At 34.5% G+C, this 487,587-nt stretch overlaps 20 protein-coding genes, 1 long non-coding RNA gene and 1 other non-coding gene across 45 annotated transcripts; 12 read left to right on the plus strand and 10 right to left on the minus strand.

The window, feature by feature from the left end:
• Nucleotides 1-2,948: 2,948 nt before the first annotated feature.
• LOC142982384 (chymotrypsin-2-like) lies at nucleotides 2,949-3,762 on the plus strand. The gene has a single exon (XM_076128854.1). It carries the CDS (start codon nucleotides 2,955-2,957, stop codon nucleotides 3,705-3,707), a length of 753 nt encoding a protein of 250 aa, XP_075984969.1. The 5' UTR covers nucleotides 2,949-2,954; the 3' UTR covers nucleotides 3,708-3,762.
• A 12,682-nt stretch (nucleotides 3,763-16,444) lies between these two features.
• LOC142982256 (uncharacterized) lies at nucleotides 16,445-34,078 on the plus strand. 4 transcript variants are annotated; one of them, XM_076128676.1, is made up of 5 exons: nucleotides 16,447-16,563; nucleotides 17,819-17,851; nucleotides 17,940-18,192; nucleotides 25,974-26,163; nucleotides 31,521-34,078. In XM_076128676.1, exons 1-5 carry the CDS (start codon nucleotides 16,483-16,485, stop codon nucleotides 31,660-31,662), a joined length of 699 nt encoding a protein of 232 aa, XP_075984791.1. In that variant the 5' UTR covers nucleotides 16,447-16,482; the 3' UTR covers nucleotides 31,663-34,078. The 4 variants fall into 4 exon arrangements, with proteins under 4 accessions (XP_075984792.1, XP_075984791.1, XP_075984793.1 ...); XM_076128679.1 differs by having other exon boundaries at nucleotides 16,562-16,578; nucleotides 17,819-17,837; XM_076128677.1 differs by lacking the exon at nucleotides 17,819-17,851 and having other exon boundaries at nucleotides 16,445-16,563.
• Nucleotides 34,079-50,668: 16,590 nt separating this feature from the next.
• LOC142982149 (uncharacterized) lies at nucleotides 50,669-106,948 on the plus strand. Of its 2 annotated transcripts, none has more exons than XM_076128504.1 (6): nucleotides 50,669-50,829; nucleotides 90,119-90,255; nucleotides 103,934-103,983; nucleotides 104,782-104,977; nucleotides 105,478-105,747; nucleotides 105,830-106,948. In XM_076128504.1, the coding sequence occupies exons 1-6, from the start codon at nucleotides 50,808-50,810 to the stop codon at nucleotides 106,880-106,882; spliced, it is 1,728 nt and encodes a 575-aa protein (XP_075984619.1). In that variant the 5' UTR covers nucleotides 50,669-50,807; the 3' UTR covers nucleotides 106,883-106,948. The 2 variants fall into 2 exon arrangements, with proteins under 2 accessions (XP_075984619.1, XP_075984620.1); XM_076128505.1 differs by having other exon boundaries at nucleotides 104,782-104,968.
• Nucleotides 106,949-148,423: 41,475 nt separating this feature from the next.
• On the minus strand, nucleotides 148,424-149,716 carry LOC142982292 (uncharacterized). Its single transcript, XM_076128717.1, has 2 exons — nucleotides 149,636-149,716; nucleotides 148,424-149,311 (listed from the first exon to the last, which is right to left on the minus strand). Exons 1-2 carry the CDS (start codon nucleotides 149,649-149,651, stop codon nucleotides 148,884-148,886), a joined length of 444 nt encoding a protein of 147 aa, XP_075984832.1. The 5' UTR covers nucleotides 149,652-149,716; the 3' UTR covers nucleotides 148,424-148,883.
• Nucleotides 149,717-150,207: 491 nt separating this feature from the next.
• On the minus strand, nucleotides 150,208-212,166 carry LOC142982140 (atrial natriuretic peptide receptor 2-like). Of its 2 annotated transcripts, none has more exons than XM_076128487.1 (7): nucleotides 212,034-212,166; nucleotides 164,166-164,310; nucleotides 163,250-163,399; nucleotides 161,975-162,167; nucleotides 159,521-159,695; nucleotides 153,126-153,316; nucleotides 150,208-152,477 (listed from the first exon to the last, which is right to left on the minus strand). In XM_076128487.1, exons 2-7 carry the CDS (start codon nucleotides 164,297-164,299, stop codon nucleotides 151,953-151,955), a joined length of 1,368 nt encoding a protein of 455 aa, XP_075984602.1. In that variant the 5' UTR covers nucleotides 164,300-164,310; nucleotides 212,034-212,166; the 3' UTR covers nucleotides 150,208-151,952. The 2 variants fall into 2 exon arrangements, with proteins under 2 accessions (XP_075984602.1, XP_075984603.1); XM_076128488.1 differs by having other exon boundaries at nucleotides 164,166-164,306; nucleotides 212,034-212,155.
• Nucleotides 212,167-235,404: 23,238 nt separating this feature from the next.
• LOC142982195 (cytochrome P450 6B5-like) lies at nucleotides 235,405-238,355 on the plus strand. The gene is made up of 2 exons (XM_076128590.1): nucleotides 235,405-236,754; nucleotides 237,041-238,355. The coding sequence occupies exons 1-2, from the start codon at nucleotides 235,434-235,436 to the stop codon at nucleotides 237,208-237,210; spliced, it is 1,491 nt and encodes a 496-aa protein (XP_075984705.1). The 5' UTR covers nucleotides 235,405-235,433; the 3' UTR covers nucleotides 237,211-238,355.
• A 4,196-nt stretch (nucleotides 238,356-242,551) lies between these two features.
• LOC142982038 (uncharacterized) lies at nucleotides 242,552-293,913 on the minus strand. Its single transcript, XR_012959959.1, has 2 exons — nucleotides 293,746-293,913; nucleotides 242,552-244,250 (listed from the first exon to the last, which is right to left on the minus strand). It is a non-coding gene; the product is annotated as an uncharacterized LOC142982038 (long non-coding RNA).
• On the minus strand, nucleotides 244,663-282,611 carry Sema5c (Semaphorin 5c). Its single transcript, XM_076128308.1, has 20 exons — nucleotides 282,167-282,611; nucleotides 270,428-270,553; nucleotides 267,937-268,042; nucleotides 259,672-259,879; nucleotides 259,178-259,332; nucleotides 257,170-257,329; nucleotides 255,395-255,594; nucleotides 254,288-254,449; nucleotides 253,684-253,981; nucleotides 253,123-253,333; nucleotides 252,615-252,770; nucleotides 251,975-252,175; nucleotides 251,405-251,656; nucleotides 251,089-251,165; nucleotides 250,630-250,849; nucleotides 250,180-250,347; nucleotides 249,664-249,813; nucleotides 249,152-249,274; nucleotides 248,386-248,531; nucleotides 244,663-247,294 (listed from the first exon to the last, which is right to left on the minus strand). Exons 2-20 carry the CDS (start codon nucleotides 270,525-270,527, stop codon nucleotides 247,058-247,060), a joined length of 3,330 nt encoding a protein of 1,109 aa, XP_075984423.1. The 5' UTR covers nucleotides 270,528-270,553; nucleotides 282,167-282,611; the 3' UTR covers nucleotides 244,663-247,057.
• Nucleotides 248,779-248,867, minus strand: LOC142982450 (U6atac minor spliceosomal RNA). The gene has a single exon (XR_012960002.1). It is a non-coding gene; the product is annotated as a U6atac minor spliceosomal RNA (small nuclear RNA).
• Nucleotides 293,914-319,445: 25,532 nt separating the features above from the next.
• LOC142982118 (venom protease-like) lies at nucleotides 319,446-325,560 on the plus strand. Its single transcript, XM_076128464.1, has 8 exons — nucleotides 319,446-319,603; nucleotides 319,989-320,092; nucleotides 322,078-322,214; nucleotides 322,517-322,650; nucleotides 322,784-322,952; nucleotides 323,329-323,573; nucleotides 324,112-324,272; nucleotides 325,055-325,560. The coding sequence occupies exons 1-8, from the start codon at nucleotides 319,543-319,545 to the stop codon at nucleotides 325,214-325,216; spliced, it is 1,173 nt and encodes a 390-aa protein (XP_075984579.1). The 5' UTR covers nucleotides 319,446-319,542; the 3' UTR covers nucleotides 325,217-325,560.
• Nucleotides 325,561-326,992: 1,432 nt separating this feature from the next.
• Nucleotides 326,993-336,029, minus strand: LOC142982117 (cysteine sulfinic acid decarboxylase). 2 transcript variants are annotated; one of them, XM_076128463.1, is made up of 8 exons: nucleotides 335,854-336,029; nucleotides 333,503-333,690; nucleotides 332,661-332,883; nucleotides 332,096-332,347; nucleotides 331,654-331,718; nucleotides 331,183-331,372; nucleotides 330,480-330,707; nucleotides 326,993-328,873 (listed from the first exon to the last, which is right to left on the minus strand). In XM_076128463.1, the coding sequence occupies exons 1-8, from the start codon at nucleotides 335,959-335,961 to the stop codon at nucleotides 328,682-328,684; spliced, it is 1,446 nt and encodes a 481-aa protein (XP_075984578.1). In that variant the 5' UTR covers nucleotides 335,962-336,029; the 3' UTR covers nucleotides 326,993-328,681. The 2 variants fall into 2 exon arrangements, with proteins under 2 accessions (XP_075984578.1, XP_075984576.1); XM_076128461.1 differs by having other exon boundaries at nucleotides 335,851-336,029.
• Nucleotides 336,030-336,857: 828 nt separating this feature from the next.
• LOC142982300 (adenylate cyclase type 10-like) lies at nucleotides 336,858-344,168 on the plus strand. 3 transcript variants are annotated; one of them, XM_076128726.1, is made up of 5 exons: nucleotides 336,858-336,963; nucleotides 338,100-338,452; nucleotides 338,642-343,406; nucleotides 343,502-343,666; nucleotides 343,859-344,168. In XM_076128726.1, exons 2-5 carry the CDS (start codon nucleotides 338,148-338,150, stop codon nucleotides 344,045-344,047), a joined length of 5,424 nt encoding a protein of 1,807 aa, XP_075984841.1. In that variant the 5' UTR covers nucleotides 336,858-336,963; nucleotides 338,100-338,147; the 3' UTR covers nucleotides 344,048-344,168. The 3 variants fall into 3 exon arrangements, with proteins under 3 accessions (XP_075984841.1, XP_075984840.1, XP_075984842.1); XM_076128725.1 differs by lacking the exon at nucleotides 336,858-336,963 and having other exon boundaries at nucleotides 338,082-338,452; XM_076128727.1 differs by lacking the exons at nucleotides 336,858-336,963; nucleotides 343,502-343,666; nucleotides 343,859-344,168 and having other exon boundaries at nucleotides 338,082-338,452; nucleotides 338,642-342,224; nucleotides 342,307-342,485.
• A 108-nt stretch (nucleotides 344,169-344,276) lies between these two features.
• DhpD (guanine deaminase) lies at nucleotides 344,277-347,316 on the plus strand. Of its 2 annotated transcripts, none has more exons than XM_076128736.1 (8): nucleotides 344,277-344,545; nucleotides 344,633-344,893; nucleotides 345,201-345,419; nucleotides 345,609-345,716; nucleotides 345,899-346,006; nucleotides 346,253-346,418; nucleotides 346,667-346,813; nucleotides 346,984-347,316. In XM_076128736.1, exons 1-8 carry the CDS (start codon nucleotides 344,444-344,446, stop codon nucleotides 347,211-347,213), a joined length of 1,341 nt encoding a protein of 446 aa, XP_075984851.1. In that variant the 5' UTR covers nucleotides 344,277-344,443; the 3' UTR covers nucleotides 347,214-347,316. The 2 variants fall into 2 exon arrangements, with proteins under 2 accessions (XP_075984851.1, XP_075984852.1); XM_076128737.1 differs by having other exon boundaries at nucleotides 346,667-346,888; nucleotides 346,984-347,206.
• A 416-nt stretch (nucleotides 347,317-347,732) lies between these two features.
• Nucleotides 347,733-373,265, minus strand: RhoGAP71E (Rho GTPase activating protein at 71E). Of its 5 annotated transcripts, XM_076128193.1 has the most exons (12): nucleotides 372,877-373,265; nucleotides 372,465-372,637; nucleotides 371,758-371,853; nucleotides 367,740-367,831; nucleotides 363,926-364,035; nucleotides 361,520-361,531; nucleotides 359,784-359,967; nucleotides 357,785-357,862; nucleotides 356,128-356,282; nucleotides 354,885-355,007; nucleotides 352,727-352,946; nucleotides 351,243-351,383 (listed from the first exon to the last, which is right to left on the minus strand). In XM_076128193.1, exons 1-11 carry the CDS (start codon nucleotides 373,042-373,044, stop codon nucleotides 352,740-352,742), a joined length of 1,398 nt encoding a protein of 465 aa, XP_075984308.1. In that variant the 5' UTR covers nucleotides 373,045-373,265; the 3' UTR covers nucleotides 351,243-351,383; nucleotides 352,727-352,739. The 5 variants fall into 5 exon arrangements, with proteins under 5 accessions (XP_075984311.1, XP_075984310.1, XP_075984308.1 ...); XM_076128196.1 differs by lacking the exon at nucleotides 352,727-352,946 and having other exon boundaries at nucleotides 347,733-351,383; nucleotides 372,877-373,264; XM_076128195.1 differs by lacking the exon at nucleotides 352,727-352,946 and having other exon boundaries at nucleotides 347,733-351,392; nucleotides 372,877-373,264.
• Nucleotides 373,266-373,787: 522 nt separating this feature from the next.
• On the plus strand, nucleotides 373,788-376,280 carry LOC142982237 (putative ATP-dependent RNA helicase DDX43). Its single transcript, XM_076128643.1, has one exon. The coding sequence runs from the start codon at nucleotides 373,921-373,923 to the stop codon at nucleotides 375,913-375,915; it is 1,995 nt and encodes a 664-aa protein (XP_075984758.1). The 5' UTR covers nucleotides 373,788-373,920; the 3' UTR covers nucleotides 375,916-376,280.
• A 73-nt stretch (nucleotides 376,281-376,353) lies between these two features.
• On the minus strand, nucleotides 376,354-383,396 carry LOC142982435 (succinate--CoA ligase [ADP/GDP-forming] subunit alpha, mitochondrial-like). Its single transcript, XM_076128949.1, has 5 exons — nucleotides 383,242-383,396; nucleotides 381,518-381,882; nucleotides 381,159-381,353; nucleotides 378,259-378,438; nucleotides 376,354-377,249 (listed from the first exon to the last, which is right to left on the minus strand). Exons 1-5 carry the CDS (start codon nucleotides 383,276-383,278, stop codon nucleotides 377,034-377,036), a joined length of 993 nt encoding a protein of 330 aa, XP_075985064.1. The 5' UTR covers nucleotides 383,279-383,396; the 3' UTR covers nucleotides 376,354-377,033.
• A 411-nt stretch (nucleotides 383,397-383,807) lies between these two features.
• On the plus strand, nucleotides 383,808-389,935 carry Gmppb (GDP-mannose pyrophosphorylase B). The gene is made up of 6 exons (XM_076128948.1): nucleotides 383,808-384,223; nucleotides 384,489-384,731; nucleotides 386,123-386,252; nucleotides 386,482-386,643; nucleotides 387,267-387,431; nucleotides 388,700-389,935. The coding sequence occupies exons 1-6, from the start codon at nucleotides 384,050-384,052 to the stop codon at nucleotides 388,933-388,935; spliced, it is 1,110 nt and encodes a 369-aa protein (XP_075985063.1). The 5' UTR covers nucleotides 383,808-384,049; the 3' UTR covers nucleotides 388,936-389,935.
• A 504-nt stretch (nucleotides 389,936-390,439) lies between these two features.
• Nucleotides 390,440-403,177, plus strand: Msh6 (DNA mismatch repair protein Msh6). Of its 2 annotated transcripts, none has more exons than XM_076128690.1 (19): nucleotides 390,440-390,677; nucleotides 390,969-391,115; nucleotides 391,421-391,565; nucleotides 393,480-393,669; nucleotides 393,965-394,099; nucleotides 394,332-394,467; nucleotides 394,761-394,900; nucleotides 395,218-395,352; nucleotides 395,771-395,960; nucleotides 396,442-396,748; nucleotides 397,661-397,816; nucleotides 398,371-398,617; nucleotides 398,972-399,127; nucleotides 399,567-399,701; nucleotides 399,958-400,179; nucleotides 400,592-400,768; nucleotides 401,169-401,346; nucleotides 401,658-401,809; nucleotides 402,113-403,177. In XM_076128690.1, the coding sequence occupies exons 1-19, from the start codon at nucleotides 390,521-390,523 to the stop codon at nucleotides 402,392-402,394; spliced, it is 3,387 nt and encodes a 1,128-aa protein (XP_075984805.1). In that variant the 5' UTR covers nucleotides 390,440-390,520; the 3' UTR covers nucleotides 402,395-403,177. The 2 variants fall into 2 exon arrangements, with proteins under 2 accessions (XP_075984805.1, XP_075984806.1); XM_076128691.1 differs by having other exon boundaries at nucleotides 391,424-391,565.
• Nucleotides 403,178-403,474: 297 nt separating this feature from the next.
• LOC142981997 (palmitoyltransferase ZDHHC2-like) lies at nucleotides 403,475-424,256 on the minus strand. 3 transcript variants are annotated; one of them, XM_076128215.1, is made up of 8 exons: nucleotides 423,990-424,254; nucleotides 423,784-423,905; nucleotides 421,339-421,445; nucleotides 417,332-417,569; nucleotides 410,691-410,829; nucleotides 409,819-409,945; nucleotides 408,715-408,822; nucleotides 407,050-407,195 (listed from the first exon to the last, which is right to left on the minus strand). In XM_076128215.1, the coding sequence occupies exons 1-8, from the start codon at nucleotides 424,153-424,155 to the stop codon at nucleotides 407,120-407,122; spliced, it is 1,083 nt and encodes a 360-aa protein (XP_075984330.1). In that variant the 5' UTR covers nucleotides 424,156-424,254; the 3' UTR covers nucleotides 407,050-407,119. The 3 variants fall into 3 exon arrangements, with proteins under 3 accessions (XP_075984331.1, XP_075984330.1, XP_075984332.1); XM_076128216.1 differs by lacking the exons at nucleotides 407,050-407,195; nucleotides 408,715-408,822 and adding an exon at nucleotides 403,475-406,350 and having other exon boundaries at nucleotides 423,990-424,256; XM_076128217.1 differs by lacking the exon at nucleotides 408,715-408,822 and having other exon boundaries at nucleotides 423,990-424,255.
• Nucleotides 424,257-424,430: 174 nt separating this feature from the next.
• Nucleotides 424,431-425,541, plus strand: Dlc90F (dynein light chain 90F). Its single transcript, XM_076128218.1, has 3 exons — nucleotides 424,431-424,596; nucleotides 424,676-424,841; nucleotides 424,995-425,541. The coding sequence occupies exons 1-3, from the start codon at nucleotides 424,561-424,563 to the stop codon at nucleotides 425,141-425,143; spliced, it is 351 nt and encodes a 116-aa protein (XP_075984333.1). The 5' UTR covers nucleotides 424,431-424,560; the 3' UTR covers nucleotides 425,144-425,541.
• A 1,598-nt stretch (nucleotides 425,542-427,139) lies between these two features.
• cic (Putative transcription factor capicua) lies at nucleotides 427,140-464,143 on the plus strand. 8 transcript variants are annotated; one of them, XM_076128889.1, is made up of 30 exons: nucleotides 427,140-427,553; nucleotides 436,736-436,879; nucleotides 438,622-439,317; nucleotides 439,874-440,029; nucleotides 441,438-441,609; nucleotides 443,026-443,128; nucleotides 443,538-443,768; nucleotides 444,761-444,900; nucleotides 445,853-446,006; nucleotides 446,158-446,254; nucleotides 446,330-447,013; nucleotides 447,826-447,921; nucleotides 448,387-448,474; nucleotides 449,192-449,398; nucleotides 450,896-451,026; nucleotides 452,241-452,420; nucleotides 453,061-453,162; nucleotides 453,698-453,820; nucleotides 454,124-454,287; nucleotides 454,693-454,802; nucleotides 454,891-455,232; nucleotides 455,633-455,764; nucleotides 456,154-456,253; nucleotides 456,365-456,462; nucleotides 456,752-456,962; nucleotides 457,448-457,584; nucleotides 458,038-458,211; nucleotides 458,579-458,766; nucleotides 459,061-459,181; nucleotides 459,510-464,143. In XM_076128889.1, the coding sequence occupies exons 2-30, from the start codon at nucleotides 436,784-436,786 to the stop codon at nucleotides 459,560-459,562; spliced, it is 5,286 nt and encodes a 1,761-aa protein (XP_075985004.1). In that variant the 5' UTR covers nucleotides 427,140-427,553; nucleotides 436,736-436,783; the 3' UTR covers nucleotides 459,563-464,143. The 8 variants fall into 8 exon arrangements, with proteins under 8 accessions (XP_075985004.1, XP_075985006.1, XP_075985003.1 ...); XM_076128891.1 differs by having other exon boundaries at nucleotides 441,438-441,600; nucleotides 454,891-455,247; nucleotides 458,038-458,199; XM_076128888.1 differs by having other exon boundaries at nucleotides 427,141-427,553; nucleotides 454,891-455,247; nucleotides 458,038-458,199.
• Nucleotides 464,144-464,255: 112 nt separating this feature from the next.
• On the minus strand, nucleotides 464,256-465,421 carry LOC142982398 (distal membrane arm assembly component 2). Its single transcript, XM_076128893.1, has 2 exons — nucleotides 464,886-465,421; nucleotides 464,256-464,766 (listed from the first exon to the last, which is right to left on the minus strand). Exons 1-2 carry the CDS (start codon nucleotides 465,281-465,283, stop codon nucleotides 464,337-464,339), a joined length of 828 nt encoding a protein of 275 aa, XP_075985008.1. The 5' UTR covers nucleotides 465,284-465,421; the 3' UTR covers nucleotides 464,256-464,336.
• Nucleotides 465,422-487,587: the final 22,166 nt, after the last annotated feature.

Genomic DNA, 487,587 nt, shown 5'->3' on the forward strand with positions numbered 1-487,587 from the left:
CTGATGACGTCAGCAGAATATATAATTGAATTGTTTCGTGCCCAAGTCTAATAATATTACAGACGATTTTATTGCATTTATTGGTACAATAAAAACACTAGAATGACACTAATTGAAAAATAATAGGCAAGCTGTGAACGCTAAAATTGATTAAATGCCAAGTAAGATCTAATAAAAAAGTGAATGTAAAAGTAAAATAATTTGATGCTCATATCTTCCCTAGAATATAATTCTTCTTATGAGTATTTTAGTCATATAATATAATATCATACTTGCCTATGTGTATAGAAATGTCAATGTCCGTTTGCGTCGAAAAAGAGGTAGCCAGTTATTAAAATGGCTGCAAGAAAACTTCTTTAATAGGCAGAGAATAAATATTGCAGTAGTCTTACTCTACTCCTTAAAAGCTGATAGAGTTTTCTGAACTCGTCTGTCAACTTAAAATCTCACAGTAACTTGAACAAGTACTCTCAGTTATGTAGCAATATCAAATGCTATCTTTATGTAAATTTCTCAATAAGAAACTCCAAAGCGAAACTTTGTTCCCAGTATCGCAACGTTGAACTATGATCAAAGTCGCGAAAGAAACTTGATAGATAATATAATGTTTCGTGTACCACCGAGCAATATTTCAACCGCAGGGAAAGGTCTCGTTTATCTTTACTTTGCTAAAAGGTTCACTTCAATCAGGACGCTATCCATTTCATGAAGGACTTCGGTTTCTGAACTATCGGTATGCTTCGTATATTTTTGTTTCCTAATGCTTTTAACGATAGAGACGGGTATTGGTTTCATGGTACACAGTTGCAGGGAAATTTTTGACTTCATGGAAAAGAGAACAATGGAGAAGTTCTTGAATAATCTTTTTATTGGAATTGCAAACCTTTCATGATCTTGCTATATATTTTTCAGCGTAAAAACAGCAGTTTGAGTGATACTTAGAAAGTTGTTGTTTAGAATTCGTTCGACATTTTCTGACATAAATTTTCCACTAAACGCTAAGTTTACCTCTTTATTATACCTATCAATGTGTATACGGAGAAAATTTTCAGGTACAAATAACCATCGCCAAAGATATTAGTTTTAATAGAGTTTCAAAGGAGGGTGGGTTCAGCTGTCTTAATACAAAACCAGTCTCCAGTTGATATTATCAACATTATGATAACGACTCCAACTTGGCAGCTTTTACGTAACGAGAGGAAAATACAGTAACGATGTTGTTTGTAAGCTAAAGTTTAACGCTGAATTATTAATTAACATAGGTACAATGGTGTTTTCAGAAGGATGTTACAAAATTAAACATTACGGTAAGCCAGCTTAAGAACCTTTTAACACTTGAGGCGAAACGTACCTTAGAATTTTCATTTTGTAAAACCCACTTACTCCATCATATACCTTTCTTCTAGAATATTCTGTGGCAAACGTTAACACCATAAAAATTAATAGATACAGTTCCAACGCTACACAATACAAATTATTTTAAATGAACAAGTCATCAAGCACACCTTAAGCACCGCGCCAGCCGAGTCGCTGTACCTTCATGGTACATAAAGTAACATTTTGTTCGGAGCCGAGATAATGACTGTACCGCTACATCCGAGCGGCCTTGTGCATTTTTTGCTCAGTGCATTGACTGGAACGGCACGAAACCAAATTGCTTTTTTGACCAATGAGAAGCCAGGGTCTGAATCGCGATATCAAAGTTTTCCGTCAACTTGGCTTATAAGCAACAGATGGATGGATGATGTTGGGGAGTCCGATGCTGCTGCGAAGACCGGCCTTGGCGAGGGGCCGGACTATATCCTCGCTATATATTGTCATGTCCAGACAGTAGAGAGGCCTCTGCTTCGTGTATCGGTTGTTAATATTAATCTCCGTTAAATTAACTGTATGTATGCGTTAAGATTAGGGACCCTCTTCTTCACCGAACCCGGTCAGCAGCATGTTTGACTTCCTTTTGCTATCCTAAAATTCTATTAAAAAGTTGAACCAATTACGTGTGACTGACAATATGCAGTATGTTAGCTCTCCAGTGTTGCTATTCGTTATTCTGCTCCTATTTTTATTTTGTGAATAAAAGTGCTTCGTTTGTTCAATGGTCCCTTGTCTGATCAGCTCCAATGGGGTATCCAAACTTCAATTGTTTTTCTGTTCAGTGAAGAACGTAGAAGCTATTGGGTTTAGAACCCCTCCAATTACTCTGTTATGGTCGCATGTCTCTTAATGGTCTCTATAGTATCTATATATAGTAAAAAGCCTATTGTGTCATACAAAAATATCATTGTTACATGCCCAACTTGCAAGACAATAAAATTGTTAAGTTATGTAAGGGTAATCACAGTAGGTACTAACTGATCAGTATCTAGAGAACAACAGTAAGTACAAAACAGAGCCCTTTCATTTGTCCATTCTTTTGTTAGATCGAAAAGCGGTTTTTTGAAGTCTTTTTGTCTTAGGAAGTTACTTTGTGAGGTTATGTCGTGAGTGTTTACGCTCCTTTAACTTAAAGTTGGCAATTGTTTTAAAGTGAATTATGAAATGCTTTATAATATTTATTATGAAATATGTTTTATGACTCTATCGTAGGAATAATTGTGCGTGTCGTAATTATTTTATTGTTTATGCACTTCAAACGGTAATATCATAATTTTTACTTTACGAAACTGTGTTAATAGTTTACATATATCACATAGTTTTCATTTATTTCATAACCAGTCCAGTTTCCAATGCATATTTTCTTTCATTAGTTAGTTCTACTTTTCTAGAAAGAAAATACTCAACTTCATTACCCATATAAAAGTATATTCCATAGAATATATAAGTATCCTAACAATTTCAACTACGTTGCAAATGTTATCAAAAGTATTTACTACATTTTCACATATTTCTACTATCTCTAACTATTTAAATGACCAGTAAATTCCCAAACATTACTCGAATTAGTTTAAATCACGATGCATATCGTACCTTTTTTTTGTATATTTTTGTTAATACATAGTTTAAGTGCCAGCGATTTATACCCACGTGTATACGGAGGTAATAACTTACGTCTTGAAGCCCACAAGTACTTGGTAAAATTACGCATCAATTTTCAACAAAATTACAAAAAATTATCTTGCAGTGGTTCTATATTATCCGAACGTTGGATCATCAGTGCCGCTCATTGCGTCATTCACAATGTAAGAAACGTAGAAGTCGAACAACTGAGACACTATTTGGTCTTCAAAACAATCGCTTTTGTAAAAGAAAATAATATTTTTGTCTATCCTAACACCAAGGATGAAAAAACATTGAATAATTTTTCAATAGAACATGATTTGGCGTTACTGAAGACTACAAATTGTATCAACTTTGATCGTTTTACAAAACCGATTCAATTGGCTGATAAAAGAGTTCGGATTGGACAAACGGCGGTCATTGCCGGTTATGGAGAGTCGGAGTATCAGACATCTTTACCAAAGGAAGGTTTTAATGTAGTAACTAAATGTTTAGACCCTGATACAAACTTGATATGTACGAAAAGTCGAGTGAGGGCAGGTCCAGGGGATTCTGGCGGTGCTCTCGTGTCCAAAGGCCGATTGGTTGGAGTCACAAACCTTAGTTGCAAGTACTATAAGTATTATGTACCTTGTGAGACCGCTTATGTTGATGTTTCAAGACATATGGACTGGATTAAGAAGACAATTCAGAATAACTCGAATGAGTAAGTTTCACAGTGTAAAGTTAGCTTTTCAGGTGATTATAATGATTTAGTATTATCAGTTGACGTGATTATGAAATAAAAAGATTAAAAATTATAATATCTTTTAATAAAAATGTCACAATTAATTTTTTGGTGTTTTAATTATAATTAAGAAGACATTAAGAGCGACATTTTTCTCCCCAAAAAGATAATGGGATTAAGTAGCTATGTCGAATAAATCCACGATTTATTTTATACAGTAGGCACGCAATCAGTCGTTGCTAATTCAAAATTGTGAATTTCCATGAACAGCCCATTAGAACACGATTAGTAGGTATTCCTTTTAAACCCGTATACTATAACAATACGTTACACGGTTCAATGACCTCAGAGATAAGTTATTAGACTGTGATAGATGATTGTTGCATATTCATGATGGTTAGGTCTGTTGCACACGTGATCAAGAATGCACGACGTAGAAGCCTATGTAATACTGCCATTATGTTTTGCTAATGACTTGGGGCGACGATATTAATTATTGAGCAACTGTTACCTCATACATATGTTACGTTATGAAATATTACCTGCTGTTTGTCATGGGGTTAGGATCGTTGCTTAATTGGGTTATTAGGCGACTGTAGGGGTAAAGCGCCTGGTGGAAATCTTGTAGTGAATTGCGTGCTTGCTGCAAATGTTATCTTACTGTTACTACAAATGCAATGGTTTGGATGCATGTTAGTAACTTATTCACGCTAACGGATTTTTATAAAATGTTGTACACAGATAGTTCATTACTTAAATTAATACTTAAGATACTTCTATTACTGGGATACCTATGCCTTGACGGTGGTGCAGGCAAGTATGAATTGCTGATATGAAAACAAAATGTGAAGTCACAAACAAACAATTTTGTTTTTTAAGAAATTACGTTTTGACTTACAAAAATGCTAACCTAGATAAAGATTGTAATCTTTTATAGAAAAATATATATATTTCTAATAATATATACCTACATATTTTGGTCTCTACCTACCCATATGGGAAGAAGACATGATTTTGTGCATAATAATAATAAGAATACAGCACAAAAAACTTAGTTAAACTCCTACTACTCTATATAAAAGCAATTGTACGTAAAACATACACCGCAAGGCTCACTCAGTCGTTCACGTTACGTTTACTTTAAACACTAGAACTTTCCGGGACATTCAGTTAATGCGCTCGCAGTTGTGGCCATAGAATCCTGTAATTTGTTTTGTAAAGACTTGGCTACGTTATCTATGAATTTGGCTTATGATAGTTAAGTACTCTGCACCGGTTTTCGACAGTCCATATACAACAAGTAGTAGCTATGAATAATGTTGTCGATTTAAAGCACAATAAAAGGAGAATATTGATTTAAAGTATTTCAGTTCAGTATCTCAGTTATTTTTAGAGGTATTAGGAATTATTTCAGCCACTTGGAACGTGGCATAAAAAGATGGGTGGCCGTTTTAGAAATGTTTGTAACCAGATGTTTGTCATTTTAACTGTGCCCCAATGATTAGCTAATCATTCATGTATGCCTGGGTTTTTGAATAAGACGTTGTTTTTATAAGGTTTTGATATAAGCTTTAAAAGCATTTTGTCTAGGTATACTGTAAGCAATTTTTTTTCGAAGCACTTCCGGAGCAATTTTTAACTCGATCATATTTACCCTTCGTACTCCATCACCTGTTGTGAATGTCCTATTAAATGTATTGTGGTGTGACTTGTACGTATTTCAACTATCTTCACCACATATTGCGTGTACACGAGTGCGGTAACAATACATAATTATGTACATACATACATAGCGTCCATTCAAATTGGGTCGCACGTAGCGGACCGATGTTTTTTGGCATCCTTGTGAGTGTTGTATAACAATCGAACCTACTTCTGTTGCATGTTATGTCAATGTTAATCGTTTAGCTTTTGATCCATGCATTCGGCTAGTTTTTGTGGCCCTTTTACTGTTATACAAGTCGAGTTTAGCCTGGACAAAATTTTCACTTGAAATTTCTGAAGCGATTAAATGGATAACGGTAATATTACCAATAGGTAACATCTTTTTTTGTGTGAAAAGTTATTTTATGTGTTTTAATAATTTTCTTTATTTTGTCATTTTAGTTGAATCTATATATTAATTCGGGTAGCAAGAACTTAGGACCCCTTTTTACGAATAATGTCCTATTTACGAATAAAGTCTGATATTTGGTACACTTACAGTTTATGTGTAAGAGAAGTGCAGAATGCAATTTTTTTTTAATAATGCTTATAATATAAATTAATCCGTCAGAAAATGTATCCTGAAAAGTATATTTTCTCTAGAAATGTGGAAAACTTATGGGAGACCTCTCGTCACGGGTGACATCGTTGGTTAAATATCTTCTACTAGCAACAAAGTACAAAAGACATTAACAACATAAGGTATATCTCAGTCCATGACATGATCTTCCTAATAAGCAGCATCATCCGTTGCAGACCCTTCGTGTTGAGTAATAACACTAATTATAATAAAGTAGTTAACACAGAAAACTACAATTATATTCAACTACGATCCTTGGAAATAATTGCTTTATATACTTATAGTAGAATTAAAACTATCTGGAAAAGGAAACGCGAGAAACAGTAAATCATCCGTATGATGCCAAAAGTGCTGAATAATTATGATATATGTAGGTATAATATTGTTTACATATATTATGTTGGTCGATTTCTAATTGTCCGTCATGTCTATATAGTATTATATTAATCCGTAAGAAACAGTGTCTAGTAAATATATTTCATAACAACGTTAGTTTTTGCTAGTTTGTGATGATATTTATATTTGTTTCGCTTTTGTTTCCGATTTCCGACTCAACTGTACCGCGATTCTCTACCACTATCAACTAACAACCGGCGACAACCGGCTAGCTATCGAAAAATTTTATATGACAATCTGTGCCTCGATTCTCTACTACTATCGACTACCGACAACCGAATTGTCATCGAGAAATTTTGTATGAAAATCTGATCAGCGCCTCTGACGGGTGTCGTAGGAAACATTTTGGCAGTACATTCTAAATGTCAAAATTTTGATAGCTAGCCGGTTGTCGGTAGTCGATAGTGGTAGAGAATCGAGGTACTGTTCAGCGCCTATAGCGGGCGTCTTAAAAACTATTTTGGCAGTACATTATAAATGTCAAACTCTCGATACTCGATGGCTTCGTTTGTAGAGAATCGTGCTACCTCTCTGATTTTAATGGTAAGTTATAAGTATCACAAAATTTATTAAGAAAGTTAGAATTAATTTTAAAGGCAAATATTATCTTTTCAAAGATAGGTAATCCATTGTTCCCAATGGGCGAGCAAGTACTATGAGAAAGTTCATCTTTATTTAAAAACTCCGAACATTCAACATTGTCTTTATTGAAGGATTTCTGTAACTTCGCCCGTTTAAATATTCTTATCCGTCTGTCTATAAGAAAATCTTTGTATAATAATATTCCTTATTTTAACAACAAGGGGCTAATTAAAAGTCTTGAAGAGTATAAATAACAGGTACCTATTTATCTAGATTATAAATAACAGGTATCTTTTCAAGTGAAATCGTTTTTTTAACAAATAGTATTATTCTCCATTGTCATCACCTGTGGTATCAATGGCTATGGAATTAAATCGTGTAGAATGATTAGCAACTTTGCAAGTAGGTATTTTATATAATGTTAAAGAATCCTATGCTCATCCTAACCCAACATATTTTTAATTTACTTATTGAGTATTTCGTACATTTCCACTCACTACTACACAGGTAAACTAGTCAAATATGAGAAAACAATATTTCTCAAACACATGAGGGAAATAAACTCAATTTCATTGTAAAAACACTAACAAAAAACTTGCACGAAGAAGTATTACTATGTAAGAGCACTTTACGCGAGTAACACATGAAACCGATACTATGTATTTTTAACGGTTCAGTAAACAAACTGTTATAGTTTTCAGTGTATTACTAGTTTTAGAGCGATTACTAGTTCTTTATGTAATAATAATGTTTGTTAATTGAAACTAATGTGTAAATTGTGTATTTGTATGATGCACTAGCTGACCCGCGCAACTTCGCTTGCGTCACATAAGAGAGAATGCGTCATAATTTTCCCCGTTTTTGTAACATTTCTCGCTACTACTCCGCTCCTATTGGTTGTAGCGTGATAGCGTGAGCTTATAGCCTTCCTCAATAAATAGGCTATCTGACACTGAAAGAATTTTTCAAATCGGATCAGTGTTTCCTGAGATTAGCGAGTTCAAACAAACAAACAAACTCTTCAGCTTTATAATATTAGTATAGATTCAATCATCGGAATAATCTAAAATTAGTTGAAAAAATATCACATTCAATTATGTTCTCGTAATTTCAAAATGTATTTTAATATTATACTAGACCTGTGTTAGTACCATTTTATTCTTATTCATTACTCTAAATCCATTGCAATGTCCCTTCATTGGAAAGCTCGAAGGTTCTAGTAGAATTGAGCCTACTAAGTATGTAATATGGCTAAAACTAAAAAAAAATGACGGTACCGTTAATAGTAGTAATTGATTAAATTGAAGACTAAAAGAGAAATTATTTCAATTTCCCAAGTTTGATAAATGACAAAGTTCTAAACAAAAAACATGTAATCATTTTGTACTATTTCTTTTTGCTATGGCGACGTAGGCGTACTTCAAGAAAACCTTAAAAAAACAATATTGTTATTTTTGTAAATACTCCAAGTAACCGGAGGCTATATCAAATTTATGATAACACTCGAGATTTGTACGTCTATTATGGGATGTTTATTCTCATTAGTTTCTGTTTGGGCTACGTAATTTGATAAATGGGCCTCAGTACCGACTGTTTTGTCTTACTTGCTGTAACATTTCAATTACGATTTACAGTCTGCCTTTGTGCTTTGTAGCGGCCGGTTTTAATATCATATCTTCGCATTCACATGACAAGAATGGCTTTTGAGGTTACGAGGCAGTTTTTGTTATTTCTGTTTAGGTAGATATATTCTTATTAAATTTTAAGATACCGTACCTTAAGATAACAAGTTCAAGTTTAAAAATGATTATTTTGTCTACACACAATCCACTTTTTGTATACCTTCGTCAGCAGCGAACCTCGCATACATGGTTCCCTATTAAGTGGTGGTACTTAGATAACGTATTTTTTAATTATAAATAAGTCCCTTTATGCATTAAAAACTATATCATAGATTTATTTCGATATTAGACAAAAATAAGCGTTACTTGTATACGAAATTGACACAAGGAAAACGTTTGTGGAGTCCAAGCAGGTGTCAGAAGGTGTAGGTATGCATGAGACCGAGCAGGGAGGTCATTAGTGGTCATTATGCTTAATGTCCCACCGGCCCTTCTTCAATATTTTTCGTACAAATATATTGGGTACTAGCTTCTCCTTGCTATGTTATTCACGTATTGATGAGTGGTAGTTAATCAGAGACAGTTAAGGTTTTGATTGTTAAATAAAAAAAATAGTTTACTTGATACCTGAGATTTCATTATCGACAAATAGACGAATAAATAGAGTTTGTTCATTTAATATGTCCTAGTAGTAGATGCATTCCTCGTCATTTATTTATCTGCTTGTAGGGAAAAAGTAACAAAACAACTAGGAAAAAGTAAGAGTTTTATATTATTTTTAAACTAAGAAGACAACAATTCTTTACTCAGAGCGCCTCGCCAACGTTTCACTCTATGCAACATTTAGGCCTAATGTGCTCTACACCTATCAAATTTAACCAACCAGCCTAAAATTTCATCGTACCGTGACTGTTACACTTTTACTTTTAAGTAAGTATCTGGTGTGAATAACTGTATGTATTTAATTCCTAATATTGACCTTAACAAACAACCTACTTTATAAAACATTTGTGAATGGGTAATCAGAAATTCATTAGTGGATGCTGAATGCTTCATTGAGTACGTAAAGGCCGCGTTTTCATAACACAATTTTATGGTTTTTAACTTTGTTTCTTGAAATGATTTCGCGTAAAAACTGTCATTCGTATGCAAGCCACGGCAAGATAACCTGTGTCTGTGCAGTGAGAACATTTCTGCTTTTGTTTGAGAAATAATAAGCAAATTATCATTCAAAATGTTTGGTAATTTTGGACGGTGTATTGTTGTTATAGTCATGGTGTATCTTATTCAACTATCATCGGGAAAAGGTAAGTTTTTTAAATATTTATTGACAATTGCGTAACCTGTATTTTATGTTATAAAGCTATAAACTTGTATGAGTACATGAAGTAATACTTGAAAGTCGGCTTAAACCTTGGAAAGTATTCATATAATGAGATGAAAGTTATTGTATTTGGAGTAAAGAATAAAAATTTTGTTCTCGTTTAAAATACGAGGCTCGTGTAAATCAAAGGATATCTAAACTGCGGTGGACTTCGTAACTGGTGCCATAAAGTAGTCATAAACGTCCCTCACACGACTCTTATCTATAAAGGGATAGAATTTAATAGCGTATTAATTTTATATCGAAAATTGACACACTCGCATGGATAAATAATAGATTTCTACTTAACATAATACATATTTTCTACTTTCTTTACTGTTTAAAGGCTCCACATTGTTTATTTATTTACATTTAAACTAGCAATTATTTAAAAAATTTAATCATTGTTCCTAAAAATTATACTTTTCCTGTTCTAAATATCGTTACTAATATAGTGCTTCCGTATTTATTTATACTCATATATCTAGGTACTAATCAATTTTTGTAGATTTTTTTGGATGGTGACGGAAAACCACGGCACTTTCTTAAGTACGGCGTATGTATGTGGTAATCTAGAGCGAATACCTACTGCCTATTCACCTTTCATTCATGTTCAATGAACCGTTGCAATATGATTGAGTAAGAGATATCGATCTATCTTTTTATTCACATTTATACTTAACTAAGATTTATGGCTGAGAAGAAAATATTATGGCACAATTTAATAGGTTCTCTGGAAATATTTCAAGTTAATTATAAGCTTATATATTGTGGTCGGGGATGTCACAAGTAATTAAAGTAAAGTCAATTTCAACATAATTCTACTATATGAGTTCATCTTTAATGTTTGTGAAGATGGATAAGTAGATGGACAAATTAAGAATAGGCATCGTTTGCTAAAGTACTATTATATTTATTCGAGTAAATCAGATTATTTGACTAAAAATCGACATGCCGACGACGCAGTAGTCAGGTCTTAACTATTCTACAATTACTTTATACTTTATTGTGGTTTGAGATACTTTATTTCTTATAAGACCACATTAATTATTTACTTATGTAAGAAAATTTACAAAAAGATAGTGTATAGTATATTTATTAATAGGCTTTTCATCATTAGGGGGAGCGGAAACCTAATAATTTACTCAAAATGAAGTCAAAGCCTTAAAGAAAGACTTCACGTACAATATAGACGATCGTTCCACATAGTCTCAGTCAAGGGAATTGAGATTAATACCAGCAATTTAGTACCTAAATGAAAGTGAGCCTCATAAAACACTGGCATTTTTCCTCATTTCTTTTAGAGCAACCAAATAAACGTTGAATTAAATGATACCAGTGAAATATGCGCTCGTTTTGCTTAGATTTCAAATCGTAGGCTATTATTTTTCTTACCAACGTTATTTATTAACAAAGATGACTTTTGAACTTTTGTTTGGCATTTTTAATGTGTAATTTTAGATGGGAAAAAGATTATGTTATGGTAAACATCACGTCAAGTGAACATGCATGATCAACAAGCGTAAATATTGCATGATCTTGTTAATCCCTATGTATACTTTTAGTTAATCGGCAAACACAAAATTTACTGTATTTACTTAAAATATTACACCCTCGGTCTATTTGAAACCCTTTAGATTGATATTAGTTAATTAAACTAGTAGCATTAGAGATAAGGATCAGACAACAGATCTTTCAATTTTACTACTAAAGTAGGTATTCGAATGGTCCAAAAAAACGTAGGTAATATAATGTATGATGATAGAAGAACACTAAGTGCAAAGTTAGCGACACCTGTGGGAAGACGGTGCAGTTTTTATGCATAACTAGCCACGATTTATTGGACACGAGTGACCTATTTATTCTTACATTATCTCCTGTTTTTCCATTCTTTCTCAGAATGCTCTAAGGCCCTCGTTTTGTTTTGGATATCTCTTAACATTATGGTTGGTAGTGTAATTGTGAACTTGTGATGCTTATATTTTACCTATGTATAAACTTTTGACATTTGAGAGTACTTAATAAAATTAACTATTTTCTTGCATGATACGTAATTTACAAAAAAGTACCATTATAATTTTTGTATCGATTATCGATATGAACTCTAGTGTTGTAGCGCTTTGTTATTTTATTTATTAAATACATGACAGTAATTATATTCGGAATTTTTAATATAACATAGTAATACATGTCTGTAGTCTAATAAACCTGTAATTACATATATTTCCAAACGAAATACATTATTTAATTCATCTACAATTTGATTCAAGCTGAATGAAAACCAGCGGCTCGAGGGACTGCAATCTAATTCTATTATTTACCTCTCAGAATTTTTAATTTGCCCAGTTTCATTCCCTCGTGTTTGTAAAGAAAAAAAGGTAATATCATGATACTGTAAGCAAAGCAATCCTGTGGGATTGTGGAACATTTTATTGAAAATATTCTGTCGAGTTGCACTATGTAAATGGATCAATAAGTTTTATTTGCTTGTATTTCTAAATCATATAATGTTTTTAATTTTATTTTTAAACCTAAAGGTGTAGGGAGCGATTAAGAAATACACCTGTGTTTTGCCATTTACTATGTTAGTACCACAATAATTACAGACCTATGATAATATTCGTTAATATTTTCTGCGTGTAGTCATAAAAGATCACGTGTTAGAAGCATAAGTTGGATTGCATATAAAAAATAATGCCTCAATACAAGAGCTATAAGGAAATTGTATTAAAAACAAAAGTTTGTTAAAAGAAAAAGATTTGAGTTATTTCTAGATCATAACATCTAAATATGATTACAATTCAAAAATGTACCTATTTTTGAATTACCAAACCATTATAAAAATACAAATATTAAATTTCAATTTAACCACAAACGTAACCCAAGTGAACTGGAAAATAGGTGAGAAACCAACTTGTTTTTATTTTTTACCTTAAAAAGGTTGTAATACAGGAATAACAAGGCTCTCGGCGGCGGCACGTAATGGGGTGCTTACCTACCCTTTGTCACGAGTCCGGAATCATCCCCTACACTTAAAATAGGAGATCGTCGCGGATTCCGTTTGTCTTCACCCTAATGAGGAAGTTACTATCGTTTCGTTGTGCTCATTGAGTGGCTTGTGTTGTCAGCTTTGAATACATTTGTTTGTGTTTAAAGTGCTTTGACTAATGCGGTGAGGTAAGTCAAGATGATTTTAGATTAACTTTACGTGTAATCTATACAGATTCTTTATTGTAGATATATAGTACTACTAGCCCGCTATTACGGTCATTGTTTGGTTGGTGAAAAAGTAGACTGTTCTTATCCGAGATTAAAACTATCATTTGTCTAAGTTTGATTAAAATCAGCATTTCGTTTTGGAGTATAAGTGGGACATATATCAAAATATTCTCCTTAATTATATCGACAGGTAAAGCATGTAGTACCTACCAACAACACTAAAGATACCAACAACAACACGATAGAGTTTTGACATTATTGAATAGATAAACTACCGCTAAATGTACCTCAGGAACCGGGGGTATTATCTAGATCGTTATTTGCACACCAATTCAGCCAAAACTATTTGTTTGGCTCTCATTAAGTTCGCAATGCATACATAACTAATAACTGTAGCTAGTTATAAAATATTACATAAACGTTACGTGTATGTAAGTGAGCTTGACAGGTGACCGCGTCCAAGTAACTGATAGGAGTAAGTGGAAGGAGACGGACGGACGGGTCGAGTGATCGGTACAACATTGTTTTACAAAATGTAATACAAACGAGGTTTAAGTGGCCTGGTACAAGAGTAAAAAAAACTTCTTAGAAAAATATCATGTCTTAAGTACTGGTTCTAAAAAACTTATGTTTTTTTTAAATATTTTTCAAATTGGGTTTATAAGCTAATAAATATTTAAAAAACACTTTTTTTAAGAAAGTTTGATTTAAAGGATAGTTTATAGTGGGGCGCTTGTATGAAAATTCGTTTAGCGGTCCTAGCGTATTTTGCAAAAACTTTTTTTCAAACACCAGTAAAAACTGTAGATAATTGTACTAAATTTGTCAGAGCGCTAGGAAAAGTAAAAATGTGTTTTATATTTTTTTTCATGCGACTTAATACTTCAAAAACTACTATCGTCTGCCATACCTTTTATTATTTACAGTCGTGTTATACATCGAAAACAAAAAGATTTCAACTCATTTTGAAATGTTCGTCTCATATAAAGAGTAAAATAATTATTTTAAACTATGTACTTCTCTTATTTTAATAGCCACTATATCATTATGCTACATTGCTCAATACTAGGAAACGTTGATATGAAAAACTATAATTGTAACTGTAAAGACAAATTATTTGCAGCTATAATCACTATAAAATATAAATATTAATAAATAACAAGTTTTAATGATAGTCTTAAAAATAGATATAAATATATTTCAATGGATACTTGCTTTCATCTCTGCCTATCCTAAAGGGTACAAGGCTTGCTTATATAGCATATAAAAATAAATAGAACAAATTGAAACAAGTTTTTTCAGCTAAAGTTTAACACGACGTTTGACGTTTACAGCCAAGTATAACACTTACATCACGAACTACATTATATCTAGACCGTAGAAAGACAGTGTATTTTTGTAAATTATTACTTTATGTAAGCAAGGAAGTTACATGAAGTCATTCACGGATATGAGAGGACATTAAGAATGTTCTAGTAACGGCATCGTGTGTAATAAGATTGTTTTCTTCTTTTTCTTAGTCTTATTATTTCCCAAGTGTGTAAGGTACGGTTTCTAGTCTAGATAGACACGGTTTAATAACAGTTTTCCTACAGCGGTATTGTCAGTTGCTTACGTTTTCATAGATAATGTTTATTATTATATTATTTGTGAGCATTTGTCTAGGTCTACTAATATAAATAATTGACAGATCATACAAGAGCATCTCATTAATACCTATGTATATTTTTTGTGGAAAAAATACTTTTTCGCTTATTACCCCTTACCTGAGGGTACAATGAGGTACATAATGCAATACATCCACGTTTTTCCATTTACATACTGGTCTCATATAATAGGGGCTGAGCCTATTCCCTTTTAGTTACTTAACTTCGGGCTGGGATTGATAAATCTAATATCTATTAGAAGTGATCATAGACACAAACCCTGGATTTTGTGGTCATTAGACGTATACACTACCACTCAGCTCACACAGGCAATTCTTTATCATAGTCTTAAAAATACAAAAAACATTATATTTATATTTATAAGTTAATATAAAACCTTTTATAAACATGCACATGCACCTTTGCCACTCCACTGAATATTGAATCGATACAAATATTTTGAGCTCCCGTTTCGAAATCTCTTTTCGGTTCAGTTGCGGTCCATTGTGTGAAAATAAAGCTTCAGCTTGCATCTGAGACTGTGCTCAGTTCAAAAGTTATTTGATATCTCGAAATTACACCAGTGCCTCTTAAATTCCGGGAGTAAATCATTGAAAGACTTAATCCGATGAAGGGGAATTTATTTAGCTATTTTATTTTACTTTGACGTGCGGATTTACCGCCAGGATTACGGTTGTAAAAGGTTTGATGTTTTTATCTTTACTCCGGAAATTGAGAAAATGATTTTTAAGACTAAATTAGTGCATGGTTAAAGTTAATGATGATGACTATTGATGATTTAATATATTGATAAGTTATTTTCATATCCTTAGAAGATATTATGAAGCATGCAACTGATCGAATGCTTTTAAAATTGGTGTATTCAGTGCATCGTAATCATTCTACTTCTAATGCGAGTGCGTTTATGCTTCTCCTCAGACTTACTGGTGTACAAAAGTGAGTTAAGAATGTATTCTGCATTTGATCGACGGTGTGGAATTTTGCTGAGCACCAAACTCACGGATTTCGAGAAATAAAAAAATAAAATGTTTACGAGTAAACGTTCTTATTTTTATATGTGAACAGAGGTGCGTAATGTGCGTATAATACACACTCTTTTTGCCATTAACAGTGTTAGTCTCATCCTATAGAAGGCGAACCGATGGCCATATACCGGGCACATTACTTGACTTACTATTGAAAAATATACTAAAATACCGCATAAAGAAAATGTAACAATTTGGCCGACTCGGAAATCGAACACGGGACCTCATGATGCGACTGCCCCACAGATAATATTCAGCAAGCAGATACAAGTAACCAATGTATAGCTACTAGATTTTGCAAATTCACAGAATAAGGTAATCATAATTATAATCGTACATGCCAAGGTTCTCTGCTAACTTGTCGGAATACAGTAATTCTAGTTCTTTTTCCTTTAGTTAGGAATTAAAACTGCGTTAGCCGATTTCGGAATTTAGCCGATGTCGTCATCGGATTGTACAACCTTATCAGTCTGACATTCAAGTAGATATTGCTTAATGGTTAAAGCTATTACCGTAGACATGTCTGGAGGGGTAAAGCCTATAGTCCACAGATGTATCATGTTTCTGAGTCTCTCCTAGTAGTGTTCGCGCGCGGAGTCTATGACGCACGGTTTGTTGCGTGCCGGGTGCGCGTGCGCCAATCACTTTCCATGTTCGCCTTGTGAACTAGTTGCTTACTGTGTCAGTATATCTAATGTTGTTGTTTCGTAAATTTATTATATATTTGTGATTTGTAATGTGATGCTGCAAGAATATATATTTTTTTAAAACTTAATTATTGACCTATCATAATTCCAATATCAAATTTTCAAGTGTTGGGTTATTATTTCGCAAAATTGTCTTAACTCAATAGTTATTACTACTTAATTCTTGTGATAATCTTAGGAAATTAATTTAAATAGTGCAATCATTATTCAAATTAATTTCCTAAGACTATCACAAGAATTAAGTGGTAATTTTGGCACTAGGAAGTCCTGTAGAAATCACCAAATCACGTGAAAAGGCTAACGTTTTTGAAAATTGTGTGAAAATCCTGACCTCAATAAGAAACAATGATGGGAGAACTATTTACTTGTGACGTAATAGTCATTATGTTAAACAATATACGCTGACTGCCACTGTTTCAAAATACATTGCTTCATTGTATTATGGTTAAATAATGCGGCTATTTTTGGTAACGCGGAAAAGAAAATACTACCGGATTGTAAATGTTTTGATTGTAAAATATGTATTGTTATATGACACTTATCATTGAACAATAGATAAAAAACATATCTATATTTGTCCTATAGTCGAGTTTTCTGAAACTCATTGTCGGCCAAAATTTTTGGAATATTTGGCCCCAAAATGAATAATATCTTTTCTATTTATCTATTAAACTTTTTTAATTCTCCCTGTAATTGATACAAATCCTTTACAATTCGAATAGAAATCTCGAAAATCTGCGCTAAACTGTTTAGTTCAATTTCAAATAGGCATACGTTACTACACTAATTTACATAATGTACGCAAATACCTAATCAGCTTAACCTAACAATTAGCTAATGAATGTATACAAACTAGTTAGAAGGTTTTATAATACACATAGTCTATTTAAAATCAAATAAAATACATTTTACTCTATAATGTTATGAAATAGCTAAATACCCGCAGTCTTAATTGGCGGCAATCGATAACAATTTCAAATTGTCGTTCCATATTCGTTCCAATTTACAAAGTTCCTGCATAAAACATTGTAATATAATTTTATTGTTCGCAGCTAACAAATTGGTAGCCAGTAGCATCAAACTATTACTGGCACGTATTTTCCCGCTAATATACATTTTGCGAAATATTCCGAACTTGTTATACCAGCTGACATTAGATATTATGACCGATGATTTAGTAATGTGGCACGAACTGCATTGATTATGTCGTAACTAATAACCCCGTCTAGGTGGCCAGTGTTCGACACGGTCAGTTTTACGCGGTAATCCATAAAGGTCGTTGTGTTATAGACTGCATAGAGATACAAGTGTTAATTGATTTTTTATATTCGATTTTTAAAACCTTGATAGGATTTGGTGCGATTAAAAAGTAATTTGTTTTTAAACGAACAGCGATTCGAATTCGAACGATTCAAAATGGAAATAAAAAAAGTGTGTTACATTTGGACTCTGTTGTCTTTGCTTTTGTTCGATTGTTTAATGGAAGGCTCTACGGAAGAAACCTCTTTTGAATTGCCGGTGCAGTTGGTGGGATTCCCATTCATTATCATGGCGGTCCGACTCACCAATTTTGTTAAGAAGCTGTCGTATGCTTTAAGCCCAGGTAATTATAAAAATCACTTGCACTTTTGATTGAATACCCAATTTGGAAAGGGCACAAGACTTATTGTGATTGTTATATGAGTTGTGCTCTTTTAGTTTTTAATTTAAATGGTTGAACTTTAAAAAATAAAATTAATATCACTGGACAACTCACATACGGTCAATTGATTCCAAACTGAGCAGAGCTTGTATTATGCTAAGCAAATAATTAATAAACATGCCTATATTTTCCTAAATATATACTTATAGAGATAATTCTTTATATATGTACTTCGTTTATATGTACTTTGTTTTTATTTATCTTGACCTAGTTAGCTATTGTATCGGAAGCTAGTGGGAATAATAGCTGTCCCTTCAGGAGATTAGGATAATTGGTCCACATCCTTCGGGAACGGTATAGTTAATTAGTGTGTTTTGACCACGTTCGTGTTTAACAAGTTATAATATATTATTGTCAGTATAACTAATGGTGGTAAAATAAATAAACATTGTTTAGCAATAATTGAAATTAATTTGGTATTTGGCGTATGACACATAATGTCGCAATACTTTAATTTTTGTGTGCCGATGGAATTAATCCGCAACAATTTTTTTGTACAGTAAAATCAGAGTTTTTAATTTTAACGAATTTATACTTATGATTTATATACATATTTAAAAACAAATTATTTGTAATACTTAGTAAATAAAATAAATATGTTGTTTTTTTATTGATAGTCATAGTCTATTTGACATTTTAATAGAATATTTTAAATAAATTACCATCCAATTGTAATAAATTATACTTAATAGACAAATATTGAATAATACCTTTTAAAATATCAAAGTAATAAATTATAATTTAAAATGAATTTCATATTTCATTAGTTATGATTATTATTAAATAAATATATTCAATTTGTAGTTCGCTGTGTCATTTGGGTTTACCAACTGATTACCGATGTAACCAGGAGAGACCTTGGCTTAGTAACCTGTCAATATAAATAAAAGTTGTCGTAATCGTACGATGAATAATCTCATAAACTAACTAATAGTTATATGATAGGTGTATTAGAACAATAGGTATAATAATAGGTTTATTAGGTGTCTATTTAAACATATTAATACTAACTGACCCGCGCCACTTCGCTTGCGTCACCGAATAGAGAATAGGTCATAATTTTCCCCGTTTTGTAACATTTTTCATTGCGACTCCGCTCCTAATGGCCGTAGCGTGATGTTATATAGCCTATAGCCTTCCTCGATGAATGGGCTATCTAACACTGAAACAATTTTTAAATCGGAACAGTAGGTCCTGAGATTAGCGCGTTCATACAAACAAACAAACTCTTCAGCTTTATAATATTAGTAAAGATTTTAGTGGTAGTTCATTGTTTTTCCGCTTTCATTGCTCGCTTTGATGTGTCAGTCGTATACACTACCGCCCAGACCCGAGATCCCTTGTCGCTAGATAACTGTCGATTTTTCAAAACGTATCTAAATATCCACCTTAATACAGAAAAGATAAAGTATGTATAACATAATGAGTTCTGCTTATACTTATATTTTACGGAAACTACTACCTATACGAAGGTCTATGGAATCAGTATGACAACGTCTTTCGCGCGGTAACAATTAAGATTATGAATAAAACACATTTTTAATCCATTATAAATAGATATTAATTAAATAATAATATTTATTATGAATTAAACGTTCTTTGACCACTACTAATCGGAGAAAAGTCGACTCGATAAATTGTCCGTAGGTACGTGTTTACTTGTTCTTGTAAATCGAAACATTGAATACCATATTTCTTATCGCAAACACTCAATTGAATTGCAAGCAATATTTCAAACGATCTGAGTAATATTTCAAGCTAGTTGTCATCATTTAAATTCATTACCCACTACACCACTTGAGTATGATTGACCCACATAATCATTACATAAGCATAAAGTACGCGGAGAGAAGGCGTTGCGTTCCTTCTCACGTAAGAGAGCTTTTGCAGTACAATCTTAACCGCTCTACTGACTAGTTGAATACGAGTACCATTGACCGCGGTTACCGCGCGTAATGAAACGACCATTCCAAATTTAAATTCAGTTTTTTTTTCTATTGTTTTATGGCATAACTTTTTTATTGTTCTTTTTGATATAAAACTAGTTTAGTCGATTACTTAACGATGAAGTGCAATAAAATTAAGTTTTTACTACCATTAGTACTGCTATTAGTTAATTTCTGTGAGGATGTTTTTAGTGAAGTGGGCGATTACGAGCTCCCGGTGCAGCTCGTAGGTTTTCCTTTTATAGTTGCCAGTGTGAAATTAACAAACTTCTTCAAAAAGTTTTCCTACTCGTTGAGTCCAGGTGAGGCTTAAATTTTATTGTATATTTATTATTCTTTAATATATAAAAAAAAATACTATTATCTGTTTTGATAATATGGAAGTCAATTAATCCGTCAGATGATCGCAAGCGTAACACACAATCTCACTTTCGGATTACTTGAAATGTGAAGCCACAGAATGAAGATAGCTACAGAGGTTAGCCTCTCTTAACTATTATACTTTTACTCTCTAACTAACGTTTTAAAATATTCGAAACAACAATACCCGAACAGTAATATTTTTTTTCAACAATATGTGTTAAAATATTTAGCCATTGGTATCTAGTTATTAGCCAGAAAAAATAATTCTAATTTCGGTTAAATATTGGTGCCTATTTTATGATGTCTCATAAATATTTTTACAAGCGGGTATTGACGCAACTGGCTATTATGTAAATAAAAAAAAATCGAACTACAAACGTTTCATATTAAACCTTTTTTCCAATCAGTTTGAAATATTTACCCTAGGGGTAGTTTGCAGAGAACATAATAGGATTGGCTACGTATATGGCAGCCCCACGTTTCCATCACTAGCGAAAATAAACACTGTTAAAACCGGCCAGCGTTTTCATTTCGTTAAAATTGTACCTTTAAACTTTCAAACAACGTCGACAGAATTAATTTGAGTACAAGATTCAATTAAAAAATGCCCGAAATAAATTGATTAAGTTTATTAAATAAATAAACTGCTCGTTGCCCGCGGCTTTTTCCGTTTCGTGTGTTAAGTAAAGAGATCTCGTCCCTCGGGGGTGGCTCATTTCACAACTTTGGTATATTTTCGTTTGTTTAAAGTTAGATTTAATTAAAATTCAGTAGTTTTGATATCAAAGACTGAGCTACTGACAGTTTCAGTAGTATAAATTCAAATTTAATTAATAGGCGTTTGATAAAACATTACGCTAATTTGTTGATCTTTAGTAATTAAATTAGGCCATAACCACCGTTGCCATTATGAATTGCATTTTGCCCAAATTTTGACTAGTTTGATTTGCATTTTGCGTAGAATTCGTAATCGGCGGCCCTGTATGACAACATAAAATATATCGATATATATGAGGCATGGGAAGTTTGTAACGATCCTACCAAGTGGCGTTCTTTAGTTGCTTTCTACCCCTACAAGTAAAACTGTCTATATACTGATATTTTCTATGTACGTATATATATAAATAGAATAGACCTTTATTTAATAATTTGACCACTTGCAACAATAGCTTGCAATTCCGGCCTTTTTCTAGAAACAGTACAAAGCACTACACTATGAAACCGTACACTACAGTACAAAAGTTCGCGCACGTATGCGCTGTGACATGGACTGATATATTGCTCGACATTCGCGCAACTAGCACTATTGCACGTTGATAAATGCTCGCGTCCACTTGAGACTCATCTGACAGATGCACTGACTGGTTACTAATGCTATTGAACTATGATTTATGTGAGAACATGATATTTATTACATTTCTACATATTTCTAACCTTTACTCGAAATTTAGAGGTCTATGAAAGACCTTCTGTACATCACCTGTTAGATTGCCTCTGTGGCACCGAGATTTAGGTCGCCAAGCCGCTACCATTGTGTCAGGAGGTCGAGGGTTCGATTCCACGGAACAAATGTGTTGTGCGATCCACAAATAAGAATTGTTTCGGGTATGGTTGTATTTTTGTGTCCGTTGTTTGTATGTTTGTAAAAGTCCCTGTGACACAAGAGCATTTATAAGACCGGGAGGTGTCTTTAAATAAGAAAGGTTATTATCTGTAGTAGTATTTGTGGATAGCCAATTGATTTAACTAGTAACGTTTCTTCATACGCAATCATAATCTAAAACCTGCGATGTTTATTTTGAAATCATTTTTAGCTAATCTATACTACTAGGAAAAAGTATTTCCATACCTTGAGATTAGGGCTAAACTAAAACATCCCTACGATCGAAAGTGGGTGTATGAATTTGGATACCTGATTTTGTAATGAGATTTCGATTTCAATGACGTCATTCTGTGGTTTTCACTCCAGTTTGTCTCCATATTATTACAGTTATGCAATTTCTGCCAAGTTTCTTATGATTCACTCACTCATGTCAGGTATTTACTTAGTTAAATCATTTAAAGTTGGGCTAAGTAATGCAAAGTTGTCTTATTTGGTACCGGCGATAAGTTTTAAACTTGCTGCAGTCGAGGCAGACTTCACACAAATCTAGATTTAACGTAATTAAATTTTAATTGTTTTTAGCGAGCAGTTATTTAAGTATACTTAAGAAATTTCTCATTTATAATGGGGAATGGAGACTTATAAGTACTTTTAAATAGAAGTAAGTAAATAGAAATACAGAAACGTGTATTTTTTTTGTAATAATACCTATGATTAAGTAAGGACCTTTTAAGTTGTGTACGACATAAAACAGTTTGACAGACTACTTTCTATGCATGGTTTTATAACCACCCGTGACGTCACTTGTCATTTATACAACGATAAAACAAAACCCAATATTCTTTGAACACCAAACAAAACGGTACCAGCATACAGTGGTTCCAAACGATAAGCTCCATATTAACAGTGGTGAAACTTCCCTCTATTTCTCCAATAAATAAAAGTTCGACTGTCGAAAGGCTTAAAGCAAGTCAAAAGATTCTCCCAGTTTTCCTTCATCGTGAGTTAGTTAGGTACTTTATTTTGGTCTAGTTTCATCCCGGCGTTTTGCCAAGACTGTCGCGCTAAGCTCTCCGGATAATCCATCCAATTTTACTTCTTCTATTTAGCCCATTTTCACAGTGTTTTGGAGCCAAATGTAAATGGATTCATTGTAGAATTCGGTTAATTAATTTGTGTACAAAGCTTTTATTTTATTTGTTTCTGAAGATTGGTTTTGTAAATTACTATCTATTGATTGTCTCTTTCAATTAATCTTTGATACAATGCACAAGAAAAACTGGTTTGCGATTTCAAAGTAAAGATTTTCTCGCCAGCTTTTCCCATTGGATCTACCTTTCAGTTTGGCGGTCTAAAACTCGGTAGAATTAGACGTTAATGTAATAATTCTTAAAGATTAGATTTTGACTATATTTACATAACAACGCGTATAAAACATAACAACTTAAGTGGTCACTCATCCAAAAACAAACACCGACAACATTGCTTAACGCTAGCCATCGATCACTCGCCACTTAATCATAATCCGTCAGTACAGTTTCTTAGAAAGAATAATGAATATTCATAGTTTACACTCTATAAGTTAATGCAAGCAGCTTCGTAACAAAGGTATTAATCAAAGGTGTCGGCTTCGCGTTAAGCCGTCATATTTATAACTACTTCAAGTCAACGAGTAGTCAACGACTTCTCATCGAATAGTAGACGTTATATGGTTGTTAATTTTCTATACTTGCTCGTTTGGTGAAATCGTTAAAGTCGTCACATCGCCGCAATAAAGTGGGTTCGAATCCCACCAGGGTACTTTTTCTGCATGATGAGCACGAGTCTGGTTGTGAATTTATCTTAAGAAGTATGTATTTAGAAGTATATAAGTATGTTTATTTGTTATTTGCTTACCATAATAAAGCTCTGTGCTTAGTTTGGAATCAAATGTGTGTGTCGTGTAAGTTTTCCAATATTATTTATATAGTTATATTACTTTGAAACTCGGACATTCGTATGTTACGTGTGTGCTCACTGACCGCGTTGCAAGTGTTTTGTTCTTTAAATCTTAAATGTCGATTGTATTACATAATTTGGTCATTTGGTATTGTCTGGAAGGTTTGTTACGTAGGTCTTACGTTAAAAGGGAAGAGTGATGCATGACATTTTGAATTTGCTATTAAAACTGTGAGTGATACAGTATATATTTGTACAGCCTAAACACGGATTTTGTAAAAAAAATAAAAAAGGAGTCCGCATGGCTAACCGGTTAGTATGTGAAAACCGTTTTTTCAAGAGGACAACTGACCTAACTAAGAAATTAATGCTCAAACATTCTTCAAAAAATTAAGCCCATCAAAGTTTTTAAACTTAAACGCATTTATTTTCAGCAAGTGATTATTTTCTTCCTAAATTGTCGTTAAAAGAAAAACTTTGGTCTCCCGGCAATCGGATCGCGGCAGAGATAAAGTGCTCTACTAATTAGGTCGAAGCAACGACAATTAACTCAGTAATGGCCGCTAGATGATAAAAAATAGTTCACATAACTCACTTGCGCTTTCTTTGATAACTTTATTTAGTAGTTAGAGCAAGAGCTTGAGTGTTTTGTTTTGTTTAGTAACTTCATTAATATCTCTTCATAGAGTCACGTTCAAGCATTCATTTATCATGGTAGTGAGGTGTAAAAATATTTTATAAGGTTTGCAAAATTTTCATAGATTAGTGTGTTATTTACTTACTCGAAATATAGATTCTGAAATCTCTCTCTCTCGAAATATAGACTGTTAAATGACCTTTTTAGATTTTTTAAGTAAGTACATATTAGAATTGTATAAACTAATGATTGATTATACCATCTATCGCATTGATTCCGTTCACAATGTTTATTGTTTGGGAAAAGTGTTTTGAAATCTGATCAAGGTTGTTGATAGATTTGTTCAGATTTCTATAAAAAAAAACTGTAGATAACGACTCGATAACGTTATCCCAAATAGTTCATGATCCTTTTCAATCTTGTGTAATATTTGGTTTAAATACTTGACCTACAAAGATATGTCCGTTGTCCAGTTGTTCGTAGTTTCATCTTCATTAAAATTAAATAAATGGCCACCGGGAATATACCTTTGTGATATTCATCATTTATTTATTATTCCAAACAGCTGTAACCTTCACTCATTATTTATTCACAAGTTTCGTTTGACAGTTGATTCGTTGATTTTAAAATCCAAGTTTTTGCAACTGTTTTAATTGCACGGCACTGACGATTTCGGTAACGAAATACTCGAACGAGAGCATCAAAGGTAATGCCGCGTAAATTGCTATAATATACGAAAAATACGTTGTTTGGTAATCTGAGTACTGGGTTTTTATCTATGGTACTTTAAATTGTATATCTGAATTTTAATCATCATCGTCATAATATACGTATATTTTTTTTCTGACAATAATTTTGATGTTTTCTGTCCTTGCTTTGTTTGTCTTTTAGTGTATTATTACGTATTTGATTTTTAATAAGTATTAAGTTAATTTTTCGGGACTTATACTATTTTAGTTAAAGATGAATGTTTGCAGAGAAGATAATATACATATATTTTATTTTAGCGACATAATTCAGTTCTCTTAAGATTTTAAAATTTGATCGACAACGTTCCATATTAGTAAGTCTACACAAAGGTCACTCATCAAATTCTAACTAAATTCGCCAACATGCAATACACTTTCCATCATCAAGGCCTACGCATACGTGATCTTCCACATGTAATTCCTCATGTCGTAACTCTATGTTCTAGCGACGTACCGGTCCCGCAACCGTCGCGAGCTGACGCTGGAGCCCGAGCCGTTTGACGTGACAGAAGTGGAGAAGTACATCGTTGGCGAGTTCGGTGCACGTGCGTGTGTGTTCGAGCGTGTGTGCGCGCATTATGCTACGAGGGCGCAGGCACAGCCGAGGCAGCAGCTGGATTGGCCTGATGTTTTCAGGTAATTTTCTTTTTTATTTTTAAGCTTATGATATTATTGACTTGGTGATCTCTTAGAAAAGCATCATGTAATTAATTTTAAGCCAAGACACGTTATTTTTCTTGGTCTCGTACTCCTTCCAAAGGAAAAGAAAAAGAGCTACGTCGCCGTCGTAGGGAAGATGCGTGATTTATACTTACTATTCTTTACATATACTCCTGCAAGTTTCTATAGTAGCTGCATTTCTTATTATATGAATAAGTAAGCTCTAATCTATTTAAATATAAATTTCAATTAGATTAGTAAGTGAAGATAACAAGTTTCATTTTCTTAAATGTAAGACTTATGCAAGTTAAGTAATTGTAATTTCTGTCGAGTAAAACTGATAGTAGGCATAGTACGGATCTTAAAAGTGAGTCATAAGATTACTTATTCCACGTACGACTACTAACTCTTGCGCAGTGAGAGTATTGTATTAACAACTTCGTCAAAGTCTTTAAAGTACAGGAGATATTAATGATTATTACTAGGCTTGTCACCGTTAACGACTTCTGGATCCTACTCGCTGAACATCAAAGGGCTATGAGAGATTTAATCAATTGAGAAAGTTTGATTTAATCAGATAACGCCAGTTAGTGTCACGGTGTCACCTGACGTAAGATAACTGATTAATCTAAGATTTAATTGATTAAATCGCCCTTTTCCTGAATTAGCTCACGTTAATATAAATCGCTTTCATTAATGTTGGGATATTTAAATTTTATCTAGCTAGAATTATTTTGCAACCATCGTGATAGGGTAATAGTTTTGATTAAATATTTATGTAAGTAATTGAATATTAAAATTACATTCAAGCAAGTAATTTTTCAAATTAATCGTTTTAATTTCTAACTTACACAGATGTAAGTATGTTTGAGTGCTAACACGCTTTTATAATATTTTAGTAACCGGTACAAATTTAGACTTAAAAAGTAAAAGACTGTTAAAACGGAACTCACTTGACAAAATTATATCTTGCTTGACTTGACAGGTTCAAAACAACAAACAAGCGTCAGATATCACAAAATAGAATCCCATTATCTTCTCCAAACATGACTTAAATATTAACAACGCGTATCCAACCCCTGTACAAATCCTGACCTTGACACATCAGTTCATCCGTCGCGTTTTCCATGAATATTTCATAATGTTTTATTCAAATGTTTTCAATGCCACGTCCAATTGTGCGAACGAATGGTCGGAAGGAGGTCAGTGGTCGGTGGTCGGTCACAACACCGTCTGTCGGAATGCTGTGTAGTCCGACGCAAGTAGGACACCAACGTAATACGTACGCAACCGGTCACTGAGTGGTCACCCAGACGCGGTATTGCGAAATTGTTTATTGAATTGTCGTATGTAAATTTTGTATGTTTGGTAAATATTGTTTATGTATGAGATTACTCGTTTAATAGAATTAGAATTATTTGCTGCATAATTTTTCATTTTTTTGCAATTTATTTTAATTTTAGTTTTTATAACTTTAAACTATACGTACTGTTTTATTGTAAAAGAAGGTGTGTATATAAAGGGGTGTGACAAATCGTTATATTTTGGTCTTAGCCTTTTCAGTCACAGCTAAAAAATATATTAAAACTAATTTTAATTAAGACTATAATTCAATTACCTATGTATAATGATTAATTAATCTATTGTAGTATTTAATCCACCGGTAAATTATAAATCAAATTGCAAGGTGTACCTAATTTGCAAATTGAATTAAATTACGATTAATGTACAAATCCTTCAAATTCAGTCGAATTGTGTCACCCGGCCTCGGATATGAATAGAGTTGTCATAATTCAAATGTCGCAACAAGAGAAGGTAATGTGACTGTAATCATCAAATTTACAAACGTGTAGAGAAACGTAAAAAACGTCCTTCTGTATTTCGTATACGCTTTCAGTCAAATGTTATTATAATTGGACACGAACGTGGATTACAAAATGAAGCATTTTACTGTACTACACTAACCTTTGAGCTCTTTTGCAAGTTTCCCAATGGTCACTCTTTGAAACGTTGAAGGCTATCGGATGAGTAAATGATTTGATGTATGGGAGACTATCGTCTACTTTACGTTCGATGTCCGAGGTGAGCCGGTGTTATGCAACCGCAAAACACTTTCACTGTTCTAAGCCTTCACAACAACCACGCAATAATTTACCTTATTTTAGTAGTGCTAAAGTTCATTTTATCTTAGCAAGGTACAGTTTCCCTTGCATCTAAGATTACATTGAAATATCACACTTAAACTTTATATCTTGAGTTTAAAGTTAGTTTGTTTTACAGCAATTGTCAATTTGTGGGTACAGAGATTGTTATTGAGTTGTATTTCCGCGTTAACTCATCATATTGAATAGCGATTGTCCCTAATAACTGTTATTTAAGTGGTTTTGTGTTTATGTGTTGATGAACTTTGCGATGATTGATGCGTTTTCTTCGTCGTTGAGGAAGAACAACAGTGATTCAAAATGCCAATGACAATATAATGAGGTGATGACTGAGTCTCATGTGGCTTACAGTCACTAGTATTGACTTATGTTATTAATTGATAGAACATTGACTTTAGAAAGATGAAAAAGTTAGGAAGACAGTATAGTAGTACTTAAGTAGGTACCGGCTAGCTTTTGGATCGAGTATTATATCAACTAAGGGTATAATAATTTAGATTCGGAATAGAATATTGTCGCGTATTCTCAGAAAAGTGAAATATTTTAGTAATATCTTAGTCTTAGTAATGCTATTAGCGTATTCTTCTTAATTTTTCCCTCAGAAAGCCTAAAAAGGATTAATAGAGTAAAATACCAATATGTTTAGTGTGCTGTCCAAGTGGGTGGCATTTTGCAATTGTTAAGACCGCACATGGTGAGACAATAAATAAATTGAATCAAGTTAATACCAATTCCTTCAATTTAGCCTATTGCAGCTCTATACGGGCGATGTCTCTCAGGGTTTTTATATATAGGTAGTAGCTTTGTACTTGTTGCTTGAAAAGCTAGCGTATATATTTTTACACATAGGATCTACTTGCCTTTAATAGGAGTTTAAAAACTATCCATCTTTATCATAAACACACTTTGAACCTATTTTAGTTAAACAACTATAATATGTTTTCTCTTTTTCATTTCGCTAAGGAGTGAGAGAAACAAAACTCTTTATAAGCCTTTCATAACTTAATATATTTATATGAATAAGAGGGTATATGTATTCAAATAGAACATTGATGGCAGCATAATACTTTATTCTGATAAGTGACAGTTAGTGGTACTATATTTTCCACTAGTCGTCAGTTTCAACATAAAACTATTCAATTGTCCCCTCGACACTCTTTTAGACACGTACGACGCCCAAGAGAAAAAATTCCATCGTCCAATTATTGTTATAACTCAGATCCAACAAAGGTTCCGTCCCTACAAAGCACAATGGCTTCAAAAGAAAAGAAACAATATGATAATACATATCCACAATCACTTCAAAGGGAAAGATATGTATTAGGGTTGTTACAAAGCTCTGACTTTAAGGTTTGGAATTTACATTTTACGGAGTACATCACCGTATATGGACTTCAGCTGGCTTATTCCTAACACTCGAATTCGATTCCAATCGTGTTAAAATCGAGCTTCTGTCAAACAGTTCTATTAAATTCCAAACTAATGCATGACTAAAGTTATTGTCCTAGTAACACTAATAAGATGGTTTCATTCAGATTATTTTCATTTAAAGAAAAAATGGGTATAATCAGCGCCTTTAAATGAAAATAATCAGCGCCTGATCATACGCTATTTTTGGAATTTAATAGGAAGATTTTGTCTTAAACTCGAATTCGTCGCGATTGGAATCCAATTCAAGTGTCAGGAGTAGGCCAACCGGTCTGCTGACTTTAAATCATATGTGTAGGTTAAGGAGAACATAAAACTTAATAACCAAGCGAAAACCAACTTATGACGGCCAATCTTAAAGTAGAATACACGATAAAGTTTACCATCAAGTTTTCATGATGATGATATCAGCTTTAGAACCTATAAGGCGGTTTCATGGCTACTAGTATAAAGGCGTATTACGTCCGTCATAGACATAGAAAACGAGGTCATTTATCGACTTTAAAACCGACTCTAACAAATAAAACTTCAACTCCACTGCGGTGGCGCAGTGATTCAGGTCGCCACGTCGCTACCATTGCGTCGGAAGGTCGTGAGTTCAATTCCCACACGGGACAATTTCCAACAAATATGACTTCAACCCCAGACTGCCTCCGTAGCGCAGTGGTTTCGATCGCCACGGCGCTACCATTGCGTCGGAATGTCGTGTGTTCGATTCCCACACGGGACAATTATGCGATCCACAAATAATTGTTTCGGGTCTGTTTGTACTTTGTGTCCGTTGTTTGTATGTTAGTAAAAGTCTTCGCGACACAAGAGCAATAAATTCGTAGTGCGGGATATGCCTTTTTTTAAAATCAGTAACATAATAAATATTCCGAGCATCCCTAAGACGTTATATAGTTTGAAGTATATTCGAATATATTTTATCAATTCTTCTAAGACTTTACTTGTATTCAAGGCATGTGTTAAGATCTCTTTGATCCACATACCCTTTTGAATATTATAACGCATTTCTGAGCTTTTACGTCGTATCATAGGCACCACTTCCGATTGTTAAGGCTTTTGTTACATCTATGTTGCGTTGTTTTGTTCGCAGTTAGATGAGATTTTTTGAGTTGGAACAATCAATACTGGGTCTGTTTATTCGAATGTAACTTACAATTTTATTTTACTCTAGAGAAACTATGATTTAACTTTTCGATGTAGCTAATTATAATATGATAATATTGACATTTATCTGATTGTTTTATTTTGTAACTTTATGTTACCACTCATTGTCATCAATCTACCGATCTTAGAAAGTTTATATTTCTTATCTTCTAGCCGTAAACAGTATAATGTTATGCGTGAATCTTGTGATATGAGGAATCAATCGACGGTAATATGTACTATGCTATACGGAAATAGGTTGAATATTACATATGTAAACATGGTACCAATTAATCTAACCATCCTGACGCACTCCTTTTGTATGCATATTTTATATTGTTAATATAATAATATTGTGTAATTGTAAATATTTTGTATTTTGTTAATTATTTCTAGTTTAGTTTAATGTAAAAAGTTACTTATAGTTTAGTTTTGTAATTAATTTAGTTGTACTAGTTATTTATGTTATTATCCTTAAAATAAAGAAATTAGTGACTTTATAGAAATAAACCATCCTAAAGTCATGGTGGACCTTATCTGTAGAAATAATACAAATTTAAAATTTACTTAATATTATAATTCTCATTCCAGCCAATACAAGCGGTCTCCGGACCAGGCCAAGGAGTTCTACCTGCTGAGCGTGTTCCTCGGCGACATCGTGGGCTCGCCGCAGCTATGTCATCAACTTGGCAAGCGGAGAAGCTGCGACACCATGCAATTTGGCGTCGCGTAGTAATGTACACCAAAGACAAGACTAAATATAGAGCTCTGATAGGATATAGTAAAAGGAAATTAGACAGACAAATATAGAAAAAACGCTCAAGTTAATGAAATAATTAGTTCGCACGCCTGTTGAATTTTGATATAGGTACCCACAGCATCGACAACAGGCTTTCGCGAAATTTTGTTTTGAAATATGATTTGCGCGTCCTCCTCTTCAGTGGATGCCATAGGCATTATTTTTGCATCACATTTTAAATGTTAAAATTAACAAAACAACAAATGTCAGTCTATTGAATTTATTTCGCTGAGGAACATAAAATTCTGGACGTCAAAGAAACTAATTTTCTGTATTTTATTGTATAGATTGTTATAATCAATATAAAATCATGTTTACTTAAACTACTGAAGAAATTTTAATTTGATAGTGATATGAAAAACAAGGTTATTCAGATAATTATTACAATTATTAATATACATTCAAACGTTAGAAAAATAGGTATAACGACTGAGAGCTCTATTTAAGTTTTAGCTGTTATTAGCAAATATTACACGTAAAATAAAATATTAAATATTAAGACACGATAGAAACTAATTAAAATACTTAAATATATTTTTATACTTTTGTAAAAATATTAAATAATAAGTTATTTGTAGTTAAAAGGAGGAAAACGACAAAATATTATATTTAATTAAAAATATACCACATCAACTATCGTGATGATACTTAAGTTACCTACAATGGATTAATAATTTAAGGTTTTTCATACAATTTAAAATAATTATACTTTAATTAATTATGAATAATTAAATTAAGTTAAAACGCGCGCATTAAAAGTTACCTATTGTTATTAATATTAGTAATTAGTTTTTTAACAAATATACATATTTTACACTTAAGCTTTTCATGCACATTTTTAGAAGAAACTTTAATGTAATTTTATATAATTTAAGTTAATTTGTTTGTATTAATAAAACATACTGCCTCCGTGGCGCAGTGGTTTAGGTCGCCACGCCGATACCACTGCAACGGGAGGTCGTGGGTTCGATTCCAACACGGAGCAATTATTTGTGCGATCCACGAATAATTGTTTCGGGTCTGGTTGTGCTTTGTGTCCGTTGTTTGTATGTTTGTAAAAGTCCCCGCGACACAAGAGCAATTCTTAGTGCGGGAGTTGTCTTTTTAAAAAAGAAAGAAAAAAGAAAATACAGTGGTTCTAAAACCAAAACAAGAAAGCAATGTCGTATAAATTACAATTTTGTCACAGAGTTGAAATTTCTTACAGGGACTTGAGAAACGCCTCGATCGTATGTCAAGGAAACATTTTTTGTGGGCGTCCAAATGTCAGTCTATTGAATTTAATTCGCACAAGAACATTAAGGTACACACAATTATTTGAATATTTTTTTGCTTAGTTCGAGTTCTCTAATCCGAGTTCCACAAATAACACAATATTAATAAGATAAAATTAATGTTATTTGAAACCAAATTATGTTAATTTTACTTCTAAGTAATCATACTGAAAATAGTCTGTTTAAATCTTCATTGCGTCGAATATTATTATGATTTTGGTCTGACAACGACAATACATCGTAAAACTAACATATTGAACAAAAAATATTTTTACCAAAGCTTAATAATTTTGAAAACTCGTTACCTTTTAACAATATAAAATACATTTTATTAATATACTGGTATTAAAATTTTATGGCCGAACAAACACATGTAAACCGTTTCACAGAAGCTTTTAAATTTGTTATAATTTAACTCTACTATAATGTTAGCAATTAACATAACGTCAATTTGCGGTTAGGACCGCTAAAGGGTTCGATCCCCAGGTCGGGAAAAGTGTAATTAGGATTTTCGATTGTATTAATTGTAGGTATTCGATGAAATAGGTATTGTGTTCTAATAATAATTAATATGGATGTGTACCTAGATACAGATTAGTTTTAGATATACCAAATCACTGTCAATTTGCGGCAAAATGAAATATAAGTATAGAATAATATACATACAAAAGACAATTTTAAGATTAGAAGCAGTTATTATGGTTTAGTTATTCCTAACAGCCGTTCTCAATAATCTATCTTTAGAGATTTAGAGATTAGTTCTTTAGTTACCATTGAAAAGTGATTATTTTTATTAAAGGATAGATTTACAGGAAAAGATTGGGCTAGAAAATATTCCAGTAGTTTATAGTTTGTATAAACTAGGTAAATAATAGTATAAGTAAACACTTCAAATCGTGAATTCTTCCATTTAGTTGCCACACAAGTATGTGCAATTAATGAAAACCCTTTTTAATACTGTTTTACTATGTTTCTATTATTCCTTTTATGTGTTAGTATTTTTTTACTGTTCTAGATTAAGTCACAGCTGTTTATTGTAAAAAAGTAGGGCTAGTCAAATAAAGATTTTGAAAATATATTGATTTTATTCACCCCCATTCTACATTTATTTACAGTGTCATATATCAAACAGATTACAGTTTTTTTTCCGTTCCAGCAAAGTACTATTATTTTACCTCTGAAAATATAATTTTGCCATCAAAAGAGCGCTTCAAATTTTGCAACACTAATATTGGCATGTCGATATGTAGAGTTTCAGTCCTCCAGTTTGTTCGTGCCAAGCATAAGTGAATATAAAATAAAGTATATTTACATGAAAATAGTAATCTGAAATTCCATTAATATTTGTATATTTTTCCATATCTGTATTATGTTTTTTGACTGTCAACCCGTGGCGTGACTGACCACTCGCTGACCCTTCTCAAACTGAAAAGAAGTCCATTCACAGCTTGTGAAACCTAGCCATTGTTATACAAATTAGAATATGCCTTAAGGTATTATCAGTTTATACCGCACTTGCAGATTCGTCGATAGCGAAATTATGTACTGATTTCTGACAAAAGTAAATCAATCTAACGTAGAGAATATCGGAGTTCGCACAATAAAGCTCAAGTGGAGGTATGGGCAGGCGGGCAGGCAGGACATCTGTCTAATTTTGGTAATAGCAGGAGGAGTAGGTCTCTAACAAATTGTTGTCTGAGAGAGAAAACAAAGTGTTGAAAGACCTGTGATAAAATGGATTGATGAAATAGTGGAAATGATCAGTAAATAAAAGAACAGAAATGATGAATGCAAACAGCTCAAGATATATTTGAAGTGATTCGAACATCCATATGAGACTGATGATGACGATACAATTAAATGATTTCTTAGTCACCCGACTAACGACTCCTTGAATCATTGATAGACTAAGTACCCCGGAAAGTCGACAATACGTAAGCTTTTCGAAATATTCATTTTCAGGCTCAAGTGATTTATTGTAAAACTATCAGGCCTAATGGGGTATAGGTCACGACTTCCGAACGAAAGGTCAAGTCTCCATTGTGCTCTTATCCTGATTTGTTACCGCCTAAGTAGTTCCAGATACTTTCTAACTAAAACGTAGGATTTTCATTTTGGTAAAACCTAGATCCAAAGTCAAAGAAAAGTACGGTACTTATTTAATTTAATTTGCAGTCTTTGGAAAAAGGCTAGGTAAAGGAAAAGTCGACCTAATGTAGAAGGAAGGTGCATTAGCATTTGGGTTTTCTTAGATGCCGGTTAAAAGCGTTTTACAATTTGAAAAGATTTTGGCAAGAAATAAAAATTAAAGGTGGATTTTATTACCTGGAATACTTTAATAAAAGTTGTGACTAGTCAACTAGTAAATACCCATATTTAGTTTCTGTTTAACAAGGTAGCTGTGGTACAAGTTACGTTGGTCTAAATCGTTGAGCTCAAACTGGTGGGTAGTAAAGGTATGTTCAGAACTCTATCTATTACTTTCATCTTCGCATGAGCCATTATTACTTGAGCTACAAAAAGTAAGTTCTAAAACTAAGTATGATAGTTCATCTTCACAACTTGTGTGACTTTCAAACTCTGAGACATCGATCACCAAACCTTTTTTTGTTGTAAGGTCCCAATATTCAAAGGGTCTGTTCCCAAGAAGAGTCAATTGTTCCCAAGTACTTCGGAGTATGTGAACCAGGTTCAAATGCATTGGTGTGTAAAATTTGCAAATGTACCGGAAGGAGGGGTTCGTTTCCGCAAACCCAACAGGGTTGAACATCCGGTTGAAAAAGGTGTTGGTCATTGTGACTCGTTATTTATGTATTGAGGTGAATCTTGTTACGATTTTGTGTGTGGTATCTGAAACTCAGATACACGATATTTTTTTTGCGACCAGCAGTTTTAATAGTAAAAAAAAACTGATATAAAATCCAAATATGAGTTCATCGGCAATTTAGGTCAATTGTTCCAGATGTTTTTTGTGGCCTCTTTCAACTACCAACTATGACATCCCGACCTGTTAATTTAACGGATTAGCCAGATTTTATCAAGGCTGTATTTTGGAGTCGTTCATAATCTAATGAGAAACATTTCTTGCGAATTAACGAAAATAAACTACTCACTTGAGTTTTCACTTCAACATTTAAATTGACTCTACTATTAAGTCAAACAGAGACATCTAGCGTCAGTACTAAGAACTACTAAGCATTCGGTATTCGTGAACTACACACGAAGAGAAAGTGGGTTGTACACTTTCACCATACAAAATAAGTGCAATGTTTTTCACTAGGTATCGTTGTTTGTTGTAGCGCTCAACAACTAGCATGTATGTATCATCAATTCTAGTTACTTATTTCGCGTACAGATGGCGTTTAACATTTCATTTCTTTTTTCTTGCTCTCTACGATCTTAAAATCGAGTTTTCCTAGGATCTTAGGGACAGGAATAAGATAAAATTAAAAAGTAACATAAAACGTTTTCATAATTTGTGAACAAAAGGTGTGCTTGCTACCTTTTTTACAAATTATGAAAACGGGTTACTAAATTATGATTGGCATATATTTGCCATAATTTGCATTTTTTATTATCAAAGTTACTCAGCTCAACTAAAATAAATAACTTTTCAATATTTAACTGTATCTCTTTCAACATGTAAAAGACAATAAAAAAAAGTACAATACATTTCTTAGAAATAATTTTCACAAGTCACATTACCTAATGGTGTTCATAACACATTGGTCAGTTTCCTGATAGTGCGTAAACGTGTAGTTCGTCTGCCAACTGCGACGTTTATGTCATCGATGGGAAATGATATAATGGTTACCGTATACTTGGTAATATCCTACAGACATACGTAGAGGTATGTAGAGCGAATACTAATAAAGAAACACTTCTAATGATTCGTATGTATAAAGAGCATCTTAATAAACTCTTACTTTGAGGCCCAGTTTCATTACTTCTGGATAACTAGTCGGATAGCTTCTTTTTGTTATCGTATGGTGAGTGGTCGACCTAGTGTTAAAGTTGTTCAAGCCGCCCGAAGGCCTTTGACATGGCTTAATGACTGTTATCTTAATTGACAATCGGGACCGATTGTTTAACGTGCCCTCCAAAGCTCGGAGACATCCAGTTCAAATACCACTATGCGGTCACCCATCTATAGAATGTCTGCGCCGAGGTTTGCTTACCTACAGATGGTTTACCCACAGGTGAGCGCAACTGGCTATGGCATAGCTTATCAAATGGAATTTTGACAGTTGTTTCTAGACATTGGCTGTATGGAACAGAGAAAATCTTTGACATAGAATCATAAGCTTTGAAACTGGCCCGTACCTATGTAACATTAATATTCAGGCCACCGTAAAAATGTAAGTAATGATCCAAAGTTTTAATTATTGTTTCCTTCAACGATTTTGATGTTATCTTTTGCCGTTTAAGTAGCGATCGATTTCTAAACCATGTCACGATATCACGTGTTAAGTGTCACGAAGAACTTGTAAAAAAATATTTGAATAAATATTTAAATAATTATTGAAGTCAACGTAGTTCCATGTAAGGTGGAAAATAAAACTAATGTATAAAAATTATCCGACTTTTATTTTGAAAATATTCAATCCATTTTCTGATCTTGGAATGATTTATTAGGTTTCTCAAATTTATTTTTCCTACTTAAAACGTTGGAATATATAAAATACATATACTCATATCTCAAATATATCCCCATTTTGGCGAATAAGATTTCTTGGTCCATAAAAAAGGCAGACTAAGCTTTTTATCCACAAAAATATTCAACGTGAAGATTAATAAAATGTTCATGGGAAAACCATCCAATTTCCCATGGAGAGCCCATCTCGACGTTAAATCAAATAAGTCGGTTCACGAGCGGGTAGGTCGACAAATCAGATCTGGTGTCGACACGTCTGAAGTATTGCCAATTCGGGAAAATTTCTGGAAGAACGGGAATTAAAATTTTTCTTTGACACGGTTCGTTTCCGCGCGATGTATTCGTCACATGGTTCTGATATTTGTTTGAAGTTACAATTAGTCAAGAAGCAATGTTACTCACAAAAAATATAAACCTTTACAGGTACTAACATTTCTTAGAAATTGTTAAGCGGCTGGTGACGTAGTCATTGTAAAAATTGGGACAGCAAAAATCACGAAATTTTCGTTCCCGAGAATTTCATTTTTTACAGACAGCCTAAATATTTATTCTGAGAAAAAATATATTGTCTTGTCAATTTCCCATTTCTTATTAAATGATATGATAAAGAATGTTCTTGAGGGAGAAATCACCAAAACTCTAATTGTTCCTAGAATAAAGATACCTTTCGATGGGCGTATTGTTCTTCAGGTTCGATGAGTGTTTTTCTACTTTATTGTGCAATAAAATTGTGTAGACTTATCGTGCAAACCTTTTGTAGATGTAGGTGTGAGGGTCAGGATTATTCTTACTGCGTTCAAAAATATCATACTGTCAATTACTGCGTTCAAATCATAGTCGTTGTCATAATTTTCAAGAGGAAGCGTCAAAGTTCAAATACCTCATGAATATCAAGTCACTGACCTAGGTCGCTGTCGGTCTGTTAATTCAAAACATTTTTGAAGATGATCGTTATGAAATAAAACCAGTTTTGAGATGACTCAATAGGCTGTGTAGGCTAATAGGTTCTAGAAATATGAATTTATTATTATAAATTGTCAATTAATCATTTTAGAGGTATTTGAGAAATTCTTCTAATCTGATTTATTATTCCTTCTCTTTGAGAGACTTATTAACAATCTTTATAATAAGATTTGCTTCTGCCTACTACTTGCGTCTGCATGGACTTTTTTTTCGGGGTGAAGTATACTATAAGTAAATTAATCCAGAGAGGGAATAACATTCGTGCCAACATCAAAATCCATTCAGTATTTTCCATTCTGTTTTTTTTTGCGTAAAATATTTGACACCAAACACAAACATTAGCATTCATAATATAAATACAATAAACAAAAAGCTACTGGAATAATCCTCGCAAAAGAATCAAAGTTTTATCGCAATAAAAAACAGAATTAACACGCAATATTATCAAATATTACGCATTATTTGTATTGGTTTCGCACCAAATATGTGATCTTTAACACTTCTAATGTCCTGGTATTGCAGAACTGTAGTAAATGGCACAAAAATAATGATGTTATTAAAACACGAACTCTTTTGAATGTAATGCCGAATCATCGTTGCAATGAAAACTTAGCTATTAGTGTCAGATTACCGATATGTAATACATAGTGTAATGTAATTGTGCCTCCATATAGAGTATGGGCTCTTTCAATTTAGACGTTTCGTGTCGTACGGCTGCCGCACGTTAACCGTGCCGCTGGTTATAGCCCGCTGCCGTACCGCTGCGGTACGTTAGCCGTCCGACACCAAACGCCTAAATTGAAAGCGTATCTGACTGCCGTGCGTTTGTATGTTAGTGTTGTTTTAAATTCATGTGACAGCAGTGTAGCCATGGACTCTGACGAAGAAACATTACTGTTAGTGCTCCTGTTAAAAAATATCAAACAGAAACAAAAACGCCGCGCCCGTAAAAGAACACTACCGATGTTTTCATTAACATGTAATTTTGGTGATTTCCATATTCTTTATCCTAGGTTAAAACAAGACCCAAGCAATTTTTTTAATTACTTAAGAATGTCAAGAGAATGTTTCTACGAATTACTCAATAATTCAATTTCATTTATAAATTCTTCCACGTCTATATCATCCATTTTAAGCAAATAATAAACATGAAAATTCAATGAAATTAGCTGTCACGTTTAGTCACCGCACTATTCAACAGCGAAATGAACACGTGGAGCTTGCGACGTTGCCGTCCTGTCGTCGTGCGTTCTCGGTACCGACACCGCACTGTTGCCGCACCGTGCGATTTGTATGAAAACAAATGACCGTCCGTGCACCGTACGACAAACGCACCGTTTCGGCACTGCTGCGGTCCGACACGATACGGCTAAATTGAAAGAGCCCTAAGGAATGTCAGACTGTTTGAAGAACTATTATTGTTTGAAGATTTTATTTTGTGTAAAATGTAGCTTAATTCGGAGAACATGCCTCAAAAATTTACAATTAAATAGAAATACTATCATGAAAAGAACCAGAATGCTAAGTAATTATGTATTATATTTAGAGGATTATTTCGGAATCAGTATTATTCATACACATCAGAACACAGAAACTTTACCGGTACTATTAAGTAACGATATTTTGACATTAATGTACCACAAAAACAGTATGCATACAAAATTAATCGATAGCAGGTTGTTGATAGTGGATAGTGGTGGAGAATCGCGCTACTGGCCGCTAGTTGTATAACGTATATTATAACATATGTGAGTAACAAATTACTCATTGATTCTGGAAGCTAACACTATCGCGGATCTTCACAGTTCATAAAAATATCTTTACATGTAATCATATAATGCAATTACGTATGCATCGATCTTGTTTGAAATCTAGAGCATAGTTAGTTTCAAACTTTTTTCTTTTATAACCTGCAATATAATCTAATCAGTGATTAAAAAAACGAGTATTGCCGATGATACACGAAGATTACTTAATTAGTTAGTAAATTGCATAAATATATTTTGGTGCGAAAGTGATAGGCGTGTGAATTGAATAAAAAATAATTTGACTCGTCAGCAGTAGTTGTTTAGAGCTTAGAAGAAATATACAAGCAATAAATTAAATAACTTTATAATTCAGTTTCATAACACTGTTACTATTTTGAAATGCATCTCATGAAATACTTTTTTACTTATACGCGCCTTAAGTTTTTAGGATGTGTTAACTTTGTTATGAACTTCTGGGAAGTAATTTGTTTCTCAAAATGAGTTAGGAGTATCGAGAAAAGAAAATCGCTTATATTACCACTGTTTCGTGGCACCATTGCGACATTAGAATAGCCAAACAACGTCTAAATGCTTTCATAAATATTAGTGAAGATAATAATAATACCTTCAGCTTGATATTAGAAATAAGCATTCGTTTTTCATCGCTTATGGTTTCTTCATAAGAAACTTCCATAGAATAAGATACATCTAAGATCAAGGAAAATTATAATAGTTCATAGTAACGCACACTTCATTGCAAAGTAGTTATCTATATCTAGTACAGAGACCGTTCGTTACTTTCAGTTCAAACCACTAACTATCATCTTTGAACTCATATTGCGTCCACATCATTATTACAAATTACACTTCAAAAATTTCTTCCCGACAATAGTACTCGTATTTGCAAAATAATTAGTCATTTGCAGCATCGGGGAACGAAACCAGGCCACACACGTAGTTAAGTGGGAGTCTGCAGTCGTATGTAATTATTTTGATGAAACCTTACAGCCGAGTGCATTGTGCAAAATGGCGGCGTTACGATCAGTTTTAATACAAACAGAATTATTGGGCAATCTATGTGAAACTGTTTCATAGTTGAATGGAAAATAATGGAGGTTTTTGACAAGGTGACTTTAATAGCAGTCTGATAAGTTGCAAGGTTTGTGCTATAATTATATGTTTGGGTCTCGATTTGGTGTCGAGAACAGTCCCACAGTAGTGATGGTCATCGGCTATTGTTGACTCATACGAATTATATTTCTGCGTGTGATTCTGGCTATTTGGTGCGCCAATTTCCAGTTCGTTATTAGAAAGTGTTTCGTTGATCACATTCAGAAATTATCCAAAAATGACTCTGATTGCAATGAGTCAAGGCTACATTCAACTGAAAGGGAAGAGCGTGAACATTATATTTTTACAAAGATCTAGCTCCGGTTTCACTACTATTAAGTATTGTTTGCTTATCAGGTGAAATTTGTATTTTTTCAATATAGGTATTTAACTGCACGTTTGGCGCAGTGGTTTAAGCGGTCACTTCGCCGCAACAACCGTAGCGCCGCGTGTGGTGGGTTCGAATCCCACCCGGGACAAATCTTTGTGTGATGAGCACGAGTATTTGTTCTGAGCCTGGATGTCAATTTATCTATATAAGTATGTATTTAGAAGTATATAAGTATGTTCATCAGTTATTTGGTTACCATAGTACAAGCTCTGCTTAGTTTGGAATCAAATGACCGTGTGTAAAAAAAAATACCATCCGGAATGTTTTTTTAAATAATATTTACATTAATTTATTTATATATTTACTGACACTTTATCTATAGGTTAGGTTACCCATAAGCTTTAAAACTATCGTAAAATGTTTTAGTAAGGATCGTAGGAGATTGTCGTAGTTTCATTAATGAGATCTGTATTGGTAAATAATAAACGCCTTTCTTAATTGAAGGTCGAGGATAATTGTGCATTGAATTTTTGGGGAAAGTGTGACATTTGACTGAAACAATAGTCCTGTTACAAGGAGAAACTGAACATTATAGCGAAGTGTCGTGCAATTGTTATAAAGAAAAGGAGAATGCAAAGTACTTATTACGTGAATTAAGATAAGAGAGTAATTGCTGTAGAGTTTACTTTCATGTAATAAATACATATCACGAACCTATTTTTAAAATGTGTGTTTTTGCTACCTGCATCGCAAACACTAATAACTTATCAACTTGGCTCAACAGTATATTTCATGATTTCATTTCATTTACAAAGACACATGACTACTTTTTCAACGATATTGTTTAAACAGATACACATTTTAGCAATAAAAGTATGCATTGACAACTTAATTCTAGGAAAGATAAAATTGGCAGCATAAAAGCATTGTAATCTATCAGTAGCTATTTCGAATCTTAATTTGCCTTCAAACCCACATAGATAAACAGATTAGCACATTGTTCTATGCGAATATATTCGAAAGTAGCCCACAAACTTAACTAGCGCACAACCATCAATTCGGCTTCATTATCCATTAGTTTAATGAAATATGAATAGACCTACATCATTCATTTGCAACTGACCATCGCCTGGCTCGAACACATTACACTTTATAGGTGTAATATAGTAGAAATATTAATCAGTTTCATCATTAATTTACGGTTCATTGAGTTCAGACTATATAGGTAATTTAACATACTGTTTTTGCACGTATTTGCGAATAAAATTCCTGTAACTCGGTTACGAAATTTCGGTATTACCGTGGCTCCTGTGTTTATGATAAGTTAATTGAAATTGGGTGAAAATATATTATTTTAAAACGTGCTTGAAATGCTGATTAATTTACAGATAGTAATTAGCCAAAAGGCTCACAGAATTACGTGATATACTGTAAAACGACACCAACACTCATTGTAATATTCAGTTTAAATTGCTTTATTAATTAGCGAGTCAATAGATGGTTCTATATTAATCCATAACCTATCCGTAGGAGGCCATAGGAGATTACTCATGTGCCATAGTAAGGGAACTACTGAAGTCTTTACACGCAAATAAGTAAAAATATATAAGTGCCTCTATAGTTTGGGTAGTAATGCTTACTACTGTTAACCGACGAGGTCTTGGGATCGATTCCAGAGTCCGTCAAAGTGTTTCTGTTTTCTAATTTATATTAATTTCCTAGTATAGTAGTCCGAACTCTGGTAACGCTCCCGCTATACAACAATAGGTTAACCCCTTATAACAAGGAACTAACATAACCAACTGTATGTATTTAACAACTATAAACGCGTTTGTCCGTTCCTTATAAAATGATACAATGAAACATACACGATTATACTATCTTATAACTAAAACAATTCATACAATTGAATAATAACGGCTAGAATAAAGGACAATATACTATAACAAAGGTAATCTAGATTTTATACAGAGACCGTGGGAAGTTTGATACGTTTAACGACCGTCTATGATCGTTCGTATCTATCAATCTTTTGATATAATAATTATGTATAACCAAGGCTGTGTCCGAATATAAAGTAATTGTTTTTACAGGTAAATGGATTATACATACTAGTAAATAAATGTTAAGTGTCTGTCTGTCAGTTTCAGTTGGTCTTCGAAACGGCCTTTACATTTTTATATCATTGGTTATCATAAGCTTTAATTTCTATAGTGCCTACGTGATTGAATCTGCGAGATAGACAGTTTTTTAAGAAAATATGAATCTAGGAATAAAATAAGGAAAGTTTAGTATATAAATAGCTTTTCATCAATACATTCCGAATTGATGAAAAGGTAGTTAGCCTTTTTAACATAAATACTAAACAACAACAAACGACAAAGTATGAAAAATAATGAATCTGAAACTCTTTATTTCGGATAGCTTAAAACTCAATTGAATTAACACATTATCGTAACACGGTAGGTAAACATGTTTTTAACCAAACGCATAATAAAATTATAAACAAATCTGGTAAACTGCAATCTGTATTGTAAACGACCGAATCCTCCTTCATTAAAGACACGGTTATAGCCGCAAGCGTGCGTAAGTCCATCATAAAATAATATCTATAAATCAGTTTACAAATAATGATATTGACAGTATACAAATAAATCGAGCACTATACAATTTATTATCCTACTTACTCAATCGTAACAACGATGTTCTGTTAAGCAAAACTAATAAAGCTAAGCCAGTTCACCTCGGTGATTTAGTTTGTCGCAATATCTAGAATTATTCAAGCTTTAGTGGCTTGAGACAAATGTATGAGATAAACGCGAACATTATCGATATTTTATGATCGTCTATTCACTTTTAAGTTATTTATACTGACTAGTATATCACTATTGTGAATCATAAGGTCTCAGATCCTCTTGCCAAGTTATATAGGGTATAAATAATTTTGAGTGATATTACAATGTATGAGGATGAGGCAATTTAATTTCAGCTTGATCGTAGTAGCTTTCTTTTCATCTACCCCAAGAAATAAGGTGCCATTTAATGTATGGGTGATTTCGTGTAGAAATATAAACTCAAGTATTTTTCTTGCGTTTGATATCATCTAGGGCTGATTTTTCAGCATCAAAAAACTTTTTATTTAAAGTAGCATACCTACTAAAGATTTTAACACAATATTATTATTCATCGATACATTAGTTGTCAATTTGGTCATTAAACCTGAAAATTGTAAATAAATTGGCTTTTACAGAGACATACAAAGCTTATACAACTGTCACTGATACGAAATATCAATCAAAGTTAAACATCTAAAACGAAATAATTGAGTGGCGGAAATTGGAACCATTTGGTAACAACGGTGATCGCTTCTAATTGCTAGCTTGGGGGTACTATTTACTCAATATTGTGGAACATTTATCTGAGTGGTGCTGTAATGAATAATATCTAAGTGGTCATTAATTGACGATGGAAAGAAGACGGTGACGGATCTTTGATATATGGTTGTTGAAGTATTTCAAAACGAGAACTTGTAAACTCTGTAAATGAAGTAAGTGTAAAAATTCATGTCGTCATTATTATCATGTCGACATGAACTAGCATACGTCGACTAAACTTTAAACTCATTACAGTCTCTCTGAGCACGGGTCATCCTTCTCTCTTAATGAGAGTGCGGTTATGCTTAAAGCATAACATTTTTTTATAATATGTTTTGTTAAAACACTTTTATCAAAACTGAAGATTTGAATACCAACTAAGTAATAATGATGAAAAACTTAAGGACAAATAATTTTCATCAAAATAATCGGTACGTGATATCCATCTTTCTGTTGTCTTACAGCTTGTATTTGTATGTGTCTCTGAACTATTAAGTATGTGTAAATTTTCGCAAGAACGTGTGAAACCATCTAGTTACCTGATTTCGGTTCGATCGCGACGTTGAGATGACCTATCATATAATTATTACATCTTCAATGTGTCGTATTAAATGTCACTTGCACCTGTTTATTGATAACTTTGAGATTAGTCAAGCGTAGTTGCCCTAGATTGTAATTATGTTGAATGTTTTGATGATAATCTTCATTAGTTTTAAGTCACATATTTTATAGTTTTATTTATTTATTAGGTTTTGCCATTTTAATATCTAATAATTATAGGCTAACTCGCTATTGTCTGGTACTACCTGTCAGATTTAAAAATCTTCTTATGTTCAATTGTCTTTATCATGAGGAAAGGATGTATGTTTGGGTGTACACGATCATATTATACATAATATATATTTTACACAAATTGTTTACTTCCTAACTAGGTCACGTCCGTGGCTCTACCAGCATATTTAAATAGTGTAGATATTATAATTTATCACGCAACCATATTTTACAATATTTGAATTACTTTTTGTACCCGTTACTATCCCGCTGGCCAAGGATCTCCTACCGAACGAGGATGGTGTTAAGCTTTCCTCCACCACGCTGGCCTATTGTGGGTTGGGGACTTTTCGTACTTTCAAGAAATAATTTGGAATACGAAATAAGTAAAAACATTGTTCTAAACTCTTATATATTATAGTAGGAAGTTCGTATGGTAGCAAAAAGTCAAGATTGTTTTCCATTTCATGATGTGTTGTCTTGTCAGTATTCAGTATTTTGCATAATCAACTCATTTGTTTATTCAAATCATGTATAAACGATCAATTCAATAAAGTTTTTGCATTTCGTTAATGACTTCATAATTGTATACTTCTTCTTTGAATTACTAATTAATTTATTAGCTATAAGAGTGCAAGTTTTACATGTATTTATATTGTATTGTATAGATTTTTAAATTTACGTCAAAGGTTACCTGCAAGTTTTTACGCTCGATAACATTGAATTCATTACAAAAATTATTTTAAAGAAATGACTGCTTCGTAATTTGTATTGCAAGACGGAATAAAATTGTGAAAAACTGTGGAAAGTCTTTAAGGTTTTTCTGAGTAAAGGTGAAAACACGTTATACCAGATGATATAGGTGATAATTAATAAAAATGTCAACCATGTATGATAAGATATAAGAATGTGAATAAATCAAAAGACGTATGTTGAGATCTTAGCTATTACATTCTTTAGTCTCTGCCTAGGATCGTGGGAACAAGACATGATATTACACAAGTATGTAGGAAAAGTTTTGACTAAAAATGCCTAATTACGAATGCATAAGTTCAAGGCTTTTATTGCTTTACAATATGATTAAAATCACGGAAACAATGTTAACCGAAACCCGGAACAATAGTCAGTGGGTCATAATATTGTAAACGAATTGAGTGAGTCACCAGCGCGGTGGTTTTAAGATCTTGATGTGACTCAGACTTTAGAAAATTGTGGGATAACTGGCTTCTGGCCATCGACAGTGATAGTAAGTATGATGAATTTTGGTTTAGCTTTTGATAATTGAACCGTATATTCATACGGTATTATAACTATGAATCATAGAATCACACATAATGTTAAAAGATTCATACTTTTGCGTATTGAATTGTTTGACTTCATATTATTTAAATCAATAAAATCCCAGAATTATGAGTGTCACAGAAAAAGTGTTCTAAAAAATTATGAAACTGTTTGTTTTGTAGAAAACAAAAGCTGTGAGTTTGATTAAAAGTATATTTCCTGATGTTGCGGTGTTCTTTAAACGATTATAGGTTTTAATGGCAGGCACTTATGCAGCAGTCAATCATAGTAAGATGTATATCAGCAAGAAGTAAGAATAAGTTTGCAGGGCTTGCAACTACCAGCGTTATGCAGCCATGCAACCTATTCCGAAACAAGTCGTGATTTAGATGTATCTTATATCGATACGCCCGGCTTTATACGTTTTAAAATCGTACTTTTAAATCATACCTTAACAAATAATACACTAAAACCTTTCTTGGGAATATATTGGTCAAAGCAGCATGAATATTCGTCCAGTAGGTAAGTTTTGTGTTTATCGCAAACAGGCAGACAGACGCGGCGAGGAGACTTTATTTTACGGACAGTGATGATGTGGATTTCATCGTCCAAGCTATGGTGAACCTCGGTTTCAGAAGTTCATTTGGTAACCATAGCAACGACATTTAGCATTCATAGCGACAAGCCGTTATATTCATAGGAATACATTTTATGAGCGCACTCTCACACTTGCCCCGAAGTGGTTTCACCCCCGCAATCATGCAGAAAGGGTTATGGGTAGAGGATTCCTGTTAAACGAATGTTGAACTTTGAATTTAATGGGAATTTTATTGAGTTCCTGTAAATGCATTTTTTGGTATATATTTGTCGTGTCGCATTAATAGAGTCGTGATTAGTTCACAACCTATATATCCCATATCCCATCAAAAACAGCCTGTAAAAACTCAAAGTCAAGCAGTCGCAGCTAGTGTTGTAAAAAAGCTCGAGTCGGCGCTTAAACGCTTGAGTCGACGCTTAAGCAGATTGCTAATGCTCAAGTCGCGACTCGACTGAAGCGCTTGACGCTCAAGCAGTGGCTTGAGCGTTATAGCTCGGGTTTGAGCGCGCGCTTAGATTACATAGCTAGGTAAAATGTAAGAAAAATAGTATAATTGAAATAATATAATTTTTTGTGATATTCTCTATATTATAATAGAAAAATACTTAAACAATACCATGAGGAAAGACCCATACTGGTCCGTATATTTTCGTTACTAAGTTTGTTCCTTCTTTTAGTTATGATAAGGCCAGCTTTCGAAAATGCCACTTCGCTTGGTACACTCGTACTTGGAACAAATAAAATTACGAATGCCAGGTTAGTTTAATTTAGCAATGTAGATTGCTTATTTTTCCACCACAACATCACATCTGTGTTGTTGGATTGTTGTTTATACATTGAAGAAAATTATTAATTTCTGGACTGAATTTCAGGTTCTTGATTTTCTATCCTATCTTCATCTATCATTATTTATTTTGATACATTTGTTTTAATTTTCTTAATGGTATCGCCTTGCTTTTATTCATAAAATAATTATTATTAAAACGTGGATCTAAAATAGTAGCTATTTCTGTGAGATTCGTTTTTATCAGTGAAGAGTATTAATTTAATTTCGTAATTATACATCATTTACGGATTTGTTTAATTTATTTACAATTCGAAAATGTTGCATGTGATCCAACAACGAGTCCATGGAAGGAATAACATTACCGTGACTTCATAGAATTATGAATTTAAACATTACAACGCTTGAACGCTTGAGCGCATAACTCGAGCCTGAAAGTCTAAACTCTCAACGCTCGCAAGCCTTAAGCGCTCAAGAGTTTAACGCTCAAGTCTAAAACGCTCAAAAGCGTCGACTCAGCGCTTAACGCTCGACGCTCAGCGCTCATTTTTACAACACTAGTCGCAGCTCAGTCTCTATGCCGTAAAAAGTTGTGAGATCTATGAAATACCAAGTCGGTTAAATTAGTCTCTAATTAAAGGACCATCTTAAGTTATTACATAAGTTATTATCAGGACAATATTAAAAATATTTTATGTTTAAATCATAGATCGACAGATATTTACATCGATATTACACAGCATTTGAAAATAATAAAAAGTATATATACAGTCTATCAGATGAATACATAAGCGAATATATTGTACTATATTAAGTAAAGTGTGATAGAATAACTTAATTGCTTACATATGCTCATACAAAAGTATGCGTTTCGTACAGTCGGTACTTGCACAAAGCTAGAAGCTAGACTTTTATTAAATGGTGCGGTAAAACTATGCCTGTACCGTTTTATCAGCCAGCAATTATACTGCACATCAACCATTTTCTTCTAATTTAAGGGAAAAGAAAGAAAGTTGATACTTTCAAAATAACTACAACAATAGCGTAACTTATAAGAACAGAAGTAATGGAGTGTTACAAATGAACGGACGGACACTCATAATAGTTCTTGATATATCTTTAATAAGAGAAATCATGGATAATCGTTTACTATAGGCTTATTGCTTTATTTATTTATACTTGTTATTATGTCATCAGTTCCCTTTGTCTGATCGCAATGATTACCTAAGTGATTGTCTTTCTATGGGTACCTAAGAAAGTTTACGGTGCGATTACAGTGTGGCTAAGACCTAAGTTTTGTTAAGCTATTGATTGTGCCGTAATTCCGATGTTTTGATTACATCTATAATTTTACCTCTTCTTCTTATCGTATGGCTGGTGGTCAACCTAGTGTCAAAGTTGTTCAAGCTGCACGAAGGCCTTTGACGTGGCTTAACGACTGTTTGTCTTAATTGAAAACAACCGGGACCGACTTTTTACGTGCCCTCCGAAGCACGGAGACGCTCAGTTTAAATACCACTATGCGGTCACCCATCTATCGAATGATCGCGTCAAGGTTTGCTTAACCCACAGATCGTTTACTTACTGACCCCAGAACCTTTTCGCAAGTGCTCTAATTGTCATTCAATTTACAATAAATATCTCAATCGTAAAACGTATTGATAATACATTATGGATAATGTGAGAGTCCGCCGTCCTTGCCGCTTCCCTTAGAGAAGAGCTTTTTAAAAGCTTCTTGCGACATCCACCGAAATAAAGCGAAGGTCTGTTCAAGTGTCTCTTGCGAAACCCATGGAAAGTGATAGTGCTGTATTCGCAAACATCTTCAAGAATTGATCTACTTTTGCGATGATTTGCAAATTCTCACCCAAATTAAATGCTATGTAACATGGACTAGTAAGTTGTAAAACAGTCTATTGTGTAACGTTGGACGGGTGCATCATATTACTAATTAATCGTCTTACGTGTCGTGCGTATGCAGTAATGTCAACAAACCCTTGGTTTCCTTGCTCCTGAGCCCCTCCACGTAGAAAGTGAAGGCGGCCACCGGCGGCGGCGGCGCGAGCGCATCTAACACACGCGGCCCGCCGTCGGACCACGACGAACGCCGCCGATCACATTCAAACTTCGAATTCGAATTTGTTTCAAACTCAAACTTGTGTCAGTGTTGCGAGCTGAAAAACTAGTTACCATGAAGATTTACGTGTTTCTTGGTGAGTCTCTATGTTTATTAATTTTCGTAGTTTTATATCCATATTATAGCGCGTGATGCATTCATGCGGATAAAAACGCAAGAAAAAAACATAGATTTCGAATTAGATTCAGGTAATATCATTTATGATTACCAAGAAAATAAAAACATACACGCGAGCTATATCTTCCAGATTAACACATTAAACAAACCATGAAAATTCTTGGTTGTTATTAGACAGTTCGGTTTACAAAAAATACACACGACGATTTGCCGGTAATTTGTCCGCGGCATAGTGCGTGTCGTTCGTTAACACGATGTAACCGCAGCTCTGTGACTAGATATCGAAATTTTACAAGAGAAATTGAAATTACTTGAATTGCGGTAAATATACTAAGTTTAGAAATTTATTGACGCATTGTTCTTAACCCCAAACTGCGGTTGAAACCATTGAACTTGTTGAAGCTATTGTTTTACATGAGGAAATGAAGACAGTCGGATTATACACGCATGTATGTTAAATAAAATGACAATGCGAGTGTGTTTTCTTTGATTATAAAAAGTGTTGAATAGTGTAATGTAAGATCGCACGCTAACATGCGACTGTCGCGAGTGCGTGATAATAATTCATGGTTTGCATTTTTTCGTTGGAAAATCTGTAAGCTGACCTAGTTTCAATTATTTTGCATGGAATTTCTTGCATTGGTAGCGGAAAATTATGTGTAATTAATCATGGAGATTTCATACTAAACACCAGTTTTATTAAAACTGATTAGATTTAAGTTACTACTGAGACTTAATTTTCTTCCACAACAAAAAAAAAATTGTAAAGGAAAAAATTTGAATTTTCCTAACAACTGTAAACTATTTAGTAAAAAAAATAATTAATGACTAATTTATAGTCAAAAATATGTCAAATATTATAAAACACACGAATAAATAAAATAACATGAATGGGTTCAATAACTTAAAATCGATACAGGCTTTTTTTTGCTAAAGTCGCGTGCTGAATAAATCGCACTTCAGACATTTATACTTCTTATAATTAATAATGTAACAGGTTATAAAATAATAATAAATGACTGAGTTCCGTAAACATGTATTTTTACCTAGAGCTTAAAATTGAAAATAATAATTAAACCATTATGGTTCCTCTGCTGGGTATCGGTCATGTTCCGTAATGAGGGAGAGTTTACGCTTTAAGTCCACCACGCCAGCTAAGTGTGAGTTGAGGACTCTACTTTACTGCATCTTTGTGAAAACTTAAGAGTCACAAAAACCTTTCCCACGTTGATTAAATATAAAATTCTAAGTTTCAAAAATATTTACTGAACGAAGAGTATGTGATAACATTTGTTAAATTCATATCGAAAATAGGTTCAAGTATGCATGTATACATAAATTTTCGTGCTAAAAATGTGGGTGAATATAACTCTAGGCAAACCTATTTACTAACATCTAATAAGCTCAATATCTATACTAATCTATACTAATATTATAAAGCTGAAGAGTTTGTTTGTTTGTTTGTTTGAACGCGCTAATCTCAGGATTTGATATTGAGTGTTAGATAGCCCATTTATCGAGAAAGGCTATAGGCTATATATCATCACGCTACGACTCATAGGAGCAGAGTACGAGTAAAAAATGTTACAAAAACGGGGAACATTTTGATGCATTCTCTCTTATGTGACGCAAGCGAAGTTGCGCGGGTCAGCTAGTATTCTAGATAATAAAACCCAGATATAGTCTGACAACTTAGTACAGAGCCTTGGCATGCGCGATTTTTCTAGATATTTAGTTAATAGTTCGGTAGTATTACCAATCAAAAGTAGTAGCATCAAACAATTAGTAGTAGTATTAGAATACTACCGTCAGCCACAGACCCAAAAGCTTTCTACTTAGTTGTTGTCTTATAATAATAACCACTGAAATGTCTCACACGCTACCAACATTAAATTGTAATTATAAAAATCGCAATACAAGAAGAAATTATCCGTAGAGATGGGATCCGTAATTCAGTATTGTGCAAACGAATGATTTCCACAGTCGATTCCGCAACAGTTTCTCTGTTTATCTATACTTACTATTGTATTGATGATAATGATCGAGATCTTAGTACAGGCAATTTTACCACATTATTACGTTGTTTGATTTGGATTATCGTTGTGTAAGAAGAGGATACTGTGATGTAAATATACGAGAATTATTTATCAATTATTAGAAACTTATGAGGTTCATAAGCTACCTGATAAATGTTTTTGTGCAATGTGAATATTGTATACATGTGTATTTGAAATGCTGTCGTATCAGGGTCGAAATTTTACATGACATTATTTACTAAGCAATCTGTGTAACTGCCCTAAAATGTAGAATAATGAGTTTATGTATCGCCACCATCAACTTTTGCAACTCGCTCTAATTTTTATAACTTATATATCTCCATATTCAACACAATTACTCTCGTGGGAAGCCATAAAACGCGGACATAATTTTAAAACAGAATAATTAATTTTCACGACAATTATTAAAACAATGCATAGACAAATATTTTTGTTTATAGAACAGGAGGTCAGCTGTGTTGTCAAGGTGAAAAATGAAGTTAGTGGGTTAAGAATGAGGTAGACGTAAAACAAACAATTCTTCGTGATTCTCATAATAAAATCTTTGAAACATTTTTTATAGTTACGAAATATTGAAGGTTAAGAGATTGTTTTGAATTTTAATCAAGACATTGTTAGTTGAAGACACTTTCATTGTGTTTGAGGCATCCTTTTACTTTCATATCGTTTTTAAAGTAATACTTAACGTTGTGATAAAAACGTTTAGTGATAAGTATCAGGTTGTAAACTTTATCTCTGTTGGCACGTACTAAGAGCCCGAACAAAACCTACAGATACTTTTACGACAACATTGTTAAGAGACAGACATTTCTTAGTATTTACGGAACAATGCATTGTACATAGGCCTCGCAAACTTTTTCTATGCGTAGGCAATGCCCGACGTTTTTCCCACTGGCAATTTTCTACTGTATACCTTTGTTAATGTCATTATTACGAGTTGAAACAGCAATTTTGATATTATTGATGTGTACGACGATTAACCTTAATAAGGTGCTACCTTATGAATAGGTTTTATGAGGTTATAGGTAATGGAGTCACAGTACTTACTGAATGGTGAGAACACACGTAGTTTGCGACAAATCACGTCTAATTTTGATTAATGTAGGGAAACGTAATGGTCTATAATGTCAGTTTTGTTTGACGAGTATTTTTACATTGACGATAAGATTGGGCAAAGAGTAAACATACATGTCAATTTTTGACTTTATGTTATAAGTGGCTTGATTCTTGTAGTGAAATTTATAAGTTAACTGTAATATATGTATCTCTTTCCTTTTCGTTACAATTATCTAGTCATTGGATTGCATCGGTTTAAATGTGGGACAAAAGTCGCTAAGTAGGGTTTAAACGAATATTATTATGCAAGCATACCAAATATGTGAAGGATTGTCATAAACGTAAAAACCTTGTTTGGTAGTTTCCTTCTGCTAACATAGGCATTGCCGACAAAGGGGCATAATTATTATTTAAACAACGAGTAAAATACGACACTCTCTAGTGTGGGATATGTATTAAGTTTTGCCTAAAATGTTAAGTATTCTTTGACGTATGGTTGAGTTATAGTTAGAAATTATTATGTGAGTAAACTTTAAACTAAAAGGTATGTTGTAAAATGTCGGCTTTGTGTAATTAACAGCTTTTCTTGTCTAGGAATTTTGTTGCACTTAACTACACGTTGTATAATTTGTGGGTACACTATTATGGTCTTTAAATTACTTGGCGAATCCTGACGTAATGTTGTAAAAGTATTAACGACTGTTTTCATCACCGAGTGATATTGCCTAGCTAGAGTATTTTTTTTCAGTACCTCTCTACATTGAGCACTAAGATAATTAACCTATCGGTGTTGCTTCGGAACCCTGGGTCCCAAAAGAAACATACTCTGTAGACATTTTTTTTTAATATTATTATTTGTTGAATAGACTAGTTGCTACTGGCACAATACGTGTAATAAGTTTGTAGTATATAAGGTAATTGAATCAAAATATATAAATATCGATGACTAGTTACGTCGCGTGTTAAAGAAGATAAGAACTTAATAGTAAAAAAAAAACAGTTTTGACAATTTTAATTGTATTGAAAAAAAGATACATAATGAGACATTGTCACTTGGAATTACGATCTATTGAATGACGTCATATTTTAAACAAAATTATAAGTTTCGCGTATTGCATAAAGTTTCTGTTACTGGCAGTTATTGTGGGAACAAGTTTGTAGGAGCGTTGTTAACACAATTACTTGATATCGATCTGGAAACAGTTCTCATGGCGGTCCTTCCCAACACACCTACTGTTATGAGAATTAACCATTATCTAGTTAATCTAAAGACGTTTTTGCTAATGTACATTGGGTGCTGGTCATGTTAGTTCTAGTTATTAGGTTTTGTCGGAAACAATACGAATAAACTTCGTTTTGTAATGTCTTTTGTATTTAGATCAAACAATAAAAGGTTTTTTATTGGAACTCTATGGCAACAAATCAATCTTACATTTTATCTATGGAGCAAATTAAAAGCTAAAGCATTTGTCTTTGTTACAACTCTAAGTTCTGAGTACATTTTGAAGCTTGTACTTGGTTTGTCTTAGAGTGCTTACATAATATGCATCTCTTCCCGTGGATAACGTAACTTATTTCATAAACTTTTAGTAAATACCATACAGTATTGTGCCATACCATAGGTCAGACAACAAACTAATGTCACCTTTAACTAAAAAAAAACAAAATAATATAACTACAGTCATACAAATAGGATGTTTTAAAAAATAATTCATCATTAGTGGCAAAGGTCTGTCTTTATTATGCTTTTAAAAGTTTAAAGGCTTTATGAAATCGTACTGTTGCCTTTTCCCTGGTTGCTTTTTACTTTTGGTTTTCGAAACGGGTCAAAGGTTTTCAAAAGTGAGCCCATCTTCGGATTAGATTAACAAACATAGTTTTGCACTATCTGTCCGTGGAGACGTGATGCGAATGATACACGCAAACGATTTTAAGGCTTTTGCAAGCTGGCTGCAGTTATTTTGGGTTTTGGTGAAAATATGGGGAAAGCCTCTTTCATTTTTATGTGGGCATTTTGAAAGTCCTTTAGTAGTATATTGTGTTCTTCCGCATGACTTCAAACCCTATTATGCAAGTCCTTGTTGGCTGGTGTAAGTTCTGAGGATAGAATTGAGTTGTTATTAGGTAACTTAGAAAATAATCCAATGAATAACTTAAGTTTATAATATTGTAAATAAGTATCACTAATCGCATCTTTCATCATATCGCTTATAATGAAAATGATTTGTAACAACATGACTGATCCCTAACTATTGCTAAAGTTACCTACAAAAAAGAGTGCCAGCAATTTAGCATCTCTTTTTTATTGAACAACTAGTAGTAGGTGTGCGTCGTCCGCTAAGTTGTGTCATATGTCATAGATCCATGTATGTACGGTGACGTTGCGAGATCGCTTCTCGTTAATGTCCAAGTGGAAGCTCGCCGACATTCGTTACGGTACTACTCGTATCAGTTACTTACAAGTTACACGTAGTAGCCACGCAGATGTGTGTGAAATAACTTTATTTCGTAATAGTTTGTTTACTTTGTTATGTTCTAACTTTTATTTAGCTTTTGTTGGACTCTACGTTTGTTATTGTAAAAGCTAGAGGTTCATATTATTCTATGGAGTATTAGTTTTATGACTGGTAAATGCCAGTTAGTTTTTGCAGTTAAGATGGAGCAGTTAAACCAAAAAGGGTCCTTATGTTTTCAGCATTTGTAATTGGAATAATTACATTATGACATTCACATTTATCTTGTATTTCTATGCCAAAACAACAAGGATTTTTGTTGATATAAAGTTGAAAAATATTGGCTGAAAAGGTACGGGTGCACTGCATACTTAAGCTGGCAGAACGCCGACTTGTGAATAAAATGTGTAAAATGAATTTATTTTTTTGTAGGCATTTGTATTCAGATCTTACATAACTATGTTATGCCATGATACACAAAGATATTAGTTAAAAAAGAAGCGATGAAAAGTAGTATGAGTGCACTGACATCGACACTTTGCTATAGAATGATTTATAACTGATGTGCGTGTATCAAATTCGCTTGTCAACACAATACTTTGCGTGATTTAAACCGCATGTTTCTTTGTTTAAAAAGTTCAGAAAACTATACAACGAAATTATAAACAAAATTTCGCAATATATTGCCATTATTCACTTTTGTATGACTAGTAGAAGTTCTATTTAAAGCATGTCCAGTGGTATTCAGCCTTCTCTGACGTGTGTTCCTTGTGCATTGTTTCCGAATTTATATATACAAAAGGTCCCATCCTATTGTTCCATTCAGGAACACAAATTCCTCTTGGATGTCATCCGTAAAAAGCATGTTCCTACTAAATTCTTAGCATTCATTTCCGTAATCATTGTGCTGAAGCTTAAGGTCATATTATAATTAGCTCCTGAATACGACTTTGTCCACGTCCACAAAGATTTCCCGGAGTAACAACTATTCTAGGTGTTACACTAGGTTATTAACTGTGTGCGTTTTGTACTTTCGGCGTGATTGAGTAACGAATTGCGATGCATATACTGCACTTATTGACACTTAACAGTGCAAAAAGATATGAGTAAGTGTGAGGTTTCCGAAGACGATGTCCAGGATAGAGCAAAGTGCAGGAGAAAGATCAGGAAGGCTGACCGACTGATAGCGTGGAAGAGAGAGAGTATGAATGTTGTTGATAGAGTACGATTTAAATATTTTTTTATTTGATATTAGCAAGGCAAAAGTAACAGCCCCGTGTAAAATTAAATCTACAATTCAATACAATTTGCATTGTAAATCTCATAAATTTTCGTAACTTAAAAAATGTATTACTGTAATAAATTGAGTGCTCAAACGAAATAGAATACTAGAATCGATTCGGAATAAAATTTGATTTGAATTGAGACTGAATGTAATGTAATAAGAAATTTATTAAATCTTTCAAGAAAGTAGCGAGGCGTAATAAAGGGTTATTTGCGCGCATCGCGGAGCAACTGAGGTAGGTCACAGGGTCTAAGGTCAAGTGCATGTTGTAGCGACTGAGTGAAACCTTAAGAATTATGGAGAGGCTCGACGGACTACATTTTGAGTTTGTTTACAGCCTTCTATAAATATAATTTAGCTTAAGAAATAATCTGAACTTAGTAAACCTATTTGTAAAACAAAGTTATGTTTGAATTTGTTGCCATTGCTCTTCTTTAATATTGTAATTTCAAGAATAACTTATTACGTAGTTTTTCGTGATTTTTCATGTCTGTTTCTTTAGCCTAGTAAGACGCTGGTCTCAATAAGCAAGCATTAACTTTCTTTTAAGGCAATAACTAATTATACTATTAGCTATTACATATCTATGAGATATGAACTACGAGACTTAACTTATTTTAAGTTATGTATTAGAAAGATAGATGTATTTGAGATAGCAAACTTTAAGACTTAAATATGCATTGTGTAGTCTTAAACGTTTTTATATAAAGTCGTTGTATTGTTATGTGCGAGTATGTTTATTGTTTAGTGTTTGTTCTTTTGTTCGGTTTTATCGCGATGTTATTTAATGACTGCTATTCTTTGCCTCTGAGGTAATATGATGTAAAGAAACTTTTCAATGTCATGTCCGCGGGTCGTTTGTGCATTGTGCGTTTCGGAAACTGTGTTTTTTTCGTGCAAAAACCTATTGACACGGAGACTAATTGTAGAAGTACTAAGGTGGTAATAGATACAATAAGTGTTAATTTGTAAGGAAATGTGCCGCTTGTTATTGCAAAGTTTTTTGGAGTGGAATACTATTTGACTGGCACTATGTTAACTATGTACCTAGTGAAATATTCTACAATTCTACGTAAATATTACACTAAATAGAATGTCCTATATTGTCAGTGCTCCTTATTATACAAAAATAATAAATAAAATCAATGTACAAACATCGACAAAAGTTCATCAACAAACAAACAAGCAAACATATAGACAAAAGTTCATAGTTTTAATTCTCAATAATTAGTGTAGTAATGTTATAATTAAGTTTGTATACAATACAAAGTGAAGAAATAGAAAGTGTTAGAATAGTGGCAAGTTGTAAAAACAAATCAATTTTGAACACATATATGTAATTATTAATGTTAATTAGTTGCTTTTCACCGCGGTTTACATTTAATAAACTACAAACATTTATACTTACATTGTATACTTTTAGAATAGTTGTTATTTTAAAGATAGTAGTGCGGGAGTTGTCTTTCAAGGAATAAAAATGTATAAACTTAACAGGCTGAACTATTTGGTATCTATTTGTGACAGTTTACACTCACTTTACTCACTCTATAAATAGACTTAGATACCTAGGTATCTGAGTCTGAATGTTTAAAAAAAAGCAAAATACGATAAAATACGAACTCTACCTACGTATTCAATTTAAATTGTTATAGTAATAAACAATTCGCATAAGCATTACGCACTATTAAATATTTCAAACGATATAATTATAATATGCATACTTATGCCTCTAAAAGAACTTTTTGGTAAGTTTTTAATAGAGTACTAATTTATTTATCCAAAACGTTATTTAAAATTTATTTTTTCAAATAGACAACTATTTATGATGCCTAAGGTACACTATTAAGAACGATTTACAAGATTTTAACTACAGTTCTTGTTGCCTTTTACCTAAAGCTGTGCTTAAGCAGAATTATATTCACTATCCTCTGCCATTTTACTTTCATATCCGACAAACATCTTTTAAATGTTTTCCCTGATCATTTAACGAGGTGTAGTCAAACAGGACTTCTTTCAACTTTAAGCCCAACTAAGACTAGAAATGCGAAAGTTTGTGAAGATGGATATAATTATTATTATGAATGTTTGATACTCTTTCACCCAAAAACTAATTAATAGATTGTCATGAAAATTGGTACATGATAACATTCTACGACACTTTTTACGCCGGGAAATCTATTCACGCAGGCAAAGTCTCGTTCAAAAGCTAGTATTATTTCGTTCATCAAATGTATATCATAATGTTGTTACTATCAATATAAAGTATATTTGCCATGTTTCCTTATATATCAAAATAAAATGTTCCCCGAGATGATCCGACATGAAAATCCGGCTCAATCTTTTTTTGTCAGAAATTATAAATAGCGGAGTGTTTTTACGGAAAGATAGTAGACAGCCGCGTCTTTAAGAGCTTTTAGGGATTTTTTCTCTATAAATAGGAAAAGGGAAAACTCCTAAAGGTTATACTAAGAAAGGTGTCAAGGCACTTTCAAAATCACTTCGTACCTTTGATAATTTTTGCGCTACTTAGTTTCTGTGTATTTTCCATTTAGATATTAGATGTAGGTATGTTGATAATATTAACGTGTTCGCGTCTTTATAACTTGGTTGGGATTAATAGCTAGTTGTTAAAGCTGTTATATTTTAGTTTTGTCTCACATACATACATAACATCACGCCTGTTATACTTCAAGTGTAGACAGAGGTGTGTAAAGTACACTCACTCAAAAAATTTCGTCCTTAATCATGCTAGTGCCCGTTTGCCTATTGCCGTACCTATACCACACTTATTAACAAAATCTTTGCCGCAATAGAAAACATATTGGTTCAGTTAAGTCAAAATCATTTCGAATCCAAATCTATAGTTTGACTTTCTGTCGAACTCACATGAAACACAGAATTACTAAATGCTACATATATCCGTAAATGCATTACAGTCACTTGATTAGTTCATGTTCACTGTATTAATTGCTTCCATTCATACTACTCGATCCTCTGAATACCAACTTAAGCCAATCTGAATACCATATAACACGATCTGAATTTCAATTACGATTTAATATGAGATTATTGAGTGCCAAAGAGTAGTGTGTACATATATATTGTGCTTAATCTGATATTACTATTTGTGATTTGATTGTGTGTTGTTTTTCAAGCTTTAATTGTTATTGTTATTTAGTGTTTAGCGACACTAGTAATTTGTCCTCACTATGCGCGTCTTCTCATGTTTGCATTTTGCAAAAAAGATTATGATCTTCTTCGACTTATAATGTAATCTACAAGCTCGGCGAAATATAACATGGTACAGTTTATTATCATAACCGGAAATAGGTATTTTAGTAGTGTATAGCGAAGTATGTGATACACCTACTTCCTTGTTCTGGAGGAGGAGGATTTTTGTCTAGACGTGGGACAGTAAAGGGTTTAAAAATAACATTTTTGTTAGTTATGTAAAAGTGAATGCTTATGCCCGAATAAAATTTTTTTTTGGTCGCCGACTAAAGCCTTTGTCAAATGTTTTTTACCATTCAAAATCGTAACTTAATCAACAACTTATTTTACAATCGTAAACCGGATAAGCATAGGGAAATGGAGATATAAATCAATTGCACACATAATGATAGTTTAGTAAGTAAACAGAAAGAGTAACTAACACTTACACTAAACGACTAGTTAGACCTGATCTGTCTCGATGTAATATCCTGTCTAGTGCTATTAAATGTCAGGATATGGCCGGAAAATTGCTACAAACAGAACTTGAGTTATTAAATATAAGGTTTAATGTACAGACTGCTGCAAAGTCGCTTAACAACTCTTTTTTTTAACTCTTTATATTGTAGTTTTATCGCAATCAACGATTTCAATCAATAGTAATTAACAAAAATTTCATTAATTAATAACACAAAAAACTAAATTTACCTGCTTACCTTAAGTTATTTAAATAATATATATAAAACTTAACTATAACTAAATATCGAAAAAGGGAAATATTTACAACTTTGCAATCAATAAAGAAAAACCTGTATGAATAAATTATTCTTAATTGTTTTCTGAAGAAATGCTTCAGAATATAAGGTATTGAAAAGTTCAATTTGTGCAGCGAATTTTGTATCTGACTGTATCTATGTCGGTTTTGAAAACTTGCTGGTATGAAGACTAGAGTTGTAGACTTCCGAGACTGATGCAAGAATTTTCGTTAAAATTCTTTGTTATCTATATTTTCTGATAACATTACGCTTTTATACCTCAAAGTATAGTAAAACATAAAAATATATACCAGACTAACTATAAATAGAAAAAGGTAGTCTTATTTTATATATTCTTACTTTATTATTAAACTCTGAACTAATTTGCGAATACTCCAACAGAATTTGAATAATAACTAGTAAGTATTATGTCAAATCCGCTAATGTCCATAATATCCTATTTCCCTATAAAAGGCGTCCTGTTACATAAAGAAATTATGCTAGGAGCCTCTATAAATGCGCGAAAGTGATTTTAAGCTTCAATAAATACTTCCGTCAATTTATTTCGATAATAGTATTCATAATTACCTGTTCCTAGTACTAGACTTCTCTACTAACTTTAATAATTAAAAATACATAAATTTACATTCAATTATTGATTATTAGCTTATATTTATATTTGCCGACGTGTTTATAGTATTAACACGTAATTATGAGGAAATGTCCTTTCGGGTTGCCCAATGCACTTGAAAACCGATTCACTTGAAATAAATTTTATTTTTAGACTAAAGCTTGGTCATATAATATTCGAATAGAATCAGGCCTGCTTGTTCCATACTGGTAGAGCATAGCCATAACATCAAGACAATAGAAATATGTTACTTTTCTTCTGTGGTACATCACCCTTGTATGATGTCCTCCTAGCCGATATTCGGCCACGGCGGCGGCCAGTTTTATTGAAACCAACCAGTGCACAATACTGAGGTTCACTCCCTATTCTCTCACTCTCGTAGCCCGGTGGGACGCATAAGCGACACGTCCAGTAGTTTACGTCCTCTCCGAGGCACGGAAAGTCCATCGGTCTAGTGCCTTATATAGAAAACCTATAGATAATAACGTATATAAAATACTTATCCGGATGTTTGAAAGTTTTGAAATATAACACTGCGACAGTAAAGATATTATCCTACACAGGATATGAGTCGAGAGCCGTATTAACACAAATATAACATGCTCATAATAAATTGTAGTATTTATAAATAATAGTATTTATAAATAAACTGCCTCGTGCAGTCACTTATTATGGTAATCGATTTATATACTCGATTAATATTCCGCCAAACGTATCATATATTGTAACAGAATGTTCTAGTAGAAAGTGAAATTATTATTCAAATAATGTTAACATTGAAAGTAGAGGAAGTTAAGTCGTAAAATGTAGAATGTGGTTTTAGTAATAGTCCTTTTTGAAGAAATATTAGATTAAGAGATAAACTACCGCAGTCTTAATAAGTAATAGATTTAGGTAGGCTTTATTAATTTTGAAACTGCTAGATCATACTACAATCTATACTAATATTATAAAGCTGAAGAGTTTGTTTGTTTGTTTGTTTGAACGCGCTAATCTCTGAAACTACAGTTCCGATTTGAAATTCTTTCGGTGTAAGATAGCCCATTTATCGAGAAAGGCTATAGGCCATATACCTACCATCACGCTACGACCAATAGCAGCAGACCAGCAGTAAAAAATGATACAAAAACGGGGAAAATTTTGACCCCTTCTCTCTTATGTGATGCAAGCGAAGTTGCGCGGGTCAGCTATCCATACTTATATTATAAATGCGAAAGTAACTCTGTCTGTCTGTCTGTCTGTCTGTCTGCTACTCAATCACGCCTAAACTACTGAACCAATTTGCATGAAATTTGGTATGGAGATATTTTGATACCCGAGAAAGGACATAGGCTACTTTTAACCCCGGGAAAATGACGCATTTCCCGGGAAAATTCAGGTGGCGAACGAAGTTGTGAATAATCAATATTATAATGACATTGAATTAACAAAATTCCGTTGTCATGGCAACTGTTTTAATGGCGGATATGCCTTAGCGCGACTTTTTTATTAAGAAATATAAATAATTTTGAGAATATTTTTCGTGAAAAAAAAGCATATTTTATATCATCACGCTGCTACCAATAAGAGCAGAGTAACAGTAAAAAGTTTTACAAAAACGTGGAAAATTCTGACCCATTCTCTCTTATGTGATGCAAGCGAAGTTGCGCGGGTCAGCTAGTATCAATATAAAAAGCAATAACAGTGTGTAAAAATCTCATAAATATAAAAGAACATTACCCGTGCATTGTTATCAATCTACAACATTGCTATTAAGATTGAACATGTTGGAACAACTATATCGCCGTAAGCAATAAATTTATCTTCCATAAAACTTTTATCCTATATTTTTTCCTCCAGAGAAGTGTACTCTTCAAACAATTCAGCTACATCAAATTATACCATGGTCCGTAGAACAAAAGCGCTTTACAAACACGTATTTTACTTTGTAACAGTCCGAAAATAAACGGTAACAACTACATTAAAATCTCTTTCGGATAAAAGGTATAAACGGATTCAGTGGATGGGACGCTACTCTGTTTTATTTAAGAAACAATTTGAAATATACAAATAATTTAAAAACCTTTGTTTCTGTCAATTTACGCTTTTATTCGGGGAATTTAAATTGGATTTATGTTTTTATTTTTTTAGTATTACTCTGCTGTTTATGTTTTTTAAATTTCATTCCTAGTAAAAGGATATAATTAATTTTTTAATTCAATTCGGTTAATGTTTCAGTTTTTTTCAAAACTACTGTTTACTACAAAACGACTGTATAAGTCATGAATAAATTGTGAGACGTGACTAAGCGGCAACTTAAACTTTAAATTAATATTTAATATTTACTTCAAACCAAGTACGTGTTTCGTTTCAGATGTAAAGTTTGTTAATTTCCCTAAAATATAATATTTTCAGTCTCGCGCTCTATTTATGCATCCAACCATCCACATCCGCTTCCGCTAATTGGCATATTTTTCAAAGTCGAAATATATTTTAAAAACTAGAACATGATACTTACCTACTTATGTAATTATATACAATACTCAGTAAAATTATAATCTAATTGATTTATATAAAAATATTTCAATGATTTTAACATTTAAACTCATTAATAGTTCATTAATACTTATTTATTATTAGAAATCAAATTGTAAAATACATTAGCCCATTTTCGACCTAATACAAATGCTAAAGCCAAGCAAATACTTACAACTTTTTACATTCGCTAAAATTAATTTGAAACAAACATCAAAGGTATAAATCAGTATAATAAAAGGCCAAATAAACGTATCGTTAGCTTTATACTATGTGATGAGAAACTTTTAATCTGATCATGTGCGGAATCAATAGCCGTGAGCCCGTGACTGCCAAGTTGGGCGCCGAACTCTGTCAATATTGGCTTATAAAATGAACTAGTTATGGTGCAGTCGTGAGACTATTCGGAAATATTGAAAAGTGTCATAACTTCTTCTTTGTAACAGACTGTGACTTTAGATTAATCACGATGTTTGCAAATTCTTATAGAAACCGATCGAGGTAGACCGACAAATAAATAGAGATCCTAAGCATGGACGACCTATCTAGCTTATTATTCTGTACATTTCCAAAATAAAGTATGTGTTCGAAACAGGCCACCGTCAACTAGATAAGGCTATGGGCAATTGATATTTTAAACTTTGAATTTAGTATACTTCCCCTGGAACGAACCCCTGCATACAAAGTTCTTCACTAAGTCGTTGAACTGTAGTTAAAACTTGTTATGTCATGTTATGACGAATTTCGTATACGTACTTAATTATATTTAAAATATAATTTTTCAATGTTAAGGTATATAATTGCACTTTTCTTCCCTCAACTGTTCAATTTAATTCAGTATATTGTTAAGAAAAATAGGAACATTTCAGACAGCACAATTTTTCATCTGCTCCATATCTTGCCCATGGCACGGAGAGCTCGTTACGTGAAATTCTGAACGTTGGTGCTTATTTGCTCTCGGTATAAACGAGCGGGCTGTTCAAACACCACGATTGGAAACCATTTCGGATGAATGAAAGTCTGATATATGAGATTAAAATGTTTTATTAGCGGGATTGCAATTTATAAAACATATTTTTCGGGAATCGATATGAAATGTAAACAAAAACATAATTAACCTCATCGTATATTTATTTAATTAACATAATGTAACATTACGTAAACATGTATTGGAGCGATGGGTACGATGTATCAATCGCTACATTTTTCGCGACTACACAACTTACCATTATGTTTCGGCATATAGTTACTACTCGAAGACGTAATTCGAATTTGATATAAAATCTAAAAAATAACCCTATCTATCTTCTTAAACCCCAATGCATTTTATAACTTCTTACATCTATGTAACATGTAAAGAATTTATTTCTTTGGTCGACACACGATCCAATCAAATAGTTAGTAATAGTAGTTATAGGCTATTTAATTCTGGGGTCAGTATACTATAACTATCAAGAACACATTAAAGAAGTGTAAAACCAAACCGCTTGAGTATACTTATGTTAATTTCCGTATCGTGTGGCACGTTGCCAGCTCTTTCGTTGTAAACCCTCTCGCGGAGTGGGTGCTCAGGGGATCGTGTGTGCATCCACCACGCGACCTTGTTCAATAAGATAATCTGATCTTTTGTGTTCTTGCTTCTCTAAACTTTATTTTGGTGAAAAATGTTGAAAAGTGCTGAAAATAATTCTAGAAAAGTAAGTTTGGTCTATATTATCTTTGTATGTTTGTCGGTATGTATCCAACTGACTGCTGAACTCGAAGACTTCATTAGATTCCCAAATTGGGCAGTGTTAACGGTCTCTTCTAATTCCTATTAAAATCATTATTATGGTAGCCCGGAGTTTGGTAACGTGCCCGGTAAAATGGCAATAGGTTAGTCCCCGTATGAGGTGGATGCATTTCGTAGCCTTCGTACACCTTTGTGTAAAACGGACGCGATATTATTATTATATTTTCTATAGCTGTATAATCATAAGTGTGTTCTAGTTTATCGTCTAAATCGCATTTTCTATGAAACTTAGACGGAGACAGTTGACCTCGATTTACATAATATAGAAGTTTTTAACATGAGATCTTTTCACGCGTGTGACATCGTGAGCAAAACCTAGTTGGTATTATAGTCTAAGAACTAGGCAAAGAGTCTTCAAGAGCAAAATAATGAACGAATTATTTTGAGTTTGAATTGAGATTTGGGTGTATGTAAAAAAAATGTAGTAGCATACAGGCAACGTGAATATGTGCTATCCCGAATTTTCTATTCTTCCACCTTGCATGCAAGGCTCTTTACTAAGTTGATAGACAATATCGTGAATCGTGTAACTTATTTCTGCACCATCATAATAAAAGGAACTAAGTATTCCGTGTCAATTGTCTATTTAGTTATTCTCGTTCCGTGAACGTACCGAATCCGTGAGAACAAATACCTAAGAATTTATAACCATAGTTAATTTGCATTTACCGTCTAATATCCGCGTTAAATCCTGCAGTATCTATTAGATACATAAACTGCCTTTTTGAAAATTCGAGGTCATAGAATCAAAAGTTCCATCAACAATGCTTTTGCTTAAAAACAGTTCGTGTATTATTTAGTAATCAGCGAAACGTCCATTAAGATTTGATAGATAACTTCTCCGGATATTGATGTAACAACAATGCCTTCAAATGCCAATCGTGACGGTACGAACCTTGTATCGAAATTAATAGTTTACCTACAAAATGTGGAGAAACTAGTTCAATATGTGGATCAGTGGTTCGGCCTTGATGTTCGCTAAGTTGCTAATGATGGTGGGATAGTGAATACAATCAGGTCTTGTGACCCGAGCGCAGTGTTACCTCGGGTTATATTCACATTATTGTTAAACAAAGAACGGGTCGTAAGTTAGGTTAAGACATGTTCTGTCGGCGCTAATTGGATGGACGACCGCTTAATTGTATACGTTTTGTAATGTTTTAGGGTCGAATATTAACCTAGCTATTGTTAGACTTATTTTGGTATCTGATACATAAAATCTCGTTCTGTGCTCATGGGTTTGATGCTTGCATACGAGGTTTCCTACGACACCCGTCAGAGGCGCTGATCAGATTTTCATACAAAATTTCTCGATGACAGTTCGGTTGTCGGCAGTCGATAGTAGTAGAGAATCGAGGCACAGAACAGAGATATAATAATTATAAACACACTAACCCCCGGTTCCTGAGGTACATTCAGCGGTAGTTTATCTATTCAATAGCGTTTAAACTCTTGTAAAAAAACATTTGAATAGATAAACTACCGCTAAATGTCCTCAAAAACCGGGGGTTATTCGATGATTCGTTGATGCAAAGACCATACTAAATAAGCTACGCCCGATGCTTTCATCAGATGTATAGTGTAGATCTCTATTGGCAAAGTTCTAAGTAAAATATTAATATGCCACGCACCTCTGACTTAACGATGTCATTGTGCATATTGGAAATTTATTATCGCTTGTTTTATCTAAAGGGCAACATCGTGATTAGTGTTACTTATATATCGTATTTATACATTCTTGAGATTCATTAAGATCGTTAAGACTAATGCAAAAAGATTAAAGATCCTGGCTTTGTATTATTAGATAAAATATGAAAGACACTATTCCAATTTATAGTAAGGATTTAGATTTATGTGTATATTGTCTTTTGTCGTATAGAATTCCCCTGCTTAATTTCGTCTAAAATCGAAAATGACATCCAGACGTACTAGCATTAAAACAAAATGCAATAACATTATATTATGACTTTTGACAGTATAATGTGAAATGGAGATAAATTTGTACTACGTGTACACAAAAATAGACTTTATAAAACTTTTCCAGGTCACAGTTCAGATCAAAACTAATCACACAACTATCAGAGTGGCGAGAAAAACTCTTAAAGTCACACTTAATCTTTCCACGACATAAAGTACGAAAATGAATTAGTTGCTAAAACTTTAATGAGTACAGCCTCATTGGCACGCTCCGTGTCGTTCTTATGTAATAATAAAAATAATCTAACATAATTATAATAGTGTAATTACACTTTGGATTAAAAATAGTTTTTCTTAAACCACCAAAGATAAATACTCAACCCAATGTACTACAAAAAGAATGCACAACAGATGGCTAATAACTCTCTAAACGAAGTGAGTATGACAATATGTTTTTCAATTTTATTCCAACGTACTTTTTATTTGTATATTATTTTTGTTTCCATAAAACTTTATTCCTCGTATTTAAATATAAATGAAAACTGTTATTTTAATTCAACGAAGCTTTAAACAAAACAATAACAGAGGATTGTTTTATAGTTTCAGTTTGTCGTTGACAGAAACATTTTGTTTTTTTTACGGACTATATGATAACGAATAACGTAAAGTTAAATATGGACACTATTGCAAACTATTTTGACCTGTCTATTGCACAAACATATTTCAAATGAAATCTTTTGCATCTAAAATACTGATACCGATGCTAAATATATCATTTTGACTATTTTTAAAGGGAAATACCATGATGCAATGGTCAACAACCTACTAAAACAGTCAAAACAATTCAAAATTAATGATTAAAACCTTAACTACATTTACGCAATAAAAGTTCTACCACGCAGTTAAACAATCATTACTCCACCAAAAGAACATTAGAGTGAATACAAAAGTGAAAATTAACATCCATTACCTTTTTTCAAAGGTAATTTACATCACTACTATCACAGTTACACCGTAATGGAACCTCAAAAGAAGTAGTATCGTATTTCATAGTGTTACGTAATACGGTTTCCGTAGTTCACCACAAAATGCTCGTTTAGTAGAAAGCCTGTTATCCTCTCGTACCTTTATTCGCAGCAAATGTACTCGTTTAATGAAAAAAAGAACAGTCCTCCATTGCGTTGGCAAAGAAAATCTACTGTTCTAACATTATAATGTGAGCATAATTTTCTTTTATTATTTTTTCACGATGTCTCCGACAATGCGTTTTTTAATTAACAAATAAAGCTTTAAGCTTTATGCTCATTAAAAAGAATCATATTTTCTTTTTTAGAATATTAAATTTAAACCTCATATTTATTCATCTGTAAAAAATGTTCTAAAGCAGAAGAAAACATAAATTCTACAACTAATTAAAGGTATAACATTTTGCATGAATCATTGCCCTTAGTTCAAGTTCAATGACCGAGCAGTGCTCAGACTTCAAAAAAAAATATTGCAAAGAACTTAATATGCTTTTTCTTATCAACGAAATCTCTACAATACTAGGTGGTGAAAATGTACCTACGTTTTTTAAACAAAAGACGTAATTTGTGCTAAATTTAACGTTACCTGAAACTTCCAAACCTAAGTAGGACAAATACATTAACATTGTAAGGAAAAGGGCGAGCGGTAGGGAGTGCCTAATTGATTGCTTCTCATTGACACCCTACAATGGATCCCTTGATTAATTCTTACGTAAATTGCCTACCAGCACGCCTCGGTGTGCTGTTTTTACGCAATTTATAGAGATTCCTAAATATAAATCGATCAGATGTACTGTCTGTCTAGAATTTCGAATTGCCTTTTAGCTAGACTGGTTCTGTGCTGTTTTTTAAACCATCGGGTCTGTTTTTTTAACTGATTTATATCACATTACGCTTTTTATACCCAAATGTTGCTAGGCAAAGGTGCCGGCATCAACAATGTTAGTTTCTCGTGTGATAGAGGATGAGCCTGTGCCGTATACCGAACACGTTACCCAACTCAACTGTTGATAAATATTCTATTATAAATTAGAAAATACCAATAGCACTCTACCCAGGAATCGTACCCAATACCTTGCGATCAGCAGTCGTATACACTATCGCCTACAGAGGTAGTCACATTTGTAACTAATTTCGGAGAAAAACATGTATCGTATTATTCTAAATAAGTATTATATTTTGTATAAATATAGCGGGTCTCAATAATTGCTTGTAATTGATTGTGATTGCCTTAAAGTATCTGATCAATGGTTATTAGAATACTTTTGTAAATAAATGATTTAATATTGAATTCTTACTGACGATTTAGATTCTAGACCAAATACATCACTTGGTATTTGTACTTACGTTTTATATACGTTGATATTTCTTAAAAAATAGTGTACGTATTCTTTGGTAAACACAGTCTTACTCATTTAGACTCATTCAATATCAAACAACTCTAGCTTTTCGAACAACATACATAACATCATACCTGTTATATCTGAAGATGTAAACAGTAGTGAATTTATATGTCAAAACCGTGTAAAACGTGGCCGGACCAAACACCGGACTACAACAACTGAGAATGCTCTTATACAAATTAGAAAAGCTTATAAGAACTTAACCCGATCCGAGAAACAAATCTTAGACCTTTTGATTAGCAGTTGTATAAGTTTTATTTCATTTCGAAACCACCCAGACCACAGTGCATTTAGAACTAGCGCTGCTTAAAACACGCCTGTAATTTTGTGTTAGATACCATCAGAATATAATTACTTTCATTAAATAGTAAAATATCTCACACCAGACAATATTGTAGCGAAAATAATCCCTGAAATATTAGAAACTTTATTAATATTTGACAGAGGGCAAAAGCCTTTGCGACGAAATTAACAACTGCATACGAAGTTATAACGCTTTTTATTTCAAGCTATTTTTAGCTAAAACTGCTTAATACGTGTTTCGAATGTGTAAGTGGTCGTTAGAAAACTAATTAGGGTTGGATACTCTATTAAAAGATCATTTAGTCTTGATTACTGTACATAATTTTGTAGGAGACCTTTAAGATAAGGCTTTACCAAGTTTGGATTAGTATTACAAAGTAATTAGCTGTAGCTATTAAAGTAAAAGATCTAGGCTTTTGACTTTGATATTTAAAAGTAGTAATTGAATAACTCACTGTTTTGTATATAAATGAATAGAGTTTAACGCAGGAAAGTAAGCAATTGATTTGGAACTGCAAAACCTTAATGCGATCTATCATTATTTTAATATAACTATCAAATGCATTGATTATAACTTTAAACAGTAACAAAATAAACTTACTAAGCGATTGTTTCATGAACATTAATATGAATACCAAAGTAAGTCTGTAATGCAGGTTAAAATCTATCTTGTAAGCTTTCACGACTAACTTGCTAAACAGTTTGACATTCAATTTAGCAGGATGATACCAAATTTCATGGAGTACAATAATACACGAACTTATAACCGGGTAGAAGACAAATACTAGAAAGGTTTCATGCAACGTTTTTATGAAAAACAAAGTTCCACACAACCGGAACCGTGCGGCGAACCAAAATATAGTTAGTAATAATTTCTTATGTAAACAATAGTATGATACAATTTTCTCATGTCCGTGGTGACACTTTCACTCAAACTCATTATACGTGAGGTCAATAATAATAGTCGCCTAATAATGGAGGTTTTTGTTTTCCCTTTTTAGGCCCTAGTTACGCGACCCATCGTTTATTATCTGTCATAGCAATTTCTTTTGAAAGTGGCTTTACGCAACACCGGTTGTGGTAAACAAATTTTAATGTACAGGTTGAAATACCAAAAAAACTGTTTGAAACCAATATGCGTTTTTTTCTAATATTACCAAGCTTTTGTTCACAATGCATTTATATATGTAGTAGATTGTTAAGTTTATCATAATACATAGCTAAATCTTTCTATGACTTTTAGTAAAATTACGAATGAGGACAAAATTCTCTTTTACTACCCATATTTTATTCTGAACACAAATTATGGTCGCGCTCAATTTAATGATCATCGTTTGAATATATTTCACAAAAGCTATGCGCTATACAGTAACTGCATAGAGTTCCTCAAAGACCTTCTTCCGAGACCTCACAAACAGTGTATTTCAAAACGGAACGTTATTGAATACGTTCCATTTTTCAATAACGAATACTAATAGACAGAAAAAATGGCGCGGTAATTTTCCGCTTTTTTTTATTCGTTCGGAAGTTTAAACAAAGTAATGCATTATGCATGAAGAGCAGTCGGGGTATTGCAACATTTCTTTTTATAACATAATTATTGCGTTATAATGCATAATAATTAACCTTGCACGTAATAATATAATGCAATATTTTAAGTAGTTTTATAGATTAGTAAACAAAAATAGAAATATTTAAGTGCATGACCTAGATATTTGAGCTATTTTATTATTATAATTTTATCCTTGCGAAATTATGAACCATTTTAATCACATATTTACTTAATTCAACTTAATATTTTTTGTCTGACAATGTGTATATTAAATTATATATTTTCAATTAATTCCATTAATAAAACAATGATGTTACGCGACATTGTTTTTGCCATACAAAATCACTCATAATTTTGAGCACATAAATTAGCGATATAATTCCTATTCTGGCATACACACATAAAATCAAGCACCTCTAAGAGGTGGGCAGACCCCAAAGAACGACGCTTGCCACAACTGACGCACTTCGCCTCATTCGCATCCATACATCTAAAAGTAAAGCATATTAAATGTTTAATAGATCTATAAAACTGTATGAAAGTGAGGCTAGTGAACAAAACGCAATTTCCTCACGATGCGTTCTTAGAAGCTATTATGTGCAATAAGATCATGATCAGATGAGCCGCTGTCAATAATTGTCTTTATTAATTGGCAACACTGGAATGTTGCGTGTACACAAGATCTATTATTTACAACCACGTCGACTTCCCACCCAGTTTGACACAGATTTATGGATTTGTTTTCACTTAAATTTCATTTTCGTTACCGTTTTAGGGAGATATGTGTTGATTATTCTAATTTTATGTTTGATATTTTAAATTGTAGTCATTCTTAATTTATAGAAGTCATATTCTAGCAGGTCAAATTTTAATAAATAAATTGTCGATGATTATGCAGTCGTTATTAGCAGTTCCTATTAAAATGTGACAATTCTCCAGTATCATAGTGTTGGGAACATGACATGATATAAAGAAGTTATTGTAATTTTTGTGTTTGCAAGTCATTGTAATTAAAATAATTACTTGTTCATACCTTAAAAGTACAGTTAATCTCAATTACTACAGATTCAATCAAGAGAACTAATCAGCCATAGTTGCAACAAAATAATATCATAAATTCCGAAAGTTAGTTTAAGAAACCAGTAGCAAAGTGTACATCAATCAAAGTTGAACAACTTCGTGTTGCAAGCTAGTTCAATGACTTAATGTATACGCCGATAGTGTTAATTATGACAACCCGTTTTACTCGATGTGTTATTAAATTTGAAGGAAATTCCAGCATTTATAAACATTTCCTTAAAGGAAACTGTGCGTTAACAGGTATCGCATTACACGGTTCATTCATAGTTTATATTAATTCATTTATTCGTTCCTAGTTTAGGCCTCATTTAGTAAGCTTGCGTAATGCTGGCCGTAAATTGTAAACGTAAATTTTTGCACGTTCTAAAAAAGATTTTTGAATATCAGTTTTTTAAATTCCTTATTCTTTTTTGTGGTCAGTGATTACTTTTTAAATTACGAAATTCCCATTTCCTTATTATTTTCATCGAGAGTACGAAAAAGTAACATTCAAACTTGTTAAATTATAACCTACGTTAAATTAACTAGAATAGCGAATAATCTTACGAAACCGGAAAAGGAAAACCGATTTAATAGAACCTAATTTAAGCTGCAAGCTCGCCTACTTGCCTTCGATTCCCGATCACATAAATAACATTTACAGTACCTTAAGTTGAGCAACAACTGGGCAACTCTCTATTGTGTTATTATCACTAAGTTGCCAACGAATGGTGTAATGTTTGTTCGTCACGACGTCCCTTCCTTTGACCCCAGACCTGTTTCATTCATCTTAAAGTCCGCGACGAAACTAAGATCAAACTGATTCGCAATTTCACTTCTCACTGCTCTTTTGATCTAAGAAAGCGAAGCGGTAATTCCGCTTTTCTTTTGGGAGTAATAAAAATTTGCGAGATTCTTTAAGATGGCATATTTTTTGCTTTGATTTTTAGCCTCTGCTTAGATCCATTAAGTATAAAGCAATACTTAACAAATGGGATGTAACATCAATTTTATATGAACCGTATTACTGAATTGATATTTGAAGTAATAATCAAACACCCACAACGAATTTATAACTAATTTATATTTGAAAGATAATTTTGCATCATCTTGCAATAATCATTACAATCTCGCAAATAAAATATCCCATTAGTTCTATCACTTTACGCAAGGAAATGCATTTTCTTAACCAATTATAATGGATGCAAACTAATGGTAGGTAGTTAGCGGTAGGTATATTAGGTCAAAGGTTAACGACCTCCATTCTCCCGATGTATCAGTGAGTCGACACTTCGACAGTGATTTATTTCGCTGGAAGGCGACACGACCGTTCGAACTACGAGTAAAATTGCTACCGAACTATTCTCGAACTCGCTAAAAACAAGATGATTTAAAGGGACCTCGATAATTGCTATTGTTTGCGAGATTCTGGGTTACAGAGGTCGTTGTATAAAAATGTCAAAGGTTACTTTGACAAAAATAACATTTATAAAGTAAGTTTTATTTTTTTAATCTTGCCGATTATTCGCTTTGTGATCGCAAAAGGAATTGTTAGTTACCTTTGTATATTTAATGAATGGATCGAGGCAAGTAAAGCTTAGGCTTCATCTGCGAAATGTTACGCGTATTAGATATGCATGTTGTTTGACACATAGACACGACAATCTGTAATACGTTAACCTTTAAGTTCTCAGAATCATCGAGGCTTGTTTGTGTCTCTTATGACCCTAAGCCCTAGTTGTAAGTATTTTTTTTATTTTATTCTGCCAATTACATCTGTACGAACTGACACTGTTTAATAATACGTCAGTAAATAATCGGGTAATAATCCCAATTAGCGATTAAATCATAATCTTATTTTTAATTGCTAAACTAATTTACGTTCTTTCCACATATTTGTAGCAACTAGAATTGAAACATTGTCATTAATTCCTTTCCGTTTCGTTATTAATCAAGTAACATGAACTCCGGTTTGGAGCGATAATTTTGCATAATTTATTATGTATATGAATACCAGTTTAGTGTGAAATGTAGGAAGATAGCCGATAAGTATGGAACATCTTTAGAGAAAGCAGAACCTACTGTCTCTAAATACTTGAAATAAGCCGAGAGTTAGGAACGTTAAATAGTCATTATCGGTAATAAATCTATGTTTTTATTGATAAGTGGCGATAGAAAATTTTCTCTGTGAAGATATGATGATACCTATATAAATATAATATTGTGTCTTTACCTTTGGTGTTTATATACATAAATAGTAATTGTATTTGAAGAATTCCCAGTGATTCTAAAGAAATATTTTATTCCCAGATAATGACAGGAAGTCGATAAAATAATTATTGCGACCATTTCACAAAAAATGTGCTCGTCAAAACAAGAAGTCAAACGATCGAAATGTAGTCCAACCGCTGTAATTACACTAACACTACATGACTCACAAGTACAAGCGAGAGTAAATTTCACACCATCTGTTATTCGTACATCTTCATTAAACTCCAAACGTCTGCGCTTGACCTTCCGAGATACTGACACAGTTCTAAATCCACAAGCCGGTCGCGTGAGTGGTCGTAATGCGAATAATTGTCCATTGTGTGAACGATGCGCGCGATTAGGAAGTTTACTTTTACTGTGCATGCGTGCCATGCGCGCACGCAATCACTTTCGACTTTCAGCCGTCCGTCGACGACGCCGGCTACCGAGCACGCGTCGCCAACCTTTTTTCTACAAATTTTTCGCAAAGAAATTTATTCCGATTGACATATACGTGAAAGTAAAAGTTTAATCCGAACGCGGAATTTTTATGTTATTATTAACATGTGGGACTGGACATGACAGAGAGATAAGTGGAGAGGCATTCGGCGAGGTTTTCAAAGCGAATGAAATCGAGTTTGTTGATTGTGTCGGAAAGCAATCAAATAGACAAAGTTACACGTGCGCCATCGATCACTCGGGATCAAGCCTTTGTTGTTGCAATCTGTTATTCGTACTCTTTTATCGTTCATGTTTTACCTCGAAGTAAATGCTATGCATAATTTTATAAGTTGAAATATAGTCTGCTAAAAAGTATTTGGCCAATATTATGTAAATTCGATAAGATTTGTAAGAAACTAATTTATTATAATCTAAGCTTTCGCGTTCTAGTTTGCGGTTGTTGGCATTAACCTTTAAAGTAATTTAAAACTTTATATTTTATATGCAAGAAAATTCTGTTAAATGTTTTAGATTAGTTATATTATTCCTGTGCGCAGTTAAATTAAATACGATTCGGGTTAGTGTGGTAAATAGACAAGAAATCATATTTTTGTAGAACTTGATTCAATTGTTTTAAAAAGAAACAATTCGCCTACTGTGGCCATTGCATGCAAACGATCTCAAAAAGTGATAGTAGCATCTAGATAACGGTACGAAGGTCAACTCTTGCATTCTCACAAAAAGTATACACTATACAGCCAGCTAAATATACGCTATTATACGTTTAACATTTGACATTATAATCTGTGGGAACTGGGCCGACTCTGTACTGGCTGCAAAAAAAAACAAAATTATTTTTCACGCTCGTAAAAAACGACTATTATTTTTTATAATGCTGTTTGAATTTCGAATAAACTATGCTCCTTTTGTTTTAAGGCCATCTTATTAGTTTTATTCGAAGAATGAAGTATGTTCGAAAATCGAAGGTCAGTTGAAGATGCTTGAACTAGTCTGATAAGTTTGTAAAGGCTATAAAATTGAATTTATGAATGCAATTGAGTTTGAAAAAATATATTTATCTTGTACTACATGAAATTTGATGGCACGTAACATTTGATTGTATCTATCTAACGCTATTTTGATGCAAATATTTTATGGTAATTCTTTATTATTTTCACAATGTCTAACTTAAACCTCTTAGACATTACACTTTAATTAATTTCTAAGTTAAAACATAAGAATATACTTACATACTGTAATCACCATTGGTATTTACATCAAACATTTATCAAAGTTATTTACACTATTACCATAACCAGTTTCATGGGAACAAAACTTTATTGGCTACAGCAGATCAAATCAAAGCACCCAAAGGAGCAATTTCCAACCACTTATAAATAATTATTCGCGTTACTATCAAATAGAAATAATTCAGTGCTGTATTATTTTACAAACGAACTTTTTTTTTGGGAACATTGTTCTCCATGCAATTTAGCTAAAAAATCAAATAAATACACTGCCATGTGTTAAATAATCTAAATCAAATCAAAATCAAATCATTTATTAATTTGGTTTAAATATTGAGACTTATGATAGTCGCTACAATTACTGAATCTACCACTATATCGGAAAGGGAGCCTTATAAGAAGAGCTAGCAACAAACTCACGGCTACTCTCTTCAATCGCCATTTAGTATAGGCAATTAACTCAGTCACTATCTAATTAAAAAATAAAAAACTTCAAGCGGATCTTAATATAACATAACAACAAAACGTCAAATCTTTTATATTACCAAGTACCTCTACAATATACCGCTATTAATAGATGGCTTGTTTTGTTCACCGTACATTAAGCGAGAGTGTACCACAGCCTTCGTTTCGAGAGGGACAGTGGACATCCGCTTTGACCTTCGAGCACTGTCTTTGGAATACAGAAGGCTTATGACCACAAAACTATAAATGGACCACAATGGAGTATTGTAATTTTCCATTCTGGACGCCGTTTATTGATTCTACGATGATAGGGATTTGGATAGATGAGACATTATTAGTACGAATTACTGTGAAGTAATACGATTGGCCAACTTTTTAATTATTATGCGTCTTAAGTAACTAATCCTACTAACATTTTCCAATCCAATTGGTACAATTGAGTGGCTTAGTAATATTTGTATAAATTATTAGAGTAAGATCCCAGAGCTGCCAGACCTACGTGATTTTAGCAAAGCTGAAACTTTGAGGATTGTTAGTATAAAGGGTCTGTTAAGAGGTATGCACATCCACTACCTTGAAAGCGGGGCCGTTTCTGAGGTAGCGCGGAGTGAAGGTGCGTAAAAAACGACCCAACCCACGTTATAGTAGCAAAGTTGGTTTTCAGATATGTTATTAATGATATTATGTAGAATTAAAATTGACTATTGCCAGACCGTTTCCCGGGGCCATTACTTCTGCCAGACGCCTTAAATGTTATAAAAAAATGAGGTCAACTACGTCATAGTAGCAAGCCTAAATTTTATATATGTTATTAAAGGTACAATTTTAAGACCCCCTGTATGCGGACAGACCATTCCGCGGGGCCCTTCGTCCCCTAGACGCCATTAAACTTTCCATATGAGTGCGAGAGTAAGAGCATTATTCATATGCATAAATGAAAAACAATTGAATTAAAAAAATAAAAATTGAAAAATTATTGAATACTAACTGACCCGCGCATCTTTGCTTGCGTCACTTAAGAGAGATAGGTCAAAATGTTACATAAACGGGTTGTGTAACATTTTTCACTGGTACTCTGCTCCTATTGGTCGTAGCGTGATGATATATCGCTTATAGCTTTTCTCAATAAATAGGCTATCCAACAGTAAAATATTTTTTTATTCGCACCAGTAGTTCCTGAGATTAGCGCGTTCACACAAACAAACAAACTTCTCAGCTTTATAAAATTAGTATAGATTAAAAGTACTTGGAATGTTTAGGAAGATAAGTAGCATTATTTTGGGAATTATTTTAAAAATAGATATGGTTTACACTATCCACAAAAATTATGAAAAAAAATTGTAGTCATTCATCATCATCATCATTATCTGAGCTCTTACTTCCCTCATCAAATTGAATATTTAAATCATCTCCACCATCGTCTTCATTGTTACTTGAATTCTCTGTAAAAAAAAATGTAGGTAATGATGTTGAAAACAGTTACAAGTAGGTATATTGAACTAATTTATAGTTAAAATAAAATACCTAATTCGTTTTCAAGTGATTCGTTTACGAAACTTGGCAATTAGTCACCATCAAACCACTTAAAATGATAATGGTTATCCTTTAGAACCCACCCTTTATTTGCTGGGCTTAAAATGCTAGGACGCTTTATATGAGCATTACTCCAGACACCCGCAATATAATTTGCTCGTCGAAATTGTTGAAGCAATTCAGATTTACAAGGAGGTAAATTACTTGCGTCGAATTTTTTAACATTTTGCCGGTGGAATTTCTCATTCACATCGCCGACTGTATACGTGTTAATGAAAAGTTGTAGCCGTGCAGCATCACCTACATTTTTTTTTACAGAGAATTCAAGTAACAATGAAGACGATGGTGGAGATGATTTAAATATTCAATTTGATGAGGGAAGTAAGAGCTCAGATAATGATGATGATGATGAATGACTACAATTTTTTTTTCATAATTTTTGTGGATAGTGTAAACCATATCTATTTTTAAAATAATTCCCAAAATAATGCTACTTATCTTCCTAAACATTCCAAGTACTTTTAATCTATACTAATTTTATAAAGCTGAGAAGTTTGTTTGTTTGTGTGAACGCGCTAATCTCAGGAACTACTGGTGCGAATAAAAAAATATTTTACTGTTGGATAGCCTATTCATTGAGAAAAGCTATAAGCGATATATCATCACGCTACGACCAATAGGAGCAGAGTACCAGTGAAAAATGTTACATAACCCGTTTATGTAACATTTTGACCTATCTCTCTTAAGTGACGCAAGCAAAGATGCGCGGGTCAGTTAGTATTCAATAATTTTTCAATTTTTATTTTTTTAATTCAATTGTTTTTCATTTATGCATATGAATAATGCTCTTACTCTCGCACTCATAGGGAAAGTTTAATGGCGTCTAGGGGACGAAGGGCCCCGCGGAATGGTCTGTCCGCATACAGGGGGTCTTAAAATTGTACCTTTAATAACATATATAAAATTTAGGCTTGCTACTATGACGTAGTTGACCTCATTTTTTTATAACATTTAAGGCGTCTGGCAGAAGTAATGGCCCCGGGAAACGGTCTGGCAATAGTCAATTTTAATTCTACATAATATCATTAATAACATATCTGAAAACCAACTTTGCTACTATAACGTGGGTTGGGTCGTTTTTTACGCACCTTCACTCCGCGCTACCTCAGAAACGGCCCCGCTTTCAAGGTAGTGGATGTGCATACCTCTTAACAGACCCTTTATACTAACAATCCTCAAAGTTTCAGCTTTGCTAAAATCACGTAGGTCTGGCAGCTCTGGGATCTTGGTCAATAATAGTGGACATCAAATACAACATTTGACATACAGTCACCGTCAAGAAAATCTGTCACATTTTGAACAGTACTGTTATGTATAAGAACATAAAAAAAACATTGGCCAACGAACGGTAGGGAGGGATTATAAAATTCCTCTGAAGTTAATGTACATTCAGTACTTTTTAAAACGTGACAGTAAACATATTTCTAACATTGATCGTGTTATATTAACACTCATTCATACATTCAGCATCACGACGATTCCTTGCTTTGTTAATTGATCGAAAATTAACCATCCGACAGACAAACCTAACATTTATTTTATTGAACGAATACTGCAGATATTCTAGCTTCCCAAAACGGGTAGTAAACGTGTGCTAAAGTATTCATACTGCCGGATCCATGTAGGTTAAATTTAGACATCCTCTACGAAGGGGTCATGTACGAATATTAACTTGATGGCCCAACCTTTACCAGCCAAAGGGTAGGGCAGTTCGACAGTTAACACGTATAACGAGTATTAGAATAGTGTAATACAAAGTAACTATTACCATTAGACATTTGCAAAGTAATTCGAAATTTACCGGTACTCACTGTTTAAATAATACTGTATTGTTTTATATTATGAAGTCATTAGAGCAGTGGTAAGGTGGTTATCATGTCGCCAAAACTGCGAGTGAGAGAATTATTTCTTTATGAAACAAATATCTTTATTTTTTTCTTTAAGAAGACAACTCCCGCAATAAGAATTGCTCTTGTGTCGAGGGGATTTTTACAATCATACAAGCAACGAATACAAAGTACAACCAGACCCGAAACAATCATTTGTGGATCGCACAAATAATTGTTTCGTGAGGGAATCGAACCCACGACCAAAACCACTAAACTAAACCACTGCGCCACGGAGGCTTTGCTTCAGGTGTTCTGGGTCTGTTGTAGGTGTGATATAAAGTTCAAGCGACAAAAGATGAATGCTTGATGCCAAGAACTGTAATTTGCAGTCAATTATACCATACGATATCAAAGACACATTATTAGTGTCCCCTATTACTATACTTGCTTTAAACCGATTCTTGAAACCTGAATAAATTTATTTTCACATATCTATAGCGTTGCCAATATCAATACCGCATTATAGTTTAAAACTATATAACCTGTATCACAATTTCACCAATATTGTATTACCATCATAATTTCGGGCTAATGTGGTTTGGCACTTAATAAATCTAGTTAAGTTCGACTTTGTGGGACATTATTGAATAGTGGTGAGGCACGCTGTTTTAAATGAAAACGGAAGCCATAGGGTAGAGCTTCCGCTACCTTATTTATTATGAATGATATAACGTAAATTTTAGTAAATAGTTTAAGGAATAACATCGGAGATATTAATGTTATGTTTCTATAGGAATAGGCAGAATTCACTTTCTACATTGAAATAGATTAATTGAACAATATTGGTTTCTTTTAAATTTCCTACATCAATTCTCAGAAATATAACCCCGCACACTACTTTCGACAAACTAAGTAACCAGAGTATCAACGTTAGGTTACTTACTGGGACTAAAAATAAGTCTCAGTAAGTAACCTAACTTTGTTAACCCGGGTAAAATTACCTACAAAACCTACTAACGCTGACCTATCCAGTGATAAGACATGGCTTGGACCACCGAAGTGAGCGACCGCAGTACCGAGGCACCACCCATAATAGGCAATAAGTCATATCGAATTCTATTGAATGAAATTCTCGATGACACAAAAGATAATAAAGCCAGTGTGCTTTAGGGTTATTGGGTCGACAAATGGCAATAAATTGCGCATGAACTACGTCCAAAGGGCACTTACCTTTCCGCTTGTGTGCAAAGATTAATTATATCCTGCTATGTATTACTGCCTAAGCAAATTATGTAGGGTCAAATATAACCATTTTGCTATGCAAATTGGTAAGATACTGAAATCTATCTACACATGTTACACTGCACCATGTGTGCTGTGCTTAAAACGGACCCTATTCCGTTGCCACTGGGTCGAAAGTCGTGGCAAATATTTTGGGTTTAGAAGATTTTTGGTTCCGTTAATTGTATATTTGTAAAAGCTCACGTCACAAAAGATTAAGTACATAGATAATGCTGAAACCTTTTCCTCGATTTATTTATTTTTAAAAAGAGTTTTACGGCTGAGCAAAAGCTAATAGTTTTTAAAATAATAGAAAAAATCTTACACTTTGATCAGACCTATAAAAATATACTGTTACATTTCAAAAGAGTTGTTACCGAAATCAGAATATCGAACGCGTGAAAACGATAAGCCGATCAGACAATATTTTTATTCAAAACAAAGCCTCTTCAAGATCAATATTGCACGTTGATAATCAGGAAATTGGATAGAAACGATATTATCTTTGATTTTTGATCGAGCTTCTTACGTTTACAATATAGTCACCGCAAGATTTAAGCGCCATATAAAATAACGCGAAGAAAATCTCACACTTGATCAAAAAGCTTATTTGTTACTTAAAGTTGATTTCTTCGTCATCGTTCAATTTAATTTGACAATTGACTATGCGGTAGATAAATATTATAACAAAAACGTACATACCTTTTTCTCATAGGGGTAAGCAAAGACGATCCCTACAAACTTATAACAAAAACAATATCAATCATTTTAACTCATAATTGCATTAAAGTAAATAAGCTTCTCAAGTAACTTATAAATGATTGCGAACAACTTTCGGTATGCAAACCACACAGGAAACAGACGTCAGGTGTACCAGTATTGCTTCATCGTTCATATCGTTTAACTATACTTGTTACAATTCTATTTGAACCAAGGACTAAGGAAAGGATCTCCGGTGTATATTTCGACATACTATTGAACAAGGAATTTTTAACAAAAAACACATCTTTGAATTCTTGTCCAATATTATTATTTCTTTTAACACATTCTAAAACTAACTTTTTATAGACTATCTATGTATTAAATATGTGTTTCTTTTACAGAGCTTACACAGGATTTCGAAGTCATAATCCTCGTGTTAACTATTTCAGAGAATAAAATAGAAATGCAATAAACGTAACTTAATTTTACAGACTAATTACTGGTAGTCAATTATTAGCCCCATTTGATTTTCCAGATCACTAGGTTCAGTTAGAAAGGTCTTTAATTAAATTGTAAAATTACAAAACGTCTTATCTTCTCATTTTATTTTTAACTAATTACAACAATTAAAATCAAACCACTTATCTTAATTCTGTTTATAAAATAATCAAATAACGCGCTCCTATAAATTATTTCATAAAATGAACAGAAGCTTTTAATCTTCACCAAAGACTTTTAACGCCAGTACATTATTAATGAAATTCCTTAGAACAACGTTGTTGCCGTGGTTTCGCATTATTTCATTCGGCTTACAAATAAGCCTTCATACATGCTAGTAAAGTTACCTTAATTATTCGAAACCGCAACAAGTAATTCGTATGGTACAGTTAGAATCAAAAATATATATTCTCTGAATTGTTCTGTGATATTTTCAATCCTACTTTTTTGTATGTACATTGCAGTCACGAGTAAAAATATTTATGCATAATAATATTTATGCACTGTTTCATTTTAAAGTGCATTTTTTGTATAAAAATATCAATCTGATTATATGTATATTAGTTTACAATAAACACACAATAACTGCAAAATTACTTTAAAGATAATAAGCCATAGCAATTTGACGATTTTCATTGATAAAAATGCTTTTAAAATTATGACATGGTTATAATGCGTTTCACTGTACTAGAATACAATATACATTGTGTAACAGGCTTTATGTTTTCTCAAGTATCTCATAATTATAAGGTAAAATGTCAAGACGATTAAAATTTAATTTGGTGTTTCGTTAGTACTTGAACTTTAACAATTTATTTGAGTTTAATGAGATGGGAACGACGATTATTATTTTGTAATAATAAACTTATTACAAAATAGGCTTAGGCTTTAGGCTTTACAATTATAACTTTGCAAGCCACACGTTTGTATTACTTCACTAGTTTTTGCCCGCGATTTCGTCTCTCCTCATTGTTAAAAAAGAGTAATCTATAATTCTTTCAGATTTCTCCTAGTTTACTGGTAAAAGCATAACATACAGACAGTCGTAATTTCATATTTCAAAGTTTTCATTTGCATAATTAAATATTATTTCTTCGTCACAAAAATATTTGCGCAACTAAATCTCGGATAGAAGAATATTAATCTTATAATTTCCTTCTTCAATAGATACCGTAATATGCTCGGATTAATTACAGTAATTACTCATCTAGTTATCTCCTTCAATAAATTGTATTTGACATGAAAATCCGACAAATAATCGAATATCTAGAGCCTTATTCATCCCAGTAGGTATTACATTAGTCGGTAGGCAAGATATAAGCTTTTTAATACATTTGCGATTCATTTCATCTGATTAGGAATCTTCTTGTTCCAATGGCTAGGAAAATTACTTTCTTATTGCTTTTGGGTTTTAGAAATCTGTCAGTATTCATCGGGATAAATAAAATAAGTAGCTAAATTGGCTTGCCACGTGCCAACGAAAGAAAGTATTTAATTTTGCCTTGTCTCGTGGGTTGTCCACAAAAATGTCTTCTGAAATACTTAAGTTAAGTTCTCCTGCATAAAGAAAAATCTATGTTATTGTGTGTTTCGATTGTTTTGCTTCATTGGCAATAATAAACTATTAGATAAAAGTTTTTGGTGAAAAATTGTTTTTAACCGTAGAAATTTAAGGAATATAATATGTTACTTTGTTATAGCTGCCCTAAATAATATTTGCCAATGTTTAAAAGTGGTTTCCAATATTGCATAAATACATTGAAATAACGTTTTAGTTAAAGTAATTTAATCTACAACACATATAGTCCAACAACTTTGTAGAGAGCCTTGAATACAAGGTTTACAGTCGTCGGGGGTAAACGAAATTTAAGATTCAAAACATTAGCGATTCCTTGGCTTATGCAGCTGTCGGTGGCCTATTTGATACTTCAACTTTATTTTGGAAATACACAGCAGTACTAACTACAATGTAGATAAATAAGTCATGCTAAGGCGCTTTACTGAGTTGTAGGACTATAGTGACAACTTACTAAAAACTAGCAAGCGGGGAATTAAGACAGGACAAAAACTATGCCAACCGTTGTCCTAGTTAAGTCGTAACGTTTTTGTCCTAACATCCAGTAAGTAATATGTTTAGTTTGTGTTGCGTTAATACTACGTCGGAATGAATATTGAAGCAAATTGTAGTTGAACTGACTGGTTGAGACAGTTTCCTTCAAGGAGAATAAACGGAGCTATGTAGGTAAATATGGGTAGCCTAGAGTAGTAAAATAATTTCGATGTTATTTTAGCCATATTATTGCGAACTTACAATAATAGAGGCTTTTAGGAGACTTTGTCAATATATATCTGTCGTACAACCCTATATGTGTGTCAAATTATTTACTTCAAGTAGAAATTGAGCTCAAGAGATCCTGTGCTATGATGGTGGCCTCACCTGACTATATGCATACGTTTGAAGACGCCTGTTATATAATTTCTATAAATAAGGATTTAAAACAAAAGTGCCCTTTCAGTATATTTGTTAAACTGAATAACTATTTATAAACATTGCAACTCCAAGCAAGTTCTGAGTTAGTATATCAAATCGTAACCTTATGAAATTTTCGTTTACTCAGCAGCTGCAATGGTAGACCTTGGGAATGTTCTAATGTTTCTATAAAATAAAAGAAAAGCTACGATATTTCGTCGTCGCCTTCAGTTCAAGGAATAACTGTAACGTCAGGGTTACTGCGTCTACAATGTAATAACGTGTTATATCTATTTATAAGTTGTTTTAAGTAGAGCAATCTCTTTTGATGTAAATATTACAGGATTACTAAGTCTCAATTAATTTTAAGACACTTATTCTGTAATTGAATGTGTTACAACTTGCACTAGTCTTATTTACCTTAAATAAGCTCTGCATGATACCTGCAAATGAGGTTGGTAGAGCGACGAATAACCATCGAAACCATCGATCTGTCTATTTGCTACTTGGTATACCTGTTTACCAAGGGAATCTTATCAACATAGATTGAAAGGCATTAAAAACTTGGGATGTTCATAATTAGGTCTTAGGTGACACTGTACAATTTTCAAGCATCGCCCAGTTGACCTCAAACCATACAAGAGTAATATAATACCATTGATTACTAAAAATCTGCTAACTATCTAGTCAAAAAGTGTACCTACATTGATTGACGTATCGAAATGAGATAGTGAATTCAATAATAACCTTCTTTGTACGTTAGAAAGTGATTTTAAGCATATTATCGTTTAGTGTGCTAAATCGCCACTTTCATATGATTATACATATTTTACGGTCAAATTGTTACAAGGTTTCGAAAGGAGATGTAATTCGCCATGTGTAAACTGATTTCTTTCCCAATTATAATACTATTCCTAATGATTGCAAATCGAAAATACATCGTCACAATTTATTATTATGTGTTAGTTTGTTTATCGTTTCATTGTCGAAACTGCTGCATCGATTTGGATATAAGACAAAGTTTGGCATAATAATAGATTAGGCAAACCTCGGTAAACGAAATAGTTTACTAAATTTAAACATGCAACACATTACAGTCGGAGTCGCGAGCATAAACAAGTTCTATAAAAGTTTGTTAGCATCATAATAATGTAAGTAAATTATGTTTGTCTGTAGTAAAGTAATTCTTAGCTAGATGACTTGCTGGTTTAATTTATTCGTGTCATCTTTTGATTTGAGTGGTACTTGTGGGACAAGTAGCAAGCTAGTAAAATTAAGAGGAAGTGTTAAATAACTTCTATACTAAGTAAAGTTCTATTTACTTTTTAGGCAGCAGTTTCCTTGTATTTTTTAGTTTCGTCGTACCACCTTCTTAGTAAAAACATTGATATGGTTATACTTATATAGGATGCGTAACACAAATATCATGGTACCACCAAAGGCACAATAGAACTTTCCTGGGCTATATTTAAATAATCGAGCAGAAATATTTTTCTAGCACAGCATTTTTTTTTATAAACATGACATTAAAAAACTAAATCGATTTGTTAATGAAAATTTCAAGATACAAAGCGCTAAACTTGTTCTTAAATGTGTACCAAGCATTGCAGACATTACCCCGAAACTTTTACGGAAAAGCATCGAGACGTTAGAAATGTCCCGACACGAAAGCAGACAGCTAATGACGTCACTGGAACAGAAAGAAATGTATTACTGCCTTCCATTTATAGATAAAACTTTGTATATTGACGTACTACGGTCAGAATTTCTCATTTAAAACTAAAAGGTATTTTAAGGCAATCTAGGATACAAGTGTGTAAAAACGTCTAAATATTCAAAGATATCGCATTAATAAGATTGTGAATTATGGTGTTAAGGCTGCTACCGATGTTGCCTAAAAGATTTTTTATTTGTATAAGATTATACGTAATTTGCGCGGCTTAGTTCAAACCCAATAGTTGATATAGTTGTTGCGGGTAAATTGTGTACTTATTTGATGATTAAAGTCATAAAGTAGGTAATTCATTCTACATCTCCTTAAGATATAGCGAGTAATTTATCTAAATGGTTTAAACCATAATGATTAAACCAGTAATGATATAGAGACTCGTTTTATAAACAGATTTAAGTGCATTTGATATTAAAATAGTCCAGTTATTATAACTTTTTACTACATGTCCAACCAAACAGCTTTAACACAGAAACCTAAAATAATTATAAAAGGATAATGTTGTGATTTACTTTAAGTGTAACGTACCGTTTATCTTAACACGGTGTTTCGACACGTTATGACATTCGTACGTTCACGTTACAGTTATTACCAAAACTCACAAACGTTTCACTACATAAGTACTATTATATAAGAGCAGAAGAACCCCTATAACGACAAACATGGATCTTCGGAACCTTTCAAAAGCACGTTCCGTCACAGGACAAATATCGGAAATCGTTTTATTTGAAGAAATGTACCAAAATTCCGCGTTTCTGGGTCAAGGGTTTTGCGTTAACGAATCATCCGAAAGATGGTAAGACGAAAGGAGGATTCAATCTTGTTAGAATAATACTTGTGGAGGACAATTGCGAGGGACAGAATTGCGACGGAATATGATTGAATAACTGGAATGTTCTAGATTTATTTGCAAGTATTCTGCGCGGTATAATACCATTGTACCGTTGGGCTCTATTCAGTTAACTAAATGTGAAGATTTTGTGATTGGATTTAATCATATTATGTAACATGTTATTAAATAAGATTTAGATTCTTAATCACGATGTTTATCATTAAAAAGAATGTTTGCAAAACGCTTCTTGTCTTCAAAAACTTAAACCAAACATTAAAGTAGAAAAACGTTGCATAATGCATTTATTTATATAATAAAAGCCAGTAAACGATATCTCTTATCCAAACTTCTACACTTAACTAAGCACTATAAACTAATATTATTTGCTACGAACTAAGAACATTAATTGAAGATTAAAATAATTTTATTATCAAACGCTCTCAAGAAGTTGCAAGTAACGTAAAATTTAATGTCAATACACAGACATTATCGTGTAGTGTAGGTAGCAGATGGCATTTGAAGCCATTGCATTGGCTAACTTCGCTTTTAGCTGTTTATGAATATACTTCAGAATGCAGTCAATTTTCTGTAACATTTTGAAAACTGTAAAATAAACTAACTTATTTTTATTTCAAGTCAGTTTCATTTAGCGTTTGAATTAAGTTGGTAAAACTTTAAATGAACTAAAATTTGTTTTTAACTGTATTTGTAAACAAATGAAGCTTTCAAAACGCTAGACGAAATTGTTTTCAGTGGTTTTAGCTAAATCAAGCGTTGCAATTAAAATCGATTCCATAAAAGGGACTTGTGGCTATGTAAGTGCCAAAATAAAGTTAGTCAAAGTACTAACAAATAAATTACACAAAGTATTTTAGCGTCTATTTTTGTTATTGTTACAGCACTCGTGCTTTGCGCGTACGCCGCCGAAGTGAAAGAGACAGAAAAAGCAGCAGAGCCTGCGACGAACAAGGACAAGAGACAAACACAAGATGAACTTGTGCACACCCATGTTCAATATAGAGTAGCTCGCAAACAGGTATGTATAACATTTTAAATTGTTTAAGTGGATTCACGTTAAAGGAGCCGAGCACAGATTATCCATACTAATATTATAAATGCGAAAGTAACTCTGTCTGTCTGTCTGTCTGTCTGTCTGTCTGTCTGTCTGTCTGTCTGCTACTCAATCACGCCCAAACTACCGAACCAATTTGCATGAAATTTGGTATGGAGATAGTTTGATACCCGAGAAAGGACATAGGCTACTTTTTACCCCGGGAAAATGACGCATTTCCCGGGAAAATTCAGGTTTCGCCACCGAAGTCGCGAATAATCAATATTATAATGACATTGAATTAACAAAATTCCGTTGTCATGGCAACAGTTTTAATGGCGGATATGCTTTAGCGCGAGTTATATGAGATATAAATAATTTTGAGAATATTTTTCGTGAAAAAAAGCATGTTTTGTTGTTAAGGAATAATTAAGCTTTGTATTAGTAAAAAAAATCATTCACGCGAGCGGAGCCGCACGGGTCAGCTAGTTTTTAATAAGAGCCCTCGTTTGAGACTCGCAAGACAGTCCACATGATGAATTTGTGCTTGGCTTGTGCTTTGATCTTGCTTGGCTCGTACAGCATAGATTCAGCTTTACACCTTCAATAGACGATAAATGTGCGAGTAAGTTAACCAAGTAACCGAGCTTCGTGAACTGAAATGCGTACCAAACTGCGCAGTTCGCTTAATTCCCCGAAAACTACCACGATGCGTTTTTGTCTGTCGAAGTTTCCTCCTCCATTAATTTAATCTCTCAATGCCCGAAGCAAATCAATTCGTACGTTTATACATTTATTTACATTGCAATTTTATGCAGTCTATCGCCTACATAATAAATGAGTCATGTTGATTATCAGACTAAGATAATCAGTGACCTATAAGATAAATAGACTTCATCTTAATTGTACACCAGATTAACATTCGAAAGGCTATCTATTATAAATGCATATTACACAATATTATTATACACAATTTATAAACAAGATTATTATCTCAAAAGATGAGCAGAGCAAGATCTCAACTCAAAAATGTTCATACTAAATAAAGCAGTCATAAGTTTTATAACATTGCACGCATTTGCAAAACGGTGAAGTAATAAACTCTTAATTTCGACTTTTATGATTGATGACTCTAATTTCACGTTTACAGTCTGTTTCATTCATAATTGAATTTTACACAAAAATATACACTTGGTGTTCTATTAACTTAAAACCGTGCTAGAATGTTGATTAGAGGAAGATTAGTGAAATAATGTTCCTATTCCGCGTTTCAAAGTGCCGCCTTGGCCGGTAGACATCGATTATATATCAATTATAGCGGTAGTAATACATTATGTGAAACGGAACACCAAATATAGGCGACAATTTAAAAGATAGTAATGTACAATTACGTGTAACGTAACGTGTCTGTTGTAATTAAGCGGTTGGCGCACTCGCGAGCACGTAAGCTCGTGTAAGATAATAAAGTTTAAGTCATGAAGTTCTGAATAAACTATTCTGACATTTCTCGTGGGAATGCAGGGAAAATATGGAAGATTATATTCAGTAGGCGAGCGCTACTGTCTGCCTGCGTTGAAATTATACGGACACTTATTTATTTATCGCCTCGTCTGCTCTCTTACAATGACTGCTTATTTCTTCGGTCAAGTTGCTTTGCGTTTATTTTGTACCCCGAAATCTTTATGAGACCTTCATGTTAGACTTACTTTGTAAACAGAGCACCTATGTGGTGTCTTCATCACATACTTGCTTTGTTTAATAGTAGTAAGTTGCAAAGGGTTTGTGATCTCTTTTTTTTAAACGTCTCAATACACAAAGTACAGTAAGATTTTGAATGAAAATTCATGCGTAATTTTATCATGACTCATGTGTAAGTATTGTGTTAGTTAATTACTATCATTCATTGACTATACCCAATTAGCCTTGTATTTCTTCTGGGCTATAGTGAATGGAATGATATGTTAGAGTAATAATCTGAGCCGTGGGAAAACATTGACGCGAGAAATTTGGTTCCCTTTAACATGTTATACTTAAAATGTTTATAAACTTTTTTTGGAGAAATAAGTATTTGGTACGACTATAGTCGCACGTGATAATAAGTATGTGTACTTATAACGCAAATGAGTTTATTCTGCTATTTTTACTTAATTTAAAAATTACTGCTTGAAAGTTACTTGTACGTTTATAAAGTTCGCGCGTTCTACATACAATCATGAAAATAAGAAGAGGTATATAATATGTATGAATTTTGATGGAGAGACTGTCAATTGTGAAGTGCGACTAAACAACTTGAACAATTCCGCTACATGATAATGAACGATTTAAACGTCCACTTAGAAAAAACTTGCATGGCGCGGTAACGAGGGCTTATTGCTCTTTGATCGCCTTATTGGTAGAACAGTCAATCAAGCGTCTTCTGCATGTAGTTTACGTACAGTTTGATTTCACAACACATACTTAAGTTTGAGTAGTTTGGCGACATCTATACTAACTTTAAAAACATCAAAATTTTCTTAATCTTCTTCTTATCGTATGGTTAGTGGTCAACCTAGTGTCAAAGTTGTTCAAGCCGCCCTAAGGCCTTTGACGTGGCTTATTTTCTTAATTGTGTTATTGTTATGCAAAAACTTAATTATAAAATCACCCATTGGCCTAATGACTCCCGAGCCCCATTACCTTAATCCATCGTAATGCAGTGGCTTAATATCAAAGTACAAGTTAGACTTATCAAGTGTAAGTCAGTAGGCAAAGATCTATAAATAAATCTATACTAATAATATAAAGCCGACGAGTTTGTTTGAACGTGCTAATCTTAGAAACTACTGGTTTGAATTAGACGTTCCTTTGGTTTTGAATAATCCATTTATTGAGGAAGGATATATAACATTACGTTGTGGCTAAAGACATGACATGCGTATTAGGATGCGGACGCTGACAAATATACGCTTTACCAGAAAAGGAATTTATATGAGTGGAGCACAATACTAAAATCTATGCGGACGAAGTTGCGGGCAGCCGCTAGGCCAATAAAGATGCTATCTTAACCCGGTATTTGATATCATGCTAATTTACAAGCGCGAGCTATATTCAGCTATCGTTTCTTAAGTATAGCCGTTATTATAACGTAGTTTTCTTAGCTGTAGCCCATAAATAATTTACGATAATAACTACTTTTATCAGGAAAATTTGAATTCAGTATTAATTTGATCTAGTTCATTTTCATGTTATGGAAATTTGAGGTTGTGTTCCTTTAAAATGACGTAGTAAATCTAAGTATATTTAGCGTTTTCTAGACCGAGAGCAACCGAGTATAGTTACCTACATCATGCATTAAATAAATCATTTACTTTTCTCTATTGATTACCGCGTATTAGCCTCTTCATATATTTTTAAATTAATAGAAGATAAACGTACTTACCTACTACAGACCTACTATTATTACAAAGTTTCGGAGAATCTTTGTAGGTATGTTTGATGTTTAACTACTCTAAGTAAAAGCTACTGAGAAGAAATTTAGTACACAGGTAGTTTATAACCTGAATTAATAATCTCCGTATAGGTAAATCTTCTTTACACTCGGTTCAAGCAATAAAAACTATACAAAATTACACATCGTAAGTCACTACCAAAGTACCATAACACTTTGTTACAAACGATGATAAACGTATAGGTCAGATAGATTAACCCCTCGATACTGGCACATTGTTTCTGCCATAAAGTAAGACCTCAGTGGATAATGTCCTAAGTCGCCCTTTCACTTTATGCCCTAGATTTTGTCACGAAGTAGCCGGTCCTTTAAACTGAACGTCACGGACTGTGTTATCAATGATACTTTGTATTGGATTGTAAGAGCTTTGTGGGAAATGGGTTCGAAGATTAGTGTTACAACGCAACTTTGTCTGTGTTAAGTTTTCTTGTGCTTCTTTCATAGATATAGAGGGAAAAAATAGACTTACCCCCGGTTTCTGAGGTACATTAAGCGCTAGTTTATCTATTCAATAGCCTTTAAATTCATATATAATAAAACGCTATTGAATAGATAAACTACTGCTAAATTTACTCAGAAACCGGGGGTCAGATCTTATTATTATGAGGTTTAAGGACCATATCTTTATTTTTAAATGAAAATTTTACGTATTTGAAGATAGTTTGTATTATTTTCGAAAGGATGATCCGATTAAAATAACATTTGGCAAGATAACATGGCAATTTGGCAAGGTTTATTGGAACACCGCGGCCATACTCTGATAAGATATAAACACGTAGGTTATGTTCGTATAGTTGCATTCTGGTAACTGGCTTAAAATTTTATGATTTTAATGAGAGTGGAAGTTAATAAGCTAATGAACTATTTCCTACGAAACCAAACAAATTAATCTTTCCTATAATCAAATCAAATAAATATATATCTTTCCTAGATATAGATAATTCTTTATAAGTAGGTTAACATGACAATGACTACATTAATTTAATAAGTAGTACATTTATTTAGCTTGAGGCTAAGGCGGGCTACGGGAAGCCGACGCAACAGGATGTTCCTGATATTGCAAATTATGGCCATGTAATAGAAATAAACTAGGAGCGGAAACCGCCTGTGATCGTAAGCTTAGGCGTACAATTAATTTGCATCCGTGAATAACTTTATTTAAGTAAGTAGTGTAGCCCTTCTTTGTAGGATATTAAGGCTTCCGTGGATTTATAAATGTTGATAAATTTAAATGGCCAACATCTGTATAATTGAACCAATTAATCTATAAAACAGAGCGTGAATTTAATGGTCTTAATCTTTCACGCAAATACTACTGAATCGATTACAATAAAATTTGCAGACCCAGAATAACACATAGGCTACTTTTTATCCCAAGAAGGGTTTCCATGCGGACGAAGTCGCGGGCGACCTCTAGTGCAGTACCAATTCGGCAGCTTTTCAAAACATCTATTATAGTGTTAAAAATATTCACCGATTCAGTACTCTTTCAGAGATCACGTCAAAACCGTTTGATCGATCGTTCAACACATTACCCTTATAGACGTAATACAAAACAAAATTATGTATTCATTCACGTTACACTACGTAAAGATAAACAGGCGGACGTGGTCATTTTGCATATTATTATCGTACTAATGCCGCGGAAGGTAGATTACAGATAAAAACATTTCATTACACTTATGTATAGTATAGTATAGTTCAACAACTTAGCAGAGAGCATTGTGTAGCTTCACGGCTGGCGGAAGTTTACAAAACTCAGAATTTAGAACATCATTGACCCACAGGCCTATATAGTCCACTAGCTGACCCGCGCAACTTCGCTTGCGTCACATAAGAAAGAATAAAAAAAAAATCCCCGTTTTTGTAACATTTTTCGTTGTTACTCCGCTCCTAATGGCCGTAGCGTGATGTTATATAGCCTAAAGCCTTCCTCGATAAATGGTCTATCTAACACTGAAAGATTTTTTCAAATCGGACCTTTAGTTCCTGAGATTAGCGCGTTCAAACAAACAAACAAACAAACAAACAAACAAACTCTTCAGCTTTATAATATTAGTATAGATTAAAATGTAACATTTTTAGACCTTAGCTTGCAAAGTTCAGAAGATGCATTTTTATTTGGTTTAAGTGTAGGCGGGGGAGAGGTGGTCAGTAGACGCCTAAGTTCGAATTCGTGGGGTCGCCAGCCTTGTTTTCGGTCACACACATATGTATATATAACTTTTCAATGGCCTATGTACAGCTCCTGATCTGTTTGATGCAGCTAGTTGATTAAAAAAACACACATTAGTATTATTGTTATCTAGATAAAACGTGTATGCCAATGCTCTCTACTGAGTTGTCGGACTATAGTAATAGATTTCTAAACGATAATGGTCATGATGATTTTGTGATATAACGTTTTGTTCTAGAGTCGTTTGTGGTTTGTGAATGAATCGATTGATTGTTATGTTTGGTCATTTTAGAAATTGCAGTGGTTTGAGTGTATGGGACATAATGAATTGTGTTTTGATAAGTTTTCTATTATGTATGGGTTCCTTTAGCGAGCTCACAATATAAGTGTTCTGTGAAATTTACAAAATATTTCAAATGTCGGTATTATGCTTGAATTATCGTCAATAGCTAATTTTTAAAGTGTTTTTTTGCACCGACTACTTATGGTTAGATACTAATATTGTCGTATATATATTGAATGTATTTTACCTTATTTTAAAATATGACACGATCATAAAACGAGATGTTTAATTTCATAATAAACATTAGAGTTAATCCTACAATAATTTCAGCCAACTCCCAAGGCTCTAGACATATTGTGTTACAACATATTGTATTACAACATATTGTATTTATAGATGTTTCCAATTAGCATACACAATAGAGTACGGCTTAGTTAACAATATTATGTTAATCCGTAACAAGCAATTAGTGGCCGTTTAATTAACGCAAGTTAAGCTTGCTTTGTAAGCGCGATCTCTCGGGTCTAACTTATAGATAATTACGTATTAAGCTAACTGTTGCCTTAGTCTTGTTCGCTAGGGAGAACTAAGTTACTATTGCGCATAGCTAATTTACCAACCAATGTTTTGAATTTTGTAGTTTGTAACTTTCTACGTAGTTTTGAAATTGCAAAAGAAAATTCATCGTGGAAGGAGTCTGTTACTTTTTCTATAGGTAAAAATGTTAAGAGTTAGTTTCACAACTCACATATTCGTTTTGAATGAAACAAATAACGGTTAAATTTTGTTAATTACATACTTGTCTCGAAGTGCTGGTTAAGTAGGTATCAAACAGGCTATTTGATAGATAGAGGGACAAAATAGAATAAAGGATGAACGCATTTCACGGAAATTAGAACCTTATTAATACACAAATCTAATACCTATACAAAAAAGGTGACAAAAAGGCTTAGTGTATGTGTCTGTGGATGGCCATGTGACTGTAACAATTTAAATCAAATAATGAATATAGTTACACAATTACAGCCCTCAAACAGCACTAAGAATAAATGACTAAAACTTAATTAAATGCGTTAAATTTCCAAGCGTATAATTTGTGGCAGAAAATTGTTCAAAATTAGAGGTTATTGAGAGAGGCGCTAACAATTTTAAAGTTAAATCGACCTCAACTCAAGATAAAGTTTAACTAAAAGATTTGAGGTTTATTACAGTACTGAATTAAAGGGCGCATGACTTTGATGTGATCTTTACGTAAAATAGTTTTTAGGGCGAGACGGTGACGTGTTAGATAATAATAAAGTACTGTGAAGCATCTTGTTTTTAAATAAAATATTGCTGCGTGGTAACGCGTTATATTATTGCCAACAATAATTGGTAGTTTAATTTATTTTCTTGGATTTTCATTTTTGTGATTGTATTGTGTAGAAGTTTCAACTGCCAATTGTTGGGGCAAAAATACTGGGCGGTCACTTAGTTTCTCTGTCTATCTATTTAGGCCAGTACAGCTCAATGTTCAGTATACATAGGTCTTGCTGTAATCTAGTTGGCACGGTCCTAGCTGTATTTATCTAATTTATTGCGGCACTACAAAGTAATCGAAGTAATCCAAATTAGTTTTTTTCGAGTTTATATGTCTATTTTTTACATTTTTTATTTATTTCGGTATGTTAATATGGTTGAGTTTATAAATTTAACAGTGGTCGACTGTTCTTGATACTATTATAACTAAATCGCTTTAATAACTCGATTCAAGTATCAAGTAGTCTAATAATACCTTCGCGTCTTGTTTTGCGTTAAATACTTGTCTTATAATTGGATAGTATAATTATCGTTCATTATTTTTAAATCTTAATATAAATTAACAATTATGGCTTACAATTTGTATATCAAAATATTAATAACAAGACAGATTTACTGTATTAGAACAGTTATTTAAATAAAATCTTTGATAAGAAGCGTAAGCCTGAAGGTTAAGCATAGCCAACATTCACAATTTTAATAAAATAAATATTTGTGTATAATAATTCCAAAGTTATTTTTATTAAAACGATGTTTGTGTTGTATGATAGAATCGGATCAACCAATTGGATCGGGCAGCGCTTAATTAAATTTAGTTTGTTGACAAGGTCTGGTATTTGTATAGTGAAAACTTTCAATAGAAAATATTCCATGTATCAATAGTAGTGTTACGAACACTGAAATAAAATACTAAAAGGGTAATAATAATATCGTACCATCTACGTACATAAAATCATCACTTTTTCCTATGTGGCCTACCCACATAGGAAAAAGTGTAGCTTCAAACACCACTTGGTACGTGACAACTACACTTGAGACGTCCTCACAAACTTTAAAATTTTAACCTTTGCTTCTTTCACATCCATCCAAACATCTTGTTACACATGGCTACCGGTTACGAGTAATGGACACCTTTTTGCAGGTCATTATCGATATGATCCGTACACGTCTTTCTAGGGATATTTTAAATAAGAAAATCATAAAAGTCACACATACCATTTACGAAAACGAAAAACAAGTTGATACCTACAACACAACCGACCATTTGTCTAACATTACTACGGAACAATGAGTGTCTTTATGAAATTCGTCACAACAATCCGCTCTGGCTTTCTTAATACGATTTTAATAGCGACTTACGCATTGCAACAGTCAGGGTGCAACATCGCGAATAAAGATTACGTTGGACAGAAGATTTGTTAACAATTTATATTAACTAACACGCATATTTGTACTGGAATCTAAGTTTGCAACTGTGTGTGAGGGCATGCTGTTTTTATAGATTAACAAGCGATAATCTTAACACATTATACACTTAAAAATCTTCTTCAGGAATCACTTAATCTTTGGGTAAAAACCGCATTAGGATCTGTTCGGCATATTTGAAGTCTATCGCGAACAGACAGATGGAAAGCCGCGGCGAGTGGACTTACTTTGTAACTCATTGTGATGATATAAAGAAACCAGCAGCCACAACAGCTATTCAAATTTGAAATGCACAATAAAATAAATATTACTTTTATATAAATACCAATTTAGAGTATTTTTTTATTGTCAACTAAATATTATTTTGCTACTTATAAATAATTTTGTAGCCATAGATTGTAATCACGACCTAGTCCTTTTCATGCTGCTGAGACTTCGATAAATAAGCTCTTAAGACATACGTTATTTAGAGCCGCCAGTGGTTCGTGATCTATGTGTTTACTCACCTTGTCTTTACATGCTCGTGACTGCCGTCAACGGCGTCAACAGAGGTAATAATTGTAATCCAACTTCTGCACTAGTTATTTTGTGTAAGTAGTAGACATGACGCTGATTGCAAACTGCACCTAATAACATGTCGCAATAGGAATGTCCCGTTATTTCGCAATATCCATAGAAATAAGACGGATTACTTACATAAACATGCCTTTTATACCCAAACATGTAGGCAAAGGTGTATAAAACAGACTAAAGTTTCACCATTAACAATGTTAGTCCCACGTAATAGGGGTGAGACTATTGTCATAATAGGTACGTTACCAAGCTCCGAACGGGTATTGAGAACAATCAAATATAAATAAGAAAATACGAATAGAAACTGTCTTATAAATTCAAAGAATATGAAAATTTTGGCAATAGTTGCGCAACAATGATACAGTTTCAATGTCACGTTTATTTTTTAATGCATTTCTAATCAATTCGGTAAGATGATTCACCGAATTCATTCATAGTAATTTGTTGTTTATTAATCTGTTTGTTGGAAAGTTGATTACCTCGGCATGTTCAATGTCCATCATTGAGGTCTTCTGTTTTTGAGGTTTCAGATGATTTTAGCCGTATGCAAATATTTTCGTTATATAAATCAATTACTATTCACAAGCTGTTCTTTAAGTAATCCTGGCCCTCAAGATATTTGCTGCCTCTTGGTGGTCATGGAAATCGAATAACATTTATTAGTCCTACTGTATGACAATATTCTAATCATCTGCCATATGCTACAACAATCGTTCTAAACGTATCACTATTGTGTTGAGGACCTATGGTAATTAGCGAAATGTGAGTGTTGAAATAATACCTATTTATTCAGGGAAAGTACGTTGCTATTATGATTCATCTAAATCGAAATAGTCATTTAAACACATGAATCAATCCACCCACGGTTAATCTCTAATCCTAATACTTTCTCTAAGCCATTGTTGGTCAAATTTTGTGAGAAGTATCTTATTCAATTCAAATTAGCATAACTGATTTGTTTAGTCATCGCCTTATCTAACTGGAATGACTAGACCAGTCATGCGGATCTCGTATAAATGTGCATTTCTTATACTTTAATGTTAACTATCTATATTTTTATTATTTTATCGTGGGAGTCGATTATAGTGATAGAGTTTTGATCATTTTCAGTCTTTCACTTTTTTAGTTTATGTAATGATATCTCCTAAATTCATAACTGTCTAGCTAGTTATAGTATAGATGTGTTTATATCGATGGCTAGACAATATTATAAAGAGGTAACTTTTATCTATGTTAAGCAGTGAATTTTATCTACCCGATAGAGATGTCTGGTAAACAACAACTTTCGCATGTTTTGGCTAACCTTCATTATTGTAATCTGCTTGCACAGGTTACCCTATATGCACAAATAGACTAATCGATGTCTTCGCACACCCACTTATTAACTCATTAACAAATTCCTTCAACATTACCACAGACACCACGCTTGACCAACATTTCAATTAGCCCAATACGTCTCCAATTAGTTCAGACTGCCTTCTATCATTACACAGAAACCCAGGAACATCAGATTGTTTCGCAAGTGATCGGCGCATGCGACGGCCACGCCCTCTGTTTCGAAAATGGCCGATAATCGCTCGCATTGTCTTGTTTTCCTCAGCTTTCACCGGCGCAAACGCATCTAATGTAATACATAATTGCGGGCCGCCGTATGTTATGACATGCGCTGTTGTCACATCGCTAATTTGTTGGGGCCGCAACTGATTCTTTGATACACTTTTTTCTTGCGTGTGTGGGAATGGTTGACGCAGATCGCTCCTTCAATACAAAAGGGCCACAAATCGAAATCTATAAATTTTACAGGAGAGCCAAAACAAATTTTTGAAACTGTTTTTTTATAAGATTTCATATATTTATTTATTAAATATAAGATGTTAATATATCATTAGATGCGTATTTTTTAGCTCTATCTATCTACAAAATAAACTTTGTAAAAGCTGTTACCTATTAAGAGAAAAAAGCATATAAGTCCCTTTTGCATTCAAAATTTGAACTAAAATTATGAAAAATATGTCAAAATTTAACACAGTTTTACAAATAAAAATGGTTAATTGTACTTTTTTGGTAAAAAAAACCGTATCAAAAGGTTTAATAATAATTAATAAGTAAAACCATAACTTAATGGACCAGGAAAACATTGTATTAAACAATCTAAATTATAAAATCTTAACTTTTTATTAAGTAAGTAAAATTATTGAGATCAACTTTCTGCGTAACTTTCATTATTTAGTAAAATTAAACATCAATCATCATCATGAATTAATGGGTAACGTGACGAGTAGATTGAGTGCAGCAGGAGTATTAAAGAAATAAGATAATAGAAAAGGTTTTTGAGTTTTATAAGCCTTTATATTTAGCATTCGTGGATTATTCCAAAGCTTTTGACAGCATTACTCATTCCGCCATAGAATCATCACTCCATCCAAGTCCTACTTAAAGATACTATGTAGAATCGAACCTTCATACATCAAACTCATCAAAGCAATAGACAACAATATCATGACAAATCCAAAGAAGCGTGAAACAGGGAGACCCGCTATCTCCCAAATAATTTACCAGCACCCTCGGAGAAATTTTCGGGAGCCTGGCGGTGTTATGGCAATCAAAAGCATAGTTGTAAGTGGTAAACAGTTAACAAATCTTTGTTTTGCAGACGACATAGTCCTCTTCTCATTTCGGCATCGGAACTCGAATCAATGCTCAAAGATCTGAGCACGGCAAGCCTTCAGATTGGACTAAGTAAGAACCGTACAAAAACCCAGGTTATGACCAACAACACAAAACGTAGGGTCGAGGTAGACGGGCATGTCATAGACTATGTCGACGAGTACACTTGCTAGGGCCAGATAACCTCTTTTAACAACCGACGGGACAAAGAGTTGGACAAACGTGTCACAAGTGCCTGAAAGAGATCCTGGTCCAGGAAAGAGCTAATGAAGGGTAACCTTCCACTGTCACTGAAGCGAAAGCTCGTCGACATGTTTATACCTACTACCCGTCCTTACCTACGCTGCCTAAACATGGTCCATTACGGAAAACCAGAAAGAGCCAGAGAGCGATTGAGCGTAGTATATTATGCGTCAAAAGAATAGATCACGTCCGAAATTCTATACTGCGCTCCCAAATTCGCATAGCCGATGTAGAAGAGAAGACCGCCTGGCTGAAATGGAACTGAGCCGGCCACATTAACCACATGCATTCGGAAAAGTGGGCCCGCATATCTACCAACTGGATGCCAGAGGATGGTCATAGCAGACGCGGGAGACTTAAATGGAGATGGCGGGATGACCTAGACGCATTCAAATAGGACTGGTCGGATCTTACCCCTGAAAGAGGAGTTTGAAAGGAAAGGGTGCCTCTTGCCTTTGCCTGGATCAAAATGTATTATTTTGTTTTTAAAATTGTAACGAAAACTAAAATTATTATCATGCCAAACGGTCATATTTCTGGCCTTCCCATTCTAGCACGCTAAAAATGATTATTTATTCCAGAATAATTTAATGCAAAAGGGACGTATTTCAAAATATGCTACCGTTATATTATAAAATATAATTATACTTAACTAATATTGGATTGCAAAAAGGACGTATTTCAAATATGGCAATTTTGTATTAAAAAATAAAAAATAACAAATACTAATGTTTGAATGCAAAAAGGACGTTTTCCAAAATACGGCAGTTTTGTATTGTAAAATATAATCACACTTACCTGATATTTTGCATCCAACACAGACATATTTTGGATTGTGGCACTTTTTGACGCAACCGACGTGCGTTTGCGTAAAATTTTTGGGCGTAACTCATAAAGTGGCTATTTTGCACTGACATTACCTGTCAAAGTGAGCTAATGCAAAAAGGGCAGTAAGTCAGTGCAGCCATAATATAAGCAAAAATGATGGGGGTTTTTTTTTACTATAAAATATAGGCGGTTCAGGTGTCATTTTTGCAATAAAACGGTTTTCATTTTTTTTTGAGTTGTGGCCCTTTTGTATTCAAGGAGCGAGATGTCCTTCCGTTCTATTCTTTTCATAATCGTCTTAGGCCAGTGGGAAAAGTTTCTAGATGATGTATGGATGTTATTTAGGTCAGGTGTTTGTGCTATTTTTGTAGATAACTTTACGTTAGAGATGCCTGAGAAATTTCACTTTATTTTTTTGATCATTTTAAATTACAAATGGTATCATTTTTGGTTCTCTAGGTCCCACTTCAATGGGTATCATATTGTATTAGTAATTAAGGATGATAGCCCACATAGATAAAATTTGTACAAAGTAATTCAATCTTTTTATCTAGAAAAGGCAATTTCATAAAGATTTTTGGAGTTAAATAAATCTATATAACAAAGAATTTGGCTACCTTTTAATTCATGTCTTTTGAACTTACCTTTTTAAATATTTACCCACCGTTTTGTATCTTTACAGGAACAAGTAGCACCCGTAGAAGAACCCCAGGAGGACGACAAACCTGTCAGGTAAATACAAATAGCTATCAAATTACTTCCAAACTTTGAACAATGTTTAGAGATTATGAATAAATTGAACAAATTCGATTAGGAATCCGTTAACTTATACAAATTGTATTTGACTGCCTTATAATTATATTAAGGACTGTTATTTGAATTTGGTACAGAATTTTGGTTCAGAATAGAATCTTACATACATACTTAACATAGGTACTTAGATAGCTTAACGGACTTAAGCCTAGTGATTAAAAGTTAGCCTTAAATTTGAGATAAAGCTTCATAAAACCTATTTCTTAGATCAAAAGTTTATTGGTGACTTACCATTTATAACATGTTCTATGTAGCTAAAAGCATTCTTATTTTCAAACATTTCATATTACCTGGTAAAAATACCAAATAAAATTTTACTAAAGAGCTATATTTCATGTATCTGTCTCAAAAATTGAGTATTTATTTTCTATATGGCTGTAAGCCAATATTGGCGACGTTTCTTTCTAGAAATGCGGTCTCCTGCAATTTATAAATTAGTTTTAGTGCTATAAATTAAAAGCTTTATACTTTTTGTGCCAAGAATGTCTAAAGAAAATTATAAAACTGTTACCTTTATTCATAACTTAACCTTTTGCGTGACTTAACTATTGTAACCCCCTTCAACATTTATATTTGTTTCTTACTTTTATTTTTCCATTATTCCTATTATGAAAGAAATGACCAAATCAAAACTGAATCAAATATGAATGACTCGCCCAATTTAATTATTTTATGTTCTAATCTCATTGTTTAAAAAAATATTATTTTTCTTTCCAGCCGTTCTGACGCCGAACAATACCGCCCCGGGCAAGTGTTTTCACTCAACGCCCAGGAGTTATTGGAGCTGCAGCCGGAGAGGAAGGCGCCTATCTCCAGTAACCAGTTACTGCAGCATCTGTACAGCAACCCTCAGCCTGAGCATAAGCAGAATCTCCAACAGATTTACTACCTTGAACCACAGCAGGCACGTCAGGTTGATACCAATCACTTACTAACATATTTTTTAACCCATGACTGTGCCACAGATCAGCAAGGGTCTCCGCCAGAACGATGAAGAGGCTGGGTCTTAAGTCCACCACGTTGAAGAAATGCGGATTGCGGACTCTGCATTCGCTAAAATAATATGATAAAGAACTTTTGCATGCAAGTTTTCATGACGATGTTATCCTTCAAGTACTTTTACATTATCATAATTAATATTTCACATCGCTCCTAAAAATGTTTTATGCAATAATATATCGTGATGTCTTAAGAAATTCGTTGACTGAAAACATTTTGTTGTAAGCACAACCTACGCCCCAAACAAATAATGTATGTTACTGTAATTGCCTAAGATACAAGCAGACAGCTGTCAGCTGTGATATTTTTGCGTCGATATTTGGCGAGTAAACACGTCTAAAGAATTCCTCGTTATCTTGGAAATTGCAAACCGTGTAAATATGTCTTTAATATTTTTTCTTTTGGTATTTTCAGGTTTCCCTTCAGCCTTCTCATGCAGTCATCGCTCGTCCTGATTACTCTTCAAACGGTGGTGAAGCCTCGGTTGGAGCAGCTTTGTCGGTCAGTGATGGAGGTGCCAACGCCAGGGATGCGTACAACCAGGAACTGCTGGCTCTGCTTGGACAACCCCCAGTGAGACAAGAGGAACCTCGTCAACAGTTATATACGCAACAACACATTCAGCACGCTCAACCTTCGCAACAGACTTCTACTGTTCAAAGCGTCGCACCTCAATATCAGCAGGTTAGTGTGATTATTTGCTTTTTTAAACCAAAAAAGAACCAAGAATTTATTGTTTTTAAAAATTACGTGTGTTCAATTCCAGGTGGACAGATACATAACCAAACCGAGCAAGAAATCTAAGCTTCGTAACAAAGCTCAGATAGCTCCTACTCAGCCACCAGCAGCGCCACAGCAGTACTTGATCGAGACCACTAACGTTCAACAACAGCAAGCGCAACAGCAGTCACCCTTGTATCGCCAGGCTCCTCAACCCCAAAGAGTACCCCAGGCTTTACGCTACGTGACTGTCCCACAGAGCCAAGCTGTGTCACAGCAAATTTTATACGAACGTCCCGAAACCCAAGGTCTTAAGATTGTACCAGCACCCAAATTGCAAACACCACAGCCGAGAGCCCAGCATAACTACAGACTTGTACCCCAATACCAACAGGAAGCTCAACCTAAACAGTACAGAATTATCGAGGCTCCAAGACAAGTTATCAGGCCACAGGAGCAGCGTCTTCAAAGCCAGAGTGTAGAAAGACCTATTGCTTACTTAAAACGTTTCCCTGATCACGAAAAAATGCACTCGGTTAAAATCTATGACCCAATCGGTGCTGAAGGTCTACCTCCCCAGCCTGCTCAGATTATTGGAGAACAGCAATATTATCTTCGACCTCTTTACAGAGGTAATGACCAACGACCAAGATATGAGCTGCCAGCGCAGGTTAAACCGGAGCAAAGATTAGAATCTTCAAAGCCGCCTCAATCTGCAATTTACGTAAGCAAAAACCTAGCACCGAGGAAATTGGCGAGACCTCAGCCACTACTCAGAGAGCAGAGCATAAAGATTGATCAGCCCACTCAACCACACCTTGATCAGGTTAACATTGAACAACATGGACAGAGCTTAGAAGAACAAAGGGCGCGCTTGCCTCCTCCTAAAAACAACAAAGCGTATACGCCTGAAGAATTCGCTGCACTCGTAGCGGCCGGATATTCGGTCACTCCTGTCCCAGTCAGCTCGGTGAACCTTCACGATGCCCAGTCCAGGTCATCAGTGGAGTCAGTGACGATGCTTCCGAAACGCCTTCTCCGACCTATTGCCAGCAGACGTCATCAGTATCTCCCCCTTCGAGGAGACGATGCGCCTTAGATATACTCACCCCGCTGTAAATAGGTTAGACATAGAATTGTAAAATAAAATAGTGATATTCGTTTACATTCTGTTTCATTGCAGTACTTCCTTGAAAATATTATTATATCCGCAAAATATGTATTTTGCAGTACAAACATAACTATTTATGATCGTTCCAGTAGCATTAAATAAAACCGCAGCCAGCAAGCGTTGGAATTCATTATGCTTTCATGAAAACCGCAACTGCATGTCGGCAAACAGACACTAGAAAGACATTATTTGGACTCAAACGCATATTCACCACAAAATTGCATTGTTTGCGAAAAGTAATAATCACGCTTTCACTAAAGGCATCTGGAAGTTTCTTGTTAGCAATTTAGAATAATTGTGTAAATAAATTATACACAATAAAACATTTAAAGCTTTAATTTATTACGGTATTTAGTCCATGAACCGTTTGGATCTGAATAATCCAGTTCATAAAAATTCTGCCGTTTCTAATATCTAAGTGATGAATCTTCGTTTTTATGTTTCCATTTAATTTATTAGTGCTCTTTGTATATTTTCCGTTCCATTTCCACACTGAGCAATGATTCATTTGCACGATGAATATTATTTTGTGCTTGCAGAGGACAATTGCCGAATATTATATCCTTTATAAGTATTGTATTTTCTGGCATCAGTTTGTATTTTAGAACAGTTTTTTATTGTCTTTTGTTAAATATTAGTTTAAGAAATATGTAAACTATTATACTACTAGCTTATTTTCTTACGAAATACATTTGATATTTCTATTAGTGTGTTAGAAAACGACATCAGACAATTGGATTTTCGGTTCCCGCATCAATAATAAAATTATTATTTGATGTAACATATTCTAATTTCACAGTGGATGAACATCTTATTTAGAAACGCGAGGATTAGGATTACTAAGTTATTCTTGGAAATGGAAAATTCAGATTGTCAGTGACGAGTCGATTCATTGGGGAATTTTACACGAAAATCACTTTTATACTCGAAGTAAACATTAAGCTAGTTTTTGTCAAGTTAAAAGATTAACCTAGATACCTTCATAACTTCAGCCGCAAGTATCTATTATTAGAAACATTATTCAGAAAAATGCAACCATACAAATACTGAACACGCAGAATTTTTTGAAGATTATATTAAGATTATTTTACAAAATTCCATTATAATTTTACCTTCCCTCTTTGTCCAAGATTGTCAACAGTCCAAGTATCCGTATCCTGTGTAAACTATAAAGGATCTTAAACCTTCTTTAAAGGATAATGTTACTTAAATATTTAACAGGGATAAAGACACCGTCCCGGTAGACCAGTAACGACCAACAAATGTGCAAGGAACGTGGTTATGAGGCCCATGAAAGTGGCTTACGATAGTGCTATGTAAATTAGCGGAAAATAGTAAAGATTTAAATGGTAAACAGAAATAAATATAATTTTATTTGTTCTACTATCGTGTCAATTTGGCGTGGAATAGTGCCTGATATTTTAATCGTACAAAATAGACCACCAAAACGATGAAGGAAAACATCGTGACGAAACTTTACAAGCCTAAAATTTGGTAAATTCATTTGTTGAGGGCATGCAAAGTCCCCAACCAAGTGGTGGACTCAAGGCCTAACTCCTCCTTCATACGTCACACTTTACGACCCTTGCCCAGCAGTGGGACATTAATGGGTTAAATTTATTATTTATAAACGTATAATTAAAGAAAAAAATTACCATCATACAAAGTGCAAAGTCCTAGCAATGACATTAAAACTACGCTAACTCGAGTATAAGTTTAGAACGGATAATTACACAGAGATGATTTGAATGTAAATGTAGCGGACTAATGATCCTCGATGTAGATGCAATATCCGGGCTGAGGACATGGGGACGCCGACAGTTAGAACGTTATATTATTAGTAGCCTTGCTAGTATTACTATTATTAATAGACTAGCTGAACCGGCAAACGTTGTTGTGCCATTAAAAAAAAGTGTCACTTAGGGGTATGAAAAATAGATGTTGGCCGATTCTCAGAACTACTCAATATACTCACAAAATTTCATGAGAATCGGTCAAGCCGTTTCGGAGGAGTATGGCAACGAAAACTGTGACGCGATAATTTTATATATTAGATGTACCAGATACATAAGACAGTAAGAGTCTTTATGTTATGTTGATATACAACTAGAACTTTTAAAATGAAATTGTGTAGTTCTGGTTTTAAATGCGATTTGTTAGAGTGTAAATAGTAAAAATCACTATCTTTTGTTGATATACAGACTGATGATCTTTTAAAACGAAATTGTGTATTTTTGGTTTGTTGATGAGATTTCCTACCAATGATTTGAATCAAGTAACCAATCGTGTATTGGATGAAATAGAGTTTTAACTAGTAATCTCTACACTCTGCAATTTTAAGGTGGAACACAGAAGACAACCTTTAACAAGTTTTTATAAAGAAGATTAAGAAATGAAACTTTCTTCCTGTTAACAGCTCCTGTACCAATAAACCAAAAACTGCTAACTAGGCTCGTTTTCCTTGACTCACTTATTATATTTGACTGAAACATAATTTACATTTGCTTGTTTTAAACATACCTAATATCACTTTTACAAAGTTCTTACGTTTATCGACTGTTTACGATTGGAACAATTGTTTCATAACTTTGACTCAAACTCTGTAAGATTTACGAGCAGTATCACATTACGGTAATAATGTTTGGTTCGGTACAAACAGTCGCCAACTTCCATTAAATGCCGCAACTGTCTCGAAGCTTTTAAAAACTGAAACGTTTAGAGATTTTATAGTTAAAGTAAGAGTTGCGATTTGATATGATTTAAATAAATAAATATCTTTAGGCTACTTACCCACAGCAATTTGATTCTTAACTAAGCAGCGGTTGTACTAAGGTTGTTGATGGAACCAGACAACTGATAGACATACTATTCTACTCCTAAATACTATACATACATAGATAAATTAACATCCACATTCAGAACATAATATTTATATTCGTTCACACATATATTTCTCAAGTTGTAGGAGATGTAGGATGCCAATCACACGTGGGACGCAGTTCTTGGTGCCACTTAGCCACCGCGCCAAATATGAAAAATGAAAATGTATTTGCCTCGAAGCAATGACCTTTTCTTTTGAAAGATGAAAGAAATACAAAGCCTTCGTCTACGCGTTTTTGTGGAATTTCTAATATTTCCATCGTGAACCAAAATTTCCGATTCCTCTCGTGACAAATGGTAGAACTTTGTGTACCGCGATGTTTCTTTGTACGCGGTGTCGTTTCATTCGTCTTGGTTTAGACAAGTTAGAGTAGGGACTGGAAAGTTTGGAAGGAGTACTAAAGATTCCGAACTGTTTTATCACGCCACTCACAGTTTAATACAAGTATTGTACAGCTACAGTATACTTGATATGTTTATAATACAAGCGTGTTTTCGAATATTTTTACCGTAATTATATATTATAGTCCGAGAACTGACTATTATATATACTATTTAAAAAATCTGTGTATATAATTCCTTAATAATAGAGGAGCATCAGCTGCATAAGCCGGCGGCCGAAAGACTCTTGACATGGCTTAACGACTTTTTACGTGCCCTCCAAAGCGCGGCGATGCCCAACTCAGATGCCACTGTGCGGTCACCCATATATAGAATGACCGCGATAAAGATTGCTTTATCCACGAATTGTTAACCGACCGGTGAGCTTAACTAGCTATAGGCGCCATTAGAATACGTTGAAAATTATAATGTCATTGAATTTTTAACGACGAAAAGCCTTTTTTCAAACAAATAAAGGCTAGAGTTTTTTCTGCTTTGTGCCTATTCTTGTTAAAGAAATGTTTTACTTATTTTTGGCGTATTGTGAGCATCTGGGCTTTGATTAACGTTCCCAGAAACCTTTCCTGAGGCTAAACGCATAATGAAAGAATACCAGAAACAGTAGATAATATACCTACAGCGAAATTCTCTTGATTCTGTAAATTGTTTTATGTTCTTTGATAAAAAATATATCCTAAAGGTACGGGAAAATAAGGCTTTTGAACCAAAACCAAATATTCAAAATGTAATTTAATCATATTCATAAAAAGAAAAAGATGGTGACGTCATGTTAGAAACTAAGGGGCTATCACATATCTCAGTTGACAACAATTTCACCGCCACTATGCTGTGCATTGTCTTCTCCCTTAGATTATAGTGATTACCACGTAGCGTCAAAACAGCAATGTATTGAATAGTGACCATCGATTTGACGTACACCAGCTGTCAACTGAGATACGTGATAAGCCCGCAGATTTTTCCTTGTTGGATTTATAGATCTAAAAATGGTATGTTTTGATAACTTAGTTTTTTACTTCAGACTCGTAAAATAAACATTTGGCTGGGGGCTTAATCGATATCAGGTTGAATCACAACCGGTCGTTGTTAGTGTGCCCACAAAATACATGAACAGTTTAAGCGCAATCGAATATACATATTTTTTCAAACATTTTTCATTTATATATTGTACATTTTATATAAGTGTGCTTTATTGATAAGATGATTTCCTTACGAACTAGAGAGCGTAGACTACGAAGTTATTAAAATGTCGAGGAAGTTCTAGAAGCCGACTAAGGAGACGATAGAAACAACTCTACGTTTTCACAGCTTAACGCTAACACAATTTTATCTGTCAATCTACCTGTCGACTGCCAATTTACGCTTGATAACTTAATGAGACCTACCCTAGAAAACTAACCTACATTGCAAAAATACAACTATCAAACTTTACGTAAAAACAATTTACAACTATTTACACATTTCCGTAATTAAAAGTCAAATATCAAAGCGAAACAATTAACCTTTAGCCTTTAAAGCGAATCGTGAATATTGTTTTACTGAGTCACAAAGCCGTATCGGTAACTTTATTAAACACTGTAGTGTATTAATTGTGAATGCAGTCGCGTTGAAATGGCGCCGCCGATGGCAAATTGATTCAATTACTGGCTTATATCATACGAGCTTCAGTTTAATTTAGTTTTAATTTGATCAAACCTCCGCTGCTTCTGGGAAAAGGTATTTTATCGCGATGTTCTTGTTGCTAGTATTATGCCAATTCTCTGAAATATTAGGACTTAGTTCGGTAATTGATATAATTACATAGAGTTTATATGATATATTATTATGTATAGTTTTTAAGAAAGGTAAGTGCTAAATCGTTTACATCGAATTATTTTTTCATAATATTCACTACCTAAGTACTATTCCTATTATACCTGTTTATTAAAGAGAAAATAATTTCCACTCACTAAACTGTTTATTTCAATGTTATTATTTCACTCTTAATACATACAGAATCTGGGTCGCAACACATTCATATAACACGTTAACAGTAATCCTAGAAAACATGTTTTTTATATAGAAAACGAATACGAAGATGTGGTGATACACTTGGCTTAGCGCAAGACGACTAATTAGTATATAAACTCTAATTAGCTCCACGCTGACTAATTACTGTAGGATTATGCTCACAGTGAATTATTCTGTTACTAATTCAACTCGCGGCTCTGCTGGCTAAGTATACAGTTCGTAATATTATACTGTTTGGGTTATTTGAGTTTAATATTTATATTTGTGATAACCCTTATCTTTTAATTATAATCAATTTGGCTTATTTCTGGCCTACTACTGGACAAGGGTCTCCTCCTGGAATAAGGGATGAAAAGGCTTTGAATCCCCCACGTTTGTACGCAGGTGCAAAGCTTTTCTGAAAAAAGAAACTATTCAGACACAAAAAATTCAATTGGTTTGTTTCTTATTCTGTCGGATGTGAGAAAAATATAAAGGGTTAGGTAGTAAAAATGACTATTTATATCGCGTATAACAGGCGTGAAGTTAAAAAGAACATTATATTTTATTAAATTAACAATAATACTTAATCCTGAAAAATTGTCTGAAATATTCGCATACCAAAAAGACAATACGAACATAAAATGAACTAGCACTTCACATAAATCAGGAAATAGCGAAGTCTCGAGTGTTTTATATTACATCAATAAAAGCGACTGTCGCACGACACTGAGACAATGTACAGAGAAACAGCAGAATCTTTACATTGACTATTTCCCTTCCTGTTCTATATTTTTAAACTAGGTAATGGGCCAGCTTACCCTAACAGGCTTTCACAATTATAATTTAACCTATCTTAGGTATTTCACTATTCTTCAGACATAGAGTAAGTCAGACTAGACTTTACTGCATTAAGCATACAAAAATTGACAATTTCTAAAAATCCAGTCGTTTCAAAAAGAACGAAATAGTCTTACATAATAATTTTCTTTCGTAAAACTGGATCTCGTACAATGTAATATTTCTGTATACATCTTTATAGTTTTACAAACTAGCAATATGAGGAGGTCACTTGAAGCTGACACTAGTAGACGTTCAACATACAATATACAAGTAACTGATAGAGTCTTTTACCCTCTCACTTTCAAACATTCATCATAAAATTCTACTTCTACTAAGAAGAACGACTCGGCGATTCATCCGATTATGAGAATCTCTGATTCATGAATATCTTTGATGAATATGGATTTGAATCAAATTTAGTTTCTTATTATATTACTCTTCAATTTAAGTTTTTGAGAAATGGATTAGAGAGCTCAAGTTGGTGAACTTTTATTTTAAGATTTTGTAATTTCGTTCAAGTATACCTATTTAAATATATTAATGACTTAAATTGCAAATTAAATTAAGGTGAGACGATCTTTTTATTTTTACACTTTAAATAAATACTCCAAAGCTGTAGAAAAGTGTAATTGTCTTCATTAAAAAAATGGCGATTCAAGCACATAATAATATTTAAAAAAGTCACGAAATATTTCAATCCTTTCACTAATGTATCACGCAGTCTATAGAACCCATAACTTACGTTCTTAAAGCAATATATCACCCATATTACCGAGCAAACGGCTTCAATAGCGATATAAACGATTCCACTCTATTGGATAAAAGTTACAAATATCGTCTGGCTGGAGTTAATGAAACTTTTTCAAGTGGCCGCCATTATGTTGGCTACAATGAAACGCACTGTTAAAAGGTTTCCAGCATTTATTGCCGTCCGCTCCGATTACTCCGTTCCTTATGGTCGTAAGTAAAGGTCAGATATAGCACGGCTCTCGGCGATCGGATTTTGATACGGTATTTGTTCATAAGTGCTCTAAAATACTCAGGTTTCTTGCGAGGTTTTACCATTTGAGTTTTGTTAGGTAAGTGTAAAAACTATTGCAAAGTCATGAACCACTTTGATAATAGGCTGACCACTAATCGACAAGTAAGAAAGTTTAAATGCCAAAACAACTTTATTCACGCCGAAATCTTGGTCAATCTTTAGTCCCCATATTATCGAAAACAAACATTTGCTTTTTGCATTATACCATAACCCTATACTGTTCCAAATATTGTTCGCAATAATATAATTTCGGCAAAACGTTCGGGTATTTTGGTAGCAAAGTCATGAAATATCCACAAAACGTTTAATAGGGATTAGTCTATGGATTCACCCACAATTTGATTATACAACGCCGATTTTTACATAAACCGATTTGCCAAAAACATTCAGAATTGAACAAAGCTTTTGTACAAAAATATCTTTAATTTAGAACAAAATTTAGAGCTAACGGTACGCGTAATTTCGTTTTTATTCTGCGGTTTTTAATAAAGTAGGTAGTAAAGAAGCCCAATGAAGTTTAATAAAAACTTCGTGGCATGACCAATCATAATGAAATTAAGCAAACTATACAAAAGTACACGAAACAAATTAAAACAAACAGGAGGAGCACTTATAATTCCATTATTACTTTGGACTAACGAAGCCAAAGTTTTCAATTTAACGAGAAAACTTGTACATTCCCAGGGTGAAAAGTTCAACTTTTATTCGTATTTTTTTGAGCTGTGACCGACTTTGAACGAACGCAGTTATTTGTCAAACAAATGGCTGGATTTCTCTTAATATCAAGTTAATGTCGGGTCCGGTAATATGGCTTAAGAAAAAATGAGATTGAGATTTAGACAACAGGGCCTTACAAATTGGTTTGGGGTCGTTGAACTGATAGAAGAGGTTTTTATTAGTATACTAAGCTGCGATCGGTACGTGGGTGTGAGTTATCTGGGGAACTAATATTGGAACATATTTGAACTGTCGAATATGCGGGACCTTCGTCATCCTAACCAAGGTTTTCTTCTGAAAATACGAACCTACGCAAGGCAACCTACCTACGTTAGGGCTTACAGAGATAATTTGAAATGCCGTGTGATTATTCTTTTGAGGGATACAACTCATAACTACTACAAATATTTTTTTTTTCAAAACCATGGTTTTGACTAAATAAATTTTCTATACAGTGCACTTTCTTTCATACGAACAGATAACTAAAAAATAAATACAAACATTACTTTAAAAGGTTGTCTGTAGAATAGTGTAGAACATTCTGGAACGTGACCACTCCATATGTTAGAAGTTTAGCATCGGGTCTGTAAATAAATACTCGCCTGTACCAACAACTGGGACTCGGAGGTAAACCAATAAAACTTCTTTACGATCTTATCCTTGAAGAACTGTTAAGTGTTTTACTCAAAGGATTAGGTATAAAGATTATCGTCAAGTTTTGTATTTATCTAAGGCTAAAGTGTCACGGAAGGGCAAAGGTTTATTTTTCTAGTAAGGCCCTTATATCATCAGCAAGCGTTGATATTTTTGACTGATAATGTTTAACTAAATGGATATAATTTTTGAAAAAATGTGAATTAGGCAGTAAAGACAGTATTGAGACCTAACGATTGATTTGTAACAATCTTTAACCCATGCCATCCTAGAGCTGGGCAAGGGTCTCCTCCCGGAATGAGTAAAGGTAGGACCGAGTCCACCACACCAGAAAAGTACGGGTTGGGAAAATACTTTGAGATTTTAGTATTCTCTAAAGAATAAAGCTTAGGCCAGCAATCTTCGTTTGCTAATAAATGCAACATAAACATAAAACCATTCCCTATAAATCGTTAGTAGCCTTATTCCTTAATTTGATCATAATATCTCGGTCGTTTCAGACTAATATATGATTGATTACAAGCATTAGCAGAGGAGAGGCGTTTATCTGCCCTCAATACGTCATAGCGTATCATAAAGTTGAAGCAGTTGTCGCAACTTCGCCGGCCGGCCGATATTAAACCTATAGCGAGATATTGATGAATGTGCAAAATGTTTATTGCTTGTTTTATCACAGTTTGACCTATTTGAATGATTAGGTTAGCATATGGGCATTTTTTAAGCTGATTTAACGAAATTATTGGTTGTTTTTTAAACATCTGCGTGCTTTGCTAGAATTTTATTGATTGATTTTTTTAAAATAAATGCAATGAAATCAAGACGCGTTGACAAAATGTTACGATTGTAACGACATAATAACAAATATTATTAGCAGCTACAATTTGATCATTACAATTATTATTTCAAAATTAATGAAAGTTATTCAATTTTAATCGTTTCAAAAATTTCACTATACAAAGTTACTACCTAGAACAGTCAACAACCTTCACATTCAAAACCTACTTATCAATTTTTCTCACAAAAATAATATTCTCCTACAAAAAAATGCCATCAACAGTACATTGACACGATATTGATGAGAGTTGCTCTACGGACACGTAGTCTGCAGTGTCGGCGGAACATCGATGTCAGACGTACGGTCAAGCCAATTTAACTTTGTCTTCCATTCCGTGATGGAGACGGTGTCTACTACCTACTGCTGAAGCGTGGCCGCTTTGAATTGGCATTAAAACTTCAGATAAAGTTAGACTTATGGATATAATTACTTTTTATGTGTGCTGTGACGACTGTTAATGATGCTAGGTATAAAGGAATTTATTCTTGTGTGTCACTTTTGTTTTTTATTATTTACTAAGTAACTTCTTGGTTGATGTGGTTGGGCCGAAAAATGATAGCAATAGGGTAATTTTGGAAGAGACGCCAGGAGAGCCAATGGAACATTATAGGTATATATAATAAAATCTTAACCAGTTTGGAATGTTTCCAGACCCTGTTATTTCGTGATATATTATGATGAAAGTATGCTGTAATTCAATAATTAATCAATCAGTTAAATAAATTCAGCATTCAATAGTCCATTCTTTTGGGATTTTTACTTGTTGTTTTTTCTAAAATACGCAATAAAAGAACAAGAGAATCTTTTATAACAAGAACATAAATCTACCTTTGTTATTATTATAATTCTAATAAGAAATTCAGGGGATTGTTCGGAAATCACAAAAATCGGATTACCGGGGTCGAGTGGATTATGGTCCGGGCTGGATATTGTCGTACCGGCGATGAATAGCAAATTCAATACTACCTATTGTGCATAATCGAAAGGTACGGCTTGTTAAAGAATTGTGAAGTAGACCGTACTAAATCTTACGCTAAGAATTTAGATTTATATGTAGAGAAAATTTATGTAAAATTTCGTATACTCAAGGTAAGAAAAGATTATTTTTTATTCACAAAACAAACAATAGGATATTCTACCTAAATATATCTTGGGTAATAAATTTATATACATTCTAAATGCTTAAACTGTAATAATATGTTAAATTCTCTCTTAAGACAAAAACAACATACATTAATCGCTCATTGATTCTGACAAAACTGTTGTCCTAATGCCGTCATTTCATCAGTACTGCTGACGATATGACGGCATTAGTACTTAAAAATATTTTGATATACATATAATACGAGTATAAAGAGGAGCTGAGCGCCTGATATGGCTGTCTACAAGATTAAAAACTTCAGCGAAATCATATTTCGTCTCCTCAAGTCAAATCGCAATGAAGTTGACAAGTCTCTCAATTTCATTTGTGAATAATTGGAGCGAGTTCTTGCGACGCTGTTCTCTCAAAATGACCTGAGGTCCCTCGTCAAGTGTCACTTGTCACAAAACTTTTCAAATACCCTCCGTGACGACGAAGGAGTGTACCTTTTCTCGAACAATCTCTTCGATATTATAAAGCTTAACAGGAAAACTAAAATTGGGGGAAATACAAATTGACAGATATAATGGACGTGTTGGTTTGGATCACGTTCGGGTAAAAATAGCAGTTTCGTGATACTGGGTCTATGTATTGAATGAATGAATGTGTAATTATTTTAACCTCACTTCAGCTGATAAAAATAGTAATAGTATAAGAATTTGACCTTACGTTAAGTGTATAACAAAAAGCATGCTAATATAGAAAAGGTTTTTGCAACCAAAGTTTTATAAAAACAAAAAGATAGTCTTTATGTCAATCTTTTTCAAAAACGCAAACTCCACGTTGACTATTGTCCTATATCTCTTTAAGCCCTAAATAGCAATGAAATTAACTGAAACAGTTAAACCGTACCAAAATTAACTTTAATTCGAAATGTTTGAAATTGAAACAGTAATTGCAGACGAGTATTATTACAGAGAAAACCAAAAACGGAAAGCGAGATTCGCCACTTTTAGTTTTCAACCACTCTGAAACTATAGCGTCTGCTTTCATGAATATCTGCTGTAAAATACTGAAGGATCTTTCAGTGCTTTAAAATTGTTTAATTATGCATTTCATACTGTCTGGTTTGTATTGACATATCTAAATGATTTTATTAACCAAAACTTTTTGTCTAGACTTGCTTTTCTATCTTATTGTACTTAATTGTTGTTGCACAAATGGTAAAGGGACTCGCATTTATTTATTTATTATTTTAAAAATTAATCTCGCAATCACAAACTAATTTTGTTCTCGGTATCGACTTTTTGGGAATCGATGAATCTCTTGATCTCACATACATTTAAATAGAGATTTATAAAATACATATATAAAGTCTTCTGACCAATCGTAAAGAATAAGACAGTATGGAAAGTTTGTAATAGCACTACTGAAAACTTACTATGTATTACACGTCCACTTTTATTGTTTCTCCTGGACAAGCATTCAACAAACTATAATGAACAAAATAATAACAATCTTTTAACATAATATCCATTAAACTATTGGCGTTAACCTGTAAACAAAACTTAACCCAAATGTTATTTTTAAATCCCCAATTAGGGTAAAACCAAACGTAACTTCGGGTAGTATGAAAACATGCCTTCATTTACATCCCACTGTTATTTCTGAGAACCTTTAATTAATAATGAAAACTCTCCTATTACGAAATGTATCATACAATGGTCTTTTTGACCCACATTCAAAGTTATCCTTTAATTTCAACGGTTGAAACTAAAACGTCCAACACTAAAATAGAGTGTAATTAGAATTTAAATGAAAATATTTTCACAGTATGTATGAACAAATGTATGAAATGAAAATATATTCTACGCCTGCACACTTGAATTTCACAAATGATTAAAGTATACAACGCTTTGAAATTTAAAATAAAAAAGGATTTGTTTTTTTCGAACCAGCTCTAACTTTAACCAAGAGTCGATTTGAATCAACTTAGTCATTAATTCTCGTGAACCATGTAGAGAGTTAGTAAGTAAAGTTAAATGCAAAAATCGGCACATTTTACTAAATTTTAAAAGGATTGTAATTCTCATCGTCTGCTTTGAACTGATTGAGACAAAAATTGGTGGTGAAGAACGCCTATTTAATGTAAAATGTAGAACGAAAGTCACAATTTAAATGGCCTGTATTTTCAAGAAAGTCCAACAAGACGGGAACGAATAGCAGTAGCCGCAATATATCTGTGTCATGCCCAACAAAATGGAGAAGAAGCAAATATTCTCAAATACTTACAGAAATATCAATTTTGTTGATAGCCTCTCAGTTTATTTGATTAATGTTCTTTGAAAATCTATTTTACAATTCAGGTTACAAAATGGGGGCAAATATGGATTAAGAAAAGTGATGTGTTGTTATAAATGTAACCTTTTTTCTAAGCATACCTATTTTTTTAATAATTCTACTGAAAATGCTAAAATTATAGAATTTGACACAAAAATAATAATATATTAGCAACCTAAACCAAAAATTATACCCTTGTCTGATACAAAGCAAATGACATCAAATGATATACGCCAAAGGGCATTTTCAATAAATGTATAATTTCCCCATTTAAACAGCATCATTAACGTTTCCAAAACCTTTTCTGTGTGTAAATAAAACATTTTTGCGCACATTAATATAGCTTAAGGGTACATAATTTTTAATAAAGATAATGTCGGTAGGAATCCAATTAAGTGACGCCGCATGTAGCTGATCCCTGCTCCAGGCCTATTTGTGTATTTTTTTTTAGAAATTCTTCGAATTCCACCAAATTAAATGTGCTTATGATAATGGAATAGGTATTTTCTTGCGTTTGACATTTGCCGTATTACCAATTCGGGCTTCGACAACGAGTGCTTCTTTGTACAAATAAGTTCTATTTGTGCGAGATTTCCAATTTCTTTTTTTGGTAGATTTGCATACAATCAAGTCTACAGACACAAATAGTACTATAATGGAAAATAAAGCAAATGAGTTTCAGGTTCGGCAAAATCAAAAATGTTATCAGCCAACATCGAAACCATGAGCATATCAACAAACAAAATTGTTCCAGAACTTTCTCTAAGTGTTAAATATTGCTTATCACTTTCCCATTATCACTTGGCCTTGACCAGACCTTAGTTATAGCCCTTCACAGTACACAACAAGTTCCTCAGAAATCCACCGATATTAATTAAAACTTTCAACACCGCTAGTTGTAATATAAATGATGAACAAACTTCGAAGAAACTTGGACAGCGCAACTTTCGGGTCCTTACATGTAAAGTTCAATCCATCATGTACAAAACTTCATACTAAGAGGCAACTTTCTGAGGAATTCTTCGACCGCTAGACTGGAGACCACACTAGCACGACACTTTTTGCGTCTGCGTTGCGTAGAAGAAAATGATTTGTGATGGTAAAATATACGGTTTGTTATGTTGACATATTTTACTTTATTACTCTTGTTTACAGGATTAATAACATGAATATATGCATCTAACTTTATTAATGTATAATGATTTGTTATCTTTTAAAGTTTTCTCGGTGCTAGTAGCTAGTTGCGCTCACCCATCTGTGGGTTAAGCAACTCTTGGCGCGATAGATAGGGGGCGGCCTGGTGGTATACGAACTGAGTTTCCCCGTGCTTCAGAGGGCTCGTCGGTCTCGGGTGTTAATTAAGACGATAATTGTTAAGCTTGACATCATGTTGACCATTAACCACATGATAAGGTAAGAAAAAATAACAGGTTTTCGGTGCCATATTGGCTTGTGTATGATTCTACCACCACGAGTAAACCACCATAGTCGCTCCAGTGTGGTCACATTTTACTGATTTCAACCTTGTCCCTTCATTTCATATGTCCTGCGGCCTTTTGTTATGTAATGTAATCTCACTTTCACATCTCTATTGTATAGAAGCTCGTTATATGCTTCTTATGAAATATTTTGAGCGTAGAGGATGGATGTAGATATATTTTTTATATGACAATGAGTGGGTACCGTCATTGTTGTGAGTGAATGTAGGGTTAGGAATATTTTTTGTTTGTTTGGACTTGTTTTTCTTATATTTATTATGATCATTGCGGGAATATATTGTATGAGGCTATATTTCCTAGAGATGCATGATGTAAGAGATACATTTAATACTCACACAGTAGGGTAGGCAAAGAACGAAACTTGCTACAATCTCTTAATCTTGCTATTGCTTCAATCACTTTCAAACCTCATGTTATACCACTTACTTATATTATTGGCTATCATTAATGCACATTAAGTAGTTAAGTATTCAATGTATTTTATAAACACTGAAATTTATCCAAAACCTCATAATTATTAAACAAACAAAATTATGATACAGATGCATTAGTAATTTTCAATTTATCGACATCGCGGTTTTGTGTGTCATTAATTTACAATTTGACATGATTATTAAAATATATTGGTTCGTTAATATTCAATCACAATCGCAAAATTAGTTTCTGCTTGTTATTGATTCATAATAAATTCACGTGTCAAAATTGATCGATTGATGACCGCTATACATTATATCCTAAGACGGTACCTAAAGCTCGAAAAAATAGTATTTTTAGTTTAGTTTAAAAAAAAGAAACAACTTCAACACTAGGAGTTGCTCTTGTGTCGCGGGCGGTGCACTTTTAAAGAGCACAACCAGACCCGAAACAATTATTTCTGGATCGCACAAATAATTGCTCCGTGTGGGAAACGAACCCATGACCTCCCGACCCGGTATCGGCGTGGTCACCTAAACCACCGCGCCACTGAGGCAGCTCGAATAGTAGCTCAATTCTATATAACTCAAGTATCATGAAAGTTCTATGTATAGAGCGCTTTATTCCAACGCCTAGACAAGACCGCCATTTAAAATAAAAACACAAACAACATTTCCAAAAGGAATTTCCCGTTGACATCTGTTTACAGAAAGAAAAAAAAATGTAGGCAGAAATCTGAAGAATAAACAAAATCCGACGTCTTGCCGCTATAATTTATACAGCATCAGCGCACTGAATAGCTCGGCGGAGATGCATTCAAGTACTAAACAGGCTTAACTCTACACTCCGATCACTTAAATTTGATCCTTATGCCTTTGAGATAAGGGTGTGGTAAGGTGTGTTTATCAATGTGTGGTGTTGTCAAGCGCATTTAACAAAGACATTCTCGACTGCATGGAGGGCAGATAAACAAGTCTAACTAGCTGGAGTAGGTAACTAACGTTTGCGTTGCGTGATTCCATTACCGTGTCCAGGTGCTATTGATCTAGATTCCTGCCTGATTAGATGGCGATGAACGCAAACTAGCTGGACTTTGTAGAGTTCACCGTTTGATTTGTTCTGATTTACATAAATGATTTAAAAGTTTTCGTCACCTACCACGTCAGGTGCAACTTCATACAATTATTGGGATTCTGTAATCGAGCTGAAGCTACTAAAATATTTTGACTTTTGACTTTCTAATGAACAAATTAGATACTTGGTTAATTTATTCGTGTCTTAACAACGTTTTTAAGCAACTATAAACCAGCCTTGACAGCATATATTATAGTCATCATTTAAATGTCAAAAACTGAAACATTCTCCACTAAATGTACAAATTGTACATTGTTATAAAAGTCATTTTATTGACAAGGAAAATATTATGTATTAATAAAATACGAGCATTACGTGTTTGATATATTTATTGACAGAGAATGCCAAATCGTTATATGATTAATATATGGCATCTACCATAGAGTAGAAGGAGTTTAGGTGGAGTTTAGGTTCACCACATTTCTCCCCTCCTAACCTCTTAGCTGTTCTGAATATAAGATGCAGCCAACACCTGGTTGAGGTGTCGGCGCCAGACATCGCCGTTGTCGGTGCGGATCTCGTAATGAAGTCGGCCTAGACGTCTTGTGATAGTACCAAACTGCCAACGGTGCGAAGCACTCGTGTAGTCACGGGCCTGTACACGTTCGCCGACTTCCAACTGTCTGACCTTGATCTCTTGATGTTTTGATGTAGTTTCCTTATGGGTGTTTAGAAACATGCAGTGTAATGCTGTTCGAACTTCTCTTCCAAACATTAACTGATAAGGTGTCTGACCATTCAAGTTTGGTGTCCGTCTGAGGCGAGTTTTTACCATAACAAGTTTCTCTTGAAGATTACCCCTTTCTCCCTCTAAGCTTCGTAAGATTCTCTTGACTGTTTGTACGTATCGTTCAGCTTGTCCATTGGTTGCAGGGTGGTATGGAGCAGAGGTTTTGTGCGAAATCATACAGTCTTTTAGAAATTTTTCGAACTCTCCCGATACGAATTGTCGGCCATTGTCTGAGACAAGGAGTAGAGGTGTTCCATAGGTGCAAAATAGTTCTTTCAATTTTTGGATGCACCAAGAGCTTGTCGTTGATTTAGTAGGTATAATCTCTGTCCATTTCGAAAATGCGTCTACAACTATTAAAAGATAGTATCCGTAAACAGGTCCGGCAAAATCAATATGAAGCCTTTGCCAGGGGCCCTTTGGGTGTTCCCAGTGGTGTAGTGGTGCTTTCTCTGGTTCATTTTGTTGTAATCTACATGTTCTACAGGACTTAACTTTTGTTTCGATATCATTGTCAATTCCTTTCCAGTATACAAAACTGCGGGCCAGTAGCTTCATTTTCACAATGCCCGGGTGACCGAGGTGTAGTTCGTCCAGCACTCGTTCGCGTAATGTTTTTGGGATTAAGACTCGCGTTCCTCTTAGTATACATCCATCTTGTAAAGTAAATTCATTATCATTGTAACCGAGCGTTTTAAGTGATCGGCCAGTTTGTAATGCGAGTACTAATGGTGTATAATCGGAATCAATACTTGTCTCTTTCGCTATGATATTTGGGTTGACATCAATGGTATGTATTTGTTGAAGTTGAAAGCTGTAATTCTGGTCCATTTTGTTTGCCTTTGTGTTTTCTACTGGGAACCTGGATAGGTAATCTGCATTTGAGTTGTTAGGCGAAGTTCTGTATTCAATGTTGTAGTCAAATCCAGATAAGAAATGAGCGTAGTGGAATAATCGCATTGTACTCATTGCTGGTAACGTTTGATGTGGGTGGAAAATTATTGTCAGTGGTTTATGGTCTGTCACTAGGATAAATTTTCTACCGTAACAATAATAAAAGAACTTCTTCAATCCCCAGTATATGGCAGTAGCTTCTTTGTCAATTTGGCTGTACTTCTTCTCGCTATCCGATAGTGTTCTGGAAGCGAATGCTATCGGTCTTTCTGATCCATCTGGGAGTCTATGTGACAGTACTGCTCCGATTCCCAGTGGAGATGCGTCTGTTGCAAGAACCAAGGGCCTCTTGGGATCAAAATGTATAAGTACTCTTTCGCTTAGAATTTCTTTTTTAATGTGTATAAAGCTCTGTTCGCATTCTGTAGACCATCGAAAACTAGATTCTTTCTTGAGTAAGTTGTTCAGTGGATTCGTGATCGATGATAGGTTGGGTATAAATTTGTTGTAAAAATTTGCCATTCCAAGAAATGTCCTCAATTCTGCGGTGTTGACTGGGCGTTCTGTTTTAATTATTGCGTTAATCTTTTCTCTGTTTTTGTGTAGACCTTCTTTGTCGATAGTGTGTCCCAAATAGTCGATGCTTGTTTTGAAAAAGTGGCACTTATTTTTGTTTACTCGTAGGTTACTTTCTTTTAGTTTGTCTAACACGAGCTTAAGTCTCTGTAGTAATTGTTCTTTGTTGATGCCTTGAATGATGATGTCATCAAAGAAACATTTTACACCTTCGAGATCTTGAAGGAGTTTATCCATAAATTTCTGCCAAAGGCTCGGCGCGACCTTAACGCCGAACATTAGGCGGTTCACCTTAAAAGTGCCTCGATGCGTACTTAGTGTTTGTAGCATTGCGCTTTCTTCATCCATTGTCATGTTGAGATATGCCTGGGTGATGTCGAGTGTACAGAATAGTTTACCTCCGTTCATCTCTGCAAATATATCTTCTATCATAGGTATTGGATATTGTATGACTTTATTTAGTGTAACTTTATAATCAGCGCACAATCGGATACTCCCATTCGGTTTGACAACTGGTACCACTGGAGTACCCCAATCAGAGTGGTCGACTTTCGTGATGACACCCTGTTTGCATAGTCGCTCGATCTCTTCATCCACTTTGGTTTTTAAAGCGTACGGTATTCTACGTGGTTTGATAAAAATTGGTCTTGTGTTTTCTTGTAGATTTAGGTGTCCTCTGTAATTGGGTATTTCGCCTAAGTCGGATCGAAATACTGATGTCTTGTAAAGTTCCAAAAGCTGGTCTAATTCTAGATTTTCTGATTGCTGTAAAGTTTTTATATCTGCTAAATTTAGAGTTTCGAGTTCTTTCATCCAACTCCGGCCAAAAACGGGGTCAACGTTGTTGTTGATGAGGTATAATTTACCGTGGAATTCTTTTCCTTGGCATCTGCATTGAACGTATGCAACACCTGCAGGTTCGATTACTTCGCCGGTATATGTTTTGAGTTTTATATTAGTTTTAAAGATTCTTTTGCCGATTTTCAATTTTCTATAGTCTCGTAATGACATAGAAGTAAGTGTGGCTCCAGTGTCAAATTCCATTTTTATCTTAGCATGTTCAATGTGTACCGTTATCATGTATTTTTCGGATGTTTCACCAGATATAACATTAATATCATTCCATTCATCATCATCGCTTATCGCTGAGTCGTTTAATTGATTTATATCCGGTGTAGTCTTACTGGGCTTCGCATCTGAGCGCCGTTGTAGACACACACTAGCTAAGTGTCCGACCTTCTTGCATTTATAGCATGTTATGTTTATAGCGCTACATTTCTTGGTTTCGTGATTTAAACCACAGCGGAAACATTTCCCTTTTAAATCTCTTAGTGTGATTCCTCTAAAAGGAGATTTTTTTGAATTATTGTAGGAATCAGTGGAAATTTTATTGATATTGTCACTACTTGGTTGTTCATTCGGAAGCATTGATGTATTTTCTGCTTTACTCATTTCAATAGATGTTGCAATCTGTGTCAGGTGTTTAAATGTACATACTGTTCGGTCTTGTAAAATTTTTGTACGTGCGTCGCTATCTTTCAATCCTCTTATGAGTTGAAGAGATAAAAAGCTTTCTGAAATGTTTTTCTGGCAGTGTTGACATTTAAATTCGCAGTTGGTAGTGAGCTTTTTTAAATCTGCGGCGTATTGCGCTACTGTTTCATCCGATTTTTGAGTTCTCGATATAAATTTATGTTGTAGAACCCATTTGCTAGGTTTTGGGTCTAAGTAGTCGTCAAGTGTTTCAGTAATTTCGTTAAATGTCTTATTCAATGGTTCGTCTGGTGCTATTAAATCACATAATTTTTCATGGAGTTCTGGTGATAATGTAGACAGAAGAATATTTGTCTTCATGTGGGGCTCAGTAATTTCATTAAGTCTAAAGTACACTTCCAGACGTTTTTTAAAGTTATTGAACGTTTCTGATTCATGTAAAGGATTAAATTGTATTTTTGGTATAATCTTATGGTATTGGTATATTCTATGTTGGTCTTCCTGTCGCTGACCTTGAATAATGGTTTTTTTTGTTAAAAGTTTTGATACTAAAATAGTGTGAAGTTCTTCGAATTCGTAGCCGTAATTTTGTTCGTGTAAATACGCTGTTTCATCGTTATCATCTATGGTTTTGTTTTCTATCTTCTCTTGTAACTCTCGCAGTGCTGTTATGGTGTCCTTCAAGGCTGCGGAGCGAGCGGTGATGTCCTCGTCAGACATCGTCGCCCTCTGCTCGATGTAGGTATCGAGTCTGGTGAGCATCCCACGTAGGGTGCTCCGTTTTTTACGTAGCTTTTCCATTTAGGTTCAGTTTTTCCTCGTCGCCAATATTATGTATTAATAAAATACGAGCATTACGTGTTTGATATATTTATTGACAGAGAATGCCAAATCGTTATATGATTAATATATGGCATCTACCATAGAGTAGAAGGAGTTTAGGTGGAGTTTAGGTTCACCACAGAAAAGTTTTCAAATTATGGAGAACAAGTTATTGCAACAGCGATTCTGCTGCTATTTTGTATTCATGAAGTATTTTTCCAAATAAGAATAAATCACTTCTGCTAAAGTGAACACGCCTTGAGAAAATATAAAACTATTGGTTGTGAGTTTGAAAAATGTCTTACGAATTTAAAATTTAAAGTCCAGTCCTACTAATATTATAAATGCAGTAGTTTGTAACAGTGTATGTACGTTTGTTACTCTTTCACAAAAAAACTGTTTTCAAGTAGGTATCAACATACGTTCAGTGGGAACCTATTTTGATATGCTACACAAATAGTTATATGACCATATTACTAAAAATGTCAACTTTTTATACCAGGAAATCTTAAACTCGAACAGAGGCTTGTAATAAATACATTTTATAAAAAATACGTGACTTCTTAAGATTGCGTAAAAGTTAAACTTTCGCATTTTTATGGTTAAGTATATTCAACTCCCAAATGAATAACAAAAACTCCATTATTTAATGTTTACACAACCTGAACAGTAAATATTTATCAACAAGATATAATTTGTAGGTGTTTTCCAAAAACAGATTTTGCTCCAGATTTTACATAATTTAAACAATTCTGAATTCCAATCACATTATTATCATGTATGAATATTCAATTTCGCCGCGGTCCGACGTGTAAACAATAACACTCTACATTTAACCCCGTGTTTATTTTGTGAAGATAAAATTAATATGAATATGCAAAATATACTCGAAAATGTGTCAAGCTTTACTTCAGTTATTATAGTGTAGAAATAACTTTAATAGTGTGTGCTGACTTACGCGGTTACACTTACGTACTATCATCATCCCACACTTCAACCGAAAGGTTTACCCATATTAAGGTTGTTTCTTGAAAAAAGTGTGCCTATGTTTGACCTCATATCTTCCCCTACTCCCATCCTTAATCTTATTAAAACAGGCTTAGTGGTTTAGCCTTGAAAGCGTAACAGATATACAGACATAAGTAATGATATGAATTTAGTATGAATTACATACATACGGTACATACGGTAGTAAGGATGAGAGATTAAACTTTTTGTTAACGAATCGGAGCCGATCCAAATTCTCGTAATGATTGGAATAGATACAAACAAATTACTGACGATTGCTGAACGTTCATGATTGCTTACACGACAGCCTGAATTCTAGCAAATTACACGTTAGTTTTCCATTAAAGCATTAATCAATTCAAACCGTCTCGTAGTTTTAGTAAGATTTGCTGATTACTGGTAATTAATTGGATTAAGATCGTGACAATAATACGTATAGGGACTGAAAGAATAATAAAATATTAAGATAAGTAAGTACAATGTAATACATGATCTTAATGTGCATAATTTTATAATTATTTCACCTTTTGTAATTATATTTTTACTAACTGACCCGCGCAACTTCGCTTGCGTCCAATAAGAGAGAATGGGTGAAATTTTTCCCCGATTTTGTAACATTAATTACTGGTACTCTGCTCCTTTTGGTCGTAGCGTGATGATATATAGCCAATGTCCTTTCTCGTGTTTCAAAATATCTCTATACCAAATTTCATGCAAATTGGTTCAGTACTTTATGCGTGATTGAGTAGCAGACAGACAAACAGACAGAGTTACGATATATACGAGTATACGACTTGGCGAACATCATGAACAATATCGCAGAAATCGATTTCTAGACGAGCAGCCTTCAATCATCTTCACCAGCAGTCTTTGAAAGTCAAATAATTCAAATTCCTGCTTACTCGGCAGTAAGTTCAACGAAAGAAAACACATAGGTATCTATGAATTTTCAATATTACTTAGCAAACTCTAAGCAAACGCGAACATAATGGAATTTCTGTAACATTCTGTGTCTGACAGTTGAGAGCTATTTGTGTGGAGTCAGGATGAAATGGAAAATCTTGTGCTATTCAGACTTGAATACTTAGTACGTCTCACATACTGTGTATATGTAGAATGCTCTGCGATCTACAAACAATGGTTTTGAATCCGAATATGCAGTATACTAGGGAACTCTAGCTTCTAACAATTTAGATTGGTGGATTTAGTAATTGACAATGAGATTTATTTTGCGTTTTTATACGCCTCTTTTATATATTTATCATAAGCTTGCGATATTCAAATAAAAATGTAAAAGTCCACGTTTTGCGATATTACATTTTAATCACGATGTTGGTATGGAAAAATTAGTTTTTAGATCGAAAATTTAACTTTTTGTGATAGCACTGTGCCTGACTGTCCAATAAGCTCAGTCACCTCACTCATTTTATCTATAAAAGTAATTTACAGTCAAAAAATATCTCATATATTGACTCCATAATTCTTATATCAAAACTGCACAAACATAGTTTAACAGATTATCCTCTAAGTTAGAAACACGTTGAAGCTTAACTCGTTGAAGGATATCGCGGTGTGCGGTTTTCTTTACTCGCTGCAGTATAATCCGGCTTTATGTGGACTGCAGTGGAAACTCGGAAACTCTAATTTAAACTGCCGGCTTTTCACGTGACTCGTAACTATAAATGAAAGTTACGTTCCTGACTTTGAAAGTAGAGGACTTGGAGGTTTTAGAAACTTTATTTCAGGATCAATACTTACAGGTATGTTGTTGTTACTTAAAAATATCGTAAACAAAAAGTTGACAACCTTTTTATAGATAGCAATTGTTTGATAACTTGATTTGATATTTGTTGTTCTTTTAGAGGTCATTATTATTAATTTTAATTATTTCTAACTGATTTTCTTATAACTAGTATATAGTCTGCATGTAGTATACATCAAAATGACTGGACCGTAACAACCTAACGGACAGTGGTCTTGATTAAATTTATTCTGGAAATTGCGACCTACTACCTTAGACCCGTCTTTAGTAAAAAGCAACATGAGAATTTACCTTCAAAGCTCACAATATTTCAGTATTCCAGACAAAACAGTAAATCCATTGTTTACATCATCAGTCGACACTGACACACATCCTACGTTTCGTATCAGATTACAACAACAAATACTCATAAACAAACAAAGGAATCTGAGCAATGAGGCCAATATCAGCACTCAGTCTCGCGTTAGAATGAACGTGTCAAAACAAACGGCTCAAGATAAATAAAAGCAAGCCAATAAAGACAAAATATATCGGGATATTGCGTTGTATTTAGAATGTCAATTTATTTGGAAGCAAATGAAAACCGATATGTCAAGAAATATGACGTAATTATCTAATATTAAAAGGGAATTTACGCGATCACGCATTTTATCTTGACTTTTCGGCACAAGGTATACTCTGGCTGATGTGAGCAATAGGCAAGTCAGTTTAACAGTAAAGACAGCAGGTATACAGCTAATCAACTATCAACTTCAAAGATTAATGTTGTGAGATGGAAATGAAACAATTATAATTACCTCATGCCAATAGGTCTTTGCACAGCAGTAGGACAGTTATGTGTTGACGTACTAACAGAAATATTCGAAACAAAGCAGCAGTTTTTACCCCTCACAAACTTAGCACAGAACATAGTAATTAAAATCTCACATTTGTTGTCACGGAATCACGATACCCGAGCTAAGCGCGTCCCTACATCCTGAAACGTAAACTAATCCATACAAGACATGCATACATACAAACATACATAACATGTTGTATTTAACAGCTGCGTCCTATCCCGGGTTGACCCGGGTCGGGCTCACAGTAATTACAAACCATTCCTATAATTGGCTAGCTTCTGCCCGCTACTTTGCGTGTGTGGAACCATTTCCTATGATCTTCTGGATATTTCACGGAGAAAATTAAAGCTAGTGGTCAGGACTATATTAACTAGTATAGCTTTTCTTTTATAATTGATACGCAGTATTGAACTCAAGTCGGACTTAACTAAGCCTAATCAAGATTTAACGGTGCAATTGTCTTTTGCTATCGGCAACCGAATGGATATCGAGATATTTTGTATGAAAATCTAATTAGGGGCCCTTAGCGAGTTCCGTAGGAACTACATTTTGAATGATAAACTATCCATACTGCTGAGTATAGGCAGTCACGCTGTTACTATTAAAAATACCCCTTTGAACGTCTTACCACAGTTTATACATATTTTATTTCACCCTTTTAAAAACAATTTCCCTATCAAATTGCAATAAATCAGAAAGCCTTAAATAACAATGAGTAATTAACACAAATTACTAGTGGTAAAGCCACGTCACGGCACGAAATGTAACCTATCACTCAGGGTATTGGAGAAAGCTATTATTCCCCCGTTATATAGGGTTGCCATCCGCGTGAAAACCCCGGATTTTAGAGTCCGAAAGCCGGACATGTCAACAAGAAGAGCAACCGCGACGGGAGGAGTGGGGAAATGGTGAATATACTTGGTTAGCCGGTTGATCGTGGTGTGCGAGCATAGTGCGTGTCTCGCAGGGGGCCCTATTTTTTTTATTTATTATTTTTTAAAAACCCGGTCTACAAATGAAACCTTCTCCGGACGCTCCCCGGATGCCCTTTAAACTAGGACAAATCCGGGGAAACCCGGCCGGATGGCAACCCTACCCCGTTATATTACCCACCCCACCGCTAAGATATTGTTAGAGCGATCGGAAACCACCCGATACCGATCAATTTGAGATTAAGCAATTTAGTTGAGATACAAGCTATCAGGACTTTGATTGATTTGTTTCTCATTTTATTGATAGCATTGGTTGACCAACGATTATATGGATTGCATGGATTCAAAGTAAAAATATATCTAATAGCCGATAATCTTGGTAAATCTTCTGACAGTGAAAGAAATGACAACTTTGTTTCTAAATGTTTCTAAAATAAAGCATTGTATGGCCCTTATGTTATTGTCTAATCTTAATTTGGTGATTCGATATAACGAGTAATTGCCTTAATTTTTTTGGCACTAAAATGACCGTGACTAATATACAATACAGGAAGATTTATTTTTTTTTACTAATTTCTTTACACAATTTGGCACGAGGGAGTAAAATGAAGAGGCACACTAAATTAGTTTGCTTTTTCTAAACATCACTTAGCCGCTGACCAAAGAAATAAGCAAGGTTTATATTACACACAAAACTTAGTAGTTATTCTTTATGAAATACCAAAACTGTTTGTATTTCTCTCGGCTTTACTCTTCAAGTTTATCATCAGAGATACAAACTATTGTAAGTTGATTAGACCTAAAACTACTTTGATATAAAATTTCTGGAACCATACAAATGTCACAGCTTCAACACCAATACAAGTTCTAATACAATATCAAGAACATTAACCTAAACCTTAGTAATTCAAATAAATCCTACAAAAATCACAAAACTCAGCATTTATTTTTACCAAGTATAGTATCTCATCTTCCTTACCTATACCACTTACAACTCCGACCAGTTGAACGAATGAATTTAAAACTGCCAACTGTTCAATTTTTTATTTGGACAACCATTTCATCGTTAGGAAATCCCTTTTAATATAACGCAAGGCTCCTCGAATTTTCTCGAAAACCTTTTTTGTTCGTAATCCGGTGGATTAATCGTTGGTCTGAATTAATCGGACTGTTGTTGTGATGTTGTTTCGTCGATGTTTGAAAGGAGATTGTAAAGGTATTGTTGGTTTTTGTTTTCTTATGAACTGCTGGTTTAACAAGCTTTTGTTATTAAAAAAACTCTCGGTTTAAGAATTTGCGTTGTGACTTTTTAACAAAGGAAACTACAGAGGCAAAGTTAACACTTAGAATAATGAATTATGTTCAAAGAATCGCATTTGATTCGTAATAATTATCTTGAACTCCAAGTAAGAATAAAACCTATACCAGCCAATGTAATAATAGCAGCAGCACGTATAATAATAATACCTTAAAAAGAACGTGAACAAACTATTAGTTCAAAATATCGCCTCGATAACTAAATTAAATCTTCATAATTTACACAGCTTTGTCTCTCGTTGCAAAGTAAATAAACAAAGCCAGATCTTATCAGAAAATAGAAATCTAATTCTACCATCTAATAAAACAAACTAATAAAAAACTATCACCTCACAAATCTGCATTGTGCCGAGTTATTTACGTCAACAGCGTTATTCTGCAACTGACCTTTTCTCCTTTCACTTCACTAACCCTAATGAGTATATTGTAACGAGAATAAAGGGAATAAGGCTACGTCACGATACGTGTCGGGTTACCGGCCCGTGACGTCACACAGGTTAAATGTCACTCGTGACGTCACGGGAGTGTAACCTACTTCGGTATCGAAATAGGTTTACGGCGTGAATGCATTTAAATGTTTTATTGGGTAGTTCGTGTTTAAATGGCACGGGTTCAAACTAAACATTAACTCTATCGATGACGAGCTTCTACTCGCGCTGTTTTTTACTTTTTATAAATATTGCTTTTAAAACATTGCCTTTGATATTGTTTTTTTAAAGAGCTAGTTACCGAATTCTATAAATTATTTTGTTTCTGATAGCTTTTATCAATCGTTTTAATAGCTAGCTAGTAACTTTTAGAGCTACAGTAGCACGGTTCTGTACAATCGGTACCATTGAGTATCGTAATTTTAACATTTAGAATGTACTGCCAAAATAGTTCCTACGACGCCCGTTAGAGTAGATGACTAGCCGGTTGCCGGTAGTCGATAGTAATAGAGAATCGAGCTACAGGGCGTCATTGTTAAAATTTTTATATTTAAATGCAAAATGTCAATTTATCCAGCTTCAAAATCAAACCGGCTACGGGTGATTCCTTTAACTGAATATTAGTTAACTATTAAAGTTGAATAATATTTGTCTTGCTCTTCATGCGCAAATCTTTTCTCTTGCTACGGAATAAAGCAACAACATATATTATCAACCTCATAATATTATTCTTTAATCCTAAAGACAAGACAACCTGCTTAGAAGTTTCATATTAAAGTAGATTCCATACCCGCGCTCCTGATATTATATTAAACAGGTTATCATAGGCACTTTTACGGTTTCTTTAAGATGTTACCGTAGAAAATAATAAGCATATTACTACAGTCCTTGAATATATGAAACACTAGACTCAGCATGCGACCTACTTCCCGTGAAAATATATCTAGCACGCTTTAAAAAACATTATGTTGTACTGTAAAGTACATTCTGTATAAAGCATTGTCTAGCAATACCTATACTACATTGAATCACTTTTAAAAGTTTTAGGAACCGCAATTAAACGAACACACTTTTTGATTTTATCATAATTATCGAAGTAAATAAGTATTATGAGTATATGAAAATCACATTTAATTTAAAGCCATTCATGACTTCGGGAAGAAGGCACAATTCCGTACCTAATACATAACTCCTATTATATGTATGTATGTATATAAACTTAAAGTCTTGTAAAATTTAATACTCACGCTTTCAATCTACCCGCAAAACGCTGACTGATTATTTTTTCATTCGGGTCCGGATTTACGTAGAGTCAGCAATATTGGTTAGAAACTGAATTCAATATGTTGACCCAGATTACAAGAAATGAAATGATGATTGATCTTGTCTAGTCAGCAACAAAGATTTTTTACAGTCATTATCGACTACCGTAATTGTTTAACAAAAATATTGAAGCGATAACGGAACTTCAAACAAAACCAACTTACAATTACTTTTAAATATAACATGACAGAATATGTGACATTTTGGGGAAAAAATATTATGTTTCGCAAAGTAGTCGGTTTCTTAAAGTATTATAATAAAACATGGCAAATAGGTTAATACGTATTTAAAAAGACACTATTTAATTTTATGTTCTTACAATTAACCATACTTTGCATGTATTAAACAGCTATTGAGTCTGTTGACGTATATTTCAATTAGCAAATAGAAAAGTCAAATAATAATAAAGATTGAATGAGCACTGTAAATCGGATTGTTGAAATGTCGTTGTTCCAATCAATCCAGTTATTAAAATCAATCACACGCATCACGGTCACATAACGCATGGCTGGCTAGTCAATCAACGGATTGTATCAAATGCTATTATATTTGTTTAACAAATAGTTTTTAATGGGATTTCTCTGAAAATAATACAATATCGTTGAGCTTTGTAGCGCGATTCTATAGCATAGTCGGTACTGTCGAGTATCGATAGTTTGACATTTAGAATGTACTGCGAAAATAGTTCCTACGACACCCGTCAGGGGCGCTGATCAGATTTTCATACAGAATTTCTCGATGACAAGCCGGTTGTCGGTAGTCGATAGTAGTAGAAAATCGAGCTTCTGTTGCTGACTGAGTATGTTTTGACAGCCTAGAGTACTTGCGGGCTTATCATGTATTTCACTGTACGTCAAATTGATAGCCAGTATGCAATACATTACTGCTTTGGCGTAACGTGTTGTTGGCTATAATCTAAGGGAGAAAACAATGCACAGGCCACAGGCCTTCAAATAATTGTCAATTGAGATATGTACGCAGATGCAAGACGTTTAGCGTTGGTGCAGTTTTCAGATAAGTTTCAGTATACGCAAACTACTAACTACGCATAACACTAAAAGCGTATTTTTTTATAGAACAATCGTGCGTCATGTCCCTGACCTTCATGTCTTATTTTATAGATCTGAATAGCAATAAAATCGTTTTCCGAACGATCTATCGTAATCCGATTCACTGAAAGCGAGAGTAAAGCCTACTTTTATGCACTGGCACGTACAGGGACGGCCGGGAATTCGTAGAACGATGCATCGACGATACGATACCTATATTTCAAGGCAAATGAGACTTTTAGTTCTGTAGTAAGATATATTTTCGTTTTGTTTATTCTGACGGGCAATCTTCTACCACTATATATGAACTGACTGGGACTGCCTCTATGGCGTTGGTAGTGTATCCTGATCATGAGATCTCGGATTGAAGTTTTGGGTTGGGCAAAGTGCTTTTGGTCTTTTCTAATCTATATTAGAATTTTCTCAATAATAGCCCAGTGTTTAGTAAGATGCCGAGCAAATAGCAACATGCTTGCCCCTTATTTAACACGACAAACTTTGTTGAAGACGAAACGTGGTAACGTGGGTGTATTTCATACATCTCTGTCTTATGCATGGATATAAAAACTAAATGAAGAATCTGATCAACTTTCATAACTTTCTTTTAAGGTAAATATTTGTGTCATGGTCAACTATCTCAAATACAGATGTCCAACAATTGAATAGTAAATCTTTTTTTTTCAACGAGAGCGAAATATAGAAGTTCAGTTCTCATAAAAGTTAACTGAATCAAACGCACTGGACAGCTTGGTAGAGGTAAAGCCCAGGTTTTAGAAATAAAGTAAAAAATATTTTCGAACTGAAGGCCGGCTATAAATCTATTCGTATAAAATGCTATGAAGTGTTGGGTTCCATTACGTAACTGGGTCCCACGAGGGTTGGAAGGTGTGAAACGTGTTTCAGAACAAAAACCAAAGGCCTTTAAGTAAAAACGAATTCTGTATATTTCAATAACTTTATTCATGTACAATGTAGGATTTTTCTTTTGTTTTTGAAGAAAGCAAAAAGGAAAACAATACCCTGAATATGAAATAGTCTGACTTTTTGTTAGCCTTGAAACTTGTTTCTTTTTTCTGATTTATAATCTGATATGGCTTATCCAATATATATTAAAAGGTATTACACCAGCATCAATAAAACAAAAGAAATCAAGGCTAGATGGCCTCCACGGTGGTTAAAGTGGTCGCCAAGTGATTGCGTTGGAAGGTCGTGGGTTCGATTCCCACAAGGAACAAATATTTGTGCGTCCGTAGTTTTTATATTTGTAATAGTCCCCGAGACACGAGAGCACTTCGGAGTGCGGGAGTTTTTTTTTTAAGTAAAAAAGGGTTTGTAATTTTTCTTCGAATAAAAATATGTCATCAAATTGGAGTAAAAACGGCCCATACATTTTACTCGTATTTTCATCAATGCCAAACAAAGATTATCCAATAAAATGTAGTCAATCAATAGACATTCTTGTCAACTTTCTTTGCTGTTTAGGCAATATTATATGGTTATTGGTTAGATTTTGTTTGATCATATTATGTTAGAATTTCGATATCAATCTATACTAATATTATAAAGCTGAAGAGTTTGTTTGTTTGTTTGAACGCGCTAATCTCAGGAACTACTGGTCTGATTTAAAAAATCTTTCAGTGTTAGATAGCCCATTTATCAAGGAAAGATTTAGGCTATATAACATCACGCTACGGTCATTAGGAGCGGAGTAGCAACGAAAAATGTTACAAAAACGGGAAACATTTTGACCCATTCTCTTAGGTGACGCAAGCGAAGTTGCGCGGGTCAGCTAGTACCTAATATTTCTTATTAATTGTTAATACATGATGTACATTTTATTTACACCACTTGCTTGATATGAAGTACATTTTATTATTTTAGGATTCTACCAAGATGTTAAAACACGAACTTTCCATCAGAATCCTTTATCAACCAAGCAATAATTTATACTACCACCTACCCAAAATTGTCCTTCATTCACAATTAATAAAGAAATTCATACAACTCTCGAAATAATCGGCATTCACATAACAATTTCATTATGCCCGAACAACCTAGAATGGGCATACAAATCTTCAATGCAGATTATTTTATTGCATACTGCCACGCCGGAGCGTGGAGGCATCCTTATTAGCCGCGAGGATCCCGCCTCTTAATGGCCACTTTCCTTATATTGCTTCGTTAGGGTTGTCAATTATAACTTATTTTTGATGGACCGTGATTTTAAAATAGTCAAGCAGTAAATTTATGTTTGATTGATTACTGAATACTTAAGAACTGATCTTTGGTATCTAAAAAATAACAGCAAAAATAACCAAGCAAAATAGGCCTCACATTTTTAACATATAAATCTTTCTAAAAGAGTCTTTTAATCTTGGTTAGAGCCTTATGTAAAACATTCAAATACCTGAGACTCTGTTACCCTCGGTTGAGAGGAAGACTTCAAGTAATTTTTTTCACAATTCAGGACAAACAAACAATATGTCGCTAAACTGAAGAACTTAGTTTCATGACAAGTAGCAACTACAAAACAAACCCCATAATTTTATTGCACCATATCCGATGACAATAAAACTTTAAGGATGCATGTTTGTTGTCAGATAATTTGTTTCGTTTATCGCCGACCGTTTTATAGAAAAGAGCATTTTACGAGTACGCTCGGTGTTACCATGAATAATGGTCAACCCTATCGCGGGGAGCTGTACGATGTTCTGATAGCTTCTGTTTATGACCCTGAAACTAAGAGTACTCGCGAAAATGATATCATTATTGTTTGCTTATTTTTGCTTTGGGCTGTTTGTTTCTGAATGATACTTGCTATGTAGGATTTCAGTTGTTATGTTTTATGTGTAGTACCTAGAAAATGAACTGAGGGGGCTGTTGAGCTGTGACGCCTGAAATTACATTATTGACCTTCGTGGTAGAGTAAACTTAATAGTAATAATGAAACAGTGTTTAATCACTTATGACCATACTGTATCGCGATTCTGTACAGTCGGTACTGTCGAGTATCGAAATTTTGACATTTAGAATGTACTGCCAAAATATTTCATACGACACCCGTCAGAGGCGCTGATCAAATTTTCATACAAAATTTCTCGATGACGGGTCGATTGCCGCTAGTCGATAATAGTAGCGAATCGAGCTACTGATTCCTTGCCTGAAAGGCTTTACTGCAAAGAGTAGACCAAATATTGTATAACATATAAACTTTTTCAGTAGATGGCTGCTTGTTTTGCTATTTTTCCTTTCAATGAACTTAAAGGGTCTTTCATTGGAACTGTACTTGAAGATAACTCTTCTTATACAGAAGTGTGCTATAATCAATCACGATATCGGGACGCTTGGTTACTCATTCAAATAAGAAAGCTCCTAACAAACTAGCTACGCAAATACAACAGTTACGAGTACGACCAACGGCACCAATATCCAAGCGTAAAAAGATTGAAAACAACAGTATCAGCCACCTAAAAAAATGCTACCAATAACGACATCCCTTTTTTTTCATAATATAGCTTCATATTATTGCACTTAACTAATAATCCACACGTTAGTATAGGCTTTTTATGGTGCACGTAATCTTAAGTAATCGTTTCACGTGAGTTAAAACACGTTTCAGTTAGGAAGTGTATCAGGCTTTCCCGTCACGGAACCAATTTGATTTATCCCCGGAGTCGCGCCGGCCAGATGAATCAAATCCTGGTGAACAGAACATGTGCGATCTTGATAAATACGACAATTTTACCCCTTTATATATACGCAAGTAGCTATACTACTGTAGGTATAACAGAAATTAAGATAAGATACCTTCAGACGTTTTTTTGTAACGTCTTTATATGGACTATTTTATTTTACTTAGTTTTTCTTTGCCATATACAATAAAAATCACCCTTTTTAGCACATTACTATGGGCCATCAGGATTTTTCTTAATATTATTGCCACAAATATTAAGCCACGTCAAAGGCCTTGAACAACTTTGACGCTAGGTTGATCACTAACCATAAGGTAGATAGATTTGGTGGACTACTGCTATAGTAAGACCCTGCCTCTTCCGGAAGCTCAATCAAGAGTCTTGTGATTAGCACAAAAGATAACGTCCTTGCGTGATTCCTTACTTGTGGCCACAATTTACACACAAGTAACTAAAAATTAATTTCGAAACCAAATTTAACATTTATATAAGTGTACAAGTCCTTGCCGTTAAGTATTTTATTCATAAAACTGTAATGCCAAGTACTAAATAAAAGAGCTCGAAAGCAGTTCTAAAGTTTGAACAAAAACTTTGTACACGACCTTAATTGCTGTAGTTCTGAACTGGAAACTTACTGTGAACTTGTTTTACGTACTACAGTTATTCGCTAAGGACTAAAGAAAAAACCAATCGTTTGTTTCATGAACTAAGAACGAACAATTACCTTTTTTACTTTGCAGTTTTTATTGTTTTGTAATGCTAAAGCTAGTGCTGCGCAAAAGTTAGGATCGTTATCGCGGCACCACAATTATTTATTAATATTATTATAGTTAGTACTAGAATCTACTATAAAGATCCTGAAACTCAGCGCTAATTATGAATCTCATTGTTCAATTCTGCATATCAATTTCAGACACATAATACACCTAATCTCAAAACTATTCTTCTGACTGAAGGTGTTTCTTTTGACAATTGATGACTAAACACTCAAGTTTGTCATCAAAATTTACGCACTAAGGCACAATTAGTTCTATGTGGAAATTGGGATATCGTTTCCAAAAGATAAGAAATCATCAATCATCAAAATCATTTCAATTACTGTGTTTCAAACAAATTAACTAAAGCTCAATTTACCAATTGAAATATAGGTAAGTGTTTTTCCATTCATAGACTGACTACACGTCACAAATTCAATTTAGCGAAAATATAAAGTGGCAATTAGAGTATCAATTTCCTCGACACATGCGTATGTTAACGCAAATCGAAGGAGTGCTTTACAAATAAGGTTCGTATCACACTCAGTGAGATTGGGAAATACGCAGTTATTGTAACTATCGAACTATGTTATTGAAACCCGATTTTCATTGACCAGTTAACTTAACGATACATTTCAGTTGAGTGTCAAATGTTTTTTTGCAATCCCGATCTAGTAAAAGCGCAATTGATTATAGACTTTAGTAATCCAAAAAAATCCTCTTAAAAGTAAAAAATAAAAAAGAGCCAAAAACGTTTATTTAAATGAAAAGATTTGAAACAAACATACAAGATAAATATATAATAACACCTAACTAAAATTAACCAGCAAGCATTTCAGTCTCAATAACATTATGCAGCCAAGACGCTAATGAATTTGAAACCATCTTCGTGGTCCGAATTCTTAACTCGGATGCATTTAATGCAACATTTACATTCAAGATATTACTTATATAAAGTACTCCAACGTCTCCTAACTTTCGTTCAAACTGAACGGTATTATGCAAAACTGTTTAACTCACTCGTACAACATCCGTGGAATTCTCGTTTAATGGATTTCCAAGTTGTATTGATAGTGCTGAGAAAGAATGCAATCGGAAACGTTTTAAAGTCAGTCTTTGTTGAAACTGGATATGGTTGGATATCAGTTTTCATGGAGCAATTTTCTACTCTTCGCTACAAAAATCGATGTCTCATCTTATTGATTGCGAAGTTGTATTGGTGCCTTAACTGTTAGAAAAGTAGTTTTGGTAACATTTTATGTGCAAGACAATAAAATACTTTCAGTTGGTTGTAAATCGAGCAATTGTTATTCATTTTAAATTTAATGTTATTAATTGCAAAAATAAATATAAAAACAATCATGTTTACGCAAAAAAATCCATTCATCAAAATTAGAACCTAAAAATCGGACGACTTTGTATCCGTTTATTTGTTCTAAAGTTCAAAAGTCTTGTACGTACATAAAACTGAATATCCAAACGGCAAACATAAAAAAGCAGGCTAAACAAAATAAAAACTCGTTCTCGTACTTTAGTCGAACTATTCGCCAGTTTAGTGGAACTCGTAATGATCGCGAGGTCGTTAACATTGGCAGGAGTCGCAGACGAACTTCCACTGTCACTGAACTGTTATAGAATATAGTATGAGCTTGTTACCAACTTTGCAGATCTAAGGGACGATCAGCAAGATCTTTACTTTAGTAGATACCATGAGTTTTTATGTTAGTAAGAGTAAAATATATTTATTATGTAGAGTACATTTTATCACACTTCTTCATACAGAGTGTTACAGGTGGACCGAAGATAACAAAATAGGTTCTTGGCATGATTCTGGTGCTTATGGCGTTGAAATTTTTTCATTGATTTGTCTTGATTTTTCCAATTTTTTACATGAAAGTAACAGGCACATAGCTTCATGTGCAGCGCTTTTTCGCGATATTCCTAATTGGAAGGACATGCTATTAGAATGCCATCAAAAACATTCTGTAAAAACCTCAAGTCTCGCCGTAAAAAGTTGTGAGATCTATATAATACCAAGTCGATTAATCTATTTAGTCTCTACTTAAAGGACCTTCTGTCTTAAGTTATTACGTATGTTATTATCATGCCAATTTAAAAAAAAATACCTCTAAAACAAATAGACCGACCTGGCCATCGCATGATTTGATTATTAGTATGTATCACACTACACAGCACGACAAGAAGTTAATGCTCCTGAAATGTTAATAATGGCGAATTTGTGTTTTCTTGCGATGACCAAGTCGATCTATTTGTTTTAAAGGTATTTTTTTAAAATTGGCATGATAATAACATACGTAATAACTTAAGACAGAAGGTCCTTTAAGTAGAGACTAAATAGATTAATCGACTTGGTATTATATAGATCTCACAACTTTTTACGGCGAGACTTGAGGTTTTTACAGAATGTTTTTGATGGCATCTCACTTCTTTTTGTAGAGCGAACATAAGTCCAATTTGTATGGAAAGACGTTTTTTTTTCATAATTCAACATATTTTCCTATGGGAATGTTGTTCAGTTTCATGGGCTAAACACCCTTACCCACCCTATACCCCTTCCCGTTATGCCTCATATAGTAGGTAGCTATTTACACCTATTTATTTTATTTTCTACAGTAATAATTATTCATTAACTGCAAATGTAACCTTGTAATCTTATACATTTATATGGGATTACAAAGTTATTGTTGCAGTTGGTGTATTTAGAAAACTGGACCGAAATTAGAAAATATTAAATTTTTCCCATGATTAAGACACTAAACCCTATTTGTATTTTAAATTTTAAGCTTCTAAGTCTGCTAGAAGTACCTTAGACTTTTGATGATCGGTGAGTCAGTGAGTCAGTGAATCAGTGAGTGACAAAATTCAAAATTTTAACAAGTTGTCATTCTTAAACTAATGGTTCAAATTGACTGAAATTTTAAATATACCGTGTTTATACAATGACTGATTAGTTGCTGAAAATCCAGGCTTCTTGTTTTATCCACAACGAAATTATAGGGGTGTCAAAAATAGCCCGAATTGCTTCGAGAAAAGGATGTTACGGCCGTGCCGCTTTTTTTTTGCTCGACTTGCGGGGGCACTTCCGTGCCCCCAGATACCTTGGTATTTAAGAAAGACAACGCAGTTTTTCATTATTTTTTGGTGAAACTTGTAACTATTGACAGCCAATTCACCAAGAATACTTCTATAATTTTTAAGTCCGATAAAATATTTTTAGTTGTTTAAAAAGTCGTAGTACGATTTCTATTAAACTTACTTACACAACCCGTGGTAGTGGTTCTGATTGAACTAACTACAGTTTAACATTGTTCTATGGTACACTTAAACTACAAGTAATAAGTATTATAGTTCGAATGGTGTTGTTGACTCCCGGCTCGCTTTCCGACGGTACTCGGAAAATTCAAGTTTCAAACTATGATGAGCTTTATGAAGCAAACTATGATAGTCGAATATCGCTATGCGGGAATGCTACTCAATTCATAAGGAACCATTGTTTTATAGAGTTAACTTTATATTTAATTGATAGGAATAGGTTAAGGTAACAACTGTCGTTTAAAATAATTACGGCAATTTAAGTAAATGGTTCCGTATGATGGAAATTGATATAATTATTTTACGGCGATAGAGATAGAGCTAAATTAAATAGAAGTACATAGAAGCAAAAAATATTAATATTACTGATATTGCTGTTATAATTCCCGGTTAGCGAAATAGTAATCTGCATTAACTAAACACGAATTTAAGTAACTGGGTCGGAAAATATTTCTGCACTGTTACCGAATAAAAAAAATGCGTTCCACTACCAAACGTTTTTAAGTTTTAAGCACTATCAGGTAAAAGTACAGAATTATTCATAAACGGTCTAACGATATCTTTAAACCTATAAACCTTATAGTTTATTTACCAAATAAGGCTCTAGTGGGAGCCTCACTTACTTTAACCCACCGGCTACCGATAGCCCGTGTGTGGTTCGATCATGAATATTTGAAATGAGCCTCGTGGGGCTAACTGAGGCAAGCCTCGTTGGAACATCACTAATTTGGTTAGAAATACGATTTTGGTCGACTTGGAGAGCAGGTTAATCGGACCTTTGGGAGATAGAGGGCGTAGTGTTAGCAAAGAGAGTAGCTGTAACTTCGATCTCATGTATATTTTTGTACCTCTCAAAATATCTTTAATAACGTTCGGTAGGCTAAAAATTAAGACAAGGAGTGTTGTATTATAAAACAAAAAATAGATTTATAAAAAATATGGTGGTGTAGTGTAACAATCTAGTCTGATAATAACCTAAGTTTTTAGTTTTAACTGTATTTTTTTATGCCATGATATAAGTGCTGCGTTCCTTTCCTGCATTTACTTGCATGCATAGCAATAATAAACCTTATTTTGATCTATTTATTGAAAGAAGTGACAGACACTGTACGTAGTATTTATTGATTTAATTGTAAAGATATGTTAAATCTCCTTTTCAAAAGATAAGTGATACTTATCCAGGTGTCGGGTGAAAATAAGTAGGAAAAGAATTAACATAAAATAAACAAGGGGATTTGAATATCAAAGGAAACTTCTGACAAAGGTTGTATATTGAAAAAGTTTTTCTTCAACGATCAACAATGGAGAATGAAACTATGGGATAACGGTTTTTAGAGGACCCGGTAATTTATTAAAAAATATTGTTATTATTAAAAGAAATTGAAATCCATTGAAACTTTATGCAGAATTTTTCTATAAAATAATTACGAAATTATTTCAATATTTTATATAGTAAGCAGCCTTTTATGCCTTCAAAACATATCTTAATACTTCTATTCTCATAAAAGCATCATAAAGTCCACTAACCGTCTTACGTTCAAGAGCAAAGTACGTGATCTTTTATTGAACAAAGTTGCAGAATCGTCACAATTATCTTAGTTTATATATATATATATATATATACATATATATATTCTTATATATACCTATTATATATATATTTCTGTATATATTTACTGTATGTTATTTATATTTATGTTGCTAATATGTATGCATATTTGTATTTTTTATTTTGTGTGTATATACTTCATAGTATTATTTATTTACTCCTCATATTGCCTACACCTATTATTATTTATTTGTACATCCTTTCTCAACTCACTCTTCTTCCTCTTTTTAACACCTTCATAAAAATCTCTGCATCACCCCAAGGTAGACTGGCAGAAAATGCCCCTGGCATTAAGTCCGCCTTTATACAGCCCTGTATATAAAGTTTGAAATAAATAAATAAATAAATAAATAAATAAATAAATAAATAATAATATCCAATAAAACGAAATACTATTGGATTATTAAATAAAAAATGCAGTTTGACATTTATTATCCCTGATGCGATTCAATCTTCAGCAAAAAAAGCATCAGTGATTTGTGATTTCAATTTAAAGTATTGCTCCCGTTGTAAAAAATACAACAAGAATTGAATAATCCAATAGAGCGGTATAACGACATTGGTTCCAGAGCGAAGAGTAAAATAAAACCTATCTGATTGTGATTGAAATACGACAGTCAAACTTTATAGAGCAGAATAAACCAAGGCAAAATGGCATTAAAAATACTTTTGAAAAAGAAACAAAAAAATAAATGTTTTTTGAAACTACGATCAAAACTATTATTTGCGAGAAAATAGGCAATCAAAAAAGACATCTTTTTTTTTGAAGATTATTATAATTATTGAGTGCAAATGCGCCTTGCGATGTTCAAATGCGCTTTAATAAATCAACTTCATGTCAGTATTGTCATATTTAATTTGACGAAAGCCTTCAATCAACTAATTCTTAGAACTATAAATCAATATTGTATCGATCCTTTGATATACCTACTATCACACAAACGGCAAGGAATTGCAAACAGTCGACATTAATGTTCAATGTCAATTTGAGAAATTAATTTCAATTGTGTTTGTTATTACTTTTGATTTCCTTGTCAAAAAAATAGTTGTGGATGTGGTTTGTTGTTAGCGCGATTCTCTAGAGTTGGTACAAACGAGAATCGAGAATTTGACAATTAAAACCTACCAAACAATTCGTTTGTACGACACTCGCTAGAGGCGCTGCGCTGATCTTGTTTTCATCACGATATTAGTCGATAGTAGTAGAAAAACGCCCATTTGATGACCTCTTGGAAAGCGCCAAAAATACTAAAATCTAAACGGCTACTAAAACCTTAAATAAATTCAAACAAAGCAACCACCTGGGTCACAGCTTCCGCTAGTCATGTTACGTTTTCAAATCTAAAGCTTAGTTCAAATACAGCGTATTGTAGATGAATGAGCATTGTCACGCTGTGCATTGTTGTAGCCGATTGCCTCCTATTTCACGAGCACAAAGGAAACCTAGAACCCACAATTCGCAATATATTTGCATACTGTCCAGATTTCAGAATTTCAGACAATAATACTAGACTGACTTTTATGTTATGGTCCTATTTTAGTTACTTTTGTATGTTGCTGGGATTTATTACTTTCGTGCATTCAAATTTTTTGTGTTGAGTTTGCTAGATTTGGGTTATCTATAAAGATTTTTCTTTTGCATTATGGGCTATCGTTTATTGATGTTCAGTTTTGAAAGACTTCCTAAAGTAACATGTAATCCAACAAGTAGTTAGAGTAGAGTAGCCTTTTATTCAAGGTTTGCAGCTGACGGAAGTAGCATACAAGATTGAAAACATAAGTGACTAGTAACTTGTGCACCTATCGGTGGCCTGAGAAATACAGCTACCTTATTTTAGTAATACACGAAACTATCAATTATAATCGGGACAAATCATGCACGCTAAAGTTCTCTAATAAGTTGTATAGCAACACAGCAAAGTATAAAGAGAATTCCTTTTCTAAACAAAGCCTAATATTTAAACTAAACTACGAAGTTTCAATTGTACTTGGAATCACAAGAAAGACTATTTATAAATCAAATAATAAATTGTTCAAAAGACGCACAGCGTTTGATTCCAAACATGTTCGTTAGTGACAGCAAAGTCTTGGAACAAACAAACTCGATTTATTTCAATGACATATTGGTAAAGACTAGCAAGCTTGGAGAAAATAAAAAGCCATTTGTTTCAACCGTTTTCCATTAAAAATCAAACTTCATATATAGAAAATGGTACTAGCAAAATTGAATTGTAGATTGTTATGTACAATTATAGATTTACTTTTTCTTTGCGCTTTTCATTGAACTCGAATTTTCTATTTTATCAAGCTTGGTTGGTCAGTAGGACTATTTTGATTAACTGACATGTATGCATAAATTAGCATTTTCTGTTGCCCAAGAGTATCCAATAGTATTCATTTGTCTGAAGCCATAGACAGCGGAAGTTTGGCTAAACTCTCATTTCGTCAGCATATTCAAACACTTAACTACAGCAGCAATTAGGATATCGTAATTTAAAAGATCAGGCACTATACTTATAACACTTCGTTCAAATAATTGCGGTAATGTACTTTAATCATACATTAAGATAATTAACTAAAAGAAAAACTTAAAGTTAATAAAGCTTCTAAGGAAATGTACACAAACTCAGGACTACCGGCCTCGTCAAAGATAGGAAACTTGATAATGAAAAAAGTTCTAATGATATTTCCGTTTGGATAAAAAATTGCCTTTGTTAAGCATCTGTAATTGTGTTAAAAGAATTTTGATCATAACAGGAGTTTAGTTTTAATGGAGCAAGGAAGTATCCTAAAGAATATCATTTTGTTTTGGTAAATGTTTCTTGATTTCTAGCGTGTTTGTCGACAGCAGTAAAAGTTTCTGCAAAAATAGTTATGATTATATTATCATATAAAATTTCTCCATAGCGTCTAGCTGCTTTTTTATAGTCGATAATGGTTGATAATATCGCTACAGATAATATAACGAGAACTGTACCAAACCAGAATTTTTCATCTTAAAAAAAGAAAAACTAAACTCCAAGTGTTTGTGGCGAAACGAAAAGTATTAATTGCAAAAGTTTGCCTCGCAATTTAAATAAAACCAGAAAATACTGGCTTGTTAATGTATTTTCTACAAATTATGTCTTTTTAGTTTTTTACTACATAATATGTTTCGACTTAGACTTTGGGTATTTTATGAATCTTTTCTTTAAAATATCTCGCACATTTTGCCAGTAAAAAAATTTGCAAAATATTGCAAAATATTATGTCTATCAGCAACAGCAGTATAATTTTGTAACTGAGATACTTACATTATTTCATACTTTACAAAGAAAATGTTAACTAGGAATTCAATAAAAGTCGTGTCATTATTTAAAAGTTTAGGATGAACTTAGACCTTGTTCAGAAAAGGTGAATTTCTTCCGCGAATCTATACGCGCGTGCATCATCGGGCAACCAGTTGCCCATAAACTGTGACTAAAACGCTAGTTCGTTAATAATTCACCATTTTCTAAACCAAGCCATAAGTTATCCTATCTTTCAATACTTTCTGGTGGTTAACTTTGGTCTCCATCACTATCATTACCGTGGTCACGTTCCTTCGTGATCACCTTTACAAATAAAGACCATTCAAAGAAGTCCTTGGTCCCTTCAATTTCAAATGTTAAATTTGCCGTAGTTTCCACTACACCTCTCTCAGGCCTGTCCCATTTTTGATTACTCTTAATAATTTCTTCACCAACGGTATTGTAGCCATCTGCAATGAGCCTCGAGATCGGTCTCCGGTATCTCAAAAACGACGGCATCTTTTTACTCCCAGACCCACCATAGTAAATTCTGCAGGTGCCTTTAGAATAGATTTCGGTTACCGGTCTATTTTTATGATTTTTCATCTTATAAGTGATCACGTTATTCAGTTGACAAAATGGATCATCTGAACAGCCAGCTTCGTTGATAAATAGAACACCTGCTAAGGTTGCAGCGACTGGAATGATTAGAAAACGATTTGTAATAAACTTAGGTCTCGTTGATTGTACGATGTAGTTGGTATATTGAATACCTTAAAGCCGTCCGCATTCATGCGAATAACTTTTTTAATCGCGGCAGTTTTCCCAGATATAAAAAAACAATAAACAAAACATCATATCAACTTTATTAAAGTTGTAATGATAAACTAAATTGTAAACCGGTTAGTGTCGGTTGTTACGAAAATAATAATAATAAAAGATGTGCCATGGGGAAATCAGGGCAAATTCACTTCCTATCTCTATATATCTATATAATTAGTAGAAAACGAAATAAAACTTACCGAAGATTGCAAACATGGCTTGACTTCTACGTATCCTGGTAAGTTAACCACCAACTCGGACTAACGATATTTTCCAGTAAATTACAAAAACAATGTTCCAATTAATTTTGACGATGTTACCAAGAATGGAAATTATTTCGGACATTTCTAATTATTTTTTAATTGCTTAGTTTTTAATTACATAAACACATGTGAGTTCATTCGTGATGCTTGGAATAAGAACATTTTCATTATTGTAACACGTTAATTTTCGGTTGCAGATAACATTCTATCTGACAAACGAATACAATCCTGAAACAAACTGTTAGCAAATCACTCAACTGTTTTTCTCACATCTAAGAATGACTATATACCGCGACTAGCGTTAACCAATGCGGTGGTATACCAGCTTAGATCATACAACTGGGCTTGCTATATATACTATTCGTAGTTTTCAAATTTCATAGTCCCTTAACTCATTACTGTCCCACTGAACAAGGATCTCCAGCAGTTCGGTTTATATTAGTATTTTCTTTAGTACAAAAAATGTCGAAAATGGTAGAAGAATCAAACAAATTACTATTATACGTATGTATGTTTATTCATATGATTAAAATGACGCAACAAATAGTGCTACCCACAAAGGAACTTGAAATATTACATCAAAGTAAGAGAGATCATATTCACAGCTCCAGTAAAATTGTACTTGAATATAGATACAATATTTATATCACAATAAAATATTTTGATAACTGACTAGAATATCAATCTGAACAATATCGATAAAAGTAATAACTTTGTGTACAATACAGGCAAACAGTGAAAGGAAATACAGGGATTAATAAATTTTTATCTTAAGATACGATTTATATAAGCTTGGGAATAGAAGAAATATTATATTGATACTATACTTTAACGCGATTCTCTATAGATGATACTTTCGAGTATTAAGATTTGACATTTAAAGCGTTCTTGAAAATAGTTCCTACGGCGTCCGCTAGAGGCGCGGATTAGATTTTCATACAATATTTTTAGATAGTTGTCCGGTTACCGATTGTATTAGAGAGAGAATCGCACTACAGGTTTGAATCTGTCTAAAAAAGGCAGTCTTACTTCATCAATCGATTGAAAATTCGAGCCGTCAATACTGTATCAATCGATTTTAGTGGTAATGGACCAATACATCAAGGAGATCAATTGTTTTTATTCCATCGATTGATTAATGTCTTTCAATAATTTTCCTTTCGTTACAAACTCTTGCTCTACTTTGTCCTTTTGAATTACGTCACAAAAAATAAAAGCTTTTAAGGCTTTCATTCATCATTCATCATATAAAACCTTTTTATTACTTTTACAGTGATGTTCGTTTTTTTACAGAATTAGTATGTGTGCCGCGCCTTTGGTTAATTTGTGTACCACGTACTAGTATAATTAGGCACGTTTACTGTACGTTTCATTCAGGTATACACTACGTACGTACATTGAGGCAATGCTCCCTCGACTAATGAATACTACGACAACAAATTAAATAACAAAGCTAAAAGAAACAAAATAAATACTCCAAAAACTTGTACAACTGTTTGCCTGAATCGTAATTTTAAATAAACTTTCACAACTAGATATAACAGGCTCTATAAATTAAGTAAATGCTCACAGCAAACAAGTGAATACGTTGAACAATCTTAAATTAGAAGAATATCTAACAACCACTTAATTCTATAAATGTTGGTAAAATTAGAGATCTGAGAATACAGCGAATATTAAGCGTAAAAACATTGGTTGACTTACAGCCTCAGGTCCACTAAATGGTTGACGAAATGCCGCCATTAAAGCTGGCAATGATAACAATGTGATTTATACAAATGTCCCTTAATCCACGATCGAGTATACATTGGACTAAAAAGATACGGAAGTATAAAAGGTCAGTAAAAACACTACAGGGTCCAAGTGTATAATACAATAGTTTAGTTTTTTAGTATTCACACATAATATTCTCACTACATCTTTCTTGAAATCGCATTAGCGATATTCTCTTACGACTAATACACGTATAATATCTATTACATTTATTTTAAAATCATCTCTAATACTTATCTAGAATTCGGAGGGTATTTGGTCACCCACTACCTTTTATAACACATAAATTCTTAACAAGTACTATTACTATAATCTCTTAAAACAGTAATGACTAGACTAATAAAGAAATTTATCTATGTGCTTGGCACAAAATACGCTAATAACTTTGTATTTAGTTAGTATCTATAAACATTTCTAAAGTATTAAAATCTGTTTAGACCGGGCAGGGAAAAACAATAAGCGTAAAATCCACCATTTCAGTTCAGTCTTCGCTCTTAATAGCTTTCGTTTTCGTACATTTATTTACACTCTCGTTAGTTATGACGCAGCTGTTGAATCTGTTCACAACGTCACGCACCTTACCTTTGCTGATGACGAGTTCTTTGTCATACGTTGGTGTTATTAGGCCTTTCTCGCTTCCATTACAAATCGGCTTATTGTTGGTTGTGGCGAAATTTGCGCTGTGTGATTTTCTGAATTCCCTGACAGCGTGGTCTAAATTATTGATGAGATCTTTTGCGACGAATGTTGCAATTTCATGTTTGATACGATCTCTCTCTGTTTGAAGTTCAAATGTCCTGTGGTTGTTCTCTTTAGTGTCCACAATATGTTGCTCGGGGCTGTGGCTCTGTGTCAGAGAGTGTGATGCGGGACTGTCCGGCCCTTGGAAGGTGATGCTGGGATTGTTTACGATAGTTGTTTGCACGTGGTTTGTCTGATAATAATTCATCTGATTTTCAGATTTCTTCTCTCCAAGCAGCCAGTATGTCGTCATTTTCCCTTTGCCCTGTGGAAAAGGACGATTTAGAAATATCATGAAATTGTGTCAATATTATCAAACCTTCGACAATATTGAAAAAATATATGTAATTTTTTCAAAATAAGCTTAAACATCATTCATATTATTCGAGAACAATGTCTACTTGGAATGATATCAATCACGAAATTCCTTTTTACAACAATGCCTACAGCATAAATTCGTGACAGAACATTAGGCTGTACAAGACAAAGCTTTTTACCCGTAAGAATAACCTTTGATATTAAGAATACTGAAGTGCCTATAAATAGACTTACTTATCCCGTTTGTAATCCTACAATCGTTTTTATCTCTTCAATCTTGCTTATTAAAAATAATATTGCTTTCTTTATTCAAAGACTAAAATAGGTTCAGAATCCAGATATAAAGTGAACAAATGGAAAAAGCAAATACCTATTTATGTACAAAATTACTAAAGAAGGCTAACATTTTTTTAATACTTACAATTAAACTATTAAATTACCCAACCTGATACAGATATTGGTAAACAAAAAGGCACTAATTGATCGAATGTAGTTACAAAATATGCATAAGGAAGACCCTGACACTCAGTTCTATCCTTACACATTCAAATCGTGATATAAAAATATGTTGTTATGTATGTAAATTAACTCTTACCTTCATAGTGATCTCTCCCCGGCACTCCAGCTCGAAGCAGTCGTATAAATCCAGGATCTCTTTAGTCTTGGGACTGACGTGGATCTTCAGAGCTTCACCGTGAGACTCCATACGTGAGGCGGTGTTCACGGTGTCGCCGAACAGACAGTAGCGCGGCATCTTGAGACCAACCACACCCGCGACACATGGACCTATGACAATAATTAGATTTTAAGTATGTTTCTTTGATGTCAGAGAGTATAATAGTGTTTAATTGAGCTATTGAGAATTACAAATTCTTGTATGGTTTATCCAGTTTTAAAAATTTTCATAATGTTGTACTTCAAGTTATTATTACTGAATCACATATAAAATGGAAGTTAAATAAATTGTAATTTTCATGTCAGACTCTTATAAAGGGATGAAAATGGGCCAGTTAGTAACAGCCACCAAAGTATTCTATGCCTTGTATTTAACTACGCCTAAATTTCTTTTAACAGATTTAAATGTAAAAAGCAGATTACAAAGACATTTTTCTAAACATATTCAGTAAGTCCATCAATCATGCGGCTAATCCACCCTAATGAAAAATCCCGAGAATACGGTATATTCTTCGCCGAATAATGAATTATGTAAGAAAAACGTTCAGCCATAATGTCTCTACCAAGATAAATTTTATAATAACTGTTTTAAGAAACCTTAAAATGCCAAACGTTACGGCGCAGGTTGCACTCGCCGTGGTCGCATTTTAAGGTAAAATGCGTGTTCGCGTTAATTCCCACATTCTTTTATACATTAAACACGCAACGCGAGAGTTTAAAAGTTATGTTTTGAGAAAGTCAGAATTTTAAGTTTGTTAAAATCTCAATATTAGTAGTAGCACGATACCTTGTTTTTTTACTATCGTGGCGACTTACTATCCAGCGTCTAATCTTAAATTGATTAATTCATTAGTAACTTTGACACGCTTGAGGCGCCGACTACTTTTCTGTATAAAAAAGTCGATAACGTCTTGACGGCTAGTAGCGTAATTTTCTACTGATATAAACTATCGACAACTTGGCTAGCTACCTCTAAGTGTTATACAAAAAGTAATTAGTAGTGTTTTCTGTGGGAACGAATTTTTCAAAAAGATTTTAATGTCACTCAATAGTCGATCGTTCCGTTAGAAAATAACTGAGCTGCAGTTAGTTTGCTATAAAATAGTTACCTATACTCGGGTCGTTAGTGCAAACTACATCATAATCAAAAGACTCCTAGGCACACACTACACATATGACAATGTGTAAGTTCGACGGAGTCCGATAAAATAACATGACGTAGTTCACTCGTTTATAAAGGCCCCAGTACAATAATACTGTTTGCAGAAGTCTATAATAAAATCTGTAATATCAAAAGACTTCATAATATTATAAGAGTAAACATCCCATATTATACGGCAGATAGGTATGCGAGTGATTGATCGGGGCGGGCGCGGCACGACAAGAAGATTCATTGCCGTGTCCATCGCCGCGGTGCCGGGGATTATCCTGTCTTACTTCGTATTATGTAACCATGTCGGTTTCCGAATCGTACCACACCGAAAAAATGCTTTAAATAAGCTTACGGCTCGAGTTTACCCTATAAAGTGACGTTAAAAGTGACGACATTCTTGATGGAATAATTTTTGTAATTTACATAAATAAATGTAAAGGCTCTTTAACACCGTTTCTTCAGCAACTGCGGTTTAATCATACATTTCTGTCAGCCATTTATTTAAAGAAATAATTGGCAATAATTTTCTACTAACTTTTGATTGTAAATGTACTTAAGCTGGTCTTTTTGTACAAAAAGCAGTGTAAGCAGTGAAATTGCCCCCGAATAAAACAATTCTGCCAAATTCTATCCAGGTATATTAACTGAACAGTATAAGTAAGCAAGTGACGGAATCACTTATGCATTTGTAATTTTAGTATGGACTACTCGGTAGTCTTACGTACCCCCGCGAGGTAAATAAAAATATATTTAGACTGAGAAAACTATAAAATATTTTATGACAACCTAACATACTAAAATAAGAAGCACGAGACAATTCTAGACTATTCTAGAAGGTAATTAAGGCTGTATTTCCACGCAAGAAAGCCTTGGGAGTTGAATAGCAAAACTTTCCACATAAGTGTATCCTAAGATTATTTTAAACAATACACAGTACCTAAACTTAGAACATTGAATAGGAAAATTAAATCTTTTGTGTGAAGTTTTATAAGGCTAAATATACTGGGGTATATTTTGTTACGTGATATGTAAAGCAATGTTGGGATCAGTTACAAAACGGTTTTTATAGATTCTGTAGTTTTTACCGTCCTTGCTATTGAATTCCTCATATCCTAAAGGAATCGAACAAATACAAAAAATAGAACTAGATTACTTTCTTTAAACTCATAACTATGTTCAGGGAGAATAATTTTCTAATATACATTCGACCGGTAGGTTGATAGAGTGTATCTTTATCCCGGCTATTTTTTTAATTGTTTTCAGAAGAATATTTGAGACTACAAAATATATAAGACAGTTGTGCGATTCAATGATACTATCATTTGAATTGACACTTCGACAACAGTTACCAAAAAATCTAATAAAAATTTCAAGAGCACTCACGTTTACAGTTACCTTTATTTCACAATAAACTGCAATTTGTATTATTTATTCAAAAACTTACGCACTTTATTATTGTCGTAAGGACTTTGTTTACAATGATTAATAACAAGAACACCTTACGAAGTTTTGTTAAAAGATTCAAGAATAATGCTTCTTTCTCGTTCCCGTGTAGCCTAGAGCCGTTAAAAATGTATTTTAAAAAAGACTTCCAACTTAGCTTGTGTTTTTATGTACGTCTAGTCTGCAAAGTTTTTAAATATGTATTATTACGTCGGGTTACATAATTTTTAGGTTCAAACTGTGTTTTCTTTTGAGAGGAAAAACTGAATAAAAGGCGTTTACTGTATTACTAACTCGGTTATTAAATTTTATAATCAACCCTTATGGTAAATCACATAATACATACATACATACTCGCAGGATTAGAGGAAGAGATTTTTAAGGCATTTTCAGAGATTTTATATCAAACTAGTGCTTCTCTACACTCCCTGAGATATCTTCATTCGAAATTTCAACTTTCTACGCTCAGTAGTTTCGACTGTGCGTTGTCCATCAGTTAGTCAGTCACTCAGTAACGGAAGAGTTTTATTATGTTACTGTAGAAGCCCGAACTGTGGTAAATCCTAAGATTTTCCGGTAAAACCTAAGATTTACCAACTCTCAATGGTAAAAGTCCGAACAATTCTTTTATTTCGAACTTTTACCACTATTCACTTGGTAAATCCTAGGTTTTACCGGAAAATCTTAGGATTTACCACAGTTCGGGCTTTTACAGTTACATATATTGATGTATAGGCATAGCCTTAAACATATGGACATGGCCTAGAAACTTGAAATAACTTTAAGATTGAAAAGGAATCAGTTTTTTTTTTGACAAGTGAAGGCATATAATAAAACAATAATGTATTCAAAATACTAAAAAGCTATTTCATTGTATAAGAATATTCAAACTAATCTCTATAGAGCATACTAAAAACGCCTTACAAAAACTTTACTTGTTCAACTTTTCAATTAATAAGTTTAAAAGTTCATAATAAATTCAAAGACCAAATTAGTTAGTTTTCTACTAAGTTTAACTTGTAATAAACCTCAGCCAAGAATTGAGGCCATTTATTTAATCCTTATTGTGTTAAGCGAACCATTTATTTTTAATTTATTTAAACATTTAGAAAACCTTATTTATATCTACGTACATTAAACTTATTTATTATTGTCATTCAAAAACATACTAACTTGTACCCAATTCTTTTAAAAAAGGTTCCACGATACTACAAAGAAATTTATACATATTTTTGTCTATCATTATCAACACTGAACCTATAAAAACTATCCGTAACGCTTAGAATAACAACAAAATTTGAAAGATCAATTACCTTAATAAATTTTTCTATATACGTGTAGTAATGTATGTATATTTAGTCTCAAGTGACAACCCCAGTAACAAAACTCTTACAATTTATTTTCACTCTCGTTTTCATAACCGTGTTTTACTCTCACACCCAGCTCGTATCTTCGCGCAAACAAAATCACAAAGTTTGAAACGTTCAGTAAAAGCCTACTTTTGTTTGGCATCAATTCAACACCCTATTTGTAGACTCCCTATTGAGAGGGGCCCACTTAGTGTCGATGTCGTTAGGCCTAGAATTCATCTCCTCACTGAATTGAATCCACTTATCATTCCATCAATCTTATTTGATGTGAATTCTGTAGCCACGTGTATTCTTTGATAGGGGTAGCATAAGTACCTAGATACCCATAAGTTGGTTATAAAGTGATAGTTTAGTAGGTCGATTCTCTATTACTATTGATTACCGTCATCGAGATATTTTGTATGAAAATCTGATCAGCGCTTCTGACGGGCGTCGTAGAAACTATTTTGGCAGTACATTCTAAATGTCGAAATGTCGATAGATAGCCGGTTGTCGGTAGTCGATAGTGGTAGAGAATTGAGGGTAGGGTCATATTATACTGTTGATACTTTCAGTTACTGAGTTTTTACACCATACGATATTAACATTTTCCAAAATAGCAGCTATGCCTTCGCGATATATTTTTAAAAGAAAACGTAAGGTAATTTAACAGTTGCCAATTATAGTGATAATGTAATGTTAATAACCCCTATGTTAGCCAAAACTAATATTCACATTACACTTGACGTCTGTGTCAAGTTTTTATCGTTAAAAAGTGTTCTTTCTCTCGCAAAATATGAATTAACATGGCTTCTGTAGTCTCAGTTAACCAATATAAAATAATAAAATTTATTATACGAGTACATAAAATATTCCTGACATACGTGATAGAAAAAAAGATTTACTAGAGCAATCGGATTAGAGAGCACTTTAGACTATTACTGCGCCAAACCTTGTGCGTGGGTACTAACATAACACCTGAATAATCTATTTGCACCGCCAAGTTTCATTTAAGTGGATTCAATGACGTCACAAATCTAAACGAAAGCCTTTCTAAGCCAAACATCTACAGATTATATAAAATATGAAGTCACAAGCATTATTTTGAAATGAGATACTAGTTATGGTCGATAAAAGGAGATTCGTGCCTTGTATATATTTTACCAAGTAGGTAGAGGGAGAACCTATTACCGTATACCATGGGTATATTTACTGGGCTGGAGACTACTATTGAATAAATTGAAAATAACAATAGCCCTTTTCCTGGGGACTCCTGGGGAACACTGGAATCGAGCCTGAAAGCTCGTGATCAGCAGTCGTGCAGACCAGAAAAACAGTCATCAAACCGTGAATCAAGTAACAGTCAAGTAATATCGTGTCAAAGAGAAGAATACATCTCTAAACTTCATTGTTCTAATGATTCGGCAGCCCTATTCACTAATCACACACCTACATCCACTACATTTCGAAATCGTGCATGTTGAATTCTGAATTGCCACTTAGAGCGAAAGCTTATAGTGCTTTCCGAGGACGAATGTCGGTCCGTTCCTGGCCGCATAGCTAACAACATTGATTAACACACATATTCTACATGCACTTGGGACTCCAATTCCATCTATCTTTATTTGATAAAACGATGATAAAGTGTTTATTAAAATATCACTCGTAAAGCATACAATGAAGAAATTTTCTACTTTCACCAAAAGATACAAAGATAAGTTATTTTTTTTAAACTTCCTTTTGTTTGCAACGCTATTGAACACCACGGTAAACATTATATGCCTTATTATCATTCTGTTTTCTTTGGAGCGATGGAAAAAAACCTGCACGTTTCTAAGCGTATTTCGAAGGCACTGATTTAAACCAAGATTTTTTTAATATCCTCAACACAAAACCGATACGCTGCTACCAAACGTTAGAAATCAACTCAACTCTTATTCATACCGATGTACCAACTTTGGGCTGGCCTAACCACTTCCTCATAACGGGAAGAGCCCCTTGCCAGAGCAGTGGGATATCAATGGCTTAAATAATTCAAAATTTATTTTGACTGTTTCTGTGGCGCAGTGGTTATTGTCCATTGCGTTGAAAGGTCGTGAGCTCAATTCCCACACGGAAAACATATTTGTGCGATCCACAAATAACTGTTTCGAGTCCGGTTGTACCTTGTTTCGGTTGTTTGTATGTTTGTAAAAGTCCCCGTGACACAAAAGCAGCAATCCTAGTGTGGGAGTTGTCCTTTCGAAAAGATAAATATAGCAAACAGAAAAAAAGAATCGTCGAATACCTCAATCAACCGAAAATAAAAATACAGTCAAATTGAGAACCTCCTCCTTTTTTTTAAGTCGGTTCAAAAGTTTCAATCCTCACCTGTATGCATCCCAATCCTCAGCAGCAGACGTTCCCCAGGTCTGTGTGGCACGGTCTTCACTCGCACAGCTCCGAGAAGAGCGAGAGACATGCGCGCGATCTCAGCCGCATGCCTGTTGCCGTTGCGCATCGGCAACCCAGACACCACCATATATGCGTCGCCTATAGTTTCCACCTATGACAAAAATATATAGTGCCATTAAATGCGCGATTCCCTTCATTCGGTACTGTCAAGTAAAAGTAGAGAATAGTTCCTAAGACGCCCGTTAGAGGCGCTGATCAGATTTTCATTTAATTTTTTTCTATGTCTAGCCGGTTGCCGGTAGTCGATAGGGGTAGAGAATCGGGCTATAGGAATGCGAATTTTTTGGCTATTTTATACTTTGAGGATTGCTGTATTGGTATAGAAAATTCCTTTTTTTTAGCTTTCCGATATTTTATTCATTTATCGAAAACGGAAAAGCGCGGTGGTAGTTCAACGTATTTGATAAAGTAAGTTTAAACCATATTTTTTTATCTTCACTTTTTTGTTTATGTCGCAAATCTAGTGTATTAGTAAAAGTTGTTATGTTTTGCACAGTCTATACTTCTATACCTACCTAATTAAAATTGTGTAATTACAAAAAGTTACAAATCTTAATTACTTCTTTTAAATTTGGTATTTTCAAAGGCCTTTAAACGTCGTAGCTATCAATCAATCAGTCTTTAAAGCAATATCCTCGTGTCGACAAAACGAAAAACGTCATCAACACAAATAATTCATTTCAAAGGGACCTGAACGAAATCCAATTAATTAATTATTCCTTGATGAACCAATACTGGAATTGAAAAGGCTCATAGTAATAACGTATTGATAGCTCTTGTGACCTTTTAGAACACAATGTGGGTGGAAACGTCTAGCTTTATTACCTTCTGGAAGTATGTGGGAGTTAGACTGACTGTTATTGCTAACGTTTTAGGTGAAGCGTGAAATCTGTCATGGGAGTAAGTGAAGAAAATATCGTCTAAAATAAGCAAGTAAATTGTTTTTTGTTTATAAGTCGTTTTGTATTTAATTCTCGCCAGAGATCAAGCTATAAATAAAAAATTTGCAGGTTTTTGGTTTTCATATGTTTCATTGTAATTTCCTCAGATGTGGACAAATAAATCAAGTATTATCACGCTTTAAATAACAAAAATGTCATTATTGTAGTCATTAACAATGCAATTAATGAATGCAGAAAGGCATTCAACTCTCGGCAACTGAAATGAAGTGACTGTATATTACGAAGATTGAAAGTTATTAAGGATCCATTTTCAATTAATTTATTGCAACGCATAATATAACGACGCAAATAAGGAATTTTACTACCAATAAAAATAGTTCATAAAATTAGCTTTTCTATAGATAAATTTACGCTCCAAATTTTTAAATTGAACACATACAAAATTCAAAAAGAACAATTTTGCTACGGCAATCATGTCGAGCGAGTCGCCAAAATGCATTTGCAATATTGCCAATTTCTGATATTAAATGTGTTCGTGGGCTATTATCAACAGTTAAACGGGAATAAACATTTATTCGGTGCTCTACATTTGTTTCTTTTTTTACTCAGTCTATGTAGCCGTAGAATTCTAAGACAAATTGCAGAATCTCGTGTGGAACATGAAACGAAACTGCAGCAATTTCAACAGACTTAGCACATTTGTTTTCACGAGTTACAAATACAAAACATTAGGTCTTTCTTGTATTGTAGCACATAACAAGTGTCTATTTAAGGAAATAGCCTTTCGCAGTAAGGTCGTCTTACGAATAGTTACACAATAGTTTTCCTGTGGAGGCTCTTAAGTGGCGATTATAAGACGGAAAGGGGGACCTTTTACAAGAAGAAAAAGGTATCGTGTTTTTTCTTTCAGATTTTGTGTTTCGAGTTTCAACTCTCTGTGCTTAAAGTGTTTATATCTGAATTTTAAGAGATTCAAAGACAAAATCAAAATGTCTTCAATGAAGGTATGCAAAAGTAAATTAGAAGTTATGACAAATTCTTAAATTTCTAAAATTGTCAGTCACATAGCGCACTTCTCTCCCACTATCAACAAATGGCTGGGTGTCGAGAAATTTTGAATAGAAATCTGATCAGTAGCGCGATTTTGTACAGCCGGTACCATTGAGCATCGAAATTTTGACATTTAAAATATACTTCCAAAATAGTTACTACGACGCTCGTCAGAGGCGCTGATCAGATTTTCATACAATTTTTTTTGATGACAGGTCGGTTGTCGGTAATCGACAGTAGAAGAGAATCGAGCTACTAATATGACCCGTGCGGGCACCGTGGCGTTAATTTTTACGATTCGTTTTAAATGACAAATCGACGGTATAGAACCAGGCAATTCCAACCGCGTATATATAACTAGGAATAGTGTCCATTATCAATTAAATCTATTTACGAACAACAATATCAGTTTACCCACCTTGTAGACATCAAAATTCTCAATGATGGAATCAAAGCTGGTGTAAAGATCGTTGAGCAGGTCAACGACCTCTAGCGGCGTGGACTCGGCGGAGAGCTGCGTGAAGCCGATGATGTCGCTGAAGTAGATCGTCACCTGGTCGTACGTCTCTGCCATCACTGGCTGACCCATTATCAGTTGGGATGCTACTGACCTATGAGAAAATAAAAACTTTAATATCATACCCAAATTGACACCATTCAAATTCATGTTGTTGTTGTATGTTGCGCTCACCGGTCGGTAAACGATCTGTGTTCAAGCAAACCTTGGCGCGGTCTTTCCATAGATGGGTGACCGCATAGTGATATTGAACAGGGCGTCTCCGAGTTGCGGAGGGCACGTAAAAAGTCGGTCCCGGTGGCTTGAACAACTTTGACACTAGGTTGACCACTAACCATACAATAAGAAGAAGACTGATCAAATTGGTGCTGTTGAAATTCATGTTGTGCGTTTATGAAAATTAGCCAACTTGTTGTAAAAAAAGTTGTTAGCAGCTCCTAGCTGCTAGTCTAATTTTAAGTGTTCCGTATTGATTTCCTCTTTTTCATACTTTTCTTAGTAGACAAACTAAAATTTGCTTTATATAATACAAAAATATGAACGCCAAAATGCATTTTTTAACTAAATACATTGCCAACTAAGTTTTGTGTTTAACGAATACTGTCGTCAATTTTAAATTTAACTTAAAATTTGCTACAAATTCAATACGAGAAATTCCCTGTAGTAAAATACAAGATTGTATTTTCCATTGAAAACTAACAATGCTTTTGAATCCCGTCCTCTATCGGATTCAGTGACATCTATTTTTAGAACTAAATTGGGGCAGTCAAAGTTATTGCAACCTTCTAACAGCTTTATATTGTTTTGGTCTAGAATTTATAATAACCTGAATTACATTTGAGGACAACAGGGCGAGGTTATTTCTGTCATTGTTGTCAAATATAAGATATGTAATTACAACCTTACCTTAAAGGCGAAGGACACGTGAATTTCAAAAGTTTCAATTTCAGTCAACAAATTATTTGAATCTCCATTTTTGCAAAAACTACCTAATGTTTTTACAAGTATTTATTAACTTCTACCGGTTCTAGTTAATCTCTAATCTTGCATATTTGACGAATCTTAGACATTGCTCTTGTAATATTCGACTCATTTTCCAGTTTATAAGTAGGTACACAAAACAAAAGTTGGTGGTTTTTGACTATAGATACCCAAAGTTTTGATGGTGCAACTTACTTTGGTAATAACTGGTACAGCAGTTCCTCGCACTTCCTCTTCTCCTCGAGGTAGTCGGAGGTCCTCTCCTCGACCAGAGCCTCCAGGTTGTTCGCGTACTGCTCCACCTGCGTCAGCAGCATGTCCAACCGTGTTGACGTCTCACAGTCCCTGGTAAAGTAAATGATAGTTCACAAATTGAAGAATAGTATAGCAGCAAAAATAACTCTCGGATAAGTGCCGCTACCTCAAAAAAAAAACTTATGTTATGTTTGAAATATTGTCAGGTGTTTTTATACACTTACTAATTGGCTTTTACTCTATCCTTAGTATAAGTAATCTAAAACTTGTCCTTAAGTGTGGAACTGGGATTGTTTTTTTTCAGATCTAGTCTTCAAAGAAAAAAATACCAACAACCAAATTACACTAAATTGTAGAATGTGAAGAGTTCTATTGAGTTTAGACATGAGTGTATATGTGCTAAATCCTGTAATAATTACGACGCAGTGCAAAACAAGCCTTAAGCTTGGGAAACAGGTGCACACTCAATCCTTACTTAATCCCATAAGCTCCTTACACGAACCATTCAACAAAACCTCAGAAGTTTTATTTATACCGGGAAATTATTCTCGTACACAGATTAGGTAGAAATATTCTATAGCTTTACTACTGTAGTTCCATTTCGGGAAGAAAATCTGTGATTAGCGTACTTATCGAGGATCTATCGTTCTAAGGTTTTTTACATTATAAACATAAAATAGTTTAAGAAGCAAAATATACTTCAATTTAAGTGATATCGTGACTTAATCGATTTGCCTTTGTGACCATTAAAAGTTAAACACGTACTTAGCTCACGATTATTATTACTAACACTGTTTTTCGAACAGCGAAGAAAGAACGTAACAGACAGAGTGAGTATTTATTTTATGGGTCTTACTTGTTGATCCTGTGAATATTTTCCTTGAGTGCTGAGAAGTCCGGCCGGTCGTCGTCTGGTAGGGTCCAGGGAGGTTCCCCCGTGAGAGACTGTCGAGGTGACGCTGATAGTGGCGACGTGCCGCGGTTACGCATCTCTGCGCTGCCTATTGGAATTAAAACGTAAGTGTTAGACATTTTCTACTGAAAGCTACGAAATTCTCAGGTATTTTTATAAATGTTTCCGATAGAGCTTTGTTAGAATGGGTCGATTGATATAAGCATATTTGTAGGGTAAGTAGCAGTGGTAAAGCAGCTAAAGTTAATAAACATAGCCATGATAAAAAAGATAGGCTGCTAATTTTTTGGAGGAATATTTAATGAATTCAAAAGACAAAATATACTTCGTAGTTTAACTTTAATTGGGACCGTCAGCAGCTTGATATAGATTACAAAAATATCCAACAAAAATAATAGGTCCTTAGCATGGAGCTGGGGACAAAAACGGGAAAAGTAGGTAAGTAAAAAATGTTATAAGCAGTAATATTTGTGAGTTGTCATCTACATAGACAATTTATACAAATTCTGTTGGCTATTTGAACCGATGGCCATGGCAACTTTCCAACATCTGAGTGCAGTATAGTAAATCACACATCCAAATATACTTAAAACTCGACTCCTATCCATCCCAATTTATGGGTAAATGGGCTTATGCCAGCAATTTTTCCAAAAATGCGTTGGTGCAAAAAAGTAGCTTATTTCATTTTCCGGAATATGATTTGTCATCCCTGCTATATTTTACCCAGATTGTTTAAATACAAAAGAAGCACAAACAAACACACATTTCATAGTAGGTAATAATATCTTATATTTGACAAAAAGTACGAACGTACTTTGACCGACTGAATTGAAATACTGAAACGGGTTATCGAAATCGTAAGAGAGTAGATTTGATTCTCGTATAAACATTTATTGCTGCGTGTAAAACTTTACGGCTACATTTTTTATCTACATGATATAAGAACTCATTTCTTTAGCAACTTTTTCCTCATTGTAAGTTTACGAGTTTAGGGAGTTGTTGCTTTTTGTTTACGTTTATTAGTTTCCCCTTTGCCGTTTCACTTAACTTCGGAATTTATTAAGTGTCATATTTTTAAGAGTATGTTTATTGCAAATTATATAATCTCAGTGTCTATTTTGTACTGAACTCTCAAAGCGTAAAAAGAGTATTATCAAGTAATCTGGGGGCACGGAAGTGCCCCCGCAAGTCGAGCAAAAAAAAGCGGCACGACCGTAACATCCTTTTCTCGAAGCAATTCGGGCTGTTTTTGACACCCCTATAATTTCGTTGTGGATAAAACAAGAAGCCTGGATTTTCAGCAACTAATCAGTCATTGTATAAACACGGTATATTTAAAATTTCAGTCAATTTGAACCCGTAGTTTAAGAATGACAACTTGTTAAAATTTTGAATTTTGTCACTCACTGATTCACTGACTCACTGACTCACCGATCATCAAAAGTCTAAGGTACTTCTAGCAGACTTAGAAGCTTAAAATTTAGAATACAAATAGGGTTTAGTGTTTTAATCATGGGAAAAATTTTATATTTTCGAATTTCGGTCCAGTTTTCTAAATACACCAACTGCAACTATAACTTTGTAATCCCATATAAATGTATAAGATTACAAGGTTACATTTGCAGCTAAAAATAAATAGTAGTAAATAGGTACCTACTATGTTAGGCATAACGGGAGGGGGTATAGGGTGGGTAAGGGTGTTTAGCCCATGAAACTGAACAACATTTCCATAGGAAAATATATTGAATTATGAAAAAAAACGTCTTTCCATATAAATTAGACTTATGTTCGCTCTACAAAAAGAAGTGAGATGCCATCAAAAACATTCTGTAAAAACCTCAAGTCTCGCCGTAAAAAGTTGTGAGATCAATATAATACCAAGTCGATTAATCTATTTAGTCTCTACTTAAAGGACCTTCTGTCTTAAGTTATTACGTATGTTATTATCATGCCAATTTAAAAAAAATACCTTTTAAACAAATAGACCGACTTGGTCATCACATAGTGATTAACACGTTAAGTCATAGCAGCAATCTGCTGAATAGTGACCATCAATTAAACGTACACTAGTTGTCAAATGAGATACGTGATAAGCCCGCTGGTCTTCAACCACGAATTTACTTTTACATAAAATATATGATTACAAATAAAAATGTATTTAAATGATTATTAAAATCGTATTAAATATTACTCTAGTCTCTACAGACACTCACAACTCATTGAAATAACTGGTATAAAATCTAAAAGCATTGTGTTTCTTTTGTTTTAGTAAACAAAACCGCTGCATCGCTACCGTCGAGTTTTATTTGCTTCAGTGATTTAAGAACAGCTCCAACAAGATGCTAGAAACTACGATATACTAGGAATTCAAATAAAATACTACTGAAATGAATTTGTAGCACGATTTGTTTCTCAGTAACGTGATTTTCTATAGTCGATACTGTTTACTGGCAAGCGTTTGACATTTGAAATTCCTTGGAAAAGTAATTCTTGAGAAACCCGCTAGGGGGCGCTGATATTTTTGCTTGAATTTGTTGATGTCTTCAGCTATTTCTTTTATTATTTAGTAGGTACTTGTATATATTTTTTAATGATTCGTACAAAGCTGTAAATAAACTACTAAAGCAATGTTTAACAATTACGTGGACAATTTGTCGGAACAATAACGTTTGCTTTGTTAACCTGTACATCAATTAACCAGAAACCACGGAGAATTGTTATTTTAATCAAAAACATCATCAGATTTCAAACAACTTCATAGTACATAGGCTAGCAACATTTAATTAATACACGAATTTCCGCGAATTGCACATAAAAAGTTCTTAGGTTAAATGTATAGAAAAAAAATACCTTACAGTTGAAAAATGACAGGATATCAGGAGAACTTGGATATTTTCCAAGGAACTAGAATTGATTGGTCCGAGCGAACTAATGGAGGCCTTTGCCCTCAGACGGACAATACGAGCTAAAAATAAAACCGGCCGTTCACTGAACTTATCAATAAGCCAATATCTATAAAAAAATATTTAGGAAACTTTTTTTCCTGCAGACTGTGGCACAATATGTAAGTCTACATGCAGTACGAAAACTCTGCACGAAGAGTTTGAATGTGTACGCACATCGATATCGAAAAAGTCGACGAGACCTTTTGACCGACAACATATGACGTTCGCTTTAAGCTCTTGCATCTTTAAGCGAACCTAGCAAACATATTCTCTGATCGTATTATTTAATCTAATCTAATCGTATAATTATATTTCACCTGTTTTACATGATGCGTTAATAAACTGTACTATTCTTTCTTAATCATCCTCAAAAATCACTTTTAAATACGTGAAGATTGCGAGTCTATTGATGAAAACCTCATAAAATTCCGTTCAGCAATTCGTGAGTTATCGAGTAAAGACGCTATGGGGCACTATGTTTTATAGTATATAGTATAGTATGCTGTGTAGTGGCACTTTGTTTAATAATATATAGTATGCTGTGGTTATAATGTGGAGTGTGTGGTAGTTTATCTGTGACGTCGGTGGGCACAAAGGCTTGAGAAACCGGACAGGCGGGAAGTAGGCCATGTTTGTGTTGCCACTACGAGAGAAGAGACCACTCGACGCTTGGCTTCCGAACGTTTTGTGGTTTTAACATCAACACGTTTCACTCTGGCGTTAAAGTTTGTTATAAAGTGAAGCTGATTTTTTTAACATGCCACAAGCCATGGAATTTTGAAGCCTTGTGTTTGTTTAATAGTTATAAGATGTAATCACAACGCTCAAACGCCGGCCATTGAAAACTCCAGTTGCCGAAGAAATACCAGTAAAAATCTTGGCAAAGTCCTAAAAACAAAATGATATTGTCCCTTCTACCATATTACCTTACAGCTATCCTTTTTCCAGCTGACCTATACCTAAACTAGAAAAATACTGGTATCTGAGAAACACATCCGCGGAATTCCAATAAAACACCTAGCGATTTATAAGTACATTGAATATGTACACGTGATATTTGCATCCATGCATACCTGAGAACGAGATTGAAAACGTACAGCGAAGATGTTTGCATATTTTACGAAAATATTTCCGAAATAAAATCGAGATTCTAGAGATCAAATATGTAGAGCACATACTTTTGAAGGGTTGATATTAAACCGGCTAAAAAAATGTTGTATAAAATGAGGACCGTCTTGAAATTAAAATATGAATAGATTATGTGATTGAAAATCTACCAAAAATATTTTAGAACCAATGTTTTTGTCTGTCAATGATTTTGTTACCAAATTCTGTTTATGATTCTACGAAAAATCAAAAAACAACTTAATTCTTCGTAAACATCGCGACATCATCAATCAAAATATTAATGTAGCAGGGTAAAGAATATTCAAGACTAATGATAAGCAAAATATGTTAAAACAGCTCATATATACTATATTTTACTGTACAAACAAACAGTAAAGCAAATGTGATTAAAATCCTCCTTGAAAACATAATCTATTCAGAAAATCCATCTTGCGGAATCAAACAGAGATGGCGAGAGCGCTTGAAACGTGAGACGGGATTGTTGTATGTTTGTCCTGCAGCTCTTATCATGACAAACACTGCTTCGTTGCAAACTGAGACTCAAACAAACGGATACACGTTCAGCTTACGTCACTGTTACAGTAGCGCGATTCTGTACTGACTACAGTCGGTGCTGTCGAGTATCGAAAGTTTGTCATTTAGAATGTACTGCCAAAATAGTTCCTACGACGCCCGTCAGAGGCGCTGATCAGGCCGGTTGTCGGTAGTCGATAGTAATAGAGAGTCGAGCTACAGATATAGGAACGTTCTAGGTGCAATAGAAACTGAATAATAAAATTATACGTTAGGCTTGTGAAAAATTCAACTCCGTTTTGTGTTGTCTTTTGTCTCTTTCTCTCACACTGCAGTATGTATAAAAGAAAGATAAATATCTAGGCTTTGAAAATAATTTCTTTGCATCCTATTTGGCATAATAAAAATTGAATATATGGAGAATAATCTACCTTAAAAGAAAAGTAGCGTTAAAATATACCTCTTGTATATTCAGACGTAAGAAACATGAACAGTCTGTGATAAAATACAGTTTTTATTTACTCCAAAGTTTCTAACATTAGTCTATCACCGTAACACAAAGGAAAACAACACTCTATTAATAATATCCCATATCACTCTTACCGACCACTCGGCTCCTAAGAGAATAATGATCGTTATTTTTCATACGCAGCTAAACAATATGTTACAGTGACGTGGCGTAACATAAGCATGTTACCTTGAGGCTTAAATCAGTTAGAGTTTGTCAAAGATTTATTTCCTTTTGTTTCAGCCTTTGAGATATTCACAGGTGCTTACTGAAAGCTTTCAACTGAAAAATGGATGACTCTCCAACTGTAAATTGAAATCGAATGAAGTTTACTTGATTCCCTTTTGAATTTGTAATTAACAGTAACGTTTATATCAACTGTAATGTGCTATGAAAAAATATTGAACTAATGAGAGTAATAGCTTTGTTATTAATATAGGTATAATAAAAATCATCCAATTCATTTGACTGAAACGACTCCATAATATCGATTTTTGATAACTTGAAATACTTTTATAAATCACAAATCCTAACAAAAACTATAATTACCTACTATTTTTGAAAATATAAAATAAAGCAAACGTCCCATAATACTTCCAAAATCCTTCTCTTTTCAAATAAAATATAACACCTTACCATTGTTTTTTTAAAGAAAAAAAGTAAGGTACTTATTTCCATTAAATTAGTAAACATGCAAAAATAAATACATTTTATCCTTCGCTTTCAAACCGCAATACGAAAGCACGATTCTATTATTTTCCAACAAATTTGCAAGTTAACCCGACCGTATGAATAGTCGACCGAGCGTGCGGTACTAGGATATGATTATGTAAGGACCTCTGTACGACAATAAATTGTTGTTATGTAAACCAGTTCTGAATAATTCGCTGGAATATTATGTTATACGAGTACGTAATATTGGCAAAATTGTATGAATATAAGTTGATCTGCGTATGTGAAATGTATTTTGAAAAATATCTTCATAAGTCATCAAGCTACTTCTGTTTTATTAAGGAAAGAAACAAATTAAACTGTAGAATTAAAATGTACATTTAACTTATTTACAGACTTACCGTCTAACCGAACCGGGCTTTGAATATGGACCTCCACACAATAAGAAATCGCATTTCATTGAGATATCGCGTTTCTTACTACGTAATAACGACGTATTTAGAGCATGTGTGTCCCATATAGAAACTATTACGTTTTATTGACTCTAATAAATTTAATTTAATAGCCGTTAGTGGTCACTGGAGGTAGTTAAATTAACATATAAACTTGCATTAATATCTGGCATTACCCTCTTAAATTATTCACTGACTAGATGTTCACCTTTACGTTCACGCTGAGCTCCTAATTTCTTATTCCATTAGGGTGAACCAGTAAGAAGCGCTAAGCCGCTAAATAAGTCTGAGCTTAGTCATTAAGGCTTAGTAAACATTGACATCTGCAGACGACGTGACTTGCGCAAACTCGCTACAAAACCACCTCCACATTTTGTACAGAATAAAAGCACTAAAGTCCTAATTAAGCACTCTCCGTCTAAAGAAATACATAGAAGCAAAACTACATAAAGCTGTGTATTCCACCGCGAATATAATCAAACCGTGTTACTCATTCCAACGTTTCACGTCAGAACTGTCAACGGAGCGAACGACGGGATAATTTAATATTTTCCCTTCAGCCTTCAAGCTCGGCGAAATTTTAATGAAAACCCCACTTTCCTGTATCACGGACTATTCATTGGACCACTCGCATAGTGCAGCAATAAAAGTATAACACTTTTATTATCATTAAGCCCGGCACTCGAGTCGAGGTAATAAAATAATGGAAAGCGGAGAAATTCCTTTTCAACCTTTTCATCGGGAAAAAAAGGTGATTGCTTCTCTATTGAGTGTCCAATCTACGAGTAAGTCGTGAACGCAAAAAGATTATATTTCTCGACGCAATAAGAACGTTTCATTCCTCCCTAGAATGTAATACTATTAAATAAAAGTCAAGCAAAAGCTTTCCCGTGTAGAAACATTGAATAAAAAAATATTTTCACTTGTTTGAATGAGTTTTTTCCTTGGAATTTTAATTTAACTGTTACAAACAAACGCAAGTTCCGTTTCACGTTATGCGCAATTCTCGACTTTGAAAAACCTTGATATCGTATGCACTACAATCTGCAGTTTAATTAAAATCACAGTGGGACCGCAGCGTTAGTCCGTCCCGTCGTATTCCATGTCATGTTAAACCGGGATTATATTTTGCATAGATTATGCTTCCCCGGAGATTGCAATTCCGCGGATTACAAATATCAAGTTTAACGGTACTTATTTTGCCGAATTTATTCCCAAAAGGGCAGCACTAACGTATTTTGCGGTTAACCAAATGCTGATATAATCAACGGATGCAATTTGCAGTCAGTTTTATAGAGTGAAAAACGGCTTCAGTTGAGGGAAACCGCTTATGTCAATCCCTAAGGAGTAAAAAGGTTATTATAGTCGTAAAGTCCAAAGAACCGCTAAGACACTCGTTGACATTATTACTTTAAACTCAATTGAGGCTAAGTTTAAGTGCTTTTACTTAGAATGAAATTTGATAACGAGTACTTTTGTGATACGACTTTGAGTTTTTAAATTGCATTTATGAATATATTTTTAATAAACCAGACTTAAAATGGATTTAACATAGAACACCCACTCTATGATAAAAAGAATTTCTTATTCAAATTAATGTTGAATTAAGTCGCTCATGTTCTTTCAACAAAAGTATAAAAACAATCGCTTGTCAGACAGGTAATGAACTTTTCTACTTTTATGAATAAACATAGAATTTTCGCTATCAGATAATTGAAACTGAACTAAACTAATCCGAGATGACTCCATGTTTTTAAATAACAGTATAATACTACAATGAAAATAACGTAAACATCCAACAAAGTTAGTTATTGTGAAGATGAGTTCGGACGATAAATTAAATTAATTACACCGACTTCTCTTGCGAAGGTATGTTGACCTTTGAAACAAAAGGGAAACAATTTGACGCTAAGTATGATTTATATTCGCACTTTGTTTTGGAGATACTTTGCAATGTTATATTTTTATTTCAAGAAAATAAGATTCATTGTTTTATCTATTTTAAGATGACTGATGCTAAAATGAAACCCTATTTATAGATTTTGAAACAGCGATTACATTAATCACTCTCGTTTTAGTCATTATTTTAGACGTTATAGAGAACAATAACCTTTTTATCTTGTTCCATAGTCTCAGTGTATAAATACAGACGAATGAAAATGCCAGTAATACAGAAAGTACAGCGATTTGTTGTTCATCTGTCGCGTTATGAAATATTACCACATATTGTCCAAATATAATAATTTTATCGTAATTAATTGTTTATACAGCTACTCATCGAACTGAAACCAAACCACAACGGATCGAAGCCGATAGAAAATGAAAAGACGGACTTTAATCTTGAATCTTGCCGTGGGACGCTATTAGTCATTGTAAATAGTAATATAAAAGCCTTTAATGCAATAATAACTAACAAAATTCTTTAAACCACAGAATAAACAATTACCGCAATAACAAAAAACAATATAAACACGTTTAACCCGCAATAATATAAAGAACATTAAGTAAAAATGCGATTAAATGACCTTCCGTGTGCCCAAAATTATGGGTCAAAATAATACGCTCAATGTCGACCATAATTCCCCATAAAGCCGTAACACAACAAATATTACTACACCATAAATCCTTCAAGTTTCGCCAATGCCATTGCCATTAGAAAAAATAATTGCCTAATTTTAGGGTAGTTGCACGAAAAGAACCAACTTTAGCGCCAAACTTTTATTGCCTTACGAAAATGTGAACACGTTTTATTGCGTGTTAACACGAAATAAGTACTTATACGCTCTACCAAGGATAATTTTGTTTACAGTAATATAATTATTGTTATTTTCAGCGGTATATTTGTTTTTGTAGTTGTTTAAGCTAATGTCACTGTGATTTCAAAAACTTAACTACAGCAAATATTGTCATCTTGTATCTCGAGTTCCAAAATCTTGTGATTTGGTACCAAACTACTTTTTATTTAGTCTTAAATACCTAATTTAACAATTTTAAATTTGTTAATAATCGATATTAATATTTATTTGGGCCATTCGATTGTTCTAAGCCGATTTCGGTCAATAGCACAGTATTAAGAATCCTTTACCGAAAAGCTTTTCAAACTTTATTACTGAAGTGTAATCATTATGAAAGTGATTACACACCTTTATCATACCAAAAGAAAAAAGTATAATAATACAGTGTAAAGCTCCTTATTACCGGTTTCCATTCTATTTATTTGTCCATTATACAGAGCTCAGTGCAAAATGCATTACGTCCCAGTTATGTGGTGCACATGATTGTGGGATTTGAAGCTGAGCCTCGGCTGAGAGCGTCGCATTCCGTCTGCAAGACTGGCCACAGATGTGAAGGAAATTCGCTCTCCCATTAAACCTAGACGGAATTAAATCTGCTTTTAATCGCTGGAATAAAAGATTTTTAGGTCGATTTGATTTGGAATTTTTATGCTCGGTTTTGTAGTGAAGTGCAGCGGAAAGCGATTTCTTTTTTTTAAATTAACTGTGACTTACACACGAAGTTATACTTTTTATTTTTGATCATTACTTAAAAGGTGATTTAATATTAAATGATTATTTGTGTATTCCAAAATTTTCTATACATAAAAGGGCTGAACCTATTGTTACAGATGAAGGAAAACTTATAGGTTGGAGAGTATTTTTTGTGTAAAGGCGAAAGTTCACACAAATCGTAGTCAATTGTTTACCGCCCCTATCTCAGTCCGTAGCCGACAAACAAGCTCCGAAATAAAATAGAAACAGTTTGTAACAAACAAATATCCAATATTTCAGTGAGATCAGAGAACAACGACTTACAAGAGACTGGAGGTAAACATGATCGCTCAAACTCAAAGTTACTTTGATCCCACATTGTAAGCTTGAGGCAATAGTCTTGAGTCAATACCCACTGATAACTCAATCTGTTGGTACACAGGTATAATTCTGTTGTTGAGACAACTTTGGGAATGCGATGTTTGCTGTTTGTAATTTCGTTTGTTCGTGTATCAAATATTTATGTTAATATACCTTTACATGTTCTTTTATTGATAATCTTGTTTATTGCTTATACAATCAAAGAAGATTAAACGATGAATAAATTTATAAGAATTAAAATTGACGTTAAGAAAAGCTTTGTAAAATAACGCTTTCTCCCAGTTACGTATTCTATTCACTTGATAAAAAAAGTTTACCTAAAGACACAAACTAATCCAGTTATAAAAATTGTCACCAGTGCTAAATTAAATACAAACCAAAATTCAAACAAATAACCTGCACCAAAGTCTTCTTCCTGCCATCTAGTAACGATCCAATTGTATATTGTGCTGACACACTTACCCCAGTTCTAGTAGGTGAAACTAATGTGCCAAACATAAAGTTTCCATGTCTGTTAGTCTCAGGTAATTGCTTCTAACTGAATCAGTTAGTTTAGCGGATGATTTCATTCCGTGTTTAGGAAACTTTGTACCGTATTTGTTAACAAGTTTGACTCAAGATGAGAAGAGCTTTCTCACCTTTCGGTTGACTTAAGTGATGTTATCTGTACGTATTGTACCTAAGTAAGAGAGACGTATGTAACTTTTAGAAACTTTGACAATGAAGTAAAAAAGTATTCTTTTTTTTTAACTTGCGGTTGATTACTTTATAATTGTGCTTTTAGGCAGCATGGATTTCTATCTGAGCAAATTCATACAATCTGATAATTAAGATATGTAGATAAACCTATCTTTATCTGAAAACAATACATTAAAACCAGCCGTTGTAGCTTGTTACGGTATTATACTCTCAACGCAATTCTCTACAGTCAGTACTGACGAGTAACGATAGTATGACATTTGAAATGTACAGCACAAATAGTTCTTACGACACCCGCTAGAGGCGCTGATCGGATTTTCATACAATATTTCTCATTAGATAGGCGGTTGTTGATATTCGACAATAGTACGAAATTGCCCTACTGTTTTGAGCATTTGCAACGATATTTATATAAAAACAAAGAAGATACAATCCTCAATCCTTTATAGCCGCAATGTCCATTGTCCCCAGGCGATAACTGCAAACGAATGTATAAAGACCTGTTTCCTATTCATTGCAGGATATCGAAAACTCGTTGGCGAAACAGTTCAGCGTTTCAAACGCGATGCAATTCCGACTGTTTGTTATTTCGTGGACAGTACAATCACACTGGCGGTTGTGCGCGCTTTGGGTACAGTCACGGGCAAAATGTGTGTACACTGTCACATTTTAATTCGCACTTTTTTGGGATAAAAATAACGAAAATTCATTTACTGTTATTAATCATTCATTAGTAAATAAATACTTTGGAGCTAGGAATAATACAGGCTAACTGATACTAACCTATTTACATAAGTATATAAAACTCTTAAGGTACTCAATACTAGCAAGTGTAATGGAGCCCTAAGAGAGGATTTTTGGAGATTCCTCTGAAACGAAAGAACTTGCCTTTCTGTCTATTAATCGCTAAAATTAGAATTCAATAATATCAAGGACCATTACCTATTAATACTTATGCTTTGCCATTAAAAAATAAAATAGTTTTCCTAGAAAAACAGCCAGTGTCACATGGTTTAAAATGCAAATCCTCTGCAGCTGTTTCAGCGTGAATGCAAAATGCTAAGTATAATGTGAAACTGTAGACATTCTTTACGTTAACATGTTCAGCGCATGCAAGCCTGCATCTAGAAGGCATTTTCGTGCCGCTGATAGGTTTACGTGAGTACAAAGGCTTAGTTATATTTAAGTTTTCCTTATGAAATCGGTATTACGTACACGTGTTTAAGTCTTATGTTAAAAGCAATTACTTGAAGGGGAAGTGAAAATAAAATAGAAGTAAGACAATTTCTAGAACATTTAAGAAAAAAGCTACCTATAAGAATATCATATGTAACAACCATTATACACGGTTTTGTGATTCAATAAATATTATGTCTATAAATATTAATATTTGTAGACATAATAGTATATCATGGTAGTATCGTAGCCCAGTGGTTTAGGTGTCAGTCATCCAAGTTTTAGTGAATGTCTCAAACTGGCATGAAAAGTGGACTAGCGACCGTCCATATCTAAAAGCTGTTTAAAATAACTCTGAAGAAAGGTCAACTGCCCAATTCTCGCTTGATCAGCGTGGTGGACCTAAAAGTTGTAATATTTTTCTTACTACTGCAGTAGTGGGTAGAAATTATTTGCTGATTAACTGAACGAAAATTATTTTACAATGATTAATTATGTTACAAGAACCTAACTTGATATCCACCGCATAATATTATTTGTTTATCTACCAGAAAATTGAATATTAATATCAATTTAATCTCTTTAATTAATCCAAGTAATTACATTAGCAATCTTCTAATTAAATCAACATCAGATTGTTACTGCAGACTAGAACTATCTGTAACAAGTAATCGTGAGTATCGCTTTGACGGCCGCGCCGCGACACAATCTTATTACCTACATCTGTTCCGTTATCAGAGCGCTTCAGACAAAACTAATAGCATTAACGGAGGCTTGGAACGAGATCGATTTACACCAAATTAAATTCCTTAGAAGCTCAAGATTATTTTATAATGTTACGCTTGCAATATATGAAGGTAGGTAGGCAAATTTCACCTTTGGAAATTAATGTGTTAGTCAGTCAGTGATATTAATGTTAGTCTTCTCTAATAAGTGAGAGCTTATTACCAAATGGGCAAGGAATTCAGCTCTGAGACACTTTTGAAATCATTATAAAAGTCTAATATAACTTTGCCCAACTCAGGTATTAAACCGGAAAATATCGACAGTCGCATCTACCACTCACTACGCGATTCTCTACACTCGGTACCATTGAGTATCAAAAGCTCCCGCTAGAGGCTGGTCAGATTTTCATACCCTTTTTTTCATAGCTAGCCGATTCTAGATAGTCGATAGCAGTAGGATATATCTTCACTGATCACAAATACAATTCGGTTAGTTTAAAATACATTAAAGTCAGGCATGCGATTATAGTGCGGTATTAAATCAGAGCCAATTTGAATACTAATACGGAAGCGGGAGAAATGTTCCGTTAGTACCGCGTAGTGTTCGCACGTTGAGTGTTTCGGAAATTCCCTCAGAATTTGACCCAATTCCGATTAAACCGTATAAATATTTGCTGTGAATGCTCCGAGCTTGATTCGGTTTGAATTTAATGGGAAAGTTCCGAAGTTTTTCTTGTCGTTGTCGCTTGCAGTACTTGTTGATTAAACTTCCTAAATTACTTTTACGTCTATTGAGGAGTAGATAAATATAAAGTGGCTTTCTTAAACTAGTGCAGGAAATTTCTTAAATTAGTCATAGTGAAAGATTTTTACATGAAACAAAATTCGGCATAAAAGCGACCAAAAAACAGTATCCTGGCTGATATTCGGTCATGGCGGCAAATGTTAATGAGCCGAAATGGGCTTAAGATTATGAAAAGTAGATTAATTAAATTGATATTTTGAAAACCAAATCTGTTTCTTAAAAAAAATTAAGCGATAGCCACAATAACTTAAATCTTTCGCGTAGCTGTCTCTAACAAACAATACTTCTTAGTCAAGATTATATTTCCGAGAAAGAGATCGGGCAGATATCAGTGTTCCAAGAAACTCGTCACAATTTGACCCTGACCAACAAACGTCAGAATTATGAATAATGGATCCAACACACATTATTCCTCTTAACCTACAAACCGAATAACATTACACAAATCTATCCTTAAGCGATAATCCACTGTTCATAGCTATAAAACGTAAATCCCATTAGATAAATCATTGCAATTCCATCTCTATCATGTAAGAATAGAACACACATTTGATTAGCCGTAACTATGTAGTTATGACAGACGATGGGTACATTTTCTCAGTTTATGGGATAATTTGCCATGAAAACCGTTATTAAGGCCGATTGCCTTTTACTTATTCCGCTCACTGCTTATATTTCTATATGACATATTAGGGCGATAAAATGACATAATATATTGACATAGTTTTCTATTATTACGCTTATAATGAACTCATTTCCTTCCATTATAAGGTTTCCTCACAAAGTAAAATGATAGTACCGTGATTCTCTACTACTAACGACCATCGACAATCGGGTAGCTATCGATAAATGTATGTATGAAAATCCGATCTGCGCCTCTAGTGGCAACCTTAGGAACAATTTTGCAGTACAATTAATATGTCAAACTTTCGATACTCGATAGTACCAACTGTAGAAAGTCGCGCTACTGCAACGGCGACTGAACATAAAATCCAGTTTGTTATAATCATCAAACTTGGTTCAGTAATTCCTGAGGTCACTCTTTAAAAAACAAAGAAGATGTCCTTTTCACAATGTCAACATAGATTAAGGTCTTGTTGTTCAAACAATTAGGTCCCATGTTGGGCGCCAATATCAAAGTCTAGTGTTTTCGTTAAAAATAGCTTTATCGTCGTCGTACATGCGAGACGTACATTTATTATCGCTTTTTTAGCTCTCCATTAATAATAAGGCTGATATCGGATACAAACGCTTTGTTATTCAAATTAGTCTTTTGTCTAAAAATATACGTGAAAATCTCGAATATTTTGTATTAGAGTTATGGTTCGGTGCAAATTCATTTGTCAGTAGAAAATACAAATTGTTTTATATGACGTCAGTGATTTTACCAAAACAAAAACAAATTGAAATTCTTAAATTTATGCACTCTTAGCATTAACAAATGAAATTAATTAAGTATAGCATCGCACTTAATCTAAATGACAAACAAAAATTATGAATAGTGTCTTTAAAACTCCGGAGATCTTTATATTCAAGTTCATCGATGTTCGATGTTATGAAGCAAAGTTTAATACTAAGAAACAATACAATGTGCACGTAAAAGGCAGAAAATTTTAATCAGACATCTACATTTGTAATCTTTGCTCATAATACGTAATCAAAACTCCAACCTTCACACTTTCGCTACTCATACACAGTATCTTTGTTTTATAATTCAAGAGAATAAAATTAACTCGCAAGCCTTTAGTATAAAACCTTGAACTTTATGAACGGAGGACCTTATTCCTACGTCCTTTACCCCGAGACTGAATGTCATCAAATAAAAACATTATGTAAGACAAACTAAGATAATTGTGGCAAATAAATTAGTTAGTTTGAGGGCCAGTAGTTATAGATAAGTGTCGGATAACCTAACTGTTGGATAAAGTAAGAAATTGTATGACAACAACTGTCAAAATTTCCACCTTAGATAATTGATGCTTATTGAGCAATGGTATCAGGGCTTAGTATAATGGTCGCGTTTTAGAGTTTATAAATCCTGCTTTTAACATTTATTTGATGAATAAAAGACTGATGAGGAAAGAATTGCTTCCACTTACATTTGACTTTTAGTTGATGACTGCTTCTGGTGGTGTACATGACTGTCGATCACGCGGTCTTGACTTTAATTGAGGAATTTAGTACGTATTCGGATTATGACAATAAACAGCAAGTAATGTGATTTAGACCAATAATTCCCAAACCCAATTCCTAAACCCAAGACTCATGAGACCAACAATAGAATAAGGCGCATTAAGGAAGTGGTAACTACATAAACCTCTGATTTTACTAATGGGTATAACAGGAGTGGTTTTGAAAAAAACATTATTTGTTCGATTAGATAGTATACATAATTTTCATATTAAGATTGCAAATATAATCAAAGCACATCAAACGAGCTCATTTGTGCTGACTTCAATCAATAAAATGTAACCTGTTTACAAGCACAACAACGTGCTCCCAAAGTAATCAGGAAGAGCAAACATTTCATTTTCACCTCAACAAATAAAAAAACGTTTAACGTGTTAAAAGAGAATAAATTTCCACCGCGTGTACAAAAATGTATGTTTTTATATGAAAATGAATGTAAACAAGGAACTTTGAACCCGGAACTTTGAAGATTTAATCTCAATCTAACTTCGAAGCAGCATATTTTGTTTGGTCATATTTTTGTAAGTATTGTTTATTTACAAACGATTTGTACTTCATTATTTCCTCCATAGATAAAATGCAATAGTAGTTGTCGGCCCTTTCAAGTATCATATTTTATTCTGCCACACCTTCAAGTTGGTTTAGACATACCCTCTTATTCATAAACGCACTATAAACTTATTTTAGTTAAAAAACTACTATAATATGTTTTCTCTTTCTCACATCACTAAGGAGTGAAAGAAACAAAACTCTTTATAAGCCTTTCATAACTTCATATATTTTTATGAATAAGAGAGATAGTATGCTGCTAGGGTCTTCTCCCAGAATGAGGGCCTAGAGTCCACCACGCAAAGTGCAGGTTGGAACCTCTTACTGGACTCAAATCATTATATGTGTAGTATAAATGACTAATATTAAACTAAAACTAATTAAAAGAAGAAGTATCATCTGGAAAAGTCAAAGGGCAAGAAATATGTCAAACAACTGCATAATAAATGTTTCTCTCGTGAACAGCTATAAAGAACAATAAAGAACAACTTTTACTTCACAGAAAGAAATATATTAACTCCTACAGTTTGCTTGTTTCTATTTAACTTTGCAGATGGAAGCGTTCTTCTAAAATAAAAAATATACATAAATGGCAACATTTACCTCTCCCATCCTTTTCCTTTCTTTTCCTCAATTTGTTGGAACTTTTTTTACCTTAATTAACATGAAAATCTTCCTAAACTTTTTTATATAACTGTATTCTAACACAAAACACTTCAATTATTTAAGAATGGACATTCAGTCAGCCGTCATCTCTGCCGTTATTATCATAAGAAAAAACAAGGAGCTTCAATATTAGGCAATATAATATTATTGAAGCACCTCATACCTTATATAGTTACAATGCTATTTGTAATTACATAGTAGGTAAACTCATAACAATATCATAAACAGCTAAAAGAAAAAAAAGTGACGCTGCGTTGAATATATTTTCATAAAATTAGTATTATAATAGTTCTTAGTTAGTTTTCTTAGTTTAAAAAAGACAACTCCCGCACTAAGAATTGCTCTTGTGTCGCGGGGACTTTTACAAACATACAAACAACGGACACAAAGCACAACCAGACCCGAAACAATTATTTGTGGATCGCACAAATAATTGTCCCGTGTGGGAATCGAACCCACGACCTCCCGTTGCAGTGGTATCGGCGTGGCGACCTAAACCACTGCGCCACGGAGGCAGTCAGATAATAGGTACTATCTACCCGATTTCAGCTTCATAAAAATGGCTGTTCTGCATTGCAGCAGCATATAATCAAATATAAACGTATTAGCACCTCAGTAATGGAGAATGTTACTAGGTATGCCAAATCGCTTTAAATTTTGACACAGTATAGCCTGTATGTATACATATTAACTAGTTTTTGTTTTAGTCAAAAATACCGAATAGTTTTGATTTTATAAGCAATCAAAGTTTCGAAAAATATCGAGTCCCGCTAACAGCCGCGTGCGCGGCTGTGACGTCACACTACATTGCCGCGCCGCGCGGGCCGCGTCCCGCTTAGTATTTTGGTAGTCTTAGTATAGCTTGCGTAGTATTTTGTTGTGTTTTCGTCCGCTTATGTATAAAATAACTTATAATAATAGTAAATTCTATTCGATTAATAAAATGGATAAAGGATTTGAAAAAGGGCAATCGGATTATCTACCTAAAATAAGTGGAATAATGGTTGCGAATTATTTGTGAAACAAATAGAGGTTTTGTTGCCTCCGAAATCCTACTTAATATTATAAATGTGAAAGTTTGTGAGAATGTACATAATATGTATGTATGTCATCGTATGTACGTAGGTATGTACGTATGTTTGTATGTATGTACATATGTATATATGTATGTACGTATGTATGTATGTAAGTATGTACGGATGTTTGTTACTCTTTCACGCAAATTTGACTGAACCGATTACGATGAAATTTGATGTATAGGTAGCTGAAGACCCAGAATAACACATAGACTACTTTTTATCCCGGAGTTCCGAAAGACCGGGATTTACGCCGGAAGGGTTTCCATGCGGACGAAGTCGCGGGCCGCTTCTAGTATATTATACATATAAGTACCTAATATGTTAGATATTTACGATCACTGCATATAATAATGAAACAATTTTTAACCGAAATAATCGCGTACTTATTGATTTTACATTTTTCCTGTCACAGTAAAATCAATAAACTCGCGATCAATCCGGCTAGAAATTGTTTCATTATAAGATGAAGTTATTTATTATTACTTATGTACTTACCTACATAAAATTAAATTACATTTAGGCACAACATATGATTTCCTAGTATTTGAATTGGACATTTTTAAAAGTATTTAGGAATAATTTCAACGCATTGAGCGCGCGACCGCAAGCGGACTGTGTGAGCCAGACTGAGCAAGTGTAAAGTGACGTCACACCGTCACCGAGAGCTAGCGTCGTGCGGTTACAACTTGTTTTACTTATAAATCGAAAACTAATTGACGTATCGCAGTAATTCTTTCACCAGTATTTTTTATTTTTAAACGAGAATATGGATTGCTAAAAATCCAAATTAGGTAACATTCTCCATTCAGTAATATATGTATATGCATGCACTAACGAGACCGAAGCGGACTCAAATTAAATTATTCTTCCATGTATTTTATTTCCATCGGACCACCGCACTGCTACTAACAATTCGCTCCAGTAACTGTTTTATGCAAAACAAGTACTGCAATTTCACAGTTTTGTGTAGAACGAGAGTATCGACAAAATATTTTATGTGTTGTGTCCAGTAGATAGTTGTTCGATTGAATAAATAACACACACTGCGCATTGGACGAGTATGTTCACGTATATTGTTATTTATTCTGCTCTGTAGCTGTAGCTTATAATGTATTCACGACAATATTATGATAGTTGTCGAGTATTTTCTTTTAAACACTGTTTGAATTTTATGAATGAATTTAGTCACAAAGGTCTTCGTAGGTCACGTACGGGACGACTGTTTACGATCAAAGTACCTATTATCTCAAATTGAAATACGTTGATTACTCACCGTTCTCTCAAAACATATCTAAAATACTCATATAATGTTGCTTATGCACTACTTAAAACTGAAGTAAATGAAAATGAGTAGAGTATATTTTTAGCCCCAGTCACTCATATGATACAAACCATTCACACACGACGTCAAACTTCATCATAATTTTAAATTTTGTTGTGAGTGACTTTACTTTCAAATCTGCATAATCGTACGAATGTGGATGACCTCTACAAGTTACTCACAATTTTCCTTTACAGTCCTTACTTAAAGAATAAACAAACATAAGTCTAACTATTAAAGAGCTTGTACGCAGTTAGTGTGTACTTAAACGTTAACTCCTTTAATTAGTCACGAGTTGAAATAAAAACGGCCCGCGAGGAGGTTAATGCGACTCAACTTGATGGTACTTATGCCATTTCAGCTTAACTTTAGTAAAGCCAGTTGTTGTGAGTGACGTTGTTCTGATTTAAGTATAAATACTCTTTTGGTTGATGTTGTTTTTTTATTGTTTTCCAATAGCTTTTGCTTGCAAGTATTATTTATAGACTTTAGATTTGAATAAGATTCAACTTGGTCTAGATTATAAACAGTTTCTGTCTTTTATTCAAATCCGTTTAGATATTTTTGAGTGATAGGTTTACGTAGGTATTATTTCCCCGAATTTTATACATACCTATAATATACCTATTTTACATACACTACGTATGTATAACATCAACCCACAGGGATAGGCAGAGGCCAGCGAACGCAAAACAAACTTTTAAATGTTATGCATACATTAGCAAAGTTAAATCATAATACAATTACTATTCATATAAAGTTTATTGCAATAATTTATCAAACACTAGCTAGCTTTTATAAGGCACTAAACAAATATGCAGCATAGAAACAATTTCTTTAATCAAGTACTAAGAAACTGCAGTGTTTCAACAAACAAACTTTTAGCTGTTCATTAAGTAAAGGCATCACAATCCTTTCGTCTCTAGTTCCATTGAAGTCGCAGTGCAAATGTGGACTACAAACAATCTACGGAGTGCATTATACAGGAGGTTTAAAAGCTCGGCTAAAGGACATAAGTATATTGTATTAAAATGTAAGTTTTTAAGTAATAGGTACGAAACAATTTTTATAATTTAGTGTTTTGTTAATAAATATATACTGAGTACTAAAAGTGGGATAAAATATTTGCTATGTTTACTGCAGCTTTAGTTGGCACATGGAAAGTAAAATCTAATTTAAAACGACCAACGACGACTTACTTTTCGATACTATCAAGTATCGAAAGTTTGACAGTAGAAGCGTACTGCAAAAATAGTTCCTACAGCGCCGGCTAGAGGCGCTGCTCAGATTTCTATTCACAATTTATCGATGTCTAGCCAGTTTTCGATAGTTGATAAAGGCAGAGAATCGCGCTGATTGTAAAATACATAATGCCAAATGCAAAAAGAACAATTTTACTTCATTCACTGGTCGATTTGTATAAAACGTTTGACACATAAAAATCCCAACCGATTATAAACGACGTATGATAAAAATAATATTGCCGACGCTATCAAGAAATAAATTCATCCATTTTCATACCTTTAGAAACCATTTTTTCCGACAAGAAAAGCACAATTCAGATTTATTTGCTGAGATACGTTCTTGCGTAAAAGAAAATAGATTACATGAACCTTCAGGGCGCTTGTAGAACATTTATTTACATTCTTTCCTCTTTCTATGTAGAGGATGTAGGCATAAGTAATACATTGCTATTGGTTTTATGTATATATATTTTTACGATTGCCTTAGTTTAGCGTATATTTTTGGTATATTGATTGAAGTGAACGCAAAGTTGTAATAAAGAGGAAATCTTTATTTAGTCAGTCGTTTAAGGTCTTCTTCGCAACAAAAATCCTAGTTTGTAAGATTCATACCAAGAGGCGTTCTCTAGTTTTGCTAAGCCCTATGGAAAGAAGGTGTATTTCTATGTATGTATGTACTATTAAAGAAGAATAAATATAAAATTCTGTTGGGAAATATCTCGAGCATAGTGCTTTAATATTGCAACAACCTACACATACAAATAATGCAACAAGACTATTTAATATGGTTAAGAAAACGACGCTTTAGCTACAATTTAATTCAATAAACTTGACGTTTTTTATTCACAAATTTGCTCGTTTTTCGGGTTCCGTACCAAAATTGGAAAAGCCTTATTTATGAAACTACTGTCGATCTGTCTGTCTGTCTGAAGCTGTATCTTATGAACCTTGATAGTAAGACAATAAAGATTTTGACAGTTGATGTTTGTTTGATGTGTCACTATTACAACAAATACGCAAAGCAAAATAAAATCGATATTTAAAGGAGCTAAAATACGACAAACATGTTTTTTTACCGTTTTTTATAAATACTACGGAGCCCTTCGTGCGCGAGCCGAACTCGCACTTGGCAGATTTTCTAAAAAGATATGCATTTATTTTTATTGTTGTTGTGGCGGTATCTTAGACAGTGATACAGAAACGGTGCCAAGTCACAATTGACAGACAATGCTAGGCCGAGAGCCAACGACTTCCCAACCATATTGCACTCGGAAACTTTTTGTACACAAGCTTTTCAACTACTTATTGGCACTTTGCCGATACAGTGGCGTAAAACTTCCAATTTCAGTGTACTGTCTGGTGACCAAGCATTCTTTTAAGTTTTAGATAGATGCCTTCTGGAATGAAGTTAAGAAATTGTTCTTCTCTAATGAAATTGTATTGGAGAATTGTTGCTGTTTTTTTCTATTTAAATCACAACATCCAGCCCTAATTTCTGTGAGATTTTTAACTCATGACTGTCCCGCTGCTGGGCAACGGTCTCCTTTTGGAGGAAATAGGCCTTGAGTAATATAAATATTTATCAAAGTAAAAACAAACCTTCCCTACTAACCAAGCATACTGCCACGGTAACCCAAAAACCCAAATAAACCTGGCTTACTTTATCACAGTGACCGTCCCTGTCTAGTGACGGCAAAAAAATAATTATTCATAGGTCCAACTAACACTCCTTCAACGCTTAGAAATTAATTTAATGAAGGGATCTCTGGACCCCTAACACTTCAGGCCCTCGCTGAAAATTATATTTTTAAAGATAAATGGACCACGTAAACTGGTATTTTCAGTTAACATTTTGGGCTGTTATTTAATATTTAGGGTCCCAGAGAGTTTAAAAAGAACATCGTATCTTTTTTGACTTACTCACAATATAATAGATTTTTATCGGAATTTTTATTAACTTTTTTTTCTGAGCACGTTTTTAAAACCGCCATTTGATTAATAAAAAAAAATACTTTTCCGTTCTGCGTTCTTTTGTTACATCAGCATTGAAACAGTTCATAAACTATTCTCGTTAATTACTAACAGGTACTGCGCATTCCATTAATCAACATAACAGTTTATAAGAGAAATGCACTCTATTTACTGATACACATGTTTAATTTGTCCAAAGCCTCGGTGTGAGAGGGACGGCGTCATATCCTGAAACGAGATGACATGATATCCGTCACATCCGTACATTACAGCTAACACGCGGCTCTCGAATGAGCTTCTGCGGATAATATCCAGTCTACTAGCTTTGATCGGTATAACTCGGTCAGCCTGTATAACTGGCGTGCACTTTATTTGAGCTCAGTTAGAGTTGAACTGGAAAATAGCCGAGATCTATGAATTGGTATGACAGGAACGTTAAATTATTGTAGAGTTTGGTCGTTTCGGCAAGATCTTATAAAATCAACTTATTAGGTCAACTTTGTTTGCAGTAGGAAATTGTTGCAGCATTAAAAGGAGAAACTCCCATTGCGAAAGTTTATAAATGTTAGAGTAATAATAATTCAAAATTAATTCTAATGTCAGAACTCAAAACTTTGCTGTTATTTGCCCTCTTCCTAACCCCTATGGGAAAAAGGCTTGATATTATGAACTTAATTTTAAAAGGCAACAAAACTATTCTGCTCTTTGTTTCATGATACTTTGAAGTTCTGCATTTCACAAAGCACTAACGATGCTTATGAACCAACTACACTGATTTAGATAATTTAACTTATTTACAATAAACCTTATACATAAAAAGTCTATCGTTCTTGCTTACTTCAATACCGATATTATTCCAACCATTTCCTTTGTCCTTCTAATTTTAATGGCGTCTTTCACGGCATTGAAACATTAGTCGTTTGTAAACCTAGTCTCGTTATTACAAATGAATGACCATTCATATTTAAATAATAGATCGGTCCATTATAATTAATGAAACTTTAACTAACTATCCTTGAATTGTAAATCAATGAAAGGTATTCAAGGTTTATGTCTAAACTACCTTTTGCCCGCGACTTCGACCGCGTGGTTTGTAACTTAACACAGAATTTTCATACGAACTTTCATCCTTTATGTTTTCTCCTTTAGGGGTGGAATTTTCAAAATCCTTTGTTAGGGGATGCCTACGTCATAATATCTACCTGCATGCCAAATTTTGGACTGTGCGGTTGACAGATCACTAGGTCAGTCAGTGAGTCAGTCATCTTTGAGTTTTATATCTAGTTATTATCTATGTATATATCTAGTTTATAACAGTTATAGTAATTACTTCTCGTAATATAAACGTTAAGTTTATTTGTACCACACCATCGACTATCCACATCCGGGTTGCTATGGAATTAGCTTAATTTGATCAGCGCCACTAGCGTATTTCTCAAAAACATTTTTTTACAGTTTTTTAAAACAATTAGTACAGCACGGAATGACACAAACATTTTATTGATTTTCAAAAATATGTTGATACAAATACTTGCAAATGACGCGGTTGATAAAAATGCGCAATGTTAAGGCTTTACAAGACTGTGTGCAAGAGTCCTAAGTCATTTATTCACTAAGGGAATCCAGTAAAGGCTGTATAACGAAACAGAAATTAAACGTTGATTTGAGTTTCAATATTCAGTAGAAGTGTCTCTCAAGAATATTCTAGTATATAAACGCTATGAAGCCTTCTTATTAAATTGTAATTACTGAATATAGCCTGTCTCATTAAAGACGAGGGTGTCTTTCAAACGGTAATATGTAAATATTCTTATATATTTGAATTTGAATTTGAATTTGAAATATTATAACATGAAAGATTGGGAATACTACGGGTATATAGGTATATTAAAGTCATTAGAAGTCTATTACAACTTTTAAATATTTTAAAATACATGTTAAATAAACAGTTAGCTACAAAAAGCCACGGCACCGCTTATTAAGTAAATACTTAACTATATATTTCAGATGGCATCGAAGCTGCAATGACTAACAATCGCAAGACGGCGCCGGAACGGCTGATTTTTATCTGACGCATATCTTGGTTTAAAGAAAATACGTCTACTTCTGCAACGCGATTTTATACTTACTTGAAGAAAATAGTTCATCTTAAATACTTCAGAGGCCCAAAATTTAGGAAACTATTCGGTTACTGATAGTCGATAGTTGTAGGAAAATGTCTTTTTTTTATTCAGTAATGCCTATATCGTAATACAATTAGTGTTTTTCTCGTATTTACATAAGTACATTAATATTTTAAGTGGGTGTTCCGTATTATTATTATAGGTCATTTTAATCAACATAAATCTATGTGAAGGGCACATCTGCTTAATTCAAGTCAGAAGATCGTAATTACATGAATAAATAAAAATCATAATCAACCCTTCGCGAATTTCTCCGACTTTGAGGCACTTTGTACTGATGATAGTGTCAATATTTATAAGCAACGATCCGCTTGCAACGCAACTGGGGGCAATACCCTCAGGTATTCTGTTGTATGATTATGTCAAGACCGTTCTTTTCTGTAAGTAGAGCAACCCGAAAGAAAACAATTTTCAACTGCAATTCTTGTTAAAACACGTGTGTTTGTGTATTGCGCTTAGATAGGGCAGAAAATACTATGAAATATCTTTTTACGTATGATGTAGCGTTTTGAAATGCGATTTTCTATATTCGGTACTATCGAGTATCGAGAGATTGAAATTAAAAATTAAAAAATATAATTAGTTCCTATCGCACCCGCTAGAGGTGCTGATCAAATTCTAGTTAATATTTTTTCAATACCTATCCGGTTGTCGATAGAGGTCAAATTGCACTACTGAAATTATCTTCTAGTTCAACAATTTGAACCTTCTTAGACATATACGAAAGATGAGCGGGTCAGTTTTAGTTCACAATTAATACACAAAATAAACAAAAAGCCTCGTGCTTACAACTTTCAATCAAATATCTTACAAAACACGGAAGTCTTCAAGCGATATCTTCGATAAGTTTGTCGTGTTCTAAATGGTACATTAAGATTCCGTAGAGCTCTCGTTCCTCGCTGCAATTACGTCATGTCCTCCCATCACCCTCATTATGAGGCGAGACATTGAATTTTATATAAAATTAGAATTTATTAGAGCCGATCGTAGGAGCGGCTGACTTTTAATTTCCTTTCGACGTCGTAGAACGTTATATATTACGAGATGTAGTGAAATGTATATTTTCTGGAAGCAAGAGACATAACGAATATCTCTTTCTAGGTCGGAGTTTCAAAATGTTGAGTTAAAATCGGGCCTTTGGTAACTGTAATACTTACTTGGCTTAAATCTTTAAAACTAAAAAAGGAAAGTGATAAAACTATTAAAAAATGCAATACAACGAAAGTGAACTAGTCCCACGTTGATAATGACTTCTAAGCGTAATCCAGAACTACAAAATATAAATAAAGGTAAAAATATATTTTAGAGATAAGCTGACACGTGTCTTGAATCCCAGACAATACCACTGCAGGCTAAAGTCTAATAAATGTGCAGAAGTCTTAAAAAATTAAGAAAATACGAACGTAAGAAGCGAAGAAACTAGAAAATGAACAGCTAAAGCCATAAAACATAAGTTCTTAGAAACGTTGCAAGAGCCGCTAGCAGTTCTACCGATATACTCAGTTATAACTTCGACTGTCTGTTAGACAACTTCAATATATCCGATGCGACCAAATTCTTCGTGAAGCGAATAATATAAATTTTTCAAAAGATTATTATTATTGTGATAACCTGCGTATGATTATTTTTTATTACTTTCCAGTGGCGTGATTTAATACAGTTGGTACCGCGTAGCCGTAGTTTGACATTTAAAATGTACTGCAAAATTTGTTCCTGTGGCTTCCGCAGGGGGCGCTGATCAGATTTTCATACAAAATTTTATCGATAGTCGCAGAAAATCGCGCTTTTAATATAATCAATTCTTAGTAAAGCAAAAAATATATGTACATTTTCCGGAAGATTATTATAATGTTACCTTTTTTCGAATAATTTATCGTTACTTTTCAGAACATTAGACTAAAACGTTCTTATCCTTCCTTAACGCGCCCACCAGTTCACACATCGATCGAGCGCTAATGTTTAAACCAACAAAAGGTACAGGTTTATTTGAGTTGTTAAAAACAAGTATATATTTAGTATATTGAACCGTCGTCACTTTTCACTTAGCATTATAGTAGCATTTAACTGCGAAGACATACATAAGGTAATAAATGTTTTGGTGGTCAATTCAATTTTGGCTCCATCTTTCTCCTTGACACGCAAAATTCAAAAAAATATCCCAACTGTAGCGCGATTCTCTACAGTCGAGTAGTTCCTACGATGCCCTTAGAGGCGCTGATCAGATTTTCATACAAAATTTCTCGGTGACAGGTCGGTTGTCGGTAGTCGATAGTAGTAGAGAATCGAGCTACAGATTTATCGTAAAAGAAGTACCGTCTGTAGAGAATTGCGCTACTGTTACTGTCTTTAGTAGACTTACACTTACTTTTTGCCCATTGTTAAGTGATTTTCCGTAGAAGAAGTAGAGAATCGCGCTACTGTTACTTTCTTTAGTAGACTGACTTTAGCCATTATTAAGTCGAACATAAAGTCGCAAAGACATTATTACACCTCGCTGCAACTGAACGCTCATTCACACATTTCATTGTAAGCTTCTTGCACATTCTCTCGCAGCCGGATTTAATGGTAGTAGAAGTCTTCGAATCGTAGAGATTTCTACCAAGTCAAACTCACCATTACAAACAGAACAGATGGTCCACATAACCTAGAATGGCTTTAAATTCCTACTTTATAGCGACGAACTTTCTAGAAAGTCCACAAAATGAGGACATTTCGAACACTTTTCTGCACATTCGAACATAGTATGCGATCCATTTACATTTAAAATACTGTAGTTTTCAAAGAAAGTATACTTTATCAAGGATTTTTATTATAGTTCTCGATACCTCAAATATTATTTCTCTAGCTTACTTTCGGTGGAGTAATAGTTTTTCCATTATTTCATACATAAAACGTAATGAAAGTAATTATCGTTAAAACAGTCTAGCGCGCTCACAGAATGGGTGTATTTTCGCGCCATTCACTATGTCTAGTCAATTAATAATCTATTGTCTATCGCAGGCATTACGTCATATCAATCCTCGTTCTAGAATAGTGGTTGTATTGATAGGTTCTACAGCGTTTCTAAACATCGTGCTGATAGACACCTAATAAATATTGCTTCGATGATAGCATAAGGTGCAAGGATATTAATGATTTATCGACAAATCTCTAAAGGTTTTAAACTACAGCAAAATAAAGGTACGATGTAATTTTCACAGGATTTTCTTTATCACGACGGCTTCATTGTTCACTTTCAAATAATATTTGTAATCATTATAATTTCCTCCATAAACTTTTTGAATTATAACGTTTTATACAACAAAAACGACATTATGTTATTGCGAACTTAAATTTAAAATATTGTTTATTATGTTTTTTACAAACAATAACTCACACCTTTTTCCCATAGAGGTAGGCAGATACCAAAGAACGCATTATGGTTCTCCCATCAATATATTTGAGAAACACTGTAGTAGACTAACTAAATGATATACTATGTACGTAATCTGTATCGAACCCTTGTCTGATGTCACGCTCCTTTATGTGAAGTTAATAGAAAACCTTTCAGCCAGTATTCTTTCAATATAACGTTCGCCAGTTCCTATACATTGATTTCCAGAGGCCTTTATACTGTTACTAAGAATAGAGAGCCATACGTTCATATTATATTTGCCTTTTTTGTTTTACTACCCAGATATTGGATAGATTTATATTTAGTCTGAAATTATTAAAAATAATGACAAGATATATAAATCTTAATGAAGCAACACAGAAGTTTATAGAGATCGTATCAAGTGCCATTCCGACTCTGCCTTGAAATGCCCTTTCCCATGAGAAAAATGTGTTATTCAATATCAATTTTCAATTTTATTTATATACATACAAACATACATTAAATAAGACCATATACATATGGTGTATAAACAGCAGAGACTGGCCTACGCTATTTGCGACAATCGTCACAAACTTTCTTTTACAGAACTTCCTAAACAAACCAACTACATTTTATAAGCCAATTAAATTAATGCTTAAACTCACAAAACAGAGTAAAACAATATCTCTTGAGAAAGCGACCTCGTGATCGCTATCGAATGCATTTGACATTGGTCTATTGTTCCTTTGTATCAGACCATTGTGCACACAACACAATAGAACAGTTATCAGCTTTTAGCTCATGCGTCTCAACATTCAACTCCTAAAACAACTTTATTTTAACAGTAGCTCAATTCTCTATTACTATCGACTACCGACAACCGAACTGTCATCGAGAAATTTTGTATGAAAATCTGATCAGCGCCTCTGACGGGTGTCGTAGGAAACATTTTGGCAGTACATTCTAAATGTCAAATTTCGATAGCTAGCCGGTTGTCGGTAGTCGATAGTGATAGAGAATCGAGGTACAGGTCATCTCGATTTATATTTGACAGCCTTCCTCGCGCAATATTAAAGGTGGTCACCACGCCACTACTATTACGACGGGAGTTCGTGGGTTCGATTCCCACACGCGATAACTATATGTAAGACACAAATAGTTGTTTCGGGTCTGGTTGATCTTTGTGTCCGTTGTTTGCATGTCTGTAAAAAGAGCCGCAATATTAGAGCAATTCCTAGAGCGGGACTTGTCTCTTACTATAATAAAATTTATCAAAACTATCCGAAGGTCTGTACCCGACAACCACAAAAGGGACAATACGTCACCAAAATACCTTTTATTTTCCAACTCGTAACCGCTAAATCTTTTCTCCATATATCTTTGAAATATGTTATAGCCTTTTTTAATAAAATCTCTATTGTCCGGAACTCCTTTCCTCAGATAATGCCGCGATAAAAATTTATGTTCGTCGAGTTTTTGTGTGTTATTGTTAGAAAGAATTTTGTTTGAAAAAGTTTTTGACGTATCTTTGATTTTACTTGTTCAATACTTTACTTACAGTTGTAACAGAGTTAAAGGTACTAGTAAAATCGTATAACATTTTACTCTTAGACTGTTCCAAACAAATTTTACGTATCGATCGTCTAATACGAATGAGGCACGTAAACACAAATTGATACATAACTTTCGATCTGATAGGCGAATTACCATAGAAATCGTAAGCTCCCGGTGTCACCGACCTCCGTTACGAAGCGAAAATTTGCCAATTTCATTGTAATAAAATTCACCAGATGTATTCCGACGACCAAAACTGAATTTACATTAGACTCAAAGTGGCAATCTCCTATTTTAAAGAACAAATTCTGGTAGAAAATGCTAAGAGTACTTAGTACAGAAATGGGAGAGTCAAAGGCTTTTAAAAATAATTCCAAGTGATTAGCACTTGCTCTGAACTACGCTAATGTTTCCTGGTTTCTTTTTTATAGTCTTTGTCTTTTTTACACTACAATTACTTGTTTGCAGTTTTAAGTTTCTCCTAATTAGGTTTTCTTTGTTTTTTCTATAGCGTTGTTCGCAGTACCCAATCAAACGTTGTTGTTTTCTAGTATTTGTGACTACATTACGGTTTCTATTAATTTACACTTTGGATTGGTAGTCGCTTGCCTCTAAAACCATGCAAATAATTAACTACAGCTATTTCAGCGCTAAAATTCAATAAACGTTACCTTAAACAGTGAAAATTATCACACACAAAACTTTACGCCTAAATATTTTATTTACTCCTAAAAAGTTAACTAATAATTTTACTCCTAAATGCATACAACCTCAAACCATGAACAGTTAAAAAAACATAAACTTACTTAACGTTAAAAATAAATAAAATGTTCATTAGTCCATTCAGTCATTTATTTCCGTGGTCGTCAAGTAAATGTATGCAGAACGTAGCTCGCCGGCCGCACAAAGCAAGCGACAACGGCTCTCCGTGCTAATTTGTCCTAATTACCATGCCTACGCGCTGCGACAGGCAATTTTGGTCGAGTGCATGATGAGTGCTTCAGCCAAATCGTTGTGGTTTTCAAATATATTTAGATTTTCGACCTGTTTAGGTACTTTGAAATACATTTGTGTTAGGAAAACAGCTAGGACTAACGAAATAGAGTATCCGTTGCTGGTTCTCCTAAATGGTTCGTTTAAGTCTCACGTGATGTGAAGTTCATTAATAATATCATTGTTTCAAGTTTTCTAGGATTTTTATAATGTTTTTTTTTCTCTTTATAATTCGCCCTTTAAACATGAGGCCACAGTTTTTAGGTATAATATACCTAAATCAAATATACTTAATTTTTTTTTTTTAATGCTTGAGGTATGTTGTGAATGTGATTCTCTAAACCCAAAATTTATTCCAAATTCACCGAAATGTAACACTTATATGCTATAATCATTATGGTGTTCTTAAACCTCTTCCACTTCGTAATTTTGCAAGCATCTAAGAAAACATGGTTTAGGCACACATATGGTAAATTTCATGGAAAACACGCAGACTCGGCTTAAGCAATTTCCCTGACATGTTATAATTTAGTATAACAAAATTATACGTCCGGGTTTAACCCTCAAATGAGCGAGTAGGCGTTGTTCGCAATATGGCGCCGTGTTTTTAATGACCTTTGTAATTAGTATCACGAATTATGTTCTAAAAACCAACGCAATATCATATTAATAATATAGCTTTAATTTATCATACTTGTGTAATATGAAATTCTGTACGATAGTAAAGTAAAGATGTAGGAAGCTTATTTAAATTTATTGAAATTAATTTGACTTTGGATAATATTATAAACTTTACGCTTTACTAAGCTCGTAAACGTATTACACGTTCAATGGAAATATTATTAGATACTAAGATGAACTTCAAGCATGACTGCCAAAGATAAGTTTGCGTCTTAATAGTATTAATAGTAAAAGCCTATTTATAACAATTATTAGATACATTTCAAATATAAATGTGTAATGTGAAACTTTAAAAACCAATCTTAGACGTTTAGTTGTATCAAACGAATAAATCATACAAAGCACGTATTTATCTCTTTAAAACGCTGAATCCTTCCAGCCCAAGTTTAAAGCAAAATCAAATACAATTACTGTTCCATGATACGTAAACAACATCTCACTTTCGATGGACAGCTGGCAAACCTAACAAGGAAAGTTCAATTCCAAATTGAACTTTGCTTTTAGGCGCCACTGAATATCGGAAACTAAAATTATTTAGTCGGAACTTTCGGAGACCTGACGTGAATTGATGGACACACTTTTAGGAGCGTCTCATTTAAAAAATCTTTATTGTTAGTTAAATCTGTCGTCGTTCTATAGAACAATCTTTTCTTTGAGTATTATTGAATAATCGTAAACTGCATTATCGAAACGGTATGGAGCAGCGAAAAAACATGCGCGGTTTGCAACGAATTCACTCAGCTGCAGTCTTTTGTTGCACATAAAAGGGTCTGACTAGTTGTAAAGTTCAGTCTAATTTTAATGTTACAAAACAAAACCATTCCTTTTTGCGATAGAAAAATAAAACAAATCATAATTTATATATTTTTATTTTAAAAATAATCATTACCCTCTTGTACTTAAGTTTACTCAAATGAAATCTTACCTGCATATAGTTATTACTATGTTAATGGACACAGAACAGATATGATACTCACAACCGACATAAAACGCTAGACAGTTATTAAAAATCAATTAATGGAACTAATAAAATGCACACCCATTACCCGATTTATTACCCAGTTCCCCGTTTTAATCTCCCCACGTGACGCTATGAGTAATAAAAGATTACACATTAGCGCATAAGCTTAGCGCAAATGAAGTAAAACCACTGTAGATTGATGGCTCATAAACAGTTCACTGAGGCTCTCGAAACAACCGGCTTGATACCTAACAACCTTTTACATGAGCATTCAACGGGTTATGTATGAACGTACTAAGCCTTGTTATAATTTAATTACTTACGTGCTTTTACAAGTTAATTTATGAAAATATTTCTTTGTGACTAATTAGATTTTAATGTGGAGATTTTTTATTATGATTTCCTTTAATCTCCCCACGTGACGCTATGAGTAATAAAAGATAACACATTAGCTCATAAGCTTAGCTCAAATGAAGTAAAACCACTGTAGATTGATGGCTCATAAACAGTTCACTGAGGCTCTCGAAACAACCGGTTTGATACCTAACAACCTTTTACATGAGCATTCAACGAGTTATGTATGAACGTACTAAGCCTTGTTATAATTTAATTACTTACGTGCTTTTACAAGTTAATTTATAAAAATATTTCTTTGTGACTAATTAGATTTTAATATAGAGATTTTTTATTAATATTTCCTTTGTTTTCTGAGTTTTAATTATAATTATTGTAATAGAGACTCTGAATTCCACAACCGCCCACTCCTCCATAAGTAGGTATCATTGAATTGGGTTCAAAGTAAAATAGCAAGTTTAGATTTTTTTTTTCGCATCGAATAAGGATCTAATAATACAGTTTATTATTTCAATATCGATACTTAGAAATTAAACTTCAATGTGGATACTGCTTTTGTCCAGAACTTGAGCTATTTTTATCTAACAAAAACAATTTTCAACAAAAAGAAGAGAATATCAAACGATGTCATCCAGAAATACAAGTTTTAATATTTCAGCGAAAGGCCCGTGTTCATTTTTCATCAATTCCAATATTCGTCAAAGGTCTGTCAAACGCGCTCGTGCTATCTTCAGTTAATCAATATGCAAATCTTCGTTTGTCATGGAAATTATACCTGAGAGATGACTATTTATACTTCTGCAACTACTGGATGTATTTGTACTATATTTTATATAAATATTAAGGTTTGTTGTGCTTCAAACCAGGTATTATCTATTACCGTACTTTATGAAATTCCACGCTGAAAGATAAGGCATTTTTTTTTTAATGCGTAATGGGTAACATAAATAGAGTTTCTTTCGCAATTACTATATTTGTCCACCCATAGTCTTTTCTTTAGAAACTTGTGAAACAAGTACCTAGTTCTGCATATGCCGTGAAAACACGGACGAGAATATATCGGTCACCTCGACCTCAACCCACAATTTTCCTTAATTTTTGTGTCTTTTCATGACCTGCAAACAGATTTAATTCCATACATTAAATTTCAAAAGCAAATATATAAAATTATAATCTTACAAGGCCAATCGGTTCATCAATTAGACTTAACCAAAATAAATGCTTAACCCCATCCGTATTCATGAGCAAGCGGTCACGGCCACAGGGACCCGCGAGTCACGCGTGACTCTTTAAATATACCGCAAAAAATCACGCCACCGATGAATAATCTATACTAATATTATAAAGCTGAAGAGTTTGTTTGTTTGGTTGTTTGTTTGAACGCGCTAATCTCGGAAACTACGGGTCCGATTTGAAAAATTCTTTCAGTGTTAGATAGCCCATTAATCGAGGAAGGCTATATATCATCACGCTACGACCAAAAGGAGCAGAGTATCAGTGAAAAATGTTACAAAAACAGGGAAAATTATGATTCTCTTATGTGACGCAAGCGAAGTTGCGCGGGTCAGCTAGTGCAAGAATAAAAAGGCTATAGGTGAATTGTTGTGAAGGTTAAATGTATTGAAACGTTGACGAAGGAACTTACTCATACTTTCGAAAAATTTGCATTACATGATTCTTACTTTGGTCCAGCTAGAGAACATTTTCGCTTATTTCTTATAAATTGTCGAATGTGTTCTATTCTAATAAACTATATTAAGTACTCTTTATGTACCTTATAATCTGAACCGTAGTTTTTCATGGCATCTGATGCCAGTGTTACATAGATAACACATCACAAACTTTTCCGTTATCAATACTTGTGTTAGATTACACCTTCTTACTAACACGGAAAAGGAATATCTGCGTCCTATTTTAGATAGATATAAATACTTGGCACTGTTTTGATCTGAATAAAAAAGCAGCTGACCCTAATATGCTTTCAAATGATAATGAAAGGGAACTTGAACAAGAGTCTGTTCTACCCACTCGAGGAGTGTACGCACCGGTGAATTTGACCGACTCATTGGTTTATTCGGGTTACCACGGTCTAGGCAAACCCTCAGCCCACTCGACCCTCACTGAATATGTTAACTAAATGGAGACCTATTGTGTTGAAGTAAGCTTTTGAGAATTACTTTGAACGGATTTTTTGCTAACAAACTGTTCTTTTATCTTTCTTAATGTATAGGTAATGTTAATAGAATGTAAGTATATTACTTTTTATTTAATAAAAACGAATTTACATAAAATATTTTACACATTATGTTTGATAACGTAATATGAACACAACTTAACACATTTACCAAACAAACTTTATGATAGTTTATCTAAATGTGTAAGGTAAGTGCATAAGTTAACTTAACTCTTGAACGAAAATACTAACAGACTCAACAGGTACACACATCTGCTCTAAGAAATCATATACCTCAAAAAATATATACCACTCTCGCCAAAATGATCTAACCAACCCTTTCACATCCCACGCGACATTAATCACGTCACAAAGAATAAGACGGAGCCGAAACAAACGACGCACGTCACGATACACACTCACATCACCCAGTACCACGAACTACGGAAGAAATTCATTACCAACATACCCCGTCTTCCGTCAAGGGTTGCGTAAGACATGCCTACAAACTTTCTTACTTGTTACTTAGTAAGATTGATGGGCTACACAAAATATGTATTACCCATATGGAGTATCAGTAGAGAATGTACGTTTTGGCGAATATTAAATACATATTTTGCTAAACTAACTTGTTGTCAAAGTTGCTCGTCATCTTTTTTTTTAAACCTTAATCTCAGAAGGTAAAACCTTAAAAAACAATTATTTTATCGTCATTAACGTTTGGGACGAAAGGATGATAGTTTTCTAATCACAGTAAAGATCTACACTTATAGTCACAATTCAAAACAATTTTCTTATTCCAGGTATTTTCATTTGGATTCAAAGCCGTTGGCAGTTTGTCACCATCTTAGCGTTCGTTTGTATATGATAAAATAGGACTAATAAACCCACAAAACTTAAGTAACACATGTTAGTTCAGAGTTTTGGCATGCACGATTTATGTACATATTATTATATCATAATGAATAGTTCTGAATATTAAAAAAAAAAATATTTGTATCACACAGACCGTCAATGCTGAGCCTTGCGGGTCACTATTGTTCTAAATTCTGAATCATGCATACTCTACGCATACTATATACTAGTAGTTGGACTGTAAAACCACAGATTGAATGCATCAAGTATCTATTTGTAATCCAAAACCAACCAATCGTCATTATCACATTACGCTTCTCGACTGAAACAACGCACAACACAGCATTAATTTACTGCACTTAATCACTTTGTATTGTCATCCGACATTCGGTTTAATCAGATAACAGGAAATGGATTGAAATCCATTTGCGTGGCGTCCAATTGATTTTGTAATTACAACGAGCTTTGCTTTTATTAATGATCGTTGTTGCTTATTGGTTATTGATTGCAAACTGCATTGACATGATTGCACAGATATTATGTACTTTGCGGCATGTTTCATAATATTTAGGTAAGTAATTATACTCTTGGGTAGAGTTTTGATACCTTTTTTACTAATTACTGACTTTGTAGAAGTATCTTGATGGATCAGCATCAAGATTTAAAGCCGGACAAGTGCGAGATGGATTCGCGCACGAAGGGTTTCATTCCATCTTCTATAATAAAAAAATACGTTTGTTGTAGCTATACAAATTTTCTGTCTGTTTTAGTTGTTTTATGCCTGTTACCGTTTTTAATATTGAGCAAAATAATATAAAGTCTCAGAAATATTTTTTACATTCTGCTACATCAACTTAAAAAAAGAGATAACACATAGCTATTTCCTCTCAAAAACATAAGTTAATTATTTTTTACGGACAACTGCAATTCAAGTAATCCTAGTGTAAATAGCGCTAATTGGCGTATCGGCTCATACACATACGTGAGCGATGTTACGAGCTTATACGACATAATCCTGAAGCGACGCTTTAAAAATACACATTGTTATTGATCCTGGCAGCAGCCAGGTCACTCTAGATTATACGTCCTACCTGGAAGGATATAATATTTGTTGGAATAAAACCTTTATTTCAGATTTCAACTGCTTTGTTTTTAACTTGTTAATAGAATTCATGTTCGTTACATAAAGTTGAAATATCATAATTCTAGGTAACATTATTTATGGCCTACAGCAATGAAATATGCAGTAAAATATTAAAAAAGGGAGTTCAAAATTACAAAACTACTGTCAAATTGAGCCAATCAATTTATAAATGTTTTTACTTTTCTCTACATATTTTTTTTACTCCTTTTACTTATCGATTGACTGTTATGTGCCGAGAATCTGTTTTGTTTATGTTATCCTCATGTTATGAGCTCATTATAATTTTATACTGCTGCTCTACGTGAAGGTATGAACCTCCACGTAAGGCAGCAGTAAAAAATTCCGTGTCAATAAATAAACGGCATAAACTTTACGATGGACCCGCCCGGATACTTCTAATTGATTAATACACGAACGATTACAGTGCATTACCTAAACAATCTACAGTTTATGAACTCATCCTGTTGTTTCTATAAAAGTTACAATGTTACGTTCGTAGCAGATGGGTCTACAATATTTGTAGCCGATCGTAAAATATCTGAGTCGAATATGAGATGTCGTCGCCGTAGACCGCTACGATGAGGCTACGAGTCTACGGCGGCTGCCAGCGTATTCTATTTCGATTTGCACAATACAATTTTCTTCATACTTTGTAGGCAAGCTGATATTTTCTCAAGAAAATACATTTATTTTATAACAAGGAAAAACAAATTCTGAACAAGCAGAGTTATTGAGCACTAACTATAATGACTATGAAAGCTGAACGATGTAATACAACACCGTTTTGGCGCAGAAGATACTCGACACCGAGGCGACGAAGAGATAATAATATAAATAAACAATGATTACTACTTTTTCTTAGAGTATCGTAAAGGAGAAATAGTAAACAAGCCTGTAAAAAACACTCAAACTGTGCGAACGAACTGAGAAAAAAGTGTTGCTTCGTCAGTACTAACAATAGTTTAGGTAATAATGAATGAGTGTTCGGGAAGTTTCGGGAGAGCTCGGCTTTGTTCGGCAATACTCGGCACTCGACAGTTGGACTCCAGCCAAAGGTTGTAAAGTGGGGAGACGTCTGATCACCGTATGTCTCCTCGGGTCAATTACCCTGGAATTTGGCAAGTTTGTTCGCTAGTCGTGTGTGAAAATTTGAAGAGATATGCTGATAGTGCAGCAAAATAATATTGTTGGTTGGTTTCTAGGAACACTAGGATACTAAAGTAGACTATGATGATTTAAAACCTTCTAATTTCGACCGTCTTTGACAGCATTATTTGGAGATGGTTGTTTAGTAATAATATAATTGATATCAATGTCTTTTAATAGCTTTGTGGTTCGGCTGACAGTTCATGCCTACCTTAAACGATTTTTCTCATAAAAACCTAAAATCCCTTTTTATGTAAGATCAACAAAAACATACAACACACTACAGTGTTCAACGATCATACTCTCAAATATCCGTGTCTAATAAAACATATTTATTATGACACAATAACCACCCCTTTTAATCTTATAAGCAGGTAATATGATACAAAGTGTTTCACTATAACTTATAGTCCGCACCCACAAGCTGTCATTCAACATATTGTATCACAAGCCACCCACGCAGTGATCTATCATCAACTAAACTAAACGCCAATATTATTACATGCTTTTATTATAAACTGGGTTCATCCCACGGAAAATATTGGTATTAGACAAACCAACTCTTCATCAGCTATCTATTATAAACATAAATATCATTGGACCACTCACACACGGTGATTTGATTCCAAACTAAGCAGAACTTGTACTATGATAACCAAATAACTGATAAACGTACATAATACATATAATACTAAATACATATATAGATACATTAACAACCAGACTCGGAACAGACACTTGTGCTCGTCATACAAATATTTTGCCCGGGTAGGATTCGAACACGCCACACGGCGGCGAGGTGACCATGTTAACCACTGCGCTAAACATGCAGTAAAAGGTTTATCAAGCTTAAATGCGTGAAAAAGTAAACCACCAATAAATTTATTTTATCAATGTATGCGTCCCTTATATTATAGAGAAGAGAGAGAGATTTGATCCACCATGTTTACCAAATGCGGGTTGAAGACCGATAAATAAATAATAACTGAACGTACTTACTGCGAAAAATGTTTTTTACAATAAAAATGCCGCAAGTGCATAAATCTGCATGTAAATAAAGAAAATATGTTTTTCCGTTTATACACCAAAACTGGCTTTGGGACATCGCCAAATGACCAAACGCGGTGCAAAATGTCCAAAATTATTAAAAACCAAAAAATATCATATTTTAAATTTAAATTAACACCTTATATCGATAACGATGACATAAATCATGTCCAATTCGGCACATAACTGGCTCCATAGAAAGCAATAAGACAAAAAGTGAACATGATATTATATCCACTTGGAAATTCCCTTCTTTAACAAAGACGGGTAAAAAAGAAACAAAGTATTACAAGTTTCCTACAAAAGTAACCTATCAGAGAATCAGTTGAAGAACCTTATATCGAATAAAATGTAGCCGTTCAAGTTTATTTCGTTTCTTTGTCGGCGCATGACAGTAAACATATGTTTATGGAGATAGCTGCTGCTTTTTGTACCCTCGTATCACCATCAATGTTATGCAAAGCTTTACTTATAATATATTCTTTGGTTCGGTTTCAATTTATATTATTTGCAAGGTTGAAAAACTTATTTTTCCTTTACTGGCTAATAATGTCAAAATTGTCAAATTCTCCATGCCCTTGAGAAACAAACAATGTTATTTTGATCGATAAGTTATGACTATAAGAAATTATTAAAAAGTAAACATTTTAGGTTTTAAGTAAGTGAGCTTATCCTTGAAACAAAATACACTTTATTATTTTAAGCCCGAAAACCTAGTTAAAAATTACGCTAATTTTATTCATAAGGCAGTCTGTTAATGAAACAAACACTAACAAACAGACTGTAGAGTCACTTTTCATAGTAAAACCTAATCAAAACAATACTATAACTCTAAAAAAGAATAGCGTTGATAAAAAAAAAACAATAAGAGAAATATTAGGAAATTTTCACCATCCCAAATACCTCTAGGGGGGGAAAGAAACCGGTTCCCAAATTGGATAAAATGCTATCCAATTTTACGTCGGGAATTTTTCAGTAGCGTCTCAAAATTTCGAATTCGCTACCAAACAACTGTTAAAAATTAAATCCTGTATTGTATTATAATAGAAGTAGCTCGATCTATTTCTATAGACTCAAAGCCATTTAGCTTTATTGCACATTATTAATCAGATATGATATCACAATACATTTCACTCAATATTAAATTTATATTTCCGTTGACCCTTTACAACTCTCTTGTATAAAAAGACAGCTTTAATGAACTCACACAAATCAATAAAAAATCTTCGTAGCCTAGACAGTAATATGTGACCTTCACCCTGGAATCTCGTCCTCCCTTCCTCGCCATCTAAACTTTTACACCACTGACGTCTGGACGCAAGTCTGTAACGCTAAAACTATGCTTAAGCCATGTTTAAGCTCGGCTTAACTCTCGGCCACTGCCCGCTAAGCCCAGAATTGTTCGCACAAAGTAGTGACGTAAGCATATTTGCTAAAAGGTAACATTTTAACGTAAAACCACGTCTGTGATATTAAGAAAAAGTGGGTGAAATATTTTTAGTATTTTGAGGTAAAATAGTGCTTCATCATTCGCCACGTGTACAGCGTAGAAAGTGAAATAACTTTTTAGGGCATTTTATATTTTTAGCAGAGCGTATATTTTTTTACATGACGGCTAAAAACTTAAGCTTTTTTAATTTCGGTATTCTCACCGAGATTAAAACCCTACTACAGCAAAGATGCGAATAGTTTTTACTGGACTAAAATTATATGCTGATAAAATCTGCAATGTCACTTCCAATTGTGATATTAATTCAAATACAATCGAGAATCAAACCTACAAAATCTGTAGCGATATTCAAACAAAAAAATTACTAGAGTTTGCCAAAAATAGTGCACTGCAAAAATTGTTTCTAGGAGTAACCTTAAGGCGTTGGTAATATTTTTATACAACAACAACAACATTTATCGATAGCTAGCCGGTCTTCCATAGTCGATAGTGGTACAGAATCGCGCTTCAACTCTCTATAAACACAAATAAACTATATTCCACTAATTTATGATAACAAAATCATTCAACCTCAATGCATAACAATTACATACCAGTTCATATATTGTTAGTACATTTACTTCCAGAAACCACACATGAATATAACATAGCAAACATTAATAAAACATAGAGCTACAAACTTCATATTAATAGCCTTCGGGAGTTCGCAGAGGGACAGGCTAAAGTTTAAGGTCCTTGTATAAATAAAATCAATCATTATCACTGGGCAACTTTCAGATAATTTTAGATTTTGTTTATTATACGCCTTTGCGAACTTCCACTTGAGACTTTATAGTACCTATGTGAAATGCTTTAGTCGCTATTTATTAATACTCGTAAGTTTTTAAGGTCAACTTCACCTTAGTTCTTTATATGTGCAACAATTAGATAGATTCTTATTTAATATTTTATAAGCCAAACAAAGATCATAATTCCACGTATGTTTATAATACTTACACTACAAATTAAGTTATACCTATGCTCATGGAACATAAGATAGAATATTTCCTATGACCAAATTGTGCTTTTATAGGATAAATTTCGAACTTCAAGATGATGATATTTTACACAGATTTCAGGATCGTCAAACTACATTATTTAGTCTCTGCCAGCTCATATTGAGAAAACCCTTAATTTTGTGTTTGTATTTTCAACTCCTATTTTCTTGTTAGGTATAGTTACAGAGAGAATACAATTTAAAAGCGATCTAGAACTAGATCAAAGTAAAATTAAATCGTCCGAAGTTAATTTAAACTTGTCAAATACCACACTGACCTTTCCAAACACGAATGCTATATCTATATCCGTGTGTTTGACTCTCATTATAAAACTCATATTCGAACATGTGTACGCCCACGAACAATACGATGATACCCGTTTGTTTTGAGCTTATGTGACTGACTTTTAAAAACTTCTCACCGTAAATTAATGGAATCCTTTTTGTTTGAAATACGTGTTCATTAAATGTTTTGCGAGGGAGCGTAAACTTTAAGCGGATTTTTTTTGCTTAACAAGACTACCGCAACTTGCGGGAGATTCTATTTACGTACTTAAACACACGCAACGGTTTTAAATTTTTTATGGTATTTAATAAATCCATACTTCCATACTAATATTATAAATGCGAAAGTAACTCTGTCTGTCTGTCTGTCTGTCTGTCTGTCTGTCTGTCTGCTACTCAATCACGTCTAAACTACTGAACCAATTTGCATGAAATTTGGTATGGAGATATTTTGATACCCGAGAAAGGACATAGGCTACTTTTTACCCCGGGAAAATGACGCATTTCCCGGGAAAATTCAGAAAATTCAACGAAGTCGCGAAAACCAATATTATAATGACATTTAATTAACAAAATTCCGTTGCCATGGCAACTGTTTTAATGGCAGATGCCTTAGCGCGACTTCGTTATACTCAGAGATATAATTATTTTGAGAATATTTTTCGTGAAAAAAAAGCATATTTTATATCATCACGCTACGACCAATAGGAGCAGAGTAGGTAACAGTAAAAACTGTTACAAAAACATGGAAAATTCTGATCCATTCTCTCTTATGTGACGCAAGCGAAGTTGCGCGGGTCAGCTAGTAATATTATAAATGCGAAAGTAACTCTGTCTGTCTGTCTGTTTGTCTGTCTGCTACTCAATCACGCCTAAACTACTGAACCAATTTGCATGAAATTTGGTATGGAGGTATTTTGATACCCGAGAAAGGACATAGGCTACTTTTTACCCCGGGAAAATGACGCATTTTCCGGGAAAATTAAGGTGGCGAACGAAGTCGCGAATATTCAATATTATAATGACACTGAATTAACAAAATTCCGTTGTCATGGCAACTGTTTTAATGGCGGATATGCATTAGCGCGATTTCGTTATATTAAGAGACATAAATAATTTTGAGAATATTTTTCGTCAAAAAAAGCATATTTTATATCATCACGCTACGACCAATAGGAGCAGAGTAACAGTAAAGAGTATTAGAAAAACGTGGAAAATTCTCACCCATTGTCTCTTATGTGACGCAAGCGAAGTTGCGCGGGTCAGCTAGAAGTAAATAAAAATTAAATGAAAAAAAAATCCTTCTTCTAGTGCCTCCTTCTTCTAGAGGACAAATAACCGGTTATGTGGTGTGACTACTAAAAAACTATCATTTTCTTAGCGATCACTTTAACCATTGCGTCACACAAATGAATGTATGTATGTATGATAAAAGTTCCATACACTTGTGTATGTTTACTTGCGTACAAGAAGGGTTGTGAATTCATAACTTTATTGTTGTTCTGTATTCTCCCCGCATTCTATTACTAATATATCAGCCAAAACATACATGTAAATTATGTATGGTTATACATACAAATGTGTTCATAAACTTGGGAATGAAGTGGTATGAGCGAATAGATTGATGTCGCCGAATGATTTCTTTTATTTTATAAAGCCTATAAAATCTACTCCAATATCAATTTCGGCTATATTAACACTATTTTTCTAAGCTATGGTGTAAAATGTATAATTCCGACCTTGGAAAACAATCTTTTAGTGCAAAATACAAATAATAAGAATAGATTTTAATGTCAATCTGCATTTTTCATCACCTGCAAATGTGTCATGATGATTGCTTAAAAGTACCATAAATTGTAGCCGATTCTCTTTTTTTAGTTTATAGAAATCATTGCTTGTCAAAACACAACACGAAAACACTGCAAACGTTTTGTTTTCCAACACGAACCAAATCCTTACCAAGATACAAAGTTTATTTTTTATTATATAAGAAACTTATTATCAAAACAACCTTGTAAGTTCTTGTAACACGCATGTGATATTCGACCTTCATACAACATAGCGTGACTTGCCTACCAATCGTATTAATAAAAATCATTGTTAAGCTTCCTCGAATACCGAATAAGTAACTAACAAGACAATAGGACCCGTAATTTCGGAGGCTTTACTTCTCTTTTCATAGGTTTTCGAGATAATAGAAAGAAACGAGAGTTAGAATACTTTGTAACATTGTTTCCTCAGATTTCCGACCCGATATTTTCTTTTACACAAACACAAACGTATGTGAACGATAAATTCGGCAATTTTTTCCCACTGTTGGCCGTCTACCCCAGTTCCAAATCTCTGGGGCACTATTTATAAGTTTGTTTTGAAGCGGGAATGTGTTCCAACGTTATAAGGATATCTGGGCGAAATATAGGTTTTTTGACGCCAATTTTCATTTAGAATATGGAAATAAGTTTCGAGAATAAAAATCTACTGGTGGAAAGTTTTATTGAGGTAAATAACCACGATGTTTATGCATATGAATATAAAATGAGTCTCAGTTATACAATTTCTTCATACATGGATTTACTTCACGAATTGTTTATTAACAGCATTGCGGTTTAATATACAAATACAATGACCGATGTTATGTAAACAAAATAAATAAACAACCAAGTAAATTATATCTCATAATAAAATATATCTATACTTACTAATATTATAAAGCTGAAGAGTTTGTTTGTTTGTTTGATTGTTTGTTTGTTTGTTTGTTTGAACGCGCTAATCTCAGGAACTACTGGTCTGATTTGAAAAATTATTTTAGTGTTGGATAGTCTATTTATCGACGAAGGCTATAGGCTATATAACATCACGCTACGGCCGTTAGGAGCGGAGTAGCAACGAAAAGTATTACAAAAACGGGGAAAATTATGACCCATTCTCTCTTTGGTGACGCAAGCGAAGTTGCGCGGGTCAGCTAGTCGATCATAAATGCTCTTAAAGCCTAATGCATTTGTTAAACTGTCTTGACAGGAGATACATCAGTATTTTATATAAATAGTTTTAGCCTCCGGGATCCCAGAAATGATTTTAATTTTATGGTATATCAGCTTTATTAGGATGTGTACATGTCTAAAAAAATACAAAAAAAAAAGCTTTTTATATGTATATTTTAATATAGGTATGAAATATTAAAATAACAACTTCCAGTTAAAAAAACAAGCAGCACTTATGGCTTATTTGTCTATTTATTCGTTCTAATGCCCGGAACTGCTTAATCGCAGTGAAGTAACTGTGGCCACATCACTTTCAAACACTACACCAACACACTGGATACCTAGATCTTGCGGTAAACGAACTCACAACTAAAGTACCTAAACTGCAACCCAACTAAACCATTCTAAACCGTTCTTCGCAAAGGTAAAGTAAAACGCATTAAACGGAAACTAAGTGTAAGTTTCGTAAGCAAGTCTTGTTCTTCGTAATAGACTATTAAGTCCATCTGCTGTAGCAATTAGCTGTAAGCCACACAGACACTATTAATGCTTTGAATGCAGGCTGCATTGCTGCTAAATGGCTTCTGTAAGGCTTTGATTGTGTGGGATTCAATCTACGCGGGTAATTTTATATTAACTGTTACTCGTATGTGTTTAATTTTAAGAAAAAAATATTTTTTTAAGTATTATACATATTTTTATAGTCAAGGTGTGCGACTGATGGAAGGTTACAAATTCAGACTTCCGCTGCGGTTTTGTTTGAACTGTACCGGATTCTTAATTATAATTTGGTATGTCGTGCATGCCGAGACTCTCAACGAAGTAATTTGCCGTACTATATTAGATATATTCTTATTATGAAGCGAATTATAGCATGTTTGAAAATAAAAATTAAATACCTATATGCCTTTGGACAGCTCACATACGATTATTTGATTTCGAAGTGGGCAGAGTTTGTTATTAGTAAACAGGCAAAAATATAAATATACCTATACATCCAAATACTCGTAATACTCGATTTCCAGTAAGCGTATGCTAAATAAAATAAAAACTAGCAAAATAAATTTCTAAAAGTTTTAAAATAAAATAAAATATCCGCGCATGAATTTTAAATAAAATAACTCTTTTGAATGTAATATTCATTTATCACGATATAGTTAGTTTGGCTTGTGAAAGTTTTGAGCGCGTGTTAACCCGGGTATTATTAGTTAGTTAGTTAGTTCACACTGTTTTATAATACCTCGAGTTTATGACGGGACTTTACAACCTCCATCCAGCATGAGTTGGATAAACGCGATTTTTGTTATAGTAATATTATATATTCCATTGTTCGCGAATTATTCAACACTAGCCGACCCGCGCAACTTCGCTTGCGTCACGTAAGAGAGAATAGGTCATAATTTTCCCCGTTTTTGTAACATTTTTCATTACTACTCCGCTCCTAATGGTCGTAGCGTGATGATATACAGCCTATAGCTTTCTTCAATAAATAGGCTATCTAACAGTGAAAGAATTTTTCAAATCGGATCAGTAGTTCCTGACATTAGCGCGTTCAAACAAATAAACAAACAAACAAACTCTTCAGCTTTATAATATTAGTATAGATTTTTAGATACGAACAGTTTTATTGTATATCAATTTGTTTGTATGTTTCTAGGTTTCATGATTATTTGTAAAAGATTGACACTCACGTAACCGCTTCAATATGGACAAAGTATAAACAAATTCGTGAAAAAGTCAGCTCAAAAAAGGTTTCCTCAGTTTGTCTCCGGTCAGTTATCTGTGTGTCAAATCTGCTAAGCTGTGAAAGCATAAGAGATAGACATAAGCATTTATAGTATGAAGTTTGTTTTACTTTTCTAATTAATTAAATTTCCTATTTTAAACCTTCCGTAAAATAATAATACAATCAGTTACAGTTATAAAGCGTCATAAAATGTTCCTTTACTATCATGTCCTATGACGTCAGCACATTCCTAAAAGTACATTTATGTATTATACATGTATTTTTACGATCAGAAACTCAACGATAAATTCTCCAATACTTCCTTTAGCCATAAAGTTTATGAAGTTACTGGAAACGTGCAATTTTCGCATCGGAAATAAAATACTTGAACAAACCCTAACCGCTGACTTCGGAGAAAACTTCATTAAGTATACAAATAACAAATATTTTATATTTCTATCTACTATTATATTAAGATAAGTTAAATGATAATCGATACTATGTAGAATCCTATAAAATGCGGCAATAATCGAGCATTTATATCATAATTAAACTATTCATTTTTATCCGTATTTACAACAAAAATATTTAATCGTGGACAACAAAAAATAAATCAGATAAATAAAAAAATAAATGCTAAACACACATCCTTTAAAAAGAGATTTTACGAATTTTTTTTTTTACAATAACCATAGTTTTATTTATTTTGTATCTTATCCAGATTCACGAATATAAAGTTATAAACAATATAGCAAATCGATTTCGTATAAATTTAAAAAAAAAGAATATAATGAACTTTGTATAAATATTTAAAAAAGAAACCTAAACTGAAAACAATACAAAAGTAAATAAAACCAAAATAACTTTAACAAGCTTATTACTATTCTCATCGCATATTCACTTGACACTGTATTTTAATCAAAACTTTGAAGACGCTATATAAATTCACCTTCCGATCCCATAAGACTCCACACATACATATATCTAGAACCTGTTGAAATTTGCCTCACGTAAGCGAAACGTTACCTACTTCTCAGAGATCATTGACCTACTTCCACTTACAACTTGCCAATGACACCTTACGTCTCGGTCCAAGAAAAATTCAGTTGCATTTTGAAAACTGTAGAAAATTAGACGTAACAATCACTCAGGTAAACTTTTTTGGAAACAATAGTTGGAGTAGAAAAAACTATGTATAATAATAATAATTTTCCGAAAGAAAACTTCATATTAAAGAAGGCTTTTATACAAAATAGCAGCAGTAAAGATGCGGTATAGTTTACGAAAGTTTAAAGTGTGTCTTAAAATAGAGTACGCAACATAAATTAACATAAAACAACAATTATTCTAATAAACAAAACAATGCAAAACTTACGTTGAAACTCGGAACAAGTTCACAAAAAGTCACTTTTCACATTCACAACGTAGTTTACACTTGTTTATGTAGCACACGTCACGCATTCGTAGCGGCCGGCGCTACGGGCGTAGCGGTCTACGGGCGCGGCGCGACTGTGCTACGAATCACACTGTGGCTATAGATGCCACGGAGGGCCACGGAGGCTTGCGGAATTCCACGTTGATCGATGAGACATCACGCCTTGCTCAAGGGTGTGTTTGTTTCTTTTATAATTTACTTTATTTTCAAGTTTTTTTTTCTTTAAGCACTTTTAAAGCCATTGACAGTTTTGCGATATAGATTCAAAGAAAAAGAAAATATAAAAATTCAGAGCATCAACTTCTATTAAAGGTTAATTTTTTTAACCATTACACCAACTATTTTATATGTATTTAAAATCACAACAGCCTTATCCGGTAGTATTTAGATTACTTTAAATTACGAACACAATCTTTATCTTTGCGGGATGCATACCAACTAAAAGAAATCTTTATTTTAGAATCACTATGATCCAACTTAAATTAAAAAGTAAAATCCACTGAACGGCATTAGCGAAATTTTTCAGGATCTAATTATATCATCCTTTACAACCGTTGAATGTAAAATGACAATGGAACCGGAGGCTTTACGTGCCCTCGCGGAATCTCGTCTCCAAAATAAACTTAATACATTACGGTCTTACAACACAATACATTTATTTTGACAAAAATGTAGCAATATTTTCGATATATTTTATTGCAATAAGAAAGGAAAATAACTTTCAGCATGAAAGAAAGTTTTTCAATCTGCAAGCTCAATGTATTGAAAATAAATAAATGAGTTTTTCAAATCCATATATTATCTTAGTGAAAATCGAAAATATTAATATAAAATATTCTTAATATTTTATCATAGGTAGTCTTGGCTTGCTTTAAAGTCAAAAGCAAAAAGAGAGTTCCAACGTCTTGCCTTATTACTAAACTTTATTCTAAAATATGCTCTGCTTTTCGCAAATGTCTACACAAATGACACAGTGAGACTGTTTCATGAATTTTATTTTGTACCTGCTGAAATACATACCGACTTGACAAGTCAGGCTAGATGGAATGAGAGATTTTGCAAATGGATTTTTTTGAGTTACAAAACTTTCTAACGTTTCGTCAATTCACATTATGATAAAATATGTTATACTGGCTGGCGTGACGATCTAGATGCATTTAGTATTAATTGGACACGCATAGCAGAAGATAGAGAGTACTGGAAGAAAATAGGGGAGGCCTTTCCCAGCAGTGGGACAACACGAGCTAACAAAAAATGTTATGCTAACGCGCCCCGGTTTTGTCCTACTTAAATAGTTATTTTACACAAAATTTTAACATAATAATATTATAGACTTAAACTTTTTTTCGGAATCGCTCTATCTATTGTTGATAACCACATTAAAATCCGTTTAGAAGTTTTTGAGAGACCGCGGCAGACAGAATAAGAGACTTAATTCTATACTATGTATTGTTTGTGATGTTGAAAACTTTGAGCTTCTCAAACTTTCTACTGCCTATATTCTTCTATATTTGATGATTAATGACTAACAGAACTATGTTTATGAGCTTTATTACCGAATTAATATGCCAATAAAATGCCACTTAGGACAAGTGACATCACGATTACGTCACTAGCAAATAAAAGCGGATTGACTGAAGATAATGCTCCCAAGATCTAGAAGCTACTCTAAGTTGTAATATACTCAAATTTAAATTTTATCCACGAAATAATTACACGACCATGGATCAAATCATATGGCATACACCTTATTTATTTATTAAAATTCACAACAGTCAGATGTATATTAAAAAAACACGGCGCTTGCTATTATAACTTTCAACGACGTTACAAAAAAAATAAACTCAGCATTTGAAATAACACGATATTAAAAATGTACTTTTCATTAATCAACTAAGTACATTAAAACAAGCTCACTGCTTTACATCAACAGTCAGATAACCACCTATTTCTACTGTAACATTAAATTCAATGGCTTTCATACGCCACGCGGACCGAGTTTTACGCTTATTTTTATTCAAGCGTCATTTTTATCTGCCATATGAAAGGGAGCACTTGCTTTCAGATGATTTATGTGTTATTTTATAAAGTTACGGATCGTAAAATGGTTTGGATGATAATAAACTTTTAACTTTTTTAGCTAAAACAAGAGTTAAAGGGAAATAAGTATTTCAAGATTATGTATTGCTGTTATTGGAGAGCTAATGTGCAATTAGATGTTACTGAGTTTCGGGATTTTATTTGATGTGATAAGCTCAAATTCAATCGAAATAAGAGTATTACTAACTTGATATTTACTTTTATAATCTATTTAAAATAGTAAAGATTAAAAACAAATATTGCAATAAAGGCCTAAACCCTCCTTCTTTACGGGAGGAGACCCTTGCCCAGCAATGGAACATTTTTGGATTACAATTATTTTATATTATTTATATTACTGTAATAAAATCAATATTATAATAAATGCATCGCAATGACTGAGCATGCTCGTTAAGTTATTATATCTAGTGTAAAGATTATTTCTATGTTTATCTTAGTCGATATGCACGAGACCGTTGCAGCCTCGTGTACTGTCATCAACACGTGGCTTACGACGTTGCTTACGCAGTGTATCAGTAATATTTTAACTTTATGCATAATATAATGCACTAGAATATTATTTTATAGATAAACATGGAGATTAGAATATATTATTATATTAGATCGGGGAAAAAGTCTTTCCGCATTATAGTATGTATGAACTTGTAATAAAATCTCTTTGACTTCAAGAATCACAAATGAGTAAACGGTTCATTAGGTATCTTTCAGTGAGCTCGTGAGGTACCCAAATATCGAGCTTTTCCGTGTAGAGAAAAGATTATAAAAGAAAAGATTATAAGAATATGTAGATTCTAAAATCTAATCTCCTTCTTATTCTTTAGTTTGTGGTCAGCCTAGTGTCCAAGTTGTTCTAGCCGCTCAAAGAATGTGGACGTTTGACGTGAACAGTTGCTAGACTTTCACTTAATAGAAACTACTGGGGCCCGGTTAAGGGCCAAAATGGTTATAGTTATGTATTTTTTGTACGTATTATTATATTGAAAGGGTATTTTATAGGTAAATATACCTCTTACCAGACGCATGAAACCTTACCGAACCATCCCTTGAAAATGTGTATTAAGCATGCTCTTATACTTGGTGTCATTAGATCTACCGAACGCGAATAGATCTGTAAAGCCACATTTATAAACACTGTCGATTCAGGTCAAATAAACAGGAGATATAGTAAATACCCGGTACAATTATATAAACATTTACAGTCGCGTAAAGCCCACTAAACAACGTCTTCCGTAAACAATATAAATTAACGTTGTTTGACGTTAATTTGACCGTGAAAGAGGACGATTCAGGGATTTCCTGAAACGAACCACGCGCGGAATAATAAAAATGTTTTGTTCTAAGGAACTACAATCAACAATGTCTGAGGTTGTTTTATTTTTTGCTTCAAAGTGTCGCTACTTCAAGCAATTCTTCAAGGATCTTGTTGATTGTCCCTCTACACTTTCCGGATTTTTTGTTATCCTTGTTCTTGTCGTGATAATGTAAAAGAAGATACTAAAAATCAGATTTGGTCTCGCGGCTTTATCCCTTCCCTATTGCGGGAGGAGACCCTTGCCCAACTTTGGGACAATATAATTTATTTACTAAAAATCAAATTACTGTAGCTAAAACTAGTTGCGTTATAGAGAGAAAAAAAGTAAACGAAGGGTCTTGTAGTGAACTTACTAAAACCTCACGCAGATTTAAGTACTTAACAATTATATACGAGTTTTTAGTTACTTAATTAAGCATTGTAGCGACTAAAAGCTACTGGACTATACTTTTTGAGGGACCTATTAGTATCTGGCTGATAGACACACACAAATATCGCCATATTACAGTTTCATATCAATTAATGAATCTCTTCAAGCCGAAAACCCAATTTAGTGACGGATGTTCACTGATTACGATTTAATTTTATAGCCACAAGTAGACAAAAGGTTACCAAATACGAAGATATGTCTATTTTTATCCAAACCTTTGAGTGATATAAATAAACTTTTGTTCTTTCAAAAGGATTACAAACGTAGCGCAAGTTGATTGATGATATAACAATGACATTAGATATTACCTTTCCTTTTGACTAAAGACCCGCCCCGGAATCACCTGATTAAAAAAGTCATGTAGGGGTGACAGATGCACCAGACTACCCCTAGATTCACTTTTACACAAAACCTAAACAGACTATACACTTAACTTTTCTGCGGGAATTGCTATATGCTATAAACCCGCATAAAAATACGTTTCGTAGATTTTGAGTCTATCGCGTACAAACTGACAGACAAACACACAGACAAGCGGCGCGGGAGACTTTGTTTTTAAAATGTATTGTAAAGATAGCAGGAAAGGAAATGTAGGAATACAAAAATAGCGGCCTTAAAAGCCTTTAATCTGCAGCCTTTAACACGAGTTACGGCTCATCCGCCCGTAGAGATAAACTAGCTTGTTTTTATTGTGGACCGAACGTGGTTTAAAACAAAACCCTATTATCGTATCGGTTTTATTTGGAGCACGTACTATTTGAAGTATTTATTTAACTGAAATAAAGTTTTAAATGCGGTACGGTTTTTTGATTCTGATTCATGCTAACATTTGATTTGTAGAAAATGTTACAGTAGTTTATTATTATCAATAAACTCTCAAAATTATCTAGTTATGACTGCAATATAGTGTGTTTCTCTAAAATAAAATAAAACAAAACCAATCAAAATTTTATAAAATGACCGTGAGTTTTGTCTATTTTAATAAGACGGCAAAGGTAACTTCATAAGAGCAGGTAATAGATATAAGTAGTAAGTATGAAAAATATACCTTAATTTTTATCTGATCTGATTTTCTAAACTCAAAAACGTAGTATAAAATAAACTTCAAGTTTTTTAAAAAAATACCTGTAATCTAATTACGACTTTGTTGTCATACTTTTTAAAGTAATAACAGTATTATGTTCTCGTAAAAGAAACTAAATTAAAAGGAGTCTCAACTTGTAATTAGTTTACAAGCGAACGCTTTAAGTTCGAAGACATTTAAAAGTTTGATGTTAAACAAATTGACGAGTAATTTAAACACAGAATGTCATTTTTAGTGTGTATTTTTTTTCTTCATTATTGATTGCATATTTTATAGCCGTAGCTTCATTTAATTTTCAAAGTCCTACCAGCCAGTTACTTGTTAAAGTTATGTGTGTATAGGAAATAATTATCACTGGTTCTAATAGCTAAGGAAATCATGGTGAAGTAACCTTGTATATCTCAGAGTTCTTTTACAAAGATTTTGTGATTGGTCAGCACGGTGCACTTAATGCTTTACTAATTTCGGAAAAAGGACCTTGCCTAAGAGAAGAAAAGTAATTATATAATTTTCTGTTTACCTTTTTCTATTATTTCTTCTCATACTTTAGTGTTTGTAAAATAAGGAACTACAATATGGACGCAGTGCTTTCTCTAGTCCTGAGAGAAAGTAGGAAACGAACAGCAATTAATGGTCTTAATATAATATTAATCATAACTATTCCATACCTCCTGCCACTCTTGACCTTGACACGACCCAACTAATTCTGAATACCTTGCAATCCAACCACATCGATGTATTTATAGAGTTGCATGTAGTTCTCGCCGCAAATAACCGGCGGAAATCGAGTCCCATTTCCATCAGCACTTCAATCATCCTAGATTATTCTATGAAGTTAAATATAGCTACAAGGTACATGTGCGTTGTTTATGTTAATACTGACCACGTAGATATGCATACGCTAAGAGATAATGAGCTGAGAAAATAGGCATCTATAAATTATAAAAAAATAGAGTCTGTAATAAAGTCTGTCTGCGAAGCATACGCAAAGCGGTAGAACAGATTTAAATAAATAGGGACAAATATTTTAAAATCCACGTGAGTACAGGTGCTGACTTCCTACCATTATTAGTCAATAATGGCAACCGAATATCTATGGAGAAACGGATTCCTGATGAGATGATATTAATTTTAAACTTTCGCTGCCTACTCATTAGTATCGATTTATAAAAATTTCACTCCTGTAGCGCGATTATACAGAAATGCGCTACAGAAATATAGTATAAATCCCAAAATAAGGACATCACACTTTTATACACTCAGTAGAAACATAACTCTACTGCTACAGTTGGCCTAGTAAAATACTTTTAAAATTCATCCTACACCCCCACACACTGTGTAATACGCCTACTTGCGATTCGCATCGTGTGTCTGATCTATAGCCTGTAATCCCCGTCCAGGGATCATGTCCATTATTAGAATATATCCTACCAGTTATATACTGACCTTCTGTCCGCTTGGTAACAATTAAATAGTTATAGTGTTCACTTGTGACTTCGTCTGCGTGAAAATCTTTAGCGGCGTAAAAAGTATCCATTGTGTTAATACAGATTATAAACTAAGTATTTGTGTTCTAAAGTTCATATGAATCCGTCCCGTAGTTTTTTTTGTTAAAGAGTTACAAACATACATATATCCACCTTTAGAATCTTTCACATTAATACCTAAGTACTTAGAGGCCGCCAGCGACTTCGTCCACGCGGAAACCCTTCTCGTATAAATCCAGATCCTTCGGTAACGCCGGGATAAAAAGTAGCCTATGTGTTATTCTGGGTCTTCAGCTACCTACATACCATACTTCATCGTAGTCGTAGTATTAACCAGTAGCTCAATTCTCTATTAATATCGACTACCGACAACCGACCTGTCATCGAGAAAGTTTGTATGAAAATCTGATCAGCGCCTCTGACGGGTGTTGTAGGAAACATTTTGGCAGTACATTCTAAATGTCAAAATTCGATAGCTAGCCGGTTGTCGGTAGTCGATAGTGGTAGAGAATCGAGGCACAGAAAGAGTAACAAACATACTTCCTCACAAACTTTCGCATTTATAATATTAGTAGGATATCCTACCAGTTATATACTGACCTTTGGTTGGCTAGATAACAATTAAATAGTTATTTTATTAACTTATAACTTTGTTTTACCCGTTTGTTTGGTTTGATATGGGCATTGGCTTTGAATGTTAAATGAATTTGGGGTTTTGGTTCGGAAGTAATTATCTACCGACTATTTACGGATGAATAGAAATTTATTATGTTTATCGAATTTATATTGACATACAGTTACAAAGAGCATTCTAATTGTATGTATTTCTGAAAAATGGTTTTGTATCAACGATGTCCGAAAACAAATCTTGTACATGATTATACACATGAAAAGGTTTTTTCTTGGAAAAAGCTAGGTTAATTTTAAATGTTAATTTTATAGTTAGTTACTCCATATGAGCTTTATGATATCATAATTTAATATTACTCCAACATCAATAAAATTATACCATAATTAATCACCAAGAGAATAGTCGCCGTATGTCGTTAATGCCTAAATAATATCTCATTATGTTTCTAGACTCATGATTCCGCGTATAATACAAACTCAGATATTCCTAGAAAAAGCTTCGTACATATTAGTCAGTTTTGTTTTTGTCTAAATTTCTCGGAATCGGCGCTACGTTTGACTTGGAAACAAGAGATTGTTCTGGAAGGAAATTGGCAGCTAATAGGCACGGGTGGTATGACGATGTTATTACTTAGCTTATAATTAAATAATTTACGTGCATTATTTTATTAACAAGATGCCTTTATTGTTATTTTAAACGTGTCAAGATCAAAATCCTGCCTTATTCCTAGGATGTTAGTAAATTCAATATATGAATACAAATAATATATGAATACTCACTATGATTTTATATACATATGTATGTATTTTTGTTCTTTACACAGGTCGGTTCTCGTAAAAGTAGGATCACTTTGAGACATGTTTAGAAAAAAAAAATAACACAAAATAAATTACCAGTTTCCACCCCACTCCATGCTACATTGACCCCATATTCCGGCCTTATTCTTTCTCCTTATCATCTTATAGGACATAGACTTCAGGCCCTGAAAAAACACCAACAGACAGTCCAGTTTTTTACCTCAGACTAGACTAAAACTAGTACGGAAAGTCCTTTGTTTGTTCAATGCTTATTAGGCAGTATTTTCTGAAACGATTTGGCTGAAAGCCAGACCTCGTATGATGTGACCCGGTGTATAACATTTTAGCCTGTGGTATTACCAGACAAATTGTATGTGGATGACTGCTATTATCTTTTTTATACATTTTATCTCTGGACCAAGCTGTCAAGAGATAAAATGTGTCATATGTTATTCGATTGATTTATTAATTTTTCGTTTATAACATAAAAATATTCCCGTATAGCAACGGTATTAGTTGGATTCGATATTAGTAGACAGTCTTTAATATTGCATCAAAGTAGGGTCAATTTGTTTGTATACAAATCTACTCTGAACTCCCCACTGCCCGGTGACCAATATTTGGCAATGGGCTCGCCCCCTATTACATAGATATTACATAGTATTTCATACCCCTCTGCCTAGACCTACAGGTAAAAAAGGGGATGTATGTTAGAAATATTTAAATGTTGTTCCATAATGAAATGTCACATCTTCTGGATATTTGTATATCAAGATCAATGCATCCATCTTCATGAGAGAGACTTGAAGGAGTCTGACTTTAGAGGGCACTTGAAACATCTTAAGTGCTCTTGTATCCATTCAGTAGTACTTGTGCAAACCAATGATAAACAATATTAGAGAGCTTTATTATCTATAGACGGATATGTTAGATTTTAATACACATAGATTCAGAGGAAAATTACAAATGCAAAATAATTGCGCATGATTTTTGATTCCTAAGAGAACATTTATTACATGTTTTAACTGACTGCGCAAAGGAGGGTTATGTTTTAACAGTTTATGTATGTATATTTTTATATGTTTACTATCCATTTTGCTGTTTGCTTCTTAAAAAACACGGTACAGATTTATATTTTTGTTATACATTTGTTCTTGCATTCTGTGAGTTACAGCAACGCAACAAAAAGACAAACATTGATTAACTTTCGAAACTTCATGAAATACACGATATTATTTATGTTATTCTCCATCATTTATTAAGTGTCATTTTTCCAAGTACTTTCTGTTCCACATTGAATATTATTGTATTATACATTAGGTTTCACCTACTTAGACCCGCATTACTTAAGAATACATACAGACCATTAATTATTAAGATAATAAAGGTACCTAACAGGGTGTGCTCTAGCTATTTAGCGAAATATTTATGGTAACGATATAATAATATGTTACTAAATCTATACTCTATGTTCATAGACTCTGCTTTACTAAATCATCTTTGCTTTCAGTAGCGCCATTTTCTATAGTCTGCATGAACAATATGTCAACTACTGAGAGTACTTAAAATATAGTACTAACCACACTCGCAAGGGGCGCTGTTTATGTTTTAATTCAATATACAATTCTTTAGCTGGTTGTCGTTACTCGATAGTAATAGGAAATCGCCATACTGGATTTCCATTAGTCCAGAAAACGAAGTAAAATAATCTGTACCTTGATTCTCTACCACTATCGAATACCGACAACCAGCTAGCTATCGAAATTTTGACATTTAGAATGTACTGCCAAAATGTTTCCTACGACACCCGTCAGAGGCGCTGATCAGATTTTCATACAAAATTTCTCGATGACAGTTCGGTTGTCGGTAGTCGATAGTAGCAGAGAATCGAGCTACTGGTAAATCTATTCAATTAACTTAAAAATAGATCTCTAGTAGCTTTAAAATAATCAATCTATAACCAAATTCATCTCCTCCTTTGTCTGAATAAATATGATAACATTATTATTAGAAAATAACTACCAAAACTAATATCTATCCGGCATGATGGACATATTAATATCCTCGGTAAACCTACCGATATTGACTACTTCCTCAGAGGGCATTGACCTTAGTTTTTTAGGTAAACAACTCCAGGAGGCACACGATCTTTCTAATTTATAGAACCGTCTATGGGGGAAAGGAGATATCCTTCGTACTTTTATGTGTAAGAAAAAATAATCGCTAAATGGAAGTGTTGTACCTAATTGTCTTGTAATTTTTTTTACTTAAACTATTTTCACTCTTGTAGATTTATTATTGGATATTAAAATAACTGTTTTTTGTTGAAATCAATACAGGATGTTATAGTTTCGACTGCCTATATCTCAATCGGTATATTCAAACACAAATAAAGGTACATATATTGACATAAATACAAATTAGAAAGTGTACACGACACCGCGCGTTATGCTTAAAAAAAATTGCTTAGATATCCCACCTTGGGATAATCTCACAATATTAACTTAATCGGTCAATTTAGTCTTAAAAACTTAAGTGTACGACACACCTGCGCAACGTCCGGCGACACGACAGCCAAAATTACGACACGTTCAGCGTAGCACAAAAATTCACCGAATCTGAAGTCGCGTCGAAGATACGACAGGTGCGTCAATACACTAACAGACAGACTTTTGTTAGAATACATTATATACCTACATGTATTCACCACAAACATCTGTAATTTCAATCTTATTCAATATCATTGGCAAACAGTACGAGTTTAATACGGTATCTTTATGAGGGTAGCAAGCCATCCAATAACGACTTAATTCGCTATGAAACATTCTACACGTGTAACGTTGAAGCCTCGTGTGCTTAGTTTCTATTGACTCAAGAACCATGATTATGTAATTTATATCATGATCTGTGCAATTTTCTACAGTCGGTATTGAGAGTTTGACATTTAAAATACCTTTTAATAATTAGTTCCCACGACACCCACTAGAGGCGCTGATCGAATTTTCATATGAAATTTGTCGACAGGGCTAGCAGTAGTGCGATTCTCTACAGTCGATGCTATCGAGTATCGAGAGTATGACATTTAACATGTACTGCAAAAATAGTTCTCACGGTGTCCGCTAGAGGCGCTGATCAAGTTTTCATACAACATTTTTAGGATAACTAGTCGGTTGTCGATAGTCGATAGCGGTAAGGAATCGTGCTACTGATGCTATAACATAAAAACTAAATATTAGAAATTTAATATCTCCTACTACACAGATCAATTAATTTTGTGTTGATCATTAAAAAATAGTAGGCATAAAATTATATAATTAACTAAATAAAATTAACCGAAAAAAATGAAATTACTACATTATAACCAAATTCACGTCGAATTCTTAAATGAAAAACTTTTCTAACTTTTTCTTCGAAACTATTTGGTAGTCAGATTCTTCAATAAGTTTAATGTATATTTTTACGAACACTATAATGTTTTATTCAGTGACAACAAATAGGATTGTAGTAATATAAATATAAAATATACGCCAGTTTAAAGCAGAAACACAAATAATTTCGAAGCGACATGTCGCAAACATACACAATAAATTAAATTAAATATTACGCACGCATTTTCACTAAAATACCAAGCTCTTTTGTATAAAACAAATGCTGAAAGTCCACCGTAGCGCTAATATAATAATATGAAGCAGCTTTTCTCTAAATATTATTATGTCATTAAAACACTATAGATAGTTGCTAACATATTCTTGATATTACTTAAGTTATGAATAGGTTATCTTTGTTGACTGATATAGGTTAGTAATTTCTAGAGAAATTGCAAGATTACTCAAATCCTTTGATAAAAATGCTGGATGCTTAAATATCTGACAGCAGTTTATGCTCTATTTGTTGATAAATGGACGTAACTTATTGTTTTAATAATAAAATCGCATAATAACTCATATCTTTAACCACAACGCGTCTAAATATCCCTTAGAACCTTTTTATATTTTATCGCGTTTAGTGGGCATCAAAGCTTATTAACAAAAACAGATTTTTGAGCATTACAAATACACAGAGAGAATTTCTTTCAAAGTGGTTATTATTTAAGCGAGCTCTGCCTAAACATTAAACGAGATTTTATTATTATGTGACTTCATTCTATGTATATTTTATGGCATTTACTAACTAGTCTAGATGGGCGACTTCCTACTACTATCAACTATTTTGCTATAGGTACATTTTATATGTCTAACTCTCTCTCGACTGTAGCACAACGTGCATTAGCTCACGTTTTACTTTGACTTACTTCAGATATATAAAAGCTGTGAAAATGGGCGGTAATTAGAGTATCAGTTGTGATTTTTTTTTTGCAGTTCGAGTAATTTACACATCATAACAAAAATATGATCTAATAATAACCTCAGATTGCCGTACTGAATACTGTAAATTATCAAAAGAAAATTTTACGTCCATACCAAGCACAGCTAGTGACGGATAGATTTTAAAAATAATTACACTTGTTCCAAAAAAACAACATCATTTTTTTATCAAAAGAAACATTGTTTCACACGCTAAAGTCTATTTAAAAACCGCTTTCAATTTTCATTTGCAGTCATAAAATGACGGTTTTCCCAACAATATCGGAGCTGTCGGGAGGTCAGGCCCTCCATTATTTATTAAATTACGTCGCCAAATCGAGGGACACTCCCGTTAATTCCATTTCCTTATTGATTCTACCCCAAAAACCAAGTCTAGTCTAGTAAATAATAATGGATGGAAGAAATGAATATGGATCATACTTAGTTGAGGTTTTATTGATTATGTTAGAATTTTTATCGCAATTACTAGGTTTGTATAGGTTGAGTTACATTTCATGTCCGTTGTTTATAAAAATCCTTGTTTGTTAGCTTAATACAGAAGTAGTGTTATAAAATATAAAAATAAAGTATAGTTCTACTGTCTTACAGTATTGTCCTACTTGTACACAGTTTTTCAGATTGACACGAAATACCTAGTTTACAAAATGGATCCCAAAATAATTCGAAAGCAATTTACTAAACATTAAAAGGTCACTAAAGTTTGGCCCACATCTTTTTACAAAGAAAAAGACGTAAAATTGTCTTATTGAGTTACTAGCAATAAGGCTTTACGACGCACAGATTAAATTGAAAACATAAAATCTGTTAACAGAAAAAATACGATAAAGGTTGATAATTTAATTCTAAAATATTGTAATGTAAGAGAGACAATCGACAAAAAGAGAATAATAATATAAATTGAGTGAATAAGGAACCTTGACTTATATTTTGAATGATATTTTGCAACGCTTTTAAAAAGATAATATACAAAATGGACCGATGACCTCATCATATAAACAAAACAAAGATAAACAAACCAATTCGTACTAAAGTTTGCAATAAAATATGGTGAATAATAATACAAACAGTAGCGCAATTTCCTACAATACTGTCAAATATTGAGAGTTTGACATTTACTGTCATGTACTACTGTACACTGATTAAATTTTCTCACTAAACTAAATTCTATCGATAACAAGCTAGTTGTCAATAGCCGAAAGTGGTAGAAAATCACGCTACAGATTTGTATATAGAGTTTGCTCTTAGATATAATTATACACTTTCTGTGAATGTTAGACAGTATAGCAAAGAACCGAGCATGTTCAAAGAATTTTAGAATTCAATGCAAATATCTACAAGTTGCAAGAATCAATAACGTAAAAATATTTCTGGATAGGAACCGAGTGGAGATTCCTACTAAACGAATGCTCGTAGAGTTCTGACGAAAGCAAAACGCTCTAGTCATGAACAACCATTAATTTGAAACAGCGATCGTAAACTTCCCCGAGTTGTTTTATACGGTATGAAAACTCGCAAAAGTTGATTAAATTCCCTAAAACGTACTACATGGAAATTTTTGTGTTACCATCTCTGTTTATGATTTTTTTTTTAGGGTTTTCTTAGGGTTATGAATACATATTAATTTTTGACGTTTCCTTGAAAGGCGGGATTTGTGTTATGAACTCACTTTGTAAAACTAATACACTCCATCCTACATACACTATAATAATATTGTCTAGGGTTAAGGAAGTTTTGAGTTCTTTTACATCTGATAGTAATCAATGATCTTCTCTTCCATTAGCCTGTAATGCGAATCCGATAGTAGACTATCGGTACTTTCGAGTATTAAGACTTTAACATTTAAAATGTACTGCCAAGATAGTTCATACGGAGCCCGCTACAGGCAATGATCCCATTTTTTTTAGAACAAAATTTTATCGATGTCGATAGAATAGTCAATAGAAGTAAAAAATCACCACACTGTGGCTTTTTAAAAACTTATCTATGTGAGAAACAATGTATTTACTAATGTTTGTTACTCAAAGTTTCATCGAAGTTTGCAATCAGTTGTACACTATCGCCACAGGGGAAAACTAATAAGTCAACATATTAACATAACTTTAACCAAAGCTTATCCAATCGACCTTGACAAAGTTGCACAACGTAACATTTAAACCGTTCCCAAAAGGTTTTCCTCGTCCCCTCAAGTAGATTAAGTTAGTTGCAGATTCCGCGACACTTTAATTTCTTTCCCCCGGAGCATGAGATGTCTCTCTTTGGCAGATTTACTAGATTGCCTCTACGGGCTTTGGATTACGGGAACAAGGTTAGTTCTCTTGTTAATTCTTTTCCTAGCTGACTATTTTGTTTTTGTTAATTCTGCAGGCGAGTTTATCTTACTAAATAATAGAAATAATTTCTTCCAAACCGATATCCGATTTCGGCGGTGGGTTTCATTAAAACCACCCAATGGTGGAGGAGCTTTGGATTAGTGTTCAAGTGCATTTTTCTCTATTATATTTTGGCACAAAATAATTAGTATCGGATAAGCACGCCTTACCTATATTATTGCATCACCGTTAGACTTAATATTTTAAAGGATAAAATTGTTATAAAAAATAAAAGATCTTTTTGTAACAGAAATCTTAAAGGTATTCTTAAGTTAGATTTTTATAAAGCCAATACAATTCAATGTCCAATAATATTATTACCCTTCCTCGCTTTTCATACGTATTTTTACGAGCGTACAGTATTTATCAGTCTTTACAGTTATAGCCGGACATAACAAAAGTGCAACAACAATTTTGTGAGAAAATTGAAACTTTGATCGTTATTATGACAATAAAATGTTAAAGGCAGGTTGAAACGGTCTAGACGTTGGAACGACTCTGATTTCAGGGTTCACTCTCACGAGGCAGTGGAAAAACTTAATTTGACTGATGTTTTAGTCATTTCAAATTTAGGAATAGCTTCCAAAGAAGGAATGTGAGACGTGAGAGAGAAGAGTAGGTTACGATCAATAGAAAAATGCCTTGTGTTTACCTTGTTTTATGCAAAACTCTTTGTCGCTGAGACATTTGACTACAACAATCCCGTACTGTTGGTTAGAAAGAATTTAGTGGTCAGCCGCTAGAGAATATTACAAGTACAGTCATGAACATCATACACTATGACATTATAAATCATACTCTTTTGTGCGAAATCCTCAATTTAATTATTCCTATTAATCGGCAATAAACGCACATTGGTAGTAAAATTACGCTGATAAACCGTAGTAACTTTACTATACTTTTTGATAAAATTGCAGTTAAAAATGTGACGGTGTAAACTTATTCCTATTGACATTTATTGGAATAGTCAACCCTACCCTGGATACAATAAGATTGCAATGTAATGGCGTACGAAGTGTGTAATGTTATAATGTATGATCTCCGCTGTCATAACAGCGACAATAATGTTTGTATCGCTTAAGGTAGTTTAACTTTTTAAGCTATTTATTAAAAACATAGAGTGGCTTTATATTTATCAAATTTCTTTAAATACACGCATTTGAAGTGTAGAAGTACGGATAAAACTTTTTTCCATATGTACTATTTCGTATAGTCTATATATGGAAAAAAGTTTTATCCTTATTAGGCACACTTGTCAAGCCTCTATTGAAAAAAATGATTTGGAAAGTACGGTTTGCTTTCGGTGTGGCTTGCATATTTCTATTCTTGGTGTAAATATAAAATTTATATTTGGTATGATGCAATATTATTATCTTCGTTAGATTAGCAGTTCAAATGCATAACTATCCGCCGGCTAGAGGCGCTGAACCGATTCATACAATTATTTTCGATACCTAGCCATTTGTCGGTACTCCATGATGGTAATTGAAAATCGCGGTTATTAACTACTTCGCTTTAATAGTATATTTTTCTTGTAAACCGCCTCAGAGGTTAAAGGGAGATTTTCTTCAGAGCACACGCAACAGCAAAAACGCTTCAAAATACAAAAAACTTTTTCGCAAATCTTAAAAAAGGACAGGCCTAAACCTAAAGCAATTTCAGTGTCCAAATCCCACGGCCGCTTGTCCGAAACGTGTCACGCATATTCAAGCATGCACGGAACAGGTTGACATCAGGATATATTACTTGACGCAGGTTCTGTACCGTACGTGTTCCATCTCTCGGACAGTGGTTACCAACATACGGGCCGTGGCGTAAGATCTAATATGTTGCTATCTTGCAGTACCGAAAAAGGTTGAGGACCCCATTCTTAAGAAAACATGACATACATGAAATTTGATTGCAGTAACGCTTGGCGCCACAAAATAGATGTTTAGTTGTATTATTTAAACTTAGCGTCTTCGTGCCTCGAAGGCACGTAAAAATTCAGACATAGTTCTGCCAATTACGAGAAAGGCCGTTAAGCCATGTCAAAGGCCTTTCTCGTGCCTTGAACAACTTTGACACTAGTAACTCGTTTATCTACAGTCAGTAATAACGACTATCGAGAATTTGAACAATTAGTTTCTCCAGCGCTTATCAGATTTTCATACAACATTTCTTGATAGTCAGCCGGTTGTCGATAGTTGATAGTGGAAAATAATTACGCTGCTGGTTGACCAATTTAAACCATACGACAAAAAAAAATTGGTAATTTAATCTCTTATAATACAATTTCCTAGTCAATTACTAATTATTAAGCCGTATAGTAAATAGTATACACGTAAAACCGGATTATCCTACGAATTATAAACTTTAGTGGCAAAGTCATTGGAGTGTAACTCGTTGTAATCGCTAAAGATTACCGACTCAACCGGTCTGAACCCCAGTTAGTAGTTCAATTCACAAAGTTTTTGAACTGTGATGCAAATTACTTGAGAATCTGTGAAATTGTAAAGGAACCCTTAAACTTGGGCTTAATGTGACGTGAATTGTAGGGATGTCTCTGAGTTAATTTTTTTATTCTGACTTATTTTATCTTTTTTTGATCGATTACTGTCCCACTGCTGGGCAAGGGATTCCTCCGGAACGACGGAGGAGTTAGGCCTTGAGTCCTTCTTATCTTATATTATCCTAGTAATATTATAAGTGGAAAAGTTAGATTGTTTGAATAGACAGCTTTTACAATCACGCTAAAACATTTTTTTTTAAAGACAACTCCCGCACTAAGAATTGCTCTTGTGTCGCGGGGACTTTTACAAACATAGTATACAAACAACGGACACAAAGCACAACCAGACGCCAACCCAGGACCTCCTGCCGCAGTGGTGCTGGCGTGGTGACCTAAACCACTGCGCCACGGAGGCAGTCAGATTAGAGAGAGAACTAAACGAATTTAGATTAAATTTGGACCATAGATAGTTTATACTTTGAATTAAACGCACAGGATTCTTACTTCAGGAAATCTTTTCACGCAGTTAGAGTCGCAGTGAATCTTTTTCTTCAGTAGCTTTAGCGTGAAAAATTAACATACACGCATGCATCCATTCTCACAAACTTTAATATAATATTAGAAGGATATATTATGTGGTAGCCCTACAAATGCCTTACAAAGGGTAGGATTGTGGGAGAGCTGCCACTGACAAAGGTACAGTAAGTTTAAATTAATACCTTTCCACTTAGATCTTAATGTTACCGACTTACCGTTCAACATAAACGAATAAAACATATTAAGTACATATATAACAAACTAGCTGACCCGCAATACTTCGCTTGCGGAGAGAATGGCTGAAATTTTTCCCCGTTTTTGTAACATTTTTTACTGGTACTCTGCTCCTACTGATTGCAGCGAGATGATATATAGCCTTCCTCGATTAATGGGCTATCTAATACTGAAAGATTTCTTCAAATCGAACTAGTAGTTCTTGAGATTAGAGCGTTCAAACAAACAAACAAGCTCTTCAGCTTTATAATATTGTTATAGATTATTGCGTATGTCTCCCTGATTTTGTATTACTCCTATGTTTCTTAAAACAAACGATAAATAGTAGTACTTGCCATACCACAGGCTTTAAATATTTGGCCATATATGCCCTCAAGAAATGTTTAAAAAAACTTATAGGCATAGGTTTCATCACGATAGTTGTTTATCCACATTAGAACAAATGATTCTTTCAAGATTTATATTGCGAAGTCGTAAATAAACACTTTGTTTTGCGCGTACACTGGAAAAGCTGGATTAAATCTACGAGATAAATCATCCCAGCGGGTTAAGTAGGTGGTTGGAAGTCAACTTTTATTTTTTCCTAAGTTATACACAAGCGAAGCCGCGGAGGTCCACTAGCTTGTAATAACAACAAAACAGTATTGTATCAATCAAAGCACTAACTAAGTAAATATAACGTGACTCGTGTACTCAATTAAGATGTTATTGGATTACAAGTAATCATAACAATTATTCTAAACATAAAATTTTATTGCACGAAAAAAGTATTTTAAGCCCGCGAAGCTTGTCAATACCGTATACTTTACCGCGATCCATAGATTATTGAAAATTGTAGTTGTAAATTCCTACAATTTACTGGCCTATAAATATTTATTGACGGTTATTAAGTTAATTATCATAACTACCAATGAGAGTTATGTTAGTGTCAACGTTAATTATATAGGTACTTCTAGGCCGTAATTAAGCAGTCCAGTGTGACAGGCAACGTGATGAAATTATTAGTTACTCACATGACAGGTATTTGATCTTGTTCTCGTTATAATTATATGAAGATCGTCATTGCGAGAAGTTGTTAGACTTTATGTCAAATTGTCCACCTACGGGCAACTTTTTTCGATGGAGGAGCTCGTGGTGTAGTAACAACAGCGGCGAATCGATCTCACAGGTTAAGCTACAGTTGCCAAGTTTGGTTTGTAGATGGATGACCATATTATACATATCGAATTCTTCCGTGTTTCAGAAGGCACGTATAATTGTGGGTCCCGGCTGTCATTTTCAAAGATCTCTGACAGTCGTTACTAGTCGTAATTCTGACAACCGGTCTTACCGAAGGGTATCGTGTTATGACTCAGGTAATTGGGTTGTGGAGGTCCAATGGGCAATCACTCCATGTAATATACTAGTATTCAGTTGCATCCGGTGAGGCTGGAAGCCGACTCCAACATAGTGGAAAGAAAGGCTAAGCTGAGCATGATGAATTGTTATATTTTAACTGTTATATTTTGACTTATCCCCTTATTTTCTTTAATATCCTATTGTCTAACAAAATACCAATATTATTTCTCAAATAAAGTTACTTCACTATGTATTTTAATATTTTTACATGCAACTATATACAAATTAAGAAAGGAGATACAGTTGTAACGCGATTGAAAGACGACTGTAAAAGTTACCATTATGCACTTTGTAATATTCGTTAACTAAATAAATAAGTTATTCTAGAGTGGTGATATCAACGTGGCCCTAACCTTAACCATTATGCCAAAGGCCGACCGATTAACTTAGTAAAGTTTTAGGGAAAGTTCATATCCGACGGAAGATGCGTCGGGCGTAACTTAATTTGTACGGACTTCGCACCTACCCATCGTCAGTTGAGTGTGAACGGTCGAGTGTAGTTCTATACATTTGTCTATGCTGGCGTTGCGCGACCGACGTATGTATGTTCCGTCAGATATGAACCTTCCCTTATTACATGAAAACAGAAAACAAACACACATAACTTCGCAAAAGTCGTTTGTCTTCGGCCACAAGATCTCATTAACTACTCGTAATATGATTTCTATAAGAGCATAGTTCTTTCATCCAAGACGCCAAACTTCCTTAATTTGCTCCACAGAGAAAATCGTCACCTTTACTTTGTCATCTTACTGATAAATAACAGTATTTACTAATCAAGCTTTCTATCAAACTTTATTATGTTATAATTAGGTAGTTGAGTGTGTCAACAAAACATTATTAAACTCTCACTTTGAAAGGTACATCTAAAATGCTAATGCTACATTTAATGTAAAAAAAATTAAATAAATTTTATTACAGACTGAAACATTATATAATGCAGAAGAATCCAAAATGCAATATAGCGACGTCACCTTTGTCGTATTTCTAGATACAAAAATGTGTTTTTGACACTTCATAAAAAGTAGCTAAGATTTGACTGGTAGTCAAGTACCCTATTCTATTTGACCACTAAACTGTACAGAGCATTGAGATACAGTGGCGTGATACTCTACAGTTAGTACTATAGAGAGTTTGATAATTCAAATGTACTTAAAAATTAGTTCGTACAGCACCTGCTAGATGAGATGAACAATTTTCATATAGAATTTGTATATTAAAATCGTACCAAATGTATCTAATTTGTATGATATACCTAACCATACCTATATAATTTCTTAAGCCCAGTATAGCGCACGAAAACGAAGTGAACCCAATGTAGGCCAAAGCACCTAAACTAAGATAACGACTCTGTTCAATATTATTTACGTTAAGAAGCAATCGATAAACAATTACCTAATTAGTTAATAAATTAATTATATAACTGAATTATAATGGCACGCGTAAAACTTATCAACAATTATTATTTTTCGATATTCTTACATCATTGTAATATTATCTACGTCTATGTTTACTAATGCGAGTAGATTCATAATATTTTTCACAAGTCACGATTTCTTTTAATTATAACTACGATTCTATGAATTAGGGTTGCGCATCGAAACCATTTATCGAAATCTATTTGCTTTTTCTGTAGTCAAGCTCGAAGCTTGTGCTGTATTTTTAAAGTTACTATAAAATGGTACAATAATCTCGGTTTGCATCTTCAATGGCTGTGTTACCTAGCATGTCAGCAGGTAACAATACAGACTGAAACTTATCAGTAGCACGATTTCCTGGAAAAATAGTTCCTACAGCGACCGCTAGAGGTACAGGGCCGTTTTTAATTTTTTTTTCGACATTATCCGGTTGTCAAAAGTCGATAGCGGTAATACAGGCATAAACACATCACAGCTGTTTGTCAAAAACATAAGAATTTTTTTTTAGTGCCTCTTTCGTGTCTCGATTCATTCCTTTTCAAATCTCACCAAAGTCCTCCTAGAACATATCTAATCTTTACTTGTATATTAGGCAGCACAAAACAAAGTGCTTTTGGCAATACAACATTGTATGCACATTGCAATTCCACACTATGACGTCAAAACGTGTGTGAAAACATGTTATATTATGTAACTTGTATTATATTGTTACCTTTATTGTTTTAAATTATACGTTGCGTCATATTAACTCTTGTATTTCCTGAATTAATGTTCTCTAATGTTATCGCGTTAATCAACAATTAATGTAATTACTACTGTGGGTTGTGTTACTAGCCACATGTTTACGCAGTTCTATGTTACTGACCTATAAAATAAAATTCTTTATTGTCTCAATTCGGATAAGGAAGGCCTTCTTGGATTGAAGAAGAGGCTGGGCCTTGAGTCTATCACGCTGATCACAGGGTTTGGTTACTATAACGTTTATGAACTGTTTTAAAAATGACTTTTATTCATAAAATGTTTCATTATGGTATTTTCCTTCATTTGTTTACTTGATTTCCTAAACGTGGAGTAAGCTCATTTCTCTATTATCTGTCCCTTATTTATAGGATTAGGTGCACGTGAATATGACCCCAGGATCATAAAACCTGGCGCCAACAAAAATCTTAGGAGATTGTTATTACCGCCTCGTAACACATTTTCATACCATACATTAAATTGTTACATGAATCTTATTTTTGCAGACACCAAAACAGTATCCAAAAAAATGGAACAACTTACATTCAACTCGTCATTATCTATAACACGACTTTGAAAAAATCGTATCCTCCGAAACATAAAGACAAATCATTGTTTACGTGATAACAGTAATACGGAACCCTGTCCGAGATTTACTCGATAAACTAGTTCAAAAATTATCAGTTAATATGTTTGTTATTTTAATTACGTTCAATTTTTTACAAATAACTCGATGTTTTTCGTCTCGATGGCACGCCGATAGCCTCGTGTCAATGAGCCAACTAATTACGTACAGTACCCACTAATTGTACAGTGGGATAATATTAAATGTTGAATTACTAAGTTAAATTATACACGTTAACTCACTGTACTTTAACAAATTACTCTAATAAAATTTTATAGGTTTATTATTTTGGGTTTGTAAATGAAGTGTTTTAAGTTAACCCAAGGTATTTTGTATGGGATTTATAATAAAAAATTAAGTAGAAAAAAACAGATGTTTTTCTAAAAACCCAACATTGTACGGCCACTGCGGCATAACAGCAACATGATGTTTATATGCACAGGGAATTTAGACCAGCTGTCATTCGTGAATTGCCACAGTATCGTGTGTTGCGTGCCCTTAACGCCCTTAGTTACGATATCGCAATAAAATATCTTAAGCCCTTTTTAAAAAATCACCCTGTAGTTTGTGTGATAATATTTGAGTTGACCTTATTTTTATAACAATTGTCAGTTGCCAAAAGGTACCGTGACGTGATTTATGTGAATAGTTAAACAAGCAAACATCAAACTTTACTAAAGAGAACTAAACGTTTTTATATTTAAGGTAAGTCCCTATTATATTACCTATTATATATGTTTTATTTACGGATGTAACAAGATATCTACGTCATATACATTCATAGCTAATCAGAAAGTAGACCTTGTACAGGGGCATGGCCATAGGCGCATTTTTAAATACAATACTTAATTCAACTTTCTATGAAAATAACGGTTCGTGTCAGTATTTAATATTACTTCGAGCCACTCATGTAGTAACAAAGCTTTCGTTCGTAACTTAACTACATATCTACCGGATAATTTATTTGATATGAACGTAATTATTAAAAACGACAGTTAAACTAACGTGCGTTTGAGTATTGTTACACATAAATATAACAAAGACGTAGATTATCTAACTAACCAATATCTAGCTATCTAACTAACATTTTAAAATCAGGATCAAATAAATTAGACAATTGTGTTGTCATAATTTGCAGTAAATTAATTAAAAACATTATGTTAAATTCAAAGTACGCTTTAATCAAAGAAAATTATTATCTTTTGTATTCAAAACAGCCAAAAACGTATGTTAAGTAATCATACAATAAAGTCATAAATTACATGAAATTATACAGCAAACATCTTTTTCAGATTAATTGAAGGTTGAACAAAAACTAATGCAGAATGACTTCGTACTTCCTAGTATTAGCAACATTAGTGTTCTTCCTTTACCATTATTTTACTAAAACATTCAACCATTGGAAAAGCAAAAATGTAAAAGGACCAAGACCCATACCACTATTTGGAAACATTTTACAAGTGGCATTAAGAAATAAGCCCAACGGAATATTCTTCAGAGAACTCTACCAACAATACCCTAAAGAAAAGGTGATAGGTATTTACCAAATGACTTCACCAACGTTGATAATACGTGATTTAGATCTAGTAAAACAAATAATGATCAAGAATTTCGATATGTTTCCTGATCGCGGCACGTACTTTAGTAAAGACGGCCTGGGAGAGAACATTTTCCACAGTGACGCTGACACTTGGAAATTTCTAAGATATCAGTTTACTTCACTGTACACGACTTGTAAAATAAAGAATATGTTTCATCGGCTAGCTGACCGTGGCGACAAATTCGTGAACTGTATTGATAACATGATTAGTAAACAACCAGAGCAAGATACTTATCAACTGCTTCTAAAATACACAGTGACTACGTCACTCCTCACTACATTGGGATGGGACGTAGATACCTTTAACGACAAAACTGAATGGTATCATACCCTTGATCAAAATTTAAACAACAGTCCCTTAAATGAAATTAATCAGCTATTTTCAGGAATATTGACAAAATTAAATCTGTCAGTTTTAGCTAAAAAGACAAGAAGAATTTGTCTCAAAATAGCTAAAGCATGTGTAGAACAAGAAACTGTTTCGAATAATAATATTTCTAATGTAAGAGAGCTTTTATGGCATCTCAAACATGAAGGCAAGGCCATTACCGATGAAGCTGAACCAAATATTGAAATAACAGATGCTCTGTTAGCTGGTCAAATTTGGGTATTTTATACGGCTAGTTACTTAAATAATAATGTAACCTTGACTTATGCACTATACTACTTGGCTTGCAATCCTGACGTACAAGAAAAACTAAGAGAGGAAGTGGACAAAGTTATAAAGAACAATGGTAATGGATTTACTTACGAGATTGTAAAAGAAATGAAGTATTTGGGTAGGGTTTTTGATGAGACGCTGCGATTACATCCAACAACGCATGGACTAGTAAGATGTGCAAGCGAAGACGTTAAGTTAGAAGGCTTGGACTTTACTATTAAGAAAGGAACTAATGTTGTAGTACCTTCATATGCAATTCATCGCGATGAGAAGTATTATTCTGAACCAGAACGGTTTAACCCCGACAGATTCTTAGCTGAGTATGACGCTGAACGACATCCATGTGCGTACATTGCTTTTGGAATTGGCCGTAGAAGTTGCCTTGGTAAATATACTTTTGATTTCTAATTTACGGTTAAAAAACTGTAACGAAGAATATAATTATAGAATCATACTTATCTAGACACGCAGTAGCGTGTGAATCCAAGTTCAAGCAAAGGAACTTGCCAGTGTAATATGTGACGAACCGGTGCCACTTTTGACCCCTCCTAAGTTTTAGAGCTTTGCATACGTTTTCTATGTAGAGAACTAACTTAAGTTTGAAAATGGAGCCAGTAACCATCTTATCCAGCTAAATAATAAAAATTATAATTAAATGTTTATTTTTCTAGGTTCCCAACTCGCACGGATTCAGTTCGGCATTTGTATTGCGAAACTAATGCAACGATTTAAAGTAGAAACCACACAAAATACCTGCAGCAGTTTAACTTTCGACAATTGGCACATGTTGCTCAAACCGAAGGAGGCCATACACCTGAAATTCGTTGCCAGAGATAAGTGATTGTTCTCTTGTGTTCGTATTGTAATCTAAACTTTTATGAAGTGATGTTAGTAAGGTGTAAGTGTGGCGACACACCTGCCAGCACTTCGCAAACGGTAGGTTCGATGCTACTGTGAACGCGAAGTAGCTTCGGCCAATGAATCATATGCCACTTAAATGACACAGGAAATGTGATGAGCTGAACGTAGCGCAGGTGTGTCAGAACACCTAGTTTAAACAAACTTTAAAAATAATAATGTTTACGTGAAACCCTCGTGAACGTCATTTTAAGTACTTATTATAGTAAGTACCTGAGATTCGGTATTATATTGTTATTAAAAACTACAAATAAATCGACATAAAACGAGCGATATTTGTAATAATCTTTATAATAAAATTATACCTTTTATACTAATGCACTATCATTAGTTCGTGTGCAACTCGCGGTAATTGTAAACCGTTATAAGTTATTGCCTTACTGAGCAAATTGATTGATGGTTCTACATAATTGTCTTGACGTACGACTACCACATTTACATATTTATGTTCAGTACGACTATTATTACAATACAATGTATGCTATAGTGCGACAACTTAGTAGAGATAACTATTTTGGCTGTCTTACGCCAATCCCCTAGATGTTTATCCAAGTCATCATAAAAACATTTTTGTAGCCTACCTCGAAATCATCGGCCTTTAGGCTTCTATTCGGTCACGACTCTTACCTACCTATCTGGATGCATTCTAATGGAGTACACTGCCTAATCCTTATCTTTGCCCAATAACAGGTTAATAAAAAAATAAATAACTACGTGTGCACGTCCAAAATCAAGCAGCTTTGACAGACGGGTCACCATCCACTGCATAAGCTTGTGAGTGAAGGAAACTTAACATTTTGTCTTGCCCGCGCACTTTGCATACAAAGCTCTCAACTGAGTTGTCGGACTATATTTTCAAATTCTGTTGAAGTATTTATCACTAAATGATTAATTAACCACCCTTATAAGGGAGTAATTGTTACCGCTGTTATGTTATTGCTCAGTGTGGCACTTAAATTTAATTCTTTAGTATTTAAATAATTATGACTATGTATGTTTGGAATGCTTTATTAATTAATAGGTTTTGCCATACTGCTGTTTAAAAGTGGTTACACACATTTTCTAACACTAACACAATGTCTAAGAAATGTTAGAAATAATTTAATGTTTTAAGTGCTCCTTAAAAATAACGAACAAAATAATATTCAACATTACCTAAAATTATCAAGAGACTCACACCAATTACTTTTTGAAATTTTGTACATTATAAATAATTATCACTTGTTCCAACAAAAGAAAACCATCGTGATGCAACCTTGCATGCGTGAAACTACTTTAAAAACAGTTCTTGAAAGTATGCAAAGTCCCGAACCCGCATTTGGCCAGCGTGGTGCAATCAAGGGAAGACCTTGCCCAGCACTGGGACATTAATGGTTTAACTTTGTAATTTTTTTGCCTAACATTAAACATATTCTAACATTATCAATGTTTCTTAAACGACGTTAAATAAGATTTGTCAAAAAATGTGATTTTTGACTTTTAACTGTGTGGCGGCAATTTTAGTACGAAACAGCTAAACAAAATTGGTTGTATTAATAATTTTGTAAAAGTTGTACTTACTTATAATAATTGTTATGTTTTCTATATTGTAAATAAATAACAAAATGAACAAATAATTATTTTATCGCACCGTATTCCACTGAAAGCAAGGTTTTTTTCAGTACTCCAACCGTGTTCTTTGTGTTAAACAATTCTTTTCCATAGTAAGTAGTAATTCTTTTATATTCACGTAAGAGTGCACTTTCTAATCTGCGCAAAGGAAACTGCACTATTTCACATCCGACCTAATAAAACCAAAAGAAGCAACGCCGTAATTTATGTATTCAAAAAATAGAGGACACACAACCCACTTTCAGTCCAGCAGTCAAATAAAACACTAAAATAAACTTAAAGCTATTATACTTTATTGACAATCTCACTGATGAAATAACAAGAAGTAAGTTAAATTATAACGACACATAATTTCAGAAGTACAGTTTGAACGTTGAACACGTCTAGTCTGTCTGGCGACCTCTCTGCTTGTATTTTGGTCACATGATTGCGTGGAAGGGAGTTTCCTAGTGGTTTCGGGCTTATAATTTAGTCTAACACACTATACTCTGATTGATAACCTAGGTTATACGATAATATATGACTATAATAAGGTGTCGAGTTTAGTTTCCGAGGAATTGAACCGAAGGCCTTCTGTAATCATTAATTTAAGTAAGACATTATCAAATCTATTTGGTAACTACTCCCGTGAATTGCTATAAAAAATCCATTCATAAACACATTCAATCTATTCGCGTTCATTGAAGTTTAAACATGTTTCAGTATCGCGCGCTTTTTACAGAAGGATTGCCGAGTATAGAGTGTTTGACATTTAAAACATACTTCAAGATTAGTTAATTAATAACTATCAGATAGTAAAAGGAAATAGCCCCTCAGAAAACATTTTAATATTCGCGACAAATCACCGTACACTGTCGAAATATCATAAAACACATTCGTGTTCGAATACAAGCGCTGTATAACTACCTTGTTATATTTCAATTAACAAGCAACACACTACTGTGTAAGCTATTTACACATCAATAAGGTTATTAAGCCGTATTCAACGATGCTCGGTGATTGTCGGTCGTAGCTCTACGCGAACCGTAGCAGTCTACGTGCCTCGCGTAGCAACGTTTATTACATCGCTAACTAACCATTGTCTACGAGTTCAACTTTGTTCAACCCCTTTATGAATTTGGCCTTGAACGTGAATGTAAAGATTTAAGGGAATTGTATTTATACAAATGTTCACGTACTCTGTGATTTTTGGTAAATGATTTACTTCTGAATGTATTTCAACCACGACATGATTGATTTTTTTTTCTTTAAAAAAACGACATTTGTAATTGTTGGCTTTCATGATTCTAGGAGTATGTTAACTAGTTTTAATTCTATAACCCGCCAGAATTGCAGTTGAAGAGAAAGAAGTTGTAGAATTTGCAGTTGTAGAAAGTCTTGGTAAGTACCTATTACTTGATAAGTATATGACAAAACGTTTTAAATTTTATCTTAGATTTATCTAGTGAAAAATAATTTACGCCCGACAAGACAAATTTAAAAAATTATCTATCAGACATTTTTCTAGACCGTCTTGATCATATCTGAATTAAAAACACATCGTATCAAGCGCGCAGCAGACTGGAATATTGCTTAGTACTTGGATATTCTTTAACAAAATACCCGGCTTAAGTTTATTTATATTATAAAACTTTGTGGAGACAGTTTTGACAGTTCAACATTGAATAAGTACAATAATTTATTAAGATTCAGTAGATCTCTAGATTTAAGATGTTATTTCATTCGTTTTGTTTAAGCCTAACTCTATTAAACTGATTTTAGTTACTACTAGCTGACCCGCGCAACTTCGCTTGCGTCACATAAGAGAATCATAATTTTCCCCGTTTTTGTAACATTTTTCACTGGTACTCTGCTCCTATTGGTCGTAGCGTGGTAATATATATAGCCTAAAGCCTTCCTCGATAAATGGGCTATCTAACATTGAAAGATTTTTTCAAATCGGACCAGTAGTTCCCGAGATTAGCGCGTTCAAACAAACAAACAAACAAACTCTTCAGCTTTATAATATTAGTATAGATAATTGAAAAGTTACAATGTTTAGTTTGCCACTTTAACCTCTACAATATTAATTTTAAAGTAGGCAGTGAATATAACAATACGACATACAGTAATAGTTGGCTATCTACTACATGATTGTTTCTGTGATTTTAAAAGTGCTTAGTGTGGAACATAAAAACATGGAGTGTATTCTTGCTTCTCCCACTAAAATATTTCTGAGCAAAATTAGGTAAGTTCTAAGTAAACAACCTGCGTACATAACACGTAAATAACGCCATGTAATTTGCATAGAGGCTCACGTCTGTAGGCTGACGTCGTGACATGTCGCGAACTCGCGACACGTCGCCTCGTTCAATCGAAGTTATTACAGCCAGGTAACGTGGAAATTTTATGTAATATGTAACACGTGTCGTTTTGTTTACTAATTTGGATAATATAGAGATATAAGGTTATCTAATGCTTGCTTTATTGTTCATAGGCCCTGTGGATTAGGGCTTTGGGTGATAGACACATCATTACTAGTGCCTACGCAGGAATTAGGTCCGATTCCTGCATTGAACAGATATATGTCTATATATTTTCTGTTGTTACAGCTTTAGTTAGTTGTACTTTGTGTGTATTGACTATTGCAAGATTTTTGCAGGAGTTCTCTTACAAAAAAACTATGATATTATGGGATTGTAGTTTCATTAAACGGAACAGCAACTAGTAAAAATCATGGCAGAGTATTAGGTCATCTACCACTTTGTACTGCTAATTGACCATAGGTCGTCGGACATCAACTGGAATACCTCACGCTCGCAGAATCCCTCGAGATATTTCCTTAGCCGTTACTAACCAGGGCCCGGCAATAACAATATCACTTTAGAACATCGAACCCTTATCGCTGTTTAAGAGACCGTTCAACCTGTAAAATATATTCAACTACGATACGTGTATCTTTTATTCATACCAATATTTACTTTACCCAAAAAAATCTTTCCAAATTGTATCATCTGTTTGCGATGTTTACGTTTTACGAGTACATTACGTGTTTTGCGCAGATTTGAAGTATAACCTTACCTAGAATATGAGCAGACTGTTTCAATATGAAGTCGGGCGAACTCGATCGATGGCCAGGTATTTTTGTTTACGCCAACAAACTTAAACACAGGCTCTCATTAAAATGCATGAACCTTGTTTGTTATCACGACTCAACGAGATTATCGGAATAAACAACTGAAAAATGTATTTGATGTGGAGACAAGGAACGATAAATATTAATGGTTTTATTCGAGAGCGTTCATGTTTATAAATAAAATTGGTAAAACTCCGCTCTTCTTCTCCCGGCTACTATCGAACTTCATCATTATGGCATCAAATTACATTATTGAGACAAACATTTTTCGTTATTAACTTTTCGCAAATAAGATTACAGCATCATCTTCGTATTAGACTGCCTTATTTGTTCCGGCTTTACTTTTTGCAAGTGTTTTTTCTTAATTGAAGAAAGCAAAGTCGTTGACCCGCACTAAGCCGGAATAGGCATTTTCTACCCCCTTTAAAATCGGGAGGTAACTTAAGCCCAGCAGTGGATTAATAATGATTATTTTCATATATTGGAAAATTATAGATTCTTAAGCTGCTTTTTAGAATTTATAAAATAATACCACACATTCAATATCCGACAGTCTTTATTGTTATTTTATTCATAGCATAATAACAATGTACAGCGTCTTATATAAACATTTCGTAAACACATTTAGGAATAGAAATAACTAAGGTGTCAAATCACAAGAAAATATAATAATCTCTTACTTTTGTATCGGTGAGTTGCTGAGATAAAAAGCCTCTTATTATAACAGTAGTTTTAACAACTATAGAAAAAGCTCTGAAATTAAACTAATTAGGCAACAAGTCGCTAGATTAGTTTTAAAACTATTGGAAATTTAAAACATAGTGAATTGATTATTTCTACGAAGTGGATAGTTTGCAATATTAATGTACGTATTCAAGGCTAATACTGCAATTAATGTGAATCACAATAGATTAAAGCATCATCGTAATATATTGTTTTAATAAGATTTTGGAAGGATCAAGTTCAGCGCTTTTTCTAGAGTTGATACCAGAAAAAAAGAATTAAAGGATTACAATGGTTCCCACTTATAACGATAGCCGAAGGGACGGAAACGGTTTAAATAATATCCGCTTATACGGACCATGAAGCCAGCTTATGGTTCACGCTATCACTGTTACACACTTTATTGTATTTATCACTGGAATATTATAAATACTTTCAAACTAATAATATCAAGGCCAAGAACCGATATATCGGCATGTAATTTTAGGAAGAAAAATCTTTAATTTTGTACATGAAATCGAGTTTCACTGCATAATTTTAAATATTTGGTTTGTTTCGTGTTTTGAAAAAACATTTGCTCTTACTTTATACATGCAAAGTTAATCTTTAAATTAAGCATTGAAAAGTCAACATAAAATTGTGTAGGCAATGATTTTAGTTAATTACAGTGTAATGCAAAGTTCAGAACTTGCAAATGAAGTTCACGAAGGGTCAATTAAGCGTAATCTCTGATGTAAATATACACTGTGTCAGTGCACTTTGAGAATTAGATATACAAACACAATTGTTGAAATAATTACTTGAATAATATAGATATTTGTTATTGGTAAGTGAAATATTTGAAACGTGACTACGACTTGTAATAGGGTAATCAACATTTATGGAACGTGTTCGCCGTATAAAAGTTATTAATAATATTGATTATGCATCAATGTATGTTTGTGTTTAATTATATTCTCATAAAAAGAAACTCAATAAAAAACAATTAGATCGAAATCATTGCCCCCTACTGACGTTACTAATTTACAAATGTACCTACATTTTACCTATTTTCTTATTCCATATCGAAATATAAACGTACTAAATTCTACCAAAACTAACAAGCTTTTTGAATAAGATCTCTCGTGACAACGATAAAAATTTACAAAGAATTTATCGTAACGCACGAATTCTACCTGACGCCACCTTAATTATCTGCAATAGATGTATTCAGGCCAATGATATCGTAAAACAATCGACAAAAGTGAGTCAAACAAAACTAACACTACTGCGGTACTACAATAACAGCCTGGTTCGCCAGTTATAATCAATGCGAAGACAATAAGCCAAGGCTTTGTCCTTGGTTGGAACGTCATAAAATATTTGTATGTCGTTCTTGGCCTTCATTATATCATCAATCAAACTATATATGAACATTTCGTAATAGCACAACAGTATACAAAATTCATGTCGACATTGGAAGTCAGACTCAAGTAGTATTTACTCTATAAACTTGTATACGAGTACGTCTGTAGCTCGATTCTCTAATACTATCGACTACCGACAATCGAACTGTCATCGAGAAATTTTGTATGAATATCTGATCAGCGCCTCTGACGGGTGTCGTAGGAAACATTTTGGCAGTACATTCTAAATGTCAAATTTCGATAGCTAGCCGGTTGTCGGTAGTCGATAGTGGTAGAGAATCGAGGTACTGTTCCTCGATTCTCTACCACTATCGACTATCGACGCTGATCAGATTTTCATACAAAATTTCTCGATGGCAGTTCGGTTGTCGGTAGTCGATAGTAATAGAGAATCGAGGCACTGACCTTTGCGTGGACGTATACGTCCGTGCACGTGCACGCAAAGCTTAAAAATAACTTCCTAATAACTCGGCTTCATGTTCAGTACAAATGAAAGGGTTTAAAACTAAAGAAGAAGGAATGTAGATAACAGTTGAATTTATTTTTCTATTTAAACAATTATTTTAGGATTCATCCCATAATGGAAGCAGTGAACATCGCTTTTGTATCTCTACTAAAGCACTTTATCTAAAAACAGTCACACTTTCACAAAAATCTTCACGAAGCAATACTATTGTCACTCATTTTAAATCTTAAATTATAAAAGTACAAAATTCACGTACAATATAACCCACGCAAATGACTCAACATGAGTCGCTTGATATGTCGAAGTTCATTCAACGAAAAAGTGTCGCGAAACTATCAATTGCAATTGACAATGTCGATTGAGACCTATAGTTTAACTTTTCTGTATGGCTGGTTTTATGGAACTCATGAAAAACTTGTTCATTTTATCCAACGAATTCTTATGAACTTAACTCTGTTTTTTTTCTGTCTCTCACGTTAAGTGGGAGTTACTGTAAAAGTTACCAATATTTTATTAAAAGGGCTCAATGTGTCCGCGAAAGGGAGCTTCAATCGGTCTTATCAACATTTGTCAATTGATAGTTTCGCAACACAACCAAAAATTAACTTTCATATCTCTACATAAAATATATATTTGTATTGTAAATAAGCATCTATTTCAATAAGTAAATATTTCTGTTATAATTCATTTAATATGATAAAATATTTATTGTATGTGAAGGCACCACTATTTGTACTGCTTAATACAAAATTTTTAAAACTAAGTTATTCAAATTACTATATACAAAGTTCTACTTATTTACATGGCACGTAATTGGCTTTGTCGTATCTCCTTTAAAACTAACTCTACAAATACACTGGGGTATATTTTTACACATTTTAGTTATAATGGCACTGGATTCGTTATCTACTGCCTAATTTAATCACAATACTAACTAAAATATCTATATTAAATTCCTACTGGCGTTTCGTCACAAGCTGCTTATTCAATAATGCCAAATTTTCATACGGGGTTCTTAACGCGATCACGCGATTTTCTACAATCGGTACTGTCGAGTATCGAAAGTTTGACAATTGAAATGTATTGCAAAAATAGTTCCTACAGTACCTGCTAGAGGTGCTGATTAGGATTTTAAACAAAATTTCTTAATAGCCAGATGTCCATTTTACCGAATGTAAAAAATCGAGGTACCGATTGTCTACTGCAGCCGTCATAGCGACATCAACAAGAACGGGCTGATGGTGACACTTACATTTTTATCACGCTTAACTCTGTCTGTTTTTCTGTTACGCTTTTACGGCTAAACCGTTTCATTTGGAATAAAACTCAATAGATAAGCAGAATCGCGCGTGTTTCTAGATCTTCAGTCTTCAGTCATGTCCATCAAAGGTAAACCTACGTGTCTTTACCTAAGCCCAGTCATCTCGTTGACGTTCCGTAGACGGTGCAATAGACAAAAGCCTTTAAATATTTAATACCCATTCAATACATTCTCACATCGTGTTAAGTGTCATCTGCTATAAAATTTACTTCACCACTTTTACAACTTTCAACGAACAATATTTTAGCATCGACACATCAAATTATACGCTTGAACACTCGTAAAAATATTTCTATAGAAAATCTATATGTCTCAATATAAAAGTAGTATAAAATATCTTATATATCTGTATGTACAATAACTATTATAAATAGATAATTATGTTAAAATTCATTGAAAATAAAAATTCTAGCTTCATTTGCATATAAAAATATGAACTGGTTCTTAGTTTCATTAAGCACTTTCGTGTACAAAAATTTGCTAAAAAAGCCTTTGTTTTAAACAAGTGCTGAATAGAATATTTATTGGAATTGAATGTTTCCAAAATCTGGTACTATACCGGATAGTCACAAATATTTCGTTTACATTGACCGGTACCCAGTACCGCAAACATCGTCTTACAAGGCTCATTCATAAAACACTGGAATTTCAACCACTCATTGGAAAAGTATTCCCTTGGAGATTCCATTAAGGATTTAAGGAACTAAAATTAGAGGAAGGCGATAATGTACTATAAATACACCGTATACATAAGGCACTCAAAATTAAGAGTATAAAAAGCATCTTTCAACTTACTTTATGAACCAAAAGATTTGGTTATCACTTCATCGGTTTAAAATCAACACACAAAAGTCTACCGTAACAAACAGTTTTTAGACATTTCGCGTATTATATTTCACATTTATGCCAGATTTAATACTTCAAACAATATTAGCAATCTGGAAACATAAAAATCAAAAGTTTATCAAAACTTAAACGTCGACGTTTACGTTAACTCTGTCATAGTGAACACGAAGAAAATATCTCTACAACGTTATAGACAGAAGTCTTCAACACATAAGTGCACGTCTAAACTCACCTAACAAGGCACTCTTTTCTATCACAGTCCGTCAAAATTGCACTTTATCTTCAATAAAACTTATCTTCTTCGATGTCCAAGTTATTCTTGTTGTTCGGCTGGTTGGAATGTCTTCGTAGCGTGCCGAGAGAGTCGTATTCATTTGCGATTGCCTTAGGGTACAGTTTAGGGGTCGCCATGGCTGTGTTGTGGTTGTTCGCGTTCGATATGTTGTTGGCTTTTGATAGCAGTATACCGCTTGAACTGCCGATGCCCGTGAATGATGGCTGGCGTTTTGCTTTGCGGGGCTGTTGGGAAAAAGTAAGTAAAAAATTTTATCAAAGTCATTGCAGAGTTGATGTCCAAACATAATAAGTAGAGAACTTTATAAACAAACATTAGGACCCAGTTTAAACTAGTGTAAGATTTCGTGTTCAATCAAACTGTAGTGTTAATTGAAATTTGAACCTAGAAGTCGTGTAAAAAAATGATTGTCAAACACTTCTGATAATAGACTGCTAAACCGATTCTCGTTCTTATAATTATAATAATGTCTTCAAACTGTCACTTGTATTTAACTCATTGAGTACACAAAAATAATTGCTACCTACAAAAAGTATTTTTTTGTCATATAATAGCATAATAAGCATAAATTATAATAAGCATAATCATGGGTTCTATTACATAGGTCTACTAAATGAAATCACAAACCCATTATACAAAGTTACAAACATAGAACAATCGCTACACATTCAGTGTATTGTCCTACATTCCACACACACAAGGGTTGTAGCTGGCCGTCCTTGCCGATACACACATTACCATAACCACTTCATTATGTAAATACGCAACTAGGCCTTATGAACCTCACGCAATATGGTAGACTATTAGTGTAGGTATGGGTTTGAATTACATTGTTAGCAGTGCTAGTATTTAGGAAACTATTAATATAGAAAAGATGGGAGTATGTTGTGGTCACTTTTTAAAGATTTTTAAGAAGAAGGGTTGTGCTTATAGAGAGTAGTTTTGCATACGTGTACAGTACAGACTCCTCAATAGAAACGGTAGTTAAGCCCATCTGGGATAAAATATCTTCCAAATGGTGAAAAATGTTTTTTTTTTTATTTGTAGTTCCGGGGATCACAAACATTCACAAATACGCACTCTCTCCTTCATATTCATAATAGTCAGTTTAGGAAGGATTAGCACGATCAATACAATAAAACTAACCTAATAACATAACTCTTCCATACAAAAAATAATTACAGAAAAGCAGCAAGAAAAACATATACAAATGTACGAGTATATACTTCTTCCGTATATTTTTTTAAGTCTTTATAAACTTAGTTACACCCATTTAAATTATTAAAATGTAGTGCAATAAAGCAGATATACTTACAACTTCTTTCAAAGGTACGGTGACGTAGCTGTTCTGTTTAGCCGTGATGTAGTGAGGACTGGACGGCACCCGGTGTTGTTTGTTCCACGGAAGACGGGTGCCGCGGCGCTGACAGAATATCACACCCGCTAGGCATATTAGGACACCTATGAATATATAAAAATAGGTTAAGAAAAACTAATATGGAAGGAAAATATAAGAAAAATACACGAAAAAAAAATTAAAAAAGTTATTTTATATGAAAATCCAATATGTAATTAAACCTGTATATTAAGAAATCCAATACGTATTTGGCCGTGTATCAAAAAGGCGTACGTGTTTGAATGAATTGCCAAATGTATTTATTTACGTCTATATCCAATAAGCACAACGAAAATTGAATAAAAGGTCTTTAAAAAAATGTGGTCAAGTGTGCCTTAACCATTTTATGTGTTCCATCCTTGTCAAGGGGAGTGCTAACCGTCTCTCCTTTCAATAGACACAGCTGGAAATTTCGCCACATTGCTTATATACTTATTCTGATAAAAACTTCGATAGCGCGATTCAGATTTTTTATCAATATCAACATAACAAACAACCTATGTTATTATTAAATGTCTTTAATACAAAGCATTGTATAATAAAAACTCTATTAAAAGACAGCATTGTAAAATCTACACATCAAAACAAACATATCAAGGTAAAACAACAATCTCCGTCCAGTTTTGCCAACCTAACGCCATCTAGTACGCACTCTGCGAACTAAGTAGTGAATTAAAAAGCTTACCCATGACGAAGGCGGCAACCACACAGCCTATGATAGTGCCGAGGCTTAGCGACTCGTTGTTGCCCATTGTGACGAACGACGCCATCTCTACGTTCTGACTGTAAGCTGGCATCGCGTAGAGTTCTGTTGGAAAATTATACATTTTAGTTAAGCTGTGAGTTCCAATTACTGTCGCTTTGTATTTTTGGACATGAGAGATGAAAAGTGTATTTTTATACCTCAGAAAATATAGTGTAATTTCTGTTTACATACAATACACCTGCTATAACTTCTTATTACAAAACTGTAGTGTTATTTCTCATCAAGAAATGTCTTAAGCAGAGGTGTGCAAATACATCCAAAGGAGAGAAACTCTACTGTAATTATTCGAGTACAAGGCGATAGTTTGAAAAGCTAAAGATTTTTTTCAACGAGATATCAACAGTACATATCTTGCTTTAGGTGCGGAGGTACTGTGGCGTTGGCATGTAACTATGCATTTAAATATTTTGAAGGTATAAAACATTACTTACCATTATCAAGGTCTTCATTTCCATCGGCACACCTAGCCACTTGCAGCTGAGCGCCGAGACACGCGCCCGCTTGACAGGACCTTCGACGTACTCGCTCACCCGCGTTACAATCACCCCATTCACCCCACTCACCCCAACCGGCTTCTGCGTCTAAAAATAATAACGAAATTAATTTTTGCCTTTTTGGACTGATGTAACCTATGGAACTTTGCTTTGTTTGTAATTTTCTGGCCTTTTTGAGCTACATAACATTTGTACTTTCAGTTGCTTACAATTTTTCGCCTTTAACTTATAAATATACACACACATGGTTTATATAAGTTAAGCCTGCATTTATCAGTACTTAATCTATGTAGATTAAGTTAAAAAGGATTTCTTGTCTCTACCTAAAAGAAGGCATTATTATAGCCGGGGTTTAATTTTGTATTGTTTGTTAGGTCACAGAACCTAGAAGAATCACGCGAGTAAACCTAAAATATGCCTATGTAGTACAAGTTATAATAGGTGTATGCTCACCAGCACAGTTATTAACGCAGACCCTGCGCTCGAGCGCGGCGCCAGCATCAGCACATCCGTCGGGCGACACACACATGCGCGTGCGCGTGCGGTGTCCGGCCGCGCTCGCCACGCCCGCGCTGCACTCGCCGCTACACGTGCTCCACTCGCTCCAGCACGACCACTCACCTGGTGCAACAAGTAAACGTATGTAAAGTATACAGTGATTTTATTTGAATAAGATTTTTGTGGAATCTTATATTTAAAAATGAAACGCTTAACTCAAAAACGGCTGAACCGATTTTACAAATTCTTTTTCAATAATTTTCTTTAAAATACGAGAATGGTTCTTACGGAGAAGGAGAAGCTTTGGATAGGTTTAAAAACTACGACTAGGTTGAACAATTTATTCCTAGAATTACTTCTTAGAATTATTTAAAGTACAAACTATCAAACTACATGATTACTTACCAGTACAAGCATGCGTATTACAAGCTCTCAGCATATCACTAGGTCCATGACAGGGGTGTCGCAGACATCGGCGGCGTCGCTTCTGCTGCCCGCCGCCGCAGGGCGCAGAGCAGGGCTGCCACGCGCCCCACGCCTCGTAGCCCGACTCGTCTTCAACCCGCTCTGTAGTACAACGCCCGCGAGCGTTGCAGTACCGCTCGTCTTCTCGTACAAGAGATAACTACGAGAAAAAGAATAAGTATTATTTATAAAGGTTAATTTAGGGAAAACAAAAAATACTTAAAATTGCGCATGCTTTTAAGATGTTTATGTATTTAAAAGGTATAGTTCAACACCATTTCAGATATGTGTTTAGGAGTTCTAAAATATATGAGTGTATACTTTGGTGTTTACTGTGCGCTTGTGACTTGTTTATGAAACTGACAAATGTTTGGAAAATATTGTGTGTTAAAGATTTACCTTTAATTGTTCCGGCGATGGTGCTCTGCATTGGAATTTGAACCGTTTTTCCGTATAGCTGCCATCAGAATCGTTTCCTACAAACAAACAAAAATAATATGAGCACCTGGCGATGTTCCAAATAAACATTTTTCATAGAAAAAAGCTAAGTTGTTTGGTATTCAAAACTTCTTAGATCATTGTTTTGGCGCGCATCTTTTTAGATATGATAACTTTTCTAGAACGCAAGAAATCCTGTACTATCGTAATTACTTATTGGTATGTAATTATAATATTTAACAATAATATGGTAAAACTGAATACTACAAATACTAACCAGGTATTTGCACCCACGGCGTCCAGGCAGTGGCCTTCCTCAACTCACAGGGCGACATATCACACGGCACTTTCTCCACACTCAGTCCCTCACACTCGGCGCCTCCGTTCTTAGGCGGAGGGTTGTTGCACTCTCGCTTGCGTTCCTTCATCCCTCCCGAGGGCCCGCAGCCCGTACCGCCAGGGTTACTGGCACAGGCTGACCATGGACCCCAATCTGACCAGCCACCGTCGATCGCAGCTAGAGTTGGATCTGTGGAATACAAACGAATTAACTTTGGTGATACTTTTTGGGAAAGGATTTTTTTTTTGACAATCAGCTATTTTAGTGACAGTTGACTAACGCCATCTGTGTTTAAATCTAGCTTCTGTCATTCCAAATTTTACTAATTCCTTTTACTGTCGCTAGAGACGCTGACTAACTGCCTAAAGTAAAAATCAACGACAATCTTTCTATAGAAAAGATAAAGTATAAAAAGTAAATAATGTTATTTACTTTAAATATTGATTCAATGATATTAGAAACCATCTACAAAACTGTACGTACTAAAATAAAGATATTTATACTGACCAGGACAAGGTGGTAAATTACAATAAACATCATCAATATCGAGTCCCACACAGACTCGGCCGCCGAACTTAGGCTCCGGCGCGGTGCAGGTTCGACGCCGGGACTTGATGGCGATGCCGCATGACGCCGAGCACTTGGACCAGCCCGACCATGACGACCAGCCGCCGTGAACTGTGCAGTTCGTTACTGATATACTGGCGCCTGAGAAAATAAAAATAAACATGAATATTTTTAATAAGCTTCACTTCTATAGTAACACTTATTGTTACGCAATGAGAAGACGAAGAAAAAATCTTCGGTGGAAATATTACCATGAAATACATTAGATTAACTTATGAATGCTATGTATATTTTAGGTTATACTGTTCGTATAGGTGTACGTATATGTTTGAATACTACAGAGTAACTACTAAAGCAGTCGCAAGAAATTATATAAATTAAAAAATGGCTTTCAAAGCAACGAAACTGACAATTAGTGTAGAAATAAATCATCAACACCAAACGTAAATACTTTAGACGCAACGGAAAACTATACTCCTTTTAATCAGAATCCGACTATTCTTTTATTATCTACTGTTACAACTATTTCAAGGGTGATTAATTAATAGATAAAATTAGAGGTTTTTATTAAAAGACTCACCTTCACAAGTTTGTCCGCCATAAGCAGGTCTTGGGTTGTCACAGCGGCGCGTCCGACACATGCACATGTCGGGCTTGTTGTCGTCGTACAGAGACTGAGATGTACCGTCCTGCATGCACGGCTCCCATGTCGACCAGCTTGACCAACCACCGTCCACTGGGAAAGAAAATTATACGTTAGTCATAAGATTAAATGTAAACCAATTTAATTAAACCCACTAATGTCCACGTAGGAATATAGCTATTTTACAGAAGGGTAAGGCTTAATAGACTTTTCAGTTTTCAATAACTATACGAAGACCTCGCACATATGCAAGAAAAAAAGAGAAGAATTAAATAGTAGTTAAGTACGAGTATTTTACTATATGAATAGAAACAAAGATGGAGACATGTTCGGTAACTCCAGGTTTTTACCCTCAGCCTTGACAATATATGACGACAACACTATGATTATTTAAGAACAGTATTCTACGAAGACGGCTTAATCATCATAAAACAATCATAATTACCTGGTGCATCCACAGCCACACAAGCATGAGTAGCCTGTTTGAAAGCCGGGTCTCCAAGCCTGGTAGAAGCAAGTACACAACGCTCACGTGCGTCATCCCATCCACAATGAGGGTCCGTAGCCAACACGCAGCCCGACCGGCTCGTGTACCGAGAACAACGTGCACCCGCGATACGCACTACACTTGTTGAACTGCCGATGTATACTGACATCTGAGAATGGAAAAATATAATTATGTTGACTTCAAATAGTACGTTATTCCAGGTCAAGATGATCACAAAGCAGTTTTTAAGTTAAAAGTATTGGAAAGGATAAGACGATTCCGACCCTTTTAAGCCCATTCCAATCAAATTGAATTCCTCTGGATAGGTGTATCACGTTTCCAATAGAAAATTGAAATTGGTTAATGGGTAATTTTGAGCTTAGCACGTATACAGCAAACTCGACTAGATTAACATATTATTGTAGGTATAAAATAGCCATTATAAAAAAAAACATGTCGCTTATAGTCTCTTCTGATAACGATGTGATTGTAAGCTTTACTATCTCACAAGAAACTTACCGTATCTTTAACAAACTGCATGGTCAGGACATCAAAAGGCTTATTCTTTTCGCCCAACTTCCATTTTTCGACCAAGCAAGCGCCGTCCAACTTGGGCATGACTCCTAACTTCAGTACATTGCCTGCTTGAGTCGCTACGTACAATACTAGCTGTTTCTCAATGCCTTTAGCACTTGTGACGTCAACAGTGACGTGTGTGAAGCGCTCTGACGTCATCTTGTAAACTGGCTCGCCGGAGACTGGTTGTACTGATTCGTACATTAAGTGGTAGCGGCGGTATTCTATTTCTTCGTGAGCCCTGGGAAATAAACAAAGGTTTTGAAATATCATAGTTATTCCTGAAGATTTTACCAATCTAATCCACATGCAAACAGCACCCGCAGATCTTTTAAAGTACTGAATACCCCGCAACGATTGAATTTAAAACGATCACCTTGCGTATTAAGTATGTGTTGCAGCCAGACATGAAGAGTAAACTAGCGACAGTAACAGGGCAATACAAAAAAAACTCCAGTCAAAGACAGTTATTGGTCAAGAAAGAAGATAAATAATGCTTTATTTCATCCGTTGCTCTGTTCATACAAAAGAATAATTAAGTACTAACCTTGAATCTGCAATGCATCTGAAATGATCCCTAGCTTGTTTGGAAGGTGATCGCGGCTCCCAAGTTGAAGTAGGCCGGTCCTGCACTTTGTAGGGTCCTTCAAACGCAGCGTTGATATCTGACATACTGTAGATGCATACTGCGCTACCAGTTATGCTGTTCCTGTGAAAAATAAAGTAAAACTTAATGAACTAAACTTTTTTCTCCGAGCCCGCACTTAACATCTAACCGTTCCTCTTCGTCATTCCGGGAAAAGATCCTTTCCCAGCAGTAGAACAATAATGAGTAAAAAAGAATACTTTTGAACTAATATTCCGTTCGTGTGACTAATCCAATTAGTCGACGTGTTTTCTCTGCTTTATAAAATAAATATTGGTCCGCCAACCCAACAAGATGCATAGTAGACGTTCAATTATGTGGAAAGTGGGAATCAAACCCGGACACAATGGAAATGGTATAATGTCCATTCTAACTAAATCGTAGTCTCTCCCAAAGAATGCAAATAAAATCCGCCTCTACATCTCCGGTAGCGCTTTGCCGTGTCCTTATTTCAGTCACATCGGAAACGCTTAGTATAGTCATTATACACTACTACCGGGTAAAAACTAAAACTATTTATTTAATTAAAGCAAACAGTGAGAGATAATTCTGAACGGAAATGCTTGACCACTAATATGGTGGAAACTTTCCTATAGTTGTAAGTAAAGGAACACGAATTAGGCGCTAATATTTGAACTGGTAGCCAGTTTTGCTTGAAATAGATAGACGTGTTAGTTTCTTAAGCATTTTATTTCCCCTTTGGTCTTAGTCTTTCTAAAGTTAAGATTTCCACTTTCGGATTTTTTGTTACTTTCTGTATAATCGAGCAACGCATATTGGCGTGAAATTAAGATAACATTTTTACACAAATCTGCTCTAAAATGACTGAAACCTGTATACCTACGACTAATTATATGTATTAATGATTACTTCTTTAATAGTTTTCTAGACAAATGCTAAAACTTTAATGTTTTCTAGTCTTCAACTTTTATAATTTTTAACAGAAAAATATAAACAGAAGTGGTTGACGCTAAATTACACAGAAAGATTGAAAGTCATCATACTTACGTCGGCGTTGTAAACGTAGCAACCAATATCTTCTCCTGTGGTAAATACTCCATGCTCTGTATCTCATCGTAGTGGAAGGGCACGTCTCCGGGCACGGAACACTTGACCCTCGCCTTCAAGAACGTGCTCCAGCTGTCCTTCATCATTATGTAGCCACCGGGGTCGTTCTTGCATACGCGGGCGATGCGGGAGTAGATTATCTAGAAAGGAAAGGATTCCGAGTGGTTAGGATTTCCCTTGCATTTTGTTTAAGTACTATAGACTATACTTCACATCACTATGCATATTATAGCACTAAATTACTAATTATAAAATTCTCACCTAAAATAGTTTCAAACCCGTTTAGCAATTTTAGTATCATGGGTACGAATTGCGATAGTTCATAGATAAAAAGTTAACTGTGAACTCTTTTGCTAAAACTTAAGCACAGTTATTAGTCGTCAGAATTTGAGCTACGTGGTTTCAGTTACATCACCCCAATAACAAATACCAGATATTCAATTTTCATACTGTGGAGCATCAGTTATATGAATTAGAAAATACTCTTGCATCATATATAACCGATCATGAAAAGTATTATGGATTTTCAAGTGGTTTCATTCGAGGGCGTGGTGGCCACCTTAACTATCGTACTACTTATTTATTAGCATCAAAGTTTCACAGGATTATGTCGCAATACTTTGTCCAAGACAATCACGTTCTAAGTGTTAATAGAATCATCTTGTAAGGAAGGGTGCCTGGCCAATACATCATGCAATCAACGCGCTGTGGAAATCTTTCCGTTGACATACATTAACATAATTTGATGGGATAACAATTTTCTTGTTAACCATAGAGGGTGACGAAAATAGTATCGGAATAACCTAGTAACGATGTACTTGCCGTTATCAAAGTTGAGCAAGAATTGGCATAGCCAATTTATAGGGGCATTATTTTAGATTAATATTTTATCGCCTTGAGAGCACTTTTTTATTTTAAATAAGCTAGCTTTTCCCGTGACTACATGTAAATTAGGTTAAAAATCTGTACAAAATTCGGTCCATAGTTTTGGCGTGATGGGATAACAAATATCCATCCGAACTAAAAAACTTTTGTAATAATATATATTATGTGTATATTGTGTATAGTTAAACATGAAACGTAACTAAAGTGTCAATATAAAAGATGCATAAGTAACTCTTTTTATTTATAAGAATTCACTAAAATGTTCGTACACGTTCAAAAAACCCATCATCTTTTTAGGCGTTTTATCCAATTACGTAGGATATTGTTATCAGAGAGTAATGGCAGCTGATAAGATGTTATCTCGTAAGCGTTAATTTGTTAACGCGTTGGACAGTGGACTGTCACGTACTCTCCCTGATAACGAATGGTACAGTCATTTACAGATAGTATGATGCTCTTTACCTTTTTTATAGTGAAAATTAGAGGCGCGTTTTTTCTATTGCTTTGCGGTATATACACGTATAATAGTTTTGAGAAGGATTTTTTTATTTCAATTGTGTAAATGAATAATTGATTGCGTGCCCATATATGTCAGTATCATATTAAAGGTACACTGAGGTACATTCACGCTAATCGAAAAGAAGTAGAAAGGAAGTTAGTTAAAAAGTTAACTTATGATTATAAGTATGATAATTTTGAATGATTATACCACAAAATAGAAAGTGTGATGTAGGTCCACCATCATTGCAGATATCACTAAACTCCCCTTTCTTAGATACTAAGGCCCACCCATTGAAATTGTAGGTAAATAAAATTAAAATAAAACTTACCTTCCCACAATTCATGAACTCAACAGCCACCTCTCTGAACACAAAGTAGACAAAGTGATCATCTTCGAAGCTGCCCACGAACTGGGGTTCGTTCAGCCAGTTCAGGTCGTACTGCGTGGTGCGAAGAGTGCCTGCATCACGGAGCGCCGCACCTTGGCTCCTATGCGTTATAACAATGTTTTATAATCCATTATAATCCTGGGGCTATTGTATATGTCAGTTGAAAACAGTTTGATAGACACTATAATATTCATTGTGATTGTGATGATTTTCTGTCTGACTGTGCGAGATGTTCTGTATGTATGTATTCTGTTCATTGCTGATGTTTTAAAATGATGGTAAAGAATATGTTATTTTAAAGCCGCAATGTATTGCACAGTTGATTTAAAATAGACGTACAATTGAGATACACAGAGTGCATACAGTACTGACGGTTTGGATGCAAAGTTTCAGGCTGTTAGTTTTTGAACTGAGGAGGAGACGACTGTTGGTATATTTCTATTATAGACCAAACGATAAGCACAAGTTTGACTTAATTCTAGCCTGACTAAGTACGAAAATCTTAATTCATGGACAAACGGCAACGGCCAACAATGGCTTGCACAAACGTGTTAAGTTATTTAAACTACCAGCGCAAGTATGCAAGAATGGACTGCCTAAGGCAAAAATTCATAGGAATTTATATTACCTAGTGCATGTATAATGTGCTTACACAATAGCAAAACCAACCCTAGCAAAGGATTGCATTTAACACTTTTAAATACGGATAACCTAACTGACAAATAAGAGGCCAGTATTGATAACACCAGTTGAAAGATTCGCCTGATAAGTAAACTCGTACTTATTTGATAGTTATGAGACCTGAGCTAAAAGGTAAAGACTAAATTAAATTATCAGAGTAGGTAAGTAGTTATAATCCTTCAACAAACCTATGAGTAACATCATGACTTCACAATATACCGTCACGTAAACATTGATTAAAAAATAAATATTAGGTAAGTTTGTAGTACAAATCTTATCAAAATAACTTTATCTTATCATTGCAGAGATTGCGACATTTTATACAAACGCTACTGATACGCAAGGACGATTACACTTAAATATATTGACCTATAAACCGATAACCAAGATTGGTAACAGGGTCGAGTAGAAACACCAGACACGCTAAAATAAGCAGTAATTACTTCTAAGGTAATCAGGCTTTGTGGGCTTGGACACAAAGGTTATTTTTAGAAGGAATTATTTTTTTGAAGTCGGTCAGCTTGCACGAACTAAAAATTAAAACATTTTTAACGGAGATGAGTGAATCTAAACAGGAGGGTTTATCAAAAGTTCGTAATAGAAAAGTTCATCAAAAAAATTGCTCAAGTTATTCTCAATGCATTACTAATTATTGAAAAAATAAAACAAAGAATATAATGAAATAACTTATAACCGAATTTATCATTGCAAAATGTTGGAACCTACATTTTTAATAGAAATGTATTTACCCAGTATTCGTTTCCAGTTTTACCTAAATAGAGTAATTAGTAGTTAAGTGCATAATAAACGCGTTTAAGTTGCTACACACGGTCATTAGCTACAAGCATTTAACAGGTAGAAAATCTTGTTTGCATTTTCTTCCGCCTTCTCGTTGGATATTTAAAATGGAAAATCTAGTTTTTAGATTCAGATATCGTTCTTTACACAGAAGAGTTTAGCTATTTCGAGAAGTTAAAGCTGCTACGAAGGTTGATTTCACGCTCATTAATACATATTACTTAAAATTTAAAAATTTTTGCAACGCCTTGTATTTTTTACCCTATACCTACCTATTTTTTTTCATAATTCTATTATTTAGTATTAAGTATTGAGAATGGTTTTCAAACGACCATCCTATCCTCATTTTCGGCATTTGAAACAACATCGTAACTAATTAATTATTCTTATTATTAAAAAAAGTTTTTTTCGAAAATGAAACTTAATCTATTTACAATACACATTCATTCAAATTCCTCATGTTATTTACCTGAATATAGCAGTATCAGAGCTGGTGAAGTCAGTAGGTGTTCCGGCGTAGTACTCGCCATTGGTGGCCAAGATGGCGGTGACGTTGGAGTGAGGGTTGTAAGGACAGTTCGCCACGCCCGTCACCCAGTCCGTTACTGTGTTTATTGACTCGATCTGTTGGACAAAAAGAGGTTTTAAAGGCTATATCCTATACAACTACTACTAACTACTACTAACTTTGGTTGTCATGTTTCGACAAATTAATCTCGTAGAACTTGGATATCACTGAGTTAAACAATATTAATACTTCTTCAGATAAAGAGTGACCCTTTAAAATTGTCTTGTTAATTATAAATCCCATGTCATATCACTACTAGGTACTATCATCCCTTATCAATATAACATGAACTTAAACTCGTACGTATTTGCTTCTCTTTCTTTTTCAGTTTTTTCTTGCGCATGCATGCTCATATTTTTACATCTTGATCATAAGAAATGTGGTAAATCACTCACCTCTCTCCAACTGCACATAGGACTAAAGGCGTAAGTGCCACAAGCGAACAACTTGTGCTCATGTGCCAGAAGTACTTTGATGTAGTTGTGACAGTCTTCTTCAGTCTGGCCTTTCATGTGACATGTTTCGTTCTGTGCCTGGGATGCTTGCCAGTCTGCGCGCTCGAGCACGCCGAGACCACGGAGTGAGAGACGGAATAACGCATCCCTAGAAACAAAGGTTTATATAAAGAAGACTATAAAAAATATATATAGTGTTGATTGTTAAAAACTATTAATCTTGATAGACTGATTCTCAGCTTCGTGAAAATGCTTTCTTTAACCAGATTTAGGAAGTAAGTATGCAAAGCATTTTTCAATTATACATGTCTGTTAACGGAAAAATGGGTCTTGAAGACATGAAACGCCATAATTTTATAGTTAGTGAGTAAACATTATGTCTAAGATCATTGAAATGCTAACAGTACCTATTTTATGTGAAGTTTCTACAACAACTATCTTTGCTAGTTATTTTGAGAGCTAACGTATGTTCCAGAATATACTGACTCATAAGTATGACTGAATATTCTCTAAAAATTCTTTAATAGGCACATATCAGCCTTTTATGAAGACGTCCATAATGAATCTCAGTAATGGACTGTATTATTATTTTAAATAGTCCAAGGTGACATTATATACATATAAGTACTTGTAACAGTAGACTCCGATAGATATTTGGTTTCATTCCATTCCCGTGTTGATATCAACCTTCAACTTATTAAATAAATAAATATTGTGATATAGGCAGTCGCCCCGGCTTTGCTCGGAATAGATTCCAATTACTTACCCCCGGTTTCTGAGGTACATTTAGTGGCAGTTTATCTATTCAATAGCGGTAAAACTCATACAAAAAAAACGCTATTGAATAGATAAACTACCGCAAAAATTTCCCAAAAACCGGGAGTTAGTCTACCTTGGCATGCACGGTTTATCTAGATCATAAAGAATAATTCACAAGTTCTAAATTTCGATATTTTTATGCCTCTGCCAGCTGTAAACATTGCATCGAAAACTTTCTACTAAATTGTTGGACTACAGTATCTATGCTATGTCCATCTGCTCTAATAAAAAATAAAATAAACAAATGACCCGTGCAGTACTTTTGGAGATTACTCCAGCATAAGGAAATTACAAAATTCCTTCCGTGATTATATTATGTAGTAAATTACATAAATGCTTCTTAGTAACTACTTCAATACTAAAAGAATGCATTAACGCATACTTATCAATCGTTATCGTTATCTGATAACTACATCCTGATACAAATCTACGTCCATTACGTCCATGAATTAATGGGCGATAATACGTTACAGATAATCCTACAAATTGTTTTAAAGCCACAGATAAGAATAACGTCATTGAAAGAATTATCTAGCGTAGACGGCTCGGCGACGGTTTATGAACAATAAGGACAATGATGTACTTATATTACATTGTTAACTTATTTTAATATTATGTAGATGTGTATTAACTTATGTATATTGTTGGAATAGAAGAGGGTATCGTAACGGTGGCTTAAGTAAATTACCTTGCCATTTTCAGTATGTAGTGTATCATCTTAAATCGATATGCCAATTGCGCTTGATACGCGCTATATGCCGTTCATAGAGCATACCCAAAATCCTTCTGAAATTTTGTTAATTATCCTATCTATTACCACCCGATAGCTAACCTTTACGAGTAGGAGGCTGCTACCATAGTTAGGTTACTGAAAACGGCCGCAGTTTTTCATGTAATCCTGTCATGTTAGTATCAATGTACGTGTAGGATCGTTTCTTGGAACAATTTTGAGCTATTCTTCAGTCTCATGCCGTTTAAAACTATTTGTATAAAAACAAAATAGTCATACATAATAGTTTACACGTTTCAGTAACATTATCCACAATTTGTCACCAGATGCGACCTCGAAACATAATCACATAGATTGCATTCTAAACATCTGAGAATTGTACAAAACGATACTTGTAAAGGCGTATTTAGACATGAAGAACAAACGCAATCAATCACTAACAAATAACTTGTGAGATGCGCGATTCTCTACATAGTCGGTACTATCGAGAGCTTGACATTTGAAATGTTCTACAAAAATAATTCACATTTCATCCACTGGAAGCGCTGATCAAATTTCGTTTACCTTGTAACCTTATGAAATCATTGTAAACTGATATGCTTTATACCAATTTTCACACAAATACGCGATCTATGATTATTAGACTGATCCTTCGACCCATGTCTGAATATTTTTACGCACCTAAGTGGCTAGGGTACACAATAACAAGACATAATAATACATAGTTAAGTTAATATTAAATACCTACTTGCTTACATAACAAATTAGTATTCTACGGACCTACGCTTTATGCAATATCAATATTAGCAATAATCACCTCTGTAAGACCAGAAATCCCGCTTACGTATTGTAAATGAGTCTTAATACCTCCTCATGTAATAATACGTAGTACGCTTAGTAATCGTACACCACCCACAGTAGTGGCCGGAGATCAAATATCAATGCAATAGCCGTCGCAATCGATACGCCAATAGAAACGGTATCGAAATTACTTATCGATGTATGAATACATGGGAAGCTTGAGAAGGAAATGCTTGTGGTTTTAACATTAATAGGTATTATTAATACATGGAAAGTCGACTTAGTATGCAATATGTGACAAGTCGGTATGGAAATTAGAAAATCTATTAACGACTTGTGGGTTAGAAACTAGCTTAAAAGCAATTAGGAGAAAACCGAAATTATTAAAAAATGCTTGACCCTTAGTACCCAAAGAAACCTATCCAAGAATGGACAAAAAAGAGCTAGTAAGTTCTCAGCTCCATCACTGGTTTAGAGAAATACGAACAACGAGTTTAACACTTGTACAATTTGCTGTACTTAAGAAAAATAGCAGATTGATATACTGGTAGAAGATCATCGTTACAGAAAACCAACAACAAACAATAAATAAATTGAATCACTATGTGGTGATAAAATTAGTACTTTTAACAAACTAAAGTTCGTCGGTACTAAAATCAGCTAGTCTGCCGTGTTCGTAAAGCCGCTTACTCTACAAAAATATGTCTACCACCAAAATAAGACGTACACGCTAAATTCCGTATCCATAGTAAACAGAAAAGTAATGTTTATAAGATAAAACGTAATAAACGCGTGCCTGCGAGTGAAGTAGAAAAGCACATGAGCAAACAAACGGTTAATGACTTAGCCAAATGTTCAGACACATGTATGTAGTGTACGTGGTATATGTACGTTATGTGGCAAATACTCACACTTCCTGCCGTTTGATACACGCCGCTTTACAACGGCTTGTAAAGTTTGAATTGTATTGAACTTTCGTTGAACTGAAGGAAGATAGGTAACTCACTCATGCCTGGTTTCGGTTAGTTTAACAATTCAATAGCGTTTAAACTCATATAAAAAAAACGCTATTTAAAAGATAAACTACCGCCAAATGTACTCAGAAACCGGGGGTCAGTGATCCATTAACGGCAATCGTAATATCACGAGAAGGATTTAGAATGGTTTTTTTACGCCTTGTACAGCCCGAATTGTAACTTTCAATGTGTATCAAAAATGCATTAAGATTACATACATTTCCTACTGCATAAAAACCAAATACCACGTATCAAGTGAACTAGACCCATATGCAAGTACACACATATTAAATTTGTAATCATAATGAAGTCTCTTAATCAGAAATCAATACGCGTCTATATTATAAGTAACACAAACCTTTACGATTGTACAACAGGTTTATTATATACAGTAAATAGAGGAAAACTTAGATATTAATGCGATTTTTAAATAGGCTCCGATGTATACAACCGGCCTTTATCTTATGGTTAATGGTCAACCTAGTGTCAAGGCTTTTGACGTGGCTTAACGACTGTTATCTTAATTGATAACAACCGGGACAGACTTTTTACGTGCCCTCCGAAGCACGGAGATGCTCAGTTCAAATGCCACTATGATATCACTCGTCTATGGAATGACCTTGCCAAGGTTTGCTTTTTCTACAGATCATTAACTGACCGGTGAGCGCAACTGGCTATGGGCGCCTTAAAAGGTATATTGTAAATCTCTGTTAATAGAGAACTGTAATAACGCTTAATGTTCATCTACATATCACCGAATATTCGAGAAAACTTTCGCTTCGCACGTGCAGTAATCAAGGATTCGGGGTCAGTAGTTTTGCTAAATTCCCTCATAATAATAGTCGGAACGAATCGCTTGATTCCTAATCGAAAGAAACGCGGGATTCGAAAGCCGAACGGGTTTAGTAATTTTCCCTTTTAGTGTATGTAAAATAAGTGCACCGGTATGCAATTAAATGCTAACTATTTACGTTGGATAAGACGGATATGATACAGATTATGCCCCTTGTATCTCGTGAATCTCTGGTCGTGTCTGCCTTTATCAATGTATTTAGATCACAGTACGACGATCACGTTGATTAGGATCTTTTGCATAGTACAGTCAGCTCCAAAAGTAGCTGAACAACTTCATATTTTCAAGACCTCTGTGTTACGTAACTTTAATAAATAACTAATTAAAACCAGGTAGAATGAGTCAGAATAAAATTAAACATTTCGATCAATGGCTAAAGTTTTTTCTGTGGAATAATGTGCACACTTCAGTATATAGGGTTTCAAAAGATTGAGTATGATCAGCTACTTTTGGAGCTTACTGTACCTATGGCACTTAACAGACCATAAAACGGGCTTTTCAAAACCAAATCTGTACATTTGTCATGAATAAAGTACGAAAGATGGACAAAGATAGACAGAAACTAAAGAATATAGTGATAATATATTGTTAGTTTTATGATCAATTATGAGAAAGTCGCAATTAGAAACAGGAGCCTCGATGTAATCAATGTCTATAAAATGCATTCAGCTACTAGTACAATAAATTTTCTTACTATAGTTGGGCCATTTCAAACGTGCGAACCAAGTCATGTAATTTTATCAGAGTCTCTCGCTCGCACTTACACATGGTCCTATTCCTGTTATTCTTTTATTTATCTCATAGTTCGTACGTTTAAAATGGCCCAACTATAGTACAATATATATTCTCATATCATTTTCGACCATCATTTATAACCGAATTAAGTATTAAGAGACCTTCCGTGCAAACGCTATATTCAAGTACCGGTATTGATTTCAACTTTCAAAAGTAAGATCGTTTCCATTTGCAAATAATACGGTGAGATAATAACATTTGTTACTGATACGTACAAGTGAAAAGGATGAATGAGATTCGATTAACGAAAACAATTTAAATTAATGTTTGTTATATCGGTTGGAAAGTAATGAGGACTTGATTCTGTAGTTTAGAGGATTCTTAAGTGGGTTAATTAGAAGATACACGAATATCAAATGTCTTAATAGTGTAATGTTACAGAAATATCTGTCTCTAAATTACATAGATAGTTTGAATGGACAGGATTCACGACTACTAATCAATTAAAAAGAAATAAATGGACTCATATATACATAAAATCACGCCTTTTTCCCAAAGGGGTAGACTAAGACCAAAAAACGCCACTTGGTACGATCCTTACAAGCGTAAGGATCGTACCAAGTGGCGTTTTCCCTTGCCTCATTCACATCCATACACTTTGTCAAATGAATGTGTAGAATTAAAGGACAGTGTTGCTTTGATAATATATTATACTTACTTATTATGTTTCTCTATTAAACTATGTAATCGAGTCTTTAAAGACTTAAGACAAACATAATTCCGAACGCCTTAAGGCATTCTAAACAAGTCTACCTTTTAAAGATTTTCCACATAAATGTAATAAATTCGAATAGCTAGCTTTAAAACGACATATTGTGAACTTCAAACATGGTATCGTAAGAACCAATAATAAATTTAATTAACAAATAAACTTTCCCAAAGCCAATGCCAAGTAAAACAATCGATTAACGTGAAATCATGTCGAAGATTCACATCTAAATGATTTTATACACCGACTATAAATTGGGAGAAGTAATGTTGATTTCTCTAATTAGTGCGTAGTTCGTATAAAGCCGGGCCCAGACGAGTGTTACGTGTAATTTAATCCACCGTATAATGTAACGTGAATTGGGTACTTGACTAGTAGCTCGATTATCTACTACTATCGACTACCGGCAACCGGCTAGCTGTAGAGAAATTTTGTATGAAAATCTGATCAGCGCCTCTAACGGGTGTTGAAGAAACTATTTTGGCAGTACATTTTAAATGTCAAACTCTCGATACTCTATGGTTCCGATTGTAGAGTATCGCGCTACTGCTAACGTTACCATGCGTTACGTGAAACGTTTGCAGTGCCGTCCACACGTAGGATTCACCTCATATTAATTACATTGTGGATTACATTACACTCGTCTGGACCCAACTTAATACGTAGAATCGCTAGTTTATTGGTGGGTAAGCCAACATCATCAGTTTTAATTAGTTTACATTTCATTACATATCTTTGACACCTACTGACCTAAAACTCGAATGTAGTCGTATAGCACGGCTCTTTACGATCGAGATACAAATACGTAGTCGAGTTTAATTAGTAATTTCAATTTCATAGTCATTTGAATTATATTAGTCCGTATTTTAAGATAACTTACACTTTCTAAATATACTTTTATGTAATAAAAATTTAAGTATTCACTTTTACACTTAGTTAAAATAAAAAGTGAGTTTTATTTTCGTTCTGTTTACTTTGTATGTTCATTTATTATGCTAATGTCGTACTAGGCTATAAACTGCCGGAATAATTAAAGTTTAATATCAATTAAGAAAACTGCAACTGGCAACTGGTATTAAACATCTTGAAAAAAAAAGTTAAGTGGGTACTCGACAGGCCTGTGTGAGGACAAGCATCATCTTTTTAATAAAACAAAAAGTTATACACGAATATGAGTCAAAACTTTCAAATTGATCGCATCGGAGACACGTCTGAGGTGAAACACCTCAAAAACCCTTATTAAAATAAACAGTAATTGTCAATTAAAGGCGAGTACACACTGCATGTCGTCTCAACCTGTCGTTGATAACACTATCTCGTATCATAAGTTGAACAGGTGAACGCTCGAGTTGTTTGAACAAGTTGTTAGGACCGGTACACACTGCTATCGCATTAAAATGCTGTTACGATAACAGAACATTTTTTTATGATTTATGTTGCTTTAATTTATATCCGCTTGTTTGTTTGTGTTTTAGTTGGTCTATTTTTAAACCACGCTTTGAATAACCACTCATAATTATAATAACATGAATCTTTATCACAACATAAGTATTTTTTATAAAGTTTGGTTTTTCCGAATTCTTTTGCCGATATTATAATTATATCAGGCCAGTTATTAAGTAAGAAACTGGAAATAATAGTACCTTATTAATGTTATTGTATTTATAATCAATTTTTATTTAAATGATAACATATTTTGATCAAATTAATTCTTAGGAAAGATTCGTCACGCACATAATAGGTACGTTTTTTTAAACGTTTAGAAGTATGATTCATCAATCTTAGATAATATGAAAAAATATCTCGAACCGTTTACTAGCTAACTAGCCATAACACTGTGTTACAAATGAATGCATTAATTACAATTGTAACACATTCTTTGCACACATAACTAATGGGTGTATTATACGCATGAACTATTTAGTAATATGCGTTTGGAAGCATTAGTACCTACATGCGATTATAAATTTATGGCTCCTATTCCGATACGATTTTGCTATACTATTATTCTTTCCATAGATTTAGCATGTAATTCATAAGTGCTACATCATTTCTTGGCTTTTTTTACTAACACACAAATAAAGAAAATAGTTAGCATAGAAAAAAAATAATAGGCTTATTTGAAGTTTGGTTGAAATTGTACTTTAACTTTTTGTTTCCGACATTTGTCATAAATTATAATTCGTTTCATAAATGGAATTATAGAAATATTATCATATTTACACGTTATAGTTATAACGAAATCTCGATGGAACTTTTTTAACATATAAAATTCAAACGCTTATTTTCTGGTACGAAAGCCTTAGATTAACTGACATGCCATATCAATTCTATTAGCTATCTTCATCCCTTAAATCAAATACCATAGCAATTTCTATATTTTCTTAACAAATTGCTCAACAGATAAATCAAGTATGTTGGCAACAGGTTGAATTATTCGAAGTGGTTCTAGTCTAGGACATAAATAGATTTAGGCAGTCACCTTGCGCCCACGATCAGTTGGTCCCTTGCTACATCGAATACCAGTTGCGAAAATGATTTGGTGCCGTTGTCCTCAAATATGTCGCTGTGCTCCGAAGTAAGTAGATCTGGAAAGAAAGAAAAAACGAATTAGCCTGAAACAAATTGCATTAAACCCTATTTTTATCTAAACACGTCATGTTAGGTCGTAAAAGCAGAAAATGTTAACAATGATCCTCGTGAACGCTATTGCCATAATTCTGAATAAAAAAAAACAATCCGTGAATCATTTATTGAGACTGATAACATCATAAGTTATCAAACGTAATTCCCAAATAATAGGCGCCACGCGATTTCAGACTCGATAAGAACTTAATTACTGATGTAAACCAAAAAACTAGTCATGTTAAGAATATATTAGAATTTAAAATTACAGACATAGAAAAAACTTAAAGCGAAAAATGTGCATAAAAACCTGATCATAAAAAGAAAGCTGAACATCCGACAGCATAATCTACAGATCAGAACTAGAATAAATTAGAAAGATAAACTGTAGGAATGTCTAGATAACTCCAGTAGCCAGTTCCTTCTCATAACGAGCCGATACTGATTGATTGAAGCGATTTTAAATTGCAAATCATACTGATTATAATGCCAGAATTATGTAAGGACTACCCACACACATTTCTAAGAGGCACAATGTCGCTCGTGGGCGATGATAAAGATACTATACTCCTCTTCATTCATTAATGTTTTTAAATGCCACTATTAGAGATTAGTGTAGGCTTAACACATTTGAACAACATCTGTGTTAAGCAACTAATTTCCTGTCTTTCGGAAAGCTTTACACGATAAACTATCAGATTTTGATAATAAAGATACTATTGCATTTGCATATCATAAAATCTTCAGCAATCTTTTGTAGCAACATCTTGAAATACGTCTACGTCTTATCAGTGGCCGAATATATTTTGAAAAGGTTATAATATTACTTTTTAATATTACAGTAGTACTATAAAACTTCACCATATCCACACTAAAATAGGACCCTTTAGTCATATCAACCTTCCATTTCAAAACATCTCACTTTACCCATGCTATCGTTCTAAAACAAAACATTATCTAAGTTTAAACCACTAGACTAAGCGGACAATTACTTGAGTGCTCGGCTAATGTAATTCCAAATGGGTATCCATACATTTGCGTTACACTAACTTACAGTTAAGGGACCATGTAATTAGCTTTCGACTACAGTCTCGGGCTGTTTGACTTGTAAATCTTATTATGTATGCAAGAACATTGTATACAAACCACGGTACATGTAACAACTGCATATAGGTGGAGTATACTTGTAATACTGTGTTACAACTTGCCTTTTGTCCCTTTGTTAGATGCGATTAAAGACGTATCTGCATAATTGTTTGCTCAATATTGACAGTGCATTTATGCTTTGCATATGTTAAGTTTGGGAAAGAGGTTTACTTAGCATTTCATCCCGATCACACTTAACATATCTATCACGAAGTGGCATTCTAAATTATTAAACGTGATGTAGTTTTTTTTTAATTGGATAGGAATCTTGACCTAGGTAGTAAGTATGTTATTATCACTCTCTGTGAGAGAAAGAATTTAGAACTATAAGGCATAGTGGCAAAATTATGTCTTCTATTAAGCTCATTACATAGTGTCTATGGGATGACAAAGACTGTAAAAACCCCACGTGGCGTGATTTTCTTGCTCTTCCATATTCATACTATTACCATACTCAGAAGTTAACGCCTATCACAAAGTTCACTTATTATACATTCCTTTCTTCACTTCAATGAAATCTCTTTATTGTTGTAAATCAATCATGTGTGTGAATGTTTACAGAGAGCGAGCGATTAAGCCATAACCATCCGTTGATTATTTCCACAGCGCAGTATAAACAAATTAACGAAAGATATAATAAACATTGATGCGTGAATGTTAATACGATGCGAATGTTCGTGTTTGTTTTAATAAGATTTTAATGTAAACTGTCGGATTTGTGGTATAAAATCATAATTTACATGGGAATGAAACGTGTTGGTGCAGTTGGGATAGATGCTATATTAATGCTTTACATACTATACTATACTAAAACGACACTTAAATTAAAGTTATTTATATCGCTACAATAAACGTCGGAGTAATGACAGCATTAGACTTAAATGTCGCTTAATTTAGTTTTATTTGAGCATTTTTTACTAGACAATAAATATTATTTTCATTAAACGGGCGCTTTATAAGCTGGTGTCTGATAAATAAAGTGAACGAAACCAGGAAGTCAAATTCAAGAATTTGAGGTTTTAGAGAAAAGATCGTATTTGAAGTTCAGGACTTTAATCTTAAGTGCTGGGGGGCTTGACTTGATGTAGTATGAAAAATTATGTATTGGAGATGAGAATCTTAAGTCCCCTAAAACTCTTTCTCCCTTCTCCCGAGAGACATGTCATGCGAGGGTTAATAAATCATTTTGTATCGTGCCTTACCTTGTTTATTTATTATCCTGAAGTCATCCTCTGGCAGTTGTCCCTCGCTGAGGGCACTGAGCAGTATCAGTGCTGCTACTTTATACACCACTACCCGCATCTTGAATTATAATGTTCTGTTTATATCTGTAACAAAAACAAAATATACTTAATAAGCATATACTTAAATAACTTCTATATAATCTAATATATAAAATTCTCGCGTCACAGTTTTCGTTCCCATACTCCTCCGAAACGGCTTGACCGATTCTCGTGAAATTTTATGAGCATATTGACTAGGTCTGAGAATCGGCCAACATCTATTTTTCATACACCTAAGTGACACATTTTTTTTTTATATGGCACAGCAACGTTTGTCGTGTCAGCTAGTATAATGCTAAATTGCTAAACGGTCGTTCAACGTCGTAACATGGTCGAAACATCGGGTAGCGAATAAGGTATCGTGAATTTTAAAATTATGAACAGTGTTCATTGTAATACAAATTAATTTGAATATAGTTATGAGTATAACAAGTTCTTAAAGAAATATTATAATAATAAAATAATTTAGTAGCTCCTTTTTGATCAAGTATTACGGCATATCAACATATTTTCTTTCAAAGATTACACGAACGTATACTACAAATAACACTCTTCAATTCACCATTTTTACGACATCTAACAATACTTTAATTATTATGTTTCGTACAACTAACAAGCGAAGAAAACCATGGTGTTATGTCATAGGTCACGACAATCAAGACATATATTATATATATAAAGTTAGACAATAATAAACATAGTGGTTTTGACCAAAACTGCCAATTTACATAGAGATCTGTGTGTTCTATAACGATTTATTGTGACAGGTGAAATAAATAACTATTACGAGATAAGATTGCTCAAAATGGTTTTACATATTCAATTTGCAATATTTATTATCTACATCCTCAGAAAGCCAAACAACGTGTTTATGTTAATAGAAAACATTAAAATTAATACAGAGGTATAAATTATTTTCTAATAATTTTGTAAAGCAATTATGTCTTAAATAATGTGAAGTCTAAAATGTGTAATATCCTTTGAATTACGGTCGTTTTGATATTAAGTAGATACCTATTTAGTTTTTTTTAGGAATTCCCATACCTTGTCTACCAAAATCCTGCAAAATGACTCTACCTTTAAACCAGTAATACTTTTACCGCAACGTAAGGCTCACTATAAAATTGTACCTAAAGAAAAACGATTAGAACGGAATAAAATGAACATAAAAGTACCATAAAAACACTAACATAACATGTGTCTATTCTCTGGCTGACCATTTCACGCGATTATTCTCTCTACTCTTTAGAATATCGCATTTAAATCAATTTATTTAATTGCTTACGCTCCGTTATATTGACGGTGAATCACTAAACTGGTTTTAATTCTCTTCAAACATTTTATCGATGGCTGTCAATTGAAGTCCATTTGTCTATATGTCTGTCAGTGCCGTATCTAGGTTTAGTTGTGAAGCTTAACGTTCCACTTAGGCATAATGCTGGGTGACCACGCACGATAGTGAGTCGTTGACACTAGTTAAGACCTTAGGGACCGTGTACACGTGAACTATTTTTAAACTTATTTAATTTTTGTGAAAAGTACTTTAAGCTTAATTCTTCTAAGGATAGTAAAATTAGGGACAAAATGATGAAACTTGTAGAGAAGAATGACGTTTCTACCAATAAGAGCTTTAGTAAAGAACAGCTTTCGACAATGTGCTTGTAAACAGTTCAATCCTCTTTTCACTTTATAAAGGGAACCTTTAAATCGGGGAACAAAAAATGCAAAATCATTGAATGTGCACGCAGATAAATTGGTATAAACTATACAAGATTTATACTTGAATGGTACAAAGCTAGAACAAAAAAGACTAAATCCTTTAAATATCTGGTTTGAAAAGGTCATGAAGCGGCCATGTGTCACCAAACACCACACTTGCAACCTCACAGATGTGTACTTTACAAACCGAACAATGGACGGAACTGGTGATCGGCAAAAAGTTAATTGTGTGCGTCTGCCCTTAGCGAAATAAAAACAAAAGATCCTGTCAAAGAAATGTCTTGGACGGTATTTAGCGATGAAATGTTTTTGTGTCTGTGTAATTGTGTGCACTATGCATTGAATGAACGGATGGACATCGTTAGGATGGACAGGGACTTGTTCTAACGAAGTGATTATTAAGAGCGGGAAGCTCCGAGGTGCTTACGACAAATACTATTTATTTATTGTTTTAAGAGTTCAAGTATCAAAAGTCCTATTACCGCTGTTAAAAATATGCTCCCTATGGTAAGTCATGCTTGTGTTCATTTTAATTCTTATACAATTTGTGTGAAAGATCTGACAAAATTTACCTAATGATAAACAAATTTTACCATTAATATTGTCCATTAAATGAATAAATAGTTATACGGTTTGTACATTACGTTCAAGTTATCGATGATAAGTATTCTTAGCTTCAAATATTTCTCGACTCAAATCGACTCACTTCAAATTTACTGCGAATTCCCTTTCAACAGTTAAGTGGATTTCTATGTACATACAATTAATGAACAAGTTAACTTTTCAAATTAATAACATGGTAATGTATTCAAACTAAATTGCCTGTGATTGTACCCGTGTACATATTATATTACTTAACTTTTTTGCTGTACAAAAAGCGACCACCTGTCTGTGCTTATCGAAAAATCATTGACATGCGTAACAACTTCTGACTTATGCGATGCTATAAATAATAAATAGTATTAAATTGCTAATAGCCAGTGTATTCTTAGCCTCAAGAAATATCCCACGACTGTGCTAATTCGACAATCTGAACTGAACTTAACCTTAGTTTTGACTAAAGACTCGTAAGTTGGATAATAGAAAAACTCTATTGTGGTCTTGTCGAGTGTGGCGACTTTCTCTTGGTTGCTATGTAAGGTAAATATATCAAAAGGCTCAATGTATCACGGTAGTGTTAATCGTTTCTTCTTGAATGTTACGACATCATTAGTACCATTACTAACGTCTATTCAGAGGGTCAGACATGAAAACGTGGTGATGGTAAATGCGTGATTCGGGCGACATACTATTTTAAAATCCTGGTTACACATTGTAGTGACAAGATAGAAAGAGTCTGAGTCTATAACCTCTTAGTCTCTTACTTCAATTGGAAGCTGAATTAAATTTCGAAGCTTAATTTTGCCAACGGTATGGCAAAATTAAGAATAAGTCAGTTATTAATTTTGCCATACCGTTACACCCGTTTTTTTATAAATAGCATCGTAGGACAGGATATCAAGCATTATGAAACAAACTTGCGCCAAAAATCTACGATCTTGGTCAAAGAGAAAGAACAACAATGGTACTAACACGCTCAATAACTTAAGGAGCAAATATTTGATTGTTTCATAACTAGAGTTGGTCCAAAATATATCTGAAATTACTCACTGAACTTATACTTAGTAATAATGGAGTGAGATTATAAAAACTGATTACATAATCATGACTAGGCATTCGATGAACTGTTCTCGTTTCTAACAAGACCGTGTTGAAGTGCACAGGTTTGCCAAAATAGGCGCCTAGGTATATTAAGACGAAATGAGGCAGGGAAATTACGATGAGTCACTGTAAATGGTAATAGATTTATTGTTTTTAGTTATTATAACATTGATAAATAACTAGCTAGCCAAAGCATATGGCCGTTTTGATTGTGGTCGACCGCAGATTCTGGGTAAGATTCCCCGTTGACACGTTGCTTGGAGATGCATGCAGACTAAAGTGCATCCCTAATTATTTACAATCAGGTTGTAAAATTCGACTTTACTCAAGATATCGGCAAATAGTAGAGATCACTCGGAGAAAGAAGATTTCTAGCATAACGAAATTCTCCTAAAGCTAAAACTGTAGTTTTGAATATTAGTTAGTTCAGTACGTATGTTATGCAGTCAAGACCTAGAATTCTAATGACCATCTTTAGTCATACAGCTGTCAATCACATAAATAGCCGGGACAATAGTTTCCGTCGTGGCACAGTCGGAAGTCGGAATGGTCTGATAAAGCTAGGTTATTGCCTGCAGGAATCTCACCCAGTCATGCGACAAACTTCCACTATAAATAAACTAGACTAGCTAATAGAAAACTATCCGTTTACTTAATATGCTCCAGTTGCTATTTGTCATCTAGAATTCTCAATTAACTAAGAGTCAGTAATTACTTAATATGTTTCAATAAATAGGATTTCAATGACAGGAACGCAGATAAACATTAACCGTGGTTAACGATTATTCATGAGAAAGAAGATTTTAGAACTTAAATGTCAATATCGAAGGGACTAAAATACATGATGAAAGTATTTTTAAAGCACCTTGAATTTTAGATTGTAGTGCTTACACACGATATTTAATTCCATTACCTAATATGCAAATAATATTTTTAGTCTCTAGTCCCAAGTTAAATTGAGCATGCCACTATTTTTTTTGAGCTTTATGGATTTCATCTGCCTGAATTAAATTACATTATCAAAATAACGTTGACAAAATATATTAAAGTCGTAACACATGCGCGAGTATCGTTCTTATATCGAGACAAGGCGTCTGCGCAATTACCTAATTGATTTATTAGTAGCAGAGTCACTAAAAATATTTTTTAAACGGCCCGTAACAGATAACAGAAGAAGCGTTTATATCTCAAGTAGGTTCAATAACTCCGACCTACATATTGAGTGCTCATTAATTTCGTATCTTAGATATGAAGTTATTTTGATACGTACCGCTTCCGTATTTTTTAGGCGCGGCTGTTACATGTAAGGTAGTTCGCAAATATTTGGCGATAAGTCACTGATAGAGTTAGGTAAATATGAGAAATAGGGCAGAAATTACAGTAGCTTTAATAATAATCAAATCATACCATCGATGACAATGTTTGCTCGTATATTGAGTTATTTATGGGAGCTATCACTATCACAGTTGGCAACAATTTTTAAGGCACTATTCTGTACATTGTTTTCCCTTAGATTATAGTGATTAACACGTTACGTCAAAGCAGCAATGTACTTAATAGTGACGATCAATTTGACGTACACTGCTTGTGAACTGAGAGACGTGATACGAATATATGTCCCTCTATTTCATAGAGCATGCCTACGCCTAAAAAGTAAGTATGTTTATAACTTATCGTTATAACAATTGCGGTGTTCATAATAATTCCATGTATAACAAGTGCTCTTTATGTTATATCTAATCAACAATGCTGTTTATTACCCAGCTAACAATGAAATAACAAGGCTACTACTATCAAACGAGCAGAGAAAGCCACATTCACACTGGTCGTATAATAATAATCATGCAATAAGCTATTTAGTACTATATTTAGATACTTTCTAACATAAACCTAATAATATAATAGCCTTGATAAATTCATAAGTACCCTTTAAGATTACTTAATTCTACGAAATCGCTTTCTAAGGATAGCTTGTATTGTTCTAGAAAACTATTAACCTAAGTTGAGGAGTTGTGCAAATTTCCCGGTAACTATATTTCTGAGAGCGCTATTAAACAGTCATATAGTGACCGGCAATAACCTATTATAAATTAGTACAGTCGTCTGCAATAATCGCTGACCAACATTTTATTAGTTTACTAATCATAAAAACTAGATACCTACCTAGGTACTTGGAATTAGGCAGGTGGATTTGCTGGGAATCCCCGTTTCAATTTATTTTCGCTGACTATACAAAATCATGATTATAAAAGTAAGTACTTACGAAACATACGACACGTGTATCTATACTAATATTATTTCTAATAAAACATAGTTGCAATTTATAAAGCCATTGCAATGTTATTTTCTACGAATTACCTACCTACCTATATATATGACATAATCATGTAAGCAAGTATGCTGATGATATTATGTATCGTCAATAATTGGCCAATATGATGCCCTGACGATCAAAACGTTTTTTATTTCCTTAGCCCTCCTCGTATGAATATCCCATTGCTGGGAAAAGGCCCTTAAATTCCAGTTTTATTCAAATCTTTTGCAGTGGCTATCTCCTGGCAGCCAGTTGGTTAAAATGACATAAAACCTTTAAAATAAAACGTGTAGTAAGTGCACTTTCTTCCACAAATATGTTTTTGAACTTGCCCTATCTTATAACTTGTTGACTCAGTAAACAATTTTAAAACGTTTAAGATTGATAATTTATCGATAAAGCAGTAACGTACCGAAATCGACCTACATTGATACGGCAAGTGTAAAGTTTATTTATCAAATACGTAGGAGTAAAACTGAACTGATAAATATATCTTATCTAAATTATAAATACTTTCAAAATAAATAGAGGAGGTGTTCAGTTCATTTCGAAATCTTTAAGCCGGTATATGAAAGTAAATAACACCTGCAATGAGGTAAATAATAATGATATGGAATACTTATTGACTTTTGTAATCTAAGAATCTTACGAAATTTACATTTCTATCTCTAATAGGACACATAGACTCAGGTATTTCAGTTATTTACTTCATAGGGTTCTGATAAACGTAAAGAAATGAAGAATCAAAACTATATTTGCCTGCCTATAATAACATCAGTTTTGTTAGATTAGTAATATAACTATGACTCAATTAGCCAAAGACGGAAGAAACAAATTAAATTTCTTCCTTATAAAGGACCTAACACCACTAAAGCGTTTGTCGTTGGCCGATAGCAGCCGAGTACTTATGATTGACCGCCAATTCGGAAGCCTCTGCTTTTTCTTCTAAAGAGTAGAGATCATTAGTGTCATGCTACGCTAGTAATAATTAACATACAATAAATATCTGTCACTATATTTTCTCCGATACTGAAATCGATTTATTGTCAAGTGTACAAACAATGAGATAAGGTAATACTACATCATATTACGGACTGAGTGCTACGTGCCGGTCCTCGCGTTGGCAATACAAAACGTAAACAGTACAACACTACTGAAACATAACATAACTATTATACAGGAACAATGGGCCCTCTGAAGGCACGCTACAGCAAGCGCGGCCGCAAACAAGAAAGCTACTGTTTCTCGGAATACGTACTAAGGTTTGAACTCTATAGTGATGTGGTCTCGGCAAGCCAAAGGGACTTGTTTTATCTCTCGTCGTAAATATACAATACAATTTATTTTAAGGATTCGTGTTTACTGCCGTAAAATTGGTTTAGAAGTAATCTCGTGTAAAAACAAGAAGTTATGAGCAATTAAAATTATAATTTTACGTAAAACCTGTTAAATGTTGTCGGTATTCTTTCGTTGACAAAATGTTGACGATAGCTTTCTGAAATTAAGTTATGCAAGTAAAAAATTACGGTGAATCGATTAAGTCCTGAATAAATATTACCAGTTGTAATATGCAAATATGTTGCCGCAAACTTGTTTCCGAATGTAACTTGACTTCTTAATAAAGTAATCACTTTTAAAACATATTTTAAAGTCACGTCGCATCACTACGCACCATATCAGTGCTTGAGAGTGGAAATCACGCACACCACGCGCACGCAATAAAAAAATATAATTATGTAAAGCTAAGGACCCAAAGTATACTCGCTCAAGTGGTGTTTCTTAACGGAAATGAAATATTATTAACGTTTAACGAATTTTAAGACTTTTAGGCGTATTCTTATCGATATTGTAAGTGTAAGTCGAAGGAATAATTCAAAAGCAGCACACCGGTTCTAAAGTTGTATGTATTATGCTTCGCGCGATTGACGTCCAAGACATCTAGTTAAGGCATTATCCGCATTATCCACCGGATGGACGGTAGCTTCGTACTTTTTCCACTTTTTGCAAACAGCGATCCGCATGCCGAGCGTAGATGATGCCATATCCCTAGCTTTAAGACATACATTACTGATTGTAAGTAGATTGTAGGAGCCAACAGCACCTAATGAAATTTTTATGAGGATACATTCATAGATTCTAAAAGGTTTTTGTACACTTTATAAGAACTAGATATCAGCACTTTAAGGAACCATAACTATAACTCAAGAATATCATAACACAACATCAATAAAAACCTAAAAACACAGCATGTTATAAGTCGTTCTATGTATAATAGTATATGTTCAGTAAATATTAATTTAAAGCGTGTTGTAAAGGCTATGTTTCGCAGAAATGTGTACAAAACTGGCCGTAACCCGTAATGAGCTAACGGTCAGACTAAACATGTACTGGCACTTGTTTAGTATATTATTAGCTCTTGTGTGGTTCGACAGAGGATTGAGTTTCGATGCTCGATTGCTTTGACGCCATTACATTTGGCTGTAGGTTACAAATTGAAATATTTGGCGAAATTAATGATTTAGTTACAAACTAGCGCTAAGCTACTAATTGCAAAATGTTGTTGTAAATTGCAATTAAGTTGTAATTTAACGACACTTGTTTATGATACCACAGTGGTAGTTTTGTGTCTTAATTCTCACCTTAAGTCCTTGGCATATAGATTAAGTAAACATATTTTTGAGTCAAATGAATGTTTTAAAAGGGTTTATTTCTATAATAAAACTTTACATTATAAAAAAACCGTTTTCCCAGAACTTAGAATCAAATTTGGCGTAAAAAAATCTTTGGTTTAGGCTGAGATTCCGAGAATAAATAGGCCTTCAATTACCGGCGATCAATCTTATCTTTTTTGCATTGGAAACCAATCTATTGCCATACATATTGGGCGGAGTACTAACCTCGGGCTTATGGCAAATTTTTTCAACAGAAAAATCCAATTATACTTTGCGTATTTTGAACCCAAGATGTTGAAACCAGTATGAGATAATGATCCGTAACAATACGCATTAGTACAACGCAATGATTGTTCGTTTCTTCTCTAAATATGACGGTATATCTTCATAACATTGCGATAAGTTTTAAGTAAATGTTTGTAGCATTTGACCCTTAATTGGCCCTGAATTTTAACTCCTGTTATCAACGTCTCAATAGCCTTTGACATATCAAATCGATTTCAAAGACTAACAGCCCACACATGAGCTGTTTATTTAACTCTACATAATAGAAGTTTAAGCAACACAATCTGCTACCTAGATTGCTATAAAACAAGCTTTCTGTACCGTTTTCCAATGACATTGTTTCGCTAGTTCTCCGAATTAAGTGTCTACGAAGGCTGTAAGTAATATCTCTAATTAGTAAACTTTAGCTAACGGGCGCCTTCCTACGCTCAGTCAAACAATACATTCGTACAGTTAATTGATTACAATCAAAACTTGGTATCAATAATCTTGGCCTAAATAGTGTTGCAACACTGGTAATGATTCAGGTCCATATTCGTTGGAACAATTTGCATTTATTGGTGGTATCTTCTTAAATTAATGGCCTGATGGTCCACACGCACGGAGCGCGTGCTCCGCCGGCCAGCGGTCATTTTTTCACGCCGTTCGCGAATCTCGAACACGGATGGTGTAGTTTTTATTGTTTTTGCACACTTGATGGCTTACTGAGGAAGGTTATCATTTACCTTTGTGCAGAGTAGAACTTTCAGATTGTTAAATTTTCTTTAGATATTGGTTATTCAGTTAAAATACATTCAGACAATCCTTTTTTTTTTCTGAGATTAAAAAATGTATCAGTGCCTCGATTCTCTACTACTATCGACTACCGTCAACCGAACTGTCATCGAGAAATTTTGTATGAAAATCTGATCAGCGCCTCTGGCGGGTGTCGTAGGAAACATTTTGGCAGTACATTCTAAATGTCAAATGTCGATAGCTAGCCGGTTGTCGGTAGTCGATAGTGGTAGAGAATCGAGGTACAGGTCTTTATTGCAGTATTTGGACGCAAATTGAAACGCACTTTTATTTAAAGGTTGGTCGTCTTGTATTCAGGAAGTTACTACCTACCCATCCAAGTTTCATTTCGCAAGTCACATCTTAAAAGTAAAAATAAGGATTATAAAATTATTGCAGATGAAATCATATCTTAGAACCACTCTAAGGCCTCTTTCCTTACTTACTTACCTACGGATTTCGCTAATTAGTAAACACTGAACCAGCACCAATAAGATGCTGATTCATAAGAGATTAAGCTCGCTTGTAACTTCGCAGTCATCTGGGATTTCCAAGGTGTTATTCTACCTTTTTTACTCTTAATGATGTTATGGTCAGTTCCATTCAGCCTGGAAGGTTTTTGACCCTCGCAGCCTACGTGCGTGGAAGAACGGAACTGTTTTTATACGACCTCTAAATCAATTATAGCCTAAAGCTAGGTATTATTAGTATAAGGCAGGTAAAATAGAGTTGCCAGTATTTAATTTATCAAAAGCAATTGTTAGCGCGGAAGGTGTCTTTAGAAAGAAAAAATGTAGAACTAGGTAGGTATCTTTTTAAACTTTCTTACACTAAAATATGCAACACTCTATGGTTCGAAGATCAATGTGTAAGAGTATGGTAAAGTGCGGATTAATAACAAGGGGCTTTCGGTACCTTTACCGACCTAAGTGCCTATCTTCTTATCAAAATATTTTACCGACTTTCTAGTACAGTCATCTTAATTGTAATTTATTCTCGAGCTTCTTGACTTAACTACCTAGGTATCTACGTTAGGTAACTTTTTTACCGTCGAATTTATGTCGTAAGTCGAACACAGCACCTGAATCGAATTTTAAACATTGACATGCATATTATTCATACAGGGCGGTAGGCAGATATTTAAATTAAAGCTCCAAGAAGAGGAAAACAGGTCACTTATCTTATACTAAGAAATGCTTCTTTGTAAAAGGTTTCCTATGATTTCTTGAGTAGGCAGTTACTACCTAAATAGGTAGGTAGGTAAGATTGAGAATCGCCCTGTCGGTACTAAATAGTACCTACCTACATCCTTATTTTATCGTGTTACTCGTGCCTGGTTTCTTTTTTAAAACGAAATGATTGACAATTTTTTCTCGATAGGACTGTAATATCAAGAAAAAAATGCCGCAACTAAGAATCGATCTGGCAACCCCAGGGCAACAGTAGCCGTTGAACTAATTGAAAGTACCTATTAATAGGTACCAAAATCAGTTACGAAAATTGATTTAAAAAGTTGATAATATTTTAATACCGAGGCCCGAGGCCTAACCAAATAACCACATAATGAAATAAATTTCTATCGTATCGCTAATGATAGGTTGGCTATCTTAATTCCTAAGGATATAAAATTACTTTCAACTTTGTAGACAACTTGAATTTGATCTCAATTCTCAAGTGAGACTAGGTTCGTAATCAAATAGCAAGGACGTATCCTCCTAGCAGAAAATTAATTATTTTACATACCCACGAATATTAATGAGTTAATTGAGTAATTGCTGTGCATAGTTAATTTATACGACATAAAAATTATGTAGGTAAGCAAGTTACTTGTGCACAGGTGTACATAAAATAGTTAAATATTTCACCTGCCGTTTTATTTACGCAAACAGTTCTCGGCAGTGTGCTACTATTATCACTACAGGTTTGGCAATCGTAAAATGTCGTTTCATAAACTGTGTGGGCTAACACCACCATGAGCAAGGCGTCTTGTGCGGAGGTAGGGTACCCACTGCAAATTTCTCATACCCGCATATACCGCCTTTGCATCGCGCCTACATGAAAAAAACCTTACCAAACTTTCTTCGCAATGTAAGACATAAATAAAAAAAACGCATCAACATCTCCAAAAGTGGCTCGACGGCCGAAAAAATAAAGTTGTAAGTTACGAAACAAGACATAAAACTTTTTACTTACCATAAATGTTATGTAGGTGAGTTCGCAACAATATTCACGTTCAACGAACGAACGAAACCCATTCTCGTCCTGGATTTCCAGTTTAGAACATCTTTTAATTCATCACTTTTTGTTCCGTAGTCCCCAACACACAGTGTAACTTGTCCCGATCACTGTTTATTATTATTTGTTGACACAAAACGAGGTTATTGCCGTTTGCTCTAACATCTGGACCTCACTCGACAGAGATTTCACTCGACGTTATATCTAACAAGTTTGCTTTTACTAGATATGAACACTTGAGAGAGAAACGAATAAGATCACAGTTAACAACAAAGTTAAAACACTTGCAGGTAAACGGTGGGCATAGAAACAAGTGGTCGTCTGTATACGAAAAAAAAAACAAAAGTTTACAACATCGCACACAACTTCCACGTTCAACGCGACGTAACAGTGTGAGTGAATGGAAACACAAACAATATGCAACGCACGCATGCGCGCGCTCGCTCTTCAGGTAGGTATCGCCAGCAGAGATAACATTTTCCCCGAATCATACTGAAATAAATAAGTTCATTTTGGATCTAGTGCCTCATTAGGATTTAGTCTAATATTTTATTGCAGTGCTATGTTGGCACAAAGTAATTCAATCAATAAAAACTATATAGAAATTCGTAGACTACATCCGGCTCAATAATTCCGTCTCTTACTTCAGTAATAATAATTATTCTACTATCAGTATCAAAATAGTAATAAAATGTTATTACAGTTTTCACTTTAAATTGAGTTCTGAACAGATTCATATTTTTAAAAGCCACATCTACAAATTCCATGTATTCAGGCAAACGTTAAATAGCTGGCAACATTATAACTACAACGTCAAGCCCGCCAAGAGTTTACGACGCTGTTCCCACTCACACATAGAACGCTGATCGCTGATTGGTCAAGATGTTGTCGAACGTTTGCCTCCGCCCGCGCACCAACGTCCTTGCAGGCACGGGCCACCGACCGCGACTGCCTGCTCTAAGCTATGGTTACTTGAAACTTTAACAGGTAGATACAAACTTCCTTTATACGTTGCTATGTTATTCCTGATAATCCCTAGTCCCATGAGCTTTGTATTGCTCAGAAAGGTAGCGCGCTTGATTTTTGTATTAGCTTTGAATTCGAGGTTAGTAAGTAACCCACATTTTATACATTTTATAAGATAAATTACTTTTGCCGCTATTTTCACATTTTTTATGTTAAATGTTGCCATTTTATAGTAAAAAAATCTTTGTGTTTATTATCATAAAATCGAATATCACAAACGGCTTCGAACCGGCTTGAGGCCAAAAGTATATTTATTTAATTCAAACATAACTAAAACATAAAGTGCTGCATTATTATGGACATTTCAACATATTGACGAGCATTCTTCACGTGGGTGGCCAGTACACTCGGATCATTTACAATAACAACAATATACTACGACAGCACGCACTACGTTAATATAACTTTTAATACCCGCAAATATGTAAATAGCGCTTAAGTACATTACTTTGGCCTCAACACTCGACCACACGGCCCTTATTTGATATTATAATGTAATATTTTGTATCCGTAGGTAGTAACCTTTGTAAACAAGATATTTTTAAAATAAATAAATAATGAGACATAATCGTTAATGGTGGTTGTCAACAAAATGCCTGGAGCTTGATTTTTAATACATTTTATTTACACGGCTTTTTCTTGGAAGCCGTTATCTATGGTGTGAACTAAGTTCATGGCCTTCTACATAGTACCTACTATAAACCTAACATAACACTATTATTGTACTAAGACAAAATAGCATATATGTATAATAATGTATTTGTTTTCATACATTTAGTCAATTTATCTAGTAGATAGTTTATCTGACACTTATACACGAGCTGTGAAATAATGCAACATTGTTAATACTTCTACTTGATGTAGGTAGTTTGACATCTTAATTAAAATTCAGGCATCTTTTATTCAGCAAATCCTGCAATTATTTTTATACGATTTTTCCTCCTTCCATCTCTCTCTCTCTCTCTCTCTCTTGCTCTTCTTTTGTTCAAAGAGTTAACTTACAAGCGAAAGCTCTAAAAAACAACAAACTTTTGACGCTCTCGATTTATTTGTGGTAATTGTGAATGTCGTGAGTTTGAGATGATTTTGTTGAAAGGCAAGCATATTATTGTTAAAAATGATGTGAGTTTTTCAGAAATACAGAGCGAGCACTTTGCGAATTGAAAAGTTTGTAGGTATTCTGATTCATGTATCTAAGTAAAAAACAATCCTAATTTGCATATTTCGTGTCTTACAATTTTAAGTAGATCATTCACACAGCCTTCCTACGCTTGACTTCTATTGCACTGAGGCACATAAGTATAGCCACATAAAAGTTAAAGTAACTAAAATCAGTATTTCAATTTTAAGGATCAGTATTTTTACGACCATACCAATATGCAACAGTCCCCATAGCTTAGGTTTTATCCGATAAGATTAAAGTGCAACGTTTCAGCGATAAAATATTATTATGCGTAGGAGAATTCGATTGTTTACCATGTTACAATATGTGTGTAAAATCGATAACAAAATTATTTATACACGAACACAACATAAAGTTACTGGAACCTACTTATAGGAGCTATAAATTTGTTCGCTACATATTATTATAATTCATTGAATATTTAAGCAGTTTTAAAGTCAATCAGCATATGTCATTGTACCTACCTACCTATATTAAAACAATTTAAAAGTCAATTAGAATATGTTTTCGATTTGGCAATACGATACTACAAGTAATCATGAGTTGCATTCCTAAATTCTTACGTAGTTTACATACATAAAATCACCCTTTTTACCCGTAGGACTAGGCCAGATAACGCCACTTAGTACGGATCCTTACTAACCTACCTCGCGTCTTTGACATCCGTACATGTTGTCACACAGGACTTTTATAAAGTTTGTGCAACGATGTCCAAAATCGATAAATTACTAAGTATTTAGCACAAACATAATGAAAACATTTCTGTCAGTCAGCCTGGAGCATACCAATAAAGCCTTGACGAATTCATTTAAGGAATTTTCTTATTAAGAACACTTTCGATAACACACTGAGTTACAATGTTGAACAAAATCGTGAAACATTATTTTTTTTTCTCTGAGAACCGTTTTTTTTGCCACCAGTCTTATCTTTAGGGGCCCAAGTCTGTGAACCTGTTACTGAGTGACAAGGGGTGGTTTTAAAAATACACTTGACACAAACATTTTGAGTTGCTACGTAAAATATTCCTGCCGACACGATCAAAAACGTGGTACTCAATTCAGTATTTTTTTGGATTATTTTACTTTCTATTATCACACTGAAATCTATTTCGATATAAACTAACAAAAAAATACAAAGATCTTTTATAAATATCCACCGCTTTTTATCTATTGGTGAGCACACTGTAATTTAAATTTTAAACACAAAAACACCCACCTTTTCTAGAATCCTATGCATAAAATCGGAACTCAATTTTTGTTGTACAAAAAATATATTGCAAAATAACCGCAAGAGGTTTTTTGTCCCTTTTGAGTAACGGTGTTGACCTAATAGCGAATGAATGCAATTTTTGTACAGACTGCGTGGCGACGTGGTGCAGTCGCATGGACTGATAAGGACAAAGGCCATCTTTGTTGTTATCACTTATCGGTTCACGCAGTAAACTGTTCGGAACTGAATCTCACACAAGGCCTCTCATCACTGAGATAAGATACGAAACTCGATACCAATTTGTTGAGTAACCTTGGGCCTGATTTGTGCTCGCGTCAGTGCCTCATTTACATTTTTTAGTTTGTTTGTTTTCGGATCAAATGAGGTTTACCCTTCGGAGTTAAGTTTATGGATTAACTGGTTTTACGTTGTTTGAAATAAATAGAAACATGTTTGAAGTTGATTAGGGTCTTACAGAAGCATGTTTGATAAAACCTTCGTCCATAATACTACCTACCTGTAGCCTAAGTCAAGCCTTACGTAAAAATAAAAAATACTGTCATCTAAAAGTTTCTATGTAAACTTTAAGCCTAAAGAAATAAAACATTATCTAAGCTTATGTTATCAATAGTAATCTCAATTCCTCAACTTAGAGCCGGTAGTAAAATAGATGGTATCAGCACTGCTTATCATTCCACGCCAGTCGTAAAATTCGAACAGGGAAGGCACATAGTAAGATACCTCGACATACAATAGAACATAGCGTAAAATCATCAACATAATTCGCACGAACTCAGTTGTTGCGAACCAATCCGAACAATTTTCAACTGCTACTTGATTGAAAATTGGATACCACAATCAAAAGTTTAAAGCACGTAGCTAAAATTACCAATACTTTACACAGCTTCCTATTACGGTTAATGACAAAAACACGGCCAATTTAAATTGATTTACAATACATACTGAGTATGATAAGTAAAATAATGGTGTACATTAGTCGTGGACCGGAGAAAATCACGGCCGATGTCGAAATATCTCGGTGACAACGTACAAACTGTAACGGCATTTGATGCGCGTGGGCAGCCAACTGGGAGCACGCGAGTATGCGTGGGAAAAGTTCCAAATTCGAATGAGAATCTAGTTTTAAATTATAGGTTTTTGAATGAAAATACGTCTATGATTGGCTGGTTACATAATAACAACAATAGTTAAATGCAATGTTTTGGACACGCATGTTATAAGTTACTATCTATTAGCTTCATATAAATTTTTGTGTTAAGTATCGAATAGATATTGCATTTTTGTAAAGATCTCACGATTACTGGAAGATTGACGATCGTCATAACCAGTAACATAGTTGAATGATTCTGTGATTAAAGTGTTGACAACATGTCCTATAAATAAGTTCTCTTGCAAAAAGATATTCGGTTGAAATTATTCTTCTACAGAGATCTATTGAATTTAATCACTGTATTTTGGTTTGATGGACACAATTCTATAATAACTTCAAACCAAAACCCGCTTTTCTCATCGCGTTATATAAGATCATCAAGTTATAAATTGACTTCGGAAAACAACAGTACGTCTATTTCGTTTTTTTAAATCCAACATTTGTAATGATCACACACAATGTGTGGTTAGACTTTTAAATAAAAAAACCTTCCAAGAGCGTGGCCAACAAGCATTAAATTGCATGTTACGTGTGAATAACGAACGGACAGACGGAAAATTATATAAGGATTCCATTTGTGCTATTAGCCACGGAATCGCGATTTGCCGTGGCGAGCTTCAACCTCAGAACTAAACGTATGAGGGATTGTCATAATTATTTACAATATGAAAAACAATAACTTTAATATTATTCAAAAATTAATTTCCAATTTATATGACATCGACATACGTGTGAACTATTCGCACTGCCTAAGCGCCTACGGCCTTTGATCTGAAAAAATGCCGTGCAATTCTTCTTTATCATGGATGTAATATTTATTTTTAATTAAAAATCGTTTTGATAGCATCCTAACATTTATACCCAGTAAGAGGAATTATGAATGTCCATTTACAACGTTCACATGGCATATTAAAAAATATAGTTTATATACCTGTTGTTTAATATTGAATTATAAGTATTATGAACAAAAACAATATAAGTGTATCATGTGCACGGAACAATAAATAAAACGTGAGACAATTTCCTCGTCAAAAGAATTTTAATTTATGTAAGTTGCGTTGACCTCAATGACACTACATTACACAAGGCACAAACAAATAACTTACAATATGTTCACACTTTACTATAAAAGTAAAACAGAAAAAGGGATAATGTGGTCATTCGTAGTCAAATGCACTCGATGATCGGAAAATGTTCAGCGATGCAAAATTTTTGGTTCAAACCGGAAATATGAGCAGCCATTTTGTTAAGAGTTCATACTTCAGAGATTGCGTGAAATGCCCACCCCCTCTGTTATTATAAAAGCGACAGTTGTTAAACAAATAGACCTCCGTGTAACTTGAACAGTTTTGACACAAGATTGACCATTAAATAAACGTATAAAAGATTGCCTCTTTCCAAGAAAACGTGTCCATAAGGAAAATTAGTAACAATACAACACTTTGTAGAAGTAATAACGGGTTGACCGCCGTAGAACTCGGTCACACAATCGTAACCTCATATACCATTTTAGTCACAAAGCCAGCTTTTGTGCTTATTTCTCAAGGACCATACGTGTGGTCCGATAAAATAAAAACATCGGGCCTACGTACCCGGCTGTAATGTTGACATAATATTTTACTGTATTTTATTACAAAAAGTATCAACTACACGATTGTTACGTACACAAACTTTATGAGTTTTTATTTTGACACCGTTTATGTCATTATTTCGCTAAATTGTTTAAATGTGGTGGCATTTAGGGATTAAGAATATAATTTTGATATTTTAATTCGCGTAAGTTGAACTTAAGTGTCTCTTTATAAAACTGGTGACTTTTTCAATATTACAATCACTTTAAGTATATAAAGGTGTTTAATATTTAATGATATAATTTGCTGCGGAATTTAGTGCAGCTACTGTCGCTATTATGAAAGAATTTAAGTGCATTATGATAAAATCTCTCATACATGCTACCGAGCTTAAAAATGGCTTATATGCATATTTTTTAAAGACTACAGATGGAACCTTAAAAATGCTATTTACAACAGCTATAAAGCCATTACTAGTAACTAGACGTGGTTATAAAAAAAACAATACACTACAATAAATAATCCACGACCAATACAACAAATAAAACTAAAAAAACCGTACAAAGAAGGTCAACCTTGAAACAGCGAAGATGCTGCTATTTCTGTGTATTTCTACCTGGAATTGTCTATGTTCGGAGTTCGGATTCAAAAGAGCGAACTTACACCCACATGATCATAAAATGTCAAGCAAAAGATTAGAGGATGTTGCAAATAATAAATCCGTTATTTATATTCTTTCGCATCTACACACTACTGATTTTATTGGTTTTTTCCCATAGTTACGAGTAGTAAAAAGATTTATAGTAGCTCTGGTATAGTGTGGGACAAAAGGCCTAAAGAATTAAAAAAACTTGTGGTTCATTTACATATTTTAACAAGATGTAGACTGCTTAATGGTTCGTAGTGATCAGATGTTCTCAGACAAAAAGTCTTGGGTTTGAATTCTAGATTGGGCATTTTGGGCACTGGTGTTTTCAATATCTGTACCTATCATAATTTTTTTCATCGTTTATAATGGTTTCCTATTTCATCTTCAAGAAGAAAATTAAAGTAACCATGTTGTTCTCCAAACATTCAACTTTTATTCGTAAAGTAGAAAATCTTTAGACATATTTACAAAAGCAACACAGTTTTATTGCAGTTTGATAGTGTTATCTAGCACATTATACAGGCATATCTTAATACCAGGAACTAGTGAGAAGCATAATGCGGCATAAACAATGACCTCACCTACAGCAAGCACATTTATCATGCGCTGACGCAGACGGTCTGTCTTGACGCTTATCTGCACACCAGTAGGTCTATTCTATTCAGCTCTTTGATATCACAAGGTGCGAAAAACTGCTTAGTATCCAGTACCCACCCTTAAACATGAAGGATCAATTTACAACGTAGGATTGACAAACAACACCTACTATTATAATTTGATACTACGATTAATACTTTTGTGTTACTCTTTCGGGCTAAGATAAAGAACGATGAGACTCCCCGACTTATGGAAGATAAGCGATTATAAAAGCCATTTACGTACTATTATTGAGTAAATATAGGTAAAGACAAGTCACCATCATAGCAAGACATAATCATTGCTATGATAATTATGAATTATTCGTAATTTAGAATGTAATACTTAAAACGAGAGTGTTGCTCAAGCTGCTTACTACAGACCGTATTCGTCAAATGATAAAGAAATTTCTTCATGTACTTATAATTTTATAAATTATTAAGTGTTTCCACAAAATCCTTCATTCAAGACAGCTTTATCTTCATCTCATTAACATTCCACATTAAAGATTTCACGCAGATCGTTACCGTTAATACTGCATCAAAATACAAGTCACGCTACCATACAAAAGGCAATTGTAGTAATTTTGTTAAACAAGTCTTTTACATAGCCAATGCGTATGTATAATATAATAAGCATAAATAGAGCGAATACGCTGAGAAAGTACAACAAAAGAAATTATATACATCCAAAAATGTGTAGTCATTATTTTCATATTTGGTTAACAAAATAAAACCACTTTCTTACTTAGATTAAAATAAAAGATTAGTTTAATTGTCTTTAAACAAAAACTTAGCACGGCATAACTGTGACCAGAAATATGATACGTGGAGAATTAATTAAAATATTTAAGAGATTATCGGTCACCATCTGACTAATGAAAGCCACGGAAGTCTTTTATCGAGATGATAGTTAAAAGATCGTTATTAGATAAGGCTATGAGAGTAGCAGACATGCAATCTGCCATTGGCTGAACTCACTCCCCTGAAAATATGTTTAAATCTGAATCAGACGAGAGAAGTTTGTAAAGATTGTAGAAAATTCTCTGGTCGCTGCCTACCCGTATGGTAAAAGGTATAGTATTCATTTTATTTAGGTCTCATCCTCTTATCTTTAAAATGAAAGGGCCCTGTGGGCTTTCGTTGAAGCTTTTTCACTGGGATAAACGACAGAACATGTCTTTCTTATATATGAGCTATGAGCTGATAGGTACTCTAAAACTCTAATTATGAAGCTACATCTGCAATTTTGAAACCTAGTTTATAAAAAAGAGCAGTTTGTCTAGTTTGTTTTCGTGATATTTGCTAGACTGTGTGACGTAAACACCAGTCTAAGTGCCGACTTTATTGACATAGCGTGATTGCACCTCATTAATAACACTACTCAAGATAATGTAAGTGTTTTATTATATTGCCCCACATTTAAATCGTGCCCCAAAGCGGTATAAATAAACTTAATGTAAATTTACATGCCTGTCATTTTGATTTCAATGGATGCATTTTTAGAGCCGCATAAAATTCGTTCTAGACTTTTAGATCATGAGCGTGTAAAACGACAGACATTCAGATTTGTATTAGTTATGGAACGAATGAAATTATCAGCTTCAACGTTGTAGGGCATGGTAGCAAAATAGGTTAGACGTAAGCAACCGTGCGGAAATGCAGCGTGTACTCATAAAATTAGAAGCTAATAAGGAATCTAGCACAACCGGTTAGAAGCTGCATTATAATTACATTAATGAAAACCCGTCTATCTAATGAACACTTAGCAAACACTAATGCTACGAAAGTGTCATTCCAACATTTTTTACATTAAAATTCTCAATTTCACCAAAAAATAATCCCTTCTTAATTAATACAAGTTAATTTTGTAAATTGAATGTTTAATTTGGTACCCACTTAAAACTTTAAACCTGATTTTTCCATTTTGGGATGACCTAAACCTTCCGTTACTACGTCCTTAATTAAAAAAGGAGCTTATGTAAGATTTTAAATCCTTAATTGCCATCACGTTGTAGTTTATCAACGTGATCATATAATCAGGTTTGCTTATCCTACCCCATAAAATGATTATTAAATATGATATTTAATATGGACCTGGCGGTCGGAGCCGCTCGCTTGATATGGTAAGCTCACAACTTTCTACAGCGTGCCACCAGTGTAACGTGATCTGCGGAATAAATCAGAAATACGTCATGGTCAAGTAAAGTTAGTTCGGCGAAACAGCCTGTGTTGAGACTAGGGATCCGGTTATAATGGTGGAGGTTTAGTTTCACTTCGCTTCTGTAAGCCTGAGGCATGGGTTTTATTACTCGTAGGTGTTTTGACGACGTCCGTCCGCTTTGTTACGTTGTGTGGTGCTAACGTCTTTATAGACGTATAAATCATGTGTCCAATATTCGCTTGTAAAAAATTGATTAGAAATGTTTTCTAGACAATAAAATCATAATAAAAGCTGCAGTAAATTTAAGATTTGTTAAACAAAATTTGATAGAGACGATTGATGTATTTGGGACGCGCGGCGCCCGCGCCGTTGACAATCGAACAAAGATTACAAATTTATGTATCTGTGCTTCATAATTATGTTAATCTGAGATTACATGATAGTGTGGAATGTTTGTAATCTGATACGACTTAAGACAATCCGTAGATGTCTAATGCTAAATAAATACTTCGCCATATATCGCTAATCTTCCGTCAATCGTTGGAACTATTATAGATCATTGTCTGCAATTGAATGCGTACAGTAGAACTTCACTGTTCTTTGTCACCCTTCTTCGTGTACTCTGGTCTATTTTAAGCTGCAGCACACGATGAACAGGTTGCTACTTCAATTCATTAATATTAATTGTTTGGAGCAAGCTATCGATCGCACTTTGCAAAAAAGATCTATCATTCATCGTCCCTTTTACTTCCATTAACCACAGAGTCATTGCTTATCAATATTTAGCGTCGTGCGTTTCAATGATTATTTATCAAAACAAAGTTAATAATTAAAAATGCTCAATTCAATCTTAGCAATGTGACTTTATGTGTCAGTATCTTATCTACCGGTCATCAATTCGTAAACGTCTACATAAACCTCAATAAGTAGGGCCGGTAATAATCATGTGGTTAAACGCAATATCTTTGCTTACCTTTTATATTAAATTGTATATAAACTCATTGTATTTTCTTAACAATATAAGTAAATATGAATACCGATAGTGAACCGAGTCGTGTTCATAACCACGGTTATACAACGCGGTGGTGCGCGGGTCGTGAGGCCTCGCTATTGGGTCAAGGCACTTGCACTTCTGAGCTAAAATCGTATTATATCATTGTTTTAAATAACTACTGATTAATGATTAAGCACTAGTACTTATATTTAAATGCTAAAGTCTATTATAAAACTGGTTTTAAGTGATTCTTTGCAACTTTGAATAACATGAGCGCTCAATATAGTCCCACAAAAATGATGAGAACATTTATAGCTAGCATCTTAAAGAGTAATCCGATATCATGTAGAGTCAAGTTTCTGACCCTATATGCCCAACCCTGAATCTATTAGCCCTTATTTTACAAAAGGTTTAGGGAATTTCAATTAGTTTATATTGTTTTACACGAAGCCTTCTACAATTCCTTGTACTGTTCAAAGAATTTCATTTACAGTGCCGACATATGAATTAATATTTGCTTTTAGGTCTTTAATTACCAATCCGGGTATATTTTTCTCATGACTGTGTACGTTACTGACTTGAAGCGTAGGTGCTTCCATAAACATGGCATCCGTGTTCACACACGTCTAGGTAAACAGCAAATATCAGTGCATTCTACAAATATTTATGAAGGCAATTCTTTTCGCCTCTGTCTACTGACATTCTGTTTGTCTTTTGATTTTTCACCCAAACCACTATACACAAAAGGGTTCTTGTTTAAGTAATAAATGATTTGAGCAGACAAAGCCTGATGTCTAACTATGTATATCTAACTTATGCTGCGATTACTATAGTTTAGTATGATGTGTAACAATTATATAAATGTTATACGTGGCGACATGTAATTGGCTATCTGTAACTTAACTAATAATATTGAAAATAAGAATAAGCAGTACCTCGATTCTCTACCACTATCGACTACCGACAACCGGCTAGCTATAGAATTTTGACATTTAGAATGTACTGCCAAAATGTTTCCTACGACACCCGTCAGAGGCGCTGATCAGATTTTCATACAAAATTTCTCGATGTCAGTTCGGTTGTCGGTAGTCGATAGTAGTAGAGAATCGAGGCACTGTTGCACCTCCTTAAACAAATAAATAAATACCTATGGTCACAGATTCAAATCTGACCCGCGACTGAGTATTGATAAAAAAAACAATATTATTTGATAAACGTTCATCTTCATAAATGTGCAATACAATCATTGCAGTGATTAATAGTAGCGATCAGACTCTATATTACTGAATACTGACTGAATGTACCTTGCATGTAATATTTTGCTGCAGTAAAACATTCATTTTGCATAGCTTTCTAAACATTTACATTATAATGCTGACCTCTGATCATCATAAGAACAGATTTACGAATGCTAGTCGTCTTATATTCCGTTCTCCGTCATCCTGGTAAGACCACGGTAGTATGTTTTGCGTAAAGAATGTTTCCTGCTACACTAAGCTCGGCATGAAAGAACTACGACCGGGATATTTTGATGTGCGAGTTTACAATTTGATCGGGGAAAATGATTTAGTAGTTTACCCCATAACTCATATACTGACTAGGTACATCACATCGACATTAACGTAGTTAGAATAGTATATATACACAATAGTTAATATTGAAGATTTTTTTCTAAAAAAAATATTTCCATCCTGTCAATAAATCTTATTTCGAAGTGCAATTTTATCAAAAAAAGCAGGTGACTTCTAATCGGTCGGTGTTTTTTTAAGGCACTACATTATACCCTTGATGATCAAGTACACAAGTAGATTAGTGAATAAGTTATTATGGATAACGTATACACATGGTTTCGGTTTCAAATGTCGGTCTTATCCCTTACGAAAGATAAAGTGACAGAAATTCTATGTGAAATTCAGGTATGATAAGGATGTAATACTCTATCCAGAATAGATAGTAGACCAGCAATTAGCGTGCATAGCGTAGTATATTAAGCTACGACCTAGATTTCGTCTATTTTTATCTTCTTTCAACATTTTATCAAAGCCTAGACCCAAAACATTAATAGTTTTTACCTTCATCCTTTCAAAAAACAACGATTCACTTAAACGGCAATTTCGTAAGGAAATGATGCAATTATCAATGATATCATAGCGTGGCGATGGTCTGAAGCTAAATAATTAAATAATTATATGTGCAATAAGTACATTACGTTTGTATCCGACATGGAAGTGAGGTGTAATGAGTTTGACCGTGGTAGGACTGAAGGCTATTGTACGTTCTCTAGATTTGTAAAAACTTCACAAAACGATACGTTTTATTTGTTTTTGATTCGATTTTATTATTAAACAGCTATTCTTCACGTATGTGTTTGTTTGTGCGCAAATGTAAGTTTAACTTGCTTATTATGTTACGTTGCCAAGTATAAGTTAGATTGACACGAACAAAATTGCCTTTTTCAATTTACATAAGTAAAGAAGTAGTCCTATTTTGACCCATACATAATTATTTTCTGAGTTACATTGAAATAAGATACTTCGGCGTTGGTCACAGCTCTCCCCCCGAGCCAATGAGAATGCCATCAAAAACATTCTGTAAAAACCTCAAGTCTCGCCGTAAAAAGTGGTGAGATCTATATAATACCAAGTCGATTAATCTATTTAGTCTCTACTTAAAGGACCTCCTGTCTTAAGTTATTACGTATGTTATTATCATGCCAATTAAAAAAAGATACCTTTAAAACAAATAGACCGACCTGGCCATCGCATGATTTAATTATTACTATGTATCAGACTACACAGCACGACGAGAAGTTAATGCTCCTGAAATGTTAATGGCGAATTTGTGTTTTCTTGCGATGACCAAGTCGATCTATTTGTTTTAAAGGTATCTTTTTTTAATTGGCATGATAATAACATACGTAATAACTTAAGACAGGAGGTCCTTTAAGTAGAGACTAAATAGATTAATCGACTTGGTATTATATAGATCTCACCACTTTTTACGGCGAGACTTGAGGTTTTTACAGAATGTTTTTGATGGCATCTCACTTCTTTTTGTAGAGCGAACATAAGTCCGATTTGTATGGAAAGACGTTTTTTTTCATAATTCAACATATTTTCCTATGGGAATGTTGTTCAGTTTCATGGGCTAAACACCCTTACCCACCCTATACCCCCTCCCGTTATGCTTCATATAGTAGGTCCCTATTTACACCTATTTATTTTATTTTCTACAGTAATAATAATTTATTAACTGCAAATGTAACATTGTAATCTTATACATTTATATGGGATTACAAAGTTATTGTTGCAGTTGGTGTATTTAGAAAACTGGACCGAAATTAGAAAATATAAAAATTTTCCCATGATTAAGACACTAAACCCTATTTGTATTCTAAATTTTAAGCTTCTAAGTCTGCTAGAAGTACCTTAGACTTTTGATGATCGGTGAGTCAGTGAGTCAGTGAGTCAGTGAATCAGTGAGTGACAAAATTCAAAATTTTAACAAGTTGTCATTCTTAAACTACTGGTTCAAATTGGCTGAAATTTTAAATATACCGTGTTTATACAATGACTAATTGGTTGCTGAAAATCCAGGCTTCTTGTTTTATCCACAACGAAATTATAGGGGTGTCAAAAATAGCCCGAATTGCTTCGAGAAAAGGATGTTACGGCCGTGCCGCTTTTTTTTTGCTCGACTTGCGGGGGCACTTCCGTGCCCCCAGATTTTGTAGGTTACTTATCAAATAAAATAATTATTTACAGATCAAAACACGAACTGCACTTAAGGTCTTACTTCACTCTAATTACGAGAAAAGACCTGTACTCAGCTGTGAGGACAGTGGGCTAAATAAAATTGATTCATTAAAACACGACACGTAATCAATTACATATTTACCTACCGTTATTTTCCCTTCTAATGCTTATAGATATGTAGAGGAAAGTTATTTCGTTTTAATGATTAATTTATTTATTCCATGAATGAATTATACAGTATGTTCGCATATATGTATTTTTAATCATATAAGGGTTCGTGGTATTAAAAAAAATAACCACAAAAAACCTTTTGCTAAAATCCTAAATAAAAACTATTTCCTAAGTTACATTTTGGAGTCGGTGCCAACCAAAGTACCTCCCTACTTTGAGTTATAATATGGGTATGTTATGTAAGGAAGAATTATGTACCAGTTTTAATGATTGTTGATCATTCAAACTTAACTAAATAAATATAATTGACAGCAGAAGTAATAATGTTTTGATAATGAATTTGAACTATAACGGCGGCCGTGACCGACAAGGTTGAAAGTTCACTATCTGTTGTTACAACGTTGTATGATGTACTAGCTGACCCGCGCAACTTCGCTTGCGTCACATAAGAGAATGGGTCAAAATTTTCCCCATTTTTGTAACATTTTTTATTGCTACTCTGCTCGTATTAGTCGTACCGTGATGATATATAGCCTATAACCTTCCTCGATAAATGGGCTATCTAACACTAAAAGAATTTTTCAAATCGGACCAGTAGTTCCTGAGATTAGCGCGTTCAAACAAACAAACAAACTCTTCAGCTTTATAATATTAGTATAGATAGGTCAGCGAGCAATAGTCCAAACAATATGATACTCATACTATTATACCATCAAATGATACATATAAGCACCTTAATGTATTTGTTTGTAATGTTCATCTTCATAAAAGTATTTCTTATAAAATCCTTGCTGAGAAACTAAAAGTGTATTGTGCTGTAAGTTCTGTTTAGGCACATTTTCAAATATACATGTAGTTAATAATACATACCAGCACAAAAATGAAAGGTAAACACCAGAATTTTATATCTTTCGAAGAAAAATCAAGTTTTGATTATAAAATTCTTATGATACAAAAGTATTAGAACAATATTTGAAGTTACAACAGTGTGAGTTGTGACCTAATAATATAGCCCAAATTATTAATTAGTCAAAATATCGGCAGAATATATTATTATTGGCTCTATAAAAGTAATTTATGGAGACGTTGATTGTCAAATCAAAAGTAGTTATTCGTTGTGATGATTGATTCTTTTGCCAAATATTACAACACCTACTTAACATAAAACGTTGCTTAAACTAACACAGAGATAGCCAACCTTTTTTTCAACTAAAAGTTACACAATTTTTGATAAACGAAGAGCTTTCACCTTTAGATGATAGAACTTTTTCAAATCATTTTGTGACTCCTTCACGTCAAAAGATATACTTTATGCCCTAAAACAATCTACCACCATACTACCATATTCTACCTCACCGTATAATTAGGTTATTATATTTCCTTAACAGGAAATTTACTTCTAAATACCATTTTAATACTTAATTGGGAACTAAAAGTAACAATTAACAATGTTTATTATGATCGATATAAATATCTAGGCTGCTATAGTCATATAACGGTGTAACACCGTTATATGACTATAGCAGCCTAGCTTCTATCGCCCACTTCGCGAAAAGATTACAAAGAGATTACATAAATTATAAAGATAAAATCGCTACATGTAATTTTTCTAAAGGTTTACTACTCCTGTTTTAAACTTCATTCTTCACAAACACGCGTAGGAAGTGAAGTGGCTGCAACTATGCGGACACTTGTGTCACTAAAATTGTTTACTAACCGGCTTGCCTCTGTGCTCTGTCGCTAAGTGATCTTAAAATAACACATTTTAACATACTAAATTACTTAAACTGTACTTTTGGATACTTATTTCTAAGGCTAAACTCCGCTAAACCCATAACATTTAAATTTTAGTATTTAATGTTTATTATATTATCAGTTATGTAAGAATAGACACTAACGGGCATTTATATTCCCTTGAATTGCTTGACGTTTCGGCGCAGGTAACAATGGCTATGGATGCTAAACTCCATAATAAATTACTTGCTGAATAAGGTATAAGCACAAGTTAAGTTGACTAAAAACTTCTGAACGTTTGGTGGATTTAAAGAATTGTGTTTCAGTTCAAACTAGACTAAATTTTAACTCAAGGCATCTTTTTACGCCGAAAAAGTCGCAAGCCGAAGCTAGTCTACTATATAAAAACTATAACACTACACTGCCATCATAACAAACAAATGTACAAAATAAATAAGGCTCTAACCTTGTAAAGTCTATTAAGCAGAAACCACAATAGCAAATTCCTCTTAAAGGCCAACAATCCGAATTTGTTAGAAACTTATGTAATTCAAATCGCCATAATTTATTACAAAATCAGTGCGGGCGGATCACAAATCTTATTATTATGTTTATTGTTTTAGCGCCGGCGCACGATTTGAATTTTATACCAGCTTATTCGTACGGCTTTGTTTGTTATTCTTGTTTATGATTATACGCTATATTAGCACACACTATGCCGCTGCCAAATACTGTTATGTAAGCAACTGGCTCTATATGTGCCAAAAGACTTGCTGGATCTGGCTTAAAAACTCTTTTATACTGATTTTATAAATGCAAGAGATTGGACGTTTGGTTAGAAGTATGGATGTTCGAACTTAATCGCGCCAAGCCTACTGCACAAGTGGAACAAAGATAATTAAAATTTGTTACTTGAATTAACACAGGACATTTTTTAATCCTGAGAAACCTTTTGCAAGCATTTGTAGGCAGTAGCTTGTATCGTAAGTGTTAATACAGTTTTGTCAAGCTGCTCAAAGAAAACCAAGTGTATCACTATAAAACTATGAACTCTAGAATACTCCCACTGATCGCAAAAATCAATTTGTCACGATTTAAATCCACATGATTGAGAGCAACCGTAACTTAAAACTGTACGTGCTAATCCTTCTAAATTATAATCTCTATATTAATGGTTATAGAATGATGATATTCATATACCTATTAAAGTATGTTTGTTTTATTAGGTTTGGGCTTTACCCCGATTTGTATAAATTACCTGCTCGAAATTCATGGTAATCCATATTCCTGTTAGTTTGACGTCATGGCTCATAATAGATAAATTAATAATTAATTAATTAGTTGATATAATTTCTCCTTACACATACCTAATTAAAGAGTTATTTAATTAGTTTCCTAAATCGTAAAAACTACTTACGTATGATGAATTCTCGTTTAGATATCACACCAGCTCAGATAGTATTAGTAATATAAGATTTACATCCGGAAAATCAGTGCACAGTCACACACACAACTCCTTCAGTCTGCAGACCTTAGCAGTTGTTTTAAAATCGCAAGGCTTTTTACAAGCCAAGATAGATAGTTCAGAACAGATCTATCAAAGTCTGTAACTTGGCAGGGCTTTTTAGTTTTTCACTGAGAAACGTAATGTTCCTTGAATTAAGTATTCTGGCGATGGAAACAGTTTGTTAATATCCCTTATGCCACGCGACTGAGGTTTGACAACCTTTTGTAGGTCACAGGCTCAATTTGCCAATGACCTTGTTAATAATGATAAATTTAATCGGATGTACAGTAGTGGGTGGCAAATATCAGTGGTTATTGGTTTCCGGTATTCAGTGATAGGCGATTATTCGTTCCATTCGTAAAAAACCGATTTTAGATTGCCTTGTCAAAAATTTCTTAATGTATACATAATGCTTTAACAAAATATAAACTTAGGAATCATCACAATTCAGATGCTAATATCAAGAATGTAAGGTCAGCGCAGATTTCAGTGCTTGTAAAATACGATGCTCTAAGAATCATTGTGATTTCAACTGGCACACACTACGATAAAGATACCAAGACTTGACCTCCCTTAAACCGTCTTACGAAACTTAGTTATCGACAAAGGAAAAATTTGTTATTTGAGAGGATTTTCTGTTTCAAAATATTGGTTTTGTACATTAAGCCTAAGTTTATCGTGTGAACTGAGTTACGTCATACGGCGCCTGTTAAGACAAAGTTCAGTCCGAGATTTTATGTTCAAGAGGTTTAAACAGTATGGTGCGCATTAACAGCCAGTAGATCGTAAAATATGTATATCTATCGTAAATCAATGACAAATAACACATAAACCCACGTTGACTTTTGTAGTTCTAAACTTATAAGCTGGTAGTAAAAGCCTGTAAGTTGCAGTTCACGACTAAAGTCACTCGTCAGAATAAACAGGTTACCCAATCACCTGTAAGTGTAACCTCTTTATCATGCCTAGATCCTGTAAGTTAAGACAAAAAAATAAAGCGTAGTCGTATTTTTAAAAATAATATTATATAGGTCTTTATTGGCAGGGTTGACCGTCTATCCTGTATCTTTCCTAGGCTGCAAACCATATAGTTAAACGTTTCTTCAAAATATTTTTACTTTTACATCCTCTTCTTATCGTATGGTTAGTGGTCAACCTAGTGTCAAAGGTGTTCAAGCCGCTCGAAGGCCTTTGACGTGGCTTAACGACTGTTATCGTAGTACATAACAACCCGCCACCGGGACCGACTTTTCACGTGCCCTCCGAAGCACGGATATACATTGCAGCTATAGCATCACGCTCATTGCGCTTTGTAAACGTAATTATAATAGTACTGCACCCTTACTTCGACTACAGACAGTTTTTGAAGGAAATATATTATTCTAAAAACCAAAAATCGATCGTATCATATCGCAAGACGTGAAGGGGCATCTAAATATTTTGTAATGCGGTGTTGCTGCTTCGTGATAAGAATGTATATCCCTAATTTATAATCAGTGCGTATAATAGAGGATTTGGAAACAATCAGACGACAAACACGTGTGCGTGTGCGCAGAATTTTAGGGTTCCTTCGGTATCTTGCATCTTTATAGATTCGTGCCCCAACATAATTGTGACTATAAGGCCTATTTTCTTCGTACGCTGACGTCGGTGGGGTACGCAAGGTTGCTAAAGATCACAGATGCACTCAGCTTACGAAGATAACAAGTAGGTAAGGTATAGTTTAGGTTAACCTTTTTAAACCATCCGGCGGAGAAGCCACGGCTTACGGGCCATCTCATCGTCAATTAAGGTACCTGGGTCAAATATTTACTATATTACCCATACCACTTTTCCAAACACGAAATATTGTAGTGTACGACATACAAGTGACGGTTAAAGTTAAACATGTTGTGGTTTGGAATATTGATATGTGGCCATATTTTCGGGTGGCCATATTTGACCCAGGAACCTTATTCAACAGAAATAATTCCCCGAATCCCGAAACAATCCTTGATATTCCGGCTATCTGGCGACCTAGGCATGTTTACACGATGTTCTATGCTATGTGAGACCACTCAAAGACACTGACGTGACCGGCAGATTATTCAATATAATGCGTAACCGACTCGGTTCGCTCGTCTAATGTACGCAACCGATTCAGCTCAGCAGGAAAAGAAGTCTAACCGTATAACCGTACTGGTAATATTTCTAAACAATACATGACACAATTGACAACATTTCCATATGATGATTGGAGGTCAATGACACACAACTTGATGCAGATTTGTCGGGTCGTGTCAAGTTGAATAGATTAATGGGCAATTAATATAAGGAAATTATTAAATATGCATGAAGTATCGATATGCTCAACAAGTGACTTCACACAATAGTAACTTGACATTATCTATTTTGCTCTGCCCCCCCAACGTCTACCGTTACCAAGGGTGGGGCGCTGGTGACCTGTGCCACAGGTTTTAATATGAAACCTACTTCAGGCACCAGTCTCTTACATAGGTAAAACCTAGCATAAGTTCTCTATTGTAAAACCTAGACCTAAGTACCTATTGTGAAGAGAAAATAAATATACTATTGATTGATTGAACGTCTAGAGTAGCGAAGGAGGGGATGACACAAAATATGGAATGGTCGAAGTGTCAGCGAGGCATTAACTGGCACCCCCACCCCTAAAATAAGATAACTTGACATGATAATGATAACGTTTCTAGTTCAATTTTAGCGTTACTTTATGAGCTTTTAGTAGTTTCGTTCGTTTAATATTTCCATCTACAGAACCTTAGACAGACAAACAAACAAAACAAATCCAAGTTGACGTCTGTAGATAATTTTAATCTATAGCACTTGAGTAGTTATTCTGCCAACGCTAAAGTAAAGGAGACATACGGAATAATAATTAAACTGCCTAGAATATCTAAATAAATAACGAATATAATACGTAAATATCTTTACCTGTAGTACACGACTGTACGACACTGACAATTGAAAATAAACCTTAAAACCTAGAAAATAAAGTTGAAAATCGTAAAATGTGCTGCGACGGTAATGTATGGAGTACATTCATAAAGAGAATTCATTCATGACCCATTGTTTTAATCCGTTAGCGATAAATATGTAAGCGGAATAAATATAGCCCTCTTGAAACATTACCATATGAGTACAATAAATTAATATAACATGATGGGGTATAAATAACTCGAAATTTTCCGTTTACCATTGTTTTGGCGGTACGTTTCAATAAACTAAAGACAAGAGTAATCGCTGACAATGTTTTAAGCCTTACTTAACTTTAACGAAAAATGTAATTTAACTTCTGTGAACTCGATTATGTATTTGATGGTTGATCACGAAGTCCCGGGTGCGATTCCCGAGTTGGACTTAGCAGTATTAAGTTCTTCTAATTTCTGTCTTAAATGTTAACTGAAAATCGCGAGTGTGTCTCGTGTATGTTGGGCTCTTATTCTAATCTCATTCTTGGAACATAATAGGTACCAATAATAATTTGACTGACTCAATCAATTAACCCAGTGGTTACGTCGCCATGTCGCTAACATTGCGTCGGGAGGTCGTGGGTTCGATTTCAACACAGGACATTATTTTTGCGATTCACTAATAGTTGTCTAAGTTCGGGTTCGGTTCGGACCTGGTGGTACTTAGTGTCCGTTGTTTGTATGATTGTAAAAGTCCCCGCGAAACAAGAGGAATTCCGAGTGCGGGAGTTGTTTTAAAAATATATACATATAAACACTAACGTAATACATAATACTAAAACAGGCAGGATATTATGGTGTAACAGAGATAAATGGCACTGTAAATGTTATAGTTACAGTTTATAATTCAAGTACTTGCTAGCTCTACAGCGATTTACTTTATTCTTCCGCTTACGAGAAGCATACGGCACAAAATAAATACATCAATTAAAACTTTAAAAAAAAACATAAGTGAGTTAATAAATGGCGGCAATTCCTCATTTCAATTACTAGCTCAACTTGACTCGGCTAATTATTATTGCAAAAGGTTAAAGTTTTTCAGTTCCTGTCTTAAATTATCATGATTCATTGTCTGTAGTTTAAATACTATAGACAAAGTACATTAAGTTTATTTAATAATGTAGTTCATTAGAATTTCGATTATTCGTTAAGTAAATTAAATGACACTGTTTTGAAGTAACGTTAGTGTTTCAGGGCTGGTTCAAAGTTTCGTATTTAAAGTAAAAAGATTTCAGCCCCATGAAAGTTGTTACAAAATATTGATATCGCGTAATTTAGAACCTTTTTTCTTAAAGCATCTTATTATTATAAGAAGCATCCATGTATGTAAAGTTTGTAAAAATAGATATGGATTATGTTTGTTTCGCTTTCACGCAAAAACTTCTCAACGGATTTCGATGAAATTTGCTTCACAGAAAGTTTAATGCACATTTCACACTTTTATCAAGTCAATATTTCACGCGAACGAAATTTCGCTTAGAAATTAATACAATACTAATTTAGAAATCAACACTTAATCAAGAAAAAGCTTTGAATAAAACCTACTACTATTACAATGTGTAGAGGTAATAGCCGGGAAACGAGGCCAGGTTTCTAGCAATTGAACCGACGCTCATATGTGGAAGTTACCGAGACTGTAACATATCAATAAGAACACGACGTGTATTGATTTATGATTGCTAACACTCGTTTCTTTTACTTTCTAATAGACTAAATTATATCTCTGCCTCTAGGGAAAAACTGTATAAGTTCGATTTTGTCAAAAACTAGTTCTGAAATTAAAGTGCAATTATATCCCACTTTTGCAATATTTTTAGTGTACGTTAACCTCTTTTGCGCATTGCTAACTTTGTCATTTTGAAAGATAAACAATATTTGTTTTTACCAATCCATAAGGCATTGTTTTCTTAACATTTTGGTATACTTTACTCATTTGGCGAAATCGGACTTAAACCGTTTTTCTCTAGAGGCACAGTATGTGGTTTTTACTTTTACGTCCATATGTGAGGTATAGTTATTGTAGGCATTATTGTTACTTTTACTATGGGTAATACGAAAGTAAGTTTGTTGGTTTTTGGTTTGTATATCACGACATCATTGGACATTTTCAGACAGTCATTTTAAAGCTTGGTTTCAATAATTTAGGCATAATGTTTATCAAGTACCTAAACGGCTTTTATCGAAACACTGCATATTTTATATACCTATATAATATATTTTTTTATCTACATGAGTGGGCGAGCAATCCCAAATAATATAATTTTTAATGCAATACAAACTGAGCAGATTTTTTACCCGATTCATCGTCTACATGTTAATACGCAGACCAATTGAGCGATGTCAAGAGTCAATGCTAGTAATTTATAAAAAGCTCTCAGACCACTTAAAGATATGAAGGATTACACTTTTAAAACCTGATTTGCTAACAAAAAACGACAAGCTCTTAGACTAGCAGCCGTCGTTTAAGTCAGGTCAGATTCAAATCAACTCCTTGGAATTTACGTCTCACTTTTTAAAAAACAAAACAAACAGAAGCAAAAAGTAGTGTAATGTTTTATTTAGACATTAAATTCTTGTGGTTTCATAAATGTACATACGCATCATAACTGTTTGTTTTGACGGTCTACTAACACCTAACAAGAAAATCTCTTTAATCTAGATAATGAATTCTTTTAAAATGAATTGTGAATATCATGAAGACTTACAGAACGATTTGGAAAGTACAAAATATTGTTGTTACTTTCTAATTACTACATATTATTATTGCGATTTGCATTAATCTGTTATATCAATTGAGTTATGCCACAGGAAATGGAACAATAAACTCGGATAGATCACCAAAGTTCGTTTTCATCTTTAAAAAGTCTAGTGATACAATCTTCACAGATCTAAAGGCGTGAAAGGTAATTTTATATCTCGGTATAGTTATGTATGGAGAGAAATGCCGTCTCCTCCGGCGTACAAGTGGATACAATTGCGGTAATGGTGGTTTCTCGGTGCGGCGTAATGAGCGGCGTCCGCGGCCGCACTGCGCACGCGCACCTATCATTCATACGTGACGACGCGCTCAATGACGCGCGTTGCACATCATTACCGTGCACACAGAGACTCCGCCACGTTTAGACCAGGAAACGTTTGACTGTTCGTTTTTATACTTATGGGCAATTTAGTTAAAAGGAGTGTTTTAGGAGCTTGGAGGAAATACTGGCCACAATACTAGTTTTGATTCAGACTAAAAATGTCATAGCTAAACTTCATTCTAGTTAAGCTTTGGTTTATTCATAACAATGCAACTGAACAATACAAGATGGGCCACTGAAAAGTCTTCATAAGATTTATAAATAAAAGCCCCACAACATCCTGTTCCTATTTCTTTATTCAATTCTTGTTAGAGCAAGATATTAAACAAGTCGGTCGAATCGTCAAAGCTCATATTAATAAGCCAGAAATACTAGTTCATTAACTATACCCGTAATGATTGACAAGAACCTAATCGCAAAAGTTTCCGCAACGATAGGTCATTGATCATCCTTAATAATTATGGAAACACAAATGTATACTTTGTTGCCCCACCTCAGGCGCAATGTTGTTAAAATCTCGTGCCAGTCGTAAATAAACTGCCAATCAAAGCGGCAATAACAACCTCAAAATCACCCAACGGGTTCACACTGAGCAAAAAAATTCCAAAACCGGTAAGTATTTGTTCGCATGAATGGGAGCTAGTGCCGCTAGCTTGACCGGAGTCAGGGCTCCGGTGGCGGAACGCGGCACAATATTGACGCATTCCGGCGAGACGGGACCAGTCTCCTTGTATGGCAGCGGCCTGGACGCTCTAACGGCACAACGGCCCCGCAAAAACACTCCTCTAATTGCTGACAACTCCGTCGATGTTTGACGGGTTGTCTTGTAGATATAGTCACGGTTTTCTAGAAACATTGTTGTACTAATAACTATGACCCGCCGCATATTATGTGGAAGCGTCGGAATTTCTTTACTGTTCGATAAGTTTCCTTTATCATTAACTATTTTGCCGAAGTTTAAATCTACTGCAATGTACTCAATTTCAAATTCAAACAGAATTAGGATGTTATAATGTGTTTGCTTATTTCTTTTGTAACAATGTTAAACAAGATAAGTGCCGTTTTTATTCACTTCGATTCTAATTTGTGAATTCCGGTTCGCGAGATCGCGCGATAACACTTACTAAAACCATTAAATCTTTGTGATTACACAAAATTGAATAACGCTTCCCATCGTTTGTATTTTAAACAAGACATCCGCTCAAAAGTATTATAATACAAATTCTTTTGTACATAATAACATGCATTAGTTAGAAACTCCGGCACGCCTATAATTACGCTGACGATTGATCTAAATAGACACCATGTCCATAAAATATCTGTTGTCTATCATGTTTTAATGAAAGTAATTTTTAATTTCCTTATAAACAGGAAATGGCACATCAAAATCTAATGAAGCGATACATCGTTTGAAATAATGCAAATTAAATCTCCGTTCATACGAAAAGGATGTTATCGATTATGATCGGAGACAAACTCGATACGAATCAATATTCCCACGATAACCAGCTTTTTTTTTAATTTGGCGTACGCTGCAGACGGTAATTAATTCGCTTTCTATTTTTTTATTGCATTTTTCAGTTTTTGCACTCATCGGACGATCGAAAATATTTCCAATAGTAACCAAGACTCCCACAGTAGAAATAAAAATACAGTTTATTCACACTGTTTTCGTTTCCGAATTCATTAACAGATATCAATGTATTGGGACTTAATGAAGGCGATTTAGAGGTACGTCTATGATCTTTATTTATCGATACATCTTAACTAAAGCGGTCAGGCAGTCAATAACCTAGGTACTGTAGCAAAACACTACTGGTTTGAACTCACCAGTAATAAGTACATGCGATGTCTGCCGGTATGTGGTTACGCAACAGTTTTTCTCTATTAAAGCTTGGTTTTGCAATGGACGTGAGGAGCAGATAAACGTCTTAGACTCTTTAATGAACTCACTGACTAATGAACCATTGAACGGATTCAATATGTTTTTTTATTGCCAACTGAAAAATGTTAGTATTGTTTTTCGATGTTGAGGAATTTGTGGTTGTACAGTTCGTTGGCCTTGCTACTGTGGGTAAACGATCAGTAAGCCATGGTATGGAGACGTAAAAAAAACTTTACTTCGGTATATAAGTAGTTTTATTACGTTCTTTTGGCGCCAGCAGATTTAGGTGGACACTGGCTAAGCTTCGATGGCGACAAAATACGGTATTGACCCATGTAAAGTCGAAAGCATTTAAATTTGGTTTTGTTTTTTTAGAGGCATCTCCCGCATTAAGAATTGCTCTTGTTTCGCGGGGAATTTTACAAACATACAAACAACGGACACAAAGTACAACCAGACCCTAAACACTTATTTGTGGATCGCACACATAATTGCTACGTGTGGGAATCAAACCCACGACGTCTCTTCGCAATAGCGACGGCGTGGCGACCTAAACCACTGCGTCACGGAGGCAGTCTCCAATACCCCTTGTCAAACTAAAGTGAGTATGATAAAAGCAAAGTATGTAGGCAATCTAAAAGTAACTACAATCCTTGGCCATTTTCTAAGAGTTATCAATAGATGTAACATTTATCTTAGGTTATCTTATTATTATGCGCCCGTTGACAACTATTACTAGGCGCCTAGCCTTCACCTATTACCAAGTGTTTATCTATTATACCTATAACCATTCACTCATTATCCATACACGTAAATATGCAATTCTAATGAGTATGTTTTACATCTCAACTAACTATGAGATTTGTCACAGGCTGTCAATACAGTGTACTTACTTTACAGGACCATTTTCTATTATGGACATACACCCTTTAGCAATATTACATAATATGTGATTGATAATACAGGTGGATTAGGTTTTTTTTTAACCTTTTGACCGCCACGGTCGGCTATGCTCGACAAATCAGAACGTCAGAGTTAAAGACAACTCCCGCACTAAAAATTGCTCTTGTGTCGCGGGGACTTTTACAAACATACAAACAACAGATATAAAACACAACCAGACCCGAGACAATTATTTATGGATCGCACAAATATCTTTTCCGTGTGGGAATCGAACTCACGACCTCCCGACGCAATGGCCACGAAAGCCGTTGTCCTATGGTAATGTTCTTTTGCTACAAATGTTTCTGTATCTGATACCACCTGAATCATCTGAATAATGTTCACGATGATGTTGATCTCAAAGGAGAATCCAGGCTAAACGGTCATTAACCTCCGGTTTCTGAGTACATTTAGCGGTAGTTTATCTATTCAATAGCGTTTTTTGTATGAGTTTTAACGCTATTGAATAGATAAACTGTCGCTAAATGAACCTCAGAAATCGGGGGTAAATGATCTAAGAAGTTTTGCCTACGCCGGATATGTTTCGCATTTCGCGTGCATAATTGTAGACTCGCACAGACCCCAGTTTTGTTCATGAATTATGTAACTAATAATCTTTATTAGTAGCTATCATAACATCAAGTAGCAAAAGACCTTCAGACAGTTCATTAAATGGCGATTCTGATTAAAGGGTTACTACACAGTTCATGTGTGATTGGCTAACTAAAACGCATAATAATATTATGTGTTAGTATTATGTTGACAAACATGTAGTTATGTTGTATGTCATCCTACCTAGTTACAAACATACATAACATCACATAAGAGGTTGTACTTTGTCTAGGCTAGTTTCATGTAGCTAATGGCCTTTTACCGAACTCTGGGCTTCTATTGTCAATATTCTTATATAATTAGAAAAGTTTAATAGCATTTTAAACCGACACGGGAATCGAACACAAGACCCCGTGATCAACAGTCGCATACACTACTACTTACACACATCCAAGAGGCAGTCACCTACCTAGTTAAAGAAAAAACATTTTAACAAGCAAACGAGATGATAATTCTCGGAAATAATAAACAACAGCCAACAATAGGTAAATGTAGGCTGTGTTGTGTCAAATTCCTGTTAACACAATCCACTGAGCATGTTTTGTGCTAGAAAAGGAGGCAAGATCAGGAGGTCGGGACCTCTCGACCAAACCTCACAGTTAGACCATTGTCTCTTAACCTTACACTTTGATATTCATATTATAATGGCGTACACACACTATACTTGTTTTTTTGGCATATTTTTTTATATTTCTGATGTTATTGACCCCATGCCCTGCGATCATCTTTGTTTGTAACTCGGGTAGTAATTGTGTTTGACAAGATTTCGTTTTCTTTACGGAAATATTAATTATCAGAAATGTAGGGGCCAATTATAATCAGCTATTTGACAAAATTCCCTACCTAATTCGAGTTGGACTCGCGCACGAAGAGTTCCTTACTATTGAAGTCTTAGTATAGGTCCCATTTTTACCCTTTGCACACGTAACCCTAAAAAGAAAACTTTTGAAGTGGCCAGAGAAATTGCCCAGCCTAATTAGATAAATGACCAAAACAAATATTTTCAAGTACATCTCAAGAATCAGTACTATGTTTAAGAACTTTCTTGTCAGCACAAAGCCTACGGTTTAAAACGAATCGTGAGTGTCGGTCTTTACATTCAATGTATAAAAGGAGGTACGGTCTATAAAGACCCCTTGTCACTTTGACCTGGCTAGATTTATTGTCATGCCCTTATTTATAAAAAGGAAAGTCTATGTTGACACGACTTAAATAGCAGAACAACGCGTCTGATAGCTGTTCGTGCAACTTACTTCGTTGGTGAATCCAGATTTCACTGAAGTAATTGTTCATAGAAACAACAGCTAACAATGTACTACAATCAATATCGAACTTATACTTACTACTATTATTTCCATTTCTATGAAAACTATTAAAGAATAATTATTGTGGGTAGAACTACATATAAAACACACAAAAGTCGCAAACAGAACCTGCAAAAACATCAAAATGTAATACAATGTGAGAATTTGTTAAAGTATCTTTATATCTTTATCGGCAACTTATCTCTTTAGTTAAAACTTTCCTACGTCACTGTATACTGGGTAAGATGGTAACTTTTCTAGAGCGCTACAAATGTATGTAAATTAATGTGTCATGTTGTACAGTATCTTTAGAAACACCTACTAGTAAGTACCTTTGTACCTTTAGTATTATGGCCTTACTTTGGTACGAAATTTTAACTTAAACTCGTTATTCGCCAACTCATGCCTAAAAAAACACACGCAACTACATCAAACAGACTCGCATTTTTTATCATAGCAACTTATCTAAACATTTGACCGGAGTAATTACTTTTAATTGCGTATAAATAACACAAATAAAGATAAAAAGCGGCGTTTGCTATCAATCCACCTCATCCATCGTCTGTCTGTCTGTCTGTTTGTCAATCAAACTAAGGGTCTCGTTCTAAGCCTTCGTTGACCTTGTCTAAGGCTGTGGTTATAAGGCAACGGAGCGTAAATGCTTTGTTATCACATATACTTCGGTTCCTACAGCAATATTACTGAGGTTTTTAACATCTAAATGTGTACTGCGGATTAAGCAGCTAAGAATTTTGTGCACCTCGAACGCCTCAAACTTGACCAATTTTTTTGTTTGAGTCTTTGTAAAATATATTGCGTAAAACACACAGTTACCTAATATCCAACAGGTAACTTTAGTGTTTTTCTAAAACCGATTTTTATAGTATTTTATATAGTTATAGTTGTATTATTAATATTTTTTATAGTTGTGTCACAATAGTCACACCCTAAAAAGGATAACTATTTATTGATTATGTCTGACGTAATTTAGGACCAAGAGTATTGTTGTCACGAAAATTAATGACTTAAACGTGAAGAAAACCTGGACACTTGGAAAAACCTGATTAATATACACGGTGCACGCTCCGCGGATCTTGTTTCACGGCCTAAAATGCCAATGTCCGTACATAATAAGCGATTCCATCAAAAACCTTGTTATACATAATTTTCCCGTATTCGTCAAAATGAGCGAAAGTAGGACAGAAGTGTCTGCGCGTACTATATTCTCCGTCCCTGTCGCACACACACTAATTTAGAGAGAGATGGAAGCTGACAAATATGCGTTAAAGGTTGTGTGAAAAATGTTCCGTATAAATAAAAATATATAAAGATCCACAAACTTATGTCCACAACTCTGCCCGTGGAAAAAAGCATGAACATTACGTCTATCCCTGGGGAGTCTATTGCCATGTCAGATTTTACGGAAATACATTTACCTGTTTTCAAGTGTAAGCAGGATCCCAATCTTTCAGAAAAAACTCCTAAATTTAATCTTAAAACATACAACTTATAATGTAAGTACGTGTAGAGGCAAAATAGCAGAACACATTACCAAGCGTATAGACAAATAAATATCTTAAGGTTAATGCAGATGTTGTGCAAATATTGTATCATTAATATTATATGCAAATATCTCGTGTCAAACTCGAGACTGGGTAAATATTGTACGTCTATGTGATATACAAACAATCTTGACGCCTGTATTCCTAGACAATATAGCTATAGCAAATTGTCACTACACCGGCTCAACTTTTTAAAACGTCTTTTCTCGCAATTTCGCCTTGTCTGACTTTTTCTTTGAGATATTTTTTTTCTACGGGATCTAAAGCCGAATTGTGGACATCGTTCTATTTTTTAGGTTTAATTTCATTTGAACTTTGCTTGCATACAGATATTAAAAAGGGAAAATGATTAGTGTGTATCTAAATACCTAAAAAAACAGGCTCGTAAACAGTATAATTAATACATACCTAAAACTAAACAAAGAAACACCGATCAGTAGCCTTACCATGAGTTGGCGTAGTTAAAAACTAGAGTAGTTAACGTGAGAACGCAACTACAACAGTGGGCTCAAATAGGGAAAGAATGAACGACAGAGCCAATCTACATTCACTGTTGTTTAATTTAACTACACGTTATTAAATATGGCGACCCATGGTAGCAATTTTGGTACCTTAACTATCCGCTAGAGGCGCTGTTAGAGTTTTACGAGAACTACAGTGTCTCCGGGAGACTATAGTTACCAACTCATGGTAGCGCTACAGTTCTAACCGTCCGGTTATCAAGAGGCTATCAATCACTTTTTCTGCGGAACTTCAAAAGCCTCCACCAGATTACTAAGAAGACGGTAAGTGATAATTACGGTCATGCTAACGAGACTAATGATAAGGCAAACCGTGTTTTGTACGCCACTCACACGCACAAACGTTCCATCGTTATAATTATATGTAATTTTACAACTATTTAAAAATATTACCCGACTAGCTATACTCGCGGCTTTGCTGCAATTATTTTAAGTAACTTTTTTCCGGAAAAAACACAGCTGAACACAATCAAAACTAAATCTAAATATTCGATAACATGCTATTCCGGCGCAAAAATAAAAGATCCCTATTTTAGCAACATATGAACATGATTTTGAAGAAATGAAGTAGCCTATGTTTGATCCCCAGTCTTCAACTGTCTCCATGTTAAATTTGGCCAAAAATAATTGAACAGTTTGGCCAAGAAGATATGAAACAGTCCGACAGTCAGATTTTAGACCTTTTTCTTTTTAAAAAGACATCTCCCGCACTAAGGCTTGCTCTTGTGTCGCGGGGACTTTTTCAAACATACAAACTACGGACACAAAATACAACCAGACCCGAAACGATTGTCCCGTGTGGGAATCGAACCCATGACCTCCCGACGCAATGGTAGCGGCGTGGTGACCTAAACCACTGCGCCACGGAGGCAGTCAAACTTTTTATATCAGTAGGTATAGTATTATAATTAACATGAACAGTTTGATAGATTTAGGTTCTTTTTTAGGTCCAGCGGATGTCGAGCGACCTCTAGTCACCTTGTGTTGTATTATGATGCAGATATAGTTTGAACTCTGATATTAATTAGTAGAAATATCAATATGCTGATTATTAAGTGTGAATTTATGATTGAACAACAATGTAAGCTTACAATAAACAAGGTAGAGGCAAGACTTTTTTTAATGAGGGCTTCATGATGCACGTCTTTTGATAGAACAATTATAAATACGGCTACTAAAAATAATTGAAACTGTTTGTTTAAAACTAATTTTGTTGTGGCCTCTAAAAATACTTTAGGAAACTGTTTGTTTAAAACTAGTTTTACTAGCTGCGTCCACAGCAAAAGATTTTCCAGATAAAAAAATATTCGATTATGATATAGGTTACAAATTATGTTCGATAGAGATTTTAAAACAGCCATACAACTTTATTATATTTGATCAGAAAACGAATTGTTTGCACTAAGTAAATTGATACGATAATTTTGTAACCAATAATATATTTGTCAAACCACTTCAAACTAGATATACCGAAACCTAAGTAGTACAACTGGATTACCTGTTGAGGAGTATCTGATACCTAGTGAAGGGAACGCGTAGGTAGTTGTTTCAACGTTACCAATCGTATGAATTGATGGCTGCTATAATATTAAAGTGGTAACTCGAATCATTCATCAATTGTAATATAATGAATTGATAATAACAATACTAATATTGTAAAGCTGAAGACTTTGTTTGTTTGTTTGAACGCGCTAATCTCAGGAACTACTGGCTTGATTTGAAAAATTCTTTCAGTGTTAGATAGCCCATTTATCGAGGAAGGCTATAGGCTATATATCATCACGCTACGACCAATAGGAGCAGAGTACCAGTGAAAAATGTTACAAAAACCATGAAAAATTTCGCCCATTCTCTAATGTGACGCAAGTGAAGTGGCGCGGGTCAGCTAGTATTACCTACTTCTGAATACCTCTAGGGTCTTGGTGGTAGTGTATACAATTACCCAGTGGTCTGGGGTTCGATTTCAAAGTACCCCTGGTTTTTATCTACATGCATACGTAAAATCACGCCTTTTTAACCACACGATTTGTGAAACAGGTTTATTTCATTCTAAATACAATAACGGTTATATAAAGTCAAGTAGTATTAGTATGTTTTAGCTACTTGTATTTTGCGTTGACATGTATACTGCCTATTGAAACGAGTTTTTTTGCCTTATCAGACGTCCGAATCAAGAATCCACAATACACCTAATGTACGTAAGTGACCAAAATAATACAATTTGGCAGACTTCTATCACTTCTGCGACGGAAGTGGGTACACGTGACAGGAAACCATTTTAGAAATAATAAGTATAATAAATATTTTATTTAATTTTGTGGTGATAGGTGCCACCTGCTGTTGATAGATATAACATAAATCTTTACCATTTTAACGACTTGTTTTGTTAAGTTAAAAAACCGTATTGTTGTCAATTAACCTTCAAACAATACATAACTTTATTTATTATTTTATATCGCGGGGACTTCAGCAAACATGCAAACAACAGGCACATAGACGACCAGTATCCGAAACATCACCATAATTTTTATCATTAATTATGTATTATTGAATAATTGTGTGTGAATTGAACATATTATCTCCCGACTCCCGACGCAGTGTTAGTGGCATAGCGATCACACGGAGGCCGTTGTCACTAATGTTCTAATTTTCAGCTTATTCGCCTATCTTCCTTGGTCATTGATAAAATTTGCATCAAAGTATGAGAGTGCAATAACGCGAGAAGTTGAAAGATCATAGCGTCACAGCCGTCATAGATAAGTGGGGGTGAGTGACGAGCTCCTCATAACCCATTTCACTCAGCTGACTCACGCGTGGACGATAACAAACTGTAATCAAACTACATTTTATCTATGTGTGCCTTCTTTTAAGACTTGTATAAATTATTATTTTATTGATACTCAGAAACTAATCTTGTAAATGCTAAATTTGGACGACAGTTTACTTTAATACACCAATAATAACTATATTTTATTACTACTGGCCAAGACTCTTGCTCTAAGAACTCTTGGCCTTGCGAGGATATGTTACAACAGTATTATAAACAACAGGTTGTAAATATTTATAATGCACACATATGTCATCTGTATTTTCCCTTAGGTTCGAACCCTCGATCACTTGCATGGAAGAAGAACAAAAGCGTAGGTAGACCACTGAGCTATAAACTTTCGGTCGGGACAAAAAGTTGTTTCGGTTACTACGGTACTTATTCTGTTAAAAAGAGTACTTACATTATTAATTTTCTGGTTACGGTCAAGATAATCTAAAACCTGTAAGTGCCTTAACAATTTCGCTTTTCTGGATGATTGATTAACATTTTTTATGAACAGTGGCTTAAGCACGAACAACTCGTCGATAGCAAGCTTTCGAATTTTACATTATCGTATGTCAAATCAAAAGATAAACGTCGCCCTTTGGTTCAAAGTCCTGTGAAACTGACAAAAGTCGAACGCTTCGCGCTACCAATATTAGGGCGTTTATTCAATTCCATTAAAAATGGTGTCGAATTCGATGCGAACACTTTTCACGAGTTTCTTGCGCTATTGCTTGAATTATTACAATTATTATGTAGGTAAAATGACCCTGTGGGCATGAAACACGATTCCCGATTTAGAAACTCAATAACACAATTAACCATGACTCCTTACTAAACTATAGTTAATAGGTCCTACTACACCTATGATTGCATCGATAGGTCACAAAGCAATTACTACGTTAGGTCATAAGCTAGGTGCCTAGGTACGTACAAAGTCTAGACGTGATTATCTAAGTAATCTACGACTATTTAATTATGTCACTATCTGCGTGAATACACGTTTTGCATAGTTATTCGTTTTTAATTACGTATTTTACATGAATTTTACATTTATTGTGTACGCAAGTCTGCGACTTCCTGACTTCAAAAGACAAAGTGCAGATAAAATGTTTTGCTTTCGCCTTTTGATCTTGAATATAACAATAGGTGCGACTATTGTTAAGTTTGAAAGGATAATGAATTTGACGTGGTAAGAAATATGATCAATATTTCTATTCAAGGCCCGATCGCCCAAGGCTTTTGCAATTAGACGTCGACAAACTTGATAAAATTCTCGACAAAGAACCACTCCGGCGGGTGTATTGTTCCTAAAGTCGTATCCTGCCTGTCTATAAATAAATAAGCATTTTCATTCCCCTTTTTGTATTGATTAACAAATACGTATTTCAATGGATCACAAAATGAGTACCTGAACACAACACAAGAAAAATTGCAGATCTAACTTAAAAAAGCAATTATTTACTTTTAAACTTTCATCTCTCTCGTAACAAATCTATTTCACAAATCCATCCATCTTAGTACAGTTAGCATAAACATCTATGCAGAAAGACTTTATACCATCGATCATACTATTTAGCATACCGTGGGCGTAAACTGTAGGATCGTTGCTTGCGAGGGGCAACAATGCACACAATGCCTCAAGAGCTAACAATCTTATTACTGATGGTGGCAACAAAGGACTTCCCCGTGATTTATGGACTTAGGAACTAAGACACACTCAGTTAAACTAAGGATTACTTTCAAGATTAGTAGCCATTTAGAGGTTCTAAGAGAAGCAGGTAAGGCTAAATTGCACAAATATTTTACCGCAGCGGAATTTCTAAGGTCTTGGGTCGAAACTATACATCACTTAGGTTCTCTTCGTTTGTATATATTGTTAGTACGTAGATTGTGATAAATGGTTTCGAATATAATAACGGTGAGGTGGAAAATTTGCATTGTTACAGTCATATTAAAATCTAAAGCAGTGATCCATTTCTGTTAAAGCTCCGATCAGAGCAAGAAACGATCTGAGTTTTCGACAGTGACTTGTTTATAATTAATTTTAAAGTTGAAGCTCTCACTAATGCTCTCGTTTGATCATTAGGAAGGAAGTAATACTACGCGCGGATGAATAAATTAGTCACTGTATCCTGGAAAGTAACATAACACCCTTTCCGAAGCCCTTTACGTTAGATAAAATTCGCACGAACTTAAAAAGGAAACGGCAAATTGTGCGTAACTTTAACCACCTATTTAGTAGTATTGAGCAGTAGCTCGATTATCTACTACTATCGACTATCGACAACCGGCTCGCTATCGAGAAATTTTCAATGAAAATCTGATCAGCGCCTGTAGCGAGCGTCGTAATAACTTTTTGTGCAGTACATTTTAAATGTCAAACTCTCGATACTCGACGGTTCCGATAGTAGAGAATCGCGCTACTGTACAGTCGGTACTATTAAGCATAATCGCGGTACTGAGCAGTGCGGGTACGGCGCATGCGCAGCCGGCGCCAGCACAACTTGTCCTGTCTGTCTAATGAGGCGAGTATTTTAATTGCGACCCAATATCGCGCCTCGCGCCGCGCGTCGCTCACCGTCAATATTTGCATAGCTTGATTAAAGCTTAATGCTTGTTTTGGCTGTTTTTCTTTTCAAACAAGCAATACGTATGTATTCTTAGCCAATAACCGTAAACTGTTGTAGTGATCTCCTCTATAAGGTTCTTGCATCATTAGCCTAAGATAAAAGCAAGTATTCTGATGCAGTATTTTTTAACACGGATCCATGTTATTGCCCCGTTTGTTAATATCGCAAAACAAACATGGGAATAAGTCGACTAAACATTCCTAACAATAGTTCATAATATGAACGTTTAGTTTAGAGCTGTCAGCTCGAGTCTTATCGCTTCTTTTGAGGTTTCTTTGATGTGCGAGACATAGTATTCGTAGGTTCAAAATAAGAGTTTCAAATTGGACCTTAATTCAATTATAACCTAAGGACATCATAATTATTATCATCAGACATACATGAATGTAAATTCTATCGTTCTAAAGAGGTTGTACAACGCAACATGTGACCGCGGTCTCAGACAATACGAGGTCTTCCAGTGCAGTTATTATCATAACAGTATTAGGGGCGTTGACGAATATTTAAACATTAACTTACACATCTCGGACTAAACAATCGCCTCGGGGAATGTATAACAATGTTTCGTCATCGCTCATGTGCAATTGATGGCCGAGATATTTGTGACCACCCAAGATCTTGGATTTCTAAAGTGAAGTTATGAAACTAGCTGATGGCAGTAATGGGTTTTTTTATTACTCATTACTGTTTGGTGTGTCAAGGGTCTCCTCCCAAACGAGGGAAGGGTAAGGCCTTGGGTCCACCACGCTGGCCAAGTGCGGGTTGGGGACTTCGCATGCCCTCAATAAACGTATTCAACAAATATTACACATTATCATACTAGGTTTTATCACAATGTTATCTTTCACCGTTAGATCAAGTGATAGTCTTTCTGTGAGACTTAGATAATGGTTATAATTGCCTAGGCATAAAAGGATAATGACCTTTCTGGTAAAATGTAACAATTAATAGTACGGGTACAGTAAAGACAGTTACATAGGATTTGTTTGCCTTAACAACATATAGGTACCCCTATCGCCAATTTGAAGAAAGACCAATTAGAGAACAAAATGTTAAAACTATGTAAAAACCTTGAACGGTAACGTAGAATAATGCGGGTTGTTTTTAGGACAGTTTCGCGTATCAGTGGCCGCATCCTGTGGATTATGGCGCAGTTATCGATGGTATCCGGCCAGGACTGGTGGCTCTAATACTTCGATACTGTACCGCGAACTGATTGGTGTTGTGATGAAGCTCCTGGTTTTATTCGTGGTGACTGTAGTGAGTGCTAGTGGAGATGACTTGAAGTGTGAGTACCGTAATGTTTGGGGCTTACCTCTTGTGTCTGATTCAATGATCTAATGTATCATCCTCGAAAGTTTTTCTATGTTTCTTTTTTCGGATAATATTGAAAATTTTGACAGATCTTTCATACTTTACCTGTCAGACTTACACACATATAGATAGAGCCTTTAATCTGATAAAGTCAGTAGACCAGCCGAAATCTTGTGTATCGAGCTTGTTTAGAACTCTTCTGTTCGGGAATACTGAACAATAAAATGTACCCGCACTTTGTCAAAACCTATTTGCAGTAAAGTATTCTAACACCACGCATCCTTTAACTACTAGTCGCATATAACTTTCCCTTAGTTAGAATGACTTAGCATGAGTTAACATAATGTGTGTATTTATAGCGAAGCTCGTGGACCCGGCGTGGCACGATGTCATCGATGAAGGAGGACTGCACCTCGGCAGTGGCAGGGCCAAGCGGTTCTTGACCATCCAGAATACTCAGATAGTAAGTACACTTTTACAAATAATGAAGTTTTAAATTGGCAAACAATGTGATTATGACAGTCAGTTCTCAAGAATTGAAATTTAGGAAAATAAACTAGAAAGTTTTGTAGGGAAAATATAAGTGCGCTAATGTTGGATTTTCTGAAAAGTTTGATGAGATCGTAATCGTGTTCAGTCGCACATAAATGTAAATATAAAGGGCAACCTTTTCATAAAAAAAAAAAACTTCCTTAATGTCAATACAAATTAAATAGGATGTGAGGTTTCTCTTACAAAAATGGTCATAAACAACAAAAACTTTAAATTAAGTTTTTCTATAAGTTTAGCCTTTGCATTGCAATATGACATAAAATATTATAAACGAATATTAGCTAAGTTATCAATTAACTAAATATAATTAATTTTAATATTTTTATCATTACATAGCACTGCTTCAGTAGCAAACTGATCATTAAACAATGTAATAAAATGTGACTGTATTATCTAAACGGAATTCCTAGTTGTTTAGAATTCCAACGATTTATTTGTATGACACCGAAGAACAATGGTTGTCGTAAAACAGAATTGTTCAATGATTAAATATTATTACACCTTGCAGCAATAAAACGGTGCTATTTCAATAGCCGTAGACAATTTACAGATGAGTGATGATGATGAAGAAAGGTACTTAAATATATCCGCTAGTAAGTGATTACTTATAGCAATTCCTTGTTTATTACTTCTGTATTTGTCTTTGAATTATCTTTCTTGTTTTCAAACTTTCTCTGATGCGCATTTAGCGGCAACTGCCGCGCAGAGGACACGGGTTCGAATACTGGGCCGAGCCTAAAAGTTGATTCAGAGTTGTTCATTAACATTATAGTATGTATGAACTTGTAATAAAATCTTTTCTCTACACAAAAAAGCTCGTGAGGCACCTACCCTCACGAGCTCACTGAAAGAAATCTAATGAACCGTGTACTCATTTGTGATTCTTGAAGCCAAAGAGATTTTATTACAAGTGCATACATACTATAATGCGAAAAGACTTTTCCCCCGACCTAATAATTTCTCTGTGAATACCCGGATTTAGGAAGTTTGGTTGCAGACCTCGAATTTTACCAATATTTTACCAAATATCAATTGCTACTCAGTTAAAAGTGTTTTCCGAAACTTTTATGCAATTCATAAAATTATGTAATTATACAATATACTGTCGGTGAATTAAAGAGCGTATAAATACTTGCATAAAGTGCAAGAATGCATGCAAGAAGTGCGCAACAAGTTAATATAATAAAACAGGTATAATTGTCAATTAATATGTGAAACTATATTCAAATCAATTAAGTAGTCGGCGCGGGCGCACGTCGCCGTCGTCGCCGCGTCGTGCCGCAACACGGCGCCAATAGATCCCTCGCACAGCTATCGAAACCATCAACAAAGTCATTAATTCGTAAAACATGTGCAATTAGAAATTATTTCCGCGTATCTCGTTCATTTACATCATTAAGTTTAGAATAAATGTTTGTCACGCCTAGTAACAGGTAGTCTCGACACTCGAGTGCCTACCTGTGTGCTTGCAATATGGGCTTTTAAACGTTTTTACTGTATTATTTATAAGAGTACTTAAGTTAATAGATATTACAGCGATGCGGTGTTTGAGATTCCTATTTCAAGTAGTACAATTTCTATCCATTAGAGGAAAGTTCCGTTGACTGAGTCTCTCTAAATTAAATAATTGATGACAGTAAACTTAGAGTCTTAATTAACAGGTAGTTACATAGCCTTGAGCGACATATGTCTATTTGATGCTGAAATATGTTTCTAAGATACAAAACTCACTGGTTTACTACCTAAGCTTTAGTCTCAATGTTGATGTTAAATTCTTCCTTCTATTGTGCTATTCTGCTGCTGCAATTCTAAAACGAACGACTCATATTGAAATTTCTCTGGATATGAGGAGAAAAGCTTACGACATTGGAACATTGTTTTGCTTATTGTCTCCAGAATAGCATGCAAGCGCCAGCATGCCTGCTGCCGACGGGCAAGACCGGTAGATGCAGACCAATACGCTACTGCATACAAGACGAGTTTAGCAAAGACTTCGTTAAGTTTATGGAATACGTCTGCGTTCTTGATCATTCGTGAGTATGCCCAATATAACAGTTCTTTTTAGACCCCGACCGAAGGATAAGTATCGTAAATTGATGAGCGGATTTTTAAATGTTATGTATTTTAGATTGTGCAATATTGTGCAACTCGGATTCACAGTCAAAATAACAGGATTTGGGCCTTCCGCCTGAAGCTAAATGAGTAGGTAGTTATTACAGTATATAAATAAAATATCGTTAAAAATTTTGAAGCCAATTTTTTCTGATAAATAATACTAACAATGATTGTTTTGAAGCTAACAAAGTCCTTTAAAAATCCTAATTGTTGTTCTAAGGTCGGTGGGAGCATGTTGTCCTGATGTAGTGAAACGGGGTGGCGCAGAAGGACTGGCTGGAGATCTACCCGCGACTGCACCGCAGGAGGAACAAAATGAAGCTGCTATGAAGGTCATCAGAGCTGAGAACAGAGGTTCATATCTATCAAATTAGAATAGCAACTGATCCAGGTTTTCGAAAGAATCTGAAGCAGCTTTGCAAAATACGTCCTTGCAAACTTTGGTACATAAAACTGCGTTATAATTAAGTTTTCTTTTACTTCGTAGGTTGTGGCCTGAGTACTCGTCAACAAAGCCGCGTATTAGGTGCAGCACAGGCAAACCCTCGTGACTGGCCGTGGATGGCATCTGTCACTCCTGAAGGCTTCGAGCAGTACTGTGGTGGCACCCTTATTACTGACAGACATGTTCTTACTGCAGCACATTGCACGAGGAGGTAAGCTATCCCCAAGAACCATTTTAAATAATCCATACTAATCCATACTAATCCATACTAATATTATAAATGCGAAAGTAACTCTGTCTGTCGGTCTCTGTCTGTTACTCAATCACGCCTAAACTACTAACCTAACTTGTATGAAATTTGGTATGGAGATATTTTGATACCCGAGAAAGGACATAGGCTTCTTTTTACCCCGGGAAAATGACGCATTCCCATGGGAATATTTAGGTGGTGGCGAAGTCGCGGGTAAAAGCTAGTAAATAATAATCGTTTACTTTTCAGAGTTAGACTACGTTTCTGGCGAGTTTTCAAGGCTTTTTTTTAGTATTGAGAAAGAGCCACCTCATTTGTCTATCTGGTTATTCCACAGGTGGAAGGCCGAAGAACTGCTCGTACGTCTTGGTGAATACGATTTCAGACGCACCAACGATTCCCGCACATCAAATTTCAAAGTGCTAGAAGTTCGTCAACACGAAGGCTTTCAGATAGCAAACTACAGGAATGATATAGCGATCTTGAAGTTGCACCGTCCTGCGGTGTTCAACACTTATGTCTGGCCTATTTGTCTGCCGCCTGTCAGCTTACAACTCACTGGTGAACCTGCTATCGTTATTGGTAAGAATCTTATTAAATACTAGCCGACCCGCGCAACTTCGCTTGCGTTACATAAGAGAGAATGGGTCAAAATTTTCCAGAAGCAACGAAAAATGTTACAAAAACGGTTTGTAACATTTTTCGTTGCTTCTTCGCTCCTATTGGTCGTAGCGTGATGAAATATAGCCTATAGCCTTCCTCGATAAATGGACTATCTAACACTGAAAGAATTTTTCAAATCGGACCAGTAGTTCCTGAGATTAGCGCGTTCAAACAAACAAACAAACAAACAAACAAACAAACAAACTCTTCAGCTTTATAATATTAGTATAGATTTAGAATATCTGCTTGTAACTTCATTACACTATTGTTTTAAAAATAGGTACTTGGTATCATTAATCTGGTATAAGCGAGCTGGAGTATTATTTAACCACCAAATGATTGTCACACTTTCTCTCTGTTTTGCTTTCTTTGGTGGTAAGAAAATAATACAAACCTACAAAGAAAGTATAGGAAAGATTAAACCGCACCGTTTAAAGAGAAACTATTCATCTTAAAGGTTGGGGAACACAGCAGTTTGGCGGTCCTCACAGCACTGTGTTGATGGAAGTGACAGTACCGGTGTGGGACCAGGAGACATGTGCAGCTTCCTTCACCGACTCTGTGTTCGACGAGAACATCTGCGCTGGAGGACACGAGGGAGGCAAGGATTCTTGCCAGGTACGTCAATTTTAATGAGTTATTGATGCAGAATTATGAAGACTACGTGAGTTTGTTTTTTTATTTTATTTATTTTTATTTATTTATTCGGGAAAACTAACAATTACACACTAATATACAATAAATAAAGAGCATGCATAAAACAGTATGTGTGAGTGTGTAACTCACTACATTTTCCACAACTTATATACAAAATGATACAAGGAAACTTAGCACATTCAAACTTAATAACTAACTTTTCTAGTTCTTGTTTGAGTCACCATTTACATTTAGATTTTGTTATACATATACATTTTTAAATTTTACCATGTTTACAGTTCCTTTATTTTATTGTTTACCTCACTACGAAATTTACAGACAGATAATGAGAACATGTCTATATCCGCAAAATGCTTGTTATACGTATCTACTAAGCGACGTAGAGGTGCACGCTCCCCAGCATTAGTGCGACAAGAATGTACTGCAAACGGCGGCCGAGCGCGCACCTCTCGTCTTATAACAGTTCTAGGTACTATGTAATATAAATTGTTAGTTAGGTCTGAACAGTCATATCTATTATTACAGAGATCATATAAAATGTTTTAACCAAGAACAATAAAGGGTTCTCAGATAAACAGCTTCAAAACCAAGACACCGCACATTTGTGTTCCTACACTACCCGCAGTCTTGCTAAAGGCCTTACTAGTCTGTCGTTTTTACCGTGTAAGATTTGCGTGTTCTAAATTTTTCTTCTTGTCGCCTGCTATAAAAACAGTTTTAAAATAGCCATCTTTTTTTCGAAGGGTGACAGCGGTGGTCCGTTGATGTACCAGATGCCAAGCGGTCGTTGGACGATCATCGGTGTTGTGTCTTGGGGCGTGCGCTGTGGAGAGCCCAATCACCCCGGCATCTACACCCGCGTCGAACACTTCCTACCCTGGATCGTACAGAACACACGTTTCTAACTTCTTAAATACTCACCCTCTTATTCATAAACACACTATAAACTTATTTTAGTTAAAAAACTACTATAATATGTTTTCTCTCTTTCATTTCGCTAAGGAGTGAAAGAAACAAAACACTTTATAAGCCAGTCATAACTTCATATATTTTTATGAATAAGAGGGTCAGGTGATAAGTAGCTCGATTTCCTACTGATACCTACTCTGGACTATCGCGTAGAGAACGTTTGACTATTAAAATTGCTCTAAAAATAATTGCAAATTGTGTATTACTCGGTTATCGCTTCGTAGCGAAAGCGTTTCTCTTAATTGTTAAAAATAATACATCAAGTAAATCATTCATATTAGGTATTGTTTTATTACTACTGTTTTCTGGGATACCCATGTAAATATATAAAGTAGAAATGGACGGCTCTGAAGCTGCATAATTTAATGAAAATAAAGTTGTCTATCAGTTACATCCTGTGGATTATATTGCAGTTATCTATGTCCTGTCATTTCAGATTTGATGACGCGGTATTTATTTAAATAGTGTTCTCGGCATAGTCGGCATACAGTAATGTCGTCATAAATAATTTTGACGTATTATCTTGATGAATTTGCAGTCGAAATCAAAATAGAAGTGTTTAATTATTGTACATATTTTGTTAGGAAAAAAGAAAAGTGTTGTGAAGGATTCGTACGTATTTTTGATGTCAAATAGAAGATTAACAAATGCTTGGCCCTTAATGAATTGATGATGCAAATAAATTAATCTCATTAAATATCTAATTAACATAGCAAATACGAGTGCCAACTGAGGTGTGTCAAAACAACTTCGTTTAATCTAGAATCACAAATTAATTTTAAATCACCTTTAATACAACGCGTATTTGGTAACTAATGCACATTGTAGGCGTTAGCAAAAGGCTCGGTGATGAAAAATCATGTTTCATATCCTTATGGAGTTTGGCCAGACATTTGGTTTGCTATTTAAGGTTTTATATTTCCGCTGACTATCCGACCATTCAAGTCTTTTTTTAAAGAATTTCTGCATAGAAAATCTTATTATATCTAAAAGTGTTTTAACGTGATTGTCGTGGCAAATAGTAGGTAGTAACAAGGTGCATGAGATTTATAGAATAGGCCAATCATCAAAAGCTTCATTTTTTTCTTTAAGTCGCTAGTAAACACCGCTTTACGTAGTAAAATACTTTTATGATGTACTTTTTTGGAATTAAACTGTTTCTTTCATCTATTTTTTTAACTAAAGCAGTTTAAAATTTCTAGTAGGTTAAAGTGAGTACACTTTCGTATTATCAGTATTGGTATTATGTACAACTTTGTACTAAACTGACAATTTCCAATTCACATTTATCTAGCAAGTGCTAACAAACACTGTTTTGGTAGAGAGAAAACAAAGTAATTGACAAAAATGAGCTTTTCACTGCACTATATTAGGAGCGAAGTGTTCTATAATGGTTTACATAACGCAATTGATTAGAGTCTGCAAAACGGTGTAAGTGCCGTAAGTGGTTATAATGAGGAGGACGCGTGGGCTCATTGAACAAAACGCTTCTTTATTACATACTTGTGTGTTTAAACAATTGTCATGATATTACTAATTTGGGAACCTGTGTCATACTTAGGCAGTTTTGAAAATAAACGGAGTTCTTCACATGAGTACTTCTTTATTTTAACCTGCTATGTATCATAAAACGTAAATCACACAAGCATGATTGACTGATAAATATTTGACCGATCCAGCAGTGAATTTCGGAGTGCAATAAAACGGATAAATAAATTCATTACGAATATTCTAATTTATTCAATAATAGCTTTCCATATAAATTGTACAATTCATAATCCCGATCATTTATAATACTTACTAAACGGTTATAAATTACCGCAACATGCATGCCATGAAGTGAGAGGGTAAAGTCAGTAAATTTTGTACTATTCTAATATACTTTTATTTAACATCAATATAATCTATTTTGATGTACAGAGATTTACGTGACTATGCTTGCCGCCTCAGCGGCATGCGACAATAGGTGCCTTTACACACACACGCTCTTTCGCGCGTGAAATAACAATCGCGCGTGAAAGAGCGTGCGTGTAAAGGGTGTGCACCTCTACACACACACTCTATCGCGGGTTCTTAGGAGCGTAAAGGATAACGCGAGGGAAAGCCTGCGCGCTCTTCGCTAGGGATTTTCTGAGGCTTTGGTCAACTCATCCCGCTTGATCTCATCCCGCGGGATGAGTTGTCCTAGTACAATTTTTGAATCGGACAACTCATCCCGCTGATATATTTTACGATTTGTACAGACTTGAAAAAAGTGGTTCACGCGCATTAGGGCTAATTCTCAGTGTGGCAACCGACTCACTAATGTACTATTCCCCGTTATGGCCACTGCCCCTTTTGGCTACTTCTGAATAGAGCTTCTTCTTAAAATTCGGAATTGATTATGGAAGTAAGTACTACTACTAAGTCTAGTCAACAAGTTTAAAAAAAATGACGTTTTATTTCTTAATAAGTGTCCCAACATATGTAATAGTCCCCGCGACACAAGAGCAATTCTTAGAGCGGGAGTTGTCCTTTCGAATCCCACCCGGGACAAATCTTTGTGTGATGAGCACGAGTATTTGTTCTGAGCCTGGATGTCAATGTATTTATTAAAGTATGTATTTAGAAGTATATAAGTATGTTTATCAGTCATTTGGTTACCATAGTACAAGCTCTGCTTAGTTTGGAATCAAATGACCGTGTGTGAGTCAGATGATATTTATTTATTTATTTAAAAAGAAAGGAAATAAAATATATCGATAAATAAGTGAGTAATAATATTCATCAGACATATTTGAATATACAGCTTATAACACAAATAGAATATTTATTTAACCTCATCTCCTACTGTAATAAAGTTAAGACCACATTTATAGCAACACTTTTGTTCACGAATGTACAAATATTTCAAATAATACAGTACATTTTTACCTTTTCTTTAAAGCGGGATGAGTTGACTAAAGAAAAATAATAAAAATATTAATGTGGACAACTTATCCCGCGGGATAAGTTTTAAGTGGGATGAAATGACCAAAGCCTCGATTTTCTTCGCCGGCTTGACAAATGAACGCGCGTTGTCTTTCCTTTCCCCTTACACGGCCTTTATACGCGCGCTCTTTCACGTGCGATTTTTGTATCATGCGCGATAGAGTCTATGTTTAAAGGTGGCTAATAGGTAATCCAACCTGTAAGGCTGCAGCCGGATTTGCTAAATTCGATAGTATAATTTGTCATTTAAAAAGTCTTGTAAAAATAGCTCCTGCGGAACACGTCAGGAGCGCTGACTATTATTTCAAGTTTTTTTGCTACTTTTAGAAACCATCTCTCTAGCTGAAACGTCACAACTGAATAATCATGATCGGGTTAGTCTCAATTTTATAAGTATTACTTAGTTATTAAAACATGGAGTAGTTTTAAAGTTATAACATGTTCATGGTGATGGTCTCGCCAGCCTCTTCGATGGCAGTCAGCATGTCTATAACTTGCTCGTAGCTGATAGTCGGGTGGAACTGGAAGGCTAGTCGGAAGAAGTTATTGTGCTGCCGGAGCGGAGAGTATGACACCATCAATTTTGACGAAAGGACTAAAAGCTCCTTTATTTTTGGTGTAACCTGAAAAGATTAGTTATATTCACATTTAGTAGTTGTCGCCCGGTAGTCGAAATTCGACTATAATTAATTTAAATTATAAGTTATTTAATAGAGTCATTCGGGTCAAGTGTGCGCACTTTCACCTTTGGGACCACATTGTGAATTAGAACAGTGTAATCAGTAAAATAAAAGAAACATATCAAAATAAACATTTATTAGACTACAATTTGGAAGACAAACTAAATCTGTAAGTATATTAGTTTTCATTCAAACAGACAAAAACAACTGAAAGTCGGAATGCGAACACTTGACCCGTGTTGTGGGTAAGTGTGCGCACAGCTATGGGGTAAAAAGACGCACTTGGGGCAAGCGAACGTATTGGTTAATTTGACCGAAATTAATGATATTAATTTAATTGTTTCACCAAAATTATCTAGCCTTTGAAGTAAATTTAATGAAAATTAACCAGAACCAAACATCTCCTTCTCAGAAAATCCAAACACAAAACCAACAAAACTACTTGAACATTCTAGGTATAAATATAAAAAAATAAATACCTAATCAAATAAAATAATTTGTACTGTTTCTGGCTTAAACCGACCTATTGAAGATGCAGCTACGTTTAATTTAAGTCTTTTGCGAAGACATGACTCGCTTATACTAATTGCTTTACTTTTACCCTGTTCAATTAGAGCTTTTGCTTTAGCGATTTGTTGTAACAGTCGCAAGTTCAGGTTTTTTTCTAATATAATTTCGAAACATGGCGCTACATTAAAATAAATAAGTAAATAAGAGTTTATTTGCTACTAAAATTATATAAATTTATTTATCTTTATGAATCCGGGCAAGTGTGCGCGTGCGCCCACTTACCCGCGCACACTTTCCCGCAGACCCCAAAATTGAATATAAGAACCGCTGAGTCCAAAGTAATGAATATAACTTTATATCACGCTTGCAAATTTCAACAACAATAACCATTTAATTAAAAAAACATGACTTTCCTGGTGTTGCTTTACAATCTTGTGTGTCAGAATGTTTTCCAAACAATAAGAAAGACACAATCAAATGGCCTAAAACAGTTTTTTGCAAATAAATAAACAACAAAGAGTGGTGCGGCGCACTGACATGTCGCGACTAGTTGGCATCGCTTGCAGCTACGATTGACCAAAACAGTCACCCCCGCCCCCTCACCCCGATCAGAGATATAGGCCCTGCGCTCACTTACCCACTGCGAACAGTTACCCCGAATGACTCTATCATTTATGACATTCAGTAAGACCTCAGTAAACCTATAAGACGGTACTCTTTGTCTATGTCAGTGCTCTATGTATATAGGCAAATGTCAAATGCGTGGTAGTATGTGTAATGTTTTATTTATTGATTTAATGTACATACTTTATAAGCATTATTATTAAATTATTACACATAAACTGTAAGTGTGCCAAATTTCAAACTTCTACGTCCGCACGTTTTTCGTGAAAAGGGATCTTTTACAAAAAATCTCATAAAAAATTTAAAAGTCCAATAGCAGAGGACGCTCGGTAATCGAACGCGAGACATCGTGATCAACTGTATTTAGACAGACAGTTTCAATATTACTATTAAATACTATTAAATATTATCTCACCTTATGCATTAGTTCATTTCCATTCTTTTCTATATTCCTCATAAAGGTAGGTATATACCAGAAGCAGACATTAGGACATTGGAGCTCATCAGAGACGAGCTTGAAGCCAGGTCGGCTGGCGACGGTGTCCAGGCAGTACTGGGCAATTGCCATGGTTTGATCTGCTAATTGATTGAGGCCGAGGTCGCCCCGCGCCTTCCAAATCATCCATAGTTTAAACGCGTCTATCTGTAATTGTATACTTATTATGACTAGTTTTTATAAATATGTAATATTTAGCATGTTATACCCGACGGTGTATAAAATGGCTGTTTGGTCGTTTACAATATTGATGCAAAATGGGGCGATCATGTTGTCATATACCGGACACTTTAATGTGATTTACTATTTAAATGTTATAAAACAAATTAGAAAAGGACAATAGCAATATGACCAACCCGGACGTCTTACCCCAGAACTCATGCTCAGGGCAGTCAAAATATTTTAATTAAAAACAATACCACGCCGATACCACTGCGTCGGGAGGTCGTGGTTTCGATTCCCACACGGAGCAATTATTTGTGGATCGCACAAATAATTGTTTCGGGTCTGGTTGTGCTTTGTGTCCGTTGTTTGTATGTTTGTAATTGTCCCCGCGACACAAGAGCAATACATAGTGCGGGAGTTGTCTTTTTAAAAATAATAAATAATTTCACTTTTATACCTTTCTTCCACACTGCACGCTCTTGTCTCCCGTATCATACGACACATCATAGAACTTGTCTTGCTGGAACAAGTACTGTGCTGCAGCTGAATTAGCCTCGTGCAAAAGACCCTTGTCCCGCACTAGGATCATCGAACATTGCAGAGGAGCACCCATCATCTTGTGCGGATTCCATGATATTGAATTGGCTCTGAAAAAGCAAGGTTTGACGGTAGCAATTTTTGAACTTTCATCGGTAGCCATGTATTTAAGAATGGTACTGAAGAAGTAGATAATGGGTAAAATTTCCTTTTAATTAATTCGTCCGTCAGACAGATAATAAAAAAAATATGCACTTCATTTTGCCTGTTCCAAATAAATATTAATTGAATTTGTTAAAAGTAAAATCGCATTGAAGTTTAAAAGTGGGAGTTATTAAATCAGTATAACTAGGTGAAGGTGTAACGGCAAATAAAATAACAAATATTATACCTTTCTATGCCTTTAAGTTTCATCCTGTGTCTTGGTGACAACATTAAACTCCCGCCCCAACATGCCTGAAAGAACAAAAGCACAAAATATTAATAATGTGCACCACGGAAAAGCCTTTTGAAATCTTCTTAGCAATCTGTACCTCGATTCTCTGCCACTATCGACTACCGGCAACCGGCTACCTAACGAAATTTTGACATTTAGAATGTATTGCCAAAAAAGTTTCTGCGACGCCCGTCAGAGGCGCTGATCAGATTTTCATACTAAATTTCTCGATGACAGTTCGGTTGTCGATAGTAGAAGAGAATCGAGGCACTCGATTCTCTACTACTATCGACTATCGACAAAATTTCGTTAGCTAGCCGGTTGCCGGTAGTCGATACTGGTAGAGAATCGAGGTACTGATCTAAATAAGCTTTTTTGACTATTCGTAGCTACTTACATCAACGTGCATCCAAACGCCATGTTTCTTACAAACATCGGCAACTGCATCTATATCATCAATGGATCCCAATACTGTAGTTCCAGCCATCGCGTTCACGAAAACCGGATACCTACATAGAGCCTTCTCTTTTTGTATGGCTTCATCGAGCTTTTGGACAAGAATTTGTCCTTTACTGTTGACTGGTATTCTTCTGATCTGATCTGTGCCGAATCCTAGCCAGTGAGCTGCTTTTGTGATGGAGTAGTGACTCTGGAACAGGAGTTTTGTTTTATTAGTGACTGTCCATTTATTATAAAAGGCTAAAGGTACGTAGGTAGTTTGCTAGAGTCATTATTATTAATGGTATTACAATTAGATTATGCATAACGATCATGTGGGCTATTTCTCACGCAACATTAGGTTAGGACAGGAAGAAGGTATGTTTATATTTGTACAATTCAATGCATCTCACAGCTGCGTAACACCACAAAAGTACATAACTCAATAATGCTTCGTATATAGCTGTCTTTTGTCTATCAACTAAACATGCGTTCACATTAAGATCTAAAATGAAACAACTCACATCTTCAGAAGTAAATAGAACCATTTCGGGTAAGTTCTTCATTCCCTTAGCCTTGATATCGGGGAAGGCTTTGTACCTGGCTGCCACAATCCCGTACATGATGGCCATGCTTCCTCCCGGCGCGAAGATACCGTCTCCATCGGGAATACCGAACAATTTGAGTATGTGCTCAAACAGTTTCAGCTCAATCAGAGTGAATACTGGACCCACTTCGAAAGTGTACCTGAAATGATTTGGCAAATCTACAAAGTCTGGCGAAACTGATACGAAATATTCTAGGAATTTATGGAACCAAATATATTACGAGCATACATTATTCAAATGTGTCTGACGCCGTGGGTGTTATTGGAAAGTTCAAACAATAGTTTTCTATTCTACATAGAAAGTTAAGTTAACAAAGCTTAACTTGCGTCTTGTTTCGCATTATAACGTTATTTGGCAAACATACATACAAATAGTGTTTGTATTGCACGTAAGTCTAATGCTCAGGTAAAGCTTGGGACTTTTATGCAACATTTCGAATTAGCGGACCAGAGTCAGAATCATGGATATAGATAATACTAAAGGCCGCCCGCGACTTCTTCCACGTGGAAATCCGTGTAAATTTCGATCCCTCGTTAACTCCAGTATAAAAAGTAACCTATGTGTTGCCCAAATTTCATCGTAATTGGTTCAGTAGTATTTGCGTGAAAGAGAAACAAACATCCAGTAACACTAGTCGATTTCCTTTCAATCAGATTTTACTATTCTTCTTTTCATTAGTATTTTAATAAATTTTAATATAACATAATCAAATGTTGACCGATAAACCGATTAGTTTTCGATTTTCGCATCATACTTACTGACTAGAATTAAAAGCTTCAGTGATCCATGCGCCGGCCAGTCCATAAGGGTCCGTGGCAGAGAACAGTTGATTCCTGAAGGTAGCCTTGTGGGTCTTCACACTATAGTGCAGGACTTTACGAACACATCGCTCCAGCTCCTGGTCATTCACCCCGGTAGTTACGTTCAAGTCCGTATCGAATATTGCCTGAAATTATCAGAGATTTTTCTTTTTAATCACGCTTTTTAGACAAGGTTTTATTGGCGGTACTGTTCCGTGTCAAATATTAGGTCGGGGAAAAAGTCTTTTCGCATTATAGTATGTACGAACTTGTAATAAAATCTCTTTGGCCTCAAGAATCACAAATAAGTACAGGGTTCATTAGGTTTCTTTCAGTGAGCTCGTGAGGCACCCAAATATCGAGCATTTTTGTGTAGAGAAAAGATTTTATTACAAGTTCATACATACTATAATGCGAAAAGACTTTTTCCCCGACCTAATATTATCTGTTGGTACCTTGTCAAAGAGAGGGGTATTTTCCAGAGTAATACCGGGTCTATCCCACTAGTCCCGTTGAGTTGTCCCGTGACGGGACAAGTGGCACTATTTTGTCCCAGTTGTCCCGTGGCGGGACAAGTGACACTGTTTTGGTGCCATTTGTCCCGTTGCAGATAAATCACGGGACTAATGGGACAGACGGAAGGGTCAAAACAACTGGTTCCATTGAGTTGTTGTGTGAGAACAGGTACTTGGTACTTTGATAAGATAGCAGACGTTATACGTTGTGTTGTAGTACATTTTTACTTAATTTCTGGTAGATAAGTTGGAATTACATTAGGTACATGTTGAATTGACTTGAGTGTTTAAGCTGCTCCAGGGGCCTGTTAACAATATATTTTTAGTTTCCTTACATTATGTTTTTTCAAGTAGGTAATTCCGGATAAACATTTTACATTCTACTCTTGTCAATTTAATTATAAAGTGAAAAAGCCCAAATGGTAAAAAAAAACTTCTTGTGAATTTAAAGTTTACATAGAGTAGCGTACAAATACAATTCATCATCTGCTATCTTACCAAAGTACCAAGTACCTGTTGTGACACAACAACTCAATGGAACCAGTTGTTTTGACCCTTCCGTCTGTCCCATTAGTCCCGTGATTTATCTGCAACGGGACAAATGGCACCAAAACAGTGTCACTTGTCCCGCCACGGGACAACTGGGGCAAAATAGTGCCACTTGTCCCGTCACGGGACAACTCAACGGGACTAGTGGGATAGACCCGTAATACCTACATCGGTAGGTCACCAAAATAGATTAATGATAGATCATGCAAATATTTATCAAGAAAACATGTTAAGAGTAAACTTTAACTATTTTAGATGCTGACGCGCCATAGTTTGGATTATTGATGTAGTTCGTTTCATCGAAATAATAGATTTTAATCTGTTGAAATAATAATTACTATTTAATAGTCTATTGTTTAACTTTAATCACGTTTGTGGCAACGCTTCATAGCAGTACCTAGTAACAGTCTGCATAAGGAACTAGTAGACTTTATAATAAACTAAGTATCATAAAGACACACACTTTACTTGCAACAACTTCTAATAAACTCAACCTGTTTGTGCAACAAGGAGTATGTACTTGAAAATGTAAATAATTGTCATAGATAGTTACCATACTTGTATTATCAAGGATTGTTCTATACTCGATAATGTGTATATTTCCGCAATTCAATCAAGTGCATAATTAACGTGAATAATGGTAGTATTAATCGGTTTTATATTAATATTGTAAGGTTCTTGTAATAATGTAATGTAATGTATATATTTATGAGTAGTTACTTATTTATTTCAACTACATTACATATCCAGTCAAGTATTATTTTTCTTTTTTGAGAATATTGCTTAGTCCAGAATAATTCATATCTGCAAATTGGGTTCAATTCACATTTACCGATGCAAATAAAAAAATGGACTTACAAGAAAACCGAACCTGGCAAACTATCATATCAATAATCGTTGGAATTAATGAAGTCGGGAAAATTTAAAATACATTTGTGACATACGATTTTAAACAAAACCATTTATAGGAAGTGAGAAAAGTCTTTTCACATTATAGTATGTATGAACTTGTAATAAAATCTTTTCTCTACAGAAGAAAGCTCAATATTTGGGTACCTAACGAGCTCACTGAAAGAAACCGTGTACTCATTTGTGATTCTTGAAGCCAAAGAGATTTTATTACAAGTTCATACATACTATAATGCGAAAAGACTTTTCCCCGACCTAATACAAACACACTACAAACAATAACAAAACAAACTTTAACCCAAAAACCTACAAATACCCACAAAAAAAAACCACTACCTGTAATTCCTTCGGATGAACGAAACGCACCAACGGCGAACTATCCGACCTTTCATCTTTCACTATTCCAAGCACTTTGTCTAAAAAGGACGTTCCATTTAACGCCATAATTACTTATTTAATTTTTACTTCTCGTGTCTCGCGTGTTCACAGCCGCGCAGAGCCAGCGAGACTGAACGGCCTGAACGCAAATTGACAATGCAACATAAGCCCTACAGGCCTACTTACTATAATCGAACAACTTAGTAGACAACCTTGTACGCAGTGTTCGCAGTTCAGATGTATACAAAATTCAGGCTTTAGAACATCAGTGACCCCAGTGGCTTATGCAGCTGCCGGTGACCTGTTTGAAACAGTTACTTTATTTTTGAAATACACAGCAGAATGGACTTAAAATTAGATAAATCGTGCATACTAAAGTTACCTACTAAGTTGTCGGATTATAGGAGTACATGGACCAGTCGTGTTAACCCTAAGGTCATATTAGTTTACTACGAGTACATTACAATGACCCGGCATGGATTATGTCACAATTTTGCTAATTGGCCGTTTATAAACCAGTCGATTTATGTCTTAGGTACTACTAATAACATGCGTTTTAAGGTACGAGGTCAGTTAATCGATACGCCGAGTTTACATTATAATTATATATGAAGAACAATGTAGGTTCAAAACAATCAATAAATGGAATTAGGTACTTACGTCCTGTACTCTCCGGCTTATATAAAAACAATGGACATAGAGGTACAATTTATGAAGGATTGCTCCGCGTAGGAATGGACAACCACGCGCAGTGGTAGCGACCAGTTGACAGCTAAGCCATCCATCCATTAATTATTATTACACAATAATAACACTTTACCCAGGTATTCTTTGCTCCGAAGTCATATACAGTTGGTATTCGGACTGTCCCGAAGCTATTCGTCGTAACTAACTTAGTACTAACTAGTTATTATGCATTTAATTTTGTCGTTAAAATCCCAAGGCTCTACAACATTCTCTGCGGCAAACGCAATAGTAACAGAAATTGCAGCGGCACTGGACATACATTAACCTGGATTATGTGGTAAACAAACATGTGAGGTCATTCCCATTTATAAGGCAATTAACGTAAGTGTTATATTTTTTCTACATAATGAAGTGAAATAAAGAACTGACGGCATGAATGCACGCTAATTAATCTCTTCGCTAGTCATCGTTATCAATCCATACTTCCATACTAATATTATAAATGCGAAAGTAACTCTGTCTGTCTGTCTGTCTGTCTGTCTGTCTGCTACTCAATCACGCCTAAACTACTGAACCAATTTGCATGAAATTTGGTATGGAGATATTTTGATACCCGAGAAAGGACATAGGCTACTTTTTACCCCGGGAAAATGACCCATTTCCCGGGAAAATTCAAGTGACGAACGAAGTCGCGAATAATCAATATTATAATGACATTGAAATAACAAAATTCCGTTGTCATGGCAACTGTTTTAATGGCGGATATGCCTTAGCGCGACTTTATTATATTAAGAGATATAAATAATTTTGAGAATATTTTTCGTGAAAAAAAAAGCATATTTTATATCATCACGCTACGACCAATAGGAGCAGAGTAACAGTAAAAAGTGTTACAAAAACGTGGAAAATTCTGACCCATTCTCTCTCATGTGACGCAAGCGAAGTTGCGCGGGTCAGCTAGTGTTTAATAAATTACTTTCATTTGTAAGCGTAACGTAATAATAATATGTGTTGTTTACTATACATTTTATTATTTATTACTTTATCACAGGAGTAAAAAGTGCAAAGGACATGAATTATTGCTGTTTTCATTACAAATAAAATAAATAAGAATAGTTTTGTAAATTCGTTGCCATCATTTAGGTACGTAATATTATCTCGCGTAAGACCACAATAGCGCACAAATTGAATACTAACGATTTCGTTTCTTTAGCATTATACCTGCACCTGTGAGGAAAGAAAACTCCGTGTTAGTACTAACTTTATGGTACTTATAGTGGTGTGAATATAAATTTTCAAAAAACCTCTGCAATGACCAAGAAAAAACAACAATGTCAAAAACAAGATCTAAGTTGACAAGCGTCGAAGACAACTTCTTGTATTTTATTGTACGCCAATGCCGATGCTCAGTAAAGTACAAATAAATCACTTAAAGTTAAAAGATACTGGAGTCCATGACCTCCTGGATTTTATTGACATTAGGTTAAGTGGTAAGTGACAGTAGTAATTTCTTCCAGGCCTTTACTCAAAATTATTTTACGTGCCGTTCACAAAACACTGCAAGCATGAATTTCCTCAAGACTCGCACACGCTCCCGGTCCCGAAAGAACTCCACTAGCATGATGGTGAGTACAGAAAAGTGGCGAAATACCCGCAAAATATCACGTCGAGGTAACGACTTTGCCGTAGAAGACGACCTCGATGATGACGAAGGTCCACAATATAAAGAAATCACAGACTGGGTGCAAGAGTTCTTTGATAGAAAAAGCGAAACCACAGATATCGATCAAGATGTTGAAATATGTTTGACTAAGAAACAGACACTCATTCTATCTACACTCGTACCGGATGAAATACTGCATATGGACAAGTAAGACATAACAGTTTCTATTAAAGAAAAACAGAATAAGTAGTAACTAGTTACTAGATACTAGAATGCCTGCTCATTTTGACTAACTGCTAGTCTTAGTTATAAATAAAATTATTATCTCACACACGTTACGCATTTTAATGTTACATTACGTAGAAATCTGGTGATTTACGCTACCCATTATTACAGATTTGACACTTCGGAAACAAAGCGTTTCGTCGGAGTGCTCTTGATGGCCGATGTCTCAGGCTACACTGCTCTCTCAGAACGTTACAACAACACTGGCAAAGGCGGCACGTACCGACTCACCGTCACTCTCAATACATATCTTGGATCTCTCATAGAAGTCATCTACAGCCATGGTGGGGACATCATTAAATTTGCCGGAGACGCATTCTTAGCCCTCTGGAAGACAGACAAGAGATCATTTTTGTGCCACACTATACATACAGTAATTGCTTGCGCTCTCATTATCCAGCATTCTTATTCTTCCTACGAAACTGATGTAAAAGTTAATCTAAGAGTCAAGCTCGCAATATCAGCTGGTAATCTTATATTTGCGCCCATCGGCAGCGGAATAGATATGAGCTACATTATTTTTGGGCTACCTGTGCTTGAAGCGAAAGCAGCTGAAAGTGTTTGTGCTTCAGGAGAAGTTAAACTTACTCCTACCGCTTGGGGTCACTGCTACTCCAGAAATTATGATCATGTTATAGATGAAAATGGTTATGTCACAATCAGATGTATTCTGTACGATCCCCGCGATGGCAATGTTACAAAACCATTTCTGGGTTTCGGCAATTTATCAAGACAAATCAAACAACCGTTCAGTGCTATCGAGACTTTGCCAGAGACACTGTGGGATTCTTCAAAAGAACAAAATTTTATAGAAATCTTGAGGAAAAGTGAAGCTTTAAATCTTCGTAAAAGTATATTATTAGCTGGAGAAAAGAATTTAGGATGCGACATCCGCAAATTTATGATAAGACCAGTTCTAACTCAGATCGATGCACATCAACCTTTAGAATACTTGACTGAAATGAGACACGTGTCTATATTATTTATTACCCTTAAGCCAAAAGATTCTACTTTTGCACAACTAATAACTATTGTCAATAACGCTTACCAAATCACATGTGAGATTGTTTACAAATCCATGGGATGTGTTAACAAAATAATTCTTTTTGACAAAGATATTATGATGTTAGTTATTTTTGGCTTGCGAGGCTTCAAACATGAATCTGAAGCTCAAGTCGCACTCAAGTGTGCGTACAGTATAAAGAAGTCAGTGTCTGCCCTCGACGGGGTGTTGGAAGTGTCTATAGGTGTGACAACGGGTCAAGTGTACTGTGGGGTGGTGGGACATCCCTTGAGACGTGAGTTCACAGTCATCGGAGCCATCGTCAACAAAGCCGCTAGACTCATGTGTGGATTCAGAAATAAAATTACATGTGATGAAACCACCTTTGTTAAAAGTAAAATGTCCACGAATGGTTTTACTTTGCAGCCGTCCATCGAACTGAAAGGTATTGGTAATTCTGGTAAAATCTATGAATACACAGAGGAAATAAGAGTTAAAGAATTGTATGATATACCTATGATTCCCCCAATACTTAACCGGGTCGATGAAATTGAGTATTTCGAAAGCTGGTTAGATCAAAGTGACTCAATATTTAGAGATTTTGACGCTCTCTTAATAGTAGGAGAGTCTCGCCTCGGTAAAAGCAGAATGCTAGAATGGATGGCGCGAGACGCTCAACACAGAGGGCTTCACGTATGCAACATTCGTTTGACATCTATACATTCTGCAACAGACTATTTAGCTTTAAGCCAAATAATGAACCAACTATTGGATCTCCAAGAACCCATTCAAGGTTTTGATAAAGAAGAAAGAATTATACAGTTGTTAAAAGTATATTCTGATGACTTGTGTTACTTGAACAACATTATAAAAGTACGCTTTGCTTATCATGAAGGAATACACTCATTAGATGAAAACAAGCGAAAAGAGAAGGCGAAACTGATTTTTACTAAATTAATTAAGGCTCTAAATGAAACTCATATTATATTTATAGATGATCTACAAAATTTAGATCCATTTTCGTGGGAATTTATATCTGTAATGTTTAATTCATTAAACATATTTACAGTTTTGTCCGTCACAAGAGGAAAATTCAGTACAGTACACAATTGGCTTTACAGTGTTTTTATTAATAGCAATATTAGGAAAATGTCTCTAACTCCTTTGGATTCTGAATGGATTCCAGCTTTAGCTTGTCAAATATTGGATGTAGACGGAGTATCAGACGATTTATGTAAAACTCTCCAAGCTAAATGTAAGGGAATGCCCGGTTTAGTAGAAAGCTTTATCATTCATTTGTTTTCAAGCGGTGCGTTGGAAATTAAAAATATTTCAGAGAGCGAAATAGATATATGGAAAGATGAGGAAGACCTACAGTTCCCGGACCCAGCGTTGTTACATCCTCAAGCGTTACATTCTATGGATCAAGCCACCCTTGATGACCTCATAGCAAATGAGCCTAAAGAACATAAAAGTATTTGTATAGTCATTAAAAAGGAAGAACTAAAAACAAACCTTAATGTTCAAAATTTGGATGCTTTAATTATGATACAAATAGATTCTCTCACACCATACCAGCAGTTACTTTTAAAAATTGCATCCGTTATTGGTAATGTTATACCCAGGGATTTATTGGAAAGCATAATGTATGAAAATAACTGGTTAATAACAGCGAAAGCAGTAAAAAGATTATTTGCTTTGAACATATTCACATGTGCAAACTCTGATTCAATAAACAAATGGGGCCGCAAGGGACCTGTTGGCACTTTATCTAGATCAGCAAGTGGCGCGTGTAATCCTAATCTATGGTGTGAATGTCATTTTGACTTCATACCAGAAGATTATGAGAATATACCTAAATATGGATTTTGTAAGTTAATGAGGTTTCGAAATAAAAATTCGCGCAAGACTTGTTATGAACTATTACCGATGAATCAAAAGAAGGAATTTCATTCTCGAATTGTAAACTATTTGACTAACAACAAACAAAAATGTACTGATTGTGGCGGTAAGATAATGGTGGTTCAGTCAATGTTGAGTTTACCTGAAGATCAATCTGAAGCAGGTAGTCACACTAGCTCTACCGAAACTTTGTCCTCGATTGAGTTCGACGCTAACAGTCTACCGCGCGCGTCGGTTCTTAGTGAAGAGCAAAAGTCTTCAATGAAAGCGTTTAGTTCCATTGATTTGAATAAAAATACTTCAATATCTACGTACGCAAGTGGAAGCATGAGACCGGCAAGAGCATCGAGTGAAATAAAGTCCATTCCTAGAAACAGTAATGACACTGCCAGAAGCTCTACAGTTCAGCCCATTCTGAAAATAAAGCAGAATGAAAACGAAGTATCCGAAACGCAAATAAAACGAAAATCTCTAAAAAAAGTCACAATGACAGATTCTTGCAGGTTTCTGATAGATCTTTATCCGGCAGAAACAAACCACAGTAAATTATTTGATATGATCCGTGCAATCACAGAAGCAGATGATCTCGAAGATTGGCATAATCTCGGAGTTTACGATAGTCAAGATGATATCAGGGCAGCAACAAACAAAGACTATCTTAAACAATCGTTATGTGTAAAGATTGAAAAAGGTGTGTCTCAAACAAACTTTGCCAAGTGTACATGTGCAGAATTAAATATTACAATTTGCGAACAACTTGTACATCACGCACTACAAGCAGAACTCAAGGTAAATGCTGTAGAATTTCTTATAAAATACAGTTATTTATGTGTCTTGAGTAATACCGTAAGTAATGTATTTCCAAAACTAGAGGAAGCGGAAGAAATGTGTGCATCTCTTCATGGATCTTTAGATCCATTTGATGAAAAAAGATTTTTGGGAAAAATATTTTCAATACGAGCTGCCGCATGTTTAATACGAGGACAATTAGTAGCAGCCAAAATAGAAATTGAAAGAGCAACAAAGATTTATAATATTAATCTAGATAAAGTTACAGAGTTCCTCAAATTAAAAAAAATAACTTCACTTATAAATTTTCAACTAAAGAAACAACGTAGGCATAAGAAGATTTTACAAGCTGATTCAATATTTTGCTTAAATGTTGCAACTTTAATTTACTCAAGCACTGGAGAAGAACGGTTATCAAGAATAGCCGCTCTTCGCGCCCTCAACGTCGTTCAAATAGTAGAATGTTCAGTAGTTAATATCTGTGATGCATACAGCAATGCCATGCAAGTGGAGCTTGATCGTGGTATGCCCGAAAACACAACAGAAATTGAAATAATGGCAGTCCAAACATTAAGGCAATTGCCGAATCCAATCGAAGCTGACGATTTATTTGCCCTTGGGAAACTTTTTATGACTGCTTTCCAATGTAGGATGGCCAGAGGTCATCTCGCTTCAAGCATTCGTTCCGGATTCCGAGCTTTAACCATCAGTAGGTTTATCCAAGCAAAGGCCGTAACTTTGGAAATAGTACCTGACTTGTTCTATGTTCTTCTTGCTCGCCGTCGCATAGAGGAGACAATCGATATACTTCAATTTGCTTTACGATCAGGTCAACATCATAATATATCGTATGAATCCGAGACTTGGTACTATGCATTGTGTATAGATTTGATACTGGACGCAGGTTTTGAGCTGGAATCGCCCCAAGATATCAGTCGTTTTGCAGAATATGCTATTAGTAGAGGTAAAACTGCGGGTGGTGGTAGACGGCGTTTAGTAGTAGGATTGTGGACGTATTGGCTCCGTGCAGATTCTGAAAAAAAAGCTAAACGATTTGAGTCTGAAGCTTTAAGTTGGACATCATGCGAAGATGATTCTTCAATGACGTCTCTTTTGAGCGCAATGAGACTAGCAGAAGGCATGCTAGAAAGTTTAGCAAGAAAAGTCGACGATTTACGAAAGGCAAGTTGAACGAAAGCTGACGAACATTTTATTGTGTAAATTAGTCATTACAAATAAAAAAGTAAACTAAGTATATCTATGAAACTCCTTTGCAGGTGGTTGATTTAATGGAGCTAAGATCAATAGCTGACCGAGAACTCGCTAGACTAGAGAAAGACACCCGTTTAGTACGTTCAATATTTCCTCGCTGGTATCTGCTGAAAGCCAACTCCGCTAAATTATCCGGCCGGATCTCAACCTCAAATGCTTTCTTTAATCAAGTTTGTATAAATATTATTATTAATTGTATTTTTAAACCGTAAAATGCACAATATACTATGCAGCTATAATTTTAATTAGGTACAAAATTCAATCCAACTTTTGATAAAAGTAGTTTTTCGTACAACTCTATTTTCGATATTACTATTAAAATTTTATCAAGCGTTTGATAAGATAATTCTATATGTTTATAGGCCTTAGAAGAAGCACGCAAAATAGACAATCGACTAGAAGAACATTTGGTGCTAGCTGCCGGTTCAGATTATACGATATGGCTTCAAAACGCACGCAGTGGTTTCTTCGACAGCTGGCGCGCGGGCGCACAACAGGCACGCACTGCATGGCACGAAATTATGTATAGGATCAGTACATCAAGGCATTAAATAAGTTTTATGATCAAATATTGTATGAATATCAATTATAGCATCTAGGCAGATATCAGTACATCCATCGTCGTGATTCAATAATATTCATGATATAATAAAAGCTGCTTATTATATAATATATGACACATTCCTTCTTCCTTTTTTTTCACTGATAAAATATGTAACTAAAAAGACCTGGTTTCAATTTTGATAAATCTTTTTTATAATTTGTTTTGAACAGTTGCTGTCAATTACAGGGTACGAACTGATAACAGACTGATAACAAACTTTTGTTGATTAATTTCTTTTTATTTGAAGTTAATTTTGGTCAAGTTAATTTTGGTTGCTAACGTTGCGTAATCAATATAGCTCACTTTAATATTAACCAGATAACTTTATAGCGTGTGATTAAAAATGACGACCAAAAATAGCGTGTTTGTTGGAATATTCGCTGATTCAAATTCTTTGAACGACTTTAATGTTACCTTTGGTTACATTTGTATAGAAAATGGAAAGGTAAGTCTATTCTGTATGTTATAACGAGTTCTTTTTAATTTTTTTATAACTTTTGATACCACGTTTAAAAAACGTGTTTTATTACAGATCACAAAAACAGGTTCTATTGAGGAGTTTGATAATCTTGAAAGATCTGGAAGTTTTAAAGATTATAATATAACTAAATTGAACAAAGATCAGTTTATAATACCCGGCTTTGTGGACTGCCATACACATGCACCACAATTTCCAAACATTGGTTTGGGATTAGATCGGCCACTGTTGGAATGGCTGGCAAAATATACATTCCCGTTAGAGAAGAAGTATAAAGATGCTGAGTTTGCTGCCAGAATCTATGATCAAGTTGTGGTAAGTGAAAATATTTTTATGGAGTAGCAAAGGGTAGTTTAAATCTATGAGCTGGGAATTCTATAAGTCCATTACCCAGTAAAGGTGGTTAGGAAAGTAGGTAATTTTTAATATACATTTTTCTGTTCCGAATGCAATAAAAGTAAACCAATAAATAAATTAAAGTAAATTAATTTATTAAGCTTTCTGTTACTTAGACTTGAGACTGAGTGATCTGCACATTTACAGTAAATAGTTATAGATTTATGAAAATAATCTGATAAGCATTACAGTTTTACTCTTGCTTATGGTTACTTTTTAATTTCAGCAAAGATTATTAAAAAATGGCACCACAACAGCTTGTTACTTTGGTTCTCTACATGTGGAGGGAACTCTGGAGTTAGTTAAAAGTGCCATTAAACATCACCAGAGGGCACTGATAGGTAAAGTGAGCATGAACAAAGAGAATGATGCGGGATATTACAATGATACTGAAAAAGAATTGACTGAAGTTGAAACTTTTGTACAAAAAGTTTTAGCCTTGCAGGTAATGTGTAATAAGCTAAATAAACATTAAGCCAAATAAGATAATGGCTTTAAAATTACTTTTTTTACTTACCATACCATAAAACAATTCTGTTGAAACATAAACATATTTTCATAAACAAGTTTAATATTTAAACAAAGTGTTGCCAGTGCCTTATATAATAAGTGTTGTTGTTATTTTATGTTTCAGAATGATTTAGTGGAGCCTGTTGTGACGCCCAGATTTGCTTTAAGCTGTGATAAAAAGCTTATGGATGGTCTAGCCAAAATAGCAAATAAGTATAATTGTAGAATACAGGTATACAATTAATTATTTACTTACATATCACTACAACATAAGGGTTTAGGAAGACTATAATATATGATTCTTCACAATTAGCCACTGTTATACTCACTAACTACAGAATTCTAAGACACTTTCTTAAACAAGCTTAATAATGCTGGCAAGCCATTTGAAAAGATTAACTGTTCTTTTTTCAGAGCCATATATCAGAAAACCTGCAAGAAATAGAGTATGTATTGGAGACTAACGAGAATTGTAAGAGCTATGGCGATGTTTATGATAAAAGTGGAATTTTGAATAACCGGGTGTGTATTTGTTAACAATATTTTATTATGGATATATTTTTAAGTAAACAGGGCTACCAAGACGCCCCGAAGTTTGAGTCCGAATTCAGTCTGAGAAATAACAGATGAGTTTTTCTCACATCAATAATATAACTTATTAAATAATTAATAAACTTTATCCCAAATCGTCTGAAAAGTACAAATAACATTTGAATTTTCGTGAACATTCAATTAGCGTATCAACTTCAAACTTGTATCTTTCGACAGTGCATCATGGCTCACGCTGTTCATTTAACGGACGAAGAGCTCACCTTGCTGCGGTCACGCGGAGTGTCCGTAGCGCATTGTCCAGCGTCTAACACACGTCTGAAGTCCGGCTTATGTCCTGTAAGGAGATTACTTAATGCTAACATTACAGTTGGCTTGGGAACTGGTAATATTCTTTTGACACTATTCAATAGTAAGCAGGTTCAGCCAAGATTCTCATAAACAAAATTCAATATGATTCGTAAAGAAAATATTAATATTCTTTTCAACTAATTGTGACTACTGAACTAAATCACTTGGCCTATGCACTTCTCTACTATACCAACCTCAGTGAAGATATTACGTAAGTGAGAAGCCATTCTTTAAAAAAACTATTTTGCAAAGATAACTTCATATTTATTCATTATTCCTCAGACGTATCTGGTGGTGACAGCGCAACAATATTAGATGCAATTCGTCGATCTATGGATGTATCCATGTGCCTCGAGTTACAAGGAAACCCGCAGTGGTCGTTGGATTGGAAAGAAGCATTCTATCTCGCTACTCTAGGAGGCGCAAAATGTAAAATCACAACTTGTTTTAGTCATTTTGTAACCGTACCATGATTGCAGTAAATACATAAACTTTTTTAACTAGGTAGGGCTTGAGTCCTCCAAATTTGGCTCAATTTTTTTGTAAGGGACCACTTGTCGAAAAGAATATGCTTACTAATTCTATTATATTCTTTACAGCCTTGAATTTGGATAACAAGATTGGCAACTTCGAAGTGGGCAAAGATTTCGACGCGCTGATCATAGACACATATGCCAAGGGCGGTCAAATAGACAAGTACGAAGGCGCCCTTGAAACTACTGCTGAGGAATACGCCAATGATTTGTTACAACGATTCATATTCACAGGAGACGATAGGAATATTGTACAGGTTTATGTGAAAGGAGAGAAAGTTAAGGATGTCGTGTAATAATACTATTAAATATAAATATTTTTTACTTTTATATTGTAATCAAATTTTATCTGAATTCTTGGAATAATAAATATACTTTATTCAAATGTTTTTTAAAGTCGCTGATTGTTTTTATTATTTTATCCTATCACACGTCACGTACCAAAATTTAACATCGTCCTTTAGATGTCACTGCGATAAAAATAATAAATTAGTCTTATTAGACTTTATTAATAACTAGCTGACCCGCGCAACTTCGCTTGCGTCACATAAGAGAGAATGCGCAGTAATTTTGCCCGTTTTTGTAACATTTCTCGTTGCTACTCCGCTCCTTTTGGTCGTAGCGTGATGATATATAGCCTATAACCTTCCTCGATAAACGGGCTATCTAACACTGAAAGAATTTTTCAAATCGGACCGGTATTTCCTGAGATTAGCGCGTTCAAACAAACAAACAAACAAACTCTTGAGCTTTATAATATTAGTATAGTATAGATGTATAGAATAGGCCATTTTACAATGATCAAAACACAGCTGTAATTTGTTATACTTTTATTCTTGTGTAATTCTTTATAATTTGTGTAGAAAAATGTGCAAATATAATGTGAAATACAAACTGAATTTACATAAGCAAATACCGTTATACAATAATACTAAACGGAATTAAAATTTAATTAATTCCCACAAACACGATGAACATAATATGTAACAGTATAAACAATATGTTTTTGGCTTTCGTCATAGGACTTTCCAGGACTGTTCATTTTTCTAATAAAATAACATTAATTCACTATCAATGTATATAAACTGCAAGTAACACTGTTTACAATTTTGTTAAAGCTTTGAGATCTGTTAAATATTTTTATGATAGAAAATAATACTCAAATGCAACTGGTGTCGTTATATACTTAAGTCGGTGGAATGATAAAATATAATGTATTCGAGTGTTAGTAATAAATTATAATTATAACATATAAACAGTCTTATAAAGTCAAAAATAAAATACTATCTAAACTTTAGAGCAACTTATATTATTGTACAAAAATGTTACTAATATTTAGTTAATAATGTTATACTTTTTAAAAATGTTAATTCATTAAAAAATAGGACGCACTTGAATAAAGACGAAAAATATAAGGCTAACGTTTACCATTTACAAAAATTTAGTTTTGTCGGTGTTGCCAGCACAACGAAATAGAACACTCGTTTCACGGTGACTGATATATTATTGTGTTAACAACATCAACAAGTCTTTTGATCTCAAAATCTACACATTAAACTACCACATTCGTTTATTCTCCTAACGCTAATCAATGAACACAGGAACTTGGACGTGCAAATCCAAAAATGCAAGCCAGGTAAGTATCATAATGTATATATTTAATAATTTATTTGGCAACCTTAGTGACCACTCGTGCGTCGTGATTACGCAGCGCATTACATTGTGATCATCATTTTACCAACACATATATTTTCTGAAATATGACTCCGTACTATTTAATTGATTGTTACAAATACTAGATCAGGTGACACCGAATACCTCACTGAGGTATTTACACATATACGAGGATAACAATATAATACCGATATAAACAAAAATACTCACTACGGGATGTGGAATAGCCTCGGGGTTGCGGGGATATAACCACTAACCGACCGCTAATACTTATTAATACGTAATTACACAACGAATATAAAATTACTTTGAGCTGCCATCGATACACAACAGGCACTGAACCCGGACACGTGCACACACAACTATACAACATAACGAAAACTGCGTTGACCTGCATTGAAACTATTTAACCTAAAACAGTCTTAAATATATACTATCTTAAAAATAAAAGGTACATTTTATAAAAATAATGTGCGGACTGTGTGCATGTATGCAATGACACATATTACTCCAATAATAACTAAATTATATACAATAATTGTTAACAAAAACATTTGATCCATTGCGAGTCTTATAAACTTAACATTTTACTTTAATAGTTACCTATAATCAAATTATAATAATAAGGAAGATGTGATTTGAATGTCAACGTTAGAAAACTAAATGAATTTCTCATAAGACATTTCAGAATAAACTAGCACCTATATTAATTTTTATTAAGATCCAAATCGTACATATTTACAGAAATGTTACAAAACAACCATTTATTCAAAAATTCGACAACTGTATAATGTCATTTTGTACTATTCAATAATAGACAACATGTAATTGCAATATGAATGTGACTGTATCCATACACTATCTAATGCGTACTCAATTGTTTTTTGTTCGTTATGTAAGAAAAACTTTTATAAAGATAGTTCAGTCTTTTAATCCGGCTCAAATTTGGCTGACACCTGCATTCAATTTTTAGTATAAAAGAGCCAAATGTTTGTGTAAATTTTGGCATGATTTGGGAATTGAAGCATTAGATACTATTGGTGAATAATATAAGATGAAATTAAGAGTAACTGAGGTAGAAAGAAATGCACAGTGAAAAATAATATAATGCAACTTGTGATAATCATATCAGTTTCTATACGAGTTATAGAAACTTAAACAAAATTTTAAATGTTATAATAGAAATTAAACTTACTTTAACATTTATTTACAGGAATGTTTAGTCGTATTAATGTGACAATGGCGACACACTGCCTTAAATCAGAGTTAATTCCGAATGGGGTTACATGTTCGCCACCTCCCAAGACAAGATTGAATTCCTTATCAGAATCAATCTTTAAAGTTTAATAAGACATATTATAGGTACATTTCTCATGGCACAGACAAGATTGCTTATGTTCATCTCAACCACATTTATGTAACAAAAGGAAAGTGTGTGGTGCATATGAACGTAATTTTAAAATATATATTTGACTAATAAATAATTTGAATATTATATTTTAAACTTTGTAATCTATAAAATAGAGAGCACAATAATTTTGGATTATCAATCAATTCAGTCAATAATTTTACTATAAACAGTTTCTTAACACCATTCAGAGACCAAAATCTAAAAACAGATATCCTAAGCTTACAACACCGGCTATAAAAATGTACAAACGAACTCCTGCCATATCCCACGAAACTACATTCTATCACATATAATAATATTTTAGTAAATCGGCACAACACCCACATAGACAAAATTCACGAATAAATTTACGTGACAAAACTGTATCGACTCGACTACTAGAGCCTCTGAACACTTCGCTACCTCTACCTCGAGTTTTGTATATCATCACTTAAGATACATAAAAACAATTATATCGAATCCTCGGTAACTCTCTCTCGTTAATGTGTATGCTACGTGCTCGCTGCACGATGGAGAAAGAGCTAATCATGATTCAGGAGCCTGAGGCCGATGCCATCATTCTGTACGGTGCGGTACTCGTAGAGACTACTATATAGTAATGATAGACCATCATGTAGAATACACTGAAGAAATAAACATCATACAATCAGAAAGATATCGAAATATGGTCGAACACTTACACAAAGCTCTATATTATACACGGGAGACATCGAACGGTCTATTTTTAAATTCGTATATACTGCAGTAATAATTTATTCACAAACGGACGAACTACATTTCGCTTCCATATTGTATCGATTCTATGAGAAAAACGCTTTCACTACCACTAAACAGGCGAACAAAAGTTACAATTACATCGGAGTATAGTCTAGTCAAAATAAAAATCTTATGAAGCGAATAAAACATGAAAATGAAGTTTACGAAAGCTATACGGGGTGAAAAAAAATGGGCCATCGATGAAAACTATCTCTAGTTTTCTTCCTTAGCCCATATTTTTCGTCACCTGTATAGCGTTATAAAACTATCGTTACCAAAACATTACACACTAATTAAGCTTGCGTCCTCGTTATAAAGTCGACATTTTAGTACGAGCGTCACGCGGACACAATTAGGAAACGACACGTAGACGTTAACGATCCGAGTTCGACGCACATGAACAGGGGAGCGTGAAGAGTCCTCTCGCCGGGTGCGGTTCAGCCGTCGCAGTGCGGGCAGGCGGGCGGGCAGGCGGGGGGCGGGGAGGGCAGTCAGGCGGTCACTTGACGAGGCTGGAGAGCGAGCGCGACCTCAGCGTCGGGGTGCGAGAGCGCGCGGCACGCGGCGCCGCCGCCGCACACGCGCGCGCGCCGGGACCGACGCCGCGAACTGCGACGCTCGCCACCTGCGCACACTAAACCTCACTGTCTGCGCGACCGCGACCACGCGCTACTCGCAGATGTACCACGAGCCGACTATATCTGCGTCCCTCTCCATGTACAGTGCGATTTATTTAATTCGATCGGAATTGCTACGGTGGGTGCGTAGAGGTCCGCTGATATTTTCGACGAGTGTCGTGTAATTCGAAGCCGATTAGTGAGATGACTACTAGACGGCGATTCAAAGAAGATGCGCTTTGTTTCGATGCGACGGTTGAAGCGTCTAAATAGTTGTCGGTATGCAAACGTATCACTCGTTTGAATCGACGTCTACTAGTCCTAATGAACAAAATTTAATAATACACGCGTGTACATCTGCGATATTATCACTAAAAAAAACAAATTCAAATTTCATCTTTGACCCTCAGAAGTGATTGTGACAGCACTTTTATTTATTAAAAAAATAAATCAAACATCGAGTTATTCAAACAGATAAAATTCGAAAAGGCGTTTTAGAAAGCAAAGACTAATATCTTAACAGACACATATATTATATTGGCTAATTAATTTATAAAAAAAGATATATGTTTCTTTAATTTTTAAATAGACGTTGCTTTCTCGAATTTGTGGAAGCTGTGACAAGTCGATATAATTATCTTGCCATCATATATTAACAACATATAAAAAAACATTACTGCATTCCACTGCATGGTATAACAGCATTAGCCATGATGTGACAATTGATATCGTCCACAGATGAAAATGCAATGATATAATATATTTTAATGGATTGTGACTGATTTCCAAGCAATAGTGCTTACGTCACAACATCGAGCATGCTCGCCGTACAAACGGTACGTTTCCGCAGCCGATTCCAACACATGCTGTAAGGCATTCTCGACGAATATATTATGTGTGCTGGCAAAGCTGCGTCATCAATCTTAAGTAAAATAACCCTTATAATCTCTACCCTTTTAAATACGTAAATTATTTATCATACATTAAATAGCATATTATAAAAAAATAGAAATAAAATAATTCGTATAATACAAGATTTCGTTTCAAATCTCTAAATCTAAACAATAACGTTTAAATCAAAGCCACGTCTACATAGATCTATAATTAAAAATAATTACACAGTATATTTAGAAAAATATGTGCAGTATCGTATGTACAGAAGAGGAGAGAGGAGAAAAACAACACAAGCGCACAGATCATGCGTGACGTGCGACATACGACGACACACAGTGCGATGACACATGCGATGGTTTCAAGCGAAAGCGAGCCCGCACTAAGCGTCCGTGCCGCCCTGTGTCGAGCGCCGGGTTAGTCCTCCGCACCGAAGCGAACGAACACGGGAGCACAGTACCGGGGCGCGAGATTCAGAACAAAAACTCTAGGCAGGCGACAAGCACGTAGAGAGCCGTGCTCTCGCGGGCCTCGGCGGCGCAGGGCGCGGGCGGCGAGCAGGCCGCGCGCCGCGGGGTCGCGGGCGTACCGGGGCGCGAGCGCGCGGCGTCCAGCGACGCGGCCGGCTGCAGGAACCACTCCGAGCGCGTGCGCATGCGCGCGCGCTGTCGCTCGTGCACCTGCGACCACCCACGCTTACATGGCGCCCCCCCCGCGCCGCCCACTCCACCGCCCCCACTGACCCCCGGGACCCCAGTGCCCTGGCGGCCGGTGGCTTCTCGCGCATTGGGCGGCCGATGTGAGTACGCGATCGAAAGAACCGAAGCTTCATATACCGAGTGGGAGCACAGAATGATAACCGTATTAAGGTTACCGAATATATAGACGTACCGATACGTTTAATGAATGAATGAATAATCTGGATTTTTTCGGTCGCTCAGTGCACAGGAAGCTTCGAACGCCGCGACTCGATTTTAGTATTAGTTTCGTCTCGGGCTCGTTTACTTACTACTTCGGGGGCAGTGGGTCGTGGACGAGCGGGGGGTGCACGTATACGCGAGTCTTTTCGGCGATTCGAGATCGTTTAGACGACCGTAGGCGTCGAGATGATGAGTACAGTACCCAACCCGATTGCGAGGTTGTTACTTATTAGAACGACGGTTAATCACTACCATGAAACGAGGGGTTAATCGTTTAATAGATTAGTTACACTATTTACTCTCTACCGTTAGTCAACAAAAAGACGATTATCTCACCTACTAGGTATACCACAAAGGACCATAACCATCGGAATGATTAATAAAAAACATTGTTATTACAATTCCATGAAAGTAATCAGTCATGTTACAATAAAACACGTATACCATAACATCTACAGAGTATAACACCGATTAACTTCACTGACTAGAAAATGACACAGATAGTTTTATAAATATAAAGTAGTACTGTATATTATTTTCGGGTGTACATCGCACCATCGAGTGCCGCTAGAAGCTTCAGTGAAGTGTGTGGGCGCGTCAAACAGCTTGTGCGTGGCCACACCTCTGTTTAAGCACAATAGTGTCCAACATTCGCTTGTATTATATATTTCACACCGTGTATATTGTCCAGTAAATGTATAATCATAAGAGGAAATATCTAGTACTAACAGATCAGCCACAAGTTGTCCTAAGTTATCTTAAAGGGAAACAGACATCACTCATGCAGTTGGTAAGAGAACGTGGACCACTGGCGCGGTTCTGTACATTTTACTGAAAACATATTAAACGTGTGCATCATTCAACACAATTCTGATTAAATTGGGCACATGAAGTGTTATAAAATCGATATCGCACCTCCGCAACCTTAAAAGTCTGATAGCAGTCAGGTTTAATTCAATTACACGAACTGGATTCTAGTTATATGAAACCAAAGTTGCCGAGGTGCACAATGAATTACATATTAGTGTATGTGAGTAGATCATTAAATATTATTTGACGTCTAAATGGTTGTTTGTAATGTTTGGCGAGAGGTCCACGTCACAAGAGACAGTACAGGGAGACAGAGTTGCTTAGAATCTACAGGTGGATACTGAGAAAACTCTCTTCACCATCACTTATAAAATAAATCCTTCAGTGCGCGCTAGAATTGAAACAGTTTTTTTATACATTCATCCTTTACTCAGATATTAAGCGTTCTGTGATATCCACACGACTGTATGACCTCATCGAAGTAGTATAGAAAATATTGAATATTAGTTATTGAGAAATGGACAAGCTTGACTTTGTTGAACTTAGAATATCATTCAAATAGATAACGATCAGTTAAAATTAAAAAGTAATTATATTGAATTTAAAATTAGATGGAAATGTATCCTGTTCTTATATAAATAAAAAAATGGACATCAAGAACGCTGAAACATTTTCAGAAATCATTCTACATAACTGGTCAAATGGAATGTGACGGTAAAAGTAACAAGTATTTTATAACTACGAAAAAAAACCAGTTACGTAATATGATTTCTGATCAACAAATAACAAAGGTATAAGTAAAACTTGAGACAGTTAATATATGACAATACAGTAAGGGACAAAGTAATTGTATCTTTATCCCGTACAACATAAAGGTTGGTATCGTACCTGGGGTAGGTAGGAGAGGCTCTTGGTGCTCTCGGCGTACTTGTTGATAGCTCGGAGTTCTTCTAGAGTCATGTGTGGGCTGGAGTTGCTGCGCGATGACTGAGATGACGAGCTTACGGACACCTGGAATTTACACAAGTATTTGAACAACTAGCTATATCCAGTAGCCCCCCTTCTTGTTGCTTAATTTTAGCCAATGGGGAACAATTTTTTAAAAATAAAAAAATGTTTAGTTTTAACTCGACTATATGAACGCAGCTCTTTTAATAGTCTAATTACCATTATACTACTTGGTCTTAAAACTTGGTTTTAATATGTAATGATTTTAAAAGAAAAAGTAACCATCATAAAGATCACATTACTAAGAAAGCTACATTATATGTTTGTGTAACACTTAATAAAACCTTGACATCTTAAGATTTTCCACACATAAAAAGAAAGAAAAACTACAAACCTTTTCATAATTCGCCATTTTCTTAATAACAAGTTAGACGCCTATACGAACGGCTAATAGTGAAAAGACTGTGATATTCCGTTATCGCGACTTCAAAGCTACTGGCCTTATTTTTTATATCGCATTGTTATCAAAAGATTGCAAGCAACAAAATGCAGTGTACTTGAATACGACCATGATCACTCATGTATGTCAGGTTCAGTTTATTAACTAATATTTATCTAGATCTCGCTTTTGTTTATAAACTAGTTCATTAACTAGCCAATCTAGTTACTTAAATGTTTTTTTTTTAATTAAAGGTATGTATGTTTTATTAAACCTATTATTTGTTATTAGGACTCAAACCTACAACACTTTTATACAGGGACGTTACCGCGATACAGCTTAACCACGGTAAGTTCAATCTGTGTTGAAACATCACGCAATTATTTAATCTCAGGATGATTTCTTGTTTGCAAGAATCCTTGCGTAGTACGTATTGGAAAATGCTACATGTTTATTGAATGTTGTTTGAATACGGTAGATGATTACCAGTCAAATCAACTTCTCTTTAAGAAATGTCAAAAATACATTTTAGTATAGGAATACAAAATAGTGACGTCACAGTTTCGTATTATCGTTGGCATCAAATGAGTGCCTAATAAAATGTTTCAGTCTGTAGTAATTACAATTTCAATACCATTTACCAGCAAAATTACATAGCCTGGGCATTTTATATGAATGCCCAGCTACAAGTTTTAGATTTTTCGTTAACCCAGTCAACTATCCAATCAAATAAAGGTGTCGTACTTTGAAGACGCTCTCCTCGAGTGAGATGGAGAGTCGCGTGCATGAGTCGAGCAGGCTGTGCTCGGGGATGATGCCCAGCACGCCGCCCGCCGCGCCCGCGCCCCCGCCGCCCGCCAGCGCCGGCATCGACTGGCACTCCTCCGACTTGGTTAGACCTATACCACAACAATACATTACATTAAACCTCTCACTGGTCGTGTTGGTTATCCGTCCCACCGGAATAAAGAGTGTACTATTTTGTGCACACACTTGGACACTTTAAATCAAGTATTGCATCTTTGGCCAGTTTCAGGGAAACTGATCGTTGTAGCCGGATACTAGGCTACGGCTAGGACAATATTATCACTGATGTTATACCCGAGTGTGAACGTAAAGTGTACAGAATGCACACTATGCACAGGTCACGGGCTGATTTCAGCCCGTGACTCTTTCTTCTCTTTTTCACTCACTGATAGTTATAAACTCGATAAAGTAACAAAACTTTGGTTACTCTGCGTTCATTAGGGAAGGCAGTTTGAGTAGAATCACTCTTTTCAAATTAATATTTTCTGTTGACAAAAATACAAATTGATTCTGAGAGTGGGGATCACGCTAATGATGATTATTTGCAAAAAAACTCTTGGTTACAATCTTTTAAAAGATAAAAAATTTAAACTTTTGTATGTGCCGCTAAAATCAAAATATTTTAAGTGATAATAGTGTCCAAAATTCTAATATGCTTTCGTGTAAGATTTTATTTTAATTTACTTTTCTAACGATGAAAGTTGCGATTTGCAATTACCGCTTTGAACACATTCATTAATCCTACGGAAAATACCCACTTGTATAAGAAAACAAGAATAAAAACTACCAAACGTATTGTACGCCATAAAACATTTTGTCCCAACACTAAAAATAACTTAAAAGGTAATTTATATTTAAAAAACCAAAATACTGGATACATTTTAAAAGGTGAGTTAACCTAAATGATACTTGTCAAAGTTATGGATTAGAGAGTTTAATGAACATTCCGGCCCTGTTAGTATTCCCAGATACGTGACGTAGATGGATATCTTTGCACTGAACTAACATTAGTGTGAACTACACAATCCTAACTACCAACTGTGTGCTACCAGAACCCATGTTTTAAAAAACAATACATTGTATGAAGTATGGTATTACAATAAGTGAATGTTATTTGAACTCATTCATGGTTGACTCACCAAAAGTATTAAAATATTTGCTAAATTTTGTAACTTGACTAGTTTTAATAACTTAAACGATTTTCATTTGGACGACCTGCGAAAAATGTTATTGTTTACTAGGAAGTATTTTTTATACTATATACTACTGTATAATCGAACCACTAAGTAGAAAGCCCGGTACGCAAGGTGCGCGGGTGGAGAAGATATATCAAAATTTTGAACACACTGATCGTTGCCTCCTTGTTATAGTCCAGACACATCGAGCATGTCCAGGCTTTCTACTAAGTTATCGGACTATACCAGGTTATAATACCAAGCGGAAATATATGTGACTATACTTACCATAGACAAAGCAAATAATTTAAATAACCATTAAAAATATTTTTTTTCCTACTTTACGAAATTTTGTCACAAATATTCTCGCCTGGTTCATTAATGTACTTAGTAATAGTGCAATTAACAACATAACATACCTTCTAGGTTGAATTTATTTCCCCAGCGGTCGCATTCGCATTGCAGCCATGTCTTTTCCGCCTCCAATGACAACTGCCCTGTAAATATATACACGCTGTATCAATGCCACAAGGATAAATGATAACACATTACTTTAAATATCTTTGGACAACTAACACGGTCATCTGATTGCGAAATAAACAGAGTTTGTACACCAGACAACTGACAAACATACTTATACATATATACTTAAATATAGATAAATTTATATAAAAAATTTTGTCCTGGCATAGGTACGAATTTCATGATTTCAATGCCGGTTAAAATGCGAGCCCAAGTTAACCACTGTGCTAAACGTGCAGTGAAACTTGCATATTATTACTTGTATGACAAATATAATCCTAATTATCACTTAGATAGTATTGAATCAACAAAGGATTAAATACACAACAATTCCTTTCATCGCACCATTTGGTATCTTTATGATGTACTAATCTAGATAACAGGACAGTTTGCTCTGTGTAGTAAAAATACTTCCTTGCTTATAAATAAACCGCTTAATATTTAATTCAATACATCCCTATTTGTTTTAGAGATGCGTCTCTCTCTTTCTTCTGGATGAAATTTTGTATAAAGATAAAATGAGACCAGAGAAAGGCATAGGATACTCGGAATCAGAAACCATTTAACTATAAACTAAGGAGACTTATTGACTACGTCACTATCGTTAAAGTAATATACCGTGCTTTAGCTACCATATTTTGTTCTTAATCTTATAGGCCGTACATATCTTAATATCAAACAACAATCCCAAAGTCAAATTAATTAATAGTTAGCAGAGCATCCGTCTTGATCTGTCTAAAATTGATTCGCTTTGCCACAGCGAGGGTACACCAATAAAGATAGCGAACAATGTATGTTGTGACTCAACCTTCTCATAACACGATACTCGCGTTTCCTTGTTTTGTAAAACATTCAAGCAATGATTTTCTCATGTAACTTATGCAAACATTTGTAATTTTAAATAGTTATCTGAGCATCTCAATTTCATGATTAAAATGCATAATATGTTATTTAAGGACGGTAATTTGAATACAATGTACTTAGGTATTAATCTCGGAGTTTTCCATTAATTTAAAGTAATGGATGTATGAAACTTGGTTCATTTGTGTGTATGTGGTAACATCTAAAGTTAAAACTCACATTTTAAAAGCTATTTATACTTATTAGATAGCCCTTATTAAAATAATTGAAAATCTTTTCAATTAATTGTCAGATAGAAACTAGAACATTGCGATAAGAAAAGTTGCTCTACTTTATTACATTGTAACGTTTTTATAATACACAATAGAATTTCTATTGTGATTGACACGTGCATGTGCAATAATTCACTTACTAAGGAAATCTAAAAGACAATATATCAAGCAATGGGTAGGCAGTAAATTAAGGCGTATATTTCAACGATTAACAACGAAGGTTTCTGATGTAAAACGTCAATATTTCACGCAGTTCACGTCAAATGATGGATGCTCCAATTCCGACATTTGTTCTGCGTGGGAACCAACTGACAATAACCGATGCGATTTAAAACTCTTTAAAGCTGTTTTTCTACAAAAGACGTATAGTAGCGACGAGGTGTAAAATAAAAATATCCACCAATAGGATTAGCAGTGCAAGGCTATGTATGAAAATGGAGTAATCCTATTGGGGGAATTATTCCTCGCGCAACTTCGCGCTATCTCGCATATCTCTGGTAGAAATGCAACCAACTATTGCTTTATACGTCAAGTAGATGCTTATAGAAGTCTGGTTTAAAAATGTTTGTTCTAAGCGTTACTCGAAACCGTATTACGAAGCTTCTATCTCCCTGAATATTCATTCCCTATGGTAGTAGAGATAGTTTTCTCAATACTCTTCCCCCCAATTTGCCCAATCTCTATCTTCGCCCTTCTGAATACCACGTGCCTTTATTAATGGTCTTAAGGCAAAAAAAAAACTAGCAACCCTTAAACTACTTACTAGCATAAGCCTCCTGATCGCGATGATGTCGCGGCGGTGGTGGATCCCTGAAGGAACATATCCATTCATCCTTCACCCGCAGTATACGGCCAGTGACCCTCGCGTAGTACTCATAGTTGTCTCGGCCGAACAGGTCGCCGGCGCTGAACTGCTCGATCAGCTGACGCATTATACGCGTCGCCACCTATCAAAGAAATTGCAGGTTCAGTACATGATGTTAGAAAGAGATGGTGGTATGTTTCTTACCTTCGTCCTAAAGTCCCTATATTATAAAATGTGATACTAACAGTCCATGCAGAAGCTAAGCTGATATTCTATATTTTAATGTCTCTATAAAGATAATAATGCAAATGGTATCTATAAAACTACTCATTACGATGATAAAAGCCCTGAAATGTCACTCAAAAGGTGGAATCCATAGGTTGAAAATTGCTTTGATGCCTATGAACTTATAAAATCACTTTATATTTAATTACCAGTTGCAAAATGGAGGTAATTAAAAAATACCAATGTAAATAAACGTAATATATTAACATAGTGGCAACAATATTTCATTTTCACATAACCAGCCCGGATGTGATGATGAAAGCCGTTGTGCATAAGCTATTATTTACAACATTAGTAACTAATGGCCGACGTTATAGCACGCAGTACAAAAACTAGTGATGCAACTTAGCAATGAAAAAGTTGGTAATACAAGGTGAAGAGTTGTTTATCGTAATATAGTCCCGTGATACAGACTAATGAGTATATCCCGTAGCATAAACACGGTTAGTTATAAGGGTAGAGGAAGACCTATGTAAGTAGATAAGTATGGATTTTGTCAAGATAACCCAGGTAGCTGCTGAAGAAATGCTGAGCCATTCGGCTGAAGGTAGGTATTGCAAAAAAGCAGAACACTGGTTCGATCCCAGTAAACCAGGATAATGCAAATGATGATTAGATACTCATGATTACGTTATATATTTCTTGAAAATAAGACGGAAAGTAAGAAAATAGGTGTATTAAGTAAAATTTGTATTCTAACAATTTTACTTGGACCTGATGGGATTGGAGCAGATCTCGAGAGTAATGCGTTAATTATGTATATCATAATCAAACGTTTGGTACATGAGTCAACGACACAGGAAGTGAGTAACAAGACTCCATGAATCAAGCTTATCAGTGAAGGGGTCGAAAAAATAAATAGGTGATGCTAGCGGCTGACTGATAAGGAACAACGGTAGCATTCTGTGAAGAATACAATGTGGGTACACTTTAAAGAGGTGTAACGAAATACGTTGACTGGTATTTGCCGACACTAATAAAAGTGATGATTATAGACCCATGTGCTCAAAGCATGAGAATATTTAAATACCAAGATTTTTCGTGATTTCCATTTCCATTGGCAAAGAGCAAAAAAATACGCAATTCAAATGGCGTCTAGAAAGCAAAATGGATAATACATTTCTGCTTGGAAACAGAAAAAAATGTTGTTAGAAATCTCTACCCATCTGGACCTTACAATTAAATAATTTATCTATAATTATTTGACCTTATATTTTGAAATGCACTACGTATTTGTTTTAATATATTAGCAAACAGCACTCAACTTGTAACCATAGAACTGCAAAAAATACTAGTCCAGGAGGGAACAAAAAATAAACAATAAATAAAGGTAAGCAACTACAGTGGTCAGTACAAATGACATAAGTGTTGGAAAGTGAGGTGCATCGTTGTATAATAATGATACTCACGCAAACTTCAGCCTTTTGCCGCATGTTATAAACAGTTTTAGTGAAACACAGTACAAGCTATGTACAACGCTCTTGTACATTTACACATTTAGTGCGATCAGCTGATGTGGTCACATGCTTTCATGTCATATGAATTCAATATGCATTGATAAAGAAATCAATAACTATATTGGCCTAAATTAAAAATAAAACCAGACACAAATTATATAACAATTACCTACGACATCCAAACAATTATTCTTCTCTAAAATTGTAGCGCAATATTGAGCAGTCTTATATCTGTGTACTGAAGAAGCACGATTATATCCAAAAAATAAACTATATCCTATAATCCCACGCAATATACAAAAATCTGATATAAGACAGATAAAGAGGTGGACTTCACCGTGTTGTCATTCGACAAGAGCTAAATGAGACACATCTCATTGAAGGAATGCAGACCACTCCACTTATTACTTCAACCCCTATAGATACGTCAGTCATGTGACGTCATTTGACACAGTCTATTGTAATGAATCAAGTATTTTCTTTCAATATCACGGCTCTTATATCGTGTAGGAGGTAAAGAATAACACCCACGTTTTGCCGTTGATATTGTCAATGCTGTATAATAGGGGCAAGTATATTACTGAATAGTTAGCTAACTTTATGCTGCTTTTGAAAACATTCTTACAGAAATTGGAGAAGTCAAATTGACACCTAGTCCGTCCAGTACTTAAAATCTAAAACGGATAGACACAGACTGACACAGTCAGAAGTGAAGAATAAAAAGCTCATAATGTACTGACATATGTAACTGCACCAAAGAGGTTCGTAAGTTCAAGATAATTGAAATGTAACTTTAGTATCAGATAAGAACTCTATTAGAGTCCCACTCGACATTGCTGATAAAAAACTGTTTATTGACTTATGAATTACGATATCAAGATTATTTTCTACGTGCGTTTCCTATTGTTATGTTTTCATTGATACAATGTCGTTTCAGTAACTAATAGATGTTTCAATAAATCAACTCGCATGAAAGCAAAGGACTAACAATCGCGAAAGAAAATTTCCCCTTTTTAAGAGGAAAACAAAATAAACTGATTTTAGCTTGTCGTTTCTTACCTTTTCTTCCCTTTCTGTTTAATTGAACAGTTATTAGGTTCCTGTAGAATTAATACGCTGTCGCTTTTTGCTCGACTTGGCATGACTACCTACAAGAGTCTGAACCACTTTTCCAGAGCATTGCCTCGAGTCAATCCTGCGCTAACATTCTGAACAAAAAACGACCGGTTCCACCCAGTCGTGCCATAACAAAGCTAACATAACACACAACACATGTCCACATCAGGTGATTACACCGAAACTCGATATGTTTAATCGTCGATAATGGTGCAACAACTATCGTTAGTGCGCAACAACATAGTATCACTTTACAAAGCGCAGTCCTACCCCATTCATACATTTAACTGTCGTTTAATGTTCAAACATGGTAACATCAACCATAACACTGTCATAAATACATCAATAAATAAATAATAATTATTGTTTTCATTCAATTTATATTAATGACAATTTCTTATTGTTCTGAATATTTATTTCATTAGTCACACAAATTGACATACATTTGATGAGTGATGACAAATACCGGCGAATAGTTAATAGAATAATATAGTAGTCAATCACTTACACAGCGTGAGTCATCATAACATGGAAGTACAGTACATTTACTTCAATAGAAAACCATGGAAACGATTCAAACAAACGATACCGACAAATCAATATTCTCATTAGTAATTTAACATTACCGTAGACCCACGTATTACGGGACATTAGGAGTAGAGTCCATAAGATCTATTTCATCTTCGTATAAATTGTGTTACAGTGCAGTCAATATAGTCATAGTTGGGAGGATAAAATTAGGTCTGCCTTTAAACGCAGGACAAAGGAACGTTTACTGTTTATGAAACTCGTAAAGGCAAGAGTACTTCTTTATAAGAAGATTGCACATAGTAATCGGATCAACGATCTACTATTTCTATACGCGCGTCGCTGACGCACACAGTCACTCTTGCATCTTCTTAAAAGACATGACAATAAGCTTATAAAAGAATGAATCACCGTTTCATCAGTGAAAGATTACAACGTGTAAAACCTGTACTTATTTTTGCAACAGGTTTTATCGAACACATTTCTGTTTATTTTGCAGTTTTGCTGAAACTAGCAGCAAAACAGTTGAAAGTACCCGCCGCAGAAATTAATTGAATTCTCGCGACGAAAAAGTTCGCGCGCTGCACTAACGAGTAAAACCCGTCTCTCCTCAATTATCACGTAGCACATACATAATACGCATACATATAATACGGCCCATTAAATCATATACATTTGTATCGTGACATATGGACAAATAATGAGTGAACCGACCTTGAATCTCTGAACGTCCTCCATTGTAGCCGTTTTGCCGTCGGACACGCAAGAGTGGAAAAATGATGGGGCGACCGACACGCCCAGGGCTTCGGATGTCATACCTGTACCTAAAAACAAAATGAAAATCCATGCTATTACAAAATCTTTTTCAACTGTTTATTTCATGAAGAGCTATGAGAATGTAGTCATTTTTGTAAATCAAAATAACAATAAAGTGCCAGTGTTTTGTTAAAACCAGTGATTGTTGGTTTCATACCATTATTCTATCAGTTGATTTAAATACTTAATTCTTTGTCTAATCAACCATCAACTAACCATTGTTTTATATAGTCGCAAAAACTAAACGAATCACAAAGTTGACAAGAAAATGCGGAAAACAAAACACTTTTTTGTCATCTCTGGTTGAAAGACATTAGAGTTGTTCAACTCGGCTGTTTATCTAATTGTCGGATACTAAAAAAACTGTTTGAGTAGCAAATTGCTATAATTAATACTTCAGAGAACAAATTAGTCGGTTTTTCAGTGAAATAGTAAGAGTATGAACTAATCGGTATTGCAGTGTTCCACGCAATGGGGTGACTGTCGTAGAGGTTCTTGGAATTGAAAACGCGATAAAAACGTCTCAACGTAATCGACACGAGACGAGCTGGTAATAATTAATGATTCTTAGAAACATGCGTATTGCTTGTTTTAGGTAGTTTTTCTACCTATCCCACGCTAATATTTTCTATTTGTGATTTATAAAGCGGTTTATTGAAATAAACTTGCGAATATCAGCTAAATCGATACTGTCAATATAACTAAAATTAATTCGTACTCTACGCTACAATTTACACTTTGTAGTTTAATCCCATGTAGAACCAAGTTTTAAGTAAGTTTCCCAGAATAATATTTAGATTCCATATAGAATTTTTAAATTTTCCCTGCACAAATCAAACTCATTAAGTGGTTACACTAAAGATAGAGGGAGAGATTATGGCCATAGCAATTAAGCCGTCATTAGTCAAGCAAAATGTCCGTTAGGCTTACAAGTGAATTAATTTTGAACGATTGCGGCCTACATACTTAAAAGTCAAGAGGTCATATCACAGCTGTCCCTCAAGACTTGTTCAGTTCTTTACTTTCATGTGGTCAGTGGACAACCTTGGGATATAAAGATTCAAGTCTGAAATAACTGAACTATTGTTACTGGATTACAAATAAGATTATTGAGGAAATCAATCAATAAATATAAAACACTTCCGTTACTAAGTGACTGACTGACGGTTGGACAATGCATAGCCGAAACTACTGAGCGTAGAAAGTTAAAATTTGGTAACAAGATTCCTCAGGAAGTGTAGAGGAGCACTAAGAGAGGATTTAGGGAAATTCCCTTCTAAAAGGGGTTAATTCCACGCGGACAAATCTGCGGGTTGAAAGTTAGTCGACGTACAAACATAGGTGCCCAACATGTTGCTGTTTCGCATGTATTAAGTAGTCTTTTAAAAAGATCATTATTAATCGCATTACCATGAAACAATTTAATATATTCGACATAGATTAGCATAATATTCTACATATCAGTCCCTAGCAGTGACAATGACGTGCAGACAGACGCACATCGCATTATACACGAAGTTCTAAGGCCCGATATAGAACCTAAGAGTACCGCATGTGGCTAACAATTGCATGTGACACTTTTGTCGGCGGCCGGCACATTGCCGAAGAAAACTGTATGGACACACGCAGGCATAATAAGTGATGATTTGTGCTATTACGAAACATTCGTGTCTACTTATTTGTATGAATATTGAAACTGTGTAGTCCGTTCATAGACTCCTTGGCTAGGCTTCGTCAGTCTAAGCGAAATGAAAGATTTTATCAGGATATTATCCAATCTATTTTGTCTAATAGCAATCCACATAAAAATATCGGGTAATACCTCAACTCAGAATGAATGCATTCATGGAAATAAAGGCGTGATGATAAGTAATATAATCTTTTGTACTTATAAATAGAAACTTAATCATCGCTTTGCATAAGTAACAAGGTTTTGGATTCGACCTCAACAAATACCTCACAATTAATCGATAAATCGAAATCAATTTTACGCGAATTAGCTTTGTTTACAGAACATTCAAGATTTTTTAATCTCAGTTTATAAATACAATCAATCTTTTGAAGGCATCTAAACATGTTTAGTTTGCACACTGAGGGGAACAGTGACATTTCCTGTGGAATCGCGACTTTTCGCAGAAACTAGAACGTCTTGGTGTGACCCAAATAATTTAATATAAATATAATAGATCAAAAAGGTTACGAGTAGAGCAACTAAACCGAAGACGTCATCACAAAGTAGGCCAACAAATAATCCAGCGAGACGCTCTAAAGAAAGATTAAATAATCGCACAATGAATGTAAAGCGGTTGCATCACGTGCGCCCACGCATGTTCGCGTGTAATTGGCATAATTACTACTAATTATTTTCGTTCGACCGACGCCGAATACCTGCTATGTTCGTGTACACTAAAATCATATTTACTCAAAATTATCTAAAACATTCAAAGTTCATTACATAAGTACCCAGTGAAACCCAATTTACTGTCACGAAAATTTCAAACAAAAATGTATATGGCTGAAATAGTTTCAAGCATGCAAGTTTTAAAATTCCGCAGTTGTTAACCTTGGAGCGATGCCTTTGACTCATCAATATCATATAACTTACCACCAGCTTGTTTTAATTGAACTCTATGGTGACTTCAAAAAACCGGCGATGTTTTTACAGAAAGGTCAGTGGGGTGACATTTGCAAGATGTCCATACACCCTCGAGTTGAAATATTTTTTAAAAGCAGACGAAATAAAAATGTAAAAAAAAATTAAAAAGTAGATAATAAGACAAGCATACACTGAACTTTACAGAGTAACGGTAACGACTACCTAAGAAGCAAAGTACAAATAGCTAAATCTCTTTCCACGGTATTTATTTTAGTCCAAATAGTTAATTAGCATGATTCAGAAGCGACAATGGAGCAATACTAAGAATTTTCCTGCAATCCAGTCGTCAACGCCACTGTAATGTTGATCACTTATCTAGTGGCCTATTGTCTGCCATAACCAGTACATAATTACTTACACACATGTGCTTACACTCACACCAACCATTTTACATCAAGTGACAAAGTTATGAGCAGAATAAACTACAATATTACTGATTCGTAGACTCCTATCATAGTGTAAATATTATTTAGGAATGTAGGAATGCTTTTATATCAACTGAATGTAAAAATATTCTGAAATATTGAGTGTTAATGCATTTGTAATGTCACCTTCAATCACCTTTTTCGAATCAACTTGTAAAGATAATATCCTTTTTTAGTTTTACCGGTTATTTACCAAAAAATACGTACGACAGTTATGATACTTAGTTAGTTCATCGGATTAGTTAAATGTCCTCGACAGCCGATGCAGACATTAAGTGAAACTTCGTCACAAAGCCTGACTGTAAGCCGACTCTGTCGACAACAATTTCGAATGACGAGAAAGGATTAACGGTCGTTCGTAGGCGAAATAATGTTCCGCGAATTTGAGAGGTTGCAGCCTTGATCTTGTCGAGTTTTAGGTAACATTAACAGGTAGGATTGCTTCATTAGACTAAAAATGTCTTAAGAAGTATTATTTTGATGATTTTATTATGAAAAGTTAGATACATCATTTTATTAAAACTTCTTAGTAGTGATAGCATATTTGATGATGTTCCTCATCGATATGATGGTGTACATTTTTATTTGCAAATTGGTAGTAAAGCAAACATACAATGGAAAGTTAACGTACCTGCTTTATCAGCATTGGATGCCATCACCCGAAACGTGCCGAACAGGAGCACCAACAATCTCTGCGTGCACACCGGCAACGATAGAAGTAGTCTGTGAACAACAAACATCATTACCAACACTGTAATGTATAATTTCACTAACATCCCTCAAGTTTAAAAGGCCTTGTACTCATATTAACCGGCCAGTTAGGGGGTAGCTGCTCTGACCCATATAGTAAAGAGACGTTTTAAATCTATTTTGCGTTAAACAGTGCTGGTGTGATTAGTGGTTCGGAACATGCCTAGCAGTCTTAAAGTTCACATAAATATGGACTAAAAGCCGTCAAGGAAATAAGTTAATAAAATCCTGGCTATATTCATGTCGATGTAACCAAAAGAACAAGCTCCGAATGTCGTTACCATTCGAATTGAAAACCGCAAATAAAAAGATGCAAGCTTGTTCTTCAAGTCGATTAAAAGAAACAAGTTATCGTTTTATACTCTATCAAGAATCAAGAATAATAGCCATGTTTTGAGGATCGTGATATTCAATTCGCGCAACTCATGTTCAAAAATTAATATAAATTCACTCTCATATTCGTCTCGATAATACTATACCGAGAAATACGAATCGAGAAAACTCATTAAAACACATAAAGTTTTCCGTGTTGTGATGGCATAATCAAAACTGACCTAAATATAAAAGGAAAATTAAAAACGAACAAGAGGTCAATGCTCTTAACGATAATTCACGGCAAAACCACATATAAAATTGCCGCCACGAATGTTTCACCTCATTCAAATTTTATCAATAAATTAGGACAACGGCTAATCATGTTTGTTATAGATCGAATGTGAAAAATAGATGAAAGCACGAAAATATATTTAACTTTCGCTAAAGATACCCCTTTTCTTGAATGAAACCAGAATTTCTGTGAATCATTTGCAATCTTTATAGTCAATCACATAGTAAGCTATCAAATAACAAAGTAGCTAGATACATTTCAGAAAATTTGAGGCAATATAAGTTAACGTTTTTCTTTAACTTCGGTTCAATATCTGATAGTCGGATTAGGATGCTGATTGTAAACATTTGAATATACAGCGGCACCTTAAACCAGCAAAAGATTAATATCAACGGATCGATCGACAACGGCCGCTATTGTATCTTGTATGGCGAGCGACGAGCTAACGCATGAATAACGATTACACTAATACGTTCAATGTGAAGCTGCCATTATACAATGTGTTGGGCTTCGTATGTAACGACGTTGTTCTACTATTGAAACGGACACTTGCACTGCACGGCGTATGTGTGTCATTACAATATTAGCGACAATGTTTACACATCTTAAAGCCTTAAAAAACGCAGCAAAACAAATACAGTGGGAAAGCCGATTTGGCGATTTGACAATTGAATGCCGTATTTTGGTTTACTTTTCTCCTGTTGATGTGTAATCCAGGAATTCCTTTAAAACCAATAATCTGTAGGCTGTTTTGCGAAGTGTCTGCTTAGTATCAGAACTGTAAAATGTCACGAACAAAACATCATTATGTTTTAACATATTCATACTGCCGAAATCGTGTCACGCTTATATTCCCATATGGGATAAGAGGCACTTAATGGATGATTGGGCACAGTACTTCACACTCGGTGCGCCCAGGTTGTGCCGAGAATATCACAAGTACAGCTACCTATCACCATTTTTGGATGTCAGGACGTTCGAGCTTATTATGAACCTGTTTTACGATGCTATCTTTTAATAAGTCTATACATAAATACAATATTGAAACGCGATTTTCGAAAAGGTTCCTACCGAGACTATCTGTCCGTTCATCTACCAATACAACTGTACTTTCACTGTAAAACAGGCTTCGGGCGCAACAACCTACTTTTTAAGGCGACAACATACGAATCCCCTGGGAAAGTTTAATTTATATTTCCAGTACACGATTGTAGTTGTGAGATATCAAAGCGCGAACATTAAACAACATGGAACTTAAAACATCACGCTTCAATGAAATTCCCATAGTCACGGAGTTCAATGGTACAAAAATAAATTTACAAAAAGTTGGAAAATAAGAATAGCGGCCATGACTTCAGTGATTAATTTCGTCTCGGTCAAAATGAACTTTTATTTAAATGAGAATAGCAAAAACATAGGTTAAAACCGGACTTCTCAGCCTCATAACCAGACAATTTTTTACTTGGTCCTTGGAACAATTCGTATTCAGCACTGTTAATGTATTGAGCACTTTTACATGCCTTTCGGGCTTAACTTCGCGTTTAAGCTAGATAAGTCAATAGACGTCAAATTCAATGGTATTATTATGATCTTGTCTTTAAGACAAAGAAATATACAGGGTATTTTCTGTTCTGTTATCACTAGAAGGTGTACAAAGTAGGTGTGCAATTTGTTTACCGCGCTTGTATCAGACCATAGCAACCGAAGCGCACCGTTACTAAGCGTATGCGCATCAAAATTCAGGTCGGGTGTTCTATAAACAACCATTGTTCCTATCCATAATACAGACGTATTGTGAGTCCAATACCCGCTACAGTTCACCACAAAACGGTAAATAATGACAAAATACGTGCATGCATAATATGTTATAATCATAAATCAATTTTCAGGTTGACAAATTAGTCTACAAATAAACAGTTACGGATCTTCACCAGGTAAGCAAGTGCTGTCTGTTCCCTGGTGTTTATAACTTTACGTATCCCAAACAGTTCATTGACAACTGTTGGTGATCGAAAGGATTGTTTTATTTGGACAAGAAAATTAATGAAGAAAATATTGCATTGGATTTTAATTTTGTCGCTGCCTCTTACTTTTCCATAGTTAGAATCGTATCGAGAAAATTGCAAGTTGTGCTTCAACGAAAAGAGTATGCTGACCTATGACGGGTTTAAACATTAGCTGTAGTATTTCCATGCTTTTAACGACACCTGTAAATAACGAGGTAGTGTATTTACAGACGCAAAGACACTAAACATTCAGTACCTGGTTAATAAACGGTAATAAAACAAACGCTTATCGTCCTAGGTAATCGTAAAAGTCAACAGAGGAAAACAGGCCATTTAATAATGTTGTATGCGGTGAGCTAACAATACAATACAATTGTGCTCTACTGCACGAAGATTCATACTATTCATAGTCATTTTCTACTTATACAATTTCCATATGTGATCATAAGACTTATTACGAATGGCCTTAAGATATTATCATACTTAGAAGGTAGATTTGCTCAGCGAATACAATGCAAAAAGCATTCTACGCCCGAATGTAAATGAAATCGTGTGAACTTTTTTCGCAATTACACGAGTACAGTAGCGTTTCCGACACACTAACTAAATTCAAACAAAACTTTGTGTGAAATTTATCGTGATTTTTAATAACTCTTGGACTCGACAACAATTTTAATATTCTTCTTTTATTAAGCACTGGGAAATATAGGAAATATAGATCAGGGTTCGTCTGATTCGTCGGAGGGCAAATGCAGCCGAAAGTAAAAATCTTTTAGTTCAACACCTGCAGCCAAAGGTTCATAACCCTACATTAACATGTGAAGGTAACCACACATTTGCGTTTTCTTTGTACAGTGACTCACTATTGAGGTGTATAATGTGGTTGCAAATACATGTAAATTTTTCTGTTTAGCGTTTATATTATCGCACCGGCTCGATTCTACGACACACGCCTGTTAAGTAGAATGCATAAACAATTGTTTATTGTTCAAGGAAACTTGTTAATTAATTGTATCATTGATAATGTGTGAAAATGAGAACAAAATTTACATTTAATTTTACTTTTTGTTTGTTTTTCAAGTGTGTATGAAGCAATTTTTATTACGAAACTAGGTGGATGACTAAGAAAATGATAGTCATTGTAGCAAATAAAGTAAGGTCGTTATAGACAGAAAAGCTTATCCGGTGTTTAATGAACACCTTCAACATTGTGTATGTAGATCATGAAAATAAATTTTTTTAAGAAAAACAATGTTTTCGTTATTAGTTGTTGTGATGAAACTGACCTGCGTATTTCATCTACTTGCTGCTCTTCAGGGAGTTCAACTGCAGCAAACAGATGCATTTCACCATCTCGCCCAAACACTCCTCCCGGGATTTTTCTACAATATAAACAATTTCAACTTTGTTGCTTGGCCATAGTTCATGATTAAGGTCTTTAAAGGTAGTATTCAGCTATGCACGGTCATTTTATCTCACAAGATTTTGCAAAGAAAAAATCATTTTAATTCCCGACCTAGCACAAGAGCTCAACATTCTTATCTGAAGCTTCGACCATGCGAGCTTGGGCTTCTTTTTTTTTTAAATAGAACAAAGGATGTTAGATCATTCCATCCCTGGTGATAAGTCAAGTTTTACGATATTTGAATAATGTTGATGTATGAATGAATGATACGAAAAAATGAAAGTTGTTTACACAAAAATATTTGCTATTTTACAATTAAAGATAATCATCAAGGAGACCTTCACATATGACAGTGATATTTTATCTTTGATGACATACCAAACTTTACTCGATCTTATCAGATAATAAAAACAAAATGTAGTAAGTACATCAAAACTTGAAATGAGATTATTTGTTTGTAAACAATAATACACTTTCTTGTCACTGGCCACATATTATTAAAAAAATGGAATATAGCTGTATACTTGTATGATAATAATTATTAAATTAAATTTGGAATTTGTGGTGTTCATATTTCATGAATCTTACCTGAGGAATTTCTTGAGCACACTGGCAATAGTATAGACTGAGTAATTATCCACATTGACCAGCCGGCCAGTCTGAAGAAAATGTATAAGTTTTTTCATGGCCCCTTGGTGGCCTGGCGCGCGGAACACGTCCCGACGTAATGGAGCCTCTTTGTTCAACTTCAGGATCAGCACCTGTATACCACCATAACTTTGTAACAACACATACACGGATTCGCGGTTTCTCTACATTTAAACAGAAACTCGTGAATTTATAGCGAAGAACTGAACACTAAAATAATAAATACTTATGCCTTATACTTTTATGTTTGTTTTAATAAAAAGCCGCACTTAGAAATTTGATAGAAATTGATAAAATTCTCTGGGGCGTTGTCAAGGAACCTATTGTAAAATCAAACCGCGTCGATACTAACAAGCAGTGGTCCGGGAATATCGTCCTTGCAAACTTCATGCAGTGGAACACCAAACTTCACTTTTTCCAGCCTCCTCGGGTACGGCAGGGAGTTGGGATGCCCGCAAGACGTAACCACATTGCTCAATGTAGCAGCTCGCCGATGCATCCTTCTAGCCCAGTTACTCATTTTGCCTGTTTATGGGACGTACGGGTTTAAGCAGGACTCTCAGACAATTATAATGGGCACGCTCATTTTTTTATAGTTGTGTTTTGAACCATATATGTGTAAATTAAATAAATTTGAAATATTGAGAATTATTTCGGTAAAATTCGCGTTTCCCGTTCGTTCGTTTGTCTGCCGTCGCGCAGTGCACGCACAAAACACACAGATGATAAATATTTCAGGGGTCTAATGACAGTTTATAACGATTGGAACAGATAATTTATGGATTGTTCGTGGAGGATTTGTAGAGAGCTCAGATATAACCTACCTACTTTCCAAGAGTAAATATTAAATTTGTTCTTCACTAGCCATAAATACTTATTAGATTTAAAAGACTCGCTTTAAAATAACTCCTTTTATATGAAATATAATATACAAGAGCTGTTATTGTTTTATCAAGTTTTTATATTTTCTTCCACCACCAGTTAGCTCTAGCTAGCAATTATTGTCTATGGCTGAGATCTACGTTCCATTATATTCAATTTAAAAACATAATTATATATTATGCTCAACAACCACGTTAATTTACAAATCATGCAGATATAAATGCTTCATTTACATTTAATTTTATATTTTTAGTCGTTGTACATTTTACACTTATGGCGTGTTCTTGCGGTAGAAAAAAATGAAAAGAATATTTCAATATAAGTTCTCAGAAAAGTTGAAATGTAACTCGTCAATAAAATTGCTAGTTTGACATTGACATTCACGTGGAGTTCTTTGGACTATCGTGATCGTTTTGTTTTGAATGTTTAAATAGTATATAAATAACATTTATTTGTTTACGAAATAAAATAATTACACTTGATAATTTACTTGAGAATAGTTCTACCTGAAAAAATGGCAGAATGGAATGATGATTGGGAAAGCGAGCCGGTTGCGGTAGCGCCTTCTCCGAGCGTTCCCGCGACAAATACTCGCCAATATCGCGGAAGAACTTTTCGGGGCAGAGGATCTAGAGGAGGTTCCTACAATGATACTAACTGGAGAGAACGCGGTAATAATAGCGGCGGAGATTTTCGTCGCAACAATGATCGCGACAACCGGCGTAATTATCAACAGGAAGATTCCGGTAACAAGAAAGTCATTTATGTTCCTTCTATGAAAATTGGACGTATAATAGGCAAGGGAGGCTCTAAGATTCGTGATCTTCAATTTGAATCTGATACTAGAATCAAGATAGGTGATACTAGCGGCAATGAGGCAGACATTACACTGACCGGATCGGATCAAGCGATCGCAAGGGCGGAACAGTTAATCAACGACTTAGTTGAAGATTTCAGACCGGCACCTAAAGAAACCACCGGTGGCAATGAGAACAGCGGTAGGTCGGCTGAATTTTTTAAGACCAATGATGAAGGTGTACAAGTGATTGATTGGGAAAAGCTTAATGCTTTTCATAATGACGCCCAGCAGAATCGATGGGCGAATTTGCCGGCAGTCGTCAAGGATTTTTATCAGGAGGATCCTACTGTGGCTGCTATGACTCCTGCTGAGGTAACACGTTGGCGGTTGGCCAGTAATGATATACAAGTTAAAAGGACTTTTGATGATAAACCTGGTCTCAAGCCTATACCAAATCCAGTGTTAACTTTTGAACAAGCTTTTCAACATTACCCTGAAATCTTAAGTGAGATATACAAACAAGGCTTCAAGCAGCCTTCCCCAATCCAAAGTCAAGCCTGGCCTATTTTACTAAGAGGTGAAGATATGATTGGCATTGCTCAAACTGGTACAGGGAAAACTTTAGCTTTTCTTCTACCAGCACTTATTCATATTGAAGGACAAGTTACTCCTAGAGAGGAAAGGGAAGGTCCAACAGTTTTGATCATGGCTCCAACTAGGGAGCTTGCTTTGCAAATAGACAAGGAGGTGTCTAAATACCAGTACAAAAATATAAAGTCAGTTTGTCTTTATGGTGGTGGTGACAGGAGAGAACAGATAAAAGTGGTTTCTAAAGGTGTTGACATAGTCATTGCCACTCCTGGTCGACTGAATGATTTAGTCTTGGGTCGGCATCTTAATATCATTAACTTCTCTTATATAGTGCTTGATGAAGCAGACAGGATGTTGGACATGGGTTTTGAACCCCAGATCCGGAAGTCATTATTTGATGTGAGGCCTGATAGGCAAACCATCATGACTTCAGCCACTTGGCCGCCTGGTGTGCGTAGACTTGCAGAATCTTACATGAAGGATCCCATACAAGTAAATGTTGGATCTCTGGACCTTGCAGCTGTGCACACTGTAACTCAAAAAATATTATTTGTTGAGGAAGCTGAGAAAGAAGCTGCATTGTGGGATTTCCTACAAAATATGGATCCAAATGACAAAGTTATCATATTTTGTGGCAAAAAAGCTACAGCTACACACATAACTACAGAGTTGTGTCTTAAAGGTGTTGCATGCCAATCTATCCATGGTGATAGAGACCAAATTGATCGTGAGGCAGCTCTTGAAGACATGGTAGATGGGACTGTCAACATTTTAGTTGCTACTGATGTTGCTTCAAGAGGCATTGACATTAAAGATCTCACACATGTTATTAACTTGGACTTCCCAAGGCATATTGAGGAATATGTCCACAGAGTAGGTAGGACAGGTAGAGCAGGAAAAACAGGCATATCTCTTACATTTGTATCAAGAAATGATTGGAATAATGCCAGAGATCTCATCAAAATTCTCGACGAAGCCAATCAAGAGATTCCTGAAGAATTGGAACAGATGGCTACAAGGTTTGAGGCTATGAAGTTGCGTAGGGAAAAGGAAGGCGGCGGACGTGGCGGGCGTGGCGGTCGCGGCGGCCGAGGTGGCCGCGGCAGAGATAGGTGGTAAATGAGATCTGATCTCTGTTAACCATTTTCTCATTATTACTATTTTCATATCTCTGTGTATTTTTGTCTGTGTACTTAGTGCAGGGCACTATTTAAAAAAAATGTAGGAACATAGAAGTTTGATTGTTAAGAAAAATAGAATTAAGTTTGACTTTTTGCTGTGATAGAAATAAAAAATACGTTCCACTATCGAAGCCCAGTTCTACATATAGATGTAGTAACTATTTTGTCTTTTATATGTTAGTTATAGCTAAGCTGCAGTATTTATTGTGTAATTTAGGCATGATTTGTAAGCCACCGAAAGTATTATAAACAGACATTGTTATGTCTATTTTTTCAACTCATTACATCTTCGTATTTAATCAATTTGTGATTTTTATTTCTCACCCAACCTATTGAAACACTAACAGTCAGGCATAAATATCAAATAAAAAGAGCATATTTTTCGATAGCATGTATTTCAAGTTTCACATTTTTATTCCGCCATACAATATGGCTAAGCATAACGAATCGAAGATCTAGATAAACATGAACAAAGAATAATATTTTGCACAATTTTTACATTCTACTACAAAGTCGAAATTTGATCGATTCATATAACACTTACAATATTAAATACAAGTTCTTACTACTAACTACCACAAGACTTAGACAGGGGATGTGAAGTGACTGTACATGCTACCTTCTTACACTTGTTAACAGCATGCTTGGTTCAAGATTCCACTAAAACAGTAGAATTTTGGGAAGATACAGTGAATACAACATGTTATACATTGTTGTAACATAACTAGAAGACAAACACCATTAGATGTTTCAAGATCTGTCTGATTCTTGTGGGTTGAATTATTCGAATGAGTGCTCCACTAACGATTCGTGCCATACACCATCAATTTTATTCAGGAACAGGTACATTTATAATAAAATTGGTATATATTTCTCAATAAAAATAAACATAAGAATCGTCAAAAATAACCATCAGTGTCACAAAATTGAATGACTATATCACTGCACCTTTGAGTAGTTAACTGTAGATTGAAACAACATTTGGAAAATAAATAATAGCAATATAATAACTATAAAACTATATAAATATCTCGATCGCGTTGTACATAGCAGAGTTTAGATAATCTCTAGTCGTTTCATTTCTTTGTGCAGTTCGACTCCCATTTTGGCGGGGGAGGCGGTGACGATGACATTAGCCTTTTCTAAAGCCTTGATCTTATCTTGGGCACCACCCTTACCACCAGAGATGATAGCACCAGCGTGACCCATCCGCCTGCCAGGAGGAGCCGTCAGACCCGCGATGAAGGACACGACAGGCTTCGCCTTTTGACCCTGAAATTTTGAAATATTTCGTTATAGAGATGTGGAATAATGTATTATGGTAAATGTTATGCAAGGTTTGAAGAACTGTCTAGGTTAAATGCTATAGAGCATAATTTCTTAATATATCTTTATTTAATAAAATCTGTTGCATCTTTTTTAAACTAGTAAAGTAGACAGTTTAAAAAAGGTGGTTACTTCAACAATTATGACTATTTAAAAACGATCAGTTATTATACCACTACACAATACTTATGCAAACGTACATTAGTATGTGTTCTAAGTGAATATACCTAAATGGAACACTGCGATAAATAAAAAGTGAAACATTTCTCATACAAATGGTTCAAATGAACAATATCGGCCAGATGATCATTGCACTATCTAAACGATTGTGAGAAAAAACTCATGACTTTTACGATACTAGATAACCTTCTTAAATGATATACGTTATATCATGCTCGTGAATGTACAACATATGATAATAAAAGGTATATCAACAATGATTCAAACTTAAAACAACCAAAAACATAATACTTTGTTGGTGTTAACGGGAATACTTCTTATTCTTTACCTTCTTCGTCTGTGGGGAGACAAAACAAAAGTGTCTTAAATTATTTCAACTTAAATAAAAAGGGCTTGCGAAACGAACTAGTGTTTAAAATTTATACGTATTCTTAAGTACCAGAATTACAACCCCCATATAATATGGTAGGTATTCTTCTTTTCGAAAGCGTTGAGAGGTCCAGCGGGTATGTCTGCAGACGTGCCGGTGGGCATGTCCAACTGTTCCAGTTTTAGACTAATCAGAAACGCCTGCAGACTTGCCCGTGGGCACGTCCGTCTAGTGAATTTCCAGTTTTAGACTAATCAGCAAATAGCTAGACAGTTTCAGATCATTTGGCAAGAACCAGAGAACATCGCATTCTTAAAATAAAGCAGAGAATCATCTCGCTTTCTAAATATCTAGATAACAAAAAATACCTAATCTGTAACTACTTAGTAACAAAAGGCTACTTACAGTGTTGTTCTGGATGAGATATTCCGAAGCGAGTTCCTCGGCGTTGCCACCGATCTCACCGATAAGAATGATTCCCTTTGTCTGAGGGTCGCTTAAGAACACCTCTAAGCAGTCGATGAAGTCCGTGCCGTTGAAGGGGTCACCTCCAATTCCGACGCACAGCGTCTGGCCTAAGCCCGTCTGTCGAAAAAAAATGTAAATCACTATTAGAATTATGTTACGAAAGCATTATGTATTGCTTTATATGTATATATGATATATATACGATATGACGATATTTCTGAAAATTATTTCATGAATGAATGCAAAGGCTTGACCTGCACTTAGCCAGTGTGGCGGACTCAAGGCCTGACACCTCGCTCATTACGGGGACCCTTGTCCTTGGCCAGCAGTGGGACAGTAATGGCAAAAAAATATTTAGGTAATAAGTATTGACTAACAGCCCCTAAGATATTATTTTTATGTCTCTTGGGATACTTGTATCCCAAGATTCCTGTGTTATTGCGCAGGTTGTCTAAAGCAATGACGAATAAACATAAATTGTTGCAGCGATTCAACAAAGTAATTGTTCGTCAAAGCATCTCAATAACAAGGATCAATCACTCGGTGTCTCGTCAGTCTCGTTGGCTTCAAGTACAAATAATTGCATCTCCCCTCGGCCCTCGTATTCCCGACAATAACAACTCATGCATCAATACGTGTCCATACAATGCATAAATGCATCCATGTTTGCAATAAGTAAGTATTAAAAGTTGGCTAAACGAACACTTATTTTTTTCAAATCTCATCATGTGTGTTATTTTCAAAACTCTAAGAGATAAGGGCCCGTGAGTTATCTTTAAATAGAGAACATCAAATCGTGATTATCATTTCGTACAATCAAGTAGCTACACCAAAAAGTTGTTGACGCTTATAAATTACTATCTATCTATTGACACATCCGATTAGAATCTGTATTACATAAACGTGACGACATTTGGAGCATACATACGATAATAAGTCAGCCGACATTACTGCGGCATTTTGTTTTGAAGCCTATTGAAGCAAATGAATCGAGAAATGCGAAGTAGCAAGCGGTGTTCACCGGTTATGCTAATGGTTACCGGCAGTCTTGATTTGCTGTATGCAGTAGTCTTCGTGTTTTATTATAATGTAGGTAAGGTTAAGATTCAAGTTTTGTTGAAGTATATCAAAAAACAATCTAAATCAGTGAACTATACTGAGTGGTGGATCTGAAAGATTTGACCTAATAATTACGCAATTAAACATAGATGACTTCTGTAGTGCATTCATTAATGTGTATGCTACATCGTTACCTAAGTGCTTGAAAACAAAAATATTATCCAAGCAGTTGTTTCGTAATATATATTTCTTTAGTCCCTTTCTGCTTCGTTAATCTTGGAATCGAAGTTGTTTCATAAAAGATAAGAAGTATAAAATTTACCCGACTCCCGCTTTCAAAGACTGATTTATCGCATAACAAATAATAGCGAGTAATAAACCTCAGCAACGGTTTGCAATTGGACACGAGTAATTAAATAAATTACTAAAGTATAGAGCCGTTTGTGCTGCCTACATTAAAACATAATAAATATAAAAGAATGACATCAACAAAGTTCTTTTATTGCTTGTATGTCGAAAAATAGATTTTCATAGTGTGATTTCGTAGCACGTATCATGGTTAGGGCAGTAGTAGCTACGATATATTTTTAGATCTATCAATATTAAACGTAAGAAGTAGGTACAGTGTCTATCGTAGTTTACAGTAAATTTTGATTTGAGAGCAATTCTTTTCATCATTATAATGCAACTGCAAGGCACTACTCTATAGCACAGAGAGAGATATAAACTTAACGGTACAAACATCATGAGTTAGTAATTATCAATACTCCGATGTGTAGTTTTAGACGTAAACAAATCGATACGCGTATCTATGAAGTTGGTAACGTACAATGCACTCCAATCAATTGAGATAAATAGGCCGTTCCTATTATGAGTACACTGTTGACATCAATCAAGATCAATGATGCGAAACAAAACGCGTTATTTGTGTAGAAAAAAAACGATTGCAATATTAGCAGTAACGTATGCCTGCCGTTTGACGGCCAAATATGTGAAACTTTATTATAAATAATTAGAACTCTGAACCATGTTTGTTGCAATAAATAATTTTGAATTTTGAACGTAGATAGAATATTTTATCGTTTTCAGTCATTTTTAACAGATAAGAATAAACAATACTCATCATTCTTTATACTTTTATCCATAGCAACTAACTAGGGATGGACATCAATTCGTTTTTATCATTTTGTTGCGTTATGTTTCAAGTGCTTTACGTGAGGTCATAATGACCTGTAATTTAATGTTTTAACCAAAATAATCACTATTTACTCGTCCAAAGAAACTTCTGTTATCAATGTTTGTTTAGTCGTAAATCGTGTCGAGTCATTCCGAACCCGGTGCATTTCAAAATTGTTGAGTAACATGAAAGCATTCAACAAGTAAATAATAACCACAATGAATTTCGTTTGAATTGTCGTAAAATTATTAAACATGACCTTATATTAATTAAGACTGTAGTTAAGCCTTTTATTCTCAAGACATAGATTGTCAACCTTGGTTGCTTTACTTTCTAATTGTAATCAGCAAATCTATACTATCTATACTAATATTATAAAGCTGAGGAGTTTGTTTGTTTGAACGCGCTAATTTCAGGAACTTACTGGTTTGAATTGAAAAAAAAATTACTTTTTGATAGCCTATTTATTACGGAAGGCTATAGGCACCAGTAAAAAATGTTTCAAAAACGGGGAATATGACCTATTATCTCTTAAGTGACTTAAGTAAAGTTGCGCGGGTCAGCTAGTAAAATCATAAAGCACATAATAATAACATTTTACCGTGGTGGTCTGGTGGACGGCCTCGTAGGTGAGGGTTCCCGACCTGGACACGACGCCGATGCATCCCTTTTGGTGCACAGCGGCCGGCATGATGCCAATCTTGCACTGTCCCGGCGCAATGATACCAGGGCAGTTGGGACCCAACAGACGAGACTTGTTCTGCCTCAGCAGTGCGTGTTTTACACGAACCATGTCCTGTAACATTTAAAACATAATTTTCCATAGTTCCTACGATATTTGTGTAAAAATTAACAGAACTAATTTAGGTAGTAAATTTATAAGTATTGCTGAAACAAAACTCAACTTTTCTTTCAGTTCTTCATCAGAGCACAATAAAAAAAATAAGCAAACTCCCTTACATGTTGGGGGACACCCTCTGTGATGGCAACAATGAGTGGTACTTCAGCTTCAATAGCTTCCATGATAGCCGCAGCAGAGCCTGCTGGGGGCACGTAGATAACGGACGCATCAGCTTTAGTGGCTGCCATCGCTTCCTTCACGGTACCAAACACTGGCTTTCCAAGATGTTCCTTGCCGGCCTTCTTGGGTGAAACACCACCCACAACCTTGGTGCCATACTCAATGGCTTGCTGACTGTGGAATGTGCCCTGTTTGCCAGTGAAACCTTGAACTATGACCTTTGTTTCTGCTGTGATGGCCAAGTTCTTTCTGGTATCGGAATATCCCGATGAGAACCTTATTTGGTTTGATAGTTTCATACCATCTGGGAACAAAAATATAACTTTATAAGATAAAAACAAAACTTATTGCTATGTTAAGTTGCCTACAAGAATATAAAAGTTTAGCATTGTAATAATTATGAATCATTTCTTCAAACTGACAAGAGACTATGTGTAGAATAACAATGTGTTAAATACTAATTTTGGTCTTTATGAATTTTCATTGTATGCTGTTATGTTACTTGATGGAATGTATTCATTACCCTAAACAAAAAAACCATCCCATGCCTGTCTGACAAAATAGTTTTTTTGCATATTGTAGTATGTACTAAGAAGTAAGTGTAGAGAAATCTTTTATGGGGATGTGTACAGTAAAGACCTTTGGTCAAGACCTTGAAGATGATCACTTTATCAAATTGAATGTTAAGGTAATGAGTCAACAAAATCTCAATTCATTCTTCATTGTAATCAACAAAATAGATCTAATCTAATCATATTGCAGAGGTTTATTTATTTGATAGGACTGCGCATCTTTCTTTACACTAAAAGATATTGTGTAATCTGGGTGGGGCAGCCTGAGAAAACATTATAAGCTGTATGCATAATTACTGGTATTACATACTTATGATACAAACCTTTTTGTTATAAGTATTTGACAACCAATGAATGAAAATACTGTTTAATGTAATTGTACCAAGGTATATAGAATTTTCAATGAATCTGGATTCTATTTCTATTAAACAATAGGAAATTTCTCATCTCACTGGAGCTTGTAAAAATAGTGATATTGTATTCAATATCACTACAATTCCTCTCATGTGACAGCAAAATATGCAAATAATGAAATAGTAATAAAATTGTAAAAACAAATTAATCTTAAGAATGGATAAAGGATAACAATATCAATATTTGTTGAATATTTATAAATAGATAGCCACCTTATTATCAGACGACAGTCTAAAATCATTTTTGGCTGACAGTACCAAAGGTCAACATATTGATCCATAGTTTTATTGAATGAAAACTTGCGGTACTTCGCAAGTACTGGCGCGTAGCTTATAAATCGGTTTATATAATAACAAGGCATTTTGTCGAAAGTTATCACAACTGCGGACAGTGATAGTATTTTTAGATGAAGGTCTCGGTTACATTAGGCATAATGAATACGACATTGACAGTACACATCATATTATTTGTATCATTGATTAGGTAAACCTGTTCGATATTGGACTTAATAGGGACAAAATATCCACCACTTTAGCAGGTGCTAATAGAAATGAAAAGCAGAAAAGGGAGGTTATCACAGCAAAAAAAAATTACGTGACGTGCAATCTTCCGAATGTGCTGTACGATAAATCTTTAGATACATTTTTGTACCGATGTATTAATATAAATGACCTTACCTTTACACCGGGATAAAATGCGGACGGCGACAGCCATTGTTAAAATTTTAATTATTCTATTGAAATGGAAGAAGTAACAAATTAATTTAGTGACACTGACAGGCTGCTTCAGTCAGAAGCCATTACGTAACTGACAATTTGACAAACCTGACAAACACTAAGCAGTGTTACTAGAACACATATTGTATATTAGATCACTACTCTCACTGAGCAATCGACTATCTTTAAATGCTCTTAAGATCCGTCATCGTTGCGACATAAGAAGATGGTGCTTAGCAGTCGAAAAAATATGAGTTTCAAATATCAATTTGATATATTTCATTCAATAATGAATTAGGCATAAAGACAGAATCGCCACAAAGCTAAATCGAATAAAAAACGACATAATTTTTCGTCTTGTTTACAACTCTCACCTTCGAATCTTTTCACTGTTGTAAGGAAAACTCTTATGTATTAAGTATTGTAACCTAGTAAATATTCTCTATTACTCGACTAAAGAATTTTCAATGGTTCACGCGACGATAATGTTCGTGTCATTCATTGGTTGACTTGAGAAACAATCATTGGACCACACAATGCCATACATTGGACATCACTATGTGCGAGTGTTATGACGTGTAATTTAGCACAAAATTGTATTTTTTGTTTGTGCAGAATAAATACAAAAAAAATTAAAACAATTGTTAGTACTAACTATATATAAGTTTATCATTAGCTTGTGGTATAGATTACTCCATCAGCTTTACGAATAACTCACGTACAATATTTTATATCCGGCTTATAAGTTGATTGCGGATTATCAGTGAAAATGTGCGGTTCAGACAAAAAATTGGGGGAAATCCGGGCCCTTATACTTGTTGGTGGCTATGGGACCCGCTTAAGACCTTTGACATTGAGTAGACCTAAGCCCTTGGTGGAATTCGCGAACAAACCAATACTTATGCATCAGATCGAAGCTCTGGTTGAAGCCGGAGTTACTCAGGTAAGATTACGACCATATTATTGCCTGAAATAAATAAATCCTGAATGCAGGTCGTCGAATTCTGAGAATTGAAGCCAATATTCTTATTTCCGAAAAATAACAGTTTTACGACTGACACTAAATGTATTATTCGTTTTATCTTGAAACTTCTAATAAAACACTTACGGATACTTCAGAAATCAGTACACAACATTTTCAATGGAATTTACTTGTTATCAGAACTATAACACTTTGTTATCTGTTTACATTTATGTTTGTATTGCAGGTTATACTAGCTGTTTCATATAGAGCTGAAGATATGGAAAAGGAGTTAACAGAGCAAGTGTCGAAACTTGGTGTATCACTTACATTCTCACATGAGACTGAGCCATTGGGGACAGCGGGGCCGCTGGCACTAGCCAGGGAGCTACTTAGCACCAGTCCTGAGCCATTCTTTGTACTGAACTCTGATGTCATTTGTGATTTCCCTTTCAAAGAGCTTGCTAAGTTCCACAGAAGTCATGGGAAGGTGTGTATCTTTTTCCTTGTGTTTTTTATAACTATTAAAAAGCAGGTTTTGAATCACAAATATATGATTCTTATAAGGAAAATGAATGTATGAATGAATTTTCTCAAGTTGTATTTGTTTCCTTTAATTAATGTTATTTAAAAGAAGATATAATACTTAATACAATATTGACAACTATCTTATTCTCAAATAGATGCAATAAAAAAAATCAACAAACTATTTCAATTGTGAATGCAAGCAACATACTGATAAAATAATTCCAACTTATCTTTAATCCAATTACATAACACTGTAAGATATAGCAGTTATAATTATTGATGAACTGTTTATCTAAAAGGTCAGCATCCTACATAGTAAAGGTCTGCAGTTTAAAAGGTTGTTTTGATGCATTTATTATTTATTAAGGATGAAAGTGGTTTTTCCTTTGCTTGTTTGTCTAAGTCTCTTATAGTTTGTATAGTAATTATAAGTAACTTTATAAAGAGATCTATGGTCTAATAAATATGAAGGTTGAATAAAGTAGTGATACCTATATATACTTCAGAAGATTCATTTTTGGTTTCAATATTGTACATACCTATAAATTTGTCTATAAGAATAAATGCATATTTTAGTTTATTTAAGTATTATAGTTAATATTTGTTCTCACTTTACCATGGTTAATTAAGTTTATAAAAAACACAGACTGAGAACATAATAAATAAATAAAAGCTTGTTAAATAACATATTTTTTAAAGAATTATCCCTATAATTAGTCTGCTATTATTTGTTCATTGTACATTGATTTGTTTATCTTTCTATCCATAGATTATTTTATTTATTCTAAACAATTAAAATATTCTTTGTGCAAATGCATCTAGCATTTGACATGCAACTTTATTCTATAAATAAGAGTGGCCAGTGTGTTGTACTGCATAGTCAACTAGATGTAGAAACCTTGAAAAATGATTGTGTTACTCATACCATACATTGTTATATGTATATTATTATGTTTGTGTAGTTACTGAGTTCTGATAACATACAATGAATAAAGCACAAACTACATAGCATGTTAGAAATCAGCCTTGTTCTGGGGCCAGTTCCGGTTGTAAATAAAATATGAATTTATTTTATAATTTTAGGATTGTTAATACCTCTAAAACTATCAGCTATAACAGTTTGTTCTATGTAGTTAATTATTATGATGATGAGGATACTTATGGTACTTCCATTTAAACATTTTTGGGTATTTCATAGCAAATCTTTGATGTATGTAATTAATGACAGTTACATGAACTTAACATCTTTAACAGAAAAACCTACATGTGCTATCATTTGAGTACAGCTTTACTTGTCCTTACCATTTGAGGCAGAGGGACTGTCAGAAATTAACATAGTGTTCTTATTTCCAGGAAGGCACAATAGTAGTGACCAAAGTGGAGGAGCCTTCAAAATATGGTGTAGTTTGTTACAAAGAAGATGGACAGATTGAGAGCTTTGTAGAAAAACCACAAGAATTCATCTCAAATAAAATTAATGCTGGTAACTTACAAAGTCTTTATTAATTAATCTTGTATTGTCTGTCTTAAAGTCCTGCATAACAGTATAAAACACTGTGTTTTTAAATTCTGCGTAATGTTATTTAATAACAATGCGTTAGTTTGACTTTAGCAGCCAATCTGGTACCTGTGATTCTTTATACAACTTACATTTCCTACTCCAGTTATCGGTAATTACTTAATTAGTTAAAGTTTTCTTGCTTTTTTCCCAGGTATGTACATCCTGAACCCATCAGTACTGAGCAGAATAGAATTACGGCCGATGTCTATCGAGAAGGAAGTGTTTCCGTTCATGGCTACAGATGGACAGTTATTTGCGATGGAACTGCAAGGATTTTGGATGGATGTTGGACAGCCCAAAGACTTTTTAACAGGTAATGATGAATCAAGTTAACTACTACTAAATCTCCACTCATAATATATTAAAATACACACAAATGCACACGTACACACACACACATACACTCACACACACGCACACACACACACACACACACACACACACACACACACACACACACACACACACACACACACACACACACATAATAATGTTTTTGATTAAGTTTATAGTTTTATGTTCATATTTTCTTAATACTCTTTCTGTTTTATGACAAAATATTGTCATGTTAATAAATAAGGGTGAAGACACTGGCATCTGTAACACAGCTTCGGCTAGCATAGATGTCAGGACAATGTATGGATATTGTAACAGATTTTATGTCAATAAAATATTTTTGATTTTTTTTTTTTTTTGATTAAAAGTGCTTTACTTGAGCTCTATGCAATAATAACGAATTCGGAATGTTGAGCAACCATTGATAGAAAAACTCATACTTTATTCATTTATACCTCAATTTAAACAAAAAATCGCATTTGATACCGCCTCACCATTGCAGCATGAAACATTAAGTAAATGTTTCATTTATATAATTTCAAAAACCATCTGTGACATGTTTGTGAATATTAATATTAAATCAAACTTTTTATATTTTAGGCATGTGTCTGTACCTGAACAGTCTACGTCAGAAGAACTCAAACAAGTTGTATGACGGCACAGGAGTAGTGGGCAATGTTCTCATTGACCCTACAGCCACAATCGGCAAGGGCTGCAGAATAGGACCCAATGTTACTATTGGACCTGATGTTGTTATTGAAGATGGTGAGATATCAAATAAGTATTATAATAGTTTATAGCAGTATGTTATACATCAAATGAAAGTGTAGGTATTTTTCAAACTACTCTCCCCTTAAATTGATTTTACCTATCTGTATCATCAAAAACAATCTTAACATACTGCATACTTTGAAAAAATCTAATTCTCTTCTAATTTTTATCTACCCTACAGTGCAAAGAAATTCGTTATATGGCTACCTTCTTTTGTTGCACAGTATAAACTATAAACTTTATAATTAGTCATTTGAGACTCAAATAAATACGAGGTAATTGAAAATCGTAAACTAAGTGCAATAACCTGTAACACTATCTTAACATACTTACACACTTCTACACACTACATAGATATAATACTATATCAATAAATAGAAGGGCACCCAGTATAATATGTGCATTATCAGATGTCCTTCAAAGTGCAGTAGAGTAGGTACTTAACTGAGGTAAAAAACATATTGGCAAATAAATAAGATTGTTGTTAATGGCCAGCATTGTATATTTGTTTTGTCTATTCTTTATTGATTCTTTTGTTTGTAGTCTACATAGTAACATATGTATATGTATGTATGTAACATATTATTATGTATTGGTTAAGTAAACTAACGTCATATTATCATGATTGGCTGAAACACTCAATTGTAAAATCAGCTGTTTTCATATGAATGATATCAAAAGAGTTTTGTATTTGTTTAAATATTATAGCCTTGTTAATACATATATGCTGTTTACTTAATGTGTGGTGTGACTTTGAAACAGATTGAAGTTCTGTGTTACCTTTGTTGTTTGAAATCTGATATGGTAATAACAAATATTGAAAATATTGTATGTGTAAATTGATTAGATGCTATCATGATTCATAATAATCCTTAAAGGTGAACGACCACAATAATGTCAATGCCAACAGCAAATATTGCTAGATGTGAAGTGGATTTTAAAATATCCAGATTTGATAGTGTTAATATTTTTCATCATAAACGTCGTCATTTATCAAACGGAAACAATCGTATTTTATCTAAACACATTTATATAACATTAGTAGTTTTCGAGATACGCGAGTTAGCTGGGTTGGCGTCATATTATCATCAGGAGTTTTTAATCGCTTAATAGAACCCATCAATAACTCTTTATCATCATGTTAATAAACCATAATATTTCATAAACGGCTATGGATGAACGGTTCATCCAACACCAATTGTAACATCCTATGTACACAGATATGAATATTGTCTTTAATCCAGCAATATATTTTTTTCTAGGCGCATGTATCAAACGCAGTACAATCCTCCGAGGCGCATGTGTCCGGCAACACGCATGGTTAGACGGGTGCATTGTTGGCTGGCGTTCAGTCGTCGGACGGTGGGTCCGTATGGAGAACTGCACAGTCCTCGGCGAAGACGTCATTGTTAAAGACGAGCTTTACGTGAACGGAGGCCAAGTTCTACCTCACAAGTCCATCGCGCTCTCCGTGCCCGAACCACAGATTATTATGTAATAAAGACTGATTGGTGTGTAGACAAATGCCCGATATTTTATATTATTTTGAGGCCGGATATGACAGGACAAGGCAGATAAGGCAACTAAAAAATAGGCCTGCCTCTTATCGGTCATAGTTGCTCGGTTGTGAAGTGCAACGAAATTTTTTGTTAATAAGGTACATAATAATATTATAATAATGTCTAAAATCCACCTGAGGCTATTTAAAGACGAAAGATAGTTTTCATGCAAAAAATCTGTTTACGATTCTCGATATCGGTATATTTATATCGATTAAAAGTTATCGATATTGTATATCGATAGATACAAAATAAAATATCGGGCATTGCTAGTAGACAAGGGCTAGATTTTTAGTTTTATTTTTTGTAAGAGTTTATTACAGTTGTCATCACATTTTAGGTAAATTGAAAGGAATTGTTATAATAATGATGTTATTGGGAAATCTCTTTAATCCGGCCTACTGACCTCAATGTAATTTAAGACCAGTATTTATGTCAAAAGTCTTCTACTTTGTTTACTTTTAATAACACTTAAATAACAGGCCATTGTTCCTTTGTATATAACTTTATAAAATGTACAACTTTATGATACAACTGTATTCATTTAAAATATTCTTATATTAATCTATAAATAATTATTTTTAACTTTTGTTATGATATAAAGATATTATTTTTATATTAGTGTTACCTCATTTAAAATTGTTTCTTTACTTTTGGTTTATTACTATCCAAAAATTTATTTTTAATGATAATTTATTATTCTCGATTATTGTTTTTTTATTCACTTTAAATGGAAACATTCCATTATTGATTTTATTAAAATGGCCTTTGAATTGATCACTTTCTTCAACTTCAGCGTACAACATGGTAAATGTACTGCCATTTTTACACCAAAATATTTAGGATAAGTTTATGTTCGTTTTAATACTTATTTTATCTAGTAGTTAAATACCTAGTAATATGGGTGTTAAATGAAATACGAAATTATTTAATATGCAACCTTTGTTTTATTTCTTGAAAAAATGGCGAGATGCGCAAGCGTTTTCCTGTATTGTGTATTTTAACAATATGACAGGTTTTCAATATTGAAATGGTATAACTATGTTACGTTGTTAGATTGTCTCAAACTTATTAGACCATCAGTCTACAAAAGTGGGATACAATTATTATGATTAAAATGTATTTTTCAGATTTAAAGTTTAAAAGCTGAATAAACAGGATAGAAAGAAAGTAGATACGGCTAAAGACTATAGTCTAATAGCTTTCCATGCGCCATAACAGACTACACTTTTTCATAATTCGACAATATTTGGAGATGCTTGCGATTAGTAGCTAGTAGTTGTCCCTGGTAAATTAATTAAATCCTAACAATAACTTCTGTTTGGTATCGTGTAGTTAGTTTACCATTGTTGATTTCCAATAAAACGTGGCATCAATCAATTACAATTTCTGAACGAAATAGTTGCTGTCAATTTGTCATTGACGTATGTCATTAATGTTTGCGCCAAAATCAGACCACAAACGAAATTGTGCGAATAGAAATTGTGTTTTGTGTTATGAATTTCTAGTTAAAAGTAACGCAAAATGTCTAAACGTAACAGTGTAGGTGCTGCAAATACATTATTTAACTATTTTTCTAAAACGCCGCCAGCCAATAAGAAGATAAAGACCGAGGCAGAAGCTGATAACAGCCCGAAATTAAATAAGTCTGTTAACGGCGACAGCGAACCGAAAGTTGAAAGTAAGTTGATCTTTTTAGTACACATTTCACCTCTATAATATAGCAAAAATGCCATATTTATTATTAAATGGGTTGTATGGTTGCAATTTATTTCAAAACACGAAGTAATACAATACAAGACATTAGCCGACAAGAGTGGTCGGAGTGTAGTAAAGGGTGTAAAAGACTTCGTTCTTCTACATTATAAACACCAAACTAAAGAGCTTTACTAATTTAATTTAAATTTAAATTATTATATTATAATTTTAAAAATTATTTAATAACTCTTAAGTCTTCTTGTTATGATTGAAGAGAAAAAGCGTGAGAGACAGCCAACTCCGTCTCCAGAAGTGAAGCAAAACAGTGACAGTGACGATGAAGTCCCAGTGGCTCCCAAACGCAGGAAGAGGATCCGATTGCAACCTATGGACTCTGATGATTCTGATACTGAGAACAAAGGTGGGTGGGCCATTTATAAAACATAGGTATTATTTCCTTTAATTATTAACAAAGCTGATTTATACTAGCTCAGCTTAGATGATCAAAGAATAAGAAGTGTAATGACAATGGTAATTAGACTTTAGTTCACCCTATATTTCCACCCTTAATATTGTAGGAAAAACAGAATTCATTGTTGTCCACCACTGGACAAGTGTTTCCTTCTGACACTGGTAGAGTGTACTTAGATCATTGTGCTGTGTGCCACATAGTTTATATGTAAAGGTTTTCAACATGAGTTCAGTTGTTTTCACTACTTATTTCAGCAGATAACAAGATGGATACATCACCAGAGAGGGAGAAGCCTACTATAGAGAAGAAATTACAGGAGAGTTTCAAATATGAGCCTACTCAATCTCCCAAGGCAAAGAAACCTAGCAAACCAGCCAGCAAGCCAGCAGCTAACAAGGGGTAATTATCAAAATGACACTGGTTTGTAGTTTTTATCCTATATTGTTAAAGTACAACTTAACTGTAAATCACAGAGAAATTAGCTGTAAGCTAAACAATCAACTCATAAAAAAATATTTTTTTCATTGTGAAAGTTCTATATTTACTCAATGGATGGGTCATTCTCAGTTAAGAGGTAATATGATGTTAGAAGAGGCGGCGTGACAAAAATGATAAAAAAATAATGTAGTATCAGTATTTTCTTACCAAAACACTTATTATCTTCATATACAGACAACAGCCAGACAAAATCTTAATTTTTTACCATTTTATAACTGACCAGGGGAGATACTGAGGACAGGGGAGGGGCATTTATGTTGTGTTATGAAATAAATAAGTGGTAGTTTGAGAATCAACTTCATTTTTATTTAATATTAATCAGACTTAATTTCAACAGCCATCAGACTTCACTATAAAATAATCTTTAATTCTTACAAAGCAACAAAAACATGACATTATACGAAAATCAACATAAAATTAAAAAACACTAATTTAAACGAGCTTTTCGTTGAACGATCGAGCTTTCTTATCATATTTCTTTTGCTCTTTAATCTTTTGCTGTTCATATTTCACAGGGTAATTTTTAATTTTTTGGTATCTCTGTCTTTCCGCTACACGTTTTTTTTCTAAGCGTTCTTCACGCGTCATTTTTTTTCGTGCCGCCATAATCTGTAACCAAAATATGGTAACTTGGCATCGACGTTTTTCTATAAAGTAACCGGGTTAAAAAGGACTGCTCCTTTACTTATTACAAAAACAATAAGAGTTTCGAGGAACACTACCTGGTGTGAGATATTTAGGATGAAAGCGACAATAAACACTCGTACAATCGACATTTAAAATAACAAGATTTATGTTTAAACTAAAACCAGACTAGGTAAATACACTCGGATACTAAATAATGGATAACTGCATCATGAGCAGGAAGCAGTTATCTCCCCTGAGCAGTAAGTATCTCCCCTGGTACCTTAAGTGGCAGGGGAAAGAAGACAGGGGAGATACTATTTCGACAAAATATCGCTATAAAAGTCTAAATTTTTGTAACAAGTTATTAGACGGGAAGATTACGATTCTTTGCATACATTACAGTAATTCTAGGAAGAAAGTAAAATATTTATGCTTATAATAAAGAAAAAAATCTTACCAGTGGAAAGAACACACTCACTGAACCACGACAGTTTTCACCAAGTGGCGTCTGTGTAATAGCGAACAAATTGGCGGGCGCATTCGCGCCGCCGGCTTGCTGTCAACTTCACGTTAGTAACTTTGTGCTCAAGGTCAGAATTTACGCGGCGAAATTAAAAGTCGTGAGTTTTTAACGAAAACAAAACGCCAGGGGAGGAGGCGCTATATACGAGGGACAAATTTCAATATTAAACATTTTATGAATATCAAAATGTTACATTTTATTTTTTTTTCATTGCTTTAATTTAGTTTGTCTAGTTTTTAAATAATACACAATTTAATTTATTTAACAATTTAAAGATAGTTAAAAATACTAATTTATTAACATGATCGGTTAAAGGACAGACCAGGGGAAGTACATTTTTCATGTTTAAGGCGCTTTTGTGACTAAATTAAAAACATTTCATCGGTGAATTTTAGTGACCTTATAGAAGATATTGACTTTGATAATCTCACAGCTTTATTTGAAATAAATTATCAATTAAACATATAAAAAAATTCATTGACATTGAAATTACCTCATAACTTAGAACGACCCGGATATGCATTTTTATTACATCTTAAACAGCTATTTCTACATTAGAATAATATTTGTTTTGGGTCTCGATAACTGTCTGTTTTCTCCACCTCTGTGGAAACTGTCATGAAAACATAGTTATCATTTCATATTAATGAGCAAATTTTTCTCAGGCCATCAACATCACCTCCTAAACCAGCAGAAGAGAAGCCAGTATCAGATGATGGTAACTGGACACACTGCAAACTGGACTGGTTAAAACCTGACAAGATCAGGGATGCTAAGAAAAGAAGGCCAGACCACCCAAAGTATGATCCTAGCACACTGTTTGTGCCTCCTGAGTTTTATAAAAACCAAACACCTGTAAGTAAATATTATGATGTAATTTTCTTTATAAAAGAGGTACATATCTTTAGTCTATTATAATATCTTTTAATCTTCCGTGGTAAAAATGAACAACTGAAGTTGACTTTGGAAAGTAGAAAAAAAACTTTTGCAACAAAAAGTATATTACACTATAAAAGTTATAAGATTTACTGAAATAATATGAAGTATCCTTTATGTTAATCCAGGATATAGACTATTTGTTCTAAATTCAAAAATAATAGTTGCAGAATCAGTTATATAGGCTCTTAATTCAAGGATTGCTTGTTACCAGGCACACAGACAGTGGTGGGAGATGAAGTCCTCACACTATGATTGTGTGTTGTTCTTCAAAGTTGGCAAGTTTTATGAGCTTTATCACATGGATGCCGCTGTTGGTGTCAATGAACTTGGCTTCTCTTATATGAAGGTAAACTTCTAACTTTCTTTAATATTTTTTTTATTTACTTACATTCATCAGTTGTTAACTAACCTAATTTGGAATGAGAGCACAATTCTGAGCTCCAGTCTTTTTTATGAATATTAAATTTATGGTCCAATATATTATTTTTTTAACGTTACTAAGTTTTCAAAATCAGCTTGGAGTTGCAGCAAACTCTATATAAAAGCAATGATCAAAATATAGTGTATAATATGTACAGGGTGAATTCGCTCACTCCGGCTTCCCAGAGAGTGCTTACGGCAGAATGGCGTCGACTCTAGTGTCAAAAGGATACAAAGTCGCGCGTGTTGAACAAACTGAAACCCCTGATATGATGCAAGAGAGGTGCAAGAAAAGTAAGTATTGACACATACATATATAGACTAACGATTTCTGGGACAAAGTAGTACTAGTTATTAGGAAATGGTTCAAGTCAGTTAAAACCAGACATTTTGCAGAAAAAATAATGCTGCCTGTTAATCTATATAATGCAGAGAGTCTAAATAACAGACACACACACAGAGACAGAGAGACACACAGAGTTTTAGTATGACTGCACTTGAGAATTCTTGGTCTTGATTCCCAGTTCCTGGCACCAATAATCTGTAATGTTTTATAAAATTTCTTAATCAAAATGTCTTAACAACAGCTGGACAGAACACAAAGTGGGATAAGGTGGTTCGTCGTGAGATATGTCAAGTGACGATGCGCGGCGCTCAAGTGTGCGGGCTACAGGACGTCGGGCCCGCCGAGTCTAACGCTAACTATATGATGGCTATTGCTGAAGAGGTAATAACAACTTTATTAACAGTATTTTTACATTTTCATTTTATCTTGGATAACTTGTGTCGGCGCTGGTTACACTGCCCGTGGTAGAAAACTACCTAAAATGTTCAGAATATCGAACTTCAGTAATGTGTTTCAATGTTTCCTATAAATTGTGTGACTTTAGTTTGTGGGTGACGAATACAATAAATAGCTAAGAAGTAATGTCCCTATGAAATATTTAAAAGAAACCATTCTTCATAGTTTGTCAACTCAGATTTTATGTGTTAAACACTTCAGTCTGCATTGTTAATAATTTCAAAATGTATTGTTTTATCCAGGAGAACAATGGCTGCAGTACTTACGGCGTGTGTTTTGTCGACACATCCATTGGTTTGTTCCACGTGGGACAATTCCAAGACGACAAGCATTCTTCTCGGCTGCTCACCACACTGGCGCACTTTCCACCTGCTTTGGTAAGCAACTTTTAATGCTTTGTATAATATAATGTTCTCTAAATTGTTTGTTAAAAACACAATAGAGTGAAGGTTAGACACATTCATTGACGTGCACGTATACGTTAAACTTACTGACGTATACGTTTATACGTAGTATACTGTTGTTCGTTATAAGCAGACTTAAATTAAATTGATTGGGATATGTGTGTGGTTTAACCTAAATAAGTACTGAAAGTGAAGGATAATATTTATTCACTATGCTATTATTAACCTAGAAGATTAAATTACGTGTTAACCCAGACGTTAATCTTTATTTGAGACGTGAACAGTTTGGTAGAAATCGGCAAAAGTAAAAGATATATGCAACAAATTTAGGTGCCATTATTTTCTATGCATTTTCATAAACTAGTAATATGTAATTCTCAACTTATTTCAGATAATATATGACCGTAAAACTACCACGGCACGTACAACAAAGTTACTAAGTACGCATTGTCATAGTGCGCGCAGAGAGCCGATAGCTATGTGGGCGCCGGATAAAACGCTCAAGACCTTAGCTGAGAAGTATTATAGAACTAACTCTGATGGAGAGTGGCCTGAGGGAATTAAACCATTCTTGCATGAAGGTATGTATTAAAGAAACGATACAAAGAACAACGAACAATACTTTAAAGATTTCATAATGACTTTTGATTTCTGGTTGATATAAGATAAAACAACAATTCATCTATTATTTATTCTAATTTCTCTAGTCTCTACCTACCTCTGTTGGAAGAAGGCGTGATCTTATGTATGTTTGTAGTACAACAATTTATGTACTGAGGTCACTTTTGCACTAAGTAAGGCCCTTGATTTTATGGATATACTCTTATTTTAATGTATCCAAATAAAGAAATAAAGAAATTTCAATAACATAAGTATCAATACACTTTGTCAAACTTCTAATCAACCCCACAACCTAATTGGCCCAAAAGTTATGCTTATAAAAGAAAAGCACCATTGAGGAAATATGTAAATGATGTCAGATCAATTTCATATTATTATCTACATTCATCTTATAATACGCTACCATACAATATTCAAGTAATTAATCCATTACTTTTTCAGGAGACGCACTAGGCCTTACCCCTGCTACAAACTGCTACCTGGCCGTCAAAGCACTAGGCGGCTGTGTATCCTGCCTCACAGACTGTCTCCTCGATATACAAGTCCTAGGCATGTCTCAGTTCACGTCCTACGCGCCGCCCGACGTGCTAAACAAGACCTTACCGCCTGAAGTTAAAGTCGAAAGTCGATGGGAAGGCGGCACCACGATGGTCCTTGATGCTATCACGTTGAGGAATTTAAGGATCGTACAGGATGAAGGATGTTTGTATGATAGGTTGAATTTCTGTTCAACTCATATGGGGAAAAGGTATGTGTACTTTTAGATTTTTTTTCCTATTCTGATGTGAGTCTCTAGAGACTCATCCATACTAATATTATAAATGCGAAAGTAACTCTGTCTGTCTGTCTGTCTGTCTGTCTGTCTGCTACTCAATCACGCCTAAACTACTGAACCAATTTGCATGAAATTTGGTATGGAGATATTTTGATACCCGAGAAAGGACATAGGCTACTTTTACCCCGGGAAAATGACGCATTTCCCGGGAAAATTCAGGTGGCGAACGAAGTCGTGAATAATCAATATAATAATGACATTAAATTAACAAAATTCCGTTGTCATGGCAACTGTTTTAATGGCGGATATGCCTTACCGCGACTTCGTTATATTAAGAGTTAAGAGATATAAATAATTTTAAGAATATTTTTCGTGAAAATAAAAAGCATATTTTATATCATCACGCTACGACCAATAGGAGCAGAGTAACAGTAAAAAAGTGTTACAAAAACGTGGAAAATTCTGACCCATTCTCTCTTATGTGACGCAAGCGAAGTTGCGCGGGTCAGCTAGTAGTCTCTAAACAGATAGGCAGAGACATGAATATTTGCCTCAATTAAGCAAACTAACCCTCAAGGCCTAATCCCTCCCCCTCCTTTGGGAGGAGACCCTTGCCCTACAGTGGGACAGAAATGGGCTATAAAAAAGCAAACTAATCCACAACTACTAGTGTAAAACAATAGAAACAACATTTAAGTTCATACAATATTATTTAACTCCCAATAGAATGAATTCATATTAGGGCAACATCTGTTGTCCATTTAAATTGCTTTATTACTGAGGATAAGTAATTCGCTGCGGCCTTTTCTATTTAATACGGATCATGAATTAGTGAAAGTAGGTATATTCATTATTGAGCTAAAAAATATATTATAAATCTTGTAGATTGTTATACCAGTGGGTATGTGCGCCGAGTTGCAGCATAGCAGTTATAAAAGAGAGGCAGGAAGCTGTGAAGGCGTTGTTTGAAAATCAGGAGCTGTGCCAAGATGCCAAGACTATATTAACTTCGTTGCCAGATTTGGAGAGACTGCTGGCCAAGTGAGTGTTCCTTAACCTTTTGTATTTGCAACGATGCCCCCCCATTGAATGTCTACGAGCGGGAAATATTGAGTCGGGAGATTTTTATTCGCCGGGATTCGTGCGGATCTGCTTCCTAGCAATTAGCGTACATGTATCAGATCTGCTACTAAGCATACGAAAGGTTAAAACTACCACAGATAATTGTTGCATTTTACTGATACGATAAAATATGAATACCTTCTTGCAATAAGTAATTACTTATAAGGATTGAATACATTTTCAGGAAATAACCCGACATTTTAAAGATATCAAATTTTAATCGCGATGCAGCCCCATCCAAATTGAAATCTTCCGCCATTAACCTTCGTATTCTTTGGGAAGGAAAATACTTACATTACGTTAATAAAAAAAAAATAGACTTAAGATTGGTTTAACCACTTCTGATTGACTGCTTATCAAGGGGAAATTGAAATTTTTTCTTTACATTTGCTGTCACCTACTCTATCGGATAGGTAGGTCAACACATATACCATGAAACTGAATCATATTAAAATAAGATCATATGTTTTCAGAGTACATGCTTTAGGCAATCTCAAACGATCAAAAGACCATCCAGACGCGCGAGCTATTTTCTACGAAGAGAAGACGTACTCTAAACGTAAAGTGCTGGACTTTATATCTGTACTCAACGGGTTCACGGCAGCACTCAAACTTGTGGAGTTGTTCTCCGATGTCGATGCTGTGTTGTTAAAGAGAGTTATGCAGTTCGGTCCTAGTGGGAAGTATCCGGATTATAGAGACACGTTGAAGTTTTTTAAGGTAAGCTTAACGTAAAATTTTGTAATAATTACTTTGTCATCGTTTTACATAAGAAACGCGAAGAGGCATTTTAAGAAAACCTCCATGCTTTCTGATTTTATAACTACCCTCCTTGTATCGCGAGGAGACCACGGTAGTGTGTCAATGATAGGATACAAAAGAAAAGTTAGCAGTCTTAAATCTAAAAAACTTACACTCGAATGATTATACGTACATAAAATCACGCCTTCCCATAGGGGTAGGCAGAGACTAAAGACTATAATAAATTCCTAATAAAAGCCTAAATAAGCATATAGAGTTTTCATTTGTAAAGACGAATAACACAGACCTCAACTTATTTTTTTTCTCTTGTAGGAAGCCTTCAATCAAACCGAAGCAGAGAAGGAAGGTCGTATCCTCCCCGGGGAGGGAGTGGACCAAGAGTACGACAACACTCTGCAGCTTATAAAAGAAATAGATGAAGAGTTGAAGGAATATCTTAAAGAACAGGAGAAATATTTCAAATGTCGGGTAAGTAGACTAAATAAATTAAAAAAGAATGTTTTCATCGCAACATTGTAAGGTGTTATCGAAATCATTAATAATTGTTATTTCATATTTAAGATTAACTAGCTGACCCGCGCATCTTCGCTTGCGTTACATAAGCGTTAAAAATTTTCCCCGTTTTTGTAACATTTTTCACTGGTACTCTGCTCCTATTGATAGTAGCGTGATGGTATATAGCCTATAACCTTCCTCGATAAATGGACTATCTAACACTGAAATAATTTTTCAAATCGGAGCAGTAGTTCCTGAGATTAGCGCTTTCAAACAAACAAACAAACAAACTCTTCAGCTTTATAATATTAGTATAGATTAAAAAAAACCTTTTTAATGTAGTGAAAGACTTTTAAAGTTATGGTCGCAGAAAAGACTGTTCAGGTAATAATACTTTAATTGAATCTTTCAGTTAAACTACGTCGGCACAGATAAGAAGAGGTATCAAATAGAAGTTCCCCAAAGCGCCGCGACGAAAGCAGGATCTGATTATAATTTAGAAGGTGCCAGAAAAGGATACAAGAGATTCTCCACTGCCGAAACAAAGGTAACCAACTATTTAATAACATTCTTTCAGTAGATGTTCATTTTGTTTTAACTCAAACGAAAACGGATTGTTTTCGTTTAACCTCACCATAGATAATTAGTAATAACGTTACTATACAATTTTAATTAAAAAGCCTATTTTGTACTTACTTTCGGAGGTGCCTAAAATAAAGGCCCAGTACTCTTAGAAATTCTTACTACAAACTGAACCAGATTTACTTCTTTAAATCATTAACATTATTTTTATATATTCTCAGGATTTCCTTGCCCGTATGATAGCAGCTGAGGAACAAAAGACCAACGTACTTAAAGACTTGAGTCGTCGAATATTCGAGAAGTTCTCAACTCACTACAATCAGTGGGAGACCGCGGTGCAATGTCTGTCTACGTTGGACATATTGCTCGCGTTCACTGAGTTCGCGCGGCAACAGAGTGGCGATGTGTGCTTGCCTGACGTCACTTATAGTGAAAATCAGAAGGTAAATAAAGATATTATTCAAAGTTTTTTTTATAGGTTTTGTTATATCAAATATTTATCAATTGTTCCACTTTATGAGGTCAAATGGTCTGATTAATCGTCTCTTCGTAAATATGTGCTACTAATTATTCTTTAATATTTTCCAGACCCATTGCATAAGTTTACAATGTAATTTAATAAAGTCATATAGTTTAATTTGTAAAATAATAGTAATAAATATCTCGAGGGCAAGCATAAGCTTCCAAGCCGCACTTTTTCACAGTGGTGGACTCAGGGTCCAACCCCTGGCTCATTTGAGCACGAGACCCTTGCCCAGCAGTGACAACAGTAATGGGCTATAAAAAAATAATGCTTATTGGGTGAACGGTCATCAGTCGTAATGGTATAACAACAATTTAATTATATATTTTCAGCCATACATCAACATAGTGGAAGGCCGACACCCTTGCATCCCGATAGTGAACGACTTCATCCCCAACGACACGCAGCTCGGTGTTGAGGCCAGTCTGCTACTGCTCACGGGACCGAACATGGGCGGCAAATCTACGCTCATGAGACAAGCTGGCTTACTCACTGTATTGGCACATTTAGTAAGTATTCCTCGTTTATAGTGTTATGCTTCGATGTAAACTCGAAAGTCATATGGGCTAAAAGCAGCCTTGCATCTGCGAAAAGTTAACACCAATAATAGAAAAGGACCTCGTTCGATTCCCATATAGAACAAATATGCAGTACATACGTAAGATGGGCCTATTTCCCTTACGGGTAGGCAGAGAACAAGTATTTGTGATACAAAATATAACACATCATATATTATAGGTAGTTGTGTAAGTGTAGTTTTACTTTCTGTCCATTGTTTGTATGTTTGTTAAAGTCGCCGTAAAGCTATTGTTAAAAGGGAACTCCTTTCCAAGAAACAACACCTCTACTATGGCTTTTGTGTAAAAAGCGCGATCTAAACAGATCGTAAATTGTGTTTCAACTTTCCAGGGTAGCTATGTTCCCGCTCAAGAGTGCAGCCTGAGCCTCGTGGACCGTATCTTCACGCGACTGGGCGCTTCGGACGACATATTCTCAGCACAGTCCACCTTCCTTGTAGAGATGAATGAGACGGCAGCTATCGTTACACATGCTACTGTACACTCGCTTGTATTACTAGATGAATTGGGTAAGTGACGCGATCATTCCCTTAAAATATGCTCCTGTTATTTTTAATTTATATCATGTGATAACACATAAGATATGACTAAAAAGTAAAAAAACACTAGTGTATTTCGTAAATCTTCCAAATAACTGGCGCTTATTACGATTTCATCATACAGACTTTTTTGTAACCTACCATGTTCTATTTATTGTAAGGCAAAAGTCTGCCCAAGCTCTTCTACAGGACACTATTTCAAAATGATGTTCCTTTACCTGACTCGAAGTGAGTGCCGAAAGTAGTTGGAAACAGAAGTAAAACCTCTTTTCGCGTTGCAGGTCGCGGCACATCAACGTACGACGGCACGGCGATCGCATCAGGCGTGTGCGTGGAGCTGGCGCGGCGCGGCTGTCGCGTCATGTTCTCCACGCACTACCACTCGCTCGTACATCACCTCGCTGACCACCCCGGGATCATGCTGGGACATATGGTGAGATTGACTTCTAACTACATGATGATACATTTTATTTGATCAAATTACCAACCTTTTGATATATATATTTTGAATATGTTAAAGTAACATGCCAACTGTACAGAAGACAATTCTAATTTGAAACATCAAATAATATTTCTCCATCTAAGTGTTCATAAATAATTTATCACGAAATGAAGCATCATCAAGTAACAGATTGCTTTACAAGGAATATTCTTATTTGTATAATATTTATCAATATTTCTCCACAATTACATGAGTTTTCAATTCGATTCAAAATTGTATATTTTCTTATTCCAGGCTTGTATGGTGGAAACGGACGAATCAACTCCTGACAACGAAGACGACATCCCAGAAGAAACAATCACATTCCTATACAAATTATCTCCCGGCGCGTGTCCCAAATCATACGGTTTCAACGCAGCTCGTCTAGCAGGCGTACCTAAAGAAATCACTCTCAAAGCACATCAAATATCTAAAAATTTGGAGAAAGAAGCCACTTGTGTTAGAGCCTTTAGAGATGTACTCAAAATGGACAACCCTAGCGACCTCAGATCAATGTTGTCAGCTCTAAGCATTTAATATTTAATGTTGGCATAGGGGTCGACAAACAACTTGAACATGTGTTTAGAAAGCTAACTGCTACTACAGTCGAGTATCGACATCGACAACCGGCTAGTTATCGAGAAATTTTGTATAAAAATCTGATCAGCGCCTCTTACGGGCGGCGTAGGAACTATTTTGTCAGTACATTTTAAGTGTCACACTTTTGATACCAGATACCAACTGTAGAGAATCGCACTACTGAAGGTAGACCAAGTGCAGACAACACTCAGTTGACTGACTAACAAATTGGCGAAGCGCAATATTACTTGCAATCGCAATTCCTACCGAAATTTTTTTAGTTGTTTGGCGGCACCTATAATGAATCTTTTTTTGTTATGATATTATCATTGTGCCAGTATTGCAATGTTTAAGTTTGTATTCTTTTTTATTGTCTAGAACGCGACAGTATTAAGTGTAACAGGCAGCTTTTTATACCTCATAAGTAGTAAAGAGTATGCCGTAATCTGATTGGAGATTTTGTGATTTATAGTGGAGGTTATTCTCATTATCTTTATAAGAAAGAATACAGTCGTAATCTCATGATTTTGCATGAATAATTTTAAACAAGTATGTATTACTTTGTACAATTAATTAATGTTTTGTGTAAATCTGTCGCGTTCTTTATATTGTTAGTTCATAAAATGTAATAGAATCGATTCGTGGAATCGGTGCCAATCCATGTGATTTATTGTGATCAATCAAGACTAGCCTAAGTAACCCACCTGTTATTCAAACTTTATTATTACATTTATATAAGAATATCCTTGTTTTATTTAATAGCCTTATATTGCGGTAAAGTGTCTTAGCGCAGAAGTTATAGTATGGATGTTTTCCCACCAAAGATGAGCGAAGTGCCCCATGATGCCACTATAAGATAAGTTGTTGGAATTGAGTGAGGCCAGTTAATCAGCGTGATGTTGTAACTATGGTATGGCTGCCCCCGAGTGCCGATCCGATTAGTTTGATGTCAAGATGTCTTCCTTAAACTCATAATCTTCTAAAAACTATTACATAAGCACTAATGGTATTGTAAGTAATTAAACAGAAAAGTTCTTTGTTCATTTTATTTTACACATCATTGTTGTACTTACATTATAAAACCATTGCACATCGTGTCGTCTTTATTTTTAATAATAAGAAATGTAACTTAAGATATACAATTAGTTCTATACGCATTAACATAAACTTTATAAATTATAATAATTATAGCAACATTAAAAATTAATTTATTCATAAATGCATCCGGAATTCGTAATAGGTAAATGATAAAAAAATACAAAATAAAAAAATATATATGACTAGGTTGAGATTTCGATGAAAAAAATGTGATCGTGATCATTTAAATTTCAAATACCTAGTAAAATACAGTTAAGTAAGTAATAATAGAGATATGAACCGTAGAAAGAAATTTGAAATAAATTGCACGTCAGAAAAGGAAGTCAAGAACTAAGTAGCCTAACTAGCCATTTAAGCCGCCTTCCCACTGGCGTTTTACAAGCGTTGACGTCTATTCAACGTCTACGCGGCGTGTGCGTCGCGTGGCAATCGTAACGTCTGCTGATCGTGAAGTTAATGTCGCATACATGATACTATTTGAGGCACGCGGACAGAGCAGGTATGATTGAATCTGTTGTCAACAAACGCGACGTTAACGTTGCATTAGCGCGACGTATACGCTGCGCAGATGTTGGATGAACGGCGACGCACGCAAAACGCCAGTGGAATAGCAGCCTTAGAGAAAAAATGGAAGCGTCTGCACAAATCGAGGGGCTATCACGTATCTCAGCTGAGAACTATTTGAAAGCCACTATGCTGTACATTGTTTTCTCACTCAGATTATAGTGATTAACGCGTTACGACAAAGCAGCAATGTACTGAATAGTGTCCATCAATTTGACGTACAGTACCTGTCAACTGAGTGAGATACGTCACTAGCCCGCAGAGCAAATAATCATCTCTTAATTAATGTCATTGAACTATTAACATTATAAAAATCCATATTAAATACACGTTTATCACATTGCAGGTAAAATTAGATTAAGTCAAAACATTAGCAAATCGAAGTGTGCAATCGTTATATTTAACCCCCAACGCAAATAAGAAGGGATATAAATTGGACATGTTTGTCTGTGTCATCAAAACGCATCAATTTTGATGCGTTTTTTGAGTATCAGTTTCATTCGATTCGCTAATATTTCGTCTTAATTTCCTTTTAAGTATAAAGAGCCTATACTATATCAAATCTATACGGGATAAAGTCGACGATCTTTCGCTTAAAATGGGCGGTTCTTAGAAAATTAACTATTTACTTACGTATACGCGAAACTTAATTAATACTACATCTATCGAAAGCAATGATAACACGTTATCATTTGATTCTGCTTATTCAATAACTAGCACTCGAATGTGTTGACAAATAAAATAGGAATCCATACAAAACTATTTAGAAATATTAATTTAAACATAGATATAAATTTAAAATATTTAAGGAATGTAGAGGAAATAATACTGTCCTTAAAATGTTTAAAATAAACCTAACTCATTTTATAAAATTCAATACGATAGCTAAAACCATCATTAGATACCGGAGCCTCTCTTTAACTTTTTAATACTCTTAATATAGATAAATCTTTAAGGAATGTGACAATAGATAAAATAGCAATCAAAACAAATTTGTTTTAAATCATTATTGAGAGACTCCGCATATAATTTTTCATACACTACGTCATCTCAGTTAAAATTTACCAACACAGTAAAATAAATAAATTTAATACAGTTGTCGAAGAAAATCCGGTTTTCTTAATTATTTATTATCCTTTTCTTGATATTATTTTAATTCCTATTTCGACAGCAGTCTTATTATAAAGTAAGCAGTATTTACACCGCGTAAATTATAAGTACATTATTAAAATTGTGTTCTTTGTCTTCCTAAATAGAAATACCGTAGAATATAAAAATGGAAAATGTTAAGCGATTAGGAAGTTAGGGATAGTTTTAGAAAAATATTTAAGCATCTAAATGTCGTCATAGATGGGCAACATTAAAACGTTTTTTTTTATAAACTGCATTAACATTATATAATGTTGAAAAAACTTAAAATAGAAAATTCTACAGATAGTCTAAAATTTATTATTCTGACAACACTGCGATGAATTAATTATGCAACTTGGCAACCCAGACAATAATATGTTGACCAAGAATCAGTTAACGTGATAAAGCACCGGCCGGATAACTCCTTTTTTTATTTATCTAGCAAAATGTTGTCCATCTGCGAGCTATCAATATCCGGAAGTCACAAAGAACACTGAATGCTTACCAGAAATTAAAAATTCCGCTATAATTAATGGCACTTTTAATTTCTGGTAAGATGAAGCTCACTACTGAATGTACCCATTCATCTAACATTATATCGTTCAGCACCAATTATCTCAATTTACCTACAACTCGCACCTCTATGGCGTCGGATTTTGTTGTAAACGGCCGAAAGTGCAGACTCGATTTTTCGTGATTTAGGACTAAAATGGCTGTTTAAATTAACTATGGCGATCTGTATTTGTACTTACTTAATCATACACACATTATTTCTTGTATGAACATCGTTAAACTAACGCGTTTCGAGCAACTAACTAGCAGATAGTAAAAGATAAAAATCTCGAATCGAAAAAGCCTCAGTGGCTATTAACACTAACTGAACCTGTTTCCCAGCTTATAGTCAACTATTTAAAGCTGTTGCTCAGACAGTTGCCGTACAGTTCGAGGCCTGCACTCGGCCGGCTACAACAGCTTACACTCATAGTTCGTCGAAGGATGAGCTCTCGCGCTCGTCGAAGGGTCGCGCGCGCTCTCCCCAGCGCTCCCATCGCTCGGAGCTGAGCAGTGACTCTGATTCCTCGTCGTCCTGCGGCACTGGATACACGATGCCGTCGCCAAAGCTACACCAGTCCAGTCGCATAGTTTTTAATACACCATCTTACTTTACGTGTAGTTGTGTTGTGTGATGTGAGCATAGCTGATGTAATAAAATGTGATTTCCTGCTCTATACCTATCGGTGTTGCCAACATATTATTATTATGTTGGTGAGAGATTAACACGTCTAAAACATGAACGTAGCTTTGCTGTTACGTCAGCGACTTATGGGTGTAACTCTATTAATTGTTTTATTATTATGATTGTTAATGCATGCATATTTTTTTATAATTACCTAAACTATATTAGTTTTGTTGCTAAACTAATAAACAAATTATATTTACTGCTGAGATTTCTATATTGTATAACAAGGCTCGTACAGTAATTCCCAGTCTAAATATTTATGTTAAAAGAGCTATCTGATTTGAATATAACTTAATTATATGTGAGAATGTTAGTGATCTTAATGTAAAATGTACTAAAAATATATCTACAGTGTTAGCTACAATTCCGATGAGACATTGTCTACAGCGTGCAGAATAAAATAACAAGCGCAAATAATCGTTTTGCGCGACCTAAGAAGCTCCTAACGACTCGACTAAATAAATTAGCATGCAAAGGGACACCGATATAATGGACTACCTACTTAAAAAAAGAAGTGAATGACTATAATTTTGAACTTCCATCGAAAAGGTTGGATGACGCCAATGAATGAAAAGCAACGTTGATTAGTCGAACGGATTTATTTAAATATATTGTAATAAAATATAGCGAAATGGAAAATTTTAAAATCCTTATACTATTTGCGGGACGGTCCAGCCCTTTCTGGGGCAAAGTCTCCATTTCTCAGTCTCGCGGCCCACCTCCGAGCTAAAATGTTAATAAACATTCTTATTGACTATGAACCGAATAAGAGTTAGGTATTGGAATAATATAATAATAAATATTATAGAAAATAGAAGCGTGGATGCTACAGATGTTTAAGTTATACAAACTTTAAACTATTTAATGAAGTGAGCTATTACTGTTAAGGAATGGATTGTTAATATGATTGTAACCCTTTAGTTTAACTTACGTGGGTTTGCCTAATAAGGCATATTCATAAATGGATAAAAATATAAAATATTTACTGTCTATTAAGTTGTTTAAGTAAGGCGCTTTCAAACTGATCAATAATCACTTCGTTTGTTGATCAATGAATCTTATTTTTGAAATTTCCGATGCTATCAAAATAAAATTCTCAATAAACATATTTTTAAGATAAAACTAGAAAAAAAAGGTTGTTTACATGAATCTGCAGCACCCAAAGACATGCAAAAGACTGAGATAATAAGAGAAAAGGTAATAATACTTATAGTAGAAGATAAATAAGATGTATATCGAAATATACAGCACACAGACGTTTTAAATTAGAAAATTAGTAAATATTCCCAATGAACGTTATGTCTACTACTAAAAATATTTAAAATAAAATAAATCAGTACTGTTATTCGTATCCATTTGCTTGCTAATCGCTACAGCTTCTACGCAAGCGCCTATGTGAAAAAAAAACGTACCGCCGAAGCACTGTGTTGCCATGTGAAATAAAAAACAAAAATCAAAGAACAAAATATTTTATTGTGCACAAAACATACTTACAAAATACATTTCTAACTTTATCAGTCTTGTGTGTTGTATATAGCTCAGAAATAAATGCATTAAAAAGCAATTTGCACGTTGAAACATTTGTCTTTAAATATTTCATTCATATTTAATTAATAATCAAAAATAATCACGAATACTTCAGCCAGACTTTCCACATAACTTGAGCATAAGTAATAATAATAATTGTACGCAACACGTACAAGTATTATTTAATTCGCGTTATGAGTTAAAGCTTCGTCAGTTTACATTATTGGAAGTTGCCATGTATCGTATATTTATAAATCTAAAATTGAGCACATACTTGTATGTCATAAAGGCACTGCTATTCGAATTTAAACGTATATTTTATTCCGTTAATAGTACGTATAAAATTTAAAATTTCAATATAATTAAATCTACGCACAACTCGACTAAACAACCAATAATTTTGTGTGCATCACTAAAATATTCGAGGACCTAATATAATCGTATAAAGTTCGAATTCGATGTATAATTCATATCAAAGGCAATTAAGAGTAAATTAACAATACGACGGATTGTATTTCAATAAAAATTGTCTACCGTCAAAATGCGTACGGAATAGTGCACCGTGGTAAGATATAAAATCGTAATAGAGAGATCTATTCCATTGTTTAAAGTGACCTAAGCTACATATACGTATCAACCCGTACGTAAATCCTGTGTTATAATGGCATATGCTCAAGGTATTTGGTTAAGGGCTGGCTCGTTTTCGTCCTTGTCTGACCTTGACCGCGTGGTGCCCATGGACTCGTAGCCATGAGTCTCTTGGGGTGTCGTGAACGTCTGTAGTTGATGTTCGCGACGCACAGGGTATTCGCACCCGTCTCCCAGGCTGACAAAAGGTTTACTAGTTGAGAGGGGTTCTAAACACGTGGCGGGGGCGAACCTTTGGCGTTGGACTTCAAGATACAGTAGAAATAAAAGTAATGGACAAACCAAATTATAGACAGAATTAAGAAAAACAAAAAATAAATAAAAAGGACCAATAATTTGAAAAGAAAGAAAAGAAATATATCCAAATTTTCGCACACGCCACGGAAGATTTTTTATTATCATTACTTAGGGATATAGTTTCACTTTCATTGAAATTATATACAAAAGTGTTCCGCTTATTGTATCAAAAGTGGAAGCTAGCAAGTGGGATGATTTTATTAAGAACATGACAAATGATTGATATGAATATTAAGGTTTAAATTTCCCTTTACCTCACAGAAAATATATCCCAAAAATGAAATACGGAAACAATGGTTACCCACAAACTCACACAAAAACTCATGCTAGACTGGACAAAATATAATATTAAGGGGAAAATATATAATTATAGGACTTTGGGACAATAGACAATATCACAAAGTTACGACGTTCCTTCCTTTCCCAATACATATAATATAGGCACGAGAGTTAAATGATGGTAATGAAAAATTACGAATGATTAGTGATGTGACATATCGACTATAAAAAATTCGACTATTTACAAACGGACCCCAAAGGCCATGCCTAGTTAGTAGCTTTCGTAAAACCTTAGTTTTTGAAAAATCAGTAGTTACTATTATTATCATACTATTCTACGATTTCATTTGTTAGAATGGTCATTCACTTCTTTTTCACACATTTAATAGGACATGCACACAGATCACACTTGGCACACATATTGTATTATACATTTTAGCGTTTTTGTTAAAACCTAACGTGCGTATAGACTGGAATTCACCCATAGACAAACATGCTGGTCATTTTTCGGAGTTGCTATTGTTAAGTCTGTGTTGCCAGAACCGAAAATGGCAATGAGAGTTTCTTTGTTTTTGAATGATAAATAAAAATTCGTTACCTGGTGAAGACAGGTACCATCCAGAGGTTAGGGCTGTTGCCGAATACCTCCTTGAAGTTATTATAAGCACCAATTGAAAAGCCGTTCTTATCGGCGCCCCCTCGGAACATAGGCGCCCTGAACGCTTCTGAAATTTTGCAAGACATCACGTTAATATTTCATAAATACAGAACAAATCAAAACAAATAACTACAGAGTAATTACATCTAAATATAATAAATTTTTAAGTACAATTAGTTCTAAATTGGCCCAAAAAGATACCCTATACGAATCTACTTTGTTCCTTACGATACTTTACATCAATGTGGTCTACAGTAGGTATATTTTAACTAAATAATAATGTACGTAGGCTACATATCGGTTTGACTGCAATTACCATTGGCCAGTCTCTTAAGCATTGAGTTAATGATCTGTCCTGTAGGACTGCCCATTCGGCGGTACCTTACGAGCATATCTGAAACCAAATTTTAATTTAGTCTTATTATATTAATGTTTGGGAATGGTAATTGCAGTCTACCTTTGATAGAATCCAGAGTGGTGATTAGATGAAAGCTGAAAAGTCCCCTGAAAAGTTTTGTTTCATACAAAAATAAAAGTCTATAGACCTAAGCAGTTTCACTTAATTCAGTTGTTAGAATACTTTTTAACAAAACTTAATCTAATAATAAAACTAAATTAATTAAAAAAATAAAAATGTTTGAAAATAATCCCAGTTATAAGGCTGACCCAGCGTTGTCGACGTGAATTTGTTACACGTGTTTCAATCTACGTCCCAATTTTTTTGTACTACAGCTATGTACAAACACTTTTTATCATAGATATTTATTTTTATTTGCCAAAGCAACACCAAATAATCGATACATATAACATACCTAAAGTAGTCCTATTATTAGCGACGAGGTAACAATGGTAGCCGAACAGCGAGCCGAGCGATATCGCGAACATTAGCGCTACGAAGAAGGCGAACACGATGTGATAGCGGCCCGCGCTCGCCGCTGATCCGAACTCGCCCTGAAGACCATCAAATAAAAAAATAAATATCATTGGATAACTCACACACGGACATTTGACTCTAAACTAAGCAGAGCTTGTACAGTCAGCTCCAAAAGTAGCTGATCATACTTAATCTTTTCACTTCAACACTTCAGTATATAGGGTTTATATACTGAAGTGTGCACATTATTCCATGGAAAAAACGTTTGCCATTGCCATCTTTAATTCTAACTCATTTTACCTGATTTGTTGTGAAATTATGTGCACACCAGTGGCGAAGGCTCCCTATAACCCGATTCCTACCGGCTTTACCTTCGGAACACTCCTTAAAATGCGTCACATAAATGTGTATTATTCTCAAGAAAAGATCGTTTATTTAAATTAAATTCTATATTTATTACGACATTCATCAATATTTTCAATACGACTAATTAAAAATAAATAAATGAATAAACGCCTGTTCTATTTGTCATTGCAAAAGTTGCATACCGAAAATTGCCGTCAAACAACTCGACGGCGCGCGCAGGAATCGCGTAAAGCGAAAAAGATGTCGATGACGTCACGCGGACGTACTTTTCTATGGCGCGTTTTACCGGCGAGGTAACCCGGAATTCATCGGCTTATTGGGCGACTAGTAGGTACAACAGGCGCAGCGGCGCGGGCGGCGCGGCAACTGGCTAATGTGTGAGTGAGATGTAATGATATTTAATGAGAGAGAGACAATGAATGCAATAAATTGTTGTGATGACATTTAAGATTTTAGATTTAGTTTTGTTTTCATTTTGCGCGCCTATTTTAGGTTATTTTGGATTATTATGTTTATTGTATTTGGATGAGTTAAATTGTGTTAAATTATCTATGAATGTTATTATTTAGTGTAAAATCGTGGTGATTGTGTGAATGTCCTGGTCGTATCTTACTTGTTTTTGTAAGTACTTATTACTTTCATTGTTATTGTTTGAGTATTGCGATCAGGGACAACAAGTAGGTAGAAGTAGAAGCAATAAATATTGTTAAATTAGTTATTAATCAGTAAATTAATGTTGTGGAGTGTAGACATTGTCACTTTAGTATTGTATTTAGTATTGTATTAGTATATATATGACATTGTTACTTTAGTACTTATTATTCTGTGACATTGTTTTCAAAATGCTCCTAGTGCCAACATGTACCTATCTACCAAAATAAATAATACAGAATGCAAAGGATATACCTAGGTAATTAGTATTTTAAACATTCCCTTAAGTTATTCGCTACGATATAACTTTATATATTTATCAATGGCTTATTGGTACCTAGCTGTAAAGTGTTTTTATTATTTCTCCGTTTGTTTCTAGTAGATAGCATTTGGAGTCAATCAAAGTTGTATTTAAAAATTAAAACCCTTATTTTAACATGAAATTTGAAGTAATAGGATAGAATCATTCCTCATCAATAATTTCGTTCATAGGTAGGTAGGTACCTACTTAGTTCTTACCTACTATGAAAGTAGTTTGGTAAATCGGATCGCAATACAACGATTCTGTTCTGTTAACGTATGGTTAGTGGTCAACCTAGTGTCAAATTTGTTCAAGCCGCCGCCCGCCATCGCGTCGGTCACCCACCTATGGAATGACCGCACCAAGAGTTGCTTAACTTTAGCTTTAGCAGTTTTAGCTCCGGCTTGCCTTTTAACAAAACTCACCCTTCGCCACTGGTGCACACTTCAGTATAAAGGGTTTCAAAACATTGAGTATGATCAGATACTTTTAGAGCTCACTGTACTATGATAACCAAATAACTGATAAACATACATAAAACTTCTAAATACATACTTATACACATTAACAACCAGGCTTAGAACAGATACTCGTACTTATCACACAAATATTTGTACCAGGTGGGATTTGAACCCACCACACGCGGCGCTAAATAGTTATTAATTATGAATAATAATAATTAGTACTATAGATAATTAGTGTAATATGTGGTAGTAATGTTTAATGTGTAAGAAGACGTCAATAAAATGTAAATAATGTAGTACATAATATGGCACACTGGAACTGACTTAATTAGTAGCGATTATTAAATGTTTTTTGTTTATGTGGTTTTATAAGGTGTTGTATTTACATTATTCACATTTTATTGAAGTTCATATTACGTATGTAACTATGTTATGATCAAAATTAAATGGCTTTAGACCAGTAAATAGAGTAAAAAGTCGTACTTAAAAATTATACATTTTAAGTTACAGCTTAGTGTGTTAGTGTGTAATAAATGTGTAAGAGTAGTTTACGGGAGCCACTCAATCGTCACTTGTTATAAAAAGCTTTAAACATAGTAAAATAAGTATAACATAAACAAAATAAAGCAAGCGAGATATTTTTATATTAAATCTACACTGTACACAAACAACGGCCAAATAAAAAAATCATTAACTTGCTTTAAACATAATAGTGATCATCAAAATTCTATTTTTATACAAAATAGCAATCTATAATACTATAAAGCTATAATTCTGAATTTTAATTATTTACTGGCAAACCAGTTTTCCTACTAAAAAAGCTGATTAATTCAATCATAATACGTATTATTTGCTTTAAATCATAAACACAAGAGTCATTTCAAGTGGGAACTGTTTTATTAAACTAAATAAATAATATGTAATGTTTAGGTCGCCACGCCGCTACCATTGCATCGGGAGGTCGTGGGTTCGATTCCCACACGGAACAATTATTTGTGCGATCCACAAATAATTGTTTCGGGTCTGGTTGTACTCTGTGTCCGTTGTTTGTACGTTTATAAAGTCCCCGCGCAATTCTTAGTGCGGGAGTTGTCATTTTTATAAAAATATATGTATGCTTCAAACTACTTTTAACTAGCATTATTAAAATAAATATGTATATAATACAAGCTTTCAAAATACTTAAAACTACAAAGTTCCACACTGTTTAAATCAAGAAATAAACAAACTAAATCTACAAAGTTCCCACTGCGATACCGGTTATAATTTAAACAATGTGGAACGCAAAACGGAAGAGCATACAAAAATCTGCCTGAATACAAAATATTCGTACAACTAATAACTGTGATAGTGTGTTATCAATCTGATAATGTGAGTGTTGTGTGTCGTATTATCTAGACGTAGCTGTGTTGTGTATCATTACGACTTACGCTAATCTTTCCTAAATGATAATTACTATGAGTTATTCTAAGACTATGGCTATTCTTTTGATACGTTGCTTGACAATCATTTTTGAATAAATTATAAGTAGCGCGAAATTATACAGATAAAACCGCGTTTTATCGGTTTCTTTTTTGGTCAGACCTACGATGGTGAATACTTTTTTTTCTGACGTTTTTCTACCTGGGCTGCCTATTGGCTACTTTACTTCGGTTATATTTCAGCCTGTTATTATTGGCTACTGAAAATTCAAAGCCAAAATTCTATGTAGGTATGGACTTCGGTCCTTCTAAAGACCAAGGATGTAGATTCATGGCTATATGATATTACTACTAGAAATAGGGCTCTTTCAATTTAGCCGTATCGTGTCGGACCGCAGCAGTGCCGAAACGGTGCGTTTGTCGTACGGTGCACGGACGGTCATTTGTTTTCATACAAATCGCACGGTGCGGCAACAGTGCGGTGTCGGTACCGAGAACGCACGACGACAGGAGGGCAACGTCGCAAGCTCCACGTGTTCATTTCGCTGTTGAATAGTGCGGTGACTAAACGTGACAGCTAATTTCATTTTTTCTTATTCTTATTAAAAAAGACAACTCCCGCACTAAGAATTGCTCTTGTGTCGCGGGGACTTTTACAAACATACAAACAACGGACACAAAGCACAACCAGACCCGAAACAATTATTTGTGGATCGCACAAATAATTGTCCCGTGTGGGAATCGAACCCACGACCTCCCGTTGCCGTGGTATCGGCGTGGCGACCTAAACCACTGCGCCACGGAGGCAGTCAAGTCATTGAATTTTCATGTTTATTATTTGCTTAAAATGGATGATATAGACGTGGAAGAATTTATAAATGAAATTGAATTATTGAGTAATTCGTAGAAACATTCTCTTGACATTCTTAAGTAATTAAAAAATTTGCTTGGGTCTTGTTTTAACCTAGGATAAAGAATATGGAAATCACCAAAATTACATGTTAATGAAAACATCGGTAGTGTTCTTTTACGGGCGCGGCGTTTTTGTTTCTGTTTGATATTTTTTAACAGGAGCACTAACAGTAATGTTTCTTCGTCAGAGTCCATGGCTACACTGCTGTCACATGAATTTAAAACAACACTAACATACAAACGCACGGCAGTCAGATACGCTTTCAATTTAGGCGTTTGGTGTCGGACGGCTAACGTACCGCAGCGGTACGGCAGCGGGCTATAACCAGCGGCACGGTTAACGTGCGGCAGCCGTACGACACGAAACGTCTAAATTGAAAGAGCCCATAGTATTACATACTTTCGATTCGTTATAATAACAAGATTATTGTAAAATACTTAGTTCCGCCAAGCGGTCTAAGATTGTAATAAACAGCCATATCATTTCATGTGAGTAACATGTGATAAAGAAATAATCAATCTTGTTGAGATTGCAAACATGCCTTTGATATATTAAAGGATGTAATAGAAAAGAACATGATCCAGTAATTCATTGTTGCGGCATAAAAAGCATTTTTTTTTTAAATCAAATATTATTTTAGATTGCAGATTTTGAACTATGTATTCAACAAGTTCTTTATGGTGATAATGATGTCATAAAGGTCTAAAAATACACAATATTTTATTTCAATTTTGTAATATTTCACCAACCTAATTAACTTGCAATCGCGTCTAGTAAAACAAACAAAAACATAGTCAAGCAACGTATCTATAAAACTATTACTAAAGACCATGAACGTTGTACTGAGCAAAATAACAACAAATCTAATCTAAGCGTAGTTAACCTATTGAACGCAATGATCGCTGAAATAGCCGGATTCAATATAAATAGTAACAATTATTACGTTAATCATTTCCAAGCATATTTTAGTATAAGAGCCATTGTCTATCAAGCGGTCGCAGTGGGCAAACTTGTATTCCTGATACATCTGTTGAACAAATCGTTTCTGTTACTGCAAAAATCTGTATTTGAGTTAAAAGTGTGAGACATGTTTATGAATGAACTAGGATTAACAGCTAACACACTTTGAATATGAAAAAATCTACACTGGAGCCATTACAATCTTGCGAACTACGTCATACAAATATGACGGTGTCATAAATCATTCACAAGTTCTGTAAGAACGAGCAAGAGGCTCGATAAAAATGACGTATGACGGTAGTTTCCACGTTTGTAATGCTCGCGTATAGTCTGAATGAAACCATTCGGACCAGTGGACCAAACTTGCCAGGACTAAAAATGTTAACCGTTAATCTTAGTTCATTGAAAATAATAATTTTCTTATAAAAAATGCTGGCAATTATAAATTATTAACGACTAATTTAATGCCACATGCAGTTGAGTAGCATTCCTTAGTAAATATGTTATTCAATTAATATATCAATATGAACACGAGCGCAAATATTTGTCAGTAACACGATTTTCTCGTATGTTCAGTCCGACGGGTATTCTGACGTTATTTAATCATTATTATCGACAAATATTTAACGCACATGTTGTATAATATTCAGCAACAGTTGTAATAACAAGTAGCTAGATTGATTTTTATTTAGTCGATGGTCGAAAACTATATATTCCCACATATAGAAGTATTTAAGTAAATCATGAAAGATTAATCCGTGACTTGTAATCTGCAAGATTTTTTGGGTCCTCTAGTTGTTTCCCCAGATATGATAAATATGGTAATAAGGTGGAAATAATGGAGATTTCCATGGAGAATATTGTAAGGTTCACCTGGAGAAAAGGTTTTCTGGAGAGATATATGAGATAGCTAGGAATGACGCTTTGAACACGTTCTTAAGACTTCTTTGAAACAGTTTTTAGATAAAGTCCTTGAGATACATTTTCATAATATCTTTATAGTCAAGGCCAACTCTCGCTGAATAGATATTCGGCGAAAATATTCTTTAACATTTGTTAAAACGTTTTCACCATTAAGTCACGCGGTCTTATCATTATTTAGGAGAGAATAAATTATTGAATTACAATACTTGACATCATTGTTACCCGTTTTTGATTTCATGAAATGTACAATATTAGATTTTTAGCACAAAAGAATAGTTTCACCGAACTCAAATATAAATAGGGTATACAAAGATAAACTGCACTTTAACTACTTCATAATTATATGCAGTATTTGTTTAGTCGCATACAGTTTATTTGCATAACCCTTTATGAACAACAAACATTTATTATATTTGATGACCTCTTCACAATCTGTTTAGACATATGATTATCTTTACTGATTATAAAGAGAATTCATCACTGAGAAGACACAACATCACCACAAAACAAACACATCTAAACATTCCATTAACAAACACACAAACAAACAAGAAAACATAAAAACAAAATTCAACATACCTTCCAGAATTTGACGAAATACGGCAGACAAGTTCCCATGATGAAAAGGCAGTACATGAGCGCATATCCGAGGAATAGCATAAAGAACTTGTAATTGTGGAAGCAGACGCAGTTGTTCACCCATGGACAGTGGTGATCCATCTTCATAACGCAGCGGGAACAAATGCTGCAGTGATGGGCACGGTCTGGCTTTACTAGTACACACCGATTGCAGTATCGGACCGAGCCTGACATTGTTCTGGAAAATTATATCATTTAGTTGGCGTTTGCCCCTAACGAACTTTAAGTGCTTCGGGTCTCACCCAATTATTGTGTATAGGGTATTACGAGTCTGATGCTTGGGGAAGGGAGAAAAGTTAAAATGTACATATTTGTCGGTGATATGGTCAATATGGTTTTCACGAACAGTGAGCTTGTTGTAAAAAAATCTTTATATTGGCGTTGTTTTCAAAGTAATCTAAGAAAAGAGCCGGTTCTATTTTAGTATTGTTTTCTGTGAACCCCTTTCTGAGGCTTCAGAGGCGCTATCTTTGTCCTTCATTATTCAAAGCTGTGGTACAGACCCGGCGGCGCTTGCGAAATATTATAACTACAAATATTATTTTAGAGCTCGACTTGCAAATTTTTAGATTTACGATTATTTATTCAATGGGAGTGGATTGATTCAATGCCAAGAAAACATGTTTAGAGCTGCCACGCTCGAGACATTTTAGTAAGACAATTAAATAAAAAAAAATAAAAAAATGTTATTTAGAAAAGTAATGCAGCCGAACCATAATATCGTGTCATTGAGTAAATAATTTATGCGACAGCGTTTAGATAGACGATTTTTGTTTAGAAGGTGACACCAAAGGTCGAATACGAAATAAACAATACCGATACGATAAACATAAATTATTCATGATTCATAACAAGTTTTTAAAACTACTAGTTTAAGATAAACAATATTAGCAACGGTTCCGTCGATAGAACATTAAAATACGATTTTAGGATTAGGGTGATTTTATGTCGTTCGATTATATTAAATACGAATTCTTACTGACTCACGGCTAGTCATCACATAATCTTTACAACCGTGGCCTGTTTTATGTCCGTAAAGAAAGAATTTTTAACTTAATTTATTCGTCTAAGAAGACTTGAAGGTCATCTACATAAAGGATAAGGTTTCTTTATAATATGGTGTTTTGCAAACGTTGTGTGCTAATGCCCGATAAAAGGGAAACAATGACCTTTCGATACAGAATGTTTGCAATACCTAAAAAAATTGACGCAGGAGTACTGTACCAAGTAAAAACACTGCCAGTATTAAGCTTGATAATGCTAATCTAAAATCCGACGGCTAAAACGACTAGATTACTTTATTCGCTGCAATATAAACTCGGGAATTACTCTACGTACTCATTCTAAAATTACCGCTTCAATGACGACTAAGTACTCATATTGTTTTAATACTTATGTTTACGTTCTACGAAATGAATAAAAGAATGTCAATACCACAATCTTAACACACAAACATAGGCACAAAATCTCATTATTGTTTCAAATACGTGTATCAACTAAATAATAATACTTTTTTCTCAATTCTACACAGTACAAATGTCGACAAACCTCGTCAAAACGGGTACTGAATCGGCGAAATTTTCTAATATCTGTTTTTTGTTTGCCGGCCGAGAAAAACGTGTGCTGTACTTTCTTATTGCAACTACCAGTCTAGAATTGAGAAAAAAGTTGATAAAATAATATAAATAAAAGTAGAAATACGACTCTACAATATTTTATTAGGATACTTCTATTCGTCTGCCTCTGTTGGGCGGTCGGTACTGTAACCGACTGCTGATTGTGAGGTCTCGGGTTCGATTCCCGGGTTGGGCAAAGTAGGTATTGATCTTTTCGAATTTGTATTAGAATATTTTTCGATAGTAACCTGGCAGGTATATGGCAATAAAGTCTTCTCCTATTACATGGGCGATTATTACTATTACTAGCATTGTTATTTGCAACCACTTGGGTGTATTTCATGCATCTCTACCTACATCTGCGGGTATAACAGTCGTGATATTTTATATGTATGTACATTGTACCTCTATTTGTTGTTCAAGTGAATTGGTCTCAATTATTTAGGCCAGTCGATTACTATGTGTGTGGTCCAATCTAAAAATACTCCACTATGTCATATTATGATTGGATATTTTTAGCGTAGCCTACACTAATTATAATACACGCCGTGGGTGTTATAAGTAACAAACATCTACACGCAATCTTAGGCTGCTATCCCACTGGGCAAATGCGTGGCGTGCGGCTATATGCTTCGGCAGTTACCACGCCGCACCCCACGAGCGGCCGTAAGGACACACGCTTAGTGCGTATGCCCGCCCTTCTAGCGGGAGAGTCCCACATAACCCTGCACTCCACCCAGGGTGCAGGTGTATGCTTAATGCCTTAGCCACGTAAAAAGAGACCGCTTTCCTACTGGCGTTTTAGAAGCGTTGATGTCTCTCTAACGTCTGCGTAGCGTATACGTAGCGTTTTCGTTGCGCACATGGTATTTGAGACACAGGATAAGCCGAACGGCGTGTTGACGCTACGCAGACGTTGAAGAAACGCCAACGCTCGTATAACGCCAGTAAGGTAGAGGCCTCAATACTGACACACTTTACAAAAAAAAAGGTGTACGCGTGTTCGTCCCGTGCGCGTGCATAAACAAAACGTACGTTTCTCATTAAATATAAACGAAATAAGAGTGGTTAGAAATGTGGATACAAGTATGACCATTTTTTGGTGCAAAGCATAAATTAATATTATAATCCGTCAATTTAGTAAAGAGCCTATCATAGCCTAGATATTTATTATTACTTCTAAGCTTTTCCAAAATAAAGTTGGAATATCAAACAGGCCTCTGTTAACTGCACAAGCCTGTGGGTCAATGGTGTTATGAGTTCTGTATATAGCCGTGAACTCGTGAACCTTGCATCCAAGGTTTTCTACTAGTTTGCCAGACTACAATAATCCTAATTTTCCCAAATTTAGTGCAACTTATTATCAGTTGATAATGAAAATCAACAACCTAGTTATGTAGGTCGATGATACGCGACAATATTGGTTACTATGTCATTAAGATAAACCAGTTATGTTATAAGCTGATCAAACAAAGATAAACCTAAGGGCTTTGTGGTAATGAACTGGCCGAGTCACCTATAAAATTTTAGTAGAAAAATCTAATAATCTTTTTTATAAACGAACTACTACTTGCCCGAATCTCTGTCCGTGAAGACTGTATTAATTTCTATTGCCCATATGTTACTCTAGTACATAAACTACAACACTGCTAAGTTTCATCAAAATTCGTAGTATTTTTGATGTGATTGAATAACAAACATCCAAACTTTTCGCATTTATAATATTAGAAAGGACTAACGTATGCTCGCGACTTCGCCTGCTTGAAAAGATTTCCGGGTGAAAAGTCGCAGTGTTTTTATCCAGGTTACCAAATTTATCAGGTTAAGGAAAGAGTTAACCCTTTAGTTCATCACAGTGGCGGGTGCCGGCTAATGTTATCAAGCTATTAACAATTTAAATATCAACATAGCTATGAAGTAATACGTCAATACTGTTACTTGATAACTAGCCGGATGCGTGTATTTGTCGGGAAACTAGCAAAATTGAACAGTTAACACACATAATAGACACGCACACTTTCCATTACTGTTGAAATATTTATGGAATTATGAAGTGGATAGAATTGTCTTAAAACAAAACTAGTTCTTGAACTTGACTTCACTCGCGAGGCATATTTTGTGAAGTTGCATCTTCAAAATATGACATTTGAATTTCATTTCGGGCTAAATTATAACTTCTAAATTTGATTACAATGGGTTTTTTAACCATGAAATAAGATAACTTGGGTAGCCAGGATTATTAGGGCATTTTTTATAGGTCTAGATATAATGTATTTGTATAATAATAATGTAGCGTATTGTATAGCATATTATAATTGTAAAGGTATTTACCTAGTGACTATTGGTAGATCCTTTGCAAAGTTCTCCAATATATTACGCTGCGTCTCCTCGGATTCAGCGCTCAGCAATTTTTCTAAATCTGCTTCAGGCAATTTATACTGAAACAACAAACTTTTTATTAAACACCATTCTTTTTATACTTATAAACACAAAAATATAACTCTACTACGATTCGTCCGCGACTTCGTCCGCGTGAAAGTGCATTCCGTGACAAAAAGTATCCTTTGTTAATCTACGTTATAAACTGTCTGTATATCGAATTTCATTAAAATCCGTTTTCTACTTCTTTCGTGAGAGAGTAACTAATATACATCGTCACAAACGTTCGGATTTTATAATATTAGTAAGACTGTGAACGGGACTCATAAGCGATTAATATATTAAGGTTTACGATAGCGTAAGTAGCAATAGTTAATTCTATAAATCTATTATTTAAAAAGACAACTCCCGCACTAAGAATTGCTCTTGTGTTGCGGAGACTTTTATAAACATACAAACAACGGACACAAAGTACAACCAGATCCGAAACAATTATTTGTGGATCGATGCATAGATGTGCACAAAAAAAATATTCCGTTTGGGAATCGAACCCACGACCTCCCGACGCAATTGTAGCGGCATGGCGGCCTTAACCACTGCGCCACAGAGGCAGTCATTAATTAACATGATCATGTGCATAGATGTGCACAGATGCATGTAAAGTAACAACATCTTCTATTATTATCTTGTAATCAAACCTGCATTAATACCACAGCTTGTGACTCATAGCATGCACTCTGTTTATTATAAAAACTTAATGTGTATACTTATACAACACATGATACATAATGCATGTGTTTTGCTATTATTCTGAGAAGTGATTTAAAGATATTGATGCTCTTTGAATATATTTTAAACTAGAATTATCTTTTACTAGAAGTAAATTATGTATAAGGTGAGTTTCACAACTAATGGGTAAGTGTTAGACAGTTTATTTGATAGATAAAATGACATAAAATTATATATTGTTTATATTAAATTTCCATTATATTTTCTTGTTCAGGACAAGACTCTTGTTCAGCTGTGGGACAGTGATATGGATTAAAAAGTCATATGCTACTAATATTAAGTCAGAAGTTGGGAAACTGATCATAAGAGTTACAAATTAAGTGCTTAATAAGACTCTATAAAATAGGTGTTTACTGATATACATGTTATAAATTAATAAAAGTGGAAATTATTAATAGTGATCTATATCTACTAGTTTTATGGAATGAGCTAAACATACTAAAGATGTGACCTTCCTGATTGTGTACCAATAACTAAGTGCAATTGGCTAGTAATTAAATACTGGACAGAAAAGTAAATATTTGGATAACAACACTAATGGCATTTACATAGTGTACAGAAAAAAAAACTGAATTGTACTCCAGAACAGTTTTGACATAACAGATCAAAAATAGATTTTTTAAATAATGTGCATTTTCTTTTTCACCTATAAAATATGTTGAATTTAGCTATGATGGGTAAAGTAAATTTGTTTTTATTAAATTTGCTTAGTGCATTAACAGGATAGAAAAATTAAATATTAGTTATTAACAAATAAGGAAAGGTTAGCTTCACAATGGATCACTACTGAATAGAATAAGGAAAACTTTTATAGTACAACTGTAAGATAATCTGTGAAAAAACCCAATGGAACCAAAAGATAAATTTAATAGGAATTTGTATGTCTGTATTTAGGCAGGTAATACTGAAATCATTTTGATCTATAAAGATCATAGACAAAAAAATATGTAATTTAACAACTTGTTCAGATAAACTCATTTTGCATCAAGAATAAATGTTAAATTTGTAAACCAATAGATAAATAAAACAAAATTATCTTTGTTGTAAACAAAAACAAAATTTAGTTTTGTAAACTAGATTCAAATAAGCATAGAGCAGAAAGTCTATGCTCATTAATTTTCTATTTAAAATTTTACCATCTAGTTATGTTAATTTTAATGTAAAACACATTCTACATGTAATCAGAGTCATATAGTTGAGCATAATAGCTTTTTAATTACAATACATTTACAACCATTCATTAATAATGTAGGTCATAGAAATTTGTGGCCAACTTGTCTTTATTAGGTGTGTCATTATTGCAATAAGCACTTGTCTTTCAATGATGTTATGAGTCAGGCCACTTATTCATGATGTTGTTGACATGTCAATATAAAGGATTTACTAACAGGACTGAAATATATTCAACAATTCTACTATTTACTTGACTCACAAAGACCTGAAGTTTTAATGAATGCAGGTCCTCAACACTTTTTTACAAGCCCTCGCGCCCTACTGCCTTACTTTCTATGTGAAACTTATAAAATATAAAGTAGGTTACTCATGTATTATAAACAACAGGAGCCTTAACACAAACAGGCGAAGTTCAACATTAAAAATGAATCTCACCTTGTCTGGAATTGGTTTGATATCTGCAAAAATCGTACGCCAGTACGACCAGGCGAACATTATCAGCAGAATATGATATAACACCAAATAGATACACTGTTGCACCGTACTCTCAATGGTAACTGCAAAGTAATACAATACGTAAACGTCACAATGAGCATCTACAATCAACCTGTTATTCTACTAAAATTTATTCAAATACTAACAAATGCACAACTGGATAACGTAGGCATAATAAGACCAAGTTATAATGGACACTATTAACAATACAGGGAGCCACTTGAAAGCTCTCCAACACCACATATTGCACACTCTACAACACACACAATATCCAGGAGTCGTAACTCTGTTGTTTTGCACAGACGATGCCATTATTGATATTAAATTAGGAAACTGAAAATATCCATGTTCTCCTCACAAAAAGGATGTTAAAAAGCAAAGTGACAGTAACACAAAGATTACCAGTTGCAATAATGACAATCTTGACAGCTAAGACAAGTAGGTGTCATGTTAGAAGAAAAATAATAATTTCCGGTTGAAGCGAAACCAAAAAGATGCGTACTCCTAATGTTGCCCTTGCATAATATTATCGATGATAACCGGTTTTAAATCCATAGAGAACCCGAGAGCGTTTATAGAGCAATCGTGCCAACATAAGCACAAGTTATGTCAATTTGGGAGTTGATTTCTTTCTATAGCGTCAAAAATTTTGTTGTTTTTGTATAAAACGATTTCCAGAAAACTTCGCCACACTCAGATAGCGTTTCGTTTTAAATCATGGAAGTTAAAGAATGCAACGATTTAGCTGAAGAAGTAAGTTACTATAAAAGTGAACAGAAAAATATGGCGAGTAAATATTGATTCATACTTTTACTGACATGACGTGTTTCAGAATCAATTCATTGTGGACGATGTGAGTAAAATTATCAAAGAAGCTATCGAAAATTCAATTGGGGGTACCGCCTACCAGCACAACAAAGTGAACCAATGGACTTCGGCTGTCGTGGAATCTTGTTTGGGTCAACTGACCAAGTTACAAAAACCTTACAAATATATAGGTAGGTTGAAAGTAGACACCTACATGTTAACCGGTGTTTAAAGCGCACGTTTTTGCTGACACACATTGTACTTCTCAAGCAACAGTGCACTCATACTACAACAGTTATGTGTAACAGTAATTCTCATAATATTATGTTTGTTTTTCTTTTCAGTGACTTGCACAATAATGCAAAAGAATGGTGCAGGATTACACACAGCCTCTTCCTGTTTCTGGGACAACAATACTGATGGTTCATGCACTGTACGCTGGGAGAATAAAACTATGTACTGCATCGTCTCCGTATTTGGCCTTGGCATCTAACATTCTAATGATTATGCTTCAAAATATAATGTTTAATATAAATCCACATAATATCTATCAGTGGTCACTAATAACAAGTACTGCTACATAGAATTTAAAAATATTATGTTACAATTGAGTAAATTGCTAGTAAGCTAAAAGATCTATTAATTAATTACTCTCTAAGACATTATTTTTAAGTTATTATAAATTTATATTGATGAGTTTGCAGTTATGAAACAGATGTATTTATGATGGTATTGTAGATTAAAAATTATAATTTGCAAAAATAAAAGATTCAATAATGGCACACACTTTATCTAATTTGTCTCAGTAGTAACAGACTTGTTTTATAGTCATTACTTAATTTAAGTAAGTAGGATATATTTTCATACACAATAAATATATCTAAAAGCCTTTTTGTTTGTTTTTATTTATTTAAAATCTGTCTTTTTTCTTGTCAAACAGTTAAGGTATTGAACAAAGGCGGGAAAACAGCCAATCTAATGAAAACATATTATAATATTAGACAATAATACTACACTAAAAAAAACAGTTAAACCTGTGTAACTGAATGAATGAATTTGTAATGTTACTAGCTTTTACCCACGACTTCGTCCGCCACCTGAATTTTCCCATAGAAATGCGTCATTTTCTCGGGGTAAAAAGTAGCCTATGTCCTTTCTCAGGGATCAAAAAAAAATATCTCCATACCAAATTTCATGCAAATTGGTTTAGTAGTTTAGGCGTGATTGAGTAACAGACAGACAGACCGAGTTACTTTCGCATTTAAAATATTAGTATGGATTGTGCAATGGGATCATGCAGAACATTGTTATTTTCCCTTTCTATAATATAATGTCTAAAATATCTTATTAGGTAATGTATGACAGGGATTCAAACTGGGTTATCTTGAAAATGTATTTATGCGTGAAATGTTTTGCATACTAAGACACAATAATGACATAGGTAGCAATACATCTTAGGGCCTTCTAGTAGTTTGTTACTATCCAAGATTCTGAGCTGTTTTCTTCAACCTTACAGTCATATGCCATGAAACTTTTTATTTAAAAAAATAGATGCATACTTCAAACCGAACTTATAGCCTGGCTGGACAGGCATTAGGCATACATATCAATGTGCCAATAAAAATTGTAATAGCATTGTGAAAATTTATGCAGTGTGTAGACAGTTACGTCATTTTACAAGAATTACTGTAGGTACTTTCAAAGCATTTAATTTTTACACCTAGGGCTTCAGTACGAAAGGTTATGATTAAAGACATAGGGTAACAAAAATCTGTGTTAGCAGCAAATCATAACATTATCAAAAGCTCGAAAATATAAACTTAGATTGCGTCTACAGTTAATAAGAATAAAGAGACAAACATAATAAGGTAATAGGTATGAAGTGTAGTAATAACATATAATAGAATGCTTAGAATGGATAGAATAACTAGTTCAGAAAGACAGCATTGATTTCAATGTTGGTTTCTAGTGGTTTTATGAAAAATCGCTCATAGCGAGGTAAATACTTCCAGAGTATTTTATTGCACGTTTATTCTGTATAACTGAATCTCGTAATAATAATGAATATGTAATATACTCAATTTAAATTTGACCCAGGTGTATTACAAGTTCAAGTTTTATTATTGCACATAATTTCTCGTTTGAATGGCCAGTAGAGTGGCATTGATATAAGCTGTGTCTTCTTTGTCAATTTTAAGACTTCATTTGATTAAGTTTAACGACGAAATAGTCACTTAATCAAAACAACGCTTTATTTACATTTTGAATATTCGCGGGTCTACGATAGCGCTACATATTTGTGTCACGTGACCGTCATCGATCCAATGGTTGAACGCTTCTCGGGTCCATTCAACTCGGCTCGGCCATCGCCGGGGAGAGGGACACTTCACAACACCGATTCTATTCATACATAGGAAATATTTATATATCGCTGTCTCTTTCGCTCGTATTGAGAAATAATTAAATGAATGGTGAACGAGCGAAACGGGAATATGTTCGAGTGGAAATTATTGAAAGCTGGGCCAGGCCAGTCGCCATGTAGAATTTTTTGATGTGGGTGTTGTGTCTTGGGACGTCAAACGCTTCAATGATTATTATTTTCAAGTGGACATTAATTTTTGTGTAATTCGACATTTGACTATTCGTTTAGTGTTTTAAGTGTATTCCGTGGACAATTGTACATATTGCTTTGTGATCGCTAGCCATCTAATCTGGTGACGGCAGATAATAAACTGGAGGGGGGCTGCTAAAATACTACGATAGGATAGTAACGACGTTTTACAACTCGAGAGCGCTCATAAAATTTCTCATCTCGGTGCGGGCGAGTCGGACTTCCATTTTGTTTTATTATGTGGTTTGGTTGTTTACACTGTGCGTCGCGTTCTGGACAATGGAAAGCGACGGTGAGTATTCATTTAGCGAGTTATGTAGAGGAATGGAATGAAATATGCTGTGTGCGCATGTAGGGCGCACATGACAATAAACATGCAACAGTGAATAAGTAATGGTATTCGATTTTGTGCATCGTGTGGCTGCGCCGTGGTGGCGGGTGGCACAGCTCATTAGTCATAGCGAGGAGCACGCGCCGGCGGCGGCGGCTCGTAGCTCGACGACTCCGTCGTAACGCGCCAGTACGCGGTACGCGCCTCAAGTTCCGTCGTCCGTCGGGCTAATTGATTTCAGTTCAATCTGTAAGCATGCGCCGATCGTGTGCAGCACGCCTATATAGGTAGGTGCCGCGCCGCGTTTACATCGCCCTTATCAGCTGATTACACTAGCCAGTGCAGTGGCAGCCTTGCACCACCGAATGTTTTTAATAATCGTACACAGTCAACAGTGATGCTAATCATTCAGCCACATAGCCACTCTCCACTTCTAGTCGTTTTGGTAAACAATTTTTATACTCTTTTTACATAGACAAAGTTGAAGTTTTCTTTTTGACCTAGATGTTATTTTACTCATATTAAATTTAATGAAATAGCTCTTAATGCAAATAGATTGCATTATAAATATATTATATCATTCATGTAATATGACACAAGCATATGTCTTTTTATTCATTGCAATAACAATCTGATTACATATTTATTTACCTATGTATAAGGAATATATTTAGATATAATCATGCAGTTTGCTCATGATTTTCAGTATACAAAGTGGTCAAGTGGAAAAAGTGTTAACTGTTCAAAATATTGTCATTCTCTTTCTGTTAATGTTAATGGTGTATAACAAACACAGTAACATAATATGAAGTGATTTTGATACTTATTTATTATGCTACTGACAGATTTTAGTGCTATTGCGGTTTCCTTCCTTTTTCTCATAATGTACAATGGACATTGTAACAATATCAATGCAGTTTCAATACATAGAGGTTTTAATTTCAGTGGTATATTAAAGCAGATGTTTTGTTCTGCATCTTGTCATACCTTTAATTAAATATGACTAACACTAGGGAATTAGATATATCACCGGTTATCTCTGAATAGTTGTTATCGTGTAATGATTTCATTATTTACTTCTAATGACTCCTTCCTTCTTCCACCTTACAAAAGATTTATAATGAAACTATATTGATACTTTACAGAGCTCTACAAATACAATCATTTAATTAATATCACAATCTATTTTTATAAACATTTCTACCATAAAAAACAAGCATAATGGAAACCCTTTCTTTGCATAAAACCTAAAGAATTCCTGTCAAAAAAAAACTATATACATAACCTAGACATAATAGTCAAAACATAGATGTTTTATTCAACAGCACTTATCTTAGGTGCAAGGTGAATTGCTAGGCAGATGTGACTCAAACTAAGAACCTACCTATATGTTGTATACAAATATATTTGAACACAAATTCTTATCTCAACCTACTTCATTATAGTAAGAATCAATGATCAAGGCCGGTTTGGGCCTTACCGACTCACTAAACATGTTGGAACATGTCCACTAGACATACATATGTAGAGCTTTAGCTGCTATAGGACTGATGGAAGTCAGTGTATTATTTGGAATACAGAAGTATGGTCGTTTTTTGTAGCATTTTTTTTTATAAATGGATTGTGTTCTGGATTTCATGTGTAAAGTGTGAAGTTATAAGAATTTAGAGTCACATTTAGACAAACTTAATAGTTCTATGTGGTGTTTTTAGTGTCTGTTAATTTGCTTATAGTGTCCTATGTAACAGTAGAATTAAATAAAATACAGCAATTTTCAAAAAAAATTCTTTGTAAAGTGGAATAGTTGATGTGTCCTATTTCCATCAACAATCTCACATTATGGGTAATTTCTGAGTTCTTAATTATTACCTGTAGATACATATCTACTAATTCTACAGGGTGTCCCATAACTCAACGATAATCCGAGACAGGATGAAAGGCCAAGTCATACCGGTTCTAGGAAAAATAAAAAAAAAATCCATATCACTTAGTTCAGCAATAATAGACACTTTTCAAAAAAGTTAAAATTCCACACCCTTCGTCGCATTTTCAAGTCCTGTGATCACCAATGTCACAATTTCGCTGTGCTTTTTTGAATTTCGTGATCTTCATTAAATATGCTATTAATCGTAAAACAAATTAATGCACAAAACATTGTTAATTTAATAAAAAAAGTTAAGTTTTAGTTAGTCATCGTTCACAAAAATATGGTTAGTTAACTTTGACGCTTCATATTGAAAAAAAAATGTACTTCACTACCCTTGGCAAGTTATTTCAAAAGTTGGCGCATTTAATCAAGATTTCAAAACTGTGCAACACTTGTCACTTTTCTTGTCATTAAAAATGTTATTTTTATTTGAACGACGAGTATCCTCGAAAATGGATCGAACGCAGTCGTACAATTGTATGGCCTCCTCGTTTCCCCCGATCTTAATCCAGTAGATATTTTTCACTGGGAATGTATAAAATAAAAAGTCTATTCAAAATCAATACAAAATCTATCAGAACTTCGCCAGAAAATTGACACAGCGTCAGAAGAAATAAATGCAAGGAATTTTGCTTGACTGGTGCAAAGATCTTTTGTACGCCGTTGCAGAGCCTGTATTCGTGCCAGAGGAAAGCAATTATTTTTAGTAAAGATGTAATTGAGTCAGTCCATAACCAATATTTAATGTAATAAACATAATAGGTAATGATAATAAAAAAAAAAGAATGAACGGATCATCGTTCTTATTAAATTATTCTCCTTAAACTAAAGTAATTCCGAATTGTTTTCCTCTGGCACGAATACAGGCTCTGCAACGCCTTACAAAAGACCTTTGCACCAGTCAAGCAAAATTCCTTGCATTTATTTCTTCTGACGCTGTGTCAATTTTCTGGCGAAGTTCTGATAGATTTTGTATTGATTTTGAATAGACTTTTTATTTTATACATTCCCAGTGAAAAATATCTACTGGATTAAGATCGGGGGAAACGAGGAGGCCATACAATTGTACGACTGCGTTCGATCCATTTTCGAGGATACTCGTCGTTCAAATAAAAATAACATTTTTAATGACAAGAAAAGTGACAAGTGTTGCACAGTTTTGAAATCTTGATTAAATGCGCCAACTTTTGAAATAACTTGCCAAGGGTAGTGAAGTACATTTTTTTTTCAATATGAAGCGTCAAAGTTAACTAACCATATTTTTGTGAACGATGACTAACTAAAACTTAACTTTTTTTATTAAATTAACAATGTTTTGTGCATTAATTTGTTTTACGATTAATAGCATATTTAATGAAGATCACGAAATTCAAAAAAGCACAGCGAAATTGTGACATTGGTGATCACAGGACTTGAAAATGCGACCAAGGGTGTGAAATTTCAGCTTTTTTGAAAAGTGTCTATTATTGCTGAACTAAGTGATATGGATTTTTTTTTTATTTTTCCTAGAACCAGTATGACTTGGCCTTTCATCCTGTCACGGATTATCGTTGAGTTTTGGGACACCCTGTATAAAATGTTATTGATTAATGTTTCATTCAAATCATTTCTTCTATTTCTAAGAATTGTTGCATGTTATTTTCTTTCTCATTTAGCTTGAAGCGTGGGAGCGAATGATTAACTGTTTCATTGATAAAATTATTCATAAATCTTATCAGCTTTGTAATAAGAGCAATAAGGTCTAATACATTTGTCTGTGACCATGTGAATTCTTATTATTGCTCGAAGCATATTGGATATTTACATAGAATAATCTAGACTTTTACTGTTAGATTGAGATTTTTTTTGTGCTTGTGAGTATTTTATGAAATAAGAAAACAATAGCATAGTAGGTCCCTATTTTAAAATTTTGCAAGTAATAGAAGGAAGTTATTCTGACAAATACTTCAGTTGTTTTGTATAATGGGTAATACCTACCAATTCAGTTGGGTTTATAATTTTATTCCTGTAAACAAACCATCGTATTTTATTCCGTCTCTGTTTAATTCACAATGAGTAATTTTTATTTTCAGTCTGTATGAAGTGAGTCCTTATAACCTACATAAACCGCAAACAATTATGTATAGGAGACCTCGTGTAAATTAATTAATAGTACTGCGGAGAAAACAATAAACTAAAATGGAAGAAAATCCGCTTTTAACGTTGAGTACCTGTCTACGTCACAGTTAGAAAAACGTTTTTATTTATAGGTATGTTGAATAGTTGTTAGATCTGCGCGATCACATAAGATTGCAATTTCTCGAGCCCTTACTCCCTACTAATAATATGTAGCTTATTCGACTTAAAAAGGCTTTTTTTGCGAATTTTCGAGAAAGGTGTTGTTGGCTTATCCCCTGAAATTAAATGCCTCCATCGCGCTATTAAAATAAAAGTCAGTGCAGTTTACCTAGTTACAAAAACTACGTTGTATTGATATCTGCCCAAATCAATTATTCGTCCTGTTAATCGCGGTCCTTATTTTACAAGTTGTATAGAAATGTAGGTTTTTCCTAGCACATTACTGATAAACTATTTCAAGTCCTAAGGAAATTAAGCTTGACCTTTATAGATACAATTCTGTCTCAGGTAGGCGTATAAGGTAAATTACCACCATTGACAGGAAATGCGATCTTAGATAGCTACCCATATCTCATAAATAACGCCATAAAAGGTCACTTGAAGGTTGATCATTTTGTAATTAATTTGCTTGTTTTCGTATATTACACTACGCCTACGTAATACACATTTGAATTCTTATGACCTCACTACATTATTTGAACTGGAAACTAAATCAAAACAACAAACGTAAGCCGTCAAACAATCTTCTTTCAAAAAAATACCAAAGGTAGTAAAGCTTGTTAAGTACTACATGACCATAAAATCGAATCACCTGAGACCTCAATCTGAACAATCACACACCCGCCCACACCTTTCCATCTCACACTATTACAAAGTTTGTAACACGCTAATGCATTCTCAAAGGCGTCTTACGTCGAGGTATGTCGAAGCGATAGCAGCGATAGTCCCGGAGAGAATAACTGATTCGACACTAAAAAGCAATACAGAATACACTATTAATATAGTGACGTAATAATGTCGTTATAAGCTCTCAGTTACCGAGAGTTCATAAAAAATAATTGATAGGCGATATGGAACGAGTCGCCGACGGCAATAATCGCTGCGACAGCGCTGTGGTTACCTTATACGTATCAGAATCGAATAACTTGCACCTCTTGTTTAATTTTAAAACTAGCTGAAACCCGTGGTATTACTCGCGTTTTTAGTTGATGACATGACGTGTCGATGAATCGCTGCCAAATTATGATAATTAAATCGTCACTTAGTGACACTTTCGCATAATTTACAATGTTAGTATGAATTCTGTGTAAGATGTCATCTTTTAAGTACAAGAAGCGTGCAGATCACAGACAGATTGATCATCATTATCATCCGTATCATTTTCCTGTCTCATAATAGGTTTTTTCACGACAATCTATAACATCCATTTACTCGGATCTCAGCACTTTTTGCGGTCATTTCGTTCCACTGCTATATCGATCATATAAAACCGGTGTTGCAGCTAACGTGGGTAAAAATTGTACGTATGTCTGCTATCGTACCTATGTTAGATGAAAAACTTCCACCGTCCGTCCCGTATGGAAAAAAATGAAACAAAAGATAGAGAGTAGAGACCTCTTAGCCCCCGGGTTATTGATCCGAGCTAAATCTATTTTGAATTAACTTAAAATAGCGAAGTGCTGGCAATGCATTTGCAGGAAAATTTAAAACTTATTTGAATTGTAAATACTTGATGAATTAAATAGTTTTATCATTGGATGTTGAATGTTCCTACCTGTAATAAAGCATTGAATATAATACACGTACTGCCGCAGTAGGTATTTTATCAACGTTTGATACCATTACTCATCACCGGTTTTTATTATTTTTTGTTCCTTCAATTCTCACAACAAGTTTTGTTAGACCATCATAAATTGATGTCTGGTTGGACTTACGTAGCAATTAGGCAAAACTTATATTACTTAATAAAATATTTCACATTTTAAATAGAGCTAATTAATATAATTGATTTCTGTACGTAGTTATTATGTTTTGTTCAAAGACTGTGCTAATAAAGTTAATGTAGTAACCGTCTCTGTCGGTATTACGGCACCGAGGCAGTGTAATAACGTAGTACACATAGAATCAGATATTCAGCGCCCGCATCTCAGGTTGTTTTATTGCTTCGGCCTTTCGTTTTACATTGTTTTTCAAGGGTTTCCTTTCCACTACTGTTCTCAGCTTGCACAAGCTCCACTTAGTGAGATTACGACTTTTACTTAAACATACTGCAAGCAAGTCGAGGGGTTGTATTCGGTAGGGTCTTGACCCCGTGAAATCACGCACCGTAACGACTTGACCAAATACCAGGGACCTGTATATTGTATAATGCACGAGTAATCTTGGCTTATTCGCTTCCTTTGTTTATTGTCTGTCTGAAACAATTTTATTGAAGCGAAAAATTCAATGTTCAGTTCCCTATTTTATTTACACATCCATACATAATGGGTTTATTTTAAAACTATTTCGCTTTTCGGATCGAACGAACAAACCTTAATAAGTTTCACTGAAGTAAAGTAAAAATAAAGCTACCTGGAATAGTTAGATTCGTGAAATTAGGACGGACCCGGGTCGGATTGCAACTGAATTACAATAGTAATCTCATCATGAGAAAGGCACTTGATTTCGACTAACTTAAATACACGAGCTAGCAGGTTATATGACTCATTTACTGTGATTCAGTTTGTCGAATTCCGACAAACTGTTACTCTCTTTATAGTCGATGTCACAAAGTCTATTTTCGTTTAAAATAGTTCAGCGGTTAACGCCTAAGATATTAATACTGTTGTCATGAGTATAAAGTCGTATCTTGGGCTTTTTACGTTTATGTATCTTGCTTCAATAAGGTCATACTGATTTGATGACTAGGGTTAGCAGGCGGTGTGGAATTGCACACTGCGACATACTATGTTAAAAAGAAATAGTATTGTCATCTTTCTTCCATCTAATTGACTGCCTTAACCGTTTTGGTCAAAATTAATTTCGTGTTATCCTTTGCACATCCATCACTCAATAAGTCAATGTAATATTTGAAAATTCAACCTGCATTTGTGTGTGCCTGTGTGTTGTCGTCTCATTCATTAATTTATTATCATAATAATTAAATAATTCTATGAATTAATACGCGGGTCCAGAATAGTTTCTGATACTCTGAACGGCTACCGGATATCGCCAAAACTGGGACAAATTCTGAGAAACCAGAGCGGATGGCAACCCTAGACATCGTGATATAGCAAACAGTGCAAAGCCGACCGCATGGGACGCGCGTTGCATACATTAAGTAGCCACACAACAGGTCCTGTAAATCCATCAGTGTGTGTTCATCGTTCTACTCCGATAGTTCAATTATATACAAGGGGGCTCATTAACATCTGGTGCTTAAACGATCCAGTGACAGGTGATGTGATAACTACTTTTTACAGTTCTAGAGTGTTTCTATTCAGCTGGTGTAATAAACAAATTCTTGGCATATTATTGCGAGTCCCGTTCACGTTTGCTTGCAGCACCCTCATAAAGTTTTACGTCTTAGCCACTTTATGGCGCCTGTTCTAGTAGTAAATTAGTCGTCTTGTACATATACATTTTGTTTTAGTAGTACAATCAACCCGTACGTGGGGTTGCAAGCGGATGTTTAAGGGGTTACTTGTCGCTCATTCCTATTCTTTTAACCCCCCTGCTGTACCATCTAATACGAGACGTGTAATAATGCCATTCCTTTGTCCTGATGATATGATGAAATTACCTACAGAATATCGTAATTACGGTACTATCCCTATTTTATTTTACTTGTAAGACTTTTTCACATTTCTAAGTCTAACATTGGATTAAACGTTTCCTTCTTTACTAGTAAGGTTCAGTTAGATTGGTATGTCCTTTAAAGATACGTAGTAATTCCACTTGCGTAGATATACTATTGTCCATTATATCTCCACCGGCTATGTTCAAGGGTGTTACATTTTGCGTCATCTTTTCCCAGTATATTGTTAAGTTCGTGTATTGTTCTTAGAAGTTTGTTGTCATTGAAATTGGTGCGGTCTTGGTCTGATGGATGATGTAAGTACGCGCAATGCGTAGCGTGAGCCGTGACCCTGACTGCTAATATTATGTAGAGAGATTAACGTAACGTGCTTGTAATTATCTAAAGGGTGACAGCAGTGAATTATACCTTATTTACGTGAGTAAACTATGTGATATGGACGAAAAACGTACTTCTGGTGATCAGAAAATCTTAACGTGCCTATACATTTTCCTTGAATTCTTTAATAGCTTGTAGAGCACTGAGTCAGTATGTAGTTAGTGAGATCTATTTAATTCAGTTGCAAGACGAAGCAGTCAGTGTGTTGATCACAATACCTGCTAGATAACATAATGAAAATAAATCACCAGTGTACCAGCTATGTAGGTCAGATGCGAACGTTATGCTTTAATCCACTTGTTTATTTATATTAGTGAAGTATGAGATATTTTATTTTAAAGTTCGACTTTATTATCTCGTTGAACGTGGTTATTATGTAAGCATACCGATACATTACAATTAGTTTATATTTAAAGTACAAAGCAAAATGCTTTAGGCTGCTCGATAGGCAGATTAAGATAGAATTGGTTACATTTAAATATGTATTAGCAGGTAATAGTTATCACATGAGATCACCCGCTTTGCATAACGACAATTCGGAATGTGTAATGGAATAATTTGTTCCGTCTTCTAGGTTTTGAAGCTCAATAATTGTCTAAATAGGGCTTTTATTGCTGTTTAAAGAACCTCGCTTAATAGCAAAGAAATTTCGACAGAAAACAAGAGTTTGTTTATTGGCAAAGGCATCGATTCAATGAGCTAAACAAATGGAAAGTAAATATGATAATGATGCCAAAACGAGCAACGAAGTTGTAGTGTGTACTTTACTTTGTATACCTGTACTCCAAAAGTAGATATTTATTTTGCAACTGCTTAGAGAATATCGCACTACGCGCATGTCTTTGACAGCGAAATCACCAAAATCCTTTCACTATGTGTATATGTTATTGATAAGGGCTTACACACGTTTGTTGTTGTTGACAGGCCATCATTGCGCGCGCAATGAGTGAGGTGTGGTAGCGGGCGGCGGTGATGCAGCGTGGCCACGCGGGCGGCGCCCCGCACTCACAGGCCTCCGCCCCCGCACAGCCGCACTATCGCTCCCACTACGCCGACATCGATGATCAGGTTTGTTTATATCTACAACAAGTTCATATTGCACCCATATATGGGCGTGTAAGGGACGTGTGCCTATCTAAGACGCCCATCTTTCATTGTGGTTTGCGCATGATCAAAATCTTCAAGTAAGAGTTATTATCGAAAAGATAAATTCTTATGTCGTCTTGTCTCTTTCTTTTAGAATGTGAATAATGTCGTGACATTCATCTTCTAGATAGCTGTTATTCGAACATTTCAGACATGTTTAGATAAAATAAACCTGCTGCTATTCCTGTTAGAAGTTGAGAAAATTGAGTTTGATACTGGTCATATAAACTGTTATAAAATAATATAAGAACCTATTTATTGACCAATTATTTCTTACATCAATTCAGAACTGTCTTTGATGTTTCAATATGCTATACCTACCTCAAAGGTAAAGTGCAAAACAATGTTTGCTGACCATAACAGTAACTCATCTATGTAAAGCGTAACACGGCTCACTTTACGCTAGTTAGGACAAGATCCTTTGTTTACGTCCATACGATAAAAGGTCGAGACTACGTTCCTTAATTCCTTTATGGGTTTGCACGCAAACAAAAAATTCAATACATAAATGGGTTTATTCATTATTGTTGACCTTTTTGTTGTAATCCATTATCATTATTAAACCCTCCACAGCAAAGTAATTGTGGTGCCAAATCCCTGAAGAAATTCAAGAAATTGTCGATTTGAATATTGAATATGTTTAGGAAGAATGGTGTTCGACGAAGTTAATTTCGTCATGATTTTATTTATTTAAAATTCTGTAAAAGATCATAGCAATTTATGTAGAATCGCTAGAAACTCGAGGCTATGACGTAGAAATCCCCTTTTGTCATTTGCCAAAATTTTATCAGTGTGCGATAAAAAATGTAATAGTGTGCAACATTGTGCAAACGGACGGGTGGGGGTTAGCGCTGAGCCGGGGTATTTTATTAATTGTCAGCTCTTTGTTCTGAAGCCTATCAGACAGAGCACGCTTTGTCCAGTTGTGCCAGTTTTAGTAGATTTTATAAAATCATTTTACTTTAAAGAAGTTCTGTGTGCTAGGACCGAGCAAAATAGCTAGCTTTACACTACCCAGTCATAGGATTTAATTCAAGCCGCCTGACATCCTCTGACTCACTTTCATAAATTTATTTCATTACACATAATTACGTATTATAATCTCAAGTTACCGCTATGAGGTTGTTCTCAAGTAAGACATTTTATTTAATTCATTAACATGTATGTTGTTGATGTTTTGGTCCGGTTTACCTTACAGGATATCTTATGAATTAGTCGGTAGGTACGGCATGTATGACGAATGCCATTTGACCTACATTATCGCAGCACCATTGATTTCATGGCGCTCTTGTTACCATGAATGAAGGCGATATTTATATGAATTGCTTTATTGTTATTTATTTTATTCATCTATAACAATAGTTTATTAAGATTTTTTAAATGTGATTATAGTACTTGTAAAGGATAATTATAATAAAATTATAGGCATTTTCCCCTAACACTCCAATAACACATTTTATGATAAAGCTATTTATTTATCTTTTTGATTAAATGAAAGTTACTCTTCATTTCTGTAGCATACTGACATAGACCTATTCAACAAGTTTCTTTATAGTTATTACATTGTATCTGCATTATAAGGAAAATTTTACTCGTAATTCCTATGAATCGTGAGTCATTGATAATTTTTTCTCAAGCATTCATTTTTTAATATTTTGTTGCAGATTCCTGCTTCGGTGATAAGCAGTGTTGGCACAGTGAGCCTGTCTCAATCATCGACCAACCCAACCCCCAACATAACGATGGCTAACCCTACAAACCCTGGTAACGCGAGCAGCGGCAACAATGCCCAGCCGCCTGCCCAGCAGACCCCGACCCAGGCCCCAGTGCGCAACTTGCCTAAAAAACGAAAATTCGACCCTTCTGTCTTGGAAGAAATCCAACAGAGTTGCCCCAATAACAACATCGTCAATGCTCCGTTGCCGGCTGAATATCAAATGCAGTCTTACCAGCCGCCGGTGCTGCAGCCGTCACCGATAGTGCAACATCCGTCTCCGCCATCGGATCTTAAGAATTATTCCATCTCGTACCCTAATATCGATTTGTCCGAGTGGCGGGACCACAGGGTGTTGGCGAAGCAACGCGGTCTCTACGTGCCTGGAGTGATCCGTCAAGCGGAAGGTTGTAAAGTGATAGTGGAACTCGACGGGCTCGACAATGAGTCCGTGGAGTACAGTGATGTGTTCGGTGCGAACAAGAATGACGTGATCAGTGACGCGAGCCCCCAGATGAGCCATCTGCTCATGGGCTGCCTGTGTGTCGTGAGGACTACGGATCCCAGTCGGGAGAATGTGCAAAATGTTTTCGTTGAAGGAATCGTGTATGAGGTGCTTAATTCTCCAATCAGGATACGAGTTAAGGTGAGTCTATAAATTAAATATGACTTATTCTAATTACAGTAAACGTACCTATTTCTTTGTCTCAGGTTTTTCACGTTTTAACACCTCGTTCAATGTTTCGGATGAACGCGTTTAGTTTTATTGCAGTTAAGCTAAAATATATCTATATCTGTTTATAACAGAGGTTATAATTGATTATAAATTCTGCTCACTGCTCTACCGTGCAGAAAAACTATTGCAAAACAATTGTGCCATTTTTACTTCATTCACTGTTTGATCGACTATTGATTGTCTCGAAGTTATTTTCGAGATCAATTAACGTGACAATGTCGTTTGTGGCATTGCAATGTATTGTTGAAATACAAAACATAAATAGCCACTACAATAAGCGTAGTTCTTACTACTTTTGAATTATAACGTCGGATTTTATCCTGGGGCATACTTCGCATATTTGGCAGCTCAATAGATGATCGCAGTAGGATATTGTCATCAATTAATCAATCCTTAAATCACTGCGAAATAGAATGTATATATTTTTAGCTACGACGTAGTATCTAACAAGGTGTTCAATAATTAGGTGACAGATGGTGACCCATGCAAGGATATGGTGGAAGTGAAACGCGCTGACATCCGACTGCTGCAGCCGCCGTGGGCCGACGAACTGGAAGAGGCAGGCACGCACGCAGTTACCATGCATCCGGGACATATGCGTATACACCACGTGCCCGCACAGGTTCGTACACTAAACGACTAAAACGTGTTATAAAATCACGACTATATTATCCTCGATGGCTATATCAGAGGCATATTAATAGGCCTACGTTTTGCCAGCTTTATTTAGGCTTCCCGTATCGATTGCGAACTTATTGCATGTTATAACTCGGGTATTTTCCCGAACATATTTATAGAAATAGATAGATACCGCTTAATCGATATCATTATTTTCTTTGATTTATTTGATCTATGTTCATAGACATGCTGCAAGACGATCCGTAACAATCAGAAAATTAATGTAATAAACCTAATTACGAATGTAAATTAAAGATCGTTAAGATGTTAACTATTTAACTGTTATTTATTAAAATGATAAGGTATTTGTAAATGTGAGGAGAAAAACGCTGCAGTTCTTTACATGCACGAAGCTAGATGATTGAAAATTCACTTGCCCTGTTACAGAACCTCGTTGTGACATAGTATCATCCCACGGGTTAATGAACTTTTGGATTAATAGATCTGCTAAAGAATAAATTGTTGAACGTTATTGCAGTATATTCACATATTTTCAGAATAGTAAATGTTTATTGATATTACCTAACGCTACTATCGATAACAACCGCCACTATCTTGTAGAGTTCAAAGTACATTGCTGATTCTATGCAAAATATTTTGGAATTACACTACCGTTATTTCAATGTATCGGATCCAAAACACATAAGCCTGCTATCGTTTTAGTATGTAGATTTTTTCTAGAAGTTATGACTTATGCAAGATTAAATAGTGTCTGGATAATAGTGATAGTGTCGTAAAAACTTTCTTTTTATATTCATCCGAAAGTAAGGAGATAAAAAGGGTTATTACCCGGCATTTTTTTGTGATAACGCTGATAATTTGTCTTGAAAATAGTGTGTGGAAAGCAATGTTATATTTCTTACTTGTTATCGAGTTTATTTCGTCTCTCGTAGGTAGTAATTACAACATTCCTTTTGGTTTAATACTACGTGTACATATGGGAAAACATAGCCATCACCTCTTTTTATGCTGGCTTAATACTAATAATTTCCCTCCGTGGTAAATATAAATATATTTTTGAAGAATAATTCTCTAATCTATGTCTCTATTACAAAATAATATTATTCCATTTACATTATCATATCCAGCAAGTACTGCATTCATTATACATTATTCTGTAATATATTTACTTATCAGAGTTAGAGCTTACAAGAGCGGTGATAGCCGAGTGGTATAAGTTGGTAACCTCTTGAAGGTGTGCAATAAGTCTCCAACCTGCTTGGCCAACATGGTGGAATCAAGGCCTAACTCCTGCCTCATTACGGGAAAAGACCTTTGCCCAGCAGTGGGACATTATAATAATTTAAGTTTATTTATTATCTTTACTTAAAATATATTATTGTGTGGCACAGATGGGTGGCGATGGTTTCTACACGTCTTCGCCCATAGCCGGCGCGGGCGCAGGCGGCGTAGTAAACGTGGGCGCCATGTCCAACGGCTCCATGGACTACGGCGAAAGTGACGACGAACTCAGACACGAAGACATCATGTTCCCGGCCGATGTCTCGCACATGGGTAATTATGGTAACATTTCGTTTCGCCTTTTTATTTTATTATTATTTGCAATTTTAAGTAGATAAATAGCATTGGACGACGCACGCTCATTTAATTTTGATTCCAAACTAGTTTACTGTTGTAGTTGTGTTTAGAGTTGTACTATTGTAACCAAATAAATGATAAACTTACTTATTTACTTCTAACTACATACTCGTGCTCATCCCACAAATATAACTCTCGGTTGGGAACGGTCGGTTCGAACCCAGCACACTTGGCTGTGACCAAGTTAATCACTACGCTAAACGTGCAGTTTTTGTATCATATTTTTATTTTACGTTTTTGAGGAAAGTGATTGTGATTGGAATGTTGTTTACCGGAAACTATGAAACGTGGGTTCGAAGTGATATATTTTCTATAAGCAGCCTTGAGTCATTGTAGAACATCAGTAGTTCTTTGTGTTGTTTATTATTTTATACTTATCCCAGTGTAACCCATTCAGAAGCAAATAAAAAAATATAATTTTGAACTAAGTAGGTACTATCATCTGCTGTATGCTATCAGGTTTGACAGTCTCCTATTTCTGCGATCCGAAAGTTGTTGTTTTAGGTCTTGTTGTACTTTTTGTCCGTTGTTTGTATGTTTGTAAAAGAGCAATTTATAGTGCGGTCTTTAAAGAAAACAAACCTATGATAGGTGTTTTCAGATGCAGCATTAAGTTATCGTTATTTTATTTATTTTGTATGATACTATGTTAATTCATGTTACATGTTAGTGACACTGTTTTAAATGGTTAATACCATCAATAAACGAGTATATATAATTTAACACTCACTTTATCATTGAGATATTTTACATAATATACAGTAATTTCCTTATTTAATCGAATCGAAGAGCGGCTGTATGTTGAATAATATTTGAAAACGATTTATTGTTTTGTTAACATAAATCTCATCAGCGATTTTAATCTCTTTGTTAGTTTTTTGTTAGTCTAGACATATACATAGTGCTTTAATTCATTACTCATGTAGAATTGCGGTGCATTCCGAACACCATTTTTTCATTATGACAGAAACTTTGCCTGGTTTATCGTTGGCAAATATGACCCACTTTATATAGGTCGTTGTTTTTTTAGGCGAGGATTAGGTAGAAAGTATTTTGGTTGGTTTTTTTATAGAGTTGGGGAAATGAGATAAGCAATGATGCAAACTAAATAAATTACTGAATGTTTTTTACTTCGATAATGCACATTGGCCGCGATGTTTTCCCGGATTTATTTTTATAAAAAGGTCCTTTGATATCGAACAAGGATAAACCGATTGTGTATTAATTGGTTCTTTTTTAATTCGATTCAATGTTTTTGGAGATTTTCCCAAAAAAAAAACACACATAGCTTGGTTTGGCGACCTATATCGCAACTTTTATGTAATAATATTTTGTTTACAGACACATGCGGCAACAGCAAACGTAGCAGCTTGCAGAGTCGCGGCAGCACATCCAGCTTGCTCGAGCGAAGCCTTACACCCAGATCTCAACCACCTACCCCAAGGTAAACATTCTTCAATAATTTAATGTTAACGTCACTCAATATTGAGTTATGTTTCATGCTGTTTTCATATTAATTGACACCTTTCGTGACCGAAAACTACAGGGATCTTTGACAGTTGGTTTATCTAAGAATGCAGTATGACTGGGCATGGTAGATATAAGCCATACAAAATACCAGTAATGTTTTGGTTTTTTCTGTCACGTTATGTCTACATAAAATACTATAAAACGATAAAAAAAATAGTAGCTTACAATATTCGGCCGTGTTGGTGATTTACAAGCTTATATTTTTATAATGACGCTAATATTCGCGGATTATTTTTAAGTAGTTTGCATCGGGCGGTGGGCTCACACCTACGCGACCACAGAAGAAAGAGAAACCTTATAAAAACGTGTATTCTATTGTACAGATCTCAAGCGGCAACACCGCACAAGTACAAGAAGGGCGACGTGGTATCCACTCCCACGGGCATCAGGAAGAAGTTCAACGGCAAGCAGTGGCGGCGCCTCTGTTCCAAGGACGGCTGCACCAAGGAGAGCCAGCGCAGGGGGTTCTGTTCACGACACCTGTCCCTCAGGGGCGTCACCAGGTCCAGCAATACACCACTCGCGCAGGGATCTGCTCATACTCCGCAACAAAGGTATGTTGTATGAGCACTTACTTTGCAATTACGTTTTTATATATTGTAGGAGTCAAGATTATTTTGTTGAATAAAATCGTCTTGTCGGTTTTTCTTTTTAGAGTTTTTTTAAATTACAGTATAATTTTGTGCTGCACATTTTTATAGAATTCATTACTTATATAAACGTGTGCAGCACAAATTGTATGATTGTGAGTTAGTGAATACGTTTCTACTAATGAATTGTTTCCAGCTATGTGGCGAGTTATCTTGCGCTCGTGAAAATTTTCTTTGTGTATTTAGTTTCTTGTAGGTGTTTTCAAACATTTTATAGCATAAAACAACGAGTACTACAAAATAGGAATGTTGAATATCCTTATTTACAAACATATTGATCTTAATACTCTAGGACATTATATTATGTAACAAAATGTTGTTTATGTGCTAAATAACACGGAAAATAAATAACATAGTACAACCGCTAATGATAACTGAAAAACGTTTTGCGTTTAACGATAAAACGGTCTTTAAATATCCCGTTATAATATTCGCTAGTTTCCTGATTTAAATATAATTATGTATAATACAATTCTTGTAGCATGAATGAGGATGTAGGGGGCATTGTAGAAGGGACTTTACAAATATACAACAAATCGTTGATAAAAAGTAGGTACTTTTAGTCATGAGGCAACTATTTGTAAATCATACAAACATGTGCCATTTGAAATATATAGCCCAGTTTCGTATTTTGCGGTCAATAAGTTTCGGTACAATCATCATAAAAGGGATTTTTGTTGGGGATACGTTCGATTGCGTGTACTTGACAATACAGTGTTCGACAAATAAGGCTTCGTTAAAAGCGAAAATCCCCAACCCGCTTGGTCTGCGTAATAGTGGACTCAATGCCTAACCCCTTCCTCATTCGAGAGGAGACTGTTGCCTAACAGTAGATTTGTTATGGATTAAAAAGGCGAAAATGATTATTATTATTTTATTTTGTTTGTTTGTTACAGAAGCAGCAGTAAATCTTTGTCTTCAAGCGGCACTGGCGTGGAAGGTGATGAGACGTCCCGCGAGTCTGACACTACACCGCCTCACTACCGAGTTAGGGGTCACTTTGATCCTGATGAAACTGAAGCTGCCAATATGCTGGGTAAGTTCCTACAACTAAGGGTACTTTTTATAAAGGGATCTTCTGTAATCGGTGTTAGTAAATTAGCGAAAACCAAGATAATAACTATTTGCGGATCACACAAGTGATAGGACAGGAAAATCGATTTCGTGACCTTTTTTCTTGATTGCAGCGTAGTGACTACTATGACTCAATTGTGACTAAGGTCTACGTTCAGTAATTATTGTCTCTTATTCGTCTAAGGCCTGAAACTAAAACTAAAAAATTAAATACTTTTGCATTTCATGTTTCCCCGGCTATTTGTTGGACTTTATACGCGCTCGGGACTATCCAAACCGCGAAAATGATCGGCATTTTCGCTGTGTAGGAAAATTAATCAATTTTGCGGCTTTTTTCGATAGCCAAAAAGGGAAAGAACCGGTCCAAAAAAGTCCACTCGTGTATTAACCAATATTATTTTATACTATGTATGTTACCTAAAGTTAGCCTTTACGCTGCGTACTTATGCGCTATCATGACTTGACAATGGATTTAAATGCGGTTTCATTGTTACAATTTGCAATTTACGAGGAATATTTTGATATTGTCCTATAAATGACTTGTCCGACAAAACAAGAGTTGTAGCGTACGATTGGATTTCCTCATTGAAGTTTAGTTATTTAATGTATACTCAGCTTTTTTGAAATTCCCATGAAGACATTAGTACTTAGTTGTTTGTTTACGGAGTTAAGTACCTACTATTTATATCTTCAAGGCTTTGTCCACCGCTGCCATAGCATACTTTTATAGTAAATAAACTCAAGTAATAGCTCTTTTCGCGCTATCTCCTCGTAAATGCTTTGGTTGGACAAACTGCCTAATCCAATGTGCGGTTGGCACCAAATTTCCTCTTACCTACCACTTGTATAGTAACTTATATTTTGCAACCGTCCAAATTATAGTAGTATTTAAGTATTTTATTGTCTCTCCACAGTATCTCTGGGCAGTTCACGGTCGGGCAGTCCAGGAGCTTCGCCCGTGGGTGGCGGCGGCGCTTCCCCAGGCATCGGGAACAATCTGTTCCAGCCTATCTCTTCGCCACAACCGCAGCATCACCCTGCTCTGTTCACTCAACACCATCTTATCAGGTAAAATAAAGAATAATTAATATTTTTCGTACTATACGAACACTTATAATAATAATATCTAGCCGGTTAAACAAATTTCAACACTAGTATTATTGAAACAATTTAGTTTTACAGTTCGTGTTATTTTAAAAAAATGTGCATTTCTTTCTAGACCCGAGCTAGTCCGACCAAGTCGAGTCAGCTCGCCCGTCGGCAGTGTTGCCACTAGTGTTATCCGGGTTTCTCCCGGACCCAACTACCACTACCAGGTAAATATACACTTTAACCCTTGTTGAGTATTCTCGTTATATCGAGACATGTAGTAATCAAATGTGTTTTTACAGGTGGAATCAAACAGAAACGGCCAGACAGTCGTCCAAACAAACAGCGTATCTCAGCCGAACGTCATCGGTGTTCAAACTTCAGGACTCAACCTAAACACCATCCATACAAGTATAAACGCTCCGACCACTACCCTGTCCAGTCTGACCTCGTCCTCGAGCATATCGCTCAATCTGAGCAACCTCACGCAGAGCATACAGACAAGTGTAGCCAACATACGCAACGCGAACGAGCTCGCTCACAACCTCGTCGTTCCCCGCACTATCCCGACATCTAACGGCATAGACTCGGAACAACTGTACCGCAACCAGCCCCTCCACCAACGCAACGGTATACACGAAGCTTACCGTCGCGACACAGACATATCCCCCCCTCTAAACAATCATGAAAATTTTCTGAATAGAAGAGTCTCGGACTACGATGATGATGATCATTCGGTATCTCAGAGAGAGAATAATATATTAAGGAACGTGATAGATGCTCGACCCCCAGAACTATCCGAGACTCGCGTAATAGAAGATAATAAGAGGATCTTGAAGCCGGCGGCGGCGAGGCTGTTCCCCGTCGACCTGCCCGACATGAAGGACCATGGCAAGAGGTACTTTGTTACCATGTTGCCTCAGAATACTGCTGAGAAGAAGTATATTCTTATAAAGAATGAGCCTTCCGAGTCTGTACAAGTAAGCGTAAGTGTCAATTTTACATAATATTGAATCTTTGAAACTGCATGTCTCAAACTCAGCTCTGATAATCCTTCTGAATACCTTCAATTTCGTTTTGTTAGGCTATTTTCTAAATTTTTACTGTGCAATCCAAACGAGGGTTATTTGTCAGTAAAGATAGGTACCTAAATTGTTATTGTATAACAATCTATAGTATCGATATCAATTTAGTACACACACTATCAAAGTGATATTATCTTTACGTTATTGCAATTTAGGTATTTTACGTCAATATAACATTGACATAGAATGCCTATTATTGTTATCATTATCATCATAGCCTAGCGAAATATAGAAACATGCTTATGGTCATGTAATTAAATTGTTAACTGTTTATTGTCAGTATAGTATTTAATTATAGGCAATCATAACTTTTATTTAGAACACCTGATTTGGCAAAGCATCAATCATGATGATAAGTAGTGTGAGGAAACGTCGCAAAGCGACGAATGTTTAACACATAATAGCAGATACATAATAAATACTCCTAGGTTAGCACTTAAAATTATATTATTTAAAACTTTTAATCTCACGATACTTAAATCCAGCATAAAAATGCAGCCATGGTCATAAAAATCTCGGCACCTTAGTCAACGTCAAGCTCTTTAGTAGTAGTATGGCCAGTATACCATTTACTGGACATGAATTCTCATTTTACCCACATTTCGGAGGGGGTTTTAATCCCACATTTCTGACTGCATTTAATTGAGTAGGTATTCTTTTGGTTTCTTAAGTAGTGTAGTGTGTAGTAACACATTATTATTTTACAATTGCAGATAGAGTCTCGCGTGAATCACCTGACTCAGCAGATGAACAACAACGACCCGGAGCCGGAGCACCGCTCTCTAGATAATGGAGATCATGTGAGCAATGTTTGTATTATTATACTTACGTCATCTTGTAAACAATGCCTAAAACTTGATTATTATTATACCTAGATTCGATTGACCGTGCCTTTACGAAGTTTTCGTTTGATTCAGTCAAGAAAGCATCATCAACCTAATGAACCTATCCGAACTGTAAATTGTGTTGTTATTGGTCGTCATTTTTGTTAAGTTCTTAATCGTTTACTTATACTTTGCCGTTTGAAACTAAAATGCTATACTACATACTAGTGAAACCGCCAGTTCTAACAGAACTAGATACATAATACACGTTATATAGATTACAATTTGTATGAGACAAATATCTGTCATTCAAAGACCCGAAATTAAATTGTCTACTTCTTTTAGGCATATTCGGACTCACTTCTATACTACCTCTGTTTTGGTTTTTATATTATTAGAGACCTTGAAACGTATTACTTGCATGTACTTATCTAATACTTTATACGATAGGGTAACAGCGTGAACAGCAGCGCAGTGATAGTCCATCCTAACCAGTTGCTACCGGTTCTGCCGCCGCCCACGTCACACACGATTATCGGTGAGTAACTGAGTAATCAATAAACCTGCACGTAATACTAGATACAATACGACACAAGGAAATTTGATAGTAATTGATATCTGTAATTGATGAACATTATATGTAATTATGGGATGTTTAATGAGATTTATGTTTTTGTTTTTCAATGAGTTAATTTGACATTTCTATTGGTTTGTACAATTTTGAAAACAGGGTTACCTGGTAATATTCTCCCTAAGCGCAAAGTCTGCTTATAACCGAATAATAATCGAGATTTTCTTGTCATTAAATCAGTCTAAGGTTGAGAATTAGTTATACAAAGATGCAATTTTTCAGTAAGTTTTTTTTTATTTTATGACATAACCCTACTTCTGCATACTTGCGAAAACAATGCTTACAAAATATACTCATACTAGGTGACCCGCGCAACTTCGCTTGCGTCACATAAGAGAGAATGGGTCAAATTTTTCCCCGTTTTTGTAACATTCTTTACTGCTGCTCTGCTCCTATTGGTCGTAGCGTAATGATATATAGCCTATAGCCTTCCTCGATAAATGGGCTATCTAACACTGAAGGAATTTTTCAAATCGGACCAGTAGTTCCTGAGATTAGCGCGTTCAAACAAACAAACAAACAAACAAACAAACAAACAATCAAACAAACAAACAAACTCTTCAGCTTTATAATATTAGTATAGATTAGCAATAATCAAAATTCATAATATATGTCGTTTCCCAGTGTCGGGCAACACATTTCCGTGGCAGTCGCTGGTGCCGCTACTGAGCGGGTCGCCGCCGCCCGCCGCGCTGTCGGTGCCGGCGGCGCCCGCCTCGCCGCGCACGCCGCGCACGCCGCACACGCCACACACGCCGCACACGCCGCACACGCCACACACGCCCGCCTCGGGGATCAAGACTGAGGACCAGATCAAGACTGAGACTACCGGTATGTATTATCTACTGTTTGAACAAAATAACAAATGTTTGGGGAGTAAAACGTGTAAACTGCACTTTAGTTTAGTTGTAATTTTTACTACTTGCTGCGTACTGTCGACTACAGCGTTACTGCTTTCGTTTGATGTTTTGTCTTCTATAAGTTTTGGATGTTACGGTAATGAGCGGCGTTGTCGTTGCCTTTATTTTGATTACCATGCAGTGACCATGGAACATATATTTTTGTGATCGACTATTATAATGGGATCCAGTATTTCAGAAGCCTATAGACATAAAAAATATGTCGGTGTGTAGCAAGCAGTGGCGAAGGGTCAATATTTATATAAGGCAAGCCGGAGCTATAAGTCATTGTCTAGGTATAGTACCTATCTACATATTATTATGGACATCGTAAGAATGCCGACGCAAAAATAGCGTATTACTGCACAATAACAATAAGAGAGTATTATCTACATTCGACTACAGTCTCTTATTTCTCTCTCTACAGTCTAATAATACATAGGTACTTACCATGCTACCTAATCATGCTTATTTTGTATTTAGTTACTCTGACTTCAGTAGTAACACGTAGGTAACACAACAGCACATATTTTGATAACGTATTTTGAATGATTGATGATTGTCTCGCACTGGTTGTTTAATAACATATTATACTAGCAATTTAGAATGTATTTATCAACAATTAAATACCAAAAACATTACGGAAAAACGCAGAACAGTTTTATAGAAATGAGTTTAACCTATAAATCTGACAAAATGAATATGTACTCCAATGGATACATGCAAAACAATTACTGTTTAATACACTGATACATTCACAGTTATGCACAAACACATTTACTCAGGAATTATGTTGTAATAAACACAAATATTCTAATTTGTTATAGAGCGCGCGAAAGATGTAAACAATAAACAAACATAACCTAATGTCAAACTGGTGAAGAATGAATGTTCGACTCATACTTATGCAGCCTGCTTAGCTTATATTTCGCCATCTCGCTCTTGCACGCGGCTGGCGCCGCGACAGAAACATGCGTAAGATCATGTGTCTGTCGCGGCGCGAGCGCTGTAGCGCGAGGCAACCCGCTCTTCCTCCGGCTTGCTCGCCACTATGCAGCGCGGTGCGAAGCGCGATCCAAAAGGTCGTAAGCGACATCGCCGCCATAGTTTTTATTGTACGCGATTCTCGATCAGCGCCTCCGGCTTATTTCATTATTATTACTTCACGTTGCGTTTTTAGCGGAGCGTAATTTTTAAAGAGTAGGCGTTTTCGTACTATTTCGATTAGATTAATGATTCTAGTTAAAGATTATGTTTTAAATATTGGTGATTATTTATTAGTTGTGTTTTATTTGGTAATAGTAAACTATTAATTTAACACTAATATTAAGTCTGTCCAGAAAGGGAAGCCGGTAGGAATCGAGTTGTATGGAGCCTTCGCCACTGGTAGCAAGTTATGTGGCACTAATCTATATGTATCGTGTCGCAGACCCTCCGATGTGTACGGACGAGGACGACGAGGTGTTCGAGTGCGAGGACACGCCGCCCGCCGACGACAGCAGCAAGCGGCCCTCGCACAACACCTCCGCGCTCAACTCGCCCGCCAGCACTACGGAAAAGGTATGCCACACTTTGATAACTATCGATAGTAAAGTTTTATAACTATCCAGCCCACTTCTACCCATTATTTAGTATACGTCATTTTAAACGGTCTTGCGCTTTTGTCCTCTGCAACCCTACACATTTTACGACCCGTTTAGTTGGGGCAATCTTCACCCGTTTCATAGGTACCCAATACAGTCCCGCTGCTGGGTAAGGATCTCCTACCGAGTGAGGGAGGGGTTAGGTCTTTAGAAAAGCGTCTTAGATAATGAATATTATTGGCTTCGGGTATTTTCGCGATCATTTATTTGACATGCTTGAAGTTGTGGCGCATGTTATGTTGTGTTATAAAAGTTATGTTACGGTTGATCTTCTTATCTTCTTTCAAGTCAATAAATCGATTTTAGAGCAAGTACTTACGTTACTGAATTATCACTGAATATTGATTGATTCCTTAACTATTTTATCAATTGGTGAACGTATGATGTTACAATTGATTTATTTCATTGTTATAAGGAAGTATATATTCAAACTACTGGTACTGTTAACGATTCATTACTCGTTTAGTGAAACGGGACTTTGTTTAACATAAATAATTTAATATATTTCCCTGAACATTTAGGGAAGGATATCATTAATATTGTGAACGATTAGGCAAACAACTCTGTTGTTTACAGAGAGATTTGCATGTAGTTTATAATTGACTAGCTGACCCGCGCAACTCCGCTTGCGTCACATAAGAGAGACTGGGTCAAATTTTTCCCCGTTTTTGGAACATTTTTTTACTGCTACTCTGCTCCTACTGGTCGTAGCGTGATGATATATAGCCTATAACCTTCCTCAGTGAATGGGCTATCTAACACTGAAAGAATTTTTCAAATCGGATCAGTAGTTTCTGAGATTAGCGCGTTCAAACAAACAAACAAACAAACTCTTCAGCTTTATAATATTAGTATAGATAAGAAACTACTAACTAATGCGTATGATGGAAGGATATTGATTATTTCTCTTAGAAAATATTAACTCATATTTTTAATACCGACCAATTATTTGTGCGATCCACAAGCGATTGTTTCGGGTCTGGTTGTACTTTGTGGCCGTTGTTTGTATGTTTGTAAAAGTCCCTGCGATACAAGAGCAATTCTTAGTGCGGGAGTTGCCTTTATATAAAAAAATATGTATAAATTTAGATGGCAGTGGATAATACTCATACACGTTTTGTTTGTCAACAGAAGGGCAGTCGCATCCGTCGTCCGATGAACGCGTTCATGATATTCTCGAAGCGTCACCGGCAGATCGTGCACCAGATGCACCCCAACCAGGACAACCGCACCGTCAGCAAGATCCTCGGCGAGTGGTGGTACTCGCTCAAGCCTGAGGAGAAGCAGAAGTACAACGAACTTGCCTCGGAGGTATTAACACTTTATCTATTTTTTCCACATTTACTACTGTAAAAAAAGTCCCCAACCCGCACTTGGCCAGCGTGGTGGACTCAAGGCCTAGCCCTTCCTCATTACGGGAGGAGACCCTTGCCCAGCAGTGGGACATTAATGGATTAAATTAATTAATTTATTTAAATTTATTACTATAAAAGGAATTAGCTGACGTATAAGTTTTGTTATGTCTCTGTAAGAATGCCTATGAAGTCGAACGTATACGCACACCAAATAGTGATTAGAAGGTAGAAATACTGTTTTATTTATCGTCTCTCCTTTGGCCCTTTCGATTTCAAGAAACCGTTCCTTCTCAGCTGAAATAATGTCTTGCTTTTGCTAATTTCTCTAAAAAATCATCTGGATCGTATAAACAATTGGCCCCAATGCATGTTCTCTTTGAAATAATTCTAAAGTATTTAATTGTTCAGTATTTGTATCGTGGCACTGTGTATAAAATGATTTGCATTGTTGCAAAAGAGGCTCATATCGTATGAGATCTGGTTTCATTGTGGATATTCAAATTGAAAATGCAAATTATGCAGTGGCGTTTGTACCACACTGGAATATAGCGTGTTACATGATAAAATGTATATGATAATTATTTCTTTGTCACCAGGTAAAAGAGGCGCATTTTAAGGCCCATCCAGAATGGAAATGGTGCAACAAAGATCGCAGGAAGTCTTCCAGTAGTAAAGATCCGACTGGATCTATGCCACAGGTAAATATTCCGTACTTCACTATAGCTTTTATCTAGGCTTTAGACTATCTTGGTGGCGCAGTGGTTTAGGCCGCCACGCCGGCCGTTACCATTGAGTCAGGAGGTCGTGGGATCGATTCCCACACGGGACAATTATTAGTGCGATCCACAAATTATTGTTTCGGGTCTGGTTGTACCTACTTTGTGTCCGTTGTTTGTATGTTTGTAAAGGTCCCCGCGACACGAGCGATTCTTAGTGCGGAAGTTGTCTTTAAAAAAAAAGGCTTGGTTTGTGTTCGATTTAAGATAACTTTTAATATTATCGTATCAACTTCTTTTATTCTATTTAACATTTCGACTTCGATGAAAATATTCAAAACGAAGATTGAAGAAGAAATTCCTGAATATCTATGCTACAGTAATTCATAAAAATAAGACCTGTAGCAATTCTACAGAGTTAATGCACGTTCTTCAAATTACTAAATTAAGTCCTTATTCTATAAGCCTTTATAAAGATTTCTTCAGTTTTTAAAATTTTACGTTCTTCCGTGTACAGAGTCCTCGCACGCCATCTGACGTCATCACTAGTGGTGCTCTCACAACTAGCTCTGATTTACCTGTACCCGTCGCTTCCTACAATCATCTTGGTTCTCCACAGCTCAGCGACGATGAGCAAATGGTTAGTATTTCTTGTGTATATTTATTTAAACTTTAGTACAGCTTATATGAAGCAATTTTGTAGTGGAAAAAAATCATTATGTTGCTGAGAAACAGGCAGGCAATTGTCAGTAAAAATATGGACGAAAACATTTAGGTACTTCTTGTATTATCTTTCTTAGCACTTATTCGAAATGGCTACAATGAAGAAGTAACCATATTTAGGAATTAGTCGAAGTAAATACGTCTAATCGTTTGTACTATTTTCGTACGAGAAACTATACTATCCATATGAGTATAAAATAACGATAATTTACTTTTTCAGCCATCACAACAGCTTGAAGAGCCGCCAGTGGCGACTCAAACCATTGAGATCGATCTCAAGTGTGGCGAGAAAGTCACAGACTCAGACTCCGAAGGACTCGACACGCGTGAATATCTGCCCTCGCACCATGACCATACTCGACGACCTAAACCTATCAAGGCTAGGTAAATATACAAATACATTTTTATATTACACTAGCTGACCAGGGCAACTTCCCTTGTGCCACATAAGCGGGAATGGGGCATCATTTTCCCCATTAAAAAAAAAAATTGTTTCTACTCCGCTCCTAATGTTTGTAGCGTAATGTTATGCCTTTCTCAATAAACAGGCTATCCAACAGTAAAATAATTTTTCAATCCGCACCAGCAGTTCCGGAGATGAGCGCGTTCAAAAGGTCTTGAGTACATCTCGTTGCTTACATCACGCTTGTTATACCTGTAGTTGTAGGTGGAGTTGAATGGGATTCATTCACGTTTCTCGTATTAACATTGTTGGTCCCATGACATATTGTCTCGTTACTCACAAGGTTTAGTGTTGGAACTGTTTCTAATATTTTTTTATGTTCTTAGGGCTGGCTCGTCTGATAATCTACTTGGTGGTATTACTGCATCCAGTCCAGGAGGTCCTAAAGGATTCCAACCGACTGGTGGCGCATTCAAATCTACACATGCTGATACTAGTAAGTCTAGAGCGCATAGATTCAATTTTATGTCCTTGACAATGCATTAACCGAGAATACAATATAAAAAATAATTTTCTACTTTCAGGTGACAGTCACAGACAATGGGCATTCACACACGTGAACAAATCTGTGCTATCCAACCAGATCCCGAGCTCTCCTCACCCGACATCCGTGGCCGCTTCCACTCAAAGCCTGACCCACAGCGTGCAGGGCATCTCGCTCAGCACTCCCAACTTGCCCACACCTAACTTGTCCACTCAGGCAGCACTGGACAACGCTATAGCATCTATCATGAACTCGCCGACGTCCACGTGCGGTGTGCAAGTGATATCGAGCGGTATATCGATGGCTCCGTCGTCCGCGGCCACGCCCACGTCAGCCTGCAACCCCGTGCTGAAGGGCCTCACCTTCGTCAAAAGGAATATCGGTGATAATTCGCCTTGTTAGTATAGTGTTGTTATGATTTCGACGTGTGATACACACGGCTTAATTTATTATGATTTAAAACTTTCCCATTATGTAGAAGTAATTAATCGTGTAGAAAAAGCACTTTTAATCTTTGAACACTTTCGAACTTTCTGTCATGGCGCTTCCCGACCTATAACCTGTCACTTATTCTGCTCTGCGTATACTTGTTTGTTTAGTATATTAGAGGGCTTGATTATATAATCGTCTGGCTCAAATATTTTATATAAATCACTTGTTTAATATCTAATATGATGTGGTTATGCTTGACGGTTTTCTCAAGTTGGCCATCCATATCATTGTTAGATATTAATCAATACAGTGAATGTATAAAAGTTATAATATGTTTTGTGTGTGTGCAGGTCCTTTAACATTATCGCTGGACGCGTCGGGCAACTTGCTGATCAAGCCGAGTCAGGTGACCGAGAGTCCGGGCAGCGACTCCATGCATTGTGTACATCTGCAGAGACTCTATGTGCCAACCTTCAACACGGGTCAGTACAATACGCTTTACTATATTGACAATAAAATAAATTTGAGAATCATGTTTGTGTTCACATAAAAATAAATAGGATATTAAAGTTTTTTTTTTGTAGTAAAACCGCCATTCATAACTTTTAAACTCTCGCGTTGCATGTTTAATGTATAATAGAATACGGGAATTAACGCGAACACGCATTTTACCTTAAAAAACCTAATGTTTCGGCGCAGGTTGCACTCGCCGTGGTCCCAGGCTGACTGACTGACAGTCATAATATCGGAATAATTTAATTTCTGTTGAGACTGTAATTTTACTTAGTTTCTTATTCACATTGTACAAGTATAGTACTACGTTATTTACTTGTTTTTATAAGTAGCTAGTAATGTTTTGTATTTGCCTTAGAAGTAGAGACAAGCAAGCCGTACACTCAGAGCCAACCAAGCGGCCAGTCCGTCATCGTATCGCAGAGTAACAATAACCCTGCGCCTAAAACTACCACCACGTAAGTGTTACTGAACTTCAAATATGTATTTACTATAAACAATATGGAGTTTTAAAACACTATTATTATAATTGGGAGTGTATATAATTCAAGCTATAAATGTTGTTTTAGTCAATGGGAGAACCCAGTGGAGGAAACTCGTCCGTTCCCGCTAGCCCCCACTCCTGCACAGCTAGGCAGGGCGCCACTACAAAAACGACTTAGTCGAGGTAAATTTGCTTTTTATCGTTAAGTATTTTTACTTTGGGTGACCAATGCCTATTTCTATAACAGCTGTTCTCTGAAGAGATAATATGTATGTCGTCCCATAACCTCTTAGTCAGTAATCTATAGCCGAACCCTTCTTATCCTTGGAGCATAGCTTTAAAACCTGTATCCATATCGTTCGTTGTCTATTGAAATTCACGACGGGAAGAAACATCTTGGTAAAATATTTCGCCAATAAGATTATTGCAACAAACGAGCACAATATTTATTATCAACTTTGTATTCTGTTAGGCACATCAACTGGTTCCACGGGCAGCAATGAGCCGGCTACATCTATCAGCGGACCGAACAGTGGCTCCAGATCCGAGATCCCCACTAGTTGCGGCAATATCGACGTGTCGAGCCCGCGCGCCGACCCCACGTCGCCCAAGCACAGCGACCTGCCCAGCCCTTCGCATAGAAAGAGCTTGTTCAAGAAGGGCAATGAAGATGGACGCGATAAGTATGTGTTGCTTTTTTTAGTATTGCTGACCCGCGCAGCTCCGACTTCTTGTTTTTATTTAATACGGCGCATTTTCAAACTTTCACAAATAATTCAAGACCAAAATTAGCCAAATTGATCCAGCCGTTCAATTTTAGCGAGACTAACGAACAGCAATTCATTTTTATATATAGACAAAGCATCGCGTAGATAATAGTAATTTACATAAAGCACCTGTAAAATCAGTAATTATAACAAGTACTAAAGAATTCAAAGTACGCATCAAAATTATTTTGTAGCAAAGTGCACGGAAATGTTATTGATTATGGTTGCCCGATTATAGGGTCTCTTATAGGGTCGTACTAAAGTTCACGTCAATCGACAATAGATTGTTTTGTCGATCTTTAGCATCATCGATGTATTGAGTCATTGGTGTAGTTAAAACTGTCGTCGATGTCCATTCTACTATACTATTTGTTCTAATATTGTGTTAATTTTGTTCTTAGGGTGTTAGAAACAGTGAACTTTGAGCAGAAGTTCAGCACTCTGCCACAGTTCAAGCCGGAAGCCTGCAGCCCTACCATGGTGGTGCCTAGGAGTCCACAACTTTACATCAGGAAGAAACTTAACAAGATTGGCATGGGTATGTTATTATTTACCATTTAGTTTACCTTGAAACCTTAAATCTTTTGTATCACTAATTTTAGTGTGTAACAATGTATTTTTCAAAAGGCAGCGCAATAGAAAACTATTACATTCTACTATAAATACGGAAAGTTTAATTTTTGCGGTAACCATGTGTTTTCATAGTAATACAGTGAGTTGAAAATGCTAAGAAAATAGAAAATACACTACGATCTCTATAAATTTACGTCTCAACTATTACTCAACATACTATATCTCGACAGTACTCACTAATATATGAATTGAGCTTTCAGTATTTAAATTTTAGGGTTAAATTGATTAACTTATTAATGTCCAACTGCTGAGCAAGGGTCTCCTTCCGTAATGAAGGAGGGGGTTAGGCCTTGAGTCCACCACGCTGGCCAATTGCGTGTTGACTCGAGTTGAATATAAAACATATTTATATTTACAGAGGAAGAAGGCACAGTGGTGACTCCGCAGCTAGAACCAGAGGTGATCAACGGCAACGGCATGCCGACGCCACACTCATACGGCACCCCACACACGACCACTACTAACAAACTCGTCGGGAACACGTTCTTCGGACCAGACTTTAACCTCGAATCGTACAGAGGTGAGATCAGAGGTACCTGTATAAATGTTTTATGTTTTGTTTTCTATTATGTTTGTTTATTTATTTTAAAATTTATTGTTTTTTTTTTTCATAATTAAGTTTGTTGACTCAAATATATTTACAGATATTTGACCGTTGTCTTATGTTGTGTATGTCTTTGTGAAGTTTTATGATCTTCAAACAATTTTGTGACACATATGTTGTACTGGATCTTCTATATTAGGATATTTTGAAGCGTTTTGTGTATAAAAGTATTGATAGTCACAGAAGAGTGGCAGTCACCGTCGCAATATTGAACATTTTGCGTTTCTAAATAGTTGCAACGGTGGAATAAAAGTTTCAATTGAGATAGTGTTGTAATTGTATGATTGTGGTCCAGCTGCGGTATCGGAGGGCATGGAGGAGATGTCTCCGCGCACCCCGTGCTCGGCGAGCGCGGCGGGCGGGTCGGGCGCGCGCGGCGAGGCGGGCCACCGCCGCGTGCTGGAGCAGCGCCGCCACCTCGTGCTCAAGCTGTTCCAGGAGCACGGCATGTTCCCCACCACGCAGGCCACCACGCACTTCCAGGTACACACACCTCCCTTTATTATTATGATACGTCATACACGCACCTACATTTTCGATGTTTGTTTTGGATAAAGAAAGTGTTGTCGTATACATTTTGGTAGATAAATATGCCCTAAAGTAAAGTGAAGTTTTTTTATTCCGAAAGTTTATTCCATCATTGTAAAAAGGATCTTCCTTTTCTTTTCGATTCTTGATACTGTTTTAAGGAGGAATATTTTCCTTGTATTTTCCCAGTTAGTGTATCTGCTTTTGCTCATGTGACAATGATTTTATGAAATGACTTGTATTTTGCAGACGACTCACATGGACATATTCCCGACAAAGATGGCTCTGCAGCTAAAGATTCGCGAGGTGCGACAGAAGTTGATGGCGCAGTCTAGTCTCACGCCACACTCCGAGGTGAACACCCCAACTAGTAAGTATCATTATAGTATTTCACACATACTCGTATAAGTATCTTATTAACCCAATGAAGAAATACTGTTTTCCTTAGAATAGAGAATTTAAGTTTACCAAATGTCAGAAGCAAATTTACTGTTCCGTAAAATTCTTATACCTATGCCATATTTTTGACCAGAAACAGGATCACTGAAATCATTGTAGTTCTTTTTTAAAATCTAAATATGTTCTTAGATGTTATATTGGTGCTCATCATATTAGAAACTGTCTGAGTGTAATTATTAGGTGCCAGCTATGCTTTAGCAAGAAGGAAGTTTTCACAACAATTTAACTTTGTATTTCAGTAAATTCTCCGATCGCGTCCGCGACTTTGCAGCCGACGTCTACGGCCAGTTAGCGATGCGGGTACACCATCTCTATTGTAGTACAGGAATAGTAGTAGTAAGGAATTTAGCTGATGACAGTCAAACATGCTCTTAATTGTTATACCTACCAATGATACTATGGAACATTGTGTACTGCACTGTGAACCGTCTGTCCTGCTTCCATAATTTATGCGTGTGCAATATAATTGTATGATTGTGTGCAATAAAACGTTAAAAGTTGGCCATATGAAAGTCTAGGAAGCAGGCAACGGTTCCATCGATCAGTAGCATTTCCAGTGTACTTGTTAGTAAAAGTAGTAAAATTACTTCAATCGCAATTTCAATATAACGGTCACTCAGCAACTCTCACTGAAAGTGCTAACTCGTTAAGGTGTTCATTAGTGTTCCATTGTTTCGAGTGTGGGGTTTAATAGTTCGTCATGTAATAAAAGCCATATAGACACAGTATCTGTATCAAGGAACAGGTTACAAAATCCGTGTATGTCAATTAAATGTATTCAAAATAAGATTTTGGTGATATGTCCAAAATGTAAACTGTCTTTAGCTAAATTCTGTGTATTCCGTATACGATGGAGTTGACGATGCGAGAGGTCTCGTGACTATGGATTGATAAATGCATAAGCATTTAAATACAGTGATTAGATTAATGTATAGCTACTCGTTTATAGTATTTTATTATAATTCAGAAAATACTTTTTTAATTAATAAAAAGTAAAAAAATCATAAAAATTTAATTGGTAATGATAAGTCCGTGAGAATTGGCGATGCATGGTCTAATTGATTCGTTGGTTTAAATTGTATGTTTATAGTAGTTTTATCAGAAAAGTAATAACCGTGGTACTAATGGCTTTTCCCTGTTTTCCATAATATTATTTTTAATTTTAACAAATATTCCTATAATGCGAGTAACGACAATCAAAGGGTTAAATATTCATATCTATTTAGTACTTCATATTACAGATAATATAAAAAAGAAAATAACAAAAAAATATATCCGACCTCTTCTTCTGGGCGTTGTTTTGTAATGTAACATTGTAACGTGTTATTGTATGTTCGTTATAGTTATACGAAGTGAATCCCAGATTGATACACATAATAATAATAATATTCGCTTGTAATTGGATCATGTAACAGATAGTTTTTATTTCATCGTATCAAGCACATCGTCATCGTGGCACGATCTCAATACTTATTTGTATATTTGTATTTAAGTACTTTCGTTTGGTGTGAGTGCTGTATGATTGGAACTGAATAATCTTTGTGTTGTGAGACGTTGCACTTATTGAATTAAGTCGGGATCTATGTGAAGCCATTGCTGAAAGTATGTCAATGCTTATAATAGAGGGTGAAACGTGCCAGGTCCCCGGTCAGTTGCTGAAATCATTTTGTTGTATTCCCTCCTCGCTCAAAACGTTTCAACAATTTCGGTTAAACTAGCATTGAAGTGATTTGCGGCCTATAGTAATGATGTGCCAGCCAAACTTTGTTAAAATATTAGAGCGATTATTTTTTTACTAAAGTAGAATATCGATATTAGCCATTCGCGGGACGCTAGAAACCATGAATCGGTTTAGAAATGTCTCATTAAATGATTGCCTTGGCTCAATTGAATTTTGACCGAGTTGCGTGTTTATAAAGTCTTATGGAAGTCTGAGTTGTAAATTAATTTACTCCATTTTAAATATTTATAACTTGATTACGAATCAGAAAATCTGATGTCGTACATTCTCGAAAATATATAATTGTAGTATTTTTGGTTCACGTATACAATAATAGCAATATCAGTAGTTGAGATTATGTATAACGCTTGTCAGTCGGTCGGATTGTCCTGCCTTTATTGATGAATGCATTTACGAAATAAAAAGATAAAACTAAAGACACATCGGTGTACTTATGCATGATAATGTTTGTAGAGTTTGAATGTTATGGTGTATGTGAAGGCGTGGGTTGGTTGTAAGGCGACCGCGTGCTATGCGATTCCTGCAGCGCCTGGGCATGAGCGTGTGGCTAGCGAGCGGTAGACACGCGGTCGACTTGCCCGGCCCCGAGCGATACGAGGAATGTCATGTACTACTCGTGTAGTGAGTGTTATATTAATGTTTGGAACGTTATGTCTGTAGTGTGTTGTAGTGAGCGGTGACTCAGCTCCCGCGTAAGGAATTTTGGTGCGAACATTTTCACAATCGTTAAGTCTCTAATTATTTTGTATTGTTTTCTATTTATGTTGTGATGTTGGTCTTCCAAGTGTTTCAAGTTTATTTCATTTTATTAGATTAATATCTACTTATTTAATTATTCTTAATGTACGATGTACAGTGATTTATCAATCGCGTTATCGAGTGGTGTTACGGTTCTGTATGCCATGTCTGAGTGAGTGCGTCGCGTCGCGCTACTTGACGTTACTTGACGCCACGTGTGAAACGTTTTAATAAATAATTATATTATTACACTCTTCTGTCAGTAAACGATCGATGTAGCGATCTATTTTTAAAACATAACTGCTATGGTTTACAAAATAGCTCAAATCAGTAACGACACTAGATAAATCAATATTTATACATTATAATAATCTCATTGTAAATATTAGTTATATTGTATACTAGCACTAAGTATTCCTGGCTCTCAAAGTAATTAAGTTTTTATTTAGATAATACTAATTATATTATAGATAAAAAGATAAATATATAATTTATACATGTGAAATTTCGGCCAATACAAATGTTATGTATATCAAAATTGTATTTTTTAAATGATCTCTTCGGCGTTAATAGTATTTAGATAATTGCTTTAGGAGTCCGGAAGTGAAATGAATTTATTAAAAATATAAAACTTAAGAGATATTTTCGCACGGTTACATGTTGTATCTCGATAGGCGCGTAGGCGGGGGCCGTGCCAAAACTCGACCGTTCCTTCCGTTCACATAATATGTTATATGACTACATACACCACTGTACTGTACTGCGTACCTTATTGATGTTCTAGCTGCCAATATATTATATGAAACCGTCGAGCTTTGTTACGCGTCCTTGTGTAGTCAATTCATCATAATCGTCATTGTTGTCATACATTTTAACTCATAAATAATAGAACTGTTGTTACCAGTTAGTAGTAATATACACAATGTATAATTTCGTCCTTAATTTGAATTAGTTATTCGTCCGAGACGGCGTCTCCAGTCGCGTACTTAGTGATCAGACTGTGTACTTTATATTTTAACGTTCAGGCATGCAGGGTAATTAATTCAAAGTAAGGGAATACAATAAAACTCTTCTCTTAAACAAACAATATTATTGTCTCAGAATAAATCTACCTACACGATTGGTTTTATCAATTTTACATTATCAATAATAAATAAAAATATTTAAATCAATATCATTATAATGTGTCAAGTGTATTTTGATCCGAGTTAGTGAAATCACGTTGATCTTTATTACGAACTTCTGTTGCGAAACGAGTTTATGATTCGATAATTTTAACGAAATTAATGTAGGTTCATATATTTTACGTTTTTCACGCGCACTGCAGCATGTATGTTTTCATAAAATTTCATAATTTTTTGTTTTAATCAGTTTGAAATAATTTTGTATTTTAAATGTCTTCAATCAATAGAGCCAATAAACTTAGTAAAATAAATAATGTTGCATTTACCTTGTCATATTGAATGTTTATGAAACTTATATGAAAGCATAGATGATATTATATTTACACACTTTGTTGCAATATCTAATAAATATAATAAAAAATAGAAGTTTTCCTTTACGGTTTATGAATGCGATGGTTTGTACTAAATGTTTCAATTTGTTTTTAAACTGTCCATATCTTTAAGTTTGCCCCCTTGTTGAAATATTCTAGTTTTGAGGGTATGTTGAGTTTCGAGTGAATGTCTTTTAGTGTGTTATTGTAATAACAAATATGAAAAATCTTAATGGAAATAATAAGCTGCATATTTCTAGTGCCTTATTGACTTTCAAACCTTAGTACTTACAAGATGCGTTTGATGTTGCATTATATATGTATGAGTATGTAACTATGTATACACTATTACAGATCCATGTTTCATTATTTCTAGGCTTTGTCAGTCAATAAACTACAGACAATAGGCAGTTTTCTTTATTAGACTGAATTAACTATGTTGCATAACAAGTTAAATGTTATATTTTAAGAAATATTAGCAATTATTTCGAAAGGACATTTTAAATAAAGCATTTCATATTCGTTATTTATTTCTTCTACATAAGGTATTAGTGTAATTGTTTAGTCAAAATGGTAAATGTAAATATCTTGTTTAGAAGATTTATTTAGATTTTAAGTGTTCAATTTAATGTATATTAGATTGAATTAGAAAAAAACAATCATTAAGAAAAAATGGATATCTGAATCAGTAACCACTTTTACATAAGCAAGTTTTTTTAAATGTTTATGAATCCAACTAATGGACCAATAAGTGGCACTTTTAAATTAGACATTGTAATCAACAACAAACCAACTGTGAGCAAGTATTAGAGAACCAACCCATAGTGTTGTGGACAGTTTGTTCAAGCATATTGGATCATTGTATGAACTTATGTTAAAACATAAAAACCTCGAAAACATTATCTGTTTTTATTTTACTCCAATCCCCTCTTCCCTTAACAAATAAGCTGTTACATAAACATGGATAATTCAGAAATATATTGATTTCAAAGGGTTGTTAAAACTAAGAAACCGTTTGTAAACAAATAATTTATTTAATCACTATTACATTACATAACAATTAGTAACATAAACTAATATTTGCCTAATACACTAAGAAACAGGGTCTATAGCCTTTATCAACAAATCAGGTTTCTCTTCTTCAAGCATTGAAAGTGCAGCTTGTAAAGTCATATTGTCACCGGGATCAGTTAGAACTAGGTACTTTAGAGCTGGCATTCTAGCTAGTGCCATAATACTACCAACACAGAGCTTACACCCACTCATGTCTAAATATTCTAAACTCTGTCCATTCTGGCCAGCGATCCTGTCAATACACCACACATCTACATGTTTACTGTTCCTAATACAAAGCCATTTGAGAAAATTCAGGTTAGCCAAGTTCTGTAGACCCTCATATCTTATGCCATTGTGATGGAAATCTGTGCAGTCAACAGCTTCAACAAGCCAGCCATCTTCATAGGAGTCAGGCAATTTCAGTGTGGTTATATCACCCTTTATCCACCTGGGAGAGCCCTTCAGTCTGTAATTATAGAAAAATATAGATTTTAAGTACCTAACGCACAACAAAGATAGCTATTCAGTTGAGATTTATGGACACACAAAATTAAATAGTAATTGAATATTTGAATGTTTTTATACCTCACAGCTGCTTGTCGAAAAGTAAAGAAGTGCACTGCACCCAAATTAGACCCAAGAGTAGCAACTCTTTCTTTTAAAAACTTCTGATTTTCAATTTCCTGAAGCTGTTTCATATTTGCCCACCAGTCTTTTACCATTTTCATATTCAGATTAGGTATTCGAGACATTGCAGCAAGTACATCTGGGCTTGGGTTTTTCTCCACGAAAACGGATAGTTTGCTTTTCCATTCTCCATCACGCTTTATCCATGGCTTTCTCCAATCAGCGTAAGCTTGTCCGTGCACTGTACGAGGTTTCTCTCCTTCTTCTTCACGCTGATAGATAGATTTATCACAATAAGTCCGAGCAATCGTGTAAAGGGGACGATAATGCCTATTAGGTTTTAAACTTAGCGCCATCTTTTTTTGTTTTATTTCGAAACTGGATGGTGTATTCACATTGCAGGATTTATGTAAGAAAATGTGTAAACAATTTGAAAAATATCCACAAAGCAGAGGTTATAATGTTTAGATTATTACGTCAGTATGACATATTCGACAAGTTCGTTCAGACTGACATTTAATATTTCGTTCAGGAACTTAATTAAATTTTAGATTCTGGTGCATAAGTGGGAAGGAAGTGCCATCTGGTGCCACCGCTACGCAGAGGGCCACGGCTAAATCTATTGGTAGGTCGAATTCAAGCAAAGTTTTTATAAAAAGTGAGTACATACGTGGAATTTAGCGTAACAGGAAGATCGTGTATCAATTAATCCTGATCCTCTCCCGTGACTTATCAGTCGCGTCGGTGAAATGGACTTAAACAGTAGGAATGGAACCATTTATCTAAGCAACGGTGGGTAGAACAATGTCTACTCATAGGTATTACTGTATATAATGTAAACTTTAAAATTTGGGTAGAAGTTGCTTATATGAAGGTTACAGAACGCCTACTTAGTTACCACTAATGCATTTTTTGGTAATTTACCTCAAGCAGTAAGTAGCTCAGATTAAATATTTCATGTAAATTAGAAAACAGCAACACTTTATTAATGGCAGAAGCCTTTAAATAGATTTCTTGGTCATATTTCATCAAGTCACTTTTTATTTCTCTCTGCGGGCAAATTTAATTATCCCGTCGTCACGTCTTGAACATAAAAGCTTAGTGTTTTTATGTTTTTTCTCGAATGAGAAGTATTTGCGCTTTTTGAACAGTCTCTTTCAGGCAGCTGCTACTTAGTAAACAAGTAATAGAAAAATAGCTGAACGTACTTTTTCCATAACCAGTTTGGAAACATGTAGCTCGTTTATTGAAAAGTTGCTTATGACTAGGTAATAATTATTAGATGTTCAAAGAAAGTGTTGTATTTTCAGTGTATTGGAAAAGATATAACACCAACAGTTAAATACAAAAGAAAGTGTATAGCTGCTGAGTCATATTGTCATCATACGACTCAGCAGCTATACACAGCATATACCTAACAGTAAAATAAAACTTAACAGGCTTTTTAACCCAAATTGTATTTGAAAGTTAATTATATTCCTATGAATATTAACTATATACTTAGGTAGGCCTTTAGGGTAAAGATTTAAAATACGCCAGATATAAACTGTATCTAACTGAACTTAATTCATTTTTATACGTACACAATGGATAACGTTAATCTCAGTGCGCAGCTAATAACACTTAGTAGATTAGATTTTAATCGAATCCAGATGATGTGTAGCGGGAGTTGGGTCGGTGCAGCCGCTAAGCCTGTGTGACAGTGTCAGTAATGGCGGGAGACACTCTCTCGTTAATCTTGATTTAAAGCTCAGCTTTCACTAACTAATATAACTTATGTTTTTCGTTGAAAAAGCTACGCAAAGAACACCAGTGATATACAACCACTATAAAATAGATCCTTTATTCTTTGTATTGTATGTTTTAGATTTTTACGACAACAATTTAGCTAAATGTATCAAGTCACACAATGTTTTATATGGGTTGCGAAAATCTAGAATTTCTTTTGATTATTTCTGGAATTACACCTACGGAATGTGATACGTTTAAATTAAAATTGCTTTAGTCCTAATTGTACGTTTCGACGCTTAATTTTGGTGAAACGTACCTGTAGGTGTAGACGTAACAACGTAACTTTGGCACGTTAATTCTCACTCGAGATTTCGACTCACAGTCGCGCATTAGTTCTAGCTTTATACTTGAACCACTTCAGTCAAAGATTGGACGCCATGTGCGACGTTTATATGGATGTTAATTCGATTGTTCCACGCTAATATGGCGGGGAAGTCAAGTAATAAGTTAGAAAATCTTACTGCTCTGTTCTAATAAGATGAGTCTTTTTGATATTTCAAACTAGGTTAACTTTGTCAGTTTTAAAACTCAGACATTGAAATCTCGGCTTAGCTGTGTTTGTCTCTAGCAATGCATTTCAATTTATATAAATCACATATCTGATTTCATAATATATGTTGTTGATTCTTTGTTGGTTTCATTAAACAGAAATTGGTTAACAAAAATTTGTTGGTTTTCGGTGATCGTTGGGATTCGTATCACGTCGCCTTGCTTTTTGCGAATCAGGACGACAAACATTTAAATTGTTCACCAAATTACTAGACTCTGGGATGCTTCCCAGTACAGTTACAATATCGAATAACTATTTTGTAGTCGAATGTATTTCAATCTACATATTCGCCATTAATTGCTTGTTTACTTTGTGCAACTTGCGCAGTCGTTAGTCCATTTATTTTTGGTCGAGCTGTTGTTTCACTTTTGACGAATGAAACGGCTGAACGATTTTATTTATAAAACAAAACCACCTTCCGTGCAAATTCATACCATTGTTATTAATCATGGCAGGTAAACGATATTGAAAACATGTAATATACAACCTTGTGACAATACGTTGAATTGAATAGTTGGGTTTACAGTTCGAAATAAGACAACAAGATATTTTTATTTTAGTAACACTGAAAAACAACAATGAGAAACATTCCTCTCACTCGTTTTCATCAGTGTTAAGTATAAAGCGCCTCGGACAGCATTACACAAGCGAGCTAAGATCACATAACTTAGTGTGACAAACAGCTTAATCAACGTAACTCTAGCTCCTAACAGGACTGTCACGCTTGTCACATAAGATGTATAAGAAATCGTCACGACGGACCAGAATACAGACAATGTATTTACATAACTGGATCACGAGCCAGTACAGACATTCCTGTGCCGTTTGTCTGAGAACGCATGGACATGATTAAGGCAGTATTATTGTGTCTTCAGGAGCATATTTCAGACGGCGGAGTATTATTCGGCGAGCTGGAAACCTGCCAAGACCGGTCCTGATGTATCTCCCCGTTACTTCCGGCCTATTAATCATAATTCAATAATGTCAGCCAATGAATTGGCCCATTTTTGGACATTAACCGCGTAATATTCGCGCCGGAGAATATCGAATTTCAGTAAATATTTACATGGCTGGAATCATGTCGATTATGATTGAATTCTCGAGTAAGTGATTTCAATTTACTTATGAATTTAAAAGGTTTTATTTCGAAGTTTCTGCTACGCTAGTCTAACTTCAGCTGTAGTACCTAAGTCGTTAACTCCTGTTGCTAAGTTAGCTAGCTTTATTTTCTTTAATAATCTTTTCTTGTTAGAAATCTTATCACAACAACGAGTTTCTATGAATCTTTATTCTTTAAGAAACTTTGTTGTTTAGGCGAAAGACATAAGAGCTGTTTTATATGTTACATCTCTAGAGTATTTTTGCTTAGATTTCGATATATCTGAAACGTACCACATGTAAATTATGTTTGTGAATACTGACTACTACGGTCCTGTGCAAATGAGACCTCGAACAAACTGTAAGTGGGTATTATCCATTCATTGTAAATCACGGACAAAAAGGGGCACCGATTTTTCACTCGGGCTACAATAGTTTCTGTATTAATCTGAGTAAACATTGGAAATAAATATTATCCCTCCTCCCATTGATCTTCCTTTATTGTTAAGCGTGCCGTCCGCTGATCTAGTCGTTCGGAAATCATAAGCCACGGGATTTGTGTGCCTATTCTGTGAAGATAGGATATTTTTTCTAGTGTCTTTCTTGATAAATAGAATAAAGAAAAAACAGATAATGCCTAATATTTTCTATATATATAGTTTTGCATATAATGTAATATATTGTATTAAGCGGGTACATTATGTAGTTTACAGCATATCATATTCTAAATATCATATAACATCTTTGTATATGTACCAAAACCAGGAAATACAATATATTTGAGGCAAAACTTTACAACCAACATTGTAGCAACAAAATCACGCATCTCGGATACACTCGTAAAACATATAACACACATCTCATCTCCGTAACACGACACTAATACCGCCCCGCGGGCTCGCAAACTTTAAAATGAGCCATTTCAAAACAATATCTGACAGAGATTTCCCCAAGGCCGTAACTTCATATGTTGAAGGCTCGGATAACGCGTGGATACAAAAACTATGTGACACGAAGGCAGATGGCAATATCGAGAGCAACTCGACGCAACTTCTATTGTTCCAACATTGGAAATAAGGTCAGTTGTAAGTCGTGCTTAAAATATGATATTTTATTACATTGTCCTTCTTCTACTTTGTTGTGCTGGCCAAATATGGATTGGCAAACTTTCCATGCTATCGAAAACTGCATGGAGTTTTGTTGTGTTGACCGACTGCCTGGCATGTAAATAACAATAAAGAGACCAATTTGTGTCTTTCATGGCCTTGGCTAAAGTATCTTAACCCCAACGACCTTTCCCGACCGTGACTGCAACTGGCTATAAAGCCTTAATAATTCAAGCAATCTATTCCTAAATTGTGTAGTGGTTTATTTATATGCATAATTGAGTGAAGTAATTTGGCTACGTCGCGCCGTAGACGGTGCTACGTCGTAGCGCTAATCGCTGCAGATTTGCATGCGCCACCTATTGAGATATTCTCTTTGTTTAAGATGTGCTTTGTTGAACCGTTGAACGTTCATCGCTGCATCTTTAATTTTGATTGACTAGTTGACGCCGACAGCTCTACTGGCTAGAAGTGATTTATTAAAATAAACCTCTATTTGACCTAGGCTACATTTGGCGAAAAGTAAATAAATATTTAATGTCACATTGTATTTGAATTTAATTCAAGGGTACTTTATAAAGTAATTTTGCAATTGCGAAGTTATACAATATACTTGTTACCGCCGATAAGCCGATATTAAAAATGGAAGTTGACTAGAAGACTATAATTAGAATATGGATAAAGTCAAAAATTAAGATTTTAGTAAACGAAGTTAATATTGGTCTAGCTTTGTACTTATGTACTTATTAATAAAAAGAAGTCTAGTAACCTCAGTGGCAACATGTTTGGAACTGTGCCCAACTTATCCTTTAAATGACCTAACCAAGTTGTAAAAATCAAATACAGTAGTCGTGACTTTTGAGGACATCATATTATATTGCGATAAATAAAATTTGTCACAAAAATATTTTATATAGAGTATTCTGAAGTTACATACTTCATAGATATACATTGTAGAGCAATATAATATTCGTATCTGTTTACGGCTTACGTAAGTGAAGTTTATTCTCCAATATTTCAGAGAGCTCAAGTTTGAGAATCGAATCTAACTTTAAGTTAGCACGAGTTACCCAACGCGCTTACTCCGCGCTATGTGTCTTTTAGATTGAAAATATTTAACACTTTGTTTGTTTCCCACTTTAAGATTTTACAAAGATTATAATGAAACTGTATTTTAAACAGGTGACATCTTAGAGGACCGATTACGAACCACTCGCGACTATATTATCGACTACTTTTACGTAGATAGAAGCAACCACTCGACAAAATAGCGACACGTAAGTATCGATCGATCGTTAAGTTTTGTTCAATTAGCACAATAATAGTATTGACGCCCCATTTCACCGCTAATATCAATGGCATCACATAAATTATGCAGAAGTAACCTACATAAATATTACATATTCACGACATAGCTCAGCTATACCTAACCGCAGATCTATTGCGGCAACACCATACAATTAGTAAGAATAAAACAATCAAGCAAAGGAAACATAATTGTACATTACCGTATGCATTAAGACTGATACAATCGTAATCACAATAAAAAAAAAAAAAAAAAATCAAAGTACCATTTAACCCTCAATTACGAGGACTAACACTACTAATTCCTGGGAATAAACATATTATAGCTTGGCCAATAATAAAACACTTTTATACTTATATTTGAGACATAAAAGTCGGGTCGCGGTCTAAATGACCCTTAATCACGGCCAGAGATTAGCACATTATTGCCTTTTCTTAAGGCTTCGCAGTAAACAGCTTTTATTGAGTCTTTTATAAAGAAAAGTTGAGAATATATTTCGCGGCTTGGCTTTTTAATTTTCCTGCAATAGCTCATTACATAATATTCGTTCTTATCTCTTCGTTTGGACAATGTCTTGTGTTATTTGAGTGTATTGAGGTCTTGATTTAGGTCGTTTAAAGGTCAGATATGTATGTTTTGTTTTCAAATATCTGTTTTTCACTACAAATAACTTAATCATTACTTCTGTAAGAAAAAAGGTAAATACAATATAGCAGTATTTCAGTATGACATTATGTAAATTTTACTATGCTAGAAATTAAGGGTAGAAATTATCTATAGATATGCCAATTGTTATGGAATTAGCGTTAAGTAAAAGTACCTAAAATATGCCTATAAACACCGTAGTTTATTACAAAATAGGATGATTATTTAACATACTACTAAAGAATAAATATCCAAGCTTTAAAAAGTACAAACATCAAGCATTCTTTCAGGTTTTCATTACTACAGCAACAAAAAGTACCCTTAAAACCAAGAGTAAGATTCCTCGCGGCAATATATTTTAGTTAGATTACGTGCAAACGCAATTACTTGCTTCGAATATAACTAGAACAAGTATTAACTCACTGTTGTACTAATAATAAGGATTGTTTGTGAAGTTTCTCAATAAAATGTTTGCTCAAGCGGCGGCCATTGAACAGTTATTGGTAGTTGTTAGCTCGTCAACGTCCTGTTATTTTAGTGCATGTTCTTTTGTAAATTTGTCGTCAGTTTCCGGATTCAAATTTATCCCTAAAATTGATAAAAGCTGATTTATTTACTATTAAGCTAATCAATTCGATTATAATGAGGTAATGTTGACACTTCTTGCCCTTGGCTCGTTGAACCCTTGAACCTGAATAATGTATGAAAAACTTTAGGTACATATTGATTTTTTCACCATATTAAAAATATATTATCAACATCTCAAATTTTCCCCAACTTAATTCTCATGTCATGTTATATTTAGAAACAGTGAAATAATGTATTTATTAGTTAAACATTGCAAATTAAATCAAACGCACTCAACTGAAACAGTGTAGTTCTAGAAAAAATCTCTTTTACTTTACATTCACGATTCGTAGAACATCAGAAATATGATTCAGAGCAGAGATGCAAAAAATGTAACAAGCAATTCTCATCGCACAAAACCTAGGATTCTTTGTAGGCAGTTAAATAAAATGTCTAAGCTATTACATTTTTAGTGCAAAATGAAACAAAGAATTAATTATTCTCCGAGTGAACTATAAGTACTGTCTCCCGACTCTAGTGTCAATTTAATTTTCATTCGCGGGTTACGACCGCGACCCGAATTTGCTAAACATGCACTATGCAGTTATATCGCCAATGTAACAAGAGCTCTTCCACTCAATAGAATGTTCCCAGCCTGCCTGAAATCGTACAGTAGCGGGAAGCAAGGTAGGTCATTTTATACTGGTGAATAATGAAAGCAGAATTCGGGTGGCGTCGACAATGTTGCTATCGTTACGACAACTGCAATGTAGAAAACTAAACAATAATCTTTTATAAACTATTTTTATGATTATTGTACAGAAACTTCATCTGTGCGTTTATTTGGTAAATGTGTTGTTTTGATGTGATCATAATACACGGGTTTTTAAAGTAATTTAAATATAATGTTATTATCTATCTACTCATTCCTAGTAGTAGAGATATTTCAATAAATTGATGTCTTTAATTTCAAGATTACATTAAAGTTCATTAGATTACATTCACTTCAGAGAACTAAATAAGAAAATATACCAAGAATCTAGCGCAAGCATTAAATAGAGCATAAACATGCAATTAGAAGAAGTTTTTAAAACGCCGTCTACAAAAGTTTTCCTAGTTACACTTGCAACGTCTTTTTCCAATATTACAAATGTGTTTCTCTAACTATGTCATCTTTTACTTCCAGCGTGCAGTCGTACATATAGTTTAATTTATTTCATCGAACATATAACGTATGAATAAATTGTTTGTCCATTTATCGTACGGCCAATGATTTCGCAATTAGGATAATTTGAACATTTTACTGCCGGACTAATGATCGCATACGCACTATCAATTAAATAACAATTTATATTCCCTGTGGACCGTGTCATGTGACAATTTGACTTTACACTTTTGATACAATGTAAAGGTTTATTCACATTGTTCTGTAAACGATTAACTAAAGTTGTCAAAAAGTTGTGATTTTCAGTATACAAAAATACTGTATTCAATTGACTTCTGTGTAATTGATGTAATCACATGCCGAATATTAACTCATAACTTACTGTAGAACAAAATATGATAAGTTAATAAACTTAGAGATTTAGAAGCGAATAGTCATGAAAACTTAAGAAATGGCTATATAGTTGACCAACCTACTAATAAATGAAACGTAAATTTTTCTTTTAATTTTTCAGGTCTAAGTTAGCAAGTAAATTTTCAAATCAATGGCAAAGTTTTGGAGCATATCCAAAGACAATAAGTTTGTGAATGAAATTGGAAATAACCTGGCTCAGGTTGCCTCAGTTTTATGTTAGTGTCTTTGTTATTTTTCCCATCGGAGCAAGTGGCCTGAAAGTTTTCTACTATTACTGACTATTATTTTAACAAAAGTTTGTTTGTTGTAACACAAAAGTGGGAAAACGAAACTATTGGTCAAATTGTTTATCTTGAAAAGTTATTGACTTTATTGTTCAGAAACTTATGGCTTCTCTACCTCTTTATAGAAATAGCTGTTGCCCGCGACTTTGCCCGCGTGGACCTTGACTATAGACTCAAATATCTTAATACCCGAATAGTTCCCGGTCCTGAGGGATAACTGGGAAAAAACTAGTCCAAGTCCTTTGTCGGCTCTCAAAATATCTTTATACTACTTTCGAATCCGTTCAGCAGTTTAGACATTTATAAAGAAGAGATAGACAGACAGTTACTTTCGCATATTATTAGGTAGATAAACTTATTGGGGACCAGGAGAGGTGATGTAAGGGGACCGGAAAACGCTGCAGCAAGCAAAATGCTGCTCGACATACGTCACTTTGTATCGAAATTGCGAACTTTCGATGCTATCGTGTCACTGTGTCGAGTGTTTGACATTTTGAGTGACTGGAAACGAATAGTTCTTTTGACAGGCGCTGGAGGCTTTTCATATAGAAATTGTCGATAGCAGCTCCACGATCGAGTTGCAAGTAGTTCATAGTTAACTTCACTCGAAAATTCAGCCTCTAATGAAGGAAAAAGTCTCGGAAGTTTTAAGTAGAAATTTTACAAGAATCGGCAGCCATTTTGCAAGTTAGCATTATTGAATTTGCTCGTCTAATTCTACTAGAAACTTTACTTTAAATTCTTTTGGATTTGAATTTAGCCGGTTTCATTGGTTATTGGTATCATTCAGATTAGTTTCTTTATGAGGAGTCAGCTCAACATGTATTTTGCTCATAAAACATGCTGAAAGATTTGGATGATGTTTTAAAAACTGGCCACCTGCCTGACGTTAAACCTCTTTGGGAAAAGAACAATAAGAATTATTAAATATTGCTTTTTAAATATATGCGAGTAAAGCCGTGGTTTAAACAAGCATGAATAATCAAGAGAGTATCTGCGACAGGCACTATCATTTATTATTGTTAATTACTAATCCACAAATGAGTAATAGTGGGGACGTGGCGCTTGTAATTGGCGAATTATTCAAATGATTTATGAGCAGATCCCGGATTTGGAAATCTCCCTGATAATACTGTGCGGTGTAAATAAGTAATTATTTTGCGGAGCCCGATTGATTGTTAGTGGAAAGTGTCTTAGAGCCATTTTTTTGAGTTTCGGGGAATTTTACCTGGAAAGTTTTACGTGTTATTTAAACCCCAATTTAATGTACTTTTTAAATAAATATTTTAGTTACTCTTACCTCAGATTTAGCCTAATGTTTATGCAAAATGATTATAATTCATAAACATCGCGTGCTACTAAAATAGTAATAAAATATTACTCTCAGATAAAAAAACGACTTCGTGTAAAATAATTTTGCAGAAATCGCAAAATAAATTCAAATGAACTAAATAAAATCTTACAAAGAAACATAAACTTGTATAGAATGGCAGTAAACAAAACTTAATGGACAATAAAAGGAAATTAAAACATGTTAAAAGTATGTAGTTTAATCTAATGCGGTTCGCGTTAAAAAACCCTTGCGGTAATAGCAAGCATGCGAACTCACCTTTATATGAACGTTTCTACTATGATATTACAGGTAAAGGAGATTTTACAATAGTTCGACTGTAATTGTCTAAAAAATTTTTGATTTCTACAGTTAAACTATTTATTTGGTAACGAGAATTAGTCAGAAAGTAAAGGGTGAAATTAAAACCATTCGGCGTAATTATAAAAAAAAATGCCGTTATTGTAACGGCATTTTTTATGCAATGCAATATAGTTCGTTTACAAATTATAGTGCCATTTATTCCATATCAAGATCGAAAAATCCTAACCATGAGCGACTGGCTTAAAGTGAAGAAGGCTTACTTGAGCTTAAAAGCTGTGCTGGGTGTTGATGATGATTATAAAGTTTAATGTAAATATTACTTGAAGCTGTACAGATGTCTGATAATTAGAATACTGTCTAATAAGCGATAGAATATTGGACTAATCCTAATGGATAATCCCACAGTTTCCAGCCGTTTGAGTAGCTTTTGAACAGTTCATAGAGTATTGTGTAAAGATAACCGGCGGCTCTCGACGTGTTCGCTCGGGTGCTTGAGATCGATGCTATTAAGCGGTCACGGTAGGCGGGATATAAACAATCATCCATCTAGCGGCTATAGAACAGTTTGTTGACTGACGTTTGCTTTCTGGCGACGGTTTGACGGCTATTCTAGGGAACTGACATAGCACGATAAATTCCAGTCTTGTGATGCCTTTAAGAATAAAAATCTGGGTTTAAAAATATATGTCATATAGCTTTAAATTTCACAGAAACTCCATCAAGATTCAGAAAGAGATGGATTCCTAAGAAGTGAAGGCGTTTGCCCGGAGATAAATTCACGGAGACGCGGAAAAATAAAAAAAGTATTACTCACTAATGTATAGTATTATATAGTTTTTAATTAAAGGATAGCATTGGAAGGCTTTATAGCTACTTATTACTCGATATTTTATTATACCATTTTTTGTAGATCAGAAATTATCATGAAAATGTAGAAATGTATCCTGCTTAGTCGTGATATTAATTAACGTATAAAAAGCAAAGCAAAAGAAAACACGTATGTAATTGAAATGCAGACGGATGTTTATAAAAACCAATAATGTTATTTACTACTGTTTCTTTGCCGCTGAAGAAATGCTTTCCATGAAATACATGTTTATAAGCATTTAATAACGACTTTAGTTATACGATATGAGTATTGGACAGAATTATTTAAATAGTTAGTATTGAATTCCAATTTGTAAATATTTGTATACCGGTTGTTATATTTTATGTACGAGTATGTGCTTAGTTTAGTGTAGTCTCACGATAGGTGTAAATGTAAACGGCGTTCGTATTCCCGACAACACGTAGTGAAAAGCCCAGATTTAACCGGTTAACGTACACGTGCACACGATGTAATTGTGCAGCCACCTTAACCCTCAACATTCTCAAATTTCCGGGCCGTAGTGCATGTGGCGTGCGGCGTGCGCCGGGTATGTTTAATTTTATCCCAAATGCCCCGGGACGGCTGTCAGCACGCGTAACACCCGGGTGTAGTGTGTCGTATTCCCGGCACAACACTACGCTATTGTCCCGTATCCCGCGCCGCCGTGCACACCCCTAACTCATCGCGACTGTAGTTAACAACTTTTAATTCTCTCCGTGAATTCCAAATTGAGTTTCTTTGTTAGTTCTGTACTTAGTTTTTAGTAATAAAGGCGCGGTAAACAACGCTGAGATGTGTTCGAGACTTGCGAACAAGTAGTGGTAAGCCGGCAATATTTTGATTCGGAGAGAATTTCTGCAGTTCGGAAGATGACAGCTCGGATTTTCGTGCTTAGAGAAGGAATACAAAGTTTGACACATTTTCAAAAAGTTTCTCCCACTTTATTTCTCCTGGTAGCTGTTGAGGTGTGTGAATATTAAAGTAGGTCAGTTCTAAGAAGTATAAAATATGTAAGTATTAAGATTAGAATTTGTGGAATATTCAATTTGTTATTCAAAGTTAGGCTACACGTGCAGCTTTACAAACTTTTGTTTTAGATTATTCTGATATAAAATATGGAGTTTCAAATTACTCAGTAAGTGGCTCTATAATAAACATATGTTGTAACAATGAAAACATACGTTTGTCAAATTTGTTATAAAACATTGCACACATCATCCACAGGAACGGACTCATAAAGCAAATTCTCTAAACAATTACAATCACAGATCATTACTCTCGTTACATTGTCAGGATACGTGTGTCAAATAAACCCGGTACTTTTCGCACAAATTGAGCTATATCAGTAATTAGCCGCGGTCGAGGGGGCCGAGAGGGAAGAGTCAATGTCCAATGACAAAGCTAATTCGGCTCGGCTCATCAGGCCGAATAAAATCTAATTACACATTCGGCCTCGGCCTTGTGATGTTATATTCAGGTGTAATAACGCCTAATCCTGTCCTGTCCTGTGTTAGGAATTACGCTTTTGTCCGACAACTGAGGATTTCGGTGCACTGTCTATGCATGCATTATATGCGTGCATAATGTATGATTGCGTGCTTAGGATTATATACTTTTTATAGATAACGTCGGGATATTAAAATACTTGCACGTTTGTATATGTGAGTATTTATTGACGTAAATATACTACTGTTTATTTGAGTTATGACGATTTCATTATAATGTGGTTTTAATTCTACTGTTAAATCAACTTTTTTTGACGTTTACAAACAACGAACATAATGAACATCCAGACCCAAAACAGCTGTTTATGGATCGCACAAATAATTTTTCTATGCGAGAGTCGACCCCACGACCTCCCAACTCACTGAAAGTGGTGTGGCGACCATCTCAAGCATTGTACAACAAAAGCCCGAACATACACATAAAAAATAATTAATTTATTCCTTTAAACCTGTTACCATATTTTAAAGCCATCTGTTCTGATTTACGTCTATTATTTACGTCTTAGACTTCAAAAAACATATCATAAACTTACTTGTAACTTATAAGTATGTAAAAATTAATAAATACACAAACACATGGTTATATAAGCCTTTGATCCGTTACAGAGTGACTAATCAATGACTAGCTATTAATCCGAATTTCCCAGTATTCTCTACAGTCAAAGCTTATAGCCATTCCTGTTAATAACAACTCGAAACAGATGATATATTGAAACCGAAACGTTGTTCAAATTACAACTGATTATTTGTTACTGTGTGAGTTTAAACAATAGTGATATAACCAAAATGTATTTTCAAAATGTTGATCCTTTAAAGCACTATTAAAGTTTCAATCAGGTTTTGAGTAATTGTCGCCCCCTCCCCACTGATTTGAAGTTTACTTTAAACTAAAATATAATTTTATCTTCTATTGAACATAATTTCTTAGCATGCACAGTCCCCAACCCGTAATTAGCCAGCGTAGTGGACGGCCTTGCTACTCCATTATTTCGGAAGGATACCCTTGCCCAGCAGTTTGAGAAAAACGATTAATAAAAGAATATTTCTTACAATATAACGATATAATTATTGTAGCAAGCATAAAAGTTTGCAGCGTAATTTACTTAAAAACTAGCACGAACCTATTTTAATAAACAGTGTAGCTACGACTATCAGTTTCCCACTTTACAGTCGCAAAAGCCTACAACAGAACAATAAACGTACCTAATTAATTGTGAATTTTATTCTCGTTTAGCTCCCTGACACCCGGGAGCCTTCCCAAATGTCCTCAGACATTAATAAAATTAAAATGTCGCTATTGAACACTGAAAACGTCGCACCACTTGAAATCCTGTGGACGAAGCCGATTGTACCACGGAGATAGAGCTGGAATAATCTAAGACCAGACAGTTTATCCAGCAAATATCAAGTGTAGTCGTATTTTAGTATCAAAATATGGATAATAATGGTTGCTCTTTTTATTTTTTATAAATCAGGCCTGATTTTCATTTTGGCCAGTATTATTCTATGAAAGCACTCTCATTATTTAGTGCTCTGCTGTGACAGTACTCAATATTATTACGTGTCCTTTCAAAATAAAATACAAAGTGAATATAAACATTAGTATTGACAGTCGATTTACATAATAATGAACACGTTTATATAAAGTGCAACAACATTGAGCGCGATATAAAAACGACGCGTGCATTTAATGTAATTAACTGTTTGTAAGTTGTTGCGTATTCCGCGCTCCCCACTTTCTTGTGGATTTAAACAATTACTGTTCATTAGGATGCACACAGAGCGAGCCTTTTGTAATGCAAATCCATTGTTTTTGTGCACCGTGCTCTACACTTTTACGTGAATGTATGTTGAATGCGCGCTGAATATAATTTACAGTAGGTATGCTATGCTAGCTCTCAAATGAAAAGCAATTTCATAAGTGGAATGCGGCACAAGTACTACATACAAAGTTCGTCTTAACTTTATATAAAATTCAATATTTCGTGGAACGGGCGCGGTCCGAGCGAACTCAAACAGTCTCGGCTGCGGCGACTCGAAGAATTTAAAGGAATCCACCATAAAAATAGTAAACACAATTTCTGGTTGTGAAAAGATAAATCTCGGTCTCGCAAACATGCTTGTATCTCGAGGGGCGGAATCCCGCGCAACTTTGATTTGATTCTTGGAATTTGGCGCGGCATATAGAAAATATTGCAAATTCAGTTTGTGCGCGGAGTGGTGTGGAGTAGTGCGGAGTCAGGAGTGCGGCGCCCGGGGCCGATCTTCAGCCAGTAATCTCATTCCGCCTCGGATTGCCGCCTGTTTAGCGTTTTGTTAGTATCATGTTCACTCCCTGTACAATACCATATTATTATTGTATTGTATTAAAAATGTGTGTGTACAACACACATTTTTAAGTACAAAGTTACGTCTTGAAGGCAATCCATTGTTGATGTTTATTTATAGAAAAAAATAAAAATAAAGTTTTGTTTTTATAAATAACGTTTAGTAATATAAACTTTTTTCATGAACTCCGTCATTCACCGAATTATTTTTCTTGAGTTATTTCCTCGAAGGAAATTCTCAGTTTCAGGCAGTATCATAAACATCAACATTGTTTTGTTTTTAATTAATTTCCTGGTTATTTTCCTTATGATGTTTAATTTAAAGCGTTTCATTCTTCCATGTCGGAGAGATTAAAATTTAATTATTATTTTTTGGAGAAAGGCGTGTCGGGTATATCAACATCCTAAGGTGAAATAAATATACCATTGAAATTAATTCAAATCTTTGCTGATGCTTTATTATATCTGTCCTATTTTCTCAAAATGTGTTAATTAGTAATCGTCTTGCATATCACATAAGACGTAGATCAATTACAAAGTTTAAAAGCTTTTGGTTTGTCAACAACTAATAATTAATAACAATTTACTACTCAACTTTTACCATTTTATGATTACAATGTTCCGACTACATCCTAGAACTGAATTAAAAAAGCACCTAAAATAACTTTGATTGAAGGATTTCTTGAAAACCTTTCGATTACTGCAATCACAATTCTAAAAATCAATAATTACAAACTTATCCTTTAATACCTAACCAACCTAGTAGTTATTCGAATAAATCATATTTACTCAATCGAATTACTACCAATATGGAGATACATACGTAGGTAAATACGTCAGTACATAAGTGTACGCGCGACACGGTGACACTTGCTCTACCCACAGCTCTAGCGTAGTGGTGTAGTAGAGGCGCTCTCGCGTCGTGTTCCGTGTGTTTTCACTCGTTTCCCACGAGGGTTTACACACTAGTACTAGCTAGTAGGGCTGTCACGACTCTATTTATATGTAGATATATATGTAGGTTGTTTAAGTTATATGTTGGTCGGTAGAGTTATGAAAGTGGTGAATTTAATGAGCTCTGATTTTTTTTGTTAGTTTTAATCAAAGATGTCTATTGAATATATTGAAGATTGAAAATTATGTAGTAAAATTATCACCTATAACTAATTATATACAATATTGTAATTAAGTCCCGAGAATGCGGTGTGCCCCTTCGGTGGGTACCCTGGTACACTTAAGCAAAAGAGTTGTTTTATACTGTGCATTGGACAATTGCTGAGCTGTTGCAAAGGATATTTATTGTAGAAGATTTAATCCCACTCGAATTGCTTGTACGCAGAAGAACTCTGAATTTTAAATCCTGCATTTACACCTAAATTAAAGACTGAAAAATCTGCGAAATCTAGGAAAATCCTGCATGTGGCCACCCTACAGGACTATGACTGGTGTATAAGTTAGCACATTCGTGGCACTCTCTGGTAGTCTAGTGCCTCGGTGGCATTTGGTTACTTAGCTTTATAAGAATTTGTTATGAGTATACTCTAATTATTGAGAACTTGTAGTGATACTACAACCTTTCGTATCATCATGGGTAATTTTATTTCACCTCAGTTAGCGTCCCACTACTGGACAAAAGCCTCTCCCGTAGATTTCCAGACCTGTAGTACGCTGAGTTATGTTACCTAATTACTCATATGATAAAGAAGTGTACAAAATAGATAGATACCAACGTACTCTTTCGTCATATCATTACGTCATATTAAAACGTGTGGGCACATGTTATGACATCACATTGGACCCTAATGGTATTCCAAGACAATTCGACAATAAAAATATAACATTTGTTTTTATAATTCTCCTTAGAGAATAATGTACGCCTACCTATAAAGTTTGTTTAACTGAATTACCGAAAAGTATCATTAACATTAGGTAATTTAATCTTTAGAGCGTAGGTTTCAAATTGTATAACTTGAGATAAAAAATACTGTGTAGGTATCGTTGTAATTAAATAATCTAAATAAGTTTTGTAATAAAACGATCTTATTCGGATGATAACGGTAAATAATTTTAGTGGTAAGGAAGGAAATATTTTTTTATTTTTTTAGGAAATTGGAACTTAGCAGTACTTTTACAATTTACTCAAAATACTACCTAACCTTTCAGAAAACCTTAGCGGTAATATTCAAAAGTTCTTGGAGGTAAATTAATAATATTATGAGAAGAAAATTTAGTTCACAGTTTTATATGAATTGCTTGAATGTACCTAGTAGTAAGAGACTTAGACTACGAAATTGTTTATAAAGAAATCTATAGAAAAAAGCAAACAAATAATAAATTAATTATAAAATAAACATAAATTTAAAAAGAGTTTAAGAGTCAGTTATATGAAAAATATGTTGTAATAAGCTATTTATTTCAGGAACGTACATTAAAATCTAAACCATGACAGCCCTAGGGAAATCAGCTGGTAGGTTCACAAAATGTTGACGAGCCCTGACTGGTGCCGCGACAGCCTTATTCTGTCATATTTCCCGGCGATTTATGATAAAAAAGGTTTAATAAGTAAGCTGATTAGCCCGGCTTTAGTAACGTTATGAAGGGACAATTTGAGAGATGATTTACGCTCTGTTTGGGTGTGTTATTGTAAATAAACTACAGCTTTTAATCGCTTTATGAACGTACGAAACTTTTTGTATTATCCGAAGTATTATTTTGATTTATTGCTTGATATAACGCCTTTTATCGTCGTCGTCGAATACATATTACAAATCCACTAGTTCAATAAAACATTGCAATAACATGACAGTAACATAATTTTTACTATAAGTTACGCAAAATCAACAAATTGCAATGATTCTGCAACACATGGTTAGTTCAATCTAAACGTTGTCAATTCCATCAACCTTGTACCGACAAATGTATGTCACAATATGGAAATCTAATGAATAATTCAATGGCATAAAACAGCTAATCCCGCTGGTCCATATCTATGAATAGAAATGATCTGAATAAGGACAGACAACAACCCTCCACGTAGAAAAACATTTTCATTTCTCATCCTTTAGTATTCACAATCAATAGCTAGCTATATTTTAATCTCCCTACTAGCCATTGTTGAGACAGAAAAGCGTCTGTCTTAAAAGGAATCCATAGCCGAACAACCTGAATAATAAAAATGCAGGAATTTTGCAAGCTGCCTTTCGTATTGATGCCAATTTCTTTTATCGTGTAGAAAATTTGTAAAGAGAGTTTTAGCGTGGAACATTCGGTAATGGAAAAATTATACAATCGATGATGGACGGTGTACAGAACGCGGAAAAACGAACTATTAGGAAACTAAGCTGGCGTTGTTTAACCGAAATGCTGCCACAATTTGGTAATACATTGCAAGCGACACATTTTTAACTTTCCTTTGACATAATAGGACACATAAATGAGTACGAATTAGTATTTTACAAGTATTCACGTTTATTTATTTTCAAAACCTCGGTATTGGTCGGTTTAAACCCTTAATTGGACCTAGATCAAAACAATTGCTCGATAATGTAACGAATTAAATTATATTAGTTACTTAGTAAACAGCTTCTAACCCCAGGTTATGAATTAATTGGTAATAATTACTTTCATCTATGCTAATTATTAATCCGTATAATTATAATTATTAGCATTAATTTATTTCATTCGTGAATTGTATAATCTAAGGCTCGTCTACATGTTTCTAGTAAAAACAATGATAAGTAATGCCCCCTGTTTCTGAGGTACATTTAGCGGTAGTTTATCTATTCAACACTCATATAAAAACAACGCTATTGAATAGATAAACTATCGTTAAATGTACTCAGAAACCGGGGGTGTGTGATTTAACTTCGTCGCATGAGTTTTTTCTTTTATGCAGGATGTAAGTTTATCACTGACCTTTTGCCTAAATCGGTTCATTATTTAGCCATGAAAGTATTAGATAGACTAACAGATTATTTCGGATTTTTAGTATTACGTAAGAAGTATGGACTAGAGATAACTGGAGTACAGTTATTGTTAGCTAATCATCATCATGTTGTTAGCTAAACGAAAAGTATAATAGAGGTGCTATGCTGCGTGCCGGATTCGTACAAGAAGATAACACATTTTCTTTCTACGTCTCCAAAAGGACTGCAAAACTTGAAGAATTCTGTTGCGGTTGCTAACAACAAAACCGGAACTTATACGTTAAATTTAAAAACTTAATCAAAGAGACTCATTATCTACTAATAAGAAAAAAATCCACGTCATACGTTCAAATCTACATACAAATTGGTGTAAAGTGAGTATCGTACAAGTTCAAATTGAAACTAGATTGGCGACCAGATGCGCCATTCATTGACCAGTCAGTCCGGATGGGGTCTACAATTGATGCATATCACTTACGCAGGGGTAACGAACCCTGTTTCACGCTAATCGGTTATTTATTGTTCTTTGAAGGTTTTGGTTGTTAAATGTATGAAGGGCAGGCATTTGACAGTTTTGAATTAGTAAACTATAACATGATTATTGCAGATTATTTGCTAAGATGTTCTTTTTCTTATTTTGACTTATTTTCGTAGTTACTAAGCTGAAGAAACGCTTTCTTTTCTTGAAGATACGTTTCTAGTGAATTTAAATATTTTCTAAGTATCTACATGAAAAAAATTGGTCTTTCATAACACTACCACACGCTCAGCTACCGAAACAATTACTCAGTAAATAACTTTAGACCATGACTTTTAAAAACATACCCTCTTATTCATAAAATATATGAAGTTATGAAAGACATATAAAGTTTTGTTTCTTTTAGTCCTTAGCAAAATGAAAAAGAGAAAACTTATTGTAGTAAGTAGTATTTAACTAAAATAGGTTTGTAGTGTGTTTATAAATAAGAGGGTTACAATCTTACAATGGTTTACTTCTAAGGCGACTGGTTTGAAATGTGTAGCAAAACTTAACTTCATTTTAGGAAAACCGTTATTTCCTCTAACCATTATTACAAATGGCAGTAACTGGTCAGGATTTAGTATTCGGCTGCCATTTTGATCGCGTGTCGAGTTGATCGGCCAATAAGCCAACTTGCTTCGACCAATACCAGTTGTTTTTGGTTCAACAAATCTCGTTTACCAAGGATTTTCTTACTTTGTTCATTTATCCGTGTGTGTGGATTTTTGGCTATTGTTTTTGACTAGTTCTGTAGTTTTAGGGTTTAGTTTATGAAGAATTTAGTTTTCCTAGGAGATGTAGTACGGTCTTTGTCTTTCGAAGAAAAGCAGGGCTGATCTAAGCGCAAACTCGTGCTGTGGACATAAAACTATAGTAAAGTTAGGTTAGTTACTTACTTAACTTTAGTTACTAAGTTGCAACACTTGCAACGTGTGCCATAACCGTATGTTTGAAAAAAATATCCATGTTTTTATTAAAAAATTAATCTATAATCTCGCAGAACCTACACGTATTAGTTCATTTTATTTTCGACTAAAACTAGATATTTTTGTAGTAACATATTAGAAGCCTGTTCCAAAGGGATGAGATTATAACAAGGTATTAATGAACCGTAATACATATTCAATCAGAACCCCCGGCGGCAGACTGATTGATCAGTGACCACCATCTGCGATGTGTTAGGCAATACCTCTTAATCTAATGGAACACTATACTTTTGTATTTATAGGCGAAACACTTGATATTCACTTAAATGTATGTTCTGTCATATTGTACTGAGAAATAAGGTTAGGTGTAGTATTTTGGCACAATGTTTGAAATTAACACCATTATAGAGACAGTGAAGTATCGATTGAATATTGATTGACGACTCTAAGCGCAACTAAGATTAAAAAAATATATAAATTGAATTGTAAACTTAAATAACAACTAGAATATTTTTACAAATAAAAAAGCAATACGATTAGCCCTTAACACAAAACTAACACTTGCTGTGTAACATTTGAAGTATGGCAAACAATCTGGACACCATCACTCACAACACTTCAAAAAGTATTTGCATTTATTTCCATTCCCAATTTGAACATCAAACACCGAATCGGCGGGCGCCACACGGCGTGCCAACTAATCAATCGCAAACAAAATACCTCTATTTTTATTTAACAATATTTTGTGAAATACACGCTTCAATAAATATTACCTTTGTCAATAAAAGTGCGTGGTACGGTGCATTATAGTGTAGTACAAAAGACTGGTGCTAAATGTTTACGTGAGGACAATTGCATCCAGTCCGTGAGATAATTGTTCAGCGGCTGGAATGTGCCTCCGCATGGGAATGTCCACGTGTCAGTACGACTCACGGGCGCGGAATGTATACGACAGTAGACTCGCTGGCTTTTTGAAACTAATTGGTACGGTTTTAATGGGAATTGTTTTGTGTTTTGGTAATGCATTAGACTTTCTAGCAAAATAATTTAATAATGCGGTGGACTTCATAATGATAGAGTAAAACTTTCTTTTCCAAAAAGATTATTCGAAAAAGAAGGATTATTCAAAAAACGATTAATGATATTAGTAAGTTGACTGTTTTTTTTTACAAATATCCGACTTTATTATTTTTCCCAAGGCTCCTGTTAATAGTAAAGTTAACCTTCTGACTTCAGTCTGTATATGTAAGGATGGTGATCGTAGGGGCGTGTGCTCAGTGCGCAAATCGTCAGGACTTGTGTTCCAGCTATGAAATATTCAAACGGTTTGGCGTGCGGTGTGCGGTGTGCGGTGCTCTGCGGATTGCGCCTGCTCCGATTATCTACTGCACTGTTTGCGTATGCATGCGCCCCAGTTATTGGCCAGTTACACTTATCAATTTTACGGGAAAATCCGATGTGTAAAGGATTCGGAGCGGTTTTTTCTGTGGTGCTACTGTTGCCCAGGTTATGGTTTCGGTTTGAAATATTAATAGTCTGAATAAACATGGACGATTGACAATCATGAGGTCAGATCCGCAAAAATAAAAATTAAATGCTGTCCAAATAACAAGGAAACCCTATATAAAATATAACATCTCAAATAAAAATCGATGTTGTCACCGTATAAAAAAAAGACAATTTAGTACAGACTTACTTGAAAATCAAAAGGTCACAATGAAAACAGGTGAAAAATATAACGCGGAAGGTTGTTATACAATGATCGGATCCTTCGATTACCAGTTCCGTGAATCCAAAGATTACCGGTAATCCGGAGTCAAATAGCATATCCTTGGGGCGTTATCTTGGATATTGAGGTGCCAATAAAATTAAAAGTTTTCCCAAAGCGGCCACTTGGCGTGCCCGACCCGCACCCACCGAGATCCCGCGAGAAAACCTCGCGTGAATTGTCGACAAACGTATTTATGAACACCCAGACCCGTTTTGTTATCATTTTCGAGCGCCAATT

This window comes from Anticarsia gemmatalis, chromosome 21, assembly GCF_050436995.1.
Source record: "Anticarsia gemmatalis isolate Benzon Research Colony breed Stoneville strain chromosome 21, ilAntGemm2 primary, whole genome shotgun sequence".
Lineage (NCBI taxonomy): Eukaryota > Metazoa > Arthropoda > Insecta > Lepidoptera > Erebidae > Anticarsia > Anticarsia gemmatalis.

Excerpts from the sequence above, each read along its gene's own strand:
- LOC142981997 (XM_076128215.1), bottom strand. The coding sequence starts at position 424,155 with ATGGCATCGTCTGTGCAAAACAACAGAGTTACGACTCCTGGATATTGT. Across the intron at positions 409,946-410,690 it reads TAATAATAGGACTACTTTAG|AAGCGTTCAGGGCGCCTATG; the intron begins GTATGTTATATG and ends GCAAAATTTCAG. Across the intron at positions 407,196-408,714 it reads ATGGGCACCACGCGGTCAAG|CTCGGAGGTGGGCCGCGAGA; the intron begins GTCAGACAAGGA and ends TTAACATTTTAG.
- Dlc90F (XM_076128218.1), top strand. The coding sequence starts at position 424,561 with ATGGAAGTTAAAGAATGCAACGATTTAGCTGAAGAA. Across the intron at positions 424,597-424,675 it reads GCAACGATTTAGCTGAAGAA|AATCAATTCATTGTGGACGA; the intron begins GTAAGTTACTAT and ends GACGTGTTTCAG. Across the intron at positions 424,842-424,994 it reads AAAACCTTACAAATATATAG|TGACTTGCACAATAATGCAA; the intron begins GTAGGTTGAAAG and ends TTTTCTTTTCAG.
- Gmppb (XM_076128948.1), top strand. The coding sequence starts at position 384,050 with ATGTGCGGTTCAGACAAAAAATTGGGGGAAATCCGGGCCCTTATACTT. Across the intron at positions 384,732-386,122 it reads TCCACAGAAGTCATGGGAAG|GAAGGCACAATAGTAGTGAC; the intron begins GTGTGTATCTTT and ends TCTTATTTCCAG. Across the intron at positions 387,432-388,699 it reads TGATGTTGTTATTGAAGATG|GCGCATGTATCAAACGCAGT; the intron begins GTGAGATATCAA and ends ATTTTTTTCTAG.
- Msh6 (XM_076128690.1), top strand. The coding sequence starts at position 390,521 with ATGTCTAAACGTAACAGTGTAGGTGCTGCAAATACATTATTTAACTAT. Across the intron at positions 395,961-396,441 it reads TAAACCATTCTTGCATGAAG|GAGACGCACTAGGCCTTACC; the intron begins GTATGTATTAAA and ends TTACTTTTTCAG. Across the intron at positions 396,749-397,660 it reads TCAACTCATATGGGGAAAAG|ATTGTTATACCAGTGGGTAT; the intron begins GTATGTGTACTT and ends TAAATCTTGTAG.
- cic (XM_076128884.1), top strand. The coding sequence starts at position 436,784 with ATGCAGCGTGGCCACGCGGGCGGCGCCCCGCACTCACAGGCCTCCGCC. Across the intron at positions 454,803-454,890 it reads ATCTACACATGCTGATACTA|GTGACAGTCACAGACAATGG; the intron begins GTAAGTCTAGAG and ends TTCTACTTTCAG. Across the intron at positions 455,248-455,632 it reads TATCGGTGATAATTCGCCTT|GTCCTTTAACATTATCGCTG; the intron begins GTTAGTATAGTG and ends GTGTGTGTGCAG.
- LOC142982195 (XM_076128590.1), top strand. The coding sequence starts at position 235,434 with ATGACTTCGTACTTCCTAGTATTAGCAACATTAGTGTTCTTCCTTTAC. Across the intron at positions 236,755-237,040 it reads TGGCCGTAGAAGTTGCCTTG|GTTCCCAACTCGCACGGATT; the intron begins GTAAATATACTT and ends TTATTTTTCTAG.
- LOC142982117 (XM_076128461.1), bottom strand. The coding sequence starts at position 335,961 with ATGGCGTTAAATGGAACGTCCTTTTTAGACAAAGTGCTTGGAATAGTG. Across the intron at positions 331,719-332,095 it reads GCGTTTGGATGCACGTTGAT|GCATGTTGGGGCGGGAGTTT; the intron begins GTAAGTAGCTAC and ends TTGTTCTTTCAG. Across the intron at positions 330,708-331,182 it reads GCGTGCAGTGTGGAAGAAAG|ATAGACGCGTTTAAACTATG; the intron begins GTATAAAAGTGA and ends ATACAATTACAG.
- Sema5c (XM_076128308.1), bottom strand. The coding sequence starts at position 270,527 with ATGCGGGTAGTGGTGTATAAAGTAGCAGCACTGATACTGCTCAGTGCC. Across the intron at positions 253,334-253,683 it reads TGCAGTTTGTTAAAGATACG|ATGTCAGTATACATCGGCAG; the intron begins GTAAGTTTCTTG and ends TTCCATTCTCAG. Across the intron at positions 249,814-250,179 it reads CTGCGTTAATAACTGTGCTG|ACGCAGAAGCCGGTTGGGGT; the intron begins GTGAGCATACAC and ends TATTATTTTTAG.
- DhpD (XM_076128736.1), top strand. The coding sequence starts at position 344,444 with ATGACGACCAAAAATAGCGTGTTTGTTGGAATATTCGCTGATTCAAAT. Across the intron at positions 346,419-346,666 it reads TACAGTTGGCTTGGGAACTG|ACGTATCTGGTGGTGACAGC; the intron begins GTAATATTCTTT and ends ATTATTCCTCAG. Across the intron at positions 346,814-346,983 it reads TACTCTAGGAGGCGCAAAAT|CCTTGAATTTGGATAACAAG; the intron begins GTAAAATCACAA and ends TATTCTTTACAG.
- LOC142982118 (XM_076128464.1), top strand. The coding sequence starts at position 319,543 with ATGAAGCTCCTGGTTTTATTCGTGGTGACTGTAGTGAGTGCTAGTGGA. Across the intron at positions 320,093-322,077 it reads CCATCCAGAATACTCAGATA|AATAGCATGCAAGCGCCAGC; the intron begins GTAAGTACACTT and ends TATTGTCTCCAG. Across the intron at positions 322,215-322,516 it reads GTCTGCGTTCTTGATCATTC|GTCGGTGGGAGCATGTTGTC; the intron begins GTGAGTATGCCC and ends TGTTGTTCTAAG.
- LOC142982237 (XM_076128643.1), top strand. The coding sequence starts at position 373,921 with ATGGCAGAATGGAATGATGATTGGGAAAGCGAGCCGGTTGCGGTAGCG.
- RhoGAP71E (XM_076128193.1), bottom strand. The coding sequence starts at position 373,044 with ATGAGTAACTGGGCTAGAAGGATGCATCGGCGAGCTGCTACATTGAGC. Across the intron at positions 364,036-367,739 it reads ATCCAATGCTGATAAAGCAG|GTACAGGTATGACATCCGAA; the intron begins GTACGTTAACTT and ends TTTTGTTTTTAG. Across the intron at positions 352,947-354,884 it reads GCCTCTCCTACCTACCCCAG|GTGCACGAGCGACAGCGCGC; the intron begins GTACGATACCAA and ends GGGTGGTCGCAG.
- LOC142982435 (XM_076128949.1), bottom strand. The coding sequence starts at position 383,278 with ATGGCTGTCGCCGTCCGCATTTTATCCCGGTGTAAAG. Across the intron at positions 381,883-383,241 it reads CATTTTATCCCGGTGTAAAG|ATGGTATGAAACTATCAAAC; the intron begins GTAAGGTCATTT and ends TTTTGTTCCCAG. Across the intron at positions 377,250-378,258 it reads ATCTCATCCAGAACAACACT|GGTCAAAAGGCGAAGCCTGT; the intron begins GTAAGTAGCCTT and ends TCAAAATTTCAG.
- LOC142982140 (XM_076128487.1), bottom strand. The coding sequence starts at position 164,299 with ATGCGTAACCGCGGCACGTCGCCACTATCAGCGTCACCTCGACAGTCT. Across the intron at positions 163,400-164,165 it reads AATATTCACAGGATCAACAA|GGACTGTGAGACGTCAACAC; the intron begins GTAAGACCCATA and ends TTACTTTACCAG. Across the intron at positions 152,478-153,125 it reads GGGGAGAGATCACTATGAAG|GGCAAAGGGAAAATGACGAC; the intron begins GTAAGAGTTAAT and ends CCTTTTCCACAG.
- LOC142982256 (XM_076128676.1), top strand. The coding sequence starts at position 16,483 with ATGACGCACGGTTTGTTGCGTGCCGGGTGCGCGTGCGCCAATCACTTT. Across the intron at positions 16,564-17,818 it reads GTGAACTAGTTGCTTACTGT|GTGGCCAGTGTTCGACACGG; the intron begins GTCAGTATATCT and ends AACCCCGTCTAG. Across the intron at positions 17,852-17,939 it reads GACACGGTCAGTTTTACGCG|GATTTGGTGCGATTAAAAAG; the intron begins GTAATCCATAAA and ends AAACCTTGATAG.
- LOC142982300 (XM_076128726.1), top strand. The coding sequence starts at position 338,148 with ATGAATTTCCTCAAGACTCGCACACGCTCCCGGTCCCGAAAGAACTCC. Across the intron at positions 338,453-338,641 it reads GAAATACTGCATATGGACAA|ATTTGACACTTCGGAAACAA; the intron begins GTAAGACATAAC and ends CCATTATTACAG. Across the intron at positions 343,667-343,858 it reads CAAATGCTTTCTTTAATCAA|GCCTTAGAAGAAGCACGCAA; the intron begins GTTTGTATAAAT and ends ATATGTTTATAG.
- LOC142982398 (XM_076128893.1), bottom strand. The coding sequence starts at position 465,283 with ATGGCGCTAAGTTTAAAACCTAATAGGCATTATCGTCCCCTTTACACG. Across the intron at positions 464,767-464,885 it reads TTTCGACAAGCAGCTGTGAG|ACTGAAGGGCTCTCCCAGGT; the intron begins GTATAAAAACAT and ends CTATAATTACAG.
- LOC142982149 (XM_076128504.1), top strand. The coding sequence starts at position 50,808 with ATGAAGATTTACGTGTTTCTTG. Across the intron at positions 50,830-90,118 it reads GAAGATTTACGTGTTTCTTG|CACTCGTGCTTTGCGCGTAC; the intron begins GTGAGTCTCTAT and ends TTATTGTTACAG. Across the intron at positions 105,748-105,829 it reads TCGCACCTCAATATCAGCAG|GTGGACAGATACATAACCAA; the intron begins GTTAGTGTGATT and ends GTTCAATTCCAG.
- LOC142982384 (XM_076128854.1), top strand. The coding sequence starts at position 2,955 with ATGCATATCGTACCTTTTTTTTGTATATTTTTGTTAATACATAGTTTA.